The following is a 496,534-nucleotide window of genomic DNA, read 5'->3' as shown; positions in this document are numbered from 1 at the left end:
GCTGCTCCTGTGGTGTCAGGGCTGTGACTCACAGGAGCACAGAGAGAGATGGAAAGGACTGTTTTTCCCAACTCATCACACATGTGTTACCCTTTCACCCCCTACATGATATAGGTGGCAACACGAGCCCTCCAGAGTCTTTTGCCCTGTGCCCTTGCCTCCAGCTGGCCCAAAGTAAGGCCCATTTTCTTGGTATTTGCCTCGAGGCATCTTGGCCAGGTGTTTTTTGACCTCTTTCCTTGGTCATTCCATGTCAAGGCCTGTCTTGTGATGCTGGTGACAGCGTCTGCCCAATCGATCCTTGCATTCTTCTTCCAGTTTCTGGCATTTGTTGAGAATTTTCTTCAAAGACAGATGTTACTCTTGTCTGGGAATGACATCTGGACGATTCTTCTCAGACTGCTATTAATAATCGTCTGCACTCTGTTGAGCACAGTCTTTGTCATCCTTAATATCTCAGCTCCATATAAAAGGACTCACTTGATGTTGGAGTTCAGACGATGGATTTCTCTTTTTTTGTCATTGTGACAAAAATAAGAAATTCCAGATGTTCTTGAGTTCTTGCCAATCCTTGCTGTGACATCTGCATCTGTGCCCCCACGATTGATGATGATACGTCTGAGATAGATGAATGACTGCACATCTTCCAGGGCATTTCCTCTGGTTCTACTTTTGGTTGGGATGCGCTTGTAATGAGATGCTCTACACTCATCAAGCATCGCCTACAGGTTCATTCCAAGCCACCATCTTCTGACACTTAACCAGTGTTGGGGAGTAACAGAATACATGTACCGTCGTTACGTATTTAAAACACAAAATATGAGTAACTGTATTCTGTTACAGTTACCATTTAAAAAGGTAGTATTCAGAATACAGTTACTTTGTTGAAATGAATGGATTCCACGGCGGTCTTTTCCTGTTTCATTTGTTAAGTTGTCCCCTCTCTATTTTTGGCAATTCCACGCTGGTGGAAACCCAAACAAAACACGCACTAAGAGGCTCTCATGTCTGTGTGTCAATCTCACGGCCCATGTCACCCCGACTTGCGGCCCACATAATGACGTGAAGAAATATTTTTAAAATATTATTCAAAAAATTATTCAATATGAAGGCAATAGGCAGAGTGTTACAGGCATCGCCTTAAAGAATGTAGCCTCATGGGCAGTGTAGTCCGTGCTGCAGGGAGAATTCACTGCCATACCCCTCATGTGTCTGTGAGCGCGAGGAGGGAGAAAAAGGAGAGTCGAACAGTACGAGTTGTCACCGAGCAGAAACGGGAGATGAAGCATGTAAATATAATAATAACCACTGCAGCCAAGAAGAGTGCCTGACGAGCCCAGCTGTAAGTACGCTATTAAGACTCGACTGTACACTGTGTTCGTGTTTTCTTCTGAAACAAGTTCCATTGGAGCAGCCTTTCAACGCCTCTCTCTGTCTCTCACTAGCAAAGTTGACCCACACAATAAAGTAAAGCTAGTTTTCGGCTACGAGCCCGACATGGAACCTGACCTATTAGCCAGAGGTCCCTTTACTATGGTTCGGAGCTGCGAACCTGTTTTATATACATAGTTTTCTATACAAGATCGCTGCAAAAAGTGCAGCCTTACCTAATGTCCACCCTGCTGTTACTCATTTTATATTAAGATTTAAAAATCTAGTTGGTATTGGTATGGCGAGTAACCTTCAGTAATAGTAATAAATCACACGGCAATAGTACATTCATGAAGTTGTAAAAAGCATGATAATATATTAAGTAACCCAAAGAATTCAGAATACGTTACTCTCAATGAGTAATTGTAACATTACAAAATACATCTTCGGGCATGTATTCTGTAATCTGTAGTGGAATACATCTTAAAAGTAACCTTCCCAAAACTGTACTTAACCAAGGATCAGAAGTTACATGAAAACAACCAGACAGGGCAAATGGTCCAAAAACCCAGGTCTCTTGAGATGAAACTTAACCACCCTGCAGTCTGCAGATGTGGCTGGTTTCTGTGAGTGTCTAATAATGCCACAGCTGGTGTGTCAAAGCCTCAACACCAAACACTGCCTCATGATGCCAGCAGCATCCGACAGAAGAACCTGACACCCTCAAATAAGGTGTTGGTGTGTGTCTTTAAAAAAAAAAAAAATTACCATATTAACTGTTTCTTCTGGTCATCTTCAATACACAGAATAATAACACTGAATTATTCAGTTGCTTTCAGCTGTGGAGCTCCTCACTGATTACTGAAAGTGCTCAGAAGTAGTAAAACAAATGAGAAATCCTTTGGTTCTGGAGTAATGGATCACCTACATTCACACATATATATATGTATTTTATTAAAATACATCTGCTGCAATGATCTGAACCACAGCTCTGGTTGATGTTAGCACTACTGCAGTTGCTACTTTGCCAGACTATCTTAACATTATCTTGAGTGGAATGATCATGATTTATGATTTACTCAGATGCTCTGGTTGTTTTGCCTGGAGCTAAATTTGCTCAAAGTATGTTTTGTTTTTTTTCCTAATTTGTTTCCAAGATGCAATATCCTAAAATAGTCTAAATCTCCCATGATGCACGATGGGGTTTCTTTGTGAAGAAGTGAGTGAGTAGGATGATGCAATAAAGACAGAGTGGCACTAGTTATAGAGAGAAACTGGTCAACAGAATGAAGGAAGTGAAGGAAGAAGGCTGAGGAAAGGGAAAGGTGAATGACTGCCGAAGAGTGTTTGTTAAATGAACTACGAGTATGTCTACACCGGCTGTTAAATAAAGCACTGCTTTCTGATTGAAGAGAGCAGAAAAAAACAAAGATAGTTTATGTTTTCTGTTTTTCTTATCTTTGTCTTTTTCCTTGGGCTCAATAAAGAACTAATTAGCCATGAAGGAACTAAAGTAATGTTCTCTTTTCAAGGAAAGCTCACAGTAAAGAAATCACACAATAACTGTGCATTATCTTTTCAGATTATGCAGACCAAAGAAAAAACTGTTTTTATATTATTATTAAATATGTATAAATTCATGAATATATAATTGGTCATCCTAATAATAACTTCAAATGCACATGTTTAGAGACTTAACATGTGCATGGGATGCACTTATTATAAAGGGGAAAAGGTCAGAGGGTGCACTGCAATACTGTAATGATATCATTACAGAAATCCTGTTTCCTGGTATCATATACAGAGAGTACACCCAAATGCAGGATTCAGGGAAACAGGAATAAACTAACAAAAAAAACCCCACAGCTTTAACGCAATAAGCTGTTAGCCTACAAGAATACACAAGTCCAACACAATGCAGGACAGAAGCAGAGAATGTGAATACCAGAAAACACAGGGCAAGGAGATACAATCATGTGGGATGACACAATAAAGAACAAGAGAAGATTTTGACAATATAAACACACACATGATAAACAGGGGACATGTAACAGGTGGGGACGCACCTGAGGTCAATTAACCTAATGTGTCAAACAGGATGAGAATAAAACTCAACACAAGATACAGAGAAAAGAATTATGATGATCCATATTACAAAAGGTGTCACAGCAAGTGAGATGAGCCGTGTGGAAGAAATAGAGGAGGATCCAAATGCAGTCACTTGTAAAGGTGTGAGGGTGGTTTATTAAACACAAAATAAAAATGGGCAAATGGCAAAAGGAACAGAAGGCTATCTAAACTGAGAACAACTACACTAGTGAACACAAACCAGGACATGAACATGAAGGAGGATGAGCAGCGGAGAATGACGACGGACAGCAGGGAAACCACACGAGTGAGACATGGTGGTTACACAGGCGGAGCAGCAACTACAAAGACAGAAGACGCGACTTAAATACACACAGAGAAACACAGAGAGATTACACACAGGTGGGGACACAGCTGGGAGTAATCAACAAGAGGAGACAGAGGTAACACTGAACACACTCAAGTGAGACGCAGACCTTCACAATAAAACAGGAAACAAGAGATCACTACACGAGGATGCAGACAGGACACAGAACTAAACTCACATAAAACATGAGAACACAAAACCTGCGAACAAAAACCCTAAACCAGAATCACAGTAATATAATATATCACAAATAATCAAAACACCAGACAACCCCAAAACACTCCAACATGCAAAATAAACCAAAACATAAGGTCGAAACTGACCCAGAACCGTGACAAAAGGAGCAAAACTTAAACATAAACAATCCTCAAAACACTTATTGTATTTTTCAGACCATAAGGCGCACTGTGGACGAACGGGTCTGTTTTCATACATAAGGCGCACCCGATTATAAGGCGCATTAAGCGAAACAAAACAATCAGATAAGTCAAACTTTACTCAACTCATTCCTCTTGCTTCCTCCACTTCCGTACCATTGATTCATTTTATTACAGATGAAAGAATTTAGACAGTTTTTAACTCTCAGTGATGCCGCAGTGTTCGTTTGACTTTGGGACCTGAAGCGGACGGAGTTTTGGACCCAGATTACTCCGCGAGGCTCCTGACTACGGTAGCCATAATGCTCCAACACCATCAAGCGGTGGGGCTGCTTAGCTTACCAAAGTCATACTAAAACATTTTTTGACAGATTTTTGAGCGCCGTGTACCACATAAAATCGTTTTGAGGTCTGTAAGCACAACCAGAATTCATACATAAAGTGCACCGGATTATAAGGCACACTGCCGATTTTTGAGAAAATTAAAGGATTTTAAGTGCGCCTTATAGTGCAAAAAATACAGTAATGCAACAAAGATATATAAGCGTCTGTAAATACATAACTTACTTTGAGTCAGGTGGGCTACAACAGCCGAAGACCACACCAAAGCCCTCCTTTCCATTAGTACCTGTTCGGATTGACTCACCACAGTTTTCAGGGTTTTTCATTAGGTCATAGTACCTGCTAACAGATACTAAAATAATAACTGCTCTGCTGGGGTTACAAAGCGATCCAAGCAGGTACTAAAATGTGACGCTGTCAGACTGCGTGCCACTGTCTGGCTGGTCAGTTGTATCACTCGATGAATCATGAAAGCATCTCATTAACAAAAATCAAAACGGCCATTTTTGAAAATTGGCAACAACAGAAAAGGCTACAAAAACCACACATAATATTTTCTTGCCACACTTTGGGCCCCTTGGCACCCACTGAGCATCATTTAAGCACCACAGCTTACCTGAAAAAGTCTTTTATGACCACATCTTCTGATAGTTGCACCTTGCACGACAGCACACCATGTCACAAAGCTTAATTCATCTGAAACTGGTTTCTTGAACATAACACTGAGTTCACTGCAGTAAAATTACCTCCACAGTCACCAGATCTCAAGTTAGTAGAGCGCCTTTGGGATGTTGTGGAATGGATGAGTCACATCATTTATGTGCAACTGACAAAGCTGCAGAAACTGTGTGATGCTATCATATCAGTACTGACCAAAATCTCTGAGTAATGTTTCCAGCACTTTGTTGAATCTGTGCTATGAAGAATTAATGTCGTTCTGAAGGCAAAAGGGGGTCAAACCCGATACAACTAAGGTTTAACTAGTAAAGTGGTATTTTTCTAACAAGATACAGAACCCAAGTACAGGATTCAGAGACTGGCAGAAACTCAAAAAAGCAAGCAAACAAAAAAAGACCTTTTTATTAGGTAGTACACCAAAGTCCCAAAACAAAGCAAAAGCCACTGAGGCAATAACGCAAAGAAACTGGAGCACACAGGCCAGGAAAACAAATACTCACAGAGAACACATGAGAGACAGAGACAGGGTTTTAAATACACTGAAGATTAATCAGAGCAATGAGACACAGCTGGGAAAACAAGGTGCAGGTGAAATTAATCAATGACAATGAGAAGAAGGAAGCAAAAATAAGGCCAATATTAAATAGGAAGAAACATAAGATGGAAATAGCTAACATAAAGATGTGGACTTAAGAAGACAATATAAGGAAACCTACACCTACAAAATACTATATAAAGAAAAACAGACCTATGGTTAGTGATAAAACAAATTGTGAGCAGAATTGTGTCTTAACTGCAATTACAAACAATCTCAAAATGAAAAATATAACCTATGGACTCACAGACCATGACAATGACAAGTATAGATATCAGCATTTACACCTAACCATAAGTCCCAATCTTACATGTTCTGACATGTCATGATTCCTCAGAAGGAAAAATAAATGACAAACACAAATAGTATATTAATGTAATTTCAACAGACAGGCTTAAATACAGAGCAGAAACATAAAAACTAATTATTCACTCAATTATTGCATGCAAAAAGGATGTCTAAAAAAATCCTCTGCATAATGGGGACCTGGTCTGATTGCAGGGCAAAGACAAGTAGCGTAATTGTTGACCTTACAGACAGCCTAATTTCCCAAGTAGCCTTAAGGGTTGCCATTACCACCAGAGTTTATAGCTCTGCTCTTTCCTGCCCCTCACGATCTCGCAGTTACTAAATCATTCATAATCACTTCTTGTTCACCTGTTGATACAAGGCTATAAAGGTTTACTTTGCAGAGCCTCCTCATGGCCTTCTAATCTTAATGGCCTCTGGGTAGGTGCTAAACAACCAATCCCCTGAATAATATGCAAATGGTAACAAGGACATTTTTTTTTAAAGGAGTTCATTAAATAAGAATCAAAACGCTATCTTGTGATGACTCAAATAATAATGTCATTGCTGCACGCAAGTAATGGATAAATAATGTATTCCTTATTGCAGGATATCTATATTAACCTTTTGAGCATGCAAGGTTAACACAAAGAGATAACACCGCACCACTGACCTTTTCATTACTGTGTACAAAACATCATCAGCGACGACATGAAGGGTTTGACTTTGCTTTATTAGGACGGAGCTATTTATGTAGAGAGTCTGTTAAGGTGTAATGAATAGGATTTCTTTCTTTCAATAGTTATTTGAGGATATTGAGTAATGATTCCATAAGAGACCAACTGGCACACACATTAAACATGAGCTCAGAAGTACATTTTCTATGACTGATAGCCTGCCTCGGGTCTTAACTTTCTAATCAATAGCAGTATCACCTTTACTTATTTAAGATGTTGGCTCATTATATACAGCACTTGAGGTATAATGAGAGCCTGGGGCGAAATTGTAATTAAAAAGATAATATCGTCTTCTACTCAAGTCATCTACTGAATACTGAATATTACAGGTCTGTTAACGTGTAAAGTAGAGCCTAAGTCATGAACATTAAATATGAATGGAGGACTACATTTGTCTGTGACAGACAGTTCACCTCACACCAACTCTGTCTGTGTTGAGATCAATGATACTACTTTCATATATTTGAGATGTTGATTTAAAAGAGTCAGAGTCTAAACCTTGCCAAATGTGTCAAAGCTTTCATGGCACTCTCAACATGTTACACTTTGTGTTAATTGATAGTACTGATTTTATACTCCATATTCACACTGGTTTATGCATGTGATAAAGATTTCATGTCATCTCCTCTTGCCAAGGTTTTCACTTTCAAAGAATAAGTGGATGTGCAGAGCCATCCCATTACACCTACCTTTGTCTCAATCAAAATACACTTGTGATATTCATCAACACTGCTCAGCGAAGCTGAACCTGTGTGGATAATTACGCTTTTATGAGACATTTCAAAATGAAAGTAAGTGTAAAACCCCCTCCACTGTTTCCTGTAATGGAGTTATGTTCATCCACCAACAAAATTATGACACTCTAAACATCAAACTTGTATTCCACTGCGACTCGCTTGTGACACCGTTTCTCACAGGCAAATGTGTAATTGTCACTTAAGAACCTCTGTGTTTCTCTTCATAGATGTCAGGTTTTTTCTTTGACAGGCAGCAGAATGTTGTCTAGTAAAAGTCTGGATTTAGTATTCACCAGCAAAATTGTGGGATTTTTCTAAACCACATCAAGTCATTTTTAGTCTCAACCCAAAAACGTGATGTACTTTGAATTAATGGCATATAAACTAAAAATACATGATGTTTGAAACTCTTGTATGACATGTATGACCCAAGCTTAGGTGCAACCCCTCAAGTCCAAATGTAGACTTTCTGCTTTTTACAAGTGGTAAACATTTATTTTGTGTACACTGACATAAATCAGAGCAAATGAGACCGGGCAGATTAAAAATCATATCCAGAAACACAATAATAATTTGTGCTCAGGAAGACACAACCTGTGCTCCCCAAGTCCTCAGTCACGCAGGCTAAGGCCTTAGGGAGACCTCAGCTTGTGTGTATTGCTGTGACTAGCTGAAGTGGTATAGTCCTTTGTCACAGACGCCCATACTTTGCATGGAAGTTATCTGCAAATGCTAATGGAGTAGTAAAACCATGAAGGTATGATGCAAAACAAAAGTTGCATCTTTTGACACAATTTTGTTATAGCGGTAAGGCACAACTTTTATTTTCAAGGCAAACATACTCCAATTCTGGTTGCATTGCTGTTTTTCAAGATTCACTACAACTCAGAGAGCAACTAAAGCAATCAATGCAGGGGTGTTTGTCTTTTAAAAGTGCAAAATGTCAATTTTGTTTGCATTGTCATGAATCAGTACGTGATATATGAAAAATCACATTCAGGAACACAAAAATAATGTGGTTCATCTGCAGGAACAGTCTAAGGAGCTTGGAAAGGACTTCTTTAGGTTTCCTTGAAGACGTTTCACCTCTCATCCGAGAAGCTTCTTTAGTTCTAAGAGCGATTGGTGGAGAGTCCCAGATTTTAAGCCCTATGGGAGTGTTTCCCAAGAGGGTCATGGATCCTCTACCTACGTCGGCAACGTTGGCAAGACCAAAGAGCTGGTGGTGGACTTCAGAAGGAGTAAGCACAGAGACTACAAGCCCATTGTCATCAATGGAGCTCCAGTGGAGAGGGTGCAGTCCTTCAAGTATCTCCTCAGTCCTGACATGGTCTGCCCACATTCAGGTCCAGTCCAAAAAGGCCAGTCGGCACCTGTACTATCTCAGACAACTGAGGAATTTCAGGGTCCTTTCAGTGATCCTCAGGACTTTCCGTACAGCAGAACGCTACAGCAGGGCTGCTCTCCCCTCCCTGCAGGACATTTACACCAGGAGATGCTGGTCCAGAGCAGCTCAGATATTGAAGGGCCCGTCCCATCCCATCAATAACCTGTTACAACTTATGCAATCAGGCCGAAGGTTCAGCACCATCTGGGCAAAAACAGAGAGGCTCAATAGGAGCTTCTAACCTCAGGCAATTCGGTTTTAAATCAGGACATGCCTGCTGAATCTTGAACTACACGAGCCAAGTTTCTGGTGAACCCGAATTCCTCTTAGAACTGAAGAAGCTTCTCGGATGAGAGGTGAAATGTCTTCAAGGAAACTTAAAGAAGTCCAGGTGCTTTTCTTTTCAAACTCCTTAGACTTCGATGACCTGGATGACTGAGACCCTTCACTTAAACAGTTGTAAAAAATCTGTGTCCAGAAGCAGGAATGAACAGATAAATAGATAGAGTTTGTGTCTATTGGGAAAGACAAAGAAGATGCTAGGGTGGACAGTTGTTGTTGTTTAATTCCAAAGTAAATATTACTGTATGTATTGCTCTGCGCCCACATTATACGTATAGCATTTTACATTTAATAATTCACCTAAAATCTATTAAAAAAAACCAATGCCAACACTGATTATTTTGGACATTTATATCTTTTCTCTTTTATTAAGACAAGAACTCTTCATTGTTTTGTAAAAATGTCTATTTATGAACCAATACAAAATGTGTATGGGAATGTGGAACTCCTCTTCTCCATTAATACACATTAACATTTCCCAAGTACAGCAGAGAGACAAAAATAATCAATCTGAAAAGAATGACTGGTGAAAGAAAACTTTTTGGGAATCAAAAGGTGGTGGTGCGTTGAAATTGACAGAAGTACAGCCACAACAAGTTTCTGATCCTGCATCATTCCAATAAACATTGTACTCTTTAGTACCTATGTTAACACAAAGCAATACTTAACACATCTTTTACAGTGCACCAAATATTAAGAAAAATACATAAAACATGTACAACATAGAAGCAAAATATCTCAACCTTTTTGCTTTGGGACCTAAACTTCTGTTTTGTACTTAATTGTATTTAATGATGTATTGTACTTGCTTTTATGTCATTGATAGGTGGGGCCTAAATTTTGCATTCTACCTGAGATGCAGTCAAATCAGTCAGCAAGGCATGAACCTGAGACAGGACACTAGCAAAAGAATTTAATGGGAAGAACACAACCTCAGTTGCACTGTAAGATAAGACCATAGTCAACGTTTTTTAAAACTTCACTGGGAATAATGGAAAATAAAATGATATGTACAATAACCTTATCGTTCTGTTATGCACCCAAGATTCAGAATAATTAAGCGTACTTAAATATATTTTTTTCACTTTCTTATGTTGGAAATTTGGGAGAAAAAAAAAAATTTTTATAACGTAAAACACTCCTGGCATTCCAATCTGCAAAAAGTTTAATATTCACAAATAAAATATTAACGTATCAGCCTTAGGGAGAAGACAATATTCAGTTCTATTCCTTTATTGGCAAGTACATATTTTGAAGTCTGATTTAAATCAAAGCTGCCACATGTCACTGAAGCGAAATAGTGCTCACTGGAAAATACAAATCACACAATATCAGTCTTACAGATGAAAGTGACATCTGCTCTGTGATTCATAAAGCAACAATAACAAGTCAATTAATAGTTTAATCAGACACCAGACCGTGAAACATTTACCTAATCAGTTCCCCACCCCACCCCCACCCGTCCATTTAACAAACACAAAACAGTGTCGTCAGCATACAGTGTTAACTTTGTGATAAAATTACTTTGTGAGTCCAGAACTAATGAAAATGAACTCAAGTTTTAACAAGAAACAGATGGAGAGAGTTGGACACAACATCTTTGATTTTTGTCCACATCGTCTCTCCTGTAAATCCTATCTACAACTACCACATCCAAAACTAAAAATAACGTATCCACAGCTCCCCCCGTTCCACTTGCTGTGCTCTAAAATCACCCCGCCCCAAAACTTAAACGTTTTTAAATGCACAGATGGTCAAGAAAGTGTAATTTGCGCTGTGGATTTCACAAGAGCTATGTCTAAGAGCCACCCCAAATCTCAACATGGAAAGGCTGAATGTTGTCTTCATGCATGACCATGAAATATTAAAGCTATCACATTGGTAATGTGTCGCAATACGAGCTGCGCGTTAACAAAATCCAATCAAATGCTTTAACGTAGCAACACAGTGTTAAATCATAGTGAGTGTACACATGGCAAGCAACACCATTAAGTGCCAAAGAATCCATAAATGCTCCAAACAGTGATAAACTGGAAAAGTGGTTTTCAGTGTCTTGATTTATTTATTCCAACATCTTATTGGTTTCTCTCAAAGAATCCATTTTATGAAGCTTAAAAAACATTTTTTCCTATTCAAATTAGAAAGTAATTTTAACAGTTAGCAACTTGCAAAGGGGGGCAAAGTCTGACCAAAGTGTTTTAAAGTCATTTTGAAACTTATTTCCATCTCATTACAAAACAAGGGAAAGGTAAAGCAGGTTTAAGATTTGAGATTTTTAAACAGATTGCATTCATTTTATTTAGAGGCGTAATTCAGAAATCAAGCATCATCTTACGCTTACGCTTTTCAAATTTCTTGAAAATGGATTTAATGCAAAGCTTAACTGTTCCAATTCCACAGGTGTCCCATTTAATAAACAACAACAACAAATAATGTATATCAATAAACAAGCAAACATTCAGTAGTAATTCAGATTTTGAGCTGAAATTAACAGTATGTGGATGGTAAATAAACACTAGAAATCAAACTGCCACCTTTTCCTTGACTAATATGATTTAGTTTGTCCTCTTGACACTAGTTTTTCAACATTAGACCAACTTTCACTTTAAAAAAAAAAAAACTGCTACTGCTGATGTTGGGCACATGCTAACTTTGACAAATCTTTGAAGTGTGATGTAATATCACAACAGAAAAAAGCCACGAAATAAATATGCTTTCAGTGTTTCAAACTCTTGAAATTGTACACGGCATCTGAAACCTCCAGCTTTATCCACCCACAGCTGTCACATGGAGAAAGGATTCATTAAGCGTGTTGCTTGCTGTGCGAACACATAATAATGAGAAACAATGTCACTGGTAAACCCACATTGCCATGTTGAAAAGCCAGAGCAATAATGCAAACCATGGATTAACACCAAGGACCACAACGTGTGTAATATGTCATCTTATGAACAATTAATTACTTCTGGTGTCCTCAGTGCTCCCAAACTGACATAGCGAAACAGATTCTCATTGGCTTTTGGCAGGTTGTACATAAACCATGATAGAGAAGCAAAAACAACGGGTTCTAGCATGAGCATACATGCAAAATTAATATTTTGGTGTTCAAAAATGAATGAATTTGAGCAAAATTACGTACATTACATGGACAAAAGTACTTGGTCACCTACTCATTACACCTAAAGGAGCTTCTTAGTGCCATGAAGCTCCTGGCACACAGATTTGTGCTGATGTTAATGCCAGAGGAGGGCGGGAGCTCTGTAACTGTATGGCTAAGGTCCTGTTGTTTCACTTAGACTAGATGTGGAATACCTAGAAGGGAAGAAATTTCACAAACTGACTTGTTGCACTGGTGGCGCATTGTTACAGTACCACGTTAGAATTCAGTGAGCTCCTTCGAAGAACCCATCCCGTCACAAATGTTCGTAAAAGTAGACCGCACGGCTCGGTGCTTGATTTTCTACAGCTGTGGCGACCCAAAACACCTGCACTCAAAGATACTTTTGTCCATATAGTGTATGGTGGTGAATGGCTGCGAATGGTTTGTCTCTCAGAACACTCTACTTCGAAGACATGTACTTTCCATAACACTTCCATATTTTACAGTTTGACAAAACTGACAATGAACGTGATACAGTAAAATCCACAAAGGTACTCCATTGTAATTCTAGTAAGTTGTAAAAAATATTTCTTAGTAAGGATTAGTGTACAATACAGTTGTGATGCCATTGGCTTGATTTACATTGGACTGTGTGTCAATGAGATAACGTGAACCTGCTAATGGGAGGACCTTGACTGCTATGTATCGTGTAGCTATGTACCGATTAGATGTAACTTAACTTTGAATGGGCTTCAGTTTGGAGTTATATTAAGGCTGGTTCTCTACTTGGAAAACTTGTTGTATGGCGTACACTACACCAGCAATGTCAGCTGCTGATTGGCAAATATTAACACCAAATATTTTTTTCCAACAGTCTTTTATTACAGAGGCATCTTGACTGAGGATGTGTCAAAACAATTTTAGGACAATTTACATTTTCTTACTTTCTCATTTATAATAAAAAATATTCTAGGGTGAGAGCAGATGGAAATCAATTGAAAACCAACATTACAACTCAATAAAAGCCGGTGGGAAGACAGACCTTCCATTCAGCAAATAGAAGAAAAATAACGCAGAGCAGAGGAAGAAATCAAAAATAATGAAATGGCAGTGCAGCGAGGAAAAAATAATGCACTGCTTCTTTTCACTAAGGAATGTAATGCCTTAAAAGACAGTAATACAGAAGTATATCTGCTCTGCAAAAACAAAACCGAGGTTTTTAAATATGAATTTTCAAACTGAACCGGCCTGTTGAAATGGGAACATCCTTTTACATTAGCCTCTGTGCCTCTGTTTTAGTCGCGTTTCTTTCTGTGGTGTCGCGTGTGTGGTCCAGTACTACAAACCTGTTTCTCTTTTATGTCCTTTGTACAATGATATGTAAAGCGTTCCATGCATTTTTAGAGCTGTCAAAACTTCAGGGAGAAAGAGAAGAAAGTAATGGCTTGAGACAAATCACAGTATACTGGAAAGAGTTTTTGTTATGCAGGAGAGGATCCGTTTGTGCAGACACATTAAGAGACATTAATAAAGTGGCTGTGTAATTTTACCCTCATACAAAAGCCAACAGCACACTGATAATTACGAGGTGGGAAGATGAAACGGGAAAAGGGGAGCAACGAGGTTATGCAAACGATGATCAACACAAATGCAAAATATGGGTAGAACCAAAAGATTTCGAACAAGGCACAGAATTTTCTGCAAATGGTTGAACTAAATAAAATTTGTACCAGCAGTTAGGGAGGTGTTGAATGGTGAAGCTCTCTACAGTGATTTCTGGCACACCCTCCCACCCATCCCTGTATACTGAAAACCCCAGACCCTAACATTTTTTATCCTTTTTTGATTTTTTCTGTTTTTAAACACACACAACATTCCATCTACATCTGCAGACTAGACTAGACAACGGCTTAAAACCAGGCCTTTCTTTAAAATCCCGTGTCTCTTCTACCCCTCCACCGAACCGATTCCAACCCCTCTGTCAACCCCCACCTTTTCCCCCTCTCCCCGTCCCAAAAAACCCTTCAGTGTCCCAAGCAGGACATTGGAGGTGAGGGGTCCTGTTCTGATTAGATGTAGTACTCCTTCTTTTCATCAGAATTGGTGTGGCCACCCTCGGCATTGATGATGGCTGTATCTGCATCCGCTGCGTCGTCTGCTCCTTTGGCTTCGTGTGTGAAGTAGGTACCTGAGGAGGACAGGATGGAGGACAGTGTCACGAACTGGATAATAGCCTGCTGCTCAGATGATACAAAAGATTAAAATGTGGCTCTCCATCTCACAGCACCCAATTATGCAAATCCTTCACTGTGTGGCCATTTACATATACCGAACACCAGCAAGCGGCGATATTCAGATTACACAGCGTTTCCCCTCACTTTCCTTTATGATTGGCACATGAAAATCAGGGTTTCAAAATGATCTTGAGTGTCAGGAAGAGTGTTGCTCACACCTTCAAATTAACCTTGTCAAGTTCACACAAAAAGGGACTAGCCAGCCACTTCAAACCTAATTTACAAGAGTTATTCACAGCCTATCAAAGTAGAGGCGATGATGACAATATTTTAGGAAGAATGAGGGACAGTAGTGCCACATTAAAAGCACAAACGCTGCCTGAAAAGAGAGAAACAAGGTGCTGGAGTGCTGCAAAAAAGGCTGGCTAGAATATTATGCAGACCTGAAAAAGAACGTTTACCCTGTCTGTTCTAAGGTTTTACGTATCAGAACACAGTAAACAAAATAGTCCTTAGCATGTGTTAAATTAATTCAAATGTAACCTTGACCTCAGATGAACAACATCATCATTTATTTAACAAAGATTGAGGCAAAATCCAGAAGTAGTGTGTGAAAAACTAAGTATACCTCATGATTCAGTAGTTTCAAAAACAACCTGTTAGCAACAATACCGTGATGTAACTGATTTCTGTATGACTTTGTCACCTCTCACATTGCCAGGAAGGAATTTTGGATCCACTCTTCTTTACGTTGCTTTAGACCAGGGGTCAGCAACCCTGGGCACGCGTGCCAGGGGTTAACTGATGGCACAACTGTAGCTGGACTGGCCATCGAGCATACCGGCCGATGTTGATTTTTCGTTTTTATGGGCCGATGTTTTGTTTAGTTTTTTTGTAAACAATGAAAGGTGGTGGATTGGCCAGATGCTGGCCGGTGTGTAAAAATAACTTAGTTGTTTGGTGGTGGCTGTGGCGGAGCTTCCACAGAGGCCAGCAGGTGGATGAGAGAAAGGGGAGGCAGGAGGAGGAGAGACCCGAGGCGGCCGCCGGTCCGAGTGTCCGAGAAGTTATGACCTGCAGTCTATCTGGGTCAGATATAAGCCAAGTTTAGGTGGAGTTTATTTTCGTTGTGCTGACTTTTTACAGTCAGTTACAATAACTCGTACTGCGTACTAGCTAGCATGACGGAGTTTCTATACAGCTGGGCGGGTGATATGATGTTAGTGATAGTGAACTTTATTCATAAGGTTAGTTAGTAGAGTTGCCGTCCCATAAAAAGCGTAATCGTTCCGTATTCAAAGAAAATATTATGCGTTTCGTGTTGAGCTGAAAAAGAACACAGTTTGCCCCGGACTTCAGCTAGAATGGAAAAAGACACAAAGCTGGAGTTATTCTGTCTTTATGCTGCAGCTGTCTCTTCTTCTCTCATTCTCTCCCCCTCCCTCTCCTGTTGCTACTTCAATCGTGAAACTGATCAATGATCAGCTGATCGGCTTTTGTCTCTTGTTTGTTTATCGCCCACTTTGCGCCAGGAAGAGGAAACCAGCGGATGTCGCGCTAAACAACAGTAATATTAATTTCTAGTATCAGCTGATGTTTGCTGGAGCCACAGCAGTAAAAGCTGCTGGTCATGATATCAGTTTGGTTATGTGGTGAGAGGGAAACATGAAGATGAAACCAGGAGATGTCCTTACTGAATCATCAGAGCTGAACAGGTGATGGAGAAACAGGTTTACCTTTTAGGTGACATGAATGAGTTGAAGGGAAGTTATGAACTGTTTCTGAGAGACAAATAACACCAGGATAATTTTATAAGTAGCTGACAGCTGGTAACTGTGCAGGGGCGGGTCTAGCAAAGTTTTGCCAGGGGGCCAGGTAGGGCATTAACAGGGAGAGGGGGGCACAATGAAATACTTTTCTTTCTTATTCTCATTAAAATGTCTAGCTTTTATTAAATAATTATCTGAATCTTACAACCAAAGTTTTTATTTAATGTAAAATGTATAGAAATCATCTGACCATCTGCTTCAAGATCTGTCCGCTCAGCGCAGCATCAGCACCGCGGAAATACACGGATACATCCGTGGACTCGAGACAGAATTCACTATGTGTTTTTGGGACTTTCAGGTGTATGGACCAATGTTTTCTTTTCTGATCAAACCAGAAAGCTTTAATGAGCAGCTGGATTTGCCGTGCATTAACTGGCTGGACACAGAGGACATTGAAATCCAGCTGATTTGACTCTGTGGGGGTCAAAGTTTGCAGAATTACAAACGCAGCTGGATTTGTTGCTGTATTTGGCTCTACATATCTGAGTGTCCTCAGGTAGCCGTCTGAATGCTGGACACTCGGAGACCTGTATCTCTGAGTGGGAGACCAGAGATCACATTAACATGTGTATCTCTGTAGTAACAAACATGCCACATTGGCCCAGTTTATTTTTCTTATCATTGGTGTGAGGAGACCATAAGTAGCATTTGCATTTTCTGTTTTACAGTTCATTTGCTGTTATGGATAAAAAGTGTTGTTTTTTGTTTCAAAATAGCTGATAACTATTCGCTGATAGCTGCCAACATCTACAAACAAATTTAATTCTATAAAGTTGTTCTATATAGTGTGTAACTGTTAATATAGAGCGTTATTAAAATTATTGCTAATGCAATCGTATGGCACATTGACTTCTGAGGAAATTTTAGATGGCACTCATCATGCTTTAGACCATTGAGGTTTGCATACATTCCTTCATGCACAGCTCTCTTAAGGTCTCTTTGCAACACTCTGACTCGTGTCTTTTTCAAACATGTTGTTGTAGATTTTCTGACTGTCCTGCTGCATGACCCAATTTTGGCCAAGCTTCAGTTGTCAAACAGATGGTCTCACATTTGACTCTAGACTACTTTGGTCTACAGAGGAGTTCATGGTCGACTCAATGCAATATGGTCAAACATCTCCACTCTCATCTGCCCAAAGGACATTGTTACAGAAGTGTTTTTCAGAAGCAACTTTTCAAATCTAAGCTGTGCTGCCAAACAAACTGTACTTGTTCCGTCTTTTTCTAATTGTATTGTCATGATCTTTGACATTTAACATGATAACTGAGGTCTGTAGAGTCTGAGATGTAGCTCTTGGGGTTTTTTTCAGTTTCTTTGAGCATTGCACAGTCTGACCTTGAAGTGAATTTCAGACGTCCACTGCTGGCAGACTGGCAGCTGTCTTGGATGTTTTTTTTTGTGAATAATCTTTCTAGCTGTAGAATGCCAGACTCTATTATTCGGAAATGGACTTATTACCTTTCCCAGACTGATACAAAGCAAAAATTGCTTTTCTAAGATCATTGCCTTTTTTTTTCTCCTTGGAATTTACACCTTTATATTTCCAGACCAGAAAACCGCCAAAAACGTCTGCTTTTATAGAGGTGCCTCCACTTGCTGATGATCAATTAATCAAGTGCATTTGATTAGCAGCAGCTGGCTGCTACTTACCCTCTTCATTTCTATGGAAGCAGTAAGGATATACTGTAGAGGTATGTAAGGACAACACGAGAGATCCCAATATTTTACTCCAACTTTAATCTGGGCTTCAATCACACAACTGAACACTCAAAGCGCCAAAGGCTAACCCTCTCACTTCCCTTCACACTGGGTGTGAGTGGAGCCACCTAGTGTTTTTTACACTGCACCCATGTGAAAACTTTTTCTTTTATGCTGTATATACTATAAAGCATGTATAAAGCAAGAAAATAAATTGAATATATATATGTGTATATATTAGGGCTGCCACGATTAATCGACTACTCATGATTATGTCGACTATTAAAATCGTCGACGACTAATTTAATAGTCGACGCATCGTTTGAAGCTTTGTAAGATCACAAAAGACGCAGGAATAAGTAGTAGGATTTAAGAGTGTAATAACAGACTGAAACAGAAGATGGCAGCACTGCATGTACAAGGATGCCAGCTGCCGTTAAACCCCGAAGAAGAAGAAGCAGTGTCCGGTATTGTAGCTGTGTCCAAATTCAGGCTGTGCCTGCATTTGTAGGCCGATTACGTTACAGCGACACGACGAAGACTGTCCAAATTTGAAGACTCCGACAAGTGCGCCCTTCATTTCCCCAGATTTGAAGGATGGGTCGGGTGTATACTTTGTGGCCCAACCTATTCCAGAATTCATAGCGCGGCCCTGCTCAGTTTCCAACAATGGCGGCAGTTAGTTTTAATATTACTCTTATTATTCTTTCTGGGTCACAAAATAAACGTTTAACATATTTTCAGGCGAGAATGTAACTGTGTAAACTTCAAATATCGGCTTGGTTTATCGAGACATCACATATTTTCCAAAGCGCTCCGACGTTTTCGGAGATGTCTGTTACCCACCAGCTCGATCGCTAGCCGGAGTTCAAGGGTCACTAGAGCCAGTGAGAACACCGGACTCCCGGCAAATCATTTTCAAACCCACCGCCATCTTTCGCTATCAGGTTAAACATGATATATAAGTCACTTAGATAACTTAAAAATGTTATTGTTTGGCTTTTTTCAGTATTTTATTTGTTCCTGAGTAAATCGGTTTGGCTGAGATTAAAGTTGAATAAACATCAAGCAGACAACTGATTATCAGAAGTGTGAGATGCTCGAGAATATACTCCGGTGTCCCGTTATATTTTAGATCCCAGGCTGCTCCAGTCTGCATGCCAAATATCCTTGGGCAAGATACTAACCCCATGTTGCTCTCCGATGCATCCATCGGACTGTGAATGCGTATGAATGTTAGATACTTAGCACTTAAGAGCTTAGAAGTGCTTGTGTGACTGGGTGAATGAATTACAACAAACAAAAACCTCCCTCCTCGTGATGTCCTTGGGCAAGACACTTTACCCTACTTGCCTACTGGTGTTGGCCAGAGGGGCCGATGGCGCGATATGGCAGCCTCGCTTCTGTCAGTCTGCCCCAGGGCAGCTGTGGCTACAACTGTAGCTTGCCTCCACCAGTGTATGAATGTGAGAGTGAATGAATAGTGGTATTGTAAAGCGCTTTGGGTGCCTAGAAAAGCGCTATATAAATCCAATCCATTATTATTATTATTATTAGTTGTATAAAGCGCCTTGAGTGCTCAGACAGAGTAGAAAAGCGCTATATAAGAACCAGTCCATTTACCATTTACCTTAAAGCTGTAAGCTAATGATAGTTATATAAGAGCAGATGCATGCTGGTGCAATAAGCTGTACGTTTTACGTCCAGTGGATGCATGATCCGATTAGTCGACTAATCGCAAAAATAATCGGTGACTAGTCAACTATCAAAATAATTGTTTGTGGCAGCCCTAGTATATATATATAGTTATGAAGTTATGATGTGGAATATATATATTTGTATTCCACATCATAACTTCATAAAATTCTTAATGTGTCTCAATTTGGCAGAAGTTTGAACAGTAATATCAGACTTTTGTGGTCCTCCAACCTTATCTTCAGTTAATACAAATCTGCTGCTTCACTTACTCTCGGGGCTGTGGGTCCCTTCAGGTAAGTATGATGTTGAGTAATTATTGGAAAGTTTTTAAAGAGGTAGTTAAAAGTTGCCTGAGACAATATTTCTGTTCTAATTCAAATATTTTCTGAGTGGCTGCTGCAGCCTCACATCTCAGATTTACTCGGCATAGGTGTAGCCGCCAAATGACACCAACCCCCCCCCCCAAAAACAACAAACAAAAACCTCCCTCCTCGTGATTATTATTATTGTTCCGTCATGAATATTTATACTTGGCCTCCAGGCACTCTACCTTGTAAACAGTTTACCTCTCATAATATACACAATTAGTCAAAGTGGCCTGAATTTTATTTGTACTTGCATCTTATTGCTGTTTTATATTGGAAACATGTTGCGAGTCGCCTAAGAGGAAAGCAGCATTGTGACAATAATTCCAAAGTGAACACTAAAGGATACGTCCAGTTTATTACAGCTTATATTTCATAGTTTTGCCAGTCAGTTTCAATATCTCTGCATGAGCCAAAGTAACTGCTGAGATCTGGAACCAGCAGAGACAGATGTGTCAGGACTCATGAACAGCTGGATGATTTGGCAGGGTGTAAAATGCCAAAAGTTTAGCAAGACTGTCCAAATCATTTTATGAGAAGTGGGCACAAAATAGGCCCGAAGTGAGCCCGTTTTCCCCTATTTTTTCCTTACAAAGGTCCCAATTCCACAGTGGGTCAAAGTTGAGGAAGTTGGTCTGTGAGGTGTAATGGATGTTTGGACAGTAATTTCAAAGTTGCTTTCTCCTCTAAATAAGTTTGACCAACCTGGGGGGGTTGTTTCTGACTTCTCTGATTGTCTGACTGCACCTGTTTCTTTCTCCCTCTAACGCTTTTTACTTCTTTTTTTTTAAGCAATGTTTCTGCACCTCCAGATCTCAGTATTGGATTATGGATTTCAATTCTTTTATTACTGACGAAAGTGGCTGAAAACATTATATACAGAATAACAACCAAGTTGTAATAAACTAGAGTTATCCTTTAAAATCTGCACTGCTGCACTCGGTAACACAACAGTGGGACTGCTTCACATGGCTGTGTGCCTGGTCTTCGGTGTCAATAAGTCACGTCAGTCGGAGTCAGCTAGACAGAGGCTGTTTTTGTGTGTTGATCTGGGAAACAGTCGTACGAATCACTGGAGTTACTGCAAAACCTCACTGCCTCAAAGTTTCACTGCACCGCTAAGATCTACCAGCAAACAGCTTGCATGTTGCTTCTAGACACAAATGTGAGGAGCCACTCAGAGTTCAGCACCACTGAAATAAGAGCACATTTCCTCTATACTTTTAATTTGCCTCATTTACTGTACTTCCTCTCTAAAGTGGTTAATGTACCCAATTCATTTCCCCCCGCATAAGAAACATCAAAGTGTGAAATGTATTATAGATTCTAATTATTTCTCTGTTGTGAGGACGGCATACAAGATTTGTTATACTATGCGGCAGGACTGCATGGAAAATGTAATTTTACTCATCATCAGTAACCCATAGCCTTAATAGCTGTCTTTCCATCATTTTGATAGCAACCATCCATTGATGTAATAAGTCGTTTTTGCAGAAACAAAGTAAAGAGGCTACACTTGACAAACTGCCTGCTGGGACAGATAATGCTTAAAAGGAAAGCTGCTGTGAAATAACAGGTACTTCTTAAAAATGATACACAAAATTTAAATGTATCATATGGAGCTTTTGGGTATGCCTTGCTAATAGTGGATTAGACCCCCCCTTTTGCCGTCAGAACTGCCTTCTTCGTGGCATTGATTCAACAAGGTGCCGGAAACATTCCTCAGAGATTTTGCTCCATGTTGACATGATAGCATCATACAGCTGCTTCAGATTTGACAGCTGAGCATCTATTATGTGACTCTCCTGTTCCACCATATCCCAAAGGTAAATGGTAAAAAGTAAAAAGACTTGTTCGTACACAGCAGCTTTGCTCTCTACTTGAGGACTCAAAGTGTTTTATACAGTTCTTATTCACCAATTGATACAGGTTCAAACAAGCACTGGTTTCTATCTGACATTCACACAAATTTACACCCAGATAAACGCATCGGGAGCAACTCAGGGTTGCCCAAGGACACTTTGGCATCTGGTCGTTAGATGACCCACTCTACCTCCAGAGGCACAACCAGCCTTCAAATGTGCTCTATTAAACTAAGGCCGTTTGAGTACAGGGAATGCATTGTCACATTCAAGAAAAGCAGTTTGACATGATTTGAACTTTGTGGCATGGCCGGAAGTAGCCATCAGAACACGGGCACACCATAGTCATAAAGTGATGGCGAGTCACGCTGGTAGTGTGTGTCAAGTCTGAACTGTTGATACAAGGCAGGATAGATCCATAATTTCATGTCATTTACTGCATATGTTATCTCTTATCCAAATGTTGCAACAGAAATAGAGACTCATCGGACCATATAGCATTTTTCGAATCTTCAATTGTCCACGTTTTTTGAGCCCATGTTAACTGTAGCCTCAGTTTGCTGTTCTTAGCTGACAGAACTTTAGCCCATCTGCATTCAGAGATGCTCTTCTGCATTAGTTGAGGTTAGTTTACTGACTGTTGCCTTCACATCAACATGAGATTCCCCCCCAGAGCACTGATGCTCACTGGTTCTTTTCTCACCTTTGGACCATTCTCTGTAAACCCTAGATATGGTTGTGTGGCATCTCAATAAAGAAGTTTCTAAAATACTAGAAGACCAGACCAGTCTGTTTGGCACATTGCTCTGCTGTCCAGTTTGTGCTTCAACGGGTCATCTTGACCATGCCTAAATGCATAAATGTATTGAGCCATTTGATTGGCTGATTTGATATTTGTGCTAATGAGCAGTTGACACAACTGTATCAACATTCAAACATTTAGCAAATAATTCGACTTTGTTTTTAGACATTTCCTATATCTACTACCTTTGTGTCTTGCAAAGTAGCGTCCCAAGACAATGAGTAGACAGAGCATAGCGAACACGACCACAGCCACCACTCCTCCGATAACTGCATGGTCCACTGTTCTGGGTGCTCCTTCTCCGGCTCGTGAATCTGAACGGGAAGAAAAAACAAAATCAGTAACAGTGCTACTAAAACTTCTCCTGACATTGAGAGAATAGCGATCAGCCACCAAATCCCTACCACACAGTCTGAGAGTTAAAGTGATAGAAATGAAGATTATATTTAATACAAGGCATTTAGATAGAGGAACTTTGGAGCAGCAATGCCTAAGATGCACTGCTTTAACAAAAATGAAGATTTGGACTCATACACTCCAGTAAATCCAGAGCTGCCTGGTTGACTGTCATGACTGTCGCTCTTGTGTTTCAAAAGAAATGAATTTAATACTGCTTCACTCTTCCTGAACGAGCTCAGTGGAAGAAGTAAACACATGCAGACACAGATGTCAGCAGTCCTGCGCAGAAATTTAACGTATGTGTTTTTTGGTGGAAAAACATGTTGACACAGGTCCTTTCATAATCATATGGAGGTCCAGAGGGTGTACTAAGAAGCAAGTTTGACATAGCAAGTGTTTCTTTGTGTTAGCTCAGTCAGACATAATGGGTATCACAAGGGTGGTTATCAACTTCCTTTGTTAAAGCAGGCTTTCTGCTTCAGGCTCTGCACGCGCTCACATAAAAGGGGGGCGTTTGACGCGTTCGACATTTCTTCTAAATGGACCGATCAAGACCGACCAGCTTCAGTAAGAAGGAACAGTACAGACAGAGTTATGAAGAATATTAAAAAGTTGTTACTGAAAAGCAACAATGGTGCTGCAAATAAGGAGAGATTGTTAATTTTGTAAAATCACAGGTTAACATATATATATATATATTAATACTTAGTGTACACTTACTGACATTTATTCAACTTTACAACTGTACTCAAAAAGGGTGTGATCCCTTCAATGCAGGGAAAATCAAGGAAGCCAATTCAGTTTTTGACCGAATCAACTTACTACACTGATTCGTTCAGCGATCACACACACATATGGCTCAGTAAGCTACATGTTTAGATATTGACAGGATAAGAAATGGTAAAATGTGATTCTTACAGGTGAGCTGTTCAGGGCCAGGATGCATGTTTAGCTTGTGACACATACAACATACCACGCTTCGATCCTATGTTAACAACACCAAAGTCACAATTATACCACAATTTTCCTCACTGTACTCAAACTATTTGTCCAAACCTCATCAGCAGTTTCAGTTTTTAACTAGTGATCTTAATGCCTCTTTTATGTCGTTTGTTTTTCATTAGTATGCTGAGATCTTTATCTTAAGTAGAATTTCGCTGCATGTATAGTAAGACCTCTGAAGTCATGGTCACGATATGTGATAACCCTATATTTTAAATAACAAATAGCTAAAAATGAGTTAATAAATAGTTTTTAGAACTTTTTTGTTCTAATTACCAAGACTTGCAAGAACAATTGATTGCCTAGGGTTGGACTTGGTTATAACCAAAGGGTTAATATAGTGACACACATCACGCGTTACGCTGTGCAATTTGTGTTGTTTTGATTGCTCCATAGTTGCTCTCCCACAAGACAAAGAAGGACTTTTTTCTTTTCCTGAGTTCAGTCTGGCTCCTTTGTCTCTTGCTGACATTTTAATAACCACTGTACGAAATTGCCACAACAATAACTGTTTGGATTGCAATCAAGAATTGATTAAGAATAACCATAGTCATACCAAACGAGAAATTATTCAGTATTGTACCTTTCATTAAGAATCTACTCGCCACGGCTTGTGTATCGTTGTGAGGTTTCATGATTAGAAAAATAAGTCTTTAAAATGTTTTTTTGTATGCAACCGTGCCTAAACAAAACAAACTTTCACAAATTATTAACACAGTGGGGATAGTTAATCAAGTTTCAGAGCAGGAGTTGGGTTAAAAAACAACACAAAAAACATCTGTGACTGGACAACAGTCCCCTAAAGTCCTTGGTTGCAATGCTGTGTGAAAGCTATTGATCATGTGTAGGGATCCATGACAACCCCAAGTTAATATCCATTTGCAGACGTGATTGGTCCTTCATGGGACAAAGCATGAGGACATTTCTTTCCCCACATTATGCCCCAGGAAGGTGAACGGCTGCTGGAGAGAAGATTCACATGGCTGAACGCTGCACTGAGATGTGACCTGGGCTTCATTGTGTATTCATGAAGCACATTTGTATTCAACATAATATACATGTACAGGTACATTTACGTGCTTTTAGCTTATTTTGATACCATTACACCAACCTTCATTTCCACACTAATGCTTTCTTTTCTTTCTTTCTTTCTTTTTTTACAGAAAATATTTACAGAAGCCTGGAAACTGAACAACGTCCAGTTCTTAGCATTCAGTTCACACATGGAGCAGACCTTCAGCCCCACCATCCATTAGCTGAAGTAACTCACTAAAAACCCCTCCACATGCTTCTCCAGCCTAGTTCTACACGAGGGATTTGCTGAGTGAGCTCCAGAAAACAGAAAGAGCCAGGCTGCAATTGATTAACGAATAATAGAAACAGAGAGAGAAACATCATGGATACCATCCCTACACACCTGCATTACCCAACCTGAAGGAATGGAGCCGGGAGTGGGGAGGGCAGCGCAGTGCTACCTGTCAAACTCAACAAAACATTACCTGATAGATCTAATAGGTTATTTTGACTTCAGATTTTCTTTTTTAGTGCTGGGCAGATTCAATTAAACTGAGCAGGAATCCTTCTGACATCCAATTCGCTCTTGTCAGGCTGCAAGAGCTTTGCTTTAACACACTTTCCTATTACGATGTTAATGTGGACTTTGGCTTTCGGGGAGGGGAGATTACGTGTGTGCGGCGTGGTCAGGGTGGTGGAGGTGGATCGGACGGTTGCAGAGGATCAGTCCTGATTGTCTATATCAAACTTTCCTCCTTTAAATTAATTTAAGATGAAAGAAAGGCAGAGAACATCAAAGTCTCCACAAGTCTTTGCATAATATTATGTTGCTATTTAGAATAATAAGCCCTGCCTTATGGATTTACATGCATAAGATGAAGTCTTTTTCCTTGTAGGAGGGATATGTGTAAACTGTGGTCTTGCACTAGAAGGAAGATTTGGGCTTATAAAACAGCACTGCCTTTAATTTATTAGAGCGGGCATTCTGTTAATATGTGTGTCTTGCAGTATCTCATTTAAACCCAGGCCGTACCGAATAAATCAGTCTGTGCCGACAAGAGCAACTTGTCTGCGATTTCTTTACAGCAGGAGACTTTACAAAACTAGTTGCCAAACAGTTGTATTCTGGTAGTGTTGCTATATCAAAGCAAGGTCTCCAAGCATCTATGCCATTAAGTTTCAACCCTGCAGTAATTGTGCCACTTTGTTGAGAAATTTATGTTAATGTAACGTTTAATTCTGTGTCATGTGAATGACTGTGTCTTTCACTAGCCTGGCCCACGTCCTGATTTTATGTTTGACAGCTTTTTAGTAGGTAAAGGTGAATGGCTTGGACATGAATTGAGCTGCAGTTTGGGGAATGCCTCGAAGGGGATTAGCGGTGGCTACCGGGCCGCGAAGAAGATAATTGAAGAAGATAAAGAATTGAAAAGGCAAGGGAGGGTGGGGCACATAAAAGGGAATGACCACTTGTAGGACTGAGGGAACCTATATAGATGAGAACCAAAAGGAGCGTGTTTGGAGGCGTGGTCCCGCTCCTGAAATTCCGATACTTAATCTCCAAATAGAAGTTAATCACGGTATCATCACAAAGAGATCGTGTGCCATCTTTATCCCATTCAGCTGCAAACTGATAGCAGACTAACTCCACCCAATTGCTGTTTTATCGCCATCTTGATACATTAAAGTTGCCAAAAAGGCAAAAAACTGTGAGTTCTCAAAGATCTGGTGTCTGTCTTTAAAGCAACCATTTCAAGAGCAATGACAGTGCAAGCTCATTGCACACATCTGCAGTAATTTCGGTTGTGCTATGACACAGCACAATGGGTTTTGGTTCGTTTTACCTTCTAGTTTTTCCCTATTTGGCTATCTTCAGCCCTGTCCTCATTATTTTCTTTTCTGTTTAACTGCTTCCCCAACCCCAATTACCCCTGTGATTGGCTATATAGTCTTGTCTTCCCCTGTGTTGGATAGCATGTTTTGTCACGTGGATTCTTCTTGTTCCCTTTGCTTCTTTGTGCATGCCTGGACTTCTGGATTTATACCTTTCCTTTTACTCAACCCTGAGGAATGTTTTCATCAGCTATTAAACTTGCTTTTTGTTGAATTATTCAGTCTCCAGTGTCCTGCATTTGAGTCCACTCATCCGTGAATCATAACAGTCGCAGCAGCATTAAGTTCTTGGTAGAATGACAAAGCCAACAATTTCTGTCTTAATCAAACCAAAAAAGCAGAAAAATGTTCTGCTTTTAATGAGGCCTGTTTGCAAGCCAAAACTGTGTTAAAGTGCTGTCAATTTCTGCAAGCACTCAGTCCCAGTCATACCATACAAAGCAATTTGCATGTCATACCAGTGAGTATCACTTATGAGCAATTACTGTCACCCAGTAAAATACAGTACATTTGCGTTATTATCTCACATTGGAAGTCAAACTTTAAATTGCACGGATCATTGTTTTAGCAATCAAAGGAGTGCAAATTCAAAACAATTTCAAGTTTTGCCTTTCCATAAAAGTCACTTCTGTCATGAATAAATAGCATCTGAGAGCCACATCAAAATGGGAATTGTGACAGTCTATTCCCTGTAGCTGCAGCACTTTGTATTAATTACAAAACAAGATAGAAACAAAAGCATAGTTACAGTAAGCACTTCCACAAACAATAATATCCCAAAGCAACCCCAGCCATTTATAAAATCATATTAAAGAGCCAGCTCTCAAGTCAACCAAAGTTCATCAAAAATCCAGTCATAGTAATGCCTCGAGGGCCAGTGCTCAAGATAAGGTTTAAATCCTGTATTTCCCTGCAACTTATACTTCTACTACATATGTGCCGCTTAAACAATGCTACAGCTTCAGCAGCATCCACCCACCCATCCATCCATCCATCCATCCATCATCTTCTGCTTATCCAGTTCAGTTTCTCTTTCTGCGTTAGCCTTGTAACGAACTGGCCACTTGTCAGTAAAGAAATATGTAGAACAAAGAAATATAAAGTACACCTACTCATATCTTAACAAACAGCCATAAAACAGAGACATATGGCTGTCACCAACACAGCTGGCTCTTTGTCTGTGCAGATGAAACAATTGCAGTCTTTGCCTTTATAAAATTCTTGTTTACTTATCGATTAAACAATCTTTGAGTGTCATGTCTCTCTCTTCTAATGCCTCTGATCCATTAGATATATATTGCTGGGGTTACAACTGAAAACAGTGTTCAAATTTCCCACACAAGATAGCCATTAACACAGAGATGGTTGTTCCTTTCTATGGTTTTGATACCAGGAAAAAAGCTCTTATTAGATAATTCTACAATAAAAATACATTGAGAGAAAAGGTTAGGGAGTCAGAAGCGAACTCAGCTGCTGTCCTTCAGTTTAGCTCCTATACTGCAGCAGCACCACTAATAAAACCTGCAGAATCTTTTAAATCACTGGTGAAGCTGTTTAGTGTGTTGATGAGGCCAAATGGGTTATTAAAGGGTTTAATGTAGCTTTACTTGGTTGCTGCAGCACATTCTGAAAAAGAAACATTCATCTCAGAACGGAACAGCCAGCAGAGCCACCAAACATCATGGGGAAAAAGCTGGAGTACTACTTTATGTTTAGAGGTTATGTACTGTGCTGTCACTTCAGAATATAATTATGAATGGTTCATCGAGGATGGTTTATCAAACAAGGTGTCCGAAGGGCTAAACCGAGAATGCAACTGTCAATCAAGCGTGGTCATTTTAGAAACATCCACCTTATTTGGAGATGTGAACTATCTCATTTCATAGGGCGTGTTGACAGAGGCTTGATTTGAGACAGAGGAGATCTCCTAATTGGATCTTCTAATCTGCTAATTAAGCATTAGTGATTTCACTGGTGTGCCCATACTGCTTGTAGATAGAGGGGCAATCAGAATAACAGCAGTGCTATGTGGGTGGGGTGTCATAAGAGCACATTGGCTTGTCAAGATCCACTTCCATTGCCAACAACACTCTCGGTTAAAGAGTGAATGTAATTAAAGTCCCAATGAACCCATTCATTGAACCTATTTAAAAATGTCAGTTAAATCCTTTGCCTCTCGGGTAGCGAACCACACTGCTTACATACAGAGTGACTTGGCCTAAGATTTATTGAGTCTTTTTCGAAATGTCAAAAAAAGGGGTGTCATTTTAAAAAGACAGCAGCACCATTAGAAATACAGAGTAGAAAAAGAAAGTAGCTACGGGGTCGTATAAAGTTGAAATTGAAATGATTATTAAGACTGTCATAAAGTTTTTCTGACGTTTGATTTTAGCAACGATTCGGAGACTTCTTTGGCCTTAATGACCTCGGCTGACTCTGCAGCATGTTTGTGATTCAAAAGTCCTCATTACTTTTGATGTATGCTATAGTAAATGAAAAGAAAACCTAAAAAACTGCTGGAGGAGCTAAACCGCATATATTGTGATGTTCAAAGAGTACTTCAACAAAGTTGGAAGGCTTGTCGGCAAGTTTGAAAGACACAGAAATAAAAATACAATGGTCAAAATCGACACAGCAGAGCCTGAGATATCCTGACTTTTGTTCCTTTGTATGGGCAGGAATCCAAAAATAATGGATCGAACACACCTACAATATAACCTTTATATTTTAATTTATTCCACTACCAACTGAAAAGCCTGATGGCACTCCCAGGGACATTACCTATTCCACATCGACATAATGGACAGAAGAAATGTTCTGATGCCTACTGGTGTAGGCAGCACATTTCAGACAAAGATCTTTTCTGCTATTCAAATTTCTTGAATAGCACCATCACTCTCACTATTTTACTGGCAAAGGGATCTGAGGGAACACTGTAGTGATGAACACTTGAGAATAGAAGCAAAGTCTATAAAAGTTGGGCCAGTACCACAAAAAAGATAACTCCACCATGGTGAAGACATCTCGAGGGCATTGCACACTGGCTGGGTATAACCTCATTCAAAAGAAAAGTGCCTATTTCTTTCTAGTAGCCCTTTTCTAGCCCAAATAGAACTGTTTTCCTTATTTCTACCAAAATAAAAGACACGTGCCAAAAAGATGGCACACAGAGTTCTGGCTGACTGGAGATGGCTCGGACCTGGCTTATCGAAGAAAAAGGCGGCTACAGCTGTTCAAAACCCCATAAGGCTGGCCGCCATGATAGACGATTGGCAGGGCTGCGAGTACTCAGACTGTCTTTTGAATGCACTATGGATAACATCTTGGAGAAGAAGAACGGGAATTGAGAGAATTGGTGACCAGTGATGGACATTAGACCAACTGTAAAAATTGGATGCAGTTGTTCGCACTAAACCCAAACATTCGCCATCTTCACTTATGTGGCTATCCCACTGGCGCCAGCTGAAGGCCTGCCAAGGTCGAAGCTGACTGGTAGAACAAAAATTCTCCATGATAACAGGATTGTTGACAGAATTCTTTGTCCCTCCTTCGAGGCCACCTGGGTCCACTGGAGACTGTTGACCTTCGCTTAATTGGGCGTGGTGACACTTAACTGAACATGGGATACACACACACACACGCACGAAACATGTACACTGATACTGATACACCCTCACTATCACCCTCCCTCCCCCGAATCCAACGCCTCCTCCCATGCTTACCTCCCATCCGATGTGGACAGCGGATCAGCTGGAGGCGCAATCGAAGATTGCAGCGGTCCCAGATCCAGCTGTACACACTGGCATATTCTCCCATGTTGCTTGTCTGTGTTTTATTGTGTTGATATCTGTGCAATCCTGAATTATCCTTTTGTGTTACACATTTTGACGTTTTCTTCCCTTGCTACCTAGCCTGACCTGTCTCCCCAATGTGATGTTTTTGTTTTGTATGTACGGTCGGCAAGGTCTGTCATCTCGGTTGTGGGCAACTGCAACTGACAAATAAAGGCATACATTCAGATTCCAGCAAGAACCTCCAAGAACTGACACAAAAAATTCCAAAATTTTTCCATAAATAGTGAAGTAGCTGCTGACACACATGTTCAGCATCCTATATAGGGACATAACCTGAACACAGCCAGTTGGGCCAAGTCCTCTTTTGCACAGAAGAGTTGTGCTCATTGCCGCAAACTGTCTCAGATCGATTGCAATGTGTTGGAAACATGCCTTTATTTATAAATGGTGATTATCTGCAAACATTCAGTAATCTCGCTGAGAGTGATTGCAGTCTTTCTGAGTTGCACTGAGACTGTTTGGAGACAAGTTGCCTCCCACCAGGTGACTGGTGGTAGTTTGTCATTGTAACTACTTGCAATTGGTCGGTGCAAGCAAAAGAAATTCAGTGCAAACACAGACTTTTCCTACTTGCAAGCAGGTTGCCCTGCACTATCTTGAAACTGGCACTGTGAGATGTGTCACTGTCTGTTCCATTCTATCAGGATACAAGCTGCGACACTTCTCAAGAGCCATCATTTTATCACAGATTTGCACATTCCTGCTCAGGTATCTCTGACAAAGTGTGCACTATAGCCATCGGATGACAGAACACTGCACTGAGCTAGTATTTGCTTCACTAGTCACAGTGCAGACGTTGAACAAGTACCTATGCAAACAATTCAGAAAAAAATACACATACTACAACATGGCAAATGTTGTCCAACCAGCATGTAACCAGGTATTCTACTTTTGTGCCTTTTTGTCTCTGATCTCACATGCTGAAATAACTTCAGGCAACAGGCAACTTTCCTGCCTTCGCTTCTAAACAGTGGCAGAATGGTACACTCACATAGTAGTGGTTGTGACACCTGTCATCAAAGGGGCTGTGTTGTGGACAAAAAGCTGAAATTGGAATTTGCCAGTAATCGAAACTAAACTACCCAACCATGACAGGGTTTCTGGTACTGCTGCCATCAGGACCTAAAAACACAAACAACTTCCAGACGAATCACACAAGTGCACAGGCAGGTTACAAAGCTTTCAAATTTGTCCTTTGGAAGTCAAAAACATATTATTTCTACACTCAGCTGCACCTGATGCTGCTCAACTGTCGTGTAACTGCGTCGTGCAGTTTCCAGAAATCAAGTCCGAACATCGTTTTACAGTTTTTAAATAAAAGACAAAGACAAAGCAAACGATAGTGCAATTTATTTTCTTTAATTTCTTTTGACTGAAAGGTGTAATTAGTAGTTATACTGGGGCGTTATCTGCTGAAAATAACACACTCCCACTGTTCAATTTAAAGTCCCTTTCTTGGCACACACTTCTAGGCGCAATTCTAAAATAGAAAGCTCAAACCTATCTGAAAAAGAAACTTGCTTAATGTTTAAACAGAGACTAAATATCATCTAATTTACACCTAGGGTAGAGATGTGCGTGGGAGAGTAAAATGAAACAAAAGAAGCTGGTATTCCTTTTTCGTGGTGTTTCTTGTGTAATGTAAACCTTTGTCTGTGTAATGAATTCCATTTTCTGTGTCAAACAATATCGTCTCGAGAAGGACAGGAAATGTTCCAAATACTTGCAAAAATAAGCCAACAGTGCATTATCTCCTTAGAAACCTTGCACCTTTTTTTTAATCTGATGGAGCTATTCATCATTTATCTAATCATGGCCAGTCTTCATCCAAAAGGTAATATAATTATGGTCTATAACTGTTCTCAGGATATTAAGCTGTATCTAGGCCACGGCTAGCTCAATAAACACCTTCTAATAATGGCTTTTAGTGGTCTCAGGAGTGACTTATTCTAACACAGTGAGGACTCTCTATGGCTCCCAAGGCCACACGAGTTTGCAGCTTGTTGCAGAGATGCACATCAGTCCTTTTAATGGGGACACTGGGTTGTTGTTTTTTTTGGGGGGGGGGGGGGGCTGGTAGAGCTTCTTTCCAACCAGCAGACTGCTCGTTCTTCTTTCACACGAGATTATCAAACTCCCCCCTGCCCCGCCAAACCTCCGCCAACACTCTCCTCCCACCCCGCTGTCACTGAGCGGCCTCCAGCCTCGGCCATTCCAGCGACTGTTGAAAAGCTCATGAAGAGTTATGCTTGTGGTTGAAAGGTGGCCAGAAGCCTGGTCTGTGCACATAAACTCGTGTTTGATGTATTTTTTAGAACTTCACATCTACTGAATTAAAAAACATCTCTGACTTTGTCAGACATAAGGTCAAAATAACTCAATGATATGTTTATGATAAAGAAAATGCCAAAAAAAACAAGCAACAAAAGGGAAAAAAACAGCGTAAATGATCCAAAGAGAAAACTCTTGTCAAGGTCAAATTCACAGAAATAGCAGGTCTTGAAATAAATGGACCGCTGAAGTCAAGTCCTGTGTCTCCTCTGCTCTTGGCATATTGATAATAACAACAGAAGAGACTCTGTGTATCCTGGTGTTGTGAGACAGAATAGTATCAGTGAAATGACATCGGGGGCTTTGTGTGGATCTGTGTACACAGCAGACAGAGCCCTGGGTGAAGGAACTGTGCCAAGAAAATGAAGGGCTAATCCTAGAAAAGAAGCCAAGACAATGGCTACATTTACATACATGCAGTAAACAGACTCTAGTACATTCTCTGGTCAAGGTTGTACTGAGAAATGAGGGGTTTACATAAATCCCTCATAGCTTACCTCATTGACTCTACATTTCAAAAAAATGAAAATAAAATAAGGACAGTTCTTTAAAAAATTGAAATAAAAAAGTTTGAGGTTCTTTTCAAAAGCCAAAACTCATCAGTGCATTTGCTGGTAATGTTTGGTTGGCTAAAAGTGATTCAAACATGCATAAAATGCATGTTGTGCACAGCGCTGCAGAATCAAGAGACAAAATCACAAGACTTTGGGTAAAGATGGATGCCAAGCAATGTATTTCTTTGTTATCACGGTCCCTAATGCGTGCTTCGTCATGCTGTTATGGATGTCTTTGAGGAGCAATGTTGTGGCACAATCTCTGTGAGGTGTAGCAACGCCGACAAAAACCTGCCATGATAATAAAATCCTTTAGCAAGGCTGAGTGTATGGTGTCGGCCTCTAATCCAAGCCTCACCTCAAAGGAAATTCAGACCGGCTTACATGCATGGATGGTGTTAGGAAAAAGAGAATGAAAATGTGCTGCATTTCACACACAGTGCAGCTCACACTGTAGCCAGAAATTGTATCAGTGCTGCTCAAAGTGAGTAAAGCCAGTGGCAAGGGATAATCTCAGATACTGGGGTTGTCTAATTTGCATAAAATACTAAGATTGCAACCTGTTCTCACTCTGAACCCGTCACATATAGATGCTTGCCCAGTATGTGATTCATAGGCATAGACGTTTTGATGCAGCGGGTTCCTCTTTAGTGTCATTTTCTATGTGCAGGGCAGTCTGACAAACCAACACCAGTCCGTCAGAGTCTTTCAAATACTGCCCATTTGTCAAAAGTGTTGATGTTTTAGCAATACTCCCATAGTGTCCTTTTTCACTGGATCTTTGGAGCATTCATCACAACACTGAGACGGGGCTCACACCTACATATGGATGCTCCTTAAAGACCTTGATTTCATATTCAAACAGGGTAGGAGTATTTTTTTAACATGCAGGGTTAATATTGTAAAGCGATAACTTTGACTTCGTATAAGGGAAAAATATTAAATGTTTTTGAAACATGGTACAAAACAAAAAAATCTTCCAAATTGTATTCTTTCTACTTTTAAATGTGGAAGAAATTGCTCTTAAAGGCCTCAGTTACACAGGTCTCGAGACCTGTTGGCAACCATCTGGCAGTCTCTGCTCTCTAAAATGTGTTTCCTGACCAGTTGCAAGTGTTTGCTGTGGATTACAAGGTGAAATTGAATGCAAAGAGGTACAACCCAGTTACAACTGCTTTAGCTCCTAGCAGATTGTTGCAGTCGCCTGTAGTTTGCCGGCAAACACTACTCGCCAAGCTGCAGTGAAAAGAAACAGAACGTTCACCTGTGCTATGCCACAGCTTTTACTTTGAAAGCAAATACACTCTGTTTCTGGTTGAAATCCCACTATTAAATTAAATTAAATTAAATTTCAATTTAATTGTATTCATATAGCGCCAAATTACAACAGCCTACATATTTGCTTATTAAGCACATATCCTGGTCAAAGACTACAAGATTCCTCACAGTGTTACTAGAGGCCACGGTAAGTATCTGGTTAGACCCCACGTTTGCTAAGATTTTTAGGGGCAAGTACAATAATCCCAGTTTTATCTGCATTTACAGATACAACTACACTACAGCTTCGAGAGTAAACGAAGAGTATTTGCAGGCAAGTTGGCTCTTCCATGCAAACTACAGGCAATTGCAGCAATCTGCTAGAGATTGAAGCCATCACAAGGAGGGTTTTGGTGCTACGCCCTTTTTACCTCTGGCAACCACACAACAACTGGTTGGGGAAAGCACATTTTTCCTCAATCATCAGGAGAAATCAGGGTTTGGTTGCTATGTTACTGAGGCCTAAAAGAGGATCCTTATGTTATCCCATTGCTGTTGCATCAAGACTAGCATCAAAATGACATCTTGTGTATAGAACGGCATAATACATGTGGTAACCAAGGATGTGGCGATAATGCGCGAGTATATTTTAATCCATCCATTATGTTTTACTACACATAAGAATTTTTGTTCCCTAAACTAAGGAAAACAGCTAAAGAAACTTAAAAGTCAAAAAATAAAAAAGTAAAATTAAAATGTAGAAATATCACGCTCAGATAAGACTCAAACATCCCTTTTCTGGTTAGTCATGTGATGGTGCCATGTGACACCACACTTCCTAATGCAGACTCGGTTGTTGTGCTTCTTCAGTTGTCATAATAGTGTTCTGAAGCACTGCTGGTACTATGGAAAATGATGCTAAAGGGGACAGCTGGGATAGGCGCCAGCCACACTGTGACCCCGCATTGGATAAGTAAATGGACGGATGGATGGGTGGATGGACCCTGAGCAAGAGTCAGCATGTGATAGGAGTAAGAATGTGTCGTAAACAAACGTCTATTGGTGGGTTTTAAGATCTTGCGACGACAGATCTCGGGTTGGCACAGTGTGGAATTAAACTGGGAAAACATTTACTTTAACTTTGTGTGCCAACACTTGCGCTGAAAGCCAAGTGAGAGAAAGAGAAGCAAGCGAGCAAAGAAAAAATGCCAAACAGAGTGGCCAGAGCCTCGGAGAGACCTCATGGGCGAGAGCTGCACGTTCCATTTAGAAAAGGAAGGAGGAAAGAAGGCGCTGTTCACCAGCTATTAATAATCAATTTCAATTTCCTCTCAGATCTCATTTTTATTTTTTGAATATTAAATAATAGATATTCATTTTAGATGTGTTCCACACCACTGAATAAAGGTGTTTCCCTACAAAATCCAGTCAGACTGTAACTTTTCGCTCCCCGGCCTGCCGGCCTGCGTTCTCCTTGCCAATACTGGATGAGTCAAACTCAAAAAGAGTACAACTGTCTCAGATGAAAGTTTTAAGACTCAGCTGCTGTCATGGCAACACTAGTCCTACATGCAAATTGTAATAAGAGCATTCAAAAACAAGGAACATGCAGGTCAAATGCCTTGGGATCCTATTTTGTACCACATTTCATGCTCACCACCTGTTTTCTCAGTCTGCTAGGAGCTGAGAGTATCAATCCATTCCTGGAAATTAACACTTAAGAAATGAATTCAATATAATTCATTATTCTACGAATAAAGCGGAATACTAGATAAACGACTGACATGCTACCCAAGAAATATTTTATCATGGAAAAATACATGAACCTAAAGACAAGTTATTTTGTGCTAATTATGGAGGGTCGTGTCTGCTCTGTGTGCTTAATGAGCAGTAGTCACTGCAGCATCTCGTGGCTCTGCAGTTTAGTGACATGCACTCTGTGTCCTGAATTGTTGTCCTGATAATGGCATCTGACTATGGGCCTTAGCATTTACAGCTTATCTGCATTGTGATAAGATCCTAATTTGCATATTATTTAGGCAAAGGTTGCAGAACTGTCAACCAGCACAGTCACTGCCGAGTAAAAAGAACCAATGAGGGGCACTTTCAGTGGGCTTGTATGATGTGCTTTTTCACTGTGATGACACATGAAGGCAGCAAAAGGCTTATCTGTGGGCTACCCTTAGCCTAAATAAATATATTAATGTTACTGATACAGTAATAAAGGTAAAGTCAATAACTACTAGTAGGTTACTGAAACTACTTTAGGGTCTGGCATCAAATTATACAACGATATAAAAGTCTACGCAGAATTAATCCTTGTGTTTTAGATGACTGTCAGATTTTTAATAATAAATGTAAACCTCCTGTTCCACCAGATCCCAAAGGTGCTCTATTAGACTGAGATCAGGTGACTTTGGAGGAAATTTCAGTACAATAAACTCATTGTCACGTTCAAGAAACCAGTTTGATGATGTTCATGATGGCATGATGTGTTATCCAGCTGGAAGCAGCCATCAGAAGACGGGTACACTGTGGCGATAAAGGGATGGACATGGTCAGCAGCAATACTCGTGTAGACTGTGGCATTTAAACAATGCTCAATTTGCACTAAGGTGCTTAAAGTGTGCCAAGAAAATATCCCCCACACTATTACACCACCAGTAGCAGCCTGAACTATTGATTCAAGGCAGGATGGATCCAAGCTTTCATGTTGTTTACGCCAAAATCTGGCCCTACCATCTGAACGCTGCAGCAGAAATCAAGACTCATCAGACACGGTACATTTTTCCGGTCTTCTCTTGTCCAATTTTGGTGAGCCTGCGCGAACTGTATCTGAGTTTCCTGTTCTTAGCTGATAGGAGTGGCACGTGGAGTGGTTTTCTGCTGCTGTAGCCCATCTGCTTCAAGGTTTGACGTGTGCATATATAGTTCCCCTTCTTTATACACATACTGCATGTAAATGTCTGTTCTTACTTAATGACACTGGAAAATGCTATTGCAGTTATTGCTTGGAAACTGGAACCATCAAGGGAGGATGTCTTAACCAATATGAATATAGAATAGCATAATGCTATCTTGATTAAAATGTATATCAGTATAATAAAAATAATTATTCACACTCAGACCAACTGTGAATAATTATTTAAGCCACTTAGCTCCGTTCACTCCAATTCATTGAGAGCTATCGAGTGTCCTCTAGGTGAACTGCAACTAATTTCGGTGCACTGGGACTAATAATAAGTGAACATGATCTCCATACATCAGATCTGGTGCTGAGCAGCTTTCTATTTCTTCACATAGTTGTTGCATTCTCTCAAAAAACATTTTCTTCTCAAGTTTACTGTCAAGCCAGCTCTTCACCCAAAGAGTAAACAGCAGCTGCAGTGGAAAACAGAGGCAGGGAAACACAGCTCCCACTGTGTTTATGCATTTAGCTGTGACACAGGTGCTAAAAGGAAGCCTGAGTGTCTACTCAGTACATGAGGAGAACATGCAAATCCCAAACTGCATAGTCTAATAACGTCCAAGCAGGTCATTATACAATACAACATACACGGCCTAAAGGGAAACAATAATATTTTTCATAGCCAAATTTTCAAATTATGAGGTCAAGTTATCCCTGCAAGGCTTCAAAGTACCCTAAATGCTCATTTTGCATCAAAAAGATCAACTTTTGGATCTTTATGATGCGATAGAGAGGTATCCTTGATATCGTCATTGTCAGGCTCAGAGTCCTGGCTGTATGCACAGCAGCTCCACCTGCCTGCTGTTCAAACCTTCTGTTTTAAAGGGGTGGCCATGCAAAGGAGATCTGCCTAAAGGAAGTGTGGCCTAAAAGGGAGATGAGGTAAAACGCTTGTTTTATATTGTGGATGAAATAAGGTGCTGAACAAGGATTCTTTTATTAATGGAAATAATGCAAAACCACACTATTAGAATTCAGGGGTAAAATAACGTAGCTGGAAATAGGTGTAATAGCTCCACTTTGAGATTATGGTTTATTATAATCAAGCCCCCAATGGGAAAAGAACTACTTACCCCTTACATAAACAGGTGATTCAAACTTGTACATTGATTATGTAAATGCAGTTAACAGAAATAGGAGGAATAATAATCTCGGACATATTACACGAGGGCTTGGATAATATCATTGTTTCCATCTGTAATAACGCTGACGTTTAATGTTATTTTTTATATATTATTACTATAGCGAACATGCAAAACTTTTCCTACAAAAGGTTTAAAAGGGGCTTGATGTGGTAGCAGTTACTGTGAGGCTGATCCTGTGTTGCAGGTGTTCTCACTTCAGCAGGTAGCAGACCTGGGCGACAGATGGGGAAGATTGACAGTTTGGATTAGTGTGAAATAATCTCACTGATGTGTGCACATCTGGTGGCCCTAATGGTGTAAGCAGCAAAAACACATACATTAACAACACGATAAAAAAAATACATAGCATGGATATTTTCAAGTGATAAAAAAATAATTTTAATAAAAAATATTTGAAACAGCAGTGCACACGGGCCTAATGCAGTATTTTCACATTCTTCAGTTTGGAAAAGAAAACACGAATGCGATGTTTTGATGCAGGAACGAGAAGAGGCTCGAGTGGCACCTGCTTTATATTTATGACTGACGGGTACTAAAACTATTGCTATATATCTCAAAAATTGCCTCTAAAGTTGTTGCACTTATTGACATTGCTTAAAGATTTCACTCCACGCAGAGTGAAAGCATCACATCTGTGTCACAGGTGAGAGGAATAACCGCTGATTACACTTTAAGCATTTCAGCACTTTGCTGTTTATTTCATCATAAAAAGCCAGAACGACAGACAGAACCTTAGAGGTTAACTTTCCCTTCATGAAAGGAGGGTGACTTATAAAAGTAGATATGCATTTTTTAAAGTCACATAGAGGGAGGGGGCTGTTTGTCACCTGTCACACTCAGTTGTGTGCCTAAAACTAATTAATGCAGCATATGTGCCTCATTTGAAGAGAGCCCCAAAGGCAGGTTCAAGCCACTGAGTGCCAGCCTCTAATACAAATGCATCTATCTGTAACATACACACAAGCACTCGCAGTGAAGGTCTGTGAGCGACTTCGCTTGATCAAATAACACCACATTTCTTAAAAACAACGTTACCTTATTATCTGTATTGTTAACGTTTCTTCCTCAGTGGATCAGCTACATAGTGTCCATTGCTTAAAATCACTACAGCGTCCTTCAGTCTTAACACTTAAGCAATTCTTACTTTTACTTACTTAAGAGTTAAAAAACAAAATAAACAACAAGAAAAAAATATTCACCTGGATTTTGATAACCCACCAGAGATAAAATCCTCCACAGGTGAAGTGAAGTACATTAATCATCATATTAAGGTGTGATGTTCTGTCGGGAAACCCTGAGTCTGGGAAGTTATTTTGCCATGTACCACACACCTAAACATTGTTGCAGACTGATCACGCCTCACCAGTCTGCAACGTCCCTTGAAGATCACGGTAAGGAGCCAAAGACACGTGCTCCTCGTTCTACTTGAAGCCCAAAAGAAATGATCTGCTGCCAACTCCTGGTTTAAGGACACCCGCAGGGATCTCACAACCACAACACTGTTTTGCCAGGTGATCTCAACCACTCTCCAAACAACCGCTGCAACCGCTCTCAGACAGAATGATGAAGGTTTGCAAATATCTGCCGTCTGATTTAAAAAATGCAGAGAGATTGCCAACATGTTGCAATCGGTCTGACTCACATTGCACCAATGAGAGCAACTCGCCTGCAATGTGCCTCTTTGCAATAGAGGACTTGATTCAACTGGTTTGTACCTACAGGGAGTGCAGAATTATTAGGCAAGTTGTATTTTTTGAGGAATAATTTTATTATTGAACAACAACCATGTTCTCAATGAACCCAAAAGACTCAAATCAAAGCTGAATGTTTTTGGAAGTAGTTTTTAGTTTGTTTTTAGTTTTAGCTATTTTAGGGGGATATCTGTGTGTGCAGGTGACTATTACTGTGCATAATTATTAGGCAACTTAACAAAAAACAAATATATACCCATTTCAATTATTTATTTTTACCAGTGAAACCAATATAACATCTCCACATTCACAAATATACGTTTCTGACATTCAAAAACAAAACAAAAACAAATCAGCGACCAATATAGCCACCTTTCTTTGCAAGGACACTCAAAAGCCTGCCATCCATGGATTCTGTCAGTGTTTTGATCTGTTCACCATCAACATTGCGTGTAGCAGCAACCACAGCCTCCCAGACACTGTTCAGAGAGGTGTACTGTTTTCCCTCCTTGTAAATCTCACATTTGATGATGGACCACAGGTTCTCAATGGGGTTCAGATCAGGTGAACAAGGTGGCCATGTCATTAGTTTTTCTTCTTTTATACCCTTTCTTGCCAGCCACGCTGTGGAGTACTTGGACGCGTGTGATGGAGCATTGTCCTGCATGAAAATCATGTTTTTCTTGAAGGATGCAGACTTCTTCCTGTACCACTGCTTGAAGAAGGTGTCTTCCAGAAACTGGCAGTAGGACTGGGAGTTGAGCTTGACTCCATCCTCAACCCGAAAAGGCCCCACAAGCTCATCTTTGATGATACCAGCCCAAACCAGTACTCCACCTCCACCTTGCTGGCGTCTGAGTCGGACTGGAGCTCTCTGCCCTTTACCAATCCAGCCACGGGCCCATCCATCGGGCCCATCAAGACTCACTCTCATTTCATCAGTCCATAAAACCTTAGAAAAACCAGTCTTGAGATATTTCTTGGCCCAGTCTTGACGTTTCAGCTTGTGTGTCTTGTTCAGTGGTGGTCGTCTTTCAGCCTTTCTTACCTTGGCCATGTCTCTGAGTATTGCACACCTTGTGCTTTTGGGCACTCCAGTGATGTTGCAGCTCTGAAATATGGCCAAACTGGTGGCAAGTGGCATCTTGGCAGCTGCACGCTTGACTTTTCTCAGTTCATGGGCAGTTATTTTGCGCCTTGGTTTTTCCACACGCTTCTTGTGACCCTGTTGACTATTTTGAATGAAACGCTTGATTGTTCGATGATCACGCTTCAGAAGCTTTGCAATTTTGAGACTGCTGCATCCCTCTGCAAGATATCTCACTATTTTTGACTTTTCTGAGCCTGTCAAGTCCTTCTTTTGACCCATTTTGCCAAAGGAAAGGACGTTGCCTAATAATTATGCACACCTCATATAGGGTGTTGATGTCATTAGACCACACCCCTTCTCATTACAGAGATGCACATCACCTAATATGCTTAATTGGTAGTAGGCTTTTGGGCCTATACAGCTTGGAGTAAGACAACATGCATGAAGAGGATGATGTGGACAAAATACTCATTTGCCTAATAATTCTGCACTCCCTGTATTCTTGATTTACTTGTGTAAGTCTGCACAGTCATGTGTGAACCACTGTTAAATGTATTACTTCACTGTGCGTGAAATAAAAGACTGTATACTACTTGTGCTGCTGCACTGGTTCTTTGCCATTCTGGTTCTTCTCAGACATTAATGTCAAAAGTAAGATGACATCCATTTATTAGTTTTCATACTACAAGTGCTCTTTAAAATACTGTAATTTTGTTACCATTTCTGATAGAGACAAAACTCACAGTTCCATAAAGAGGAGACGATGAGCTTTAGTCATTGTATCACAATAGCACAAGGTCCTCACAAGGTCTGAGCTCAGACAGAAAGATTTTGCCACATGTGCTTCAGATTGCCTTGCCTAACCATTCTGGGCTAGAGAGACAACTCAGATGGTTCCTGGAGGACGGAAATTATTATTTAATTTTACAGTGAAAATTACAAAAGTAAGTCCACTGAGCCTGTCTAAGTCTTGGTCAATAAATATTTGAACTGTTTTTCCTATTTAAACTCCTATGGAGTGAGAAATAGGAGACAGCTTGTAAAGCCAGTTTGGAAATATGAATGTCTTTGGCATGTGGGAGGGAGTACCTGAGGAGAACCCACACTGGTACAGGTGCAAACTCAATCTAGAGAGATCCCAGCAGCACAGCTACGGTTACACTATACTTCTCAGGACAATCACATCTTGTTGACAGCACTTTGCCAGTTTCTTCTACATATACAGTCGTGATTTAAATACAGATAGACAATAATGTTGCAGTTCCACCAAAGGTCTTTCTCTTCCTATAACAGCTTGCATTTTGTGCAACACAACAGTCACGCTGAAATAGCTAAAACTATATCCTGTTTTAATGGCATTAAGTTGAGATGTGAAGCTTTAAGAGAGATCTTGTTAACATGACTTCTAAGCAGATATATGGAAGTTTTTCTCTGCCTGACATCAAAGATTGCATGTTTTCCAGAAGTCCATCTGTTCAGATCTGACTTTTAAAATAATTCTAATTACAAACCACATTATCAGTATCAGATCTTTTAAAAAAACATTTTTTTTTTTTAGCAAAAACAATCATCAAACCAACGCTGTGCCAGTTAAAAACCTGCCACGGTGTCCCTTTCACCTACCAATATGTTAAGTAGTCAGTGATGTTGGCAGTGCCATCTGTGGCTTTGATAGTCAGTCAACCCAAGATCATCTGTGCGCGGCTGTCTGAGCTTTGCACCGACCTGTTCCTCATGTCAAAAGATTTGGAATTCTGCCAGAGTTTAATACACATGTCTGTCCAAATGATTTCCACGTTCACGACAAACGAACATACACGCGGCACACGTGGAGCCCGCGGATCAAACGCGCAGCAGACAGAAGCCGCTCTTTAAGGAAAAGAATTCCCACAGCTAGCTGCCGGATACTGTAGCGATCAAATTCTGAAGTCACAATCACTACATTTGTTGGACATCAGTACCCGAGTAATCTGGCACACCGTGTCCTTGTCATTTAATGAATGCCTTGTCTCTTTAATGACATTCAAATGTGACAGCTTAGTCCTTGGATTAAAGAGAAAAGTTCTCTGGTTCACCCGCTGCAATCCCACTGTGAGCAGAGTGGCCATTATACTGCTGTATTCCTCTCCACTATTAGGTCTCTGAGCGCAGCTCAATTATCCCACTACTCTCACATGCTTGCTGACAGCCGTGTTGGCAGGTGTGTCCTTTCCAGACGTGCTCACCTCTCCGGATTGGAAATTAGTGAGTGCACCTAGCCATCAGCAAAAGCAACTGACATCCTCCACCAGCATGCCCTTTCATTAAGAGTGAGGAGATGGAAGTGAGATGAGAAGAAGAAATGCTGCTGGAACATCTAACAGCAAAAAGCTGCCTCTGAACTGTCGGCAGCTTTTGTGCATTTCTAAGAAACAAACTGCACGCGCAGAGTTGATTTACCTCATGCAGGTTACATGATGAAAAGAAATCCTCCAGAAAGAAACGGACCGGTTTTTAAATGTGGCGTCCATGGGTGCAATTCTGGAAAATATATTTAAATAAATCAATTACTTTGCTCACTTTGAGGGAAAAAGTGGCCATGAAGAAGATGAATAAACCTCTTTTCATTATACACCCTCAGAAATGTGAATGAACCGCGAATATAATCATGTATGATTGTGTTTGGACTCTAAAATATCCATCAAGTTTGCTTCAAACCCGACTGAACTCCTCTGTTGTTTATGGAGCCGTTTCTTTTGCTCGAACAGAATTTTGGTTGGAGCTTTGAAATTGTTTGTGCTGTCCTGCAAAATGAGTTGGTATCACTTTAGTCAAGTCTTTATATAACTCTTTTTATAGTTTTTGTTTCACATGAGCGGCTCCAACTCTGCGGGTCTCACGAGTGAAATGACTTCTTACCACAACAACTTCGCAGAGCCAGAAGTGCAGCCGAGTTTATCCACATGCATAATAAAGTCAGTCATTATGTCTGAGTTTTTCCAGTTCCTGGCTCTCTCATTTCTCAGCTAAAGCTTAATTTATAAGAACAAAACGTTTCAACACCCACTTCTCCAGTCCACTGGTAGCTCATCTCAAAGCCTCTTCTGTTCTCTGCTGCATGTTTAATTTGTTCCCTCCTGCACTCCACGCCTCCTCCCCTGTACCTAGCCCATTTTACAGGGAAATGGACAATCTTGGGAAGAGCCTTCCAGTTCAGCAGTGTCTCGGCTTCCTTTCTCTTTCAGTCACGAAAAGCGGGACATCGCCATGGCAACTGCATTTGAGAGGTTGTAAGGAGTGAGGCGGTCAGCGCGGACAGAGTCAGAGGCTGTTAGAAAGCAGGGTCTGACTTGGTGTTACAAACTACGCCTGGAAATATGAGCATGAATTATCACTTTTTTTTTTTTTATCGTGTTACTGGGAGTCACCAAAATTCTTGATTTTGGAGGGAGCGCTTGAAGGGAGCAACAAGTGCGTTTCACTTGGCTTTCTGAAGTGATTTAGCGATGCAAAGAAAGTGATTTAGCAGTGTTGACAATATTTAACAAACCTGTAAATTTGAGCATGCTGTGTGAGTCATGCAGGCCAGGTTCAGCTTATTTGTCCAGATGAAGTTATTCTTAACAAAAGCTCAAGTTGCAGCTGTTAGGCTAAAGGCTACACCGACCAGATGCCAAGAAACTAAATATAGGACTCTTAGGACTCTCAGTAGTAGCACGTAAGTCAAACTTACACCCGAAACACGCATAAGCATGTTTGATGTTTAGCACGTGAAGGCAAAGAAAAAAAAACTTGAATTCCCTCGCTAACAGATTGGCAGATGTCCATTTGATCACACGCTTCTTTATGTCACGTTCGTCCACGTGCGAAACTAAAAAAACATAACTGGTGGGGGGAAAAAAGAATCACCTTCCATCGGCCTTCAAGAGTACAGTCGCTGCATTTCTTTTTCTTTGTGTTAGCTTCCATCACACTCTGCTTAAATCTGCATAGCCTGTGGCTCCGTGGTGACTCGTAATTTTCCCCGCTGGATGTAGCGGAAGCTGCAAAAGACTGTGACAGGTTAATCTGCACTTGACCCAAGATGATGGCCTTCTCTGCTTCTCTGGATACAAGCCAGACTTTCTAAAACGGTCTGTCCTGCACTATAACAATTTGAGAACCAATAAAAAGGTACAACGCTGTCTCAACACGAGGGACAAGACATATTCGTCCTGTGAAGTCCTACATAAAGAGGGGCTAGTCCTGCTCAGAGAGAGCATAGCCTACCTGGCCCTACAACCTGCCTATAAATGTACAAAACTATCCTTGCCTTTTCCACGCTTTGGTTTTTGTATGCACACCTGCAACACGGGGTGTGTTTATGGCAATAAAGGAATGTGTCACTCATTTTTGATACTGGGGTCATAGAGGGGAGGTTGAGTGATTTTTGATGACAGATGAAGCACAGAAATAAACAATGGCCAATAGGTACAGGTTGTGCAGTAGCTGCAGGCTCTGTGGACGCTCTAATTTCCTCCCTTTCTCGCAGTAACCTGGTGTCTCGTTTGCCAGCTGGATGCATTCACATAGCACTTCTCCACAAGTGTCTTACAATTCATCTCTCATTCACTCGCACGCAAACACACACACATGCAAACTATCAACAATGTGGAGCGTAAAAGACTAGTTCAACCTTTCATATATCCGTTTAGTGAAAAATATGAATGATATTCAGCATTGTAAATGCAGCTGAATGGGGCTTAATTATATCAAGCTTATCCAATTTTTCTTTCCTTTTTTTTTTTTTTCAAAAGATGAAGCTGAGTTTACAGCTGCATCAGGCCTTGGTGAAATTTATCTTTTGATAAGTAAAGAGAAGAAAATTATACAACAGCTAGACTACATTTGGCTGTTATTTCATTTCAATTTTATTATTTATAGCCTACTGTAACGCTGTCTCCTGGAGATTCATCGTCGCTGTTATTATCTGCATTTGCTGACTCATCAGTTTCTATAGTCACTGAAATTCACGTCATTTTAAAGCGAATCACTGTTTTCCGACGTGCATTGAAAATACATTGGACACCCACGTGGGTGGTTAGCTAGCTAGCATTAATTAGCAAATTAAATCGGTCAGAGTTTTGAACTGTTGAAGAGTTGTAAGGTAGAAAAAACACAAGCAAGCAGAGGGTTTAATTTGGGATTTTGCAGAGGCACAAAAAATGTGATCCTCAGGAGCATTCATCTGAACAAGACTAATATGGATACAACAAATACCTCCAGCTAAATGCTGAACTGGGCTAGTCTCATTGCAAAACACACAATGTCCTCGGTTTCACCTGGTTTTACCTTTAAAAACGAAAAAAATTATAATTTGACATATAACTTTTGTGTCTCTATATTTAGTATATACCAGCTCTTGAGGGGATCCTCAGACTCTTTCGCTCTGTTCACCAGCTAGCTGCTACAGTGTATTTTTAGAGCTTTTTTCCTTAAAAACAAACAAAAGAAACACTCTGCCTGCTGCTGCAGTGGGCAAGAGTGCTGAGAGTGAACCAAAAACAGTTACAGTTGCAGGTGTGACAGCTAAACAATGAACTGAAAGCTCTGCAAAGATGAGGGGAGCATTTTCAGGTGCTGTAAGCACCGCACAGCAGAATCGATGGTAAGCTTAAAGTTCTTTGGGAGATACAGAAGTAATGCTCAGCAGCAGCAACAGAAAACTTTTGTCATGCAATATGAATGCTACTAGTACATACCGGGCTTCCGATTTTAAATGGAGAGCCCCTGAGATATCTTCAAGGCATAAAAATACAGAGTCGGTTCAATTAAATTTTAAACAGTTTATTTATACAGTGCCAATTCAGATGCCTTCAAATGCCTAAAGTCACTTTAACCCTTGAGAACTTTGACAATCAGATAATCTCCTTCAAGCAGCACTTGGTGGCTGGGGGAAAGAAGAACCCTGTTTTAACAGGAAGAGGAGGGAGTGAAGAACAAATGCTCATATCTAGCTCTAAATGTAAGCTTTATCAAAAAGGAAAATTTTAAACCTAATCTTAGAACTACAGAGGGTATCTTTCTCCTAAACTGGGAGCCGGTTCCACAGTGAAGAAGCCTTCTGTTCTGTCTTTGGAAACTCTGAGAACCAAAAGTAAGTCTGCAGTCTGCGAGTGAATTTCTCTGGTCCAATAATAGCTGGGTTTTTTGCTCATTCCAGACCTTTATGTGAGAAGAATGATTTTAAATTCAATTCTAGATTTGACAAAAAGCCAATATGGGTGAAATATGATCGCTCTGTCTAGTGCCCGTTAGCACTCTTGTGGCATACTGGATCAGCCGAAGGCGTAAAGCGTGCCTCGCCACTTGGCTGCCATCTTGAAATGGCCCCTGCCATGTTTTTGGGCAATTATTTTGAAGCATTACCTAAATAAAGTTTAATTTTAACGGTCGCCTGGACATAAAAACTAGAGAATCAGCAGTGAAATCTGATTTAAAAACAAGTGATTAAACTTTAGGGGCGGCACAGTGTTGGTCTCACAGCTTGGGCTAGGTTAGTTAGCATGTTCTCCTTGTGCCTGTGTGGGTTCTCTCTGAGTGGGTTTATCCCACTGTCCACAGACATACAGTACATGTTAGGAATCACTGGTGTTTCTAAAGTGACCTTAGGTGTAAATGTGAGCATAAACTGCTGTTTATCCCTCTCACCCTCCCCATGACCCTGAGTTTGAGAGCTGTTTCTAGGACTTCACTTGTCTGGACAGAGACCTCAGCCCACTCAGTCCTCTCGCCTTTGCATGCAACAGCAGTGGTGGCATCTCCTTGGTACATTTATATATATACATATATTTCACTTGCTGACAAATATACTTAAAAACTTAACTTACATTAAAAAAAAGATTTTCGAGGTTAGGCAGGAATCCATGCAGATCATTTACAGGGTGGTTTCTTTTATTTCAGGCTTGTGAGAAGGAATAAATATTGGAGGAAACTTTTGACCTCTGCTTAAACTTAAAATTCATACACATTGATAATTTTAGACTCCTCTGTTCATTTATTTTAAATCAGAAAAATGACTAAATTGAAGCTGCTGAAGTGATTTTTAATGCTTAATGTAAAACTACCAGTAAACAAATCTTATATTAATGATGCACTACTGCATTTAATTGCAAACATCTAAAAACTGACTGCGGTCTCGGATGAACATCTGGGGCAACCATTCAAAAACTCATAAATGTTAAAAACACATCTTTGAAAAAGGAGGACAAAGCATCTGTGGTCTCTTCAACACAAGTGTTCAGCATCATATAGAGGAAGCAGACCTCACTGCTGCTGAGAGAGTCGGGAGGCTCTTCATCTCCCCCCAATCCCACCTGGAAAAATCTGACTACATCATGGTCACATTAGACAACATTTTACAAAAATATGTTAGATATCACGGTTAATGCAGAATGTTAAGCAATTATAGACCTTGAAGTCAATGACTATGCATTCAGATGTGGCGAAATCCAACAGTCGGCCTACTTTTCACTAATTAAATCCATAACTGAAACATAAAAGAGCACCAGCTCTGATATAGATTAGCTTCTGCTTCCTTTGGGGTGTGCAATACATCAAAATAACAAACGATAGTAATTAAATTCGCCAAGTTCTCCCAGAAACGTTTAGAATTACAGCTAAAGGTGAAATTCCTTTTTTCCCTGTATGTTGTAGGTTGTTACTTGGCACAAACCAATACAGGAAATCTGGTCATAACTCCCCTTTGGGATATAAAGTTTGGATTAGTTCAACACAGAGTTCTGACCTTTCGACCCCTGACCCAACACTCATGAAAATTAAATCAATATTTTCCTGAAAACCTCCTGTCTGACAGCTGCTGGATTATCGACCACTGCAGGCAAGAACGGGTCTTTGAATGCCTCATCCAATATGGCTGCCTTTATGTAGGAAATCCCCTTCTTAATTTGAATACAGTTACTATAATATTCATACTGATACCGCTGCACTGATTCAACTTAACACTTCTTACAGTGAAAAACTCTTGAACCACAATTCATTTCATCATATAAGGAAACAGACTTTCTTGTCATTGTTTAGAAATGGTCTTGCGTGTTTAATCTCCAAGCTTCTGGAGGTCTTTCATTGAACATTGGCTGCTTCTTCACTTTTCAGTCCAGTCCTTGTAACAAGGCATTTTAACAGGAATGTTGTTCTTGTTTTTTAAGGCATTTAACATAATCATTCATGCAGAAGAATAGCACCGCACTCAAGGAATTAACTTGTTTAGTCTTTAAACACAACAGATAACTCAGCAAAGAGCCAGTTTAACTTGTCTCTTTAAGCAATTTCAAACTTTGAGCCTAAAATAACAAAAACACATTTTTTCTAGTGCTGTCAGCATTAATCTTGTTAAAATGACATTAACGCCATAACCGCATTAAATCTCCGTTAGCGAGTTATCGCGGATCGCCCCGTGCGTGGGACTGCACAGTGTCAGCGCGGTTAGCTCGTTAAAGCGTTAGGGCCGTGCATCCCCTTACACGGGGCGATCTGCGCTAACTCGCTAACAAAATTTGCTGCCTTAATGCGGTTAACGTCATTTTAGCAAGATTAACGCTGACAGCATTAATTTGTTTGCATTCTTTTGTAGAATCTATGCAAAAGGCCAAAGACAACAGAGTTTGGCAGGCATAAATCAGCACCAACAAGTTGATTCCCAAATAATTATTATCTGAAATATTGTCATAATCCCAGCATGGCGTGCAGTGTGTCGTTAAACAAAATCTGAGGAAACTTGACAAGCTATCTACTGCAGACAAACAGCATCTGAAAGTTATTCCCTGTAAAAATAGGGAATACATCAAAGAAAGACCTGACACAGGATGTAAGAGATGCATCTGGCTCTTCAGCTGATCCATCTGCGTTTCACTGAAGCCATCAGAAAATGTCTCAGTGGAAGGGAGCCTGTCAAGAAGCCATTCTTAGGGAAAAAAAAAACAGGCAGAAAAGGCTGAGGTATGCCAGTTTACAGAAGACATGGAGTGAAAATCAGTGGCATTGGAGTGATGAACCCAAATTGGAAATTTCTGGTTCAAACTGACATTACATATGGAAGTGGTCAGGAGAGAGGTTAGAAATGGCTGCGAGTGTCTACAGCCATCTGGGAAACACGGTGGAGGCTCTGTCATAGTCTGGTGGTGGAGATCTTGTCAAAACTGATGGAATTGTGAATGCATAAAAGTACCATCAGATTTTGATACACTGTGCAACACCATCTGGAAAGTGTCTCAGCGGGAGCCACGTCTTTTTTCTGCCGGACAATGATCCCAAACAAAGAAGACTGGAAAACTATTCCTGGTGGTCATACCAAATATTGACTTTCATGCTTGTGTAAAGAAATAAGCAGTGAGTCAAGACTTTTGCACAGTACTGTATGTGTTTCATACAAATATGCTGTTGAAAACAGAAAAGAAATGTTGGTTTGACAACATTTTAACAGCTGTTTGTCTTATTGTCTCATTTTTAGTTTGACTGAAACCATCATAAAATTATTCAACAAACTTAATTACCATAAACAGGTCAGCAGAGGCCTGCTGCTCTTTTTTTTGTTCTTCAGCCCTGTAAGATGGTCATTAGAAGTCTGTGAAGTGCGATTCAAATTTCTGCAAAACGAACACATGCTTAACAGAAAGCTCGTGATAACGCCTTCATAAATTTGGTCCCACAAATTATCAAACTGGAGCCACGAAATTATGAAAAAAGGCTGCAAATTAGGTGAAATTGGAAAATGATGTGTATCATCTTCATTCAAGTAAATGAAAACAACTAAATTAGGTCTATTTTTGCCCCAACACACAGCATCATCTAATGCTGCAGATATAATCAGCCCTGGCCTCAGTGTGGGTGATATTCCTCTGTGGCACCTTCAGGGAAACACTGTAATTGGTTAGTTGGTGAAACCATTTTGCAAGTGCAGCTGAAGTAAGAAGAATTAGAAGGGTTTTTATATATATTTGACAGCATAACTGCAATTAAAGTAAAATGCAGCCTGACTGGTACCTGCTTCAGTATGGCCAACATAAACCTGACACACAGCACAAAGCTGACATTTCCAGGCTGGGCAGCCTGGCACAATAATGTCTGGTGTGTAACAGTAAAAGCAGGCATGCTGCAAAGACAAATATACAAGTTTAAAAAAAAAAGAGAGAGCAAGAGAGACATAAGGAGGAAAGTAGAGATACCAACCATGAGCTGCAGGTTCAGTGCTGGGCGCAGTGTCTGAGCACACAAGGAGAGGACATGGCAGTTGTGGAGGGAGGTGTGGAACAGGAGGAACAGCATGCAAATAAAGAAGAATTGGGGTGGGGGAGGCAGGGAGGGAGCAGGGCAGGGGGAGAAAACAAATGACACCCATAAGCAAGCATTCAGAAGACCAGAACATGACAAAAGACATAAGACTTAAGGGAAATCAAAGGGAACCAAAGGCAGTGCAGAGATAAACACGGGCTTGCATTCACACACAAAAATACACTTTGCACTGCACACACTGGACGTTCGACTCAGAGGGGAGTGTGGCTACTGCTCGAGGAGATATGGAAGAGACTATTATCGTGTGCTGTTGGCAGCTTTGGTGTGCAGAAATGAAAGACTATCGAGGGGAAATAATTGTGCAGCCGTCTTGATGTATCAGTTTGTGACTTGGAAAACATTTCACCAGCACTTTATGAAGGCAATGTTTCATATGGCAAATAGTTAAGTAAAGCAGAAACAAAGTAACAGAATTCATTGCTGAAATAACTCTGCATTGGATGAGATACAGCAGCCAAATTATCACCAGCCAACTCTTATCACTTTAGGCTTTTTCAACACCAGGTTTTAAATTTAAATGCACTTTCCTGTAGTTGGTATTCGTGAGAGTGGCGACCTTACATTTTAGCTCCACTACTAGTAAATCCAGCTAAAAGGATCTTGACCGGGACTGTGTAAAACTTGGACTGATGAGTGTCAGCTTGCAGTTTTTTTCTTCTTTTTGTGGAAAACGCTACATAAATTATCAGCTGCTGCACATCCTTGAGTCTGCCGTCAGAGGATTTCCGATGCTGTTAGATAAACTGACAAGCGCTGTCTCAATAGATGTTACACCTGCCCTGCTGTGCAGCGTTTGCTATCAAGCATGACTACTTCACCATTTTGGTCAGCAGCACTGTAGCTCGAGAGGAAAAAACGTTATCAAATTTGAACATTATCTGCATTATCCAACTTCGAAAAATGTGGTGGCATCATGGTAACTAATAGAATTTCACAGGAAAATTATATTTACAGTGTATATTATGCGTAGCTCTTGGTTAAGTAAATACAGACATTTCACATGGCTTATTAAGTTCAGTTGATAGCTGGAGATTTATAATATTTCAATGACTTAAGCCATTGCAACTCAGTATTTGAGATCCATCAACTCAGTGCATTTAGCAACGCTGGCTGCTTTGATTAGGTTGCTTTTACATTAGACCGATGTGTAAAACAGAGACAAATCACAGCCAAAGCTGGTGTAGCTTCAGTGCACACAGCAGACTGCTACACCCCACTGTATAATTGGTGAGACGAAAACAAACAGTTCACTCTCATTTAAACTACCAGTTACATGTCTTTAACTATGTCAACTGCAGTGTGTTTTAAAAGGTTCAGTGTGTTACGTTTGAGAAGATTTGTAGTCTTACTCATATATTATTTCTGGGTTTTGATTTCAGAACGTACCCCTAACCTCTTCTCTATGTCTAACATACTACATGTGGACCATTTGTAGCCAGAGTAGCCAATGAAATTATGTGCATTCTGTGTCTCACTTCGACTATAGAGGTCCGTCGCAGGTGTAGCCAGTCAAAAGATAAGTTCTACTCCGTATCCGCTCTGCGAATGATCCGCATATGAAGTGCTCGTGTGGTGGAAGTAACCCTACAATAAAGTTTAGGCCCTCCTTGACTATGAAAAGCTGATTATTCTGAAGCAGGACAGTTTTGTTCCCGTGTGTCACTTCCAATTCTTTGGTCTTTTCTCTCTGCAGGGACATGTGACAGGGCCTGTAAGGCGTTGATACAGATAGATGTTATTGCAAGTTAGAGATTTGTGCTCGGTGCTAATGTGCAGGGAACAATAGACCAATGCCACACCTCACCTCTGCTGCCAGAAGCTATGATACAGGGAGCAATTTCACAAGGTGAGTCCGTCTTAGAGTTATTGAAGTCTCAAAGGATCCGTTCTCCTTGAGTAGTTGAGACATGTCAGTGCTAAATAACGCCCTGGGCCAGGGATTAGACTGACAATGCATATTTGGTGAAGTTACAGCCCTTAGTATGAGCCACAGAAGTGACCAAAATAGTGCTTTTTTGCAGTTGGATGCTGTATATAGAGAAATTCTTTGAGCCAGATTAGTAAGGTAGACTGTTAAATGTGGACGTGCATTACCCAGCTATCTCATTTTGTGCCGCAAACAAACAAACGAAAGCGTAAAATCCCCACACAATAAACTTGCTTGATCCTGATTACAGAATCCTGTCATACCAAAAGGATGCTGTATTAGTTCTGAAGTGACAATTAGGTTTACACTGTTATATGTTGACAGAATGACACTGCTTTCCACAGGAATTAGGAGGTATAAAACAATACCCTGGCGTAAATATGACAAGCAGGATCCTATTTCACTAATTGTGAGTGTTTGGGCAGTGGTATTTACAGTTGCACAATAGTTATTTTGATGTTGTCTGAGTTCCAAAAGGATTGTTGACAAGTATTAGCAGACCTTAGAAAAGTCTTTCACGAAGCAAGTCGTGCTACTTGGCAGTTTTTTCAGGCTAACAAGGCCAAGCTCCTATCTGGATAATGGAAAGAGACAAGTACACGATCAGCAGTCACATTTGATCAAATTTGTTTTAAAAGTGGTGGCTGTGCTCAAAAAAGAATTTGAAAATCTTTTCTGAATTGCAGTCACCACATTGCGTCTGTATTTACGGCTCAGTCAGGAGTGTCTGCATTATCAGCAACAGCGTCTGTTCGTCTCGCCAGAGCAGTGAACAAATATCATGCTTATCACATTATGTATAGTGTTGTAGGGGCAAAAAAACCCTGTAAACTTACACATTATATGCTCTGATATTTATGGTGTTTGAGTCACATTCACATGGAGATAGGTAAAAGTTTAAATAGCTTAGTGTGTGTAAGTATTATTGCAGGGTGTTTTTTTTTTTTTTTTTATAAAAATGCAGTGCAAATCTCTCTGGAAATGCTGGCATCTCAAAATAGGCACGAAGAAGGTCTGAAAAATGCTCATTTTAGGTAAAATGTCATACAGGTAGACAGCTGCAAAAATCTCTGGTAGTGGAAAATGTTGGCAATCTTAAGACATGGTTATTTTCAGGGACCAGTGAGTTTATTTTATTTAGCAAAAACAGGCGGCTGAGAAGCAGAGGACATAAGCTGATTCAAACTTTTTCCAGAATCAGTCTGTTGTTGGTAAAGACTCAGGTTTAAATGCCTGATGCCTCGTACTCTGATCATCTACGGTGGCTTCTGGAACACCTTTTTAGACTCTGGTAAGTGTCGCAGAAGCATTTTTGCTGACTGTTGGTGAAGAAATTCAAAATCCAAATCCAGGCTCTGACACGGCGAAGAAAGACAGCATAAATGAACCTACATATTTACTATGATAGTGAGTGAAGATGCATGTCTCCTAACAGCTGACTGTTGCATTCTTCCATCCAGCAACACATTTGACTCAAGTGTCTCCTAGTTTGTCTCTTTTAAAGCCAACAGGGAGGACAGATTTGTCCTTAGGATCTTTTAAATGGCATATCTCAGCCTTACAGCGTCTCTCTCACAGCAGTCTATTTGGTAAATGTTCTACATGGCTGCAGCCCCCAGAAGCAGGGAGTAATTTTCTATTTAAGGTTTCTGTATTTATGGTGGTGACTACACCTGTTATGAACAGTTTCTTAACAATAAAACCAAATCAAATGTCACACTACGCTGACTTTTCATTTCTTTAAAAAAATGTTTATGAGGACCAGAAGGTGGAGGCAGGTCTGCTGTACTATTATCTGCCTTATATTTTCCTAAAACAGAAAGAAACAAGGAGTTGTAGAATATGATCCCATTTTTTTAATTGACTGGTGACATTTCATGAGTCTATGAGAGAGCACAGGGGGGAAAAGTATTTGTATAGTAGGAGGAAATAGGGAAATGACTGGCTCGACTATTTTGATTTTATACATTCCAGTATAATAGCAACAGCAGCAGATCAGAGCACATCTTATGAAGGGTTAGATCAAAAGATGATAATAGCCTCTTTTCAAAACATCTCTGCCACCGGAGAAGAGATTTATGCACTGGTGTTCACTGGCATCCAAATGTAAAATGAAGCCTGTGTCGCTGCAAGCCTCAGTCAACAGAAAGGCAGCCTGACCTGCTAACCCTCATTACACTGTGGGTGGTAACCATGTGGGACCATTCAGTATGTCTGCTGCAGAGTGATTGCCTGTACATTTTTGAACAGCCTCTCTTTCCAGCAGCCCTCTTTCACCATCTCTAGCTTCAGGTCAACTGAGACATCGGCATTGTCCTCGCTGACATTCAGAGACATGGTGAGGACATGGCTTCATGACTAGTTGTCATGATTCCCACAAGCCCTTTGGTGACTTACTGTGACACGAAATCCAGCTCAACATGCAGAGATAACTGCGTGCCAATCATAATTATATTGGTAGAAATGCATTAGGGGGAACCCTGCAGAACAGAAAAATGCCAACATGCTGCTGGGTGTCCCCGCTGGCTGTTAGATTACTTTTTTGTTGGATCCACTGACCTGGCTTCTCTACTCTGGCTTTAGTTTGTGATTTCCTATATTTCCCAGACTTTTCCGTCCCCCGTGGAGCGCTGCTGATAGAGAAACTTGTATCTCTTTCTTTTCAACAGAAAATTTTGCTCTGTAATAACAGTTGAATGCTGGAGAACAACGGAAAATCCAGGAGGAAATTCTTTTCAAAGTCAGTTTGAGGTGCAATCGTATTATAGTGATCTTTATTATTTATTTTTTTAAGTTTCTGGTCACTTGTTTTTTTTTCTTCTTGGAACAGACACAAATTTAACCCAGTAGTGAAAGTGCATTACAATAAATGTTTTTAGGGATAAACCTTTCTCACTCACTATGTGCTAACAGACCTCTCTGCATTGAATCACACTTGTTATTGACCTCTGTCTCTCTTCCACAGCATGTCTTTATCCTGTCTTCCTTCTCTCACCCCAACCGGTCGCAGCAGATGGCCCCGCCCCTCCCCGAGCCTGGTTCTGCCGGAGGTTTCTTCCTGTTAAAAGGGAGTTTTTCCTTCCCACTGTCACCAAAGTACTTGCTCATAGGGGGTCATATGATTGTTGGGTTTTTCTCTGTATGTATTATTGTAGGCTCTACCTTACAATATAAATGTCTCACAAAGACATTACCATTGCTGTAAACGACAGGCTGGTTAAATGCTTTTGCTTACTACTAATTAAATTTTAGCATGTTAAGATGTCAAATGAAAACATTACCTATGATGAACTTCAAAACTAGTTAACATTAAATTTATAGCCTATTTACTGCTAGCATGTTACCATGCCATATCTCAGCCAGAGTAAGTACGCTAGAAAATATAAGCTATCATTATTTACTATTATTGTACGATGTTGAGAAAGTTATATCAAACTACCACTGAAAATTGTAGAAAAGAAAAATCAAACAACTAATTGTTATTTCTATTGATTAATTCAAATTTGGATTTTTTTTAATGTGGCACATTAAAGAGAGAATAAGAGAACAGCCCAACAATCATGATCCCCTAGGAGCAAGCATTAGGCAAAAGTGTGGAGGAAGAACTCCCTTTTAACAGGAGGAAACCTCTGGCATATTGAGAGCAGTCATTTGCCACAACCAGTTTGGGGCAAGAGGAAAGAGAAGGCTTGAATTCTAGCATGATATAGGCTATGCAGACAGTAAGTAGCTTGCAGGTCTAAAAAGTGAGGCTAATGTTCGAATGCCTTAAACCTGCTTTTTGTTTGAAATGGCAACTGGGGGCTTTGTTTGTAATTTGAACCACAACTTCCTGTCCTTTAGTCTCTGGTAAATGCCAGTCTGATCTGTCCTCAGTAAAGGCTTCTCATGAGTTTATGGGATCAATATTTAGGTAAAAACCAGTTCATTTACCATTTAAGTTTAGTCTCGCTGCAGTGGCTTATCCTCCGTTCTCCATTACCCTCTTCCGTCACACTAACCCTCCTTCACTTCATCCATGAATCTTCTCTAAGTAAGTTTACTTCGTAAATTATGGTCATTCCAAGTTTTACAAAGCATGATGATTCAGGATACGCTCTATGGCTAAAAACGAGTGATTGACAGGCCATTCAGTTAGATCTGCCCCTCTCTTTACATCTCGTTTCACATACCTATGTCCATGTACTGTATGTCATAGCACGGCTATAGGTTCTGGATTAAAAAACCCAGGTGCTTCGGTCCAATACTGTTAGACAAAAACCACTAATTCAGTAATAGAAATACAGGATTTATTGACATAATTCGTGCATTTATTTTAGGAGCTGCAATATGAAAGGTTGCAAAACTGTGTTTGCTGGTGATACTTTTCAGATATTGTGGCAACCTGATTACCTCCTGGCCCTGCTTTACAACCTTCATCTCCTTGTGGTCACTATAAAATGCAGTAATACCTCTAAAAGACAATATACTCTCGCATTAAGAAGCCATGTTGGGCTCCTGACTGCTGTTTTCAATGATACTGAGCACTATAATTCCACTGAGGCGCTCTAATATCACATGACGTCAATTACTGTGTTGCTATTGACCTTAATCAAATTAGTTATAGCTGGCTGGCTCCAATTTGAAAATGGATAGGAACTCAAACTGAACAAAGTGGTAACAATACCACACATTAGTATGTGACAGTGCATTACTATGTAAGGATGTGCTAGTGGTTAGGATAGATGGTGGCACATCTAAATTCATAAAATTTCTAAGTCACTTCACCAGATGGTGTTTATGTATTTTAAGACCCTGACAAACGTAATGAATGTTTGTTTCCTTTCCCTCCCCGTGCCGGTGTTGTTGTATGTTCTGTTTATAGTGTGGGTTAAATGAATTGGTTGTCAGCGCCGTTTACGGTCTTTCATCAATTAAAAATAATGCTACCCTGCCGCCTGATTGTTTTATTTGCAGTAGGTACACATTTATTATGCATATTTTTCATTCCTGGCTTAGGTACAATTATTCATTTGTTGCTGTATCGAATTAGGCAAAGATTAGCCGTAGTTTGTTGATGGGAGACATCATAATGTTGAATAAAGCAGCGCATTTGTGGTTTTAAGGTCAGTTTTCATCTCTCTTGGCCGTGACTATTATTATGAACCTAATGCACCCGAGGAAAGTGTGAAAGTTACTTTTCAAGTAAAAACTTTCTTCTGCCCTGACACTGACAGTAAGAATACAACTAGCTAAGCATTAGAGAAAATAAGTTAGGTTACTGAAAAAGAAGAAGCAGTTCTTGAAAAGGGTTTAATAAGTATAAAAAATGACATGTGACTACTATATCCTAATTGCAGGAGTTGGTCAGCAAGATATCTCCATTTAGAAATTTATTTAGTGGTGAAAACAGTAATTTAGTCATTTTCCCATGTCACTTTCTAAACCCTGCCAAGCACTTAAAAGCCATGTGGTGGGACTCTAACAGATTTTTTAAAGTTCTCTTTTCTGTCCTTCTAATGGGAAATTGCTAAAAAAAAAAAAAAAAAAAATCCAATCCCACTCTGATAGATTCATTTGGCAGTGGGTCTCTGATCTGTGCGGCACACTGTGGGTAAATGAAATCAACTGGCAGAGCGTATTATGGCCATATGAGTCTGCTGCCTTCAATCTATATACACAGTAATAATGGAATGCCCCTGATAGTTGAAAGCAAAGAGAGGACATCTGGCAGAAACTATAAGTGGGTTGTTTCAACCTGAAAATATTGGCCCTGCCGACGTGAGGTTGGCTTTATCAGGTGGAGCCCACGCATCTCAACGTAAGTTCTGCTCACCGGGGACTGAAATAACTTGCCAATATACTGTACAGAGATTTTTCTGTTGTTGTTTTTTTACTGCAGAGACAGTCAATGATCATAATTCTTTTTCAGTGAGAGTCTGTTTAGGGTGTGATTTTCTCCAGACATTCTTTCTTCTTATTAAGAGGTGGCATTAAAGTGGAAGGCAAAATGAGAACTAGAATCATATACACACCCATAAATACCTAACATGATGCGATCACAGCTGAGCCTGCTTTTGTTAAGAGTCTAAGGTAACAGTGAAAGCTCCCTTTATTCTCTCTCGTAGATGCACCTGCACCATAAATGTTATATTTATTTATAAATTGTATAAAAACTGTATATAGTTTTCATAATAAGCATGAATAACCTTTCTTAATTTTATAGTTCAATACATTCACTTTCTCTTAGGCTGCCTTCCATGATCCACTGAGTGTTTCTTCTTCACTCACCTCTTTTCACTCTGTATTAGCCCTTTTCCAGCCTGTTCTACTCCCCTCAGCTCGACTCAGTTTTAGAGTTTTCAGAAGGTGGTTGTAACCTGTCCCGTGTACTTTTTTACTACCTACTCGGCCAGGGTCCCAAGCCATCTGAGTCAGTCTGAAAGTGTAACATCACCAGACTGCATGCCACCAATTGGCCAGACAGTGGCATCACTTGATGGCTCATGAGAGTGACTCCTTGAAAATCAAAATCGCAATTTATGAAGCCCAACATTGTGGTCCATGGACTGAGCAGCGGGTATACAATCGCCTCGACATCCTCCCTTGTTGTGATGCACTTGTGTTGCACACAAATGACGTCACGAGACTTTCTGTTGCGTTGCTGTAATGACTCCAAACCGCGTATGTGATACTCAGTTGTAATGGAAAATGACCGAAACTGAAACAACCGAAAGTAGACTTGAGTTTAGCCGAGCAGGTATTTTGTGTTTATACATCACTTTGCATTTAATCATTGGTTATTACTCATCTTTGGCTCTCTTCCACAGTGTGCCTTTTCTCCCCCCAATCATCCCCGACTGATTAAGATGACTTCCCCTCCCTGAACCTGGTTCTGCTGAATGTTGCTGCCTGTCAAAGGCAGTCGCCAAAGTGCCTGCTCACATCGGGGGTCATCTGACTAGTGAAAATAAATTGGAATTGAATTATAAAAATCTTACCCAGCATATTGACTATTTTGAAAATTGCTGTATTTTCTCCAAGATGAAAAATGAAATGCATTTTGCTGTTTAATAAATTTATAGTTTTCAAAGAGTTAGACATTAGTTTAATACAACTTTGATCTTGACTGTGTAGTTTTGCCAATCAATATCATATCTCTCAATAATTTCTTATTCAAGAGGACAAGACACAAAAAAAAAAATCAGGCAATCAAACTTGTTGTCAACATGCAAACAGTCAACCAAAAAAACAAACAAACCCTTAAATGATCCCAGTGCAACAAAAGCAGATATTTGATATTTCCTTATTACCCTTCCTTGTATCGAGTAAGTTCACCTGGAGATCAATAAGTGACCTGATTTAAAGCAAAACGATTGCGATAAGCATTATGTAGTCCATGCAATCACCACACAGGTTGCTGTCAGACGAATCACCAAAATGTCCCCACTGTGACGTTTGTATGTTCTTCCCATTTCTGCCGGGCTTCTCCGATTTCTTCCCGCACATGCACCCAATGTCAGTGATGGGAATAACGGCGTTACAAGAAACGGCGTTACTAATGGCGTTACTTTTTTCAGTAATGAGTAATCTAACTAATTACTATTCCTATCGTTACAACGCCGTTACTGTTACTAACAAGAAAATGCCGTGCGGTCACGTTACTATTTTTCAACAAACAGACGGTTGAAGCTGTCTTCAGCTTACCGCATCAGTTGCACGGAAGTAGCTGTAAGTAATCTGGGCGCTACAGCTTTAAGCAGCTGCGTGAGCTCCCGCGGACGGCAATCACTTTCTGGTAGATGATCACTTTTTGGCACAACACCTGGAGCTAAGGGGGCAAAACAATCGCATGAGTGCTGCTGTTTGACTGAGGAAGAATAAAGTAGTCGTGGTAAGCCAATCACATGACCACTTTAAGATGACAAAGCAACAAGTTGATATATACCAGTTTTTAAATTGTGTTGATAGGCCACGTAAAACCAGAGTCATGATAAACAATATATACGCCTGTTTTTCCTCAATAGTTTCATCATGTTTACTGTCTAAGGACAGCGCTAGCAAGCACTCTCTGCTTATGAGCAAAAAAAACAAAAAACAAAACAAAACAAAACCCCGCCCTTTCGTGTTGGTGGAAAAATGCACCATGTCGACCAATCAAAAAATGATATGACAACATGACATTTGGTTGTTTAGGAAGAGGGGGAAGTTTTAGGAGTGACAGCGAGAGACAGAGAGAGAGACACACAGCAGAAAAAGAGAGAGAGCGAGTTTTGAGATGTGAGAGATTTGTGATGTTTAGTGTGTTTGGAGTGTGTAGTTAATGTGTTGTGTTGTGTAGTTAGTGTGTAGTGTTGTGGATAGTTTTGTGTTGTGTGTCCGAACAATGAGGCGACTGCTGTCTCCAGGTAGAAAACAGGAGTGATACACCTGCTGCTGTCAGACCTGCAGGCATCAGGCTGTGATGTTCTCCTTTATAGTGGACAGAAATATTTGGAGTGGCACAAATAATTTGTGTGACATCTTATTGAATGCAGAACAGCTGATTGTTCTGTAAATAGTTTGAAATGGTTATTTAAAAAAAGGGGTAAAAGGCAAATGGCTGAAAATAACTTTGTTTGCAAAACTTATGCATATAATTTTAAAATTGTCAATTTATATTTGCATTTAAAGTTATGAAATATGATTCATTGAACATGTTTGTGGTTGTTACAGTAAAAAATAACTTTTTTCTAATTGGATTTTATGTTTTTTGTCTGATTTTAGATCAATTGTGTTAATACAGTATGTCAAAATAAAAACATAACTGTAAATTCAGACACGTGAGGTTGTGCTGAAAACAATGATACCAAATAAGGCAAAGTAAGTAGTTTTTAAAGGTGAAATGTAGAGGAAACATCAAAAGTGGTTAAAATGGCCAATTATACCCTGGACCCCAGAGGGTTAAACGTTTTTTTTTAAAAGTAACGCAATAGTTACTTTTCAAGTAATTAATTACTTTTAGAATCTTGTAACTCAGTTACTAACTCAGTTACTTTTTTGAAGAAGTAATTTATTACTTTTTCAAAGTAACTTGCCCAACACTGCCCACTGCCATAGGTGTGAATCTGAGGGTGAATGGTCTGGTTTACCCCTGCAAAAGCACAGAAACCTATCCAGAGTGTACCGTGACTCTTGCCCACAGCTGGGAGACAGCTGGGACTGGCTTCAGCCCTACTGTGATTCCTCCTTGCCATTGGGAGACTTCTAATCAGTCACAAATTCACGAGATGTCCCTTAACATACAGCCACAGCCTTTACAAATTACCGTCAGTGGCATGAGCTCTAAAGTCAGCATCACAGAGTTAATGATGTTCTTCAAGATGCTCTTTTTGAAGAAACAAGAAAGCATGGCTACATCCAGCTGTCGTTTTAGCATGACTGATCCGAACTGAGCAAAGATGCAATTAAGGGCCTGGGTTACTACTTTTTTTTAATTCACTGACTAATTTGCTCATTTTGTGCAAGCAGAGGTTGCAAAATATTTTTTTACGGTTCTTATTATTTACCTTTAAAGTAAATCTATTATTCACAGCAGGAGCATAATTATTTTGCAAAGCAGCACAGATCTCACTTTGAATCAGTCAGGACTGCTATAATCAGAACAGGCCAGAGCAGACTCCACACTCCTTGATCTGAGGCAAAGGAGCTATCAATCAGCCTGCATAGATAGGTATTCTCTTTAATCCAATCAGATGGCATAATCAAGCACAATGCCTGTGATTTCTGCCAGCCTTGTGAGATTTGTTCCAATTGAGCGGTCTGTCAGAGAGGCTTTGATTGCATTTGGAGCTCAGGCTGATTTCTGAGACGAGGCATAAAGTGATGTTTTCTATCTGCACCCTTTGGAGATTTATAGTCACAATAGCCTCGAGTTCTGCTGTTGAAAGAGTGAGATAAAATTTGCTTATTTCAAAAGGGTCTAATTTTCAACTGCTCATGTTCAAGTTATTGTTCACCCCTAGTGTTCGCCTTTTCCCACAACCCACCTAGCGTATGATCTATAATTGACTTCCTGAATGAGAGATGAGTTTCAAATAAAAGGTGACTCGTGTGTCTGTAGTGAGTAAATGCTACAAAACCATCGAATTCACAGAATTGTCATAGTAATCCCACTATTCATGTACCATTATTCACAGCTTCATATAGATGTTTGCTTGCACCAACTCTTGACATCATACCAGTTAAGCTGACGCCATAGTGAAGTGTCACGTTACTGTGATGGTGCAAAGTACAGTGGTGCAGCAGTCTAATTTGAAAAATGAACTCTTTTCCAACATGTTTTTACGCACCTGGCTTTTCTTTTGAATCCCTGCTGAGAACGATTTGGGAACAACAAGCAGTGACGACCACCTGGTTACTTCCACTGACAACAAAACAACATGAGGTACTAAACCTTGGCCTTCTATTTGTCCTTTGAGCATCAAAACTCATCTTCACCCACTCACTTGCACACATACTTACAAAGTAAAAATATAGCTGAAGTTGTCTAAATTCTGTTACTTTTTTATTTAATGTTTCTATGTTAATCAGCCCTTCAAAGAGCTTTTGTGCATTTATTTGTGTATATGAGTTGTAATTTGCCATGTTAATGCCTCAGATTGCAACCCTACCATTTCTAGGCTGCAATTGCTAAGAATAAATTATTTAATGCCAGAGAAAGATTTAAAATGGCACAATCAGATGCACTTTTTTAAATGGCACCAGTAAATTACAAGGCAACAGAAGCCACATTGTGATGTTCTATTTTTTTTAAGTATTTGCTTTTTTGCAGATGGGAATAAAATTGTGGGAAATATTCTTTCTTTTGTATAAATCGGATTGCAACATATCAACTTGATGCTTTTGTATTACAACGAAGTGTAGTCTGCCGTGGTCTCATCCTGACTAAAGCTCTCAGAAAGACAGCATATTAATACTGTATTTTCAAAATGTGGCTCTAAAACAACATCTGCTTATTTCTTTCACGAGCCCCCTGCAACTCACTTTCTTCATCGGTGAATAGAAGCTCTGGGTGAGCTAGCGTACCTTCTGTTTTGGCCATGGTGCAGATATTTTTTGGAGCTCACTACTATTACTAGTGCATGCCCATGCTACAGTATTGTTTGGCGTCTCTGTGTTTGTGGTATAACTACACATAGACAAAAGTAAAAACGCACTTGGTTGCCAGCTAACATGACGGCATCTTAAGATATTACGCATAATTCAACTTTTGCCAGTATAAATTTGTGTTGTTGTAAAATTGAAATAATAAAATGCTTTTATAAGGTGATATCGGAGCATAACTGCCAAAATGGGTCGCTTTAGTCTATTGATAGGTGGTTGCTAGGCAACATGATGACAATAATATTTGGTATAAAAAGGAACCTTCAGGGGCCTAAGATGTATCTATGTGCCAAGTGTGGTTGCTCAACTCCTGATCATCTCGGGAAAAATGGGTCATGTTAGCACATTGCTACACGGTTGTGTCGTGGTCCCTGGGATTTGGAGCCTTGTTTTCAAGTTTTCGATTAGTTCTTTATTGTTAGTGGTTTTGTGATTTATGTTCAACTTTTGTTCCCTCTGAAATTTAGTACTATGATTTATTTAGTGTATATGGTGTTATTTATTAGTGGCCTGTTTGCATTTTACTTATTATTTGATGTTCATTATTTTAGGTTTTCCTTGGGCTGGGCTTCTGTATAGGTGTAGGGTGTGTGTAGGGTTATAATTTTTTGTGGTTTAATTGCTAGCTCTGTTCTTTGAGTCTTCTGTTCTTAGTTTGGTTACATTCAGGTTATCCTTTAGTAAGTTCCTGTATTATGGATTAGCATTAAATGCTCATTTTGCTTCCCATGCTCTGCATTTGGGTCGACAACAAACAGCTTTCACAGCCGAGTTATGATGGGTTGCCATCCAACATGAAGATGTGCCATGTTTGGCTTATTTAACTCCTGATTGGTTTGGCAAAATTGGTTAATTTTAGCTCACTGCTAGTTGGTTGCTAGGCAACATGACCTCATCATAAAGTCTAACATAGATAAGAACCTTTGGGGGCTTAGGATGTGCCTGTGTGCCATGTTTGGCTTATTTAACTCCTGATTGGTTTGGCAAAATTGGTTAATTTTGGCTCACTGCTAGTTGGTTGCTAGGCAACATGATCTCATCATAAAGTCTGACATAGATAGGAACCTATGTGCCTAGTTTGATTGCTCAACTCCTTATCATATAAGACGAGCTGACAGCCAAGAAAACATGCAAGATTAACATCCTAATACTGCATTTTGTTTGAGGATTGTGCATACCTGTTGCAGCCTCAATCTCATTAGTTTTAGCTGTTAAATGATGGCTTCAGTGTATAACTTGGTAAAAGACAAAAACATCATGACTAAATAAAGCTGCCACTGTGGAATAAAAATGGGAATACACAGGGAAGGATCCAGCACACTGGGAGCAAGGCAGCATGCATGCACATGAGCACACACACAGACACTCACACAATCATAAGCACACAGAGATAAACAGGTTGCGTGAAGGTGATACTGTACCTTGATTTATTTCGGGGTAGGAGATGGTGGTGGTGATGATGGTGGTGGTGGTGGTGGCTGTGGTGGATTTAGGGGTAGTGGTGGGAGCATCTGGATGAGGGGACAAATACATGACAAACAAAAGCGGGGAAACAAATAAGTATAAAAGCCATGAAGATAAAATAAAGTCACTGTGAACACTACTGATACTATCTCGGGCCAGCAGCTCTTTGTGTGCCACTGTGTGTGGGTGATTTAAAGGTCTGAGGCAGACTTTCTGATAAATTAGCTGGATCGCAGTGCATTAAATATGTTGACACAATGATGATACTTCAACAGATCATCTCGTCCCACCCGAATGAGATGATCAAAGATCTTGTTGGGAACTCTTCTCTTTTATGTCTATTCACAGGCATTACACCATGACATGAAAGATAGCAAGCACATGTTTGTTAGAAGTGATTAAATGTCTAATGAGTAACAAGTGCTGGGGTTGTACTTATGCTGTCATTGTTATGCAGTGAGGAGTTTTGACAAATAAATATGCCTGTGCATTCTTAATTTCTCAGAGGAGAAGAGCACAAAGTTGCTGATGATACTAGCCCAAAACAAAAAAAAGCAAAAGATTGATGCAGAAATTCAAACGATAAATGACACGGCACAAAAACAGAAGGAGGGGATTAACAACACACACATATAAAACAAATGAAAGGCATCAAGCAGGGCCGTTGAGAACACAGATTTTGACCACAGACCATTTTTCCTCCCACAGCTTTTTCCCTTTTACTTCATTAGCTGGGTTAGACTCCCCACACTGACAATGACCAGGGGGAGATATCAAAGTGACATTTTCCCTGTTGGAGTGGCAGGGCTGCACTGATATGAAGCCACTGGGATTGCTGCTTGGTTAGAGACCTCCCATGCCGCTCTGATTGCCTAGCAATGGGCTGAAAAACCTGTTGGGGTTATTAAAAGGTGCTGAAAAAACAAGTAATTTGTGGCTGTTGATAAGGAGGGAGGCTGGTCTACACTTTAATGAAGTATTGGGTTATAAGAATGATTGGAAAGAAATGTTTATGGACAGAGGAGGAAGGAGAGGAAAGTTAAGCAGACAAAGGTGAAGGAGACAGAAGAAGGGTCGGCTTAACAGTTGCACGGACTGTATAGTGCTTTTTTTTACCTTTCATTGATAGCACATGTATGCTGCTATAATTATATTTACTGAAATGAATTTTCATAAACTATTTTTAAAAAGTAAGCTTGTGTTTATCTTTGGCAAACTTCTGCGCTCGATATGTTCCTACATAGAGATCCTACTGCAACTGAAACCTGTGCAAAACAAGTACACTTTCTTACTCTTTATTAGTTTACTTTTAATTTGCTCTAAATAATAGCACACCGTTGCAACTGGTAACTGGGACAGAGTTGTGTACTAGATACATGACAGGAAACTGAATACTGAAAAATAGACTGACCAGTTTTTTTTTAATTCTTGTCAAAGCTACTGACGATAATACACCAACATACAGAACTGTGCAAAAGTCTCGAGCCAACACTTGTTTTTTTATATTTTGAAGAATGGAAGAAAGCTTGAAGGCACAAGCAGAGTTTGTGCAAGTCGAACCACTTTGAGAGTTAATATTTGCTATGACCGCCTTTATTCTTCAACACAGCCTCAAGTCTCTTAGGGAAACTTTGTCATTTCTTTCAGTAGTCTTTAGGAATAGTTCTCTGGGCTTCTAGAGGGACATTCAAAGCTCTTCATTGGATGTTGGCTGCCCTTTGCTCTGTTCTCTGTGCAGATGATCCTAAACTGTTTCAATCATTTTTGGAGACCACATAGTGTCCCATCGACTGCTTACTGTCCCATTGTTTTGTTTTTTAACCAGGAATTCATTAACTGCATTGGCTAGTGTTTTGGATCATTGCCATGCCAATCAGATGCTTTGAAGATGATGCTACATGGATACATTGATTTAACAAAAAAAAAAATCAATTTAGAACATAAGACCTGTTGCCACTGACTTTCAGTCCAGTTTTTGTGAAATTTGGCATACCTCAGCCTTTTCTCTCCAGTTCCCTTCCTTAATAATGGCTTCGTAACAACCAACCTTCCATTGAGACCACTTCTAATGAGGCTTCGGTGAACAGCTGACAGATCAACTGAAGGACAAGATCCATCTCTCAGGTCTTCACAGATTTTTCTTTCTTTTTCTTAAGGACACAGCTTTCAGATACTGTTCATCTGCTAAAGATGGTGTTTTAGATCTGATATGTCTTCGCTATGACAATATGGGAAATCTTCTGCCACTAAGTCTTTGCAAATCATCTTGCTGGGGCACAAATATTATTTTATGCCCTTCAAACTGTGGTATAATTGCCATTTTTCATAGATTAAACGAAGCCAATGGAACCAGCTCATGTTTTTTTTTTTTTTTACAACAGGCTGCAAGTAACAAAGTGTCTAAATTGGTTCTTTGCTAAATTATCTGTTATATGTAGACTAAACACTCGCTCATTCCTTGAGTTTGGTGCCTGTTTTAATACTTGCATGAGTCAGAGGGCAGCGCAAAGCAAAAGACCTCCAGAAATCTGTGCTTAAGATCACTTTAAAAATGACAAAAACGTGTGGCCCCGTTAATGCAAAATATAAACAAATGAGGTGAAGCTCAAGACTTTTGCACACTAATGTATATGTTGTGTACAGATAACACAAAGAAGCAGAAGAGGTCCTTTTCCATACACAGAATGTAATAATTAGTCCATTTATTGAGTTTTCTGTATTTTTATGGAAATAGTTTCAAAAAAGTGTTTACTTGTATTAGTATTTTAAAAAGCCACATACAGTAGGGAAAAAAAAAGGTACACTGTATTAAAAAGTTGCATTAGGGTAACTTTCCAACTGAGTAAATCACATTTGCAGAACTGAATGTTCAAAGTCTAATGTTTGATCTCATATATTTTTTACTATGAAATGAGCCTGAATTAAAAAGCTTAGATTCCAAAGATACATTAAAATGATAATAAACATTACCCTGCTGTTTCTGATGCCTTCCGTAAGGGTACAGAGGTTGTTTATTATATAAAAGGAATCCTCCCTGAGGGCAGAAGCTGTTCGTAGCAAGTTCATAAAAATCACAGTTGTTGGTTTCAAAAGTATCTGTTTTATGCACTCAATTAAAAGTGAATCAAGCATTTCAAATACAAAGCAGCCCATCAGAACTCTTCCTGAAGCAAAATTGACAATTCAAATTGAGGCCTCCAGGTAATCGGGATTAGCATTGGAACTCTATTGATGTGCGTTAGAGTTTTAATCTATCCACAGTTCTGTTATTTAAAGACAACCTTGATAATACAAAAGACTGTACAGACCAATGAGCAGACAAAGGGAGAGAGAGAAATGATCCATTGGGAAGTCGGCTGGCATGCAAAGCTTGAACTGATGAGTTTCACACATGCTTGAGAGCCAACAAACTCCAGCTCGGGGGTGGTGCTGTCTAATTGGTTTTATCCCATCATGAACTGTGAGGGTCCAGCAGATGTTTGGGATCATCAGTGTCAACAACTCATTAAAAACTTAGCATTACAAAAAAGATTCAAAGGAACACTGGCGAGACTGTCTGAACGTACACTACATCTCTCGTTATTGGTGGCTAGCTGGTGCAATGTATCAAAGAATGCTGGAGTTCATTGACTTTCAAATGTGACAGGCTGAATGTGTTTTTCCTCCCGCTGAGTCACCGGGCCTTGTTTACTGATGAGGCTTATGAATCAGTTTCTGGTTTGAACGAAAGGAGCAGGACTGCAGGAAGCCCTGAGACACAGCCTGACAGGAATCATTCCTGCTAAAGCCAGTGAGTTAAAGAACTCTCTGTGAGCACCAGATGAGACAGGAGCCCTATATTTGCACAATAATATCACCAACCAATAAGAAATTGGGGGAAAGAAATAGCTGCAGCAAAGACTGATTGATAGTAGACAGCAAAGCTATTTAAATTTGCAATGGTTTTAATAAAACAACAATACTGTTTTTTACATAATGACAATGGTTTGATTTATGTACCACCATTCATATAGACTTATTGTATTTAACACTGGAGTATTTGTAATTCCTAACCTTTTTTTTGCAGATGAGCTTCACTATCCTTTTACTGACATCACGCGCTATGTTCCAGATTAGTTAATTAATAATTAAAATGTATTAAACTAATCTTTCCCAAGTAAATGAACTGTTTCCTATATAGCATTTTTCTACTCTACCTCAACTCTAAGCACTTTATACAATATGCCTTACTCACCCATTTATACAAGTGCTTTTTACTTTAATATACTTAAACACTTTGTAGCTAACATTCACACTCATCAGAGAACAACTTGGGGTTAGGATCTTGCACAATGATATATGCCAAGCAAACTAGAGCAGCCAGGGATCGAACCACCAACCTTCCAATTAGTAGAGCCCTGTCCTACCTCCTGAGCTACAGCCAGAAGGTTCAGGCAAGCACCCTGGCTGTGGTAAATCACTGGCTAGTTTATAGCATCCTGCACTGCTGTCTATTTATTTCCATTTATCTGGGTCGGGGTCCCAGGGACAGCAGTCTAAATCCCCAGACCCTCCCTTTTCCTTTCCTCCTGTAGCTCATCTGTGGGAACACCAATTTGTTCCCAAGACAGACATCAAATTGCAATCTCTCCAGCTCGTCCTGGGTCCTGCTTTTAGGCGTCCTCCTGGTAGGAAATGCCTGAAACATCTCACCCTACGAGGCACATGAGTCAAATGGCCGAACTACCTTAGCTGGTTCCTTTAGATGTGGAGGAGTAGAAGTTCTACTCCGTCTCCTCAGAGGAACCTCATTTTCACCACTTGCATCGGTGATCTCATTCTTTCGGTTACTACTCAGAGCTTTTGGCCATAGGTGAGAGCGGGAATGTAGATCAACAGGTAAAACGTTAATATTTTCCAAACTAAATTCAGAAATTTCTGGCCTAATTCTAGCAGCTAAACAACATTGTAGATGGGGCCTCGTATGATGCTGTCTCTAATTACTTGCATTCTTTTGCCTCTGTTTTTCTAAAACACTGCATAAATGCATCACTGATTTGTTGTTTTCTTAGGTAATCCAGTTAGAGTCCTTTCCTTTTTTCGTCTGTTCTTTGAAGCCCTCTTCAGGAACTGTTCTTGATTCAACTGTTAAATTGTCTTTTTTTTCAGATTCCAAAGTTGTAAATGTGTATAAAAAAAATCTGCCTATTGCGTGTCTTTGAACTGTAAAGTTTGATTTCTATTTCCACCGAGAAATTACAAAATATATAAAAAGTAACTAATATAGCAACAACACAATTCTTGAAAGTATGCTGTTGTTGAGTCCAGTGTACAACCTATTCAGAATTGAGATTCTTTCTTTTAGAGACAAAAAGTGAAAAAGCTGCTCTCTAATATGAGAATATGTACAATATACTTTGATATTCATTAATGTAATGGGCACCTGACAGGACCTGACAGCCATTTCCATGTGAAATTGTGTGTAATTGTAACTTAAGAGTGAAAGCCACTGTGACACAATCCATCTTGCCTGTGGTGATACATTTTAAAGAAACATCTAAAATATTGCCTCTCATATATCTTGTTACGTCTTAATAACAGACAGAAGGGATTTAAAACATAAAGTCCATGCAAATTTGTTTTGGAAATGATGAATTACTTTTCCTCCTCAGAACATTTTACATCTGCAATTTCACTTCCACTCAAGTGCAATTTAAGCAACTAAGAGCACAGGCAGCTTGAACGGGGTGTTTTGGGACACTCTTCAAGGCGTGTTGGATCCGACTCTAAGAGATAACAGTGATTTGTGGGGAAAAACTGCCATGCAATTTGAAGGAGAAGAAGTGTAAAGCAAGTAGAAGGATGACTGAGAGCAACAGGGTCACTAAACATGCTGCTAGTGTGCAATAAAATCCAATGCTGGTGAAGGAGCAGAGAAGAAGAGAACTCAGTTATTGGGTAAGCGGCAGCCTGTAAACAACTTAAAACCCCTCGGCGTTGGGTCTCACTCGACTGTGAAAGGAAAACCCTGATGGTTGTGTTTTCTTACCCTGTGAAGTATGAGAGGCAGTGAGAGTTGGAGCAATACAGACTGCTTTCTTCACTGTTAACATTGTTAGTGTCAGCCAGTCTCATGGTGCTCTCCATCACTTAGGGTCACAATATTTAGGACTCAAATGCATTAGAGGAGATGCCGGCTATATGGCTGTATTTGTTTTGGCTGCCGAGCACAGGGAGTAATGATGGTGGAGGTCCAATGAAGACTTTACATAGCTGCAAGTTACAGAGCTGCATTGTGTGTGCTTTAAGGCCCGAGGTTGACAGAGTGGCAGAGAATTTTCATTTTATGGAAGTCATTTAAAATTGATGGTTTTTCATGATATCTCCTTTTGCATTGCTGAAGCAATAACACTGGTAATTGGTTACATTTGTTTCTATTTTTTGGCTTAGTATTACTGCCTTCATCTTTATTACCCTGCATATATATGCGGGATCTCGTGATATACTGGACTTGAATGAAATAGCCTGGAGGCAACATATGGTAGCTAACAATTAGCATGTATTTACTTATTTTATGGAACTCTTTAATCTGCCCAGTTAACACAAGTGTGCTTTCACACATGTTAACCAGGTCATTTGGTCTATGCCAAGGAATAACAAGACATATTGTCGCTTCTTCATTCAGGAGCTATACTGAGATCCCAAGGAGGAGGCTGGGGACTAAACAGCAGCCCATACTGCTCTTTTCTGCCTCACAGGCACATATTGTGTAACATTGTGTAATATTGTGCCTAAAATCAAGAACTGACTCATTTGTGTGGCATTGCCACATGAAACCGTACTTTTTTGGTGAAGCTGTTGTTAAGAGGTCTTTTAAACAGCTAGTGCCAATATCTTTTTGTTATTCCAGGCAAAGCTGAATGATAGTTGGAAAAACATGCTGAAGTGTTGCTACTCTGCTCTGCTTTACTTTTAAAATCCCAGCAGAAATAAGGTTAAATTAAATTCGGTATTTTTGCTTCTGTTAATTTGTCAGGGAAAATCCAATCTTTAGTCAGTAAGGTTGGATGAAATTCACACTCACTGGCCAGTTTTTTAGTTACACCTGTTTAACTGCTCATTAACAGAAATATTTAATTAACAAATATCTAAGTGCTGAAGCTCAAACTGAGCATCAGAATGTGGATAAAAAAGTGATCTAAGTGATTTTGAAACTTGCATGTTTGTTGGTGGCATAGATTAAAAAAAAACATGCCTGGTCTAATTCTGTGACATTTGGATGGCAGAGTCAGAATTCGGTCTGAACAAACATGAAAACATGCATTCATCCCCTTGTAGGTACTGCTGGTGGTGTAACGGTGTGTGGGATATTTTCTTGGCACACTGTGGACCTCTTAGCACCAGCTGAACATCATTTAAATTCCACAGTCTACCTGAGTATTGTTGCTCACCATGTCCATCCTTTTATGACCACTGTGCACCCATTTTCCGATTGCTGCTTCCAGCAGGATAAAGGACTTTGTCACAAAACTCAAATCTCAGATTGGTTTCTTGAACCTGACAAGTGAATGTACTCACATTTCAATCCAATAGAGCAGCTTTGGGATGTGACGGAATGGGAGATTTGCATGATGGATTTGCAGCCAACAAATCTGCAGCAACAGTGTGATGCCATGATATTGATATCGAGAAAAATCTCTGAGGAATGTTTCCGGCACCTTGTTGGATCTTTGCCATGAAGAATTAAGATAGTCCTGAAGGCAAAAAGGGCTGGAATGCTGTACTAGCAAGTTGTACCTAATAAAGTGCCCAGTGAGTGTAAGTTGGAAGTGTATTGTAACAATAAGAACATTCTGACATTAGGCTGACAGAACTTCACAAATCACTCAGGTACACAGAATATTAAATCATTTATACAACGTGAGAATAGTTTGCTATAATTTACCTATTTTACTAAAATTTCCTGGGATGTTGTTTGAAAAGCAGAGAAGAGCAAGAGACAAACTTGACCAGAAACATTTTAGGCTTTTAATTTTCACTATAAGCTTATAATATCCTGTTATACTGTAAATTACAGCCATAACAACTAACAGTCTGTTAATGATTTTTAAAGTAATCTAGATTTTGAATTGCTATAAAAATAATTTCTAACTATAAAATTTAATCATTGGTCTATTTTTCTGTACCATCTCAAATGAATCTTGCAATGCGTCTGGCAGCAAGCAGTGGAATGCTGTGTGGAATTCTATTTTTCACGTAGTCACGATCCATGTATTTAGTTTAACTGACAGCTCTCGCAGTGTGACTGGCAGCTATCGCACCAACCCAAAACAACCCAAAATGAAATGGGCATATGCATCAGAGCTCATTTTTATCTAAATGGAACACAAACACGAGAACAAAGCTGAGGTCAGTGTGACTCACTCAAGCAGTTTATTGCCTATAGGGGTCATGTTTTTGTGCAGAGCCATGCCCCTCTTAAAGCTACTGCTGACGTAAAAGGTTGACTGCAGAGATGCTTTCATGGTGCTGATAGTGCTGGAGCAGCAGGTGGCATGCTTGTGTGTGTGTGTGTGTGCGTGTGTGCGTGTGCGTGTGTGTGTGCATATGTGTGTTGGAAGGAGCTCTGAAACATAATGTGAGAATCAGCTTCTGACAGCTCTACCACAACATCCTGTCTTCCCATTAGCACGGCAAATGTTTGGCACGATTGGCTGCTGAATTACTGTAGACATTAGGAGTGTGGGACCCACGGACACATCAAAGTCATCAAAAGACTAGCTCTAAAAGGATGGAGGTCTTCTGTGGTTTTAATGGCGGATTTCTTTTTTTGTGTGCAAGGCTTTTAGTTGCCCACATGTTGCACCATGATTATCTTTGTGTTTCTCTCACCAGGGGGAGTGTGGGTGGATAAGAGAGGCCGACTTGCAGCCCTCACCATGGGATTTTGTTGGTTAGGACTAGTGAGAGAGAGGCACAAAATGCCAGCAATAAATACCACAAAATTTATACTGAATGCAAAGTTGTGATTTATGAATTTTGCTACTTAGGGACAACATGGGTTTAAGGTACACTTTTACTGCTACTGATGCTTTTATCTGTGTTGTAACTGAGTACAAACACATCTGCATGCACAGACAGGCACTTTTAGGGTTAGTGCGCATGTTACAAAGTAGCAATGTTACATTGTTACAAAATAACACTATTACTGTGGTCACATTGCATTGTACAATGACTGTACTAAACATGTAGCTGGAATTTGACCTATATTTACAATGTTTCTTTCAAAGTACTATACAGTACTAAATTCAGTAATCACATTACAGCTTCAGCTACATTGTTACATCTGTTACAAAGGTTTTACAGTTCTGTGCAAAATATAATTATTAAAAAAGACCATTATGATAAACACATCAGCATGGCTTTATTTAAAAAATGGTTTTGTTTGAATAAGTGTAGTTGAAAAAAAAAATTTCAGCATCATATTTTCCTACAGGATAGAGTATTTAGTCCTTTAGCTGTTTAGTATAATGCCTGTGGAGAGAGATTGTCAGTGTGGACTGCCTCTCTGGCAGGAGGCTTCAGATGTGATTTAAACCTCCTCTCCAACATGAACAAATTACTGAGGTTCAGTTGCAGTTGTTACCAGTTGGTGTGCCCTAGTGGCTCAGTAAATGTGGAAAAGTTTTTTTTGTTCATTTTTATAAATGTTACAAATTTGGAGAAAGCTCCACATCTATAGTTAGGTAGCAGTGATTTCATACTATCCTTGGATAAAAAGGAGAAAAAAATAGTTCTGGAAAAGACACAGCTAACATAATAACTAATAAATATAATACAGCAGGTGGCAGTGAGCCATTTCCTGGTCTGCAATGGTACCTCTCTTGTTTTAGTGTACTCATCATTAGCACAGCAGCTCGCTCTGCTGTAAATAACATCTTTTCAGCTGGTGTCCATCAGGCACTGAACTTGTATTTCACACCCCACATAAAAAAAAAAACCCCAAGCCTTTCCACTCTGCTAATTCCATCTCACAATAGCAGCCAAATTATTTCTCTGCATGCTCAGGGTCTAGCAAAAGGGATAGTGAAGTAATTTTGGTCAGGGAAAATGAGCGCATTAGAGTATAATGCCTTGCTCGGGTATTAAATGCTATTGGTATCAACAATACAAAAACATGTTGAGAATATGTTTATGAGAATGACAGAAATGCATACAGAAAAAGAAGGGACCAACATGGAAGCGACATAAATGAGTAAAACTGGTCCAAGTAGGCTGAAGCTGGTGTGGTATAACTCCAGGTGTGTGGACAGGAGCTCCGGTGCTTAATGGAATGCACACCCCTCATCCAGTGATCCCAGCTTGGGGATGAAAAGATAGCATATAGCCGTGTACACTTTGCATCATATCCATACATCCATCCATTTTCTTCTGCTTACCCGGGTCCGAGCCACGGGGACAGCAGCCTAAGCAGAGAAGCCCAGACCTCCCTCTGCCTGGCCACCTTCTCAACCTTGTCCTCAACACCAGGCCAGCTGAGAGATTTAATTTGTCCTGGGTGTGCCCCGGGGCCTCCTCTCGGTGAGACATGCCCAGAACACCTCACCCAAGAGGTCACTCAGGGATGGCCGAACTCTTCACTCCATCTCTAAGGGTGAAGCCAGCCACCCTTCGGAGAAACCTGATTTCCGCCGCCTGTATTCGCACACTACCCAAAGCTTGTGACCACAGGTAAGGGTAGGGATGTAGATCAACCAGTAAATCGAGAACTGTGCTTTTACACTCAGTTCTCTCTTGACCACAATGGATTGGTACAGTATTCACCTCACTGTGGCAACAGCAATCCATTTGTCGATCTCTGGAGTGGGCACTCCATCCTTTTCTGGCTGAGGACCATGGCCTCAGACTTGGAGGTGCTGAGCCAAGCCTTTCACCCATTGGCTATGCCTAGAAATTCTGCGGACCAAGCTCTTGCAGCGGTTATATAATCAGCAATGGGTAGCAATGGGTGTCTGGTCCATTGCTACAAGGCTGATGAGTCTGATCCCCCTATAGTTGGAGCACACCCTCTGGTCCCACTTCTTAAAGATGGGAACCACCCCGGTTTGCTAATCCAGAGGTACCTCCCCTGATCTCCATGCAACATTGTAGAGGCATGTCAACCGAGACAACCCTACAACCCCAGAGCCTTCAAGAACTCAGGGTGAAACTCATCATTTTTGCAATATATATTTATGGAAATGGGCAGCACGGTGGCACGGTGGTTAGCACTGTTGCCGCATAGCAAGAAGGTCCTGAGTTCAATTCCACCATCAGGCCGGGGTCTTTCTGTGTGGAGTTTGCATGTCCTCCCCGTGTTTGCGTGGGTTCCCTCCGGGTACTCCGGCTTCCTCCCACCGTCCAAAGACATGCACCTTGTGGGGATAGGTTAATTGGATAATCCAAATTGCCACTAGGTGTGAATGTGCGAGTGAATGTGAGTGCGAATGATTGTCTGTCCCTGTGTGGCCCTGCGACAGACTGGCGACCTGTCCAGGGTGTACCCCGCCTCTCGCCCTATGACAGCTGGGATAGGCTCCAGCGCCCCCCGCGACCCTGAAAAGGATAAGCGGAAGCGAATGGATGGATGGATGGATATTTATGGAAATATAACTTGTATGTAATATATAATATATATGTCTTGTAATATATCTATACTAAAGCACTTCTGGATGGATGCAAACTCCATTTCGTTGCCTTGTACTTGTGACATGTGCAATGACAATAAAGTTGAATTCTATTCTAATTCTATTCTATTCTATCAGCCCCAGGGGATCTGCCACCAAGGAGTTGTTAAACTGCCTCAGTGACCTCCTTCAATCTCCCTTGGAATGCTGTCAAAGTTCTGCCGGATGTGGGAGTTGAAGATCTTGTGGACAGGGACCTCTGGCACATGTTTAGGTATACCAGGTCTGTGCAGAATCCTCCCCCGCTACCTCATCCAGCTCGCCACCAAGTGGTGATCAGTTGACAGCTCAGCACTGCTCTTCACCCAAGTGTTTAGAACATATGGCTGCAGATCTGATGAAACGATTACAAAATCGATCATCGACATGCGGCCTAGGGTGCCCTGGTGTCACATGCACTATGGACACTCTGTTTGAACGTGGTGTTTGTTATGGACAAACTGTGGTTTGCACAGAAATCGAGTAACAGAACACTGCTCGAGTTCAGATCTGGCAGGCCGTTCCTCCCAATCACGCCCACATGAGCATTGGAGCCTATCAAGAGGACAACAGAGTCCACAGGTGGAGCATCCTCAAGCAACTCCAACATACAGGCAGCAAGCTGAGGGCATACTTTGCATCATCTATAAAAGCAATTTTTGCTTACCTGTATTATTGTGGTATATGTTGTAAAGATCATAAAGCCATTTAAGGCAAATTTTAGGGCACATACATAAAAACCACTTAAGCTATATTAGGATGTAATAATACTCTGTGGTCTCAGGGCCAGTATATTAAAAACAAAATGCAATAACTCAATGGAGCAGATGTAGTGATGTTTACTTCTTGAGCAAACCACACACTGAAGGGAATTGCAGCCATTATTGTTTTCTCCAATTGCCGACCACCTTCTAGTGTGCTTCTAGGGCCAACAAGAACTTTAGTTTATTACGCTCAGAGCTAAATTCAGAAGTCTGGAACTAATCCACACTACCTAGTGAACTTAATATTTTTAAAGCCATCAAAAAACTGTGATATTTTTTATTTTTCTAACTTTAGAGTTTAACTATTAAGTTATATTTGTTATATCCACTAGTCAAACTAACAATACATTTCCTTCTTATATCTGGAATTCCATTTTTGCAGCAAAGTATTTAAAATTTCAAGATATGTCACAAGAATTTGTTTGTAAAATCTAAAATGTGTGTATGCAAAAATGTGTCTAATTAAAATAGCCAGTCAAAATACAAAGACACAATTGTGAGACAGGATCTTCGTGTTTTCTTGGAACAAAATAGAAGCAACATCTTAAGTAGTTGCTTGAGCATAGGTGTGTTACTGAGGCACAAGTGAGACGAACAACAATCCTGTTTAAATAACAATAATCATGCATTTAAAAGTTTATTAGAGACCAAATGTTTTTGTAATGTATTTCCTACATGAAGGTGCATGGCAGTTAGGTTAACAAAGTGAATAGAGTACAGTGACAAGCTGTTCATATAAATATAATAAGTCTATGCTGTAATAAAACAGAGACCGTATTTAAAAGTCGGCCTGCATACTCTGGATTATGCCAGTAGAGTATTCAGTGTGCTCCAAGAGCTAGTAATGAGCACCAGAGTTAACTGCTTACCAGTCTTAAAAATCATTCATCACTCTACAAATAAATTATTCTGCTGTTTATGTTCACTCTCCTAAAACCTCTTCAAAAAGGCCAAAGGTTTGAAGATCTTTAAATGTTAATATAGCTCAGAGAGAGTACAAGGAAGCAACAATTCATACTTTATTAGAACTGGTCCTCTGAAGAAAGAAAGCCTCAGAAAGTAAAGGAAAAGACCTGGAAGTTTGTTCAGTAAGAGATAATAAAATATTAGTGGATCAGTGATAGATGAACGTACCATAGACATAGAGGGTGTAGTCATCGTAAGCCTCTCCAATTGAGTTGGATGCCACACAACGGTAGGTTCCATTGTAGGACTTGTTTAGATTTTCAATGTAAAGATCGGCGCCGGTGATAACTGCATGGGACGGTACGTCATCATCCACCTTCAACCAGTTCACCCGCTGTGGCCTGAAATTAAAACACCAGAGTAAGTACAGGAGTAAGATCACACTGCTCTTCATCAGCTAGTTTCGGCCAGTCTTTTAGATCTTTTATTGATCCCCTATATCAGGAATACCTTTTATATATTATATATATATATTTCATACTGCATACCTTGTTTTAAATGAACGGCATTCATATTATCCTTTATTTAGTATGACTAACAACTAAGGTTGAAAGTGAAAATGTATCTTATGTTTATGTGTGTGTGTGTGGTGTGTGTTTTAAAAACACACACACACACACACACACACACACACACACACACACACACACACACACACACACACGTGTAAAATACACACACACACACATATGTGTGTGTGTGTGTGTGTGTGTGTTTTAAAAACAAACACACACACACACACACACACACACACACACACACACATATATATATATATATATACACACACACATTATATATATATATATATATATATTTTTTTTTTTTTTTTTTTTTTTTTTTTTTTTTTATTTAAAAACCATAAAATGCAATCACACTGTCATTCAAATTATGAGAAAATTAAAATTCTTGTCACATTATTTTATATTCCTTTTATTTTTCTTTAAAAAAAACAACATTGTAACATTATAGCCATACATACTTAGAATATGTACAGAAAATGTTAATATTTATATATTTTTTTGTTTTTTTTAAAGTAATACTTTTTTAAAAAAAATATATAATGGCAATTCACAACAACAGTGTTTTACACTGTAAGGTAAAGCCGATAGATTATAGGGTCTATGTAATATTGAAAACAGAACCTCAGTGATCAGACAGTCCAGCAACCACCGGCAACGGTACCAAGGTTATATTACCATTTTAATGTACTCGCTATAGGTTTCATATTTGGGCAATATGCATGTAATAAATCTCCTGTCAATCTACCAAATAATTATCTTGTATGGCCAACTAATGATTAAGGATTGGCCCCAGAGTAAAGGTCATGCAGTACACACACACACACACACACAAATCCCATGGCATCCCAAAGGCAACCAAGAACTTCCATCTTTTGAGTTTTCTTTTTCTTTTTTATATTATCCTCCTAGGACCCTGTGTCCACATTTGTGGACATCACATTTTGGGTTATTTAGACCAAAATACTCAATTTTGCTCTGCAAGGGCCTGATATCCACTTTCGAGGACATTATACTGCTACTGTTCTATCAAAATTCTAACAAATATCCTCATTTGTGGCTCTCATTTTTCTTAGCAGCAAAAATCAGGTAAAAAAAAAAAAACATTTGATAATTCTTTGTTTTTACATTCATCGGGCCCCAATATGCCCAAATATCAAAGAGAAATTAAAAATGCATGCTCTGGAAGAGTTCGGGTCTTAGGAGGTTATAGGTCTGTATTTGTTTTGCACTTTTGGTTATATAAAAATGAACAAGTTAAACAACTCTCTGGACTGACATCAGTATCCGATCTTGGACAACTGTTGCTTAATTGTTTGCATGTTTTGTTCAAGCTCAAATACCTTTTTCACAGTGCAGTCAATATCACAGTAGCCCACCATTCTTTGTTTCTTTGTTTTCAGAGGTCAGTTTGTTTTGTTTTACAAATGACTGTATGTTTGTGGTACACTGCGCTTACGTAGTAATACTCTGACTACTAAGATTTCATGAAAAAAAAAGACCAAAGTCTATTATATGTGTCACAATGTCATGTTTGTCTTTTTATCTAAATCATTCCAGGGAGGTTTAGCAAATTGATTCAATCAGTAAAAACACTTCAGTATATGATTGTTCTACAGTAGACATACATTTACAGGTCCTTTTAACAACTTTACCCACATGTGGTAACAGATTACCATTTCTCTGAAGATAACTAACACAGCTTAATCTTTTTTTGTCTTTAGTTTAAAGCAACAATAAATAATGGTAAATACGATGTATTGAAATGACATCTGTACCTTTGCATACCTCTAAAAGTAACAATAACCGTGCACCAGCCTTGTCTTGAAATTGCAGACTTTCCACGCTTGTATACTTAGAGAAGCTCTGTAGGTGGCTGCCTACCAAGCGTCTTTCTTTGTTCTCTTTTCTACCTTGACTGAGGTTTATAGCAGGGTGACAGATTCCATTTTTATGACAATGAGCTCAAAGTGCCCAGAGTCACAGAGGGTGAAGAGAAAAGAAAAAGACAAAACACCTCTATTTTGCTGCTGCAACTTTCAATGGCCATTGCCAGCTACTGTTATTTCCCCTGAGCATGTGCTGATGGTCTCTCTTGTTGCATTTTGTTGTGGTGTTTTAACTTGTTTCCCTCCATTTGAAAACATTTGGTGTGAAGGGAGCAAGCAAATGGGAGGGGGGTGGGGGTGCACAAAAATCCAGGAAAAAGAAAAATATGAAATAGCTCCTGAAGCTCATTTCCAAAACAAACAAACAAACAAACCACAAGTGTTTTTAATGGCTGTGGTGGATGGCTTGAAAGAGAGAGGACCGTGTCTGCTGCAAGTGTTCTGTAGGTGAAGTGAAATGTAAATTAAAAAAAAAAAAACATTTAGAAATATGAGTTGTTTTCTCAGATGGAGTTGGAAACATAACCTAGAAGAAAATGTTTCTATAGGTGCATGGGATGTTGTGAGGAGGGAAAAATGAAGCTAGGAAAGGAGGTATAGATAGACGGAAGAGGTAAGATGGGGTTGCAAGGAGAGAGGAAGGGCAGGCGTCTAGAATACAAATGGCTGCCTGCAGTCGGGGCCCCCTGTGCTATCTGCTGGTAATGACTGCACAACTCTCAGCAGCTCTAATGAAAATGACTTCCAATTCCCGGCTCACTGTATTGATTGTGTTTTCATCTTTATAAAATGAATACGGGTAGTGAGCTTGTCTCTATGCCAAGTATGAAAACTGCAGGGGGTGGGGGATTGGGGTGGAAGGGAGGGGCATTCAGGAGTGCACACTGTTTTGATCTATGCGTGTGTGTGTGTGTCTGCCTGTTCTGTACTTCTACCTTTCAGAGTTTCATACTGAGTTTTTGAGCCTCAGATGGGAAAATGAAAAGTGAAGACAGTTAAAGATTGGTTCTAACTTTGATTCATGGTCAAGACTGGATTACGACTACGGTTTAAATCTGAGGGCCAATTTAAAGCTGGCATTGGCTGAACCTGCAAACAGAGTTCAGCTGTTGATGTCATACTCATAACGTCATCCATGATGAAATGCATTAGAGCTGCCTGTGTAGGCAAATGCGAAAGTGCCTACGAGGGTTTCGCACACAAAGATTTTGACAAATAAAGTGCAGTCAAGAGTCACCACTCGTTCCCTTGTATTTCGCTTCTAACAAAGCAGACATTCTTGTCATTTTTTAAAGTGGTCTTAAGCAATTGCTCTCCAGGCTTTCTGAAGGCCTTTCAAATTTTTCACCCCTTTTCAGCCCAGAACTTGTACCTTGAACCATTTTTAGATTAGATTAGATTAGATTTTGATCTATTACATAGTAACATCTGGAGAGTGTCTGATTGGCAGTAGCTTCATTTTTTTACCATGACTATGATGCCAAATGTACTGCCAACGTACTGACTTTTTAACCTTGTTCCAAACTGTTTTCACCTTATAGATTATATTTCCATTAATGTATATAGTCGAATATTGAAAAAGAAAATCATGGAAAATCCTAATTTAACAGATATAGATAAGAAATGAAGGGTGACATGAGACACAATGCTGTAGATCAGCGATCCCTAACCTTTTTTGCGCCATGGATCAGTTTAATGTCAGACAATATTTTCACGGACCGGCCTTTAAGGTGTCGTGGATAAAATGATACAACCAAGAGAAAAACTGTGGTATTTTGTAAATATAATAATAAATGCAAATTCACTGTGTAATTGTGTAACTTTATTAGAAGCGTCCTCCTGAAACACGCTAACAACATTGAGAGTAACATCCTCCTCTCTGCCCCTTAATGCTCTCTGGTCGCTGGTGGTAATGCATAAATAGTTCTTTCAAAATAAGACACAACTACAACACAGGAAAAGACCCAGGGAAACACAGTTAACGATAAAAGCCCTGAAAACCATAAATTTCACACCTGAGCCTCAACTCTCGTGGCCCAGTACCATACGACTCACAGACCAGTACCGGTCCGTGGCCCAGGGGTTGGGGACCGCGGCTTTAGATGAAAAAAATACTTAATTGTGGGCGATCGTGGCTCAAGAGTTGGGAGTTCGCCTTGTAATCGGAAGGTTGCCGGTTCGAGCCCCGGCTCGGACAGTCTCGGTCGTTGTGTCCTTGGGCAAGACACTTCACCCGTTGCCTACTGGTGGTGGTCAGAGGGCCCGGTGGCGCCAGTGTCCGGCAGCCTCGCCTCTGTCAGTGCGCCCCAGGGTGGCTGTGGTTATATGTAGCTTGCCATCACAAATGGGTGAATGACTGGATGTGTAAAGCACTTTGGGGTCCTTAGCGACTAGTAAAGCACTATACAAATACAGGCCGTTTAATAACACACTAAGAAATTATGATTGCTTATGTTTGGTTGCATTTTAACCTGCTTAGAAAGTCTACACCTCACTCAGACCTCTAAGGAAGGAAACTAATTTCAATCACATTTCAGTAATAACCATCAATCACTCTTTCATGCTTCTAATTCCCTTAGCAAAACACTTTCCCGAAAAACTAAATTTCACACACTTTCAACTCTCCAGCAGAGAGGACAGCTGAAGTCCGTGACACCAGAGACTGCATTTCAAGGTATAAAAACTTCCTCTGAAACGTTTTAACCCTCTACTGAAGCGCCATGAAAACCATTAAGTTTTAATGGCGTGGGCCTTTTTCTAAGGCTGCCATTTACCTTTGAATTTGAACAAAAGAAGCACCTGCAAGTTGGTCACATTGAGTTTGTAATGTAATTTTCATAACAGCATCTTCATCTCATGATTGTGTTCTGTTCAAATTTGAACTAGCTTGTCAACATACTAATTTGATAGATTTCAACAGTACCAAGTACAATTTATTGATATTTGAACAGTTCAGCAGGTCTCCTGCCGGAGGCTCTCAGGGCTACGCTCAACCCTGCTCTCCCTAATGGTTTCATTTGCACTCCATTACATCTCATATCACAAAGACCTGCCATCTAAACAAACCAACAGCTGGGTTTACCGATGATGCAGGTGAAATAATATCCTAATGAGCAACAAGCTGGAGCTTTCAGATGATAAGGCTAGGCATTTCAAAGGGCTTATTTGCACCGAGTCACTGTAAGTTTTCAAAATGGTGAGAAAAATTAGTTGAGGACAGTTTTCTGTTCACAGCTCTGTGTACCACAAATAATCATTTAACTTTAATCACAAAATTGACTTCATGAGTGCATATCCAGTGTCTCAAATCCATCAACATACTCTCTCTCAGCCTCATACACTTTCCCTAGATACCTTGAGAATATTATCACTCATCATTTAGGGGAAAAAAACACCCAGCCTATTCAACCCTCTGCCTACTGAAATTCTAACTGCAAGACATTAGGACCCACTCCCCTCACTATTATTAATGCCCTTCTGCTCGGTCCTCCACTTTTAAAGCAGCAGTAATTAAATACCTGCTCAAAATATCACACAGTAATTCTGATGTATTTCATAATTACAGGTCAGTTTTCAAATTTCCCCTTTGGAAATCTGAAAAACGAACATAGAAGCCATTCAATTACGTGATTATGTAGCCAGTAATGGGTATTTAGACTAGCCAGGACCCAGGTCCTTATCACATTCCACTCACAGTTTTTCTCCCTGAAACTGTACTTTCACAGCCATTCTATCCATCAGCTGAACTCCATCGGCTAATTAGAAGAAATCTCTGCTGTCTGCGAGAAGATTAGTTCTAGAGCCAGTGTTGAGTAAAACAACACACTGTGCTCGTCAGGTTTATGTACCACTCTTAGCTTCCTCTTCCACAGAGTTGTGACATTTGGCATTTCCAATTTTCTAATTTGTCATCAAAAACTAAGTTTTAGCCCATGAGGCAATGTTCACGAGTCACTTTTTTTAATGCCAGGACATGGCACGGATCATCTCGTTACAATTGTGTGAATGTTGAGTAGTGGCATTCACGTGGGTGGTATTTTGAGCAAACAGACTACGCACGCTCCACATGATAATAGTACTTCCTGTAGCACTGGCATATATCAGCTGAACAATGTGGCCCACCAATTAGTAAACAGTCCACAGATAAGCTCAAGAAGCATGACCAAGAGTCCAAAGTACTGACGTGTCCTTCAAACTCGCTAGATCCCCATGTGATTAAACATATACAGGATGTACAGGGAGTGCAGAATTATTAGGCAAATGAGGGGCAGCACGGTGGCATGGTGGTTAGCACTGTTGCCGCACAGCAAGAAGGTCCTGAGTTCAATTCCAACACCAGGCCGGGGTCTTTCTGTGTGGAGTTTGCATGTTCTCCCCGTGTTTGTGTGGGTTCTCTCCGGGTACTCCGGCTTCCTCCCACCGTCCAAAGACATGCAGCTTGTGGGGATAGGTTAATTGGATAACCCAAATTGTCACTAGGTGTGAATGTGCGAGTGAATGTGAATGTGAGTGTGAATGGTTGTTTGTCCCTGTGTGTTAGCCTTGCGACAGACTGGCGACCTGTCCAGGGTGTACCCTGCCTCTCGCCCTATGACAGCTGGGATAGGCTCCAGCGCCCCCCGCGACCCTGAAAAGGATAAGCGGAAGTGAATGGATGGATGGATGGATGGATGGATGAGTATTTTGTCCACATCATCCTCTTCATGCATGTTGTCTTACTTCAAGCTGTATAGGCTCGAAAGCCTACTACCAATTAAGCATATTAGGTGATGTGCATCTCTGTAATGAGAAGGGGTGTGGTCTAATGACATCAACACCCTATATCAGGTGTGCATAATTATTAGGCAACGTCCTTTCCTTTGGCAAAATGGGTCAAAAGAAGGACTTGACAGGCTCAGAAAAGTCAAAAATAGTGAGATATCTTGCAGAGGGATGCAGCAGTCTCAAAACTGCAAAGCTTCTGAAGCGTGATCATCGAACAATCAAGCGTTTCATTCAAAATAGTCAACAGGGTCGCAAGAAGCGTGTGGAAAAACCAAGGCGCAAAATAACTGCCCATGAACTGAGAAAAGTCAAGCGTGCAGCTGCCAAGATGCCACTTGCCACCAGTTTGGCCATATTTCAGAGCTGCAACATCACTGGAGTGCCCAAAAGCACAAGGTGTGCAATACTCAGAGACATGGCCAAGGTAAGAAAGGCTGAAAGACGACCACCACTGAACAAGACACACAAGCTGAAACGTCAAGACTGGGCCAAGAAATATCTCAAGACTGATTTTTCTAAGGTTTTATGGACTGATGAAATGAGAGTGAGTCTTGATGGGCCAGATGGATGGGCCCGTGGCTGGATTGGTAAAGGGCAGAGAGCTCCAGTCCGACTCAGACGCCAGCAAGGTGGAGGTGGAGTACTGGTTTGGGCTGGTATCATCAAAGATGAGCTTGTGGGGCCTTTTCGGGTTGAGGATGGAGTCAAGCTCAACTCCCAGTCCTACTGCCAGTTTCTGGAAGACACCTTCTTCAAGCAGTGGTACAGGAAGAAGTCTGCATCCTTCAAGAAAAACATGATTTTCATGCAGGACAATGCTCCATCACACGCGTCCAAGTACTCCACAGCGTGGCTGGCAAGAAAGGGTATAAAAGAAGAAAAACTAATGACATGGCCACCTTGTTCACCTGATCTGAACCCCATTGAGAACCTGTGGTCCATCATCAAATGTGAGATTTACAAGGAGGGAAAACAGTACACCTCTCTGAACAGTGTCTGGGAGGCTGTGGTTGCTGCTGCACGCAATGTTGATGGTGAACAAATCAAAACACTGACAGAATCCATGGATGGCAGGCTTTTGAGTGTCCTTGCAAAGAAAGGTGGCTATATTGGTCACTGATTTGTTTTTGTTTTGTTTTTGAATGTCAGAAATGTATATTTGTGAATGTGGAGATGTTATATTGGTTTCACTGGTAAAAATAAATAATTGAAATGGGTATATATTTGTTTTTTGTGAAGTTGCCTAATAATTATGCACAGTAATAGTCACCTGCACACACAGATATCCCCCTAAAATAGCTAAAACTAAAAACAAACTAAAAACTACTTCCAAAAACATCCAGCTTTGATATTAATGAGTTTTTTGGGTTCATTGAGAACATGGTTGTTGTTCAATAATAAAATTATTCCCCAAAAATACAACTTGCCTAATAATTCTGCACTCCCTGTACAAAGGCAAGCAGGCTCCACCCCAGAACCCACAGGGCCCAAGGGAACTGCTACCAAAGTCATTCCACCAGACATGACAAGACACCTTTAAATGTCACATGTCAATGCCAGAACACCTATACAAGAGGCCTAAAACAATAATAATCAGGTGGTTTTAATATTACAGCATAATAAAGGGACTAACAAGATACCCCTAAAGAAAAACTCTGGAGATCTGAGAGATGCTTGGTTGTTCTAAATGGGGAAGACTTGGAAAGTCGAGTATGCAGGATTTAGACAACAATCGCATTACCTTACAACACTCATTATTATGTTTGCATTGGTGTATAGTTCACTGAAAATAATAATCACAGTTTTTTCATTAACTTATAATGAGCCCTTTTATATCTACAAAGGGAAAAGGTTGTCGCTTATGGATTCAGCCACAGCTATAACCCAAAATGGACAAAATCAACAGTATCTCCACAGAAGGTGTTTTCAGATAAATTCTTTTTTTTTTTGTTAAGCCACTTAACATAACAGAAAATTGACCAAAGATCCAATTTTAAATTGCATCTTTAAGAACAACAAGGTTCTATTAGCCAAAATCAGATGCTAATAGCAAGCTATTAGCCAAAATCAGATGCTAATAGCAAGCTATTAGCCAAAAACAGTGCATCCTTAAGAAAGTCGATGGAACTAGACAAGTGGAGGACAAAAGAAGCGACAGACCAAAAAAACTACAGCAGAAAAAAACATTTGAAAGTCATGTCCCTAAAAATATGGAAATGTATTGCAAAGACCTGACATAGGACCTCAGAAACGCATCTAGCCCTTAAGTTGATACATCTGCTGTTCACTGAAGCCTCATCAGAAATGTCCCGGTGGAAGGGTGGCTGTCAAGAAGCCATTCTTACGGAATGAAAACAGGGAGAAAACGGAGAAGCATGCTAATTACAAAGGATCTGGACTAAAAATCAATGCCAGCAGGTCTTATGGAGTGATTCCAGTAGGTAGAATAGTGAGTGGCAAGTAATTTGTAAATCACGGTGGAGGCTCTGATATGGTTTGGAGCTTCCCCAGTGGTGTTGGAGATCATGCAACGGCTTTGTTTTTCATGATAATGTTCTCAAACACACTGTAGTAAAAGCATAGTTGGATAGAAAAACACACCATGGAGCACTATCAGTCATGGATTGGCCTGCCCAGAGCCCAGACGTCAACATTATTGAAGCAGTGTGGAATAAATGGCCTTCAAGAAGCCTGGAGAACTATTCCCGAAGACTAGTTAAAGAAATGACAAAAAAGGTGACTAAGAGACTTCAGGCTATGCTAAAGAATAAAGGAAGTCATACCAAATATTGACTCTGAAGCTCGTTAGAACCGTACAGACTCTGCTTTTACAGTACCTTATATACAGTCATTCCATATATGTTTGCACGTTTCAATAAGTTGCTGCACCTATTTCCCATTTTCTGAGCAAAATATAAAGAAGGATTGGCTCAAGACTTTTGCACAGTACTGTACACTAGACATATATAACGTGTCTCACTCATACACACAGACACATACTTTGGAGGTGTGTGCAGTATATGTTATGTTACCCATCAAAAGAGAATAAAAACTCTATGCTTACAATAAGCCAATGATTCATCACTGGCATTATAAGTTATGCCAGTTTAGCTAATGAGAGAACTAAATTTATAGTATCCTCGCCATTTTACCTCAACTAAACCCACTGCTGCTTCTGAGTTCTCAAATCCAGTAGAATATTTTCTGTCTGCTTTTCTCCATTCACTTTTATTTTGCGGTCTTATACTAACTACAAAGGGGGAAAGTCTTTGGACTTATGTCCTTTTATAACTTCAAAGGTGCAGTGTAACCATGAATGGTCTGGAAGCCTCAGATGAAATTAATGCATGATACTGTGAATAGCAATATGCACTCCATATTTGCATGTTTTCTCATAGTTCAACGAAGGCTCCAATAAATCACAAACTAATAGTGCTTTTGTGTTTTTCCTTTTTCTATGCTTGGGTTGAACGTACTGTCTGGCTGCATTAGATTAACATTAGTTTTTGTGTGCCAATGTGCCACATTTACAAATTGTAACATAGACAGCAGGAGGTGTTTTTGGTGGATGGTGGGCGTACAAAGCGACTCTTACACAAAGGACCGGGTTTCACATCCAGACTTCCATCTGTGGTTAGGTTTAGGCAACAAAAGCACTTTGAATTGGGTTTTGATTGAATGTACATAAACACACTGTGTGTCAAGTCACTGTTGCTTTTTTTACTGTATTAAAAGTACACCATGGTCTTTCCTAAGTGTTGTGAGTACCTAAATGAACGTATTAAAAAAACTTAAATAGTGCTTTAGTCAGTACAAACTCGACAGACAGAATATTCTTGCAGAACAAAAAATACAGCAGTGAGCAAATTTCTAATACCAAAAACCAAAAACATGCCATATGTACAGTGATGTGCAAAAGTCTTGAGCCACCCCACATTTTCTAGGAAAATGGGAAATTGGTGTGTTTGGGATCTTTGTCATGCTGTGCCACCCTTCCACCATTTCTGATGACTCTCCATTGTTGGATCAGCCGGGGTCAGATGCAACTCTGAGGTCCTGTGTCAAGTCTGAGCTAGATTTTTCCTTTTTCTTCAGGACATGACTTTTGGATACTGTTCATCTGCTGTAGATATTTTTTTTTAGGCGTGCTTATTCTTCTTTTGTCCTCAATTATCATATATGCAAAGTTTTCAGTTAACAGCTCTATGGGAATCACGATGGTCAAACTCTGTAGTCTTTGTTCAGTGTTGAGCAGCTTAGAAAAAAAAAAGATTCCTCTGAAAATGGTCAGGTACAAAGACTGGATTGAAAATGAGTGAACAGCAGCCAACATCCAAAGAAAAATTTGGAAGACTGTCAGAAAGCCTGGAGAACGATTGCTCAAGACTACTTTAAATATAATAAGAAAGTCTGCCTCTGAGGAAATAAAACGTGATGAAATCAGGGGTGGCTAAAGACTTTTGCATAGTACTGTATTCCTAATACTAACAGCAAAAGCCCCGTACAGCCTTCTGTTGGAACCCATTTATTGACTATATAAAAACATTTTTTGTTTGTTTTGTTCTGTTTCTCTTTACGTGAGCCTCGGGTAGGGAGGGAGGGGGGGGTTCTTTTTTTTTTAGTTTTGTTTTTCTGTTTTTTTCTGTTGTTTTTTTTTGTGTATAATTGCAACGTTTTCATTATGTATTGTGACCATGATTTGTGAAAAAAAAAAAAAAGTGATTGAATAATCATAGATTTTGAAATTATGTCTTTTCCATGTACAGATGCTTTTAATTCCAGTGCAAGCTAACTGCTGCTATGTTCATTACTTCTCAACAGCAAAACTAAAACAGTAACAGACAGAGCCACACGCCACAATGCACTGATGGTATGTCAGTGAATACACTGATGTGCAACTGTTGGCAGGCAGGCATACCTGTTTCACCACGGCTGTCATTAATTGGTTAAATGTGTATGTTTGTGTGTGTTTGCTTGTGTCATACTCGGGTTTGCCTCTGAATTTACACGACAGTTCCAGGTTCTCTCCTTCTCTGGTCAGACCCTGAGGAAATTCTACCACGATCTTAACTTCTGGTTTGTCTGAAAAAATGAGAAAAACACAAAGTATTAAATATCCAGATAACATTAGTGACAAACTACAAGTTCTTACCATGAATTCTGGTCTGCTGTAAAAATATCTATAGTATAACTTTAGTATCAACATAATGATAAGCACATGCATCAAAGCTGAAATTTGTGGTCAGGAGTAGAACGTAAAACTGCTAAATCCAATTCAACCTGGGAGTGACATGCAGAACAATGAAGTTGCACGAGGCATTGGTTGGTGTCAATCAGCTTTGCCGACTTCTCGCATTTATATGAACTGAGGGAGGATTTCGAGCACTAATAAGGTGTCCAAGGAGCAGGGAGATCACATCTAAGATCTTGACCATTCAAGGCTTAAAATAAGTAATCTGAAAAGCAGAACCCACAAACAACACTGTGAATCCTTTTTGTGGATCTTCAAATGAAAGAAGCAACCAAATATTGATTAAATTTATTAGTTGGTTCATAATTTTAGTCATCAGACTAAAATTATGCATCCAATTTCTTAGATGTACTTACATCTAAGAAATTGGCCTCTTTTTTAATGTGGGCTCTTTTACCTTATATTACATAAAGCACCTTCTGGTGACAATTGGAGATACTAAGCCAGCACTTGAAATCTGAGATTTTAAAGGGGACATACAGTTATATACAAACCAAAAGACTTCTGGAACAATCTCCTTTGACAGATGAGACTTAAGTTGAGATGGCTGGTCATATTGCATAGCTCTACCTTTAGGGAAAACCAATCGCAGCATATCGGCACAAACACCTCATACTAACTGTCAGTGGATGGGTGATAAATCGGACTTGTTTTGCTGCCACAGGCCTGGACACCTTGCAGTCAGTGAGTCAAACATGAACTTCTCTGTTCTTAAATTTGATTCCTCTAGAGTCAAATCTGAGGCCATCTGTCTGACAGCTAAAGCTTGATTAAAACTGGGTCATGAAACAGGATAATGATCCTAAGCACAGCAGCAACAGAATGCAGCAAAGATCAAGTAAAAGTCAACATGACTTAAATGGTGTGGTGGGACCTTAAAAGAGTTGTGCCTCAAAGGATGCCACAAACCTCATTGAAATGAAGCAATGTTGGAAGGAAAAGTGGTCCAAAATGACTCCACAATGACGTGAGACTGATAAAGTCACACAGAAAACAATTATATAAAGTTATCGCTGTTAAAGGTGGTTCTACAGGCTGATAAATCCTGGGATATACTTTGTTTTTAAAGGTCCTGCAAACACTTTCTTTCCCACATGACATTTGATTTTTCCAGGGTTATATTGTACATGGTAAAAAATCAGGGATTCCCTGTACAGACTCTTGGGGAACCCCACAAAACACAGGAAGCATAAAAGGGAATCTTTCCATTAAATGCGTTCTCCTTATACGGATGTTGTTAAAAACCGTAGAGAGAGACAGAAAGTTGTTAATAATGGTTAAAATGTTCAGGGCAAGCATTTGAAATAGCTTCTACTTTTAAAAAGACAGAAAGGGAATGGTGCCTGAAGAGCAAACCCTTAAAAGGTGCGAGGATTAACAGGAAATACAGCAACAAGAACAACATCCATGACCTGCCTCAGCAGTGTTCAAGCATCAGAGGAGGCCAGGTCATGTTTAAGTTGCTAAAAGGCACTGTTATTGTTATTAGGACTGAGCTGCTATGTTGCTTAGTCCGGGGGGGATTTGACTTGACATTAAGTAAACAGTAAATTACTTTCAAGGTGTTTTCCTTTAAATTTCCTGCTATTACAGCCTGTGCATACAGATTACAGAGCATCAAACCAGCTATACGTGAGCATATTTTTGTTTAGTGTACATTTTAGGTTCTAGGCTATAAAGTTATTTTTATTCCTGCTCTATTTCTTTTTGCCACTGTTCCCTGCCCCAGCCAACTGATAAATGTTGTCTTATCTTATCTTTGGTGGATATGTAAATTAAAGAAGACAGCAAAACATAAAGCACTAGGAGATGATAGGTGGGCACTGGGCAGGATCACAAGTAGCTTGGTATGTTCAAAGATGCTTCCTGTTAAAGTTGCAAAAGCACTTTAGTAGCTGTTACAGCTGGAGAAAAAAAGCATGTAAGAATGCTGTTTTGACAAATCAGTGGGGTGCTTTGACAGTCACCGCTGTGCTATTCTCTGCACCCGTGGAGTTTTGGTTGTTCCCATCGCACTGACTGTTGCTGGTGCTATCAAAGCCTTTTTTTCACCTTGGCGTAAGAGACGACTGAATGTAATGTTTTATTCAATCTATCAAACGGATAAGGGATTGAATTCGTTCTTGCCATGCACTGAATGGGAAATGGGAAACGGAAGCTCTCGTCTGACTTACAACCTTTCGCTAAGGTTTAAAAATGCCAGGTATGTTTTGGTTGATGGTTCCAGTCAATGAGGTGTCCTGCTGACAGAAAACCGAAGAACATTTGCTTTTTATCTTGCCGTCTGCTCAGCAACAGCACATCTCAAAAGGGAAACATCATCCCCATCTTTTTTGTAAATGCAATCGATGTCACAAATACCATTTACTTGAATGTAATAAAAAGAGCATAAGAGTATTTTTACCCCATGAAAACAAAAAGTTTTGTTCTAGTTTTGTTAAAAATTTAACATTAAATAACAGAGAGAAATGCCATTCAGTGGAACCATTTTATTTCAAAGTAGAGTAATTATAGTTTACCAGTTATGATGCAAATTATTCTTGTTCTCTTCCTCTTTTTATGGCCTAAATCCACTTTTTGGTGCGTGTGTTTTTTAATCAGCCTGTAGTTGGAATGATCGAGGCTGAGTTATGATTTCAAAGCTGGCGGTAAAGTTCCACGCTGCTGTCCGACCTTCTCGGCAATAAACAACACGTGTCTGGCCATCCATCTGTCTAAATCACACCCTGTCAGTGGCTGGCTTTCAGTTTCTGTGATGGACAGCAGATGGGCAAAAAGCCAAGTCTTCTGCTCAGTGGGCATGCTTGGATTTAGACAGCAACCCTTTGGTTTTATTTCCACTCCAGGCACTACATGGCATCCTGCAACTTTTTCTTTGCTCACGACGTCATCTGACCTTGTCATCTCGGAGCCATAAACATGAAGGACGCCAGGCATCTGTAGGTTGTTTTGATAGCCTCAAGTAGTTATGGCAAAGCGTTCTTGTCTCTGTTTGATGGGAAAACACTGTGCTGCCAGATTCGAATGCTGCCACTTCAGTGGAAATGAAATAGTGTCTACCATATGCAAGAGAGCCGTTATCATTATGCTAACTGAATTATTTGCTTTATTGTGTGCCTCACCTCATAAGCACTCAAGACGGCACTATCCATCTCTCGGCAGCCAGCTGACCTTATGGGAAAAACAACCCAGCATCCGAGCAAACAGCTTGCTTTCTTATACACATAATCATTAGTGTCTTATTTAATTATGCTGTCCCCTGACAATGGGCTTTTTCCCTTCGCCTTTTCTTACTACACAATGCTCTCCATTCCACTCACAAATTGCCTACACAGTGGGTGAATGAAATGTAAATCAACCAGTGTACTGCATCTAATCAGTAAGCTAACTTGCATGTCACTGTAGAAACTGCAGAAGTAGGCTTTATTTTAGTTTTGTCATTCATAATTTTCTCACCAGACATATGCACTTTTTAGATATGTTAATGGGAAGGGCTCTGTGGTGACAATTAGAAGGAAAAAGCAGACAGTTCATTGGGGTTGTAAAGATACATAGATTGTACATATAGTTCTCGACATTTAAGGGACACAAAAACCAAAGTTTGAATTTTCCAAACAGTTTTCTGTTAGCTATCGGCTCAGTCACACTAGAGGAGAAATAGTCCAAGAGCAATCTCCTTGCTGATTAGGAATACACGGTGGTTGTGGTGACTGTGTTTAATTTTTTCGTAAGTGTGGCAATGAACGGTTGCACATTCCACCTCAGGCTGAGCACTTCTGATTGCAAGACAACTGCACACAACACCTCTTGGGAGGCATCCTGTCTCTAAACAATTGCAGTCAGTCTTGGATTGGCTGGAGTCACTCTCTGATAGACAGGCTGGTTAACTTTTGTGACTAATTTTCATCTATTGTAATAAACACAGGCAGATTGCCAACATGCTGCAATCAATTTGAGTCAGGGTGCACCAATGAGCACGACTGCGCTTCGTTTTTGTAGTCGGGGGTTGAACTTAACTAACTACTTGTTAAATTCTGGCTATACATGCTATATAAAAGCAAGGGTGCCTGTAAATTTGTAGGTAAATTTCCATCCTGCAACAATGTTACCATTTTGGATGAGATTAAAAGTAGAATGTAAGTAGTTTGCAAAGATTTTTGTTCATTTATCAAAAATAATCAATGATAATATAATGATACAAGTGCCAGCTTCACCCAAGTCAATCCCAAACTGACAGCAGACTGACTCTGTTGCTTTGAATCCAATAACTAACTGGGAACGATCAGTTTATTAAAGTCTCACTGAAATGATTAATAATGATTAATAATCTTGGTTGACCCGTTGTCTCATCCATAAAACCTGTAACAGACAAAACATAAAATGGACTCGCTTGCAGAAGTTGCATTACTACATGCAGATATTGGACTACCAGCAGGGGGAGATGATATATTTAAAGCCATTCCAGGGTGCTTAACTGCCAGAAATGATGAATCTAGGCAGCTAATATGTATCTACGTGAAAATGTGTTAATAATGTCTGTTTAAACGCTTTCCCGTGGTTATTTTCATGTTGGCTTGAAATAAAAATTCTCCCTCTGCTTTTACTGCAACTTACTGTAAATTCTGCATGCGTGTCTTTTTACTGATTTTAAGAGGCAAATAGTGAAATCGACATGGTGGAACGGCGTGTCGATTGCACGTTTTGTTGTCGGCTGCTCCTTCACTGTTTTCTCTAGTGTGACTGTAACATCAGTGACCAGTAGGGGCAGTATGATCAATGAAAACCACGACTACTAAGAGCCTTTTAATGCTATAGAAACAGAAAGCTTTCAAAGTAAAAGTTGTGAAAGGTGTTGGTTGAAAAACAATAATACTTCCACTAATTTTATACAATGCTGGTCCTTTTGCTAAAACAAATAAATTTAAAAAACAACAACACAGAATCGTGACTCCAAACTGTGCATTTTGCACTTTATCACATCCCCGAGTGCTCAATTAGTAAACATCTACTTAATTCATACCAGTTGACCGTTAGTCTTTAGACAGTCCACAGAGAAACAAAATTCCTCTGGACATAGGAAGGATACACTAATAGCAGTTGCTATGTAATATTAAACTGTGTAACAGAGTTCAAAGAGAAGGTAGACAGGAGGACTGTTTATGTCTGTTTGTTACCCACTACAGTATGCAAAGAGCATGGCAGCCTCAGCCCCTGCACGGAGCAGAGTGAGGCACTGAGCCGGGTGGTCAGTGTGAGCTCCCTGTTATCAGAGGCCAGCAAAATGCCATTCTGCCTCTGTAGATGAGCTGATCTCCTCCTCTCATGCTCATAGAGAAAGGTCAGATAGTGACAGAAGAGATTTTATTTTTTTAAATAAAATGCTAGGACATGCCAGAGGCCAAAGACATAAGGTTACAGAAACAATAAATACAGAACTTTAACCATTCTCTATTAACAAAAGATCTAATCATTCAGTCTAGGATTTTAATTACTTGTTACATGCTGTTTTATAGCAGTGTTGTGTTATTGCTATTATTAGTTATTGAGAAGACTCGTCTGTGCATATATATATAAATAATACTGCAATTAAAAGTGGCTATTGCTGCAAAAGTGTCCTCCTGGCCTCCATTATGGGCCACGTGTTGTTTTTTTTAAGGAACATTTAGTTGAATAAACAAGGTCAGATGATTAGATAGATAAACATTGTGTTAACCATTCCTACATGAAAACAGGGGCATTATTTTAGAGTTTAATGAATTCTGAGAATGTTTGTACCTCACATACAAATAGAAGCAGCAAATTTAGAGTCTCATTCACTTGAGGAAAATAAGTAACATTCTATGTTTTTGAGAGATGTTGTAGAAATCTATAAGCCACTGGTTAGTTTAGTTAATCTAAGCATAGAGGTGCAGAGTGTCATGGTATGAGCACAAGGCATCAAGTCCTTCTCTGTTCAGCAATAAATACTAAGATCACTTAGTGAGTGCATATTATCTATATATATTTGTCAATAAATATGAAAACAAATGGAAATTAAGGATTGGATCTTAGCTTGTCCATGAATTTTCAAGGTCCTGCATGGAGAAGCATGGCTGTACATTGACATCCATCTATTCCCACCAGGACCCTGAGGGCATGTGATCAGGGCTGTGCATCATACAACACTGGGAAATAAACATGACAGAGCTTCTGCAACAGCACCCCACCACCGAGACTAAAACTAACTCAGAAATAAATGTTCTAATTGTTATAATAAACATTAACTTCATATTAGCAAAATGTAAGGTTATGTGTCCACAGGGAGCTTTCAGCTGCTTCCTAACAGCTCTTAAGGTTCAGCATTGACTTTTTATTTAAAAAATACCCTCAGCATTAAAGTATTAAAAAACATTTTCAATTGAAAATAGTTACATTTTTGGAGTACCATGGAGTTTTTTCCAGTGCCATTTCTCTCACAACATCAAAACGAACCCCAGACTTAAAATATTAACGCCGTCAAAGGTGGACAAGAAAGTGATCCTAGCTGTCACAGATTACCCTGTAATTTAAAATCTAATAGTGAGCTAACACGGTTTTAGCTAACCTTTCTAAATGAAAGCACAGACGTTCACCACAAGGAAGTGCTAAAAGATGCTTTTTGGAACAACAATAAGGATTTAAGACAGAGTGGCCAGGTGTCATACTTGTCAAATCAAAGATAAACTGCAAATTGCAGATTGGTTGTTAGTATTTAATTACAGGTGTACACCGATACAAAAGCTTTACGTGCAGCACAAAGCACATATCAAGAACAGAACTGGATCCTGACAGATCATTTTATAAATGAATGCAGAATTCCTGACAGGCATTTAATTTCTGATGCAAAATTTAAGAGCGTTGCCTGGCTAAGGGTGAATTATGGCGATTTATTTATATTTACATCTATATTTTATTTTCTATTCTTTTGCACTGTTGCCGTGCATTTGTAGCAAATATTTGTAGTAAATAGTTGCCGTGCATTTTGTTTGCACTTCCTAATGAAATGATTGACATTAGGTTAGGGGAAAAAACACAACTCTAAAATATTTATTTCTGATGCACATGTGAAATATTTTTCCACAAAACACTACCACCTGCACACTGTGCACTCTGCTGTTTGCACCAAAATACTCCACAGGCAGCCGAAGCATGTCTGAAGTCAGGAAAACACCAGTTGAAAAGATCTGCTTGTGCTGGCCATTGTGCCACCAAGATAATAGCTTTTTAAGTATGCATCTGTTTTGCATTCAACTAGATCTGCAGATTTTTTTCCATGCTTCTCACAAAGAGGTGAGAAGAGCAAAGTGAAATTCAAATCTAACACCGACATGTTTTTCCGGAGGAAACTAAACACGTCATCTTTCAGCTCTCCCTTCAGGGGTCGATCATCACCCTCCATCTCACCCTCTCTGTTGCATCCCCAGCTTTGCATGAACCCTGTACACCTTCTCCTTTGTTACATCTATAAACCACCTCTACATTCATTTTTTTCCTACTCACACAGGATGAATCTTTTTTTTTTCCAATGGCAAAGCCTTTCACCAAACTTTCAGAGGGTGGTGGGGGGATAGGTTGTGGAAAGTTTATGTCATTTAATTAGTGAAGATAGAACTGTCTACTGTGTTACAGTCCAATTTCCCCTTTTATTCATTATAACATGCATAATTTTCTTTCAATGTCACTGCCACACCTCATGCATTAAACTTTTAGTTGCGGGTAAGAAAAAAGCAAATCTATTCCATTTAATTAGTAGGAATGGAACACTCTTCTCTAATCCGGTCCATTTTTCTGAATTAAGATGATGAGTTAGGCAGATGATACTCAGAAAAAAGGAAAAAAGGGAAAGTATAACGCTGTTTAAATATCCATCAAATGCTGATTTCTAATTTATTACCAAGCTGAAGCACTTACACTGCACCTCCAGGTATTTCTGTGCCTGGAAGTCCTTGACTGCAGGGTGGTCGACGATGCAGATCACAGGTACGCCGTCATCCTCCTTGCTAACGGTGAACGTCAGTCGGCTGGTTACTGTGTACATCTTGTCGTAGGTCAGTTCAACTTTGGGCTTGCCTATGGTAAGAAAGAACAAAGACAAAACAAATAAAAGAGGTCAAATCAATTCACTCAGAGGGTTCTGGCAGGAACCATCTATCCAGTGGCACTGGGGTGTGGAACAGAAACTGCTGGGGCAGTATTTGTACTGTGGGAGAAGCACCTCTAGGAAGCTCGCCTGGAAATCCAACCACAGCAGCCATACCAGGACTTTAGTTGGTTTGAGCAAACAGCGCCAAACACCGACTCGCTCTTTTGGTATAAAAAGTTGGAGTTTGGTTTAAAGTAAAAACTGCACAGCTTGCTGTCCTAATCATTTATGGACTCCTCGTATTCTGTAGGCTAGTTGATTTCCTGCTTGAGGGATCAATTGATTTTCAATGTATGCTTTGCCCACAAAGATCATATAAGGAAAACAGAGCTCCCAAGGCTTAGGCTACCATTGCAGAGAAAATGTCAATAATTTCTATATGCTTTTATTTGGGTAAATATTATCAAAACTTATTTTGGATTTCTTCCTTACTTCTGTCAGAGGTTTATTTTATGCATCCTTGATTCCTCTGGGAGTACGCTATAAAAAAAGAAAGAGAGTATTTTGCTGAACAGTTTTACTTTACAAAATATCAATGATGGCAGCTTTGCACTCAAGGCTACCAGAGAAAAAAAACAACCAAGGTTTGAAATATTAAGGACTGACAAAGACAGGCATTGTTCGCCTGCAAGGGGAATGTCTTTCTTCCCCTGACCTTGCAAAATATTTACAGTGGGAGTGAGAAGCGTGTCCTTGAAAATGGTCCGATAAGGTGAATCAGCTAAAAATTGCCTGCTGTCAGGGGCTACTGTGCGACTGTGAATCACTCATTAGGCTTTATCAAGCCAGATTTATTGTGTGGCCACCTTTTGTACGGCACTGCCAGATCTGAAGCTCGCAAAGCGTCCCTCGTCTTATTACTGGCTGCTCTTTAATAGCACACAGACAAAATGTTCTCAAATGCAACGACGAGGACAGCTTCATTGGGCAAAATGAGGGACATAGATGCAGAGAATGCTGTACAGTAGAGTGACAAAGAAAGATTGATCCTTTTTATCCCTTTGTCCTACTTCCTCGCAGTCATTTGCACAAGCGTGTTTGTGTCCCATCAATAAAACAAACATCAGAGAAAGAGCCTGCAAAAAAGAAACGCCAGAAAAGGAGAAACTCTGTGCTAATATGAACGGCTGCATCCATCAATTCACATTTTAGCTGTAAAATATGTACTCGGTGCACATTCCACTCACTCTTCTGTAGCTCAGCCACTGGGGTGTTCCTGTCACTGTGGTGACAACTGTCTTTTTGGAAGCTGGGAAAGCAAACCTGTGTGATGTGGATGGTGTAAAGGAACAGGTTGTCATGAATAAATACCACTAGAGGCTTTAGATGTATGCAAGCACCTGAAATGGGAACCTGAAGGGGTCTGCTCAAATCAAAATGTCTTTTGAGATGCATGAAAGACTAGTGAAAAGATGTCTTCATTCAAGTCCTGGGTGTCTGAACCTTGTGCTTTACATTTGACAATTTATATCACAATAAAAATAATAACCCACAAAAGCTGTTCACAAAGGCAGGTACAAAGGTGTGGAAGTAGAAGGTATATTTAGAATAAATGGTTTCTGAGATGATTAATGATCCGCCATCTTATTTCCTCCCCATCCTCCTTTTTACACCATCTGTCATTTCCAACACTCCAGAAAAGTCATTTCCTGACATTCTGCTCCTGTATTGGCACATCCAAGCCACTCTACCTTTTCCTGTATGTATCATTCACTGTGTGCTATAGGAATGATATGCAGCTAACTTCCTCATCTTTGCCTGTAGCTCTGTCTGTATTTTAAGGCAGACTTCAAGACCAAGTTGTAGGCCTGGTAACCACAAACCACCACAATGACACTGGCATATGTGAAAACCAAGTATGTGCTTGAAAGTTAGCATCATAGTATCGGCTTGCAGGGTTAGCTAGTCCAACAGTGCTAACAACTATAGCTCCTCAGTCTACTTAGGCCTACACATGCTAATTAAGAGTATACAACTGAGGTCACTCTGATAAGTATTACCACATGAAATATGCTAAGAGAACCCAAAAGGTGTAGCTTTTAGCTAGGCAGAGAGCAGTATTCAGACAATGCGAGAAAGATATGTGGCCACTGAATCCCAGCAAGCCAGCTAAAAGCAGCATACTTTTTATTTTCCATGGTCAGATGCAATAATCATTTCCACTAGGTCCACATCTTCTCATGTTCAGTTTCTGTCCATCAAACTACACAAGCAACTGTCTAATGTAATTGTCTACTAGCATGCTATAAATTCCAGCCACTTAGAGTTTATCCAAGAGGTGCGCATGACCGATAACTTTCTGAATAATTAGCTCTTTCTTCTTCTTTTGGCTACTCCCTTAGGTGTTACCATAGCAGATCATCTGCCTCCATTTCTCCCTATCGCTAGCTTCCTCTCCTGTCACACCATCCCCTCCTTCACTCAATCCATGAATCTTATCTGTGGTCTTCCACTGTTCCTCCTGTCTGGCAGTGCCATCCATTGTCCAGTATATCCACTATCTCTCTTTACATGTCCAAACCATCCCAGTATTGCCTCTCCAACTTTATCTCCAAACTACTCAACCTGCGTTTTCCCTCTGACTACCCATTTCTAATCTTGTCCCTCTTGGTCACTACAGATTAAAATTTTAACATCTTCAGCTCTGCCTCTTGTCTTTTTTTAGTTACACTGTCTCTAAGCTAGACATCATAGCAGGTCTCACTACCATCTTGTAAACCTTACCTTTCAATCTTGCTGCTATCTTCCCTCCCCGCCAGAGATGGGCAGTAACGCGTTACTTGTAACGCGTTACTGTAATCTGATTACTTCAAGTAACGAGTAAAGTAAGGGATTACTATTGCAAAAACGGTAATTAGATTACCGTTACTTTCCCGTAGGAAGGCTGCGTTACTGCGATACTAAAACCGTGAATTTTTTGCGAGAATGTCTCACGACAGTGACGTAAGCGAGTGCGACGTTTGTGTCAACAGCTGTGTGCAGATTAACAATGGATAATATATCTAGTGCGGGAGAGAGTATGAGCGTGCAGCATTTAAAGCGTGGAAGTACTGACCTTACTTTGAGTTTGATTCCATAAAAAGTGACAAAAACATTAGCATCAGTTGTGCGTGGGAAGAAAACTTCTTCTTACAGCGAAAAAAAACCCCTAAACAAGCACCGAGTGCGCAACAACGTAATGGGAAATTTACAGAGAAACTCGCGGATTCTTCAACTGACCGCTGCGGCACACCTGCACCAGGGCAAACCTCCGCCTACCCAACTCCTGCTTTACAGGTGAAAATAGAGCAACAGGACCGCTAGTCTTTGATTTTATTTATTTTCTGCTGTGTTTTACTTGCATCTATTTGAAAGACTGAGTGTAAACACAAAAAATATTTTATTTTATGTGCTGGAATGTGCAGAAAATAGGTTTAAATGTTAAACTAATTTCTTCCAGTCAGAGAATGTTGCATATAATTTAATTTTTGCTTGATGCATAAAGTTAAAAGATTAAAACTAATAAAACAAGTTTAAAAAAAGAGACTTTTCCATTTGATTACATTTTGTATGATGGATTATGTAGAAAAAGTAGAATTGGGCTGAAAGATCTATCGCTTTATTACCTATTCAGGTTGTAAATCGTGTTTTTAAAAAGTAACTAAGTAACTAAGTAATTAATTACTTTTGAAAATAAGTAATCAGTAAAGTAACGGGATTACTTTTTGGGGGAAGTAATCAGTAATTAGTTACTGATTACTTTTTTCAAGTAACTTGACCAACACTGCTCCCCGCACTCTCTTCTTCACCTCTCTTGTGCATTGTCTGTTGCTTTGGATAGTCGACCCCCAGGTATTTAAACTCAGCCACCTTCACTAACTCTTCACTGTTACACCAGAGTCCATCTCATTCACATTTCCTCTTATCTCTTTAGCATACCTCCACCTTTCTCAGCTCTCTTCCACCTGCTCTGACTACGATGTTGTGGGCACATGTCATAGACCATGAAGAATCCTGCTTGTCCCTGTTAAGGACTACTCCTTCTACTACTCCTCCTCCTGCTACTATTAATAATAAATATAAATGCATTTGTATAGCACTTTTTAAAGTACTTCACAACTGGGACGAAGATTTATACAACATTCATACACAGAGATGTCATGTATTTGGCCTCACATATGTATTTTTTGTGTGTTCTGTAGCCGAAGGTTCTATAATCTCAAAAGCCTGTTCTGGATTTCAAATGAGACCATGCAATAGTCAAAAGTGACCCCAATCAGACCAACTGCTTGAATAAAGACTTCCCAGGTCACTAAATAAACAGGAGCATGGGCATTGTCAGTGTGTGCTACTTTCAGCTGATCCCTTATTCACAGGTGGTAGCTCTGCATGTTTGATTTGACAGATTTTTAGCCGGATGTCCTTCCTGATACAATCCCAAAGGAATTGGTGTCTTCTCCCAGGACTGAGCCAGGGGTCTTTCACTTGTAAGGAAAATGTGTACCAAGGAGCCTCTATTTAGGTCTTTGTTAGTAATTAATAAAGTTTTTAAATTAATTCTGAATTTCGCTGGGAGCCACGGGAAGGGAAGAAAAGGGTTGAGGAGTGAACACTGGCTATTATTTAGTATATGAGCTGCTTTTTGAACCAAGTGAAGACAGGAGTGTAAGAGAAGACAAGGGAAGATTAAAGTGTGAACTAAAATGCTTTTATGATTGTGTAAACTGCTTGTTTTTATGTTGCTTTTATTATTCTACTGTGTACAGTGTCCTTGAGTGTTCTGAAAGGGGCTTTCAAATAAATTATTATTATTAAAATGTCCAAGTTGCTGCCTGATAGTGTAGATTAGATTTTTTGCAAAGTTCCTTGCATGAAGCAAACAAGACTGGATGAGCTTAGAAATGTAGGGTTTGAAGTTTAACTGCTGGTCAAAAAAATTTCATAACAGTACAAAATCTAGCAGAGCCTGGTTATATCAGAGCAGATGCAGCATGCTTCCTCTGTTTTGAAGTCGTGCCCCTAAAGACCAGCACTGTCAAGGTCATGCTTTGTTAGCTTAGCGGCACAAATCTGTATATTTTACGTTTGTCCATGCTGCCTTGATGAATAAAAATTTATATGGAAGTAATTTGCCTCTGGTGATCTATTTTTAAATGCTGAGGTGACTGGGCCAGCAAGAGCAGTTTCACAACTCAGTGCCCTTTGCTATGGCTGTTATATAGAAGAAACCACAATGCCGCTAGATACCACTGAAAGTCGTGGTCACTACCGATCTAAATGTCATTTAAAGACAGCAGTTAATAAATATAAAGGATTTTTTATTAATCTTTTCTCTCAGCTATAAAAGCCCTTAACACGTAAAGAGTTCTCTGTATAGGAATATCACCTGTGTTAAACACTGAAAACATACAGAGACATAAATGTCGGAGCTGTGGCAGCAGAGATGAATGCCAGTGAAAGGCAGTGGAAGGTCAAATAAAAGCTGAAGAGGTATTTTAACTTTTTGCGGATTCAACCGTAAAACTCAAGTAGTCCTCTTTCCCTGCACGGACATACTTCATTTCTTGAACGTTTACTGTCTGACAGTATCCTTGTGGAAAAGAAATGAAGCAATGCAATGTTATATAAAATATATGTCTCTCCAATTCCATCACTTACTTTCCCCAAAATATCCTTTTATCCATTTGTCCAGTCTTCCTACTGGGGCAGAGCAGGGTAATTGAAATCACCCTGTGGTAGTCTCTTAACACTTGAGGCTAATGGCTGCTCTGGTCCCTGTCAGTCAATGAAGTGCCCTGCTGACTGTTTTTCTATCTGCTTTCTTCTCCTTAGTTTTAAATGAACAGGGAGGAATGACCTGCACGGCTAGGATTCCCTTTTTCTTACGATTTCCATTGTTGTGCAAGCTTAAAAAACTGGAGATATTAGTGTCAGGGCATATGTTAATAAAGCACTAAACAAGCAGGATAAGAGCAGGAATAAAGAAAAGGATAATGATGAGATAATAGGTCTGTGCATATTTGGAAAGATGGTAGGATTTAAATTGGCAAGCATGACAATTGCAACCTTTAAATGATATTTAAGAGAGTGTGATTATCCTTTAAGGTAATTATGTTAAATTCCGGAGACATTTAATTAGAAATAAGTCTTCTAGGCAAGGACAGCCAAAGGCAGTTTAAGTAATTCTACTCTAGTGCCATATCTCCAGCACCCTGGGCCATTCTTTTTCTTCTCATCTTTCATTTTCTTGCACTGCTTTGTCTTAAATAGTTCCAGCATCAGCAGAACAACCCCATGTTTCATTTACAGAATGATTCTTTGTGGCATCAACAAAACAAACAAACAAAAAGAAAGATCTTGATTTAATTTTGGGCATTTAAAGATTTCTTTGAACTTCCAGGGTGGAATAATTGCAGAGCATACAACAAGTTTGAAAAGTATAGATGAAGGTTCAAATATATACATACACTCAGTTGAATCTTTTAAGAAGTGATGCTGAAGGTTCTACAGTGTCTTTTAACTAGACAAGGCCACGACTGAGTAACTTCTCATTTATGACCATGATTGACTACAACAGGTAGTTTCTGTTTGTCAGCATAAAAAGGATTTGTCTGACAGCACTGATGGGATGACCAACACTCAGAACAATGAGAACTAAAAAGGAGAATTGTAGAGGAAGAGACCAAGAAATCTCTCTTGGAGTCATTTCTAAGCAAGTGCAGTTTCCGGGAACATCAGTTCATTTCATGTAGCTACAAGTTATTCGGATGTGTCACCATTTTGCTAAGGTGTGGAAGAAGACCAAAACTGTCACACTTTAGAGGAAATTGTTCAAGAACAACCCAAAAACCCACCAAGACTCAAGCCTACGATAAACATAAACTACCATAAACTTGTGGAACACCGGCATCACTGTCCACAGTGAAGCAGGTTTCACATTGTCATGGACTGAAAAGCTGCCAACCGAGAAAGAAACCCGGGCTCCAGAATCAGCAACTTCAGACCTTACTGAAATTGGCAGCTGCTAACATAGACGAACTAAATGCCTTCTGGAGAAATATTTTATGGTCAGTGGGACAAAGATTGAGCTATTTGGCCACAATGATAAGGAGAACACATGAACCTTTCTAACCTAAGAACATTGTACCAGCTGTTAAGCACGGTGGTGGTGGTATCATCATGCTCTGGGACTGTTTTTCTGTCAGTGGTATTAGCACAATGCACAAAGTGGACAAAGTGGACAGAATAATTAAGGAGGACTATCTTCAAATTCTTCAGATTAAACGGTAGACAGTTGAAACTTGGACACAACTGGGCGTTCCAACAAGACAATGACCTCAGACATGCATCAAAACTTTTTGAATGGATAAAGCAGGCAGACATTAAACTGTTGGAATAGCCTTCCCAAAGCCCCGACATCAACCCAAAAGAAAATTTTTGGACTACATTTATATGACAGATTGGTATCGATTCTGTCAAGAAGAGTGGTAAATCACTTGGCCAGAAGCATCTGGTTGAGGTGCAACTTGCTAAGGGGAATTTAACCAGATATTAATGGGGATGTATCTATATATTTGAGTCTATATATTCCCCTCTCGCCCCTGCGTGCAGTCTGCCCTTCAAGCTCAGGTCCTCTACCAGAGGCCTGGGAGCTTGAGGGTCCTGCGTAGTATATTAGCTGTTCCTAGGACTGCGGTCTTCTGGACAGAGATCTCCGATGTTGTTCCCGGGATCTGCTGGAGCCACTCGCCTAGTTTGGGAGTCACCACATCTAGCGCTCCGATTACCACTGGGACCACCGTTACCTTCACCCTCCACATTTTCTCAAGCTCTTTTCTGAGTCCTTGATATTTCTCGAGCTTCTCGTGTTCCTTCTTTCTGATGTTGCTGTCAGTTTCAGTTTGTCTACCACCACTATGTCAGGTTGGTTAGCCACCACCAGTTTGTCCGTCTGTATCTGGAAGTCCCACAGGATCTTAGCTCGGTCATTCTCTACCACCCTAGGGGGCGGCTCCCATTTTGACCTCAGGACTTCCAGGGCATATTCGGCACAGATGTTTCTGTATACTATGCCGGCCACTTGGTTAGTGCATTCCATGTATGCCCGGCCAGTCAGCATCTTACACCCTGCAGTTATGTGCTGGATTGTCTCAGGGGCATCTTCACATGGCCTGCACCCGAGGCTATCTATCTATCTATCTATCTATCTATCTATCTATCTATCTATCTATCTATCTATCTATCTATACTTGTAATCTTGTATGCATTACAAAAAGTCCAAAATAAAGTCAACTTGTATACCCAATTCTTGCTTTTAAAGTCATTAAAGATTTATGTTGCACAATCATCCCATCCTGGAAAAAGAAGGGTTAAAAAAAGTCCAAAATTACCACGGCACCCATGCTCATAACGAGTGTATATAAACTTTGACCACACCTGTAGGTACAATAATAAAGGATGGTTTATCTGAGATAACTTGCAACCGTTGAGGCTGCTTCAGCTAGTAGCACCTTTTCACCTATGGCAAAAATTGATAAAAGCAAACAGCATGCTCCAAATGTAGTGTTGTGACAAGTGAGCTATTAAGTACACCTGTATTTTGTGCTACTGCGAAAAATTGTATCTAGCAGTTGTAGAGCTTCACAGAGTGCTGACCCTATTCTGTAAATGTCAATCCATTCCCAACAAGTGTGAGAAAACAACATGTCTGCGGGGTTGAAGGGCGTTTAGCATTACACAAATAATTTTTCTGTCATTCCACAAAACAAACAAATGGGCATTGTTTGAGAGCTCAGTTAAAGAGGCTGGGAATACTCGGTGAAAGCAAACAATGACACAGCACAGTGTGTTAAATAAAAAGAAAATGCTGAATGGGAATGGATTTTGTATGCAGAGCCTGGCAAGCTCCTATTTAAATGAGTTACTGGAAACCCTGAATCAGTATTTCACTGTGACTAACAGCCACAGTGGTCACTAGTTTCACTTTCTCCATTTACAAAAGTAAGTATGCTGGAAAAAACCATTAGTCTTTGTACTTTAATGCACTTTAATGCACTTAAGTAACAGTGCTTTCTGGATAAATGCATTTCTTAAATATCATTAAGTAATATGTGTAAGTTTAGGAAAACTGTAATCTATTCATGGTGGTGCTAACTGTATTTCTCAACAATAATATCACATGAAATACATTTTTAATGTATGTGCATCTGTTCAGAAAAAACAGTTTAAATTACAATTTAGGTTCATTTTTATGGCAACTTTTGTGATATCAATGACTAAAAGACCATCGGCTCTGGCTATTCAATGCCTAAAGAATTTGCCGTTCTTGCCATACTGAACATAATGAGTCTTTTTGTGATGTTAAAAGCCAGCTGCAAGCCAATCCCTGATCTTGTTACAATGGAACATTCTTCGATTTGAGCTGGCCACTGAAGGTTTTATGCGCCTCGGTGCGGAGGTGAACCTGCTCCGGGCTTTTAGAACAGCTTCTGATTCGGACCTTTGTTTCAAAGTCTTTACAAAGCTTACTGTCTGGGCTCTGAGGTGGAGCTGCTTGGCAGGAGGCCTGTTCAACCCCTGAGCTCTGCACCGAGTTCTAAAGCGCAGCTACCTTTGATGAAGGCATGCAGGTTGTCAGGATGCCAACAGGCCTCAGCCATTACTGCAAATGCAAATTGTTCTAATGGAATGTATTCAAAGTCGCAGCAGAGCTCCATTTAAAAAGTAACACCATTAATATGCGCTCAAAGGAAAAAGTGTGCCTATAAATGGAATTATATAAAAATAAAATATTTTTTAGAATCTATTTGTCAAGTCATTTCTTAAATGCCAAACAGTGCAGTCGTCCTGGCTTCAGTAGCAGTATTAATATATTCACCCATCACTCACTGATCTTGCTTCTGCTTTTAAAGCTTGTTTTTTACCATGAAGAACTCAAGTCAAAGAAAAATGTGATCAGAGTACTGCAAGTCAAGAACATTGGTTCTTGGTTTCAGCCAAACCTTAGCTTAATATGATTCCAAATAAAATGTGTGAATTCTTTAAAATATAAAGAGGGAAAAAAATACTGATATGTAACAATGTATCCAAATTATTCGTTTGTGTATTCACAGAATCTTGCAGTATGCTGCTCACTAAATACAAAACGATGGGGTTTCCAAATATGTGGCCACTTATTTTCTCTAAAGGATAATGACAAAAAGGCCGGCTCTGTAGAGGACAAAAAGGAAATTTTAAGCTATTTAACTTCATTTGGATTTTAACAGGTGAATAGAATTGTGGGTTTAGTTTGAATTCTAAAAATTGGTTGGTACATAGGCAGGATTATGAATATGATCTTTGAAATTTTGATGTTTGAAAGAAAACGTGTTTTTATTTATTCATTTATTTTTTACACACATGAGTTAATGGATAGTTGTACATATATTTATTTGTGTTACAGTTTTTCTCAGTCGCTTTGGTGCTTTTCTCAGATCAAAATGAAAATTCTCAAAAGCATTAGTGCAATCTCCACAACCTTTAGTCATTTGTGCACATCACAGTAGCAATTTCTCCTTCCTCTGAACAAATTGCAAATGCTCTTGGGCATGTATCAGTTGCTTTCATACAATTCTCTGCCATCGACAACATTATCATTTGCTTATGTCATGTCAGTCAAAATGAACTATACTTTTGGATGCTAAATAGTCGTTCCCAATAAAACCAATAGTCTTTATTTCATTGCTTGAGTCATTACATACAAAATTGTTGAACTAGTTTTCAAATGCCGTCAAGCAAATGTTATACCTTTTTGTCATTATTTTTTCCTGTCCCCGAAATTGAACAATTTCTCTCATGCCATAGTCCCTGAGAATGACAGGGGTGGAGGTCAACTCAACAAGTATGTTGTTGTTTGGGATAATGTCCCTTTTCACTACTCACATCTGGTCAGACAGTGGTTTGCAGCACATGACAGAATGCCTGTTGAATATCTCCCTCCCTACTCCCCATTCCTTAATCCGATAGAGGAGTTTTTGTCTGCCTGGAGGTGGAAGGTTTATTCACATGCACAAATGGCCCTGCTAGCAGCCATGGATGCAGCATGTGACGACATCACAGCAGAGTCATGCAGAGGGTGGATTCGCCACTCCAGGAGATACTTTCCTCGCTGCATTGCAAGGGATGATATCCGTTGTGATGTAGATGAGAATATGTGGCCAGACAGACAGGGACGTCTGAATGTGCCAGAATGATTTCCGTATGTTCAGTTACAATATGTACTGTTATATTGTTCACATTGTGCACCGCTCTACCAAAAGGGTGTTTCTCATGTTTATTCTAAATATGTGACTGTAGAGTATTTTTCTTTTGCACAATGTTGTAGAATTACAAACATCCTACACAGTAAAAATGTGAAACATACGTATTCAGTGTCTTGTACTCACTTACTTCCATAACTACAGGAATGTTTAACTTTACTGTAGATTTTACTGCACATGGCTGTGCAAAAAGTGTATAGTGCTGTCTTGAGCATTTTCAGGTAGTGTTACTGAGTTCTGACCTTTTACAGTTTTTCTCAGTCGCTTTGGTGCGTTTCTCAGATCAGAATTGAAATTCTCATAACTATTAGTTCAACCTCCACAACACTCAGTCATTTGTGCACATCATAGTAGCAATTTCTCCTCTCTCTGAACAAACTGCAAATGATTTTGGACATGAATCAGTTGCTTCCATACATTTCCCTGCTGCTTTCTGACATTTCCATTTGCTTATGTCATGTCAGTTAAAAGTAATCATACCTATGGATGCTGAATAGTCATTCCCAATAAAACTAATAGTCATACATCCATTGCTTGAGTCATCACACACAAAATTGTTGAACTAGTTATCACATGCCAAATATTGGCCATCTGTCAAGCAAATCCTATACCTTTCTGTATCATTGTTCCTGGAAATGTCTCCGAAATTGAACAATTGATCTCAGGTGAATTACAGTTGTCACTCATGAGGAGGCTCTACCAAATGGGTGATTTTATGTTTACATGTATTCTACAGTGAACAAGTGACTGTAGCATATTTTTCTTTTGCACAATTCTGTAGGATTACAAACACTTCTACACAATGGAAATGTGAAACGTACGTATTCAGTGTCTCAGTTACTCCCAAGACTCCCATAACATCTACAGTGACTTTACTGCACATTTCAGATGGCTGTACAGGTAGGCCATAGTGCTGTCGTCAGCATTTTCAGGTGTCACCAATTGTTTTTGCAATGGGAAACACTGAAATTATAAACTGTCATAGTGGAAACATGACAATGCCATTTGACTATCTTGTTCATAAAGATGGTGTCAAGACTTTTCATTTTGATGGCACTGACAGTTTCATTGACATGGATACTTGCTTTTGAGGTATGGATAATCAATTCTGTGCATGTGACGTGCTTTTGCAGGCTATCCACTAGGTTTTGCAGTTTGCACTAATTGTTTTGGGAAATGCACTAACTGCTGTGCAAATGTTAATGGTGTTCTGAGAAACGCACCAAAGCGACTGAGAAAAACTGTATTGCATTGGAAGACACTGAGAGAATACTGTACACTGTCATAATGAAAACACTACAAAGCCATTTGATTATCTTGTTCATCAAGTTGGTGTCAAGACTTCTCATTTTGATGACACTGACAGTTTCATTGACATGAATACTGGATTATCAATTTTGAGCAAGTGACCTGCTTTTGCAGGTTATCCACTAGGTTTTGCAGTTTGCACTAATTGTTTTGAGAAATACACAAACTACTGTGGAAATGTTAATAGTGATGTGAGAAAAGCACCAAAGCGACTGAGAAAAACTGTAAGAGAGGAAAGGTCTTGACTGTTGGATGGGATTTTCTCAAAGTCAGTGTACAGTGCCTAGAGTACCTGGAAGCTCTTTATCTCCTTTCATCCATCTGATGATGGCAGCAGGCTTACTGCTCATGGCAGTGCAGGTCATCTCTGTCTCGTTGCCCTCGCTCAGGACCTCATCCCGGGCCTCAATGATGGGGTTACCTGGAGGAACTATGACAGGACACACAAACAGAACTGTGTAAACACTGAGGCAATGCAGTACACCCTAAAAACCACAAGCTAAGAAGAAAACAGGACTGATATTAGAAGGCTTTTCTTTTAAAATTAGAATTAGAAAAGTGCAAAAATCTAATTCAGGAATTATCATTTGCAATACTGTGAACATGTTGGATGTTGTTTAAATAACTCATATTTTGCAGTTATTTATTCAATATATACTCACCAGCCACTTTATTAGATACAACTGTTCAACTAATAGCCAGCCAATCACACGACAGCATTTAGGCATGTAGACATGATTGGAATAACCTGCTGAGGTCCAAAGCAAACATCAGCATGGCATGGTTGCTGGTGTTTCAAAATCTACCAGATTTACTGGAGTTTCTCTGTACAACGACCTCCAAGGGAACCAGAGAATGGTTCGTAAAAGATCAAATATCCAGCGAGTGGCAGTTCTCTGGGCCATTTTGTCGTCATAGGTCAGAGGACAACGGCCAGATTGCTTCAAGCTGACAGGAAAGCAAAAGTAACTCAAACAACCACTTACTCGTAGCAACCACCTGTAGCAGATGGGCTACAGCAGCAGACACACTGGATGGCACACTAGGGGTCCTTTAGGGCCAGCTGACCATCATTTAAACACCACAGCCTACCTAAGTACTGTTGCTGTTCCATGTCCACGCCTTTATGACCATAGTGTGCCCATTTTCTGATGGTTGCTGATGGCTGCTTCTACCAGAATAACACGCCATGTCACTAAATTAAAATCAACTCATGTTTCCTCCACAGTCAGTAGATCTCAGTCCAACAGAGCACAGCTGAGGTGAGGTGGAACAGGAGATTTACATCATGGAAACGACAGCAACTGTGCGATGCTATCATGACAATATGGAACAAAGTTGCTGAGGAGTGTTTCCACCACTGAATAATTAAGACGGCTCTGAAGGCAAAATGGGTCCAACACAGTACTAGCAAGGTGTATCTAATGAAGTGGCCACTAAGTGTTTTTACAGTTACAGATGACAAATATTTTAAAAATCTGACAATCACGAGCTTGAAACACTGAAAAACATAAAACAATAAACACAAAGTTTAAAAAATGCATGTTGATTTCATATTATTATGTTCATATTTATCAGCTATTATCACAACAGCATTTATAGAGCAATATTGTTCAGTTATAGTTAAAAGTCCCAAGATTTGTTTCCAAAATATCCTAGTAAAGGTATGCCTACTTATAAAGTTGGGCTAGTCTCTAAATTTAAGGAAAACTGTGAAAATATTATTGAAAAAGTTATGTTTTGTTTATTGTTTGAACACCTTTCTTACTAAGCTCACCATAAAAAGCCAAAAACAATCTCACGTCTCACACATCTATACAAATACATTAATGTGTTAAGACCTTGTGTAGACTAATTGCTGTTTAACTCACTTAATTCTAACAATAACACTGAGCGTTTGTCTGCATATGTATGTATATTTTTGTGCGCTTTGTTACTTAGCACTGTGATTTCAGCGTAGGCCTCCTGCGGGGGGTCTGTGTACAGCTGGCAAACATATCGACCCTCGTCTGACAGCGAGACATTAGACAGTGACACCCGCAGCTCGTTGTCGGAGAAGTTCACGAGCTGAAAGCGAGAGTCTTTCAGTGCTGAAAGAGAAAAAAAAACACACACACACACAACTTTATATTATTATTATTATAGTATATTCAAAAATGTAGAAGTCTGCTTTATATGACTTTATGAAGTTAGTATTGTTCATGCAATTTAAAAGGGAAGTTGCATTCATGCTGCTGTTTGTCATTATTCAGGATTTAGTATTATAAAGGTATGTGATCCCGTACTCCTTTAAGTGTGATTTGACCAGTAGTCTTCAAATGAGGCTTATAGCTAATAATGAGACATATTATTAGCTCGTGATTATTGTTACATGTTAAAAAAAGGATTTGCAGCATCCAATAGAGCAGGGTGTGAGACAAACATCCTGTTATTTCATTAAAGAAACAACAACATTAGATCATAATGTAAAATGTGCATTTTATTTCTTTTTGGCCTCAAAAGAATCTGTGTATAAAGCACAAAATACATCAAACTGTCCACTGCCTTAGGTCAACTCCACTAGAGCTGTAACTTCTTCCTGTGAAGAGCCACGACAGCAGACCATCTGCCTCCACCTCACTTTATCTCTAGCATCCTCTTGTGTTACATCGACCTTCTGCATCTCCTTCTTCACTACATCCACTCTGTGCTCTTCTTGTTTTCCTCCTTCCTGGCAGCTCCACCTCCAACATCCTTTCTCCAGTGTATCCACTATCCTTCCTCTGCACATGTTCAAATCATCTCCGCTTCCCCTCTCTAACTTTATTCCCAAACTGCTCAACCTGAGCTGTGCTTCTGATGGACTCCTTTCTAATCTCCAATGACAATCTTTAGACTTTCAGCTCTCCATCTTCACCTCCTGTGCCATCACCAAACCATACATCACAGTAAGACTCACTAACATCTTGTAAACCTTCCCTTTCACTCTTGCTACTTTTCATCTGCACCCACTCCACCCTGCCTGCACTCTTTCTCACCTCTCTTGAGCATCGTCCATCGCTTTAGATGGTTGACCCCAGGTATTTAAACTCATCCAGCTTCACTGATATACTAAATTCTAATGCTCTCCATTCGGGTCACTCCCAACAAAAATCTGGGCCTATAAAATTCTGCCACCTCCAGCTTTGTTAGCGCCACCATCTCCAACTTATACCTCCAGTTTTTAAATACAGACTCAAACATGACAATTTAAGTGTGCTCCTTATGACAAATAGCAAGTGAGAAAGACTACTTACTATTTTAACTTTCTATAGCTTTTTGTCCATCATAAGCATGAGAAAAAAAACATTATTAAAGAAGCCATTCATTTTTAATTTTACTTTACAAAAACAATACTGTGATAAAAACGACAGGACTTTGGTGTTTTCTGTTTCTTTTTCCTTCGTTAAGGCAGTAGGCGTAAATCTGGTAAAAAAAAATATTTTAGAAATTTGAATTTATTTATATGGACAAATACGAGCCAGCCATTGTTGTTTTCACAACCTCAAACTGTACTCAAAGAGCTTTCACATGGGTAAAAAAAACCTTCAATATAATTAGTCAACAATCAATCACAGAGCTAAGTGTGCAACTCTGTAAAGCACTTTGTTACTCGCTTCTATTCAATCCAAAATGCAGTTTTGTTCAGATATACTGTGGCTGTTAACAGCGTTGTTTGCATTAACACAAGCCTCATCCTTGGCCGTCCTTCAGTGAGCCTACACAGCAATTGAGAGCAGTTCCATAAATCCTGTCTCTTCTTCATCTGTAGTCACTTTCATCTTGCCTAACCTTGTTTGCCCACCTACCTAAGCACACTCTATCAGCTCTAATGTAGAATGACAACATGTGGTTAAGATGAAAGCCTACCCATACCCATCCCCTCTTCGATGTGCTGATAAACTCTGCTCTGACTGACAGCAACTCCAGGTTCTCTGCACTCTGCACTCTCTTAGATCTGTGTACTCATCCTCTGGCACTCTTTTTTTTCTAACAGCTTAAAGTATTAAACACGGAGACTTCTGACACAAAACACCTCAAAACAGACATGAATAGACAGAAGAACCTCCGGGGTCCATTATAATTTTACACGGCTTCCGCGGCCATACGTTATCAGGATTTAAAGCTGAGAGGCATTGTGGACATGCAAAAAGCAAGAGGCTAAAACTGATTTTGTGCATCATTATTTGCATCAGATAGATTTAAAATAATATCACCAGGCTGACTAGAAAAAAAATCTGCATCCAAATATGCATCTGTGCTCTTCTTTGGCCGAAAAAGAAAGCCTAAAAACGCTGGCCATGATGTTGGATGATCTGAACAAGAGATCACTAAGATGCTGCTGTTATCCCGGTACTTCTCTTAGTCTTTGATTATTCTGCCAGAAAATCCTGCTCACAACACTACAACAAATTGCTAAGAAGCAGTGCAAACAATCCAGAAAAGATTTAATGATGCTGTGTTAAAGTGTGGCATACAAGAAAGTTATTTTCCATAAAAGCTCTTATTTCATCTGAATACATATTCCTCACCTTTTCCAAAGAGAAAGAAAAAAAAAAAAACAGGCAACTTATATGCTTGGTTCCATTAGCGCAGCTATTAGTTTCTTTTGTCTAACTACAATGAAACCCTTATTCTAGGAGATGAATAATGTGCCCCTAATTAGTGTTGCTCATTCAAACGCCTTGTTAGCCCTCATTAAAATGAGAGGTCAGCATCTAATCCTAATGATTTAATTGAATTAAATGTTCCCAGATTCAAACACACCCATGCTACAATACAGAGATGCAAAGAAAAAAAAAAAAAAAACACCTGGAAAGGCTCTAATAAGCAAAACTGTTACTGACGAGACATGTTCTTCCTTTTTAAAGAAGAGACTTTTGTATTAACAGCCAATGTTTTGTGTTTCAAAGAGAAGGATAGTCAGTGTAATCCAGCATGCAAATATTTATGGCACTGTAATGTATCTCACTGAGGAAACACAACAATTTATTTGTTAAAGGAGCTTAGAATAATCCAAAAAACCTGTAAAAAGGTTTCTGGAGGTCACAAAAAAACAAAAAAGAATTTGAAGAAGTGTTAAATCTTAAGAGGATATAAAACACAACATCATCAGTATAAACCTGGACTTTGCTGTATGGAGGAGCAGTAGTTCAATGTCCAAATGACAACAGAGTGTGTCAGCGCAACTTTAAAGAAGAGATATGGTGTAACAAGTGTAGCATTAAACTAATAAGACTATTTGTTTTCTGATGTCTGCTCAGTCTTCCTTTGCTTTGTCAAAAATCCCTCCAAACAGCAACATGCAGTCTCCTTAGAACAGTTTTAGCTTCAGCAGCATTTCAGCTGTCAGCTGAACATTTTGTCCTCTAGATGCTTTCCTTGAACTTTTTACACAACATACATTAAATGCTATGGTCAGCAGTGAGTGACATATGTGTCACTGAGATCTAAGTCATCATCACTGATAAGCTTAACTCTGGGCTATGAGAACAAAAACAAACAAAAGAAGCAGCAAACCTTCATCGCAGCTGCTCACTCTCTTGGGCAGGAGTTACTGTTAAGGGAATAGTGTCGTAGTTTTCAAAGGAGCTTGCAAAGAAAAGCGTCTGGACTTCTTTAAGTTGCTTGAAGACGTTTCACCTCTCATCCAAGAAGCTTCTTCAGTTCTAAGGTCAAATGGTGGAGAGTCCCAGATATAAACCTAGTGGGAGTTTCCCCCCACAGAGGGACAAAAGGACCCCCTGATGATCCTCTAATCGCCTGAGCCAAGGTGTGAAACTGGGTGTGGGTCCCAATCAGCCAGAGTTTCGGGTGAGTTCATTGTGAAACCTGGCCCCACCTTATCATGCGATAAGGTGCGACTTAGATCTCAGTGACACATATGTCACTCACTGCTGACCATAGCATTTAATGTATGTTCGCATGATAAGGTGGGGCCAGGTTTCACAATGAACTCACCCGAAACTCTGGCTGATTGGGACCCACACCCAGTTTCACACCTTGGCTCAGGCGATTAGAGGATCATCAGGGGGTCCTTTTGTCCCTCTGTGGGGGGAAACTCCCACTAGGTTTATATCTGGGACTCTCCACCATTTGACCTTAGAACTGAAGAAGCTTCTCGGATGAGAGGTGAAACGTCTTCAAGCAACTTAAAGAAGTCCAGACGCTTTTCTTTGCAAGCTCCTTTGACTACGATGACCTGGATGACTGAGAACCTTCACAGACATAGTGTCGTAGTTTGTATCTTCTTTTAAATGTACTTTAGGAAGATTTCAGTGCAGTAAAAGCAGGTGTAAAGTGCAGGCTTTTGTTATTTTACCTGCTGAAACACATTTACTTGACATAATTTTGAGTGCACAGTACATATGTAGCATTCATGTCACCATTTAGCAAAAAGCTGCAGGAAACTTACAAGTGTAGCCAATTTCTTTTGTATTTAAATACTAACATGTTGTCATTTTAAATCACTCGATATACCATTATTATCACTTTGACCTTTAAAGTCTACTGACTTTGAAGGAGGTCAAATGTGAAATGATATTTTAAATCTCTATTTGGTACTTTCTATATATTGATAATACACACCACAAATGCTCAGTGGTCAGAGGCTGGGCTCGGGATAACGCCAATTTAGTTTGAAAAAGCTTTGTAGCAGTAAAAGTAATCACAGCGCATGATGGGAGGTGGATGCATAGATCCATGACTATGATCAGAACATGATCATGCCGTGCAGCAGGACACTTAACCTCCTAGGACCTGCCGTCCACATATGTAGACATCACATTTTGGGTTACTTAGACCAAAATACTCAATTCTGCTCTACAAGGGCCTGATATCCACTTACGAGAACATTATACTGCTACTGTTCTATCGAATTTTTAAATGAATATCCTCGTACGTGGCTCTCATTTTTTTTAGAAACTAAAATTAGGTAAAAAAAAAAAATCTGCTAATTCGTTGTTTTTACATTTATCAGGCCCCAATCAGCCCAAATATCAAAGAGAAATTAAAAATGCATGCCATGGAAGAGTTCGGGTCTTAGGACGTTAATGTTAAACTCATTGGGGGGCTGCTCAGATGGATCAGTCTTATCCACACGTGATGTTATTTTCTGTGATTACACGTGTATGACATGGGAGAAAAAAATGCAAACAAATCAATTTTGTCAATCTTTATACTGGCTGCAAACTTTAGCTCAAATCGTAGAAAGAGGGTCAGAAAGCACAACACCAATCCATCTGAACAAATAAGAGGTGCTAGTAATTAGCCATGAAACAAAAACACGTCATCAGAAAATGTTATATATCCTGCAACGACACAATAAAACCCAGCCATAAACATATATGCCTGGGTTCAGAAATGCACCATCAAGCAACCCAAGCTTAGCTAAAACCCTAAACATCTTATGCTGTGGATACTTTGAAACATCCATAAATTAATGAAAAATCTGGTGCATCAACAATTTAAAAAACCCGTGCCAATCAGATATAATCCATTCCATAAAAGCATTTCTCAAAGATCTCTTAATCCTCTTATGTGTCACTTCTAACTAAGGCGTTGCCGTGCAAGCATGAACTGAATAAATACTTTCTAAAAAATAATGAAAAGAAAAATGGAGGCACTTTGGCAAGGACAGCTCCCCATGCTCAAGGTTTGGGACAACAATACTGCAGGCTCAAAGAGATGCAAGGGCATATGACGGAGAACAGCCTGGTTAACACAGCAGGACTGAACACAGTGGTACATTTCAGAAAAAAAAAAACATAAGACAAGGCAAGCCAAGAAACGCTGCAGACGGTCCTTTTATTGTAACATCACAGCAAACTGGAATACATATTTCACTTTTCTTTGTGTACCAGGCAGAAAAGAGAGTGACCTTTTATCTTCATGCTCTTTTTGTCCCGTTCTCCTTCTCTTGTTCTATCATATCTGATAGCATAGCAGGGACATCACAGATGCCCGACAAAGGTAATTGATAGTCAGGTCTTTGGATAAGAGATGTCTGTCCAGACCCTGAAAGGCTGTAAATTATCTGATGTATCTGTTTTTGCAGTTTATGGTGATTGAGCTAATTTAAAAGCAGTGATAAGATTGTACAGTAGAGCTGTCCTGAAGTTTAGCCAAGGAGACTTTAAGAGGAAGCTGACTTTCCACCTCCCTCTTAAGAGTCGCTGAGTGCAGTGCCACTGGGCATGCTAATTAGAGCTAACTAACAGCATGGCGGCTTAAATTAATCCCATTCATTAGTATGTTGTCACCACTTTAAGTTTATTTTATAGCAATATGAAAAACTAGGCTATTGTCTTCTGACTTGGCCTGTGGGGACGGCAGCCAATATGTTGGGGCTTCCGGTATAAACTGACATCCTGTTCAATTAGCCGGCCAGATTTAGAAATCTAAACGAGTGAAATACTTGTACCAATTTCAGTCAATCATCACTGATGACCCTAAACTTAGGCTATAAGAACACAAACAAAGTACATCATCATTCTAACGGACACATATCAAAAAATGATTTTTTAGCAGGATGTGAACTCAAAAAACACAGCTTTGTTGCTGGAAAAAAGCAAAATGGTACAAAACTAAACTGGGAAATTCTAATGACCATTCACACGGGGAAACACAGGGAGAGTCGCACAGCTATGAGGGAGGACACGACACATAGCTGAGGGAGACGCGGACATAAATACACAGAAGGATCATGAGGGAAGCGAGAACACACGGGGAGCACAGCTGACACGAATAACCATGATGAGACAGTGGATTCTAAATATCACATTTAGTGAAACCCAAATATCATGTCACATTTGACCTCTGACCTCCATTTCACATCTGGCTTTTATATAAAGATATAACAAAAAATTGGTATATCTTTAAAGTATATGTTTTTGGTGTTTTTTAAACCTAATGAGGAGTTAAATCTTTCCTGCACGCAACCAGTCTCGTCAATTCCAAATGATGGACATCACTTGGTGTACAAACTAACAACAAGAAGTAACCAGAAACCTTATAGCACCACTTCTCATTAGAGATCATGTTTACATTACTGTTAGTGGGATCCCCTCTCCACTCCGCATAAAGGGAAACCAGTAAAAAGAAAGAGCAGTGTAAATGGTGAGTGCTAAAGCAATAAACAATGCTGCATCGGTGCAATGTAAAGGCAAAATTGATAGATTTAAAGGTAGGTGAACTGAGCAGTCTTTGAGGGAGCCAAATTGATAGGTCGCCCCCGAAATCACTCTTCTCCAAACTGCTATTTAAAAACGCTTTTGTAACTCTCCACCACATAGCGAAGCAAAACACCACTCTTCACCTGTACTTTGGATTTTGTCGTCATCTTTTACGGTGCAGACACAGGCTTTGCTTCGTGGACGCCGAGCAGAGGAGGAATAATTAGAATAACTTTCAACCTACATGTGGAACACGAGTACTGGAAGATAGAGTTGAAAAAGTCTGAGCTTGTTTCATAATGTCCGTATAAGACCCCATACTGCTGAAGCCTCAGTCCGACTCATATTACCATTCAGCACTTATGCTTTCTAAGTGCTAAATGTACTGTGCCATACATGCACAGTACATTTAGCACTTATTTTAACCTGAACAAGACAAAGTGCCTTTCAAATGCCTCTCATACGCTGATGGTGATGGAGAACTTGATGTTATTCAAGGACATATGGGAAGGGATTTCTAATGTTTTTACAATGCGTCATCGTCTTAACTGTTGTTGCCACAAAAGTTGACTTTTCGAGAAAACATATGCATGTGATGAAGCTAACCACTGACGCTTTTCTGGGGTTTTGTTTTCAGGCTGAAACACCAGGCAGAGATTTTCAGTAGATTTTGTTCTGGATACTGATCACAAACCTGCCCTTTTTCTATGCAGGGATGAATATACATTTAAAGGCAAGCTTCTTGTACAATCAGAAGAATCGGTAAGCTGAGGGATGGTCCGACCGAAAACCCCTGCTGTGATATTCTTTGGATGTGTCTTGTTTTCTGGTTTTGAATTTGCTGGTGAGTAATTTGAGCTGGGATTCTGCAGAGGTTTTATGATTACTGCAAGATTTTATAGTTCTTATTTCTGTGTTTGTTGTATTTTTGGGTTCCTGCTTTGATTTCTGTGTTCTAATAGACCGCAAGCTTCATTTGCTGTGACATACTTGAGCCTTTGATTTCTGTTTTACCTTACAGTTATTCTAATGACGAGTTCCACTTTGCATCCTGTGTTTTGGTCCATGGTTTGGTATCTGTTAGTAGTAGCTCAAGTTCCCTCCATGTCTATCTATGATTGTGTTTGTCCTTCAGTGTTTCCTTGACTCATTTTCAGTGTATTTCCTGTTGGGTTGTTTACATACATCATGCCTGTATCCAACTTTTCATTTTTGCTTTATTTTGAAGGTTCATTTCCTTGGTTTCCTGTGTTATTTTTGCTTGCTGTGAGTCTCCCCCGGATTGTCTTCACCTGTGTGTGATTACTCTCTCCTGTGTCTCATTACCCTCCCGTTGGGCATTACATCTAATCAGCCCTCTTCTCCTTACTCTTTGTCACAGTGTCTGTGCACAGTGTTTGTTCCCTGTTTCCAGCCCTGCGTTATTCCTCGCTCTTTTTTGAATTATTGTTTATTCACCTTCTGGACTTTGTTATTTTGGACTTTCTGCTATAGCCTAGATTAAAGGCTCAACCTTTGTGGATGAGAGTTAGCCTCCTGAGTCCTGCATCTTGCACTCCTCATATTGTGACACCTACAGTGTAAAGTGATGAATGGACTCTGGTGACCTCAGAGTCTGTTTTGCTGCTATATCTCTATTGTCTACTTGCATGTACAGAAACATAAACAGCCATAGGCAAAGAATTGCTAATATGTGCATTTACATTGTTAACAACTGAACCATGACACTAGTTTTTGAGATGGTTATCTTCAGTTATTAAAACGTAAAAAATTCATGTTTTATATTTATTACAAACAACCAGCAAATTATATTCAAATAGGGGAAAAGTGAAAAAAGTCTGTAAAAGGTCATCCCTCACGCAGCCGTGATCTCTGCTTTCTGCTACGCTTCAATGCAAAGATAAAATTAGAGTGGATGAGACTTAAAGAAACTTTAATACAAAGCAGTAGAAGACTGGGCTGTACATATCTTCTGCCGCCTCTTTCTCCCCTCTTCACCTCTGCTGACTGCGTGATTTTAATTCATCTTGCTTTTTCTTTCCCCCTCTCTTGATTAATCTTCATTCTTTTGCTGCATTTCATTTGAATAGTTTTTCTTCTCCAGCCTTTGCCGAGGATGACTCCCATCCAGAGAGAGCGGGAGATGATGAGTGTGCCTCGCCTAAGTGGCTGCAATCAATTGTGATTAGTGGCTGCTGCTACTTTTTGAGAGGAGCACATCAAAGTTTTATTATTGGGTGTCAGAGTGGGCGAGACGGGGTGGGGCGGGGGTAATTACACTCTTATACCCAGCCTCCTCACCACTCTAGGAGGTGAAGTCCATGCTTTCTAGCTTTTGTCACCACCTAAATCCAGTCTATTACTTCAGTCATTGTTAACAGTCATAGTCTCGCTGTGACGCCGCTGACCTTATTCTTATTTTCAGTTTACTAATATATTTATGCTTTTAAATTCATTGGTATCGTCTTTTCTTTACCTCAAAATCATGTAAAGCAGCGGTCCCCAACCCCACCGGGCCGCGAGAGTGAGACTTGGGTGTGAAATGTATGGTTTTCAGGGTTTTTATCGGTTTTTAGCGTTATTTTGTTATCGTTTTTTCGTTAACTCAGTTTTCCTTGGTCTTTTCACGTGTGTTATGAATAAATCTTATTTTTTCCGGAACCAGTGCTAGTTTTATTTTGTTGTATTTATCCGCGACACCTTAAAGGCCGGTCCGTGAAAATATTGTCAGGCACAAACCGGTCCGTGGCGCAAAAAAGGTTGGGGACCGCTGATGTAAAGAACTTTAGTAACGTCTGCTTTTGAATAGAGGACGCTGCTTTTCAGTGGCACTAAAATATTTCTTCCCATCAAGCTAAAAATTCAGCTCTGTTCCCGTTTATAACACTCTTCTTTATATCTGTTTACACAAACCACAGTTTTATTTATGCTAAAAAGTTAAATACTTAGCCGGCAGTTATTTGCTAGCATACCTAAAGATTGAAACATTATGTTTATTATTAACAAAAAAGAAACACAGTTTGGTCCATTAATATTTGGATAGAGACACCTTTTTTTAAATCATTTTGGTTCTGTACATTAGCACAATTTTTTTTAAATGAAATAAGTTGAATGGCAGACTTTCAGCTTTAATTAAGTGGGTTGAATTGTGAGCATTTTTTAAACACAATCCCTTCATTTGAGGCGCTCAAAAGTAATTGGATAAATGAAATAACTGAAAATAAAATGTTAATTTCTAATACTTAGCTGAAAACCCTTTACTGCCAATGACAGCCTGAAGTCTTGAACTCATGGACATTACCAGATGCTGGGTTTCCTCCTTTGTAATGCTCTGACAGGCCTTTACTGCAGTGGCTTTTAGTTACTGTTTGTTCGTGGGCCTTTCTGTCCAGAGTTTAATCTTCAACAAGTGAAATGCATGCTCAGTCGGGTTAAGATCAGGTGACCAACAGGTGACCATTCAAGATTATTCCACTTCTTTGCTTTGATAAGATCCTGGGTTGCTTTGGCTGTATGTTTTTGGGTCATTGTCTATCTGCATGTAGCAGGATTTGAACAGACAGTATGTCTCTGAACACCTCCGACTTCAGTCGGCTGCTTCTGTCCTGAGTCCCATCATCAATAAACACTAGTGTCCCAGCCATGCACGCCCAAGCCATTGCATGTGTTTTACACACGATGTGGTATGTTTTGGATCATGAGCTGTTCCACAGCTTCTCCGTACTTTTTTCTTGCCATCATTCTGGTAGATGTTGATCTTGGTTTCTTCTGTCCAAAGAATGTTTTTCCAGAACAGTGCTAAAAACATCCATCTAAAAAAGCCAGCAAAGTCCAATCTAACGTTTCTATTCTTGAGCCTTATGAGTGGCTCGCATTGTGCAGTGAACCCTCTCCATTTACTTTCATGCAGTCTTCTCTTTATGGTAGACTGGGGTATTGATACGTCTACCCTCCTGGACAGTGTTGTTCACTTGGTTGGCTGCTTTTAGGGGTTTCACTTCATCGTGGAAATAAATCTGCGATCATCCACCACTGTTGTCTTCCGAGGACGTCCAGTTCTTTTTGCTTTAATGAGTTCATCAGCACTTTCTTTCTTTCTTTCTCAGGATTTACTAAACTGTAGATTTTGCCTATCCTACATTTGTATCAGTATCTTGGATAGATTTTTCTCTTTTCACAGCTTAAGGGTGGCTTGTTTCACATGTGGTCAAAGAGCTCCTTTGGCTGCACTTGTCTGTTCACAGCAAAATGTTCCAAATGCAAAGACAACCCTTCAGATGTACCTGTACCTGGTCTTGTAAATGACTAGCTTAATTATAAATTTCATTAATTTTTTTATTTCTTTAACCACTTAATGGGAAAACTGGCTGAAATTACCGCACCAGCCTCACTTAAAATGTGGAGTATCAATATTGTAAACAGATTTTTTTGGGAATGCCCCAAATTATTCAGTCTCTCGTGTCTAAAAAGAAACCCACCTTGCAACATGTTCATTCTAAGAGAAAGACAGCAATGCACGTATAATGATCTCCTCATATTTGAAGACAGATGCACTTTGTGAAGAGCTGTTTAAAAGACTTCAGTGTTGAAAGACTTGTGAGGCAGCTCGTCTCAGCTGGACTCCATCCATCTGTGTCTCCTTGAAATTAACACTCTAAATGTATTTCTGTCAAAGATTAATATAATGAGTTACTTTTTCTTAACCCTGGTAACACTAACCCTGTATTTTGGAGAAAAGAAGCAAAACTGAGTTTTTGTGTGAAAAAATGGTTTTTGTTGTCATTTAGGATTTTATCCCTGATTGCCAAGACTCGAACTAGAATTCGCCTAGAACTAGAGTCAGGGTAAGGGCTGGGCTGTCACGTCTTAAGCAAATGTTGACCATTCTGAAGCAGAGCGAGGTCTTACTGTCAACTGAAGGACATCTTTTACAAACAGCAGTATCTGATTCTCTAGGAATTAGACTGGGTTGAAATAACAAGGTTATTAGATTGGACTGAGATGAACAGTGGTATCTGTATACATAGTTATTTGTCAGCTGTACTGCATGTGCTCAGAAGAAGCTCTACACTGTAGCGTACACGTCTGCCTAATGAGCAAAAGCTCCCTGGTTTTATCCCGGGAAAAGACACAAATCCCTTTGGGGTTGTGTCAGGAAGGGCCTCAGGCATAAGAAGAAAATCAAACAAGCCGAGCTGCCTGTTGCGGTGACCCCTTGTGAATAAAGGAGCAGCCGAACGTAGCTTTCTACTGTATATTTTTAGCACACCAAACAAAACTGCGTATCACATGGGTCAGTATCACTAATGTGCTAAATGGTTACAAATCTACCCGTTAAAGAAGAATGAAAAAAAAAAAAAAAAACCTCAGAATGTGTAATTTAAATATAATGAAATGTTTATATTTAAGATCCATCTGCAAATAAAGTTACAGTACATTTCATTGAACTGATTTCCTCCAATTCTGCATGTCCACCTTTCTGCATAAGGACTGAATTGATCCTCCTGGTCATAACTGACACGAGTTCTGCTGAAAAATCTGTGAAGTGTTGCCATTTCTCGCAGACTTCACCTCTCAGCTGCATTTTACTGGAGGGGTTTTGTTACTCTTGCTTCCACCTAAAAAGAATTCAAAGGTGTTGTTTTGGACTCTAAAATAAAAAAGAAACAAACAGTAATGGTCATCTGTATTTATGTTATGTAAGAGTAACAGTAAGGTAATACATAATAGGCTTGATTCCTCTTTCTCTAGTTCATTCTTGGAATACATACAAATAGTTTGAGTTAAAGTATATCATTTACTGTATTAAGTAGAGCTGGTGCTGGAAATTATACACTGAGATTAGTCAACACTCAATGCATTAATGAAGCACGGTACTTGACTTTTCATTAAGTATTAATTTTGCTACCTGGCTAACATATTGCAGGTGTATTTTTTTTAATATTTATGTATATACATATATCTTTTTTATGTATATATCCAACACTCCAGCTTTACAATACAATTTAGCTGCATAGGGGTATTCTGGGTTTATTTTTGTACTTTCACCTGGCTTGTTAAGCTGCTGTCACAAAAGCCTTCTACCTTGAACCTTGCAAGCCTCCAGTGGAAAAATCATCCACTGCTCAAGAAGCTGCAACTGTACCGATCCTCCACGGGAGAACAAGGCTGTGTGTGTGTGTGTGAACGCCCTTCTTAGCCCTTTTATACAAGTAGCTGGGTAGGTGTATATTTGAAGTAGAACATACTGTCTTTGCCTTAGTGAGGGGTAATGGAAGCATGTATGAGTAGATTCATGAACATAAGCATTTGGGAAAAGAATAGGGAAGAACAGGCAGCCCAACATGTATTACTAGATTTTGTTCCTCAAGCCAAACAGATATGCACTTGTGACAGTAGGTTTTATGGTAGGGGTAAGATGTCTGTTTAATTAGTCTAAGAAATAGTGAATCTGGTTAACATGGAAGGAAAATTTTGACACGCATTACAGGGTTACCCTTCAGACATTCACCAATGGTCCTAGCAGACCTCCTAATTATCAATATATCAGTGGCAATTCTGGAATAATTCTTAATTTTAAAAGCCAATTAAAGGAGTGTGCATTTTCTTTCTGGCAATGGTGAAGTTCTCATAAGATAATGCAAAAATGGTGCAATATCTAAGTCTTGCTGGCACAGTGATCACCTATTTAAAATCTTATCAGCCACCTGAATGGCAGTTTCCAGTTGTTATCAGGCCCAGATATCACCCATAAGTGGCCTCCTTTGGCTCCTAGTAGATAGTTATTACCTCATTCAGCATCAGTCATTCTGCCCCGCTGAACCAAAGAAAAGGACAACGTGCTTCAAGGTTAAAACGGCAACACAATTCTGCACTGGGAGAAGAGAGAAGCGGCAGAGAAGTGGCAATAGCCTAATGCTCTAACGTGACTTTTTTGGCTTTTCTTTTTAATCTTTTTAACAGTTTAGATAGGTTGAGGCACAATGGAGAAAAAACATACATTATTTAAGCAGATCTTATAAAGTCACAGTCGCTAGCTTACGCCAACATTTGCCACCAGATTTAGCTTTCCTACATAATCATGGCATTGCATGTTTATCACTCATTACAGTGAATGGATAACAGCCTGGCTAAAACGTAGAGCACGCTGTCTTCTTTTATGTGTGGAACTGATAACTGATAACAGCCTTTCGATGAGCTGAAAAGTCCCAATTCAGGTGTGATATTAGCTGTTGCCAATGTATATTTTCCTATAAAACATAAGTCAGTTTGAGCAGAAACCTGCCAGCTGTGTTTTTACTACTGCTGACTTCGAATGGAGCACAGCAGCACTCACATAATAAAAATGTCATTGTTTCATTGAAATATCACCATCTGTGCAAACGCTAGATGCTAACAACAGTCTGTACTAAAGGGTCGTATGTTTTACTCTGCACAGAACTAAACTACTGAAGATTAGACTGAGTTAGATACCAAGCATTCTTATGCTACTCTTGAAACATCTTTAGACTGGTTTTTATTGTTTAAAGTAGCACTGGGAATAGACTTCAGGTAATCACCGTCAGAGGTTAAGAGGACCCCTGATGACAATGGTTGCTTTTGTCAAGGAGAGGGGGCTTCATGAAAATCTAAGTTCATGTGATATATTCTGAAGCTTGACAAAAATAAGAAACCAAAAGACACTGGCCTGTTGGTGTCTCCCAGTATTATAGAAGCGTAACACTGAATTGCTGAATTAGCCCATAAAATGTACAAAACAGTGTTTTTCTGCAGAGCTGCAGAGGCAGGGATGTAAAATGAAAAGCAGCGCAGTACTTGCATCTCATGGCACTCGATTCCACTTGAATGAAATTGATTAAACTGAGTAAAAATGTTTACAGAAAGCATAAGAGCTGCTTTTGGTGAACATAAAGTGTAACTGAAGGATGACCAATAGTCAGGCTCCTCGCTAAAAGTAACTGGAGCCGGTTTCAAAGCACTCTTCTTTTTCTGTCTCTTTACTCCTTCTTGCTTTCCATCTCACACTCACAAAGATAATCCACCATTGCGAATTCAGACTGCGATGGCAGATGTGATATTTTGAAGGGGGCAATGTTGTTTGGAAGCAGCCTAGTGGAGGTTATGTCATAATGAAGCAGTGCAGCTGCAGCGAAGATGCCTGGGAGGGATCACAGAAGATCAAGGAGCCTGCGTCAAAGACGAACACCTTGCCCTTGACAGCCAGCTTGTGGGAGTCAGCTCACCGTGGCTCGGCACAACAGCAGATAAATACCAAGTTCGCTTTAGCATACGCATGAGGGCTTTCTGCGAGCGTGCCCTTGTATAGTATATAGAAGGTGCATTTTGAAAGGCGATGAATGAGGAGGGAGTAGTAAATGTGAAGGAGGGCCTGGCACTCCACCTCACCGGGTGCTTGGATGTCTCTGGTGAGTCATAAAGTATAAACCATTAAGTAATGAGTGTATATAAACAGTGTGTTTGTGTTTATGCATAGAGTCTTAACTGAAGACAAACACCAAAAAATGAACAGAACTGGATTTACACACTGCAAATGCAGGTTTGCACTAGATTTGCAAAGCTGATGTATGAACCTTCCTTTTTTTTTCAACTTTGAAATAAAATAGTGAAGGCTGTGGGAAACTTTATGTATAACTACAAAAAGTAACTAAAGCCAAATGTATATATATTGCAGGACTGATATATCAGCCAGTCTTACCCATTCACACATATGTAGGCTTCGGAAGGCCAATAGAAACAGTAAAAAAGAAAAAAAAAAAAAAAGAACTGGAAGAAACACCCTTCAACTGTGTTATGAATGTTGATGTTGAACAGTTTTCCCACCAGAGGGCACTGTGCAAATGTCTTGTTGGTAGCAGAACATCAGGCTGATCCGAGCAGAGCTGGGCAGGGCGTATATGACTCATCCATGACTCGTGGCAGTAACACAAGGTTACTTTTAAACTGCACTGTTGTAGTATCTTAGTTAGGACTACGTAACTACATAAATCTGCTCATGTTCTGTGTGTCTGACAGAAAAAAAAATAATGGCAACCACCAGTGCTACCCCTCAGCTTTCTTGTAGATAAACCTATGGTATCGATTTCAAAATCGTACATTGTTCATTCAAAATCAACATGTTCTCAAGTTATCACATTCACAAGATTTTCAGAAAAGTTACTCTGACCTCAAGGCCAGGGTCACTTATATTCGAACTCGTCTGAGATTTTTTGTAAATGTACCTACGGTATTAATTTGAAAAAGGGCTATTTGAAAACTTGACCTCTGAGCTTGTAGTCGAGGTCGCTGATATTTGAACTTGTAAGCACTTCTGTAAAAACACCATTAAAAAATGGGTCAATGAAGCAAGTTGTATAAAGCACCCTGACTGCTCACAGTGAAATAAGGAAAGGGGAACTTTAACAAAAAATGGACCAAAATAAAGGGCTAAAACCTAACAGACTATAATTTAATTGTTACTTAAACTATAATTAAGGGTTATTTTACTGTTAACAAACAATTTGCTAGTTGACGTACATCCCTACCCTCACTATGGTTACAAGCTCTGGGTAGTGGCCAAAAGAGTGAGATCATGGACACATGTGGTGCAATTTAACTTCTTCTGAATGGTGGCTGAGCTAAGGGCTTATTTGTGACTCACTACACCTCCTGGGTATCTAGTTATGATGCCTCCTAAACACCTCCTAGCTGAGGTGATTCAGAGATGTCCAACTGTAACGTCAGACCCAGGATGTGTTAGACTGAAGCTAGCTTGGAAATCAGGTTTCCCTGATTAGACTGTCTGTATGTTCAAACACGCGTAGTTATCTTTAATGGTGACTTTAATTCAAACTGTGGTGAACTTTGTAACTCAGTTTTTAAGTGCTGTACAAATAAAGTTATTATTATAATTAATATCAAAAAGGCAGTGCACACAATGTGTGAGCTGTGCACTGTAATTTTTTCTAGGGTTAAAAACAGCCAACGAAGGTAATAAAGGGACTTTTTTACTGATACTTCTGTCTTTTATTAGCCTGAGTTCTCATGACTTACATGTTAGCAAAAAACAGCTCACTGCCATCAAACAAGGAGCAACCATTTGTCTTTTCCATTGGATGAATTTAATAGTGATATTAATACTCCCTTTCATTGTTTCTTGGACTTATTTAGCTGCTATCTTCCTTTTGCTGCTAAATGTTATATTTACCCATTCACTGGGCCACACACAGACCTAGAGACTTGTTGGTGCCCCCCTGGCAACCATGGGTCACTAGGAGAAAGATGTGTGTTCCTTGACTGGTTGTCAAGTGGTTTGCTGCCTGTTGGTGGCTGAAATTGATTGCATCAAGGTATGCAGAGCTGCACCAAATATCTCCAAGTGGTTGTTTGGTTGGTAGAAAGTTTAGGAAGTAGCTAACAGTTTGCACGCCAACTTGACTCCAAACATTTGCAAACTACTCGCCAAGTGGTTGTGAAACTGTGAAAAATGTGACACTAAGTGGAAATGCACACCAGCCACCTATAAAAGTTCAAGTTTGTGAGTGTTTGCAGATAAATCAAGTCTTCTCTGCTAAATACAGGTGACTGCGACAATCTGACGAAGAAAATAACAAGGTTTTGGTGTAGTACTGTAGTAGTACTGTACCTGTTTGTGGCTAATGCCACCTAATGAAAGATGACAACCTCCAGCAACATCTTAGCAACGTATTTTTCCCTAGCAACAAGAGGCTGTCAGGGATCAGGGACTGGTCTCTATGTCTGAGTGACTAAAGCCTCTCACTGTGCTACATCATTCTCACATCAGTGCATCATCTTTACTGTTTTATGATAATTATAGGTACTGCATTGGTCTCCTGTTAGCATGGCAACATCACTGTGTTGCATCCCACAGCGACCGAGGTGATAAATATATAAATCTTAGCATTAATGCATTATATTGTTGTTTGTGAAGCAGCAGTTATTTATACACAAACCTTTTGGAAATTAACAACCGCAAAGTTAGCTGTTTTTCTTTTTTGTCTTTAATTACAGTATTAGATTATCATGTGGTGGAACAACGATACGAACTGTGAGAAAGACACAGAGCGTTACTTTCTCTGCTCAAACGCTCACTCAGCTTTTGCTTCAAATGTTAGAGAATGCATCTTTGTTCAGTGCCAGTGTGTAGGAGGAAGGTTAGATACACACAGTGATACACACACACACACACACACAACCGGTCTTGTTTGGGTCAGGCTGAGAGCGCAAGTGAGTGGAATAGTTGCCAAAATAACTCCATGTCACTGGTGAAGCCACTGACTGTGTTTTTCGGGTAATTTAGAGCGAAGCAATGTTCATGGTTGTCCTCTGACACATTTACCTTGTTGCTCTGATTATTCAGGTATGACGACAAGCACTGTTGTGATTGCAGTGTACGCTCTTTGTTTCTGAAAGTGATTCGAGTGCGACACAGCCATGCATCTCTGTCAGCACTGATGGCTGTCCATGGAAAGCAGAGGACTACAGCTCTACAGCTCATGTCCTGTCATCCGTGCGGCCTTAACCCTCAGAAATAAAACGAAATCAGTTTCTGTCCTCACAAGTAGAATTTATATAAATATACCCTCCCTAGGGCTAATTTTTGGGCTTCAAAGCAAATGTGCGCCTTATAGAGTGACTAAAAACGTATAGTATATTGCATTACTTAGACAGGCTGCATTCAACCAACTACATAATTTGGTTAACAGAACAACATAAATTTGGTTGACATTTCTGTATCTGTCTAAGCATCGTGGTGGTGCAGAAGTTAGCACAGTGACACCAAACTATAAATATACTATGAGACTACGCTACTAGGGGTGTGCGATATGACCAAAATCTCATAAGTCATTTATCGTCCTGACATGGATAAATATCACAAGGAAAATTTACATTTTCTGTAGATTCTGTGAATCTCGGGCAACTCGACTTGCATGAAGTGTTTCCACCTGGGCGTTGAGTACATGGAGTCGAGTGTTTTGACCGATGCCTGAAAATATACATTTTTAGACATAAGTTGTAACGGTGTTCTGACAAACCATCCTACTTTGGCAAAACGTCTTACCGTAAGTAGTTTATGTACATTTCTGCTGTCACAGAGTAATTCCAGCACAAATTTTCAGTAGGTATGACGGTTTGCCACTTAACTTTGCCCATCAGAGTACTTCATTTTACCCGTTAAAGTACGCATGTAGGTAACATTCACAAAGGTAGCATGGTTTGGCACGTAATTTTACCCGTCAGAGTATGTTTCTAGCTCTTATTAACAAAGCTAGGATGATTTGCCACTGAATTGTAGCTGTTAAAGTATGCTTGTAGGTGACATTCACAAAGGTAGGATGGTTTGGCACTTAATTTCGTGTTGTGTGCATGCGCAGAAACAACGGGTAGGATGGTTTGTCAGGTAGGATGGATTCCCAGAACACCGGTCGCCATTTTCCTTGTGAGTTTTTATTACACAGCGTGCTGCAGGGAAAAGTGTGTTCTAACGTTCGAGTCTAAGGTTTAATTTGAGCACCTGACGGCTCTTTTTTGCATCCGTAAACTCTCTCCACACTCTTTCGCGTGAATCTTTCGTAGGTGGTAGAAGAGGTTTGCCGTGTTCGAGTCTGAGGTGGGGACCAGTTTCATGCATAATTTGCATAGTACAATTTTCTGGTCCGTGTCTGACTTTTCATAACCAAACCATGTCCATGCTAGCCCCTTGTTTAGAAATAAGGTCCTCGATTGGTTTTAACCAATGAGTCATTGGATTTGACTGGTCTATCTGTTCGTCATCATTTCGGTTTATTTTGAAAAATCTCAACAGGATCTTCAGCTTTATTGTGAAAGGTTTATGTGGAAAATAAGCAGACAGCGCCGGAGGCACACGCTGGGTTTGCCGTCGTTGTTGCTAACGACAACGCGTAAAAACAGTCGCTTATCTGTCCGTAGTGTGGTTACATTTAATATAAGAGAAAGAGATAACTTCAACAAATTAATATAGCCCCTACAGCAACCATCAAAACGATGAAAAAATATTGCCGTAAACAGTTTTTTTTTGCAACACCGCAAAACAATTAATAGCGTAATATGAAATGATAGATGATTTCATATGGTCATCCGATTTATATCATTATATTGAACACTCCTATACGCTACATGTATGAATAAACATTTTTTTGAAATTGCTAATTTCCAAAATTGCCACCAGAAGTCACTTTCTCGTCATCCCTGACGTGCTCTCCGTTGTTTTTTCCCTGCTAATTTTAGCATCACACGGCAGAGCTTCTGTATCACGTGGTATAAGGCTCCGCCCTTGTCATTTGTTGAGCAGGAAGAGTGAGCGCTTGTTTTCATGCAGATTACGTCCCGGATCAAAATGCGGTACAATCGTCGTCGTCGTCGTCTTTTTTTTTTTTTTTTTTTTTTTTATAAATCGTTGTCATTTGGAAATGAGATCGCACATAAGTATGAATCGAGATCGCGATTTTCTAACGATTAATCGTGCAGCCCTAATTGGAGTTAAATTGAAATAGGTTGGAGTCCAGATCAGAATCTTTTCCTAAACTTAACTGCTTGGCCCAGGGCTGGAGGGAAGCTAATTTTCAGTTCAGGAGTTTTAGGCTTAAAGCAGTGAAGGCAATTAGAGGTTACAGTTCAGTTCTTACTATCCTGTAGTTTTTCCTTATTGATGTGTTTCTTCTCAGTTTTCTCAGCAAAGTCCTGGTTTGGTACGCTCCAGTGTAACCACTCACTATCTGTGCCCCTCTCTCTTTGTCCCTCAGCATGTGTTTGATGGTAAAAGGGGGGAAAAAGCAGTAATTAATAAGCAGTCAGTCAGGGCAGCTTTATTGATTAAACAACTTTAATCCATTATTTATGTAATAATTAGATTTTAAAGATTTTTATATGGAGCTCACTGGGTTTAAATGGGCTATACATACAGTATAAAACTGATATGACTAGACTTATTTTTACTAGCACAATTTATCTGTTTTGGTTTGATTTTTTTTTTATGTAAACACCAAACTATCTATCATCCCTGTGTGTGTGTTTAGTAAACGACATCATTTCATATATACCGCTTGCGTTGGTATTCTACCTGTCCTCCACGGCTAATTGCTTTGCCATCATCGCTCTCAGCAGGGGACTGCATTTGTTCAGAGGCTACAAAACTATTTAATGAGCGAGACATTTTACTTCACGCACAGATTGTTCTTTAGGATTTCTCTGGAGATCACTTTTTTCCTTTGAAATTACATTTAAGGCAAATTCTATGCAATATTTAGCTGCATAATTAATAGGCCATTTGACTCAACCGGGCATTTTTCTTGGTGACAGTTTGACAACACCATATTTAATAATAATTACCAGACGTCATTGTCCCTCACCAGTAGCTGCGCGCTCATTTGTTCTCCTGAACAAGTGTCTGTGATGGAACGACTAAGCTGCATGGGCCGGACCAACTGTAATGATTTAAGAGGAGCAAATTCCCTCAGGTGGCAGAAGCCATTTGATCTATTACCATCCAGAGTCTGTGGTGTCACATCTGTACAAAGTGGAGCATGTAGCCTGCTTTTAGAGCAGACTAACCAACATGATGAATGCTAAATCTAATTTTGCGACTTTATTAAGTGACCTCAGTGTAACCATACAAAACATCCTATTGCTGCCAACATAAAAATTCTACCAGATATGGTCCACGTCGTCCTTTTTTCTTTTTAAATGTAAACTGCTAATAAAATTACATGCAGATTAACAAGCATTTCCAAGATACAGCTTGAAAACTATGAAAACTGCTAAGAGCAATGTGTATTTTAAGAGCAGGTCACCATTTCGCATGGCGGCTTAAAAAAAACACAAAGAAACTGGCACAACAGAGGAGAGAACAGAATATGTCCAGCTAAACACGGCTAATTAGAGCTGTGACACGATAATTGGGGAGGATAAGAATAAACACACAGGTCATTAAATGTTTAGGGGTATGAGCTGCTTTTATTGAAGCAGACATGCTGAGAGCTAAACACGGTGGATTATACTAACTTTGTTCTCTATTAATCTGGCTGCAGACATGTGGGTCAAACTTAAAGTAGCTGCCCGGAAATACAAATAATGTAAGAAGAATATTAATTAATGTCACGCGACGTCATCGCTGGATGCTTTTTATGCTATTTAGTACATCACATGCAATATAAATGAAATAAAAGAGCATGTTATTGACATTGCTCTCCGTGTCAGAAGAGCCAATGAAAAATAATTAATATGAAATAAGTTCAAATTTCACCAGCACAAAGTGCCTAATTTTTAAGGAATACTGGGCTTAATAAATATTCCGCTGTGGCAGATTCCTACATAAAAATCTAAAATACAAACTACTTTAAAAGTGGACTTTTTCTGCTTTTCCATGAAGTGCTGTTTGCAATGCAAATCTTTGTACAGGGAAGGACGTTAATTCTCGACCCAATTCATTCTCTGAAAGAGACCCAAATGCATCACAAACTGTGGGCTCTAACTTGTGAACAATGCAGTGAAGGGTCAGAGGGTCAGATTAGGGTTAATCTTTTCACACCGGAGTGTGTCTGCTCCTCTCCGTCAGCCTATCACAGCAGCTGCGTTAGTATGCAAAGCCAACAAACCATGTGTGTAATTTCTGCAGAATGTTGCAGAGAGCAGTCAGGTGCTTAGCTGCAGTTCAACAAGATGAAAGACACATCTGCAAATCTCACTTTTGCAGAGAATTCTGATGCCACTGCTGAGATTGGTTGACACACAGCATTTCTTTTCTATATTGAAACGCTGGAACAGAATCGTTCCTGATTATCCTGCCCATGCAGGATGTCATCTGTTTGATAATCCCCCCCCACATCCAACCTGCCAAATTTACCCCGGTTATAATCATAAGTTACAATAATGAACAAACAATCTATTTTTATTATAGCACTCAATTGATTGTATATTACAACTGGATACGCAATTCAATTCAATTTTATTTGGCACCTTGAATTCAAACACCCATAGAGCAGACTGCAAATGTGCGCAGCCAGTTGTCAGCAGTAGATTGTGGTCTTGATCCTGTGCTGTTACGTTACATAGCAATCCAGTTAAATTCATCTAAGCAAATTTGCATCTCCTCTAGTTAACAGCAAAGCATCCTGGTATATTTCAGGATGATGTCAGGCTGTAGAAGCAGTAAAGAACGCAAACAAGCTTTCATCAGCTAAAGCTGCTGGTTGTTAGACGTCTCTTCGATAAGCGATTGGGGTTTGTGATTTTAGACAACCATTTCTAATGGTTGAGAAACACCCAGTCCTTAAGAAACTCAATCTAAAAATATTGCTTACTCGGGTGAAGGGTGAAGTTGGGTAATGCAGCAGCGACCAGACACCAATGACCCGAAACATGTTAGTAAATCTAATATAGAAAGAAAAAATTGTGTGTGTGTGTGTGTTTTGGGGGGGGGGGGGGTAGTCCATGAGTCCTAACACAGTCAGAGACCAGAAGTCCAGAGAGCCAGTCACACGAAACATCCTACAGCAGAAGAGGAATTGTTCCTGAACTTTGTAAAGGCCTGATCTGCTGCCATGGGAAACACTTTTTTGAGGTGTTTCCTTCTCAAAGGAGGTTTGACCAGTTATTAAATCTGAAGGTTCACTGACTTCTTCCCACAGCAGCGGGAATGTTTAAAGGAGGGGAGCTGAACTCAATTTCACTGAGGTCCACACTGGGGAAGGGGGATCACTTTGAGGGTCAAACATATGTGAATTACTGTTATTTTGTTTAATTTTCTGAAAAATAAAAAAAATATCTTAATATTGTTGTATTGTATGTTCCACATAAAGGCTTCCAATATAAATAAAAATCAAGAAGCTGTCTAACCATGGTATATCCCATGCATTATACACCCTAGTCTTCTGGCATGATGCACATAGAAAATGTAAAATACTGCTGTTTTTATAAATGTTCTCTTTAAATGGACAACCTGACTTAGTCATTTACTTTGCTATGACTACACTTGTCCTAATACCTCCATCACTCCAGATCCTCCAGAATTTGTTTGTAGCTCCAAGCCTTTTATCGTTACACCACAGACTGTCCCGTGCCTGTAGCCTCATATTTCTGCTGTTGCTTCATTCCAATACGACAACGCACAATATACAAGATTGTCTCCTAGCATCTCTATTTCCTCAGTAAAAACACACAACTAAGTCTAACACTACTGCTGAAATCATCTGCCATCAACCATAAGCTCGCTTTAATTACTTTTGAGAAGGAGCGCTTCCTGGATTTCGACCCACTTCTCTTTGAGGTACTGTTTGGAAGTGACACGTATAGGCTCAAAAACTCCCAAAAGGCACTCCCTTTTCAAAGTAAAACTAAAATTCCTTTATTTTGATGGAAAGGTTGTGCAAAAAAATTATTCCATGTCGTGCCGGATTTAGTTGTATTCACAAAGGCTAATCGGCTAGCTCAAACAAAATGGAAAGAAAGGTAAGTTATTAAATATCTAAAATCTCCAATGCACTACCCTATAAAAACTAAAAGCCTGATTCTACCCAATGCTTGAATACTTAGCAACCAAAAGCAACAATAAAGTCCAATCAGCCTGCTAAATTCATGTTGGTATCTCATTATCAACTCTCTTTGGCACGTCGCATTGTAATGTAAAAACGCTGACATTTAAAACTGAAATAGGCATCAGCTGCTTCACTAATTGATTTTCTTTTACAAAAAAAGTCAATTTACTTTCTTACATCAACACACTCAAACACACAAAAATATAGCCTAATTAATAAAGAATGGCAGTGAAGTCATTCAAGGTTGTACAACACTCACGCCTCATGTCTCTGAAGTAGATTGTCTGTCTGTTGGGGTTGAGCAGCTGGATAACGGAGTCGTCATTGTTCTTCACCCGGCAGCTGATGATCGCCATCTCTCCCTCCACCACGGTCACGTTGTCTGTCACCAGGTTCTGACTCACCACTGGACAAAACAAAGACACAGAAATTACGTTAGCATATGTACATATATATATATATATATATATATATAGATCTTCAAATATCGAACAGATGATATGTAATTCTACTTTTTTTGACCAACTGTTTTAGTGCAATGCAATATTTAATGAGTCAACATTCAGCAGGTGGTGGACCAAGCCAGCTTAATATGTGTCCAATAAACAGGAACTGAGAAAGCTGGGAAACCGCTCAGCAAGCCCACGGGCTGTGAAAAATTGGTCACAGGCGTCATTGGTCATCAGTAGCCAGTTAGACTTCTGCGCTTCCTTGTTTCACAAGCAATATCTCTGCCTGAAGAATGAAAAATGGATTCTTTGTAGCTACTTGGTTTGAAAAACTACAGTAATAATGTCCCAGACTTTGCTGTGGGGTAGCATCTATTGTTGTGGCTGATGGTGGACCTTGAGTGGCTTTGGTTTATTTCTAAATGATTACTACAAAACCAACACTTGGCAGCTTGTCAGTGGTGGGTGCTAGTTATGTTCATCCCCGCAATATTTTTGTATTTGGTGAGATACAAACACACACACACACATGACTGGATGCTCCAGGCTAAATGGAAGCATGGAAAAACAATAACAGGAAGTCAAAGCACAGAATTAGGAAAACGTATAACTAACTTTGTCAATATGATAGTCATGTTTCTGTAAGAGAATAAAGCACTGTCAGGTAGAGGTGTGGAAGGGTCTGCAGGAGCACACATTAATGTACTTCTATCAAACCTGTTTCCTAGAAATTACATTGTACTGCAACAGTAGCTGCATTTTTAAGGAAGCATAATTGTAATCAAATTAGTTTTTCATTAGCATAATGAGGAAATGTTTTTAATTAAGACATCTGGCAAATGGAAAAAAAATGTTGATAGTGAATATTCTCTGACAACATTTTTCCTTTTCCCCCCAAAATGTCATTTCTTGCATTACAATATCCAGTTACAGTAAATATGCAATTGTTAAACTTAAAGCCCTTAAAAGACAGCAGTGCATCTGAAAACATAGATTCACAGATTTAATTGCAGCTGCCGACTCCTACCTACGTTAAGGGATTTTGTTTCTAACTCCACATACAGGCTTTGCTGTCACCACCTCCAAGCAAGTATGATGAGGTTTATAAATATCAGTCGTTAATTTAAAAAAATGCCTCTGATTAAAACTGGGAAATGGCAAAAAGCAAGGTAATGGTCAAACATTTTAGCTATGCTTTATAGACAAAAATACTGGACCACAGCTCTTAATCTTTGGATTCAGCTGTTTTCAGTCCGATTCCTACTAGTGTACAAAATCAAACACTGAATTTGAGTGTCGTAACAGGATCCCGACACAGCTACGAGTCGCCTCTTACATATCCCACGATCAACTGTAAGTGGTATTATTGCAAAGTTGAAGCATTTAGATAGCTCAGCAATTAAGAGGCCAACCATGTAAAGTTACAGAGTGGGGTTGCTGAGTGCTGAAGTATATAGTTGACAAAGTTGACAAAACTCTGCTGGTACTAAGAGCAGCACAAAAACTGTGCACCACGGCTTCATGAGAGGGGTTTCCATTGCTGAGAAGCTCTTGTAGATGTACTGTGTAGATGGCTTTGTTCATGTGCTATATATCCTGCATATCTCCATTATGCATTGTGGCTTTGAGTCAGCTATAACTGGCAGTATAGCTAAAGGCAACTTAAAGAAGCACATAAGGGCTATAACCGCAAACTTCAGACAGAGTACATATTCAATTTCAACTCCCATCCACAGCAGGCAGAGACAGAGTTCCAGTTCATTACAGTCTATCAATAGTAAAGCAGAAATTTACAGCCTGAAACCACTAACAACAATGCAAGACTGGCTGAAAATCTCAGCAGCTTCTTTGCCTGGTTTGCAAAGGACAATACAGAAGCCAACTGGGCTTGACCAAGTACAAGGGCCTGATGGAGTACGGGCCTGTGCAGACCGGTTTACAGGTATATTTAGCTTTCGTCTTATTAACTGTATTATTCTGTTGTTACACATGGCTATCAACCTGTTTACCCATTCAAACACCATGACTAAAGTCAAATTGTCTTGTTGAACAGTGAACAGCATGATGTGTTTTAAAGGTAAGTGCAACCACACCTTACTTAGCACAAAGAGCAAACCTTCTGCTCAAAACTTGGTTGACTTTTCCAGCTGGTTACCTTTGAAAGTTTGTCTGTCATTGAGACTGAGCGAAAAAGCCTTCAGGACACTAGAAGGCATTACATCTACACCCCTTCCTTTATAACAGGACCACGAACACTGGATCTATATACAGTAGGAAGCATATCATGAGCAGCAGCGAGTGCTGATGACTCCATCTCTGTGTTTATACAAGGGCATTAAGGCAGAGTGTTGACTGTAGGTCACCTGCATTTTGGAAGTGCTCGAAGCCAAATGTAGTACTTGTGCAAAAGTAGAAAATGGAGTAGAAAAATGAAGTGAAGCCTGTGAGGTAGTTCAGTTAGTTCAACTCGAACTGCACTGTTTAATACACACCCACTCCTTTCACATGATATACCCAACACACCTTCTTATATGGTGGTTTATACTGGAACTGCAAAACTGACATAAGGTGAATTTTTGTCTCCCGTTTTTGACCCCTCTATGCCAACAGAATCCACCTGTAACCGGGTGGTTATTTACTCATTACTCTCAAATTTTTATATGTCATATATGTGTGGGGAGTGACAAGCTTGAAGCCTGCACCTCAAACGTTACCTGTACTCTGCTGGAACAGAGGAGTGAGGCCTTTTTTTTAAAAATAAATATATATATATCAGACACACAGGAGATGTAAGACTGAAACAACACAGCCCAAACTTTTTCTGTGCTGACACGGTTAAGGACAGAACAATAAATACTTCATGCATCTTTCTGCAGAGTAGCTGTGGGTAGCCTCTTTGTAAAGTTGCTACTGTACACTGGTGAACTCAGATGAACTCGGTGCAGACACGCCATGATTGAAGGCCTATTCACACCCTGCAGAGGGTGTGCATGCGTGGAACATTTGCTGCTATACGGCACTGCATACATCTCCTCAGACATTACTCTGTTATGTATACCGTTCCACAGAATATTCGTGTTGGCATGGTGCAGATCACCTGAGTGTCAGCGAGGATACAAGATCCATGGTTTTCTTCCACTGGGACACACTAGACCAGATAAAACAATAAACTGTCAAGCCTGACGCCCAACATATGTCAGACCGGACTATTTTCAGCCTGATATTGTGCAATCTGAGACCATCATCACCAGTCTCTGCTGGCCAATGCTGCTTTTGATTAGTTTTAATTTAATATAATGAAGGATCACACTGCAGCAGCATCGCACCTAATAAATATGACAGCTATTATAAACAGTTTAATAAGAGGCTACAACTTCCTAATGGGGTTGGGAGTTTCTAGTAAATTATTTTTATAACTATTGAATTTATGCTTACCGGTAATTCAAAATGAGAGCTGCTGATAATGTGCGAAGTTGCTGCTGTATATGAATACATCACATTGGTATGCGGGGCTAAACAAATGTAAAATGCACCAATAAATGAACGCTGCTATTGTTGCTCCTCCATTCCTCGCCATACAAAGGAGGCTGCTGTTTTGCCATTACCCTGATTGCAGTTCGAGAAACTATGGGTAAAGTGTTTGAACCCCCCCCCCCCCACACACACACACACACCATCACCACCACCAGCCCATACTTCCCTCCTACATGATGATGAAAATAGAATCACAAATATATCTTCTCAGTTAGGCTAAAAGGGCCGACTCAGGGGTGGAGAGGGGGGGTGAACAGTGAAGGAAACTGAAAGAACACAGGAAACATCAACTGCTAATTTGCATGCCTCAGTTGTCAAGCACCTCTAAATATCCCTGCCATTTAGAAGACAAGGAGGATGAGGTGGGAAGAGAGAAATTGCATCCTCTGATGCTGACAGATAAGGATAGACAGCTTAACAAACGAGATTCAAATCAGCATCCCTCGGTGGCCTGAACGCAGCCCTAAATAAATGAACCGCACTGTCTTTAATATTCAAGACCGAACCTCATTTTTCAAAGATGTTGCAGAGGTGGGTGGTAGGGTGGGCATCTGGTTATGATAATACTACTACTACTTGCGTACTACAAAATGCATTTCAAGACATCCGCTGAAGGTTACAAGGCAGCAGCAGGGTGCTGCAAGGTGCCTGCTAACTTGCGTTGTAAGTCACTGGAAGTAGCAGGAAGGACTTCAAACGGTGGCTGTCTTGTCAGCTGCTTAATTGTTCCTGTTGTGCAAAATAAACAAGTCTGACATGCTGGAAAACGGTGCAGGGAGGTGGAGGAGCTTTACACTAATTAATGGCCAACAACAACCATGTGCCACAGCCACCTACGACACCGCCAGAGGAGCTTTAGAAAAGTAGTCCTGACATTGGAGTGGACAACGGCTGTAAAAATCTAGAAGGTGACATTTTGTTTTTCTTTTTTGCTCAAATGTTTAGAGAGGGAAGTGTGTCAGAAGGTCACCGTGAAGAACCAAGTTATTCTCAGGTGCTTAAAGTTTTCTGGTTCCCTGCTCTTCTGAGTCCAAACTTGAAGTGATTTGTCCTGTGGAAAGTATTTACTTCTTTGTGAAACGGAAAAAAAATGTCTGTCTGTTTTGATCATTTTATCATAACCGTGTCACCCGTTTGAGCCTAAAACAGCTGTTTGGATGTCACCGTGACATATGCATCAGAGTATCTTCAGGTGATCGTGGAATAAATATGCAGATTGGCCGTGTGCTTCCTCAGTACCTGTGAAGGATTTATATAATGTGCCCGTAAGCCCTTTTTGATGTGTGATAACTCATCAAGAAGTGTGACAAGCGTTGCAGCATCACGATTACCAAGTGAGGGGTAGGAGTAAAGGACTAATGATACCCTGCCTTCAAACAAAAGTCTCACACTGAAGCTTTTAGCGAGGTGCATTTAGCTACCACTGACAGTCCTGCAGCACAGTATGACAACAGTTGGAGATAAACTCTCATAACTGAAACAGACATTATGATAATGGCACATCAGAGATGGTGGGAGTGATATGTAATTGCTAGCCTGAGCTGCACTTAATGCATTTCCTCCAAATGTTTAAATCCATCACTTAATTTGCCTTTTCCATTAAAAAAGGAGCTCGTGCGTTTAGACACAAATAAAAAAAGCACTATTGCCATCCATTTGACCGCCGGACAGATGAAGAGACCAACAGTGTAACGACAGAACCCGAGCAAACAGCAGACAGAAGTCAAACACAGGTAAGCAGTGTTGGGGATTTAATAGCAGTAAGCAGTTGAGAGGCACCATGGGAAAGTTGGAAGGCTCATTTCTTGGTCAGTCTCACAGCTTTGTTAGTATTCAGCAAAGCTTGCGAGTGCACATCTTTCCTATTTCCAATGCAATATATGACATATACTCGGAATAGTAGAATAATCTGCATGAATCTAGACCAGGGAACTGCCACTGTATAGGCATAAATCACTGCTTTATTGACCTGATATTCTCAGGCTTCACAGTCTGCAGCAGCTGCTGGAAAGTATAATATGATTATAGGAAAGCATATAATAATGACTGGAGAGCTCACTGACAATGATGAAATACTGTATGGTAGATTTTTGTTGACTGCTATCCTTTACATCCAAAAGATAATGGCTTTTAATAATTAAAAAAAGAAAAAATCAACTTAAAGGCTTTTTTGGAATGACAAATATAAATGAGCTTTATTCTGCTTCATTTGAACAATGTACCTTTCTCTTGGGGACTGGTGGAAATTACTTAAATATCCCTTTGGTGCATTCCTAAATGATTAAATATTTCAAGAGTCTGCTTAAGAGAAATATTTTAAATGAAAACTTTAAATATCTGAGAAAAGCAACTTTAATTTCAGCTTCAGCATTACTTAGGAGGGCAATTTCACTGCTGGCTCATCACATACTGGCGATAAATGCACTCTGTACCCACTTTGTGTAATTTTAAATGTAAAGAGCATTCCTAAAGACTTCAAGAGACACCACTCAGTGTCTGAGATAGAGTCTGCCAGTGTCTGAAGTCAGAGGCAAATGTTTTTTTGCTGGTGTCATCACTGTTGCTGCAGTAAAATGGCGAGAAGCTGTGGTTATGTGTTTAATGTTGTGAAAAGAGGCATTTAGAATCCAAAACATTATCTCTTTTTCTGCCACTGTAAAGCATAAAAGTCAAAAAGCAAGACTGTGATTAATGCTCACAATGTCTGCAACAAATGCTGGTGTCACGACAGGAAAAACCCAGATCAGAAACTACAGCACGACCAAAAATGACTGTGACAATATGCAATGAATTTGACTCGTTGGCAGTGACCAATCATTGTGGTGAAAGGCAGTAAGACAGTCAATCTGCTATCAGCCAGTTTGTGCTTGAAGGGGTTCAAGTTGGTAATTACAGAAATTATACAGTGAAAGTATTATTATTATTTCATAACCAGAAAACAAACAGTTGCAACACGTTTTTTTGAGTCTCATACCGAAAGAGATGCATCATGAGCAAGTTGTGCTCATTAGCACAGACTCTGATTGATTGCAGTGTGATGGCGGCGTGTCTGAGAGTGATTGCAGTCAGTCTGAACCGTAACTGTGCAGAGAAAGGTAGCCTGTGCAAACACCTTGCAATCAAAAGTGGTTGCTGTTACAGCCCCTGGCCTTGGAGGAAGTGGGCCGGCCTTCCTGTAAGGAAATTCAAGGGTGCCGGTCCTCATAGAGCATTGGCTGCTGGGGGATCCTCGGCATTCAACGGACCAATGACGCGGCTGTCCGCGACTACAAAAGGCTGGCGATTCTTCACTTGAGGGGGACTCTTTGTTGTGAACAGACTGTGTAGGCTGTCCCTCCTGCCTCTGCACCTCTGTCTATGTGTTGCTGCCCTTATGATTAGTGTTCTTTGTATTTGAACGTGGTATTTGAATGTGTTATTTGAACGTGTGAGAGTACGTTGGCTTTATTTACTTGCCTAGTGAGTCGCTTCACTAACGGTTTTTTAGTTTCGGCAATAAACTTTGTTTTTTAATCTGATCGTCCTGGCCTTTGGGCTCGTTTATGTTACCTCCCTTGTCGCATAGCAGAGCCGGGTTGTAACTAGAGGATTCACTGGGAAACCATTGATTTTTCCTGGTTGCAAGGAGGTTTGCGTCCTATTTTTTGCCAAATGTGACTGAGAAACAATACAGATTTTTGCATGTTTTGTAGATTTTTGCAACCAATAAGCTATCCCAGAGCACAACCTGCACTGGTGAAAGGGTCTTCAGTGTGTCAAAATATGATCAATCCTGGTCTTGACCAAGAATTACTAAATGTGACAAGTTGGGAGGGCAAATGTGTGGTACTGGGACACTGGATATTGTATTAGACCACTGTGTGCTGAACAGGGCATTAACACAAATATTTGTACTGACCCACTACCCGCCCCCTGGCTCTATCAGCTAACTAATGTTGCAAATATGGGAGATACATAATTATTTGGAGTACATTTGGAGCACAGTGTTGTTTCTAGTAATGATTGTGGTAGAAGTGATGTCTGTGCAGTGGAAGGAATATATAGGGTAATGCATGTGGATGTGTATTGATAAATGTCTGTGCTATTTTATTTTTCAGCCTCATTAGAGAAGTCAAACCTGTAGCCTTTGGATACTACTGCATGTGTAGTCTGAGCAATAACTATACCTTCAGCCAAAGCTTGAAATACAACAAGCATGCAAAGCTGCTACATGAAATCTGAACAATAAATCAGTGTCACATCATCTGTCCTCTGTACCATCTAAGAGTGTTTCCTCAACGTGTCAATGTATTATAAATGGATTGAGCAGATGTGGAAGAGGAGGAATGGGGAAAAAAGAACACCATGAGATAACCCCAAAATTACTGGGAGGACATGCAGAAAATCAACGTACAGCTTGGATACAGAGACTTCATCCTTTAATCAGCACTCTAGGAAAAAACTTCAAATTCAGTATGGGCCACACTTATGTTTTTTCATTGCGTGTCCTTTTTTTAAAGGAGGGCAAATAAGAAAAGATGGAGGAAAAAATATTTTGACTGCAGGGCAAATCACCTGATCATGACTACCTAATGAACTAAAAAACTCCTTGATGTATTCTGATGTATTCCCAGGTTACTTGTTACCTGAATAATCTTCAAACATTACAGATTCCACCACAGTAGTTGTGTTTTAACTGCATATTAATAGCTCCACAGGGTTAACTAGTATAAGCAGGTACATCTTAGCAACAACAGCAGAGCATACAGACATTAAATCACACCAGTGACTATCCAGAAGGTCTAGAGGGGTCTATAAATAATTTTTATGCTATGACAAATGCAAACAAATATTTAAAACAGTTGGAATGTGTCTTTTAAGCTCTAGCATGAACTAAGTAACGTGTACATCTAACATTTGCTGCTTTGTCAATAGCCAGCAACATATTTGGCCCATGGCACTGAGAGGGGACAAGATTTAAGCCCGTGGCCATCCATGTCAAAAAGTCAGAGCAGCCAATCCTAGATTAAAGTTGTCAGACAATGACACTCCACACTTCACTGTGCAAAGCTAGCCTCAGGCCCAAATTCACTAATACTGCCGCGGAAGAGGGAAAAAATGTCATGTTCCATTTGCCGAGGCTAACAGCTGCATATTTCCATTTGATTCGGAAAGAATTGTATGCATATTAAGTTAGGTCACAGCGATGGCCACCATGACAGTGATGACGATTATCAACGGAAAATTAAACCCACTGTAATGCAGATATCAAAATGCATTGGAAAATGATCTTGGATATGTTCTTTGATTCACTCTCTGAGAATCGGTTTGTAGATTTTGTTCTGTACATAATGACACTTGTATACGGGATTGAAAGATAAAAAGGTTGCTGAAAAGATCAAATATTAATCCAAGAATCAGTCTGTCGATGTATCTTTTTTTTCCACATATCAGCTCTCCCTGTGGTGATATTAGTAGTAATAGTACTGCTGTTGCATTTTTTATCAGCTCCGGTATTAAACATGCATTTATTAATGCCTTGTTTTAGTCAGGAACATGATGCAACGTACAGTAATCTTATACAACACGGCACATTTTATATATAGTTATATATATTTAACATTTGTGTGCCGTGATGCTCTCAGCACGGCTTGCGATCACCGCAACCAATCGAGAGATATTGATTTCCCTTTGACATTCAAAAGGGCTGCGTGTATCTGAGTACATGCTTAGTGAACAGCATACAATCATTTTCTTCTATTTTCTTGGTGGGGTTCCTGCTGATAAAATGACAAATCTTTGTGCACTGGCCCATACAATATGCGTGTGGGAGAGTGTGCTTTTGTGCGAGGCGCAGAGAGAGTGACCGTGTTCGTGTTTTGCACTTGCTCGATGCGAGCGGTCCTGTCTGATTACATGTTTCCACAGATGCGCATGAGCACGATTGATTATGAGTGTCTGTGTTGAATGCACAGAGATGATTTCTGAACATGTGTATATAAGTACAGCGATATCAGCTCTGAGGTCATTCTTTACAACCATAATCAGTACAGATCAAAGACGCTAATGATGCTCAAGGAAGTACTGCAGAGCAGTCTCGTGTTTTTTTTTCTCCTGTCACAAGTAAAAATGCAAAAAAGAAGATGCTCAGCAGGACAAGAAATAGAGGCACATCCATGCTCAAGCAAATATAACAGCTCATTGTTCACCTTGGTGCATGCAGATATGCAGACATTTTCATTTTTTCTGCTTGAAGTCCTACTTTTTGCCTCATTTTGCTGAAACACATATTATATATTATCACTGATGACAGAAATACATTAATCAATGTTGGAAAAAGAAGCACAGAAATTGGATTAAGACAAGAAGACTTCCAGACATTCTCTCTCCTCTACTTTCAGACCAGCAGCCAGACCAAACACCGCTGCAGATGGTGTGATCGTACCAGACAAAAAAGAGCCAAAACAAGTTAGCTTAGACTAAAGCTTTTTCCTCTACTTGGCCATCTTCTGGGTATTGACCTGTTGTATTAAAAACTACTGGATAGGCAGTTAAAATGGATGAATGGATTATAGGAAATTAAAATTAAGAAATAGGAAATCAGAGACTGTCCATGCATTTTTAGACAGATTAAGAATCTGCACAGTCATAACACAAGACACTAGTGGGAGGTTTCTGTGTTTTGCGTTAGTGATGCTTGGTCCATAATTTTTGTTCGTTACTGCAGTTTAAATCCCTCCAGCTGCAAATGCTAGAACATGAAAAGTGCATGACCCAAGACCAAAAGGCTCTGGAGTGGGTTATTAAGACCAGCTAGAGTACCATTGTGAAAATGATGAGGTGGTGAGTCCAAAGAACAGCAGCCCCACCACTGCCTGTTATTAAGTTACTGGACGAAATTAGGCAAATTCAGTCATTCATTTATGTTTTTGCATCTTTTACAAGTGGCCCTAAGGGACTACTTATGCAGGGTGTTTACACATTCGTCATGTCGCTCGGTTACTTAAATGATCTACAAACTCAAGTTTTAAAAAAGCACCAGGACAGCCCAACTTACATAAAGGAGAAAACAAAGAAACAAAGTAAAAGGTTCTTGCCACAGTATGTAATTAGTAACATTTAATGTAGAAAACATCAATTTTAGCCATTTGCACAAACTCTCTAAAGACTATAACGCATTATAAATCCACTTTAATATAGGAGTGGCTATAAATGATGACCAGCAATCGCTCCAGAGTGCTTTTAGTGATGGAAATTTAACAGTATGCGCTCTACATGCCCAAAATACATGATTAACAAGTCACCTTTGTATTTGTAGTAACGTGAAGAAACCAACAAGCAACCAAGCTCTGCAACTTTAAATCAGATTATATGTCCATACTGATGTGATTTTGCTCACACAAACCAGTTTATTTGGAAGAAATAAAATAGACTGTAAGCCAAAAAGTAGCCAACAATTCCCCATAGCTCAGGAAAATGAAAGCGTTCATGTGCGTATAACTGCAGTATGGTAAATGGACTGGTAGCATTTTTCTACTCCGAGCACTCAAAGTGCTTCTATGCTTTAAAGCACTTTGTAACTATCACACATACTCCAAATGCTATTGCACTGAGATTGTTTTGGGGTTAGGTATCTTTGCCCAAGGACACTTTGACATCCAGGCTAGAGGAGCTGGGGATCGAATCATCAGCATTCCAATTAGTGGCCGACCCGCTCTATCTCCTCAGCGACAGCAGTGGATACTTATGGGTAATAATTTTTCTGTTGATCTGTTTTCTTTTATAACCTACTTTGTCCACACTGGAGGTTTGTTCTTTTGACCTCCTGCTTTTCAGACATCTTTGTAAAGACAATGTTCCCAGTGTTCCCAGACCGTGTAATTACTTTGTGGCACGATAGTTACAAGAGCCAAAAAAAAAAGCTACGACTTTGCTTTTCATATTTGAGCTTGTCATTCCAACCAGCACTTACCGTGTGAATGCTGTGTTAGTACAGCCGCCTGACGGCTAGAGGCAGCCGAGAAAAGGTCAAGATCCTTGTGCAGCCTGACCACTTCAAACAGTGGAATCCCTCTTGGCAAGGATTTGAAGGAGGCAGTTCACTTAATCTGTCTGTAAACCACGGCTGTTCAGAGGGAATTTCAAATATATGACATATAGAATTTATGGGAGACGATCCCATTGGTCAGTTTAGAGATGAGACTTAACTATCAGAACACTGTTACGAATTGTTAACAGCACGCAGCAGACACAGAGATTGTATGTAATGGTCACTGCCCCAGAATAAGCTATAACAAGGTGATCTGTCATTTTTAAAAGAAAGACATGTTGGATAAAAATAAAATAGATTGATTTTAAGAGTATAGAAAACACACTTCTGCCTATAAATGCAGGTGGGCATGATGTTTACAACTGAAGAAATCAGCACAGAATATATATGTTTGTGTGTGTGCTTTCCATTTAAAAGAATTCTTTTTATTATAGATCATATTTGTGAGGTGTTCACAAATTTGTATTGTTCTATTAGCGAGGCTTTTTTGCTATCTTATTATTTGTTTATGGGTTATACTGAGCAGTGAACGGTTTTATAGAGCCCTAGTGGGTGGCACATTACGATGCATCACCAACATGAATGTCATTAACTGAAAATAAACAGCTGCAGTTTCTCAAATTCACAATCCTGAGTGGAGTAAATTAATCCTAACAGCAACGGGACCATTACAGAGGTGAATGAATATTTTCATACTGCCACGGTCCTGAATTTGTGCAAGATTTAAGGTGGGCGTAGTGTATTGTGCAAGTTATTGCAAGTGTCATTCGTTTCCAAAATGTGTATTTCAGGTTTTATCGGAAGATCAGATCATCAGAACAGATCTTTCATTTTAAATGACTGTTTAAAAACAGCGTGCTAAGTCATTGGCAAACACAATTAAGCTGCTTCTGGCTTTTTGAACCATGTATCTTTGACGTTACTACAAGCACTTTTTCAAGAAGAAGAAATACATCACGTGCCACCTGACTTATATGTAGGCTTAGGCTTTCGAGTTTCAGGATCTCGGTTCATATTTTCCTCCTGTTCATGAATCACATCATTTTGCCAGCATCCAAATTTCTTTCATTAAAGGCTCATTTTTGCAGTTCAGCAGGTTATAATAATTTAGGCTTCACTTCCACAGGCCAAGAGACTGACTGGCAACCACTGGTCACAAGAGAAAATTGAGTATTCCCTTTCCAGTTGGTTAGTGGTTGCTAAAAGCTGCAGGCTGTTGCTAAGTGAAAATGATTGCAAAGATAAAATTGCACCGAAAATCTCCTTGCGATTGTGTTGGTCGCATAGTTTGTATGAAACGGCGAAGAGTGAAACAAAGCAATGTCAGGCAAACGATCTCTATTTCCGTCACATTTTTACCCAGTGGTGGTCAGTTAGAAAGGGTTTGCAGTCAAGTCAGCATCTTTAATGCCAGCTACGGGCAACAGTGGCAAACTAGTAGTCTAGTCAAGCAACCACTTGGAGATTTTTGGTGTTGTACCTTCTATGCAACTGATTTTACCTGGAGAAAGAAAACAACTGGCAGCAAACACTTGCCAACTGGTCAGGGAATACACATTTTCTCTAGTGACTAGGTCTGTGTGCCAGAGACCTTAGTTCTGGGTTCCCATCCCTGCTGATAATGTAGCTTTCTAACAAGGATGTAGCTTTATGCAATGCAAAGTCGATGGAAAAGCACAAATTACCTTCCCCTGAAGTGTGGGCAAGGTGTTAACGCCTGCTCCAAATGTGCACATTCACTGTTGCAGCTTCCCTTACCACTTTCAAAAAAAAAAACAGAGAGTGACCGAGAGGATCAGCTAATGCGGCACAGCTGACACACTTGACCACATTCTGTCACGTCCAAGCAATAATTTTACAAATAAAATAGGCGATGATGTCACGGTTTATTAAATCAGCATTTTAGCAGTTTACAGGAGCAAGCTGAAAGTGTCTAGGATAACAACTAGTCGTAATCATCCACGTTCATGTCACACTCTTTTAGCCATTCTATTGTTTGACACCAGAAACAGAAACTCTTGCAATGAGAACAGCCCTACTGGGAATTCAGCTGTAATAAAATACAGTATGTGAGCACAGCACAGAAAATTCAGTTTACTTTAATGCAATTCAAGACAGTTCGATTCAGTTTCATTTATATAGCTCAAATTCACAACAGCAGCCACCTCGGGGCATTTTACATTCTAAGTAAATTACAATATTATGAAGAGAAAACTATAATTTTCTTTGAGGTAAAAGGCTGACAAGAACGCCACCCTGGGTTTAGGCTGCACTGTAGCACAAAAGGCGACATGAAAACACAGTAATCCACACCAGTCTTTGATTACTGGTTCCAGATTTGTCTTAAAGTTTTCCCACTTTCTGACTGATTATGATTACAATGTCTTAGGTCTTGCCTGCAACCATACAAGCAAAAAACACACTGGCATGTCTGTCGTGGTCTGTGTCTTGACTCATTGTTTTTGTATTTAAAGTGTTGAGTTTTGTAAAGTATCCACAGTTTTGAGTTCTTGGTGTTTGTTGGGTTTCCTGTTTTACTTTGATAGTCTCTTATTTCTTGTGTATTATGTTAACTTTGCTTCCCTTACCTCATTATGTCTAATTTGTTCCTGCTGTGTTTCCCAGCTGTCTCCACTCCCCTAAATTCCTCTTGTGTATATATTGTCTCAGTCTCCCCTTGTCCCTGTTCGGAGTCTCTGCTCGTCTTCCCTTCATGGTTTCATGGGTTTTTAGTATTTCACAGTTTAGGTTCTCTGTTCATCTGCATTCAGGTCGTCTCACTGCTCCACACAATCTGCAGCCACAGATCTTGACAGTGGCGGCTATTTATTTCTAACACTAAGGATTTGAATGCTATTGTGTATAAATAACCCATCAAGTCTTCAGTTTTTGAAACGGAGTGCTTTCTTCTTGTTGGCAACATCAGATAACTGGGCATGCTTTGCTTGTAGTCAAGACATTTTAATAGCAAAAGCTGCTCCAAAGAAATAACATTGGCGGACTGCAGCTAAACATTTGGAGTTTAAGAATTCGAATTTGTGCTACTCAAGCAGTGGCTTTGCTTAGTCTCTGCTGACATTAGAGCAGGGTGCAAATCTGAACATCTGTTTAGGTACTAAAAAAATGGAGAAGGTTTGTTTTCATGTGGGTCTGTTTCTGACCATTTAAATATGTTCAACAATAAAAGTTATCAAACCTACCTGGTCCAAAGAGAAAATTGCCCACCAAACCTGATGGTATGGGGGGCAATTGGCAGCGAGAACTGGCAACTAGGACTTTGGCCTAGTTGCCAGTCGTAGTTGAAGAGTGGGACTTTGACCCACTCTTCTTTGCAGAATCGTTTTAATTTAGCCAAGCTGGGGAGATTTCAAGCCTTTATGGCCTGTTTAATGACATTAAATGGCAACCAGATTTAATTCAAGTTGGGTGGGTTTCTCTATGGGCCTCTCCCTTGAATGCCATTTTTACCCAGTGTCTTTCTTACTGTTGAACCATGAGCTCTGACTTTAATAACTGAGGCCTGCGGTTTTTCAGATGTTGTTTAATTTTAGTAGGTCAGCCACTCCTGGGAAGGCTCACCACTGCTCTGAGTTTTCTCTGTTTGTGGATAATGGCTCTCACTGTGGTTCAATGGAGTCCCAAAGCCTGAGAAATGGCTTTGTAACCCTTTCAAGACTGAATGATGTCAATAAACTTTGTTTCTCAGCTGATTCTCCAGGTTGTTGGATGCTATAGTGCTTTTTGAGAACTTTCAGTTTACTTAACTTTATCATGCCATCATGCCCTCTCTGAGGGAATGAATGATAAACTTTTTTAAATGGGGAAAAAGTATTTTTTCACAGCACTGTAAGCGTCTTACTACAGTAGACACAAAAAAGTGAACAAATCCTCCTATATGTCAAAGACATCCAGAAAATATTTGTTTCTATATGAGTTTCACTTGAACTTTTTACTTTAAAATCTACCAGTGTTTGTTGTTGCAAAGCTATAATCGAGATTCTTTTTCATTGCCAATATATTCCTTTCCAGCCTGACATTGCATTATTTAACCATGTAATCCATAATAGACCAAAGCAAAAACTGGTGATAGCAGAAAGGCCCTTTGAGATTCATTCAAATGTAAGATAATGCATCTGAGTGAATTGCTAATAAATCGCCTTGCTTTAAAGTACCAAACACGCACACACACTCACACATACACACACTGAAAAGCCTCAAAAGCTAGAGGTGTCACAGTTAAGGCAGAGGTATATAAAATTGTAAAACTATATTCACTGTGCTACAAATAATCAAATATTTAAGTAGCATTAAATTTTGACGAGATGATGGCTTAAGATGAAAAGTCAGGGGATCAAGAACAACAGCATGTTTACAAATCCTCTGCAAAAGGAAGAGGACCATTTTGGAACCTACCCCGAAATTAGTGTAGCTGCTGATAACTAATAAGGCATCTTTGTATATAATTTTACTTAAAATGTAAGACATTATGACACAGCTATGTACTTATACCCCCACCTACACACACACACACACACAATTTTTGTGGAACACTGGATTTGTGACACATTACGTAAGAGCCGGGTGTGAAGAGCTTTGTAGGGTGTTACATGCTTGCAGTGAGCATGTAAGTGGCTTTTGTGCAGCCACTGCTGTATGCTGTATGCCACACATAATGCCTTTATCTCTCTGCTAAGCCTAATGAGTGCAACTCAAGTTATAACAATGCAACGGAAATAAAAAGAAAGTATTCTAAAGCTCTAAGAGTACCGCTGCATTGTGATTTGTTTATGTTTTGTACACGGGACATTCTACACTCGTATTTATTCTCTTTATTTACTTTCTGTTATCTCGTGTCCAACCGCTACTTGTAAGTTCATATTTTTTCCCTTGCTTTTGTTCACCAGACTTTGCAGCTATTTGGAAGCAGATATATGGGAGTTATAATACAAGTACCGCTTCATCTCACAAGAATGGGGAAGCTGCAGCCCGATGAAGCCTAAATGTATGTCAGTTCGATACGCTGTAACAGTAATGAAAATTACAGTCGTTGGGGAAATTCGGAAATTATAGAGTAATTATTGATGAATATGCAACAGCTGTTACACAACGGCTCTTTAATTGTTGTTGTCAATATGTAACTAAATGAATTTTCTGAAGACTTCAACAAAGACTCTCGGTTACATCAAAATCCTCCTCCTTTGCATCATCCAAAGGCCACAATTTTCTCCACAACTGACCTTTATCTCAAAAAAAGGACGTATCTTATTACTATGACCGCATTTATCACAAATCTAAGAGCTCTACTGTCATAATTTACATATGTGAAAATTCTTGAAAGATGTGCACATAAGCAAACCAATACATATTGTCACTATTTGACAGCTTGCTGTGAGACCGCTACATTTTAAGCACAATTTCTCAATTTGAATTTAAAAGAAGATAATGCATTATTACAGTGGGACTAAATAAAAGGCTAAGTAAGTTCCCCCCCCCCCCTTGGGATACATGAATAATAATAATTTAAAATAATATTCAAGATAATATCAGTCAAAATAATCTTTTTGTCTGAGATCAAAAGACACAACTGAAAAACGTCATCCTCTGGAGACCATGAATATTCATATGAAATTTCATGGCAGACTCTGTGACAGTATCTATGCCTTGATGTGAAAGAGTTGATAACGTGATCATCAAATTAAGTGATCATCTCAGCTTGAGAAGGAAGCTTTCTCCTCATGCTAACTTCAGTTGAATTGCAGTTACCGGTCATTTTATTAGGTACATGTGTTCATCTGCTTGTTTGCAAATCTCTAATCCAGCGGTCTCCAACCTTTTTTGCGCCACGGACCGGTTTATGCCCGACAATATTTTCACGGACCGGCCTTTAAGGTGTCGCGGATAAATACAACAACATAAAACTAGTATCGGTACCGAAAAAAAGAAGATTTATTCACAACACACGTGACAGGACTCAGGAAAACCAAGTTAACGATAAAAATAATAACAAAATAACGTTGAAAACCGATAAAAACCCTGAAAACCATACATTTCACACCTGAGCCTCAACTCTCGCGACCCGGTACCGGTCCGATGCCCAGGGGTTGGGGACCGCTGCTCTAATCAACCAATCTCATGGTAGCAGCTCAATGCATTTAGGCTGGTATACATGGTCAAGATGACTTCCTGAAGTTCGAGCTGAGCATCAGCTTGGAGAAGAAAAGGTGATTTAAGGGAATTTGAATGTGACATGGTTGTTGGTGCCAGGGGGGCTGGTATGAGTATTTCAGAATTTGCTGATCCACACAACCGTCTCTTACACAGAATTTTCCAAAAAAAGATAAAATGCCCAGTGAGCAGCAGTTCTGTGAGCAACTGTCACTATTTGTTGATGCCAGAGGTTAGAGGAGAATGGCCAGACTGCTTTGAGCTGATAGGATGGCAACAGAAACTTAAATAACCTGTCATTACAAGCGAGGTATGCAGAACAGCATCTCTAAACACACAACATGCCAGACCACACTGGGCACCCGTCTTGTCTCATAGACAAGACAGATGAAAGAAGATATTGCTCTGGATTTCTGCTGCTTAATAAGGATGGTAGGGTCATAATTTGGCCTAAATAACATGAACACATCCATCCTGCCTTGCACCAGTGGTTCAGAGTGGCAGTGATGGTGTAATAGAGTTCGGGATATCTTTTTTTTTTTTTGGCATACTTTGGCCCCTTAGTACCAGCTGTGCATTGTTTAAACACCAAAGTCTACCTGATTATTGTTGCTGATTGTGTCCATCTTTCTATGACCACAGTGTACACATTTTTCTGATAGTTGCTTCCAACAGGAGATTCTCATTACGGACATGCAGCTGATAAATCTGCAGTAACTGTGAGATGCTGTCATGTCAACGTCATGTACCAGAATCTCTGAGGAATGTTTCTAGCGCCTCGTTGAATCTATGCCATAAAGACTTAATGCAGTTCTGCTGATAAAATGTGATCCAACCCAGTACTAGAAAGTACCTAATAAGTCTGAAAGTATATTGGTGATGAACTGATCTTCTTTAATGGTGTTTTCTTCAAACATTTTTTAACGTGATGTGCAATATTTTTTCACATTTTTCATGTGTTTGGTGTAATATTTTCAGTGAAATCTAAGCTGATGCTGCTTTAGCTGCTTTTTCACATTAATTTTCATGCTCTTTTGCTCACTAAAGGCCACTTAACATCAAGAGTACATCGAGTGCATGTTTGAAATACAGAGGCCAAAGCTACAACTCAAAAAGCTTTTCACTGAAGTCTCCTGATACAGCGAGAAAATGTTTTGATCATTTTTGTCTGGACACTTGGCAAAAAATAGATTTACTTTAAGAAAATATTATTTTGTATAAAGAAGTGACAAATACCTGCCAATACACTGATATCATTATCATCTCTCACAACTTTACATCATGAAATCTGTCTAAAACTCAAGTTAATTACTTTTAAAACCAAGAACTAATCTAACTGCAACCAAGGTTCATTCATTAGGTAGCAAATAATGGACCATTAATGACTCAATCACACCATAGAAAAAAATAGGACGGTAATCTCCTTACAACCAGGAAAGAAGTTGGTGGTGTCCAGTGAGTAAGCACCTGCTGGGACCTGTCCCCAAACAATCGACTCGACTTTTATCACTCTCAGAAAGATTATTGAAGAGTTGCAAACAACTGTTATGTAGCTCATAAACACAGGCAGATTATAAAGACGTCGCTGATGAGTACAACTCGTCTGCAGTTTGACTGTTAGAAACTCTGGGATTTGACTCAACTGGTTGTTTTTCTGGTTGCAACCCTGTCAAAAGAAAGTCCCCGAGTGTGATTTTGCAATTAAATTGCTGTAAATATGTGGAACTATAAGAAGTTCTGACTGGACTGAATTTCTGTGTTTGTAGAGAAGACTCTTTTCCAGCAGACAGCAACAAATGTCTGATTTTGTTCTTTTGTTGATGATTTATCACACTAAATCGCTATATTATCACAAACAGATTACATGTAATTGCCAACTTGACCATTAAATTGCAAACTGACAATAGACTGATAACATTCAGGCTCCACCTTTTTGCCATTTTACGCACCAAAGCTTTGAAGACGGCAACCGACCGTGAGGGGTCGAAGACCTGCTCCCTGTCTTTAAAGCAATCACTTCAAAGGCAATGAGTACACTTATTTTTTGCATACAGTTGCAATAATCTTGATCACGTTGCTGTCTTCAACTAGTGTTTTCCCTAGTGTCACCGTGGCGTAATGCAAGACTCAGTTCTATAAAGAGCAAAAGTAGAAATAAATGCAGCTGTAGGTATTCCTGAAAGTTAAAGTGCAGAATATGGATAGTTTTAGTCCATAACATTATATTGCTTTCACCTGAAGGGACCCATTGTGGCCCTTATGGCCTCATTAAGGTACGTTTCACTATGAAGATGCGCGCCATTCTCTACCCATCTCTGACAGCGCCGAAACCATAAAGCAGGTGCGTCACTTTAGGATACAAATTAAAAAGCCTAAACAGGCTTCCCTCCCTTCTATTTCCACCATCTCTTCCTTTTCCCTCTCGCCTCTCATGCCCCTCTTTGCACAGAGGACACAAAGGGGAGGGATTGTACGGGAATCAAATAAAGAAATCAAGAAGTAAACAGAGGAATGGCGAGGGAGGCAGGAAGGGTAGCAGGGAGGCATGGATGGAATGCGGCTGCTTGTTGGTGTTGCTAATGATGAGGAAAATGGAGGGTCATGTGGGAGCCATGGCTGGATGGAGAGAGAGGGAGGTGGTGTAGAATGGGAAGTCAAGACCATCTGAGGGGTGGGTGGATGCTTTTGTGTATAATCCCAGAATGTTTTCTGTCTATGTCTCAAGTCGTGTGCGCTGACACGTGTTCATATTACTCGGTGGCAGTACATGCCTTTACTTATGTGAGTCAAACCAGGTTATCCATGAGCGAGAGGCCGTGTGCTTGTCGAAGTGTGTGCGCAAGCGATGTCTACGTGCACGTGGGAGTGGAGGGAGCGTCAGCCAAGTGATTAATGCGTCAGAGAGGCAGCTGTGGTCTGGGCTCACTCATTTGGAAATATCTTTCAAGGAAGAAAGACAGAACAGAAGAGCAGTGGGGAAGAGGGAGGAGGAGACGCTTCTATATCCCCTGAAAGATAAACAAAAGTAAGCTGAGAGCCTTTACCGGGGTCAGCGAAGGAGAGACAGAATTACAGAATAGGGGAAGGAAGTAGAGGGCACTGCAGCATCCTTCTGTCTATCATATCATGATTCATTGGTGTCTGCTTTAAGCATCAGTGCTTCTTCAGCTAATGTTTTGTGAATGAAATAATGACTGGGACTAGGGGTGGAACAAAATATTGTATCACAATATCACTGTGCTTCCACTTGTGACAGATACTGATAGAGCGGTGCTAAATATCAATATTTTATTCTCTTTTCTTACTCAAAATGGATTACCCTGCCAATTTCACAAACCACAGTCAGTACTTCACTACTCGTGGAGGAGCTTACTAAATAAAATAGGGTAAACTGAAGTTTACAGTGAAGAACAAGAAAGTCACAATAAAAAATGGCACACTGAGGAGGTAGAAGGGAAGCAGAAATGATTAGTTAAGCTATACATTATTAAAAACTGAAGAAAAATCTTTTCAATTTCATACATCGTCAAATCGCAACAACAGTTGCCTCAAAGTGTTTCATATTCTAAGGTAAACATCCCACAATAATACAAAGAAAACCCCACACAAACCCCAACAATCAGACAATCCCCCTATGACCAAGTACTCTTCCAGGAACTCTCTAGAGTCATGAAAGAAGAAAAACACCCATGATTCCGTAGTTTGTAAAACCCTGTTTAGTAGCAAGAACTTGAAGCAATCGTTTTCTATAGGAAAATAAGTCTCTCACATCGTTATTGGGAATTTTTACCCCACTTTTCTTTTTGCGGGCATTTATACATTACATTACATTCATTTATACACAGCTCTCTTCAGGTTGATCGGATTGAGGTTTTGACTTTGACTGGGCCAATACGGCACCTCTTTTTCAGCCATTCTGTTGTTCATTTCCTTCTGTTCTAGCAATCATTGTCCTGTTCCATGACCCAGTTTCAGCCAAGCTTTGTCAGACAGATGGCATCACATTTGATTCTAGAGTCTTTTGGTATCCGGTTTTTAGGTGATGACAAATGAACCCTGCTTCAGGGTCCAAACTACTCTGCGTTTATTAAGGCTGTTGTGTTTCTAACATGTTTTAATGCTTTGTATCTTGTTTTATTTAAGCTAAACGAGCCTCTAAAAAAGGCAGCGATCATACTTTTGGCCTCTCTCTGTTTTTATTACCACTTTTCATTTTAAAGCTCAGGTTTTAAAACCTTACAATGTAACTACAGCTCAGCCCATGCAGCAGTATATTAATGACTAACCTCGTATTATGGATGGATTATCTCAGTTCTTTTCCCGACTGAAGTTTGGTCCCATTTGTCCCAAACAACCCGGAACCCTCAAGTTAAATTTTATCACTGGAAACAAGTTAGCGTTCATCCTCCAGCTTCACTGGGCTAATGTGTTTATATTATGCTAACATAGCTGTGCCGCTAGCGATCACATCATTATTTACCAGCTACTCCAACTTCAGTGATCCTACAAACGTCACTGCTGTTTAGTTTTCTGTCTTCATTTATGCCGGAAGTGACAGCAGAGCTGTACGTTTTAATTTCTTCTGAAATCTCTCAGTCAGAACATGGTATGTCATGTTTAGGTGGAAACTAGCGAGCTAACTTCCTGCTAACTTCTAACTCTGTTAAATTTAATAAATTCAGTTTTTATGGATGTCCTGGATGTTAAACTTAATTGTTACACTGCCCTAGATGGCTCAGTAACTCGAGCTCTGGAAGGGCTGAAAACTTTGTCTAAAACTATGCATGAACACTCAGGAATCGACAACCCGCTGGAGAGCTGGATGACATCCGTGTTCGGACAATGGAAAGGGTTTGTGATGTCTGTAATGCTTTCTATTGCATCATTTCTAGGGATATTGGTGACTTGTGGTTGTTGTGTCATTCCTTGCGCCAGAGGATTGTTGGAAAAGGTAATCACAAGGGCAGTGGACCCCGGAGAGCTGACACCGGGTGTCCATGATGCCATTGATGGAGCTAGAAGTAACTGAGTGGGCCGAGGAGTGACGAGAGGGAATGTGGGATTAAGGAAATTATTTTATTGCTACAATATATCCTGCATCATTAATAATATAATCTATAGCATTGATACTGCATTAAGATGTTCATTAAAACCTGCCGGCCTCACAGTAACCTTTTATTACAGGTGCAGTCATAATAATTGTACACACACACATTTCATTTTGTGCTTATTAAAGAGTTGAAGTTCAGTCAATTAAGGGAAGGTCATAAGCCTCGTTCGGCGCAATGTCCGGACGATCTATTGTGTAAGTGACTTGGAGCTACAGAAGGTTAAAACTGCATACACGCTTACAAAACACATAATACATACAATCTAGAAACAGGCCTGAGTAAAGGCCTGAATGTATTCAGCAACCTGTTGCATTAGAGTTTGCTTAGTAACAGGTGACAGAAGATGTGTCAGAGAGGAGGACAAGCCCTCAGGGACCATTTAGGCTTGCAACTTATTGCCTTTTACGGAAGGTGTGATAGAAAAAGGAACTTCTTTGTCTAATTTTAGGGGTTTAAGATTGACCATTTACTGTAAACTATGCACATAATGTTCTTAAGATGCAAATAATGTTCTTATAACACGTGAAGGGGCGTTAACCCTGACATTATAAAAAAGCCATTGTCTGTGTATTTTGGGCAAAGAAGTCCGCTGATGTGATGCTGTGTGCTTCTTCCCACGCATGTGTTCTTAATAAACTCTTCATCTGATTGCACTCTACTGGGCCTCCATTGGTTTGTTTTTGTGCCACATTTTCGAATCCGGGACAGCAGTCTTATTTAATCTTTTCTAACTGTACTCTCATGAACTTTAACATTTAACATGCTAACTGAGGCCTGTAAAGTCTTGGGTTTTATACAGATTCTCTGAGCATTGGGGTGATTTTAATGAAACATCCACTCCTGGGAAGATTGTAGCATTGTGTTAATAACACACCTGAATGGTCCAGACCAGCAATTTATTAAAACTTCTGCTTTTATAGAGGTGCAACCTTTTCTGCTAATGATAAGTTAATTGAGTGAATTTATTAATTTGGTTACCCACTTAATTGCAATGGAAATGGAGGACTGAATAAAGCCATGTGAAAAGTTATTGTTTCCATGAATGTAACTATAATTTCAGCCACTCTGAAATATATTCAAAAATGACATTAACCATAACCCAACTGTTTACCTGATATGACATAAAAAAAAAAAAAAGATAATGCAAGCATCCAATATAATTCTCCAAGACTATGTAAAGCATTTTATTTTTGGGAAACTGCACAGAATGTTTATTTGAGCATATTGATACTGCAGTAAGGTCACCTCCAAACTAAGACAGAATGCAGACAGAAAACAGCTTGTACTGTAGACCTACTGTGTATACTGACTGAACCATTTTAAATGTGCAGCCAGTCATGTGGATATTATGTTGAGTCAGGCAGCTGTAGAAAAGCGTGAGAAAGCAGAACAGGGATATCTCACCATCAGCTCCTGACACACACTGGGTGAAGCAGGTTTACTCTTCAGACCCCGTGACAAGTGACAAACAACTGATGACAAAGGTGTTTGTCTAAGAAAAATCTCTAAAATGTTCAGCAGTGCAATTTTCTGTCAAGTAAACAACACATCAAGAAGTGCCCTGCCACAAAAATGAGACTAACAGGCAATATAATTAATACAAAGCATAACGGAAATGGAACTGAATATAATTCTTTTAGTAAGATGAATGAAATTAAAAATGACAGGTTAAGGAAACAACAGTAATAATCTCATTAAAACATAACAGGACTAAATGCCTGCAAAAAAACTGCACAGGAATGGCCTGAGGTACACATCAAACTGCCCAAGGCATCGCCCCAGCCTGCAACCTTAGGAGATTACCAAGTTGCATAGTTATTTGCAGGATGCGGTGAATCCACAGAGGCCCACGCAAGTGCTGAAAGATTCACCGGTGACCCAGCAGCATATACTACAGGATACACATAGGAGATCCAGAGGCTTTGATTCCCAACTGCTCAAACTGGCTTTGAAAATATGGAATAGCACCTTAGTCATGAAACACTGCACAAGCTCTTTACCTTCTCATAGATTCCTGAAGGGGTACATGGGTTTCCTCACAAGTCTAAATGTTCATGGGCTTGGAGATGGAGAGATTTGGGCACATCATCTATTGGTATGAGCTTTTCGATCCCTTTAAAAAAATTCACGAGCTCTTGGTTGACACAGCCGTCAAAAAGTCAGTCATTCCTGGTGGGCACTGGACACTGCGAGGACTGCCCCCAGTTATTGGAGAATTGGACAGATGGGAGGATGATGACATGGGTAGGACTGACACCTTTGTCAAGCTGTTTTAAAGCAATGACAGGTGGTGTATTTCCACAGCCATATATACTGCGAGACATGTGCTACTCCACAACAAATTGAAGAAAGGCTGAATTGTTTTAACTTCATTTCACTCCACCCAGTATGGTGGGATTGCTGTATACCAGTGTCGACTTAAAATTGTGTTACACTCTGATAACACTGGTCTCTAGTGATTGCTTTGAGAAAATAAAATCCCATCCCCTATGGAAATCAATTATAATTGAGGTAATGACAGACTAAAGATTAATAATTTCAGAACATTTTATTAGAGACACAACTGTTGTTGCCATCAACATCAAAGCAGTTCCTCATCAGCAGGCGGACAAACTGTTACCTGTTGGCAGAAGCATTATGGACAAAAATGGAGAATGAACGTGCTTTTGAACAAGGATTCAGAGTAGCAGACAGTACGCCAGTCTTTCTTCCCATAAGAGGAAGAAACCATAGTGAACTGGCTAGTTGACGCGCTAAGGCAACGTACATTATCTGCAGATTTCACGCACCTTCAGTCTGTTATTGGCAAAACACTGCTTGCTATGCATACATCACAGCTGTGACTGCAGTTGCTGATGGCATGACTTGGTGCAAGTATCTCAGCCATACTGAAAAGCAGCCGGAGGGACATTTGTTGCTGGGGAACTCCCACAATCCTCTGTGGCTGCTCCACTTATAAATACAGTAAGCACAATGAGCAACAACCAAATAAAAAACAATATTCTTGATTAAGTAATCACTTTTATAGCAGTGTTAATGAGGGGTGAACATTTTCAGAGGGTCTACTGCTGGTCTACAAATTAAAGAAATTGATTAGATGCGGTGTGTGAACAAACTTGCTGTTATTTTGCACTTGTAGTTGTAAGTGAAAGTGACAGGTGTTTAGAGCTCAGTCTGTTGTAAATACCAGACAATACACAAAGCTTTAGAGCAGGGGTTGTTCAACTTTTTAATGTCTGCTGTTACCACCGGTACTCTCAGAATCTAACATCAGGATCGTCTTGAGACCCTAAAAAAGAAAACAACTTGACTTTTTTAAGTTTGCGAAGACATTTCACCTCTCATTCAAAAAGTCTCCTTCAGTTCTAAAAAAAATAGAGGCGAGTCTGCGGTATGTAACACCTGGTGGTTGTTGCCCTTGTGGAAGTAGTCCTAAGGATAGTTGATCCACTATGGTAATGACCTACGCTTTTCTTCACACCTTAACACATGTGACGACTAACAGGATCAATAGTGGGTCAACGATCATTAGAGCCACTTCCAAAGAGCACAGCCCTCACTAGGGGTTAAATGCCTGGGACTCTCCGACCTTTTCAGAACTCAAGAAGCCTCTGGGAGAGAAGCCTTTGCGAGCCTAAAGAAGTCCAGTTGTCTTTTTCAAGCTCCCAAGACTCTACTCAGCAACAGCATTGTCTAAAGTACTAGGCTGAATTCATGAAGCCATTATTTCGGCATTGCACCCAAACAATGGGTTAAAAAGGCAAAAGCCTTGTGTTAATCTCATGGTAGCTCTCTTTGTGGTCAGCATCGAGGGATTCTTTCCAAGTTACGTGCATTGTAATTGTAATTGTAATTGCATTGTAATTTATTCACTGTTTATGCAAAAAACAAAACAAAAGCAATAAATGTAGTTCTGAGAACCAAAGTTTATTAAAGGCTAAATGCAGTGTAAATGCAGGCATTGTGAATGTACCCCGATCCGCAGCACTGGCCGTAACGCTACAGTGTTGCCACAGTAACTATTTTACAACCATTAAATAAATTACGCAAACACCTTTTGTTATATTTCTTCCCTTGTGTCTTACTTTAGCAGCTATGAAATAGGTTAATATTATATGGTTTGTTGTCATTTGGAATATTTTTAAATGTTAATCATTTGCTCACTAGAGATCTCACAACTTGTTGGAGTTGGAGAATCAGAAAAAAAATACTCTTGTATTTTTGTAACATTGATTACACTGTTGTACTTAACTATATTTATATGTTGAGAAAGTAATTTTTTTCAGTAATAACACTGTTGATTTCAGATATTGCGTTAACATTCACTTTAGCATTCTAGGATATTCTTGAAATAAGCTGAATTTGAAACAAGTTGCAATATTTGTACACCAACATTTCTTTCTTCATCATCTATTTATTTACCCAAGTTCTTAGACTCACTGGCTGCAGTTGAATACAAACATTTCTTTTATCCCGATTGTTTCTGATTGATTCTGACTGCTTGAAAAGAACATGATGTTTGGCTTAATACAGTCTGGTGTTTACATCTGCCAACACATTTGGTCTGTCATGCATTCATCTTCCTCAATGGTTATCTTCTCTTTGACGTGTATTTGATCAGTTCCCTGAAGATAGATACATATCAGCACAGTAGTTGCTGTTATTCATATTCCTTAATTCTTGTTTTTACAATATATGTACAGTTTTAAAACATTCACATGGTTGTTTACCAGTTCATAAATATTTCCTACAAAACTGATGCTATAAGATGGCCAGTATTTCTGCTTTGCTGTGTTTGCTGTGCAACTATCAAATATTGCATACAGTCATTTATTATTTTATGTTGATTTCATTAAGATAATTGGTTTTAATCAAAAGTAAAATGTCAATAAAAGCTACAACTGAGACAGTACACATTATTACATCCACTAATCAAAGAATGAATATTTAAAACAAATATCAAGCCGTAGCTGAATTATTTAAAAACATTTGATTATAATTCCTGAAATGTGATTTGATGTATGCACGGTTAATCGTCTCCTCTCAGTGGACAAAAAGCAGGCTATGTTTTTCTTGCTTCAAGGAAAAAGCCCAACATTTTCTCCTACTTACTTCCTGTTTTTGCAACAACAAAAAGCTCGAAATTAACTCCATTTAACTTCAAGATGATGACAACATCAGCACCAGTTTTATACTGAAAATAATATAAAGCATAGCAACATAAAGCCCATACACATCTATTTCATTTTAAATCTTTTTTGAATTACCTTGAACTACCTTAGTGATGAGGTTATGACAGTTATATTGCTCACATGATTTTTTTTTTTTTTTTTTTTTTTTTTTTTACACACAATTTGTCTAACTTAAAGTTCAATCACCGGTTTCTTTTATCAGGTAGTGATAGTGAGCAACAAGGCAAATGTCTATTTATCCGAAAATGTCAAAGATAATTACTTTAAACAGCCACTGCCATGATATTGTCTCTGCATTATGACAGATTAATTAGGAGATGAAACAGTTGAAACAGCTGTGCCATTTTCCTTAACGATCAAGACGTGTTTGTGGTCAAAGTTCAACCATTTAGATTTTATTACGCTCTCAGTACATCAGATCACATCACAATAAAGCCCTGCAAGGGTCGTCTGAATCAAGCGTGAGGAGAGAAAGCAAGCAGACATCTAAAACACTGGAAGCATGCATTGTTATCATTCTGACGTTTGAGACGTGTGTCATATATGAATAATTTTTCAGTTGCGGCCACGCTGGAGCGTTGGCTTGCGTTATGCTTGCAAAACTCTACTCTCTCACCACTTTTAAATCACCTCTCAAAACCCATCTATTCAGAATTGTATACACCTGCTTCTGTTTTAGTCCATTTTGACCTTGTTCAGCTTTTATACTTTCATGCTTGTATTTTTGTCTAAATTATATTTTGCTATGTTTTATTATATTGTATTGTTGCTATTGTTCTTGTGCTTGTGCTTAGCGCCTATAAATAAAATGTATTATTATTATTTATTATTAAAACCTCATAAAGTGCAAAATCTCTGATGTTAATTTTGGGAGCTATTGCTTTATCTGTAGGTTTTCCTCAAAGGTAATAAAGGTCACAATCCTGCAGATGATCAAATCGACTGGCCCAATAACTTTGGATATTTAAGATTAAAGGCAGACAAGGTCAGAACAACGATACAGACATACTGTTGGCTTTTTTTGCTTGCTCTACTGTAGCTCCATCTTTAAATAATAACAACATTCATCAGCAAGTTGAAACCTATACTTTTAACTTCAACTTTTTTAGTTTATTCCAAGTAGAAGAAGCTGCCTCCATAAAAGCTGTTTTACTGAGCTCTGTGCCTACTCTCAGTACAGGCAAGAGCAGGGGGTCTAACCTATGCTCAGTGTGAGCTGTAATTTTTTTATGGGATGCAGTTCCCTTACCCTTTACATCTTATTACATTCTCTTCTCCCTGGCATAATGCAGAGGCAGTGTTGGGATCTATAATTGAAAGGTCTGAATGATATATTTTTGCAAGGATGCACCAACAGTGATAATCTGGGATGATACCGGCTCCAGAGCTTGTTACTGGTCCCGCCAACCTGCAGAGTGCTTCCTATTGTATCGTTTGTTGTCTCTCTGTGCTCTTCTTTTCCCTCTCTTTGCTTCACCCTCACCCCAACTGGCTGTGGCAGATGGTCACCCTCCCCGAGCCTGGTTCTGCTGTTCGGTTTGTTCCTGTTAAAAGACTTTTTTTCCCCCCTCCCCTGTCACCAAATGCTGGCGCAGAGGGATTCATTTGGTTTCTGGTTTGCCCCGAGAGGACTGTTGTCGGCTGAATAGACGAATTGTATTAATAAATTGACCAATTACTTGTGCGACAATGTATCAGTGGTATTTCTTGTTTTTATTGTGGTTCTTTATAACCCAGTTTGTGCCAAGGGAACAAACAAATCTTTGTTGTAAAAAGTAACAAGGCTGTTTCAAAGTTCTTCTGTCCTTCGTCACACAATCTTTGAACATTTAACGATCGCAAAACTGAAAGTGACACAAAAGAGAAATACTGGCCACTGGCATCAGTGAGTCGGTGTCATTTTATTTACCAAAAGGCAAGAGATGGCAGTCAGCATGATGTCTACTGAATCCTCCTATACACTGGTGAATTCTTATATTTTTACTTTTCTAAATGAGGAATACCTAAACGGTAAAAATATGACATTCTGTAGCGCTAAAATTTCTAATCCAGTTTTTAAATCCTAACTTATTTAAACGAACACTTGAGCATTTGAATAAAATTCAGAACTCATGTGCTTATTAAGTGAATAAATCAGAGCCAACAGGAATCAACCTGAGTAAAAGGAAAAAAAAGGTTTACTTAATGAACGAGCTGCATGCTTTGCTCATGGTATGGCTCTAAGCAGCATGTATTGACAAATGTAGATTGCAATGCATCCGACTGGGGGACTATTGACATTTCAACAGCAAAGACACATCCTCGTGGCAGGGAAATTTCTTGGTGCAGTGAGAGATGACCTTGCTGAATACATATTCTGTGGAAACGCTGATAGAGCTTCAGTAGCCTGGGAAATTGAACTTGTCTTATAAAAGGAAAGCATACAGGATGACAAGCAAACACTGTATGCGTGTGATTGATTCAGTCATTAATCTGAGCTGTACTCGGCGTGTTTGTGTGTATATGGGGCTGCAAAGGTACAAATGCATGCTTGTATGTGTTCAAAGAGCCCGTCTGTGCACACATGGATAAGACTCCTTCTGTTTAACTGCTGTCCCTCAGCCCACCTCTGTCCTCGCACGTCTTCCATTCTATTGATTGGCGTACAGAACAAATACGCGAGTCCCCATTGCAGGTAAAAAGAACTCTTGTCTGTAGTGGTGGGTAAACTAAGAAAACACCATGACCTCTGACAACAAGAGATGTTTTTCTTGTTCTCAAGTCTGTGAAAACATTATTCTTTTTAGTACTGGTTTACTCCAGTAAACAAAAATAAAAATGTGTCAGTGATTTAGCTGATGCTACTATTATTTCTCCTCCTTCTTTGGTGGAGAACATTTTGAAAAGCTGAGAAGTACTTTAACAGTTGAATCAACTCTTGAATGGAAAAACATGCTCATGTTAGGTCTAAGTCACCCAGCACAAGAGATTGGTTAAACCACAGGTGTTCCCTGACCCATTGGCAAATGGTTGCTGGGGGTTGCTAGGTTAAATGGTATATGGTAATGTACCAAAAACTTCCTTATGATTGCTTTGGTCACTAGAGGTGGCCGCTTATAGTTTGCATGAAAGACGCCGACTTGTATGCAAACACTCACCCGTACTATCCGAGCTATAGTCAAACACAAACCTAAAACAGAACGTAAAAGGCAAGCACTTTGCTCGAGGTTCACTATAGCTCAGAGAGTAAAAGGCGAGTGTTAGCAGACAAGTCAGTGCCGTTCATGCAAACAATGGCCAATCTTTGGGAGGGTACTAATTTCTCCTAGCAGCTACCAGCAACCACATCTAACTGTCAGGGGAAAACACATTTTTTTCTCACTGACCAGTCTCTAGGTCTGTGTGACCATCTGAGAGACATGTGGTCACAATGGTAGGCTCACCCTACAGCAAACCCTACTTTATGATCCTTTAATGGGATATAATTTACAACATGAACATTACCTAGAATTCAACAAGAAATTAAACTAATAACTGAGATCATTAAAAAAACTTCAAATTATTATTTTTTACTTCAGTGTAACCAGATTACATTTTCCCAACCAGAGGATTTTCCCCTACTGGCCATTTGTTAGTTTAAGGCTTGTTGTCATTGTTTTCACTTTTCTAACCTTGAAATTATGTCTTTTTTTTTATAGACTTAAGATTGTAGCCATGTTGAATGCAGATGGGAAGTTCTCTACTGACTGATTCATATTTTAGTTTGTATAAAATCAACAAAATTAAAGCACTTCGACATGATGAGAACTTTGAGCTGAACGGTATCCGCATGCTTCGCTTGGGAAAGGCAGTAGAGCACATCTCGATGAGCTATTATTAACAGTGCGCCAACTGTCTCAACTTGTGTCATCTCTTTTTTCCTTCTTTCTTTTTTGAATTTGATATTTATTCTTGGGCTGTGAACTAAGCTATATTATTTTACTTCACAGACATGTTGAATTTAATCACATGCCTTAAACACCGGCTTAATCATACAAGCCTAAAATAAATCCAGTCCTCTATTTTTGGTCACTCATTTTCCATCTTGTTGCTCCTTTTACATTTTATTTCAGTATAATTTGTTGTAGAAAACAGAAGCACAATGAGAGCACTTATTCCAAAAGCTAAAATAAAGCAGTCCTAGAGTTAATTTTGTATTAACTTAAGCCAAAAAAAAAGCCATCTGGCACATTTATTGAGTTCTTTAATAGACTCATAATTAACCAAAAGTGAATAATTTTACAAATGGAATGTTAAAGTGACTTTGCAGGCCAACAACTCTTAATTTATAACTGCAAACATTAATGTTTGTACTGCTGGACTTAAAGTGGCATTGCTAATGAATGTAAATTTAGAAATTTCTAAAACTGTATTTCAAACGTGTTGTTAAAACCTTAAAATCTTTAAAGGATAAGGCTGGCAGCACTGTGACATGCCTTTTTCTACCCCTCTGAAGTACTGCAATCATTGGCAAATAGTTCAAAAGGGTAAGCGAGCCAGATTTGGCAGCTTACACACTCATTTGGCACTCCCACTATTTCAGTCCACGCAATGGAATGCAACAGAAACATAGATCTAAGATGAACCTGAACACCGAGAAGACAGCTTATTAGAGTGTCCCAATTTGAATGTGTCAAATATTTCTTAAATTGTGACGGTTTTAGAAAACACTAAAAAAGATGAAACAACACGGTCAAAGTCTTTCTGTGCTGGGGATAAAAAGTACCCACTGATTTGGTTTTCACAATAAAAGTCCAAGGTAACGGGTAACTGTCATTTGCAATGCATGTTGCAATGAGTTTTTGTCGCTGCTTTGTATGTGATAAGCTGAGAGACCACCACTGCTTGGTGGCAACCGGACAGGTTTGTGACCGAGAACAGGCCTGTGAAGGACTGGGCTCCGTCCAATCAGCCCCTAGGGAGGATCTCCTGCTCTTCAATTCTAATTCATGTACATATAAATAACTGTCACTGGCATTGCTAATTGGATTAAAAGGCTTGGTAGAGGAGAGATGGTGAGAGGAGGAGTGAAGACGTTAAGAGAGGCAGCATGGCATGATATGCAGCATAATTTTTTGTTGGAAAGGTGGCGATTTTTGCACTAAACCCCAATTATTGCTGAGTAAAAGCCACTATGTTTTAAAAGGAATAGCTGAAGCAAAGCAAGGAAGGAACAGAGGACAGTTCATCCTCATATCATAATGTAGTATATTCTTTTAGCCTTACAGTATTAGTTGGAGCAGCTTTCATGCCCTGATAAGTCAGGACACAAAAATGATTATATAGCACAGTGTGTCGATATGATGGTGTAATACATAATACATAAACACTTTTTAAGAAAGCAAGTCGGGGACATTAAAATGTCAAAGAAAGCTAGATGTTGTCTGAAAAGCATCACCGTCCAGTTGCAGTCTAAGCCGCCTAAATCACTCAGAGACCTTAAACAACAATAAGTACCGCCGGATGGAGCTCTGCAGGTTTGCCTTAATACCCAACATTACTCACTTTTCTCATTCAGCGGAGCAGCTGTTAAATTATTTGCTTGTACATCAGATAGTTGTTGCTGGAGTTTTTGTTCACAGCAGACAGAATATTTTTGCTAAAACTCAAATGCTGCATTTTGAAATCTGTATATTAACTGGTGGCACAATTCGACTTGGATGGAACTACGAGAAATCGGTGCATTTAATTTTTGCGCCCGATGACTGATTGCGAGAGCTTGCAGCAACCAACTGGTTTACTAGAGGTTGGGAAGGCAACAATCCCAACCTCTGGATATCCATTTTAGATCACGAGGTGATTGGACAGGTCACCTGGTTAGAGACAAACTGCCTCCAAGTAATCGAGGCCTGACACGGAGTGACTGCAATTACTCTGAGACAGATTGGTGAAGGGTTGCAAATAATTACTGTTTGACTTATAAATACAGACAGACTGTAGGCACATCGCAATCTGTGTGAGTCAGTCTGAGCCAATGGGTGAACCTAATTACATTCTAAGGTTTTTGGCTTCAAAATGAGAAGAAAGAAAGAAACAGGTTCGTATTTAATGAAATTAAAGAAATGTATAGAGGAAGAACGTGGTAGTAAACATAATAGGATGTTTTTCACAGCTCAAGGCATTTGAAATCACAATCATAATAATAACTACAAGAGATCCAGTAAAACTAATGCTTATTGCCTTTTTTGCAAGTTTCAAGAGTGTGAGCCGGATCATTAGAATTTAATGGGTTCTTCTTTTGCCCACATTCCACCTCATAAAATCCAGGCTGAGTTTTTGTAGAGTCTTGCTGATGACGAAAATACAGACAAACAAACAGCACAAAAAACCTCCCATAATCATCATCATTATCATCTCGAAGACTTACCCCAGACCTTACCACGATATATGGGGTTAAGATGTCGTTACCAGAGGCTACGGAGGAAAAACAGATCACACAGGTTGCTCTAAAACAGCGTAACATGCACCTCTGAGCACGTTTTCCAAAAACAACTCCTTTCTGGATTTTTCAGTTTGGAAGAAACTATCAAATCTCTACTGACAAAGACACACACACAGACAAACACACGCTGTGGTTGTGGTTTGCTGTCAGCAGCCACACCTTTCACCTTCTGTACTCGTCTCTTTCTCTCCCAAAATAATTGTAACACTCCAGCTCGCATGTAAAATTAATAAGAATATGATTACACACATTTGATTTGAAAGGCAACATCATTATCTCCTGAATGAAAGCTTAATAGGTAATTACGACAATGCAACAATGAAATGTAATACCAAAGTAGTGAAAGCTATATCCTCTTATCATTTTTAAATCACTGCCACTAGCAACAAGTCTGCGACATAAATGCACTGTCTGTGTGTACAAATGTAGAACAGAAAAACTGCAAAGTCCAATTTTTTCCCTCCCAAAAGCTTTAATTTTAAATGCTTTTTCTTTCATTTAAAAAAATATATTGTTGAAATAAGACCCTTCGGATCATTGAACTCTCTCTCTGTGCAGTGTGTACTAAGTTGCTCAAGCTAGCGCTACTTAGAATGCCGGTAAGCGACAGAAGACATCAGCATCAATGACAGCAGCATGAGTTCGCAAGGGTGAGGTAGACAAAAATCAAAATGTGAGCTTGAGAGATGCTGAGAGAAAGACTGCAGATTTGACACACAGTGCAAAAATACGAGATGAAAGAGGAAGCATGTATTTGAAATGAAACAAAAGCTCGAATATGGTGGGAGGTTGTGGTCAGGAGAAGGAAAGGAGATGTGGGGGAGGCTTACCTGGGTCCTGTGCAGCTCCTGTGTTTGTGGAGGAGGGTACAGTAGGTGGGAAGAGGAGAAGCAGTGGGGAGAAAAGGAAAGGGAGATTAGCGTTTAAAACCTCATTCAAAGTTGATTTGCCAGTGCGTAAAGGTGCATGCAAGTACAGTACAGGACAAATCAGGTAAGAATCCAAAGGGAAACAACAATCATGCTTTTTCAGCTTTTTAACAAGAAAATTAAAAATTAAAAACAGCATTTTTAAAAACATTATACAGTCACTGAACAAAGCTCTTAGCTATGCCATACAAATAGCACAGCTTTTACCTTTTACTGGTTAAAGGACTGAAATATGGATTGAATCAGATTAGAATAATACCGTATTTAGAAAGGAATTACATCATAGGCAACGGTGTGAGTTTGCCAAGCAACCGGCAGAACATCCAGGAAGCTCCAGCTCCCAGCCAAGAAACAGTCGAGCACATAATCCCATGCACAAACACATTTTTCTGTCTTTTCTACAAATTAACCAAACTATATCATTTTATAACATGCTAGGTTCTTATTCTTTGTTCTATGGAGAGAAAAAGACATTCCCATAAAAACTAGATCTACTACAGTGCATGTTTGAGACCCCTGTTTCTTTATATTTCAGGTCCAAGGAATCAGACTTTCTTGTATTTTTAATAGTCATTCAAACATTAAAAATGCACCCAACCAGTGCTGTGCCTGTGAATAACAAACATTTCTGCAAACAATGTGAAATAACACTAATGTTCTGCAAGTGCAAATGCAAAGGTAACACAGTTTGACAGGCATAAAATTGTATTTTTGCAACAACAAGGTGATTCCTAAAGAGTTATTAGCTGAAAACCTGGCATAGGTGTGCACGGGAAAAAAGTTAGATTAGTAGATGTAAAAGAAGAATTAGCAAGGCTTAAAAACACACATCTTACAAACAGAACCTGAAAGTCATGTCCTTAAGAAATTTAAAAAAAAAATCCAACGAAGACCTGACACAGAACCTGAGAGATACATCTGGACCTTCAGTTAATCCAACTACTGCTCACTGAAACCTCAGTGCAAGGATGGTTTTCAAGAAGCGATTCTTAAGCAAAGGAAACAGGGAGAAAAGGTAGAGGTATGCCAAATTACACAAGAACTGAACTAAAATCAGTCGTATGGAGTAATGAATCTGAATTTGTTGGTTCAAATCATTGCCAATACAGAAATGAAGGACGAGGTCAGGAGAGAGGTACATCAGTGAGTGCCCACAGCCATCTGCAAAGCATGGCTGAGGTTTGGGGTTGCATTTCAGCCAGTGGTGCTGGGGAGTTTGTAAAAATTTATGCAACTATGCAACAAATATTGACTTTCGAGCTTGTTACAATTGCCTTGTATACTGTGTTTCACTGTATGTTTGCACCTTTCAATACATTTTTGCATGCATTTTTCCCCTTTTCAAAAAAGCAAAGAAGGGTGGCTTAAGACTTTTGCTGTATTGCGGTACGTTTATCTATGCATATATGCATGTATTTTGATGTATGTACTTTTTAACCGCCAAAGACTGTGCCAAAAACATAATTTTATAATAAAAGCTATTGCTCTCATTCAGCTAAGAAACTAAATATGTCACTTATGGTGGGCCAGTTCAAAGATTAGAGAAAAACACCCACTTTTAAAATAAATAAATGTAAACCAGCATGATCAGCTATATCAGCCTCAGCGGGGACATTGGTAGAAAGAGCAGAGTTGGCCATCAGTATACAGTCTGGCATCCGTTTAGGCCCCCATCGTTGAGGAACATTTTTCAGCCAAGTAAGCATCAGGATTCCAGCTATGAGGCAGCTTTTGATTAGAAAACCTATTTCCTCTTCAACTTTTGCCAAATTTCAATCATGGTGATATTCTAATTACCATTATCCAGATCAAGAAAGCGAGGCAGAGATTGAGTGGGTGTGTGCAAGTGAGAGAGAAGGAGTGTTTAGAAGGAGAGCCTGTCTTCGCATGTAAGCGGGGAAAATAAGAGGAAAATGCTCAAAAACAAAATCAGCTCTCTTATATCCCGTTACACAGCTTTGCCGGTGGTAAAGATGTATGTTGGTGAGTCTTTTTGTGGACTGTAAATATCTGGACAGGTTTATTTATGAGCTTAACATGATGATGAAAAAAATCAAAGGGAGTAAGATGTGTCATGCAATGGCGTAATAAATTGCATAAACTAGTAAAATTGGTAGTAAAAACTCCTCATTGGTAGCTTTTATCAAAGTGTTTTAACCAACGCTATACATCAGCGGTCACCAACCTTTTTTGCGCCACGGACAGGTTTATGCCCGATATTATTTTCACGGACCGGCCTTTAAGGTGTCGCGGATAAATACAACAAAATAAAACTAGTAGATTTATTCATAAAACACGTGAAAAGACCCAGGAAAACCAAGTTAACGATAAAAACGATGACAAAATAACGCTGAAAACCGATAAAAACCCTGAAAACTATACATTTCACACCTGAGCCTCAACTCTCGCGGCCCGGTACCGGTCCGAGGCCCGGGGGTTGGGGACCGCTGCTATGCATGGTCCAGCAAAAGAGCTGACTGCTAAGTTAAAGTCTCAGGTGTATCCTGTTTAAACATTCAGCACACTAGGATGGGAGTAACAGAGTTCTTTAGAGAGCCATATATTCAAGCCAGACCACCCTTGAGTTCAGGTTCATGCAGTGCGACGGGGTGGGGGTTAGTTCTGGGGAGATTACCCAGCAATAGGGGGGACATGGAGCAGCTCTCCCCATGTTAAGCAAATGGAGAGCGGGTAAAGAATAACTGCATGGCGCTTTGCCCCTTGTGGGCCTTGCGGGAGCCTTCGCCGTCCCACCTCAACCCACAACCTCCGGAGGTGAGGTTAAATGACAAGCGCTGCACAGATGCATTAAACATGAGTCATTTGGACAGAGAGCTGGATGCTGGACCACTCCAGAGATGATAGGGACATTAACCAGGGTTTCACCAGGGCCTGAGCTGCATTTAATGAAGGCCTCCACTATCTCCCAATGTCTCTCTCTACATTTGACTCAGAGCCAGGGAGTTAAGTAGTTCAAGATAAACACTGCCACTACTCTTTCTGGCTCCAGTTGTCTGATTTTCTGCCTCTTCCCCTTTCTCTGTACTCACTGTGCAGCCTGACAACTTATTATGGTCTGCTTGCAGAGAGTGGTGGTCAAGAGCAACTTGTGAAATTCTTATCACGGATAACGCCAGCAGCTGTCACGCAGAAGTGATTTTGTTTTTATAGTTCTGCTCATCAAAATAAAATTCAAAAACGATTGAACATTTTTCAATTTTTAACATATTTTTCTTTGTACTATTTTCAGTCAAATGTAGGGTTTTCATTGTGATTACTTTCTACATTTTACAGGCCTACAGACCCCCAATGTTTTTAGGAAAACACAGCTACCATCACGAGTTGGTTAAGCTAATTATTTACATTCTCATAATCAGTGTTGGTCAAGTTACTTGAAAAAAGTCATCAGTAACAAATTATTGATTACTTCCGGAAAAAAGTAATCCTGTTACTTTTACTGATTACTTATTTTCAAAAGTAATTAGTTACTTTTTAAAACATGATTTATCCCCTAAATAGGTAATAAGGCAATAGCTCTTTCAGCCCAATTCTACCTTTTCTGCATAATCTATCATATAAAATGTAATCAAATGAAAAGTCTCTTTTTAAAACTCGTTTTATTAGTTTTAATCTTTTAACTTCAAGCAAACATTAAATTATATGCAACATTCTCTGACTGGAAGAAATTTGTTTAACATTTAAACCTATTTTCTGCACATTCCAGCACATGAAATAAAATAGTTTTTTGTGTTTACACTCACTCTTTCAAATAGATGCACGTAAAACACAGCAGAAAATAAATGAAATCAAAGACTAGCGGTTTTCAAAGACAAATAATACAACCAGTTAACATTGTTTGTAGCATGCTAAGATACCACTAGCTGCAGTTGCAGCACCAATCTTAGTTGCAGGTAGTTGTAAAATGCATTTTCCTAATGAATTGACATTTAGACTACTAGACTAACCTGATATTTTCTCTCATCAAACTGACAAGTAAATTAGTCACCAAGAGTGTTATGACTCTAAAATATGGAGCAGCAACAAGTGTTGAAAAGAGGCAGTATCTTTGCTAAAGCCAGTTACTAATGTTACCAATGAGAAGTCCTAATAACTGATAGGCCAGAGGTGGGAAATGACTAGCCAACTATCCATTGGATGAGCACAATCATCAAGTATTTTTCTTTTGTTTTTCCAATACAGCACAACATAACAATAACAACTGTTCCCTTAAGCTGCTTTATATATTGAGAGGAAGACCCTACAAAAATAGAGAGAAACCCAAACAAACATCGACCCCCTTTGAGGAAGCACTTGGCAAGAGTGGGAAGGAAAAACTCCCATCTGAAGAAGGCTCCGGCAGAAGCAGGCTCAGGGAGTGGGAGCGATGTGCCATGACCAGTTGAGGGTGAGAATAGTTTCAAGTTTAAACCTTGAAAACTAAATTCTATGTAAAAATGTAAAATAGACACGGTGCATACAATGACTGTGTGGAAACACAAAGGACAGCTGATGGCAGAACTGTGCCACATTTGTTTTTATTCTGCCGGTCGAATACATTTTTTTTTAAGCTAATGTAATTAGCTTAGTATTGAAGTCACCTGCAACAAGTCACTAGCCTTCATGTTAGTGAAAAAATCATGTTCAACCAAGTCCACAGGTCATCCAGTGGTCAGTATCATCAGTTACCATCACTGGCATCTTACTGGTCAAATAGTAGCTGGCTTTAGCAAGGATATATATCCGACTCTGACTTCTCAGTGGGTGTGCCACGTTAAAAGGTCTAGCTCTAGAGTGTCCTTTTTTTACTTCTTCCTACTTACATGTTACTACTCACTCAAACGGCTCCAGAAAAGACCTCTCCAACAGTAGTTTGGCAAAGTTGTGAGCTACAGGGGTGATCTTTAAATTCAGCCATTTTTCTTGACCAATGTTGGGGATTTGCTGTTCTTTTGTTTCAGTTTTTGATGTGTCTACTGGCTTAACTGACTATTTACGGTAATCAAAATTCAGTCAAGAATGTGTCTTTCTGACTCTTAGTTTTACCAGGACCCTTTAAGTGCTACACCCCTCATGCTGTAGACCAATTTATGGGACGTAACAAGGAGCGTTCTAATAGGATGGTCGGGGGGGGGGAATCTGACAATGTCAGGAAAAAGGGTGAAGTATCACCAGGATTTTTAGGAATTAAATCTGTGATATCTTTAATAATCTCACAAAAATGTCACAATATATTCCACACTAAAAATTTTGGTTTGTCCATACATCTGATCAACTGCCCAAAAAACTGATATCACAATTTCATAATCAAAAGAAAAAAAATACAATTGTTGCCATTAAAATACAATTTTAATGCAGAACACACAATATCGGGTGCCTCTAAAAATACCATATAACATAGATACACTGTACGCTGCAGTTGTAAAGCAGGTAAATATAAAATCCTAGGTGTTATAAGAGTAGTCTAAAAAAAACCCCTAAAAACCAAAACTGTAACAGGCAGGCTTTCATCTGCTTTCACCAAGTGAGGGAGGCCTGGACACTCTACTGTTCACTGGAAACAAAATAACAACAGTTTCCTTCGACGCAGCACAACCGCAAGCTTCCAACCCCGTCATCTTCAAACGTGGCTCTTGGTTAATGGCCTGGAACACACATTCAATGTCTATCAAAGAGGGACGTTGCTGGGATGGATGCACATGCTGACAGCCTCCCTCGCTCGCTCCTCAATCACACAAACATACTAATGCTCTATCCCCTTCACACTCCTACCACCACCTAAACACACACACACACACACACACACACACACACATATACAGGCAGAAACCCTCCCTCCAGTCAGTATAGCAAGCAATAATGTGTTGATTAAATCTGCGATCAGCTGCCTAAGGGGCATGAAATTGGACATGATGAGTGTGCCACATTAAAAACTAATTATCAATACCACCAATCCTATTGTCTTTCTTTTAAACCAGTCACAGCACTAAATCAAGTGTGGAGAATGGAACACTATGTGCTCTATCACAATGAGTTTAGGGGTTGCAACCACACCTGGACTCGAGTGCCTTCAAAGCTTTTTGATCAAATATTAAAGTGTAATTTACTGCCTATAGCACTTCCTTATTGTATTTCAAACTCAGTGAGACTTGGCAAAGTATGCTACCAGAAGGAATTCTGCTGATGAAGTAAAATTGAAGAACATTACCTAATTTTGTCCTTCAGAAGTGTTGTAAGGCTGTAATTCATGGTTTTACATTTGTTTTAAATCTCCATGACCACTTTCCTTCCATTTGAGGTCTTCATGACCTGCTCCCCACTCAATACTGATAGTCATGGTTTCTTTAACTGTTTCTATGATAGCGCTGTAATCATTTTACATCATTTTAAATTGTTTTGGTCTGGGGTGTGATTCTCACTCAGGGTGAGAGAGGTTCTAGGGCTCAGTGAGTGCCCAAATATGTTACGGTCCCCAAAGCCTTTTTTAAAAGAAAACCATGACGTATGAAATACAACTAAACTTTTGCATCAAAGGGAGATAGGAGCTCGAAGAAAAGACAAGACCTTGATCCGAATCCATGCGATTGGCTGTCAAGAAATTAAGAATATTCTCGTTCGCCAAGGAGTGTTTAACAAACCCAAACCACAATCCCAAATGTGTCAAAATGTGACCAGAGTTTAAACTGAGCACTGTGATTTCTTTCAGTTTTGGAAGCTTGAAAGATATTATACTATCTCATAGATAGAAGGACCATATCGCACTTCTATGACTTAATCTGAAGGCCAGTTACAAACAGAAACTAAAGACTTAATTTAGAGTACTTGTTCACGTAGTGGCATACACATCAGTTCAGATATACAGTATAGGTTTGTACCTTTTGTACAGTCTCAGCGGCAACTCCATCAGAGATTGTACTATTGCGGCAAGCCCGGAAGCTGGGCTTTTGTCTGTGTTCAATTTAGACTCCAAGGACAGATTAATTAACTGAATACCACATTCAAAGATAGCGTCCTTTTCACCAAAAGTTTCTCACAGGGTAAATTCATTTGTTTTACAACGTGTGATGTTGACTCTCAATTCATCCGGTTCAAATAATCACTTGAAACACAAAAATCCAGCACTGCAGATCCGCTCACACAACCGTAAGCTAGCAACAAGACAAGACATATGATGCCAACACTTGACTCTGAGCAGAATGGTGCCAAGATAAACAGATACAATGATGGAAGTGGACTGACAGCGACAGATAACTGTCAAATGCACTACACCTACAGGACACCGTGCATTGCCGAGGTCTCTGAAAAGCCATTTATCAACCTGAACATCTTGGTTTGCAATTTCATACCCTGTTCACCCCATTTGGAACACAACCTCTAAAATAACCCACAGGCTGTCTGTCTCACATACAAGTAAGGAAAGTAAGAGTCGATGGCAGGCAAAGATTATAAACTCAAGCTAACATGATTTAATTGACATTGACTCATACAGCAGTCATCGTTTTAGGGCCCTTCTTTTTGAAATGCTTTCAAGATGGCACCTGCAATCTTTGCAAAGAGACTTGTGATGCAACTGCAAAGTGTCTATATTTCACTGCTGACATTGTGCTGTGGGACAAAATCTGCACTTGTCTCTTCTCACCAAAAGGATTTCTACTCAGTTATGCATTGAACTGGAAAGCAGCTGTCATTTGCTGTAACCTAAGAGGTATAAACATAGCTTTTTTTTCTCCCCTTCCCTTCTCTCCTTCCACCCTTTTTTTTCTCTCCTTGGATGTTGCTCATCCATCCACTCACCCTTTACCTCCGGCTGTCTCTGGGACCTGGTGATTAGAGCACTGGGTGCTGGTCTGCTGATAAGGCTGAGAAACCTCCCTCCCTCCACTACCAATGGCTGTGTCCTCAGGGTGCAGGGGGAAAAAAAGGAAGCCTAGGGTAATGTCCCCAACTCCCCCCAATCCTTATGCTTTCTCGCCATTCACCAAGTCATGGGTGGTGGATGAATGCGCAGCCTTGTGCATCGTATGACTTTGAATAGATAGGCCTGCATTTTCATGAACGATAAGAGCAGCCAGAAAAATGAGGAAAAGTAATACAGCTTAGTGTTTAAGAGTGTAACATTATGCATCAAGGGCCCTTTTTATGAGAGAAATTTTACATTGTGAAGTGTGTTTACAGTACCATCTGGTAAATTGTGTACACTTAGCACTGGGAATGTAGGACAAAAGCAGCGCTCAAATGTGGATAAGCTTCATTTCATGAGAGCTGCTATTGTCTCAATATCCACCCAGCTGCCATAAAATGGATAATAATATAGCGCAGGTGATTCACACTGAGAATATGATGTAATTGCAAGTTTCTGAAAACTATAGCTTTCTAATGTTACATTAACCCTTGCCTTTTCATGCCAGGTATCTACACCTGAATTTCAGAAACCGTTCTTTTGTTAACAAAGAATTTGGCATTCAGTCCCAAACGCATTGGCAACTGTATCAAAGGCTGACGTTATTCTATGAAGGGTTGGATCTGCTCAGAGAACTTGTTTTAGATCACATCATCAACTTCTGTGTCAAGCAGTCCCAACTCTGTGCCGAGGATTATCACTGGTGATTAGAGCTGTCTCTCAAAGTATGACTTGGAGTTCAAAAAGAAGGTTTTAGTAAAAGAGCTGCAGCTTAGAAAACTGAAAGCAGTGCATCAGGTCTGAGTACAGTGATCCCTCGCTATAATGCGGTTCACCTTTTGCGGTCTCGCTGTTTCGCAGATTTTTTTTGTGCAATTTTGCATGGGTTTTTTTTTCTTTTTTTACAGCGCATTGTGTTCTACGTTCTGATTGGCTGTAGACCATTGTCAATCAATCTCGTGCCATGTCTCCTGTACAGTACAGAATGCGCTCAGCTTCTATCGCTAGCAGTGTGACTCTGAAGTGCTGTACTGTATGTTTGTAAGTTTTCTCCAACAAACACAAAAATGTCGATAAAACATTTTGCACCATCAAAGGCAACCGCGGGTGCCTTTGGTTTCATTCTATAATACTGGACTTATTTTTCTATGAAGGTTTGAACTTTGAGAGTGTTGAAACAAATGGTAAATGGCCTGTATTTGTATAGCGCTTTACTTAGTCCCTATGGACCCCAAAGCGCTTTATACTATTTGGATTTGGAGGTTCTGGCAGTCTCGTGCAGACCTTTTTACATCCCGAGGGAGTTTACAGTAGTTATTGTGATAGCTGTTTATATACCGCCGGATGCTAACGTTGGCACGGCTCTCAGCCTCTTGCTTAACACCATAAACAAACAACAGCTTGCCCACCCCGATGGGGTTTTTATTGTCGCCGGCGACTTTAACAAAGCATGCCTAAAGACTGTGCTTCCTAAATTTGTCCAGTTTGTGGACTTTGCTACGAGAGGAGAACACACTTTGGATCATGTCTATTCAAACATCAGGCATGCTTTCAGAGCGACACCCCTCCCCCACCTGGCTGGATCTGACCACCTCTGCATGTCCCTCACCCCCACCTACACCCCCCTGCTGAGAAAAACAAAGCCCCAGACAAAGACAATAAAAACCTGGCCTGAAGGAGCCCTCTCTCAACTGCAGGATTGCTTCTCAACAACTGTATGGGATTTATTCTCCAGCCACAACCTCCAGGAGTACACGGACACTGTACTCTCGTACATCAGGAACTGTGTTGACAATGTCACCGTCAACAAAAGGGTCAGGGTGTTCCCAAATCAAAAACCCTGGATGAATAGCGAAGTGCAATCCCTCCTAAAAAGCCGCAACACTGCCTTCAAGTCAGGGGACAGGGCTGCGTATAGGGCGGCCAGGGCAGACCTGAGTAGAGGCATCAGGAAAGCTAAGGCTGCCTATAGGAGGAGGATTGAAGATCACTTTGCTGACAACGACCCCAGAAAAATATGGCAGGGGATCAATCACATTACCAACTACAGAAGCAATAACCAGGCGACGTCTAGGACTGATGCCTCGCTGGCTGAGGATCTAAACCGTTTCTTCGCCCGCTTTGAGACGACCAGGCCCTCAGCTGCCACAACACCTCCACCCGCCCCCAGCACTGGCACACTAACACTCAGGGAGCATCAAGTGAGGTGTGTTCTAAGGTCAGTGAATCCCAGGAAGGCGGCAGGTCCTGATGGAATACATGGAAAGGTTCTCAGAGCATGTGCTGATGAACTGACCGGAGCCTTCACTAAAATCTTCAACCTTTCCTTGTCATCAAACACCGTCCCGCCCTGCCTCAAAACCTCCACCATCATCCCCATCGCCAAGAAGACAGCTGTGGCCAGCCCAAATGACTACAGGCCTGTTGCACTTACGCCTGTAGTGATGAAGTGCTTTGAGAGACTGGTCTGTCAGCACATCAGGGCCGGTCTGCCTCCCACTCTGGACCCCCACCAATTTGCCTACAGGACAAATCGATCCACCGAGGACGCCATCACCATAGCGCTCCACACTGCGCTGAGTCACCTGGAGCACCGAGGAAGCTATGTGAGAATGCTCTTCCTGGACTTTAGCTCAGCATTCAATCATATCATCCCGGAGATCCTGGTCCAGAAACTGTCTCACCTGGGACTCTCCACCCCCATCTGCCTCTGGATCAAGGACTTCCTGACAAATAGACCACAGTCTGTCAGACTCGGCCCCCACCTGTCCAGCACCATCACACTCAGCACCGGGTCTCCACAAGGATGTGTTTTGAGTCCCCTCCTGTTTACGCTCTACACATCCGACTGCTCCCCTACCCATCTCTCAAACACCATCATAAAGTTCGCGGATGACACCACAGTGGTTGGACTCATCTCAAGGGGGGATGAGTCGGACTACAGAGATGAGGTCAACAGACTGACTGAGTGGTGTTCAGTTAACAACTGAACACCACGAAAACTAAAGAACTTATCTTGGACTTCAGGAAGGGCAGAGCAGACCCGGCCCCACTTTACATTCACGGGAACTGTGTGGAGAGGGTACACTCCATGAGGTTTCTGGGCGTGCAGATCTCTGATGACCTCTCCTGGACTGCAAATACCATGGCGGTGGTAAAAAAAGGCCCAGCAACGTCTCCACTTTCTGAGAGTGCTCAGGAGGAACAACCTGGAGGAGAGGCTGCTGGTGACATTCTACAGAGCCACCATAGAGAGCATCCTAACGTACGGCATAACAACATGGTATGCAGGGTGCTCAGCTGCGGACAGGAAAGTACTGCAGAGGGTCATCAACACAGCCCAGAAGATCACTGGCTGCTCTCTGCCCAGCCTGGAGGTCATTGCAAACTCTCGGTACCTCAGCAGAGCTGGCAATATCATCAAGGACCACTCTCACCCCAGCAACCAACTGTTTGAACTATTACCGTCAGGTCGACGGTACAGGTCACATAAAACCAGGACAAACAGATTCAGGGATAGCTTCTTTCCCAGAGCTATCACCGTAGTAAATAAGCACAAAAACAATTGAACCTGCTTAGCTATACCATACCGTCACTGCCATTATATTATGCTGCTATTCATACTGTCATTATATTAATGCTGCTATCCTGTATATATCTTACTTACTATTGTTTGAATACTTGCGATTGTTTTATTGTACTTTTTATATTTTACATTTATATTTATTATTGAATCTTGCACCAAGGGAGTGGCACTCCAGTTTCGTTGTACTCTGTACAATGACAATAAAGGCTATTCTATTCTATTCTATTCTATTCTACCTATTCAGTCATACACCCATTCACACACTGGTGATGGCAAGCTACATTGTAGCCACAGCTGCCCTGGGGCGCACTGACAGAGGCGAGGCTGCCGGACACTGGCGCCACCGGGCCCTCTGATCACCACCAGTAGGTGACCAAGACTGTCGGTGCCGGTGCTCGAACCAGCAACCTTCCAATTACAAGACGAACTGCCAATTCTTGAGCCACGATCAAGAGAGAAAAGTGTGAAAATGTTCATGCCTATCGGAGAAAAGTGTATAAAGTGTGCAGGGAGGGGTTTTACAGCCTTAAAACATTTATAATAATTGCAAAAAATAAAGTTAGCTACTTCGCTTATTTCACCTATTGCGGGTTATTTTTAGAACGTAACTACAGCAATAAACCAGGGACCACTGTAATCCTACAATGGGGTACAGTGGAGGGTCCAAAGGCATCTGAGGGAGAACTGTCAATGAAAAATAAACTAAACTCTGGTGCGTGCTCTTGACTTAGTTCCCAACAGCTTCATCATCATCTTCTCTCAAATGAATGCAAATTGAATGGTAACTATTTTAACATACTGGGAGAGAATAAGTGTCACAGATGCACAAATGCAAGTGGTCAGAATGGCAGATGGCTCCCCCTTCCCTAAGCCTGATTCTGCCAGAAGCTTCTTCCTGCTAAAAGGGAGTTTTTTCTTCCCACAGTTACCAAATGCTTGCTCAAAGGGGGATGTCTTCCAGGGTTTTCTCTCTATTATTGTAGGGTCTCTACTAGAGATGGACCGATCCGATATTACGTATCGGTATCGGTCTGATACTGACCTAAATTACTGGAGCGGATATCGGCGAGAAATAAAAAATGTAATCCGATCCATTAAATATCAAAAAAAGCACCTCACAAAACTTGCAACACGGCGTAGCACGTCGGAGCAGTGTGCTCACGTGATAGAGCAGCTGTGTGTATTTGTAGCCTCGCTACCAAACCGGCATTTCATCTCCGAGGAAGTTATCCCAGAGAGAAGTAAAGCAAGTGTGTAAGTTCGTCTCTGAATGTTTGTAAAGCATTCCCATGTTAAGCTTAACAACCGATATATGGAGCGACTGCCTCTCTCTCTCTCTCCTGCTGCTACTTCAATCGTGAAACTGCTTAATGATCAGCTGATCGGCTTTTCTGTCGAGTCCGTCTCTCTTCTTTGTTTTTGGCCCACTTTGCACCAGAAAGAGGAAACCAGCGGCTGAACAACAGCAGCGCGTTTAACCTCGATAAGCTGTTGTTAGAATTTATTTAATATTACTTTGTACACCAGGAGCTTTTTCTACGTAGCTGATGGCTGTAACTGTGCAGGGGCGGATCTAGCAAAGTTTAGCCAGGGGGGCCGATAGGGCATGAACAGGGAAAAGGGGGGCACAAAGACATACTTTTCTTTCTTACTCTCATTTAAAATATCTAGCTTTTAATTATTTAATAATTATCTGAATCTTACACCCAAAGTTTTAATCTGATGTAAAATGTATAGAAGTCCATTACTGTATATAGTAATATACTAGGGTATATTAGTAAGTCTAATATACCCTAGTAAGCTGTAGTACTTTTTCCTTTGGGAAAGTACCATCTGTGCAGTCTGCAATTCTGTTGAAGAAAGATGTTGAATCTATTTAATTATTCTTGAAAAATAATTTATTTCTGTGCATTTTTTTCACCCTGCATCAAATTAAAGTTGATTACATCGATTAAGCATCATGAGGAAGAGGGTGGGGGGTGGTTCCCTATTTTCTTTTGCTGGGAGTTTGCAACCCTATTAGTTAGGTTGCTTAATATTTCTGCTAAGTACTCTTTAAAATACCAGAATAGGGAGGATGGAGTAGGTTTAAGTTTATTAAATTAATCAGTTTTGCTGAACTATGAAATATTTTGGGTGCAGTGTGTTTTTTTACATACATGTATAACAGAATAGCTTTAGTGTTGTTGTTTATTTAAACTTGAGTATGAACTTATACAAAATGCAGCAAGATATTTAAAAAAACTGTTTTATTGATTAAAAAACACTATATCGGATTCATATCGGTATCGGCAGATATCCAAATTTATGATATCGGTATCGGACATAAAAAAGTGGTATCGTGCCATCTCTAGTCTCTACCTTACTGGGGTTGCAGTGGGGCTGGATAGGTCACTAGTCTATCATAGATCAACGCTGACCCTGACATTTGATACGCCCTTCTGTGTAGTGCCTTCCAAAGCACTACAAACAGAAAATGCATTTTGACAATTTACCAAAAAATGTGAAGCACTCTTACAAAGCAAAACCAACAGCCAACAAAAATTTGTAAAGGTAGTCGAACTCTAATTGGATTCCAAAGTCCAACATCTATAAGAACAGGTTAAAAATGCTTAAACAAATTTAAGCAGAAGAATGATTCAAAACTGAAGAAGTAATTTTCCAGTGACCACCAAAATATTACCATAACCAAGTAATATCTCCTGATGGATTGATGCGGAGAGCAAAATCTAATCCTCAAGGTGTTCTAAAGAAAAAGACTTGCCCTTGCTTATCTCTGGGGTCAGTGGAGGTCCACGGCCATTAATTTTAAATGAGTGGAATGGATTTGTGGTAATCGAAACCCAGTGGCTCCAGACAGCGCTGGGACTTTGTGGTGTGAAGACCACCAAACGGCAGAGTGATAACTTAACCGCTGAGCTGTATGAAGTGGAGGAAGTCAAGAAACTGATTTGGGTTTTCTGCTCCCCATGCACTATGAAAGTCTTAGGAGATACTGTAATGCATTAGAAATCTATTTGGAGGCATTCGAGCGTAACAGCGCCGAAGATGTCAGGTAAACTCTGGCTTTTGGTCAAAATGTTCTCCTTCTAATTTAAGGCTCTTTTTCTTAGATTGTTAAAAAAAAAATGTGACCTTTAAAAGTATATTAATCAATCAAGTTAGAATCAAAGTTGTCAGATGTTTTGGGATGGAGGACGCTGACTTCTCATACCTGAGGGTTGGAATAAAACCTATTCCTGATAGAACCTGCTCAAACTTGTGTGTTTAGACAGGGTGTGACAAAGTAGCCCCAAACATAACATTGGGTTTTTTTTGTTACCAGAATACTGTGGAGCTCATAAATGCTACTGTTAGCTTCCACCATGTGAAAAAATGTCTTTGTTCGCTCTATTATTTTGTAGACTTACAATGTAAGAAAACATGCAGCTTGTTCCCAGCCTGCAAACTGTGAATGTAACAAAACACACTGAAAATAAGTGTTGCATATTTTGCATATGCCACCATAAGGCCGCCTGTTATTACAGACATTTCTGATGCATTGTTTTGATATCCATCCAAAGGAAAGAAAAAAACAATGTTTTTTATGGCTCGCGTCAGTGAAAAGAGGAAATCCAGATTACAGTTTTGGAGATGGATGCTGGATGCCACTACAGCTTTTGATATTAAATGGTAAAGAGTGTAGGCATTGAGCGGTTTGATACTTAATGATGTGCTGCTCGTTTATTTGTTCTATAAGAGCACATAAATGCAAACTTTCCACTAGTTTTACCACTATGTGCATAACTGGAGGCAAATAAAAGAAAGAGCTGTTTAATATATTGTTTCTACACATTTCATTTAAGTTTATGCTACATTTTAAATTAAGACATTCTCCAGAAGGATATCTGGATCTGGATTAAGGCTGAACCCCGATGAAGTCGATACGTATCGGTCTGTTTTTCTTGCGGAAATCCTTTCAAGAATAAATTTGTTGTATGATTTTATTCTAAACAGAGTGCCTCAGCAGACCTCTTTTTTAAAATATTGAACTTGTGTTCACCCTACTTATCAGCACCAGCTGGATAAGCCTTTAGAGCCTTGTAGCACTTCCTTTTTTTCCTTTTCTGGATCTGGATTACTTTGTGGTATTTACTTCGAGAACACCAAAGCACCGTCTCCTAATTCTTATTACAATTTGATTTATATATGTGACATCATACATTAAAGACTGCAAAAGTCCATTCATTATTCATTATCTTTCACTGCATCCTATTTCAGATCCAGGATGAGGCAGCTTGTCCTGGCCTGAAGCCTGCCCCACCAGTCACTGCATGAAAGGTGGAATCCCATGTGTCTAGTCTGATTTGTGGTTTCTATTCATTTTTATGTCGCTGAATGACAAGTCCTTTTGTAATGGGCATATAATATATGTGTTTTTGTAAGCGGGAGGTAGTAACACCGTATTTTTCCAGATTAACAGGCACCACTTTGAGGTATGCAGCTCAAAGGCTATTACAGCAGTGCTCGTTCCCTCCTACCTTGCCTTTTACTTAATTGAATCGGCCAGTCCCCATATCAGATATTCCTTAACGGAATACTGAAACCTATCCACCCTTTTCCTAATACCATTAGGGGAAGTGGGAGAGCAAGATGGATGCTTTAATCCTGCTGGTTCAGAGCACACAAAAGGAGAGCATGCCCTGCAGTCAGACATTAGCCACAACATTCACTGCTGAGCCACAATATTCTTCCGAGCAGAAGACTTGCCCTGTCACCGTCTGACCGAAAGCTACAATAACAACAGCTCATTTCCTGCAGACGACGTACCATGTAAATAACAGAAACTGTAGCTCATTCCGCTGCTTGTTAAATGGGAAAAGAAATAAATTACTGCAACACTTTACACTTTGCAGCACCTTATTTCCATGATGTCTGCTACAGTAGTTTACGAGCCCACGGGGGTCCAGAAGCAGTACATTTACACCATCTGTTCATGAACCTGGCACATACACAGGAATGCATGTCCAATTTGACACAATGTTGATGCAGATGAATGAGGCCCAGGCAGGCCCCTTGCTGCTGAGGTATTCTTATTTCCAAACCTATTTTCTGCTGTGTCAAACTGCAGCTAAGCTAAGGTGAGGTCCATTATTTCTGGCCAGCTCAGGCACAAAGTAATCCTCTTATTTGGGAGGTCAGCGCCAATCATTATACAGAGGGGTGCCATTACAGTGTACACTCCAGTGAGCTGATTTTCCCCTTACATAAATATATGACTCAAGGGACTGCTCTTATTCCCCTCTCTAATTTATCCCTGCTGCTTCTACTTTTCTATCATCCTCCCTTTTTCTCTCTCTCAACTTTCCTCTCTTATCTATGACCTTCTGAAGCTTCCTCTTTTTTTTGGTTTTTACCTTTTCATTTTTCACTTTCCCACACTTTCAGCTAACATCCATCTTTTCCCACCCTCATTTTTTTTCAGGATGCCCAGAGTGGCGTATAATTGAATCTGCAGAGAATGCATGAGCAGGAACAATTAGCTCAGTCACTCAGAATGTGGATATAGCTGTACAGTAGGATAAACAGAATAATAAAAAAGGATAGAAAGCCGGAAGATAAGCCTGAACTCTATGGGCGCCAGAACAAAGGGAAACACATAGCTTGCAAAGTACACGCAATTTTGCTCCCACCATCGGCTGACAAAGATGGGATAATTTCATTTTGCATCGCTTGCGTGGTTTTTACAGGCATACTGTCCTGCTTACCAAGCATATGACCGCTATGTCGTGAAACTCTTCAAATTACTGATCTCATGTTTGTTCGTTGGTCTGAAGCGGAAGTAAAATTGTAGGAGAGAAAGCGCCATTTAAGAGGTGTTCAGGGGGAAACACCTTGTTGGTGGCTCTGACACTATAATGCTCAATTTTAACATTTTGATGGATGCAATTCATAATGTGATTGATTTTCAAAGCGCTGACCCTGTATTTGGCTAGTTTTTACTATATTCAGTAAGACTGACCTGACTGTCTTCACTTTGTCGACTTCTGTTCTGCCACTATGCAAACCTCAAGTCTGCCTGACTGCTTGTTAATACTGCAGAAAGTTACTTTGTTCCTGAATCTGGAAGGACGAATAGATGTGTATGAAGAGGTTTAAAGAAAACGTTCATTAGCTTCAGAAAGGCGATGGTCATACCTACGATGACAGCTGATCATATACAATCTCTTTCCTTGGTATCAAATATTCAAAAAAAATTATAAATGTTAATAATAAATGTAATAATGTAATAATAAAAGTTTTTTATATCTCATAAAGTACCATGCAAAAGTCTTGAACAACCTTTAATTTGGCAGGGGAAATGAGAAATGGTGCAGCAATTTATTGAAACCTGTAAATATATGAAAATGCAATATAAAATACTTAACATAACACAAAAAACAGAGTTGTAATTTCTTAAAGTAGATCTCAGAAATACTTCTCCAGGCTTCTTGAAGGAGATTCAAAGCTCTTCTTTGAATGTTGGCTGCCTTTTGATTAGGGCAGGGTCATTTCATTACAGTAGGCAATGACATGGACAAGCGGGCCGTTGTTATTACCGTGTTTTTCGGGAAATAACAAGCACTTAAAATCCATCCTTGGATTTTCTCAAAAATCGACAGTGCCCCTTATAATCTGATGCGCCTTATGTATGAATTCTGGTTGTGTTTACTGACCTCGAACCGATTTTATGTGGTACACGGCGCTCAAAAATCTGTCCAAAGATGTTTTAGTATGACTTTGGTAAGCTACGAAGCCACACTGCTTGATGGATTGTCGGAGCATTACGGCTACCGTAGTCAAGAGCCTCGCGGAGTGATACGTACTGTGCTTCAACATAATATTACCGTATTGTGCGTGTATGCCCTCTTTTTAAGTTTTGTGGATATATTATACATGGTTCTGCTGAGGATATGTCGGCCAGTTTCCACTGGAAATGCCATTTGGTTGAACTGTCCGCAAGGACTTTGCATTTGCATGGTTAAATTTTTATATAGCTTTAATGCACATAAAAAACAGCTGCTTGTTCAAGTGAAAATACATTGATGGGGTTTTTTTGCACTAATAAAGTTGTGGAGTTGTAAAGTATTTTGTCTCGTGTCAATTATACCGTCAGTTATATCGTTATCGCAAATTTTCAAATGTATATCGTGATAAATATTTTTGGCCCTGCCCTACGTTTGATTCCACACTGCATCAGTAATGTTGAGGTCCTAGCTCTCAGGAGGTCAATCATGACTGACTGTCATGCTGAAAAATGAAGTTGCTGCCAATCACATGATAACATCCTAATATTACCTAATTTATAAATTCACCAATTTTTTTACAAGTTCCCCAACACCACTGGATGAAATCCGGCCCAAATGTTGCTGATCATTCCCTAACACCTGTTGCCTCAGAGTTTCGGTGTAATTTGGCACATCTCAGCTTGTTTTCCCTGTTTTCCTTCCCCAACAATGGCTTTATTGCAGACACACTTATACTGAAAACATTTCTGATGAGGCTTCAGTGAAGAGTAGATGGGTCAACTTCAGGCCCAGGTCCTTTGTCACATCTTTATAGCCTTTTGGGAATCACATTGTTGGTTTAAAAGTCCTATTTTATGTGTCTCAAACTGTATTGTCTTTGGCATTTTTCATAGATTAACTTTTTTTTTTTATAACAGGCTGCTGGTTTGCTTTGTTGTCTGTTACATGTAGATACAATATTGCTTGATCCCTTGAGTTAGGTGACTTTTTCATGTATGAATGGCTCATGGGGAAGTTTGTGCCAATGTTCAAAGAAAAATTTTTTTTTAAGACCATCAGAAAGCCTGGAGAACTATTGCTCAAGCTCATTTTAAAACATTAAAGCAAGTCTGGCTCATTGGAAGCAAAATATAAAGAAATAAAACCCGACTCAAAACTTTTACACAACACTGTACTTCAACTATGTATCGTCTGAAAGTTCCCATCCTAAGACTAAAGGTATGGGCCGTATTTTGGGCTGAGGGAGCTCCTTGCTGGACAGATCCATAAACACTAGCTGATTTATTTTTATAGCCTATGTGGTTTAACAGCATGATAACATTTTTTATTTGCAGAAACACCATCTACATTGCTCAAATCACCATCGCAGATGGGATGGCAGTCTGGGTCAAAACCACAAACTAACAACAACCCCTCGGTCCTCCTCAGACGGTAAAATAAGTGCAACAAACCATATCGCCGCTGAATTTATATTATGTAAAATGGTCCAAACAAAAATAGACAATTTTCGTCTGGGGAAAGAAAAGTAGGAGGTGGAAAATTTTTCCTCGGTCTAAAAATACATATTTCTGCTTTGTGTGGGGCTGACACCAGCAAAGATGGGCCATAAATAGTTCATAAACACCAATTACCTCAAGAAGTGGGCATAAAGAAAAGAGCAGCCATTTCAGCCAATTATGAGGTTTCTCTCTCAAAGGGTGAAGAAAGATGACTCTTCTCTTTCAAGCCTCCCACTAAAAGGAGAAACCTCTGTCATGTTTTGGAGCCTCAATAATGTTTCCCTCCACCTTCATGTCAAGGATGAAAGGCCCCAAATGTCCTTTGAGTGAAAGCCCCAGAGGACTTAACATGCATCAATAACATTTCCATCCTTGAAGATGTTTGAGGGGGACTACACATAATCTTCGCACAGACTTTGAGGCTCTGCTCACTTCCTGAGACTTTTATTTACCCCAATCTCAAAGGTCCTTCCTCGCTATGCCAGAGATGGAGATAGAGAGAAAGAGAAAGAAGACCAAAAGGAAACAGAGGGAGGGAAAGGCAGAGACAGACAGCACATTGTGCTGAGTGTCGCCTGCTTAAAATAGGACAGCTGCCTCTTGAAGGAGCCATCATTCTTCATAGGGGTAGCCTGTCTTCATTTCCACCCTCGGCAAAGCGCACGGGGCTTAACACACTTACGTCTGAGGATTTGCTGCACTTGAAGGTGGCAGCAATTCCCCAGACCGCAGGAGGAGGGAGCACTGCAAAGCCACACGCACAAAGAAAAAAAGCCAACCGCTTTAGAAGTTGAGCTGAAGCAATATCCTGACCTTCCTGTCCGCAATCATTACCACAAATGATATTTTGATGTGTTTGTGAAGTCAACTACAGATTTTCAATTCATAATTAAAGTGTATTTTAAGAATGATTTTGTTATTTGGCTTTTATTGGACAGTTTTCAAGTAAAGAGGGGGAAAAAAAAGCTAAACAAGTATGAGTCTGCAGTGGATTCCCTATAGAGAACAACAATGGTATGCATTCGAGAGGGACAAAACCAGCACAGGGAAAGCTCTGGGAAATGAGGGCTGTTTTTACAGTCTAAATAAATTATGAAGCAATTTGGAGTCTATTTTTGTTCTACTTGTACTGTAGGAAATGAAAACCATCGAAGCGAAAAGTTCCTCACTTGAATGCTGAAATCAATGAAGTAATGCCAAGTTCCCCGAGAAGTTTTAAACATAAATTCTGCACCCTAATTTGTCCAGTGATGTATCAGTGCAGCGCTTGCTTGCATTTCCCTCATTTCCATTGTTCTGCATCTTTTATGTGCAGTAACTCAGTTTAATCAATATGGCAAAGAGCACAACAAATCAAAGCCAAATTCAGTAAGTAAGTGATGACATTTTTTTAATCACATACAGATTAAGTAGCAATAAATTATTCATCCGGTGGGTCGACCCCTGTCCAAACTGTCCCCGACACATCGCATTTGGAGATGAGGTAGTTGGCTCCGATCCAAAACAGAATTTTTAATTGTCAGCTTTTGCTGTAAGTAGCCATGTTCGAATGAAGGTTACAGGCATGACATTCAGCTACAAAGCAGCGATTATGAAGAAAAGGTTAGCTGATATTGCAGCGGCCGGTCGCTCAAAATGACACAGTGAGTCATCGGCAGCTTGGCGGTTAACAGCGGCAGTGGGGACAGCAGGAGAAATATTATTTGTGTGAGTTAATTAAAGAGCATGATCAATGGACACCTCACACGCTCTCTACAATGTCAGGAGCACTAAAGGCAGGCACGAATCCCTGCCTGCCCTTTTACTTGCTTCAACTGAGAGTGTCAGAAGGTGATTCAGAGAAGACATTCAAGTAAGTAAAGCACTTGCCTTTAAAATTTGGGGACAGTGGTCACTTCTGATATCCTTTCACAGTGGACTGATACAATGACCTAAAAAGAACAGTGAAATAGTAGGTTCTTCACAATCCAGCGTTCCCTTTGAAGAGGGATGATATCTACATCCGCACTCCGAGTAAGGCTAATGAGCTCGTTGACATTTTGCCCTGTGGCACCTCTTGGCACTAAGTGCAAAAAGTATATAGCTTTGAACCACTACTTAAATAAGCCAAAACATTTTCCGCTTTCACTCTCAGCCGGGGTTCACGTCCCTTGGCGTAGAACGAGAACACGTACGAAAAGGGCATTTTTTTACATTTTACTTTGGCAACACGACTGACAAGTCGATCATTTTCCAAACTGGCGATAAAATGAAAATCGGGCCAGATAATAATAGGAATGTCAGAAAAAATAAATAAATAGACGTGGTCCTAACCAGCCCGTGAACACCATATTGCGAGGCAAATTACTGTTGAGATGACTGCACTGCCAGATGTGCCTCTCACACTGCAGGATCACAGAAAAAAAGGAAGCATATGCTCCACTCTGAAGATAACTTAACTGGTGCAGACCTCCAGTAAGCCGATTGAGACAATTCCCCAAGCATATATGGCCTACTTCATGCAATATGGTGAGGGTGTGCTTGGACAACAATGATGAGCCAACATGACTCATGTGACGGTCTGTGATAAATTAAACAAGAATGCATGGTGCAATATATTGTAGCAGATCAAGGGAGCAGGCAGGGAGTATGACACATACCCTGTGACGCTTCAAAGATCCAATTTGTCTTGGGCTGTTAGGAGTTGCAATAGTATTAGATGTTTAACCAGGTGGCATAAGCACGGGCAATTTGGCAGTTTTTGCAGCTTTGTTTAAAGCTGTTCAGGTGATAAATTCCAGCTCTACAGTTTCAGCAACAGCTAAAAAGGAACAGCCAACAGTCACTTGAACAGAGTGTGTAAAGGATGAGCACCGGTAAACGGCCACCTCATACATTTAATGTTGAGACTGAACACAAAGAAAGTATGGATTAACAGCGTATTCATCTCTGATTGTTTGTGCCTTATTCTGCACATATGTGAGATCAACCCACTTCAGCTTCGCAGCACCGATATCAGATGGAAAAGGGAAATTTTGGGAGCCCGGGTTGGCTTTCCTCATGGAGAAATAATCATCCAGCAGTCCAACACGGATATGCATTTATCACGGTAATACTTGATCTCAAGGGAACAGCAGCAGGTCTGAGAGTTCGTTCGTACTGCTTCCTGTGATAAGCAAGACGCACACACAGGCAAAACAGAAGATGGCAAAGAGATGACAGTCAGATCTTTGTGCTCCGGAAATACTCCACCAAGCCCGACTATTGTAGGGCTCCCAGAAAACTGCGAGGTCTCTCCAATATTCTTCACAAATGTTATGTTGCCTCCTTGCAGAAGTGGTTCATCCACAGCAAATATAAAGTCATGCATTAATATGAAATATTATTAATATTCAGACTTATATTGTTATATTGTGACTGCAGATATGAGTCTGTTACCCAAGATACTTGCTGCACTTTGGAACCGACATTCCTACGCACTGCATATGACTTGGAGCTTTTCACTGTTTTCAACTCTCAATACTCCAACTAATAAAGCACCCAAAATATGAAATAACAGCCCAGTGATTCATTTGTGAGATAATCACCACAGCAGAAAACAAAAAGCTCACAGAAGCAACAAATGAACACATGTATTTCTTTAACAGATCCTACAGTTGACTCGGTGTTTATGACAGACATCTGTGTTTTCTCACAAAGCTCTCACACATTGTTTCTCACTTTCTTTTGTTATCCAAAACGGAGATATGCACAAACACAAACGGTGGAAGTCCAAAATCCCCCTTTTTTCAAAAATTCATGTCCACACTGACGTCAGCTCTGTTGATGAGGCTTTGAGCTAGTAGCTAAACCTTTTAGTGCATCTATTGTATGCAGAGGTAGTTTTTGTAGATAATACTTCTGTGTAGAACTCCTGTGTGTGTGTGTGTGCGCGCGCGCGTGCGTGCGTGTGTGTGTGTCTAAAAGATAAACTTATCTTCATTCAATCTTAGATGAGATGAGAAACAGGCAGATCTGACTGAGACACCGAGGAATGCCGCACGCTCATATGCGACAAAGCAGGCCTAAAGCATACCCTACATTTATCATCCTTCTGGAGACTAAAGGATACATCAAACATGTTTACATCATTGTGTTGTATTATACAAAACTTGAATGCATAAGACGTTAAACTCTACGGGAAAGTGTTTACTGAAGTAAGCAACAAGCTCATATTCTCACAGTTTTCTGTTAACAGGTGAAAAGTCACCCTATTAAACCTACAGGTTTACTCAGTTATACCCACATTTATATACTACCTGTTGCTGAAGGTAAAAGATAAAACGGTAAAGAAATTTGAGCTTCAGGCCGTTCTAACTTGTTTGTTCTGCTGTTGTGCTCAAGTGAGGAGGACAGCTCAAGTGGTTTTACAAGTAAGTAAAGTACCCATACATTTAACCCACAGTGTACTGCAGACAGCTGAAAACCAGAATGAAGATGACTCTTTCTAGAGACAGATATTTATTAATAACTTTCATTATCGTGGCACTGTAGATAGTTCTATATTGATCTGTTAGTGTAAGTTGAACAGGGGACTTTATGGTTCAATAAGTTATTTGACATCGTGACCTAATGTTTGCTGATTTATCGATCAGGCCTCAGTATGATTTCAATTCTTGCAACTATCTAGTTTCTGTTTGTAGCATGTTTTCTTTTAGTGTTTGGTGGGGGACAAATCTGTAAATCTGTTGGATTTTTTTACACAGATTGAGTTATTTTATAGCTCTGGAGCACAAAGATATCATAACTATTCTTAACCTCACGAACAAAGCTGTGATTGGCTGATTGTTGTACACGACGATGGCGGCTGCAGAACAATCACCGAAAACACTGGTTACGTGGGCAACGTTTCAGCGGCTAATGATAAATACAAGTGTGGTGTGATCAGTGCACTGCCAAATGAATATTGCTGGGGTCTAATCAGGTTTGAGTGGCTGAAGTCAATGGGTCATTTTTAATTTGCAATTTCATACTATTGAAAAAGTCCCATCAAGTAACTTGCGGCCAGCTCGCCGCCGACAGGCTGTGGATGGTGGAACTTGGCTGAGTTGAGCGAAGGTTTTGGATTTATATGAAACTAATGGGCTTCTGCTAGCGTGCCTGTTAGGTTGAAGTACTTTTGTTGGGCTGGTATTTAGCTTTTTGAAAAGTCAATTAAATTGTTTTTGTGAATCTGGCTCAGCTCATCTGGCTGTCTGTTAAATTTTTTTCTTTTGGTCATGCTCATCTCGTAGACAAAGAGATGTTGACTGCAGGCACTCGGTGTGTGGAAGCAGCCAGAATGAGCAACACTGACTGTCACAGATGCTGCCAATCGCGGCTGTCCACACAGAGACTACTGTACACCTGCCATTCTGGCATATTCTGGCATCCTACTCTAATTCAATTTACCACTCAAACCCATATCAGAGGCTGTCACATATCTTCTCAGCTGAGAGGCAGTTTCATCAAGAAGGGTACTGTAGAGGCTGTCGGAGGAATATGCGCACGTGTTGCTAGTAGTTGAAAAAATCCTGGATTTGGGGGGAATCTACCGTCGGCTTTCACTGCAAAACAGGAGAACGAGGGTAATATTGAACAGCTTTAAAGTGCTACTTACAAAAGCATTAAGATCGCAGGAATTGATAAAAACAATATGACTCCTGCTTCTTTTGTTTAGGGAAGAATAAAGAACCGAGGAACTGACCGCTATAATTAAAGAGGCTTTCTAAGGGCATCACAATTAGCTTGCAGATGGTTCAGTAAAGTTTGTTTTATTACAATTGACCAGTGAAATCTATAGAGTAAGTGGGTTATTAGAAAAATCTCAAACATTTTGTACAAGACTGCTCAGGGAAATGTGCAAAGTTGAAAAAGACTATTGAAATTTAAAGCACAGCATTGTGTGGAGCAGTGTATTCAATATGGTCTTCTGTGATAATGGGGTTTAGGCAGTGACTTGGCAGGGCGAGAGGTGACTTTGGGGGGGAGATGGGAGCAGTTGGCCGGCACTACCCGGGACGAAACACTGTCACTCGAGAGCTTAGATGACAGTAGAAAACATTCTAGAAGCTGCATTCATTTAAACATAAACTACTGTAAATGTGCAGCTCATGGGGGAATATTGAGGCGAAGTATCTGTGTGTGTTTGTGCTGAAGTTTAGATCATACTTGAGGAATCTGTATTCTCTCCGCAGAGGAAAGTTAAGTCTTTCTCATGGGATTGCTGTCACAAGTCAAGCAACAAGTGCTGGAATCTTGCCTTGGGAATGTCCTGAAGGCTTGCAGCTTACTCAGCTGACATTCTTGAAATCACACAATAGAAAGGAGGCAGGCAAGCCCGGAAAGATAGTACCCGCACATCAAGATCAACCTCAGAGAAGATGCATATGTGAACTGTCAATATGCTTCAGTATGATGAGAACCCACTGGAGCCTTTCACAACAGCTGCTCATATGTTCAAACTTAGTCGAGTCCTAATACAAGTAATATACTGCTACACTTATAATTAGTGATTAAATATGAGCTTCACCACACGATGTTGTGCACATCAAGATTTGAGTTGTTAGTAAATATTTACACCCCCGTAACTGCCAGGTGTTACTGCTGTGCAGCAAACGCTTCCAAAAGACAAATCTAACGTTACCCGACTAATTAAAAAACTCATATAGAGCGATGTGGGAAGGTCTGTTGCTGCTGATGCTGTCCAGTCAATCCAAAGACGGCTTGATTATGCATTGAGAGACATGTCACTGAAGGACAACCAGAAACTTACAGTAGATTTGAGTGTAGCGGCTGCTGTGCCCAACATCTGCAGCCAACTAATCAGAATATAAAATGAAGTGAAGCAAATATGATGCTGCAAAATACTTTTTTTCCCATTTCATAATCAATAATTCATTCAGATTTAAGGTTGAAGAAGACACACGCACAAGCAAGCCAGCTACTTTTTAAATACACAAATCAATATTTTGTCTTATATCTATAATTTATCAGCCATATTCTTCACAATCTGAATGCCTCATATAAGTGATGTACTATTAATGTACCATATGCTATGCTTTTAACATGGTAGCATTTCATTTTGCTACCTTAAACATATAGACACTTTACTCATAGTCTAATAATATTCCTTAAAAGACACGTCAGTCAACAATTATGATGTAAACCTAATTCTTTGGCGTGAATGTGATTAAAACAAGTTCCCTCATTCACACAATTTGGAAGCACATGACATGTTTAGTACTGTAAGTTATCTGTGATTGGTTAATTATATTATCATGCGTGTCACAGCATCGCGAGGACTAAATCAGAACGGCAAAGCCGGATAAACACATCAAAGCATTTTAAATGCATTGATGTTGGAGGCACAAAATGCTTATTAAACCCTATTTTAATTCAGCATACTGAACCCGCCGCCTGACTAACTACAGTGTTAAGATGCACAGTGTGACTAATCCATATTAATCCAACATGACAGCTGGAAGCTCTCCAAAATCAATACCTCTGATTGATTGCTGTCCAACTTGTAGTGCTGGAGCTCATACTCCCAGAAAATGACCACCCAAAAAAGAAAGGCAAAATTGTTCAGCCATGTATCATAAAAGACAGATTTTCTGTTAATCACTGTAAATGTAGACAAACGCTCTAATGCAATGTCGATTGGATAAACATTAAGCTTCTGTGATCCCAGTTCCCTGCTCAACAATTATCGTTTAGTTTCATTTTCTGACTCCTCCATCCAGATCACATGATCCCGTTCCCTGGGTACAACACACACAGAGACTTCCTCAAACACAGATGACATTTCACTGGCGTCCTGCTGGTCTAAATCTGACACCTGTCACGTTTGTTTCCTGGGTGTAGCTGGTACAGGAATACAATGAAAGCATTAAAACTGAAAATATCTTTCACATTTTCACCAATTCTTGGCAGCCCAAGTCGTGGCGCCATAAAGTTTTATCCTAACTCGCACAAACACAGTCGCCTTTCAGCAGCTATCAAAGCTATCGATCGGCAATGATTCTGGGCTAAAATTTTGGGCTGCATTTGCTGCATCCCCCACTTAAATTTGTTTGGCAGCTTCAGAAAATGCAGCGAGTTTGGTGTGCAAACATATTGTTGAAATCACTAGCTTTCAACTGGCAAAGCACGAAATAACCGCGAAGGCCATTTGGGGAGCCTTCTGTTTGCAGACACAGGAGGGAAGCAACAGTCTGAACGCACCAGCAAATAATGCTTGTTGTGCGTTTCAGCAGAGGTCAGGACCCCATTCCATTTACATGGTTTGCAATTGTATCAGCTGAATGCTCATAGGTTTCCAGGCATATATTATACTGATCACTTACTTAACCACTTAAGAGCTAATGACTAAATAAATAGGGTGGTGTTTCTATATTACACCATAAGTCAATAAAATTGAGTAAATAACCGTCATTAGACAATAAAAAAAAACTCTATTTCAATGTTAAACATTGTTTATGTGCAAACATTTCATTTAAAGTGATAATTACAAAGCGGTCAATAGTTCTCAGTGTTGATTAACACACCTATTAGTTATGAGGGTCAAAAAGTATCCATCTATCTTTTAATGTACTTGAGGCTAGTCGTCATTGTGTGAAAATTATTGCTGGTGTCAATGCAACAATTAGTTCTGGAGCATTTTTATACACCCCAGAGACGTTAAAGCTGGGGGGAGCTATCTGACAGCTTTCTCAGCGAAACTAATGAAAAGAATGAGGAAAAGACAGTTTTAACAAAGGCCACCTAAAGTAAAAAGTTTGCAAATCATTTAAAACATGGAGGATTTATTTAAAAAGTATATTCTTATTTTGAATGAGAAAATTTGCCCCAATTACTTAAATTTTATAATTAAAAACTACTGGAGCGTCGCATCTAATGAGGTTACTCAGCAACAAGTCAGTCAACAAATGACTGGGTATAAAAAGAGTCTTTGAAGATGAACTGGAGGAAGACTGCATGGGCAAATGAACAATTAAAGACTAATCCCATACCAAACCAGCTTCCTAATGTATTCCAACAGCATGGCTCTGTGCTAAAGTACAATTAATAAACTGAATTGCCTGCAGTCCAAACCTTTCGTCAGTTGGAGTTATTGTGAAACACCATACATCCGCAGGTACTTGGATGCGAGTTAAAGCCAAGCTTTAAGTTTCAGTGACCATCAGAGTTATTGACCAGGGCCACGAAGAATGGCAGCCTAATATCCAGCAACCATGTATATGTGTGCTTCCTATTTTTTTTGTCATTGCTCCCATCTGTTTCCAACCAACCAGTGTCAACAACTCGAACAAATGTAAACTTGACATCTAAACAGCCACTTAGTCCTCAACTCTACCAGGCTGAAGGGGCTTATTTGTGAGAGCAGCAACATCCATTGCTTCCCCCTTGGAGAGCTACCTGCCAGCAATCACACTTTCTCCCTGTGCCACAGATGTCTCCAGATGCAGCGCTGTCCTTGAAATGCAGTAACAACACCCTGTCTCACGAGCCAACATGTGCCAGCAGCAGAGAAACTGAGATGGAAGAAATGAGGCTCGTGGTGACATTTTTCCCGAAACCTGCAATCTACCTCAACTATGATGGCCGTGTGTGTGCTTGGGACTAGACTCAGGGGAAATAATTTTTGTTTTAATGGCAGTAGAAAACTATTTCACATGACCCATTTGACAATTGAGTAAATTGGCTGGTTTAGGGCCCAGAGTTAACAGACAGATAATCCAATCCAGCCAATTATGATCATACTGGGACTGTGCTTGTCATAATTCAAAAACCACAAAGTGCTGCTGGAGCTCACGTGTGCAAGGACATCTTGGAGAGCACATATACTGTGATACGCATATATTTTTATAACATGAGCAAATAATATCTTTGTCTCTACATATGACTTCCATACTCACGGTTACGGTTTTCCAGATTAGATTAGTGTAGTTTTCACTGAGTGTAAACACAAAACGCCCACAAAAAAATGGGTGCTGAAGTTCTTATACTCATTAGCTTTAATACTGCAACTGGACTCAGCATGTCCGAAACAGTGATAGAAATTTAGGAACAAGTAAACAGGCTTTTTCCGCTGTGAGTGCTCTGCTTTTATTTTAATAAGGTTCTTCACTACATGGAGTTGGACACAAGCTGACACATCTAATTTAACTTGAGCTTGGCTTTTGAAAGTATGCAAAAATCACACAGAGTCCTGCAGTCGATTTCATTTGCACCACAAGCCAACCGCACCGCTGCTCGAGAGTGTGCTTGGCAGCCGATCGAGACACCTCTAGGTGTTATTCTAGGGTCTGAGTTGGATTGATAGATTTCACAGCACAGAAAACAAATAAAAAGATGCAAATAAGAACCTGTGAGAGAAACTTTAATTGCAAATTTAGGCTAAGGGAAGAGTGTGTGGCGATGGAATGGGAATGAGAAATGGGAATATGTGTTAATCAATGAGTAGTTCAGCTTAAGCCAGTTGTGAAGCTTACCTTCTGGGAGCAGCAAGCAGCTGCGATTTCCAGCATACTTTAAAGAATAATGAGTCTTGTGAATGGATATAACAATCACCTTAAACTAAACTCATGAAGTAAATGAGATAAAGTATGCAAGTACAAAAGTTACAAGACTGTAGCTACCTTAAAATGTGCAAGGACATCATCATCATCTGCGACTCAGTTCAAGTGAAATGAAAGTTTTATCTGCCTTCTTTCTTCACACCTCTATGTGTTGAAGATCCTCTCATGTCCAGCTCAGTAACAGTGAGTGAAGTAATTAAGTATATCTTTTAAGATTTAAGCCTCAGTCTTCGAATCAACCTGGAGTACCCTTTGCATATATTTTAAAGAGAGAGAATGAAAGCGGGTATCTTAAAAGCAAACACGTCCTTTTAGCCTTAAAAACAAACCACCTTAAGTGTGATGCCATAGATTTGACCCATACACTAGTGAATAATCACTGCAGGGCCTTCATAAGCCTTTTCGAAGGCCTGAACAAATTTTGGTCCCCTCTTTCTGCCCCATAATAATCCTGTTTGTCCTAGAGACAACTGTAAACTGTCTGCATGAAGGGCATTAAAATGAAGCCTATTTAGAGGTAAAAGATGTAGCTACAGGCATATTCAGACCACGTGTAACAGGTAACCACTGTAGTTTTATGCCACTCAGCACAACTCGTTATTGCAAATGTAAGTAAGCTAAGCTCAGCTCTTCTATTAAGAAAACCTTGAATGCGCTGATTCACTGTAACAGAATCTGAGTATAAAGTCAGTTTTAAGGAGTACTAGTTACAGAGCAATTCAATCTGATCTTTCTTTTACATTTATTAAGCTTGAAAAGGGGACTGATTGATATCATCCATGTACACGTGTCTACTCTAGACTCTAAGAGTTCATATACACTCACAAGACACTTTAATAGGTACACCTGTTCAACTTTTTTTTAATACAAAGTCAGTTAATCACTTGGCAGCAAGTCATTTAGGTATGTAGACATGGTCAAGATGACCTGCTGAATTTCAAACAGAGCATCAGGATGGGGAAGAAAAATGATTTAAGAGACTTTGAACATGCCGTGGTTGTTGGTGCCGGATGGGCTGGTCTGAGTATTTCAGAAACTGCTGATCTACTGGGATTTTCCCCATTTGACCATCTCTAGGTTTTACAGAGAATGATCTGAAAAAGTAAAATGTTCAATGAGCGGCTGTTCTTTGGATGAAAAGATCAGAGGAGAATGGCCAGACTGCTTTGAGCTGATCGGGAGGCAAAAGTAACTTAATTAAGCACTTCGAATACAAAAAGGAAAGCAGCAGAAGACTGTACCAGATGCTACTCCAATCAGCAAAGAAGAGGTAGTGTTCATGAGGACTCACAAAACTGCACAACAGAATGTCTGAAAAAACATTGCTCGGTATGATGAGTCTCAGTTTTTGCTGGAACGATCAGATGGTAGGGTAAGAATTTGGAACAAGCTATACAAAGCACTATACAAATACAGGCAATTTACCATTTACCATTTACAAACGTATGGATCCATCCTGACTTATGTCAAGGGTGGTGTAATGGTGTGGGGGGTATTTTGTTGGCGAACTTTGGGCCACTCTGTACCAACTGATTAGTGTTTAAATGCCACAATCAGTCTATTCAATTCAATTCAATTTTATATATATAGTGCCAAATCACAACAGCCTCAAGGCGCATTATATTGTAAGGTAGAACCTAAATGAATACATACAGAGAAAAACCCAACAATCATATGACCCCCTATGAGCAAGCACTTTGGTGACAGTGGGAAGGAAAAACTCCCTTTTAACAGGAAGAAACCTCCAACAGAACCAGGCTCAGGGAGGGGCGGGGCCATCTGCCGCGACTGGTGTCTACCTATATAGGAATAATGACAAAGCTCAAGTCATCTCAAACTGGGTTCTTGAACGTCGCAATGGACTCACTCTATTCAAATGTCCTCCACAGTCACAAGACATCAGCCCAATCTTTAGTGAAATAGGAGACTTAAATTTTGTATGTACAGCTGACAAATCTGCACTGACTGCATGATCCTATCATGTCAATATGGCCCAAAATTTCTGATCTCTTTCCAGCACCTCGTTGAATCTTTGCCACAAAGAATTTAGACAGTTGTAAATGCAAAAACAGAGCCAAATCGATACTAGCAAGGTTAGGGATGGGTATCGAAAACCGGTTCTTGTTGAGAACCGGTTCCCATTGTTTCAATTCCTTGGAATTGTTTGCCATTTTTGCAAACGATTCCCTTATCGATTCCAGTCGCCCCGAATGACGTCACCTCATTGCGGAGCGTCATTTACCTGGCAGGAAACACAGCACGTAAGCAGCTCAAACGCTCAAAAGTTTGGTTATACTTTACGAGAACGGATGACAACAGGGCAACTTGCAATACTTGCAAAGTAGATATTTCATTTAAGGGAGGAAACACTACGAATATGCAAAAGCATTTGCTCACAAAAGAAGCGATAAACTTAAATGAATGCCGTGTTTTTAATTCCGCTCCAGACTCGTGAAACTCAACCCAGCAGCAGCGGTAACGTTTGCACGTCCTCTCCCGTTAATGCGGCAGGTAAATAATCAACTAACAGTGCATATTATGTTAGCGCGATCTGCCTTATTACAAAACCTGCCATTACTGTGCAATTAGGTGACCATGATGAGAGAGACGGATAGAGTCTGGCTGGCGCTCGCTGGCAGTTGTCGCTGCAGTCTACCGGTAGCGTCTCCTTTCAGGCCAGGATAGATGAATGTCACAGAGCAGTGACTAAGTTTGTGGTAAAAGGCTGCCACAGCAGATGCCCCCGATTTTCGGTAAGTGAATGTGTTTAATTGTAGGCAGGGACATTACAGGATATTCTTGTGTAATTGCTACAGAATAATTTATGTTATACTTTGTTATCGCTACAGAAGAATATTTATTTTATTGTTTTACATTTACAATTTTTTCCCAGGGACCCCGTGACACCCCATTGAAGAGCCATGGGCTGTGGATCTCTTAAAGATCTCTTAAGATCTCACTGTTGGGTTTGTAAGGCCATGTCACTCCTAAATTTCTATCTTGTTCAAAGAGAAGATGTAAAACAAAGTTCTAAGCTAATCGACCTTAGTGTTCTCCTTTTTTTTTAAAAAAAGAATCGATAAAGAATCGAATCGTTAAACAGAATCGAAAATGGAATCGGAAATCTTATCAATACCCATCCCTAAGCAAGGTGCACCTAAGCAAATTACTATGGCCAAATCTCCAACGAAGGATTACCGATCATCTTCCAAAGATACAAGCCATTATCTATTATATTTTCATACACCAACTGTCATCATCTTTTGTATACGCCTGCCAAAATCCCTAATTATTGCTGTTTGCCACAAATTCTGGCTCAATCTCAAAGTTGGTTACATTTAAAAGGACTGGAACTTCAGAAACCCCAAAAAAGACTCAAGATGTAACAGAAATAGAGAAGAAGGAGTAAATATGAGAAACGGTTTGTATGAAAGGAAGGAAGAAGAGAGTGAAGCCACCCCTTGGCCAGAGTCAATACAGATCTTAGTAAACATAAATAGTCTTGGATCTGTTACATCCACACGCAGGCAGTTCACAAGAAAGCTATTGATCAAATCCCACCAAAGGCAGAAATACAGAATAGATAACAGCAGAATTACAGAGAGAGCCTAACTCAAACTTTCAAATATTCAAGCGTTCAGTAAAAAAAAAAAAAAGAATAAATATATAATTATGATTTTAATGGGACCACTAAGAATATTCAATGAAAAGGCTGATTTTCTAAGGGCTAAACCTGTAAAACAGGCAGCGCAACTCAAAACACTGTCTATATTCTGACTGATGCATAAATCAACAGAGGCTCAAACTCATGAAAAGCGAGAGGTGAGACGAGTACGAGATAAGTAATCAATTACAAGCCTGAAGTCAAAATTATCACTGAAAACGGGGTAAAAATGTGTGTGATGTGTATATGTGTGTAAAAGCAAACACTGAGAAGCTGAAATTGTTGTAGATAATAAAAACATCTAATTATGTTTGAAAAACATTATTTCAAAATGAAAGATGTGCAAACGTTACCAGGCTAAACCTTTTTAAGAAGGTTTAGCAGACAGCGAAACAAATAACGGATTGACTTTGTATCTGCAAATGTACATTATTACCCTACTGAACTAACAACCCTTGATCAGAATAACACACACACACACACACACACACACACGCTGCAGACTTATATTGCAAGGTTAGAGGGACTATCAAGGAGTACAAAAGGTTTGCATGAAAAAGCTTGCTGGCTGGCAGATGATGACACATACATATCATTGCCATGAAGATACACATAAATGCTTGCCTGTACCTGATGCCCCAGTGACACTTGTGATATTTTAATAGGTCATACTGGTGTGTTTCCAAAACTTTTCTTTTACCTCATTTAATTAAATCCTCTTTCCTCTAACTGTGAAATCTTCCCTGTGCCTAAAAACCTGATCGATCCACCCCGTGCTTGCAATCGGAGAAGTGTACTTTTTTATGAATTTTTGCACCCTTTTTATCCCGAAATATCAGCACCCGTGAGCTTTCATTCACTAAGGCCAAAAGGTTGTTTTTTTAACTTCATCCAAAATGCGCTTGTTTGGGTGTTGATTTGGAAACTTGAGAATTTTGTGGTGAGAATGCGAGAGAGGTCATAAAGGGCATATTTGAGGTCTTATTGCAGAGTGCAACAGTTCTCCAACACTCCAAAGAATACATCTTACTGAAGGTCTTTTTAATGAAACACGTTTTTAAAAATTTGCTTTTCGAGCACTCTCACGAGCATTTCTCCAAGAAAGTGTTTTGTTGCTTCCATATCTCAACTTGTCCTCCCCCAGTCCCATGAACCGTGAACTTTTTAATTATATTACAAAATAAAAAAAACAAGCTGAATTTGTTTTTCAGCATTTGAGCCATCATTTTGACAAAATCATATTTCAGAGTTCTACACCCACGGCTGATAATTGTTGGGAGTGTTATAAAGATTTTACAAAGGATTTATTAAGACTCTTTAAAACAATGAGTTAAATGGGATAAGTTCGAGACCTTGGTAAATGCTTGAATGTCTTTTCCTCTTAAAAATAATTGTAAAAAACAAAAATCTTTTTATAAAATTGTCAATTGGGTGGGAAGACTTACCACTGTATACCAATTAACTGTTTTTGCCTGACACATTTTTGCCACAAAGTTATTTTTTGTAGCGTGACCCAAAAATGTGCCCTTTTTTACCATTAAAATTTCATGATGCAGCTGGCGTAACTTCTGTGGTCCTCTGTATCCTTAAATCCGCCGCGTACAGGTCACTGCTAGTGGAACTCCTAATGATTCTCTAGCTAATCCTCTGTAGAGTCTCCTACTTCCTTCAAAGGAGCCCCCGTCAAAAGAGACAGCCCCTAAAACGTGACACAGCCACGGTGTGATGAAATCTAATGGTAAAGTACACTCAGTTTGAAACAGGTTTAGATTTTCTCCACAAGGCTTTTCAAACCTGGTGAAGAAGGCTCATAACATGCAATCAAAAGCAATCAAATGCAGAAACCCAGCGTAGCAGCCTCACACAGGTCTGCCATAGTGGGGTCTAATTAAAACTACGACCCCTAAGGTACTCTTTCCCACTTGTGCCGTGGATGACTGCTCGGGGGTTTGGTGGTTTGGTGGGTTGGGAGTGGGGGGTAAACCCTGGGAGTACAAAGACAAACAGACTTATTAAGCCAAACAAGCCTATGGTGCCGCTTGATAAATGACAAGATGGGTAAAGAAGGCATTTTATGCTGGAATATAGAGGGGGAAAAGTTCTCCACCAGCCAAGCCACTCTGGGTTTAGAAAACCGGCTTATTAATGTTCAAATGGCAAGGCCTGTATCTCCATTCAGATACGCTCCCTAATGGAGAAGGGAAAAAAAAGCGAAATCTTCACTCTCGGGGCAACACTCTGGAGAGGAGAATACTCTTTCTAAGCCTTGGCTGGCACCAAACCAGCGTTGTAATTTGAGACTTAATCACAGAAAAGGATGCAGAAGAGTGCAAACAAAATGTGCGATTTATTCTGCTGCCATTTCTTCAGTCTCTGCAAAAATGAAATTATTCCACAACGTGAAGAAACTGGCATGCTGCCAGACATTTGTCTGCAGAACAGGAATTCGGCGAGCACAAAGCTTACTTCCCTGTATGTTTCCTGTTAGCTTTAATACGTTCTCTGCTGTGGCCCTGATTTGGCCAGCTTGACGTGAACATTAGTCTTTCAAAGTTCAATCAGTCATTTCAACTACTTCCTGGTGACAGGCCGAAGAGAACAACACGGCCACAAATCAAAGGTGAGTGGAGAGCCCCTCTTGCATGAGCCGGCTGAGGAGATGTATTGCCGGAGGCTTTGAAATGCAAAGGAGGAGAGGGATGTGTTTACATGATGACATTGTGTTTATCCATCAAAAGCAGACTGTAGAGAGAGGCGGTGTCGTTGCACTATTTGGAGATGGCGGATGACTGAGCACTCTGCATAGCCTGGGTGGCACACTAATCTAACAGCGAGGGCAACGCTCGTATTTGGTGCCACATCTTTTTCAACTCTGCTTTTTCGTGTTCTTCCACAAACAAAGCAAAATTCAGATGTACGGCTGCTGCGTGACGAGCACGTGGATGTCGAATAATCTCTCGTGCACCATTTCCACATTTTACCGAGCGAATGGAAAGAACGCTAAAAAAATAGACATTTGTCTTTTTCATTTGAAGTATTTAGTTCATGGAAAAAAAATCTAGGCGATGTCAGTTATGAGTATAAATCCATACTTTTCAGGCTATACAATGATTGTTGCTTCCACACATTAATTACAGCTTTTGCTCAACTCTTCTCTATAAAATGGATACAAGTGCAATTACTGACGAGATCACAAAGTTCTTTGTTGTCGCACAATCTGCCAGCACTCTTGTATGCTATTATTATGTGCTTATGTGCAGAAGAAAATAACTTGTGAATTGGGACTTTCAGGTCTCTGCAATTTATGCGTCACCCTACTGAATTAACTCTCAGTTCATGCTCAAGCCACCTTAAAGCCGAGTGTGTCGCCACACATAACTTTTAAGATAGGGTGAGAGAAAGTGAAACAGAGAATCTTTCTCCTGTCATTTCTATAGCCTATAAAGCCTCCCACGTGACTCTGAAGATTATGAAAAGGCCGCCGAAATATCAGGGGGTTTACTCTCTAATAACAAACATCACAGCGCCGAGATAGATATCATACCAGGTGGCAAAAAATATGCAAATATCAGCCACATGCTCTAAAGCTGAACTGCGGGTGGGTCCTAGCTCATATTAGTCATGACTCGCCGGCACACTGCACAGACTGAATACTAAAGCACGCCTCGGACAGATGAAGAGGCATATGAAAAAACACTGAACTATGACGGTGATCTTATCAGTGACACCCAGTATAAAGTGGCACATGAAACAATCATACAGTCTTTGCAGTTTTCAGTCTTATTCAGATATTTCCTGGTCGCTGGCAGCAGAACTTTAGATTTTAGGAATACCTCATAAGTCTCCTGTTTGTTACCTTATTTGCTTTTGGGGTTTGACAACAAGCAAATGGGAAACATAAATCAACTTCCAGGATACAGCGTGATTATGAATGAGAAAACACACTAAAGTGAGCATACAGAGTTTTGTCACTGTCAGTAGCACTTTCCCCGAGACAGCCGAGTGCCCCATATTCATCTGTTCAAGCAACTTAAATAGAAGACGGGACAGATGGGGAACGTTTTGAAGCTTTTACTGACGAGCTATGCTACGAGAAGTGTTCTTGCGCTTCCTTCTTACTACCTGCTGTGTAATAGCTTTAGAAACAAGGCCGTTCTGTGGAGATGCTGCTGACCTAAAAGCTTATCAAGGTGAACATTTGCTTGCTGGTACAGAGCCCCTTAGCTCAGCAGAGTGAATCCATAAAAGAGATGTAGGAACCTCAGCAAGAGTTTATGGTCTGCTCCGTGTCTATGGTGAGTCAGCCTTTTTTTAGCTTCTCTTTGTTAGTTTAGCTTAAAAATAAGTAAACGAGTGGCAAAAAGTTACGAAAGAGGATGACAAAGTGATCTGAAGCCCAACCTTTCAGGTAAAGTTGGGCTTCATGTGTATGAACAAATGCTTTGCATGTTCTTACTCATACTAAAAGAGCGTCACTATATTACATCAAAGCACATTTTAACAACAGGCACCGATTGCTGTTGTTTTAAACGTATAATACTTTCCCATAATTGCAAGTTAAAGAGTTAACGAAGCAAAGTGAGGTGGTTCAGACACAACAGAGGGGCAGCGGATGTACTGGCTAAAGGATGCTGACTATGGAGTTGCCAGGTAAGAGGAAATGAGAAAGACCACCAAGAGGGTTTGCATATGTAGCAAAAGACGACATGCGGATCGCTGGTGTGAAAGAACAGGATGTTAGGGACAGGTGAGATGGAAGCAGACGTAAGGTTTCAGCTTTTCAGCAGTTTAAGGACTCTTTTGTTGAATGCACAAAAAATTTTCAGCAGCTGGTCTGGACTGCAAGTAGATTGGATTAGCACACTTTTAGCATGGAGCCATATTAATGTGATATGTGCAGAATGTGGCAAGGGCATTGTCTTAAAAGAAGCAAGGTCTTACTTGAGTTAGGGGCATCTGGACGGCAGCGCACGTCTTAAAGCGTCTATATTTTGTTCAGCAATAACGGTACTTCTGAGTGCACTAATGACTCCATCCCATATATTCTTTGACAGAGACGCAAACCTCAACCCAGCTTGATTTTCTGAGAGACTAAGGCTCTCCGATTCTCTTCATATAACCAGTTTTATTTTTTTATAATAAACCCAACTGTGAGTTGTTTCTACCAGAGCATTAATGCAAGTACAGTACAACATACTGTCTAAATTTAAGCCGTTTATATTAATGTATAATTTTAGAATTTTAATATTTAGTTTGTATGTTAGTGTCTTTTCTCAGTCTTTATCCACAAATTCTTCTTTTGGCCTTTTATGAAGTCATGGATAATTAAAACTAATTAGTGACACTCGCTGGTGTTTTTTTTTTTTTAACTGTGATGACAAAAAAAGAATAAAAAAAAAATCAGAAATAGCTATTAGACTCTGGTGAAATGATCTCTGCTAAAGAATTCAAGAACCCTGTCACATTAAGTGTTTTCTCAAACAGTCACAGAGCCTAAAGTTACCTCAACTTTGAACTTGTATTTGAAGCACACTTTTATTTTGAAAATCTCTCCGTCTGATTACTGTGAACTATTGTTTTGGACTTTAGTTTCATAAAAGAAATTTGCTTAAATAACTTATTTTAAAAGCTTAGAAAATAAATAAGGCAAATACAACAATTACTATCTATTACTATTTTACATTATCAATTATCAAATAACAGACAATAATATTTTTAACACCTCTGATGTAGATAAGAAACTTCAGAGACCTAAGATGTACCTGTGGGCGGAGCTTGGTTGCTCAACTCCTGATCGTGTAGGGGAGTTGATGGCTAAAAGGACAAACACACTGACAGATTTAAAACAGTCGCAGGAATATTAAGACTGCTCTGCATGTGGAATGACGGCTCTTATTTCACATAAAGGAATCCAGAAGTTCTAAGCACAATCTTGGCACATGGACCATGAAGGTTGATATGTGCAAACAACTAGGATTGCATTTCAAGATTTCTGAGTACTGCAATCAGTATTTTTCACTACGCTACCTCACACTGCCGTCTGAGCCACTCGCCAAGCAAATGCACTGGCAGCTGGAAGAAAATCATCCACCACTGGATGTTTTTTGTTGGTCTATCATAAATTATGTGACCACAGAATGCAAAAATGTCACATGATAAGTGGGTAGCCTAAAGTAAAAACATCACATTAAATCCCCCCGCTTCTTCATAGATGGTGCATGCAATGCACTAACACACACACACTTTCACACAACATGCTTTTACACGAAGATAAATTGATAATATGTAATGACATGCTTGTTAAGGTAGTCCTTCCTTCAGAAGGAATTTCCTTCTAGAGGATTAAGTGCAGCATGTAAATATGCTGACATGCTTCCGGCTGTACTGAGAGGAAAAGTAGGCTAAATCTTCTAGTCTCTCACTGACAATTTACTATAACATCTATGTGTGAGAGGGAGTATGCGTGACATTAGGGCTGCCATGCCTTGTTAATTTGACATATTAAGACAAGTTAATTAAGGTCCATCTTTACTTAGTGATATTTGCAGCACTGCAAAAATATCAAACGACTTTTTATTTGTCAGCTGAATGTCAGAGAATAATAAAAAAAAAACTACACGGGGTTCATATATGTCTTTAAACACGTAGCTTCAACAGTGGAATTGTGTTTTCCTGATTTTAACCGCAAGCATCCCAACACAACACAACAGGTGTCAAGTAAATGTTTTTAATCGGCTCCGATGAGAGCTGATGTGCTTTGTTTTGGCAGAGTCTTGACTTTGCCTAAAGCTAAAGGCCTTCTCATAAACATTATCGAAAAGTGGACTAGATGAGGTCCGTCCATTTAAAAGGTACATTTAAAAAAGAGATATAGTCTTGACTTGCTAGCTCAATTTAAAACAGCAGGGTATAGAAAAAGGATGGGTCCAAATATGCACCATTTTTAAAGCGCTCTAGGACAAATTGTAGTTTTTGGGTTAAGTACAAATAGCAAGACCTGTCTTAGGTCTGTTGCAAGAAAAAGTGAGAAGCCTTTGCTTGTTGGCATAAATGCTGCATATTTACAGAGTTTGCGTCAGGTTGTTTGGGTTCAAACAAAGAATTGGTGCTGCAATGAAGTGACAATTTGAAGAGATAATGCTATAATGTTTTCTGGAAATTGCATTTCTAAATGCTCGAGTCAAATTACACATTAAAGGACAAAGCAAAGGACAGAAGAAACGGTGCGTGGTAATTATTTAGCTTGCAACTGCATCTCAGTTGTCATTAGGATAAACTAAAGTGTACTTTGTTGTGTTTAAGATGTTCTGCAGACAGTTTTGCTAGTCACTTTAAATCTAGATTTTTAATGCTAACAGGCACACAAGCAGACCACTGCTGCATCATGAGGTCATCACTGCAGCTCTGTAGGAGAATTCTTTCAATGAGGCCTTTTTACTAAGATGACCCTGATCTCACCACTTAGTGGATGAGGGAGTCAGCACACAGTGTGACCTCCTGGATGCCTTATGATTATCTGTGACTGTGAATATCAACGAAGTGAAACACAGCATGCCACTCTTTTAAGCTATGAACCCCCACTCAGGTTTTGCTGTGGTACTTTTCCTCATTTTAAAACATGTACATACATGCGCTGAGACTCTTGAACCATGCTCATAATATGTGACAAACTGTGTTTTTGAAGGTGAACCTCTGAGTCGGAGCAATCCCTCATGTCACTGATTGGAGTTCAGATGTGAAAAGTCTTTACAAAAATCCCTACATGTTATTTTTTCTGCCTAAAGATTATCATACAGGCATCTTTAAATTACGACTTCAGAAGACGATTCATGCACATTTAAGTTAACCTTTGTTAAATACTTTAAAGTGCAAAGTTATGAGAACTTAACCATAAAAATCAAAACACTTACTCTTGTCATATTTGGCATTTCTCCTTCACGATGATCTTCTTGTGCATCTCCCTACCACTTTCAGCACAGCTGCTATTTATAGATAACTCTGATGAATTTCCACCTACCTAAGACTCAAAATCATGTGGAAAGGCAAATCTGCAAAGAAGGTTGGATTAAGAGCAAAGATTTGTGCAGACGCGAAAAAAAAAAATCCTGTTTTTTAATTGGCTAAGTGCAGGCACACAGTGTCACAATGGCACTCACCACGGATCGCTTCCAATGAATGCTGTCTCTCAGGTGTGTTGACAGTCTGATCTCGAGAGCAAATCCATTGTGTGCAGCTCTTGTGAAGGAATGAATTAATGAGTTCCTCATCTGATACTCCGTACTTGTGCTGTGCATTCTTAAGCTGAATATTGACACTCCAAATAAAATTGGTGTCAATTTGAAACAGAAGTTGAAATTTGCTCATTGCACTCTTTTTTAAAGACTATAATCAAATCAATGGGTGTGCAATAGACCTGATCATAATGCAACTTTCAGGCAGTGAAAATAGTATCAAGGGGCAGTTCCTGGAACCTTCTGATCAACTCTCTTATTGTCAGGTAAAATCTTCCATTTAACAGAAACTTTATTCCAGGACATTATAAAGTGGACTTCCCTTTTATTAGCTGGATTTGCAAAGGATTTCATGGATATGCATACTCTGCAGAGGTTGAACTGCTTTTATGTTTCTTACACTACCCTTAGGCTGAAATCGTACATTTACACAAAATGCACTGCACTGCACAATTTGTACGCAGACTGCCATAATGGTAAGACAAAGGTAATCAGCACTTAAGCAGGTTCCAGAGTTGTATAAATACATCGACTTAAAAAATGAAAAATTGAAAGTGCAGAAGTGATCCAAAAACTGGTAAAATAAACCATCCAAAGGTTACCACATTATGGAGATGTTGAAAGAAAAGAACTTTGATGGATGTGGCATTTTTCAACTGCACACACCTATGGTGAGCATGCCATCTGGGTAATCAGCAGTCAGCATGACCTCCCAACACCCACACATCTGACCATCATCACACAGCACAGATCTGCCAGCCCACCCGCCCACACAAGCACATTCTTGTACTGCGATCATGAAGAGGACCTTTCAGTGTCTGTGTTCAGACAGCCCTTAACCCCAATATAATGTTGAATCACAATTCAAATCACCACATCTTGTCGCTCAGGTACGTGTTTACCAGGTGCAGTATTGTATTTCCCTTGTGAGACTGTGCGCGTGTACTTGGGATCACAATACAGGGTAAATTTGAAGATGGGAATGACCCACTTCATAAGTGCTGAGTATTGATGTAATTATCTAATAATGTACAGTAGTAATTACACACTACTCATGAAGGAAACGGCAACATGCTTCAAAGCATCACAGCTTGTGTTATCCTACAACAGGAAGCCAATCGTACAATAAACATGTTTTGAGGCGAGAATTCTCCTCAACCACAGATCCAAACTTCACATGCTCGGTCCCAATAAAAATAGAACCATATACACATGTCATTTGCAATTATTCCCATCCCAGACAACTGTAGCAATCCTCTTGTGTCCTGCAGGACTCGACAAAAGCTGAGCCTGTCTTGGTGATAAGAGAAGATGGGAGTAAAAGCCACTTTTTGAACAACTTAAATGATTCACTGCAGTGGAGAGAGATGAAAAATGGCAGCTGGAGGTGCGGATGAATACTTGGCCCTTTTGGTGCCTGGTGTGACTAAGCAGAAGTAGTCCTGACATGATAATGACATGGCATGTCCAAGAGCTTGGGCTGGCTAAATTCTAAATACGGAATGCTACCATCTGTAACAATGGGGTGAATGAAAGAATGGCAGTTTTGGTTTAAGGATAGAAAGGCAGTGTTCTTCACTTGAGGGTACAAAATTGTCTTGAAGTAGAAAGGTTTGATTGCACTGGGTAAACAACTGGGTTTTTAAAGCTGAAGTATTTCGTCAGTCAAGCGCACAAGTGAGATTGATCCCTCACCCAGAGCTGCTACCAGCAAAAATTAACTGTTTAAGTCACAAGGATGAGTAAGTTTTAAACTTTTAGTGTCACAAAGTGTGCTGACAGAAGGCTTATTTAACTAACATCAGGGGCAAGCATACATAGGCTAACGTTTGGATCTTAAAGGCTCCTCTGAAATTAATTGTAAAGCCAACCTTACCATTGCCTTTCTGGCAAATCCTACTATATAATCATGAAATGAGCAACCAAACTTGGCACAGAAGGGGATCTTAGTTGTCTGAAGGTTCTTATCTGTATCAGATATGATGACACTGTCATGTTGCCAAACAACTTCTTAACAGCGGGTTAAAATGACCTGCTTTAAGCATTTCTTTGCACACCTTATAAAACGTATGTACAAGCTCTTAAAAACACCAGCAATCCTTAATAGATAAAGTAGACTGGATTACAAATCAATGAGTAAATAAACCTTTTTTTAGATTTAGTGAATATTGTTGTCACTGAAATATTATGACAGAGTCATAAAAAGGAGATTCTGTTGTTTGGCTTCTTGCCCCTTGATAATTTAATTTTAGATACACACTGGATTAGCTGTAGTTAACCCAGTCATACAGCATTTTATTCATAAATACATCAACATTATTAATCCTCTGTTATCTCCTTCTTCTTTACATTTTTTATAAATGGAAAAATGCTGAAATATTTCATATGAATGCTTAAAAATGAAAACACATCTGGCTTAAAGGTCCATCCACATGAAATTCCAAGAAATCTCTCCTATGTTGTTTTTGTAACAACCTTGTGGGGCGAGCAGGTTTGTTCGTCATGTGTATTTCATTACAATATTTCCTTAAAAGTCACATAAGATTTTGGGTTTGGGGAGTATTGGTGTGAGATGGAGTGCGACAGCACTGATGAGTGAAGGAGAAATCAGGCCTTAAGTCTTATCTACCTTCGACAACCAGCCAACAGCAGATACCACATTGCAGGATTTTACAGGGAGTAAGACCTCAAAGGAGTTGGGCTGAATACCATTGATGTGCGAATAAAAGAGCAACTCATTTTGGCAACCATAATGACCCGGGGTTCCCTTCAGTAGCACAGCAAAAAACTGATGTCTTTCATCATTAAAGTGTAGTGGAGATTTGGATTCAACTAAAATGTGGCCAAGTGCCAGGCAAGAAATCTGCATGTTATCTTGAAAACTCCCCGAGACAAAACATTAGCAAGCACAGAAAAATAATGCTTGCTTTTTCTTTGAAACAGGTCAATTCTTTCCTTGAACACTGAAACCAGAAAATTATCTCTCGCTGGCACAGTGATATGTGCAATGGTCGAAGGGTCATCACTGTTTTCTTTGTAAGCTTTGAAAGATATGCGAGACAACGAATCATCAGATGATTCTGAGATAAGCGATAACTCCCTTGTGCAGCAAAAAGACAATAGATAGCATTGTTTTTCCACCTTTGGTCATAATCCAGCAGTGTTGGCTCGTCTCTTGAGATGCCCTCTATGCTTTCTAGATATAGCACTGCTGAAAAGAAGAGAAGTGCACAGCAGTTATATAAACTTTAAAGGGAAAAATGTTTAAAAATGTAAATGTTTTGTATCTCTATATTCTTACTGATGTTGTAATAAAATTACATCATGATTTTTCATCCTAAGGCACTCAGTTAATTTGGTCTCATTAGTGAGAATATGATAAAGATGCCACAATAATAACTTCTGGCAATTCAACATGGAATACTTACAAAAGACTCACTCACTGACGATACCGAGTGTTGGATCAGAATGTTTTATATCTGAATGTTTACCCAGTAGTAAATATACCTCATATCTCTGTGGTATATAAAGACGCAGATGAGCCACAACATTAAAACCGCAGGCCGCGTGAATAAAAGTTATTTACTTATTCGAATGCAATGTTCTGCTGGGAAAGTGTGGTTATTGCATTCGTGTGGATGTTACTTTGACACGTAGCTCTCCAGAGGTTGCTCGTCCATGGACCGACTGGTCAGGGCCGTTTCAAAGACACCAGGGCAATATTAAGCAAGTGGTTTAAACGTGGCTGGGTGGTACGTGTTTGTTGTGTGTGTTTCCTCAAAATAAATGCAGAGTGTTTTAGCCAGCTGGGCAGAGATTATTAAGAATTAATGTTGATGAGTGCCCGTGTCCCAAAACTACTTTGGAAGTTACTTTGGTGGATTGGGCCTGCTGATGCAGCAAATCAACCCTGACAAATGAATCTCTTATGTCTCCTCTTTCATCAGTGTGGCCATTTTAATTTGGTATAAGACCGGATGATATTAGATTAATTCTGATGTCCAAAACAGTTTGCATTTTTAATGTAATCACATAAACTGTGATTCACTCTTTACACTGCAGCGTGTGGTAATAGACAACAACAAAATGTTACAAGAGAAAACTGATTGTGTTGTAGAGATTGTTTCAGATAAAACTTTTGAGGTCATTAAGATACAGCAGGCTCACATTTTGCACTTCACTTGTGCAATTACTCATCCATAAACAGTCAGGAACCATATATTGTATTTTCCGTACTATAAGCGCACTTAAAATCCTTTAATTTTCTCAAAAATCGACAGTGCACCTTTATAATCTGGTGCGCCTTATGTATGAATTCTGGTTGTGCTCACTGACTTTCGAACCGATTTTATGTGGTAGACGGTGCTCACAAATCTGTCAAAAACTATTTTAGTACAACTTTGTTAAGCTACATAGCCGTAGCCGTAGTGCGGAGCGGATGATGTGATATCCTCGTGTCGGTGTTGTTCCCACGTCATCATAATAAATGTTGTTCCAGGTTCAACATTGCAAGTGACCATTCACATTGTTGTGACGTCATACTTTTGCAAGCCAAGCGATTCATTCATTTATGAAATTCCAATGTTGCAAGGACAATATGTATAATGCTTACCGTTTATTAAAGAACAGTATCCTGAAATGTAAAGAATTCAAATTGCTGGCTCGGTGGACAGGGGCGGTTTCTCACAACTTAAGTAGATTTTTTTTTTAAGGTGCAAAAGTAAGACGTCACAGCAATGTGATTGGTCACTTGCAATGTTGAACCTGGAAACACATTTATTATGATGATGTGGAAACAACACCAACACGAGGATATCAGATCGTGTAGACAGGAGCCTCACGGTCCTCTTCAGGTCCCAATGTCAAACGAACACTGCGGCATCACTGAGAGTTAAAAACTGTCTAAATTCTTTCATCTTTAATAAAATGATCAGTGTTGCTGCTTTACCAGGTGTAACAATTAAGTTTAACATCCAGGCATCCATGAAAACAGAATGTATTAAATTTAACGGAGTTAGAAGTTAGCAGGAAGTTAGCTCACTAGTTTCCACCTAAACATGATATAGCATGTTCTGACTGAGAGATTTCTGAAAAAATTAAAGTTTACAGCTCTGCTATCACTTCCAGCATAAATGAAGACAGAAAACTAAACAGCTGTGATGTTTGTAGGGTTACTGAAGTTGGACTAGCTGGTATATAACGATGTGCTACATGATCGCTAGCGACACAGCAATGTTAGCATAACATTAGCACAGTGAAGCTAGAGGATGAACGCTAACTTTTTCCACTCAATAAAAGTTAACGAGGGTTCCCGATGGTTAGGGATAAATGCAATCGCATGGCAAGATACTGTAAATGGACCAAACTTCAGTCAGGAAAACAACTGAGATAATCTATCCACAATACGAGGTTAGTCATTAATATACTGCAACAACATGGGAATAGAGCAGCTGCGAGACAATTCAGCATTAATGAATCAATGGTACATGAGTGGAGGAAGCAAGAAGAATGAGGTGAGCAAAGTTTGACTTATCTGACTGTTCCGTTTCTCTTATAATCCGGTGCGCTTTCTGGTCTGAAAAATATGGTATATTAAAATCATGAGAAAGGAAAAAAGACTGCCACTGTGTGTCTGTGTAGGTTGGTCATCCAGGTCATGATAGTTTAAGAAAGCGACTCAACTTCTTACCTTGTCCTTGAGTGATCGGTTTCTGCGGTGTCCAGCCTATGAAAGCATATTGGGCCACACATGCAACATGTGCATTAAGCTTTATGATTGCCTTTCCGTAGATGCACTGAGAAGCAATATAGAGCCATATGTTTGTTTTGCTGCAATTCCTACAAGTTGTGATTTGTCTGTTTACATATGGTGGAGATGAAAGATAAAATGGCTTTAGAGAGTTGTACAACTGTGGCTCATCTGTATAATGAATTGCTGTACAATGTTTTTTTCCATCTCTTCAGCCTTTAGAGTGAGGAATTTGTCATTTAAACTGTATTTCCTGTTTTCCGGTAGATATTTAATCTACTCAGCAGTACGTGAAGCAGCGTACCTATAGTACACAGAGGCGACACAGTTTTCTCAGTCATGTCTATTTCCATTGGCACTCAAATTTTTCTGATTTAATTATTTAGATACTTTGCACTAGAATTTCTGAACATTTAGAGTGCACTTAGAGGAATAATGGATTGGATTTATATAGCGCTTTTCAAGGCACCCAAAGCGCTTTACAATGCCACTATTCATTCACTCTCGCATTCACACACTAGTAGAGGCAAGCTACGGTTGTAGCCACAGCTGCCCTGGGGCAGACTGACAGAAGCGAGGCTGCCATATCGCGCCATCAGCCCCTCTGGCCAACACCAGTAGGCAGTAGGGTAAAGTGTCTTGCCCAAGGACACAACGACCAGGACAGAGAGCCCGGGGATCGAACCGGCGACCTTCCGGTTACAGATGCGCTTCCCAGCCCCCTGAGCCACGATCGCCCCAGAAATACAGAGAGTTGGGAGTCCAACAACAGTATCAGACTGGTGAGTCCTTTACTCACCTTTAACGGTTTGAACAAAATTATTAGGTTATTCAGCTAAAGGTACAGAAGAGTAAACATTGGCATTCGCCACGCAGTAAGTGTTAAATACTGATAAAGTGGGAGATTTGGCACTTAAAGGCTAAAGGGGGAGATCAAAACATAAAAATCTAGAGGAGGGTGACAAATAAAGTGAAACGATATAAATAAAACAGTGTTGCGATCGATCCAAATTCTCAAAGAAACCTGTAAGATGAAGGATGTTTTTGAGAGTATTGATTTACCTGGAGCTGCTGCACTTCTTATCGCACCCAACAACCCCCTATTACATCCTAATCCACACATTTAATGGCAAATAACTGAACCATTTTGGAGTGGATTCTGCTTCAAGGTGCTCCATCACTTCCAATACTGAGGCTTTCCATACAAAATGTGAAAAAAAAGAGAAACATTTCTCAACGCATGACCATAAGAGCGCCAGCTTTTATCAAACCGAGCCCCGTCTTTCATCTCTCATCTGTGAAAAATAAATGCGGTTGCATCCCGGAGCAAGATTGGAGTCTTCCAGTGGTCATTCAGCCCTGAACTGCTGCATCATGAACAATGGCTAAAGCTAAGTAAAACTCTGGTTGGAACTGAATAGCCCTCACCACTCTTCCATAACCTCCAGTGCTTTCAAGTCAAATGGGAATTCACAAGGACTGAGTAAAAATCTTCAGCACAGTGTTGCAACGATCCTAGTTAAACTGAGAGTAAGGCAGTGTCCAAATGTGTGTACCTAAAGCTAATCGGCACTTATATTACACATCGTAACCCTGTCAGCCCTATAAAGATTTTAAATATGGGTCCCATACACCCATTATGACCCCAGTCCCAGTGACAACAACTAGGGGATCTTGCCCAGCCTTGCTAAAAAAGGACAAACAGCTTTAATATTTAAGCTACAATCCGACTACTGCTAAGTATCAGAGTAAATTATATTTAATCAAAACTGTAATGTTACCTGAACATTGGGATGGAGCTCTAAAATTATCTACTTTCATAGAGGCCCTGCTTTCCTCAGCTAGAGGAACACGAAAAGAGCTCCTTTGCTATAAATGGAGGGAATGTACTCTTATTGCAGCTACCATTCAGTCACTTAGACGTTACCTTAATCCAGACCTTCCCAAAGTGTGGAGCCCGCCCCCCTTTGTTTTCTTGTAAAACAAAGGTAGCAAAAAAAGTTTGGGAACCACTGCCTTAATCAATTAAACATCTTAACCTTTAAAGCAGAGATTGTGTCCTTGCTTGGACAAACAACCACTACAATCACTTATTTACAAGCACATTGTTAATACATTATTTTAGCAATGCTGACTTTTCTCAAGTTTGAGCCTCTCAGAATTCCCACTAAACTTGGTCATATAATGCATTCTAAAAATAAATAAATAAATCCTGGTGTCGTTTGCAACCATCTAGATTGGTTTGCCTTTCAAACAGAGCCCACATTTTTCCAGACCTAATTATTCAACAAATTTGAAAGTCTCAGAGTTAGCATTTGCATCACAGTAGCTTCCGTGATAAAGTGTTGGAAGGCATTGATTTTGTGCCACAGTCGGTCATTCCGGTATCTTTTCAGCCTCCGTTTTCCTCTCACCGCTGGCTCTCCTGTGCCTTTTTCTGCTTTGGATAGCACTAAACAAAGAGCCACATCAGCTAAACATCAACACTGGGTGGTCGCCCTGTCTAAGCAGCACACAGAACCCTTAGCACGCCATAATACAAAAATAATTTAAGGCTGTATGTTAGAGATATAGCTTTCCCTTGACACAAAGCAGTCCCCGATGGGCTGAATGTGAGTACTGGAGTGTTTGGGCATGTATTTGTAGGGTAGGTGGACAAACATACACACTGATCACGATGTTTTTTTACTTCATTTCACTTCACAGTTGCCAACATAGCATCTTTACAGCTACATTTTCCCATTCAATTACTAGCCACCTGACACTGTATTTTTAAAAAAAATGGACAGAATGGACAAAAGCTCCCCGGTCTGAATGCAAGGCAGTATAAAAGTGACTTTCATTTGCATTATTTCTAATATCCAGCAGGGGGCAACTGCTTTGATTGAAAAATGTTGCTTTGATGCTCAATAAACCTCAATAAACACTTTTGTACTGTTTGTTTCTAGCCTTAGTTAAAAATGCATGATGTTCCAACAAGTCAACACCCTACGAGTATGCAGTGCCCATGTGTCATATCCACCTCTTACTTCTTGCATCTAGTTTTTAAAACTAAGGCCAAGACACTCAAGTTGAGCCTTCAAAATGGGACACCACAAGTCTATGCAAACCAAAAGTCTATCAGATGCACTGCTGAATGAGCTCCCCTATAAAAGACACACACATATCTTCATCTCCTCTGTTCATTAAGTTACAGAAAGCGAGGAAGAGCAGCCGCCATGAGTGAGATGTTCGTACATTTTGTCACTTCCAACTTACTCCCAACTGATCATTTCTCCCGTTAAAACGAATGGGTAGGTATAGAACTGACAGCAATTGCGATTTTTTTTTCACTGAACACTGTGATGGGCACGTTATAAACATCACCTTTACAGACTACATGACAAGCAGTGAATATGCTGAGAACGGAGCAGTCTGGCTGCTGAAGGGAAAGAGAAAGGGAATGGATGTAAATGGGCAAAGTTAAAAGGAAAGAAGAGGGTGGCGGGAGGTATGAGGCAGGGGAGGATGGAAAGATGGCTGAATGAATAGATAGATGGATGGAGGTTAGATGGCTGGTGGGAGGTATGCTATATATTGGCATTGATCCACAGGAGGCCCCATCAAAGATAGAGTGACATTTATGGTGCCGCTGACTGCAGTGGCCGGCCCTCAGCAGCCGCTGCAGAAAGCTGTGACATTGTCAGCTGTGCTGGGAAAACTGTAGCTGCTTTTGACTGCCGCTGTGACACAGGCATTTTCTCTATGGATTCACAGGTCGAGGGCTGAAGGGTCTTGTTAGCTGCAGAGGGTCATATATTTGTTCTTTATTCAACAAGGATTCGAAGTGAAATGAACCTTTTATTGCTCCCAAGAGAACTTGCCATTCACATGTAATGAGCACACATACACACACCAAACGAAACGCACGGCAAAGATAAGAAGAAGCCTTCAAGTTGAAAGTTAGACCTTCTAATACATTATTAAGGTTACTTATGCTCATTTATGGGAATAAATGGCAAAAGGGAACTTTAGACTGTTAAGTTAGAGCTTGAACTTGTGTTTTTTTCATCTCTTTTTAATCAGGAAGATTGCAAAAATGCATATGTATGCATGGATGCTGTAGAAGGAATGCTGCCCCTATGCTCCCAGCCTCCAAAAATCAGCTCATGTGCTGATAACTATAAAAGAAAACATACTGTCAGCATGTGCTTGCTTCATACAGCAGCTTCAGAATAAGATGAGTAAATGAAAAGGAAATTAATAAAGAGAACATAAATGTAAATAAATTTCTGTGTACACTGGCTTGCAGGCAAAGGGTAAAATCTGTAATACAGTAATCTAAATTCATGTGGTTTCCCTGCTAGCATTTGAATAGCAGTGTAAACAATGGAAATACTTTTCTTCCTGCAGTGGTAAAGGGCTATACTGATACTGAGAAATAATTGTACAGTGGCTTTAAGTGACATGGAAGTAAATCTTACAAGAAGAGCTTATATAACAGCATCAATGCTTAAGGACTGTGCAACCCATTGGTAGGTATATACTAGCATTTCATATCCTCTTAGAGTGTAAATTAAGTCTGGCTAGTAAGATCAGTAAAAAAGAGTAGCTCAAAATCATCAAACTCATTTTAATAAAAGCAGCAGAGTAAATACAAAATAGTATTTTAAATGATTTAATTTATTAAGGGATATCCAAACCCTGTAAGCATACGCAATGACTGGAAATGAGTCGTTCACATCGTTGTGGAGGAATTTTGGCCAACTCGTCTTTGCAGAATTCTTTTAATTCAGACACATTGGATGTTTGAAGCATCAGGTATGACCGAACTTGTGTTTTTTTGTTTGTTTTTCTTTGTTAGCCATTCAGTAGTGGACTTGCTGGTGTGTTTAGGATCATTGTCCTGCTGCAAAACCCAAATGCACTTGACTTTCAGGGCATAAACTGATGGTTGGGTATACAGTATTCAGGAGTTTCTATTAGAGAGCAGGTGCTAAAGCAGCAAAGCAAAGCAGACCATTACATTACCACCATGTTTGACTGTTGATATGATATTTGTTTTATGCAATGCTGTGACAGTTTTATGCAGGACGTAACCTTCCAAAAATGTAAACTTTCGTCAGAGTTTTAGGGATCATCAAGATGTTTTTGGCAAATCTGAGACGAGCCTTTGTGTTCTTTGGTCAGCAGTGTTTTTCTTGTTGGGACTTTTCGATGGTTAGTAGAGTCTCTTTCTTATCGCTGAGTCATGAACTTTGACCTTAAACGAGGCAAATGAGTCCTGCAGTTCTTTAGGTGTTGCTCTGGGTTCTTTTGCGACCTCTTGGATGCGTCCACTGATGTGTTCTTTGATTAATTTTCATAGGCCGGACACTCGTGGGACTTTCACCACTGTTCCAAGTTTTCTCAATTTGTGGATAATGCTTCTCACTGTGGTTCTCTGGAGTCTCAAAGCCTTGAAAATGGTTTTGTAACCCTTTCCAGACTGATAGATGTCAGTAACTTTATATCTGATGCATTACTTTTTGAGATCTTTTAGCCTCTTCCACTTTGCCAGATAGGTTTTAAACCATGATTTCTTTTTCACAAAGGGTCAAAAGTGAAATATTTAAATACCGGAGTTATCTTTGTCTAATATTAAATTTCAATTGATAATCTGACACATATGCAGATTTTATAAAAACTATGAAAGGGGGCATATACTTTCTTCACAGCACTGTACCGTCAGGAATAACACATACTTTATATGCCAAACAACTACTTTGAAACTGCCCTTTGTGAGCAGTTCCTTCCCTAAGATTTTGTAACACTGTTATAAAAATCTTTCAGGAACTATAGATACTTGTATTGTGGATACACTTGATAAGCTTACATTTCACAGCAGGTATGATCACCCAGTTCTAAAGTTTTCCTGGGACTTGGAGTTTTCTTCATATCATATTCAAGATGAGAAACGCACAATTAAATTGTTACTACAGGCAAAACAAAACAAAGTCAGGTCATCCTGTTTGCAAAGGGTTTTCAATGGGCCTTCCCAAAAAATAGCGAGACCTCACCAAACTGAAGGGTCAACTCAAAAATAAAAACACACAATAGACAGAATAAAGCATAAAAGAGCCATTAATACCACTCATTATCCAAATTCAGTACCCAGATACATGTGGCATGTTAACAATGGGCAGAAAGGGGTTTAAGATGAAAAAATACAGATACGACTCTCACTCGGTCTCACTTCAAAATATTATGTACAAGTATAAAATGAGTTAGAGCTGGAGAGCCGGATGAGTCAAGTAGCTCTCACTCAAAAGCATCAGTTCTACAACATGTAACGAGTGGGGTAGCACCTGCTAGCGACAAACACTTTTTTATGCCAGCGTTCTGCATCTGAGAGTATGTGAGGGTCCGCACGGGTTCAAGGGACCTAAAACTTGTAAAAAGAGGCTAAATGTGAGGCTCCAAGTGAACGTCATGCCATCCAACGTGAGCCAATTTGTTGTGCTTGTGTGGACTTGTCAGCATATGCACCACGCTAGAATGCACCTGCTATGCATGCTACCTCCAAGAAGAGCAGAAAAAAGAACACGTACTCATCAGTGGTGCCTGCAAATTAATCTCACTTATAAATTGTATGCAACGGTATACGATGAGTGCATAAACACACGAAGCTCTGTCCGAGTCATACGGCTCCGTCTCTTATCTCGCAGGCATTCACAGCAACACATATTACCCTCAACTGCATGTGTCTGATTTGTGTTCTATCACTGGCAATCAGGAAATGATTGCAGGGAGAGAATGGTGGGTAAGAAGCATGGCTGTTCAGCATTCCCAAACAGCCTTTGCTGTCAAGGGCACTTACACACTGCATAGGTAGATATGTTTATGTGTGCACAAGCACACACATTCACAAACACAAATAAGCTGACAAAAATAATATGTTTGTCAAACAGACTCGGTGCGGTATTTTAGTCGAGTTTTAAATCTGCTGTGAGGGATTCATTGGGTTTGTTCCCGAAATCCTTGTGTTTGTTTTTGTCTCTCTTCCTCCTAAATTCCAACATCTCTAAATCACAAAGATTTAAAAGTCCTACTAAATTCTCCCTGCTAAAGCAGGTCATCTAATTACAAGTGCAGCTTTCCTCAAAATTCGCAATACGCTGAATTTTAGCAGTGACAAAAGACTTTCTTCACGGCGTCTCATTTGTCACCGATTATCAAAGAAAGGCAGACCATCAATATTTAATTTGATGCCACTGCTGCCTCCAAAGCAGACAACAAACAAACAATATTTCTGCATTATTTTCAGCAAATTTGTGATGGAGAGGTTTGAGCTTATTCATAAAAAATACTCTCTGCCACCTTCAGCAGATCTTATCCAGGGGAAAGGAAATGATAGAGTAGAATGTCTTACTTAATGTGCAGCGGGACTCAAAATGGGATCCGTCTATTTGCACTCTTCAAAAAAACCCCACATTACAGATCCTTTGGAAACAACAGACCCTTTAATATTTTTTCTTGATAATACATCTTTTTGTTCTTTTCTTTCCTATCGAATGAAGATGTTCTAACCTATGAATACTGGGTTGTCATTGCTCACAGTTACAATTACTGAGTACTCATGGGTCAGACAAGTACACTACTCTTCAGACTTGTTTATTTAATGTCAACTATACAGTTTTTTGCTAGAAAATCGTTCCATAAACAGACAAACCAGTAAAACTGGCTTTTGTGATAGCTTCCACTACAGTAGGTCCAAATTCCCCCATCAAGACACACACAGACACACAGGCTTGTTGAGTAAAATCAATGCCAACCACACCATCGCAGCTGGTAACTACATCATAATGTGTGGGCCTTGTGTGTTTTCTAAATTTGCCCCCTAGGTCTGTTCCCCAGGAAACCCTACTAGCAGCAGCATAAGCAAAAAACAAAACACAAAAAACACAACCAAACAACAAAATGCTGCAATGCATATCCTCCAGGTCATTATCTTCGGGGATGACACTACTTTAATGGATCTGCTAACAGAGCTTGAATTTCTTATTTCCTCTGCTTCCTCGACAATTCCCAACTTGAAACGGATGAAAAGAAAGAAAAAAGAAAGAAAATCGAGGGAAAAAGCTGCCAAGATGTTTATGCCCGATACTAAAATCTGTTAAATTATTAAGAAAATTCTGTGGGAATAGATCTTAGCAGCAGCTCTAATTTTAGGCACATTTGGTGATTACAGAGAGACACAATATGAGCATTATATGTATAAGAACAGCAGAGAATACCCAATTATATCCTCTTACTCTTACTTTATTGGCAAAATGAACTAATTTGGGAACTTAACTATCATAATAAAACACATTGTGTGCGACTGCGTTCACACAGGTCAGAGGGTTTGTTGTTGCCACAACAAAAACGGCGAGTAAATAAATTATATGTACATGCTGCTATACAGCAAATGAAGTGTATAGCAAAATGGCACTTCTTTGTCTCTCATCCAAAGAAAACCAAGCAAGCAAAACATCTGTGAAAAATCTGTGAAATTGACTTGTACTCATGTGTAACAAAGGGTTTTATATTTATATGTAAATGAAGTGTTATTGCAATTACTATAGCATTTTAATAATATTTTTGAGATGCGTGCCAGATTTGGAAAGAAAACGTTTTACATTTATTTTCCTCTGTGAGCTTTGCATTTTTCAGGAGAGATCGGACCCAGAGGAAAGCAAACATGCATTTAAAGTTTAGAGCAGGCTCACAAAACACTGCAGATGGAAGACTTGAACAATTTGTGCTCTTCTGTTATTAATTCAAACGTGTCTTGTGTCACAAAAAGAGATTCCCATATAGTTTTCTGTAGTTTTCCCCAGTTTAATCTTGTAAAACAGGTCCCGTTAAAGGAAAACACAAGCCTCCCCCCCGAACCCTTTCTTTGCACATGATCCTCGATGGCCAGGGAGAGCCTAAACATCACAGGACATTAATGGTCAGTCAGGCTTGGCCTCGGAGAAGATAAACGCCTGCCAGATTGGAATCCCTCACCCTGATGCACAAATGTGCACGCACACCAGGCTGAACCCTCCCATTCTCTGACCACACACCGGAAATGAGTGATGAGTCTCCAGTTAAGATCTGTGGGAGGCCTGGGATTGAACAGGACTGCATTTTGTCACGCTAACACCAGAGGGAACATTTGAAACAGGATGACACCTCATGAATATCAAATGGCACCCCGCGTTTTAGCGTGACACACTTCACACTTCCTGGAATTAATTATCGGCGGATAATGTGGCAGCGATGTGGTCGACCACCGCTCCGAGTTTTCAAGGTGTTCTGAAAAACTTTTTGATGCTGCCAAAGTTGGACAAAGAGACGAGGATTGTTTTAAATTTCGCAGTTAAAATAGATCTGCAGAACATCTGATCAAATGAGGCAAAAATAGCAAATGTGTGATCACAATTAGAAAGTCTGGACTTCTTTGAAACGCAGCTACTTATACGATTTTTCAAATCATATGTGGAAACTTTTAAACATCCTGCCTAATCTTTATATTCTGCACTGGCACACAGATGAGTATATGAAGTCCAACAATGGATGGTGCTAGTCTTCCATCATATTGGCTGAAAAGCTTCCCTGGACTCCATTTCTCAGTTCTGCTATCCACGTCTGTGTATTAGCAGAGTTCATTAAAATAAAAGGCGTTAGAAGAGTGCAGAGGAGAGTCACACCCTGGCCACTTCATCACTGCGTGGCGAGAGGGCGAGGGATAGCATGTGTAAGTAAGTGTGTCTGTGTGTGTGTGTGTGTATGCATGCGTCCCAGCCTGCTTCAAAGGCAGCCTCTTGGACAAGATCAGTGCTGTGACCCTGTTCCAAGCTGGATGTAGGCTGGCAGGTTTCTGGAGTGGAGACGAGCCTTTAATCTGGGACAGATGAGAGGAGACAGTATAAACACACACAGAAAGAGACATAGGGAAAGGGACAGATAGATACATAGTTGGAGAGAACGATGGGAAGCTTTCAGAGAACCTGCAGGGTGAAGCAGGCGTCCAGCCAGTGGAGGCATCAAAATACACTTTTGAAAGTAAACCCATAACCACCCCCAAAACAACTATTATAGTTCAGTGTGAAATGTGACAAAGGGTTTACACACACACACACACACACACACACACACACACACACACACGTGCAAGAGTGCTTTTGTGGCTGGGGCTGCCGTGGTTGCTGGCATGCAGTAAGAAGTCTGCAGTGAAGGACCAGACATAACTGGTCAAGATAGAGATGGAAGCAGAGGGCAGGTGGTTTCATATGTTGAGAGCATAAATAAGAGGGAAAAAATGCAGAGATGAGAATGAAAGCATGTCAGGAATAAGAGAAGAAGAAGAAAAGAAGATTTTGAAACCCAATGAGGAGGAGAGAAGGCAAGTCGGTGCAAAGCAGCACTTTTTGCATGCGTGCATGCGCGTGTATTCGTGTGTGTGTTATGACAGAACGAAAATAGAGATAAATGTAGAAGCAACAAGCCTCCTGTACCGCAGCGACTGTGCGTCACAGAGGAGTCTGTGCACGTGTGCGAGCGTGTGTGCGCGTTAGGAATGTATTATACACTCATGCTGTGTGCATGTATAATGAGCAATAACCACCCATACATCAGGCGCTATCTGTATTTACAAAGGAAACTAAGAATCAATCACGCAGACACACATTTAAAAACAACCATCGTTTGAGGTGACAAGTGAGAGAATGTGCAAACACGATGGTATAAATAGTGACGTAATGCTTTTTGTGGCCCTGCTTAGGATTCTGTTGCGCTCACGTCTTTGCTTCTATTTGCCCGTGATGTTTACGTTTCTGCTTTGCTTTGCCAAGTGGACAGGTGTGTGCTGCCAAAAAGTTTCACTGAATATATATTTGCAAATGGTTTGCACACCAATGCTAATGAGTAACAAGCCCACAGCTGGGCATACCAAATGATTTCCAGTGGTCAGTAGGAGAGCGAGAGACTAAATATAGTCTCCAATTTTTTGAAAATAACCGCATTAAGTACGGCGCTCAAGTCGTGAAGTTAACTCGGCTAAGTGCAAAGGTAAGCGACAGCTGTCTGAGTGCTATAGATATGGAAAAAAAAAAAACCTCTCAACACCTCTGCAGCTAAGAAAAACACATGAGCTTTATTGTCTGCTGAATCCTTTCAGAAGCAGAAGTTTTGGTTGATAATAAACTTTTTTGAACTTGAATTTTTTTCCACGTTTGTTCTTCTTTCACTTTTATTTTTGGATGTTATTCACATCTCAATGTATAAAAAAGACAAACTTCCCACAACACCAGCAACAAAGACCAGTAATCTTTAAAATACAAAGGAAAAAAGAAACCGCGATCCATCAGTCAGTGCTGTATACACTCTCGTGAACTTACAAGCCATGAATCATATATAATTACGCACATACATACACAATTCCTCTAATGAATATTTACTCTACGTGACATCTTTCTTTAAACTCCAGTTGACTTTCACATTTGCAGATAATATCTTTGCCTCACTGTTGTGGTGTGGGAGTGTGTGTGGATTTCTATTGGCTTAATTGGCATACTTATTTTTAACACAGTTGATTAAAACAGAATAATACAATTCTGGAGATACTGTATTGTATCACATATCTTATAATGAAACACAAATAAGTCGTGGTTTGAAGACTTCACGGAGTCACACAAAATGTGTATCTATATACCAATTTTAGGATATGAACTGGATATCTAATTCTTTATATTGGAATCTGCATTTTATCTTGAATAATAAGAGCTGTTTGTAACGGATGAAAGATATCTTCCATCCATCCTTTCTTATGCTTATCAAATTCAGAACTGCGGTTGGGTTGTAACCTCTCCCAACCGCAGTGGTCCCCAAAAACATATTCTAGATTGCAATCAAGTATCAACAGGACGATTTCTGTTGATACTTTTCCTGCTGATTCAAGTTTTCCTCTAAATTGTTCTGCTGTATGAATGAATGTAAATAAAAGCACAACTTCCTCATATAAAAATGCCAGAATGGAACAATTTGATGTTTTAAATCTTTATGAGAAGCAAGTTTTGAATACCGCAGACGCGCATTTCAAACATGGCTAAGCTGCTTGATTAGCAACATGAAGTAATCCAAAACTAGACATAGCAAATCTCCTTTCAGACGTCTCCCTTTAATTTCACAATTTGTCCTGTAATGATGGAATACAAATTTAACTTTTACTGAAGACTTGATGCTCTTGTGAATCAGTGTGATAGAATTTCTACAAATCAGAAGCAAACAAAATCCCCTTTCTTCTTCAACTTTAATTTCAACTTATTCCACTTTTCAGCAATTTTCAGTGAATATTGTTCAGCTGCTCATTTCCATCCCCTGCGTTTTCAAGTATTTTGCTCTCCAGCCTTCAGAGGAGTTACTGATTCAAGTGTCAGCTTGTAACTCTTAAAATTGTCCATTATCTTAACTACCTCACAATTTCAATCTTAGACTTACCTTGACTGTTTCTCATCAGTCGCAAGTTGATTAAATTCTAGATCTTAATTATAACTCAGTTTAGGAAAAGCTTCTTTGGAGCAGTCATAACCAATGCTTTAAATCCCGTATTATGCTGATAAAAACCTTCCATAAAGACAGAATACTGGGCAGTACGGTTGTAAAATTTTGGTCTTAGATTTATGCTGTGATTTAGAGGCAGTGGTTAAATTTAAAGTGTGTTACATAGAAACTGTGCTCATTATCAAGGAAGAAAATAAATGAGTATAATAAAGATATAAAGTGTTGTGCACCCTCTGTATACTGTAAGTGTATAATGATTAATAGGAGGTTTCATTCAACCAAAGGCTATTTTGACTCCTTCATAATAGAGTCATTTTTCAGAAGCACCCAGGAACAAGGAAACGTCTATTTAGGAAGGACCAGATGCAATAACAGTAAACTAATGTGATGGTTTCCTCAGTCACTCTTTTCTTTCATACTCAACTCCACAGTAACTGTCAGTTTCTACTCAGTGGATTCTTCTTTTTCCCCCTTCTTCGTTTTTGTGAAGATGTTTTTGTTCACATTTAAAGTAATAAGTAGAGATTTTACCAAGTCCTTTTGAATTATATTATTTAAAAAAATTAAATTTGTTTTCTCCCCCCCCATGAACAGATGACATTATGAAGATAATTTAAAGGGAAGTGTTTAAAACAAGGGTCACCAATCAGGCATGCAAGATACTCACACACACACAACACACACAACAGACTTGCAGATCTTTAAGTGCTTTTCAAACTTTTATTTAAAGCATAATCTACTGAGAATATTGTTCTGGAGATTAATTGGGGCTGTGTTGTTTCATATTTAAAAGCTTCCCGCAGCTACATCAGATGCTCAGGCCTTTGAATCATGAAACAACCGCAGGAATTCCAGTGCATTTTGCAACAAAAGTCATAGCTGACTGCTATTGTTTGCTAAATCGTCGCGCACATAAAACATTTTTCTTTTTCTTTTCCAGCTTGGCAGTTTTAAATATTCAGTAAAAAGAAGGAGCAACCACAGAGGAGTTGCAGTAGAGAAGCTCTTACTGTAGTTTGCACGAATCAGCTTACATAAGACATCACCATGGGTGAATATCATTTTTTATTTTGCTATTTCCTCAGACTAATAAACACTCAAGACAACCACGCATGACAAAATCACATCCTAATGTTAACCCGTTATCTGCCGATTTTGTTTTCAAGTTAGGTTATTTGTTTATGTTAGCATAAACAAATAACCTAAGTGAACTAAACTAGTCTGGACTCATTCTGCACCGTAAGGGAAAATGCAAGCAGCACTGCTTTGGAGACTCCGGCATTACTAACATGTTATATATAAGTAGTGAATTGGTCAGCCAAGTGATATAGAGCCACTGATTAGGTTAAAGACTTAATGAACTTCAGGACATCATAAGTCAATAAGTGTGTTTAAACTTCAGCTAAAATCATAAAATGCTCAACAAAATGTATCATTTGATACTTAAAGCCAGGAATGTGTTTTACCTCTTATCTAACCAGGCCGGTGATCAAAGGGCATCTCCGTTTTGAGATTAGCACCACAAGCATAACGTCTGACTGCACGCAAACATTTACTACAAAGACACTATAACCACAACACAAAAAACTGCCCTGTCCTTATTATCGTCAGATTTAGCATTTAGCGACAGCACAGTTACACATCCAATCATCTTTTATTGCTACGGACCCTCTTGCGAGTCTGAAAGCAAATTTGGTTGAGGAAAACTAGGGCAACTCAAAACTCCTGTTGAATCTGTGTCATATATATTCATTCAATTCCCAGATGCCAAACTTGCATCAGATTGGATGTCTACTTATGTTTCCTTCTAACTCAATAACAATGATGTTATCTAATGGGGTTTTTTTTTTAAGAAAAACAAGGTTAATCCATAAAAACAGCATTAGCAGCTCAGAAGCTGACAAATACAAATAAGTAAACTACAACAGGCAATAAGAAGAAGTCAAAATTGACTTCAAGATGGACAAACCAATGGTTTTTTATGTCAACTGGAATGAAATTGTGCATGTAATGTGGTAGTGGTGTGGAAGTAAACATACTGCTAACATAACAACTGCCATATCTGTGTTTTTTGCTTGATCCAGTGGCCCACTTATTCAGAACCATGTCTGGACCAAGATCATAGGAACAGCACAAGGCTGTGGGGCAATTTTGGCACAGTGGACAGAGTTCAGGGTTTCTCTTGCACGTTTCTCTCTCCTCACATCCTCCTACATTGTTTCCCCCAAAAAACAAGAGTGGGATTTACATTGACCACAAATTTTATTATGAATAATCATCATCGGAAACCGAATCAGAAACCCAAGAAGGATTTAAATACTTCTCTGCTGTCACACAATTTTTCAGATCATCTATGAAACACAAAATACACACGCACATGTGCACATACACAATCCACAGACCAGATACGGTTTCAGTCAATCTGTCGCTGCAACCTGGCAACACACAACATATGTCTCAAGGGCCGAGTGTGCAGCTGCTCTTTGAGCAAGCAGGCAGGCCGGTTTAATGGCGAATGAATTATCTGGCTAACTTTGCTCTAGACAAAATGTCAAAAACAAAAATGTACCTGAGAGATTAAAGAGAAATGCACCAAACCAGGTGAGTCAAACTCATTCCAATTCACAAACCGCATACAGCTTTATTGGATCTTAAGTGGGCTGTAGCAGTAAAATAAAAGCATGAGTAGATAATACAATAAATAAAAAAATCAAACACAATCCAAATCTTTCTTCTAGCGGTAAGTTTTAGTACACTTTGGAAGATGATTTCCTTTAACAATCCACTCCACTGATGAATAATCTGAGATGTCTTAAGAAAAATAAGTGCAGTTTCCACATTTTTTCCCTCAATTTTTCCCAAATAACACAGAAATGCTGCAGTAGTCAACCAAAGAAACCCATCAGCATAGCTCCTTGGACTTTACCACACTCTAAGAAACAACTATGTAAAATTACTGCTGCATTATAGCATCTGATTACCCTGACTTAACTGAAAACAGGACACATGCTGTTAATTCACAGAAAAATTCCTTTTTTTTGATTGACTGTGGACCTGATTACATAAAGTAGTAATCTACTAGAAGACTAACTGCATAAAAGGCGTAATTACCTTTCTATTTAATGGTTTCCTAATGCTTACTTAGGTGCAGTATAGCAACCCATGTGTAGAGACTGTTAGTAAAAAGCTGTAAAAATGACTAAGATTCAGATCTCTGGTTCATATGAAATGAACATTTATGATTCTCATAATATGATCCACTCGCAATTTTCACATTTTGCAAAGCGGTCCAGTGGGTTGGATTGGACCCTTTTTTGAGCCTCTTTTTGGACCCAGTCCATATGTTTGACACTGAGCTAAACACTAAACCTGCTATTCAACAGAATAGCGAACATAACGTAAATTCAGCAACACTGATTTTTAAAAAAGGACACGCTAACTAACCAAATGCAAGGAAACAGTAAAATTGTGGTAGTGAAATAATAAATGTTGTTTTAAAGGTGTAAAGTGCGGGGCTTCAGATACATTTATGTTGTTGGTCATAATACTACTACTACTGATTAGTAATGATAATAATACCAATAAAAGTTCCAATTTTTTTAAACAAAGAACCCTTTTTTAACACATCCTAAGACCTACAAACACAAAACAGCTGGCTTTGCATTATTCGAATCTGGAAGTATTAAATCAAACAAACAGGAAAAAAAGAGCTAAAGCACTGAAGCATTAAATTATGTGCCAGTTGTGCAGAGAACCACGGAAAGCCAACAGACTCAACCAAAAGGACTCCAGTGCATATACTATGAAAAATAAGACAAAAACAGTACCTGAGACATTTAAGGAATATGTAAAAGCATGCTGGCATAAGCAACGGAAAGCTCCTGGACAAATAGAAGCTAATAAGACTAGCTAAGCAGTTAAGCAGAGTTACAACAACCTAATTTTGATTTGCAAGAAGGAAACATAAGTCAAAAAGTCCCCCTTTACTGAGGACTTAGAGAGTCTTGCATTATGAGATGACGACTGAAAAACACAACGAAGAACATGGAGGAAAGTGTTAAAAAATGGCAACAATTTCAGCACACGAGCGAGTAATGGCTGAGTCATTGGTGCTGATCAAACCCAAATCCCATTAATGCCTCCTGGCATTTTCTGCTGAAAATAAGAATGTTCTTTAATATTCCCCTTCTGCTGGGTAGAAAACAAATTGAGATTCCTGGAAATGGAAAGAGAAAGGAGGAGGAAGAAGGAAGAGAGAGGAAAGAGAGTGAGAGAGGGGAGCAGCCTGCCACTCATCATCCAAGGGCCAGCGAGCATGGTTGAAGTCTGCAAGGCATAGGTCACCAGATCCATGTTTAATGTGTGTGTGTCTGTGTGTGCATGTGTGAGGCGTGTGTGCTTGAAAAATGTGCACATGTAAGATGTGTGTGTGTGCGCTACTCCCACCATTGTGGCTCATCTCTGAGCATCACTGCAGGGGCTGAGGATGTGTCACATCAACCACAGGCCAGTGAGCAAGTCTAGGGAACTGGGCTCACTTACTGTGTGTCTACGTTTGCAGGCGTGTGTGTCTCTACATGTGTGTGTGTGTCTATATATCTGTACATAGGTAGGAAGTCGTTGAAAAAAATGGACAGTGGAAGATCCAAGACTTGAACTGTAATTATTAACGACACGATATGTGTGTTGTGCTGGTAGCTCTGTGTGCAGCTGCTGCGTATGTAATATGAAACATAACATGTGGTGGAGTGTGTTAACTGCGACAGACACTGGCTGTCATCAACTCCCCCACAACGACAGCATCGCCATCTCGGGCCAATAAACATCCTCATTAATCTCGAATTTACACGATGCATGAAAAGTACTGGGTGTTATGTCGCGGGCACATGCAGAAGATGGGCACATGATCACGAGTTTAGTGCCACAGTAAAACGGGCTGATTGTCTTCTTTTTTTTTTAAACTATGCAATCCTATGACTCCTCCATGCACATTCTAGGTTGTGCTGCATACAAATACCCAGAAAGCCCCCCTAATCCCTTAAACGTGACCCCATGAAGCCTAACGTGTAATGCTTCAGTGTTCTGCCTTGTGCTAATTTCAGCTTTTCAGATGAAGTCATTTTAAAAACGTGCTGTGTCTGAATTCTTTAACTCTTCACGCACTGATACAGGCTCTAAACCAGTTCGTTGTGTTACATAAACGACATGAATATTCACATCAGGTCGTGCCGTGCACTATTTTTCGATGGTCGAACAAGTCATCGCCGATTATCCCGGTTACGTGATGCCTATTATTCATGGGCCTCGAAAGAAAACATTTTTACAGTTTTTCCATCATCTCTGAAGAAAACAAATAGAAAAATAATCTCCCAGCGATGAGGTAAAGTAGAGAAAAGAGCAGCCTCCATTTTTATGGACAATTTTAGTGGAAATTTTCTACTTTGATCAACTGTGATCAGTTAAAAACCTGAGAATTACTTTAAAGGGTGTCCTGAAAACCTGCTCTCTCCATGCTCCTTGGGTGTTTAAGTACTAAAAGTATTGCTTACTCTGTTTAAATCATGACTAAGCAGCCTTAAAGCTCTTAATTGCTCTGAGCAGAATCTATTTTCAATTATTTATTCAGTTCTGCGGCTGATCTAATCTAATCCTTGCTAATCTTGGCTAAAGCCATGTCAGCAGCATGTCGAATGTGGCGATATCTGTGTGTGCGTGTGAGAGTGCACTGTGTGTGTGTGTGATATGTAGCAGTTAATGTAGAGTACATCAGTAGGCTACTGCTGCCTTCTAGAGAGCAACATGTATATGGGTGTTTGTGCATGTGTACGTGGTTTATGACTGCAGCCAGTGCCCACACACATTGATGGATGAATGTGAGCCTGCCTTTTGTGTCACACCTCCAAAGCAGGTCTATAAATAATAAATGACTGTCCATGCAGCGGAGACATGGCAGCGTGAGCGAGATAGAAAAATAGAGTGGCCTTGTTAATACACCTCCACCCAGCCTGCCAGTCAGCCAGCTAACCAGCCTGCTCAGGGGACAGATAATGGCTAGCTGTGCCAACGGCTAATGCTGCAGTATTATGATGAAGCCCAATCATATACTGGAACACCTGAAAGAGCAACAGCTTTATAAGTATCTGTTACGTGTAGATAGGTTGGAATAATAAAAAGGTGGGCAGGATTGTGTCATTCAGAACCACCGCTGACTTTTACTCCATCTTTTTAATTTACAGGGTCATGCGCGGCACATCGGGAACCGAAAGCTATCTTATATAATGAGAGCAATTTGTACTTAATGTTTATTGGATCCATAAGTAGTATCCTGTGCTAATTTTCTATTCGATAGTCTGGATGAAAACAGCGCTGGCAAAGGACAAGGAAAATAAATGGAGGGGCAAAGGCAAACACTGTTCCATTTTTCTATTCGGTAATGCCGCTGCTGAAATCATTCATGTCACCGATGCTGCGTAATTAACAAACATCAAGAACGTGTTTCAAAGCAAACGCACCAGAAATGAAGAAACAAAAACAGGAAGAAAAGACGAGCGACCTTTGCTCCTTAACGCAAAATTTGCATCATTTGAAATTAGTAGCAGAATTTGCAATTCTGCAGTTGCTAGTGGAGGGAAATAAACTTAATTAATGCTGCATAAGTCGTGCACTGGCTTGATTGTAGAAAACATCAGCTGAGTAAAATTAAAGTATAGCCACAATAAAAATGCTCAAAGTGAGAAAAACACTCTTATTGATGAATCAAACTCTGCTTTTGTAGGGCAACCTTATTACATGTTACTTTTTTCTTCTTACAGAATAGAAAATTGAAAAATATGCTTTGTCAGACTCCATATGATAACATTTCTGTGTAAAATGAAGGTTCTTTATTAGTCCTACCTTCTGTTGTATACTAAACACGACAGCATTGCTAAGTAAAAATGTAAGTTACAGAATATTACATTTTTTCATAACTTACAATAAAAAGTAAACATTTCTCCACAAATGGTAATGGCAACCCACGGATATAGTTCACGTTAGTAAGAGGGCGGTAAAAATGATTCAGACCGTTACACTAGCTGGGCCCACGTCCTCGTTTTAGGTTCAACAGCGTTTAAGTAGATAAAGGTGAATGGCTTGGACATGAATTGAGCTGCAGTTTGGGGAAGGCCTCGAAGGGGACTGGCGGCGGCTCCCGGGCCTAGCAGATGCCCGTGTGGAGGGAGGGTGGGGCACGTAAACGAGAATGAACAGCTTGTAGAACTGGGGGAACCTATATCCACACTAGTTCGCGCCATTACTCCTGATTCATAGCAGAAGATTGAGCTGTTGTTGACAGTTGCGGGGTTACACCTTCACTGTTGACTAAGATTTCTCTCATTGCAGTTTCTTTTACCTGGTGTAAATAGCAACACATCGTGGTGGATACACAGTAGAGATGTTTTAAAAAGCAGTGAGGACAGTTCAGTTGCAGTGCCTCACCCGTCACTTCTCACGGAGTGGGTAGATGACATGAAACTATGGCCCGATGTCAGCTACATCGACTTTATTAATTACCTTGTATTTTCTGATACTTTAGCTCCAAAAAGTTACCCTGAAATTTTTTTCTGCAGTTTTTTTTTGCTTGCATTGATCATCATCTGCTGAATGCTAGGTTCACATCTATACATAGAATTAAAAAAAAGCTTGTTATGCTTTGCTGTGGTTAAATCAAGCTGTCACACTGAGGAAATAAAGACATCTTTTAATACAGCTTCTGTACTTAATAAATGCTGCTGTACTTGCTTTTGCTTCTTCTTTTTGTAGAATTAATACCCTGCTGCCAGTCACGGTTAAAGGGCTTGTCAGGGTTGTACATAATCACTCTGTCCCTGGCTCCATCCTGAAAAGGGGCCTATGAATACATTGTTGAATGTCACCCTCTCTGTACGGCACTGGTAAGAACCGCGACGTTGATCGCGAAAGATTAAAGTGATTTTTCTAAAAAGGCCACGATCTATCAGGGTTTTTTTTTTTTTAACAGATTTCAAAACAATTGCAACAATTTATTGGAAGCACCTGTGAATGCTGATACACAAAGCTTTGAACACAGCTGGTGAGGTTAGCACTGTGTTAAACTATTTCTAACTTAAAAGCAGTTTAATTGTCAAACCAGGTTTTGTTGAATAAGGCCTGAACAATCACGCCTGTCATACTTCAATCATCCCGACGTTTCAGCACAAACAGACAGTTTTCACAAAGCTCTCTTCCAACACCCCAGATTTCCCATGGCTGCCATGTGACGCCAAAGCTGAGCTGACACTGATTCACTTGAATATCTCCTCCATGCAAAATATTACATTCCCAAAGTGTGGAGCAAGCTGTCAGAACTATCTCTACCAGCGGGGAAAAAAAAAGGAAAAAAAAATCTGCAAGAGTTCAAAGATTGTAATAAGTAGGCTTTCAAATGCAGAAACAAGTCTGAAAAGCAGCGGCAGGAAAAAAAAAAAGAAACGAAAGTGAAACCCAGTGACGCGCATCATTTGGCAAGATGACAGCTCCTTAGTAAAGGGAATTGGCACCGCTGTTTTTAGTGGGTTCCCCGCCGAATATTATTGCCTCTGCTTCATCTCAGTCGTTGTTGTTCTCAGTCACTTTGAGCCAAGTAATTGTCAAAGCTGAGCACCTTTCAGCCTGCAGAGAAGGTCATACCACTCTGTCAGTAAACAGCAAAGTACTTTGAATAACTAATGCCCCCTTTTCTCAATATAAAGGCAACGCAACAAAAAGTAGGTGGCGGCAATAACTAAAATCGAGACCATTTCAAATGTAGGAAGAAATGAATCATTTCAATGCAACTGTGGGGAACAGAAACAATCTACGTGAGATTTCGAGAGGTCTTAAGATGCTAATTTAGAAGGATTTGGATATGTGGGAACGCCACTCGATCAAAACAGAGCACTCTAACCAGCCAAAGTACAGAAGAAGGGGGAAAAAAAATGCAAAACAAAGAAGATGCTGGATTTCTTACAGACTAGTGGGCAGAAAACTCCAAAGTGACTGACTCACAAAGTATAAGCCAAACTGTGAAGAGCATTATGTTTTGAGTCCCTGTGATCTCATCTTAAACTAATGCCCGACAGAGCAAAGCTCAAAAGGGGTCGGTGCACCGCCTGTGCATCACTGAGTTCTACATAAAAAGAAGAGCTTCCGTGGAGAAGCTATGAAAGCAATTCATCTTCATAAAAAAAGTAATTGATAGTGATGTATGGTGTGTCTGAGCGAGGGCCAGAAATCTGCTTCATATTTCATACTTTGTTGTTTGTTTACAGCTCCAGAGATGTTCAGAGATATTCGGAACATATAAATACAAAGCGAAGCTATTTCAGGTAAGTAGGCCAGCACAAAGAGACTTGTGATGTTTTGAAATCTTTGATTAGAATGCTTTAATTATTGACCGGCATGTCCTATATGGACTCTGAGGCAGCACTGCTGTGAATGAAACGCGTAAGTGAAACAAAAGCACGCGCGACCGATGGAGGGGAGCGGTCACTACCGGCCCCAGTGGTTCTACTACTCATGTAGTCCTGCTCCTATTTTGTGGCTCATTTGCTGGCATATTGCAGCTCTGCAAAATCACCAACTAATCCAGCTCGGGAAGCAGGCCCACCGGCCAGCTCCCCTTCAAAACAAGAGCAGCAATGCCGGCCTGTGAATAGATGCAGCTTTTGTCAACCTATAAATCACAGTGACATACATAATATATAAAGGCAAAAAAGACAATCTCACTGAACCCACCTGAAATATGAGCATAGCTCTAAACATGACATACACACAAGCATGCACACACAGGCACACACACAAGCAGTACTGCTGACACAGGCAGAAATAAGAGGGACTCGTATTTTCTTGTGCACATTGAAGGCATTGTGGGATATGCTAGCAATTAATGGCCAGGGGTATTACACATGACATGATCTGGCCAGAGTTTGGCCAAGCAAAAGAAATAGATGAAGTGCTTGACCTTACGCTGTCATTTTGAGAAGCTAAGCAGAACGAGCAGCGCGCGAGTCTTTAAAGGGGAGAAGGGTCGGCGCCAAGTCACATTTTGTGCTTATCCGTGGCTCAACGGGAAGATCCGGCAGCCCACGTACTACAGCTTAAGTCAAAGAACAAGACAGAGGGAGACAGATGTGTTCCCATGAGATGCAAGGGTGCTTTATACCGAGATGAGAAATTCAATCAGTGTTTTCTAGCGATTCAAATACAACAAGCTTTTTTCTACTTGCTTATCAGCAGGCGTGTTCTGGGCTGCTGTACTCCAAAGTCAATTATTTAAATCAGCTGGTCTTTAGTAAAAAAAAAAAGAACTGAAGACCCCAGCCTCTTTTGATTTATCCTTGTATCAGAGCCCTCCATGGGTCATTTATCAGCTAAATGGCTTTTTGAATCCATACTCTAAAGTTCATTACAGCGATTAAAGATTTATTCAGTCATAGTTATAGATAATTCATCTGAGGCCTATTAAAATGCCTTTTTGTCGCTGCACCATGAGGTCGTTTTTAAAGGGAATGGCAGATGCAACCAAGTATTAGATCCGGCCTGCCCGGGCATTTTTCAATCTCCTCCAGTGGACAAAGGTTTCAAACCACAGCGGGGGCTCCCAATTTGACACATGGCTCTCACTGAAGATGAAAGGGTCGGCATTTCTTGAACTTTTCAGCACCAAACTTTTCTCGAGTGTGGAGTCCTTATGAAGAGGAGCTCTTCATCGGCTATGCTTTTTATTGTCAGAACAAATGAAGGCGCGGGACACAGATACAAAAGCACATCAACATAATCACATATGATTTTGCATGTAGCCCGTAAAGCATGAAAAGGAAAAGCTCACATAGGGATTTTAAATGAAAGTGAAACTTTGAGAGCTGCAGGTTACACACCGATAACGTGACAGCGTTCACCCAGCTGAACTGCAGTGAACACACTAGGTGAGCGAAATGGCTATTAGCAACAGCGAGATTAAGAAAACAGTGATTAAGTTGTTCACATCATTTACTAACATGACATCTAAATGCATTGCCTTATAGACAACTCAATCACATGTAAACAGTGCTTTAATTGGTCTGTGCCAGTGCTCTCAGCAATTAATTGTTAACAAGATTCCTTTTTGTGTGTTTGGGGCGGGTGGCAGCATGGTCGAAAAATAAATTATTCTGATGTATTTCCAGCACATCGGAATGGAAGTAATCGTTTCGGGATGATCTGTCCAGGCTTTTTTTTTATTAGAAGACCAACAGACCAAAGCTGGATGTAAACAAAGATTTTGGAGTCCAGTCCATTTGAGAGATTTGTGAAAACGTACACGCAAAAATGTAAATATCAGAGGTCCCCCCATGATCCACTGTAATATCTCTATGAGTGTTCTAGGATGGCAGGAATCTGGAATCATTACGAAGGTTTATTTTTCTGTCTTTCCAGATCTGGTTAAAATATGTTTAATGCAAAAAACAAACAAACAGAAGAAGAAGTCTTTTTTCAGAACTTGCAAACTGAATTTTCTCAGTTAGCATGTGTTTAGTGTCTGTTGTGTTTAAGTCACTTAATGCTGACCTATGAATCTTTCAAGGTACTTAACACTTTGCTACTAGCTGCCCGTTATATAAACAAATCGTTCGTTCTAATTTCTTTAGTTGATTATATGAAAAATATCAAAGATATCAGAGTTTGGCATAAAAAGTATTTTTGCACAAATAGGTTGATTCCAAAGAGGAAAACTTGGAATATCTCGGCATGGCGTGCAGTGTGTCCTTAAAAAAATTGAGGAGAAGTAAAGGGCAAAAGAAGTGGTAGGCTTAAAAAGAACTATCTACAGCAGATCAACTATATTTGAAAGTCATGTCCTTAAGAAATAGAAAAGATCAGGCAAAGACCGGATACAAGACCCAAGAGATGTATCTGACCCTTCCGTTGATCCGTCCTTTGTTCACTGAAGCCTCATCAGAGATGCTCTCAGTGGAAAGGTTGGTGTCAAGAAGCCATTCTTTAGGATCGGAAACACAGAATAGGCTGAAGTATTGACTTTTAAGTTCATTAGAACTGTACACACTCTGTTTTCATCTTATATACGATATTTCCGTGTATGTTTGTGCATGTTTCAATGTATTTCTGCACCTTTTTCCCACTTTCATAGTAAAATATAAAGAAATGAGGGGAGACTGCAGGCTTTTCCGCAGTACTTCAAATAGTAAACATGTCTTGGGAGATCCATCACCAACTTTTTTGATAATTCAATCCCTGCCTTGAAAGGTAGAAAACTATAGTTTGTTTGTATGTCTGTTTGTTTGTCAGTATGTTTTCCTGGCCCAAATTCTACAAGTAAAATCTTACAGTGAGTATTATTACAGTGCAATGACTTCTTCACCTAGAGGCTTTGTTTTTGTTTTGCCCAAACCTTGTCATGATTTCGGTTCCACTGTGGAAAAATTTGCTTCGCCGTGCTGGTTTTATTTTGGCTCCTCTGATCACATCCGTCTCTTTAGACCAATAAAAGCATCTGTTTGGGGCTGTTTCCTGTTCCTGAACCGATTACATTCTCCCTTTTAACCAAGCCCAGTCTGCTTGGAGGAGAAGTGAGGTCTGCATTTCCAGCAGTCTCTGTGTGGTTATTTGTTTCAAATGGCATTGGTCTCTCATGCCCAAATGAAACAAATTAAAGGAATAAACCCTCCAGAGTTCAAATAAACCTCTCTAAACATGCTTGCTATGAAATCGCCCACAGACAAGCATTTGCCTTCTCTCACTGTGCTTTCCAAAGTCCTCTGACATGGCCAGGACTATTTCGGCCACCAGGGAGAATTAATAAGCCTTGATTTCCATTCTTTCCAGGCTTCATGCAGTGCTTAGTCTGCTGCATAGGAGGGCCAGGATTCATGAAGTGAAAATAGGAAGAGGAAAGAAAAGGGGGTGATGGTGGAGGCGACAAAGAGAATACAGGAAGGAAAAGACCTCCAATAAACTTTATAATCCAGTTCATAATTCAGTGAGTTCTTAATATAACCTGAAAAAAATTCTCTCCAAAGTAGCTCTGAGTGCCACATAACCACATAACAACTGTGATTTCCTTGTATGCCACAGCGAATGGGTGTGATTTAGCCCCTCGGTGCCTCAGAAAAAAGTATCTCTGATATCTGACCTTTGGTGATGGTAATTTCAGCTGGAACTGAGGTCTGAGGCAATATCTCCACTGACCACGCTCTTAGTATGCAGGTTTTCTCCACTTTGGAATATCTCACAGACCTTTACTAACCTTTAGTTTTTCAGCAGGGTCGAGACAGGTGTACGGAGTGGATAAAAACGAACCTGAGTATATGTGTGTGTGCATGTAAGAGTGCTTTGGCTAGGAAGCAAAGACAGGGGATGAAGCAGTATTAAGAGATAAATACTGTACAGGATGAGTAAGGAAAAGAGATATTCACTGGTCAGTAGCTACTGAAAATTATGCAAGAGAACTAAGAAAGAGTACCAAAAGAATTAAAACCATAAAAATAATTATGATTAAATACAAACGAAGCACATGAAAAAGAACCACAGATCACACAGTTTCTAGTCAGTCCATAGTCAAAAAGCACTGCATACATTAAGGTTTTTTTTAAATATTTTTATATGAGAACGTCTCAAACTGTGTAAATACATTTACTGCACCAACGTCCTGTGAGACGAAATGGTTGCAAATATGAACGCTTCTAGTGTGTATGCATGTGCCCCTCTGTGTGTGCTCATTCACGGGAGGGTGGAGGAGGAGCGTCCATCTGAGTGTGCACGCAAATGTCCATATGTGCCTTGTTTGTGTGCCATTCTCCATTAAAGCTGCAATTGCTCAGCGGGCATGATTTTCCACTCTGCTGAAAGCAACACTCACCAGCGCCTCACCAACACGAGTCATCAGCTCCCATTACGCCTCGAAAAGACTTCAATCTCTCGGCTGATGACACTTTGAAACTGCTTCCCCTTACAAAATATTTCCCATAGGGTCGTCAGATATACTAACACACATAACACGCTGGTCTCTTATACTGAAGGCGCCATTGAGTCGCCGCATTTCTCACTGTGGCTAACCCTCATGAAATCCCACACCTTGGCCTGTCCAGCTCCGTCCATTTTTGTATTCCTTCCATTCCTCTCGCTTTCTCCCTTGAGCCGCTCGTGCCTGCACCACACCGAGAGAGAGAACACTGCTGGTAATTAGTGGTCTTGATAATGGGGTAAGGCCAAGGAAGGTTGCCAATAATCTGGCCTAATTACTCAGATGTATGCCAAAGCGTTTGTCTAGGACAGGGTGGCAGATAATGGCTTTGGCAGGTGCTGCCAAGGATTTGCCCCTGGTGACGTTAGCTTTTAATGACCACTGAATTGTGCGCACGTGTGTGTATGCAAATGCAAGTCAAAATTGCTGGTGAGACTGGTCTTAACCACTAGGGCAGAGTAGGGGAAAAAAAAACAGATTATGCCAAGACATCACATTATATTGTTCCATAATTGCTTCTGCAAATCCTGCTATCAATATTTCACAGTGGCTTCTTTCGGAAGCTTCCCTGTCTAGATTACATTTTCCGACAGCAAATGTCTGAGATTTAAAAGCAATTACACGACAATTTTAGTCTCGACTAGCAGCTCCTAGAGGCTGCAATATTCATTAAACCCCACAATATTAAGGTGTATAGTTTTATAAATGTTAATTTGCCAGGGGTCTCATGGCAAATCCTCCAGCCATCAAAATTAACAGGCTTTATGGTTAGCTTGAACACTTTCAGCATCCCTCGTCAACTATAAGTCCCTTTTCAATAGTTTTTATGCTACAAATTAACTGTGGTTCACTTTATCTATATTACTTATCTTTAAATACGGGGCCAATAGAATTAATTTAATAATAATTTTAATCCTGTTCTGCCATTTTCTTTATTAACTAGCAAGGTCAACCAATACGTTTACCTGTTGCATGAATACAGGTAGAGGAAGTATGGATCTCAGTAATTTTCTAGTGTTGCTGTTTGATTTCAGTAACTAAAGACATAAATGCAGATCCCACTTCTAAATCTTGAACAAAACTTTATGTTGTTATTTTGTGCACAAACGTGCACCATCAAGCACAGCACTATTTCAGGCCGGCCACAAAGTCAAACTCAGCCGCAGTTCTGGCAGATCAACTGACTGCAAAGACATTTGAAATCAGAATTTGAAATACAGCTACACGTTCATCTGGCTATATCATAAGGGCATGCTTTTTAAGCTTCTTCTGTCATGGTCCCTGTGCCTCCCCGGCCAGCCCAGTGTGGCCACAAGTGTTTGTTATGTTACTCTCTCTCCACTCCCTCGCCTTGCTCCCTTTCTCTCTCTCTCTCTCCTACCTATCTGCCTGGGCGGAGCTCTGATTGGGCTCCCGCCCTTGGCCCACACACCTGCAGCTGATCTCCGGTGATTTGCAGCTCTTCTTAAGGCAGGGGCTCTGAGCTACTCGTCGCTGGAATATTGAATAACTCCCGTCAGTATTGCCTGGCTTCATCGGGAATCTGTTGTTCCCGTACTTACCTCCGACTTACCCTCGTCTATGTTTATAGGTTTATCTGGACCTGCCCGTGTTTGACTCCTGGACCCCGTGAGTGTGCTGCTTGTGTGAGGATTGTTTGGACAAGGAGCGGAGCAAGTGTGAAGAAGTGTGTTTCCCCAGCCTATTGATCCCCGGGACCCTGGTGTCCCCCCCTCATGTGTACATAGCGCACCTGAGTGATTAATAAAGTATTGTTGAACCGTGCTCCCTCAGTCTGCGCCTGAGTCCGTTCCACCACCGTGACATCTTCAGCCTGCCCACATTTCCTCCCCATCTGTAAACCACTTTGCAACCCACCTGCAGTGTAATTCCTCCCTTCATTGTGTATCTATTTGCATGAATTTCATACTTGCTGTTGTTAATAGTATTCTGTAAAGTGGCCTTGCTACTGCTTTTACAGAAAAGAGTCATGTCACCAAATATAAATTATTGCATGTGGAAATTTCAGACTTCTTTTGTCTGCAGTGATGCTAACCTAATTAATGCTTTGTACCATACTTACAAACATAATTGAAGTAGAGCCAAAAAAGTCTTTTTAGCTGTTTTAAACTGGACAGTAGTCTGATCCAACAAGGAGTAACCACTACATTATGTGATATCTTTGTTTTACTACTTTTTGATGCACTTACATTAAAATTAGATCACATGAAATAAAAAAGCAAAGTCCCATTGCTGTTGCTTTTATTATTAGATTAATATTTTCAATCAATTCATCAGTTTTCTCAACTGTTTTCCAATTCAGGGTTGCGCTAGGGATGGCGACTAGCTTTGCTGCCAATGGTAGAAAGGCAAAGTTAGCATTTCTATAGAGACAGACAACCATTTATACTCACATTCACACCTTTTTCCGAATTTGAATGATCTATTTGGACAGCAAGAGGAAGTCGGAGTAACCAGAGAGAACTCAGGCAAGCACAGCGAGAGCATTCAACTCAAATCAATTCAATTTTATTTAAGGAAAGTTTTACGTTTAATCATAAAACTTAAAGAGGATGTCCGTCTCCTGAACCCAAACTGGGAGCTGGTTCCACAGAAGAGGAGCCTGAAAGCTGAAGACTTGCCTCCCTTTCTACTTTTAAATATCCTAGGAACCAAAAGTAAGCCTGCAGTCTGAGAGTGAAGTGCTTTATTGGGGTGATATGGTACTATGACAAGATAAGATGGGGCTAAACTATTCCAGACCATGTATGTAAGGAGAATGGTTTTAAATTTGATGCTGAATTCAACAAGGAGCCAGTGAAAAGAAGCCAAAATGTGGGAATGTCTTTTCTCTTTCCAGCATCTGTCAGCACTTTGCAAATACAACACTGCTAACTCCACAGTCCCATTCATTTTTTCCTGTAATTGAAATTCAATATGTTGCTTTAACCCTTACTTCAAAGGGTAAGCACGGCTTTGTCACAGCAGTGTCGAGACGCTTACAATGAACCTGCCACTTCTTATGAAAATAGTTTGAAGAAGGTCAAAGATTGCCTTGCAAACACACTCCAGAAAGATGCAAAACCAACAAAACATAAACACTTAAACATCATCAGGAATAATGTGAGGACTTGCTAAGAAAAGACGACACAGCAAGTGATTACTTTCTATTTCAAGTCAACAGTAATCAGTAATCAGCCCGCATGCAGTAAGCACTAGAATCTTGAGAGCTGAATAACAAGTACTCCCAAAAAAGACAAAGGTTTCCTAAATACAGTAGCCTTTTTATTCCCAGGGAGCCAATGGAGTCCAGAAAGATCAAGTCAAGCCAAGACAGTAAACACCCAAAAAAAGAAGGCCCTTAGTCACAGAAGCCATTTACTTTTATGTGCATATGGCTCAAGCCACTAGCACTAGGATCTAGGTCTGCTGGAGGAAGCCCGTCTTCTTGGACGCCCTACATTTTCTCTTTGATCAAAATCACAGTGAAACAGTCGAAGGGTTTCTTTTTTCCCAAACCTGATGGCAGAATCATACAACGACGTGCAAGGAAAAGGCAACGCAGAAGGACACAGCAGGAGTTCACATAATGAAATAATCCACACGTTGTTGACTGACACTCACCTAAAGGAGAGGAGAAAAAGAGAACAGGGAGAGAAAATATTAAATAATGGATTCCAGCTGCAATATTGACAAGACAAGAATCACAAAGCAAAAATCATGGGAAGGTAATTACTGTGAATGTTTGAGAGGGGCTGTGCAGAACAGCTCATACTCGGCTGGTTCATGTGACTAAGGCAGACTTCCTTTGTTCGCACTCCTGACCAGCTTGACTCGTATTCAAGAGAGAGAAGGGAATTTGCTGACAGGTATGGGTGTAATTAAAGCCATGATTTCGCATTAATATTCAAGGTTACCTCTTACCTCTGAAGTTGGCCATCAGGAAAAAAACCTCACTAGAGCTTTTAATGCCAGAGCTTTCCTGTTCTTACCTTTTTTTTATAAACTGACTGATCATTTGTCTTTATGTTGTTTAGTTTAGTTACTTTGTTTAGTTTAGTGAGTTATAATTAATCAGACAAGGCAACGTTGACTAAGGAAATAAGGTTGTACTGTAATGAACCTATGTGTTTTCCTTATTCAGTGATCAAAATCCACTAATTAATTTACTTCATTTCTACCCACCAGGTTTCCAGTAAAATACCACATTTTCAATGAAAAAATTCTTCCGATGCCACTGAATCTGCTTATTAGAATATTTACCAAACCGCTATAAGTCTAATTATTTTCATTTGTTGCAGTCAGTAATTATGATTTATGCAGTCAAAACACTTGTGACTGCTTGATCCTCTAAAATCCGCTTAAGATTCAAATACCGCAGTTATAATACTGGCCTGTTACATTCCCAAAGGTTACTGCATAACAGTTTTCAAAGAACAGATGGTTTTGGAGAGAATAGATATAAGCAGGCAAAGTAAAGACGATCGCTCTAACTACTCAAAGGACCACTGTGTTAATTAAGGAGCGATAAACTTAAAACACAGCTTTCCCCAATGCTAACAAAGCCCAGTTACAATTCAGACCCTGTTGTGTATTTGTTATTCATACAAAACACAGCGAGCCAAAAGCACAATTAAGGCAATGCTAGAGTGTGTTAAGACTAAACTTTAAAAGGAACCCTGAAAATATGTTAGTTTATAAAGATCTGGAAGCCAGAACGTCGGTGACGTAGTAGCTTCTCGGGCTCATGATCCATCACAGTCCGCAGGTTGCTGCAATGCGTGAAGCACAAAACTCAAGAAGTCAAGAAAGCTTCTAAACAGACACATCGAGCACACATTCATCGCATTTTACTAAAATCTGACTAATATTGAAATCTGACCTTGAGTACATTTTGGTTAAAGACTCAAAAGGTGATCACTGTGTGCAATTTTCATTCAAATCTGTCCGAAACTCTAGTCGGTGCATTGATCAGATCATCAAATGTATTCTAACTAGCAGCATTTATGTTGCTCTTTTATCTTTTTATCAAGTCAGTTTCATGGGCCACAATTATCAGTATGTACTGTATATCTTTTTAGGTAACTGCATGCGCCTTAGTCAGAAAACACTGAACACACTTCCTGAATGATCTGGGTACTGATCAGTGCTTTGCTTTCACAGGCAGCAACTGCCTTAGTGTACAGTTTATGCCCTACTGCTGTACAGGGGCATCTAATATGTCCTGTCGTTTACATTTCTTTGGATATTCACTTGCTACACAAAGGCATTTCAATTCTTTTGGGAGAAGGTTTGAGGCACATGTGATTTTAGTTGCTGCTTATAACCATTAGCATTAGCAAGCTCTTAAAGTTGACTTCATGCATCAGGAAAGAACTGCCAGGAACTCAGTTGCAGCTCTGTTGGACGTTGTCTTCATACTCGACCATAACTATATCAGTTCTTTGGTTCCCTACGGACAGTGCACTACAATCAAAAGCAGTGCACTGTGCTTTTCTTACTTTATATACTCTGGAACATTAGAAATAATGATAGCTCTGGAGTGTAATCAGATTATCGTATCGATCCAGAGTGCTTTGAGTAATGGCAGCACTCATAGGTCAAAATATGATCTGAACAGTAGGGGTTTAAAAAAAACAATACAAATATTTCATAAGATTTTAACAGCGTGCCTTGAAAGGCAAGGGCAAAATACAACTGAGCTCACAACTTGAAAGAGTCAGAGTTCAGTAGTACAAACAAGTATTCTTCACTCTGTTCAGCTTATACTGATACCAGCTCTTATATGTATATAAAGCACACAGAAGAATGCCAAGCAGACAAACACAGTAACTTTGAAACTTTGAAATTCATGTGTAGTGTTGACATGATTAAGAGTCATTCATGTCAACACTACACATGAATACATATCAAAGCCAGAGCACTTCCACGATCACAGCCCGATAATAGCTACACTCTCGTCCATTCGTGGCATCGTCTTCAGCCTGAATAAAAACTGGCTTGTGCTGCCCTCGTCGCCGACCTTCCAAAAGCCCAAAATCCCTCTCCTCAAACAACAGTCTGTAGGTCTAGATGAAACCAACGCTCGCTGATTTCAATATTATTGGATAGCTAGAACCCAAACTGTTGTTGGTAAATCAGTTAAATTAAGCAGTTTTATCATGAAGGAACTGTTCCCTGTTCTTGCTCAGATGATGTTTACTTTACAAATTATATACATAATTTTTTTTGTTTGTTTGTTTGTTTGGTTTTTTTTTTTTTGGGGGGGGGGGGGGCTGCACCAACAAGGAGATTCCCAAAGAGCTATTAGCCGAGAGCATGGATGTACAGTTTTTAAAAGTTTTGAGGAAATTAGACAAGTGGAGGAAAAAGAAAAAGAAAAAAAATTAACAGTATGTGAAACTCATTTCCCTAAAAAGCAGGTAACAGAAATTCAGCAAAGATATGACAAAGGACCTGTGATGGTGGCTATCAAGAAGCCATTTTTAAGAAAGGGGAACATGGAAAAAAGGCTGAGGCACGCTTAATTATACAAGAACTGGACTGAAAATCATTGGCGATAGATCTGATGGTGTACTGAATCCAAACTTGATTTGGATTGGATACCAAAAACTGCCGGTGGAGTAAAAGCATGAACGTGAACAGAACCACACTCCCCGTAAGCTAGAGTCATCTGACGTGTTCTTTAATGGTTCTAGCAACATTTTACACAGTAATTTGTTTACTGTTCTACAGTTTCTATCTACTGAATGTGCAATTAAAATGTTTACTGCTCTCCGTTTTCACACATAGAAACTCAAAGCAACTGTTTCATTCAATAAAAATGAACCAAATTAGGCAAAACTAAATAAATGTAACTACACAGCTGTCAAACTGTCTTAAGACAGAAAGCTTTCAAACCACGATGTGAGGATGTAACAGATACTCAACAGTGTTGTTAGAGAAATGCTGAGAGATAACTCTGCACCACATCTTTTTTATGATCTCTGCTCTCATGTACGTTACTACTCAACTTAAGGTCGAGGGAAAAAAGCTAAAGTACAAGTTGCTTTTCTTTAAAAGTACATTTTTTCATGATAGGACAAGCACTCTCGTCTCGATAACTTTACAGTTTTTGAGAAATAACCAGACATTTAATTCTAAATTCTCGATTAAAGAAGCCACATAAGGTGAACTTACTACTTGGTGCGCAGATAGTAATGCAGGATGGGAAACAAAGTGAAGTTTTCTGTGAAAGTTTTATTTCAATTGGGTTAATGGGTTAGAGTGAGTCAAAAGATTCTATAACCCTCCAGCAAAATATCAAATTATTTTTTAAAGGAAGGCTATTTGGTGCTGAAACAATTACTGTAAAAAAGATTTTTGATCATTCAGTGCCTCAGTGTCTACAAAAGATGATTTTTCCTGCTTTCATTTTAGACTCGGTCTCACAGGCAGAGACTGGTCAGTAATGTCCTGGCAGCCACAAGTCACCGGAGAAGAATGTATATTTTTCAACTGGTTGCTGGCTTTAACAGGAGGAAATTGGACTCAAAGATATTCCAATCCATCCATTCATCCATCCATCCATTATCATCATTTAATTCGGGATCTCGGTTGGACTGAAGCCTATCCCAAATGTGATGGCGTAGAGGCACGGTGCATCCTAAACAGATCTCCAGTCCATCATAGGCCTAACACCTAGAGAAAGATAACCATTCCCACTGCGCTCAATTTTTAATCCTCTCCATGTACAATAGGAAAAAGTAACCATTGCATCTGCTTGTTGCAGTAGTAAAGCATTTTTTCTTAGTGACTAGAGGTGGCTGTGGGTCATTGACGGTCTCCATTACAATGGATGTACTATGTACAACTTGTCATGTCCAAGGACCCTTTGCTATGTTCACTAGAGGAGCTGGACGTCAAACCAGCAACCTTCAGATTAGCCACAGGCAGTCCTAACTCCTGATCATGGCTGATAGATGCAGTTTAGTCACCTAACAGGCGAGCAGGTGCACAAGTGCAACATACAGAGGGACAGTTTGTTCACTCAGCCACTTACCAAAAAAGAAACCAAGCATCCCATTAGTGACACCGATGCTTGCAATCATTAACAGAAATGAGAAAAGAGAAGGACATGTGAGGGATGAAAAAAGAACACACAGAAATGAGAGATTCTTAAATAAGGAAGCGATTTTTTTCTGTCCAGCAGTAACATTAAGCAGACAGGTTCTTTCTGTGCTTTCACATTTGTCAATTTTCCCATATAATGTGTCACACAGGGACTATTTTTGACGGCACCGCACACAGCGAGCACTGAAGAGTTTAAAATACCAAAAAAAAAGGTAGAACAAAGATCTCAAAGTCAAAGAAAGGTGGAGGGGAACTTTGTTAAGATGTTTTCTGCTTGACTGGGTCACATGTCAAGTTTTAAAAAAAAGTGTGCAAATCACATCCTATCAGGAGTGTGACACAGCTAGAATAACAGCTTTGAAATTCATTGTAGGTGACAGGCAAACAAATGCTCAAGTGTGGTTACAGCTGGGAACAGGTGTGTGTCAAGCTTCAAGCTGGCTCCATTTATTTTCTCATCTGACACGGTACGCTAATAGTGAACCTTGTGGTATATTAAGCCACAAAAACGCCTCATTCCATGCAACACCACACTGTATCTAACACAATTAAACATCATCTCAAATTTTATTAAATTTAATTTACCTACAACAGAGCGTGAAGCAGCAGGAAACAAGAGATACACGACACGCAAAACGGTTTCTATCAAAATAAAGCAAACTTTGTGAGGGTTTTGAACCAAATAAAAATAGCATACAAAACACAGTCAAAAGCAATAGAAAAAGGGAGTACGGTGTAGCAGCAATCCTATCTGACCTGTTACTGTACAGTTTAATATCTCCCAGCTGCTTTAATCGAATGAGGAGGCAGATCTCAGCAGCCTGACTGCTTCCACTCTTTGACAGCTCAAGGCTGTCTTGGAAACCTCTCGTGATTCATGTCCTTTGCCAGGCTGCTGAATTGCCGTTGCCACTTGCCAGGTTGCTGTTGTGTCTTTATTCAAAGGGGTGGGGGATGGGGAGGAGACAGACAGAAAAAGAAAGAGCCGTATTTTGTGAGACTTTTGTGACAGGATAACGGAAGGATGCAAAATCTGATGAACGCCTTCCAGCTGACAGCACGCATGTGTCTGCATGCGCTGACTTCCTGAATGTCGGCTTTCATAGAAAGGCACAAGCCAAAAACAGGATTACTCCATGTCTTGGCAAGATTGAGCACAGACTTTGGAGGAGGAAAAAAAAAATCAGGGGGTTAAATTTACTGCTGCAGGATAGTTCTTCTCAATATTGCATTTCTAGCATTTTTGATGTTTGTTAGAAACTTGAAGCCAGGCTTTGAACAGAATAAGAGACGCGTCTATAAAGGGGGAAAAAAAGCATTCATTTTAAAGCAGCTATTTGGGAACTTGTATTTTTAGTGAGTCAGTTCATGGTTATTTTTATGATTTAACTTTTTAATATAGCACAGGCAGATATAAAGCATCGCGGGCTCTTTTTAACTGATTATTGAGTTGTGGGGGTACACGTGTGCCGCTACAAAGTATTAAATAGAATTAATTTTCAATAAAAGAAAGATTATTTTAGCATTCAGTTGTTGCAACTTCACCACTGTCCATCGATATGACTGTCACATCCTTTAACCAACTCTCATCTAAGTTTCCTTAGTAAGAAAATTCCTACTGTCCCTACTTCAGTTTTGTACAACCACTCACACACACACAGTAGAAAGCATATCGAGAACAGTCAGAGGTCATTGTCACCATGGGTGCACAAACATTTATCAATGGGTGGAGGAGGGCTGGAGCAATGCCTTAATGACTCTTAGCACAAAGTAACAATTTTTGTACGCTTGCAGTAAGATTAAACCATCTTCAGCTACTCTCCTGTTTCAAGAGCGTAATGGGTAACGCACAAGTTGCAGCATTGGTGCCTGCGTGGCCTGCCAAACCTTAGACCAATTTCAGATATAAACAATAAGATTTTTGCAACAAATACCTGACCTCACCAAAACATCAATGTCAGTCCACCTTTCGATTACTTTTTAAGCGTCTTAACGTTGCACCCTCCGAATGAACAAATGTGATGTGCGTTTATCGTCTGTATTTTTGAGCTTACGATGATCCCTGAAAGCCTCTCTTCAGTGCATGCTGATGTGTTTACCCTTCACACAGTATGCTATAAATTGTTGCCACTAGTAAGTTGTTTACACTGATTAAGGAACCACTCGTAAATTTATATTTTCTCTTGGATAAGATGCTAAATCGGTATGCAGAGCAAGGAACGCAATCGGATTTAACATTGTGCCTTCTACTTTCTATTTCCAGTGCTCAGGAATAAATACAAGATTCACGAGATCTTAAGTGGAACGTGCCATGGCGTCCTCATCCTTCTTTGCACGTTCACACTCTTGTATGCATACTAATGAAGATATTAATTGGCTGCCTTGAGATCAACCTTAAATATGTATGTACTTGCCATTAGCATCACAAGGTAGACATTGGCAGCATGCCTGTGATCCATGCAAATTATGACATGTACTATTGAGGATGAAAGGTGTCAACGTTTTATTCTTCAATGTTAATAATATGTAGTTAGTCATGAGATCCTATCTAATTTACCTGTTCTACCTCTGCTATCAGTATGCTTGCACAATGGGTGAAATGATAATGAGTGTTAGACCACACCATCTTCAACAATATTATCCAGTGTGAGTTTATATAACAGGTAACATTGTATATGTAAAATTACCAATACACCGGAAATAGAATTTCTGACAGTGCCACATTGCTTTGTCTACTTTGGGCATTCAATACTGACGGATAATGCCATGACCATTTTCAAAGTCAACCTTTCCTGGGATCTCAGCTACAAACCCTTTAATTCTAGAATTTCATGGTCAGGTGAGATCTGTTCCCTGTTGTTCCATGAAGAATTGCGCAGATAAAGGAGTTCATCCCCAAGTGTTGCAATTCCATTTAGTAGCCGATTACTATCAATGTGAGGTCTGAGAGATGTTGGTTTATTCTAACGAAGGAGGCCATCATTAGCCGCAAGTTTGTACCTTATCTTATTTTAAAATCCAATCATAAAGAGGAAAGATTTGAAAAATTGTGTGATTGTACTGCAGCTCCGTAAGTATTTGGACAACCTTAATGTGACTGTTCTGTAGATTCCAAAGGTTTCCAGTGATGCCAGAGGTGGAAAATTGTCAGAGTTAGACTATTTCCAAATAGTCTGTTTATACGGTTTAGCAGTTGATATTGACAGACTTAACATTTTTATAACACCAGTCAAAATACTTCTGAAAATCTCTTTAAACCTTGCAGTGTGAGGTCTTTATATATTTTTATATATTTATAGGATCATCCTATATTGGGTAAATTGTTGGAAAACATAAAGAACTGTAAAGGTCATTTTGAAAAGCAGAAAAATGAAATGTCGGAGACAACAGACCAAAGTACACTCCAAAGGCAAAAGTCTCATAATGTGACCTAGATTTGATTTGATTTCCCATCACAGTCACAGGCTCGTGGCTTTTTCAAAAATGAGCTTGATGTTTAACAAAAGGAGACCGAGTTGCAGTAATAAAATGGCAGATTTATAAAGTACATAAAGCTAAGCACTTGTTCACTTTCTTTTGACATTTGTGTTATCTGAAGTTATGTGTTCCACCTCAGCTTAAAAGGAAATGCCTTCCAAAATTTCAGAAAAATATATTTTTGCCTTCTCTGTATTTATCTGTCAGCAACTGTATTGTTGACGCCATCTGCATCACAATGTTTCATGTTATCGTATCAGGTTATTTTCATTCTGAATGGTCTTGCTGGTTTCTTCTCTCCTGACAATGGCTGTTTCCATTTTGTCATCAGTACAGCTGTTTGTAGTTAATGTTTGCCAGCAGCTGTAGAATAAACACACACATACGCGCACACACAGAGGCCAACATAATCTACAACAGTTGAACCCAAAACCTGATTAAAAAGCAGCCTTTCAACAAAAACATCCACACTGTGATGGAACCTGCCTTCATCCAATTTCCTTCTTTTTGTTTAGTTGCTGATTTTTTTTTCTTTTTCTTTTTTTTTTTTCCCAGGCTCTGATATCTCCCACCTGGATTCATGAATTGCTAATATGTGTCAACATGAGCCAGCAAACAGAAAACCCAACGATGTCAGCAGTCCAACAAAATTACAATGAAGTAAAATAAATAATTAAAGAAAGAAACGGTCGGTTATTAGAATAAAACAGCTGTATTCAGGAAAGAAATGCAGCTGAAATTAAAGCAATCATTATAATGTGGGTTTTTTTTTTTAACAAGTTAAACACTTACAGACTCAAGATGAAGCTTAATATCTGTTTTTACACATAAACAACACAAATCCAGCTTCAAAGCTTCAAGGAAGAAATGCCACAGCTATATAACAGTTTTAATAAGCAAATGTTAGCGTGATATTATGCTAAATAAAGATGGTTTCCATGGCAAGTTGGTGGCACATTTACACAATGTACACCTCCTGAAATTGGGGGAAAAAAATCTGCCAGTTTCCAGCCCACAAAGTAAAGGTTTGCTAAGTTTGACTCAATCAAATACAACAACACCTGCGCCTGCGTGCACAAATAAAAATGCGCATGATGCATCTGTCACTTTGACTTTGCACGAGAGCTCGTGGGCAATGCCCTACTTCCCCGCAGGTGATTGGTGCACATGCACCCAACAGTTACATGCTTTCCACGTGAACATTTGTTCCCTTCATCCCGCCTCAGGCGGTAGGTCTCCTTGGCTGACCTTAAGTTGGACTGCCTCAGCTAGTTTGCATCACATACCTTACGAAGCAGACGGGTTTGTGGCTCCAGTAGAGCCAAAGTACATTTGAGGGTGTAGCAATTTTTATATACTGCAATAAAAGGTCTCCATATGTGAGGTTATTACAGGTCAATCACCAGGACAGGTTTGTTTACAGTTTTCCAACAGGCAAAAGATTTAGAAGTTTGAGTTTGAGTGAAAGCTTGAGGTGAGAATTTTCTGAAGTTGTGGGTGTGACGGACGTCTCTGAAATCGTGGTTAAACATATACTGTGGTTATATTTAGAGGTTCTGAGAAAACAACAGGGGTTTGGTTTTTTGCGCGAGCCACAGTTCCACATAGTCAAGCACCACTTCCACCTCTTTTTCCAAGACTGAAAATGCCAACACTTTCTTTACCTCATGTTAAATTTCTATTCTGTAAATATGTATTCTGTAATTTAATCGACTGCTTTCCTCTACGAACAAATGTGTCCAGTTGCTAAATATTATATGACGTATACCCAGGACCTCATGATAATTTAACTACATAATTTAGTGTGTAAATATGTAGCTGTGCGGATCTGGATGCGCTGCTGTCTTGATAATCACATTGAACATGGTGAGCATTTTTATTAGGTGAGTTCTGAATGCCCACCGTTGTAAATCAGCCACAAAGAGGAAAGGATATCCAGACATAGATCACATTAGATGCACAAACAGATCGCACACCAGGTAAAAATTGGATTAACATGTCCCTGAGCTACTGGATACATCCAAGTATCAGTATTTTCAATCTGGTTCTGGGGTTGAAAGCAAAGAAGAATAAACAAAATGTTCTTTTAGGAAGGCAATTTCAGCTTTTTCTTTCTAGTAAAAATGCTATTGGAGACATGGAGTTATCTACACAGTGTTATTTTCTCTGGGCCCCTGCATCCTTTTGGAGCGTGGATTCTGTCACCCCTGCCTTTGTGAGACTTATAATGTCACAGTACAGACAAGAAGCCTCTCTGGACCCCCTCCTGCCTCCACAGCCACCCTCCTTCCCTCCCACCCACACATGAACCACCACGGCATCAAACTCGCATTCCATTTGCTGGAAGATATGGCTGTGTTTTGCAGACAATGTCAGCCCCCCCGAGCCTCTGACCTGGCTGACAGCTTTTGTGTTCAGGATCAAGTATGAGGCTGACGAGTGTGTCTGCGGGGCTAACTATGATATAGCACTGCGCTGTCAAAACATATTGAGGACCAAATTCCTGCATGCTGGCCCACAAGGGTAATTGGCTGCTGCCTAGTAGGTGTGCTGTTTAAATAAAATGGGCCTCATTTGTCAAACTGCTTTCTACCATTACACAGAGCGCTGTTAATATGCCACAAAGTCATTTATGCAGTAATTTTAACAGTACCTGGGAATTTAAATGATAAATCGCTCTTTTAGCATCTAATTATATCTTTAAACATATGTTTACCTACATTTACATTCTGAAAAATGAAAAAGATACAGACTCTTATTGAAACTCAGTTTTTTTACATCCTAAAAGCTATAAATGAAAGCAGAAAGTCGTAACTAGAAAACACTAAAAAGAACATGAAAAACAAACAAGATTGGCATTAAAAAAATATAAATAAAATATGTCAATAAAAATTGAAATTTCAAGTACTGTATGAATATTTCATGCAAGCGGATTTTTTAATCATTTCAATCTTGGCACAACGTCTCCTGTTGGCAGCTGTCGATTTGTTCCAGTTGTGATACTGTGCTGATACGCTGCAAAGGCTAAAGCTCCACCAGTGTTTTCCAGTCAGACGTCTAGCACATTCGTACATCCTATGACCGCTTCCAGTGCATCCTGGAAAGAAGTATATGCATTCAGCCTTGTCTCACTTCACAGGCCTATTTTCAATGCACATTGAGCCGAATGTGTGAATGCCAATGGCCTGCGGGCTGACACCAACTTTCCAGACGTCACAAGCCCAAGCTGGTGACCTATCCCAGCTTGCAGGTCTTCCATCCAATCTACCTGTCACTCCTGCCAATGACAAGACACGGAGAAATGGATACCGAAACGCCGCTGCATATTGACAGTGGCAGCTGCAATTCACAGGAAAGAAGCAGCTTATCTCCAGTGAGCAGCTTCCATTTCCTTTACGTGAGAGAAAAAGAGACAGCCTGAGACCGAGTTGGGGACAACGTGTCCAGACAGAAGTCTATATTCTCTTCTTGCCTACCCACCCTGAGCAAGAGCAAAACATTTGGCAACTCTAAATGTCTACGGCAGTGCGGGGGGCAAAAGGTGTCAAAGCAAAAGGCCAAAGCAGGAAAGGATTAGATCAAACTTTGATTTCAGGAAGGTTTACAGTGTCAGTGTCACCAGTGTCAGTGGAAAAAAATCGTGAACCCTCTAGAATTTAAGTGCAGAGAATAACCACCAAAAGATTGCAAAAAGTTCAGTTTATTACACATTTCTTCAAATCTCAGAGATCACCAATAATGAACAATAGTTCTCCAGCCTTTTTGAAGGTGAAGACTTTCTTTGGACACTTTTTGGATGTTTTTCCACTTATCTTCAGTTCATCATTGTACCTGATCATTTTCAGTATTTTCAAAACTGACCTATGAAGAATGAATCATTCAAGCAGAAAAAAGCACCCAACTAAAGGGATGAACCAGTGTTGCGCCTACATATAACACCTTATCAAAAACCCAACTCTAAACTGTATCTTTAGAAGCTTTGTTATTGCCAGCCTATTACAAAAGTTGTTTACATTTCTTTAGCTGAACCAATGAAAAATGATAACACAGTTTGAGATGCCAAGATTTTAGCTAATTCTTTGGCATCCCTGTCAAAGTGTGATATCTCAGCATGGCGCGCGGTGTGTTCCTAAAACATTTGAGAAAAATGGACAAATGGAGGACAAAGGAAGAAAAGGCAAATCTAAAAACTATCTGCAGCAGGTTAGCAGCATCTAAAAATCTTGTCCTTAAGAAATAGGAAAGAAGAATCCATTAAAGACGAGTCACAGGAACTTAGAGATTCATCTGGCCTTTCAGCTGGTTCATCTACTGTTCACTGGAGCATCATCACAAATGGTCTCAGTGGAAAGGTGGCTGTCAAGAAGCCATTCTTAAGGAAGGGAAATGGGGGGAAAGGGCTGAGGTGCATCAAATAGCACAAGAACTGGAATCAAAGTCGGCGGCAACAGGTCTTACGGAGTGATGAATCCAAATTTGAAAGTTTTGGTTCAAATATGTACAGAAGACATCGGGAGAGAGGTACAACACTAAGCATCTACTGCCATCTGTAAAATACAGTTAAGGCTCTGTCATGGCTGCATTTCAGTAAGTGGTGCAAACTGGTGGGATTATGAACTCAGAAAAGTAGCATCAGATTTTGATTTTGATTCACCGTCCCATACCACCTGGAAAGCGTCTATTACAATGATCCTAAACATACTGCCAGTGCATTAAAAGCACACATGGATGTAAAAGCGCACAATAGAACACTACCAGCCATGGATTGGCCTCCTCAGAGACAAGACAACAACAGTACCGAAGCGTCGTGCAATGTTTTTGACAGAGAACTGAACAAAAGGCAGGCAGCACTCAAAGAGGAACTTTGAATCTCCTTCAAGAAGCTTTGAAAACGATTCTTAAAGACTACTTCTGGAAATCACAAGAAAGCTTGCCTAAGAGAGTCCAGGCTACGTGGAAGAATAAAGGTTGTCATGTTAGAATTGTACAAAGTCTGTTGTTGCCTTATAAACTCTATTTATATGTATGTTTGCATGCTTCAATAAATCACCGCTCCTATTTGACTTCCAGTCACTCACTGCAAATCTAAATCAGATTAGGTTTTCTAACCTAATGATGTTTCAGTGTTACTACATGTTAGGAATCACTTTGGTAGGTAACCTGAATGAAAATGAAATCACATGTATTATATCCAATAAGTGTGTACATATGTGTGTCTGCCGTTGCTGATTTCTTTCTGGGCAGTTCTGAATGTCAAACTTGATACATTTCTGCATTATTGTTCCTTGTCTGCGTCTACCAGAGGACACAGCGATAATGTAGAGAAACTGCGAACAAACAAAAAGTATCCTTCTATTCATCAGCTGATAATAACTTTGAAGCACAGTGACAGGATGGACAAAGGAACCAGGAACCCTAAAAGAAAAAAAAATGTGAAAAACCATAATGCATGTGTTTGTCCCTCGCTTATTCCTCACAGTGGGTGGCTAATCCCAACTGTTCAATACTGCCATGTTGAAATGGCATCCTTGATTGATGTGCCAGCTCCTCATATTTTTCACTCCCACTGACAAATAATACACAATTCCGCTGCATTAGTGAGCTTCTTGTCATCCCCAACATATAATACACCCTGGACCATGGTATTAGTTTCTGATTTATTTATTAATTTTTCTTAAGCTGCTGGCAGAGATAAAAAGAAAAAAAAAACATGGCACCCAGTAAATATTGTTGAATTAAAGCCTGCATGGAAGACAAGACTCCTCTTACATCTTCCTTTGCATAATGCAGCGAGGTGGGGTTCTTTGTTTTGTTTTTTTTCTTCCCAAGATAATCATATTATCTGCCGTGGGTTGCATGCACTTGCCAAGTTGTGCTCTCAGCTAAATCCACAATTGATCTTTCCCCTTTTCTGCCCTCCCTTTATTCCTCCATCAGTCTCTCTCTCCCTCTCCCTCCATTAGCCCCCCTTCACATCTCAGGCAATCACTCAGGCCTGCAGAGATGGGAGGAAAAAGGAGGGTAGGGAGGTGGATATTTAATCAACTGAGTTAGCTCTGCTGGTGCCGAACAACAACTCCTATCAGAAGTGGGATTTAGCAAGTGATCAGCATGGAGCTACTCTCAGTTTGGGCTATTGATCACACATACCCAACTGCAGTGCTCTACTCTTTTAATGAGGCCAATCCGCAGATTTAGAAACTTTTAGGTGAGGGTGGATATGTGAGCATGAGCTAATTAATGGGGAGAATAGAAAATGTCCTCCTTTTTAGTTTCAATGTTCTAAACTTTACCCTAGTTTTCTGTCATGTCACAGAAGCTACCTCTGGCTTCAGGGACAAATAGCTTGAGCCAAATGAGTTCTGCATTGGACCAATTTAGAAGCAACTTATCAGTAAGTCGTGAGGTTAATTGTGTGGCTCGGAAGAGCAAAAGAGTAGATTTGGCAGAGGTTTTGCCAAAAGAAAGCCGCGTTGCCTTCGATTTGCATCATATAGAACTGTAAACCCAACCAACAGAGGTGTCTGACAGACTGGTACAGAATCTGGATGTTTTACACCATTTCTTAAGTCAGGGTAATGCTAATTGAGCACTACACTACAAAAAGATGTCAGGACACTGTTGTGACAGGACCGTGAAGACAAAAAGGCAACAGCAATTGGCTCCCATGTTAATTGTCTCTTCAAAGCAGGATAGCACATATTTTAGCAGTGTCAAACTGCGCTTGTCACAGTTTTTTTTAACCCAATCAGGCCTCAGATGTCTTCCTATCTGCCAAGATCAAATGACACAACATCACTTTGAGACAAGAACAGAGCCACAACCCCTGCCTGTATATCAAACATGGAAGTGGGATAAAAGCATGCAGGGCTTTCATCTTAAAAGAAACTTGTTGAAGGGGAGCACCACTGTTAGCAGAAAGTCTACAGCTGTCAGACAGCTACTCCCATCTTTCCCGCCCATGCGTTCTAAAATGACAAAAGCTGCAGACCTTAAGCCAAGGCAAATTGTTCTGTTGCAGTGAAACACAGTGACAAGGCACAACTAATGTCTTTATCTGTCAGAATGGAGAGCTTCACAGTTTGGCAGGCTGGTCAGTCATGTGAACTTCTCTTTTGTCACAGTAACAACTCTGTCAGGTCCATGAGTGCAGGTTGCTTATTGCGAATAAAGTCATATTTCAACTCAAATACTGTGTGGCCTGTAATCTGAACATTGGACACTTGGGTCCAACTGGCTCCTACTCCTTCTTTCTTTTTTTTTAACATACATATATGAACAGAAATGAGAGCATACATGATCTTCCAGCAGCTGTCATACTGGTAATCTTGTAACTTACACAGGTAGCTTTTATATACCTTTGAATGTGTCCAGCTTCTATGTGTCTAGCCAAAGCAAGACGCTGCTCTGGCTTTGGTAGTTGTGTTGCTTTCAGCCTGTATTTGTTACTTAACCTCTTTGTATTTCGAATATTACAGCCTGACTGTCCTTCACTGCCAATAGACCGTCCATATTCATGACTGGACATATGCTCCTGACACTGCTGCTTTTTTTGGTGAAAACACTTGTCGCTAATTTTGGAGACCCCAGATTCATATTCACCTCCATGCGACTCCTCATCCTGACCGGCGAAGACAAGTGAAGCCAGATAAGGGAAAGATATCCTGGGTCTCCTACTGAGCAACCATCACACTTTTCAAATTAGCTGGGCAAGCGAAAGGTCGCGGGTTTGTTTCCAGCTGGAGACACAAATCTCTTCGGGGTTGCGCCAGGAAGGGCATACGGCGCAAAAACTCTGCCAAATCAAACATGGGGCGCAACCCGCTGTGGCGACCCCCTGTGACAAGGGAGCAGTCGAAAGTAGCGGTTATGCACATGTTACATGCACGGTGACAGTACGGACAAGAGTAAGACGAATGCTGGGAAAAAAAACTGCATTTATTTTTGTCCCTCGCTAATTCCCCACAGTTTGTGGCTAATCCCAGCTGTTCAATACAGCCATGTTGAAATGGCATCTTTGATTGATGTGCCAGCACCTCATATTTTTCTCTCCTACGGACAAATAATACACAATTCCACTGCATTAGTGAGCTTCTTGACACCCCCAATATATAATACACCCTGGTCCATGGTATCAGTTTCTGATTTCTCTAAACCTTCAGCACATGGGACTGTTACATTTGATGAATTGAACGTTGTTGGTGTTTTGGCTACAATACTGGATGTAAAAGCAATAGCAACGTCTTGGAGTTGAAAAAACTACTTCTACTATTTACTGCTGTTCACTATTGCTTGCAGTTGCATCGATGTATGATTTCATATTCACTTTCAATAGAATGTGAACTGCTTTTGATACATTATAAAGCAATGTTAGTAAAAGAAATACCACATCTGATTCAAAATGATTTATTAATTTAAAGCGATGCACACAGCAAGATAAGGTCTCCTACTGAGTAACCATAAGACTTTTCGATTGACTGCTCCTGAAGCACTTTGCCCTTCAAATCGCACCATTTCAGTCAAGCACACGTGTTACATGTGTTAAAGGAGATCAAATGCTGCACTGTATTTTTCCAAATTTTACACCGTACCACTGGCTCATGTTTGACAATGGTCTCTTTTGCTGTTCCGAGCTGATGCTAACATTTTATACAAAGCATATTTTGTGTGTTTAGTCATCCATGAGAGGAAAGGAGAGTAGTGTGGAGAGAAGACAACCCATATGCAAGACCACAGGTAATGTCCCTCATTTTCCAAGCAGAGTAAGACCTTTGGGGATTACCCTGTCCACATCATTTCCCCCAACACTCTAACTTCATGCCTTCCTGATCACATAAAGGATTACACAGCTTTGCAAGAACACATTTAAGCATCAGCTCCTCCCAAAATACAAAACTCAAAGCCAAATGAAATATAAGCAAAGAAGTTCTATGGAAAAAAGTAATTGTTTGTCAAGTTTAATTTGAGATTGGATCACTTTAAATGCACGCTTTTTAAGTACTGCTCATCCGCAAGAAGGTTTTTCCTTAGAACATAGATCAAGCAGACAAGTCATACAAAGTCAGGGGACAGAACTGCACAATCCGTACAGTTGTACACGAGTGATAACCCCCACTTTATCAAGCAAAGTGGGGCTATTCAAGCTGTCATGCACTGCTCATTATCTTACTGCCAGTCGCACCTCTCACATTAAGTTTTTTCCATCCACTAATGTGTATGCACATTTTAAATCTGCAGAAAATAAATGGAATCAAAATGAAAGCTTTTACACTTGCTTGAGGTGAAAGAGGTGGCATAATAATGAAACAACTACATTTGCAAGAGTGTCGGGAAGAGACTTTTCACAAAAAAAGCACACTTTTCTTCTTCTTGTTCTTGCTGCGATATGATTAAGGGTGATGGAAGTGGAAGCAAATACAAGCAGGTCCTCACCTACTCTTGTTTCTTCTTGTTATCATTTGCAGACATCTTTCTTTTTCATCTTTTTTGACTGTTTTGCCTTTGGGCTGCCTATGGCATCACTGCCAGTTCCATTTCTGGCCTAAGACAAGGGTCTGTGGTTCATAGTCTCACATGGAATTGCCAGCTACTTTCTTTTTGCCAGCTGAGAACTTAAGTGGAAGTGCGTAACACATGGGAGGTTTGTTTTTTCCCTGCGAAGATCCCACATTGGACTACAGCTACCAGGCAATAAATCTTGGGTGTTGCTCACAGAAAATTGGGCCTCTACTCGCCCATGTGTTATGCAGTTGCATATTTCTGCCACCCACTGTGCCACCCTCATATTGTGGGAGATACCATCGTCACTGTGGAATATGTGTAAAATGAAAAGGTAACTGAAGGTCACACGAGTGAAAACTGAGAAGTAGTGTAATATGGTTTTGTGCCACAACGTTAAAAAAGGGTAACACTTTTGTCCAAATCACACACAAACAGAAACGAAAAAAGATTTTGGAGTCTAAAAGTACTTCAACATCTTGATGAACAGTATAGGATGTAATGTGTGTCTTAATAGAATCAGTTTCATATATTGAGGAGATTTAATTGGGATAAAATATGCAATCAGTGTCCAACTCTATCTCTCCCAAGCAGTGCATGTAAGGGCCAAAGGTGCAGCATCCTGGGCTTAGCAGAAAGGATAAGTGTATCGGGTTCATCCAAACAAGCTCAAGTGTTTTTCCCCAAGTGCCACAGTGTTTATAGAGTTTCCTCCCGTGCTTGCACCCAGAGGTCACAGAGGTTTCTCTATGCAAGACTACTTTGGATCAGAAGGTGCATCTTCTTTTTGATGGACAGAGTTGTAACAAAAAAAAGGCCAGCATAATAAACTATTTCGTTGATTTAATGGCATTTAATTTTATCCCAAGAATGTACGAAACAAAGTGTGAAGTTCTGCGGTCATGGAGCTAAAAGATGAAGTGATGATGTAGTCACTGCTCATGTCAACACAGCAGTGAAGCCGATTTCTTCCTGTGTTTAAACAGGCAGATGAAATGGATGCTTGCTCGCTTAATGGCTCGACTAAAAATAGGACAACAACTTCCTTGTAATTAAAAACAGTTGATGCAACCTGATGGTTGCATTAAATGTTTTGCATTTTGGTAACACATAACAAGTAGTTCTTGCAACCAACTGGTGGCCCAAAATTTGAAGCTGCTTTATCCTCAACCAATTTCGATGTCAAGGTGATTGCACAGGTCACCTCGGACTGACTGCAATCACTCTCAGACAAACTGGTGAGTTTTTGCAAATCACTGCCGTCTAATTTAAAAATAAGAAATTGGACTCAGTTGCCAGCTGGTTATGTTGTGGTTCTATTCTTATATAAAGGCATTGTTACAGAGCATATGTGTCAGTTTGCAGTTAAATTGGCATTCTGTAGCAACTACCTCATTATTTGTGGAGGCATTTCTGAATTTCAGTTTCAAATCTACGGGGTTCTCTAAAAGTGGCAATGCTTGTCTATTTATCACAAACAGTGTGCTGGTAATTGCCATCTTGATCCCATTCAATCCCAAACTGGTAAACTAATATTAGACTGACTCCGTTCTGTTGCTGTTTTATTGCTTTGAAGACATCGAGTGTCCGGACCAGGTCCCCATCGTTGAAACAACCATTTAACAGCCAATGAGATTGAAAGAACGTCACCGTGGTTGCAACAATTTGGACTGTTCAGTGGTCTCCAACCACTATTTTCCCTGTGTGACTGTAGCATAAGGGAAATTGCTGAAGCGATGATTGATGATTGGCTTTGCATCTTTCTGCCAATTTTTTGTGTGCCACCCTGGACAATGGAGTTACCTTTACCCACAAAACCCCATTATGATCGCCTCAAAGAACTCATCAGAAGTCAGCAATAGTACTAAAATATGGGACTCACTGAACCCACAAACAGTTGCTTCACAGAGAGGAGATCCAGCCGCGTAATGTTAATTTCATGTCCGGAAAGAGGCGGAACAAACACACTGAGCTGTGTTCTTGACAGTGTCAACCCTTTAGTACTAATTTGTCAGAGCAACAGATATTTCTATCGCTGCTTCCAGATATCAGTCACTGACGGAAAATCTATGGTTATTTTGGATTCTGGCATGTGCAAACCACAATTATTGTCTTTTTTAATTATAGTACAACAATTAAGAATTGTTGGTAGTATTTTAATAGTTCCAAACGATGCAAACCAGCATCTCGCTTTAGTTACATGGTTATATCTGTCCTGCATCATCGGTATCTGTTCTTTAAATCCTCATTTCTAAAGCAAAATCTCACAGTCAGCGGCAGTGTCACAGATTACAGATGCAAGATATGAACTCAGTAAAGATGCACAGAAACATCTTGACTCACCTTGAATACCTGCTTCTGACTCAACAACAGTCTGAGCAAAACCATGAAGGTTCAGTAATTTCAAGATACTCTTGTAATGACACATGCTGTCTCTACAATGTAAAGTGCAACGAACAACACACACACATCCACCAACAATTACTCTGATGATGAATCGTGGCAAGACTCCCTTCACTAATTTTAGGAAATCACTTGGGAAAAGAGAAAAGTTAGTGGGGGAAAAAAGTAATTTTTGGCATTCTACATCTGTCAGTCTGTGTTTTAGCCTGATTAGTGTGCGCTAATTGACTCTGCTAATCACACCCCCAGGTGAGAGAGAGTGAGGGAGAGAGGCACAGAGAGGGATGAGAGAATGTGATCGAGGTGGAGGGTGATGGAGAACATTGCGAGCTGGTAAGCTGCAAAATGGTGGAACAGCTGTTGCGGCCTTTTATGTGGAAGCCCAGGAGAGCTGTTCCATTGGGTGTTAGAGAGTTGCGGTGCCACAGTCTACTGCAGACAAACACTGAAGGCTCAACTCATGAGTGCTGCTTTCGCAGCTAACCTATCACATCCAGTGCATTATTGCAGGTACTTTTTCATGAGCGAGACACCACGAGAAAACACTCCTCAGAGCACAAAGATACTGACAGTTATCGCTATTTAGAACATCTGTCTAAATAATACAACAAAATGACAGCGTCCTCCACCCATTACTGTCAGGAAAAAGAGAATGTGAAGTCCGTAAGTGCCTCTAACCTACTTTAGACCATGCAGGCGCATGGTTTTTCAGAGTTGGCCGGGGTGAAAAACTAAAATTTGTGTCATTTTGATAATTCTGTATGGTTATTCTCATCGTTGTGCATTATAAATCACAATCAAGTGCACATTTCTTAAAATAGGAAAATTACTTCTTGCACAGAGAAAAATAAATCACAGAAAAAAATAATTTCCCTTAAGGTAAAACTCTGTAATATTAACATGTTAATGTGGCAAAATAAAGTCAATAAACTGTTTTTGTACAAGAAGCACAATTTTGAAAAATACTAGCCAGTGAAAAGGATTTCAATCATTTGTGTTAAGATAGCTCTGCTCTTCAAATGAACACAAAAGCATAAAGGCCACGTTTCAATCACCTCTACTACATTGTTTTTCACTGCTTGAGCTTTGTCGGTGCTCTTTAAAGTGCGTCATCATCTTGAGCGCTTTTTGTTTTCAGTGTTTTAATGGAAGTGAAACTTTCTCCTGACAAACCAGCTGCTAATTTTCACATAATCATAGTGAAGGGACGATCTCTATACACATTTGTATATGCAGAAACTGTAGGCTAGGGGCATGATCTTTATTAAGAGGAGTCTTCTGATTTCTTCCAACTCCTCCTATTACCTGCATGTTTAAGCAGGCTTCTATTCTATGCAGACAAGCAGCAACAGAGTGATAGCATTTAGCAAAGCGCATCAGATAAATGTCAGTATAGTTTCATAACGACTGAGCTTTTTTATTGGCAAATGATAAATGGCAAATGACACCCAACTGGTAGGGGAGTGATTAATTAGCAGCGTGTGTGTGTGTGTGTGTGTGTGTTACAATCATTTTTAATTCGAGCCTTGCTATTGTTAATGACATTTTACTTTAGGGATGCATTGATCCGATATTTCGATCAGTGACAATTAGCCGATCCATGGAACGATCCATTCAGTCGGTTTCTGTGTTGTTCTGTCTTTACTATTAATTTAGTATCAGCAGTTTGGATTACTACTGTGACTATATATATATATATATATATATATGAAGACAGTTTGAAGCCTGATGTCTCTTTGAGCTGAAATAAAACCATTGCTATTAAGTTAGATGAATAACAGCAACATTTTTTTATCGATCCTAAGCCTGTTGTTATTTATTACTTCAGCAATGAAAAAAAAGAGTAAAGGTATATTCATATTCTTGGATTTGAGTCGAGGATGATTCCCAGTTTCTTCCTGACATTGAGGTGCACAGGTTCTTAGTTTAACTCTGTACCAGCAGACATACACGGGCACAGTGTTGGTATCAGACAACATATAAAGAATTAATGAGAGTAATGTTGTATAAGGTAAAGGCCCAATTAAAATCATTCAATACTTCATGGAAAATTCAACTCAATTCAATTCAGGTTTATTTATATGGCACCAATTTAGAACAGCTGTTGCCTCATTCACTTTATTTTATAAAGTAAAGAATGGGGAAAACCCCCCCAGAAAATCAAACAACCCCTATTGAGCAAGCACAGCAAAGGAAAAACTTCCTTTTAAAAGGACGAAACCAGGTTCATGGAGGGGCAGCCTATGAGTGGTTGGTGGGTGAGGAGAAAAAGAAAAGAAGAAAGAAAAGAAAAAGAAAGCATAGGGAAACAGGAAAAACACAGAAAAGAGGGACAGAAGATTAAAATGTAATGACATGCTGCAAGTATAAAAACGTCGGGAGTGAGAAACGGCGAGTAGAGAAAAAGTACTCAATGTATCACAGGAAGTTCTGCAACAGTCTGAGCCTATAGCAGTATAACTAAGGGAGACATCAATGGTCAAAAAAGGCTTTATCAAAAAGATAATTCTGGAGTCTAATTCTTAAAGCAGAGTGAATTTCTCCCAAACCCAAACTGGGAGATGGTTCCCCAAGAAAGTGGCCAGAAAGCTGAAGGCTCCACCTTCCATCCTACTTTTAGAAACTCTAGGAACCACAAGTAAGCCTGCAGTTTGAGAGCGAATAACTGAGCATCATAACACATTTGTCTGTTTGTTATGACAGGGATGAATACCAAAAAAGAGGCAAAAACTTAAGTTTAACCTATAATTTTGATATAGCTCCAGCTCACTCATTAAACCTTGAACCTACAGGCTCTGCTAGAACCTTTAAACCCATCAAAAGGTTATGAACTGCCGTAGCCGTGCTGTAATACTTAGAAAAAGGGGCAGCTGCTGAATTACTGTGGCGTATGCTGGAAATTATGTAAAAATATGCAAACAGCTGATTTAGCTGTCCATATGTCTAAACAGAATTTATGACAAAGTGAAAGAGTTGAAATCAGGTCCGTGAACACTGATCAAGATGTATGAAGCCAAACTGTGCAAACAGACGGCTTCATAAATCCAACGAAAAGAATCACAGTGGCGTAATCTGCCTTTGTAACTACGGTTAACTTTAAGCAATAAAGCTAGAAAGGGATTTATGCATCTATCCCCTGGAACTTTTGTCTGGTTTTCCTACAGAACGTTTGATATTGTTTGATATTTGAGAAGAAATGACTCAATGCCGAGCAACCAGAGGACTGGCAGCAGTTTGCCGCTTCCTGTGCTCAGCATGTGTGCACCTACGCCAAATAACTAATGGCCATGTAGAGTCCCTGAGATGTAAGGGATGCTCAGAGTCAGATGAAAGATCAGGGTAGAACATCTGTGTCATCGGTTTGCTGCCCACGCTCATTTCTTTATTTTGCTTTGCTCTTATGAAATCATTTGTTAAATATGCTTTGGCTGCCTGGCATCCAAGAATTATTCCCCTTTTTCAACAGCGAGAGGGAATTTTTTTTTTTCCTCCCCCCCCCCATACAGACAGTTTGATTTGGTCTTTTCTGCCTGAGTAACCGCTTTGTCTCCAGGTGCGTTTTTTTAAACGCCCACTGAGATGCATTTATGCACACACGTAAACACACTTAAAGGCAAAGCAGCCTAATGAAATGTACTTCAGGATTTCCAAAAAATCACACTCCACAGGGAAACTACTCACTCCTCCACAGGATGTTTCTGCCATGACCGCTGCCAACATCTAGACGTGATTGCTTATTGGATATCATGCTCCTTTTTATCTGAGAAAACTGGATTGACACTCATGCAGGCATCAGTGATTCACTTCTCCAGACGACGCTAGTCTCGATGCTCCAAAGAAGCTCAAATCAACAGAACTTTCCGTAGTAGTATAAGGTTTTTTGGGGAGTTAGAGAGAAAAAAAGTAATACTTTCCAGACCACCTTTGAAAAATGAGAAATAAAAACAACTGTATTACTTCTGACTGAATGAAGATCAAAGTCAGAGAGTGTAGCAGGTTTAATACAGCTTTATATATCAGACATTCCTGCCCAAACCCTTAATTCTTGTCTATGTTAGCATGTAAGATTAAGCTAATCTAATTACTTCTTTTCAAACCTCAACTTTTCAGCCGCCCTACTTGTACTCACGCTACACCGCGCACTTCTTGTTTCAAATAGGTTTGAGTTTAACCTGACATGGGCCAGTGGGCAAGCTCCCTTCTTCCCACAGCCTGAGCAGTAATAAAGGTAGCGCTGGCCACAGCGACGGAGGGATGAAGCCGCTGAGTTGTTAGAAAGAGGAAAGAGGAGGAGCACGGATGCCAGGAGGTTGGTCAGGGACCAGCTGGGAATTGGAAGTGAGGCGAGTTTGGCGAGGTGCGAATGGAACCTCGGCAGCGACTGAGGTTTCCATTGCACTTGACTACTCTTAGCTGAGCCAACCAAGCATGGAGGAATGAGCAGTTGGGGGGTGAGGGTGGGCAGCTGTACTCTGTCTGGCTCTGCTGGTTCTTCTTCTTAGCAGTTATAAATCCTCTCACTACGGCAGCCGTGCTCATCATTTTCTTTCTTCGAGCAATTTCAGGAGGATTTCTCGTGTGTTTGTGGTTTTATTAAACATGGGAGTAATGTTTAATGCCCAAAACAAAGCTTGACATTGGTGAAAATATATTTTTTATGCCATTTTCAGTCATTAAAATATGAAAAAAAAAAAGTATTCGATTTTTTTTTAGGGATTGAGAATCATATATTGTAAGTAAGAACAAAGTCTTTATGCATTGGACAAATATAGTGACATAGATTTCAGGAAACAATGAATCCACCTTTAATCACGGCACCTCATTTATAAGAACTCAGTTGTGGTTAACACATTTGTTTGCCAATTGACAGACGGCTGCATTGAATCCAGCCAAAGACTAAAATTCCTTTTAGAGTTGAATCAGGAAGAGTATCTCATTTAAAACTGCCAAATCAAACATGTGGAGCAACCCCTTGTACCAAGGCAACAACTGAAAGTAGCTTATTCTTCATCTTCTTCTATTTCTTTTATGACTGTGTTACAGTAAAAGTTTGACATTTAAAAACCCACAGTTATATCAGCCATTGGTCAGTGAAGTCTCAGAAACAAGTTGAGTATCATCTTTGTGATCTGAGATCAAATCCTACATGGAAGGGCTAGATATGACTGAGAAATAAGCGTTTTCTGGGCTTTAGCTGTTCTCAGACAGCTCTATACACGAGGAACTGAAGCTGTCCTCTTGATTTAAGGCATTAGACTCTGCTTTAAAAAACATACAAAAATAAAAACGTTGCTGAATATAAAAAGATTCCAGTAAAAGGGATTTGCAACTGCAATTAAAGCAATGAAAATGCTTATCTAGCCTTCAAATAACTGCTGTGTTTTCCTGTCACCTGAAGAACTGAAAACCAGTGAATTACTTTAGCTGATGATGACCCCACAGGAAAAGGAAACCAAAAGTACTAGCAAATGGTTTGCTGACCATGTTATTACTGTGCTTGACTGACCAGCCAACCTGCCTGACCTGAACCACACAGAAAAATCTGCAGGGTTATTGTAAGAAGGAAGATGAGAAACACCTGACCCCAAAATACACAAATACACATGAGCTGAAGGTTGCTATGAAATCAGCCTGGGCTTTAATAACACCTCAGCAGCGCCACAAGATGACCACCCCCATGTCATGGTACACTTGTGGAGCCCCAACAGAGTAGTGAGTGAATACATTTCTATAGGTACTGGCTTTCTGATGTTCATTAATTGGTTGAAGCTCCAGCAACACTTCTGGTATAAAGAACAGCTTTATTGCTTGGCCTGTGGTTTTTATTACGGTCATCAAGAACTATATTGCAAACAAACTGCAGGCAAACACTTTAACCAGCATGTTTGAGTAGAAAACCACTTCTAGGGGAAAGGTTTTGAACACCCAATCATCTTCATCTAGTATATTTGCTCACCAGTGGAGCAATTGGGTAGTGATCAATGTCAAACCTGGGTATGTTTGGTACTTAAACAGGAAGAGCTTACATTTGGGATGGTGTTTTTCCTCATCTAATCATAAAGGACAGTTGAAAAAAAACTAAGTACAAATACATAAAAACTGATACAAAAAAAAGGATATATTTAGAAAAAAATACTATTTGATTCACAGATTAATAAAAAAAAAATGCATTTTTTTATTGGCATTAACTCTCAGTTGATTTTTGTGCGGACTCGCTGCACACACACAAGCCAGTTTTTGCAACCAGTGGAGTCGCCCCCTGCTGGCTGTTATTTAAAAAAAAAGAAAAAAGACCACTAGCATATTAGCTTCACTTTAGAGACTGCGAAGTTAAGCATTTCAAAGATGGTTTATGGGTTTGACATGTGGCTATACTTACATTATCCGTTTCTCAAACTGACTTTGTGAACACCCAAGATGTTAAGAAGCTTTAAAACCAAACAAAAAGCACATATGGTGGAGGTTGGAGGAATCAATAAGCCTAAATAGTGCAATACAAAGTCTCAGTTTGCTGTTTGAAGGCTTTTAAGTTCAGATGATTGATGTTTATTACCATGCGGCAACCTGGAAATCATAGTTGACTTGCAAAGATTTTATCTACAAAGCTTGAATCTTTGACTCATTCACTTATTATCTAACTGAACGTGTTTCATGCCCATTTAAGCCCTGGGAGTTCTCTAAATGCAAATAAAGTACTTTATAGTATTCCTCAGAGCACATGGGAAATTAAGAAGAAGGCACCACTGCCAGGAACCGAACCCCTATCACATTTATTTATTTTTATGTTGCGAAATGCTGCATATTGCAGATTTAAAGAACAACAAACTCCACTAGATTACTTTTGGCGCATGGCTGAAAGTAGAGAGAAGACGCAGCAACCTCCCAGTCTTAAGTCTCAGTCTGGTGCAGTCAGTCATCTCCGGGAGATGATAAAATATACACCAGCAGAGGTTCTGTGTGTGGCTCTGTGTGGGAGGCAGCTGGGAAGAAGTCATCATTAAGGCAGAGAAATCAACAATAAAGTCTAGCACAAAAATATTTGCTCCCACCCTTGATCTGTTTTTCAAAGTGTAGAACGCATATTGCTTGGTGGCCCAGAGGCCTTAAGGCACAGCTGAATAAAAGTACTGTATATTGTCCCAGTCACAAAAAGCACAATTTGAGGTAAACAAAGTACAAACTTGGTTCTAAGCTGATGACCCAGTGTTATTTTTCCCTAAAGCACTATTCTACTGTTTCATTGGAAAAACAATCATTAGCAAAAATTATTAAAGTGTTATTGGAACAAAGATGCACTCGAAAAGAAGAATACTGCAGGAGAAGAAGAACTTCAGCTGCGCTGTGAAAGAAAGTAGCACCAACATTTCCGTGCGTTTTCAAAGATTTATACCTTTTTAGACTGGCAACACTGGCAGATACGTACCTATAAATATTTTCTTTACTGAGCTCTCACATCAGTCTTTTATGCACTCACACGATTTTATGTCAACAATAATTTACATAGGTTTTATTAGTTTATCATTCATCGACTTTGAGGCCAACTAGCTCTTTACCTGCCTTCAATACCTCAGCATCACATCTAGTTCTGATAGACCTGGTGTTGTGCTCATTGATGACGGTTTCCCTTAGCAGGATGCCAAAAACAGCCCCAGTCAATCCTAGCTCTCTAAGGAGAATTATGAATGCCATTTTTGTGATCTTGCTGTGCCAGAAACAGAAAAAGGCAGAAAAAATGACAACAAATGTGAATGAGATCAACCCAGCTGTGCAAGCTGTTGAAAAAGCACAAAGAATAACTCCATCTTCCATTGGTGCAGCATGTTTTTGATCAATGTTAAGAACATCACATTCTAGCAAAGCTGTTCCCAGAAACCACAAAAGTATTTTGAAGTTATATTAAGGGGGGGGGTGTTTCTGAATGACTACATGGCTTCATGTTTTCGTTCCCATTTTCAGCATCACAGCTGAGTCGGCGAAACCATACTAAAGCTATTAAATAACAAGTTAGTGGTCAGTTAGGTAGAATGGATCATTTCAGTATCAATTCATCAATTTAATTTCCAATGTGATAAAGCCCCTGTGAGTGCTTTAATAAAACTAAAATGACTTTCTGGCTGTTAATTGCTTTTCATGTAAAATTAAGCCTCTAGATTGGCCCAGGCCTGTGAGTTGCAGTGAATTGCCCAGGATCCTACCCTCTTTTCTACATTCAGCATGCTGCGGAAGGATTTTTCAATGCACAACTCTGATGTTCTTTGCAGGGATGCCATGCTTCCTAATTAATGTCTGTGTTTGACTACCATGTATTTGTTACAGTTGGGGAAGTGACAACGACTATTTGTTGAGCCAAGCGGGGGAGCAGAGGCTAAAAACAAGGTATGGATGGAAGAAAGAGAGAGCAGATGGGACGGTGTCAGGGAGTGCAGAATGAAGCATACCTTCATCCATCACGGCATGTGTGCACGACACACACACACAGGAAACACACACAGTAATCTCACTGTTGAGGCAACAAAGCACAAGAAATGGTTGAGGTTTCTAGTCAGTGTCAAACTAAATTTAGTAGAAAATGCAACATCTCTGCACAACAGCTACTTCGAGTCTGAAAAACTACATGTCCACAGTGAGTGGAATGCAGGACCATGTGCAGGAAGTACTTTATATAGCAACTTAATGGATATATGAGCATGCTTTAAAAACTTTTTATGGAGACTATTTTTTCACTATTTTATCATAACAATTTAGAGTGAGTAACCTGATCATAACAGTTCAGAAAATACTTTCTAGCAAGAAAAAGTTGAAGGGAATACAATGTCTGTTTTTCCTAACAACATTCTGTGATGGATGTGAAACGATGACCACATTCTTTTCTTTTACTAACTTTAAACAAGTAGTTTTAATTGCCTAAGCTTAACCACTCCAGGTCACTTTCAGGTTATTTCATGGGTTGCTGCCATTTAATTAGTTGTACACTGAAACATCCTCCGCAAACAGTGTCAGTTCCCGTTCAAATTGGACTGTGCACAGAAGCATGGTGTAAAATCCAAGCGGGCAGCCTTAGGGAGGTTTACATGGTAGCAGTCGTCCCCTCCACCCCTCCATTTGTTTTTGTAAACCAGGAATTCTAGTATATTCCCCAAATGCAATTTAGTCAGGACCATAAGACTCAAAATAAGAGTTAATTCTGTCTGCAGGTGGAGGTGGGTTGCAAAGCAGCTTGCAGATTACTATATGCAATATAAAATGTACCATTCAGGCTTTTAACACTGTGGCCTATCTGAACAAACACTATATAGCTTACAAGATCAAATGCTTAATAGAATACTTCATTATAAAAACAGTGACTCAGTGTATCAGGGATTGCCTTTAACGTTTTAAAAATACATGTAATAAACAAATATGATTGCAGTGGCACAAAAATCACAGAAGTGTCCACATCTTCTTTCTTTTCTTTGGTAGAAAAATGTCAGGCACTTGCAATTTGTTCTTTTCTTTTTTCTTTCCCCCCCCCTTTTTTCAATGTGAAAACAATGGCTTTGGACTCTGGCTGGGGAGCATGGACAAAAACATCAAGGAGCAAGATCTCCACCTGTGACCCTGTAGGCTCCAGCTCTGTGTTGGGTTTGGAGTGTGATGTAGGCCTGGCTGCTCCTCTGAATTCCCTGCCGGGGACGGTGGGGATTAGCTGGAAAACTGTCTGAGAATGACTAAATAAGCAATGAAAGCAACAGCAAGAGGGGAAGCAAAAGACAGCATGGGCATGACATTGTTTTTTTGAACTCTATACTGGATTGCCAAGGTTATAAAAGGTGACAGTAGAAAGATTTGAGAGGAACTTTCAAAGCAAGATCTATCAGCTGATGTTGTCTGGATGTTTTCTAGAATGTAAAAGATTTGAAACCAACACTGGAAACTGTTTTATATAAGCAATACTTATGAGTGTGTTTTCTTCTTTGAGACAAGAGAAAAATTAGAATTTCCATACAACCCATTCACCAAATATCTACAAAGAAAGCCAGGAGCCTTATAGAAAATTGGGTGCATAATGCAGCAATTCACTTCTCATTTCTGCTCCCCACATATCGGACGGGGCAAACAGAATGGTAATGGAGTTGATGTCTCCATGCTCCGACTCACGCTCATTTGTTATTTATTCATGAGAAAGCAAGCAGGGTGCCTAGCCTAATACAGTTCATATTATTCACTCACTCATGCTATCCAGATTCAAGTATAATATGATTTCAGTTGAAAACTTCTATCCTCCTATTCTTGAAACACAACTTCATTCAAACTTGTAAGTCAAAGAAAAGGAGGAGATTCTTCTGAATGTGTGACAAAAGCATGACAAGGTCGAGCATGGAAATCATGCGACTTGGAGAAGAAAGACATAGCTGAGGATTATTTCCCCAGTGGTTGTATGGATATACGGCAATAAGGCTAAATGACTTCATCTGTCAAACTTTGTCCCTTTTGTTTTTCTCTTTTGATCATACTCATACATCAATTTTGCCCAAGAATGTGTTGCATTTGGAGGATTTCTGCCCAATGGAACAAAATCTAAAGCAAACAAAAAAACTACCAATTAAAGGTTTTTGCACCAAGGACACCAAGCAGTTAATAAAAGCCTCTACACAGCGAGGACAGTTGGCCTTTAACAAAATATGACTACATAAACACAGTAGTTTTAGCATATTACTAAGAAGGGTGAAGGCAGTAACGAAGCAGAACTATGTTATAACCACAGCCATGATTCAGACATGGGTACAGTGACAATGTTACAGTGACAATGTTACATTAAAGTGTGACAGTGTAAGAAAAATGTGTTACATTTTGTTCCCGTTTCCACTTCAGTTTCCACTTAACTATAAATCTGAAAAGTACGATTTTTATTTTTTTCCACTTTAAACTGTTGTTCCATTGTCATAACAATACAATAATGTAAAATGACTGCCAGATGTTGACAGCTGAGGTGATTCTGAAAAAAGGGGTAAAACAATTCACTTATACTTCACACTTCGTATAATTTCTGGCCCTTTTACAGCCAAAATGACCAATGAGTCCAGGCGGCCTAAATGATGCTTGGTCGATAAGGGGTTAAATTTGAAGTCTACTGACCTTTGGTGCTGTGGAGCCAGCAGTGAGTATATTGAGATGAGAGGGCGGAGTGCCAGGTTTGCATAAAAGCATTTTAAAGACGATATAAGTAATACATGCTTGGCAACATAAAAAGTAAAAAACAAGATTCTGACTGAAGCACAAACATCGATTTCAAGAGTCAACAACACCTCAAATGTTGTAGGCAATAGGACAGGTCAGGACTTTTTAAAAATTAAATGGCTAAAAGAAAAAAACACACCATCAGAAAGTGTCGCAGACCACCATCAAACAATTTCGAGAAATTAAAAAGTTAAAACTAGCATGTCACAAGTTGCCACAACTAAGCACAGTCAACTGAGAGTGGAGGTGGGGGTTCTGGGGGTAATCTACAAATCGAATTTTCCCCACTGAATATCGAAATGTATTTTTGCTCCATCCCTAGCTGAGAGATCTAGTTCAGTGACTAAAAATAGTGGACCTAAAACCTCAGTCAAAAAAGGTCAGGTCATAATAGTATAAACTTTCATTTTAAGTGAATTATTAAAAAAAAATCACCCCCATACATTTGTCATGGGAATGGAAATGAGCAGAGCACAGTACATACACCAGTACTGCTGATTTAAAAACCCAATATATCAGAATATTATTTTAGACAAACTATTCAAAGGTGTTTGTTCCAACTCTTTTTTTATGCTGTTAATTTCTATTTATCGGCCTTTATAAATTGAGATAATCAGTAGCTGGTGCCGTTTCTACCTTTGGCTTTATTGTTCAGCCTCAGAGCTCACTGCTGGCAAGGATTTGTACTGTAGCTTTAGAAAAATTGTCCTGAACAGTGGAAATACAGCTGTGTAAATACTGAATCAACAAGTTGTCACGTTAAAAACATTTTGGATTATAGATAAAAATATCTTTTCTATCGTTCCCATTCTTCTGAAATTCCGTTTGATTGTATGAATGCTTGTGTCTCATCAGACTTCTTATTCTTTTTTCTTTAGCGATCCCGCTGCTTTATTTTGCAGTCTCATCGATTTCTGTTATTATTTCTGACAAACATGATGGGAAAAACTACCAAATCAAATTTAATAAGAACAAACAGATCTTCAACAGTCAGAGTTCATTTCTTGAAAGAAGAGTCTACAAAATAACTTAGCAACACTATTTATTACTATTCTCCCATTTTGGAACACAGAGGGTGGACCACTTAGCTACTGGTGTGCCCTGTCCCTCTAAAATCATCTGTGTTTACTTAACCTTTAGGAAGTCCTCATTAGTCAGCTTACTCCAGAGGGCCTATTACGTTGTCAAGCGTGAGATAAATTAACAGTGGGATCATTGATTTGACTTATGCCTGGAGCCGGGATCACGTTGGCTGGTCAGTATGCACTGGGTAATTAGTTTATCAACAAGAAGGGACTTTTCTTAAGTGATTAATCAGGGGATCTCTCCGACTCTCAAAGTACTAGCATGAGCAGCCAGTGGAGTGAAGAGGCACCTGATGTGGGGAGATGGTAGTCACCTTTAAAAGCAGCATCCTGGTTGTTCAAATATGTAGGAAATCAGACTTCTGGGAAAAGGGACCGTCCATTCTTAGACAAAAGAATGAGCGCCACAATCTCTAATAGGTTAGATTCAATAGGCAGGGAAAGGTCTTCTGTTACCATATTTTAATGCCCATAACCCTGTTTTCAGTCAAAAAAACATAAAACATAAAATAACTGTCTGTTAAGAACAGGAACTAAAGGCAGGCTTGTCCAAACACTGGAGCCCAAAGCATTTCTATTCAGAGTGCTTTGGGCATGAAAAATCAAGAGAGTAATATGTTTTATAATTGATTAGCTATCATTAAGCATCAAAACAAAAAGACAAGCCTCGGCACTGCTAATGGTAAAATGCCTCAGGGTGAAAAGTGCCTCCTCTTGTACATTTACTCTGTGGGAGAAAAAAAGGAACATAGTAGAGTCCAGCAAATTTGTATTTATAGTAGTAAGAAGGGGCTTCAGCGATGCATGGGTTAGGAGACTGCGACTTAAGCAGCACAGGGAAAGAAAATGAGTTTCGGACCAAATGTGGCTGAAGGATAACCGTGCACTCTTTAGGCATTTGATTAAAGTACTGCCGTTTGTCATGCAGTTGCAAACCCAGCTGTTGCGGCGCATGCTGAGTCACAGCATATGGAGCGGGCGTGGGGACAAGAAGGGAGGCCGAGCGCCAATAAGTTAGAATGGAGGGGAGAGATGCACACTGCTGGGATCTAACACTTTCATCCAATAATGGAATCTCATTACCAAAGTGAGAGCTGTCCAGGCAGACCTAATGAAGCCCCACATGGTGAAGGCTGGCCCCTTCACACTGAGACGAGGGAGGGAGGAAGGAGTAAGGGGAGCTAGTTGGACTGACAAAGAGTGAGCGCAGGAGAGACATCAAATCTATAAGTAGGAGGAGATGTGTCAGCGCTAAATAAATATGGGGAAAGGATGGCAACAGATACAGGGCAAAAGGGGAACAAGGAGCAAAGAGATGAGGGTGAAAAGAAAGAATATGAAAATCAATTGAAAGATAAATGATGCTGCAACTCTCAGAGGAAAACAGTACTCAGAAAGAGACTCCAGAAAGCATATGGACAAACGCTAACATCCAGGCTTTTAGGGCTAATTGATAGATGGCTACTACAGGTTGCCACCCACTCTCTGTGGAGATCTTCAATTTTTTTCCCTCTCTCTGAGCATGTCTGACAGGGCAATCTCTGTATGCTAATTGGCTAGCCGAGCCATTGGGCCACACAGTCCCACTGTCCGTCCCCGGAGTGCTGTCATCCTGTTGCAGCTGACAACAACTACTTTTCCTCTTTGGTGGGAAGGTGCATGGCAGCTGCCAAAGAAAACTGGAGACAAAGCCTCCCCAGTAGACACCGAGGCCCTATGTTTCAGTAAAGGACGCTAAAAATAACCAGCAATTCCACTATGCAAACCTGACACTGCGGTCACTGTTGACAGTACATCCAGGGAGGACGAGTGCAGGGCTATGACCATAACATTAGGAATTTATACCATCATCTGTGATTGAAAAAGTTGCCATATAAGCCAAGTGAAATACAGCAACTATGCAAGGTCATGACACCGCTTATACCATTTACTATAATTTATAGCTGTGAGATGAATTATGTTTCTATAGAGGTGCTCATCAGGTTATGGGTTAGATTTGGTGTAGAAACTTTATGAAAGTGATACAAACTGTGCAAACAAAAGTGAAAACAAAGTGCAAAAACACAAATTTCCCAACTGCAAGACAAACCAGGTCCTTATGACTGAAAAAGATGACTTTTATGTCCAGTACTGCTGTAACCAGTGTGTCACCTTTTTAGATCTTTGTGATGCAAATCTGGCAGAACAGGGATATTTGATGGCCTATTATGAAAAGACATTTTGGATATACATGACCATATAGTAGTTATTTTGTTTCCTGGGTGAAAGTTTTGTGTTTAATTGTTTATTTAGGTACCCTTTAGTGCCTTATGGCCATCCTCTCTGACAGAAAGACCTGCTTTAGAAGATGTTTAGTGACAACAGACCAGCGAGAATCTGGTCAAGCACTCACACGTTGTTTTGGAAGTCCTTGTTATTTGACCCATTCTGTCAAATTCTGTCAAACCTGGATTATCAAATACATAGTTATCAAACGAACCAAATGGTAACATTTAAATATGAAAAATAAGTCTAAAAACCTGACATCAGTCATTTTTAAATTATGTTTACTGGTTTTTCCCAAACACAAGGCCATTTACAGAAATAATAGGTACAAAAAGAAGGAAGTTAGGCAAGAAACACTAAAAAACACACAAAAAATTAAAAGGACAAAATATGAAAACTAATCCCCTAAAACCAATCCCACTCCCACTCACTACCAGACAAGGGCTAAAATGGAATTAATGTCTAAGCCAAAAGAAAAACTAAAAACAACCATAAAATATACAAATATGAGTGAATAAATGTTAAAAAAAGAAAATACACCAACACAGAGAAGAGGGCCACCAGTGAAGTGTATAAAAAGTGTATTGTCATTATATTAATGCTGCTACACTGTATATATTGTACATACTATTGTTTGAGTAGATTGTTTTTTTTTTCTTACTTTTAATTTTAATTTATTTTATTTGAAACTTGCACAGGGTGGCACTCCAAACCTGTAATACAATAAAGGTTTCCTTTCTAAAAACCCAAGAGAGTTTAACAATGCCTCTATAAAAATACACATTTGAGCAGCACAAACAAGTGTGGTTGACAACTCTCTACAAGGTGATGTGTTATCTACATAATGTCTAAAAGCATTAGACCAGCATTCGTCAAAGACTTACAGTTGCTTTTTCTGAAGTCATATAAGAGATTTCTTTAACTTAACAGCTGTGATATGATCCACAAGAACTTTCATGTCATGATATGAGTGATATAGCAACACCGTGGATTTATGTTCTCCAGTACAAACAACACGTGACAAGCCCAGGAATGTCTGAGACTGAGAACGTGTTTCAGCCTCCACTGAGGATGTAGCGAAACGAGAGCTACTTTAACAACTGCCAACAGAGCAATTTGAAGAAAACGATTACTGATACAGCAAAGCTGGTAACCAGGTTACAAAACAGGCGATACTAGCAGCTGGTCATGTGCAGCACAAACGTACATAAATGGTTCAACCTGGATAATTTGAAGCGCTTGCTAGCTGCACTCCAAATGACAGGAAACAACTGATGAGTGTAGACGGTGGTACAAAAGCTCGACCCAAGAATTTGCCAGGTGGAAAATATTTAATGTTTATGATGTCAAAAACTACTAATACAAAATCTCTGCACATCTGAAGGTGCAACAGGTGCGTGGGAGAAGAAATTCTACAAAAACAATTAAATGTGACTCCTGCTTACAACGTCACATTAAAATCAGGCACCTGATGAAGGTCGACGGGACAGAAAAGCTGTGAAATAAATTTATTAGCGTTAAGCGAGACAGTGTGTGAAAATTGCATTTAATTGGGTTTTTTTGTGGAATTATGTGACAATATTGTGCAGCCTGCTTAAGAGTTACACGTGTACGTTTTTAAGCAGTTGTGTTACACTTGAAATTTCAAGGCAAACCTACTTTTGTTCTCACATTTGTCTTATACCTTGTCACTCTGCATCATGCTGTGTCATTACTATTGCACTATAACGCTGCTGCTCGCACATTACAGCAGTAGAGTCACTGTGTAAATTAGGTAGTCAGTCATCAGTGACAGCATCACGTTAGGAAATAAGAATGGAAAATACTCATTTTGTTTGCTGTCATAAATGCTGCTTCCTGCAATCTGTAATGACCAATAAACCGCTGTTTTTCTATACTGTCTGAAATATCAGTATAGCAAATTTCCTTAAAACATGATGATATTGATGATAATATACAGCATACACCTACCTGGCAGTGTTCTTTCTTAGATGTCACGTAATGTCACGCATATGCCCTTTACTTATTTTTACTTCTTACTTTCTTTTTTAAAGGAAAATTTAACAACTACATGAAGACAATTTCTTAAGTTACGTGAAACCCACCGTAAAGTGTTAATTTAACCATACCTAAAACTGTCACTGATTTGGAAGCAGTTATTAAAGAAGAAAAACAAATCTATCATTTTTGTCATATCGTTCAGCAATTGAAAAACAACAAAAACAATTGTCTTTAAAAGTGTAAAAGTAGACTGACGAGTCTGAAATGCTTTGGCAGTGATTTGAAAGAAAGATCTTATTATCATTTGTAATCTCACCTTACTATGTTTGACTGTCATAATCCAAAAACAAACAGAAATACAACACAAACAACAACAAAATCCTTATATCTGGGCCAACTTTGTCTTGCATAATCCCCAGTGGGAAAACCTTTCCAGCTCAAAGCTCATTTTGCTTCTCTCATATCAATTTATAGTACTGCCTTCCACTCCGATAAAGAAAAAGAACACCAGAGCCTCCCACCCGAACTCGTACCCTACCTCCTAAAAAAAGAAGTGAACACATACTGACATAGACAGGTGGCCAGTTTTGTGACGTTTCATCATCTGTGATACAATATTTACCGTGGAAAAACTATCATTTTTAGTTGCTGAGTTGTCTTAGAGAATGAATGATATCCCCCATAATACATATTGCAATTAGTGTGATCATTATTAAGATTATCAGTCTTACTGATGTATCATAGCAGTTAAACATTAATAAGCATTGATAAAATTGGTTATCTGTCTATGCGTGAGCTCTGCGACCTGTCCGGAGTGGATCCCGCCTATTTCCCTATGACAGAACTGGGACAGACTCCAGCCTTGGATAAGTGAAAGAAAATAGATGGGTGGATGGACGGACGCCAAATGGTCGTCCTTGGAAACTAATTTCAAAAGGACACTTAAAAACTGTTTTGCAGGTGACTTGATGAATCATACACTTCTAAAAGTATCATGAGAAAATCAATTAGATCAGTGAATCATAGGAGAGCATCATCGAACAGTAAACAAAACAACTACAGTAACAGTAACTACAATAAAACTTGTGCACCTAAAAGGATCTACTCTAACCTATTTACAGGGAGCAACTGTTGTTTTCTCTATAGCTCACCTCTAGCTCTCAGTATTTCCTCACACTTTTCTTAATGACTAACCAAGCTAAATTGGTAGAAACAGCTACTCTGTAAGCTCACGAGCCAAAATTATACCTCTACACAGATAAGAGAAAAAAGGTACAGGACACGCAGCATTTAATACAGCCGATCATCCTCTGTTGGCCATCGGGCATCATTAATGGATTTGCATGGTATAATTTTGAATTTCCCTACCCAAATTAAATAATGATCCCATTTCAAACCAGTGCACTCACCACAACACCCCAGTCTCATTTGAAAAGCTTAACATAGACCCTTGGCATTCATCCAGTTTAACGTGACAGCTTGACAGTTTGAGGATGCACACCCAAGATACCAACGAGAAAAAAAAAAGTATAGCCTAAAGGTTAGTGCTGCACCTAGTCAATCAATGCAAAGTTTTTCATGCCACAAGGGACTGTTATGCTAATAACCCACAAGAAAAGAAAAACATCTTTAATCATCTCTCGTTTATTTGATGAATTGTGAGTCGGCACCACCATTAAATTTGATAAAATGCTACATTAACTTATGTCCACATCTGTGTTTTAATCATGCTATTGAGATGGATGAGGTGTCTGTGTGACGACGGCAGCGTCCCACATAGCTTTAGATACACGGCTCTGAATAAGAGGTTATTTTCACCTGGTGTCAGCACTTTTACAAAGCCTGATTGCTTGAGAATAATGGCCACTTTGGCAACTGTCAATTTTCCTCTAAGGAAAATTGTTGATGCCGTGTGATTCGCTGAAGCTGTCATTTCCTGGCCGCCTATTTCAATCAGGGCCACCCTGCTTACTTCATTACAAAGATAGGCAGATAACTCAGCAGCTTGACTCACATAATCTACCTTCCTGAGTTTTATCATTTATTCACAAGTCCAGATTTGTGCTCTAATTGGAAGCAAGAACTTGGTAAACAAGCACTTCAGTCCCATTTGCAGATGTTTGCCAGTTATCTGCTTATATCCTTAAAATAATTTTCTTGTGAATCCCCGACCTTGATATTGCGAATTAATTTATTTGAATGAATTTTACTTATTCCTAAGATCATCTCACTACCTCAGCAGATTGTTTTACTTTACTTTGAGACTAGGGAGCTTTTTATATTCAAAAATGAAAGCAAGAAACTTCCCTCGAAAGAGCAGCGACAAAGCTCCAAGAATGAGTATTACATTTCTTCGGAACTTAAGGACTTCAAATTAGAAAGTCTTCACATTCTTTTGGCACATAAGTATCATGCCGAAGACATATGCATTAATTCAAGGGTCAGTTCTGCTGTTAATACTTTGGGACTGGCCCAAGTACCAATAAGCCTTAGCTGAAGAATGCTGTGCATTAGAGGCTTAGCGCTTTCTTTCTCAAACTCTCATCAGGGCCATTTTCAGGCTAGCTTCATACTGAGTGCCAAATGGCAGAAAGCAAAAGGATGGTGAAGAGACTGGAACATGCAGCCAGCCAGAGCCACATATTTTTATTCTGGGGAGTTGCTGGACCAAACCTGAGCTGAATAATCATTAAATATTAGACTACAATTCACCAAGCTGACACAAAGATGACTCCAAAGGGACATCCTCTTGGACTTTTGCTGTATCTGAACATACTACAGGGCAACTGTTTGCTTTAGATATACAAACTTTATCAGTAGAAAGGTACCAGCTGAAGCCTGGTATCCATGAAGCTGCAAAATCAATAACGCACCAACAGAGATGCATCACTGGCCCCACACCATTCAACATTTAAGAGAAGTCTCCAAGAGATAGTAAGAGACAATAGTAGTGATCCACGGTTGATCGTTGATTAGAACTCCTCATATGATAGGAGATTAAATCATTCACTAGAGCCTGTGTAGAGGTGTCTAATTGACTTTTATGGGGCATGTCTCTCCAGACAGATCAACCTTGAAATTACACATCGGAAAATGAGGCCTTGGACAAAATGCCCACTTGGACTGAAAGGCTATGCAAATGAGGCTGATCAGTTTTGCAATCCTCAGCTCTGAATTGTGCTTTTGCTGCTGAAACAACTGTTTATAATGTCTATTTGTACTTATTCTTTATTTACCTTTCTTTTATCTGGTCTTTCTTTCAGTACAATCATTCTAATCATAGCTAGCCAGAAAGCTTTGTGCGTTTTAGGGTAACAGGGTCATTTTTTTTGGTTTGTTTTTTAAAGCAATAGCTTCACGTTTGCCCCCAAAGATGTGCTTCTTTTAAGGTAGGTTTTCTGTAGTCCCATATTTCATAACTATAGTGGCTACATGACAGCTAGAGATGAACACAGATGAGAATCAAGAGAGACCAACTTTCATTCTGATGGTATGAAGATAAAGCCTCTCTCTAGAAGTGGATTTATGCAACAGATGCTGGATTAAGAAGCTGGTGACAATATACAGTCCAACACAGTGTCAGTCCTGTGAGTCAGTGCTCAACCAAAAGGAACGTTTCTGTCACGCCACTAAATCTCACATCTGCTCCCAATAATCACGTTTATCCTCACTAATCAGTATTGCCACTACTACGAACTCACAGGGCCGAAACACGCAAATGCCCACCAATACTGAGATCACCTTGAATATCTCAAAACCAAAACGCTACATAAATTCATGTAATTTTTCTGTGTCTACCATATTCTGTAACTGACAAATTCCCCGCAGAAGTATTATAAACTTGTCACACCAAGAAAAAGGGACTTTTCTAACACTCCTGCAGGTCTGTGACACGCTCTAAATGGCCTTCACTCCAAGTCAACCGCATTAAGATTCTTAGAGGCGACGTGACTGTGTGATTCTTTGTATTTGTCAGAATTTCTACCCATCCTTTCAAAACATTCTCTGCACAGTTCCTCTGGTAACTACTTTACTACAACACAATGGTTATTCATCAAGTTGGTAACACTGGATAGCTAAAAAAAAGAATAATATAAATGAAAAAGTTATTGGAAAGCAACAATTGTAACCTAAGGCCATCAGCTTCCCCATTGATAACAAGATTTTTCTTTTTTCCCTGGTACCAGATAACTCAAATGAATACACAAAAAATTCAGTTTCATTTAACGATGACGACTAACAAGAGGCAGAAATATGTAAGTGGACTGTATGGACATTACTCATAGAGGTGGGAGGTTATTTTTTTAAGAATCTTGTGTATATTAAAGTAGTGCAAAGAGGTAAGCTCTATAGCATACTTTGAATGTCAGACTCTTACCTGAGAATATTAAGAAATATACTGAAACTTGAACGTCTAAAAACCTGATTTCATTCCTTTAAAACCTTCCTTTGGCAGCTTGAATTAAAAGTTCAACTCTTGCTGAAACCAATTACCTCTTTGGGACACCTACGAGACAATTATGATTGGGGCATTTTAGTTAGGATAATTAGTTGATCAGAGGCCTAATCGGTTATGCTGGGGTAACACTTTTCATAAATAAAGATGAGTAAACATGCACATATGCTAATACATATGTTAACTAAGAGGAGCAATTGCTAATTTCCCCTGTCAGCCTGTTTGGCTCTGTCAGTTCACGGCTGTAAATATGAACTGAAAGCTACAACCTTGTAAATAAAGGCTGGACCAAAAAGATAAGTGGAAGTAGACAAAGAGAAAAGGTTAGGACCTTTTTTTTTTTGGAGATGTGAATGGATTGCATACTTTTGATGATCGGTAGAGTGTAATGTATACAGATACACAGAGAGATAAGCAGCTGAGGAAGACCACAGAAAATAAGGACAGTAGGTAAACAGCAGTATAGGGATATTGTACAATGGATTGAAAAATACTGGCCGAAACTCAGGTTCGAGGCAGTAAACACATACACGTGGGACAATATCCAAAGGACATTGTTGCAGACGTCTGGTGGTTTGTTCAGATGCAACTCTGCAAACCGAAATTGTGCTGCCACGCTCTTTTTAGTGAGAAGAGGCTTTCTCCCAGCAGCCATTCAAAAACACAAACTATACTTGTGTTTTCATGAACTTTAACATTTAACATGCAAACTTAGGCCTACAAATGCAGATCTTGAGTTTTTTACAGTTTGTCTGAGCTTGGGGAGAATTTTTTGGGACTTTCACTGTTGGCAAAATTGGCAACTGTCTTGAATATTTTCCACTTGTAAATAATTTTGTCTCACTGTCTGATGATTGACTTTAAATTGTTTGGAAATAGCTTTGTAACCCTTATTGCAGTTTGCTGTCCTGCAAAATGCTCAAACATCTGCTTTTTAAGTGATGCCGATGTTTACTGATGACTAATTAATCAACGGCATTTGATTAGTAGCACCTGCTTGCTATTTACCCTCTTAATTCATATGAAAGCAGTAGTTTGTTTGTTTTTCTTACACACTGCTTCTACATTTTGGCTCAGTTGTTAAGTAAATAACGAATAATGAATAACGGACGATTTTTGTTAAATGTTTTGATTTTTGTGTGCTATCCCCTTACTGTGACTGAAGCTTTAAAAGCATCTGCTTAGGCTTTCTTTTTCTGTTGAGCATTTCAAACTGAGGGAATAGCTCTGAGAAGATGCGCGTAAATTGTACTGCTGAGTGGCTTCTTGTTTCCGCTATTAACCGTGCAGCAGAAAAGAACTGGCAGCAGTTATGCAGGATCCTTGTCCCTTCACCGCAGTGCCTGCCAGGTTGTTCCTTAAGCTAAGTCGTCCTCTTTGTCTTGCTTTTTGTTTTCACTTGCAATTTAATGCGCAAGATTACTGATATTACAGGCATGAGAAAACAATTTCGTTTGGAACAAAAGACAAGACCATTGATGCACAACAGCGAGAGAAGATAACAGACGGCTGAAAGTAAAATTTCATTTTCAGATTAGAGACAAGCTGTGCAAAGGCCTCTATAAAAAGCTGTCTCGCCAGATGCCTTTTTGGGCAAATCCTTGATTTGATTAGCTTTTAAATGCTGTTTAAAAAGCCTCTACTGCACAGAACACAATTAGGTTTTTCAAATGGTGAACTAGTGATCCCCTCTACAGCTTGATATCCGCAGGCTTATCTCCTAGTTTATTACATTATAGTGAGAAAATATTACTGTAATTATACTGTAAATAGAAGCCATAATTGGAAAGGGGGCCACCCAGTGATGTGCGATCTGAATTAGACCTGCAAAACTGTAGGTGGCTGGTGAAGGTGAGCATCTTTTCTGCATCAGCAGAAGAAAATGAAGGCGCCACTACAGCGACAGTGCAAGAGAGCCATTAAAGAGAATGCACAACTAGATCCTCAAATGAATGAATGCACTAAGTAGTTCTCAAGACAGACAACATTAAAGAGTAAAGTGTGGCTTCCAACTAAAGCTAACATCATTAAGTTCACAACAAGAAGATCTGAAGCTACGGGGCACACTCATGAGAGAAGAGGGTTTTCAAACGCATTAAAAACTGCCAGAGTTGATATTTCTGATTATCCCTCAAAAACATATTCAAATGTCCTGTGAGTTACATAGACTGGAACACACTTTTCAACCCATAAGTGAGACAGCCTGAAGTTATGTTAGTCTCTGTTCACTAATGGTCCCAGAGAGCTCCTACGCCCAGACAATGAAATAGATTATTTGTAATATTCTTCCAAAATGAATGCAGAAGGGGAGAGAGACCCTATTTCCCCTATACTGGCATCTCTTCTTGGGTTCCCTGTTAAATCTAGAATTGAATTTAAAATCCTTCTCATAAACAAAGTCTTGAATAATCAGACCCTGTCTGAGTTTTTTGGATCCAAAATGTCATACCTACAATTTGAAAGACTCACTGCCAATTATTGCAAGTACTCGATTACAGTTCTTGCTGCCAAGGGTGGCACAGCCAGTTATTGGGTCTATGGAGCAATTACTTTTTATACTATTGAGGACTTTTGGCCCATTCTTTGGTCATTCTTCTGTTTTATGTGGATTTGAGGAGAGTTTTCGAGCATGAAAGGTCAGTTTAATTTAATATCAAAGCTTCTCAACTGGATTTAAGTCTGGACTAGGCCACTACAAAACCTTCATTTTTTTTTTTTTTTTTGGTTTTTCAGAGAACAGAGTTTATGGTTCCATCAGTTTAAGCAAAGTAGCCCCAGTCCATCATACTACCTCCACCGTGTCAGATGTAACAGGACACAAAACGTCTGTTGCATCAGCATATAGAATAATCCCGGTGTGCGTGGGCAACAAGGAGGCAATTACATTTTAGCCTTTTCCCATAATAAACAAAATAAAATAACTTCTTGTTATCTATTATTAAAATATGTTTGATATTTTGTTTGATATTCTGAAACATGTGAGAAATATACAAAAAAAGGAAATCAGTAAGCAGACAAATGCTTTTTTCACAGGACTGCAGATAACCAAACGTCCTTAATGCCAACAACAAGCCAGCATTTTAACAAGAACTATAAAAAGTACTTTTGCAAACTGCTATTAAAGGTGCATTTAATTTCCCCAGGAGGTGAGCCCTTTTTATTTAAAAAAACTGTTTTCAACTAGTTGTTCAGAAAAACACCATATTTTTAGCTTGCATGACTCATCCTTAGTAAAATACTCACTTGCTCCTATATTCGAAGGTGTTTAGTGTATTTATTCCCATGACTGTAAAATAGCTTCTTTTTTTTTAAAAATGACTGTGTTTTGCTTCAAAATGTACAAAGACATAATGGGGCCTATTTTTGCATTTGTTGCAGAGTTTAAACAAGGTTTCTGCTGGACTATGCCAAAACTCACACTGAGAGATTCTGCTCTTTTGATGTTTCAGCATATAGAGACCCCAAACTGATGGCGTGTTTACTTTGCAACTACACAAGACATCATTTCTGCAGACTTCTGACACTCTGTTCACAACTATTACAAAGACTGTCTTTTTTTCCCTCAGAGAATGAGAAACCTGGAAGTGGGTTCTTTTTGATGGTTTGTCTGCAGACAGATAAACTAAATTGGGCAGAATCAGAGAAGTTTCACTATCCTTCACTACATCTGCAAATTAATGCTGCTCTTGTCATCTGTTTCTACCATGGTACCTTGAAAAAAGATTAACTTTCACCACAGATTGTTACAGTAGACCTAAATCAGAAAAAAAGCTTGAATATTTCCCTTTACCTGTTCATCGACATGTTGAAATCCTGACAGTTTCTGTTATTTTTCACATGGCAAACCACCTCTTGCTAACAGAAGGAAGACAATCTAATATATTCCCCAACAGGGATAACAAAGTTAGCTGTAAGTGCTTGTCTTCAGTCATGTCAGCTTCCTCCCCACTGCCCCTTCCCTAACAGCCATAACCAATGTTTAACTGTACTTAACAAAAAACACATGCAAATACATTCACCAGCGGGCAAACATCCCCTGTTAGCACTTGCGCTCACTGTTTTGTTTGTTTCAGCTGAAAAGGTTAAAGCTTGACATAATGTGTGGGGGTAAAACATGCTCCAGTTAAGGCTACCTTAATCTGCCTTTTCTTCTGAGAGGCTTAACGAATGTAGGAAGACCAGGGGGTGCCAGAGCTAGCCAGCCTGCTGGCTCCATCACATGTAATGATTCTTAACCCTTGTCAGAATTAAGGGTGCAAGACACTGTCAGTCCCCCGGTAAGAGGTGAAGGCCTGGGTAATGAGAAAGTCGGATGGTGGGAAAACAGCTCCTTATTCAAGCTGACTCCTTCAGACCTACCTAGCGAGTAAAGCAGAAAATGAATCGGATTCCCAGACACTGTATTGCTTCATAAAATGTATTGGCATGAAAAGCCCACACAGAACTCAAGAGGAGTGCAGTGCTTCTCCGAGTCTGAAGACAGGCACTTTCATTGTGGTTGTTAATGCTGTTAAGAAGCCTTAATTAGGTCTCCTATTTGTCCTGTCTCAGAGGAAGTTTTTTAGACTTTGGGAAAATCAGGGGAGGGGGAGGGCTGTGAGGGATAATCGGGCTGTGGTAACACTAACAGCAGATTTTTTTAAGCCATGTGAAAGTACACCCACTGTCTCAGCATTTGAACAGATTAAATTAACAGTTAAATAGAAAACTGTACACATGATCAAGTAATTATGCTTTTTAAAAGTCCATAACAAAAAGCATTGCATGACAGTATTTTACTATGATAGTTAAATGATATAAATATGATATGATATACTAGACTAGTATACTAGCAAACTTACAGGCAGCCGCCAGCGGTACCCCTCAGCCTCCAAGTATCCATTTCAAAATCCTTCCTTCTTCTGTTATCACATTCACAAGATTTTCAGAAAACTTGACCTTTGACCTCTGACCTTGAGGTCGAGGTCACTAAGAGACTATTTTTCAGTAGATACAGTTATAGCACCAATTTGAAAGTTCTGCTCTGTTCATGCGTTATTGTGTTCACAAGGTGGTTACAAGGTGTCCACATTAATTAAATCATTATATTAAATTCTGGTCATATCTTTACTGCATGTCTTTTCCATTCTAAGGGAGATACACTAGTGACAACCCTTCCCACAAAATAACGAAAAGAGAGACTAAAGCAGCAGTTAAATGTTAATATTACCTGTAATATATGTACTCACCCTTTGCATAAATAGTTGCTATGTGGTCTGTTGTTTATTTTTACACATAAGCATTTATATCAAATTGGAAAAACAATTGACTGCTGATAATCCAAAACATGAAGTAAAATGAGAATTGATTTTAATCTTTTTTTTAACTTTAGTGAACAAGGTTTTTTTCAATATCAGAAATATTGATTTGTCAGTAAATAAAAATGGAAAAACATTGATATGTATAGGTCCCTTGTTCTGATCTCCACAGTGCCCATAAGATGACACATTTATAATATGATCACAATAAAACAACAGCTGATGCTTCCACATAACACTATAATTAAACCCTTATCTCAGGATAACAGGCTTTAGAAGTTACAAGTGAGGACCTTGATGAGATAATTAGGGTATTACAAGATAACAACTTGATATCTCCAAATAACACGATTAAGCGTTGATACAAGATGGCATTGCTTTAATAACCTTCAACCATAATCTATATGTGCTTTTGATGTGAAACTATGGAGCTGGATCTATGTGACCTTATTTGAAAATGAGCTGTTTTGACAGTGGTGTAAGGCGGGAAAAAGCACAGTTGTTGGAGCCCTATTGCTTTAAAGACAAATGGGTAAATTACAAAACGGGGAAAAGCTGGGTATCAGCGAGGAAAACCGTTTATTACCCTTGGACCATTGCTGGACACAAGCATTAAAGGGACTCCGTTGGTAGTCTCCAGCAATTTCACTATACCTCTGTCAATGGTGGGATTGTGAAGCAAGGCTCTGTGTCCCTGTGGACAGCTGGAAGCAGACTTTCAACTTAAGTTTCCTTGGTAACAAAGCTGTTGAGCCTTGAGCTCTTACAGTACATTCCCATTTGCACTTTGTAAAGGTGAGGGTACAGGATTTGGCTTGACAGTGGGGAGTCATGTGGGGCCCCGGCAAGAAGAAGCAATTTTGACAGATCAGCGGTCGAGCCGTGAATGGAAGGTTTGTGTCCCTGAGATGCACTGCTCCCAAACTCTAACCATACAGCACTGTGCAACATTTTTAAGCACCTTATCCATTAAGTGGTACAATCAGGAAGGCACCATGGGTTCAACAATCTTTCTGGGGCATGACAACAACCACAAAATTACAGCGTACTAGGAAACTCTAATATCAAAACTACCTCAAACAAATAGATGAAAATGTATGAACTAAGGTAGTGTTGTGCAATGCGTAAAATGACCCAGTCAGACACAGTTAGTCAAACAATGGCCAATATAACCACAGAGGTGTGCATCTGAAATTACTTTTATTTTTAACTGGAGAAAACTGGCAATTTGAGGGACCTACTGGAACTAATCTGATAAAGGAAGGCTTGCAACTATGCAATAACAGGTGAGGAAACCGGGCTATGTAATTATCAGCATGCACAATCTGTAATGGGGGTGGTGCTAGTAAAGAGCCAACTTATTATCTCAAAAAGTCATAAAAGAAGGGGAGAGAGAAAACTGGCCTTACGACACAAGACCATGACAACTCCACAAGATTCGAATCTCTGTCTGAGTTTTGTAAGTCTGTTATTTGAAGATTTCAAGGACAAAACAACAAATTGGACTCTGTTTTTATCCAGTTCTCTAGTGCTCCTATTTTGCAGCGAAATAAAAGGTCTATGTTCTTTCCACATGTGACCAAATTTATCTACGATATAGAATAGCAATGGAGGAGACTCAAGATTTCTAACATGTGAGGCTCCTTTGATAAAAGAAGACACCTGCCAGCTAATTTGCCACCATCACTTTATGGTAATGTAACGATTCGAGAAGCTCACTACCAGCAGAACCAGTCCAGCCATCCCGCCCATGTCATATGACCTCCATAGCGCAACCTATAATGGTCCCACAGAGCCCTTCGCAGATGTGCTTTTATACAGCCATCTATAGCTTTTTAATGAGCAGCTTGAGATGTAGCAGGAGAGGTGAGGTTAGGTCTCCGATTCAACATCTTCAGCATATTGGCTGGATTTAGAATTTCCCAAACTGATCAGAGTGCACTTTACTTAGATCCTTAATGCTCCCCAGACCACCACCACATCTTCTGATCAAACTGAATTATGCAGGGAAGATAAAAAGATACAATAAACATGTTAATGCAACCTGAAATTGCAGGTAAATATGACAGCGAAACAGAAAAACGGCAGCCTAAAGCTTCAGGGCTGCTTTTTGTGTTTCTGTTTGATCTCCAGTCACTTTGTCCACAATCCAAAAAAGACTGTTATTAGCATATCACTCACCACAGTGCACTTGGCTGTGTCCACACTAAAGCCTCAGCTTTAAGGGGAATTGTGCAAGGTCTTTACTGCCCCTTAGCGAACATGACCATAATGTATCTGCGTGTGGTTGATAAGTTGTTGATAGAGATCTGCACTGGGAATTTGTTAGGGAAGATATGGTCTGTTGTTGATGTACATTATGTGTGAGCTTATAGTTTATTAAAACACCCACACTGACGTTTTTTTGTTTCGTTTTATCCTATAAATTTCCTGATTAAAAAATATAAACGCAGCCTTTTAAAATATGGAAAACAAGTGGCCCTTTAAGAGATCGTGCACCTTCTTTGATCCGTCAATGATCCAAAGCCAACATAAACAAGAACTAACATGCCCTTGCTCCAGAGGTTCACGGTCCCATGAGAGAACTAATGTTGTCTTTACTAATCAAAGTGTTCAAGAATAAGCCAGGAGAGAAACACAGTGAAAAGGGAGCCAGCAGAGTTGTTCCCCTGGGCTGCACTATGCAAGCCAAGCGTAGAGGAAATCACAACATTCAGACAAATACCTGGAATTAAATAGTGAGTTTGACTGAGGGGGTTTTAGAGTAAAGATGTTGTGTTTCTGTTTTAATTCATTAAGAGTTTGAAGCTTTTTTTGGTCTGGCAACCTAACCTGAAGGAATAACCTATTAATAGAGAAAGCTGATGCAATGACAGGATATGAAGCCTGACAACACCGAACTTGGCAATGGTGTTAGGGTAACTGATTTCCTTGCCAGGAATTTGAAATTGAAACGCACACACACGCGCACACACACGCACGCACGCACACACACACACACACACACACACACACACACACACACACACAAATGAATTTTTAATAATTTTCAGTGGTTGTGCTCATAGATTAAACAAAAAATAAGCAAAGAACATCTACATTTCTTAAGCCATGTCTTGTTTCCTTATGTTTTATTAGAAACATGGGGAATGGGTGCAGTGGGTTTTATCGAAACATGAGGCAAAAACACGAGTCTGTTCAATTCTAATGAGCATGAATGTCCATCTTTAAGATCTTCAGGAGTAGATCTTCAGCTCTTCTTTGGATGTTGGCTGCTTTTTTGTTCCCTTCTCTGTCCCTATCAGTTATCGACTGGCTCTGGGGACTCCAGGCCATGACTGATAATGTTCCATTGTGTGTTTTAGTCTATAGCTGAATTGCATTGCCTGTGTGTTTGGGATCATTGCCCTGCTGGAAAATTAAATTGTTGCTAATCAGAAACACTCAGATGGTACTGCATGGTGGAACAAAATCTGAAAATATTTTTCTGCATCCATAATTTCATCAATTTTGGAGAGATCCCCAAGAGCTCCAAATCATGGGTGGGGTGGGGGCTGGTGTTCTGCAGGTTTTACAGGGAGTGCAGAATTATTAGGCAAGTTGTATTTTTGAGGAATAATTTTATTATTGAACAACAACCATGTTCTCAATGAACCCAAAAAACTCATTAATATCAAAGCTGAATGTTTTTGGAAGTAGTTTTTAGTTTGTTTTTAGTTTTAGCTATTTTAGGGGGATATCTGTGTGTGCAGGTGACTATTACTGTGCATAATTATTAGGCAACTTAACAAAAAACAAATATATACCCATTTCAATTATTTATTTTTACCAGTGAAACCAATATAACATCTCCACATTCACAAATATACATTTCTGACATTCAAAAACAAAACAAAAACAAATCAGTGACCAATATAGCCACCTTTCTTTGCAAGGACACTCAAAAGCCTGCCATCCATGGATTCTGTCAGTGTTTTGATCTGTTCACCATCAACATTGCGTGCAGCAGCAACCACAGCCTCCCAGACACTGTTCAGAGAGGTGTACTGTTTTCCCTCCTTGTAAATCTCACATTTGATGATGGACCACAGGTTCTCAATGGGGTTCAGATCAGGTGAACAAGGTGGCCATGTCATTAGTTTTTCTTCTTTTATACCCTTTCTTGCCAGCCACGCTGTGGAGTACTTGGACGCGTGTGATGGAGCATTGTCCTGCATGAAAATCATGTTTTTCTTGAAGGATGCAGACTTCTTCCTGTACCACTGCTTGAAGAAGGTGTCTTCCAGAAACTGGCAGTAGGACTGGGAGTTGAACTTGACTCCATCCTCAACCCGAAAAGGCCCCACAAGCTCATCTTTGATGATACCAGCCCAAACCAGTACTCCACCTCCACCTTGCTGGCGTCTGAGTCGGACTGGAGCTCTCTGCCCTTTACCAATCCAGCCACGGGCCCATCCATCTGGCCCATCAAGACTCACTCTCATTTCATCAGTCCATAAAACCTTAGAAAAATCAGTCTCGAGATATTTCTTGGCCCAGTCTTGACGTTTCAGCTTGTGTGTCTTGTTCAGTGGTGGTCGTCTTTCAGCCTTTCTTACCTTGGCCATGTCTCTGAGTATTGCACACCTTGTGCTTTTGGGCACTCCAGTGATGTTGCAGCTCTGAAATATGGCCAAACTGGTGGCAAGTGGCATCTTGGCAGCTGCACGCTTGACTTTTCTCAGTTCATGGGCAGTTATTTTGCGCCTTGGTTTTTCCACACGCTTCTTGCGACCCTGTTGACTATTTTGAATGAAACGCTTGATTGTTCGATGATCACGCTTCAGAAGCTTTGCAATTTTGAGACTGCTGCATCCCTCTGCAAGATATCTCACTATTTTTGACTTTTCTGAGCCTGTCAAGTCCTTCTTTTGACCCATTTTGCCAAAGGACAGGAAGTTGCCTAATAATTATGCACACCTGATATAGGGTGTTGATGTCATTAGACCACACCCCTTCTCATTACAGAGATGCACATCACCTAATATGCTTAATTGTAAGTAGGCTTTCGAGCCTATACAGCTTGAAGTAAGACAACATGCATGAAGAGGATGATGTGGACAAAATACTCATTTGCCTAATAATTCTGCACTCCCTGTAGATGTCTCCTTGATCCAACACAGCTGATTTAAATGACTAAATGACCTCCTGAACATGTCTTGAAGTTCTCCAGAGGCCTGGTAATTTGATTCAGGTGTGCTGACCCAGCGTAATATGAAGACACTCAGCGGTGTGCCTGTCTCGTGACCACGATACATACTGATGAAAATTGGAATTAAAACATTCTAATTTTGAATAATCATTACATAAGACCTGTTGCCATTGATTTTCAGCAACAACACTTTATATGGCGTCCTATCAAATGAAGGTGACAAATGCCTGCCCCCAAAAAAGAAAGAAAAGAAAAAGAAAAATCACAAGAAAGTCAATTTTTTGGTCGCAAAATAAAAAAGAGGCAGCTCAAGACTTCTGCACATTACTGTACAAAACAATCTAACTGTCACATCTGGTGTGGCAGACGTGTGGAGTTGTAGAAAGGACCCAAAAGGCGGCAGCTCTGGTGCAGGTGAGTATTTATTTACAGGAGTGGGTACAAACAGCAATGGTGGGTGAACATGAAACCGGAAACCTAAACTGGGTAAAACTAACAAAACAAACCAGAAACGAAGATGCAGGGAGGTCCGGGGAAATACATACGGAGAGACGCAGGGAGACCGAGGGGAAACAACACAGACGAACCAGCAACGACTAAGACAGAAGACAAGACTTAAAAACACTCAGAGAACACAGGGAGATCACACACAGGTGGGGGACACAGCTGGGAGTGATTAACGTGACGAGACTAGGGAGCCAAACTGAAAACACTCACATAAGACTCAGACCTTCAAAATAAAACAGGAAACACATACACCCAATGACACAACGCAAAAACTTCACACAGACTGGGGAACACATGAAAACAAAACCCAGAATAATAATAACTACTAAAACATAAACACGGAGTCACAAACTCCGGATCATGACACTAACACATATTAGCTGACTCTGTTCTGAAGGTGGGCTCATTCATTAATAATTTAAAAATGAACTTGGCATTTTCACCTTTACGTTCAGAATCCTTTATTATTCATCATATTATAAGCATTCTCCAACAATGAACCTTCCACAGTACAGAATTATTAAATTAAAATGAAACCAAAATAATTAAATAAAGTTGCTATAATTAATGTATGCGCTGTTTATGCCACGGAAGAAGAAAAGGGGCAAAACCAAGGAAACAAATTGAATTATATCTGAGAGTAGCTAATTATTCCTGATCCAGAATGCTTCTTAATAACTTGTTTGCTTCACGCAAGTAGGTGCCTAATGCCAAGGTGGAATTTTATTAAAATTAAACTTTTAAATAATTGACTGTGTATTGTACACATGCACATATGAACCCGGTGTTACTCGCAGATGAAACGACAGGAGCAGTGACTTCTTCGGCGCCACTTCCTGTGACTGAAATGATGCGTGTGGGAGGAGGCATAACATCACGTTTCAAACTTAGAGGCCTCTGGAATGGAAATACAAAAATCATTAAATTCTAATTTTACATTTTATTATTGATTCTTGTATCGTTCATTACTTTTTTCTAATTCAACATCTTTCTAATACAGATCAAAGCTTTCACTGTATAATTTTTACTCCTCTTGTTCCTTGACTATTATTTTTGTTCAAACATAAGTACAAACTACAAAAACTAGCTTCAAATTCAAGGGCAATAGGCTAATTATGTGTGGGAGGTGTATTCAGACTTTGTAAAGCAGTTTCATTAAAAATGTGTTTTTCATTTGGAGCACAGAATCACCTTTTTGTAAACATAAAGGATTTGGCCAAGGGTGTAAGTTTGTTAGTTAATTTGTTTGCCAGAAACTTTATTATTGACTGTGTGGAAAGCACGCAATGAGAAGAAGTTGAGATTTTTTCTAAAGGTCACAGTACAATATATAATTAAGTTTACCAATGATGCTTTGCTTTCTCCTTTATCAGCATTATTGACAGAAAAATGTTGGAGAAAAGCGAGGTTGTAGGCACTGAAAATTACTCTACTCGCAGTTATTAACTGAATAGCTGTTAAGTGACACGAATTTGGTGCATGAGGGAGCAACATGTTCAAGCTAAACAGATCAAAGACAACAAATGTATGTATGACGCTGACGAAAAATCTTCTCAATGCAATGGTATATTATATAAAGATTTAGGTTTTTACTACGTTTTTCAAGCTAGTAAAATGAGCAGACTATAACTGTAACTGGATATTTGATAATAATAGAGAGTAAAAGTGTGTACAATATGGTTACCTCACTTACACTGGGTATTAACATGTAGTTTGTATCAGTACAACTCAATAGGGATTGGATCTCAGTCACACAAGCCTGGAGACCAGTTTCTGACCCCCCGAGATACTTTAGTCATGACGGGAAAATGAGGAGGCCTGAGTGGTTGGTGAGGGGTTGCTGGAGGTTTACAGAGATGGTGTGACTCTTACTTTGAAGCAAACAGTTCATCACCCCAAACTTTGAGAGTAGTGCGTGACAACTTGGCATCTTACGTGCAAACTACTAGCAGTTTGCTAGTGACCAAAGCAATTGCATGGAGGTTTTCGGTGCAGCACCCTGCATGTCTTTGTTATTGTCAGAAATCAACAGCAAGCACCTTTCTGGTGTTTGCCAAGTGCTCAGCGACTGGTTTCTAGGCCTGGTTGACCTGAGCCTGAGGGGAAAAAAAAGAATGTTATTTCAAAATATAAATGCCATCATATGATTCAAATGGGACTGGATTACCCAAACATTTGGAGGCTGCTGGGCTTATATTGGCATCAGGTCTTAGCAAGGTATAAATACAATCTGTGCCGTATTCTGATCTTAAAGCCGAAAGCTCCCCTAACTCTGCCTGCTACTGCTAACTCAAGAAGATCCAACTACAGCTTAAGGTGGTAGAGTTAATCTTGGCGATGGAAAAAGTAAGCTCGAGCTCATACAGCAGCATTTCTTTCCTTGATTTGAAATGTGCTACATTTGTTGACAAGTCAGTCGGCTCTAGCTAATGAATTTGCAAATTGAGGTCAGACTACACTGTGGACACAATCGAGATAACAAGATGCTATTTTAATGCTAATAGTAAATGCAAAGATCTCTGAAAGGGATGGCAGGGTCCAGATAATCTATCCATACAGAGATCACATGTTACTGACGGTTGTAAATCAGGGAAGTAAGAGTATCTGAAGATGCTTTAGACAGTTTGGCACTTAAACAGCCCTGAGCATTTTGTAGACTATGAGCCAAAATCAAAACCAGTGAGGGTGAAATTTGGCAAATGAAATAACAAGGAGGATAATAAAACGGAAAAAAAACACGCAAGCGAAATGGTGAACCAGCTTTGGTGCAGCGTGGATCCTACACAGAACAGGAGAGGAGATGAATCCATGAATAGTGGGAGGAATAGAAAATCAGCAGGTGGAGTCAGAGCGAGCTTGAGTAATGCGCAATCACGTGCGCTCCTCTCATCCCCCTTTAAAAGCTGCAACAGGGGGCCTCTTTCAAACTGGACCCTCCCCACTCCCACTCTGTCACGGAGCGTAACTGTGTTTGTAGCCACACTCACACATGAAGCGCTCTCCATTAAGATGTTGGATAAAATTACATTGGCAGGACCTTCCTCCTGTGGAATCTTATGAAAGAAAATATAACTTACTCCCAAGCTTTTTGGCATTTTTTCCTATAAATATGTAATACTTCATAAATAACCATATTGACAAGTTTCTAAATGAAAGAAAAGTACGTCTTATTCTAAACTCTTGCATTTGCACAGAGTGGGTTTTACAAACACAGCATTGCACTCCGTCAGTAAGTCAGTGTGACTTGTGGTAGAGGAGCTTAATAACCTTTTTCCTCCCTCAATAAATTGGTTTAAGATGGCAGTTACTGGCAGACCACAAACACAGTTGAAGTGTGTAGGGAGAGGCTGCAAGGGGTTGGTTTGAGAACGGTGTGTTTAAGGGGGGGGGTGTTGATCTCTGAGAGAGGAAGAAAAACATTCACCTCCATGAAGCCCCTGATGTCCCAAATTATTATTAGAAACCACCACAAGAATCAATATCTATCACCCAAGATATGCTGTCAGTGGAAGAATTAACAGACAGTTGATGTGTGTTGCTGTTCAAGCAGCAGGAATATTAACAGTGCAAACAGTTAATATGAACTAATTAATTCGTTTAAACTCAGTGGCTTTTCTTCTCCATTATGATTGGAAACTTACTGTAATAAACATAAAAATAAATCAATAACAGTTGTTATTTATCCAATTGGGGAAGGAAAAAGACCTCAGAGTCTTCATATCCAATGGTTATGAAATTGCATTCATAAAAATGCACAAAATGATTCATTTCGTGGTGTTACTGATTATACAGATAATCTATCATGAACACATGCCGCTATTACAAAATATTTATGGCTAGAAGTTGAAAAACTGAAACTCGTTGCACAGTAATATCAGTTCCGATATAGCACCGTGCTATGTTTGAATTCATACACTAGATTTAATAATATATGCAATGTATTAAAAAAAATATTTGCAAAGATGTCATGAAGCTCTGGACTCCCTGTGACTCCCCCCGAGGACGGCTTCATTCATTCAGATCACTTTGCTAATAAACCTTTTTTGAATAGCTTTCTAATGTCATGTTTAAAAAAGCTGAAGAAGAAAAAACCCCAGCCGTAGATGTTGACTGATCCCGCCGTCTTATTGGGAGATTTAAATAAATAACTTTAGTCAGTGGTGTCATGTCAGCCTATAAAATTACACACAGCTCCCCTCACAAATCAGCCTGCGGATGAAACGCACACATCCTTCCTGGAGTGTGCTGACTACATGTGTTAAATCATCTGCAGAGAAAATATTCAACATTTGGCTGAAGATGTAGCTCATGTTTCAAACATCAGTCACTAGTATATCAGATTACACTAATGTGGATTATATTGCAGGCAATCATCTTTGAGCTTAAGAAATATTGTTTTAAAACTGCATTTTGATCATGTTTGATTCGTTTTATAAAAATAATGTAGTCTTCTGTAATAGTTTTCTCAATATGTTTTGGAATACATCAGTAAAATTTCCCCGTGTCACCTAATTAGTGCATTTCTGATTCAGGGCAAATAAGTACAAGAATAAAAGCCAACTTGCACTTGAAGATAGAAAGAAAGAAAAAAGGAAAGCCCGGCGTGTTTCGTGCAAAAACCAACAGGAAGCTGTTTTCTTAAATGAAGTGCATATGTACACAGAAAATCGCATAAATATTATATTCCATTCTGTGTGTTAATGACAAATTCAGCACCTGCATATCATGATCTGTTATTACGTGACACAAAGCAGCGCTGTACTTCTCAGTTAATTCAGTGGCAGAGGTCCAATAAACAGCAAAAGCTAATATATAAGACTGCACTGGTGAAACAAGGGACACATACGGTAAATAGCCGTCTGGTGAATAATAGATTATGTTTTTATTGCAAGTTGTAGGCTGTAAATAACAGCCATCATAGCTTGAAATTAAATCTAGTTTGCTGTTGTTACACTCCAAGCTCCAAGAGCTCCAAGATGCAAGAGCTCAAATTCAGCACCATGGACAGCGACGCCCCTGCTTCCAAACAAAACAGTAAACGGGGCTGCCTTTGAGTTCAATTCTGTTAATGCAGTTTTAACTGTCTAATGCTTGTATGCATGCAGCAAATGTTTTGCATGGAATTGTACATTACATAGATATAATGCTTGAATTAGAAAGAGTAACATAGCCGTACTGCAACTCACTTCCTGTCTTATACAGCAGAACAGGTTTTAATAACAGCAGAATTCTGTTATTTTACACAACATATTTGTCTTTTTGAAAGGATTCTTTTGACATTTATTTTGACAAGTGTTCCAGTATGAAAAATCTACTATGTGCCCAATGCCTAATGACTGCACTGAAATGTGGGCTTTGCAAATTTTCAATAGAAAACATGATTTCCAACTTACTTCTGTGGATAGTCAAGCTACAGAGAGAAGTGAAGAAGTGATGTGAGGCACTTTATGGTGGGGGAGAGTGGTAATAGGGAGAGGGAAAAATGCATCTGAGCTTAGTTAGACAACTTAATTAAAACAATGTTGATTACTTTGTCAAATGATGGCAATTTAAAGGCTGAAGGAGAGCTCGGAATGAGGGGAGATATAAGAGGCTTAGAACTCTGCTGATTTTCATTATTGTGTTAGTTCTCCATGAGAAAACAGCTAGCCACTAAAACTCTTTCCCTCAGCTAATTGGAGTTATTTTGAAAATGCTGGTGCAGATTAAAAATTGGTATCTTGAGGCTTTTCTCTCTGGCCTTAGTCCCTGAAAAGGAACCGAAATGGCTGGAATCCATAGAAAATGATGACCAAGAACTGACCCTGAATGAGAGAAAGGGCTTTTATAATGTCTTTATTATAGTCTGCATTTCTGCATTGCATTTTTATATCATTCGCCTTGTGATTAAATTATCAGGCATGGCACTGACTGTGCAGTTCAAACTTTCAATTTTACAGTTTGCTACTTTTCTCAGTTCAGTACCACCTCAATGGGGATCATCAGCCAGAAATCAAGAGCCCTTAGGATTTGGAACATTTCATACTTACACATAAATTATACTGGTATTTTGGGAAAGAAAAAAAAAATCTAGATCAGTCTGTAATAATCATATCATCAGCACTATAAAGGAGCATCTGAATGGATCGGTTAACCTTGGAGATCCATATAGAACAGCTTCCCAGGGCGGAAGGATGAGCCTAATGCGAGAGTTCTACCTCCATTTTCAATACCCCCCCAAGCCCCCCCACCTCCAAGTATTTTCAGAGCATGTCAAAGACCCTGTGAGGTTAATTATTTGGTGCATGATCTGTTTATTTATTTAACTCAGACCACATTCCCACTGCTCTTATCTATTCCTTCACAGCATGTCAGGAAGTGGGCTGAATCCTAATAAACGAGATTCCCTTACAGCTCTGAGCTTCGCTGTTAAAAGTAGTGCGGCAGGTTTTGGGGAGTGAGATATCAGCCGAACACACAGACATCAGCCACCCATCTACTGTCATCACTGGGTGAGACTGCAGAGACTGATCTAAGATTGCTTTGTAGCCAGCACAACTTATTGGTAAATACCTAAAATGATGGTTGTGAATGTACACTGAAGTCTTTACAGGCTAAAGCAGGTCGCACATCCTATGCTTTTCTTTCACCACTAAAGACACTCGCTCGCTTTCATTTAAAAACAATCAAAGCTCAAATCGTGTTAACCTTCACTTTGACTTCATACCAAGGTTTCCCCTCATTGCACTCCTCTCAAGCTGTACATCGAGGCTATGCATGCATCCCTCCATCATCTCCATGCAGCACTGGGTGACGCACTACTTTGAGGCTAAAATGCTAGTGGGCAAAAATAAGAGAATTTATTGCAGTAACAGCAAATTGTCTGATGCAGGGAAAAAATAAACAAAAGTACAGTACAGGAAGGATGTAGCATTCATATTCAATAATTATCCACAATCCACATTCAAGGCCAATTTTCATTATCCCACTATTAGACAATCAAGAAAGTACAGGTATTGTTTTTAACAATCAGGAGCTGCTGCACTTGATCGGAAGTAAATCTGAGTACTCTTGGAGCCGACACGCCACATCCTCACAACAACAACAGCCTCTGCTGTGGCAGAACAACAAGATGCAGATGAAAAAGTGTAAAAAACACTGACCGATACCAGTACAATCTTCCTCAGAACATTTCCAATCTCATGTAGTCCTCAATTCCACACTTCTGTTAACCTCCAAATGCCCTCCACCACACCCTAAGCCGATGTTCATCCATGTGAGGAACTACTCACTGCTTTCTGAGCTGATGCATTATAAATCAATTAGGTTCTGCTATGGAACCAATCTCTCTAATATTTTCCCTTCAACATCCACCGAAATCATAATGAGGGCTGAGCTCATTCATCTGGATGGTGTGGAGTGGCGCCGCCACTAACAATATCACATCTCATGCTCATATATAAAAATGTGTTAATATATACACCTGCAAAAAAATATCGGTCTCAATTTTTTATGATCTCTTGTCAGATTTTAATATTAAGAGATATGTGACTATGCATCTGCTTACAAGGAAATTAAAGGTAAAAGCCAAAGGCTAGGCGACATGAACATCTGCGCCCTCGTTTACAAAAATGTGAGTAGGAATTCTTACCTCATGCACAACATAAGTGTACATGCACCATCAGAGTTATGAAACATCTAATATTTGCTGTTATCACCATGCACACGTTAGTGAATGACAATCACTCTAAACTAATACTGCAATCAGCAAGCCATCTTATCGTGTTTACCTAAAACCATGGAAACGACATTTGAGTTGTTTTAAGAGAAAGAAAAAAGCATGAGGACTTTGATGAAGATGACACTTGGAGACTGGTCTGCTATAACTACGGTCTGTCGTCCGAAGTTATGCAAAATCCTGCATGTAAAGCCAACACGGTCTCACGGCCACAACCGGTGATCTAGTGTTTCAGGACACCGGAATTTCCAAACATTATTCCCGTGTCCCTGAACAGGATTTTTCATCTGCCCACTCTCATATGTACTAATTCATGGTGGCGAAATGAATCCATTATCAGGGTCGAGGAGAAGTCATGCACATCTAATTTTTTTGCACATCATTTGTATTATTCTGAGGACATGCTGCAGGGTTTACAGAAAAGATCAGGGTTTAGGTTAAAATACTACATACTGCTTCTTTTAAAGAGCTGTTTTCTTGGTCGCCACGGTGATGCATTGATGACTTGCCTCAGTGTATCTGTACTGCAGATATGAAATACCCTTCACATTTAAATGCCTCAGTTACGGTGTCCATGAACACAAACACGTTGGCTTCTTTTTTGAGGCTTTTTTAAAAAACATTTTCAGTGAAACTGGATTTGTGCAGGTACACGGTATCAATTAGCACAAAAATCAAAGAATGAACTTTGAAAACTATAACTCAGGTCCTACGAATGGGTTAAATAATGGCTAAGGAACCTATTATTTCGTGTGGTACACTGATTTGAGTCCCACACAAACTGACAGCACGCCTTGGACAGGAGACCAGGATGTCTACCTAATTTATTTAGCTGAACAAAAACACTTCCATTACTGCTTTCAAACAATTTTTTGAAGCAAATACGCTGAAAAGTCCACACAGAATTCAATAGTTAAAGCACTGCCGAGTTGAACTTGACACCTTTAATGGGACACACAAACCACAGCAATATGTATTGTATTTGATCCGCAAAGTGCTTCAGTGTTAAGAGAGTTATAGTTAACACCATCATTTATAAAGACGAGCATTGGGGAGCCATTAGGCTTGTCTTGTATTTGACTTTGTGAGTAGCGGGACATTTAACAGCGCACGGGAGCCTGAGCAGGTGCCAGAGTTATTATTCCACTGCCCTTTTAACCACAAGCCACATTTCTCATGTTAACACACTCACACGCTCTCACAGAAAGGCGACAGACCAACCCACCCGCATTCGGTCGATGTGATAAGATATTCTGCATGACAGCTGTGGGTACAGAGAGGGAAAGGATATGTCTAGGGATTGGCTAAATCCAGTCTGCTATAGGGCACAGAACACATAATAAATCCTATTGGCTTTAAAAAGCATCTTGCTCTCCTTCATCTCCAACAACCTTCGCTAAGCGAGTAACTGCAAAAGTATTCAAAAACCTCTAGCCCGCAGCTACTTCAACTCCAATTTTGACTCAGAGCCTGTACCAGAAACTAAAGGCACTTTGGTCAAAATATTGTCTCCAGAGGTTAAGTTAAAACATTGCTTGTTGTAGCAGGGTAACGCTTTATGCTAACTCACAAGGTCTTTAAAGAGAAAATCCTCCCTCTGGTATATTTACACAGTTGGAAGCAAATGTGTGATATTCAGCGCACTGTTATTCCGCCAACCTGCTGCACCTAATCCATAGACTTCACTTGCTCTCTGTTTCCAGGAAATATATCGTTTCCCCAAAGCAATCAAGTTTCCAGCAGTCGTAGATGATCAAGTATTGTGCAAATTTTGAATCACGTGAAAACGGCATTAACAACAGTGACTTTATCTATTTTTTTAAGAAACTTAGTCACACATCTCATCCATCCATTTGCTTATTCAGGGTTGTGGAGCCTATCCAGGCTGTCACAGGGCGGGCTACATGCTGTACAGGTTGGCAGCCTGTCACAAGGCTACATTTTTGGATTCGAGATCATAATATTGAAAACATTAACTGTTTCCCTGGGTAGATATTTTAATTCAGATGGTGATGGTTTAGTTTCTTTCAAATGAGGTTGTGTGAGGTTTTGATTCTCATTCAGTGCAGTATCTGCTGTAGACGGCGGCAGGTATGCCCTAAAGCAGACAGGAGAACTTCTGCCAGTTAAAAATGACAGTTTCTGTCAAAAGATTCTGGCAGCTTTCAAAAGAGCAATTCCTCTGTTAGAGTGGTGTTTCTACAAATCAATGAACTTAATTCGCTGGGGTAGGAATATACATCAACTGTTAAATTTCTCTGCATGATTCAAGACAGGGTCAAGAGACCAACAAACCTGACACCCACCACCCCTCAGCTACACCTTTACGTCTTCATGACGTTTGTCCATGAAGATCATGAAGATAATGACAACTGGTGACCCTGGTGGATTCCAACATCCACCGACAACAAAGGGTGTACGGGGACTGAAGAGTCTGCAACAATGGGCCCGATACCCCAAATTCCAAAAGCACCTCCCACAAGACTTCCTTAGAGAAGTGGTTGAATGCCTTCTCCAGGTGTAGACTGGTTGGGCGAAGTCCAGCACATCCTAACAGAGTTTCATCAAGTGTCACTCCATGTTTGTTTTTGCAAATATTCTGTATGTCGGTCTTTTTCTAAGAGAGGACAGTCTTGCAGTGCGAATGCCCAGCAGACAACTTTTAGAACTACAGAGCGTTCTGTTCTTCCAGAGGAATTTTTTCCAGCTATTTCTCTATATAATGTTTGGGTTTCATGTCTCTATCCCTTTCTCGTTTCCTTCAGCCACATTGTGAGAATATTAACACGCACTATATTCTTTTACTAGTGTGAAATATATTTGCAGACAAGGAGAATCTGTCTGCTTCGCCTCGATTTGCTGCCAATGAATAACTGTAAATTGTAAAGAAATACAAAAGAAGTCAATATAACAACAATATAACAATACAAAATAAATGCACACATGAAGTTGAGAGATAAGAGCGCACACAGACTGATAGACAAGCAGAGAAGAAAGGTGAGTGAGACACTAATATTGCCTCACTGGCTAAATTTTGTGCAGGCTCTAAGCACTTCAATGCATCCGCAGTGTAAAATTATAGGCTAATTAGTTTGTGGTAGCAAAAATGGGCTAAATTATATCATGTTTGCTGCTCTTCCTTTTTTGATCACGATCATCAGAAAACTGCTTTCACCACTTGCCACGTGTGCAGCTAAGTGCAGCACCGAAAGTGCTTTGAAGAAAGAGTCTGAAAATATGTGGCACTCTCCACACGTGTCCAATTCATCATGCCGACACTACAACATGATGTAGTCTATACTAAATTTTTGTAGAGAGATTGGAGGAACTTGTGGGATGAAGCGGGATGCTGCAGATTTGTTTGTCCCTCTTTCAAGGGCATTCAGAACAAGTATAAACACTTTAGATGAAAGACCTCCAAATTAGATCCTGTGCTGAAAGCCTGGTCACTTTGCACTTCCCCGGGAAAAAATTAGAAACCCTGTGACTTCCTTCATAATGGCAGACCAAATCAATTTACAACTCACAAAGGGCCGATGAGTAAGGGGACAAGAAACAAGGGAAATAAGACTCATTGACTCCTGCTTAACAACGCAATGTTTTTTGGAAGGAGGGCTAAAATGCAAACCAATAAACCAATGACTATATTTGAAGCTGGTGAAATATTGCATGTTACAATACACACTGCCATCAAGGGGGTTTTTTTCTAACCCTTTCAGGCCTTTAGTTGTTGAATATCAGTGCAACGTCTCAAGAAAAGAAAATTCTGTCCTTTTTGATCCACTTAGACGACACAACCAAAAATCTATTATTAATCTTCTGCATCTCCTTTTTGCAAACCACGCAGTGTTTGTGTTTCCGCTGTTTTCTTTAAGAAAATTCCTTCTGCACGAGAAACGCCTTTCTGTCATGTGTTCTTGTTGAGATATCAGCTGAGTAAGAAAAATACAATACCCCCATCAAAGCCCAAAATGGCCTAGAAATGTGATATTTTTTAAAATTTATGTCCCGTACAACAATACACAGAGCTGTGCATTTTTTTAGTTTGTCTGAACCATGCAGCGTGCTGTCTCTATAAGTCTTTGCCGATATAAAGACAGGATTCCATTAGGGAATCGATTGAATTTCTCTTGGGACAAAGTGATCCTGAAATTCTATTTAAATCTGTGACAGCTTCATAACAAAATCAGATGTACACAGGCTCCCCGGAGAGACGCACTGTAGCTCTTCATCTGTCTTTACGAGCTCCCTCATCGGTTAAATATTACCTGTGAGCACTGGGGGGGGCCTTTTATCTAAACGGCAGTCACTTTTCTTGATAGGGTTGTTTGATTGATGAAAATAATTTAACCAGAGAGATAAGAGCCAATACATAAAACTAGCAGGGGGCCGTAGCAGGGACCGAGGCGCAGGCACAATTGTTTTTTAATCTGGTGGTGATGAGCGAGGTCACCAGCAATGATTAAAGTTTACGGGGGCCATCATAGACGTGCAGGTGCTTGGGTTTTTCTGTTCGCACCTTGATGAGATGAAGGGCTGGGAGCATGCAGAATGGAGTGCCATGCTGCACCTTAATCCATGATTTACTGCCTTTGGCATTCATTGATTGAAAAGAGCAGCACATGGTGGCTGATCTGCCTAACAAGGATTGGGTAAAGGGGAGATTAAAGAGTGTGTGTATGTGTGTCAAGTCTGTGAAGTGAGCCGCCACCTGCACACCCAAGTCATCTAAGTCACTGAAGTTGTGAAGCAGACAGCATGCTGATAGGAAGAATGAGGGGGGAAAAGCCCGAGCTGAGAAAAGAGACTGAGTAAACATGCCAATGGTTTGTGCTATGCAGAATGTTCCCCACTGAGCTCCTGTTTACACATATAATGACTGCGATACGGACATGCACATTTCCAAAGAGGCTCGCCCACGTACAAAGAAAGCACACACAAAGACACACACACATCCAATTAAGCAGGCAAGCTTGAGATAGGCATGCTCTAAAAGCTCACAATCAGAGAAGACTGACTTAATTAAGACTCCTACATACGTACTGTATCTCTGATGGCATTTCATCTCATGGAAGATCCCTCCGGCTGCACTGAGCATCTGAGCTCACCAGGGACTTTGAAACAACTTGCAACACCAACACATCAACTCCGCGTTCCTCGACGGAGTCGTGATGAGATATAGTGACAGAGCTCATTTGCCCGACTTTCCACACAAAATGTTAAAAAAAATGTTTTTTTAAATTCTCTGCACTCTACAAGAAAAAACGGAATAAATACGATGCCCCATGTGGGTAATTCCGAACTGCCTCTTCAGCCATTCACATGAATTCACCACCGCAGGCTTCACTGCCACAAAACGGGGTAACGTGAGAGCCGCGGAGATGTGCTCCGACCCAGATGCTAACTGGAATCCTCAAACTGATTCTCCACCCTGGGATCTGTTTAGAAGATAGAAAATCTTTGGCCTGAGCCAAGTCTTGCTTTAGTCTCTCGTTTGCTCTGCATTTCCTAATGTCATGCAAGCAGACATCTTCAGAAACTATATGCAACTCAAGAATATGCTTTGAGTTGCATATGTTGGCAGCATGATATCCAGCAGAAAACGTCCTTTTGCAGCTGCACTCTGTTTAAAATAAGAGCAGGAAATAAGGCCTGAATAGAATTATGCAACTTCAAATGTAACTGACATCTGCAAAAGAAAATAAGCTCAACTATTGATAGCAGAAATGCACAAGTCAAAGCGACACTCGGGAACTTTATTATTATAGAAACCGTAATCACAACGCTGCTAATATGAATACCTCTGAAAATACACGTCTTTGGTCTACAGCAAAGTTATCTCAAGAGGGTGAGCACTGTGTCACTTCTGTGAGCTTTAATATCCTCAGATAAACTACAAAGGACTAAAGTAATTGACTTCATTAAAGAAACAAAACTAAACATTAAAATAATGAAAAACTTGAAAAATCCTAAGAGGCACTGAAAATTAAGCATGATTCCTGATATTTGCCAGTGTACAAAATGCACCGGCATCATATAGGAAAAATGGCGAGGACAAAGTATCTTTAAACACAAGCTGAGTTATTCATTATAATTACTTTCTGAACTACCAGAGAAGCTCTGCATGACTCACAGTTCAAAAACTTGGTTCATCCACCGCCTGAAACGAGCTGATCTGAACAGCAAGTGGGTGGGGATTGGCTGCTCACAGATAGAGCTGTGTGACCATATTAAGGATATCAGCTCTCGCTGACATTATACACAGCCTGAGTTTAGAATAAACAGTCTCAAACTGAGCTTTCGGTGCAGTCTGGGCTTTCGGTTCAGTATGTGCTACAGATTTACCTGTGTGCCAAGTTTGGTTGCACAACTCCTGTAGGAATTTTACAGACAAAGAAGCAAACAGATAGACAGACAGACAGAGATTAAGTGTATCACATACCAGTCATTTCAAGTCAAAGGTAGGCTTTAATCCTACCCTACTGAAGAAGCCTGTTCTGAGTCTGCCCTTTAAGTTAATGGCAGCTAGGGCAAGAATGCACGACTGTAATGTGCATGTATGTTACTGAGGTGCAGAAATCCTGATTACAGGACCATCAGAGCCATAGAGTATTTCACATAATTTATGTAATCAATATATTGCACCATAAAAGTGCCTGTGCTGTCTGTTGGTCAGTCTGCTACTTTGGTCTGTGAGAAATCTTGACAAGCACTGAATACATTGCCATAATCTTGCACATTCATGTTTGCCACAGGATGAAATGTAATGACTTTGATAATCCCTGACTTTTCATCTCCAAGCCTTCAGCGAACACGGGCTCGCGGAGCAACTAGCATGACTTGTAGCCTTATTTCACATTTGTGTCCTTTGATATGTTAAACTCATCCGATGCCGATTCAATTCCTAACTTGTGGTTTTGAAGTAAAGTGTTTGGCATTTACCTTTAGTTATCTGATATTTGCATGAACACTGCACAATGTCTTTGCACCAACCAATGAACATAACATATATGATGTATTCTAATGTAAGGTAGTTCCTTTACTGACAATTTAACCCAATCAATCACATGTATTTTGTTTTGTTTTTTAAAACCACTCTATATGGTTGAAGAATAAGTTCTTCACAATTAGGTCCACATGGTGTGATCTTTGAGAGAGCCTGCGAGTGCTTTACTGGTTTTATTGAAGAAATGTATAGAAAGGTCATAAACTGACAGTAAACTTCTGAATCTCTCAGATATGGTGAAGTGGAGGATAAGTGGATATCTTGACATTTCTGTATTTTTCCATCGCCTATGTGTCTAAAACCAGCATGCAATTGCACAGGAATTCCCACAGAAATGCTACAAATACTGGCTTGCAGTAAACAGTGCTGTCAGTCCATAATCTGTATTCTGGATCTAAGGCAGGCTATTTTACCTAGCCTCAAAGAAAAGACAGCTGTTTAAACAAAATAATTTAAGGCGCACATTAAATCCTCAAGAATTCAATTTGCCATAGTTTTAATAATCTATTTTCTTGGGCTTCTAATCCAACTGTCCATTTATCAGATGCTAGTTTTTCATTCAGTTAGACAGTGATAAAGGCAGGCTGAGAGCAGATCATTTACCACTCTTAACCACAGCTCAAGTACCATCTGTTTCTAGAATTGAAATAGATTGGGTTTCATTTACATCTTACAATATATCCACACGAGTCCAGGCCTCTCTGGAAGGTTTTTGGTTTAACATGTTTAAAGTGAAATGTCTAACACCTAACAGGAAACATAAGCGGTCATTTACGCAGGCAAACTGCCTTTAGAGCCCAGATCATCAAAACCTTAAGTTTGGCAGTTAATTAGCTGGCGCGAATGGGGCGGCGAATGTATGTTCAATATTTAGCAAACCATTTCTAGAAATTCCTGAAATTACGATTATACCTGGAACTCCTAAAGTCCTAGTTAGGGTGCAATTGCCCAGGGGGATGGGAGGGAATCCACCACTCACATATCCCTGCAGCTACTAGATTATTTTTCATCACCAGTGGAGATAAAAATCTGATTTTTAAAGCTGCAGCTTAAAACAGTTTATCAGCAGTGCGTGTGTGTGTGTGTTTTAAGCCACTAAAGACTGCTGTATTTTGCTTTTATTTTGTAACTATTAGTACTAAATACAAGAAAAATGACCCAGACTTAGAGCTTCAGGAGACTCACAAAGAATTCAAGAAACATTCCTACTGTGTGTTAAATATTTGCTTATTTGCTGATATAAGAATTTTAGAATTCCCTGCAAAGGTAAATTGTAAAGTTTGTTCTTCCAACTTGTAAAACTGTAGCTATGCATCAGACCTGCTGATACTTTGTTTCACCTGCAAAGTAATGGTGCAGCTGCAAGGCTGATAGTGAAAAGAGCTACCCTAAACATCATTCACAAGTTACAATGTAACATCCAAGTTATTTTCACATATCTCAGAACAGAGTCGCCTCATTCCTTGTTCTGCTGAACTTACTTCAAAGAAAACCACAAAAACTCATCTAAGCCTACTGTCATGAAATATTTATTTATTTCTTTTTAAAGTGACGGCATTTTGTAGTTTTAAAATTTCACATTATTTTATATTAAATACTGAAGGTTAATTGCACAGCTGGTCAAATAGAGTCAAGTGGAAGTGAGACTGAATGCTGCCACATTAAATGCTTGTATTGTTACATTTGATTGGATCAGCGTGTCTGAAGAGGAATACTTGAGAATGAGAGTGAGAACATTGTGCATATTAACTTCAAAATAAAAATAATTTTGTAAACAATGTGGTCACATGTGAAAATTAGTTGGAAGTTATATAAATATTCTATCACCTCCTCTGTTATTGCACCCTGAACCTATTTATTTACCATTACAAGTACCGTTTTTTTATGATCTGTATAAGTGTGTTTTGATTTACTATCAGATAAACAGATTTATTGAAAGACAGACCAGTGGTCTTATTGGGGGTTCCAGGTTAACTGCTTTAATTAACTGCGAAATAAAATGATAATGCAGTATATCTAAACTACAGAAGAGCAATTACTTAAAGAGAGAAAAAGAGCAGGATGGTGCTGATGTTCTAAAAATGAAGACTGATCCTGCCTCACGACATGGGGATGCTGGGTATCCTCTTCATTGTCTAGGTTAGTCCAAGTGACTGAAACAGAAGCACTTTAACATCTTTAATAGTCTTAACGGTACTGTAGCCAGGTGTTCTTTGCTGTTGTTGTGTAAACTAACCAAACAATGTCTGACAGAATAAAGTCAAAAACTTAGTATGACTAAAAAAATCTTTCACGCAGAGAAAAGTGCTGTCGTCTAGGATCTGGGATTTTTTTTGACGCTGTCAATCTTCCAGTCTCTTTACATGGACCGCCATCGGATTCTATACCTACTAATTCAGGAAGATACTAAAATCAATACGCTGCATGTCAAACAATGCACCCAGTGTGTCGAAATATGTTAGCAAAAGGTCCTAATCAAAGCAGGGAGTCATAAAGTGTTGTTCGCATCTATTTAAGAAAAATATATACAGAGAACTCAAGCTGGGCCGCAGAGCTACCACATTACATTGTTAAAATGTCAGGGGAGAGGAGACTTGACGCTTTAGCACAGGATGAGGGATGAAACAAAAGCATTAAGTGAATCTAGTTTAAAGCCTGGCAGATCTGTCTCTGTCATTTTTCTTGGTATTTTCTAAACTGGCTCCAAGCTAATGCGTTTGCAGTCAAAACAACTGAAATGAAGAGTTTTGTTTACTCCCCTATCCTGTTGTTTCATATCCATATTCATCTACATCAACTTTGTTTTAATCATCTTTTAAAATACCAGACTCCTTTGAATAATACAATTAGTCAGCTATCTCGGTACATAAATGCAAAAGAGAATAACCGCTAAATGAAAAATTCAGTTGTCACTGGTAGAGTCTGATATTAGAAGTGTCAAGCCACGGTGGCTTCACACATCCAACCTCATATCTTAAATGCACATACCACTTTGAAAATGACACATTGCTAGTGGTTGTTATAAAAGATGTGCTTTGTTTCTATCAAATGCAAAGTGGGAGGCTTGAAATGGAAAGATGTTCTTTTTTGCAGCAGAATGATGCAGTGCACTTAGGATAATTATGTTCCACTGAATTTCTACCCCATAGATGCATCAAATGCGACTGTGGACACAGTACCTCTATGCAGACATACGCTAGCATGCATGTGCAAGATATCTGATGCTTCAGGGCCCTTTTTAATATATTTATGAGATGAAGCTTTTGATATTCTTTATTCTTCTTCTTGTCAACAAACCTGATGAAAAGAGTTCCACTGCTGTCCAAAAAAGGACTGAGTACATCTACCATTAATGCAGTTTAGTAGTCATTATGGTACCGTCTATTCTGATTACATGAAACTGAAAATAAATTTACTCCTACATAAATAACATCTGTTAAAAAAGTACAGTGCCAAGCTGTTTTTAAAAAACGTTAGCATTTATAAAAAATAATATTAGCATACGTGCAATTTCCAGATCCCTATTTTTAATCCTACTAGAGTAGCTTTGAATCATTCAATATAAGTACAGTGTCATTTTTACAGCCCTATAACTAATTTTCTATCTAAAACAAGTCATTTTAGCTCCTTTCCCCTCTTGGCCAACCTTCGTTTAAGCCAATTTTGGATTTACTGACAATACGAAAAATATACACAGCACAGAGTAACACAGGGCTCATTTGTGTATTTGACCACATTATAAAATACATAGTGAGACAAACTGTCCAATTACATTTTAAATCAGAATAGTGAAAAAAAGGCACTCTCACAGTGGCGCATTTATTTACATCTTGGTAACATGTCAGCCCCGAAGATTAGAAATTCTGGCAGAGCACAATGTCAAAACATGTCAAATTCTAGACTCTGTTAATTGAGTTAAACATAATGAACATGTCAGTGCTGTTTGCCATAATTTGCCTCTTTTAGTGTTCATGCCAGTTTAGAACAGAAGAGAAGATAACAAGAACCATCAGTCTAGGCTGCCGTTTATTCTTCATTTATATCATGCTCGGCTTTCAAAACATGCATTAACTGCTGGATGTGGAAACGTGGAAGCTACTTCTTCAGTTAAAGGGAATACCACAAAGATTTGCATTTTGTAAATGTAGTGTGGGGATATTTGGTGCACTGAGATTGATTTTAATGGTCCAAATATTATACGTACAGGAAAGCAACAAGGAAGTATAAACTGCTCCAAACAAGCCTAAAATTCTCCTTTTTGAGGCTTTATGTGAGTCTATGTTGATGTCTTTTACCTAATACCAGCCTTCACTTGGTTGGTATTTTGGTGACATGCTGAGTCTGACTGCACCAGGCTGAAAACAGAGTTACAATCAAGATGCAACATCGATGTTAACACCAAGGCTTCCAACCTGCACCAGGTCAGTGGCATCTTACATGGGGACAAAACCAAACAAATGGAACCAAACAGCCTTTATCAGGAGCAACACCAAGAGCATGCACGCCTTTTATTTTTCTCCTTTGGACATTCACACAGAGCAAAGTTAATTCATTCCCTGAGGTAAAAATGTAGCATCTAGCATGCTGCTGAGCTGTGTTACATAACTCAAACCAGTTTTGTCTGCTACTTTACTTTTATTCAGAGGAAGATAAGTGAAAATCAAAGGCCGTTTGGAATTGGAGGAAACTCTGACCCTAACCCAGACCAGCCTTACCATTCAAATACTCAGGACAAGCTTGAGTTGTGCAATCTGTGAAAGTTTTCTCTTCAAGTCACTCTGTGTGAGTACAATATGAGTCCACACAGATCTCTGGAAATACACTGGTGAAGTAGAGCACAGAGGTCCAGCAAGACTCACCTAACTCTACAAGCATTAAACCATGTCACAGTGGCCTGCACACTCTGCAAAGCAGGCTGTGTTTTGCCCCAGTCATCCAAAGCAACACTGGTCTTGGTGTGTGCACACCTTAAAATTTAGACCTTTATTCTACCCAGTAAGCCATCAGTAGCCAAAGAGGCGATGGTAAAAAGGTTTAGTATGTGACGGGAGGGCATTCGCTTCATTGTGTGCATACTGCTGACTTTGCCAGTACTAGACCTAGGTGCATCTCTGTTATGAACAGACTGACTCAATGCATCAGCTTAAACACTCTTGCCTCACATTTCAGCTGCATGAAACCTTCACCGGGGCTGACAGCAACAGGATGCACGCTCGGCCAATCCCGCCTCCATCACCACTACCAACCGAGAGCAAAGAAAGTGCTTACCTAGAGGGAAAGAAAAAGAGAGAGGACTGGGGGTTATTCAAACAGCAGTATAATGCTACACTCAGCAGCCTTTTGCTTTACATTGCTTTTCCCCCCATTATGTACATACTATATAATAAATATTGCACATTTTTCCCATATAAGGTCAGTCTCTGCACTCCATCTACCCACATGCACATCAAAGCCTATTAGTGCAAAGAGAAGCATGATACTAGCATGCTGATATTATAATGAGCTTTATTAAGAGCCAAGTAATTTGAGAGCTCAAGTTAAAAATAAGAAATACGGTAGATGTCAAGAATATGGTAATGCATCCACTGACTACTGGTAGTATTTAATCTATTTTTGTTTCACTGTGTGAAATCACAAATGTCCTTTCTACCAGTATCAAATTAGCATAGTGGAGCATTTAAACTAACTACACAACATACAACTGGAAAAGAAACATTATCGTCTTTTCCAAAACAGTCACAGGGCCAAAATATATCCAGATCTTTTAGCAGCAGGAACTCGAGGCTCGCTACTAATTGTCTCTTTATTCTCTGCAACATCTCGACAAAAAAAATAAAAATAAAGAATAGAATAACAGAAGTTGAAAATTATACAAAAATTAATGATCTGTGATGCAGAACTATATCAAGTTGTCTGTGTCAGTTTATTTTAAACCCAATAAAAGCAAATTTATAAATACTTCCAAGGCTTGCTGCATTCTAGACACATAATTCTTGTTTAATCTTTGAAATAAGAAATTATACAAAGCTGCAAAAAAAGATGACATGAAACAACGAAGCAGATCAGGTCTTAGAAAGGTAATGCATCCATTCACTGTGAGAATGGATGCATTACCTATGTATGGACATTGCTTGTGGTGTACCCCAAGGCTCAGTTTTGGGCCCAAAGTTCTTCAACTTATACTTTGGATACTTTACAAATGTCATTAAAGTATTAAAAATGGTACTCTTTGCTGGTGATACAAACATTTTCTGCTCTGGTGATGATCTGCAGCATTTACTGGACGAAATTACTAATGAAATAAGTAAAGTGAAGTCCTGGCTTGATATAAACAAATTGTCATTAAATCTAAATAAAACCAAAATTATGTTATTTGGAAATAGTAGTTTAAACCAAATGCTAAGAAAATAAATTTCTGGGGGTAATAATAGATGAAAAACTTAACTGGAGAGCTCACGTAAGATATATTCATTCCAAAGTATCAAGAAGCATTGCAATCCTAAACAAGGCAAAGCAGGTATTAGACGGGACATCACTTCATATTCTCTACTGTTCACTGGTTTCACTATACAATCACTTTTTACTCAAAAAAAAAAAAAAAAAAAAGTTCAAATCATCCACAATGATGGTTATAGCGATCATACAAACTCACTATTCTTGTCTGAAATATTGAAATTTGCTGATCTAGTGAAATTCCAAACAGCACAAATTCTATTCAAAGCAAAAAATAAGGAAATGCCAGGTAATATTCAGAGTATGTTGTTTTTTTATAAAAATAAGTTATAATTTTTTAATTAGAGGTTTTTGTAACTTCAAAACAGGGAAGGTGCGTACTACAAGAAAAGGCTTTTGTGTTTCTGTGAAGCTGTGGAACAGTTTGAATATGGAATTGAAGCAATGTCCAAACATAATGCAGCTGAAAAAGAGTTATAAAGATATGATCTTCCTGAACTGTAAAAAAAAAGGAAAATGTTGAAATTAAGTCAATGTATCTACTTAGAAAATTTCATGATGTGATGTATATATTATATCAGAAATCTGTTCGCTATTTTTATTACAGATTATATCAGCAAGTAAGCTGACTAAATATTGACTGATAACTTATGGCAAAGGAGTGGGATTAAATAAGTGTGTAATTCTTCCCGCTCCTTTTTGATATGTAACAGAATCAGAACAGAAGCAATATTGAAATGTATTAACTTTATTTTGTATGGTATTTTTTTCTGTTCTTTCCTTTGCTTAAGGTACCTGTATATTGTTTACATGATCAAAATAAATAAACTAACAAAATAACAAACAAACAAACTAAGAATAAATTATTTAAAAACAATGATCCAATATTTTTCATGGATTCATTCAACTCCAGTTGAACGAACTCCAGTTTCGGTTTATACAGAGACGTCTGAAGATTCGCTCCTTCGCTATGAACCTCCACTTTTTTTTTTTTTCATAGTTGGTTATTGATTTCCTTTAGGTCACAGTTAGCTGTACACTATGTTCACAACAAGTTCCCAACAAACATTAACTCCATCTGACATCAACACAGTTCTTGGAAAAACTCCATAGCTCACTCTCCATACTATCAGTGGACCTGAACCTGTGAACCTAGTATTTGTAAAAAGCTGTGATTTCCCTGAGGCTTAGGTGTTCAAAGCCAAAACATTACTTCAGCGCTTAAGTAAAGAGCAACGGCCTCCAAATAAATGTCCTGCGTGCTGCACTTTAGCTTGAAAACTGTTAAAAACTTCATGGAAAGAGAAATATTGACAGCGCGAGCCAATCCACAACCATATCTTATTGGTGAGCTTTTCACGTGTGGGCACAGCTTATAAATATGTTTCGATGTAACATACACTTTCACTTCCTATTGACATGTGATTCTAGACTCCAGTGGTAACCAAATGGTTGCTCCCGCCTACAGTCTTGACCTCTTAAGAGAAGTCTTAAGGAGTTCAATCAATTTTGATTGTCTAGGACAGGGGTCGGCAACCCGTGGCTCCGGAGCCACATGCGGCTCTTTAGTCTTTATTTTGCGGCTCCGGGTGGTTTGGGAAAATAAATTAGAAGCATTTAGCTGAAGTGTATTTTATTTGTGTTTAGTTCTTTTTTTAACTTGTAGTTCTAAATTGGAAGATTATTGTGATTTTGAAATATAAAAAAAGAAATTATATCTTATTATTTTTTCATCGCTCAAAATAAGCGTCACACTCGCGGAAGCCGGTGTACCCGCCGAAACGCCGTGCATTTATCGAGACTTTCGACCCCAGGTAGGGTCGGCTTCCATGAACTATGTTAAAAACAAACACCGCTCACGCCTCACAGATGACGGCTTAGTCCTCCGTAAAGATGAAAGCCCCGATTTGCAGACGCTGTGCGCAGAGGTTCGGGACCATAAGTCTTATTGTAAACATATCACAGCAGACCCGACGATGTTTGCATGAACATGCTTTTCAGCATCTCTTTATTGACCACTTTTCACACACGGTTGCTGTACAGCCGGCTGTAGCTTTTCAGCTCACAGCCCGACAACACAACAGCAGAGAGAGCACAGACGTTGAGGCGGCGAGGTGTGATTGCGGGTGCCGCTCAGGTGCGTCCGACTCCCCTGCAGCGGCGCTGCAGACCACGCCCCGCCACACACATTAACCAGGTAAAATACATATTTAGGCAGAATTTTGCAAATATCTATTTTTTTTTTTTAGCAGCATAGTGCTTTTCCTTCCCCAATTACTTTTTAAAAGTCAGGTCAAGGCTCCAAAAGCCCAAAGGCGATATAAGGGCGGCTCACAACAGTTTTTGTTTGCTACATGGATCATTTTAGTTCAGCTGGGTGTCTTTCCTTTGGTTATATTCCTTTAAGAGTTCAAAATGTGTTAACTACACAAATAAAATGTAATTTTCTCTGTAGCACTTCATGGATTTCATAAGCAACACACCTTAGTTGTTCTGTGGATTCTTTTAAAAAGCAGTTAAAAACTTTTCTTTTCAAACAAGCCTTTTGTTGATCTACGTATTTTATATTCTTTACATTATTTACATTTGATCTTTTTCATTGTGTATAATGTCTATAGATTGTATTGTTTAATTTAATATTTGTGTACAGCGCTTTGTGACTGACTGTCTGGGAAAAGCGCTTAATAAATAAACTTTACTTACTTACTTTAGTTGTTCACACAAAGCATAAAGGTAAAAAAAAAAACCCAATATATACAGTGTTATCTTCATTTTAGATGTCAAAAAGTATTTGCGGCTCCCAGTGTTTTCTTTTGCGTGGAAACCGGGTCCAAGTGGCTCTTTGGGTGTTAAAGGTTGCTGACCCCTGCTCTAGGAGATTTAGAGTTCATGGCTTCTAAATCTTAGCTGCTAACATTTTTACAGGAAAATTTTTTGTTTGAACCAGAACTTCTTTTGCACTGAAATGACACTCATAATTTTGTAATTAATTAGTTAAACTACTGCCGAGGCAGCTGTTGATTTATCTCTATTGTACTGAACAGAGACAGAGTCATTTATCATGGTGCTGTACTGCCTGTTCGGTGTTTTCTTATATTGAAATTTCCTAATGTCACAAAACAATTTACTGCTGTTCATTCCACCAAAACGTTAAAACTAAACCTGATGTTTGAAATTCAAAATGTTCAGTTTGCAATGCTATGCTAGCATTTTTTAAATTCTTTCATGAAATGTTGTAAAACACATCACCTATTGCAACACGCAAATAATGTCCCTAAAACTGTTTTAGTGCTTGAATATCCAACAACTATTTGGAAAAGTGAGTTTTAATCGTCCATCGAGGGTATTTAAAAGTAACTATTAATAACTAAAAAACAATCAGACGAGGCTGGATTTAAATAAAAGGCCAGAGAATAAACTATAAAGAACCCAGAAGGGAAACCAGCAACTTGGTTCTGCATATGTAAAATTTAACTGAACTGGATGTGCAGCCTTTCCTAGACCTTGTTCCTAAATCAAAATTGATCCAAATTATTCAACACTTGAATTAAAGCTCTTAGATTATGAGAGAAAGCATATTTGAGCATGACTAAAGGCCAGTCTAAGGCCTACTGGGAGGAATACATACAGGTTTGGAAGCATGCCGTGTCTCTTCAGCAGTCCCAAATGTATTTTTCTCCCTCGGAGGAAAAGGTTCAGTATGTTGCCTCAAGCTAGCTTATAAAATCAGTCATGGGTCATGGCTCCTGGGATGTTTTATTTGTGTCTATATTGCATTAATAAGCTTATCCTGAGAATCAATGGAAAACATGGAAGGTTAATCTGAGTGAATAAGCCAAATTACAAGGCAGCTTTGGCTTTGTAAACAACCTGCACAAAGGTACTAATAATGGTTTTCACAATGTTGCCCTTAGTCAGACCAAAGAAGGGTGATAAGATATATGATTGCCGGTTAATAAGGCTATACCAGAGGGAGGGTAGCAGCCAGAAGGCAAAACAGATCCAGATAAAATTGAGAGTGTTCAGATGCTGATTTAACAAAAAGAAGAAAAAAAAAGTAAATCCAAATTACCCTAAACCAACCATTAATAAGTCTTTCACTGAGGAAACACAGAGAGAAAACTGATCAGCCAAAGCAATAAAATCAAGTAAATTACACTGATTTTTTTTTTTTATTACACTGCAATTTTGTACAAAGAAACCTTCGTTCCTGTCACTTATGTGGATAATATTTTGACCAACAGCGTCCAAACTCTTTAGATCATAATTGGAAAGTGCGCCTACAGGGTCTGCCAGGACAAGCCTCACTCACTCAAAACCCACAGCACCCAAAAGATCTGGCGTTCAGGATACCCCCAGAGGACCCCTGCCCATGTCCCAGTGGGCCATGGCAGTACTGGAAGGGGGCTATAAATATTAATTAAGTGGTTTAGGTATGAGTGAAGTGAATTCTGCGTTTAAAGATAAACCTCATCAGAGGAGTTTATTTCTTTTGGTCAAATGTGCTCATTAAGATTTTTTGAATAACTGACCATGTACACAAAGGGAAAGGCCTGAACACAGTTAGGCTGCAACTCATTAATTGAATCCACTTTCAAAAGATTCTTTTCAATCTACAAAATCTTCTTCAGGCCCGAAAAATGAAAGAATGGCATAAAAAGAGAATTAAATTATTGAATTGAAGCTTCACAGTATGCAGACCTTTCCTCTTTTGAGACCTTTCTCGTGACCTGCAGTGACATTTTTGTCTTGCACTTGAATATTTTTTACCTTCGTCATGACCAACCTTGGTCTCTTTACAGACTACTGACATGCCAGATTTCCACAGGATTAATAATGCAGCTAACCTCTGCCGGTAAAGCATATGACAGGTAGAGCCATCCGCTGCAAGTCCTATCAAATCAGGCTTCGGGGAAACTAAGGAAGCCAGAGTGAGACTGTCTCTGAAAGTGTCTTCAGAGGTGAAATGAACATGTTAGGCTGAAAGCTTGTCTTTCAGGGAAACATACTTGGAATGATGTCGATGGCAGAACCCCAGTACGGATTAGACCTGACAGGAGGCTAGCCAATTAAACATCACTTCCATCTGCCCTTTTCACTGCCCACGCATTATAGTCTGCTCCTGTAAAGTGGGACTGCTTCAGTCACAAATGATTTTCAAGAGACGAAACCTGTTAAGAAAAATGACTCTGAACTGTAAGCAAGCCATTAAATAAGGCACGAACCCCTCCTAAAGCCAGCAAATGGCTGTCCAAATGTTAATTTGCTGAACAGCCTGCAGATGATGCAGAACATGGCTTTCACCTTCCCCTGCCATACATAATTCATGCTATTGACTGGTGAGGCAATGCCACTTTCATGCACCAGGCTCACAAAGTGGTGCCACTTTCACACACCGACACAAGCCAATGAATCCACACCAACTGTGCAGTAACACTTAGCACACAATTGATGTTGGCGTGTAATGTCCAGACAAGATACAGGCATGCTCACATTTCTGTCTTTGTATTGCTTAACAAAGACAAGCATGAACATGCTGCCACAAAACAACAGGAACCACAAAAGGAAGGGTTACAATGCAGACTGAAAGAGCCAATAATAAAGAAAATTAATCTCTCGCGAACTTAATTTCTGAATTTATAATCACCAACCATGACCGGTCATGCATTACGTTGTATACAGGAGCATATAACTGAGAGCTGCCATAGCCTACGAAGAATTATTCATGGTCTAAAGCATCAGTCCCACAGGGAACATTAAATATAAATTTCTGTGTGCTGCTCAGTCTGACCCACTTTGGAGGATCCAGCAACTGCTGCCACAGAAGCAGCTTTTGGCTCCTCCTCAAAACCAAAAGGACTGCTGCCACTACAAAGCCCCCTTTGATTAACCTCACTGCCAAAAGGCAACTACCATATGACTCCTGCGTTTCTCTGGTAACAGGAAGACTGACAACAAAACAGCGAGAAAATAAGTAGCCAGCAAAGAGTACAAAGCGTGGACAAGGGTGCGTCTCGAAGTCGCACTGGCTGCACTTGCACTTCAACATGGAATTTTCTGCAGTGAGCACAGTCCCGAGTTCAAATCTCACCAGATGGCTGCGATCACAGGAGTGAAAATTATCTCTGAATCGTGAGGAGAAGTGATAGGTCTCAGAAACAATGCATACTGTAAAGATCTGCTATTCTGTCTCTGAAAGCCAAGGCACAAATGAATATTTAATCTCGTGGCATGAAAATATGACACATTTGAGATATGTGGGAGAGTAGCAGGGTCTTGTGCAAAAGCGTGACAAGTCGGCTTATCCATCTATAAGCTTTAGTAACAAAGCTGTTTAATGAAACTGGTTCAAGTAGAGCGCCAACACAGATGGAAATGAGTAGACAACATTACAAATGAGAAACTGTTGTTTAATTAAATGAATTTCCACTTTTAACTTTTGTCCAGATGTATATTTGCCAGGGTTGCCCTTTTAGCTTTTATGGGTGGAATATCTAGGTGGAGCCAAGTGGTGGAAGGTCTCGACTTTGGCGGCCTTGGGATCTCAACAAGTGGTTACCTCCAGTTTGCACTGGAGCGGTTTGTGGCAGAACGTGAAGCAGCAGGAATGAGAATTAGTAGCTCCATGGCTGAAATCTTGTTTTTTCCTACACTCAGCTATGATCACAAGTTCTGGGTAGTGACCCAAACAATGAGGTCATGGATATAAGCGCCAGAAATTTGTTACCTTTGAAGACTGACTAGGCTCTTCCTTACAGACAGGGTGACGAGCTTGGTCATTCAACAGAGACTAGATCCACTGCTCCTCCACATCAAAAGGAGCCAGCTGACTAGGATGACTCACCTCCTAGGTGAGGTATTCCAGGCATGTTGTACTGGTTAGGAGGCCCCAGGGCAGATCCAGGTACTCGCTGGAGAGATTGTATCTCTTGGCTAGCTTGGGGAAAACTCAGTGTCCCCTTGGGTGAGCTGGAGGAGGTGTCTGGGGTGAGGGAAGTCTGGGCTTTTATGCTAAGACTGCTGTCCCTGGGACCCAAACCCAGATAAGCAGCAGAAAATGGATGTATGTTTATTTGTGTTCATGGAGCTAGGTGAAATCTAAATATACAAGATATCACTGAAGATCACTGAAAAGTATAAGCTGTCCCTGTGCTTTATTTGACAGGTGAACCTCACACACATATGGCTTCTGATTGTTTCTGTTAAAGGTCAATATCTTCTGAAGGTGCCAGGTCTTATCTGGCGTCCACATTATGACCGCTAATCAGCCACGAACATATTGTTTTATCAATTAATTACCATTTTTATGCATAAGCCATGACATTCTTTTACTCATACCATGAACTATGTAAGTAGTTAAAGGTCTTTTTCCACAGTGTCCCGCGCATCTGACATAATTTGTGCAGAAGGTTAATTACGTCCTTCAACTCGTTTGTGGACAGGACCCGCACAAGATAATGGCACAAGGGCAGCCACTGAGAGAACATGACCAGGTGACAACACCATAAGCTATGCTCCTGAGGGACAACTTGTTAATTGAAAGGCTCATTAAAGCACAATTTAAATCATTCTTTCAGCATGTCAAAAACGTCCTTTTTGAGGTAAATTTAATTTCTTTCCGAAGCTGTCATGACATTTGGAGTTTGTTCTTATCTGCGCCTGCAGTGCAGCCCCTCAGGAGAACTTTAAAATCACTCACCTGACACCTTGCCTGCTACGCCGCATGTCAGTATCGCTCTCTCTCCCCCTTTCCCTTCACTCTCTGCTCTTCACTTCTCACTCCGAGAGCAAATTTTAAGACAAGCGGTTTGATGTTCAAAGCAAAAGGGCTTGAAAGCTTTCCACCAACCACCCAGACTTCCCCTTCAAAGTAAAACATAAATTGGCTCAAGAAAAATTATTCACACTGGACACAAACATGAGAAGACTTTCTCCCTGTGGATGTGGCAAGCTCATTGCAAAAGAAGTACAGGGATGCCTAGAAATGGAGAGAGTCTTATTGGGATGAAGACAACCTCACTGAAAAGGAAAGACTAATATCTGCACATAACCTGCTTTTTGCCCTGTGTGCCCCTAACAGTTTATTAATTTTTTTGCACCTGTAAAACTGATAGTTGGGTATATGCCCTGCAAATGGATTTCACTTTGATCGTGTTTTTTCAAATGCTACTGCAATATCCGATTCACATGATGAATTTTAAAAACTGGTTACTATCTATTAGCTCTGCTGAAAATCTAAGTACCAAACAGCTGATGGTGATTTTATAGAGATATTATCAATATAATAATGACAATAAAAACATAGGTGTAGTGTGCATATAGTGCTGAAAAGCTGCTAAAAAAATCCATATGTGCTTACATTGTAACGGATGCCTACATGTCTTATCTGCCATGAAACACTTAAGCCAACTTATTTTTATGCTATTGGTTGCTCAACTAATACCAAGCTTTGTTTTTAAAAATGCATTTCATGAAAGTGCCTTCCACTTGAAATCTTTATTTATATCACTTTCATGAAATCCTTGATGCAGAAAACAGAATTCCTCCTTTTTTTTTCCACACCATTTATGTTTTATTAAAATTGTGTATTTGAAAAGAAGCCATTGTGTGCTTTTATTTCCCATTCATCATTAAATTGTTGATCAAATTCCAGAGGTTACACCGGTATGAGCTTTCACTGTTGTTTTTTGGAATCCAGAGTTCTCCAGAGATCGCATATGATGGGATCTTGACCTTGTTGTGTATTCACAAATCCTCGCTAGTGAGCAACATGCTACACAACTTACCTCAGGAAAGGAAGGCAGTGTTTTGTTTCAAACACAATTCCAAGAAGCGTCTCAAGTAGATTTAGCTCGTGAATACAACACCAGACACGGCAAACAAAGTGTCTGGTGTTCATCTTCCAGTCGCTCCCGTGAACAGTGTGAACATCACTGTCAGAATTTGTGAGGAAGAACAAATCTCCAAATAACGATAAGAAGAAGAAAAATGTGTTATGGAGCTCAAAGCACCCTCTGCTCCCTCTCTTCACTCATTCACTTGCTTCTCCAATTACGATGCCGTTGTGAGGAATTTAATTTACTAATTTACAATGTAAATAAAATAAAGCCTTCTTATTTTATACTGATTATTTCACAGCCACATTACATTATATTTTAAACTCATTATATTGTGCACATGAAGGGAAAAAGCAGTAAGAAGTATTCATTTTGAGTTTGGCCAATATGTTATTAAACTACTATAAGCAGTTTAATACAGAATGTTGTACTTCTATAAAATACTTTTTAATTTTTTTGATTAATTATTGAGCACTAAAGATGTAAATAGACATTTAAAAGATAATATTATTCAGCACTGACTGTAAAAAATTAAAAACTGACATTAATTTAATCCAGAAGAAACAATTTGTAAATGGGAGTAAAGTGCTTTTAGCTAATATATACTAGGGTTGGGCTATATGTAAAAAATTTTCCAACGGGCAATCAATTGCCGATGGGCGATACAGTTGCGCATGCGCAGACTTTTTGATGGGCGGGGCAATGCAATCATGCACGGACTAATTTGCACGTTTACAACACAGAGTCCAAACATGGATGAACTAATTCCCCCCCCCCCCAAAAAAACCCCACTGTCAGTGTTAAGGCGGCTTAAACGCGGTCATCACGATTAAAATTTTTAACGCTCTCAACCCATCTGGAAAGTGCGTTGACAGAGACATTTCAGGGATTTTGACTCAGTCTGCGCTCCAGATGGGTTCATTGTTAGTTGTGTTAGTCGTGATGACGGCGCATTAACGCTGACAGCACTAAAAAAATATAAAGTCGTCAATTTGGGATTTCTTTGGCTTTAAACCAGATGAAAGAGATAAACCTAAGGAAGTAACCAAAGCGGTGTGCCGCTTGCGCAGACGTATTATGCGAGCAAAGTACTCAAACACGACTAACTTGCATGAACGTGCTCGTGTCCACCATCCGGCTGAGTATGCTAGGCTATCACCAGCTTCTGCAGCTCCAACAAACAAGTATTTGGGCGCACTCTGAGGAGGGTGCATTTGCTCGCAGATGAAAGAGGCTGCTGTTAAAAGAGCGCTATTATTTTCTTTTTCTGTTGACTGCTTATGTTAGCGCCATCATTATTAGCAAACTTGGGCAAATAAATAAATAAATCGCCCTTGTAAAAACTATAGTCGATATATTCACCCAATCGCCCAAACCCTAACATATACAGTTAATATAATATCGCATTGTCTCTTATTCCATGCAATAAATATAATTCTATGAGAGTTCTACCAGTAAATTAACAACCAGTAAATTAACTTTGCAGCTTCCCTGTTGGGAACACGTCTGGAATGCCACAAACACAACAAGCGGCTGATCCAAGCAGTGTCAGGCAGAGTGTAAATGAGTAATCCGCAACTTGCTGTGACGACAAAACAAGTTTATTTTTAAAATGCGTTATGTTTCGTATGCCAGAAAGAAAGGAAACACTCATGTTTTGGGATTTATAAACCACCAAATACCGGCGTGGTCTTAAAAATCCTCCATCAGTCGTGATCTCCAAGCAGCACGCCAGAGACTGACCTCCCTGAAATATAATTTTTCCATTAGATGTCATTTTACACAACGGAATTGTTTTCTTCCCGGTATGATAATATATCCATCTCTGTGCTCAAACACTACATCTAAAATTTCACACTATCACCACCATCGCAGAGGACCAAACAAACTCTCATCTCATTCTCACCACTTTTCTGTTCTAGCAGAACTTTCAAGTTGTTTTAATCAATATGGATAAATATAACTTCAGTGGATCAGCGGGATGCTATTTTTTCATGGTGGTAGCCAATTAATCCCTTTTAAATGTTATGATTAAATGATATGTAATGGCACGGACAACAGAGACGCTCTGAGAAGATAGCTAACCGCGGGGTGACAGAGCCTTTGGTAAATAAATAAATAGCCTGACATTTACATTAGAATTAGCTTGACGGTCATCATGCACACACGCGCGTGCTTCATCTAAGTGCAATTATTTCAGAAAAACCCACTTCTGAGCCATTATGAACATATGGTATAATATAGAGAGGATGGACTAAAAGCCAAATTCCTTATTTTGATATGAATATTTTTCCTGTGAGGACACTTTAAAAATAGAAGTTATTTTCTTTGACAGAGTAAAATCAGTAAATGCTTATGTCCACTGCACAGTGTTAATTGTTTATTTCTGATATTTAAAGCTACATAAGAAAACAACTGACCAGCTTATCTGTGTGCTGAAAAGGTCAATATGGGCAGCATGTCATTACTCATATCAAAAACTTTGTTCTTTAAACCAACTGTTTTCACCAACCTTCAATAACAGCTTCGGTAAATAAAGTTTGTATTTCTGCAGTTCCACAGAAAGCACCTCCATTTCTCCACCACAGGAGATTCGTCCTGTTTTGTCCCCAACTCCCTGGAGTCTATCTGTGCATCCTCACTTCCCTCACGCTTGTACATGTGATGCAGCCTAGACGGCTGGAGGTCAAGAATGGCAGAAAGTGTGGGTGTGCGAATCTCACCTTGGTCAGCTCAGAAACTGGAACATGAGCACACCGTGGCATTTGACATAATAGATAGGGGAGGAGATAAAAGGAAGGCAGAACCTCCCTTGAGAAATGGTAGAATTTCCTACAGTGCAGCGCTGTACTTAATGGCAATGGTTTAGGGATAAATGCTGGCAGCAGCTGGAAACACATGGAGAAAAATGCAGCTAATCCAGATGACAGCAACGACACCACTGTCACATCAGGGAATTTGTCACCATCAATTTGATTTAACTCAGTGTGGCCAAAACCATTCAAGGCTGAAACGCCCTTTTTTTAAATTCACTTTGGGGCACTTTGCTCTCAAAGAAGGTCACGAAATGTAAAGTATAGTGTGTGTTGAGAGAATGTCGCCTTTGCTGTCAGGAATTTGGGTAATTCAACACTTCTAGATTTTCATCAAGAGAATAATTTCTACTTCAAAATCCAATTTTCCTGTTTAGCTTGAGGTTGTGTAAAGCTATCACACTTGGAAAAGCACATTTCAAAGTAATCTGCCTCCTTTCTTAGAACTGACAAACTGTACACCCTAACCTAGTGGAAACTGGTGCTATAAAGATGCTAAACTTAATCTCCATTAGATCACTGCATGAAAGAGAATATCTAACACTAGTAAGAAAAAGGGAAGCTCAATCATATTCTGTTAAATATATATAAATGTTATACACAGTTTGGTTCATTAATTCTGCCAATCATAGGTTTAACTTCAGTCAAATGGATAACGAATGTACAACCGCTCATCTGCTGTATTTCTCATGCACATTACAAACTAACGTTTACGTGAGACCATTGCCACGGTTTCACTCCTGCTTTGTTTTCGATGCTCTGTTTAGCTGCACTGAAATTAATCAAAGGAAGGATGATAAAAAGTTTTCATCTTCCTTTCTGTGCTCAGCCACATCTGGTCAGACGCTGGATAACTGAAAAATCACTGGAGGACAATTTGGATGAGATTTCATCACTGCAGTGATGAAATCCAATTGCAATAAAAACAAGACACAAACTCTTGCTTTGAAACACTCACCTCTCATCATTGCTTTTACTGTCAATCTCAGTAGGTGATTTTATATTTCCTGTGTCCCTTAATGGCTTAAATTACCTTTTAATTCTAGTTTGCAGCCAGTAAAAAGAGACAAGTGAGGCTTTCAGCTGCACAAGGCTTAAAAGGTAAGTCTGGGTTCTTTGAAGTAAGTTTGCATGACGTGATTGATGTATTACCTGCAATAGATCAGGGTCAGCATGTCCTTATTGCTATGCGCATGCAAGTTACACAACACAATATATAGTGTGTATCAGAGGTGGGACCAAGTCATTGTTTTGCAAGTCTCAAGTAAGTCTCAAGTCTTTATCCTCAAGTCTCAAGTCAAGTCTCAAGTAATGTCGGGCAAGTCAGAGTCGAGTCTCAAGTCACTGGTGTAAAAGTCCAAGTAAAGTCGCAAGTCTGAAATTTTGAATTTCAAGTCCTTTCGAGTCTTTAAAAAAAAACAAAAAAATAATGTTGCAGTTATATGCTAAATGTAAATATTAGACCATGTAATTTTTAAATCTGTGGTTTTCTCAACACATGACAAAATAGTGAACTTAGAAAATATACACAAATTGTGAAATTGCACCTCTTTAAAATGCAGCTCAATTAAACCTAGCTCCAAGAATAATTTTCACCGACAGTTCTGAGATAAGCTGCATGTTATTCTTGGATGCGGTTGTAGGACCGGCTTTAAAATCGCATGACAAAAATATCATACACATTAAAAAAAACTGCATCACCAACGTAGCCTGGACAACATTTGCTAGTTAGATGAAGTCAGCTATCTCATCGTAGCATATTTATATGCATATTTATAATCATACGGTTCTTGGAGTGAGTGCATACACTCATGAAGTTTAGTAACTTCAGGTCACTGCAACAAGCCCAGGTACAGTTTACCGACAGATGGGTACAGGACCTTGAAATGCACCGTGTAGAAAGTAAAGACCATCGTACGTATCATAAGTTTACCAGTCTCACAAATCGTCTTCATAAATACACATTCCTTAACCGTTTATTAACAGGACCTTTGAGCTCAATGGTAATTAATTAGCAGTGGAAATAATTTCTGGTACGCATCACAGAAATGTAGCAGTGACAATAATACTGTACGCTGTAATCGTACTGGGCAATTAGTGATACAAAACAACTGTTTTATCCTGTGAATAAAAGTATATGTTTTTGTCAATGTACCATAATAACAGAAGCGAAACGCAATATTGTGTCAGGACAATTCACTATTTATGCACAATAAACAAAGGAGCATAGCGCGACAATTTCTGTTCAGCGCCAGACTTGCTTGTAACCTATATCACCAATTATGTTATGAAAATGACGCATTAACTACTACAGCAGACTGACCTTTGTGTAAATGCTTGGAGCAGACTAACCTGTGAGCTGGAGTGTTCTGGGACGTTATATTTGGTCTTTGAATGGCTGCAATCCAGACCATCCGTCGAGTCTTTGTTACTTCGGAAACATGGCTCGAACAATTTCTCTTCAACGACGTAATCCGATAACAACCGATCTCTTTACCCGTCGGCTTCCCGTGGCTGTCATGCGACCGGCTATTGCAGTTAATAATACAACAGCTTCTTGCCATTTTTGTGTTTCTTTTTATCGCTGTATAACTGATTTTAATTGAAAGCCTGCGTGCGCTAGTACCTCTTGCCACGAGTTCCCAGAATCCTTTGTGGTTCTACCCCTGAATGACGTCACATTTTCAATCTCTATATAATATGCATGTTAAATTTTATATTTGGGGTGAAATATCAAGTCTTTTCAAGTAAACCGGTTCAAGTCCAATTCAAGTCCCAAGTCATTGGTGTAAAAGTCCAAGTCAAGTCACAAGTCTTAGAACATTTTTTCAAGTCAAGTCTAAAGTCATAAAATTAATGACTCGAGTCTGACTCGAGTCCAAGTCATGTGACTCGAGTCCACACCTCTGGTGTGTATATACCAGAAGAACCAAGATCAAAATGTATTCAGCCATGCAAAAAAGAAAGATGTCACAAGACTATGAGTCCTGTGAAAAACCAAGTACAATTAGAATTAAGAGGGTATGTAGGAGCTAGGTGCTGCTAATCAAATGCATTTGATTAATTACTCATAAGCAAGTGTGACCACCTCTATAAAAGCAGAAATTTTTACGGTTCTGGAACATTCAGGTGTGTTTTACTATGATGTTACAATAACCAAAGGGTTGGACGTCCCAGCAAATTGACTCTCTGAACATAGAACTCAGCAATTTTCAGAGAAACTGCAAAAACCCCCACATGATCCACAGCCTTCAGTCAGCATGTTAAATATTAAAGTTCATGACAATACAATCAGTTAAAGACGGGATTGATATGAAAAGCCCCTTCTCTCTAAAGTGAAAATGTCAGCATGGATTAGCTTTTTCTCAGTTTTATATGAAAAAGCCAGCTTTTCTGGAATAATGGGCTTTGGACAGATGAGCCTGATTTTGAGGTGTTTGGCCATAAGGCACAGTGCCACGGTTGTTGAAAACCAAACACAGCATATCACCACAAACACCTAATATGAAATCGCAACCACAGTGGCCCATACACAGGACCAGTGCACCTTCCGGTCATAGAGATGACAATGAACTCCTCTATATGTATTTTTTATAGACAGCTATGAGGCCATCTGTCTGACAGCGAAAGCTTGGCCTTATTTGGATCATGCATCAATGAGCCAAAGCACAGCAGCAAACAACAGAATGGGTGAAAAAGAAAAGAGTCGGGGTGTCGAAATAACCCAGTCAAAGTCCAGACTTCAACCTGCTGTGGCAGAACATTAAGACAGCGGTGCATAAATGATTGTCCACAAACCTCAGTGAACTGAAACTGTCATAAAGACGGGGGGGGGGGCCAAATTCCTTCACAACGTTGTTAGAGATTGATACAGTCATACAGAAAATGATTACTTCAAATTTGGCTTTGCTAAAGGTGGTTCTAGACGCTGTCGAATCACGGAGCGCATTTGGCTTTTCGCAGGACACCACAGATTCCTGGGAAAACTCACCTTTTTTTAAGAATGCATTTAGCCACTTAATAAAACATCCAAGTAATTATTAGCTTACATTCAGCTAGTTTTCCAACAGGAAACCAAAGCCATCCTAATGCTCTCTTTAAAACCACCACACTGCTTTGACAGTAATTTTACCACATAGAACATGAGATTTGCTTGTCTACCAGGAGTTCAGATGTGAACTAATTAACAAATTCACACAACTGCACAAAAAAAATCCGAACCGACGGATCAGCAGCAACATCTTACATGTTTTGTTTTAAGTAAGTTAATAATTATGCCGCAAGTAACACAATGCCTCTGTAAAGGAACTTTAAATAGCTTTGCTTCAAAACACTTATTTAGCATTTTTCTATGAGTTTACCATCTGATGGGAACCATTTTTTTTTTTTCGAGTTTCTGAACCTAAACTGTCTACAGCCTTAGAGGAATAGAACTCCACGCTCCCAATGGAGAAAGTCTGACCTGTCACTAAGACACAATAGCGTCTCACAGGTAAGCCTATTTCCTTGAAGCATGACCATCACAGAGCTGCAACACACAAACACATACCAACATACAGTGTGGCATTTTTATTTGTAGTCTAAAAGTTGCAGTGCAGAGGACCAGAAAAAAAAAGATCAAAAGATGACAACAATGATGTCCCAAAAAATTTTTACCCAAAAAAAATGCCACTAAGTCGACTTGCAGACTGCAAACAAAGACTAGGTGAGAAGGAGAAAGTGGGCAAACACAGACACTCAAGGGATACAAACCAAAGATAAGAGGAGCGCAGATAGTGTTTGAGAGTATAAAAAGAATCAACAGATAAACAGATAAAAGCGTAGACAGCTGTGTTGTCGACAGTTAAAAGAGAATGATGGAAGTGAAGATGTAGGGTGGAGCCGGTAAACTGACAGCTGACAGCATAAACATAAGCTACATGTAGCACTAACTCTCACGGATGTATCCTCAAGGAGAAACACGAGCTAGTTTGGGTTTAGATATTTTTGGCCTGCCAGCTGCAGGCCGTATAGGATGGCAGTCTGTCTGTTAGCAGGAGAGCTGGAGAAGTTCATGTCAGATATCAATTCAATCAAACTCTGAGGAAACTTGAAATAACTTTACGCCCTAAGTCAACATATCCAAGTCAAGTCTACATGAATTCTGAACTTAATAAAGTCTTCATGTGACTGTCTGAAGTCCTACCTGAACACCAAGCTTCAAAATGACAGCACTTTCTGAATTTCTACTCAAAACCACATCAACTGTGGGTTTTTTTTTGTATCTGACACTAAAGCCTATAAAAACCTAAAACTTGAGTTAAGTCTTTAATAAGTCGAATCTTTAGGGAATAAAGTCTGTTCAGGTTGCTTTTACTCACACACCATCTGGCCTAAATGCACGTCAACCAATTTTTTTTTTTAAAATCTACTGATAGTTACACTTTTACAAGCTGTTCCATAATGCACTTCTACATCCAAACACGAGAGAAACAAGCCTGCCACAAACAGATGAAATGGTCAACTGTGAATGAGCTGTCATTTCTGCACACCTCAAAAACCTAGCGAAAATAGTTTCCTTATACAAGAAGATAAAGTAATTTATATACATAAATAAATAATCAAACAACTTAATTTCACAGCAGCAAGGTTTTCAAAAGATTCTCTTTTAGCGTACCTTTTCCCATGTCGACTACTCTATAGTGGTTTACCTTTTTGTACTTCTGTTGTTTAACCTCTTGATCTTCATTTGGACGACTCGGTGTTGATGCGCACATATCTGGGAGCAACCTTCCTTATAACGTTGTTTTTGTTCTTCAAAATAAATGGTGCATTTTGACACGGAGAGAGTGTATTTTTCTACTTTTTCAGAGCAACTGGGCACCAAAACGTATATGAAGCTGTTTGATTGTTATATATAACGAGGTCTAACAATTACTGCGTAAGTTACTGCCCTTTACAGATTAGGGATTGAATTCAGGATTGCAAGTATACATGTTTTCATACACAGTTACCTGCTAGAGTTAAGACGATTTTATAAGGTTACTGTTAATAGGAGATCACAACCATTAACATTAGCAGAATTCATGGTGAACACAGAGATGCTTTAAATATCTCATTGTAATCAAGAGCAGATGGGATCTGGGAAACTGGCAACTGACACGAATCTTTACGGCAAATAACGACGTTACGTTAAAACCCATGTTGTTATTTGCTGTAACACATATTTGGCAAAGCATGCAAAGTGAGATATCACATCAAGATTTTCACAGAAGTCTGACTGCAGAATATTCTGAAGCAGTCCAAAAAAAAAAAAGAGTTCAGCTTTCTAAGTCAGGCAGCCAAGGCGTACTTTTACAAGCTGCCACTGTATGCTAATGTTCAGAGAAAAATCTAAAATTAAAGCAGAAATGCAGAGTAGTCACAAGAGATGTTATATTGTGCATAAGAATTGTAAATCTGTCTATTAGTCCCAAATTGTTAAGTTGTAACAAATATATTGCCGTGACAAACTCCCATATCAGTGGTGCACACTGCGTTTGAACTGAGTTCAGGTGTGGTCATGGGTTGTAGAAATAAAGTCATGACTAAAAGTATGCATTGTATAGTAAAATTTATTTATTTATTTAAACTGCTCATTTCATTAAGATTAACATTGCATCTCTTATAATTCCAACCAACAATGTTCGAACAGAGATAGTGGTGCCAGATAGGCTTGTCTGAATGTTTCAGAAACTGCTGATCTACTGGGATTTACCCACACAGCCATCTCCACGGTTTACACAGAATGTGTGAAGAAAAGAAAATATCCAGAGAGGGGTAGTTCTCTCAGTCTGTCTTGTTGATGCCAGAAGTCAGTGGAGAATGGCAAGAGTGCTTTGAACTAATAAGAAAGCAACTCAAAAACCATTTCTTATAACCAAGGTATGCAGAAAAGCATCCCTGAATGCACTGCTGAATGAAGGATGCATCCCTGAGTGAAGATTGCACTGGGTGACATTCCCATTAGCTAAGAATGGGAAACTGAGGCTAAAGTTCCCACAAAGACAACATAAGATTAGAAAAATCATTGCCTAGTCTCCATTTCTGCTATGACATTCATATGGTAGGGTTAGAATTAGGTGTAAGCAACACGAAAGCATTGATTCAGCTTGAATATTCTTGCTGACCATGCCCATGTCTTTACTGTATGACTACGACATACCAATCTTCTGATGCCTGCAGGTAGGGCTGCTCAATTAATCGAATTTTAATCACGATTACGATCTGGGCTTTCAACGATCATTAAAAATGACTGAGCCGATTATTAGCCCCTCCCTCATGCTTTACTCTCGCGCTGCTCCGTGTGGCAAATCGAGCGCACCTCTCTGCATTTCGAACACCCGTCACAACAATTAAGAGGACTCGAGGGAAGCTCGGAAAGCTAAGCAGAAGTTATTTGGAGAGGAGAGTGACTGCCGTTGGTTGAAAAGAGAGGTAAAAAAAACTTCAGTGGTGTGGAAACATTATGGGTTCTCAGAGTCTTTGCTACAGTGTCGTAGCTGCACCACAGAGCAACACTGCAAAGTTCACTAAACATAGAGGTTTACATTTTTCATTTATTTTTTATATTGCAAACATTTGCACTGTTATCAGTATTTGCACACTATTTCATATTATTTTTTTAAAGTCATTATTCAATACATTGTTATAAGATAAGATAAGATAAGATAAAACTTTATTAATCCCTGGGTGGGTTCCTCTGGGAAATTTGTTTTCCAAAAAAGCACAGCACCGACAGAAGTTACAGAGTTACAGAATATTATATATATATATATATATATATATATATATATATATATATATATATATATATATATATATATATATATATATATATATATATATATATATATATATATATAATTATTGTTAACCCTTTAAAGCCGGTCAGAGCAGCACGCTCTGTTTTGTGTAACTATTTTTAAATCCCTGTAGAACCTGAACCATGTAAGCTAGCACAATAATTTTTTTTGCATATGAAGCTTACATCTTATGTCATCAGCTTGTCCTCGGTCACGGTTTCCTTCCACATAAAGCTTTGCAAAAATTGCATAAAAAGCCTTGCAGGAACAAAAACATAATATTCCAGAAACACGCTTTGCCGATCTGATCAGCTGTTCCTAACACTTCCCACATTGAAACAGATGTCAGCGCGAACTATCGCATGTCCGCCATTTCCTGCCCGAAACAGGAAGTGACGTCATTTTCGCGGAAAATGTAGTTTTTTACTTGTAGGCCTTAAAAGCCTATACTGGTGTTTTTATAAGTCATGTTTGACTTTTCTGAATAGTTTCTGGGATGCTTAGAACTCGAATTGCACTGCTGGAAATAGTTTATTTTGATGCACATGCTGTTTTCTTTGCAAATTTGTCACGGTTTGTGGAGACAGACCGTGCGGAGATGTGTGTGGTGGACCCAGGTGCGAACACAAGTGAGGATACGGGAGTGAACTTAAACAAAAGCGAGCCTTTTATTGTGGCTGATAATCACGAAAGAAACAAACAAGAATGAGGGCAGCACAAGAGCAGTAACTAAACAAACCTAAACTGGGAACAAACTATGCTATGGCTGGGGCTACAAAAGACTGGGCATGGAAACACGGAGGGTGGGAACACAGACGACGCGACACAGACTACATGAAACACAGAGACTAAATACACATGAGGGATGATCAGGGGAAGTGGCCACACATGGGAGCACAGCTGACACACATGAACCTAATGACAGGACAGGAGAGGTGAAACTAAATACACTGACATTGAATACAGACTGTCAAAGTAAAACAGGAAACATGGAGATTAGACATGACATGAACTAAACATAACCACGCAGACATGACGCATGAACCAGGGAGACTTAGTACAGGGGGAGATGACATAAACAACTAAGGAACAAGACTAAACAGCAATCTAGAAATTAACTAGGTGAGCTAAACTAGGGCACAAATGAATACAAAAGATACATATAAGAACTCAAACACTGGGTCACAGACCCAGCCCATGACAAAATTTGCATCACAGGATTGTTTTTTTGTTTTTCCTGCAGTATATAAAAATTGCTGTATCTCCAAAATAAAACTATGAAGACACTCAAAATAAATTTCCTGTTGTTGTAAACTATTTTTTGCAACTTTTTTGTATTTGAAGTTTTGAGGGATAAGCCTCTTAAATTTCTCCAAGTAGAAATATGTAAAAAAAACAAAAACGATTTTCAATTTTTTTGTAGTTTATTGCACTTTTTTGCAATTAATGTAGTTACTATGGACTTAATGCATACATATTATTAAAATATGGGCTATAACAGTTGTATTGATGTATAGCAACTTGAAATGCTCCCACAAATGGCACTACAACATGTAAAAAAAATATATAAGCTCTGGCGGACTTGGTTCTATTGTAGGTCTTAAAGGGTTAAATAAATATCGTCAAATAATCGAGATCTCAATTTCAGTGAAAATAATCGTGATTATCATTTTTGCCATAATCGAGCAGCCCTACCTGCAGGATAGCGCACCACGCCGCTAAGCTCAGATCTCTCAAATCCCATAACTGGTTTCTTGAACATCACAATGACCAAACTCATTTACTATATATCCACAGTCCCCAAATCTGAATCCCATAAAGCACCTTTGAGATGGGGTGGAATGGGAGATTCACATCATGGATTGGCAGCTGACAAATCTGCAGTAACAGTCCGAAGTTACCACATGAATGTTTTCAGTACCTTTTTTAATGTGTGTCATTGAAAAGAATTCGGAAGGCAAACGAGGGTCCAACAGAGTCCTACATAGGCGTACTTAATAAGGTATCCTGTGAGTGTATGTGTGTGCCAATTTCAACTGCGATTTCAACGTTACCCTCTGAATTAACAAATTACAGTTCAACTGTTTAGTTCACTCTATGCATTTTTGCTTGTTTTTAAGCTTCATTTTGATGACAATTTAACTGCTAGCACTGATACATTTATCTACTTAATTCTGTTAAGTATCTACAATTTGTAAAAATGCTTACAATCCTAACCAAGTAGCACATATCTCTTGTAATCAAGGTACTACTACCAAGTTTGAAGGTATTAATGAAACCTATTTAAAACGGCTGCTACAAACTTGTTAGGTGTCTTAATTAAAAGCCTGATTCGCTTAGCAATTACAATTTAAAGACCAATTTAAAGACATACTTAAGAAGCTAAGCAGTTAGCAGCTAATTTGATAGTATCTTTTTCCTTTCCTTCTTTTTCTATTTGGCACAGGGAAAAGCAAAGCTGCCAAATCTGAGCTCTTAGTTCAGAGTATCAACCAATGAAATATGCAGCTATTTCAGGCTTTATACAGGGGATGTGGGGAGAGCAGCAAATAGGCCAAGAGTCATTTGAAAAAGTGGACACAGAGATTACACAAGTCCCAGCTGTCAGAACGCCAGTGAATCAGCACTCTCCAAAATAAAAGCTGCAGAATGTGACAACAGGGCTACACTTGATGGACACATGTTGACAGGCAGCGTCAGTGATGAGCAGAAGGATACCCACAGTCCTCTACTCTTTGGCCAAAAACTATCCAAATTGGCTGACCTGTCAGTCTGGTATGCCCATCCACAAGACTGGAATCATGAGCCAAGCAACATTACCCTTTTAAAACCAGCCACTGAGCTGCTCTAGTTCATTTTCAGTAGGTAGCCAAAGTCAACTTGTAGCTGGAATAATCTCCTGTGAAGCACACAAGCAAATGTAAGGGCAGCTGCAACAACTGCAAGGCAGGAATAGAATTCATTTTCATTAATTAAAAGCATTATGTGTGAATTGATTTTGAAATTGATTAATTGCTAAATTGCTCAGTGTGTAGTTCATGCTACTGCATGCAATGCAAATTTTAAATACTTCCAGTCTTATCTCTCCACAGACAAACCTGCCAGTTACACATTTCAGCTCCTGCAGAAAAAATCCACTATTCTTTATTTTAAGACCAAAAATAAGAAATCCTTCTGGAGGGTTTTTCTTGGAAAATTGTTTGAAAAAGCAGGATAAGGTTTTTTTGTCAACAACTATCTGTCACTTCTCTCCGCACCGGAGGATGAACGTGTGCAATTAGAATCTACTTTGCTATCTGATGTAGCATTAACGAAATATTACTCATGCTACTCATAATATTCACCCAGAATTATCACAGCATTATAAGCTTCCATTATTAAGCTTAAGCTTAAGTAAAACCTTATCACTAGGTACATATTTGTGACACCTAAATGTATCAGATCATCAAATAAATGTTAATATTAAAAAAGATAACCCAATTAAATATAAAATGGAGTTTTTAAAACATGATTTAATTAAGGAAAGAAAAAAGTTCAAACCTTTCTGGTCATGTGTGAAAAAATAATTGCCGAGTAAACCTAATAACTGCTTGCGCCACCCATAGTAGTAAGAACTGCAATCAAGTATTTATAGAAACTGCGAATTAGTCTTTTCAGTACTGAACTTGCCAGTGTGTCATGCTGCGTAACCCAAATACACTTGAGCTTGACTGCCACACATTTTCTGGTACAGACAAAATTCATGGTTCCATCAATTACAGCAACTAATCCAGGTCCTAAAGAAGCAAAGTAGTCCCAGACTATCACACTGCCACCATCATGTTGGACTGCTGGTATGATGTCTTCTCCCATGGATGCCATTTTTGCCCAGTCTCTTTCTCAGTGAGGGCTGCAGTTCATTAGATGCCTTCTGGGTTCTTTTGTGACATCCTGGATAAGTCATCGATGTGCTTTTGGAGCAATTTTGGTAGGTCGACCAATCCTGAGAAGGTTCCCCACTGTTCCAAGTTTTCTCCATTTGTGGATAATGGTTCTCACTGTGGTTCACAACCCTTTCCCAATTGGAGATAAATAATCGTAATTTCAGGAGCAGGACCACGCCTCCAAACACGCCCCTTTTCGGGTATTTTCTATATATGACCCCCCCCCAGTTCTACCAGCTGTTCGTTCTCTTTTTCGTGCCCCACCCTCCCTCCCCTTTTTCAATTATTTCACTTCTTCACTTCTCATTAGTACATGGAGATCTGCCAAGCCCGGGAGCCGCTGCCAGTCCCCATCGAGGCCTTCCCCAAACCGCAGCTCATTTCTTGATTAAGCCTTTAGCCTTTATTTACTAAAAACGCTACCAAACCTAAAATGAGGACGTGGGCCCAGCTAGTAAACTGATAGATGTCAGTAACTTTGTATCAGATGTGTTGCTTTTTGAGATCTTTCAGCTTGCCTCACTTTGTCAGACAGGTTTTAGTTAAGAGATTTCCTGCTTCAACAGGCCTGGCAGCGATCAGGCCAGGGTGTAGCTAATGATATTGAACAGCTTTTGTTTTCTTTGATAAAAGAAATCATCATTTAAAAACTGCATGTTATATTTACTCAGGTTATCTTTGTCTGACATTAAAATGTGTTTGATGATATGAAATATGTTAATGTGACAAATATGCACAAACCAAGAAATCAGGAAGAGTGCAAATACTTTACTACACCAGCTCAAGCATATTTCTTGTGTTTTGATGCGGTTGACCCATGTTTGCATGGGAAGAAATGTGGTTTCTTTACATAATATTTTTTTATTATCAGACATTTATTTATTGTGTGGGGGGTAGGGGGATATCCCATTTTCCCAACTAACTCTCCTGTAGTTTTAAGTCCAAACTATGCGGTGTTTTAAACTAACTTCAAGAAAACACTTTTTAAGTTGTTTTGTTTTGGGGGGGTTTTAAGAAGCAACTGACACCTGATAGTGGAATTACTTCTCCCCACGTTACTAAATGCTTCTGCTAGAACATTTAGAGGGGTAAAAATGGAGGTGATTTTTTTCCATTAACCAAATAGACTTTTCTGGCTAAAGTAATGTTTGCCCAATATGTGGTGTGCTTGGTATGGAGGGATTCATGCCAGTTTTGGTGCTTTAGACTGTTCCAGTCAGTTCCAGAGACACAGCAAGGGTCCTGAAGAAGCTTCATTTATTCTCAGCAGGGCAACAGAAGGGAAGTGAGTTCTGCCAGATACAAATGGTGTACCCATGTGAGGAGATAGCAAGCGCTTCAACCAAAGGTCAGATTCTCCAATTCCATTTGTTCTTCTTTTTTGTTGTAGTCTTCCTCGCAGTGGCTTTAGCAGAAATCAGAAATATAGAATCATTCCATTGCCATTATCTGCATTATGCACAACACAGATGGATGTTTTGTTCCTTCCGGATGCCCAATTTGTGGAAATGAAGGCAGGGAGTAAAATCCAGTCCTTTCATCTCTCGCTTATTATCTTTTTCATTATGATCAGTGTGCTAATGAATCCAACCACAGAGCATGGTAATGGTACCTCATTTTAGCGAATGAAATATCCACCATGAAAAACCTTTAAAGGAAAAATTTGGCCTCGGGGGAATTTGGGACAGTTTCCGTTTCCTCAAACCAAGGACTGCAAGAATTTGTTCTATATATCCGCAGCCTCGGAATTCACTGATGGGCTTTCATGTCTCTGTATGCAGTTAAAAGGCATGGTAACATAAGTAGGAAAGTTAGCTTAACCTTACTTAGTTACATTGTGGCAGCTGAAGTGAGAAAGGGGTTTGAAACAGAAGCAAAATGGTCCTACATCCATATACTTGTAACAAACTCCCACTATTCTGGTAATATTTTGCAAAAGGTTGGTAGGAATCAATCAGCAATAACAGAGGAATAAACTGTGAGCTTGTCCCAAAATCTTCTATGTCATCCATCTGTGTCCAAATCAATACATAGTTTAAGTATTATTATATCTCTGGTTTGGGGTCTAGAACAGAGCGTCTCTAACTGAGAATTCTTAACCGCTGAGCGTCAGCCAGTTGAAATGCTTTAGCTGTCCAGAACCGTTGGCAGAATATATATAAAGGAGCAGATTGGTTGCAGGTAGGCTAGCCAGCCCATCTGAACTAGCTGGACACGTCCCTGAAAAAACTCATGCTGCTAATCCGGAAACCCTTTGATCAAATTAAAAGATGGGAATGGATGAGGTAAAATGTGGATCTGTTCCAGCCTTCGATGAATTCAGCAAATATAGTTGCCCTTTTGTATAATTAAATCCTGGATTTGTGAAAAGATTTATTTCCATTTCAACAAACCATAACTGGGAAGCCTGGATCCTGTAAGTAAACAAACCATATTAAAGCTTCTGTTCTCAGGATGTGAGTCGAGTGCTTGTGAAATGAGTATAAGAGGAGGGGCCTTGATGAATTCAATGAGACACTACAAGTGGTATACATGATTCACATTGGAAGGAGTAGACTGGTTGGTGTAATTCTAATGAAACCAAATAAGGGAGGTCCAAACTGTAGAGCTAAAACAGTAACATTATTATAATAAAACATAAATCACAATAAAAATCTATATACCATTAAATTGTGACTGGGTTTGTCATAGCTCACTTTAAAAAATTAAATGTCTAAAAAATTAAATGTCAAAAAAAGGCAAAAGAGGCACCTTAGCCATTACTAGTAATTTGAGGCAAACAAGTCCTCTTGTGGTTAGGATTTGAAGCCAAGCCTGTGCTTTTCTGCTCCTGGTTGCCCAAACACAGACTGTGAAATTAGCTGAAACAAATTAATGCTATGAAGGGAAACAAGGGTTGCTGAGCAGAATGTGGTATTAGTCAAAAGATGTTTGGCCAAGCTCTTTCTTGGCAAATTCCCTCCAAGCCAGAGCTTGTGCAGTCATGGTATTAGTTCCTAAAAACTCTCAATGGGACCAAAAGAAGTTTTGATTAAATACTCTCCCCAATGCCACATTTACTAAGCGTGTACAAATATGAGAAGACAAGCTGCTCCTGATTGAATGTCCGACCCCCCACCCGCCTTCCCCCTCTCCCCCCGTCGCCCCATAAAATTGTAAAGGCTACGGATCACATTCAGCAAACCTACTGGCTATAATATACAGACATTTCTTGCTTGGTTTTTGAACTATATTTAGAGCTAACATTAGTATTTTATCCTTCCTTGAAGAGCGGGAGACCATTTGCAATTTAGCAGTACTGACAATGACTTGCAGCCGTATATATTCTTGCCCTAATGCCTGACCTTTCAGAAGCCTCTAGAAATTAGCTAACCCACAGTTATTCAACACAGGCATTAAAAAGTAATGCCCTTGCACTTTGAAGCAACCCTACTGGGGAAACTGCAGGCAATGTCTACTCTCTTGGGTCGCATTTTATTAACCGTCAGTGACTTTCTGAGCACCTCATCTCACTCATCTCTTAAATGGGATGTGAAATATCTGGACAAGGGAAAGCACTCTATGTGCAGACTTCATGCAGTTCAAGAAAAGAAAGATTAAATATTGTTTTTATTTATTAATACAGTTCTTTTCAAACAGCTATTGCATTGCCCGTCACTGGTGCAAGTAAACAAAGGTGGATACCATGGTGGAAATCCATAGTTGACAGTACCTGCATGACAATCATCTATAATACATACCTGAGGCCAACATATCAAAAAGCCACCACTTCTGTCAGATTGTGGAGGACACAACTGACAACAAGGCCTTCAAGCCCCACAGGGCTCAACTGAGAACTGAAGGCTGATCCAGGCAGACAAGTCAAGTTCCCTGAGGAGATTATAGTAACATGGAGACACAACATTGTCGTACTCTTTTGATCCTCCAAGCAGGTTATACTACTGTTCCGAGGGGGTGCTGGATCCGGGGAAAAGCCAACAAAAGATGCCAAAGAAGTCTCTAGGTGGCTGAGTGGAGAGCTGTGGGGGAGAGCACATTCTTGGCCCAGGTTATGGCTTAATCAACCCCAGCTGGGTCATGTGAGTGAGGGGAAAGATCCAAAACTCCTGGGATGCCAGGAACATCACTGACGAGGTGTCCAGATTTGCGTTGCAAAAAGTGTCAAGACAAACGCTGTGTACCACCTCACGTGACAGAATTAGCATTTTAGAGATATCCAATATGAATGTTACATGTTAAAAGATTTAAAATTTGTCATCAAAATTCGAGGGGAAAAAGCAAAACTGTGCAAATCAAAAAGCACTTGATATAAAGTAGAAGTGCAAACCCTTTTTTTTTTTAACCAAGTAAAAAATAATCAATATTTTAGCCCAGGTGTGGTTATGCCACTGAGAATTTTATTACAGCTTTTATTATATTGACTGTTCCTACATACAGAACTTTGGAAAAAAAGACATTTTCTTTCAATATACTCCTTATACTTGGAACTAATTACAACAAGACTTGAAGCTGTGCAGCTTAATGCAACTGAAGGGTTTTAAATATTGCTGTCAGCGTTAGTCTCGATAAAATGACGTTAATGCATTGACGCGGTGCAGCCCCACGCCCGGGGTGATCTGCGATGACTCGCTAACTGAGATTTGCCGCATTAATGCAGTCATGGCGTTAATGTCATCTTAACAAGATTAACGCTGATAGCACTAGTTTTAAAGAAATTCTAAGGACAATGGAGAACGCATCACTGGCTGGCTATTCCTGTTCTTAATGTTTTATTGCTCCTGTCTTTTATTTTATTTTTGATGTATTTTTCTATATCAGTTGTAATAATGACTATCCGGTCGTTAAGTCTGACGTCACTAGCTGTGTCTGGGCCTAAACTCCGCTGCAGGTCCATATATCAAACGATCACTATCCTCCTGACTACCAGGAAAAAAAATGTTGTCCAATCAAAAAATTTTTTAAATCCCCCAATGTTTGTAAGGTAATTAGAAGACTGAAATAATTTTTTGGGAAAAAAAAAGTTTACATTTTTTAGATATCACATGTCCACTGCAGAGGACATTGGAAGGCCGAACGTGTAAAAATGAACTTTGATGGCAAACATTTGCTTCAACTCTTCACCAAGGAGAAGTTTGAACTCAAGGAACTGTAGTGGTTTCTTCCCCCAAAACTGCAAGTCACTGCTATACTGAAGCCACGAGTTGGTGATTGCCAGATCAAAAAGTAGAAAACTGCACATACTGTCAATTTCTGAGTGTGAGAGACCATCCTGTAGAATCTCAACATTCAATATGGTCCACGTCACCTATATTGGTAGTGTACTCAGCAATTGCCAGTGGACTTGGCACATGGACAAACCTTTTGTTTTTCTTAAACCATCTTGTGCGTCTGTCCTGAGGTTGATTGCCATAGGCAGAGGATGCCATGACAACTGTCCAACCCACTTAATGACAGCAAGTTCAGGTCTGAGTACCATCCCTGATGCTCCTCCTTCTTTCTTCTTCAAGGGCTTATTCTCTACGATCTTCTTCATCAGACAACTCAAGATCTGAGTTTCCCTCATCAAACTGCAATAAATTTCTTTCTGCTTCTAAAAAGGACTCCTTTTCTGGTCATTTAAAAAAACAGAACAAAATGGAAGAAATGACTACAAATGTCCACTATGGAGGACATTTTTTTAAACACTTCAATACTATACTAAAATGAAGTTAGAATTAAGCATACTATGTTTTAATGTGTTATTAAGAGACTTATTTAAAATATGCTAACAACATTTATAGCTAAGTTTTATGCACTTACTTTTCTTCTTCCCATAAAATGTGCTTGCAGCGATGGCTGCCATGTTCCTTAATGAAAAAACTAAAGTTCCCAAAGCTCCACCCCTTCACATTTGGTATCATTGGAAAGCCCTAAATGTCCTCTGTAGATACCAAAAGGAGGCAATTCTGTAGTATGCAGTGCATGGGAGATATTCAGGTTTAGAAAGGTGCTCTACAGAGGACAAATTTGCATTGCTGGTAGTCAGGAGGCTATGGCATTACTGAGAGTTGAAAAACTGTCTAAAGTCTTTCATCTTTAATAAAATGATCAGCGTTCTGCTCTACCAGGTGTAACAATTGAGTTTAACATCCAGGCACCCATGAAAACGGAATTTATGACATTTAACAGAGTTAGAAGTTAGCAGGAAGTTAGCTCGCTAGCTTCTATCTAAATACAATATAGCATGTCCTGACTGCGGGGGTTTTGGAAACAAATTAAAACGTACAGCTCTGTTATCACTTCCAACATAAATGAAGACAGAAAACTAAACAGCAGTGACGTTTGTAGGGTTACTGAAGTTTGGCTAGCTGGTATATAATGATGTGCTACGTGACCGCTAGCGACACAGCCATGTTAGCATAATATAAACAAGCTAACTATTTTTCCACTCGATAAAAGTTAATGTGAGTGTTCTCGGTGGTCAGGAACAAATGTAATCACATGGCAGGATGCTGTAAAAGGACCAAACTTCAGCCAGGAGAACAACTGAGATAATCCATCCACAATACGAGGTTAGTCATTCATATACTGCTGCATGGGCTGGGCTGTAGTTACATCCTAAGGTTTTAAAAACTGAGCTTAAATAAATGATTAGCGGTAATAAAAGCCGAGGGAGGTCAACAGTGATCACTGACTGTTTTAGGAACTTTTTGAGATTAAATAGAAGAAAATACAAAACATTAAAAATGTTAACAACACAAAAACCATATTAAACGCAGACTACTTTAGGCCTGGAAGTAGGATTCGTCACGTCATCACTTAACGACCGGATAGTATGTTGTAGTTTTGTATGATTATTTAAAACAGGTCACTCTTGAAAATCAGACTTTGTGTCTCAATGAGATTTATGAGCATAAAGAATGGTGAAGTAAAAAAAAAAAAATACACTTCTGCAAGTGAGTATAATCCCAGCCTTATGCTTACAGGTACTTCAACCTATAAGACAAAGTATGAATGGTGTTATTCCCACCGTTTGTGTAAAGTTATTTTCAATGTTGCTCCCAAATTTGGATTTACTAACTCTGACTAAAGTTATTTCATACAGTTGCTATATAGACCCTGGTTTTACTGATGCTGTCCAATGAAAATGAAGAACTCTTAAGAGTTACCAACTCATAGGTAGGAAAACTAAGGTCGCTTATTAAAGTTAACTTTCAGATTACTCTAAAGCAGTGAAAGACAAGAAAAACTCTTCCATGTCAACAGTTCTGAAAATGCTCTCCAATAATTGGGGTCAGATTTATTTCTCTGCGTGGCGGTCGCCATTGATTTTGATGTTCATTTAAGTTTGTGTGAGTGAAAGTACATTAAGAGCGTTTAAGTCGTCGAGTGCAAAAAGTTCTCTTTTTGTGTAGGTGGTGTTAGAAAGTTATGATACTGGAATGTGAGCTGTAAATAGAGCGTAAGCCATCTGCTAAACTTGCCGGAGTAATTTATCGAGCTTTTGCTGAAAGACAGACAGGAAAATATTTGTGGGGTATCTGCCTTTGTACATCACTGTCACAGGATTGCAGTGAGCAGCGTTACAGCAGGAATTAATAAATGAACACTTTGGAATCTAAAGTAAACAGGCACGCTAATCCATCAGACATCTTCTGAGACCCCCTACTATCTCTCGCAGTATGACTTCCATCCTTTGCTGTAATTAGCTCATTTTGGAATGACATGACAGCAAACAAGCTATGAAGTGAAGACTGATAACAGAAGACTGAGCAGTTAAAAAAAAAAAAATATATATATATATATATATATATTTTTATAAAATAAACTTGCACATTTCCATAGATACCTCCAACATATCGGTATTTATGTTAAGCCAAGGCTCACTTTACAAGACTTAAACACGTGTTGGCACGTCTGCACATCACAGCTACATGCATGCACGGCTGCAAGCGTCAACTCCGAATGGAGGAAAATAAATTATGCAGCATTACAAGACATTTAACAACATGTTTTGTGCTGAAGTACAAACTCTGATTGGCAGGGCGCAAAAATCAGGCCTTATTACATGAGTTTAAGAAGCATGTTACATGCTAAACATCCAGAATTTCTAATGAATTTCCTTAAAATAGCTAATAACCAAGCCATACGTCACGGGAGGTTGATAAGAGTTTGAGGATGAGGTGAAATTAAAAAAGCCACAAGTTCATACTCAGTCCTTTGACATACGAAGCCTAGTGTGTGAAGACACAGGCGGCAGAGGCCTGCTGATCAAACACTCTCCCTAACAAATTACCTATGCTACTGACTCAACATGTTTAATCAGTGATACCACAGGTTGTCAAACTTTTTATTAAAGGTCTTCATGTGAATTTTGCATAAGGTCAGAGGTCTCAAACGATGCCAGTAAGTTGTGCATAATGTAACACTAATTTAATACATTCAACGACCCATCGCAGCGAAAGAAATGGCATAAATTGCCTGTAACCCCTGCCTCGAACTTAGGCACAAAAATATGTTTTCAAGGCAGCGCTGCAGAAAGAGTACGAGCAGACTGCACGAGAATTAATGCGTGCCTGTGCTCCTCTTTTTTTTCTTTTTGTTAATTTTCCTTGTTGTTGCAAACTTTGATATTTTAATATCAAAGGAAGGGCACGGCCACAGATAGCGCAATGCAAGCTTGAAGTATGACTCATGTCACAAGCTGCGCACGAGCGCACAGTAACAGGCACGAGGGTAAGTTCAATTAGATAAGCAGCACTCAAAAATAATGGCCTATGATATGGTGCGGCGTGATTAGACCAACAAAATGGGGTTAAAATAGCTGTTTGTGCTGCACCCAAAATAAACTAAAAGCAATGGACCTGAGGGACCAATGTGATAACTAACATAACAGGACATCGGAGAGTTTTCATTAAAAACTGCAAGGTTATATTGCAACACTGAACAAATACTTCATTCATTTATTCTACAAAGATGCCGAAACCCTGAGAGAACCACTGTCAATTATAATTTTTAATTTAAAATGTATTAAATTTTAACAGTCTGGTCAATTCTGGGAAAAGCTTATAGGTAAATGAAGTAATCAACATAAACAGAAAGTTAATTAACTGTGTCATTATCACAAATTGTAGCGTTTCTGCTCGCCCTCCTCTTCGTGCCGCACGGTCGGTTACTGCTCGCTGTACTTCGGAAACATGCCGGTGGCACATAATAGTCTGCCCAGTGCTCAAACCTTTGGTCAATTTGAGCTTCAAATATGTAATTAGTTTGCACTTGTTTGTGTTTGCTGATACAACAAGTCAATTCCAGCCCCAACTCAGCATTTAAAGGTCAGCTGTGCCAACAAGCGTTGCCTTTTGCAAATGCTTTCCGCTTTCTCATCTGATAATTCTTCACAAAGAGCCAAATCTGGCTCGACCACTCACCCCTGCTGTGAGACGAGTCTAAGGGAGCGATTGAGATAAAAAAAACCCAAAGAAAAACCCAGCACAAGTGATGCAACAGTCACACTCTTGTCATTACTGCCCCGTCTTTTTTCCAGCACGTACTCCTTATCCTACCAATGTGCACGTCTTGAGTGCCTTACACATCAATCATCTTTACGCTCCAAGAGGAAGACTTATTACACGAGGAAGATGATTGGAGACGAGATTTATCACTGGCTAAAATAATAGGCAGAGGCACTCCGGGTCGCTTCCACGCGTGATGTCTTATGAGTGTTCAGTCCTGAGCCGACTCACGTCTCACCACTGTAGTATTTTAGGTAGATCGCTCGAAGCGATATGAATGATAGATTTACATGAAAAAGCAGGCCAAAATGATTCAAGTATTGAACCAGCATCCCTTGCCCTGTCTCACTGCCTAAGACAGCTGACTGTATTACACATATGCTCATGAAACATCTCAAAGACCGAAGATGTCTCGACAGGTAACACAGGGGGAACAATATGGATACTCCTCCTGTCTTGAGGAGACAGGGGAACACATACAGTAGTCTCAAATGAGCTCTCTGACAGCCAACTTTCATAGTAAAAGAGAAGAGCGGTGGGGTGAAACATGGCTCGAGGCAGCACTTAAAAAAATCTGGCAATATTTCTTTTTGAAACATGGAAAGCTCAATATGTCCAACAAAGCTCTCCCTTCAAATCCTCTCTCAGTGTGAGAGATAAGCATGCGGCAGCTTTTAGAGATGACAGTGAAATGTATTATGCTCTAACAAGGGAAAGAAGAAGCTGGCTGAGGTTGATGTGCCGTTTTGTCCGTTCAGAAACAGATTTCCATTCCTGTTCTACAAACTGTAGTCACATCAAATTTTCAACCCAGTTTTGGACCAAGAGAAAGTCGCAGCAGGAGGAAGACACGTATGGTATTGAGTCTGAAACAAACAATAAAGAAGTAGTGCCTTTGTGCATCTGCAAAAGAGTGCCACACTATTACTTTCTTTTTAAATTTCACTAGTCAGGAAGATCCTGCTCTGCTGTGTAAGTGGAAGATTTTTTAAAAAATGCAACAAAACTAACTTTGGCTTGTTAAACACCATCAAAGTATTACTCAAAGTCTTCACATAGTGGGTTCTTAAAGCGAAGCCACAAGCACACTGCTATAGTGATGTCACATACTAAAGAGATCCCATCCACACTAATATTCACGGAAAACTCTCACGATTCCCCCCCACTTTACAGCTGAACTAATGTTAATCCAACTGAACAATGAATGGTAATATAAGATACTGGTATCACTGGTAAAATAGAGCAAGATTACTGAGCAGTGTAAATGGATGTTGTGTGAGCTTCATTAGCTTGTCTTTAGTTACGTAGCCTCTTTGTCTTCAGCCAGTCTGTCAGAAAATCTTAGCAACATTAGCATTATATATAAACACTGTAATCATTACCATGCTGTCAATATGTTAGCGTTTTTCAACACTACCACCATCAGACCAACACATAATACTTGCTGAAATATTCAGGAGGGGAGATGCTTCCAGCTTAACACTAAACTAGAAAAAAAACCAAAGAAAAAAAAGAACCGCTTCCCAAAAAAATCAAACACAAACAAACAACCAGTTCATAGGAGATGTTTTCATCAACTTACCAGTTACGAGGTCACTCATCTTTTAAATAACACTCATTGATAAATTGGTCTTCGTGGCTGATATTTATATAAAAAAACTAAAAAAACAAAGTGGTAGCCTGCATACTGACCAGCCACTTTATTAGGTGCACATGTTCAATCACATCATGCTTTTAGTCATGCAGACATGGTCAAGACGACCAGACTTGGGAAGAAAGATTACAAGAAAGTGACAGTGAATGTGGCATGCTTGTTGGTGCCAGATGGGCTGGTCTTGAATATTTCAGAAGCTGTTAATCTACTGGGATCTACTCTAGGATTTACAGATAATACTCTTTAAAAAAGGAGAAGATGTCTAGTGAATGGCAGTTATCTGGGAGAAAATGCCATGTTGATGCCAGAGGTCAGAGAAGAATTGCCAGACTGCTTTGAACTTACTGGAAGACAGCATTAGGTAAAATAATCAGTCATTATAACCAAGGTATGCAGGAGATGTGTAGGTATGGCAAGTCTCAGTTTCTACTGTGACACTTGGGACAGGTTGGGAATTTATGATGAACAGCAAGAAACTGTGGAGCCATCCTGCCTTGTATAAGCAGGTTGCTGGTGTGTGGGGAATTTTTTAAGCACACTTTGGGCCCCTACTCTAATGGGGCCACAGTCACCAGATCTCAATCCAACAGAGGCTCCTTTGCGATGTGATGGAATGGAGATCGTCAAAATGGTCTGAGGATTGTTTCCAGCATCCCGTTGAATCTGCTAAGAAGAAGTGCCTAATGAGTGTAGAGAGAATTTCTGTGTCAAAATGTCAAAGCTTTTTTCCAAATCCATACTTTGAAACCTTGATAACACCTTTCTCTGATGAGTTAAGTGTGCTCCCTCGCACATAAGGAATACATAATGGTTTCAGGAAAGCGTGTAACCTCAAACAGCTGAGAGAAAGTGCTCTCTTATCTTGCCTCCACTCTTTTCCTGTATCCCCTGCCCTCCCAGGAGCAGGAGGGGTGGGGTTTGTGGTCTTGGTACGCATAATTCTTTGAAAAAAAAAAAAAAAGTGTTTCATTTGCAAATACAGACTTTTTTTAATAGCTCGCTCTGAAGGAACTTGTTCACACCATAGGTGCGGTTTCACTTTGTCACCCTACAGCACCACTACCAAACTTCTCTACCTTCCACATACACTCCCAAGACTTTTCTCACAAATAAGTGAGGTGGCTTGCCATCTGTTCATTTCTCGTTTAGAAAAAACTCAATTTTCAAGTAGAGAACTGAGTCACACAGAAAAATAAAATTTTTCGTGTACTTTCAAACCTAATGACAAATTTCTGCCACCTGCACCCGCTCTGTCAGTCAAAGCAACGTCAGCGGAAATCTGTCTCGGTGCATTCGTCACATATTCATCACCTTCCACTTAAACACCTCTACAGATATACTATTATTTGTATTCTCATGTGTAAGACAAGGGTGCAGTAACCTTTCCTTTGAGTGTTATCGAATGTGCAACTTCAATATTTGCACACGCTGTTGTTCTCAAATAATGGAGTAAAACGTCACACAAGTGAACATTAAAATCTAATGCTCTCGCTTTGACTTCTCGGGATCCCCGCTGCGACGTGCGGTCGCCGCCGATTCCCTTGGGGTGTATCTCATTTGCTAACTGTGGCTTCCTGTCCTCTCATTTCCCTCATCTCATCAGAGAGAACTGCAGGCAAATTGTTTACAAATCACACAACTCACTTCCACATAAATGTAATATTTTCCCGTGGAAATTTACAAAATGAAAGCCGCGCATCCAGGCAATAACTCCAGTAAATTCTGCTTGACATCATACAAACAGAAATTCTGCACTTATCATGATCTCTGTCAGTTATTTTTTTTCTAATATCTGGGTCCTGACACGCGTGTGATGCTCGCTGAAAATGTATTTCAGTATTGTCTAATCTTTTTTCTTCTTCTTCTTCCCCACAGTGTGACAGAAAACATTTATGAACTTGACAGACAGCCTGCAATATTTTACCGGTTATTTAATACCACACCAAAAGGAAAACAGAGAGAGGTGCGAGTTAGGAATTGATATGTGGCAATTGTGTTTCAAAATTCAATCACTTTTCTCCAAAAATGGAAGCGGTCTCCTGGGGCCAGTGAGAGGAAAATGGGCTGGAGGCCTATTTACTGAGCCATAATCCTATCAATAATGAAGTAGCGTTGACATCTTAGTGAACACGCCCAACTCTCTCTGCTTTTGGATGAGAGCTTTTTTGTGTTTAGGGTTCAGAAGTTGGACCTTCTCTCCAACTCTTTCTCTCTTTATTTTTTTAAATATTTCCCCCTCAAAGATCCTCAGTGTCTGTTTGTCAGATTTCTGGAAGGGAATCATCCACCATGCCTCATTAGGGCAGAAAAACTGCCAGATTTTCATTACAGTTAAAAAAACCCAAAAAAAAAACTTCCACACCTGACTTGATTGATTAAGGCGCTTTCAATCTAAGAAACGGCTTTAATCAGAGAAATCAGCTGCTGCAGTGTTTCCTTAGAAGGAAAATTGCACACTTTTGATGAGAGCTTTAAGCAAAATGAATCTGGGCTTTCTCTTTGTAGAGCAATTCAAACAACAAAGAAGGACGCAGGAAATTGCGAGGAAATGTTCAGGAAAGAACAGAAGTGTATCTGCCGGGATTAACATTAATATGCCATAGCACTTTATTCCCCCTTTAAATTTAAATCAGATTTGTGCAAGTTTTATATGTACACGGATCACCTTTTCTTTCTAAACTGCCACTGTGAAGAAGCACTCATCAAAAGGTTTAGTCAAAGGAACACACACACTCCCAGTGACTTAGTTCACCCTCCACACTGCCTCTTTGAAATGTGCCACTGTGCAGCCGAACAAAGGTAATAATGTCTCTCTTCTGCTGGTATCTGGGTCGAATGAGATCAATCAGTCTTTGGGCAAAGAATCAGCATGTGCCATCGCTCTTTTGTCACCAGTGTCGAGACGTAGGTGGAAGCAGGGATGAGCCTGATGTAAATCAAAAGATTTTCAGTTCAGCCAAAGAGACAAGGTTCAGACACTATCAGCCCTGGCCATCAGCGACCCTCAGTTCCTGAACAATGAATCATTATGGGGCTCAGAGAGGCCTTAATAGACTGACTGACAGATGAACTTGGAAAGATGTCTGTGTTTTTGTGCGCAGAATAAAGGCGAACTGCGGCATTATTTGACAAATGGGTAGCAAGCGGTGAATCGTAGATTTGATTTTCTCTGTGTGGCAGAATAAAGGTGACACGGGTTGAGTTTAAAAATAAAACGCAGGCTTTTATTTTACGTAAGGATCTAAACGGAGTCTGCAACTTCAAGGTGAATGTGAAACAAATGGATAATTGTACTTTTTTCCTGTTACTTAGGTTTAGATCCGGTTCATTTGTTTTTGTTTTTAAAACTATATTCAGGACAATTCAATAGATAAAGGTGTTTAAAGAAAGAAATATATCTGTGAAGATTCTGAGTCATCCAGGGCATCGTTGTCTAAGGAGCTTGGAAAGAAAAGCGTCTGGGCTTCTTTAAGTTTCTTGAAATTTAAGATTTTAAGCCCTATGGGAGTGTCCCCAAAGAGGGTCATGGACCCTTAGGTAGAAGCACAATAGGGGGTCCATAACTCTCTTGGCGGACACTCCCATAGGGCTTAAAATCTGGGACTCTTCGCCACTTGCTCTTAGAACTGAAGAAGCTTCTCGGATGAGAGGTGAGACATCTTCAAGAAACTTAAAGAAGTCCAGATTTTTCCCAAGCTCCTTAGAGAAAGAAATAAAACCAAAATTATTAAAAAAATTAATGAAACACTGCTACAGCAGTGCCTGCTGTAATAAGGCTGCTTATCTCTATTTACACAGATCACCATGCTTGTTGTTGCAAAATGATGTGCAAATTCTTACAAAGTCAGAATTTAACTTTCAGGTTCTTGAAAAGTTCAAAATGCTGCTGGGTCTTTGCTCTGGCCGGGCTCGTTAGATTTGGACCAGCTCTGCAGTGATGAGGGCTCAGGCACTGCAGTGACTCTGATTATGAGTACTGGGATTGCATTTGGACTCAATGTAAGTTTAAGCTAAATACTCAAGCACACGAATGAGCTAGAATCTATTGGATCTATCAATCAGCAGTTATTGAAACAAGGACCTTTGAAGTTGTCACAGTGGACTCTAAAAACTTTCGTGATGAATTTCCATTGCAAAGTTTGCTGCAATTTCTTTGCGGGAGTATTGGTATTGGAGACTACGAGGAAAGACAGACATCTTGGATCTTAACAGTCACAGTCAATGTAGACAAAGAAGTGACAGGAAGAGTCAACTAACTTTTTGCCTTTAAGTTATAGGAAGTCATCTGCTGTCTTTGCAACTCTGAAGCACACTTCAGGGTCCATGCAATCACAATCTGCTTCGCAGGGATAAGTAAATGGGTCTGTGATCGATTTTGGATTTTCTTATTCTGTTTTCACAGACTTGACCTCACCTCGAAGCTCTAACTGCAAGTCTGGATTCGCGCAGTGTGGCTAATTTGTAACATGCTCATTTGAATGTTTTTCAGCTGCCTGTAGATTTGCAACGACATAAGGACACGCAGCTCAGCCCAGAATGACTGCAAACTTTAAAAAACAGAGATCTATTTATTAGACTCACTGGATTTGCTTCAAATTCACTGGCGATGTTGGTGGATGTGACTTTATTTTCAGTTCCATTAGTTCTTGCAGTAGATGCTTTGTGTCAACACTCAGTTCATTGTGCCATTCTGAAGCTCTCACTGTTTACAGCTGCTGGGAGTGAGGCAGAGTTTACCACTTCCAGATGAAACGGACTTAGAGACACATCGAAATCAATGTTTGATGAGGAGGATGGCACCTTTGAGGGGGATTCCTGGTCCAGCTGGAGGCGGTCTAGTGACTGTTCCAGACTAAAGCTACTGGTTAGGCCAGATGTTTACAGTTGTGCTTGCTATTTCTGCAGTATTTCAGAAAAGACTTGACTGTCGTATTTTTGATATATGCTTATTGATTATAAACAACATAATATAAGTGGGGTTAAACCAAGCCTGCATTTTAATGGTAGCTTAGTTATTCACACCAGACCATTGCCATCGCAACTGGGTGTGACAATGTTTGCAAATGCAGGCTCAAAAGAGGCTAACTGAGGTTTGTGGGAATTCACTGGGCTGGAAATCCTTTGTTTGCTTGTTGATTTGTTGTCATTTGTTTGGTTTTCACGCAGTGAAGTTAACACAGCTGCCTCAAGGAAAGCCCTAAAAATGTAAATTTATAAAGATGATCATCCTGTGAGTGTGGAAAAAAACACAGGGAAAACTTCCAGGCTGTGAGGAGGAAATCTGGGCTGCTGTTACAACAGAATTTTTTTTTTTTTCTTAATGTAAAAACTCCAAATTAATTGTATTAATGCTGAATGGTGTTTGCTTCTGTTTTGCATCTTTCTGGCACACTGAGCAGTAATTCTCCCTCAGATACACAACTGCCTCTCTCTCTCCCCGCCCCAGTTAATCATAAGGGGCAGTTCATCCAAACATGCATTATTAGTTCAGTAGTATCTCTTCATGCGCAGTGTTTTGGTTTTATTTGTCAAGGTTTATAGACATCTGTCCCTGGGATTTCAGCTTCCATCCTAAACCAGCGGGGATTCATGAAATCTTCATTGTGCTGCTCACACCACCGAAAAAGCATTTAAATTTTTTAAGAGCAACACACAATGGAGTTCAACAGAAAATACCCCACAAGCCAGCGTTTCTCTGTCTTTGTTATGAAACTTTGACAGTGTGCTTACTTTCTCAGGTAAAAACGACTTTATTATCTGTAAATACAAAGAAGCGTATCAATTAAACTCAACTTTATTGACACGGATGGGAAGAATTCGAGACAGATGTCTTGAAATCTTGAAGTAAAACCAAAGCTGGAGTAGGAGGAGAACTCCCACACAGCACTCTGAGGGTTCTTGATGAAACACATGATGTGGAAGCTAAAAATCAGGTGAGTGAAAGCAGTGAAATCAAAAGTTGCCTCAAAATTATGTGTGTTTATCGGCTAGAAAGTCTCGCTAAATACCTTTCAGAAGAAATCGTACCACTTGGAAATTGATCCCCGAAAAAGTGCAATAAACTCTGTGTTCCTGATGGGCATGAAATAATTTAAGCCTGGCTTTTACCTGATATTTAGATCTATAATGTGACTATCAAAACTGGATTGGGCAGCTTCCATCGAAAGCAGTAACCATTTGAATATGGGTTTATTAATCAACAGTGATGCTGGCTGAGAAATAAACAGTGAGCTGAACATCTGAAGAGGCAAAATAAATATTCTGTAGGTCAAGACTTCTTTGAAAAGATCAACTGCATGGCATATATTAAGCAAATTAGATAAAATTTAAAAAATGACACCATAATCACCCTTAAAAGTCAGAATCAGACAAAGTGCTTCAAGCTTTGTGAGGTTTTAACAGAAGAATATAATAATAACAATAATAATACCTTTACTTGTGTAGCACACAGGGTTACAGAGTGCTTTACAGTTTGAATAGAAGTCACATTAAAGATACGTATACATGTTCCAACATATATAAACATAATCAAGCACAGGGCCACGCTTTCATTCCCATATACACACACCATACATGCCCAAAATTAAAGGACAACCAACCAATAAAAATGTGTTTTAGGCAACAGAATTAGCCGACCTGATAGGCTGAGGAAGGCTGTTTCAAAGTTTGGGTGCTAAAAGTTCAAAAACACTGGTCGCCTCTGGTTCTAGAGTAAGAGCCTGGAACAATTAGGAGACCTTGATCTGAGAAGTCAGCTGTGGGGATACGGTCCAGCAGCCCCGTTATATGAACAGGTGCCTTTCCATGTAGACTACATAGACAGGCTATGGAGGACTCAAAGATTCACATGAAAACAGAGTTCTACTAATTAAGAATGGAGATAATTCAAGTGTGTACTAAAGGTTCCAGATGTTTGGATGGCAGTAAAGGTTTGATTTTTGCACATTTCTGAGATGACGGAAACAAGACTGAGTGAGCTTAGAGATGTGAGGTTCAAGCTTCAGTTACCAAGGTGATAGATCAGGGGTGGGCAACTCCAGGCCTCGAGGGCCGGTGTCCTGCAGGTTTTAGATGTGTTCTTGATCCAACACAGCTGATTCAAATGGCTAAATTACCTCCTCAACATGTCCTGAAGTTCTCCAGAGGCCTGATCACGAATTGATCATGTGATTGAGGTGTGTTGACCCAGGGTGTTATCTAAGACCTGCAGGGCACCGGCCCTCGAGGCCTGGAGTTGCCCAACCCTGTGATAGATGATACCAGAGTTCTTAGCAGATGATGTGATATTAACGACCTACTGACAGACCTCCTTAGAGAAAGTTTTGGGGCCAAACACTAGAAAGTCAGCTTTACTAGAACTGAGATGGAGGAAAATTTGAATGCATCCAATTAGTAATGGCAGAGAAGCAAAATGAGTTGGACTACGCAACGCTTTGTCACACAGTGATAGCCAAATGCTTAGAAGCAGCAACTTACAACTCAGCACAAACGCAGAGGACAGAACTCCGAACAAGGAGATTTTATCAACACGCTCCGCTATGTCCCACCAGGAACGTTGTGTAATTTTGATGATACTGATCTGTGCAGATCAAGGAGCTTGGAGAACTTTTCAAAAACAGACAGGAAATACCATTACAAACTTCTGCATACTTGCATCATCAGTTTACGAACGACAGATCTATGAACCACACAATAGCGAATCTTTTTTTTTTGCGATGGTGGATTTTCACTCACCTCTGAAAATCCTTTGTTTGCTTTTGTTGATGCACCACAGCTCCAAATGCTCGACTTTCAGTAGAAAGCAATAAAAAAAATTTAAATATATCACGACGATTATTCTGTGCAGGAGTGTGGAAAAAATTGGATGCGAGCAGGAAATTTGGGACTACCACTTTCACAACAGAATAGGTTTTTTTTTTCTTAATGTAAAAACTCTAAATTAATTTTCTTAATACTGAATGGTGTTTGCTTCTGTTTTGCATCTTTCTGGCACACTGAGCAGTAATTCTCCCTCAGATACACAACTGCCTCCCCCCCAGCTAATCATAAGGGGCAGTTCATGCAAACAAGCATTATTAGTTCAGTAGTATCTCTTCATGCGCAGTGTTTTGGTTTTATTTGTCAAGGTTTATAGACATCTGTCCCTGGGATTTCAGCTTCCATCCTAAACCAGCGGGGATTCATGAAATCTTCATTGTGCTGCTCACACCACAAGTCATTTAAACATTTTAAGGGCAACATACAATGCAGTTCAACAGAAAACCCCCACAAAACAATGTTAGTCTGTCTTTGTTTTTAGTTTTTCATTCATTTTTTCAGGTAAAAATAACTTTATTACCAGTAGATTTAAAAAAACCTATCAATTTGTTCTATTTTATTGGTGTGGAAGGGAAACTTTCTGACAGGTATCTTGAAATCTTCCCCCCACTGTGTTAAAATCTTGAGATATGAAGAGCACTCTGTTACCTAGATTGTCAATATCTTAAAATCACCTCCACCGACAACAGAGATTTAATCATTTTTACCTGTTTTTCAGCAGCTGCTTGGAAGCCTGCGGTTCAGATAAATGAACTCCCACTATAACAACCCTCAACTTTGGCAGTGGGAAAAGGTCTCTAAGTGGGAGCTTAGTCACCATCACAGTCTTACCTCACCTCAGCCATTTAGCACATAGCATACACCCACTATTGCTAGTGGCTTGACAGGCCATCAATACAAACAGACATGTACTAATGTCAGCGGGGAACGCTACAGGGCTTCCAGCAAACAATATGTGCTTTTAACAAAGTCGAGAAGTGCTGCATATGTTTTTGTTTTGTATTGTTTAATCCTTTTCTTTCATCCTGGAACAATCGATAGATGCAGCGTGTATCCTAAAAGTACTGGTGGAAATGTTAAAATTATGTGGGAGATGCTTTTCTAATCAACGGTGTCAGCAAATGTAGTTGCACGGTGAAACTAATGCAAGCATATATCAGAAAAAGCAAGAAACTTCCATTAAAAAGTCAACTACAAAAGCCCTCAGGAATTATTGAGCAGAGGACAGATTGCCTGTCACCATGTAACAGCTATGGCTTCTCCCAAACCCACTTTATAAACACTGAACAAACACTGTGCTGCTTACCCAGGCCAAACCATTGTGTACTTGCATTTGTTGCAGAGACTCCACTAAGAAATCCGCTTTTTCCTTCAGCAGTCTCATTTGGTGCACATCAGATATCCTCTCCTCTTTCACTTGGGTAAACAATGGCAGGGAGATGGAGACGGTGACTCAGTCCCAGGTGGATGGTGCAAGTCAGTGCCATATGAAAGTTTAATCAAAGGAGCAGTAGGCAGTAGTAAGTCTCTCAGGAGAGAGGCACAGAGCCACCAACCAGGAAGCCTTGGCAAGAGCTCTCATATCAAATTTAAAAGTCATTAGGATTGCTAATAACAAGCACTGGCCAAAGCCATGAGCCTTGCTTGTGAGAACACAGCAAATGAAATGCTCCTCCTCATCTAAGGTCCCACAGGAGAGGCCAGAGAGAGGCCAGACCTCGCAGAGATTTCCATAAGCATTTTTAATAAAATCTGGCATAATGAAAGATAAACAGCTGGGAGGCAGGATGGTACGATATTTATTAACCGTGGACTTCTTGCCTCCTTCCCCAGGTATCTCTTCTCTCTCGCTGGACCCTTGTTTCAATACAGACTGCAAAGTGTTTAATCTAAAGCGATAAGTTCAGTCATAAAAATTAAAACCGGTGAACAACGGTGTGCTTTTTGAAACAGGATATTTGTTATGAAACTATATTAGTGATTTAGTGAATCTTTGTGACACAGTAGCCTCTGAGAAGCAAAGACAGGTTGTTAGGGAGGATGCAAGAATGACTGAGCTGAGCTGCAAGAAGGCCACGACTGACCTTGCGCCGTTTGCCCAGTTTATCGACCTCCCTCATCGCAGATTGTATGATTGCTGCAACCAAGAGGGTACGAAACGCACGGTGCAGTTTGCTACATTTACCACCCGTGTCCCACAAATGAGGGTATGGCAAGACAAATGGCCAATTTGGTAGCAGTGAAATATCCACCCTGTCACCTGGTGTAGGAGGAGAACTCCCACGTAGCAATTCTATGAGGGTTCTTGATGTGGGAACACATGATGAGGAAGGTAACAATCAGGTGAGTGGAAGCAGTGAAATCAAAAGTTGTCTCACAATTATATGTTTTTATCAGCTGGGAAGTTTCTCTAAATGTCTTTCAGGAGTAAGTGTGCCACATGGTAACTGAAAGTGCAATAAAACCTACATGTGTGACAGGCATGAAATACTACAGAGTAAATGGCTCTGGATTTCAACTTATGTTTCGATATCTAATGTGGGCAACTGTGACTGAAACAAGTAACAATTTGAATTTAAGTACATTAATCAACAGAGATGCTGCTTAAGAAATAAGCAGCTTATTTCCTACTGCATCAGATATACGACGCATGTAAGATAAAATAAAATAAATTAGACCTAAAGATCTAAAAAGTCAGGATCAAACGAGTCACTTCAAGTTTTGTGAGGTTTTAGCTGAAAAATAAAATCAAAACATGAAAACATGAAGGACTCTGATCAAGGAGATTTTATCAACACACTTGCTATGTCCCAACAGGAACATTGTGGAATTTTGATTATATTAATCTGTGCAGATGAAGGAACTCTGAGAACAGACCGGAAATTCTATTACAAACTTCCACATACTCACATAATCGATTTGGGAGACATTGCTGTGCGATGCTGGAATTTTGTTTTGTTTTGTAATCTAAGACACGTTCTGTTGCTGTACATCTACTTCTTCAAGTACGTGCATTTTCAGATGACCTTATGCATACTTTAACTCGAACCATGATGAGTTGTTATTTACCGTTTCCTTCCAGTGAGCACATAGCAGTCAGGTCATTCCCCTTTAAACTCCTGCAAAATACGGTTCACTGAATATCGTCCGTTTTCTGACTATTTTCTGTAAACCATACAAATGGTTGTGTGGGGGAAATCCCAGCAGATCATGAGTTCGTGAAATACTCAGACCAGCCCAAATGGCGCCAACAACATGCCTTAAATCAACTTAAATTCTTCCCCATCCGCATGTTCAGTTTGAACTTCAGCAGATTGTCTAGACTGGGTCTACAGGTCTAAATGCACTGGGCTGCTACCATGTTATTGCCTGATAACCAGCTGCAAGTTTTGCTACAGTATTTTAACATTCCTCCCTCCATGCACATAATTTTCCCTCACAGTGCATTGTTTCTATAACCATTTCAGTTAACTAAGTATTTTGGCATAATGGGTAAATTGCCTTGTTTACAATATATTAAACCTAGTCTCTATAGCCCCATCTCACTTGTTCCACAATTAAACCTTTTATCTTATGCATTTACCACAACAATATAATAATAATTACTCATTACATGCAAAAATGATGGCATGGCAAAATCACACACATAAGAGAAAAGTTGTCACAGCCACGTAAAAGGAACTGAAATCACACTAACTAAACGCCCAGTGCTGAACTTCTCCTTATAAGCAGCAGCGCTGTATCAAGTGGGCTTCTGTCAACAGAGCACAAGAAAAATGGGCAATTGCAGAATCACCGTGACGATGGCAGTTGTGTGGGTGAGGGGCTTGATGGAAGCAGGTTGAGCGTGAAGTGATGGATGATGCAATTGTGAATTCACCTCATTAGTTAAATAGTCCCCTGCTTCCTGTGTGATATTTAACAGTGAATTCAAATGTTAGCAGGAGTATACACACCATGAATGAAGACATAAAAAAAACACACACACACAAAAAAACCACCATTAGTCTTCACTTTAAAGCCATCACCTGATTTACGCGAGCAGTCTAACAACAAAATAAAAACAGTGTTTACAATTCCCCGTGGAGACTTAACATACATACTTAATGATAAGGCCCATTTAACAGGTGCACCGAGGGAGGTTTCCAGAAAATTACCCATAATGCTTGCTTGATTAGCCTATACGTTGTGTCCTACAGGGCTCCTTGAATTTTTTTCCCCACTCACATAAATGAGAGCTTTGGCTGTTTTGAAATCCATCACATTTGTTTAAGGATAGCTGACAGGAAAGAAGAGAAACACCGTAATTTAACTTGGGAACTTCCATTTGAATTTGAATAGCTATATACTGTGAACCAGTGCAGTTTTTTAAGCCCCAAATCTTGAACCATACCATGTACTCCCAATTAGAGTTCACCTGTAGTTAACCTGACAGGACCTAAGGGACTTAACTGTTACTATGTAACACCAAACTGTAACCGACACATTATTATTCTGAGTTTTCACCTCCTACACTTGTGAAGTTGCACACAGTCATTCCAATTAGCCTATCTCAAACATATATAGAAAAAAAGAAAAGATCAGATATGATTTTTTTCTGATGGCAAATTTTATAATACGTTATTTTGATGAGAACCCTAAAAATGTTCAGCCTCATTAATTTAGGTTTAAAAGAAAATTACACAAAAAGTCTAAACTGTATGCAACATACTGATAGATGAACCCGATCAGGCAGTTCAATCACTGTTTCACTTGGAAACAAGTGAACAAGTTAAGAGAAACAGCAGATTTTGATTTACTTTTACTCTTTTCACTGATACATGTACTTTTAGTCATAACTTGGTCATCTGAATTCTTTTAGTTTGAGTAAAGTAAATCTCCAAAGATTGTCTTAGACTGAATCTGAAGTTGATTTGTTGACTAAAATATAAAGCGTAAAAGTTGTGTTTTTACTGGTGAGAGCTGCTCAAAACTGTTTACAAGGTGTCTTATTTCCCTTGACATCAAATGTGAAATATGTCCATATTCTTCTCTTCTTCCCAAGTGTCTACAATTTGTTACTTTTTAATGAGAAAGTGAGAAGTTGTACTGTTTCGTGGGGGGAAATCAAACGTGTGCATCTAACCTTACTGCACAAGGAGATTAGTTCTGATTCTACACAATGTAATTAGTTCTCATTGGATCTTGTCTTTCATTTGTATTCATTGAAGAACACGTCTATAAGTTTTTGTCCTCGTGCATTCGTTTTTATTTAGTTACTGTATTGTTTTTATCAGAATAAAAGGACAGTGACAGCAGTTACCCTAACCCCTAACCCAATCAGACACTGATTCAATCTGCCATCATTACTGCTACAATCATACTGGGAAAACAGTGGTTGGAGACTGAAACACAACCAAAATCTCTGTGTCGAATAAACTTGTAATCATGGGAACTATGAAGTAACTGCTTTGAAGACAGGCAGCCACTCGCAGCCATCTTCCAAGTAACTTTGGTGCATCAAGACAGCAATGAAAGGGTAACGAGACAGAGTCAGTCTGTTATCAGTTGGTGATTGAATGGAATCAAGTTTGCAATTACATGCCAGCTGTTTGTGATAATATGTTGCCTTCTGTTGCAAATCTATTGTATCTACATACACAGAAAGTCGGAGTCTAACCTCATAGATCTGAAGCAGAAATTCAGAAATACGTCCACAAGCAGTGACGCAGTTGCTGTAGGACAGTGATTTAACTGCAAAATGACTTACGTGCTCAGAGTGAAACTGAAAGTGTATCTTGTAAGGCAGGCTTACATTATGATTGACAAGTTAGTCAAGATATGAGCGCGCAGTGTTCTCAGTTTATCAGTCAAAGCTAAACGTCATCATCGGTCTGATGAAGAGCAGCTGTGCTTGAAAAATCACATTTTTCGTAGTGCAATAAAACTGGAGCCCTGCAGTGTGAGAACGGTTGATAGTTTAAAAGAATATTTAACAGCTGCTGCTGGTCAGGGTTTGCACAGCACCTGCCCCCATCCTGATGTGGATGATATGTATATTTTATAGGTTTTTATTTCATTTTGGCTAATTTGAATGTACTGAAATGCAAAATTAGCAATAATTTAGTTAGCAATAGCCTTAAATCTTTAACTCATTTGTGCTAAACAAAAAAGCCACTGTTTTCGGCACACACAAACACATTCCTCCTCTCCCAAAAAACCAGAACAATTTCAGTTTATTGCCTTCTGCTCATCCTTCATATCCAGGTATCCGATCCACTTAGCCACAAAGTTAATTCTAATTCCTCAGTCCCATAGCGAGGGTAAGAGTCCCACCTTGCACGGTAGAGCTCAGAGATAATATCACAGGTGGCTCAAGCAGCAGGGGAGCCCCAAATCTCTATTATCAGCCTGAGGGGAAAGGCAGTGAAAGGAGGAGGCAGAGGAGACTGCAATATGGTGAGTTTAGTTTCACCTGGCCTCACAGTTTGACCTCTGGACCATGTGTCAACTCCTCCAGAAGAGCTTAAAAATAATTAAGGAGCAAAAGTCTTCTGAATGGGAAGTAGTTTCAGATAATGACATGCATGCTAAGTGCTCAAAAGTGTATTACACACATTTAATCCAAAAAGGGATGCAAAAAGATGTTAAACATCATGCAGAATGGAAGAGCTGATACAAGCTGATTATTGACATCGGTGATGTAACTGATGTGTACAAATGGGAACTTTTGATGGAATTTAAAACAAGAACACAATTGTATGTATGTGAGACACAAAAAGCTTGAATGTGCTACAGCAATTCCTCCAGAAGATATTCTGTCATTAGCGGTTCTGACGATGGTGCTGCAGAGTGCCGTCTAACTGCTCTCAATCTCCCGTAGATGTTTAAATGGGTTGAAACCTGGCAACTATAAAAGGTCAAAGCCGTTTAATCTCACCCCTCTTGCTTTATGGATGACATTGTCATCCTAAAAGAAACCACTCCCATTAGTGTATCAACGTTATTGGATAAAGGACTCAGAATCAGAACTCTGTATTGATTCATAATGGCCCTTACAGAATAAGTGGACACAAACCGTGTCAGCGAAATGCTTCATAAAGCACAACAACATTCATTTAGTTTTTTACATTTTTCACCTTTCTACATATTAATAAAAAATTTAAATCTTCCTTAAACATAAATAAGAGGTTTTCTAAAATGTACCTGACCAAAAATAAAATAAAATCTTGCCTTTGAAACCAAACATACAGTAATCTTTGTGTAAATATGATTTTTGGCTGTATGCCCCACAGAGTACAAGCAACCATACTTTATAATACATATAAGCATCATTAAAAAAAAAGCTGTGCTCATATCCTAAGACTAACAATAATGCAAGAGAAACGTTATCTTATTCAATTCATGCTTGTAGGAGGGGCTGGAACCTATCCCATCTGATTTGAGGTAAGGGGCAGTACACTCTGGTCAGATAATATAATTAGATATTTTATAATTTGAACATTTACATAGACATTTTATGTGCACAAAGATCCAAAAACTATTATGGTTTTCACACATTACAAAAGCAAAACTTGAATAATTGTTCTTTTTACTTTTAAACCAAACCAGAGGACAAGTCTGAACTAATAATAGAGTTGTGACATGGTGAATGGATGAGTGCTTATATAAAGCTTTCCTACTCTATTTGAGCACTCAAAGCTTTTTTTTTACTACAAGCCTTATTTACCCATTGACACACACACGCATTCATAAAAGTGTTTTTTTTTCCTATGCTTTTCAAGGACATTAAACCTAACATTCATAATGGCATCTGGTGGCATACATTAAACATCTTGCCACAGCTGACAGACTCCTAACCACTTTACTTGCAATATTAAACATATTTAAATATGAAATTTGCTCCTGTTTACAAGATGTTCTCCTAAATCAGAGGTCTTGAACCTGAGGCTCTGTGCAGCTCGTTTGCCTATCTCCAGTAGCTCCCTGTGGTTTTGACATTAAAGTATAAAAGATAAGCAATGTTTTGTTTTGAAAAAGTGGCCCTTTTTCTGTTTTTAATTTTACTATTTATTAATTTTTATTCAGATCAGAGAAGCTTTATTAATCCCAGAGAGAAATGGAGTTGTCATAGCAACATACATACAACAGATAACAGAGCAGATGTGTAAAGGACGTGTAGAAAGAGAGAAATAAATGCAATTTATAAAAGGACAAATGTTTGTGGGATATTAACAGGTAAAAGATGCTGGTATGCGTGCAAATATACGTTGCGGCTTGCAAAGTAACGTCGTGCAGTGAGGTGTGTGTAGGTCTGACTCCAGCAGACGAATCTAGTTGCTAAATCTGTGTGCGACCTTAAAAAAGTGCCATCTTGTGATATCACTGTATTGTCATGGCATGCATTTATGTTCTCTGGCATGCACGACAACACTGACCCAAGCATGCCTGCCAGTGACAGCAGAGAGTCAGCCACCATGTCCACCTACGACTACGATCCATGGTCATGGTGGTTAGGTTACAAGAGGTTAGACCTCCAACAAAGCACAAAGCTTTGCAGGAAAACTGTTCCTGCTGCATCATTGAGTATAACCAGGCTATGAAGGCACCCACAGAAGGAATACTGGGGGGGCACAAAAGCTAATAAATGGAGCACTTGCTAGTTGTACGCCATATGAGAGGAAGTGCAGAGCAGGGGTGGAAATTAAATAGCCTGGCATCAATGAGAGCAGCTCACTGGAAAAGGAAGATGAATATTGTCATATTTAATTGAAATACTTTGAGTTAGGTATGAGTGATATAGCCTCAAAATTGTATCAAAGTGTCCTTTATATAAATGTACTTGGTATATAAAGAAAATACAAAATAATAACTGTTTAAGAACAGTTGAAAGCGTTTTTTAATTGACCATTAAACCCTTTTTGTTTTTTTAGTTTTTGTGGGGCTTTTTGACATGAGCTGGACCCCCAGAGATCCTACAGGGAGGGGGAGTATAAAAATCAATGAAAGCAAACCCAGGAAGCAGGTGAGAGGGACAAAAAGGAAAGAAAGAGCAGAGTGGATGAAAAGAAGCCAAAGAAAGAGAGAGAGGAGGGGAAATGTCTCTTTTTTCCCGTTGACCCCCTTCCTCTTCTCCACCGCCCTCCACGCCCCCTTCCCCTCTGGGCAGCCAGGTGGCCAAGGCTGGGCACAGACGGCCCTCCTTCCCTTCTCCATGCTGGCCCTGCTGGCCCTTCCAAACACGAAGCAGCAGTAGTGGGAGGACATCAGCCAGACGTGGTACAAAGAAAGGATCGACAAGCGAGCGTTTGAAGGCAAGCACACTCGCACCTTCCACACAATGCACAAGGAGAACAGAGCACAGCCTGGCGAGCTCAAGGAGGTTTTATACAAAAAAAAACCAAAACAGGTTTTAACTAAATGACAAGCGAGCAACTGTGAGGCATTTCACATGATTAATGAACCGTCTGATTAATTGGGAAGCAATTCTGACCTAAAATTTGAATTAATATTAAATTATTATTGGATTGTTATATGAAACATTATTAATTCATATCAGATCCTCTTTGGTTAAGAGGTCCTTCATATCTAAATCTCACATAGTGGTCGATAGAAGATGTATTGCCCACTAGAGTCCAACCCAATACTGCTCGAGCAAAAAGTGACAGTTTTGCTGTCTAAAGTTTTTTGGCCGGCGCGTTGAGGAAGAGGATGTTGCTTATCTACGTTTTAGAGACAAGAGGGAGATTAAAAAATAAAGCTGTTTACAGTCTAGCTTTACATGAAAAAATGAAGATAAGTGGCCCAATAATGTGAAAAACATCCCATGACACTGTGGTTTGTTTTTCATTTTGTCCTCAGTGTTTTATTCACCAGCTACATACAACTGAAGGTCAGGTCACATGTTAGACAAAGTCAGTCTAACGTGTGACATAAAATCACAGAAGGTATGTGTTACCGATTTTGGATTATTTTCATTTTAAATTGGACAAAACTGGTTAGCCAAAGGACCTACGTGAAGCAGTCAGATGAAGGAGAACTTACAGCCTCTCGATGAGCAAGCAGGTGAGTATAGCCATCAACGTTGGAAGTGGCCAACATTAGCGCAGAAATTTGCCCACCGAAGAATTTGAGTTTTCCATACCAGTGCTTAATATCACCACAGCTCTACATTTGGTAATCATACATAATAGAAACTCTGTCGCTGTCTATGTGCAAGTCAATATCTCTAGCTCCAACCAAACCCACTTACATAACTTCCTATAAATATGAGATTCCTGTGCACTATGAAAAATCTAATCTTACTGGTTTTGACAAATGCACTTAACACCTTTCCTTTCCTTATTTGATCTGACAATCTAGTTATATAACCCTTGGTTATCCTCATTTCCATATTTATCGAGAAATTCTGGGTCACCGCTCTCTCGTAAGAATAGTGTAATCGATCCACCACCCACACCCTGCACCAACGACCCCAGGAGTACTGGAGGAGAGGTCTTGGTCAACACAGCTTACTTGGGTTGAAATCATATTTTTCAGCCTTAACAGGGTCCAGTGTACCCAAGGCTACCATCTGTACTTCCATGGCAGATGTCTCATGTACTCCATCATCTAGGAGTCCTTGGGCCTTTAGGGCCCATGCTGTCTCTGTGTCAGAGTGAACACAGTAGCCCATTGAGCCAGTGTACTATGGACAAATGGAAGGACAAAACTAAGAGGTCATCTGGATGGATGCGAACAAAGCTTCATTCACGAACACTGTTGATATGCAAAGAAATATAACGATGAATAGAGCGAAAATGAATGTCGGGTTGTTGTTTTGCTGCCATGTTCTGCATAATGTAATGCAGTTACAATGGATTGTGTTTGAAATGTGGACATGAATGGGCTGTGATGTGGACAGTCATTATTGACAAGACGGGAAGGCTAGAAGAGAGCTGCCAATGATGTGGTTCGGCCTGCCTCATCCACAAAGTCCCCAGTAGCAGCGTTTAACCTTTGCGGCCCTTGGCTAATTTGCTGCGACTCGCCCTGCACACAATCTCCCCAATAAAAGCTGCAGTCTGAAGCTGAGAAGAATAGGTTTGCAGGAGAGACACTGTAAGGCAACTCCAGCGATCTGAGAAACCACTGTTCAAAAGCAAAAAAACAATTGCAGCCTCATTGCATCAGTTGGATGTTGAGTCCAAGGGAGCATTGCTGAAAAATTCGTCATCCCCAAACCAACAAGGTCCTCAAAAGTTAAAACCCAAACAATGCTCTATGAAGTGATTGATCTTTGAAGCACAAACACCATTTTTTGAAAAAAAAAGAAAAGAAAAAGGAGCCATACTCATTGTAATTCAAGAGACAGTGAACTACTGGGTTTCCTCTTCTCTCCATTTAGTGCACTGACTTAGCTAAAACACATTTCACTGGATTAATCTGTTCCGCCTGGAAGGTGAAGATAAAATGTACTTCAGGCCAATATCAGCAGGAAGGACAAGGAGGGAGGGATAATCACATGGAGCAAAACTGTATCAGAGACATTGTAATGATAATTATTTATCGTCCCCTGTCAAGGTCAGGATTCTTTCCTCGAGTTGGGAAAACTTTTGGACCTCATACAGAACCGTCATATTTTCTGCCTGCACACTTTCCCTACTGCTTAATGAGTATCTGAATTGGAAAAAGCGCACTGGACAAAGAGACAAAAAAACAACCCAGAACACACAAGGTCAACAGCAAGCTTTGTCAACGACCCCGATGAATAAAGGTCTAGATAAAGAACAATGATTAATTGGTTCTGTGCATCAATGAAAGGCAAGGACAAACCAGCAACCTACTAATCAGTGCACAAAGAAAACAAGCTCCCAACCCCTTAAGGATCGCTGTTGGTCTTTTCCTACATCTGTCCAGGCACGGACCCACATTTCTCTGTACGCATCATCCGGGACTTTCCCTCCCATTTTATACCCGTCTGAACTTCTCTTCCATGCCTGGAAGGAGGTAGGTGACATTAAAATGATACAAGCTTACAGAGACCTTTTCCAGTCTTGTTTAGGGGTGAGAACGAGCTGGCTTCATTTCCTTTGACAGTCAGCGGGAAACAGAGCGGAGGGAGAAGGAGGAGGAGGAATATTTTTAACCAGTACCGCTACCGATGAATCACCTCAGCACCCACTATCTCCAGGGGGCATTCTCTGACGGGTGGGGTGAGAGGTGCTTGTTTCGGGATGGAGGAAGAGGAAAGCCAAATCGCACTTACCTAGAGAGAAAGAGAGAGAAATAAAATCCATAAATCACATGACATATTAGACAATATATGTACTGTGAAATCAAATGCAGGACTCGAAAACAAACAGAAAAAAAAGACGCACAGAGATAAAAAAAAAAAAAAGGGACCTAACAGAACTAATACACAGCTAGACAGCTACACACACCTCCCTGCGGCACCTGCTCTGTCCTTTCCAACAACCATGTTGTGTTGTAAAATAAAACTTAATACAAAGGTTAAAGTTTACTGTTGCTGTAGCATGAATAGATGCATTTAGTCAAACAGGCCTACAGTAGTTTATATATGGCTCACTGCTCAACAAGGACAAGCTGAAGTCTAAATAATCTGGGAATCCATCAGTTAGTCTGCTGCCTTGGCCTCTGGGGGCAACAGCCAATATTCCAGGGCTTCCGGTGTAGATGAAAATGCAATCGCTCTTACACTCCCCACCCAAACTGTTTGCATGCATGTAATCGAAAGCGACTCAAAAAGGATTTGGGGATAGAATCAGGACTACAAGTGGACTACAAACAGAAACCGCAAAGCTATCATCATCTGCTTATCATGCTCATTGCCCTTTACTGTGGCTTGATGCTTCTGTGGTAAAATGTTTGTTTCCCAGCAGAAGACACAAGCTGTTGTTTCACTCAGAAAGGTGCACATATACTCTACACTGGCTATCAACAGAAACTGTAGGTAGCCAATTTGATTAAGAGCTTTGAACAGGAGTATGCGGTACGGACTCCGAGTGTCATGCTGGAGTTATACTTCCCCAAATGTACACAGAAACCCCTTTATAGACACAGATAAGGGTATAATGGGGAGCCATCGATTGAAGAGGCTCACACAGCAGCCAAGTGCACACCTCTCAAATCTTAACAAAGTGCTGTGTGGATCCGCACCTACAAGTCAACCAAGCCAACTACTCAACTACTGTTAGGACAGAGGTTCAACAGGCATAAAAATAACAATAAAAGGAAAACAGTAATGTATCCTGTTTACTTAGGGGCATCCTGTAGCCTGAACCTTGATTTCTGGCCTTGTATATAAGCCCAATCATGTACTAGAGCATCTGTTTCCAAGTAGATAAGAGACATTTCAACTTTTGCCGGTTAACAATCGGACTAGGGCTGTGCGATATGACCAAAATCTCATATCCCGATATGAGAATTCTATCGTCCCGATAACGATATAAATCACAAAAATGTAACATTTTCTGTAAATTCTGTGAATCTCGGGCAGCTCGACTAGAGGGAAGTGTTTCCAGCTGCGCGTCATGTAGCTGGAGTCGAGTGTTTTAACCGATGCATGAAACTATATATTTTTAGACATAGGTTGTAACGGCCGCCGCTTTCTTTGTATTTATTACACGGCGTGCTGCGGGGAAAAGCCTGTTCTAACGTTTGAGTCTAAGGTCTATTTTTTAGCACCTGGCGGCTCTTTTTTTACTTCTCATCCGTAAATACTCTGCTCGTTCACGTGATTCAGTTTATTTTGAAAAGTCTCAACAGGATCTTGAGCTTTATTGTGAAAGGTTTATGTGGAACATAAACAAGCGGACACGCGAAGGTGTTACCGTCGTTGTTGCTAACCACAACGCATAAAAACAGGCACTTGTCCGTCTGTAGTGTGGTTATATTAAATATAAGAGAAAGAGAGAACTTTAAGAAATTTATATAGCCACTACAGTGACCATCAAAACGATGAAAAAATGTTGTCCGTAAACAGTTTATTTTGCGACACCACGAAACAAACGATAGCGTAAAATGAAATGATAGACGTTTTTATATCGTCATCCGATATATGTCGTTATATCGGACCATATTTCAGTGAAAAAACCAATAATAATACACATAAAGACTCATTTACAAACACCAATACCTCATCATGAAGATCAGCGGAACCCACACTTTTGAAAATTAAATGCTGTGCTGTGTATTAACGTGTAAAAGTCTGCAGTACTTCAAAGCACACATTCTATTTATTGGTAAAAAACAGACACACTGCAGAAAAGGCAATCTAAAGCCAAAGCCATTAACCCTTAATGGCACTTTAGCACCAAACAAAAGCTATATACGTCACATCGCTCACTCAATACCAATTTTGTATTGGTGCTGCCATTGTCCTCCTTGCCTGGAAAAAAAAAAAATCAATAATTGGGGACTGCAAAACACTGTATTTACAGACCATACTATGACTCACAAGTTGAAAACATGTATAAAAATAACATTTGAGTGTTATAGATTGGTGTTGACTTTCTTTTCTTGCAAGAAGAAAAGAGTAAGATGGGCTTTTGTATTCAGGTGTAGCACTCTGTGACATTTGTGTTTGAGTTCTACTCATGTGTCTTAAAATGAAAGCACGACAGCTAGAAAATAGCAAAACTAAACATAGTTAAGAAAAGAGACTAAGCATGAAGTATTAACTAAAGGTAAACAGTTAAAGCAAAGTTATGAATTTCTTAAGAGAAGACGCACCATTTCATTAGGCCTCTCGAGACTCCTTGACAACTCTTATTACACGGCCTTTACTATAGAAACTGAATGATTAAACAATATGCAACTTCTATCACTTCTGTATGCATCACTGTGAAACTGCTTATGTCTGATGTGAAAAAGCTTTGTGCTACATGAAAATTGTTGCATTTTCAATAAGCGATGTTTACTGAGAATGATTTATCACATATTCAAAGTCATACAAGGATAGAATAACCATTGCTCCAGATTCTACTTGGAAACAGTCTTATTTAAAGCTACAGTATGATGTATAGAGGCTGACATTCTCTGCTCTTGATGTGTGTGCTGTCATTATGCCAAGCTCTGAAGTCTCTCTGAGAGAAGGGTTAAGGATACCTATGAGCATGAATACATCAGCAATTGCTCGTTACTGGAGGGACTGTGGCCAGAAATTTTTAACATATCACCAAAGCCAAGTCCAAAGGCAACTTTTTAGGATATGAACTGTGAAGGATAGTGGGAGGAAATCATTCCGGTTGTTTTATTGTATTAGGGACCGGACAGCCTACAGTCGCTGATTCAACAATGAGCTCTGAATCATATCAAAGAACAGTCAAAAGTAAAGTGAGGGGACATCTGTCCAGGAGTTGAAGTGGAACCAGAAGTGAACTTTTAAAAGGATTATTATCCAAACCACACTAGCAAATCCTCAAAGGAATGACATAATCAAAGCCCAGATTTAAAACTCCAGTTAAATGTTGAGGAATTACTTGAAATGGGCAAAAAAAAAAAAGAAAAAAAAAGATTTGGCCTTTACTTTTTAATTGTGATCAGTTATTTTCACAAGTCAGTGTTGTGGTTGATAGAAGAACAGTGAATATATTCAGGTTTTTCTTTTCAGTACTTTAAAGGGCATCAAAAGCCCAAGAACGTCAAAAATTCAACAATTTTGACATGGTTGACATGGCTCATAAGGCTAGGGTAATTACAAATAAATTCAGCATGACACGAGCAGTATGATGGGTTCATTAGCACTAATGCATTTGCTGTTTACTTTAAAAAGCAAACAAACAAACAAACAAACAAACCAGAATACAGCACGAAAATCTTTTTGGTAGAGGAGAAAAAAAAAGAGTTACAGCTCTGCATGTATAGCATAACAGAGTGTTGTCTTTTTATATAATAATGTGGGGGAGTTGGCTGTGGCACAGACGCTAGCACGGGTCATCTACTAATCGGAAGGTTGGTGGTTTGATCCCTGGCTGCTCCGGTCTGCTTGCCAAAGTATCCTTGGGCAAGATGCTGAACCCCGAATCCCTCCCGATGCCTTCATCAGACTGTGGATCTGTGTATGTGTTAGATACAAAGCATTGTGTCATACTAAAAAAAAGTGCTTGTATGAATGGGTGTGAATGGTTGAATGAGGAATGTTGTATAAAGTGCTTTGAGTGTTCAAGTAGAGTTGATGTGACTCTGTGGTATGAGAAGACTTGATATGACTACCTCAGTACCGAGTACTGACTACTAGTTGTCTCTGTCTTAAAGTGGAAGAAAGTCAGACGGATGACAAAGGCAGTGCTGCGGGAAAAACACCATATCCTAATCCCCCTGTCTCAGCTCACTCTTTTGACAGAAATACTATCTATCCAATTTCAAGTCAGCGTAAAACACGGTTAATCGGTTGTGTGGTCATCTATCATGCCGCCAGCCACGTGACTTGTGAATTTGAGAGCGCAGAGAGACTAAACCGGGCAGAAGGTCCGGATTTGCCAGAACAAGTTGGCAGGACATGCACCAGTACACATCACTGGCTTTTTCCACCATACACACACGATACCCTCATCTTCACATTTCACAAGTGATTTTGCAGAGCAAAGTTGATCAGAACAGGTTCTTCTTCTTGGAGTACTGAAATATTTAACTGCTTGTACCGAACATGTACAGTGAAGCCATGAAATTAAAGGTGAAATGTAAAAAGAATTCTGCTCCTGTTTTATTTAATATTACTAGGCCCACAACCAAGATGCACAGTGAGCTACAGAGAAGCAACTGTGTCCATATAACCGATGGAGAAGACTCTTCTGTGTCTCTGTTTTAGACATAAATCAACAAGTAAGCGCTTTGTTTTCATAAGATCTGCATTATAGCGGTTGCCACACATCTCCCTGTCAGTCCTGTTTTTTATCTTCCCCTTAGGTATTTCAGGCATCTTCCTCCCTTGAGAAGATTTCCAGACTTTCCAGCAGATAAAGATTTAATCTCTCTCCCAGTATCAACATGGTGACATAAATTAGCAATGCACAATGTAAAATGCATTCTTCTTTTTGCACTCCAATGATAAAATCTCATTCCAGTTTATCTGTATCTTAGATTTTGAATTTGACTTCTCACCGAATTTAATTTTTGAGTTGTGTTCAGTGTCTGCTTCTTCAATCCTTCAAAATAGGGCTGGGCCATATCATACCGTTCACTGTAATACCGGTATAATGTTGGGCAACGATAAGAAAATGAAATATCGCGATAGAATATGGGTAAAACGTGCATGCGCAGTGCCTTTGTTTTCATACGCAGCTCGACTTGCGTGAAGTGTTTCCAGCTGGGCGTCGTGTAGCTGGAGTCGAGTGTTTTAACCGATACATGAAACGATACATTTTTAGACATAAGTTGTAACGGCCGCTGTTTTCTTTGTGAGCATTTATTACACAGCGTGTTGCGGGGAAAAGCCTGTTCTAACGTTTGAGTCTAAGGTCTATTTTTTAGCACCTGACGGCTCTTTTTTGCTTCTCATCCGTAAATACTCTTCAAAATAAATGGAATCAAGTGAAACAGTATGCAAAGTCTCAACAGGATCTTGAGCTTTATTGTGAAAGGTTTATGTGGAAAATAAACAAGCGGACACGCGATGGTTTTACTGACGTTGTTGCTAACGACAATGCATAAACACAGTCACCTGTCCATCTGTAGTGTGGTTATATTAAATATAAGAGAAAGAGAGAACTTTAACAAATGAATATAGCCACTACAGTGACCATCAAAACGATGAAAAAAATATTGCCGCAAACGGTTTATTTTGCGACACCACGAAACAAAACGATAGCGTAAAATGAAACGATAGACGTTTTTATATCGTCATCCCAAACAGCCCTACATAATATTACTGTATTGTCTATATAACCTCTTTTTAAGTTTTGTGGATATTATACACGGTTATGCTGAGGATATGTCGGCCAATTTCCACTGGAAATGCCTTTTGGTTAAACTGTCAGCAAGGATTTGCATTTGCACGGTTAAATTTTTATATAGCTTTAATGCACATAAAAACTAGCTGCTTGTTTAAGTGAAAATACGTTGATGGGGGTTTTTTTTTTGCACTAATAAAGTTGTGGAGTTGTAAAGTATTTTGTCTAGTGTCAATTATATCGTTATCGCAAATTTTCAAAAGTATATCATGATAAATATTTTTGGTCATATCGCCCTGCTCTACTTCAAAATATCTTTAAACTGTAACATATGTGTGTTTAGCAAGGCTCCAAAGAAACAGGAGATTATTTTGCATTTTGAAAGGGGTGACCAGTGACTATTTAGTAAATTCCTACCAGTACCTTACTTTTGTTGATACTGTATTGGCAATAACTGCAGCATTGCCCACTATTATCCTTCAATTTCAAGATGGAATGACATCTCTCACTTTGTCTTCAGCCTCATGTAATCTCAATAAAGAGTGTGCTGCTTGAAAAGCTGTCAAAATAGAGGCGCTCATATATATGCAAATATGTAATAAATACAATCTGCTGTGCTGAGTGCATGGCTTAAATAACGAGATGGGGCAAAGGATGGATGGAAACCCCAAACAGCGCTGCCTGCAGTTATGTGGCAGTTGGCAGGGTGATCTCCATCTCTTTCCTATCCATGCCCGTGTTGCCCCAGTCAGTTGCATGGCCAATCAATGAACAGCACTTATTTTCTCAACAGATGGAAGAATATCATTGCCAAAATTTTCCAGTGCTGCCCCTATGACCTCATGAAGCTCCCTGAGCGGGAGCCCGTCTGCTGTGTCCCGCTGTGACCCTCTCCCGGGGTCATATAGGGTTGATTTGCATGGACTCAGGAGGAGCAACTGCCACAGGCTTGTATTTACTGAAATCAATTGTGTGCTGTGCTTGAGTACAGTAAATCTGTGAATCTTCGAGTTGTTGAGGTGCATTCCCATTTCAGATTTGTCAACAAATGCGCAGCATGAGGTTGAAAGAGGAAGTGGATGATTACACTCGTATTAAGTTCTAATAAGGACTTTCACATTATTAAAAAGTTGTAGTGCCCTTTGAATCATTTGAAAACTGTCGGAGCAGTATAAAAGTGAGCAGTAATTATGATTTAAAACTTGCTCAACATACAAAGATTACCCATCATGCTTTACCTTCGTATTTCAGAGGTTTGTTTATGTGGCTGTAGAACACCAAATTTAAACGTCACCTGTTTGGCTCATTTCTGACAGATTTCTAGATCTTATATTCCATTTTTCTCCTATGTGAAAGAACCTGTTGCAAGCTCTGAACAAATGATTTCTTGGTGACTGCTTGTTACATTACAACAGGGTTAGTTTAGTTAGCTTTACACACCAATAGCCCCTAGTTAAGTTAAGGAAAAAGTCATGGTTTGGAATTTTGCTTCTAAACCACCACAGAGGCTATTAAATTTAACAATCAAGATGTAATTTAAGTGCAGGTTTAATTCAAGGGCATAGCATTAACTGTTTCACAGTTAATTGGCTGAATTACATCCATTTTTATACACTGTCCCATATTTTCAGTGGGTCAAAAGTAATTGGGCAAATTAACAAAATGTTACATTTAAAGACTGACTGAAGTGTAGAGCCCATTGACATCAAAAAGTGTTGCACTTCTTCCCTTGAGATGCTCTGTTAGTCATTTATTTCAGTTGTTACTTGTTTCTGTCTTTCTGCATTTTTGTATATAGTTTTGTATCTAATAATAATAATAATAATGATGATAATAATAAAAATGACTGATCTAGCAGTTGAAAATTATCCCATTTCTTTACATTGGGAAGCTCCTGGGTTGCATGTGCAGAATGTCCTGTACAATTTACAATATGCCCCAGACACTGTGGACATGGTTCCACTGTTGCATTAATACTGCTTCCACTTTTTCTTTGCCATGTTTTCTCTTCTGATCATTCTGGTGTCAGTTAATTTTGGTTTATGAACTGTGCAGGCTCCTTTAGATGTTTTCTGTCTAGTTGTTGTTGAGTGTAACCAGTGGTTTGCACCTTGAAGTAAACGCTCTGTATTTACAGTCAAGTGTCTTTCAATTGTATACTTTGGTAATAATGTATATATATAGGTTGAGATTGTTCTTGACTTGGTTCGATGTTGTGGAGCGGTTTTTCTTAACCATGGACAGAATTCTGTGGTACTCCGGATCTCCAGACCAGAATGTAGCAAATTATCAATGTGGCCTTGCCTTGAGTCCATGGCCTCCTTAACTTTGATTGATGACTCTTTAGACCTCATGTTGAGAGTTCCACTGAATAAAATACCACATGCCATATCAACACTTGCAATCAACTCCAGATCTTTTATCTGCTTAATCTGTAAGGTAAAAAACACTTTAAATAAACTTTGAATCATTTTGCAATGCTGTGGGTGTCTTTGGCACATGCTCCCATAGCTACATTGTGATGGGATGGTTTTACTCTCCCCAAGTTGTGAAAGGATGAGTGGCATTTAAAAGTTAGGCCAGTTAATCTATCAGCTCAGCAAAATTGTTTTTTTGCTCTGTAAGCAACTTTTACCTGAAATTATACACTGCAAACTCTATTGAACTCCCTTTCTATTCCTTCCATGCATTAGTGGATTTAGTTTGCCCACAAATAAACCAAAAGAAATTGATATTTCATATGCAATCCACACAAATGTAATGGGGTTACACAGCTCTTGCATTATTAAGACCAATTCCAGATAGAAAATACTAAGTACTCAAATTATTTACTTATCCAGGCAGCCACTTAAATTATTGACACTCAACTTGATTTAAAATGCATTTAGTGCTTAGACACAGTCAGAAGTCCCCACTGTATGCATACTTACAAAAAAAGAAAATTACAGAAAAATTGTATTGTTTAGAGAACAAAAGCGTGTAGCCTGCGAAGTACCCTAAACAAGCACATTACAAGCCAAATTTTGTATTCCTGCCCTGCAGGAGTCCCTGTTGCATAATACTGCTTGAGCATGAAGGTTCTGTACCGTTTATACCCATTGGTGCTCGCTGGGATTCACAGCCCTTTCAAATATATCGACTTATCATGCTTCATGGAAAAAGTTCAAATGTTATGACTCTGCTGCTGACCTCTTGCATATTTTTAAAGGTCTAATAACTGACTGCATGATGAGCGCATACTACATTTTGAAAAGGTTCTTTAATCATTGCTTGATTTCTGGTAGAAAGTATCAGAGGGTTATTTAAGAAAAAAAAACAACTCTAAATGTGCATGTCTCATTTTTACTGTCAATGTGTTTATGGATATGAAATATGAATCTCTTTGCAATTAACTGTTCTCAAACGCTCACTCACAGTCAAGGAGCTAATCAAATTAAAGATAACCAGAGGTTCTGTATCAAACAGACTCCTTTTGCACATTTTGCTGAGCCGGCACATCCAAGTCTCTGTTCCTTTACAATCACACACTCATTAACTTTTAATCCCAGTGTAGCTGCCTTTGTAAGATGCAATGTTCTAAGCATTCTTTAGCCTACCAAGTCTTTTGAGTTTTACAGATGAAGGAGAACCAACCTCCCATGCAGGCAGTGAAAAGTACAAAAGTGTTGTTTGTGTCTCGTGTGTCACAGGCCAGGGTCTATAGGTTTTATTGGTCAAATCTGCTCCGCCGTTCCCTCAGTGGTATGAAACAGCTGTTACAGTGTGATGGGCCCAAAAAATAAAAAATAAAAAAAATATGCAGGGCAGCTTACAGTCCTTGTAACACTGCCTCTCATAAACCCCATGGCCTAGAATAAAACTGCTGATTAATAGCTTGTGCACATTAAAAGCACAATCGGGTTTGAGAGTGCCAACTGTGCTTCTGGCCCCAGTGTACACTGAAATGCAAGGCGCCTCTGTGCAGGATTGAACAGGGCGCAAGCAGGAATGTGGGGTAATAAAGACAGCCAGCGCGCACATTAATGAAACAGCGAGAACTGGACGGTATGTTATCTATAATATGAATTTCCAGATCATACAAATGCAAATATATAAGTTGAATGAGAGTGAAAGATCTGAAAGCTGAGGAGCCGTTAAAGCAAGCCTAGTGGGGTTTTACAAGGGAAATTATTTAGGCATGAACAGTAATACAGTCCATTACATTTTATGAACTCAATTACCTCAAAAAGGCTGACTTCTTGTAATGACACCAGTCTAACCTCTGTAGATAAACTCAAGATTGAATTACCTTTACAGCAGAATTTGTGGATTCGTTGCAAGTGAGCTTGGTTTCCCAGAGGAAACAGGAAATGTCATTAGAGAAATAAGTATGTGTGGTGGGGTTTAAAATGAGGATGTATCTAGGGCTCACGAGATATAGCTTTCCAGCTGCTTTAACTTGCAAGTAGTGTTATTTGTTGTTGTTGTGCTTCTTTATGGCATTGGATAAAACAAGAAAGCTGCTGCCTGATTTGTGCCCTTGGCTGTTTAGACGTACTTGTGCGGTTGTTGAATTTGTGCACAGGGACTTGTACCGTCCTAGTAGCAGTGAATATCTGCAAGTGAAATAATATAATTTGCTCATGAGCATGTTTTATCACACTCATGGCAATAATCTAAACCTCTGTTTCAGAAGTCCCATCGTCCCCGTTTCTTGTCTGTTTCATTTCGGTGAGAAACAGATGCATAGTGAGATAAAAGTCATGCCTTTCACTGAGGCCCAGATTGCTTAAAACTTCTCCAATAGTGGAAATCAACTCTACTCTCTAGTGTCTACAAATCGACATATTCGAGCTTGGGCCATTCAGTATCAAAACCCATCTGGATTTTTTTATTGGCAGCTAGAGTTTGGGAGCCCTTTAAGCAATGAATATGGCAGCCTGAGGCAAGGATCGAGGGCTGAGAAACTCCCAACGCACAAACAGAGGCTGCAGTCACCTCCAGGAGAATTCTCCCGAGACCAGAGGAGGGAGGTCCTGAAAAGGTCCTGAGATTTAACAGAAAGTGCCAGCGATGATAAAGTATGCTGCCAAAAAAGAAGAAGAATTTACAACTTGCAGGGCCCACGCTGTATCCACGGGGAGTAAATGAAAACAAGGTTAATGCATTCGGCTCTTATTACCCACGCTGGTAGACAAGCCATCAGCTGTGTCAAGAAGCAGAAAGGCAAGAAATCAAAACAGCGAGCGATACGCCGGCTGGTACACAATAAAAATCGTGCAACCAAGGAAACCTAGTACGCCTGCTCTTTGGTAATGACTTATAAAGCATGGTGGAAAGACTTTGTTTCTACAGTGACTGAACCCAGACTGAAAGGTCTGCACCAATAGGCTCTTCTAGTAGGTTTATTGACTTCTCTGTTTTCCATGACCCTCAATAGCTGGTGGAGACACAGTTGGAAAAATGTCCCAACAAAACAAAGAACAAAATGTTTTCAGAGTCCCCGTTGGCTAGTCAACCATGGGTGATTGTTTCCAGATTACAAGAGTGCCAAGAAGCCCCCTGTGACCTACAGTGTAATGGCATGGGTCTTTAATCTCCTGTTTTGTTCCCTAGATAGTGTTGTCTTAATAAGTGGCGTGTCTGTGTTTGGATGTAATACCCTCTCTAATAAGACTTAAGCTCCCTTCTCTTTGGATGCCAGCTTGGAGCTCTAGAGTGTCGCAGTGTGAGGTCAGACAGCTTGATTCCCAGATCTCACACACCCAGATGGGCGACTACGACCAATTGCTCCCGTGTCAGTCACGCTGACCCGTCAGCTCCGGGCTTAAACAGTGGGGCGGTGGCAATCCTGCTGGCCAGCAGGGGTCCACTGACTCAGCATGGCAAATAATCTCTCAACAAGGGTTGCTGCTCCTGTCTAATGCGCCTATTAGTCATATGGGCACAATAACAGTTAGAAAAAGTAAAGAGGGAGATTTTAAAAGCATGGTTGGACTTTGCCTTTAGAAATGTCTATCGATCATTATGCATTCATGTTTTAATGATGATGAATCACTGGCAAAAGCACAGCTATTGATATTAAAACAGCTATTTTTACATTGATGGGTATAAATCATCTTTGGAAGGTACCTGTGCCTCTGTCTTTGGTTTAATACAGGCACTAGATCAGTATTAGCATAAAAATACTTACATATCATATTTATACAATGCTAGAAAGTAAACAGTGAAGAGGAAAACAAGATGAGCTGACCTCAAATGAACAGAATTCACAGTTTACAAGGACATATTTACTGCTCCTCTTATTTGGAAAAGCCTTTACACCTCCTGCTGCCACTTTTGTGACATCATCATATAAGAATGTAACCGTCAAAATAAAAAGATTGGTAAACTCAAGCAGGAACGAATGCAAAGGTAGAATGACCTCTTTACTTTTGCCAGCAATTACTGACTGGCCCATTTAACACAATCTGCACGAATCAGTGAAAGCGAATTCATCCCCCAAAGCGACTCTTCCTATAAAACCCAATACCCCTACACAGCACCCCCCTCCGCCCCCTTACCCCAGCTGCACCTGGGAACAAAGCCCATTATTGCTCCTCCGAACGTAGATGCTGTGACAGGTAAATGTTGTCTCTGAAGAAAATGTCCCATGATGACAACATTCACTGCAGGGTGACTATTATCCCTGATTCATCATTCTCATACACTGCGGAGGTTTGCGTATTTCTTGCCTGCAGCTTATCAGCAGCAGCCATTCTCTCTCTGCCTTGTGCTCCTCTTTCTATCTTTCCCCCCCTCTCCTGCCTTTTTCCTCCCTCTGTCCTGCTTCAGCAAATCCCACCAGCCAAATGCTTTACCCTAGAAATCTAATGGAAGTGATTTGACTTCCGATTAATAGGGCTGACAGAGGCAAAACACCAGGGCAGTATACTACTGTGCCTATTATGCTAAACAGCGGCTGCATGGAAAGAAAAGCCCACGGGGCTTAAGGCTGTTTGGCAACAGCAGCTGGCGAGGTAAACACAAAACACATTTCTGAGGAGTGTCACAAAAATGTGATATCAATATTTTATACTTTGTGATGCCAGTGCAGCACTTCCAATTAAATCACGCATCTTGATGTAATAAACGCAAGGATATTGGTTTCAGCCTTGACACTTATTATTGCCACTGTTTTGTCACTGCAGCAGCTTCCAGTTTGATGAACGCCACTGAAAGTGATAATTGCGCTTCTGGTTGGCGTCTTCCTGCAGGACAAGGGTCTAATTCAATGGTGTGGGCTCAAATCGAAGATGTTATATGAGGCCTAAGACCCAAGCTAATTAAATTGACATTATAGCCCCTCACCGAAAACTTGTAGCATTCGTGCTCCTCGATGCCTTCCGTTCCTCTCCCCAACGTGGCCACAAATATTATTCTATCTGGAGTTCATAACTCTCCACTCGATTTATAGACAAACTGTCTACATCTGCCCCCACATAAAGGCTGATCCCTACATTGTTCTGTTCACACTATATAAATATTATATTGTGTTTTCCTAGAATCAGGACATGGCTGCCTAGGGGACATTCTATAAATACACCCTGACAGGCTACATGGCTTTTAGGGTCCTCTGTGTATTCACTTGGCTTGCTTGGAGTAAAAGCCTCTGTGTTTCTGCAGCTCTAAGGGATGATCTATGTGCACCAGGCTCACTGTGATTCGATCTAGCTCAGAAGAGGGCTTTTTTCATTTAAAAGCGCCAGCATGTCCGAGGTTTGTTAGAAGCAGAAGAAGGAAAATGGGGTGAAGTCCTCGGTGAGGAAGTTTGCCAGGAGACAATCAAACAGTACCACACAGGGATCTGCTGTCTTGCAATTTAAGAAAAAATAATGCTAATTCGAGCAATAATAGCAACCCAGTCCTCACTGCAGAGGAAACACTGGTAGTTACCCTACTTTACAACATCGAAAACATACAAACCCAGCAGCCGAGAACTGATATTAGATCCATGATGCCTATACCAACTGTCATGACAGCACAACGAAAGGTCGCAACAAGCAAGCTGATTTTGAAATACAGCAATTTTTGACTACAGTGGTAGTTATGGTGTGAGGTTTAGGCCCCTTGTTATGGAAAAAAAATTAAATACTTCCCAACTCCTTACCTTTATCCACAAAAATAAAATTAGAAATCCTAGTGGGACCATTAAAAAGACAAATCACATGGTATTCCATCTTTTTCGGGGATGGGGTTTGACACCTTGTAATCCACACGGTGGAGAAAATTCCCAGTGCATGTGGCTTATGCCAAACAACAATGCCGAAGATCAAAATGACACTTGTGAAATTCTGACGAGCAAGTCAACACAGCGTCACATGATCACTCACACACTCACTTCGCATCATTTTTATTCATTGAATGAGCACGCGTGCCAAATCCCTCTTAAAGTTCAAGTAACCAAAACAATTCAAATGCCATGCTTTTTTGGAGTCTTAGTCAAGCAAGGACCTTTCCATTACCACTATGAATGGGAGCAATGTCACTTTTGCCTCCCAGCACCAGCCAAACTAGGGGAAAATAATTCTGGTATGCATAAGCAGAAACAAAACAGTTACTGGCACACAATCACAGCTCACTGCATACCCCCTCAAATTATTTAATTACCGGGCCCCGGGTGAGTATATATTTAAGCCATCATTATCTACCGAGTGCAATTGTTGTTAGGAGAAACCGCTGCGGCTCATAAAAATGGTATTTAAAAGAATAGTCGTAATTCTACCTTCTTTTTGCTCAGTCTTATTCTGGGACTTTTGTTTACTGGATCAAGAACATCAAGCACTGTGAAAAATCTCAACAGGGTGACCTACACAAAGTTTAAGGACGTACAACAGTTCTCAATTTTCTCCCTATGTGGCGTTACTCAACCTGCCATAGAGACACAGACATAATAATGTGGATGATAACTTCCATAAAATATCCAAAGGAATCACTGCGTAAGGAAGTCACAAAGAAAGGTTGACTCTACCTATGGCGTTCCTCACTTCCTTCTAGCTTGCCATGTATTATCTTCATCCCCAAGTTGTTTGTCTCAATAAAAGTATCTTAAAAATTAAATTCACATATTTCATTGGTTTTTACATTTTCATTTTAAGTATCAGTGGTACATGACCTTCAGCTTTTGAGAAACCTACAACATATTTTTAAAGCATATAGTATATTCATCGTAGTCTCAGCAGGATGCATGTTTGATAGCGCTCCAACTCGAGAGCCAGAACGTAGTAGTAGGAGATAGATTTGATTGATCTCACATGGGAAATTGTTGAAATGCCACTGGCTGTGACAAAACAGCAATAATTCGTGCCCTAGGAAGGACACCAGGATGGGTTTGGAGTTGCCAATTAATTACAATCTCAACTTTTAAGCACAGAAACTTCTTCCAAAACCAAACAAGCACAAGGAGAAAATACAAATAGCACCACTGTGAAACAAAAATGGAAATTCAATCATTTCAGATGCACATTATTCAGAAACAAACTGGTCAAATTTTCAGAAATTCATATTCTAGATGAGAACTTCACACTAGAGAAATCTGCATTAACATTGCATTTGTGTTCCTCTCAGCTCGTCAAACTTGCTAAACAGTGTAAACACCGAAGAACATCTGCCCATGATGGAGATTTCCTCAGGAGATCACAGACCTGATTCAGAATCACCTACACTGATAAAGCTCATTCTAATGAAGGAGTATTTCATCCAGTGCAGCTGTCTCATTATTTTTTTTTTAATGTATACATAATGACAATGCTTAACCTGTTACCGAATCTACTGAATCTCAAACTAGCGTCCATAATTTTCTAGAACTGAAAATGCTGGAAACAAACGATGACAGATAATGAATAATTCTTACAGTTTTGGAAGCAGATCAAGGTGGCAGTGGATTGCAGCCAGGAGGAACCTCTGAGGCTAGGCTTTTTACGTAATCTCCAAGTGCCCCATTGAGAAAAGCACAAAGCTATTACATTAAGATGCGGCTAAACACCACATTCTAGGAGTAAGCAGTATTAAAAGCACATCGAGACCAAAAAGACACAAAAGGGCGTCCAAACAAACCAAAATGCAAGTAATGCTGAAAATTAAGATGCTGACTCAATTCAAACACTTAAGTTACATGTCATTACTTTCCATTTGTTTGACTTACCTCATATAACGCATTAATTATCAATGGTCTAAGTCATAGCAGTTACATAAAACTGTCTAAATAGCACAGGCAATATAATCGAAATGGCTATATTAACAACACTTATTGGCTATAGTCTTATATACAACTCTTGCAATGTGCTCACAATTTCTGATTTCAAAGACTCTGTGACATCAGCATGTCCGTTAATAGAACTAATAGTTTTATTTTATTATCTTTTGTTTATGTGACGCTTTTATGCGTGAAGACATTTTCACAAGCCCCCCCCCCAAAAAAAAGAAAAAAAGGGGAAAGTTATTTTGCAAGTCATGCAACTGCTCCAAAAATGGAGTGTCACGGGCACTGATGGCATTAAAGATGGATGAGCACATTAAATAGTATTTCATTCAACATGGACCAAAATGAGTGAGCGAGCCCATTAACCCAACAGGGCATTTTTTGTAGTCTTCTATAGCAGCAGTCCCCAACCTTTTTTGCACCACGGACTGGTTTATGAAAATATTATTATGGATCGACCTTTAAGGGTTCGCAGATGAATACAACAAAATAAAATCAGTAACGGTACCAAAAATAATGAAGATTTATTCATAACACACGGAAAAAGACCCAGGAAAACCAAGTTAACGATAAAAACGATTAAAAAAAATGATAAAAACTTGAAAACCATCAATTTCACACCCGAGCCTTAACTCTCGCGGATTGGATTGTTGGACAGATGGCCTCAGGTTTGGCTCGAGAACACTTTTGGTATACAGACAAGTTCATGGTCAACTCAATGACTGCAAGGCACCCAGGTCATGTGGCTGCAAACAAGCCAAATCATCCCTCCACCACTCTGTTTGACAGTTGGGATGAGGTGTTTGAGCTGAGATGCTGTGTTTGGTTCTTGCCAAATGTGGCACTCTGCATTATGGCCAAACATCTCCTCTTTGGTCTTTCTCTCCAAAGTGCTGTTCCAGATGCCTTGTGGTTAGTCAAATGTGCAAACCTAAGCCATGCTGCCATGTTCATTTAAAGAGAAGAGGCCATCTCCTGGCAACCCTTCCAAACAAACCATATTTGTTCACTCACATTTTAATGTATGCTAAGGACATGACATTTGTCATATGTCAACCCTTAGAAACGAAAGGGGGCATGCTTTGTTTTTGTTTTTTTGTTTTTTTACACGGTGTACATAAATAAAATGCATTTTTGGATCTGTTTTCTTTTTTTTGGCGGCATACTGAGTAAATACAGTATACAGTACTGCGCTGGGTAAATACAGTGTTTTGCAGTCCCCAATTATTGATTTTTTTTTCCAGGCAAGGAGGACAATGACAGCACCAATACAAAATTGGTATTGAGTGAGCGATGTGACATATATAGCTTTTGTTTGGTGCTAAAGTGCCATTAAAGGTTAATGGCTTTGGCTTGAGATTGCCTTTTCTGCAGTGTGTCTGTTTTTTACCAATAAATATAAGTACTGCAGACTTTTACACGTTAATACACAGCACAGCATTTAATTTTCAAAAGTGTGGGTTCCGCTGATCTTCATCATGAGGTATTGGTGTTTGTAAATGAGTCTTTGTTATTGTGTGTTATTATTGGTTTGTTCACTGAAACATGGTCCGATTTAGGGCTGTTAGATATAACGATATATATCGGATGACGATATAAAAACGTCTATCGTTTCATTTTACGCTATCGTTTGTTTCGTGGTGTCGCAAAATAAACTGTTTACGGCAAAATTTTTTCATCGTTCTGATGGTCACTGTAGTGGCTATATTAATTTCTTAAAGTTCTCTCTTTCTCTTATATTTAATATAACCACACTACAGACGGACAAGCGCCTGTTTTTATGCGTTGTCGTTAGCAACAGCGACGGTAACACCTTCGCGTGTCCGCTTGTTTATGTTCCACATAAACCTTTCACAATAAAGCTCAAGATCCTGTTGAGACTTTTCAAAATAAACTGAATCACGTGAAAGAGCAGATTATTTACGGATGAGAAGTAAAAAAGAGCCGCCAGGTGTTAAAAAATAGACCTTAGACTCAAACATTAGAACAGGCAACCCGCAGCACACCGTGTAATAAATACAAAGAAAACGGCGGCTGTTACAACTTATGTCTAAAAATGTATAGTTTCATGCATCGGTTAAAACACTCGACTCCGGGTAAAGGACGCGCAGCTGGAAACACTTCACGCAAGTCGAGCTGCCCGAGATTCACAGAATTTACAGAAAATGTTGCATTTTTGTGATTTATATCGTTATCGGGACGATAGAATTCTTATATCGGGATATGAGATTTTGGTCATATCGCACAGCCCTACTGTATACTGTAAAAGAACTTGGATAAAGCTGCTCCAAATATGATCACACTTTAGCACACATTTTAAAGTGTGAGCTGTAAAAATCTTTTGTACGTGTCTCAGTAAGCTGACGGGGAATTTGGATGCTGTCCTATTATCTGAAAGCCAACACGGTTGGTGCCAGCTCCTGCAGACTAAATCAGTAGCAAGGATGGTTTTATGCTAAGCACATAGACTTAGACTTTCCTGCACACATTCGAATCATTTATTCAGATGCACGATGTCTTAATAAGGGCTCCATGTTCATTCCTGGTTACACACAGTTTGATAGTCTATTTGTGGATTTTTGGTCCTCCTGCATATTTTCCAGGCACCTTGGAACAGTCCTGCTGTGAACTGGGGCCATTTTTCCTGAAGCTTTTTAATTAATCACATGACAGTGTTCCATAACCTGGGGATTTCAGCAAGCATGAGTTCCCAATGAACTACTTTAACCTCAAGCAGTCACACTCTTTTACTCTGAGGCTGAAAATATTTCACTGAACTACACACAGTTTAAAAGCAATTTGCATTCGGAGTTTTAATCTTGCTGAAAAGCATTTCATCAAAAGTTGGGTTTAATTCATTTTGTTTCCCAGCTGTTGTGCCAGTTACAGTTGTGTTCTAGGTTATCCACCAATTTGGGGTGCAAATCTGACCACATTATACCAACTCATTGATCGTACAAGTTACAGGCAAAATTAAGCCAAGATAACCCACATGTTAACTGTTCAAAGCGTGTTTGGTATATAGTACAACAATTTTATCCTTTATGTGACATTATCTTGGCCTGCTATGTTAAAATATTGATAACAAATATACAATAAAAAGCACTAGTGTGTGGGCTATAAAGCCTGACCGATATAGGATTTTCAGGTCCTATATCTTGAAGCAAATCTTGAAGCATAGATATCTGCTGATATGTGTTTGTTTTTTCTCTCAAAGACAGTAAACAAACAGATTTCCCTAGTATTTGTTACGTGTAGTTATTTATGAGTCCTTACTAGAATAATACAACAATGCAGCTAAAAGTACATTTGTTTTGTTCTCACAATAAGTCGTCGATTACCTGTTTACTCTCAGCCCTTCTCACTCCCGAGGGTGTAATATACTGATGATTTGTCAAGTCCCGGGGTGTTCCTGAGGAACGCGAAAGATGACCGTCCGCGTTCTTATGCTACGCGCCTGGTTATGGATGAAATCCAGTAGAATTACGCTCCCGTGGTAATACACGTTCCAGCCATGTATTCAAGCCCTAACCCTAACCACGACTTTAATGACGTTAGATAGTGTTTTCCGAAGCGATTTGAGCAAAACGAACGTACATGTGTAGATTCATTCCACACGGTTCTCATGTTTCCTCATTTTTCCAATCTGGTAGGGACGTCTAGGGACGTGTTGGGTGCCCGGAAGCGTAATATATCAGCGATTTGTCACCTAGCGTAAAATGTTACGCTTTGAGAGTGAGAACGTGTTGTTATTCTGGTTGTTGTTGGAAAGTTGCAAAGTGCCCTCTCATGGATTAACGATCCAACACTCATAACAAGGTGTTTCTCTGTCACTTCTTTATTTTTTTACATTTTCAATTTCGGACAATAAATTTAAGTTATTTGCCACTACCGATATTTCAAATTGTTAATACCTGTTGATAATATATACCAATATATCGGTCAGGTTCTTGGGGGATATAACATATATGTAGCATTTGTAATCTAGCACGTTTATTGTAACAGCTCAAGGAAATCTATCCATCCATCCATCCATCCATTCGCTTTCGCTTATCCTTTTTCAGGGTGGCTGGAGCCTATCCCAGCTGTCACAGGGCGAGAGGTGGGGTACACCCTGAACAGGTCGCAAGTCTGTCGCAGGGCTAACACACAGAGACAGACAACCATTCACACTCACATTCACACCTATGGGCAATTTAGATTGATCAGTTAACCTTTGCCCACTAACTGCATGTCGTTGGACTGTGGGAGGAAGCCGGAGTACCTGGAGAGAACCCACGCAAACATGGGAGAACATGCAAACTCCACACAGAAAAACCCTGATGGTGGAACTGAACTCAGGACCTTCTTGCTGTGCGACAACAGTGCTAACCACCGTGCTGCCTATTCAATGATAATTACACTTCACACAAAATAACAAAGATGGTAACAAAAAAAAACTAACAAAAAGAAAAACAACAGCTTGGAATCCCACTGACAAGATTTTCTAATTATACAGAGCAAAGGATGGCAATGCCAGTGTGTCAAGATTTGACCTTTTCCCCAAAAGTGGACTATCACAGACTTCTTTCCCCTGACCCCCCGAGAAAGGAGAACATCTGCTGAGAAAAGCTGATTTGCATCTGCAGTGTAAAGTTAGCTGCCTCAGGTCAAAATCTGGAGATGTGACTGTCTCACACTCACTGACGCTGTAGTGTCAGTTTCTTCCAAGTGGATGTTAAGGATAAATTGAAGACTGTGTATGTTTTCATTTAAAAAAATAACAGGGGGAAAACTTGTTTCCAATAGCTCCAAAATTTGTCTGGCTTAGTAATGTATTAGACTCGGGGTTTTTTCACATCATCAAATGCCCTCGGGGGACCAATTAAAAATAATATAAATGATATTGCTTTTCCCCATTGCACACACAATACCGCATCACAGCCCATGCGCTTTTATGGATTAATCTAAGAATAAAAGAAATAAAAGGTTTAATCTGCCTGCCATTATTAAAACCAGAAGCCCTCATTCCCCTCTGGTTCTTTAAAACACCAGGTCATCTTTAGAAAATACATCAACAGCATCAAACTGAGTGTTTGCAAAAGAAGCGAGAGTCATGCTTAATAGCATCCCAGTGTGTCCGTGTTCATTACTGCGCAAAGGCAAGGGTAAGTTCAAAGAGATCAGAGAGGTCAGTTTTCCTCCTACACCCTTTATTTCCCTGGGAAAAAAAAACATAATTAATCCATTTACAATTGTGAAATTCAATTTAGTTCTTGGTTCAAATGTTGAAAATTAAATGGGGGGAAAAAAAGCATCTTTGAAGAGACAAAAATAACAGCAGCAGGATTGCAGATAAGGGTCCCATTACGCACAATTTGTTATTCAATAAATCATTAATGGGCTCTATGAATAGCAGTTGTTGATGGACAAGAGTTAGAGCAGAAAGCAGTGTTGCTGATGCATCACAATCTGTGCAAGTATTGGCCCAAGCAGCCATGCATACTTCACAATACGATGCATAATGTATGGCTGCTGGGTGCTGACATGCTGCTAGATCTTGTCTTTATGGCGGCTTTTCAGCTCAGAACTGGGCTCCTCCTTAATGAAGAGCTTTTGCATATGTTTTTCAGCATACATGCCAGCAACAATAAGACATGTAAAACAAACAGAGGATCTTTGTTTTTCAGTGTTTTTCAGCTGAGGGTTAATGTTAAGTAAAGTGAAACATAAGCAAAGACGCATGCTATACTAGCATAATCAAGGGTTCGTGTGTGAACTTGGGCATCGATTCAGTCAGTGTCAGGAGAATCAAGATAGGACATCAGATATTGTCTGCAGCGTCCCTTTTTGAGAGCAGGAAATAGTCTGCATCGGCTCATGTTCTCGCTCCTGGAATTGTTCTGTTTGGTTTAGGGAATGATGCTGCCTGGGCAGAGCGTGCAGAGGGCAGGGTATATTCACTGGCTCGCTTTGAATTCACAGCACAATTATCTGCTCTATTCTCACACGGGCTCAATTGGACTTTGTAATTGGGAGCTGGCAGGTTAAAGACCACTTGATGTCCGATCACAGTGAGTTGACATTTATGCTCTCACATGCAGCACCTAGAAAAGTTCAGGGCTGTGGTTCAAAAAGCTCACGTTAGTTGTGACAGACAATGAGTTGACAGGTTTCACAGGATGAATTTAGCTTTCTAAAACCACTTCTTAAACCTATGTTTCCACTAGTTGTTCCAATACACGTTCAGATGCCTGTAAAACGATTTTACAAACTGTGGAAGGAAAGGGTCAGTCAGGTGTTACCTTTAAAGCCGCCTTAGTAATAAAACATTCTGCGCATGTAAACAAGGAAAAGGTTATATGCGCAGATGGTTAGCATGAAAGTTTTCTCCTGTCTTCATCAGACAGCCAGTGTTGTGTATTATTAATGCAGTGTTAGTTCTATGCCGTGAACTCTGATAACTTATGCAAGCACTCTGCTTTTTTGCCATAATAAGCAGCAAACACAATGATTAAAATAAGAATAAATCTGTTACTACGCTATCTCTGCTCGCCATCACTCTCCCTTTTGGGCCAGATGATGCATTATTATGGGAGTCTAGTTGTCACCCTGGCAACTAGCATGGTGCAGGGAACAACCTTAGACAGAAAGCCCAGCGGAGACTTCCCTCTTCCCTTCCAATTATCATTCATCTGTGTGCAGTGACCCTCACAAGACTTGCAACGGTGTCGTGTGGAAATTCCCTGCCCTGTTAAAAAAAAAAAAAAAAAAAAAAGAAAAGGGGGGGGGGGGGGGGTATCTATCTAACAATACCACACAGATAAATAAATGGCCTATATAAATAAATAAATCCAACAGGCTAGGCAAAAAGAGAGATTGAGGCCAAGGGAACAAATTGCAAGGTGGGCCAAAGTTGAAAGATAGCTGCATCAACAAATTGAAAACAGTTGGGAGAGAAGGCCAGAGGAACATATCTGATCACCTGTGAAATTGGGCCACAGCGTAAAAGACGTGCGAGAGGTCTCCCTACATTTCTCTCAGTACATAAGGCTTACTAGTTGGTAAATCCACCGGTGTACTCAAAACATACATATTAACAGCTCTTTATGTTTAAATCATGATCTCACTAGAATAGAAGACAATAGAATAGAATACTGTCACAACAAAGTTATGGGTGCAAAATTGCAAAAAGGAAAGATAACAGTAATTGAAGTAACCCCTCATTACAATCAAGGCACACAGAAGAGCACAACATGGCAAACTCTGAAGCAGCAGAAGAGCTAAGAACAGGTAACTAAGGCTACAATTTCATTGACTACATGAAAAGATGGACCGAGCCAGCCTTGTATCAATGGTTCAGGCTAAATTCTTGAGAGATTTTTATGTCCCACTCATGACTATAATGCAGCCATCTTTTGAAGGCTGCTTCTGACAGGAACATGCCATGTAACAAAGCATGACAAACTCATCTCAAAGTGGTTTCTTGAACGTGACAATGTACTCAAGTGACCTCCACGGTCAGATCTCAATCCAATAGAGCAGCGGTCCCCAAGCCCCGGGCCACGGACCGGTGAGCCGTTTGGTGCCGCGAGAGTTGAGGCTCGGGTGTGAAATTTTTGGTTTTCAGGATTTTTATCGTTAATTCGGTTTCCCTGGGTCTTTTCCCATGTTGTAGTTTGTCTTATTTTGAAAGAAATATTTATGCGTTACCCTAGCGACCAGAGAGCATTAAGGGGCAGAGAGGAGGATGCTACTCTCAATGCTGTTGGCGCATTTCAGGAGGACGCTGCTAATAAAGTTACACAATTACACAGTGAATTTGCGTTGATTATTATATTTACATAATGCCACACTTTGTCTTGTTCGTATCATTTTATTTTGTTGTATTTATCTGCGACACCTTAAAGGCCGGTCCGTGAAAATACTGTCTGACAGTAAACCGGTCCGTGGCGCAAAAAAGGTTGCAGACCACTGCAATAGAGTACCTTTGTTTCCAGTAGCCTCTTGAATCTACACTACAAGGAATTAAGGGAGTTCAGAGGGAATTCGAACATGTCATTTCTACCTAATTAAGTTTCAAGTGAGTGTATACAATGAGGAGACTGACTAATTAAATAGTGACTAACAGAAAACGAAAAATATTCTAAATGACTACCGTAACAGAATTATAGCAAAAGCATGAAATATTCTGTTTTGAATCCCGTTTTCTAGGCCATATGGGTGGAAACTGAGTGGGAAAAAGTCTTCTGACTGGCAGAAAAGAGCAAATTTTCTGGACTTCCAGTGTAGCCAGGGAATATTCAAGCCAAGATTTACTTTTCCTCTGCCAATTATGGTTTATAAATCCATATACGTTAAAAAAAGAGACAATAAAAAGGCAAATAAAAATGATAATAAAAAAGATAATAAAAAGACATAAAGATAATAAAAATCTAAATCAGACAAACAAAAAACACTGAATATTTATTTGCAAACAATAAAGCCTATTCAAACGTGATTTGTCACTGGAACCCAAGACTACAAACCGAAAATGTTATTCCTCGTCCACAAATTCCGATCATCGTATGCACGTGTTTCTAGTCAGATTAAGGGGAAGGAAACTTTTTTTAAAAATTTGCACAGCAGTTTCACCAGGTCAGTTTCTTTCTTGTTTCTCTTTTGTAAAACAGCGTGGAGTGGTGACTCGATGACAGAACTTCAAATAAAATATAATTCTTTCGGTTTATAAATCCTTTATGTCTTGGCTGTACCTCCTCCAGTGGCTCACACTTTTAACATTGTTTTTGTAGAGAAATATCAGGACGTTTTTTTTTTTTTTTAAATCAACTTACTGGTCTTGAGAAGAATTGCGCCTAGAGGAGCTCTCAAGTGATTTCAGTATAAAGTCATGGTGCTCGCCACTTGGGACAAATGGAAACAGCTAGCTGATGGTGTGTGACTGGGAAGATATTTGTGCACCTGGACCCTGCTGCCTCAGCAACAGTGCTATAGGACAGGCATGTTAAACACCACATAGAGCCCAGAGCTCTCGCACAGGTCTTTCCATCTGTCTCATCTCCAGTTAATAAAAACCTGGACTGATAAGCTGAAAATATGCATTACAGTACTTTGGGAATGAGCCATTTCACTTTAAGACAATACCAGGCCAAAAAGAGCCGTTCAATATCCGCCTCCATTAATCTAATCTGAAAATGAGAAATGATTTGATGGTGGCAGTAATGCTGGTTTGCATTAGAACTCTACCTTTGCACCTTAGACATGCATGCAAACAGACACATTAAGCATCACAGAAGGATGCTTAGGGAGAAAGGAAGTGAGCACTTTGGCGGGATGCAAAAAGGTGCCTTTCGTTTTAGGCCGGCATCAGATTGAGCCTTCAGATATACTCAGTTTCTCCAGCCTTTGTATGAAAATGCCTCTGCAACAGCACTCCTTCATTCCTCCCTCACTCTCTCCATCCTTCTCCCCTTTCTCCCTGCAGCCTTCCAGACAGATAAATGGGAGGGGGTCAGACTGAATGAGGTTTTCTCGAATGATCCTACTTCCACACCAGCAAACCAATTACCATGACTAAGATAAACCCCTATAGCACCCTTTCCAACCTCCACTCCCCCCTCCCCCCCACACCTCTTTCCAGGCAAAAAGAGACAGCCATTGTTGTGGCTCTGCATTTCTGCCACTGCCCCTGGGGGTAGGGAAAAAAAAGAAGCAAAAAGTCAACCTGTAGTCACTTTACTGCCTCTCCAACATGACATGAAGGCGCACGTAAGTGCAAACCACAAAAACACAGAGCTGCATTTTCTCAAAAAGAAGAAAAAAATATGACATTTTCCATCCAGCCACTTCATTAGCATTTTTCCTTCTGTATCTTAAAACTGAGAAATGTCACGACCATGCCTGTGGGCTATAAGTCGCAGCGCTGTGTGATGAGTCGGTCTTGTTTTGGTGCCAAACTCAGGGGCCAGAGACCAAAGCAGCCTTGATTTAAATTTCTTGCCATACTTTTGCTAACTTTACAATTAATGCCTCTATAAAGGTGCCCTTTCAGTCCCTCGAAAATGATGATAATGAACTATGACTTTATATAACACAGATTTAGCTATTTTCGTGTGGAATTTGAAGAACAGAAAGTTTCTTCAGCAAATAGGAAAACACTTTGCAACGCTAAATCAGGGAGCACTTTGAGTTATTTGCACTGGTGAGTTCATTTAGCTAAATCTATGGTGTTGATTGTGTTGACTCTGTTTTTCTGGCAAGTGCTTTGAAAGAAGCTGTAGTGATACGGGTACACTGCCACATTATCAGTGAGAAGATGAAATACCATCCAGGAAATCCAGTTTGAGTAAAATATATACGAGTGTCACACAGAATCTTACAGCTCTGGAAAGTTGTGGGGCCGTTACAGTCCAGTGGGCATGTCCCTGTGGGATTATGGATGTGCTCAGCATTTTGCACCAAAATCTCTCTCACTGAATATGAGATTTTTCCAGTGGTGATATTTCGACCTGATAATGGCTGGAAAAGGTCAGGGGTCATCATCCTCCAGGATCTATAAATATTCAAAGCAAATTTCACTGAAATATACCCTCCAGAATCAAAATGATGCATGGATGAACAAACCTCAGAAAAATTGACATCATTACCCTCAGTCCCTGGCTGGTAGCTTTGTGAAAACACGGAAGAAAAAAAAACTATGTGTGATGTAACCTACAGATATGTGGGTTAAGATTAAGAACACTAATAGCAGCACGGCATCGGTGAAATGAGTGCCAGGTCTGCTGTGGTGTCTTATTTACCTGTCTCTGGAACAAAAAGACCTATTTGTAGCCTTCTAGCTGAGGGAATCTCCACTTAAAAACAATTGGACATCACTGACAACCACTGCTTATTCTAGTGCAGCTAGCGAGAGGTGCTCCTGCCTCTTGGCAGGGTTACAGCTGCTTACAATACAGATACACCCCTCTGTTCTCAAGGTTAAACTGACCTGAAGACTCTATGTGGGCTGGTGGGCACTTGGCCACACAGTGTTAGCAAAACATGAGGTCTAATAAATCAACTCATCTATCTTTGTAGAGTCCTGCCACATATGGTTTGCCCTGGACAACGCTACTAAATAATGATTAAAGCAGCCTGAAAAAAGTGATGGGTTGAGTGATGATGATTAAACTTAATGGTATGATTAAGCCGTACTTTGAGAGTTTTTTTTTTTTATTATTAATAAACAGCAATAAAAAGTATTTTTAAATGTAAAAAAAACAAAAATGGCAATATTAAGCATTTGTCTGTAAAAGAAAGATTTGTTCTTATTCCCACACGAATCTTATCATTAGCCCTCAGCGTTATGTTGTGCACAATGCAAATAAGGTGCAAACAAAGGTTTATCTCGGGCAAACATGATGAGCCAAGGAGGTACAATCAAACATTTCCTGGAGTTCTCCTGTTGTGCATTAACAGGTGCAAGCCGTGAGCCTGGATTACGTGGAACATCACACAATCAATACTGGATCCTGTCTGATTTCAGACCAGCTGCAGGTGCACATTTGGATCGGGAAGGCTCACACTCTCAGTAAGTTCTACTGTAATATATATATATATATATATATATATATATATATATATATATATATATATATATATATATATATATATATTCCAAGAAGAATGAGAATTTGGTTCCCCAAAAATATTTGACAGCAGCCCACTGAGAACACTGCTGGCAAAGCAAATTTGAAGATGAGAACTGATGTTGCAGGGTGAAAGGTCACTAACTAGAAGATGGTGGTGTTGCAACTTTGACAAGTGAAGTAATTGATCATGAGGGACTCCACTCCACTCTCCTCGTTGCTCCCTCTAGTCCCACACTGCAAGCTGAAGAAGGTGCTGAGCAATCCTGAAAAGAAGGCGTCAGCAAGATTCTTTGCAACCAGCCAGCGTTTCTTGTATTTACTACTCCTGTTCCCTTTTTCCTCTTTTCTCCCTAGAAAAAAAGGCCCTGCTGTGAAATGGTGTAATCCAGATGCAGTGACAATGCTTTTGTCTGTGAACCACCAGGGATGTGATTTAAGAAAAAGTTTATGTTTTTCATGAACTCAAAGTAGTTCTCATATGCATTTGGAGAAAGAGGAAAACTCCACAGCTGGTTTAGATGTGTAAATCATCTACTTGAGGTCTTACTTTACATTATCTAGGAGGCAGTAAAGCTTTAAAGCCTGCCTTTTTGGCACCTGGGACGTTCATTAACTATTGTCAACATGATTTAGCGCTCGACCGCCCTGCTTGCCTTCCATTTGGTTAAGATCATAGTTTAGTAAGCATGACAAACTCCTACTGAAAAGCTTAGACATTTTAATTTGACAACAGCTCATAAAAGCTAACAGCCTCTCTGGGTAGCATGGGATTAATAAAGCTTCCTGAGAGTTCAATCAAGATTATTCGTCGACTCAGTTCAACTTTTGATGCAATATGTCAGCCAAAGCTGCGGTAATGGGCACGCGAAGCCATTGGCTTAAATTCAAGGTCAACTCAGTGAGCGGTGATTTGTCTATCACTTACTGAAGAGATGGCTTGACAGTTGCACTGATTTGATACAATGGCTCAACGCAGAGGCTCTGGTAACCTTGAAGAAAATGGAAACATTTTCTCCACTTTTCACATAAAAGGATTCTTCGAAGAAAAGAAAAATAGTTTTTTGTATTAGTTTAAAAAGCTGTGCCATTTCTCTCCTGGAAAAAACCCCCCCAAAAAACTATGGATGTGCAGTACGTGTTTGCTAATAAAATTGTAACGCTTCGTTATTTTATCAAAGACACAACCATTGTTATTTTCCAGCATCCAACACATCATGAGGCCTGACAAACCTAATGGGAGGTAGGGTTGAATCAAACGAAGCATGAAAACAGTCCCCCCTTAAAAACCAGCTCATGTTTAGGGAGTAAGTGTGCTTAACTGACTGTTAGTATAAGTTCACTATGATTACATTCGAATGAAAGCAGTCATTTCACGATGGCTTTGTGCACATGCAGGGACATTTCTCCCACAGTGTCTTTTTCAGCCACATGTAACTGTCAGCGCATCTATCCTACTTCAAGTTCCTACTGATAATTGCTCTGTCTGTCAATTAATAACTGAGGAGCAGTTGCAGTGACCCCGCTGCCTCACATACCAGCACAAATCTACAGTGATTCCAGCCAAGGTGAAAGTCATTGCAGCACGGTGACTCAGTCTCAGCTGGCATCACCGGGCAACTAGGGCACAAATACTCCTCTCTTTACGATGCCCCGCGGCTCCGTTTTTATCATCACAACTGCAATCTTTGTCGCATTCCCTCAGAAGCAGGCTCGCACAAGTACGCTTACTACTCTGAGAGCATGCTGTAAAATGTTAGGTAATCCATAATGTCCTCTGGTCCTCGTCCCAAATGCTAGTGTCAACTCTCATCGCTCCCTGAGCTCTAGTATGGCACGCTTTCCTTGCGTGACAGACAGGGAGGTAAATCTACTGTAAATCATACATCGCGGGAGCTGTAAGGATAAATAAAGGTCCATGTCACCCAAGAATTTGGTGAAAGGGTTGGATAACATCAATGCAATGAATCTGCTTGCGTCATCTTCATACCTAATGATCTGGTCATGGTGACTGATGAACATATGCTCTACTTGCAAATTAGAGTTTTGTAGCTGGGGTTTAGAATAAGGGTGCTATTTTCCGAGTTAGCTGGCTTGCTACATAACTGCACCCTTTAAAAAAGATTGACGGTGACAAGCATGGATACGATTGACACATGTTGTTATTATCCTACTTACACGAGCAACACATCTGTGTTCTTGGTGGGTATGACATATGCTAACTGCTCTCAGTTAACTGCTGAAAAAAATAAAACGGGCAAGACGACAAGATGTGATGAGGTTAGACTGAGCTTATTAGACTCCGTCACAAAAACAGAGTAGGACTTGGAAACTGTATCTGCTTCCCAAAACATGGTCTGAATTCTATTTATGGTGAAATAAAACTTACCAAATGTGCAAATCTAACCATATGCTTTGGTGCTCTACAGTAGCACAGCACATGGGCTCTACTGGACTAAGCAGTGTTATGCCTGTGTTGCAGAAACCCTCAATTTCATTGGATAATGTACCCCATCAATCCCTGTCAGAGGCAAATGCACTGTAATATATTTTGTATTGGATGTGGTCACTCTATTAGCCCCTTCAGCTTTACATAACCCAGCCATGCTTTGATCTGCAATGGTGCGTTAGGGCAGACATGCATGAGTTACTGCTCCAGCATGAGCCTTCCACAAAATGGCAGCAAAGGAATAGTGGATGGCCGAGCCTGGTCTTACTGCACACATCCTCCTTTATTGCCCTGAAGCGCCACTTCTTTTTTCCTACAAATTAATACTCATGCTGGAAGAAGCGCGCTTTGCATAATCTGTACCCACCAGTTTCCACTTATTTTGCAGCTACTTTTTCCAAAGCTTTTATTGCTGTGGCACGTCTGCACCGACCATTCCAGGAAACAGCTCTTCGTCAGTGTAAGCACATATGTGTTACACCTTTGCATTGATGTAGGTTTAATTTGTGGATGTTTGTAGCACTGTGCAATGTTTTCTCAAATTACAAATTACAGGTAAACACAATCGATCTAGAAATACTGAAGCGAGGACAATTTCTTTGTGTGTGAAAAGGAAACACCAGCAGTGTTCTTTAAAGGGCAAAAGGAATCAAGGCAAATGTACTAGCACAAACACCCAATTTCATAATTCATAATTCAATTTATTTATATATTGTCAAATCACAACCACTTTATATTGTAAGGTCTCTGTAAGACTCTACATTAATATAGAGTAAATCCCAATAATCAGACAACGCCCCTATGAGCAAGCACTTGGCAACAGTGGGAAAGAAAAACTCCCTTTTAACAGGAAGAACCTTTCAGTAGACCCAGGCTCAGGGAGGGGCAGTCATCTGCCACAACTGGGATGTGGTTTTTAGTTGATATAGATGAGCTGAACATGCATTTTTAGCAGCTCATCCTGTATAAGTAATCACTTTGATAAGGTTTGCATCTTCAAAAAGTCATACTTGTTATTAATCACTGACTGTCTTCCACAGCATGTCTTTTATCCTGTCTTCCTTCTCTCACCCCAACTGGTCACAGCAGATGGCCCCGCCCCAGCCTGAGCTTGGTTGTGCCGGAGGTTTCTTCCTGTTAAAAGGGAGTCTAAGGAGCTTGGAAAGAAAAGCGTCTGTACTTCTTTGAGTTGCTTGAAGACGTTTCACCTCTCATCTGAGAAGCTTCTTCAGTTCTAAGGGTCAAATGGTGGAGATTCCCAGATTTAAACCCAGTAGGAGTTTCCCCCCAAAGAGGGACAAAGGACCCCCTGATGATCCTCTACCTAATCACATGAGCCAAGGTGTGAAAGCGGGTGTGGGTCACAATCAGCCAGAGTTTCGGGTGAGCTCATTGTGAAACCTGGCCCCACCCTATCATGTGATTTCCTGAGGTCAGATGGCCCAGGATGTGAGTGGGCGTTAAGGCATCTGGGAAGGGATCTCAAAACTGGTTTATAGATGGCAGACAGTTGGTGTCGTAAACCACCGCCTCTGTTCAAAGACGGTCGCTCACCATTTGACCCTTAGAACTGAAGAAGCTTCTCAGATGAGAGGTGAAACGTCTTCAAGCAACTCAAAGAAGTCCAGACGCTTTTCTTTCCAAGCTCCTTAGACTACGATGACCTGGATGACTGAGAACCTTCACAGACATACCAGTTAAAAGGGAGTTTTTCCTTCTCACTGTCACCAAAGTGCTTGTTCATAGGGGGTCATATGATTGTTGGGTATTTGTCCGTATTCATTGTACACTCTACCTTACAAAATAAAGCGCCTTGAGGCGACTGTTGTTGTAATTTGGCGCTGTATATATAAAATTGAATTGAATAAAACCAATTTGTGTGTTCAAAGTGAACATCATACCAAAATTAAAGGTTACCGCTCAGCACCAAAGTTCTTTTAAATCAATCTAGTATATTATTTCGTGGCTAGTTGTGTTGTTTACCCATATTGTTCATATTGTTTCCTGCCCTCCTTTTTACTCTTTTTTTAAAATCTATTCTGTCTTATGCTGTTGCTTATTGCTCTGAACGATTGTGAAGCACTTTGGTCAACTTTGTTGTATTATTATGTGCTACAGAAATAAATTTTGATTTGATTTGATTCAATTCTTTGGGCCTATTTTAAATCATTATTTTCATTGTGTAGCCCACAATTTCCACATTCATTAAACTCATTTGTTAGCTGCAGCAACAGCAAGTGGTTTAAATGAGAAACATTGCTCATCTACATTGCTCATCTGCTCATCTGCTCATCTACCATCACAATGAACACCGGTGTACCACAAGGCTGTGTGATGAGCCCTTTCCTCTACTCCCTCTTCACCCACGACTGCAGACCTGCTGATGGTTCCAACACCATCATTAAGTTTGCAGATGACACCACGGTGATTGGCCTCATCAGTGACAACGATGAGGCCGCCTACAGGGAGGAGGTGGATCGTCTGGCTGAGTGGTGCGACAGAAACAACCTGCTGCTTAACACCGAGAAGACCAAGGAGCTCATCGTGGACTACAGGAGGAATGCTGACCCACATCCACCCATCCACATTAAGGGGACGGCTGTGGAGCGTGTGAGCAGCTTCAAGTTCCTGGGAGTCCACATCTCCGAGGATCTCACCTGGACGACCAACTGCTCCAAGCTGGTCAAGAAGGCTCACCAGCGCCTCTTCTTCTTGAGGACTCTGAGGAAGAACCACCTGTCCTCAGACATCCTGGTGAACTTCTATCGCTGCACCATCGAGAGCATCCTGACCAACTGTATAACAGTCTGGTACGGGAACTGCTCTGCCTCGGACCGGAAGGCGTTGCAGAGGGTCGTGAAAACTGCCCAGCGCATCGCCGGAGCACCACTTCCTGCCATAAAAGACATCTACAGGAAGCGGTGTCTGAAAAGGGCTGGGAAAATCATCAAAGACCCCAGTCACCCATCACATGGACTCTTCACCCTCCTGCCCTCTGGGAGGCGCCACAGGAGCCTCCGGACTAAGACCACCAGGTACCGGAACAGCTTCTTCCCCACAGCTGTCAGACTCCTGAACTCTGCCTCCTGACATCTGACCCACGTTAAACTCATGGACTGAACATACACACAATGGACAACTGTACCCTCAAACACACAATAATAACATGGACTGAACCACCACTCACAACCACCAGCACTTTATATAGCCTCTGTAGAAACTATCTACACCCTCACTTATCTTAACTGCACTACTGTATAGCTCTGTGTAAATAATCATTCTGTACATTCGATAATCTTTAATCCTACAACTGTTTACAACTTGCATAGTTCCCATTTCTGTATAGCTGTATATCTCAGATTCTGTAAAGTTATTTATTTCATATTCTGTATAGTTTTTCATATTTATATCCTGTTCATAGCCTGTACATAGCTTGTACTCACTACAGCCTGTACATACTTATAGTTATAGAATATTCACAACATACTTCATACCGTGTACATTATAACATACCATAATAGACCCATTTCTGTAATATACTCACATATCTATATTATTGCTAATATATATTGTAATATATCTATATCACTAAAGCACTTCTGGATGGATGCAAACTGCATTTCGTTGCCCTGTACCTGTGCATGTGCAATGACAATAAAGTTGAATTCTATTCTATTCTAATTCTATTCTATTCTATTTAATAAAAAGAGTGTAAAAGCCGACACCTGGGCTAGTAAGGGCAACGGGTAGTTAGTAACTCAAAAGTCTTTCCCAGAAGCTGGTTCATACCAAAACACTTAAAAATGAGACTCACTCATTTCAAATGAATCTCAGTGTTACTCTTTTTCAAACACTGGATAGACAATCCAATATTTTCAACCAATTAAATAATCAGTTTTTTGGTATTTGTAACTTAAAAATGTCTCGTGCAATTTAATGATGACGTTGAAGTCTCAAAACCTCTAAAAAACTCACGTACTTGGTTTTAAAGGGTTAATAGTAATTGATCTTAATGAATGTAGTTTCAGCTTTAGGACTGAAGCGCGTTCTTTTCTTTTGCTCTTCAGAACAAATGTATTTTTTTCTGCCTCGTGCAACTGAATAGATGCATCAGAATAGCGCTCCTCATGTTATCATCTTCATGACTCTTGTTCCTATTCTTCCTGTGCTTCTGGATATCTTCTGTCACTGCTGGCTCTGATGATTTTGCATTTTAACTGCAATGCCCCTTTATCTCCACCCTTTGTGTGATTTTACTGGCTCCATTACCTTTTTTCAACAAGCCCATTGTTTGCCAATGTTCTAATGTCTGAATTCGAGTTGTTCGTCTATTGTTGCTATGCAGTGTCACTAAATGAGTATGCCTCGCTGACAATACACAACGTTCTGCATATTTGGTCTTCTCAGTTTAAGGATAACAGCTCTTGCCATTCACATGCAGACTGGTGACACAAGGATACTCTTCATTGTCCTCGCCTGTCACAGAACACTAGTTCCCTTTCCATTAAAAATTCTACCTTGTCTAAAAAATGCAGAACCTTGTCCAATTCTCCATTAAGACAAAGACAAACAGTCCTCCTCTTTCATTGTTTTGAAGATCTCCACACTTAACAAAATGTTAGCAATCTATTAAAGAAAACTCATCATTGTCTGCCAAGTTACTCGTAAATCTTTTCTCTCTGTTCCTTCAGTTCAGTTTGACACTTTCTGGGCAACGCTCACATCTGCCTTTGTGATTTGGTTGAGTCTCAGCCAAACAGAGGAACTGAATATGCATTAATAAAAGTGCCCCGTAATGTTCATCGTAATAGACTTGTTTTTAGGAGTAATCTGGAGTAAGAATGGTTCATTACTGGAGAAAGAGTACAAATAAAAAAAACACCAGCTGCATTATTGGTGCAAAAATTCATCACAAGAAGAACGTATTCCAGCACCACACGCCATTTTCTTACATTTAAGACTCAAATATTACATTTATATAAACAATTTGAAGAGCTTTAAAACAAAACAGACCCACAGGAAAAGCTTCTCTAGTCTGATTAATAGAAAAATAAAGCATAACCTAGCGCATGATGTGTTCATTTTCAACTTGCATGGAAAGTTGACATGGTAGACAGCAGCAAAAATCCAGTCTGACAGGGTGTGCATGTGTTTTTCAAAAATCTTTCATTTATTTCTTTGTATTTTTTTTATTTTAACGTTCCTTTTTCATTTTAGGGATTTTTATTCTTTATTTTCACATGTTTTTTTTTTTAAATTACTTTAGTTTTTTTTTATTATATCTAGTTATTTGTTTATTTATCTGCTTTTACCTACTTGATTTATCTACTTTTTCTTGTTTTTACTATGCACAAGCTTCTATTACCAGGGAATAATGCACAGTCCATAAAAATGATTGTATTGATTAAAGAAATGTGTTTTTTTGCCTGCACGTGATCTCTATGTCAACATGCAATTTAATCGGGCCATGCTCTGTGCATTACTGTCTGATGAAGACGAGGTGAGCTCAAAATGTTAAAGTATCATGATGCAACAAATAGGTAAAACTGGAGTTCTTCCAGCTGTTACACTTTCAAACTGGATAAATTTACATTCTAAAATTATCAAAGGATCTACCTAAACCCAGGAATTTATCTTTCCCTAACCACGGCAAGCAAAAGGTTCCAATGCATGGGAGCAAATAGCATATGTGGAATTAACTCCAAATGTCATCAGCCTCAGTCTTTAAAAATGTCTTTGAAACTAATATGAGGCAAACCAACTTTAAAACACAGCAGAGGCCTCAACCAGATTGGACTAACACCGTTGTTTTCCCCATTTAAAAACTATTAACTAAAATTATCTGCACCATTCTTCGATTCAAGCTATTCTTCTCACCCCACTGCTAGCAAATGCAATGCATTTAATTTCACTTAATTTTATGGTACACAGTAAGCTGGCATTTATGGCACGGAATTATAAAAAATTCATGGTGGGGAAGCGCTTATAGCAGTTTTATTACTACGGTAGCAGTTAAAAAGAGCAGACTTGCATTCCAGGGATTGCCCTATGAGATTATTATCTTCATTATATGCCGTATTTAAACCAACATAGAGAGGAGCCGCTCATCTAAGTGCATTTGTATGTGTAAAAGATTATGCATTTTTAAAGAAGGCGAGGGTATCGAGTTCACAGTCAATTTCACTAAAATGATAGCCTCAGCAAAGAAAACCATTTGGTAGTTTAAAATTATATTATAACCAAATCCCAGATTGGGTATTCAATGAAAATGTACTTATTTGACTTTTTATTTCTCTACAGTTTCTTTTTAATTGGTTTAAAATATAACAGCTTGGACGTTCATGTCGTAGAAAAGTCGGCATCAACACAGGAGGTTGTATTTTTGAATTTTACTCACACACATAATTAGAAATAATTTAACTTTAATATAATTTAACCATCTTTCAGGCTTCTAAGCCTGCATGAGTTCAATACATGGAGCAGACCCGTTGCCTTAATTAAGTACAAGTAAGTACATTAAAAAACTGAAAATAAGTTCACTTCTATCACTTTCACACAACAGCACAATTTCTTTGTTAACTAAGATTATTTCAAAATGTCTCTAAATGCATTTCTAAACGTATAAATGAGGCGTGTTTAGTGGTCCCATGTGAATTCCCAGTGCTCTGCTTTCATTGAGTCAGTATGAACCTTTGATCATCAGGAATATATTTGGGTATATGTTTACTAGTGGATACCTAAGTAATAGATTGGCAATAAAGAACCTGCAGTCCCAGCAGTTAATCATTGCATGGGGACTGGTCTATTGCTGCAGGTCATGCCAGAGCTTCTTTTTGCTCGGTCCCATTGTAATCGCCTAGATGCCAGGTCAAAATAAGTCACAGACTAATGATGAAGCTCGCAGTTGGTGGGCCTCAGTGGCTTGGCAGTCCTTGACCAGCTTCCTTCTTATGTTGATTTATCCGATAAATTGCTGCTCTCTGCCATTTCACATGCCGACATGAGGGCAATTAGAAATGTGCAGCGGGGAACCTTTGACTCTCATTAACTTAAGCTAGGAAATTTAGGACAGGAAGAGAAAAGCGGTAGCTACCTCTGCTTTTCCTGACAAACTCTAGTGTCCCACTCCATTACAGCACAGACATGTCCCTTTCTATATAGGTTGCCAATCAATAACCTATTGGTTTGGCCCAAGTGATGTTATTGCTATACTTGCACTCCCTGGACTTGGATGAAGATGATAAATTCAGAGGGACTGGAGGGTGTCAGAGCAATTAAGTCAGTTAAAGTAAGCTCAAGTGACGATTCCCATGCTAAACAGGCAAAGCGAACGACCTCAAATAACCCTCACACTAGCGGCTTTGTCCGGTAGGCTCAGCGAGGGCTCTCAGGAAGTCGTCTCCGTGCATAACTTTCCCCCCTGCAGTGTTACGGTAATGACTTAGTACAAGACCCAGCAGCACGTCAAGCATGGCGAAAAGTGAAGCACTGATTCCAGCCGCTCGCCTGTTCTCCAGACACTGGTAATATTTATCCCAACAAAGAGTGAGTGATTGAGGCACGCAGCGCACTAATCCCCCAATGCAATGAAATGTCTTTCCCCATGGCAGAATATGCTCATGCAGTCTGCTAAGTTTCCACTAATCCACAGATATCACTCGGAATAAAATGTGCCTTTGAAAAAAAAGGGAAAAAAAGTAACTTTTGTAGCCATCTTCCCCCTTTTTTCAGGTGATACACATGTTCCAAAAAACTCCTATTAAAAAGCAGATTTGTCAAAAAAAACAGGTAACAACAGCTAAATGATTTAAAGTGGAAAAAAAGAAACTGCTTTGCTGAATGACGTAAGAGCGACTGAACGAGAGAGAGACGATGATTCTGATGTCAGGCAGCTGTACTCTACATGCTTGTCAGTATTCATTGAGGTTCATTTACTGCGTTCTTTGTCCAGCAGAAGGATGGGTTTCATTATTTATTCAGGCAAAGTGAGAGCATCGGTAAATCCAGAGCTTTTTAAAATAGAATCAAACCAGCAGAAAATTCTGACATGTCGTTTGAAGCCATTTTAATGGTAATTTTATGCTGCGCTGCTTGGAAATAATTGCTGTCAAAAATGCCACAACAATTTAAGAAGAAGCTCTTTTTTTTTTAGGGGGGGGGGACTCTGGACACACCGCATTCTACGATCACACACAGACACGCATGTCAGCAGCCACGTATGCAAGCATGCAGACGAAAATTAATCTCAAATTTAGGATTGTTTTATAGTACCAGACTACCAAACCTGTGAGACACTAACGGGCCACCAAAAGTGCAGATCTGAGCATAACGTCGATGCAGTATTGACTGCACCCATTAAAAACTAACACACTGACGAGCTGGCAATTTCTCAAGCTTACTTCTTGTCCTTGCTCAAGCAAAGAGGATGAGGACAGGAAGCTGCTGATGGTTCGTACTCTGGGGACGACAAATATGATCAGCAAATTTTAAAGCGATCTGGTGATTCGATTTAAGTCTTGTGCTTAGGTGCATAAAACTCGCTAATCATATCAACTAATATAAAAGATTTAAGGCGCGTCAACAAAAATAAAAGTGTAAATGGAAATAAAATTATTTAATACATGGCAGTAGTGACCAAATTTAATTTTCATTATCAGGAGTCAAGAATGAGACAATTGACTTGTTTTCATCCATTTTCTTCAGGTTGTTCTCTAAATATGAACATTATCATTGACATGGGTCCTCTGTCTTTGAAATCAAGTGTGAATCAAAGCCCGTCCCTCCTGCTTGTTCGGGGGTTCAGCTGTAACTCAGCAGGAGAGCTGCAAGCACTCCGGCCAAGACTGTCCTCCCCGCCGTCACACTACGAGACTTTTCTAGCAGCGTCTGTCCATCTTTGGTTTTCCGTGGATTAACACTTGATGGGGAGTTTTTATTTGCACTTAGAGTAGGCTAATAAGTTTGTGTGTTCACTCGAAAAAGTTTGAATGAAAAGGAACGCGAGTAAATTTACTAAAAAAATTTATACTGATAGTTTTGGTTTGTAATTAATATCCTTTTTTGGGGGCGGGGAGTGCAGATTACATGATACACCCTCCCCGCCTGGTCAAAACTCCCATTTTAAGACTCCCTGTCCTGATTGTAACGGCCAAGTCGAGACATAATCTGATGACATAATCGGACGTTGTTGTCACTGATTTGACAAAGCTCCTCTGCAGGCACAGCAGACATTACACAACTGCTCAGCAGGCCTACACCTGATTTCTCAACCAGCATTTCATGTGAAAAAAATTGGAGGAATGTCCCTTTGAGAGCGTTTGAGATGAAGGTTATTGTGAAAGCTGTCTCTCTGGTTGCATAACCTCATGTTTCTTGTTTATGATATTGTAGCAATGTGACAGCATACCATAACTTGCACTCATTTGTGGATTTGTGGATTGTAATCCATCTGTGGGAACCAACAGTGGAATTTAATCCCACAGGGAAGGAAACTCTGGTCAGCTGCCACTGCATGGAAACTTCTTCCCGAAGTGGCCTTTCCCTCTAACAGGGTTATGTTTATAGAGCTTTAAACAGAATCACCCTGCCTTTTCCCTCGTAATTATTTTCAAGAAGTATTCCCAATATGCCGCTGATGGCTTTCCATGAAATATTCATTCCATGAGGAAGAATGCAGGCTGTTTTACCCCAGGAGTTTAATTTTATATCTTCACTAGGCAGATGCTTTCCACCATCGCTTTGCGTGTGCAAAAAAAACATAAAGAAACAAATAAAGTGGTAGAACACTTAAATGAAATGTTTAAGGTCTAAGTGTGCAATAAGGTAGAAGATGAAAAGTGATGGGATACGGTGCTTGAACTTGATATAACGGTATTCTGAAATTGGCTAACAAAATCTATTTTTTAATGTACTTTAATCCTAAATATTAAGCTATAAATCAACCTTGAACAATAAAAAAAAAAAAATCAGTAAAGCACGATAGCAATGTTGAAATAATGACTCAATTAGTTATCACTGGAAGGAGCTCATTCATATTGTACTTTTCATTTTATGGTTTTAAGTCAATAGATTTTGAGGGGGGAAAAAAATCTCAAGTAATAGTACTCAGAGAGCCATCCCTCACACACTGCGCCTGCCTTTACTTAATGACAGCTCCTCTTTGTAGCAAACCACAAATAATAAGCGCCTGTTGTTATCTGGTCTCATATCTACTAAAAAAGATGGTGGCTTGTCCTCAAAAACCACCACATACGCTGTCAGTAAGAAAATGGCTTTATTCCTACCAGGATACTGCACAGCTAGAGCTCTCTGCAGCGTGGTTGTGTTATGCCAAAACACCATCATTTTTCACTGAGATATTTTGTGAATTTCTATTAATATTTGCAGATTATTTACTTTTTCTGCCATGTTTGTTGTTTTTTGCTTTATTCCTGGGGCACTCTGACCCGACTGCTGGAGGTTTCTGGTTATAAAGGCTGGAAATCAAATCCCTTTTTTTTTTTTTTACTGGTCAGAAAACAGCTGCTGGATGCAGTTGTTTTCATATTCAGGGTGTAACGATGTGGTGAAAAGACATGCTTTTTTTATGCGACCTTTTAACATTCATTAGACTTAATTATTGGTTGATTACATTAGAATTTTTAATTTTCAGCTTAAAGTTTAAACAGTGTTTTTTTAATATCACCAAACAGGACAAATCCTTATTGATATTATCAGATGAACAACATGAATAATATCAAGTTTTGCAAAAATGCGTTTTTATTTTCCTACAGGAAAGAAACTTAACACTTAATATAAAACTGAGTCGCACACACACACACACACTCAGTGCGTCTCCACAGACAGCCTACAGGTGGTAGATGATAAGGCAAAACTACTTCATGGAACGTCAACATCTGTCAGTATGCCTCTGCCTTTGCAGCATCCATTAACGTCATCTCTCAGCATTCCTCCATCTAACTGACACTTAAACAGGGACATTGGCGAATGCAACACGCCATCAGCGAGAGTTCTGCTCAGGTGAAACGTCAATCATTTCATCATAATTATCCCCTCGCCCCATGAAGAAACCTTTCCAGCCAGGCACAGACTGCTGCGACGCCCCGTGTGACAAGCAGCACATCGACAGTGCTGAGAGTCAGCCTCAGTTAATCGCAGACAAAGTCTTACACCACCTCGAGTTAACACAACACGCAGATTTGTTGGCTGTGGCATGCCCTGACTTTTATGCAGCGTGTCACTGGGTGAGACAAACTTAACTCCAGGACAAGTACAGGACTACTTCTTCTATAGCTCCCTATTAGATAAAAATCACCCTATCCTGCTTTACTGTACCACAAATGGAACGCCGCAGTCACTAGGCAAGCCGACAGTTTGGGTTCTATTTGTTTGGGTTCTATTTTTGGAACTATTAAAACAAACATCAGTGTTTTCAGGGAGCACTTCCTGTTTCTACCAAAGAAATCTGTTGGCACCAAGTGTTTATGGCAAGTCTATGCATCCAGATCGTGATACTAGCACCTTAATATAGTGCAGAACTCCAGCACAGTGACACGGCAGAAATGTAAAGACTGGCATCAACAAACGTCTCACTTTTGTTCATGAAGAGTTAAATGTGCTTGGTAATCTGCGAGCGAGAAAGCTCTGAAACTCTGATCCATTCAGATGTACTTATTGTTTCTGGAAGGACTTGCCGGTTACGACCTGCATCTCTCTTTGAATAAACATTTCATATATTAACATTGGGCATGACTAAATACTGAATGAGCCGCCACTCAACTTTCTTAATGAATATTTATGAAACCTGGTTACACGATGGAGAGTTAATGCCGGTTGAATGTTAAAGCAACTGCAAACCCACTTAATAACTGTTTAGGCCACCGGCAGCTTCTGGACTAATTATCAGAACTTATTATCATGACTGCCCCTCATGCACATATGACTTAGCATATGGCTGGATTTAAAGCGCCGTTAATGAAGAGAAGTAATTCTTAGGTTAGTGTTAGTATATTGCTCAACTGGCTCATATCTCTTAAAGCTGTTCAAGCTAGAAAATAAAGTTCAAGTCATTACTGAAAGTTGGGATCTGAGTAGCATTGGGAAAGGTAGTGCTTCTACAGGATTCTGCATGCCAATGAGAACATAGATCATGGCCACACAAATTTATTCCTTCAGTGATGGTCTCAGTTGTGAAGTTCTTTCAACTTCGATGTGCTCAGCATGAATGTTGTAAAGATGACGTGCTGGATTTTACTGCTTAGGCAGCTTTAACAGGCTGATGCTTTGAGCATATAATTGCTTTGTCTAACTTGCACTCAGTCTCACTGCAATAAAAAGAAATGCCAGATTTGCAACCTAACACCATGTTACAAATAAAAGTGAAAAAAAAAATACATGTATTTGCATGATGTTTTTATGAAACATCACCAAACATTTCCTTTATTTATTATTTATTAGGAAAGCATCCAAGCAACTTGTTGATCTAAATGTTCTTTGATTTTGAGTTTGTCGATTTTCACATTAATTTTTGCCACAACACAAGGATGCAAAAAACAAAACAAAACATCAAAGTGATGCTATAGACAACTTAAGCAATGTTTTGTCAATCAGCCAGATAATAAAGTGCTACAACGCACATTTTTTGTTATTGTAAGTAACGTCTTGTCTTGCTTTACCAATTTTTTCGTAGAGGCAGATTAAATGTTTTTCCTGTGTAATATTCTGTGCTCAGTTTATTTAATTTGCAAAGCTAGCCTTATGCCATGCTACCAAGCTGTAGCACTAACTAATTACAAAGCTAGTCATGGATTAATGTGATTAAACTGACACCACTATCAGAAAATGTGCCACCAAAAACCCCCTAAAATAACCCGGCTGATTCTAAAAAGAATGAACAAGGCTTGAGATATCATCTTTTGACCTTATAGTTTACTGTGTTAATCCACCCTGCTGAAAGTTTATTTATTTATAAAGTAATGAGGATCTCCATGATAGAAGCAGTGCTGGGGTTATGCAATCATGTTACTGTTCCCTGAGAGCTCATGAGATCACCATTAATGGACAACAATATTATTGTATATTATTTATTAGTATATTATTACTCCAAAGCAAAGCCTTAAAGCAAAAGATATCTTATCTTATTTTACACCCGAGCAAATAAAACATTTGAAATATGCATTTTTGTATCAAAAAGATGTTGTTTTTTCATTGAGGGAATGTGATTAAAATCTTATTAATGAGTTTTGTTGCCATTATGAATAACGAGCAGACAAGTGCAGACATTCATAAAATATCCCGTTTTGCAAATGCATTTTTTTTTTTTGTTTGCAATTCCACAATGTAATGTATTCCTTCATATCCTTTTAGTCTTGATTTTTCATGTTTTTTATTTGCAAAGAAACACATAATTACAAGTAAGGGTAATTTTCCTAGTCACGGTCTGGGTCCCACTAATATCCCTCAAACTCATAAATGTCTGACTTATAACTGAACCAAATGTACCATAAAATACTCATTTCAAAGTAAACTCCAAACTGAGCTTTCACCACAAAATTAGTTATTTTCGACAGTCTAAAAAAAAAAAAAAACTATGACAAAATGTCACGCAATATGGCCTATACTGATTTTTTTATGGGCTGAGCAATGGGTAATGTGAAGTAGGACAATCATGCTGAAGCTGAACATCAGTTATGTCGCTGACCTTTTGCTATAATAGCAGTAAAGGAGTGCGAGTGATTTCATTAGGCCTATGATATCAAACAGTTTGGATATTTTAGAGTGATTTATGAATGATTGCCGTGTTTCTGCAAATGGAAAGGTCAGCTCTGAGGCCGGGTCTCTCTTTTTTCCTTCTTTTTTTGGAAATAAAGTGCTTGGCCAGGCAAACGAAACAAGACTGCAATCAGAATGTTAATAGCGGAGTGAAGCACTGCGGCAGGCACTGAGACAGTCTGAGTGTCTGAATGTAGCGCTGGGGTTGGTCTGGGCATGAACTGGAGCCACTGAAAAGTAAGATGATGAGAGCCAACATGACCAGCCCTGCCATAACCTTGGCTTCATACTGCAGTGGACCAATCCATAAAACCATTCCTATCCAAGAGTCACCGAAGAAAACATAGGGGGCAAGAAGACAGCTGGCAATTTCGATGCAATTTGAGTGAGGTAGTGTACGCTCAATATCTTCTTTTTTTCTTCCTGGTGGAGAGCCAAAGCACCATCTTCTCTGTGAACTCTAATACTGTTTGCCAGGGCAATCAATAAACTGAAAATATTCAACTGCCGACATTATGAGTCACTTCGCAAGCCAAGATGTTCACATCAGTTTTCCAAACATGTCTATTTTGGGGGGGTTTTCCACAAAATATGAAAATGTGTGTTAGAATATTGTTAAACAAGGTATAAGATTAGAAAATCCCAATTATATAAATGTAACTTAATGTTGCTTTACACAACTCATTTCTTCCTTAAAGCCTTTCAGGTGCAACTCTGTTCTTCATCAGTGTGTTTGTGTGAAAGGTATATTAAATCTGTATTGGTTCTTAGTAGCCTCTTTAAATATTAAAATATAAAGCACTTATATAATGATCTTGGATCAATAAATACACTGATAACTATCAAAAAGACAAAGAAAAACTACAGGAACAACCCTCCAGTTTCTTGTAACTATATTTTCCAGCTGGACTTTTCTCAAAAGGAAACTATCAAAAAAAAAAAAAAATGGTTTTCACATGTGGTTTTGGCTCAGACCTGAACATTTAGCACACTCATTAGAAAAATATTAAAGATATATCTGTGTACTTCCATTCAACCTGAAAGTACCCAGGTGTGATTTTCATCTATGTCGCTCAACCCCCGTGTAGGTATAAATTGCCCGTTGCAGCAACAACAAATTATGACTGCACAGCAAAGCTGAACCACATTATAGCATCTGCTCAGTGTAGCGTAGGAGAAGTCATTTGAAAGATGCTAACACCAGTACTTAGTGATGTGAGAGAACCATCACCCCCAATCTCCAGCTGCATGACCCCTGGAATATAGATGTCACCAAGCATGAATCACCAAATCTAATGTCACCATAGTTTCCCTGCAGGCAGATTTACTGCCACGCTCCTGAGGTGATGACTCCAGGGGCGCTTGTGTAAATTATGCGTACGGACAAAAACCATGTGTATGCAGCGGTCACAGTCACAAACTGGCAGAGACAGTGACCCTGTATCCTCTCTTAGTTATGCTGCGATAGGCGTAGGCTGGTGGGGGATTCCCATGATGCATTGGGTATTTCTTTTACTCACTATGTGTTAATAGACCTCTCTGCATTGAATCATACTTGTTATTATTCTCTGGCTCCTCTCCACAGCATGTCTTTATCCTGTCTTCCTTCTCTCGTGGCAGATGGCCCCGCCCCTCACCGAGTCTGGTTCTGCTGAAGGTTTCTTCCTGTTAAAAGGGAGTTTTTCCTTCCCACTGTTGCCAAAGTGCTTGCTCACATGAATGTTGGTTTCTTCTCTGTATGTATTATTGTAGTGTCTACCTTACAATATAAAGTGCATGTTGTTGTGATTTTTCACTGTATAAATAAAACTGAATTGTCAGAATGTATGCCAGACATACCTAAGACCATTGCACCTTTAGAGAGCAATCATGTCAGCTACTGTGGGTTGGAGACTTTTGAAAAACAGCCAATTTAAAGGCGCTTATTTTCTTATGAACATATTTTTTGTTTGTTTGTTCACATACATGCATTGTGCCTCAGGAATTATTGAACATGAACATGTTTTTATAAATAATTTTGGGGGAGGTGCTATAAATACCTTCAACCCTGCAGAATGGTTGCATGCAATCATGACCTCTCAGTTGTGAACCAACCGTTTTTTACCTCTTTTTACTCTGTCATTTGCTCTAATCAGAGCTCCAATTCCCTTTTCCATCCAACAGTTTTTCCCATTTGTGTTTCTAAAATGTAACCATTTCATTTCGTGATAATGCCGGTCCATATTGCCTTAAAAACCTTGCACAAGCACATTTGTGCCACGTTCGTGCATATAGGCACACTTTAAGCCATACCGCTACACACAATTTTGGCCTCTGCCCATGGGCTCAAACCATCCCAGACAAGCTGAGTAGATTTTTAAAGCAAGTTAATATACAATCCAAATGCACCTATGTGAGAATGAGCTAACATTGAACTAATCCTCTAGTTTTCCACTCCAGCCTTCAAAAACTTCATTCTGAAGTGACTTATTTATTTTAGCTGAAGTGGACACCTCACAAAACATATTTGTTCAGACTACCGACTCCTGTTGTTCAAAAATAGCAGTAAGAGATTTTCTTTGAAATGCCACCAAACTGCTCATATAGTGACACTAATGGATTTCTAAAAGGTTTTTGTCGTCGTGATTCCAGCTACAGGGTTACATCTGGTGAGTCCACAAGTCAAATCGTTGGAACTAACTACAATCTTTCGGCCTGTCCTTCCTCATAAGGCTGATGTCTTCTCAGAAAAATTAACTGTACAGTAGCAGTTACTCTTCCTGTTTGCTGATTCATAGACCAATTTGCTCACTCATCAGTAGCCCAATGTTTTTGTTCGATAATGCAGGAAGGTACAGTAGCTGCTGGTCAAACATTTAATGAAATGTTCATTAACTGTTTCTCAGAGCCTAGCAGCTGAATTGATGGCATGGTATAATAAAGTAGAAATACATTTAAATTTAGATTTGGGTCATGTTCTGATTGAGATCAGTCACATAAAACAGCCTTTGTAACATCCTAACGGCTCATTCATCTATCATGCTGGCCATCAACAGTGCCTGAGCGTGACAGCCCAAACTGAGCTTGACGCCTGTTGAATGAGTACAGTGGAGCAATTTTTCCTGATAATCGGGCCACTATAAAGCAATGGTTTGGAAAATTCGCTGACCCTTGAGCTTCCAGCCTCTGGCAATAGTGCCCAGGAGCCAGACATCCTTAGTGCTCAGGCTTTAACAAAGAGCTGGGATGACGGCTGGAACTGGAGCATGGTAAAGAACAATGCACGAGACCTGACCTCCCAGACCTTTCCATCTCTTCCCACTTCTTTGCCCTCCCCGCCCCCCCATGTGTCCATCTTGCCTTGTTTTCCCCTGCTATGAGCTGTGATTCATTCGATATCATGAATGACTTGCATTACTTCCATTCAGTTCATGCAACATGCGGCCTTGAGTTGCCTTGTCACTAGCGACAGCATATATTCTAATCTTCTCTATTTAACTCCATTATGCAGTCCTCTTGCTGGCTACTTGGTCCAGTGGTGTATATTCCTGCTCTACATCTGCTTGGCTAACCAACCTGCCGAGTGATTGTTTCTTGATTCTCAGTGCTCTTCTTTTCTCTCTTTGCTCATCATAACTGGTATGGGCAGATGGCCTATAAAAAGGGAGTTTTTACTCCCCACTGTCACCAAATGGACAAAAGGAATTATTCTTATATATAATTTTTTTTAAAAATATTGATTTAAGTTTTTGACTTTACCATGTAAAGTGGTAGGTGATTTACTATACGATGTGGTTTGAGGCTCTATGAATAAAATGTAAATTAAATGAAACTGAATTCACTGAGCTGTAGCTGAATTCCAATGAATTCATGCCCTGGCTGGCATAACATTTATGCAATGAGTTACCACTGACTGACCTCCATTCCTTTTTACTAACATTAGCCAAGTATTTTCTACCACACCAACTGTCTGCCATCTACAATCCAGTTTTGAGATCCCTTCCCAGGCACCTTAACGCCCACTCACATCTTGAGTCAGTTGATCTCAATAGGTCACATGATAGGGTAAGGCAAGGTCTCACAAAGGGGACAAGTAAAGGGAAAACTCCCACTAGGGCTTAAATAGCTAGGACTCGCCACTATTTGGTCTTAGAACTGAAGACGTTTCTCGGATGAGCAGTGAAACGTCTTCAAAAATCTTAAAGAAGTCCAGTCGCTTTTCTTTCCAAGCTCTTTAGATTACCATGACCTGGACATCATGCTAGACAATATAATGAGTGTCCCTCATCATAAAGTATAGCAAGGAATATTTTACTGTATGTGCTGAAGCTTCAATCCTTCTCAGTCCTTAACTTAGTGCTTTTAAAAGTGCATCTCTGGCAGAAATCTTGCTATTCTTTGCTCTGTGAGAGTATGCTAATGCCTAATGACATTCTCCTAATTATAGTTTATTGTTTCTAAATCATACTCTCAAACTGTAATTTGCTTCTGCAATTCTGGCTGCATAAGACTGGTCCAAAAATAAACAAATAACCGATTAAATACGGTTTACTTGACTTTACGTTGACAGGGATATTACGACGTGATTTATGACTTTCAATCACACAAATGCATAATCCAGTTTCCTGCAAAAACATCTTAATTGTGTTCACAGGTTCAATGAACCTTTGCAAAGATTGTGAGATTACACAGTTACACATGATGGGATTACAAAAAGGAAATTATCATAGTTTAGACATAATAGCAAAGTCACTGGAGGGTTTACTTCAAAAGCTGCCATGAGCCCTTGTCTCTGACTTAATTGATTTCAGTAATGCTTCATAATGAATGTACATCAAGGGTTCTGATTTACCTCCTGTAAAGCATTGGTGAACCTGATCCACACTGTTGAAAATACAATTAGTCTTGTCAGTCTATTTAATTCTGTCATTCAAAAATAATACCTGTGGTGCTGCATTGTTTAGATCATTAACATAAATATACAGTGGGGCTTCACTTGAACTGAGTTTTAATCTCAATCATAATTTTGGCTTCCGACAATTAAACAAGCGGCATAAAGTGATATTTAATCCATCCATCTTCATCCGCTTTATCCGAGGCCGGGTCGCGGGGGCAGCAGCCTAAGCAAAGAGCCCCAGACCTCCCTCTCCCCAGCCACCTCCTCCAGCTTATCAGGGGGAACACTAAGGCGTTCCCAGGCCAGCCGAGAGATATAATCTCTCCAGCGTGTCCTGGGTCTGTCCCGGGGCCTCCTCCCGGTGGGACATGCCAGGAGGCGCCCAGGGGGCATCCTTGTCAGATGCCCGAACCACCTCAGCTGGCTCCTTTCGATGTGGAGCAGCAGCAGCTCTACTCTGAGCCCCTCCCGGATGGCCGAACTTCTCACCCTATCTCTAAGGGAGAGGCCAGCCACCCTTCGGAGGAAGCTCATTTCTGCCGCTTGTATCCGCGATCTCGTTCTTTCGGTCACTACCCACAGCTCGTGGCCATAGGTGAGGGTAGGGACGTAGATCGACCGGTAAATTGAGAGCTTCGCTTTTACACTCAGCTCCCTCTTCACCACGACGGACCGGTGCAGCGTCTGCATTACTGCTGCTGCAGCCCCAATCCGTCTGTCGATCTCCGGCTCCCTTCTCCCATCACTCGCGAACAAGACCCCGAGATACTTGAACTCCTCCACTTGGGGCAGGAACTCATCCCCGACCCGGAGTGGGCACTCCACCCTTTTCCGGCTGAGAACCATGGCCTCAGATTTGGAGGCGCTGATCCTCATTCCCGCTGCTTCACACTCGGCTGCGAACCATTCGAGTGCGAGCTGGAGGCCCCCACCCCACCATATTTAAATGCAAGGGAAAAGCAAATCAAGCAAACCCTAAATCAGCACCTGACCACATGTCTGCATGAGCCAATCACAGCTGTTGCACCACAGAACTTGAGGTTTTCTGGAGTAGTCTGGAGAAGTATTAAGGATACACAACAAAATTCAAATGTCTGGCAAAGCAGATGACGAGCTTGTCCCTCTATTCTTTGCAAATAGTTTGGATTTAGTGCAAGTGATGTTAACCAAGAAAAAAAAAATCATATGCAACTAACTTATTCAAAAGCTAAAAAGACACTGCAAACTCAGTATAATTAATGCATGAACGACAAGAAAAAACTGTCCCGTGGTTCCCAACGTAAATCATCCAATATATGTCCATAAAAACAAGCCTGCAGAACACGTCAGAGTATCCATTCAGCTCACAAAGATGCTCTAAAATCACCGCCGCAATCACATTCAATTTAGCCGAAGGTGTGTCCATTAAACACGCTGAGCATCAAAACGTTTCAGAAAAACGGCCACAGAGAAAGTGAAAGCTGTGCCCCGCTTTAGCTTTAGGTGAAAAGGGTGGACCAGATTTATTTTGAGGCAAAGATGTGAAGATGTGAAAGCATTTCTCATGAAAATTATTAAAGTCAAAATTCCAACTAATGAATAAAGTAATTGTGATTATCATTTTGGCCATAATCGCACAGCCCCAATATGCAGTGCGTATTACTGAGGAACACTGTAGGATAGCTGAGTTGATGGGCAGTATTTTAAAAAATAAATATTTCCAATAATATATCCACAAGCTCCTTGAACACTCTACTTGAGTTAAACACACTTCTCAAAAATATTCACACTTGATCAACACAGTGTAACGCAAAGTTAGACTTCTGGGATAACAATCTGTCCAGTTAGGAAACCAAAAAACCACATCATCTATTTTGGTGAAAATCAAAGTGACAGCAGGTGTACCGGAGAGGCAGCAACAAGACAACCCCCGGAAAGGGAACGGTTTTGCAGATGGTGGCCACAGACCAATGCTCTCTCCTTCTCCCTCTTGAATTATTTTTTTTTTATCTAGTTTTGCTTTTTGCTGGTGTCACTGCTGGTACCATGGGATGACAGTACCTGCAGTTCATTCGGGCCGCACAGGTAGTCCAGCTCCTCCAGTATGGCATATCCATCCAGCTGGTCACAAAATGGTTTGCTGCTTCCCCACCATAGTATCAAGAGCATAGAGGCGATACCAGGAGAGGAGCCCAGAAGCAGGACCAGCATGTGCTCCTCTGATGAGAGCAGGTTCACACTGAGCACATTTGGCAGATTGAAAGAGTCTAGAGATGACGTTGCATGCGTTACGATGCCTGCACAATCATCTGCGAAGACAACGGGGTACCAATTGTGGACTTGCCAGTTCTAGTGTTCTCTGCCGATGCCAATCAAGCTACATGTTGCTCAGCTGTGACCCCAGACCCTATTAAAGGTGCCACCCTCATGGAATCTGCGTCTGAGAGTTTGGTCAGAAACGTGCGCATGAACAGCTCGCTGTAGGGAATTTGTAGGGTTTGGACAGTGCTCCTTTTCACACAAACAAGCAGGTACCAGTCCTGCTGAGGTCCTGTAACTCCCCACTTTGTGCTATCTTCTCCACATGCTTGAGACTGTGCTGGGAGACACAGCAAACGTTTTTGCAACGGAGTGTATAAATGCACCATCACGGAGAGCCTGGAAAAACCTGTACAACTTGACTGAAATGCAGGTACGGTCTTATGCTACTTGTAGTAACAAGGATAGAGAAAAATCATTCAGGAGGAATGAGGAGGGAGCGATGCTCTGTGGCCACCACCTGCAAAACCATTTCCTTTTTTGGGGTTGTCTTCTTGTCGCCTCTCCAGTGCACCTGTTGTCACTTTGATTTTCACCACAGCAGGTGAAATGGATTCAGTCGTTTATGCTTCCTACCTGGACAGATTGATATCCCTGAAGTTTAACTGACTTTGAGTTGTACTGAGATAACCGAATGTTGCCTTATTTTATTTGTGCAGTGTAATATATAAAGCTATTGTTTTTCCTTTCTTGTTTTTTTGTGCACCATCAAATAGGTTTAGGCTGACTATTACGAAGCACTCCTTTAATATTTTTGTTCCGCTTCTCTCGCCAAGGGCTAAGGCAAGGACACAGTAACAGGAATTCAAAGTGAAGAGAGAAAGGACACAAAGTTAAGTGTGTGTGATAACAATTTTATCCTACGGGGCGCCCTTGTAGTGCTGCACTGAAGGGCTAGTGCTTAAGCATTTTAGCTTCATTCTGGTCCTTTCCGCTGAGTAAAGGCTTGAAGCTGATCTCACAGTGTGATGTCTGGCTTACTCATAGTTAGGTGATGCGTGGAAACATTTATGTATTCTTTCACAGCATTTACTGTTATAATGGCTCCATGATGTTCAGAGGCACTCAAGTGATCACTTACCCCATAATGCCTTGAAATATTGTATTAGAGGTCATAATAAAGTTACATTATCTCACCAACTACACACCAAGCCAATAGATCATTATCCCATTAGAGCATCAACTGTGGTTTGCTTCAGTTTATTTGCCCACTGGTTTAGGATTGGTACATAACTGCACAACTCCCGAATTTCCTGAAACTTACTGGAGACAATAGCTATTAGGAAAAAAATCAATGGGAAAGTGGTCTACTGCAATGTTAACCGTAGACATTTTCACTCGACTGATCCTTTAAAACATCCGAAAATTCAAAATACCGCCAGCTTACTGCCTGAGCATGGTTCAGAAAAGCCGCTTTAACTCCAAAGATGCTGCCTGGAAGAGGGCCCAGCTCTCAAAAGCCACAGATTGGTTTATCACTGACACAACTCAGCAGCAACTGAAATCAGGCTGAACCAAAAGTAGCAGCTGGATAATTTAAGGAACAGCTTTTCTCAAGTGATATGACCCCTAAAAAGTCTGGGCAGACTGAAAGACAAGTAGAAGGAACTCGTTCCAGTGAGCATGTCACAATGAAGTGTTAAAAGGAAGTATGAATAGGGGGGATATTAATCTAGTTGTTTTATGGAAATTCGGGGCAAATGGTAAGTAGTAAAATGACAAGTAAATGACATCTTTAAATTTCATTAGATAAGTGATTTTTTTTGGAGGGGGGGTTGTTAGAGCTTTTAGAAACATTTTAAATATTTTACTACTGAAAGCTAATAGTTGGCCTGTCAAACCCTAGCATGCAACTGTACTATTTTAAAGGGAACATGAAACGCTACAGGTATGAAGGATAATATACACCACTAGCTCTGCTCTCAAAAACTGACATAGATGTAGCGCTGTCTGTGCAGCTGGATTTAAGAAAAAAGCCTACAGGCTCTCCTCCACACTGTTCTTATTTATAAAGTGCTTTACGAACCCGGCTAATGCGACTAAGAGCTAGCAGCTAGCCAACCAGCAAACAGACACTAAGTGCTAAAAGAAAACAGACAGTGAAAGTGGACAGTCATCAGTTTAAACATAAAACTCATTGTTACAGACAGGGGCAGAGCAAATGTGATCCCCTTGAACAGATTTTTAGTTAGTGTCCTTATTTTCCTCTGAGTTATCGATTGCGTCACTAGTTAGCTCACATAAGCTAGCGCAAGTATATTAGCGCAACTGACCAACCAACCACATGACGTCACGTTCTGTACTCACAGAAGATGGCGCTAAACATATTTTTAAAACTTTAATCTCTTATTTCTTAAATCCAGCTTCACAGACAGTGTTATATCTATGTCAGTAAGCAGCCCTACTATTTGCAGAAAAGCATCATCTAACATCAGATTTGTATTATGGACGCCACTCTAACAGTATCTTCTAATACCACTGAAGGAGTGGATAGAAACATATATATTTTTTGGTTTATTTATTTTTGGACGCACAAACTAGCATTTGCAGGGAAAGATTATAGTCTGGGTGGCTCAGGGTAAATTATTCCATCAATCCATCTGTTCATTTTCTTCCACTTATCCAATTCAGGGTCACAGGGAATCTGGTGCTTATCCCAGCTGTTATAGGGTGAAAGGCAGGGAGTAATAAATTACTCATTATATTAAATTTACATAAAACCCCTTGTCCAGTACAGTCATGAGATGTTACAGTGTTTAAAAAAAAAATCCTACAAACAACATGCTCAAACAGAATTAAAATTAAGGTTTTTATTTTTGTTTTTTATTAGCTTGACAGTCATTCAAAGAAGTCACAACCCTCTTATTCCTTTCCTTTTAAGCTAATGTCATTTACAGCTTGCAGTCTATTCAGCAGCTTTCCCATACCATGCACAAGAGGAGTAAAAATCCATTAGTAGGTCAACAGTTACAGATTTAAAAAAGTAGATTTTCTTTCATTGGAGTTAATAACATAGTATTTCACAAAAACCTTATTTTAAGGCACTTTGTTTGCTGCTTCCAAATGATCTGCTGATGAAACAGAGAACAGAGAGTTTTAATGGCTCTCAGAGAACCAGTGCTCCATTTACAACCAATGTCATATGAACTTGGCCAATATTTTACTCCTGATGGGGGCACAAACCTCCATTTAAGGTCTGAAGAAATCAACTTCCCATAATGCCTTCGCTGGAGCTATGCTGTTAACCCCCATCAGTTGGACCATTTCTAACCAGGCTGTAATTGTTTGTAGACATGCAAACAAGCTGAATCTTGCTCTCCATAAAAACACTTTATGGAACACCAAATTACATCCCAAACAGATACCTTTTCATGTTGCCTAATTTATAGGCGGTGCTTTGGGAACTGAAGTGTTTTTGGAATTGTGTTCCTCAGGGACGCAGCAAAAAAATGATAATTTTTTCCACAGTGATGTATCAGCTTGAGAGTTTTTTCACAGCGCACTCGTTTTTCATGACTGGAGACTATTGGATATTATTAGCAAAAAGCAAAAAAACTAAAGCATGGCATATTTTCCACATTGTTTGTAGCCCACCAGGAAAAGGCTAGTTAATTACAAAGAACATGACACTTTAACGTTTCTCTTTTTTTGGTAGTATTCCATATACACACTGCTGTGTAATATACACAATATTTATTTGCAACCAATGGCATTTACATGAAAATATGGCTCGTATAGATGCAAAAGAACCATGTATTTCATGTACAAGCACACAGAGGACTACCCGAGTTAGAAGTTCTTGCCTTGTTGTCAGAGTAAGAACTATATTCTTCATTTTTTCTCCATTTACTGTGTTGTCTTGCCATTACATTTTTGCCAGCCATAATAATCTCTATACTGCATTCCACCTTGTTGCCTGCTTTCTTAATACAACACAAACGACTTCCTAAAATGACCACTACGCAAGAGTCAGCTGATATCCGAAAGCGAATCATATAACTTTGGTAAATCTGGGTATAAGGCTTCATCACTATTGATGCTTTACCATAATAAAGTTTATCAGGTAATAAACATACAAAACCAAATATATACTACACTATAAATAACATTTATTTACTAAAGCTTTCAGCTAGTACATACATACATACATATGAAGTCCTCAAAAGCCAATACTCCCTTGGGCTTTTTTCCTCATTCCACTTCACTGGGCTGAGACTGGAATGAGTTGCATAAGACTCCAACTGGACAAATTAATCTGTTCCTGTTTTTTGAGGCTGCCATCAGAGACATTAATCCAGATGCATGCTGTTGCTCTCCAGTTTAATAACTACCCTGACAGTCAAAGTGCTGCTGCACTGCTTGTTTTATTTCTTTTAAACTAGGTTTCGCCTGTGTTTGCTCGTGCTGTTTGTCAGTCATCCGCATGCTTCCCGTTCGCCGACTGTAACCTGCCTTGTCATCTGCTCTAGTTTTTCTCACTTCTCCCCTGCTGCCTGTTTTTGCTCCTTTTTTCTGGTTTTCAAATATGATTTTTTTTCCCACTGTCCTTTTTCTCTCTCAATATGACTACTAATTGCTATAAAATGCATTTACCTTCATATCTGAACAAACACAATTTATGTGATTACAGATTTGTGGAACAAGCTGATACATGAAAAAAACAAATATGTTAAAGTGGTGGGTGTTCCTATGCATGAACAGATGATAGTCCAAGGTTCTCCTTCTCCAGGCTACTGAAAAGTCCAACACGTGTCTTCGGCAGGATAGCACACAATCCTAGCTGTCTTTCAACGACCAAGGCCAAAAGCAAACCTTCTTCTTTGACCCTTTGTACAAGACTGCTTTTCAAAGTAAGGCCTGTGGGATGTTGATTCATCTCAGCAAACAAAGCTGATGGACAGTAGCAATGAAATACTTATTTTAAGGTTGAAATATCTCACTGTGAGGCGAGTCGCTGAAGACCAACACACATGCATGCACACACTTTGAAGAATCATTCTAGAAAATTTAACAGTGGATTGTGGTTCCACTTCACTTTATATCTGATCATGACGATGGTTGCTAGCCTCAAATCCAACAGGGAACCTTTTTGACAAGCAAACTAAAGCTGACTGCATCTCTGAAGGTGTTCATGCAGGTGCTTCCAAAGCCTTCTTATTTGTTTGTGTTAATTTAACTCATTTCTGCAGCATCTCTGTCTTGTGATGGTTCATTACCCTTAGCATGTGTTGCTGTTTTTGACCTTCAGAAAAATAAACGCAAGGGAGCGCAAATAAAAAAGAAAAAACTTTTGAAGAAACACTTTACCTGTAGTTATGAGATTTTTTTCATAGAAATAAGAACAGTACAAAAATCCTCATCACTATTGTGAAATAAATTTAAAAAAATAACAATACTTCCATTAAACACAATTTCTTGCCACAAAAAACATAATTCAGGAAATTTTAGACAACTTAAAATAAAGATACTACCTTGAATTGTGAAAAAAAATAAAATTAAATGAATAATCTAATACAATAAGGTCTGGTACTTGAATATTTTTACTATTACATTTTTTTTTTAAATGGTGAAAAATGAACCTCCATTATTATAAATCAGTCGATTATGTGAATCAGCAGAGTACAGTGTGCTAAGCCCAGCCTGCGTCACAGCTTACAGTTCTCGCAGTGTAAGAAGAGGATGCAAACTGGGGATGAAGGTGTGGGGGTGGCTGCTCAGAGAGGCTGCATGTTTGATTTAGTGCAGGCTCCCATCAGCCCCTGAGAGTGCTGGATCAACCTACCACACATTTACAGTCACAGAGTGAACACTACACACACACGAGCCGGCTGATACACACAAATTGGCACCGTATCACAGCATCTCCAAGCAGTATGCTGGGGTTTTGTTTTTTTTAATGGACATATTTAGACATATAGCATGCATGCACACAGACACGCAACTAAAAGATGGCATCTCTGCATACACTCTCACCCACAGCTTCTCTCTCTCTGAGCAGACTAAATGCAGAGGAACTGTTATGCAACTCCAGCTGTTTTCACCACTCAGTTAATACTCTCTCAGAGGAAGTCTGCACAGCGTTCAGCTCAACGCCTTCTACCCTGGCAGGGAGCGACAGTTCTGGGCCTGCAGCTACTGTCACCACATTTTACAAATGCCTTCGTTCAATTTACTGCCATGTCGACTTCATGAATATTCCTGTGGTGGTGGAAAGGCATTTGCCCCATTTATGACATGGCCTTTTTGGGTTAACGTCACATTCGTGGAACAAATCCCTCATCAGAGTTAAGTTATAGGAAAGAAGGATTGACAACTGAATAGATGTTGCAGCACAATGTTAATTTTATGTGTAGCTGACCACTTAGCATGCTTATAATAGATGCAAGTTTGTACCCCTCCTTTTTGTTGTGTTTCCTCTGCTTTATATAATAGGATTGTGCCTTTTATCTTTCAGTGTCAGCTGCAATATATATGGCAGGTGTATGCTTGTGGTTTAGGTACACAACCACATGGTATATAAAAACATATAGAGATACACTATAGATTCACCTTTTACAAAGATAAAACCATTTAGTTAGCCAGCTAACTATTCAGAGTGAAAAATACAGGAGCAAAGACCCCAACACAGGACACAGAAGCAAACTTAAAGTAGAAAGCAAGCTGTTTTATTCAACGTGATGCAGAGTCCAAAGTGAGACCAGTCATCCAAAAACAACAAGCATACACAGAGGGGGGACCACGCAGCCCATCTGAACAGACAGTGTCACAAAGGCTGAGGGGAAGACAGCATATTTATACACAAAGGGTAATCAGGGAAGTGCAAACATCTGGGGGAATGAGAAACAGGTGTAGGCAATTAATACAATCACAGGGGAAGTAAAAACAACTAACTATCAAAGTAAAACAGGAAATAACCCAAAAGATAACAACCAAGAGATACTACTACAGAGATATAAAGGACCAGAATGGAGGCCACAATAACAAAGTCAAGACAGAAACCTAAGAAGAATTACAAAACTGAAAACTTATCATTGGAGTAAACATGACTTAGAACTCAATACTAGAATACTACAATACATCTAAACTTTATAGGACCAAAGCATTAACTCAAACTTAAATATACTAACTAAGAATTCAGGACATAAAACAAGGCTCAAAACTGGGGACTGTGGCAGCTGTGATTGTGTAGGACACAGACTAGATAAAAAACCTTTAAAATAAGATTTCAAAGCATTCTAATCACCAAACAATAATTTGTAAAATGAAAAACAATCCCATTTGGACTGCAGTGAGTTATACTCCTGTTTTTGTTTTTAAATGGGATTATCCCAGTTGGGAGTTGCCTGTCTTGTTGTGGGAGTTGAATATATACTCTTGAGACTTTTTGTTTGTGGCTTGCAAAGCAACAGCTTAAAATCACCTCTGCTACTCATACAACTTGATCTAATGAGGATACATCACGATTGTAAATGTGTGTGAGCAAAGAGCATTGCTCAGATGTCTTTACTGCTACTATGTAACTTTGCTTATGGACAATTAAGTTGCAATTTTACTAATAATCTGAGAGTGTAAAACACGATGTGTATCTGTTCAACCCACATTACACTTAGGGCGACATTATGTGATGCCATAATAAATATCAACAGTCATAAGTTTAACTACATGCATAAAGTTTTTTTTAATGATATTTAGTTATATTACCACCCACTGGAATGTAAATTTGTAGCTGTGCTCACACCACAAGCAGACGTTAAATTACTGCACAGAACTGATTTTGATATTAGAACTAGCTCTTGAGCTTTATCCTTAACGCACAAGACCTGGCCCAGAACCCAGCACCACATTTTCACACAGTGATTGGATGCTTATAATTGCCCTTATATAACAAAATAAAGTGGATGATTAGCTGGCATTGATTTCAGTCCTCTCATGGCACCCAGTGACATTTCCTTCCTCCTTTTATTTCATGTTCTGTTATTATTTTATTCCTGTCAAAGCCCAGACACTTAGAGAGCAAACAGCACCACACTAATCCTACCCTTCATGGTTTGTTTTTTTTTTCGTTTTGTTGTGAGTTTTTTTTTTTTTCTTTTTTTATGTGTGTTGCACTAGCATTAAGGTGCTGACTGCAAAAATTATGGATTTCTTTGCAAATGGAAATGAGAAAAATATGCTTGGTAGAAAAGACAAGGAAAAAGGGGCAGCAGTTGACTTGAGAGAGAGACTGAGGCCCCTGAAAACTGAGGTCTTGGTTTTTTACAGATTAGAAGATCAGTACAACCAGCACTTCCCCTCAGGGCCCAGCAAAAGGAGAACTGTGGAGGAAAAGCTTTTATTCTGACGCAGCTCTGCCAGCATTTCCATCCCAGAGCTACGGATGCTCAATCTCCTCTCTGAACCAGCTCCCAGATATCAGGCTTTTCTGCTGTAATGCAAACTAAATCTCTAATTACAATTTTTGGGCTTGAGTAGCAGAAGTCATAATTATGGTACCTCTTATTATGCAAATTAATTGACTGATTCCAAAGAATTAATTACCTCTTGTCCCAAGTTTGATTAGCAAATGAGAGTTTTCAGCTTCTATTTTGATTTGGTGTTTGGATTTCTTTTTTCTGTTTGGAAGAATGGGATAATAAGGAAACAAAAGGTGATGCAGATGCAACATACTGGGTAAACGGGAAATTGAATAGAATATTTACTGAGAAACAGCAGATGAGCACATGGCGAGCCAGTGGGAAAAAGTAGCCAGCTATTAGATTCCTAACCCCCCACCAACACAACCAACAACAACAACCTCCCATTTTGGCTGTAAAAGCTCTAATTTGGTGGCCTCTACTCTAATACCTTCCATAATATATCACTGATCTTAACTATTGAATATTTCACTGAGTTTGCCCACTTGACTGTTAACATATAATGAGCTATTGTGAAGGAAAATTATGGTTGTGTACATGTTAGCCTACAAAGTCTATTTTTATTTTAAACCACTCCTATTCCTCATTTAACAGTTTAATCTATTGACACATTTACAGTAAAGTTTAACAGTTCATGCCATAATAATGGCAAGTGTATAATTTAATATAAATATCAATGCACTCTTATTTAAGAAGAATAAATAATTTTTTTTAAGAGGAGGGATCATTATAATTCAGGAAAATTGAATTTATGGCAGTATAATAAAAATCTATACCATATATTATTATATATATAATGATATTTAGTGATTTCTGACCTTCTGATATATCAGATATTTTTTTCTTTCAGAGATGGGACATAAACAGATATCCCAACATTGTTTTTAGATATATTTATGATATTTATTAATTCATTCATCACACATTACACAGACTCTACAATAAATTCATATAAGATACATGCCTTTTTTTCAGGCTCAGGCTGAAGCTAACTTATTTTGTGTAATTCGGTATGGATCAGCAGGTTATTGTGTTTGTGGAGTTTCAAAAATGTGTGTCTCTTATTTAATTTTTTTCGTTTTTTCGTTGGCTAATACTGGCCGATAGTATCAACCCACTGATAAACTGGTGGAGCTCCAAACCTTATTGTAAACACTTTATTCAGAGATTGTTTTACTTAGAAATGTACTCTTCTAATTTATGCCATTAACCTGGACAATAAACAGAATTTTACAATAATGTGTTTATTTCAATATCATTGTTTCCTGCAATGTAAATAAAAGTCTGACCTTATACCCTGGACAGGACAAAAAAAGACATTTATTTTTTTTATATAATTACATTCCAGTCAATATTGATAATGTAATAACAATTAAACTTTTGACACTAATACAGAATTATAGTCTTCCCAGTTTACAGATGAAAGAGAAGAGAGCATTGACCTCAACCCCACTGGGATGAACTTGAATAGGAAGTGCAAGCCAGGCTTCACTGCACAACATGAGAGGCAGACCTCACTAAAGCTCTTGTGAGCCAATCTCAACAGTCAAAATCTCAGAGTAAAGGTGGTTATAGTGGCAGATTAATGCCTGTAGTCTTGGTATTGAGCTGTCGAACAATTAGCTATGGCTGTACTTGTTCAAGCTGCCTAATTTATGACCAAGTGGAGCGTACTGCAGTCTTTTTAGAGCTGCAGGCACTCTTGAGCATGCATTTAGTCAATGACATACAGTACCTATTAACCATAGTATACTTATCTGACTTCTGCTCCAGCTCTATATCACTGTTATGATGGGTCAACAGTCTATATTCAAATGGAGCCGTATCACCTCACCCCACCGGACATTTTTAAAGGTAGCCCACCTCCAAGAAAGCATGAAAAAAGTGGTCCTAATCCCTGCCTTAGCTCCGACTCAGTGCCTTCAGTTCATCTCCAGCAGGATTCAAAACAAAGGACTAGCAAATGAAATGCATGAGCAGAGCAGCAGCGCACAATGTGGTTCACCTGAATAGACTGAAATGAACTAGTCTTGACAAAGCCAAGAGGATGAGAAAGGGTCCCGTCAAAGCCCTGAGGTCTGATTTGCCTTGCTGAATGAGAAACCCCTCAAAGCTGGACCCCTGACTCGTACTCTTGATTCGCCTAAAAAAAATTAGACACATGCTTTCTATTCTTCTCCAGTCATTATCGGTAGATCACGACTGCAGTGAGAATTAACAGTTTAATTGGTTCTGTTAAACAGACAGAGACAGGCAATATAAGAACTATTGAGCTGAATTCAATGAACTGTCGTCTTCAGTGTTTGAACCAGTGGGCAAGGTCAATGTTCCAAGTCTCACCAATAATGCAGGTTGCAAAGAGAATAGACAAGTGTCAGACTAAAACAATCCAATCCCCATCACACTTCAGCCTTTGGGTTTGTTTTGCAATAAGTTTGCAGTTGTCATTGGCAGTGCTAATTACGAGGGTAGCAGCTATCCTACGGGATAAATTTCCACATAACAGCACCCTAATTTTGTCTGTCGGGCATTTAAATTCTTCCTTCCTATGGAAGATAACAGGAGCATACGAATAGCAATTAAATGCTGCTCAACCTTGGTGAGATTACACTCCTGAGAAAGACAGCCAATAAGAGTAGGTTTATTGCCTCTGAGAAGTGAGAGGAAAGACACAAAACAAGAACTACTGCACAGTTTGTTTGGCTTTTTGCTTTTGTTTGATTTTTACCATATTAACAAAATTAACATCACTTTTGGATTGCTTCTAAAAGATGTGAAGTTGTATACATTATAGTATAGGGTGGCCAGATAATATTTGAAAATGTGTAAACCACTTTTATGCTGGTAAAAGTGGTTTAAAGACATTTATAATGTAATCTTGATTGTGATTCCGTTAAAAGGATTTTATCCTATTTTTCTTCCGTCCACCCTAAAAGAGGAGAATTCATTACACCCAGAAACACAACAGCAACAAATAAAGTAGTTAAGATGAAAAACACTTGAGCATCAGGAAATTGCTTGTTGTTATTATATTATCTGCTTGTGGATGCACTGCATATGCAGACTAGTAACAACAACGCCAAACAACACTGAAATACTGAACTAAGACACCTAAAGTTTGACCATCACAGTCACAGTGAGAGCATGAAAAGACGAAACTACAGCAACTGTAAATAACAAAAGCACACAGTAGTCTAAAGAACCTCACGCTGAACTGAAATGAAAGACGTTTGCTGTTGTTTTGGTTTTCTGTAAACTTGGGAAATCAATGTTTAAGTCAAGCCTAATGTTATCTTTTATATAAAGGTACAAATCGACTGTTATCAGATCAGTGCTCTGTATCAGCAGATATCAAAAGCTAAGATGTCGTAATGGAATGCACGTAATACACATTCTTTCAGACAACCGTTCATGCTCACATCCAGTCAACCTACCATGTACCTCCAACACAGAACATGCAAATGCTGCAGAGAACAGCCCCAGCTGAACGAAACGTCCAAACGCAGAAACAAATGCTTAGAACAAAAATCAGAAATCTTCTTTGGCCTTACAATAAAGCAAGAAAGTTGGGGCCCAAGTGACTATATATTGGTTGGAAGGTGGATAATAATAATTTAACAATACGCAATCAACCAAGGAATATCAGCACATTTTGGTCACACTCAACTACACGTACACGTTTCATCCCTGAGTACTTACTTTGCTTGCACGGTTGTCACATGTGAGTATCCAGCATCTTTAACTGTTTAAGACTAAGTAGTGCAGACGCTGTTTCTCTTGGACAATAATATTCATTTCACATCGAGGCTCACTTTAATCTTAAGTAGTTAAGTAGCTCACATTTTCCAAACCCATCCCGCGGGCCGGACTGAAATCTATGCAGGACCGACTCTGTCCCCCAGGCCTTATGTTGGACACCCGTGATCTTAGAATTATTGGTTTTTGTTTCCTTCATTTCACACACTTCATTTCCTGCAGAGATAAATAGTTTTACTCCTCAAAAGCAAACCTACACAAATACAGTATTTGAGTATTTAGAAGATGCTGCTTGACATTTGCTTTCAGGGTATTGTTTTCCTTTACAGTAGTGAGGATATAATGAAAATGATGGCATTTAATCAGAGTGCAGTAAAAGTGGCAATGCGATTGTGTAAGTTTGATTTGAGTCATGATTGAATAAGATTGAACTCAAGGTTTTCCAACAAAAAAAGGTTGAAATGAAGAATGTGCTGCGTTCTTCCGAAAATTAGAATTCATTTTTCTGAAAATTAAAAATGTGTTAACAGTCCATAAGCAACGTCAGTAAATAGGATTCAGCAATAGTCACACATCAAAAATAAAATGATCAGTCAATTAAACTGAACAACAAACTTCTACATCAGAGAAATTATTTGAATTGTGTAGAATTAAATATTATTACAGAATATATTGCAATTAAATAAGAAAAGTATAAAGTCCAGGATATTTGCATGTAAAAATGGCCTAATTTTAGAACCTTTAAGTTAAAAATTTAAAATGTGAATTTTTGTACTTGAAAAACAATATATTTAAGAATTGTATTATTACATTCAATAAGTATCTGCCAATAATAATAAGAGTTTATATATACATATAAGGCAGTAAAAGGTACCTTTTCAAGTTACAGTTATCATGGGCAAAAATGGCATGGTAATTTTAATCATTTCAATCTTAAATTTACTATGTCATTCATGCCCATAATGAGTGCATGTAGCCCTTTTGTTTGCACTAACAGTAATCTAGAAACAAGATTGTTGCTGACTCTTTCATTCTCAAAACTATAACTATGACCACAAACAATACAGACAATCAACATGTCTTCAAAAAAACATTTCACTTCCATGATAAACTAAGTTTACAGTTTCCCTCCACAAGGGCCTCTCTTAGTTAAAGAGCTCAGAGAATAAAGTGTTCTGCTACTAGAAAAAGATATAAAATAATTTAAAGAACATATGTTGAACCTTTACCTGAAGGTGTGACAGATCAGCTAACCCTTTTTCCAGAACATTTACAAATTTCAGATAACAAGATGTAATTTCTCTCTTTTTACTCTATAATTTCCCTCACAAACTGCTTTGGCCTTTCACTACTTGTACCAAGGCTTATACCAAGGCTATTTGCGAGTATCTAGCTGTGACGTCTAGCTCGCTTTAGATTTATCCACTTTCTCTTTGTTAGCTTCTTCAAACAGGACACGTTTAGCAGGGGGAGGAAGATTTCAGTATCTCATTATGTTTTGTGTTTTTTTTTAAATATGTATTTGTGCTGGTTACACTGTGTTTTACTACAGCGAATTTTGTATCTTCATCTCTGAAAGGAAAAACTTCTTTAGCCACATGCTAATGACAGATTAGCATGCGGCTGTTAGCCTGTGTCGTTTTGGATACATTGCACATACATGAAACAGGACAACTTGTAATCACACATATGTCAGACTAGTTATCTGAAAATCATCTACTTCTAAGAGATTATATAGGATAACATAAAAATACACGATGCAGATGGAAAAACAGACGTTTAAACGAGCAAAGAACAGTGGAAAATATTAAGAGATAAACTAAATTCTGATCACTGCTAACTTTGTGATACCTGGAGCCACTCTGATTATTTTTTCAATTGCAGTTGAAGCATACAGCCTTGGAAGAGGAGCACGTATCATCTTTGACACTGCCCAAAGGAAATAACAAGAGTTCAACTGTACAGCTGGATGAAACCTACAGAAGAACATTCTGCTCCCATTTCGATATCCCGAAGCCTCAAGTCTTTCTCTACATTTCTACAGCACAAATTCCATTATTACAAGAATTCAGTCATGTCACACTTATCACTCTGTTCTTTTTTCTTTGCCATTTTTTGTGTTCTTTGCCATAAAACATGTCAGGAAGGCACGTTTCAAAACAAAGACATTCAAAGAACACCGTCTCTACGTATTAGCTTTAACCCTGGAGGTGTTTTTGGACACGACTAACCGAATACACGTTCTGAACACTACATGCCAACGTGAATTTATCATTCCACATACAAAAAATCAACCAAAACGATGTTCTTGTTTGTAATAGTGATGAGAATCTAGATGCCCACGGATTTTTCACATTTACAAAAGCCAGTGGGAGTTTCAAGCTCTCAACACACTGCTGAATATTGTTCTGTTTTTCCAAGTCAGTAATTTTGCTCAACACCTAATGACCGTTTTTATGAGCACATAAATGCCACTTTGGTCCCTGTGATTCAGAAATCAAGCTGAGAGGTACTGTTATCACCAGACCTCTACTTTTAGTGGTCTGATGCATCTTCAGCTCCTGTTAGGTCTGGATCAATGCATCGTCAATCCTTTCCCTGAGAGGATGTATCGATTTGGTTCCCCAGACTGACCAACCTCTAATCTCTTGAAACGCTGTGGTGCTCCGCCTGCTCTTTGGGGACACCGTATCCAGCCTGAGCCGAGGCCCAGTGCGCAGCACAAAAATACATCTGTGTCTGAGAAATCTATTCAGCGTTGCACCGACAGCCTGCGATATAAAGTGCGTTCGATATCAAATGCATGCCCTCCTGCAGGACTGGTTGAGGGGGCTGGTTAGGGTTCCCATGAAATGGTTTTGTACACAGAGGATGGTTTAAAAATGAACCATGCAAATGTCATTGGAGGGATGTGGTATTTTTTCAATGCTAACTAGGGCCAAAGGGCAAAGAAGTTGGCTTTTCTTAAGTACTTGGGAATAAAGTTGTTCTCTCGCAGGGAATGACTTTCTTTTCCAATACTTTTTATTTTACCAGATATGTGATCTGATAACACAGCTCAAGAGCCCAAATTCAGTGAGCTACCCATGATGCATTTTACCAAATTAGGATTTCTGTCACCCTTTTACTACCATTTCTACCACATATAGGTTACACATCTTCCCCCATTTTCTAATCTCACAGAGACCTTACTTCCATAAATGACGAGATTGAATTAATGCCTTCTAATAGGCTCATAAGTGGCATTCTGGAAAGCTGACACTAGATGAAAGAGAGCAAGCGGCGTCATGCTAATGAATGTGTACACAGTGCTCCGTTTTGGTGTGGAGGGAGAAAAAAAAGCAGGTGTTAAGCATCACGGCACGGGCTGTATTTGTGTCAGCTCACCTCCGACAGGTGAGGTGACACACATACAGCTACAGTTAAATCATTTGCTGTACAGCAGCCGTCCTGAGCTCTATCACGGCTGTCAAAGCATTTTTATTTTAATGTTAGTAAAGGCCTGATCCGTTTACAACAGCCAAAAATATACAAATGTTCATTTTCAACACATTTTCTGATCAAAGTAAATGTTTGTCTCAGAGATTACTGTGTCATTATTGTGTGCACAAGTATTTCTCGTAATGACCTTTCTAATGATTACAGTTGTTTTGTAACATAAAGGTGCTCCTGTTAAGTAAGTTATCACATGGAATGAATTTTCAGTGTTTCCAGAATCATAAATATTTTAATAAAATTACTTTGTCAACAACACTGGCAGCAAATCTATACGCATAATCATTAATTCATGATTTAGAGTGCTGTGAAGCTTCAGGTTTCAGAAAAGTTCACTTTTTTTCTTCCCTTCCCTTTCTTGCACCTCTCCGTCTGGACAATTCCAAGAACCAGTTTACCGAAATTACTAAATCTCTCAAAAACCTCTGGCAGCAGGCGACCAAATGGTAATCTCACCCAAGCGTTCAAACAGCCAGAGCGGTCCCTGAGTGCGCGAGAGTGTGAACAAAGCCACAGTGTCTTGGAAATGATTAATATTTGATGAAGGCTAAGTGCAGAGAGGGAACCATAAGGTTTGGTTTGCTGTTTGGGTAAATGTGAGCAATCGTATGTGACTGTGAGAAAAGGTCATCTTTGTTTTTCATCAGTGCAGGTGACCTCAGAGGCTTTCCCCTCTTTTGTTTATGGAGCGTTTGCAGCATCTCTTCCCAATGTTTTATTTAAAACCCGCAGGGTGTAAAGTGATTAATTTGTTTCTAGCATGGTACTTCAAGTAGGGCAATAATAATCAATTTTAAGTGCTAAATTATAGCACTAAAACTGTAACGACAATTAAGTTACCCAAATGCAGGAAGCTAAAGCAAACTCAAGCTAAATACATAATGTAAAGCTACACAGGAAGATGAAAATATCTCTCCACGCACAGCAATTAAATCTACTTTGATCTGGGAGTTGTTTGATACAGTAACCTCCTAAACTCCAGTGAAGAAAAATCTCAATGTTAAGAGCCTCATACCACAATAGAAAGTGCTTCAGCCTTGTCCAACACCTTTGGGATGAGCTGGAACATTGACAGCAAACCTGGCCTTATCGTCTTACATCAGTGGCTGACTTCTCTAATGCTTTTGTGGCAGAATGGGAGCAAATCCCTGCAGCCAGGGTCAAAATATTGAAGAAAGCCCTCCCAGAGGAGTGGAGGCTGTTAAAGCAGCACATGAATGCCTGTAGTGCTGAAATGTCATTTTTAACAATCACAAAGAGATGGAATATTTAAGAGGTCTACGTACTATGGCATAGCCTAATATAGTGTAGATGGAATTGGCTACAACAGCTTTGGACTTCATGATCTATTGAAATGATCTAAATCCAAGAACGCGTATTTCTGGAATTTGTTAAATATTAAGATATGAATGTATATTTAATGAACACTTTTGTATTTAACTGCACAATGGACAATCTAACATATCTTAATATAGCATCGGTTGGCAATAGTATTGAGCCGTTTAGTAAAAGACGGGTTTTAACCTGGCATGGAGAGAATCAACCTACGTCAAAGTGCAATGTTTGCCTGTGTTTGTGCAGTGATTCTCTGTAGAAAGTCAATGCATGATGCATAAAACCCAAGTCAAATGGGCTAAGGACTTTTTTTGTAGCTATCTTTGGAGATACACGAAGGTCCAATCACCCCTAACCTATGTCTGATTTTTTCTTATGTCTAGTGACCTGTAGGGCAGCCCATTCTCTGTATTAAAGGAGAGAAACGGCATCTAAACACAACCGGCAGTTTCTTAATATACTGGCTGATGTAGAGACTTTAGCTTCAAGCATAAATTTTGGAAACGGCATGAGTTTTATTGCTATGAATACTGAAGAGGTTAATACCGCTCTGTAAGCTATCTTACTTGAAATGAATATTGTATGGTATTCTACTTTGAAGTCAGCTACACTGCATTCTTGTACTGAAATTGCTTCCTAATTTTAAATACCAAAACATATGATAATATAATAAACAAGATGCTGAAAGATGCAGAATTTGTTGATTATCAGTGAAATAGGCAGTGTGAATAACTTTCTTCAATCATTTGGTTCAGTCTTATAAAACATACTTGTCTAAAGGCAGGACGTTCATGTGCTTTACAGCAGCGGTCCCCAACCCCTGGGCCACAGACCGGTACCGGTCCGTGAGTCGTTTGATACCGGGCCACGATAGTTGAGGCTCGGGTGTGAAATGTATGGTTTTCAGGGGTTTTATCGTTATTTTTTTATCGTTTTCATCATTAACTTGGTTTCCTTGGATCTTTTCCTGTGTGTTATGAATAAATCTTCTTTTTTTGGTACCGGTACTGGTTTTATTTTGTTGTATTTATGAAATATTGTCGGACATAAACCGGTCCGTGGCGCAAAAAAGGTTGGGGACCGCTGCTTTACAGTAAAGGCACCCTACCTGGCGTCACACACAGAACATCTACAGCATCATCTAAAGAAAGCACCCATTTTAATCAGATATAATATTACGCTACAGAGCTTCAGAAAACTGAGCAGTGTTGTTGCATGCCACACTAAAATCAAGTATTTAATGACTAAGGTGAGTTAAACAGTCATTAAGAAACTGCGGGAAGTGCTAAAGTATTATGGATTTCAAGCAGAAAATGTCACTTCTCTAAAGGTTATTAAAATTTCTAAAACAAATAAAACGTTACAAAAATGTACTGTAATCACAGTCACTCACAGGCAGGTAGTGAAAATGCCGTGACAAAGTGCACTATTTACTTCATACGAGAACATTATGATGCTACACTGATGGGAGTGCAAGAAAGGAAAATTACCAGGCTGCCTCTCCACAGGCCTGAGTGATTATTCCCAAACACTAGTCTGGGTGCACCATAATCCCCCTTGTTTCTCAGGGGGCTCTGATTGTACTGCCATACATGCAGGAAATTTAATAAAACAAAATGTCCAAGGAAGCAATGTGGGGCCGTCTGTGTCAGAGGGGAACCGGGCTTAAATTATCAGCGGTTCGTCGTCTTTTGAAGCGAGAACACAGATGGACTTTATAAAACTATAATGTATGAATGGAGAATGTAAACATTTCAAGTTAGGGAATCCACTAGCTGCCAGGATTTTAGAAATACTTGGAAAGTCGTTCAGCTGATACCAGCTTGACTAAGAATCCCAAATTCACAGAAAATAAATAAGTGAAGTAAACTTATATGAAATAAAACAATCAATCAGAAGACGGACTTGGTGTCCTTGATGGCAGCTACAGCACTGCTGGTTACTCTTGACTCAAAGGAGTTTGGAAGTAGGTTTGCTCAATAAAATGTATTTTTACTGACAACATACAGCAGGGTAAAAGAAAAAAAATAGATAAACAAACCTTAGCCTTTTAAAAGCTAATGCTCTAAATCTACCATCGCAAAACCGAAAAAAAAAACAGCGAGGTCAAGCAGCACCCACACATACTCCAGCGCTAACATGGCGCATGATACAGCAAACGTTAAGTACTTTCGAGTGGACTTCAAAACATTTCTGCAAAGGTTCAATCACAAACCTTAAGATCAACATTTGCTCAATAAATGAAAAGCCATAAAAAAAACAACAACTTTGAAATAGCCCTATTTTCCAGCTTCCATTGAGCAAAGTCCAATTGTTCCTACTGCTCATTAATTTCAGCTGGAAACATATTGTCAGTCTCTAAGCTATGGTAAATTACTGTCTGGAACGAACCCAAAATCATATAGGAAGTGGCTGTGTCAGCAAAACACTCGTTCTTACCCAGCAGCTACAATCTGTGCGGGATAGCATCCATTTGACTAATGTGATCAGTGAGGGATATTCAAAAAGTATATATAGAGAGCAATTTTTTTTAAATTCTATAGTTGTGCAACAATCTGTTTCTAGATTTAGAAAGTCTTGTCAGGATAACAGGCCTTAATTAAAAGACAGAAGTGCCAGGGGCACACTGAATTGTTCTGCATTTTAAATGAACACCACCATGTGTCTGAAACGCCCACTCTATGGGAGTAGACGAAATAAATTAATCAGCATTCATCTATGTGTGATGCAGCGCACGCTCTATATATTTGCCAGAAATGCGGGCCAACAATACGACGCTGGGGACGACCTGTAAACTCTTCTTTTACACTGTATGTACAATATCATTTTATTAAATGCCTTCCTTTCATTTTAAACCTTTATCAAATACACATTATTTTACTTCAGCAAAAAGAGCAGATGCTTTTAGATATTGAAATGGGAAGACGTCTCAAAGGAAGATAAAAACAAAACCTGGCTTTTCAGAAGTAGCCTTTGGAACTCCGATGCTTGCAATACTACATCGTATATACAAATCTATCAATACGAAAAATAAATGAATAGCCGGGGATGCGCAAACGTACACAAAAACAAATTCGTGCAACGGATACATTAAGCCCACCACAGCTTTGTGGGTGCTTGTCCGCTGCTGATTAACTGGTCATTTTGATATTTAATTAAAGTAGCGAATGTCAAAAAATCTGCCGTGTCCGTTACTGCTTACTGATGAGTCACTGTCCCTTAAAATCATAGCCATTAAAAAGAAATCTTTGAGATATTGTTTTAAAAAAAGCAACAAAAAAGAAGAAGAAGAGAACTGTGAAGGACATTACAACATCTGCAAAGAGCACTCCCATATGGAAAAGAAATGGTAAAAACTTATAAAAGACTTGCATAAGATGTGGCCTACTTCATATAGTAAATCATAAAAGGCTTATATGATTTACTCATGAAAGTGGCCACTTTCTCATTACTTTCATTTATTGTTTTAGGAAGTATCCAAAACATACAAGTTTCATTTATATAATTTTCAAGGGATCTTATATCTGTTTTCATAAAAGTTTCACACAAGACAGATACAAACTTTATAAGATTTATATATATCTTTTCCATATGGGCTCCTACCAAACCCTGTATTTACATCTGACAGTTTTACAAACTCTTCTCTATAGTACGAATGCCCAAATGATATGTGGCATATTAAGAGAATGCTCAGGGCCTGAAATTAAGATTATTTCCACTTTATATGAATCAACAAAATGTGTCTTCCACAATATTTTTAGGATGTTGTTTTACAGAGGAGAGTAGGAGATCAAATCTCAAAAAATTTACATTGTTGGGCCTGCTGTCACAGTCGGCTACCTTTGCCACTTTTCCACTGAAATGTCCCACAGTTGTCATTTATCCAAACATTAATATGACAAAATAGAAGGCTGACTGACACGGCCGTTACGCTCAGCCTTTGCTATTTTTGCTCTGAAATGACCCTCCCTTGTCATCTTTCAGCACATTAGCCTGACAAAATAGAAAGGAGATTGAAGTGGCACCATCTGTGGATGACAGAGGACGCAATGAATTGATTTTTACTGTCTGATGTGCCTTCTTTTTCTTTTTTTTCCTTTATCTTCTTTTGAATATTACTAACCAATGACAGCACAGCTTAACAAAAACAAGCTGCAGCCTTTGTATCACATTTCATTTTTAATTATAATCAGTCGCAAACTGAAAAACTAGTCACCAGCTGACAACAAATTGTTTCCGTCATGACAAACAAATGCATTTGGGGACAGCAACTGAATTAATCCTGACTGGATTGTAGTTATCGTATAAAGATGTTCATATCAATCACGTAATATTCTGATTTGAACACACTGGGCAGATTTCAAAATTGAATTTCGGTGACCCGGGACTGCTCTGATTATTTGTGGTGACTTTCACAGCCAGCGACCACGTCGCCAAGGCTGCATCGATGCTAAAGTGCGAGAAAGTAGAGATGTGGTGTTTTTTAAGCAGGGCGTGGACGACAGCAATAGACTTGATAAGGGAAAAAGGAAAGAAGACAGAGATTTTAAGGCATATTCTTCAAAAAAAGAAATGGCTAATCTGTGAGGTTTTGTGATTTCCTGTGCGTTGGCTGTATTAACCGTATTATTTAATAATCAACAAACACGGTTATGTTCTTAGCTGAAAACGGATGTCTGGTTTTTTGGAGTAAAATGACTTCATCTATGAGGTTTAATGCTGTTCTTTGGCTTTCAGAAAGCATTTGGCTGAACCTTTAAGAGTACAATTACAAGCCAATCTTTCTGGTGTGGGAGGTAAAATAATGTATGCAGAACAAAGTACCGTCCTCCGCTAGTCGTGTACAACAGGTCAGAGATTATATGAAGAATGTATAGTGACAGGGATTCTCAAAGCAGCTATATAGGAGGTGGTAAGCAAGCACATTGTCTCAGATTTCAAATTGACAGTGTACAGGCCTGGAGCATGAACTATCAAAGTCACTTTATGTAAAGTGACACGATTCACTTACATGTGGTCAATCATGTTTACAGAATTAGACATACAGAGGCAAACTGTCCATTATGGGATTCTACAATGCACTCTGACCATTATGTATTTATAGCAGGTGTTTTATATTACATTCAATTTATTTCTACAGTTCCTCTTGATGATTCACAAAGGCTACAAATGTGATTGAGGCATGTTTATATGCTTTTATAATTGCACGGGTAAAAATAAAAATGAATTGACTTACATTGATTGAAATGGCCCATTCAGACAGGATTAAGATTATGAGGCAAAGTAAGGAATAAAATATATGAACTGTCGGTCATTTGGGTCATAAAAACTAAAAGTAAGCAAAAAAAGGCAAATGAATATCAATTAATTTACTTCCCAGTCAAAAATATTTTTATGGTATGTTACTATTATGACATGTCTGTATGTTGCATTTGTTTCATGTGTCACACTCATGACGAATTTGAAAACACACCCCAAGCCTGGCGATTAGCCTCCTAATTAAAATAATGCAGTTTAATGTCCAAACATGAATTTCTAATAGTTTTGCACAATGGCACCAATTTGACAAAAACGGAAACAAATAGAATCACAAAAGAAAGAATGGCCACGAGGTGTAGCTGCTTGCAATAACCCATAAAGAGATCAAATTAAGATTCCAGTTTTTTTCCTAAGGGCACTAAGGGAGGTATTCATTTTTCACTGTGCAATTACAACGGTAAACTTTTTGCGAGTCAACACTGAAGAATTGCTCTCTAGTAAATAACAAATACTACACCCAATTAAGACGTTCAAAATGACGGTGGCCTCTGAAATTCCTGATGCAACGCAACTTTTCACTTTCCAGGTGTTGCACGTGTTGCATCATCATTGTTGGTAACTCAAAGAAGGAGCGCTAAGATAAGACAGGATTGTGTTCAGCAATCAGCGATGTAGAGGGAATTAAATTATCCTGGCATGTCAGGTTAACTCTGCAGAGCCAGACAACCAATCAATACGCAGACAGATTGCTAGACCCACAGCTTCTCATCCTCAAAAAAATATTCTTATGCGGATTAACTGCTCCTTCACCCATTTTCATTTTCAGTTGAGAAGGTACTAATCTGACAGCCAAGTGAAGCCCAACAAATACTACACACTTCAAAGCAGCAAGAAACCGCTCTGGAAAAGGCCGGGTTCAAACATTTCCTTTCATTTCTATTTTCAGTCGGAGACACATACCCTGCCCATGGTATTTTTAACAACTTTTAGTAAACCCTCACATATATCTAGTTTTTTATTGATGTACGAACTGAACATTTCAGCTCAAAATTGTTTTACGAGTTGATATCATCAGTCTGACATTTTTTGACTTCATCATTATTTAGCTGTAAACATTTTTACATTTTAAAGCCAAAACAAAGTCTATTGGTGTTGTGCTGAAAGTTAATAAATATTTAGAGAAAAATATTATGTCACTTATTAAATTCTGGGCTGAAAAAACCCCCACCAGGCATCACCACAACATAGCCACAGCCTGAAAGACCTTTGAACGGATGGATGGAGGACAACAATTTCAGCACTACCATGTGTTTGTCCCGAGGCCAAACCTCAAAGAGCCATGACCTAACAACAGGTCTAGGTTCCAGGTACTGACGTCCATTAAAGCTGTTTGGGTGCATGGTGTGAAAGCACTTTGGACAAATTGGTATCTGTACACCACAGCAGGACGCGATGTCTCTCTGAGTGCTTGCTGGATGTATGTCTACAGGAGAACTTGCTTTTTGATCATTACACAATAAAATGAAAGCCACAAATATGAAATATGCTCATCTATTAAACAACATAGTAACTATATTAAACTATTAAATCTGCCAAATGTTTTTTTTATGGATATTTAGCTTCAAAAAAAAAAAAAGAAAAGAAAGAAAAGTACACCACCGCAAATGTACCATCCAGCTGTAAGGCTCGGTAAGAGTTTTGTTGCCTATTGTTTATAAAAAGATTCTTTTAAAATATTCATACTCTTTGAATCCTGCTGTGTGTCTTCTTCAAGCAACAGCACAAGAAGTTATACACAGGGAACTGAATTGTAAGTCTTTCAGATCAGAGCCTGTAACAGAGCAGGGGATTGTTTGTCCTACTTGCTGCGATAGTGCAGGCCTGACTAATTGTGTTCCAGGAAATCAAATCAACCGGTCTCCTATTTCCATTTTATTATTTAGCCTAAAACACAAACACCCCTTGCATTTTAGCAAGTGATTATATATGGGTCTTATCTATTTGATGTACAGAAAAATATATATATTTTTGCATCTTGGTTTTCGTATCTTAGTTATAAAGCAGTCTTACTCAAGCCTTACAACTAAGAGTGATTAGATCAGCGCTTGCTTTCAGGATATACTAAAACCTAAGTCTTAGTATATTTAGTGTAAATTAAGATGTAAAAAAAAAAGGATACATGCCGGGTTTGTTTCGTGTGTTTTTAAGTCACACCAAACCTAATGATATCATACATAAACAAGTAGAATCACGTTTTACTAAACGTCAGCTAGCAGGGGTGTTAGGGTCTCAGTCATCTAGGTCATGGTAGTTTTAAGAGCTAGGATCCTTTCACATTGTTATTGACTTTGGAAACTAGAAAAGTGGAAGCTCCCCTTGAGGTAATCGTGCCAAAGTTAATGTTATCTGTCGCCCCTATTTTTTGATCTTTGTTCATTAACTGGTTCTTTTGGAAAATATGTTTTCCGGACATGATCAGTTGTAGACGACATGGTAAAGGTAAATCTAAATCCTAATATTTATAAGGGTACTTATTTTCAACCAATTGTTCCCGAAAAGTACCAGCTTTTACGCGAAACTGCAGAAAGCCTTTGCTTGCAGTGGGAATGAACACAAGCATCCATAGAATTCCACCAAAGGTGCTTTGTGAGTCAGGAAACCCCCGAGTTCACATTGAAAATCCTCTTTATATTCTTCATCAAAGAGGTGTTTGCTGCCAATTCTCGTGGTTCTAAATAATGACAGATTCACTGGGCGAAAGAACTTATTTCCCATGCCAACTTTCCATTTTTTCTCAATGAAAAAGGATACTGTTCTTCTCTCTAAATAATGACTAGTGGAAAACAAAGTAATGGAAGGAGGTGCTATTCTTTTTCATACCAAAGAGAATTGGACTGTGACACTAAGTGGAATTAAGTGGTGCTTTGCAGTGTTACAATCCATGATTTAGGCTCAAAGAAGTGCCCTCTTGTCTTGTAGCAGGTATGAATTTCCTCTGCATCATCCAACTAGGACACCGGGAAAATGAGATTGTGCTACTGTACAATAGTTGTCTGGCAATAGTGCAGAAAATATCAGTCAAGACAGAGTGACAATAGATGAGACAAAGGACGGGAACCAAGCACAGTGGGGAGACACGATCCAGTTCCACTGGAAACGGTGTAACAGCCTGAAGGGTCTCATCAGGAGCAAATTCACTGAAATGTAATACAAGCTGGAGTGTTATGTAAAATGAAAGATGGAAGAACCCAGATCACTCAAGCCTTGTGTGCTCTTGCAGCTGATACATACCTGTATTGTATTCAGAAGGGCATTCATTTCCCCTCCGACGATTACAACCGAACACCAGCTGTATTGTTTACTTGGCTGAAAGCACAAATGATCTGCATTGATTCCTTTTTCATTCATTGCTGAACTCGGCTATTGTAAGTATGATTGCAGGAAAAATGGGTCCAATTACAGCAAAGCAATGCCTCCCTGCGACTCCACAGCACAGCAAGATGATGAAGTCCTCAAAGTCAGAGGAAGGGGGCAATCAAAGACCCCTTATTGTCTCTTGTTAATTCAAAAACTGGAATGGAAAACATTTCTTGCTGTGATTGACAATGGTTCACTTGGGATTTCAAATTAGATTAGTCAGCCATACAGCTTTACTATTAGGGCTGTTACACTGTCCTTGATACGACCCTCCACATTACACTGAAATGACTCATCAGTTTATTAATGAGTCGACTCCCACAAAAACCTTCATTTACATACTTGCCAATTGTTTTTATTCATTTCTCCATGAAATTGTTCAAGTACTTAATGATTCGACTTTACCACGTTTGGCTGTTGCTTTTATTTGTTTCATATAATTGCAAAGTTAAAGTCAATTTTAGACAGTACAGACTACAGCCAATTTATACTACAAAAATACAAATATACTGGTGTTAAAGGTATAATAAAAATAAGAAATGCTATATTTATCCCACATTTATGAAAATCTTAATATATATTACTATGTACTATTGTAAATATCCATCTATGCAACAGCGATATATCAATCATACTAATTTTTTTTTCATTAGAACTCTATTCATTTCATTTATGATTTCAAATATTAATGTTTTGAATGTATCATATTTACGTGATTTTGTAGATAGATTTTTAAGCCAATTTTCCATTATGTTAAAAAGGTTTTGTGATGTTGCATAAACAAAAGAGTCTGAAATTCAGAATTTTGTCCTCCTTATATTTTGCAATCGATCAAGACTGCTTGAGATTGTTATCTGACTTTGCAAAGACTCCTCTCTGGTTCTCTTGAAGGAGATTTTTTTTTAAATTAAAGACTAATGAGTTTATTAGAGTAAATTTTATTAGGACTGAAAAAATATACTTCCAACATGTTTTTTGTGGTGCCAATTTTTAAGCAAAACAAAAATCACGAATTTTGATTGAAACTGAAATTGAAGAAAAAAAAAGATTTTTCATACTTTTAGTACTACTGTACTGACACCATATACTGATACTGGTATTGATCGACACCAGCACTCCTTTGACTCAAATGCAATTTCATGCATCTATTCCAGTGGTTCCCCTAAAATATAACCTATTTTAGATAATTAATGCTCATTTGATCTTTTTTAATTGATTTTTTTTTTACAAATGAAGTAAGAATACTGTTGTCAGTATAAACAAAGTACATTAGTAGCTATTAGAGATGGCACGATACCACTTTTTTATGTCCGATACCGATATCATAAATTTGGATATCTGCCGATACCGATATGAATCCGATATAGTGTTTTTTAATCAATAAAATGTTTTTTTTTAAATATCTTGCTGCATTTTGTATAAGTTTATTCTCAAGTTTAAATAAATAACAACACTAAAGCTATTCTGTTATACCTGTATGTAAAAAATACACTGCGCCCAAAATATTTCACAGTTCAGCAACAGTGATCAATCTAATAAACTTAAACCTACTCCATCCTCCCTATTCTGGTATTTTAAAGAGTACTTAGCAGAAATATTAAGCAACCTAACTAATAGGGTTGCAAACTCCCAGCCAAAAAAAAAAAAATAGGGAACCACCCCCCACCTCATGATGCTTAATCGATGCAATCAAATTTAATTTGATGCAGGGGGGAAAATGCACAGAAATAAATTATTTTTCAAGAATAATAAAATAGATTCAACATCTTTCTTCAACAGAATTGCAGACTGCACAGATGGTATCTTCCCAAAGGAAAAAGTACTAGCTTACTAGGGTATATTAGACTTAACAGTTACTACATACAGTAATGGACTTCTATATATTTTACATCAGATTAAAACTTTAGGTGTAAGAGTCAGATAATTATTTATTAAAAGCTAGACATTTTGAATGAGAAGAAGAAAGAAAAGTATGTCTTTGTGCCCCCCTTTTCCCTGTTAATGCCCTATTGGCCCCCCTGGCTAAACTTTGCTAGATCCGCCCCTGCACAGTTACCAGTCATCAGCTACTTAGAAAAAGATCCTGGTCTAGAAAGTAATAATAAATAAATTCTAACAACAGCTTATCAAGCTTAAACGTGCTGCTGTTGTTCAGCCGCTAGTTTCCTCTTTCTGGTGCAAAGTGGGCCAAAAACAAAGAAGATAGACAGACTCGCAACAGAAAAGCCGATCAGCTGATCATTAAGCAGTTTCACGACTGAAGTAGCAGCAGGAGAGGGAGGGAGAGAGGCAGTCGCTCCATATATCTGTTGTTAAGCTTAACATGGGAATGCTTTACAGACATTCAGAGACGAACTTACACACTTGCTTTACTTCTCTCTGGGATCACTTCCTCGGAGATGAAATGCTGGTTTGGTAGCGAGGCTACAAATACACACAGCCGCTCTATCACGTGATGCATACTGCTACGGTTATGAGCCGAGTTACGCCGTGTAGCAAGTTTCGTGAGGTGCTTTTTTTGATATTTAATGGATCGGATTACATTTTTTATTTCTCGCCGATATCCGATCCAGTAATTTGGGTCAGTATCAGACCGATACCGATATGTAATATCGGATCGGTCCATCTCTAGTAGCTATATAAACATTAAATAAAATACCATGCTCCATTTCTAATAATCTTTGCTTGAAAGGATTAAACAATTATATCCTCATTAGTTTCATTCATGTATGTTGGCACATGGCTGTTTTTGATATTCATTCCAAAAATAGATATCAGATACTAGTGTCCGTGTTATCAGTTATATTATCTCAATATATTATCTCAATCCTACCACTAATGGCCTCCAATACGTGGCTCCTCACTACTCAGGTCTAATTAGCTGACTGGGCCATTTTCCAGTCAACACAATGCTTCAGATCTAGAGTGAAAAAGATCAGACGTGAAAAAAAGAAGAAGTGGAACTTGAGCATTGCCTGGACAGCTCCACAAGGAAGCCACAAATGTAGTTCAATTTCATACACACAGGATGGATTTAGCCTGCATTTCCTGCAGTGCTGTCAAATTCCCTGGGGAGACTTCCAAAGATCATGGTATTCACAAATCCTTTAGTGCCTGTTGGTGCAACACAAGAATCCAGCTCAAGCCATTCAAAGACCCACTTCCTAAACTAAGGTCTCTTTTTAACAGAAGCTCCACAATCCAGGCAGTTCTTGGAGAGCACAATGGACTGCTGTCTACGCTTCCGAAAATGTTTCTGGCAAGACAGTGGAATCCAAGGGACATGGACCAACGCCCTTCGGGAGGTGAAGCCAAATAATGATGTCTATGTAGAAGATATATATTTGTATGATTACTGCACTATAATGAAAGCGATATGTGAGTATGTGTGTGCTTGTGGGGATTTCTTCCCAAATTCACGATTAACATGTTGCTTGGATATCTACCGATATCACTGCCTCTGTCGTCAGCAACAGACGTAGACAAAGCTGCAGTTCAGATGTTTCATCTTTGCCACACAGTATGCATCAAGGTGAGTGGATAGTCATATATTAAGCAAGTTATGCTATAAGGCCCAACAACTAAAGACTTTTCAGCAATGCAAATATGTGGACATATATAGTTTTTTCCCTCTTTTTAATTAGAAAAAGGCGTGCACCTCCACAGCTGGTCAACAGGATACCTAGCACCTTTACACAGTAGTCCTGCAAATGGTTTAATAGGACAAAATTGCTGAAAATACAGCAGCCAAGTTGTGTGTGTGTGTGCTTTTCACTGTTTTTTTACCAGAGTTTGAGAATCACTAGTTTTACACAACTGCTTGAACAACTCCATAAGAATTTGCTGTCTTGCCCATTCACATTTGTTATTCATACGTGTGACTAAGCCCAGGTACCGTAACACAGACAAGAGACAGAAGCAGCAGCACATGATGACTGCACCCCCCCCCAACCCAACCCCTTCAAAAAAAGACCATGCTGTCACTGATGATAGCTGTGCTGACTAAATTTAGTCATTGGGAGGAGTGACGAGAGGAAGAGGAAATTGTCAGAAAGAGGAAGTGCTCATCCTATATGCATTTGGCAGGGATGACATTAAAACTGAAAATCATCCCCACTTGTATGTAATTATCTGGGATTTTATCAGAACACAATCACAGAAGTGGTCTTCTGTTGAGTGGATCTCGGTCATCAACATACATCGGTTTCTGTAGCTGCAGAGTCTAATAATAAAACACAGGCCAGCCTGTAAAGATTTCAGAGGTAAATGCTCATCTAGCGTGCCACTCTACCCAGCATTGTGCAGTGCATATTTATTATGCAATTACTCTAAAAAGCACAATCTAGATAAACCTTAATTAGGGGAACAATGCTAGGAAAAATGGTACCTATCAGACTGCCTCAGATTTGAGCTTCCACAAAGTTAAGAGACTAAAAAAAGACATTACATAATAAATTATTAGAAGCTGAGTTTTTTTTTCCTCGTCTCTACTGTGGGTCAACCTTATGTCTTTCACGTTCCAAATCCACCGCTTGCAACACTGCTTGTCAGCTCCAAGACCACACTGTGAGAACAATCTTAACAGCCAAAGTAACACATCAAGGTTTATTTATGTGTGCAAAGTTAAGCTGGTCAGGACACAAAGTGGAAAAAGTACTACGTACGTGACATTTTTTCCCTTTTAAACCTTACATAATGGAACCACGGTCTTGCAGTTTTCCTCTTTGAGCTCCGCACAGAGGAACTACTTAAATTAGTCTGCGTTTGTTTTTAGCACACACTTGCTAGAGGCCTGAGCCAGACGAGAATCCTGCAAGTGAAAAATAGCAGCATTCATCACTGAGGCCTGTTGTGCATTAACAGCAATTAATATGAGCACATAAATATTCAAAGATCACTTTCATTTTACTCATTTCACTTGTTTCACACCCAGGTTGTCAAAATGTGTACGGAATAGTCTAATTTGATGCATAGGCCGGTAGGCTGCTTTCTGAATAGCATATTGCAGCATACGCCCACCCCCACCAATCCCCTCAAGAGATTTGAAATCGCAGGGTGCTTACTTGACATCCCATCATTTGGCGGATCACTAACAAGTAGGCCATAAACCTTTTTTCTCCCTTTGATTACACTAAGTGCGCAGAGGCCAGATGCGACCCAGCCCAGTCATCTGTTGGCTTGCCAGCAGAGTCACTGTAGACTGGCAGAGGCAGGAGGAGGAGGAGGGGGGGTCACTTGGGGTCCCCTCCCTTCAGGAATAAAGCCATTGTTCTTCATTAGAGCTGGAGAGGCTGCTGGAGGGTACAGACGGTGAACAAGTCCATTTACACACCTGTTTTCCAGCAGTATGGCTTCTACCAGCTTGACTCTGAGCCAAACCACACTGTATGATTCATTTGTGCGTGATGCAGCTTTTCTTTGTAACTGAAACAGACCGTAGCCAGTTGGAGGTAATAACACACATGACAAATTTCGTACAAAAAGTTTGGGTTTTTTTTTAAGAAATAATTAAATTGTTCGGTGAAGTAATTCTGTCTAGGCTGTAAAAGCAGGTAGGGCTTGGGCTAAGTGCATCACGTTGAGCATCTATAATGAAACTCTGCAGTCATCCCAGCACCAGTACAGCTCCTCGTTTTGTTTTTAAACAGTGAAGGTGATCATGAGTTTTTTTGTTTGTATAGCTAATGCTAGTCATCGATTCAACATATCCACCAATAAAATACAATTTTATTATTTTGCACGTCTTAATTTTGGACCAAAATACCCAAAACACTTATTAGTGCATCGAGCCTACTCAAGGTTAACAAAGACACGCTTGACTGCTAATCACAACGCTTAGGTTAGCGCAGCAACTGCTAGAAAGATGTAAACTTCAGTGTTAATCATGCAACAGCTTCTCACTTTGTGCCTTCAGGTCAATCTAAAGTGGAGACAACAATGCAAATGCTTTTCTAACGCGACCAATAAATCTTTTGTAAGGAGCACAACAGGTTCAGTGGCAGGGTGCACCGAGATAACATCTTAAATGAGCTGTCAAATGAAAGGCATCCCAGGTTTAGGTTGTATTCAAATCCACACTACAGCCTAAAACTACTGAAATGAGATTCTTTTTCAGCTACACTATTGAGTATTAGAGAATCCCACTAAACTACATCCTTGCTATTTCATTTATTATCCCTGATATTCGTTTACAGTTTGGAATAACCTGTCAAGTATCACATTAGGGCAGTAAATCATTTGGATTTTTGATACAGTATGCTAAAAAAGACCTTTTAAGTTAAGCATAAAATATTTATTCTACCTTGTGTTTCGCTATGACAAAGCAGCAAGCCACAACCTAATCTCCTCCTGTCAGTTTTCCATCAGCAGTTAGTGAGACTGAACCTTTAAAAACAGACACGACTAATGCTCTTATCCTAACATAATCATTACCCAAGCCTGAACACGTGGTGACATTCAAGAGAAGTCATGTTAACAAGCCTTTTTTCCTGCATTCAAACACATACCAGTCCCCGCTCTCACCTGCGCTACGACACAGTTGCATAACTTTGCAAAAATGAAAACAGCGACACGTCTCACTATAAGTGAAGGATTGCCTAACCACGTTTTCAAGTCTCAGCAGGCTTACGGTCAGGGTGTGCTGCGTCTGCGCTCTTTAATAAACACCTGTAAAGCACCGTGCCCGGGTGTTCTAAACCTGTAATCTGCACTACAACTGGCCTTACTAAACACTTCTGTGCAGAATCACAAAGGAACTGTATAAATGCAGAGAAATGGAAAAATGCATAAATTACAGCAGGATACAACATGTGCATCTGCTTGGAACTGTTAATTACTACAGGACTGCATGATTATCGCTGATGTTTCACTCAGTATACGCATTATAGTAAAATAACACCTTTCTCACTTTCCTGAAAGCAGTGGAAAGCGATAAAATACTCAGCGCCTATTATCTTCTAAAAAAGTACCATTAAATAAAAAAAAAAAATCCACTTATATGAACAGCAAAGAATTTGGATAAATACTATGAGCACAACTTAAAAATGATGCCTACTAAATATCTGTTTACTGTTTGATTCCCCTGAAATAACTTATTCCGACTAAAGTTATAACTTTTATTTATTTCACAGGACGAAAAGCTATCTCTGGAAGTACATTGGTTTGCCAAGAAAACAAGAAATGATGTGAGAGTGGAGCACAGAGATTGGTACCATCTTCTAAATCTTTTCTTATAGAACAAGAGGTGATTTCCCAGCAGTCTGAGTCCAACCTGTGTAACACCATAAAACTTGAAATGAATTGATGCAGCCTTCTATTAGCCTTTTATTAGACTGTCTACATTGTAGAAATCACCACTCTTTAATGCTTAACCACAATGAGAGCTTACAGTATTCTGCTCGGGGTAAATAATTGATATGCTTTGTGCAAGTGCGCCCTGAGCTTTGTTTGAAATCACTGGAGCCATTTTCATGAAGGTAACAGCACTGCCCACTGTCCAGCAAAGGACAGCAACAGCCTTGTTTGCTTTGTTGTTTGCTTTTTACTGACTTGAGAAAGCAAAAAAACATTGATTCATTTAAAAAATGGGTTAAAAAAAAAACAAAGAGTAGATTAAGCCTTGTGGATAATCCACAATGTGACAAACGAGGACATCTGCACTCCCGTCATTTTCACCCCCACCCCGAGGCTCGGCACTCAGCATAAAAAGGGGTTATGATCTGCAGACGAACAGCTTCGCACTAACTTTAAGTTAGTAATGATGCATTACATAATTGGCTTGATGTAAATACATTACTACTGTGGTGGAAGCGGCAAAGCAAGTGCTTTCACCACAGCTTCAGCGTATCACTGTCTAAGGATAAATAACCCCCGAAACGGAGCGTGTATTTCCCAGTAGCTCACGACAACCCCCCCACTACCCCCCCTCCTCCTCCAGTTTTCAACGCGGACTTCGTGCTGGCAACAAACAGCCCCAGCACTTTATCTCTTCTTACTAAATAAGCGTCCGTGCTTTCCTTTACGCGCTCAACATCACCAAGCGTTCAAAAAAGAAAGAAGGAAATAAATCGTGTCGCAGTTTTCGCCCGGCTTTATCTGTATCCTATCCGCTTCTTTAAAGCTTCTGACTCAGATTACTACACCCGGACGAAAAGCTTTGATGTTTTCATGCATGGCTCCACAGCAAATCCAGTCCCGGTGTTATGAAAACACAGCCCAGAGCGCGACTGCGAACTCGGTGAAATTAATCTTTCCTTGTTTGCCATTAACAGTTTACGCGCATTAGGCAGTGATTTGAGATATCGCCTGGACTCCTCCGACACCGCTTTTCAGTTCGGCGTTCAGCTAAAATACACGAGCGGCACTTGTTTCTTTGAAAAGACAACTTTTATAACGGGTTAGGCGCTCTCCACACCACATCCAGCGGGATGGCCGAGAGTGAACAGATTCGGAAAAATAGAGATTAAACGCGGGGGGAGAGAGGAACAAACTGCTGATTCGTGTGAGGCCGTTGTGCTGAATTTTCCATAAAGTCCCGCTGTTATTAATATGCGGAGAGTCACGTTTTAATACATGATAATTCTTGTTTCTTCCCATTAAATGAACAGTTTTGAGCAGTTTGCGCTTTCTTTTCCTCCGATTGCACGTTGTCGGGGCTGCTGCTATTCCACTTGAACGCACCGCTGTTTTCTGTGGTTTACAGCGTTCCGAACACGCTACACAAGTAAACCAAAGCTAGCGCACTGCATAAGCAACCCTCAGTTTAAGCATGTCACATATACATCCTTATATCCCTCAAGCGACCAAAACACCACGCCATTTGTTTTCTCACATCAGCATTTATTTTATTTTTTTTGAAACCCAAGAGTTGCCAGCTGTGTAGCCATTCAGCCTATACCCTAATGGTGAGCTGACCAAAGTGATGCATTCCAGGGGCAACGCATCTGTAACGCCGGTTCCGATGTATCCACGCGCGCATCGGCTTCTTTCCTCACAGTAATTCAACTTTACGGGGAGGTTTTGTTACTTCTTGCTCAACAGCATCACAGTACAACTGCACAGTAACGTCCGAATGCTCTCAAAAGCACAAATTGCCCAGAACGCTGTTCAAATTGCACTCGTTCGCATCTACATCCACGGAAATCTAAGAACAAAGTGCCACTTCCATTTAGACACCCGCGGGAAAAGTCCTACCTTTGTGAAGAGCCGCCGAAGACATGAATAAAAAGAGAATAGTCGCGAGAGAGCCGCTGCGAGCGTTCGCCATGTTGGACACCTGCTTCAGTATGGCAGAGATAGAGGCAGCTTCACCTATAGCTGCTACAACGGGACTCACTTAATGAGATGCGAGAAAGGGAGGGTACTATTTACCATATTCATTTATTACCAGTGTTGATAAATACTGTTATTTGTAATGGACGTGCCTCACAGCCTATTGAATAGCTTTCAGAATATGCTATTGGAGGGCGGGAAAGTGTTTTTAACGCTGTGTTCTGCTGCAGGGTTGGTTAGGAGGTGTCTGTGTGTGGTGTTAGTAGCTTGGCGTTAGTCTCTTTTGTAGTTTTTCTTTTGTATTTTGAACATTTGAAAACTATACTAATCATTTCACCCACTTGTATGTAATGCTTCAGAAGAGCAGGGATGGTCATGCTATTTTTGAGGCCCTAAGGCCCCCAGCCCCCCTCCCTGTATATAAAATTAAAATGTATTAATTTCTGGAACACTGTCTTGAAGGCTCAAGTTTGGCATTTTGGCTGGCACAGGCTTAGTTAGTGCTGCAGTTAGAAGTTACAATTTTGCACTCCCAGATCACTTTAATTACTTTTTTGATAAATGAGGTTTGTAGATAACTAAGTTAATATATGAAAGGAAATACTAAACAAGCTTACCACAAGTGATTTCCTTTTGGCAGCTGCACTTCTACGTCAGTAAGTTGTGTTAATTTCTGAAAATAATCAGTCTACACAAAACTGAGATCATTAAAAATAAATTAAACAAGTAATTAAAAGTTGAGCAAAAGCATATGGGACTATCATAAACAATATAATAGATGTATCTCCCAGATTAGAAAAGTGAGGCTAACGTGCCCTCATTTTAAAAGCCACCAGGGGGCAGTACGCGTTGTTGCAAAAAGACCCTTGAAAATAACTTTTTGAGTTGAACTGTATAAGTGCTCTGCCAGTCATTTTGGGTTGAATTGAATAAATATTTAAGTACATTTTGTAAATGTTGGTCATATTTTGTTTCTTAAAGAAGGATTATTTAGGGTATGTTTACTGGTTAACATTTTGGGATTGAAAAGTCATTAGCCAATGAGCCTGTGGTTTGACATTATACTCAATTAATGATAAAATACTGAGCTACAGCTTGCAAGCATGCCAGATGAAATCAAAAACTGAAGTCCAGGAGATTCTTCTTTGCACCAGGGTGCAAACATGTTTGTTTATATCTGTGTGGTGTTTAAACACTTGAGTATAGTACAGTATCCTATTTAATTCTGACAAAGCCAATGAAATCTATTGATCACGTTTCATCTCATCACTTTTGAACAAAGCCTTGAACTCTTTCACTTCTTTCACCCATTGTGAAGTCTCACATTCCAGAGCAGAATGAAATCATCTGCAGAAAGTAATGATGCAATCCTGGAGCCACCATAGTAGACACTCCTTGAGATTCTGTCATGAAAATCAGAAAAAGAAAGAACGAAAGAAAGCTGGTGACATTTTCCTACCAGAGCAGAACCTCAAACCTTTTACTATCCCACAGAATAAGCAAGGGAAAAGTGATTTGACATTTCACAAAATGCAGTAAAGTTCTGCTGTTTTGCTGTGATTTAAATTGTTTAAAATTTTAAATTTAGTTTGATATAATGTTCTGGTTAGCAATTTTGCCTCATAGCAACAAAGATTTGGGTTTCAGCTTGCGGACCAATTAGGGCCTTTCTCTGTGTATCTTGAACACATTCAAAAACCTGTATAAATTTTCTGATTTTAACTTGTCTAGTGGAATATATATCAATACACTTTATTTATAACCTTTGTTTGTAACTGTGTTAAGAAAAAAAAACTTAACACAGTTACAAAATGCTTAACTTTAATATAAAATAATCCAAAGCAATGAAAACATCCAAGAGATCTAGAGTTTGAAGCTTTCCTTGGGTTGAACTAAACCCAGTCACCAACTTACATGTAGGCTAACAAGTAGTTAATAAGTTTTTGATGTAAGTGAAAAGCCTAATTCCTTTGTTGGTACAGTGGGTGCTACAGTAATAGTTTTTAATTAAAAAAGATCACTGGAAAAAATATTTTTCACCACAACATTAAAACAGAGATCACCATAAAAAAGACAAAGATTTCTATCAAGTTGTTTAACAGTTATGGTCAATAACTAAGTCAGTCACTAAGACATCTAAGTTATTTAGTTTAGGAAGGCTGGCTACAGTCAACATCTGTGGAACAGGTAAACAGATAGGGTTAGTTTAGAGTGGGCCAAATAACCTGTTTGAGAGGAAACATGTATTGTATACTGTAATTACAAGTGGGTTAATGATAGAGCCTTGAGGAACACCAAAACTGAATTAGACAGAAACAGACATTTTCTATAGTAACTGGAAATGTTGTGTTTGTGAGATATGGATGTAACACATGTAGGACAGTTCCCTTAACAACAACACAGGTTCATAAGTGGTTAAGGGAAATGGAACGACTGATCCTATTAGAAGCAATTCTCAGATCTAAAAGCACTAGGGGTGTGTAGCTACGTCTGTCAGTGGTTAAAAGTAGGTCATACAGAGAGATGTCTCTGTGTTGTGGTGAGATTCTAAGCCTAACTGTAAACTCTTAAAAATACCATTACTGTTCTTAAAAAACATGAACTGACTTGACTTTCTCCAGCAGGTACTTAGATAATTGGTCTGTGGTTGTTGAGTAATAAAGAACCAGTAAATCAGCAAAATAAAGAGATATTAAGAATTATAGAATAAACTAATTATCCGAGGTGGCATTTAAGCCTCGGGTAAATTATTTCTTTTTAGAAACTATTTTAAATAGTTCTGAATAGTTAATCATTTATAACTGGGAAAGCAAAGCAGTAATATTAGCTAACTTGATTTGTGAATTAGGTGCAATTTGAGACCAAAGGGTAAAAAATTGCTCTTTCCTATCACACTGTGAGACGAGATCATTAAAAAATACGTCTACCATTGAGAGGACTGACTGAGCCTGGCCCTTTGAATGATATTTGATATTGTGTCAAACAAATATGCAACTCTTTATCTTTTACCACTTTCATGGACAATTGTGTCTGAAGTCAGTTTCCATTTCGGCTCCAATAATATGACCATTTACAAGTTCTGCATTTCAGTGGAGCAATACAAAGAATTGAGACACAGTATATGTCAAAAGAGGGCAAAATTCAACATTTAATGGTGGTGTTGACCAATTAGAAAGGAGTCTGGATGCAGAGACATAATTAAAAATGAAGCGCACTTTGACAGGATGATGTCCTAAATGGCGCTTTAAAAATGGCAGCTCTGTGATCTAACACAAAGAAATCTATCAAAGTTGGCCAATCATAACCCAGAAGAAAGAATCAGTGGACCTGTTTTACCTGTGTGTAGAACTCAGTGTGGGGGGAGCAGCACAATGGACTATAAAATAAAATTTAAAAAGAAGGAAACGGGACCCTAAGACATCTCCTGTAAATGTCTAACAGGCAGGTGGAAATGTGTTTCTGCAAAGTTGGCTGAGTCTACCGAGGTCAGCCATGTCTCAGTTACTATAAATAAGAATGTGTAAATATTTTAAGATAATCAGATCATTAATTAATAATGATGTGACCTTGAATTCAGAAGGTCATTTTTCTTTTAGTTTCTTAGATCTATCAGCGGATATAACAATGCCACAATGTAGGTTACAAGTATTAGCTTACCCCCAAGGCCACATGGGATAGTATGACTTTTTGTTGCAGATGAGTAAGAAAGTACAGGCAGGATATGACTGGAAAAGTAAGAAAAATTATGTCTTTGTCCTATTATAAGCGGAAGTATTCAAATAGGGAACCCTGATCCACAGTAGTAGCAGCAAGTAGTAAAGCATGAGAAACCTCACAGCAGCGGATGAGACTACAGGGGATTGTGGAGGAGTGCCTATTTAGGATTGTAATACCTTGCTCTTTTCATCACAAACAATGGCACATAGGACACAAGAAGTTAAACTTGTTTCTTTTCTTAACATTTCTGAAACTGGCTCCCAAACCACAGCGGGACCACAGATTAAATTAAGACTATTTACTTACTGCCGTTCGGCTATGAGTGCTACTTAACTTTAATACTCATTATGAAATCTCAAAATTGAACAGCACTTCATGTTTAAAAAAAATAATAAATAAATCCTCCACTGCAGGTGATTGCAACACCTCAACCTCAAAACAGTCTATCTTGATGGCATGTTTCCGAAATTACATATGGCAGCTTCAGTCGATGACTGCAGTACAAGGTTTCAGTCACACAGACCAAGAGACTGGTTGGTGACCCCTTGATAACAATCGCTAACTTGTTCACAAGTATTCACCATTTATTCCTCCAGCTGGAGTGAAACTTTGAAAAATTTTGAATTGAAGAATATACCTTAAGTGACGGTTGCGCCTAACCAACACATTGCCAAGAATAAAGGTACAAATTTCACTTTGGATCACGGTTAAAATACCGGTTGTCTTGTTGTTTGGGGGGTGTTTGCAGACAAGTTGGCATCTTCATGCAAACTAATGGCAACTGTAGCTATTGTTAGGTATCAAAGCAATTGCAAGGAATGCATTTCCATTCTATTTCAAAGTGACTAGAAACAGTCTTCAGCAGCCACTCACCAACTAGTTGGAGAATGTACATTTTTCCCTTGTGATGATTCCCAAATGGTCACACACAGTTCTCCAGGCTTATGTGGCAGGGCCTAATCTTTGAATGTTTTGTCATGCTATCTTGATATACATGTGTGTAGGTAGGCAACATGACGTACTGTATTCAGTATCTTAAAATATTTAACCTAACGACTTTTGAATATGTACAAATTGTGCCTGCATTATGTTTATGTAACCTATTTCATGTGGCTGCTTTTATTATTGCTGACTTTTCAGATGCCCTTTTTTGCCCTGTTAAAAGAAGAACTACAATGCCAGTTGTTCAGTGAGTTAAATATTTATACAGTATAGTAAAAATATATCATTTTGACTATATAATAAATGTCTTATCTGTTAGAACTCTTCTAAACTATGATATTACAAGCTAAATTTACAGTTTGAAGTAAAAAATAAAGTGTCTCATTAAAGGTTTTGTCATGGTTTTAGGCCACCATGTGCTGCTGGAACTGTTTCAGTGTGCCATGGCATTGATTTTATAAGTGTCTGGAACTGGAGGATATTGAAAGGATAGATCATTTTCCTCAAAAAGATATTTATATATTTGGCATTTCAGGGATTGGAGTGGAGAGGACTGTTAAACACAATCAGAAATCTTCCATAGGTGCTCAGCTGGGTTGAGATTTATTACAGAGTGTACGGTAAGGTTTTTCAGTGACTCCTGTGGATGCTGTGGTTGCAATAGACCACTCCCATTAGGCTAGAAATGATTCATCACAGGATAAAAGTAATCACTCAGAACAATTTTGGATCAATAGCCAACAAGATTCTCTCATTGTTGGGGCCAGACATCTGTTTTTGGTTTGTTTTCTTTTAAACTGCCACTACTCTGTAAGTACTAGCCTCTAAAAACATACTCTGATTCCTGTGACACTTAGATCAAATATGGCCCGGTTTAAGATATTTGCAGAATGGGGCATTTTTTGGACTGTGCTACTGACAAGTCTGATGTGGGCTGGTGACTGTTGTTCTTCTACAAACAAGGCCAGACCAAGTATGCTTTAGGCTCAGTCCAAGTGTTGATTGAAATCCCTTGAAGCTGGATTTGCACTATCTTATCCACCAGCATTAATTCCTCCTCCCACAATTGATTCAGCCTCTCCGAGACCACTTCCTCATATTTACTTCTGTCAGCCCTTCAGTATAACTGAACACTGCCTGTGTCTTTGTTATTATAAAGAATGCTGCATACACCGAAAAACAATGCTAAAAGCAGAAAGAAATTTTATTCTAAGGAGGAAATCATATCCAAACCAGCAAGCATAAAAGAGCCACTGAATCCTCTGTGAGTGGTTTATGTTTCCCTCCTGTATATTGCAGAGATCACTGTTGGATGGACTGACTGACATGATGACTTGTTAAACCGATTGACCAACATTGCCACCTATTGGTTCCGGTGCTCACAGAGAAAGCCAAGTCAAAGAAGGACCTGTAAAGCTGGAATCACTGTAGATCCTAAAATGGGTAAATGGACTGTGATGTTGAAATTAAGGAATGTGTTTCAGGTTTTTAAAAAAAGGAGAAAATAAAGTGGGGTGGATAGTTGGCAAGTATAAACATCTCCAAAGTAACCACTCCTAGGTAGAAAGTCTACATCAGAGTGGTGTCTGAGAGAGAGGAAAGATAAACAATCACACACACACTGCTGAAAGAGTCACAGTGAGCCAAATGCGCACTCTTACAGATAGTGTGCCGGTGCAGCAGCCAGGAATCTTTGAGGTAACACTGGCTTGAGATGTTTGGGCTGGGGTAGGACTAAAACCTGGTGCTGGTGAGCTACATAGTACTAATTTTAGTCACTTGACAATGAGAATTGATAGGCTATGAGTTAAATTTGAAGCCTTCCACAGCCACTGCCTCCTTTATCACATAGGGCGATTCCAGATAAGGAAAACACTCTACTGGCCAGGGAATCAAAAATTCTCTAGGCAGCAAAGTATAACCGCTGTCTCCGAGGACATGAAGGATTACATGACGAATGATGTGAGCGGATAAATAATAAAGGCTGATTTAACGGCAGAGGTGGATTCTGCGGCTTTGAACATTCTCATTTGTGAGAATATTGATACCATCATTTTAAACGATTTATGCAATATGTGTTAATATCATGAAGCCTTGACGAGTGCTAATAAATGTATGCACATATCTGTATGCTCAGGTCCAAACTGATACTGATTGTGCGCACTAATTCAGATATTTGATTTTTAACAGCAACAGCCCCCCCCCCTCACACACACATACGCACCCCCATTCAACTCTGTCCAAACACAATAAAAAGGCTGAACGTGATGGGTCCGGAGGAGGAAATGCAAAAGGATGAACCGAGGTGTGATTGAGAATCAATGATAGCCATAAGCCAGGAATTTTTGCAGGGAGGAATCTGAGATATGAGACTGAGGTTGGGGGCGAGATCTCAATGAGGCTTTATAGCTTCATCACCCCTCCTGTGGCTCCTGTAATGATGGAGAAAGGGACAAAGCAGAAAAGAGGTTTGAAGGGTGATGGCAGTAAAAAGGGACAGCCAGTGGACTGAAATGAGGGTCAAAGAAGTCTGTAATGTATATAAATAGGCACAAGAAACTGCAAGAAACAGTAATACGCACAATATTCAGCAATCAGCTATATCACATTATAGAAAACCTATGCAATTTACTAATTAATAGAAAACTGCATAATTGCGAAATGCACACAATCCATTATTAGGCACTGCTTGAAACAGTAAAATAAATGATTTTGTATTTATTCAGTATTGCACTGGATTTATAATCTATAAAGTCTTTTAAACAAACCAATGGAAGATGAAGAGCGATGCTTACTAATGCTGTCTTTCTGGGTTTGCCATACAAAAGTTGCAGGGCATTAGCGAAGGGTCCTGGGACCACAAAGGGCAGTGTGTTGCATTCTAATGCAAGCTTTGCACAGCTGGTAATCACAAAAGACTATTGAAGAAAGATATTTATGCCAAAAGAACGATTTACATTGAAGCAACTAGGTACACACAAAGGTGCCCACAGAACAGCCTTCAGCTGTTAATACTGTAGATTGAAGCAGTTAGTACATGGGGCTGTATTGGCATTATAATCAACAAAAGCTACTCCACTGAGCCTTCTCTAACTGTTTCGTCGTGCTGGAGCGCAGCGTCTCAGTTTGACAAAAAAAAAAAAAAATCTATTTAACTCTACAGGCAACTTTCATAATCTTCTATCCAAGAGTCGGTTACTAAAACACGGATTTTATCTTTCACATTAGAGATGTTTGTTAATGTCAGCTACTGCTGTTTCATATCTTGTCATATATGCTGCTCTCTGTGTGGTAAATATTCAGTTTTAAAATGTTGAGAGAGTTTCTGTAGTTGTTGCTTTGACAAAGTTTCTCTTGTAAAAAAAACAATAAAAATTAAAAATTGAATAAAAAAAAGAAAAAACACAAGACGTTTATATCAATGGCTAAAACAAGATTCAAAAACAAAAAAATACTGCAACTACTGTTGCGTCTCAGGGATTGTGCACAGTGGGATTTCATCACACACTTCTTTCACGCTTTTTTTTTTTTAAAGCTGACTTTGCAGTTGTGCTTTTCTCTAGGTGCAAGCTGAGCTGGAGAATTCAATTGTCTGTTGTATCTGACAAGGTCTAACTCAAACTGTACTGTTATGTCAATACACAGCGCACATAGTGTAGCACCACCAATTGTAACAGTGGCTTTGACACTTGTAGATACACTGTTGAATGAATGGCCACAGGTTTCTCAAACATGGGACCAAACCACCATCAAAATGAAAGAAATTAATACAGTTCTTCTGTGACAATTAGAGCTTTCATGTTGTCAAAAAAATAGATAAGTGAGCCAGCTATAGGAGAGAAGAGTGCACTTTCAGAGAGGATGAGTTAAAGCCCTGGAACACATTTATAACCTCATAAAGCTGGGACTTTCACTCGTGAAAAAAGGAGTATTTTTCTAATACAATTACAGCTTACATTTATTGGAAAACACCATCTCAATTGTTACTTACAGAGAAATTCCCGAATATTTTATTTTCAGGAACTGAACTAACAACAGTTAGTTATTCTGTTATTCTGGCAGGCCGCCTTCTTTCTTTGGGTTTGTTGAGGCAGCTGTGGGACTTTCTTGTGCATATCCTCAGTCAAGTGTTCTGATCAAGACAAACCATCTGGTGCTGGACCCAACCTTCTGCAGTTTGACCTGGCATGGTTGTGTCCACCTGCCTTCTGTGCTTCTCAACAGCCACGAGGCTTATCTGTCCTACTGCTTTTATGGCTTGTTATCAGTCGAAAGCTGAAATTATGAGCAGTTGTTGCTGATAACGTCTTAGAGCCCCGTAGTGAAAGGGTTTCAGCATCTAGTTAAACACAAAGAAAGAAAGATGTGATATATATATAAGTTTTGCTGAATCGGTGCGACTTTGTGGACGTCACAGGGGGACTGTGGAAGAAAGGGCACCAACAAATTAAAGTACCTTTAACGAGAAATAAACCTTTCTTTCGAGACAAAAGTGAAATAAACTTTGTCTCGCTTTTCCCAAACCTTCTGCTGTTGTCTTCTCCGATAGCTGTGGATTATGCAGTTCATTGACATTCTTACCAGTTGATTGTGATTTCCTATTCAGCCCTTTGATCCAGGCTAGATTTAAAAATTCTGTTTGTGAACCGTCCATACCTTTGGTCTGTCGAGCGCTTGGCAGGATTGGAGGCTGACAAGCCAAGCAATCGTCACCTCCCCTTGAAAAGAGCCAGGGGTAGTGTGAGATTCACGGTGTTCAAAGCACCTCTCTCCTCCTTCATCATTATGTGGGATGATGCCAGTGTACCCACTGATATACATGAAAACATGTATTCTGTAGCTATAAAGTCTTCACATTCATCGTTCATCATATATTTAACACGGTTCATGTTATTCGTTTCTTTATTTAATGGCTCTATCAATTATCTCATGGTATGATTACATAGTGAGGGTAAGCTGAACTCACTCTATAGGAATTTATTTAAAAAGCAAATATACACGAGCAGTTTTCTGCAAATGATAAATATTAATGTTAGTTGAGCAAATGTGAGCTGAATCCCTCAGACTCAACTAGTTTGCTTCCCAATTTCATCCCTTGGCTTTGTTTCATCTGTGGTGATGTGTGGTTTTTCATCAAGATTTCACAATATTTCAAATTATTGCATGCATGTACTCTTGCGAACAAGGTGAAAAGGGTACTATTCCCCTTAAATTGTCAGAGTTTTAGCAGTAAGTTCTTTAAAAAATAGCTTTTAAGTAATTTGTGGATACTTTTAAAAGAAAGACTCCGTTTGTAAAACACAACACGGTGGCTTAACTCGAAGCTTTTGATACAAAAATGGACTGGGGACATGATAAGAAATATAAAAAGATTTATATCTTAATACTTAAAGTGTGAGGGAAACACTGTTTTAGTCCAAAAATTATTTCTTTTTCCGCAGAAATAATAAAATTGTTTTCTACAAGACACTAAATTCAATCTTAAACTAATGAAAATAATGATACCTCCAATTTCCCATCCAATTTAAGGATGAACACTTCTTGTTTGCAATAAGGCTTTCTGTTGCTGGTGTCAGTCCAGTTAAAAACTCATCGATAATTCTGTGTTTTGGTCCTATTCCTTAATCAGTCATGGTACAGTGCAAAACCCCTGAGCCACCACACATTGATTTATATTAAGAAAAAGGGAAATGAGGGAAAGATTGTATTGAAAGATGTAAACACACATGGAAATACAATATACAAGACAAAAACAAAGACTGTGCAATTCCAGTAAACTTGATAGTCTGACCACTTTTAGTCTTCCACACACCGTGGAATCTCTTTTTGTAATTTCTTTAAGTGGCCTTCAGGCTACAATGAAGCCCCTGTTATTCAATCTAAGACCTAAGCTTAGATCTTAGATTACATGGGTTCAGTTGTGCGCCAGTACGGTCATCACACCTTTAAACAGAAGTGCAACTCGACATGAAAATGCCAATGTAAAAAGTGATTTTTCGTATTTCTTAATCGATCCTTAAAAAGTTTAGCCGATTATCAAAATCAACAGGCTGCAGGATAAATGACTATAACACTGGAGACAGTTTGTGGCTTTTAAAACAGGCATTGCAGAAATGATCTTGGACAGCGTGTGTGTAAACTGTGTCATGCTTCCTATCAGAACGTGGCTGGTTTTGCCAGGAAGTAACAGAGTTTGAGGGGCCTCTGACAAAGAGTGAGATGCAGGCGCAGTGTTGTTGTGTTTCTTAGATGATTATGCTTTCAGAGACCAAGCCTTTTACTTCATGTTAAAGACCATCATCATTTTAAAACATGCATAACATGTGTGAGTCTTACAGCTACCCAACTCATACAGAGATCCCCACAGCACCCCCTACCTGAAACACATCAGTGTAAACTGCTGAAGCAGAAAATAGTATAGCAACTGAAAGTGTAACATTTTGAAATCAGTGTGTTAAAGATGCAATGGGCCCAGCAAGTGAGTACTCTTGTCAAACATCCAATCTCCTTTTAATTGCCTGTCATGGTGTCTGGATGTTATTATATTGGATTAACTACTATGGTGCTGGAGTTACTGAGCAGGATATGTCATTTAAACAATATCTAGGACTGTTTTTTCTTCAGCCAGAGTGATGCTGAAAAATGTGTTACTTCTAGGCTGGACTACTGTAATTCCTGTTCTAAAAGCTCCATAAAAAGCCTTCAATTGATCCAAAGTGCAGAAAATGACTAGAAAGGAAGACCACAGTTTTTCCATATTAGCTTCTCTTCCTCCAGCCCCTGTTAAATGCTGAATTATATTTAAAATCATTCATACATGTACAAAGTCTGGAGTGATCATAGATTAAAGAACTAGTTTCATATCATTCCAAGGGTGCAGGCTTACCTGCTGTTTTAAAGGTGTCTGAAAGTAGAGTGGGAGGCAGAGCCTTCAGCTGGTTCATCTGCTGTGAAAAAAAAAACAAAACAAAAAACAGTGTGACTTAAGGATACTACGGAGCCCCCCAGGGGACATGGGAGAAAAAAAATTACGGAGGAAAAAAAAAAAAATTAGGGAGAAAAAAAAAAAATTAAGACGGACTTTTGCGAGCTCTCGCAAAAGTATTGCGAGAGCTCGCAAAAGTTTTAGCCGCATTCTTCGGAGGCCGCCAGCTCGAAACCGACCAGGAGGTCGAGGCACGATGTGCCGGGAAAGCGGTGTTCCTCCCGGCTGTAGTAGGTCTTGACTTCCCGTTAGCTTCGAGCTAGTGGCCGCCAGCTCGAAGCCGACCGGGAGGTCGAGGCACGATGTGCCGGGAAAGCGGTGTTCCTCCCGGCTGTAGTAGGTCTCGACCTCCCGTTAGCTTCGAGCTAGTGGGTGTCAGATCTCCAAAAACGTCGGAGCACTTTTGCAAATATGTGATGTCTTGTAAACCGAGCAGGTATCTGACGTTTACACAACTACATTCACGCCTCAAAATATCTTAAAAGTGTATTTTGTGACCCAGAAAGAGTAATATTACAACTAAGTAGCTGCCGCCATTGTTGGAGTTTTGCGAGATCTCGCAAAAGTCCGTCTTAAGTTTTTTTTTTTTCTCCCTAATTTTTTTTTTCTCCCATGTCCCCTGCGGGGCTCCGTAGGATACTACAAGCCTTATCTTAATATCCTAATATATTATAGTGAGTTCTTTCTTTCCACCATCCGGTCTTTAAGTCTGACATCATCAGCCGTGTCTGGCTTCAGTCTGGCTCCCCTTCAGATCCCAAAGTCAAATGATCACTGCGGGATCACTGAGAGTAAAAACTGTCTAAATTCTTTGTAACAATTAAGTTTAACATCCAGGCATCCATGAAAACAGAATTTATAAAATTTAACGGAGTTGGAAGCTAGCAGGAAGTTAGCTCGCTAGTTTCCATCTCAATATAATATACCATGTTCTGACTGAGAGATTTCTGAAACAAATTAAAACATACAGCTCTGCTATCACTTCCAACATAAATGAAGACAGGAAAGTAAACAGCAGTGATGTTTGTAAGGTTACTAAAGGTGAACTAGCTGGTATATAGTGATGTGCTACGTGATTGCTAGCGGCACAGCTATGTTAGCATGATATAAACAGTGAAGCTGGAGGGTGAATGCTAACTTTTTTCCACTTGATAAAAGTTAATGTGAGGGTTCCCGTTGGTTAGGGACAAAAGCAATCGCATGGCAGGATGCTGTAAACGGACCAAACTTCAGTCAGGAGAACAACTGAGATAATCCATCCACAATACGAGGTTAGTCATTAATATAATACATGGGCTGGGCTGTAGTTACAACATAAGGTTTTAAAAACTGAGCTTTAAAATAAATAGCAGCAATAAAAACTGAGAGAGGCGGACAGTGATCACTGACTGTTAGAGGCTTGTTGAGATTAAACAGAGATTAAACAGAAGTACAAAGCATAGGTCATTGTTAGTGTTGTAAAGTACCATGTCCGTCGCCATATTTACTTGTTATTGTATTGTTTTATTGTATTGTTATGTAAGACATTTCTAACTAATAACTAATGATATATATGAAAATACATATTTTGTTTGATAGCTTTTTTTGAGCTGATCAAATAAAAAAATCAAAAATCAAAAATGTGTCACTTCAGTCAAATAATGACACAATTAGCTCTTTCTGACATGCTAATACAGTGCACAGTGCAGTGTGTGCTGGGATAAGCTCTAGTAAAGCCAGTGAATGAATGAATGGATGGATGGATAAGGTTTTTCTCTAAGTTAGGTTGATTTAGCACTTTCCTTACTAGTCTTAAACTGGTGGAGAGTTTTTTAAAATGGACTCTTTGTACCCATTGACCCACAGTGTCCCCCCTCGTCTCTTTAAAATCGACCAGAGATGACCTTTTGTTTTGCTTTATTTTCTGTAGTTGTTGAAATTGAGAAATGGATCCGTGTAGGCAGGTTTCAAAGAAAGAAAAAGAGATATGAACCTCTAACCATATTTTCACAGGTAAAGGCTGAAATGGGTTAGCGGAGTGTTTAGTTTCCTCACATAATTAGCATTAACATTAATTAACACTAATTAACATTATTTCACACTACAGTTTACAACAGGTATGACAAGCTGTGTAGCTTTAGTTTGAGACTGTGACTCCAATGTCACTCGTAACTATTTTTAGGAGGAATAAGCAGCAGAAGAATGGTCAGCCATTTTCAATTTGAAGCTTTTTCCATTGTTCGTTTTCCCCCCAGACAGAAGGGACAGAATGAATCATGCGGCCTTCAATCATTTCTATCAAAACCTCAATAAAAAGATCCTGACCTGGCCTTGCTATACATGGCAACATACAATAATAATGTCCAATTTTTCTCAACAATAGCGGGACTTTGTCCTGGAGACGATACTGATCAACAGACTCAGCTGAATAGCAGTGAAGTCAGAAGGTTAAACTTTTTGATATATGTAACAATACCTCCCAGTTACTATGTAATAATGTTTTTCTATAATAATACGTGTGTCTTTATGATGAATAACAGCTAAATGCGTGCTGTTAAAATGTTTGTCAGCTACAAACATCTGACAAATCTCACAGGGGGCAAATTACAGATGAATAAGTGCCGGGAAGTTATTATTTTTTCTCTTTTAAGCTTTAGTAGTTTGGAGCTACCCTCAAACTCTGTAACTGGAGATGATACACCTGCTGCCAGCTGATTTGAAGGACTTAAAAGAAAAATCCACCCTCAGATAATGTTAGAGCAAATTTTTAAATCTAAAAGTTATAACTCTTTGATACCGAGGGCGCTGACACTTGAGGATGGCCATCTGCCTTTGATGTTTACCATAACCGAATCCTAGCTGCACTGGAAATATCTTAATGCAGAGTCACATCTATATCTGGGCATATCTTTCCTATTCATCTTATAGACAGAAATAGGGGTTTGGCAAATATATTTTAAAAAAGCAAAAATCAAACAAATAGAAAAAGGTGGATATTAAATTAATAGCATTTAAATAATTTATGCAACAAATCTGAATGTAGAGAAAACTGTCTGTGGGTAAGTGCTATCTGGCAGGAATACCGGGGTTGACTGGCAGGTGATGTAATTCTAATATTGATGCAGAACTGGGATTTCTGCCACAACACAATTGCTATTTATCCATAACAGAACCATATCAGTGTTTCTGCATGTTTAGCAAATTAGTAAACTATACATCTAGTGTACAAATGTTTGTTTATGGCTAACCATTTTCACGCCATATTTCCCTGCAGCAAACTGTGGAAAACCCATGCAAGGACTTCAAACCTGCTTAATCCCGGGGATTAGTAACACTGAGCACATTGTGCATTTTTTGTAGTTTTTTGCTTTGGTAAATGGGCTAAGTTATGCAAAACACAAGCTTATTCTTTAATTCTGGAACTAAATAAAAGTTCACAAAAGGTTGAAGAACTAGAAGTTTACTGCAGTGACTTCAGATCTAACTGTTGTTTGAACTTTAACTTTCTTTATCTTTGTACTTCATAAGGTATTATACTGCAAGCTGTATATGATGAGATAATGTTTGGATAAGATGGATCTACATTATTGACATAATCTGTTAAGGAATAGCATGTACAGTAAAAAACAAAAAAGTTGTCATTATTTTCTATTGGCATATTTCTGTAGTTGATGTAAAGATCCTGCATAAGCTTCCCAACATGGATGATTTGAATCTGTCTTTAACATATGTACTCAGTGAAATGGAGCATACATTAAATCTTTTGTTTAATGCCCTATGTGCTAAAAACACGATGCCTCGCTGTGTTCTGCATGGATCACAATCCTCTAAGTCTCTTGTGATGTGCAAAATAAATGAGGAGGAATGCAATCAGCTCAAAAGTGCTTCCAGATTAAAGCAAGTCCCAACAGGCAGGATAAGCAGTGTACAATTTGACCCCTGAACCCTTAATAATGTTCTGAAATCCCTGCTGTAATCGACTACAAGGTCCTGACAGGTTGTTGGATCAGCACTGCTTTCCAGGAAAGTCACCACAAGGGCTCTTCACCTAATGAAATCTTGCAGCTTTCCTATTGATTTGCCGCTGGTACTTTGGAGTTGTGTGCAAACACAACAATGCATATTGTTTTCCAATGGCGTGCTTTTTTTTTCCTTTTCCAACACACATTCTATGATGCGGAGTTGTTAACTTGCACAGATTAAAATTGACACAACAACTTATAATAGAAGTAAAGTTTTCTGAAATTCGATTTGATGATAAAGCTGAGCTGTTATCTGCTGACTGGGAACATTTCAGTGAGCAGCTACCTATATGGACTGCTAATGCGGTGAACACAATGAAATCCCTGTAATTTGTTATATTTCTAATAATACAAGATTGCAGATAAACAGTATATTTTAACACAGTTTTGCCCTTTTTTGTTTTTGCGACAGTGCACATAAAGAAGTAAAATACATATCTTTGTGAGTATGTGAATGCTCTTTTAGCAAGAGTTACCATAAATTTTTTATAATGACGCAAAGCCCTTGATCTCAAAGCAAAGCCCCTTTTTTAAGTGTGACTTTTTAAAATTCCCCAGACAACTTTATTCCTATTTGCTTCCTTCCTGAGGAATTTATTTTTGCTTGTAGTTTGCTTTTGCCCTTTAGTTCTCCAAGCACTCAGAACTCTTGAGAAAAAAAAAAGAAAGAAAACTGTTTACTTAAATTAAACTGACAGTGAGGCTCTTTCTCTGATGAAAATATACTTTTGTTTTGACATCATGGTTGTGACTAGATAAATTTAGTAAAGACAACAGTTTCAGTCACACACTTAAAACAATGCTTTTATGGAAAAAATGTCAGTCAGTGTCAATTTCCTGGATCTGGGTGAAAATCCAGAATGGGTGAGCGAGAGAAAAAGAAAGATATTTATTAGGCAAACTGTAAACTGAATGCACATTTTTATATCCAAATTTGAGAAAGCACAGTGGACTTCTCTGAGAACTCAACATGTAATAAATAGTGCTGTCAGCGTTAATCTCGTTAAACGCCATAACACCATGCACGGCATCAACCCGTTAGCGCAGTTAGCTCGTTAACGCATTAGCGCGGTCCAGCCCCACGCACGGGGCGATCTACGCTAACTCGCTAACGGAGATTTGCCGCGTTAATGCAGTTATGTTGTTAACGTCATTTTAAAGAGATTAACACTGACAGAACTAGTAATAAAGTATAATATACAGTTTAAAAAATTGCTTTTTTAATAAAACGGTAAATTTTAAAAAATATTCATGGATGATAACAATAAATAAAATATTGTCCATGTTGTCGTTATTAATTTTTAATCTAAAACTGTCATCTAGCTTAAAGGGCTTGTGCATACTGGTGGAAGGTCAGTGTCATGTGCTGTGTACAGGCAGGAACAGTGGACCCAAAGTGTAAACAGTCGAAGGAAAAACATGAACTCGGCAGTAAGACAGTGCATGGAATGAGGGTAGATCACAACACAGACCACAGAAAACACAGGGCTTAAATACACAGAGGGAGCAATCAGGGAATGGGAAACAGGAGGGAACCAAAGCTGGGACAAATCAGGGCTAATGAGACAAAGGAAGCAAAACCAGATACATTAACATGAGACATGGACTTTCAAAGTAAAACAGGAAACATAACACAGAGATGCGACTTGACAAAGGGATACAGGTGACAGGGGAGACATAGCAACTATGGAACACAGAGAGATAAACCATAAGACAGAGACCTCTAACAGAGAAACCAAAAGACTAGAAATGATAAATAATATAAAAATCAAAGTTCAATAATAATGTAAAACTGAAAACTGTGGGTCGACGACCCAGGCACCCTAACAGTCAGGAGAGTAAAACTGGAGAAACACTGTGGAGGTCCTGTCATGCTCGGGGGCCATGATTATAATGTAGTATCATCTGGAAAGCATCTGGCTGGCAATGACTTCCTTTTTCAGCATGAAAACAAAGCCTGGATAGGTAACACACAGTGTAACATTATTGGTCATGTATTGGCTTCCCCTGAACTAACAGCATATAATATTTATGATACTGATATTTAAGTATCATAGTAGGTAGGTCTTAAATAAGGAATATGTATGATCAAGTGTTATCACCTTTGTATGTTCTTTTTCCTGTCCCAGTAGGGCATTGAAGCTAGTAAGTCAGTCCTAATGCTTGTCCTAAATCTTTGTATAAGGTGCACTGAAAGGAAACACACATCAAATGGAGAATAAACTCGCAGTTATTCGAGTTTACAGTACTGAATCCCGTTATTCATAGCAGGCTCAATTTATCACAGAAACTTTGGTTCCATCCTCTTCAATGATAGCGCACACATCCTCTCTTTCAGCATCTCTAATCGCTGTCGGAAAAAAAAATGAGGAAGAGATATGGAAGCCTGTCAGCAGGCAGCTGTGCTTCTGAAAAGGTAGCTGTTGCCTTTGGAGCAGGTTCCAGTCAATGTTACCCGTTTTCCACATTCATTTCTGGAGCTAACTTTGTGATCAAAATGATAGTAAATGAGGTATGCCAGGGGAGACGGAGGTTATAGAGAGGTGAATGTATCACTTGCAGCACTTCAGAGTAGGCATAGAGAATGATAGAGATTGAGATATAAAGCTGGGAGGCCACTATTTTCATTAGCATGCTGTCAGTGTTGCCTCAGTTCCCTCTTCTCACAAAGGTACATAGTTGGCCAAGCAAAAAAGCAGAAAGAGTTTCCAAAATCATTGCAAAGCAAAATCAATATATTTGTTGAGCACTTTGGAGAGGGATGGTCAAAAATGCAGGAAGCCAATATAAGTCCACGTTTAATTATGGGTTCAAAAGACTAACATGTTCCTCTAGTGTTAGAGAGCCATTCAATATATTAATGTGGCTACGTTTACTGCCCTTCCTGCCAACCTGGGTACTTCCAGATTAAGAAAATGGGCATTATTGGTAAAAGGTACAAAAAACAACTTGAGTGTGTTAATTCTTTAAGCCAGAGAAGCAGGTATAAGGACCAGGCGCCATCTTTCTAGTACTAACAGAAGGTAAGGAGTTAGTAATATATATTTTTTTAGAATTATCTATCTATAGGTCCTTGTAAAGTACCTTATAATACAAAAAATGTTTTTTATTATACAAATGGGACATCTTTTTTAATGAAAATGGCCATGCCGCTGGTTCTGTATTTGGAGTGGTATATTTGGCCTATCTAGGCTCTCCTTAATTTTGAATGTTCATTGGCTCAGAGGTGAGTCTCCTGTAGAAATATAATCTCAGACCCAAAGGATTTCAAATGCAAGAAAATCCTTCTGCATTTTATGGGATGGTGTATCTCTTTGATATTTCAGCTTATAAAGCATATTGAGCTAAAAGATGACTTGTGAAGTCCAGTCGTGTTTTAGACAACCTGAGCATACATGATTCCCAGATACAGAGGAGGAGGAGAAGGGGAGTGGGGATATAGGAACACATAAGTAAAATAGAAAAATTCCAGAATCCATGCTGATCTCTCAAAACTGTAAGAGATGGTACCAGTGTTTCAGGGATAACTGTCTGCTAAGCTCAGCAGAGCATCGCTAAAGAAAATAGAAAAGCATATATGTGTGGTGATTGGACGAGTATTAACAGAGGCATATGTGGACTGGCTTGGAAAGACAAAATGCATGAAAACAAAACCTGGATAGGTAACACACAGTGGAACACTATCGGTCATGTATTGGCTTCCCCTGAACTAACAGCATATAATATTTATGATACTGATAAAAAGCCACCTGTATTCGATAGCTGTCAAAACTGTTCTTGTCAAAAACTTATTTTAAAGTTAAAAAACAGAACTCATATTTTATCTACATTTTAAACAATTATGAATTGCACTCTATAATCTGCAACCTGACTATACTTACTTGAGGAACAAAGAGCACCTAGGGTAGAGTATATAATGTACAAGTGAGTGAAAGATTACTTACAAGAATCAAAATGTCAAAAGTACTTTTTGCTTTTACAGACACACAACCATCTGTCACTAATAATTAAGCACAAATTGACTTGCCTACGAGTATTTTGATGTTTTGTGAGATTAACTTCTGGCCCTTCTGGTTCGAGCCAAGATGGCGCCGCGTATGGATGCCCTGGTGCTTCAGTGCGTTACTTTTGTTTTGTTTTTGTGCATTTCTTCTGTGTCTGGGCACTCCTCTGGATACTCTTACACCAGAGAAGAGCTCCTTAACTACAGGACCACAACGCCTGTGGATTTATTTCCAATATTTGTCGCATCTGCGGCAGATTTACTGCAGACTCTGACCAGGAAAGCGAGACGCCGAAAGAGAGGAAAGCGAGCCGGCGCACTCGTGCGTTTGAGGAGACGCGGACTGCGAACGGCTCTTCCTGGGATCTTCCTTTCTAATGTACGCTCACTCGGGAATAAGGTCGACGAACTTGCCCTGATGAGAAGCATGAACAGAGACCTTGCCTCCTCCTGTGTCTTATGTTTTACGGAGACGTGGCTCTGTGAGGACATCCCGGACAGCGCGCTAAAGCTGGAGGGCTTCCATCTGCTGCGCGCGGACCGGCAGGCCGCTCTATCCGGTAAGTCCAAAGGTGGAGGGGTCTGCTTCTACATCAATAGTGGCTGGTGCACAGATGTGACAGTGATTGCTCAGCACTGCTCTCCCTCTCTGGAATACCTTTTTATTCACTGCAAACCGTTTTATTCTCCGCGGGAGTTTGCTTCATTCATCCTGGCCGCTGTTTACATCCCGCCAGACGCGGATGCGCAGGCAGCTCAGGGCGCACTCGCGGAGCAGATTCTCCACATGGAGCGGACATTCCCGGACTCTCTCATCATTGCTCTTGGGGACTTTAACAAAGCCAATCTGAGCCATGAGCTTCCCAAATACAAGCAGTATATTAAATGCCCGACCAGAGAGGAGAGGACATTAGACCACTGTTACAGCACGATCAGCGGGGCCTATCGCGCGGTGCCGCGCGCTTCACTCGGACTTTCTGACCACGCCATGATCCACCTAATCCCCGCGTACAGACAGAGGCTGAAGTTCTCCAAACCTGTCGTGAGGACAAAAAAACTGTGGAGCAACGAGGCTGTGGAGGAGCTTCGCACGTGTTTGGAGACCACAGACTGGGACACAATGAAGGCTGCTTCTAACAGCTTGGACGAGTTTACGGACACTGTCACCTCCTATATCCACTTCTGTGAGGACAGCATTGTGCCATCACGCACCAGGGTGAGTTATAACAATGACAAACCCTGGTTTACTCCTAAACTCAAAAAGCTGTGGCTGGAAAAGAGAAAGGCGTTCAGAAGCGGAGACAGGGACTGCTACAGAGAGGCCAAGTACAGGTTCGCTAAAGAAGTGGACATTGCTAAACATCAGCACTCTGAGAAGATGCAGCAGCAGATCTCAGAGAATGACTCGGCCTCTGTGTGGAAAGGTTTTAGGAATATCACCAACTACAAGCCTAAAACCCCCCACTCCACTGACGACTTGCTCTTGGCCAACACCCTAAACGACTTCTACTGCCGTTTTGACGAGCCATCAGGCAGCCTTCACACCTCCAACGGCCCCAACAATAGAGACACTTTGGACACTAATTCCCCCACCTCTCCCCCCTCCATAGAGCCATCACCACCTTCAAACCGTTCACCTACAACACCCCCCTCCTCACCCCACACAAAAGAGGATTTCACACCACCTCCTCCCACCACAACTCTTCATATTCATGAAGCAGATGTGAGGAAGCAGTTTAAGAACCTGAATGCTCGGAAAGCTCCCGGCCCAGACGGCGTGTCTCCTGCCACCCTCAGACACTGTGCAAACGAGCTGGCCCCAGTGTTTTCTGGCATTTTCAACTCTTCACTGCAGGCATGTCATGTGCCTGCCTGCTTCAAGTCCTCTACCATAATCCCTGTCCCCAAGAAACCTAGGATCACTGGACTAAATGACTACAGACCCGTGGCTCTGACATCTGTGGTCATGAAGTCATTTGAGCGCCTAGTTCTCTCCCATCTCAAGACCCTCACGGCCCCCCTCCTGGATCCCCTACAGTTTGCATATAGAGCCAACAGGTCTGTAGACGACGCCATCAACATGGCCCTACACTTCATCCTGCAGCATCTGGACTCCCCAGGAACCTACGCCAGGATCCTGTTTGTGGACTTCAGCTCTGCCTTCAACACCATCCTTCCAGACCATCTCCGAGGCAAGCTTTCCCAGATGAATGTGCCTGATCCCATCTGCCGGTGGATCACTGACTTCCTGACGGACAGGAAGCAGCATGTGAGGCTGGGAAAGAATGTCTCGGACTCCCGGACCATCAGCACCGGCTCCCCTCAGGGCTGTGTTCTTTCTCCTCTGCTCTTCTCCCTGTACACCAACTGCTGCACCTCCACCCACCAGTCTGTCAAGCTAATCAAGTTTGCAGATGACACCACCGTTATTGGGCTCATCTCGGACGGGGATGAGTCTGCCTACAGGAGGGAGGTTGAACGTCTGGTGTCCTGGTGCAGCCACAACAACCTGGTGCTGAATGCCCAGAAGACAGTGGAGATTATTGTGGACTTCAGGAAGCACACAGCCCCACTCCCCCCCATCATCCTGACTGACACCCCCATCACCTCTGTGGACTCATTCCGCTTCCTGGGTACCACCATCACCCAGGACCTGAAGTGGGAGCCCACCATCACCTCCGTCATCAAGAAAGCCCAGCAGAGGATGTACTTCCTGAGGCAGCTGAAGAAATTCAACCTGCCAACACGGACGATGATGCAGTTCTACACTGCTATCATCGAGTCCATCCTCACCTCCTCCATCACCGTGTGGTACGCTGGAGCCACTATCAGGGACAAACAGAGACTGCAGCGTGTTGTGCGCTCTGCTGAGAAGGTGATTGGCTGCAGACTCCCATCCCTGCAGGACCTGTACACCTCCAGGACATTGCGGCGTGCAGCTCGGATCTCAGCTGACCCTTCTCACCCTGGACACAGTCTGTTTGACCTGCTCCCCTCAGGCAGGAGGCTCCGGTCCATTCGCACCAGAACCTCTCGCCATAAGAACAGTTTCTTCCCCTCTGCTGTTGGACACATGAACAATAACCATATGACTGTCCCCGCCACTATCACATGACCCTACGCTGTGTCACTGCATCATTCCATGTTTGGCACTGATCACCACCTGCACTAATGTATATATCTTTCTACGTAGCACTCTTAATTCTTATTCTCATGTATATATCTCATGTATATCTCATGCACATATCTTTCTACGTAGCACTTTTAATTCTTATTCTTATTTTTATATCTTTATGACACTATGTTTGCACTGAAGCACCGCAGCAATTTCCTAATGTTGTAAACCTGCTCAACATTTGGCAATAAACCCCTTTCTGATTCTGATTCTGATTCTATGGTTTTTTCTGTATTCTGGTCGGAGATTCTGTGTTGGGCTGGGTAGAAAGTACTGAACCTCACTCCCTTCCTCCATCCTACATAGCTAATGTCTGATGTCGTTGAATGCAGTGTGGGCTTTGGCTTGTGCTGGGTTCCCCTGCCTGAGCATTGGGAGGTGTGATTGGAGTGCCTTGTCCAGCTGTGGCGCTTCTTGCAACTCCAAAGCTAGCTTAAGCAGGGCCAAGAGGATGTAGTGCAGTTCTGACTTTAATTTTGAGGATTTTTCCCAAACCCTTGTGCCAGGAAGACAGAAGCTCACTTCCGAAGGATTCTTTCACAGAAGTCAAATGTTCCTACCTGGGCCATCCAGTTAGATGTCAAGGTCAGAGTGCGTGTTGAGCCTAGTTAGAATATGTAGTATACACCTTCAGACTGGGTCTCCACTAAGTTTTTGTATTGACGTATTCCAAAAATCAAACTTTGAAAAAGTTTCTGTAAAGAGGAGGTGGCCAAAATACCTCGTGAGACTTGCGCAGACCTGGTGACAAACTACAAGAAGCTTACTTGCCAACAAGGGTTTTTCCACTATGTACTAAGTTATGTTTTGTTTGGGGTTTAAATACTTGTTTCATCGGATGACACAAAAATGTATTTATACTTTTTATGTAATGCATTTTTTTCTGGATTCTTGTTGATATTGTGTCTCTCTGCCTTAAAATGAAATTCCCAAACATTAGAAAGTGTTCATTTTTTTGTAAGGGAGCACAAATTCAGTGGGGAATAAAATCTGTTTTTCCTCTGTGTATCTCTGAGAAGTGAGTAACTTTGATAAAAAGGTATTCTGGGTAGTCATTTTTATATATACATGAAAAAAAAATCAACCTTTTAACATAAAAAGATAATTTTTTAGACTCTCTCCTGGACTTAGAATTACATGATCATACTATAAGTGCTGTGTGGAGAGAGAGAGAAAAAGAACAGTAATACTACTTAATTTGCTTCTGCTGCTTATTTGGGGCTGATGATTATTGCACACAGAGACAGCTTTACACACAGGTATCATTGCCAAATTTTTAAAGGACTAAGGCCAAAAGCCTAATTGTGTGGAATAACAACAATTGATGAGAGGGCTCAGTGTACCTGAAGGTTTCCATGATAGCAGCTGGAGCTCATGAGCAGATTGACATCACAGAACCCTTCCAACTGAGTTGAAAAGTGGTTATACACCACTGTAAACAAACAGCTTGACTTGTAATGCTTTGATTACTATTATTAGATTTAATTGTTTATAGGTTTTATTAAGAAGAAGGTGAATGTAAATGTAATGGATTCAACAAGGGAGCCAAAACTGGGTTCAGGGAGAATAAAAGGCTGTTAAATGCTATTAAACCCTGACTCCATCACAGCAGTACTGAGGTACAGCATCTTTCCAATGTAATATTCTGATTCAAGACAAGAAATACATTTTTCTAGACATTTATTTCTATAAATGCCTGGTAAATTAAAATCGCATTGAATTTGGCAAAGGGAATACAATAACTTGTTCAGGAAACAAAAAAGAATATATGACTTGGACCTGATTAGATGGATATTCAAAATGTGCTTGTAACCGTATCAACATTGATTTCACTCATAAGTTCATAATAGCACAGCCAATTAATGAAATGAATGGAATAAAAAAATTGATACAATTTATACATATTTATTGTTGTCTGAGTGGTTATTGTATGCTGTACGCGCTGAGTGATGGGATTTGTTATCATAGCAACTGTAGGTATTAATGTTTGCAACCCTTCTGCCTTTTGAATCCCTACCTCGCCTGAGTTTCCATGTCTGGCTCAGTCTTGTCTTCGTCTTTGTTTACCCTTCTGTCTCCCCGGTTGTGTCCCTGTTTTGTTCTGTCAAGTTAGTATGTTTTAGTCTCAGTGTTTGTTACTACCTGTTTTATTTTGATAGTCCCTCATCTCATGTGTCGTGTGTAGTTTTGCGTCCCCTTGTCTCATTAGTTAGATTTTGCTCACCTGTGTCTTGTTTTCCCCAGCTGTTTCCTCTCCATAATTACTGTGTCTGTATTTAAGTCCTCAGTTTATCTCTGCTTGTAGTTTTGTCCTTCATGGTTGTGGTTTCCCTTACAGGGTCTGCTAGAGTACTATGCTTTGTGAGCTCTACTATTTTGTACCTTTTTTTGGGTCCAACTTTGCCCGTCTCTTAGCCAGCCTTGACACCTTTGTGGTGTAGGATCCTTTGTTCTCATAAGGCAAAAGCAGCTTCACTCCTGAAATGACAGATAACGTGTCAATTGTGATAGTACCAAAACTGCAACATCACTGAACCTGTACCTAAATTTCATGAGGGGTTTTATGTTTGAGAGCAGCAGTTTCCTCATCTTGATTCTAAAAGACTGCTGTTTGTTTTACAATGGATGTTGCTGTTGGACTTTTAGAATAAATAAATTATATTTAATCTGATCCTGTCAGTTTGGAGCTGTGCACAGGAAGCTGCTCAGAAGTGCTATTAAAGAGCAGGTACCTTTATGAGGCTCAAAATTCAGGGATGAAGCAGTCACAGCATGCGTAAAAAATGCGGGCTGCCTTAAAATGGTAGGCAATTTTCACAATAATGCCTTGATACTGTGTCAGCTTAATGTATTTTTTCACGAGTTGCATATCCATACAGTTACCATTAACCACTTGAGGTGAGCAAAAAATAGTAGCACCTAGATTTTACGTGACAACCATGATATGCTTTTACCTGATGTTGCAGGGAGAGGTTCATGAGGCTCAGCTGGTGCTATATTTAGAGTTATTTTGGTACTGCGGAGTCTAAATGCCTTTTTTTTTTTTTTTTTTTGGGCAAAGTGCTTGTTTTTATTCTGGTGTTGACTTACACATTTTGAATTTCACTTTTATCACCCTGGAATTTTGAAACCCTGAATTTTGTCTCAGTTTGTCCACCTCCCATCCAGAGATGTAACATCTTAGCATTCCTGGTCCAACAGTCAATGTTGTCTTGCGCTATAAAATCTGTTTTACATAATGCAACATGGCAACATTTTTTTAGTGTAAGTGAAAGAGTCATTTCTAGTGCTGTAGTAATGGATAATTGCTATTGATTTGTAAATTATGAACATTAATCTTGAGCTTATTATGTGGTATTATACTACAGTGTGTTTCTAACTGGCAGCTCATTCTTTCTCTTTACAAGTTCTTTAAAGATATAATGCATTTTGGAATCAGCTTAAAAGAAAGGCAGATGCAAAAGTGAGGTAAGTGGTCAAATGTGACATGATATTTGAATTCAAAACATATTTTGATCATATATATATATATATATATATATATATATATATATATATATATATATATATATATATATATATATATATATATATATATATATATATATATATATATATACACCACTGTAATTGTCTAAATGTTGCCAATACAAATAAATGCAGCAGATTTTTAACCACAGTTAAAGACATTATTTATAAATGTTTGACCTTATTTGACTTTGATGAAGAGGATGGAGGTTTAAAGTAAAGTGATATTTAAGTTCCCATATAGCCACTTCTATATGTCTTCAATACATTCAATGACTGTAAGAAATATAGTTTTACATAGCCCTATATATCATCATGTTAACTGTCAGATCAAGTTATTGATCTTGAAGGGGAGGTCAGAGGTCAAATGTGGCATGTTATTTTTTTTAATCGTATATCTTTGTACATTATTTTCAATATGTTGTCAATACACACAACACTTATAAAAATAATAGTTTCTAAGTTATAAGGTTTTTTTTTTTTTTTTTTTTTTTTTTTTTTTCCCAGTTTTGACCATGAAGACCTTGTTGGATGGAAGCCAAATTTTAATGGATTGTTAACATGACCCCACTCTACACCCCTACAAAGTTTTATTGGAGTATATTCAAAACTTTTTGAGGAATCATTTTTACAGACACTGAGACACACACTAATGCCACCAAAAACGTAACCTCCTTCGCAGATGTAATAAATAAAAGATATACCACATGACAAAATAGCAGCCATACATTAGAATAACTAAAGATAAAATAAATAAAGTTAAAAACATCAGGTCAAAGAGAAGGAATAGATTTAAAGAAGAGACAGACAGAATCACCTGTTTAATGTGCAAAGGCAGATCAATAGGAATAACAGTGAAAGTGCTGTCCACTCTGAGTTTACGCTTAGTTTTAGGGACACTGAGAAGCAGCTGGTCAGCTGACCAGAGAGTGGGTGTATGAGGATGTAGCAGCTCAGAGAGGTAGGGCAGGGGAAGACTACTGAGGGCTTTAAAAACAATTTTTTTTTTTAAAATGAATCCTAAAATGTTCGGGCAGCCACAGGAGTGAGGCTAAAATTGGGGAAATGTTGTCCAGAAACTTGTTCAACAGTCTAGTGTAAGGGAAATAAATCTGACTACAATGAGCACAACAACTGAATGAGATGCTGTGCTTCTTAAGTATGGAACCAAGTGATATATAATGGAGACAGAAGAGAAGGAGGACTGAAACTGAGCCCTGTGGGACCCCACACAAGATAAGAGCGGAGGAGGACAGATAGTGACTGAAGCTAACACAGAAAGTTTGATCTGCCAAATAGAATCTGAACCACTCCAGGGCTGTGTCCTTGATCCCCACCCACTGCTCCAAACGAGAGAGTGACATGTCATGATCAGCTGTGTCACCTACAGCTGTTAAATCAAAAAGTACAAGAACAAACAAAGTCACTGGAGTCAGCAGCTAAAAATATATTGTTAGAAAACTATAAAAAACAAAAGTTCAAACTGTTCTAATAATGCAGAGATAAGTGTGTGCTTATTTTTATTTGTTCTCTTAATAGTGCCACAAAGGTTTGTTAATGTGGTTTAACTCACTATAGTGATTATTAGCTAATTTTAATCCTCTGATCCACTGGTCTGCTATGTTGTGAGTTGCCAGCCAATGAGCTGATATGTTGTTTTTTAGGTTTGTTAAAAATTTCTCTTCCTATTCTGGTTGAATTGAGCTTCAGTGTGTGTTTACAGTACGACTCCATATCCAGGTGGCAGCATGTCAAAAGGATGTTGCCTGTCAATGACCAGCTGCAGCCTGTATTCAGTTTGAATATTGCTATGAACTGATATGGATCAGTTTATGCTTTTTATTCCCTGTGATATTTAACTTTTGGGTGATGGCACAAAGATTAAGAAAGGATGAAGGCAGCCAGGAGAAGTGGAACAAAAAGAAACAGAGTGAACATCTAGTCAAATTCACCAAAAATGATAAAGCTGCGCTTCTGTTTTACCGTCATTCATAGATGATGAGTTCGCATAACTAAGCAGTGTGTTGTACTGTTGTCAATTGTAGATCCTCCACGTGCTCTTATAAAAATTATAATAAGGTTATATTTTTGTAATTTTCTAATTTCTAGCTGAGAAAGGAGGAGGAGGAAAGAGAAGAAGCAATAGACAGTTTGAGTGCTTTCCAGTAGCACACTTAAAAAATGCCAGTGGACGTTCTAAACGGAGCGTATTGATATGAATGGAAGCATTTTACAGGATTCATGCCACTCTAAACATGGCTCAAACAGAATGGCTGCCAGTACATTGATGTCAGCGACTACAAATCTGTTCTCCGCTCGTGAAATTGGGGTACGTGATGCTCTGTGCTAAGACTGCATAATACAGGGAGGGTTTGTAGTGCATGAGTTTAAAAACTTAATATAAAACAACTGCATGTTGTTAATGTTTCTC

General features: G+C 39.6%; 1 protein-coding gene and 1 long non-coding RNA gene across 6 annotated transcripts; one reads left to right on the top strand and one right to left on the bottom strand.

The window, feature by feature from the left end:
- Positions 1-9,648: 9,648 nt before the first annotated feature.
- On the bottom strand, positions 9,649-467,866 carry cadm1a (cell adhesion molecule 1a). 5 transcript variants are annotated; one of them, XM_040032420.1, is made up of 12 exons: positions 467,675-467,866; positions 176,058-176,075; positions 140,547-140,693; positions 115,464-115,616; positions 113,819-113,956; positions 100,711-100,869; positions 92,516-92,612; positions 80,525-80,697; positions 66,900-66,989; positions 52,305-52,337; positions 23,086-23,214; positions 9,649-14,597 (listed from the first exon to the last, which is right to left on the bottom strand). In XM_040032420.1, the coding sequence occupies exons 1-12, from the start codon at positions 467,745-467,747 to the stop codon at positions 14,479-14,481; spliced, it is 1,329 nt and encodes a 442-aa protein (XP_039888354.1). In that variant the 5' UTR covers positions 467,748-467,866; the 3' UTR covers positions 9,649-14,478. The 5 variants fall into 5 exon arrangements, with proteins under 5 accessions (XP_039888354.1, XP_039888355.1, XP_039888356.1 ...); XM_040032421.1 differs by lacking the exon at positions 176,058-176,075; XM_040032422.1 differs by lacking the exon at positions 52,305-52,337 and having other exon boundaries at positions 467,675-467,864.
- On the top strand, positions 457,176-462,965 carry LOC120733909. Its single transcript, XR_005695913.1, has 3 exons — positions 457,176-457,446; positions 460,983-460,986; positions 462,953-462,965. It is a non-coding gene; the product is annotated as an uncharacterized LOC120733909 (long non-coding RNA).
- Positions 467,867-496,534: the final 28,668 nt, after the last annotated feature.

Source organism: Simochromis diagramma, unplaced genomic scaffold, assembly GCF_900408965.1.
Source record: "Simochromis diagramma unplaced genomic scaffold, fSimDia1.1 OVJJ01000216.1, whole genome shotgun sequence".
In the NCBI taxonomy this organism is placed as follows: Eukaryota; Metazoa; Chordata; class Actinopteri; order Cichliformes; family Cichlidae; genus Simochromis; species Simochromis diagramma.
Note: the sequence above shows the minus strand (reverse complement) of the source record. Positions and strands in the feature narration are given on the sequence as shown.

Excerpts from the sequence above, each read along its gene's own strand:
- cadm1a (XM_040032420.1), bottom strand. The coding sequence starts at position 467,747 with ATGGCGAACGCTCGCAGCGGCTCTCTCGCGACTATTCTCTTTTTATTC. Across the intron at positions 113,957-115,463 it reads CGCTGAAATCACAGTGCTAA|TTCCTCCAGGTAACCCCATC; the intron begins GTAACAAAGCGC and ends GTCCTGTCATAG. Across the intron at positions 80,698-92,515 it reads AAATTCAGAGGCAAACCCGA|GCCACAGCGGGTGAACTGGT; the intron begins GTATGACACAAG and ends TTTTAATTTCAG.